Genomic DNA, 576,716 nt, shown 5'->3' on the forward strand with positions numbered 1-576,716 from the left:
TCACATTTCCGGCCCGGATTCTGTAACTTTGGAGATATTGCAGAGGGTGGTGTGGAGTCTCCACTATGATGTGTTCCCCCTGGATAAACGGGCGGTAATTCTTCAATGCCCACACCGTTGCCAGGAGTGCCTTCTCACAATCGTTGAATTTTTCCTCCACAGAGGATAAAGTTTTGCTCGCATAGGAGATTACTTTATTGACCTTGTCATGCTTTTGGTATAATACTGCCGTCAAGCACGTATTAGAGAACCCCGTCTCCAGGAAGAACTCCTTGTTTCTGACAGGGTAAGCTAGGCAGGGCGCTTGTGAGAGGCTTCTTTTGAGTTGTCTTACTGCCTCTGCTTGTTCTGGACCCCATTCCCACTTGACCCCCCCTTCAGGAGATGAATCAGGGGCCTGGTGATCTCTGCGTAGCCCTCAATGAACTTTCTGCTGTAATTAGTCAGCCCAAGGAGGCTCCTTAGTTCCCGCAGAGTTGTGGGGTCTTTCAGTTTCTGAAGTGCTTCCACTTTCTTTTCCTGGGGACAGAGTCCCTGAGGAGTAATCTCATGCCCCAAGAAATTAACACGGGTTCTACACCACTGTGCTTTCTGAAAGGAAAGTTTTGCTCCGGCGGCCCTCAACTGGGTCAGAACATAACGGATCTCCGCCATGTGTTCCTCCACAGATGAACTTTTGATGAGGACATCATCTACATAAGCCAGGTTACCCCTTGCACCCAGGTCGGGCATGGCCTTGTGTAGGAAAATGTTGAATTCATTGCCAGAGTTGAGGTATCCGAAGGGAGTCCGGCTCCATGTGTACTGCTGGCCCCCAAAGGTAAAAGCCAGCTTGTATTGGTCCTCCCTACTGACAGGCACAGTCCAGTATCCATTGGTCAGGTCTAGTGCAGTGAATACCTGTGACCCCTGGATCTGGGCCAGCCCTTGGTCAATGTAGGGCAGAGGCCATCGGGAAGTATGGACCCGTTTGTTGAGCTCCCTGAGGTCGGCGCAGAGTCTCCACTGGCCGTTTGGCTTCAATATTCCCAGCAACCGGATTATTGAAGGTGCTGTGGACTGGACGGATTATTCCCCGGGACTCAAGGTTCTTAATTATTTCAGTAAGGGACTCCATTGATGCGAGAGGCAAGCGATATTGCTTCACAAACACAGGAGTCATGCCAGGGTCCGTGGGGATTGTTGTTGTGTGGATGTCAGTGCGACCACAGTCATATGAGTCTACCACAAAGAGATCTTGGAAATCCAAGAAAACTTGTTTCAACTTTTGCTTTTGTTCCAGAGTCACACAGGCATCATCTAGGTTGACTCTCTCTTCCACCATCTGCCTGAAGCCTGGAAAGACTTCTGGTTTTGCTATCTCAGCGGCCTCCTCCAGCTGGGTGGAGAAGTCCCTGGTCAGAGTGTTGATTTGGACTGGAGGCCTCAGGTGGGAAAGGCAACCCTCATGGACCTGGAAAATCACCTCATCCCTCCTGAAGTCACAAGTCACATCTTCCTTACCATAGGGGCAGGAAGTGTACACCAGGAAGTTCCCCCCATACCGGGTAAAAATCCTGTCTGGTGTTGTATTGTCATCACTGTCACTGTCAAAACAGTCCTTGGGGCTTGGTCCTAACAGTTCATTTCCTAAATCGATGGAAAAATGTCGGTCATCAACCGCCATTCCAATAATGATTCCTGCGGCTAGAGTAATACTCTTTAAGTCGCTGTTATCCACCTCTATTAGAATGGTGTCATGTTCTATGTTGACTAATGGAGTTGGGTTTACCCCCAACCCTTGCTGTTGGACAGAAGAGTTTAGATGTATGTAGGCATCAGGGTTTTTCAAATGTTGTCCTCTTTTAGCATTCACTTCCAGGGCGAATTGTCGGGTCCTTTCTGGGATGGTGACTTCCTCCTTGATCTGAATTTCAACTGCAAAAGGTAACAATTGAGCTGACCTAAATGCTTTTTCTGGATCATCAAATCCCATGGGATTATCCGTTAATCGGAACCAAGCTTTGAAGTTTATTAGGTCCAAACTAATGGCAAAGCGATTGAGAATGTCACTGCCTAAGTAAAAAGCAGCAGTGGCGTCTCGCACGACCCAACAATTGTGGACTATGCTCTTGTTGCCAATGGAGATTTTGAGCATACACCTGCTTGGCAGGGGATGTTTGGAATTGGGTGCTTCCAAGTCCATTTCCCATTTGTCTATCAGTTTGAATGTGGGAATGGCTGGATCTTTTGGGAGTTGGCGGAACATGGCTTCGCTGATGAAGCTCTTACCATTGTTCACCCACACTCGAGCGAGAACAGAGTCCTTCCCATCATTTAACTGAACAGGGATGAACAAAGGCTCTCCAATTTGAAGAATATCAACAAGGCTCTGAGCTGATTACACATCTTTCTGGACTATAGGAGTGGGAGTTTCTGATTGTGGATTAGTAAAGAATTTCAGGGTGTTTCCTTCCAGTGTGGAATACCACTTTAAACTGGAAGGAAGGTTGATTTTCAGAAATAGAGAGGACCCCCATCACCAGTCTGTAGTCCTACTGCTATTACTGTCACGTCTGGAATTTGGTTGTTCTGGAAGTGAAATTCTACTTGGTCAGATTTTTGTTCAACCATGTGGCAGGTGCCGTTTAAACTAACATGGTTGACACTCTGTTTTAATTTTATTGGTCGGCTAATCTGGGTCCAGAGGACCTTGTTTACACAATCTATTAGGGGTGACAACCTTCTCAGGAGGTCATTCCCTAGTAAACAAGGGGTGCCCTCTGGAGTCACTACTATGACCGGGTGTTTCACCTTGTGTCGCCCAATTTTAATGTCCAAGTCTGCAGTCCCCTCAACGGGAATTTCCTTCCCGTCAAATTTCTGCAATTGTCCAGGAAGAGAGGTGAGAGGAATTCGGTAATTCTCCCCCCTTCCTGAGTTTAGTTCCTCAAAGGCCCTTTTGGACAGAAGGGTAGCTTGGGATCCAGTGTCCACCAGTGCCAAAATTGTACCCTGCCCCTGTACTTGTACCGGGGCATAGTACCTTCCCTCCTTCTCCTCGAGGGGGCACAGATAATGCACATTTTTGGACAACTGGTGGGCTAACTTTCTGGTTTTGGACATGGCGAGAGAAGAGATTTGGGCAGAATTCTGTAGAGAGCCTTGGGAATCTGAAAGAAAAAGTTGGCAACTGGAGATCAGAGCCATTGTGGGTTCCCCTGGTTCCGGTTCTGGGCTGCCCTCCCCTCCTTCTTGGAGGCAGTCACCAGGATGGGTTTGAACCAGGGGATTTCGGTATTGTGGGTTCTGGGATGAGATGATGGGCGGCGGTAGCTCAGTCTCCATATCTCCCCAGTCTGGATTGGAATCCCTTGGGACCCATTTTTCCTTGGGAGGAGATCCCCCATCTCTGAAGGAGAAGGTCCTTTCCCCAGGATCCTCTGAGGATCCCTCTCTCTCAAATTGGAAGACCTGAACCTCCTCCACAAAGTGGGTCTGTTTGGGTCCTTTGTTTCTCCTACCCCCCCTCTGCTCCTTGGGAGGCAGGCTTTCAGGGGTAGGAGATTTTGTTTCCGGTTTCTGGTTTTCCAGGGGCTGTTTACAAGTTGGGAAGGAAGCTTCCTCCAAGGCTTTACACCCCCTTCCCCTTGTGCCTCATCCCTGGGAACCGGTGTGTTACGGGGTGCTGCCCCCGTCATTGTTCTGGAGCACCAGGTCCAGAGTTTGGGGCATTCTGCGGTGGCATGCTCATCTGAGGGTTCTGTTGAGCCCTCAGTATGTGACCCAGATCCCGTGCCATATTTTGGACCTGGCGCTCTAACTGGGAAACCCACTCAGGCTGATACGTGGCTCTATTTTCTCCCCTGGGCTGATCCCGGGAAGGGTAGCTATCCCTTCTCTGGTAGTACCCCTGGTTGGGAAGATTTTGGTACCCCTCCCCCCTTGGCCTCCCCTCTCCCGGATTAGGTTGTCTGGGCTCAGGGAATTGGGGAAAGAAGGATGGATGATTTTGGGGCTGGAAATTGGGCGGATACCAGGGGAAAATGTTCTGCCCAGGATTTGGAGAATTTCTGCCCTCCTGGGGGAAGTTAGGAGGGAAGTTCCCCGGGTCAGGTGCTTGGCTGGATCCCCCCCCTTGGGCTGGAGGAGTCCACACATAACCCAGGATTGGTCGGTTTCCCTTGTAGCGGGGACTTACATAGTCAGGGGAGCGGGGGACCCCATTTGTGGGACTACCTCCTCGACTCCCTGTCTGTGACTGGCCCGAGGAATTTCTGGGTTTAGGATTATTAGGTGCAGGTAGGTTTTTGGGCCCCCCAATCTCCAAGTCTAAAACGGGGGCAACCTTTACCTCTGCCACCTTGGCAGCAGCAGGGGTGCTCTTGGTTTTGGGGTTTTTGGGCGCATTATTTTTATTTTCTATGTGCTTCTGCACCTCATAGATCCGGGTAGCCTGTTCAATGACCCAGTCTAAAGATCTTTTCTCGTGAAAATCTCTCACGAGCTGGGTCATGATGTATTTGGGCAAGGCATGGAAAAATGTATTGACAAATTCTCTGCTGTCTGTGCGCACCCTTCTAGTGGTCTGCGCAAAGGCACGTTTCAGTTCTTGCACGAATTCTTGTGGGGCCTGATCCTCCCCACATTGCAAATTGTAGGCTGCCTTGCGAGCCTCTTGGGGATTTCTGTGAACAGAAAAATGTTTTAATATGGCCGCCCTATAGGTGGACCACCTTGAATGATTTTGGTCCTCCAGCCCCGCAAAGAAACTGGAGTACTCTGGGGAGAATGTCCACTTTACATATTGGATACAGCTTTGGCTGTCCTTCAAATGAAAAGTCTCCATCATTTGCTCATAGAGATCCAAGTGTTCCCAAACAGAGTACTTGGCGTTCTTATGATAAGGCGTGATGACACTCCTGATTGCCTTAATCTGTTTCAATGGGTCCTTAAGCAAGGCCCTTTTTGCCTTATTGGCTTTTTTGGTTCGGGTAACCCTGGTCCATTCATCCTCTGACTCAGAGGCACTGCTCCCAGAGATTCCTGTCTGATCTTCCAGGTTTTCCCGGATTCTGCGAGCCTGGGAATGGCTGGCAGAATGTGGGGACCTGGTCTCCTGTGTCCTGCGCCATTCAGAGGAGTCTTCAGATTCCTCCTTGCTGCCAGGATTTGATGGGTACCCCCCCCCACTGACCAAACTGGGCAGAAGTTTTCAGGATGCCCTTAATGGGCCTATTCTCCCGGGGTTCCCCACTAAATTGCACTGTGCTTGGGTGCCCATACCCGGATGCCCGCCCATCCATTCCTGGGAGGTACTGGCCTATGAGGCCCATGCTTCTGGCTGGATAGTAATCTGCCATCCCTGTGGCCCGGTGCTCATGTGCGCCAGGAGACATGGGGGTGGCAGAGTCCAGGGACTGAGAGAGAAAAAGGCCTCTGGTACTAGGGCTCCTGAGGTTATGCTCAGGAGTCTCCCTCTCCCAGTGAACCTGGTCTCTATCAGCCCCTGCTCCCTGATGCACTGCAAGAGCCTGCGCTTTCAGTTCCTCAGTTAAGGCCTTACTCGACTCTATCAGTCTCTCCTGCATCGCTACCTGTTGCTGGAGCCTATCATTGTGCTGACAGAGAGCCTTATTTTATCTCTGTGCCTCCTGATTGGTCCTGGAGTACTGGGCCAGTCTTTGCTGCAGGAGGGTTACCTCCTGGGTCCCTTCCCTACTGGCCTGCTCCTTTCTTGCCAGAGCCTCCTCCACCCTCCTGGTGTGCTCTAGCAAGTCCTGGTGTTCTTTTTGGAGGTCACCTAGTCCCTGGTGGGCCAGGTGATTTTCTTCCATTTTTCTTTTTAAGTGGCAGACTTCCTGGCCTAAGGTGTCCCTTTCCTGACTAACAGTCTGCATCTGTGCCGTCAGGTCGTCCCTTTGCCTTTGGAAGGCACCAGCTTTCTGGCGCTCCTGATCAAACTCTGCCTGGATATCCAGGTCTTTCAGGATCAGTTTATTGCTCTCCTCTTTCTAGTTGGATTTGCAGGGTGCCTACCTGCTCTGTGCATGCCCTGTTGAAATTGATCTGTTGCTCCAGCTTTTTCTGGCTCTGCAGTAGGGAGTCCAAACTGTCTTGGCGTTCCTTCTGCAAGGCCAGAATTCTGGTATCCTGGTCAGCCTTTTCCTGTTGCAGTATATCCATGTCCTCTTTTATTTTAATGATATACTGCCTACTATCATTTTCTGACTCATGGCTCCTCTGCAGCCTCTGCTCAGAAGAGTCCAGATCAGATTGGGCCTTCTGTAATGCCAGCAGTTGCCTACTCGCCAGATCTTGGCCTTCAGCACATTTGTCCTGCATGGCTCCCATATGTAAGTATAAATATGCCGCTACCCTGGCAATCTTGTTGTGCTCATCCTTGGCCTTAGGGGACATATATAGTTCACTCAGGGCCACATGTAAGGGACCCTGGTCTCTCCATGTATCTGGCCCTGTTTCAGTGATCTGGGGTGCGATTGCCTGCAACCAGACCGTCTGGTCGTGATGAGCCCACTCACCTCTCACAAATAGCTTATGTAAGAAGTGCTCTCTGGCTATTTTCATATCTACCAAGGTCGTCATTCTGGAATTTGAGTTCCTTCCTGACTTACAGAAGTTTGTATTTTATTTTTGCAAAACAGACCTTTTCCTTAGAGCGTTCCTTTGAGGAGTGCTTTACAGCGTAACACAGCGTGGTGATCCGACCGGATATGTGTATCTGGTCAGCTGGCACGCTGTATTAATCTGCACAAGTGATAGATCCAACCCAAACGTCCGGCTCGAGCCCCCAATTTGTAAGAGGATTCAATTCAACACTACAGCTAAGTCAGTGCCTAGTCTGGGATACTGAATGGAAACCCTTATTGATATATCTTTACGTCCAGTTCATGAGTTCTGGATGACTTCCCCTATATAACACCCCTCTCTTGGAATCCCCCTGACCCCACTGAGCCAAGAAGTAGTTCTGTTTTGCAAGTTTAAACGGTTTATTTGATAATTTAAACAATATGTATATATATATCACACTTTATAATAAATTAATAATTGAGTATCACACTTAATCTGAGCAGTAATCAATAATGGATAGTCCGGCACTAGCACACTTCTTTATAATCAATGATGAGTGGTTATAGGATGGATACGATAGCAACAATACTTTTATGGTTTCAAATGGATGCAATGTGGAATGAAATGCAGTAGAGAAAATAACTTGATAGGATTTCAGCAAAAGACAATGTAATCACTTTCTTGGACAATTCACCCCCCCTTAATGCAATGTAAGGAGATGAATAGAATGGGACTCAGTTCTTAGGAATGCAATCAAATAGAGTTCAGTTCAATTCCCCCCCAGCAGCTTATACAACAGATAGGAGTTTTGAAACACAGACCAAAGTGCTTTGAATATGGTGACAATGCAGTGAGAAATATGCTGAAAATGCTTTTAATTCCCTTCAGGAGGTTCAGGGTGAGTGGTATCTAGTTAATATTAGTCCAGACTCACTCTAGCAATGGTTCAGGGATGGTTCTTAAGAGGCAAACGAAATTTAGTAGTTCAGGCAACAGCAGCTATCTTTTTACAAGTAAAGAAATCGGGCTAAATCGCAAATCGCGGCAAAATTCGTGGGTGCGAGAATCGTGATTACGGAGAAAGTATAAGGAGTTGTTCTAGGCTTGTTGAAAAGCTGAGATTCTAAGCTTTCAGAGGCAAGTTAAACCAAGTTCCTAACACAAACGGTTACGGAGTTATGAACGATTTTGTGAAGGTTGTTTTTCGGATTTGAAAAATGACAAGTGACAACTTCTAGGAGGCAGTTCTGGTTAGATTAAAATAGTTTGGATTAGATTATTTTAACTAAGAGATTGGTTCTGCACAGTTCTGCTAGGTACTCACAATATATTTTAAAATAGGCCTCGCCACGGATCTGGTCAGGTTTTGGACTGGACTCCGGTTCTGGTCTCGGCACTTCACAGTGATCTGGGTCAGCTCTCTGGTTCTGCTAACAGCGGTTTGGGGCAGCTCTCTGGATCTCTGGCCTCTGGTTCTGGATACTGCTCTGCTTTCTCTGGTTACAGCACTGCTTCTGGATCTTTCTGGCACAGGGTTTCAGGCCAGAATCAACACCTGGGTCCGGCTGTGAATAGTCTGCAAATGGTTTTTGGGCCTGCTGACAAATACTTTTGCTTGCAGTGGGCCTTCTTGGTTCAAAGTTCTGTAGTCTCTGTTCAGCTTGGAAGTCTAAGTGTAGGATCTCTGGATGTGAAGTCGTATGTCAGCATGCTCCGCAGCAAAAGGAATAGAATGTCCCTACCTGTCCCAGCAGTCTCTTTTTATGTGTTTTGAAAGTGGGTGGAGAGGCTAGCTTTCTAGGCCCAACCCCTTCAGAGTTCTGATAGGTTGGAGAATTCTTTGCGTTCTCACTGGAGAGCAGGATTGTGTGTCAGAATGATGTCATTTAATGGCTTGCAGAAAGGACACTCCCCTGTCAAATTACACACAATCTATATTTGACCTAAAGACATATTTCATAGATACACAGTGGTTTGAAATTACATGCACCCATCACATATCACATGAGGTATACCCTGTTCAAACTCTGCTCTTCCTGGGGGCTTGCATTCAGAAATGGCAACATTTGGTGCTTTTTAGTGGGTTTTGCAACATCAGATTTTTTTCCAGATTTATACACATGTACACGGCCTGTCCATACATACTCCAGTAATCTCCCATGTCTCTAGCTTAAACACAGAGTCTGTAGTATACATAAATAGCAGGGTTTTGCCCCAGAACATCACACAAATTCCCAACGCGTCTGAAAACGTGCACAGAAAAATCACAAGAATTATGCTATCATTTAAATAATTTTGACAAGTCCGCACCATGAGCTATACATCTTTCTTAAAATCATATTCTGGCCAACAGGGGTGTGTCTTCCCAGGTCACATGGTGGAGAAACCAGTTTATCCAGTTTCTGCCAAGCTCAGAGACCCTGCCCCTCCCAGCTTCTGCCAAGAGGAAGCTATTTTACGGTCCCCCTAATAAACCATCTGCCTGGGCCCTGGAAGGCCCATTGTTCAAGAGGAAGCCATTTATGGCCTCTCCCCAATAAACCCTCTGCCTGGGCCCAGGACAGGCCTTTGTTCAACTCCCTGTAGCTGCTCCACCCCTAATCTAATCAGAGAGGTGACAACTCCTTTTGGCAAGGGGAAGAGTGGCTGAGCAGGTTTTAACTCCCGTGGGGGTAGCTGTCAAGCAGAATTCAGTTCCTTAAGCCAGGCCCCAGCTAATGTCACTTCTAGTTACCAGTTTTCTGCATTCAAATAAACTAACAATTTTTACACATGCAGCTAGAATGCTGATTCTAAGTTCAAAACTATGACATTTTAACAGTTACAAACTATGTGACACTCAAAGGTAGGTCACTCAGTTAATTTAAACATTTTGATTTTGATGGTTTTAATCCAGTTTCAGTTAGGATGCTGACATGCATAGCTCAGCCAGTTTTGTTATGAACATTGTTTTGGGCTCTTCATCTTCCCAGATTTAGTATGCACACATACTTCATTCTGCCAGATGTCCGCTGGTGTTCAGTGAGATTTTTGGATGTGTTGCAATGTTTGAAAATAGGCATTTTGAGCTAGCATTCAGAGAAACAAAAGGTGATTTTAAAGTGCGGTTTTTCTTTTGGCACACATTTCACTCATGGCACCCCGGCCCATCCTGCTCACACTGGTGGGTGGCAAGTTAGGCAACCATTTTAGTGTGCACAAACCACTGCTGCTTCTATAATCAAGAGGTTCTACTTTGTCCTTCAGGATCTGGGTTGATTACTGGGGCATGGAGGCATCCTGGGCACTGTGGAAACAGCTGAAATTAAATTTCTTTTGGGATGATGGTGTAGTCAGATCCTGAATCCAGCTCTACTTAAGTGTGGCTTATCATTCCAGATATCACAGATGGCATGCTAAGTCCTTTCATCATGTCATCCAAGCATAACACCAGTTGCCTGCATTATTTTCGAGGTTCATTATCATCTGAGATGTCTCGTACCACCACTACGGTATATCTTCTTCAGGAGTTGCACATGGCCACAAAGTGGCCATTTTTGTGCTACTCTGCGCATTCTTTTCCCTTGGCTGGGCACAATCTATCACTTGCAATATGATTGCAGTTTCCACACCTGAAGCATTTGTAATTTGTTTGACACCACTCTGGAGGACGCCTTTGGGGTGTTTCTTCCCAGGTTATGCATTCTGTGAATGCTCATTCCTTGTCAGGTCTGTCCAGCTTCCTTCTTAGGGGCGAATTCATGGAATTTCGTGCAGAAATTGCGCAAGTGCCACGCGCTGAGACAGACACTACGTCAGCGTGCACTCAGAAAGGAAAATGCATGCAGCTCGTTGTTCGTGCAAAGTAACCATATTCACAAGTCACGGATGGAACGTCCTGACACGCCCACACCCAAAGCAGGAAACTGCCAGATCAGCTACCTTTGCGCGCTCCCTCAACGTCAAATATGCGCACACTTCAAACAGTGCGTAGGATCCCCCATAAGCAGGCCTGCATCTCTGGAAGACTGCGCGGGATCCCCCATAACTGTATCCGGCACCCCGACAAGATGCATATAAAATTCGTAGCTCAGCAATAACTCGAGAAATGTGTGTGCGAACCCACGTAAAGCGTACTTGTACCACACTACACAGCTTATGTGTATCCTTATGTATCAGAGCCCCGATTGAGTCGCGCACCCCGAAATTCGACATGCGATCCAACTTATGCGCTGAAAATCCTATGCGCAAGTGTACTTACGCCAGCCTTCGGGTGGCGAACCCTATGAAGGACGTGCATGGACATTTCCCATCTGAGCCGTTACGCGATTGATTCCATGAATACGTCTCTTGCTGCACAATAGTGGGCGTGCAAGGGATTGCCTGCAGGCAGGCCCTTGGTACACCCACTTCTCCGCAAGTTACTACCTATTTCTGGTGGTCTGCCCCCTTCTCAGCCCTCTGCACAGGCCACATCCACCCTCTGCTGGTATTCTCGTGCAAGTCCCTCGATGACTCGCACATGCATGCCAGGCCGGTGCGAAATCCACGCAAATGCAGGAAAAGTGCCACACATTCGATTCCATGAATCGACAAACAAAGTTGCACGCACAGATTGGGTGCAAGTTGCCTATTGTCTGTGCAATACATTTTTTGACAATAACATATTGCACTTTTTTGATGGAGTGAAGTGAACATTCTACTGTCTTGGAAATGGTGTTCGCTCATTCGAAAGTCAGGACTCTGCTCATCCACAGTGATTCCAGGGTTTCCTGTCCCTGCAATGCATAATGTATCCATCTCGGATGAACTGATACGCCATCTTGACAAATGTGCACGCCCTTTCAAGCTCTTTGAGGGCAGTCAGGAAATCATCAATGGATTTGGTAATGGAAGGTAGGCTGGTGTAGAATTTCTGGACTTCGAGTTCAATGTTCGGAAATCTATCGAATCTGGATTCCAGTCTTGCTAGAGCCTCTTCGTGGTGCATTATCATACTGTGGCCCATCTGGTCGCTGGATTCCAGTCTTGCTAGAGCCTCTTCGTGGGGCATTATCATACTGTGGCCCATCTGGTCGCTGGATTCCAGTCTTGCCAGAGCCTCTTTGTGGTGCATTTTCATACTGTGTCCCATCTGGTCGCTGGATTCCAGTCTTGCCAGAGCCTCTTCGTGCTGCATTATCATACTGAGGCCCATCTGGTCGCTGGATTCCAGTCTTGCTAGAGCCTCTTTGTGGTAAATTATCATACTGTGGCCCATCTGGTCGCTGCGTTACATCTGAAATTCAAATAGTCTTTGGCCTTCTGTACCAAGTTTGTTTCTCAATAGCACAGATTGTCTTTCTGGAGCAAATTCCAGGCATTCTGTAGCTTACAGATAGGTGTGGCATTGAGACGTCCATTGGGCCTACGGGATAGGTGCCTCTCCAGGGGTTTGCAGGAAAGTGGGTGGTGCAGTAACTCCTTGCATGTTGCTTTCTTTAATGGCACAGTTTCTTCTGTCTCTCCACATGCTTTTAATGTCCTCCGGGTGTTGGCCTGTAGGTAGGTCTCCTGATCCCATCCTCATCGTCACTGTAGAAATTAAGCTGGACACTGTTGCCTAGGGATCTAGGCCCAATGAAGGATGCACACACGGAGAGATAGGAAGAACTTCTTTATTCTTTTACAACCAAGCAGGAACTGGCGCTTGCTGCGCACGTGCCCCATAACTCCCTTGCCCAGTCAAAACTCCGCCTTTCCAACGGAGGGGGCTCATGAGCGTTAACCCCTTGAGCCCCGGGTAACACTACCCCCGGACAATATGTCCAAACATCAACTTGACACTCTGTGTCCAAACAATAACTCAGCACTCTTCAACAAGTCTCATCGGCTTCTTTATGAGTCGTCTCGGCCTCTCACCTCGAGTCCCAAGATCTGGCTTCTCTTCAGTCGCTCCACTCTGGCCCATGTCCCCAGGATCTCCTTCCAGGGGAAACCACTCATCATCCCTCTGCATCCTTGGTTCTGGTGAGAGTGCCCTCTGAGGTCCTTCTGTGTTTTCTCTTCTTGCGTATTGCTTGAACTGCTGACAGTTTCTGGTGACGGTCCTATTCTGGTCTTCAGCCGTCACCATCGTACCTTTCACTGCAACAATCCTCATGGGGCTTGGACCAAACCGCGGGTCTGTCTTTCTATTTATCGGCTGTTGCACCAGAACTTCATCTCCTACCTGGAACTCCGGCGGCACCGCTCCTCTCCGTGCATCGGTACGGAGCCTCGCGTTTTCCTTTGCCGCCGCGTCTCTCTGGAGCAGATCATGGTCGGCCGGCTCTGCCTGCGCCGTACTTCTCGGGATGCGGGTTCGCACCTCATATCGGAACATGAGCTCGGCGGGCGTCTTATTTGTGACCTCATGAGGAGTGTTCCTGTAGTCTCTTAACAGGCGGCATAGCGCTTGGTGTGTATCGACTGCGTCAAGCCGTGCCCTCTGTATGGTCTTCTTGATTGACGCCATGAAGCGCTCCGCCATTCCATTTGCCTGGGGGTGGCGCGGTGTGATCTTCATGTGCCTGAACCCCAGGTGCTCTGCCAGTGTCCCAAACTCGTGTCCACAGAATGGTGGTCCGTTGTCGGACTTGACCCACTTGGGGATCCCCCACTCGCTAAAGACCTCTTCTATCGTCGCCGCCACTTGAGTGAACGCCGTGGAATTGACCACCTTGGCAATCGGGAACCTTGAGTGCTCATCTATGAAGAGTAAGATGTAGTCACCCGCTTCGGTCGGCCCGTAGAAATCCATGGCTACTCGTTCCCATGGGTGATCAGGTATTTGAGTATGTTGGAGTGGGGGCGGACGTTCTGCAGGGGCTGTGCACTGACAGGCGTGGCAGTTCCTTACCCACTCGTCAACGGCTGCATCCAGGAGAAGGAACCACACGTGGCACCTGAGCTGCTTCTTCGTGTTCTCGGCTCCTCTGTGACTTTCGTGCGCTATGCTGACCACCTCACTCCTGAGTGTGGCGGGGATGACGATCCTGCATCCTCTGAGCAGGATATTATTGTCCTTCACCGCAAGTTCACCATGTACACGGGCTAGCCGTTCGATTTCTTGTTTGTTCACCCCCGGGTGAGCTAGGATGGCTCTGTGGTGATCTTTCCATTTGCTGGCCGTCGTGAGGCTAATCGCCAGGGCTGTCGTCGGGTCAGCTGCCGATGCGGCCGCTACCCTTTCAAGGGACAGCGCCGGAGGCAGCGCCTGGGCTGCCACATACTGCACATACGCGACGTCACCCTTCCGTGCGAGCGGGGCCCCTACGGGGTGTCGGGAGAGGTAGTCTGCGGGGTTGAGGTCGCCCCCCGGGCGGTGTACAATGTCATAATCATATTCCTGGAGGCGGATGCCCCACCTCTCAATCCTCGGTGGCATCTTGGTGTGCGGGTTCCCGAACAGTGATAGAAGTGCCTGGTGGTCGGTGATCAGCGTGAACCTTTTGCCGATTATGAAGTTGTGGAAGTGCTCACACGCCCAGACCGCTGCCAAGCTCTCCTTCTCGGCCTGGGAGTAGGCTAGTTCAGGCGTCGACAGCGCTCGGCTCGCGTATGCAACCACGTGTCTGGGGTTAACATCCGTGCCACTGGTTTGGGCCAGGATGGCACCGAGGCCTACGGGGCTGGCATCCACTACCACCTCGGTGTGCCACAGTGGGTTGAAATATACGAGACGGTGAGCCTCCGCAAGGGCTTGCTTGATGTCCGCAAAGGCCTGTTGGCAGGCCGGTGTCCATTCGAACGACGACTCCTTCTGCAGCAGTTTCCTCAGCGGGTCTGTGATGGAGGCGTAGTGGGGGATGTACCTCGCACAGTATCCTGCCATGCCGAGGAACGAGCGGACGTCCGCCACCTGCCGGGGCTCGCCGAGGTTGGAGATCGTCTCGACCTTCTCGGGGTCAGGCATCATGCCATCCTTGGAGAAGATGTGTCCAAAGAACTTGAGTTTCGTTTTACTGAACCGGCACTTCAAGATGTTAAGCGTGAGGCCGGTTCTCTGAAGGGCTTCGCAAGTGTCGTGTAGTGCCCTGTCATGGGCTTCCTTGGACGATCCAAAGACGAGAATGTCGTCGCTGTAGTTGAGAGCCCCTTTTATAGGTCGGATGATCTGGCGTATTGCTTCCTGGAAAATCTCAGCGGCCGATGAGATTCCAAAGTTCAGTCTCCGGTATCTGAAGAGCCCATCGTGTGTCGCAAACGTGGTTATGGGCCGGCAATCAGGGTGGAGCTCCAACTGATGCTATCCCTGATTTAGGTCAAGTTTGGAAAACATTTGGGCACTGTTCAGCAGCACAATCATGTCCTCGATAAATGGTCCCGGGTGTCTCTCCCGTTGAATCGCCGTGTTGGCCACCCTCATGTCCACACACAACCGGATCTTTCCCCCTTCCTTGGGTACCACCACAAGGGGGGACACCCACGGCGTCGGCCCCGTCGCCGGTTCGATGATGCCGTCGCGGAGCAGTTGCTGGAGTGCCTCCGAAACTGTCTCCTGAAGATGGAAACCAACCCTTCTGGGATGTTGCGGCACTGGCCGTACGTCGGGGTCGATGTGGAGCCTGATGGGGGTCCCCGGAGCTTTCCTAGCCCCTCGCATAGCTTGGGGAAGGCACACACGATGTCTTCTTGTGAGACGAGCGATTGAGTCTGATGAGAAGCTATCGATCCTACAGCGTTCCCCGGGCTGGGGTTGGCCGCTGCGGCGGTGATTACGTCTCCCACATTCACGTGGATCTCGATCAGCCCCAGATGCGACGCCGTGTGGTAGCTGAGGAGGCATCGACTCCTGGCGAGAGACCGTATCACGTGAATGGTCGCATCCACTTGCCGCCCATTCAGGAGAAGGCATTGGGTGAATTGGCCCACCGTCTGTAACGGGGTGGCAGCTCCCCACTGGAAAATTCTGGAACGGGACGGATTAAGCTGTGGTGGGCACGGTATACGGTCATAGTCTTGTTCACCCATGATGTTCACTGTGGCCCCGGAGTCAATCATAAATTGAAATTGGCAGTTCCCCATCTTGAGCGGGATTTGCGGGGCCTCCCTGGCCTCTTTGTTATCGAGTATAAGGATCACAAACTCGTCGTGGTCGTATGGCACTCTTCGGTGCGTAGTACGGTGCGTAGTAGGCCATCGCCTGGTCTTCTTGGTAGAGGGTCTCAGGCCTGTAGTCTGCAGGAGGGTTGTCATATTCGTCCGTGAAGTGTCTAGGCTGTTCAGCCTGGTCATACGGTGGGGCATATCCTGCCGCTTGGTATTCATCCATCGCTCGAACGTAGCGCCTCTGCCCGAGGCCCTGTTGGTATGGTCTTGGCTGACTGTACTGCAGGGGCTGCGGCCGGAAGAGCATTCTGGGGGCCGCCTGGGGTCGCATCGGGGGAAATGGTACGCCCTCCCTGCAGACGGAGTGAAAGTGTCCTTCTCTCCCGCAGTTGGTACATCGCTGGGACAGGGCTGGGCAGGACGCCGAATGAGGGAAGGACATCCCGCAATGGTAGCACTGTCTTTGTAGACGCGGGGTGGACGTCGAAGAGGTTGTCGGCGGTCTGTATGGCTGAGGGCCCCTGTCGCCTTGACAGGGGGGCAGTATGGCGGCCACAAGTTCCCCCGTGTCTGCTTTAGGGTTGTTGGAGTGTCCCATGGCTGAGGCCTGTGCATCCACTCTCTCGTGGATGCGGGCAAGTTCGCTGACCTCGGGCATGGTGAGCGGTTTTTTGAGTAGCTGTTTCTTGAGTGCGGGGGAGAGGCACCCCTCGATCACCCTCAGCCGAATGGCTTCCTCTAGCGAGAACGCAACAAATTGGCAGTTCGCCCCTTTCACTCGTAGACGTGTGATGAATTCGTCGACAGTCTCTTGCGGGAGTTGGGTGCACTGGTTGAACAAATATCTTTCATAGTCCCGGTTGACCTCGATGATCAGCAGTTTGTCCAAAGCACCAATCAACTTGGGAAACGTATCTTGGTCTGCGGCCGGAATAGCCTTGACAACCGTTTTGATTTCCCCCCCTACCAGGTTGAGGAAAATGTCTCTCATGTTGGGGGAGTCCCCGTCGCCGGATCCTCTCACGAAATGACGAAAATCATCCATCCAGTCGGTCCACGTGGGGCCTTTGGTGGCTTGAGGAGTCATGGTGAACGGCGGGGGCAGACGTAGTTGTATCGACTTCGCCACCCGCGGCAGTTGAGGAGAGCCCTGGCTGGACCCAGGGTTGGAGGTGTTCATGGCGCCTGGGAGACGAGGCCCGCACGTGCGTAGGCGACGCGTGGGGCGAGGTAGTCAGGCCTAGGACGAGCCTACGTGCACCCGGCTCCCGGCAAAGGGGGTCCGCCGCTTTTGCCGATTCAGGCCTCTTCTACGGCCAGGCATCGACGGGCAGGGTACAGGATGGAGGCGCGGGCGTATCGCTTCCGCGGAGCTTCGGTGGAGGAGGTCCGGCGAGGCGGATCCGGCGGAGTGCCGTGTTGCGCGGAGGTGGAGCAGGAGGAGGAGGTTCGCTGGGTTGCCCACCACGAGAGGACTGCTGCAGGAGGAGGACACCAGTGTGCGGGAGAAATCCTCTTCGCAAATGTTGCCTAGGGATCTAGGCCCAATGAAGGACGCACACACGGAGAGATAGGAGGAACTTCTTTATTCTTTTACAACAAAGCAGGAACTGGCGCTTGCTGCGCACGTGCCCCATAACTCCCTTGCCCAGTCAAAACTCCGCCTTTCCAACGGAGGGGGCTCATGAGCGTTAACCCCTTGAGCCCCGGGTAACAGACATATCACTCAATAAAGACTTCACTATGTGTGAAGTTCTTCTTTGAACTTTTATTTTATAAGTAATTATGTTAGCTGACATCTATCGTGCAACTCTCTGAGGCACCAGTGGGGATGGAGAGTTGCCTGTCCCCCAGTCTGCTCCTTGAGCCTATGCCCGATGTGCCACGCCTGCGCAGAGCACTGCGTCTCTCACATGATGCGGACAGGGTGCAAACCAAGCAGGCAGGCTACTACAGTGATCTTGGGAAAATCACTTTATGTCATCAAAACATAGTGAGGTGGCCGGGCTGTTTCCAGCCCGAGCTAGACTCATAAACATAAACCTCCAACAGTAAAAACATCTTTAGAACATGTAAATTTTGGCTCAAAAGTAATAATTGTTGCACTGCCTCCATTAACTCTTTCCACCCTTCCCTCTTCCTCTGTCATTTTGTCAACCTTGTACACTTGAGCCCTTTGCCTTAAATCCCCCACTGCCTGACTGCCCGGCATACACCAAGAATATCAGGAAATGGTTGAAGGCTTTGCACTGAGTGCAGCACATATGAAGTGAAACCCGCTGTGGTCAAGTTTAACACATGCTGCGTGTCAGTGCCTCCAGCACTACATGCTTTACAGACGCACCAGTCACCCCATCCATGTACCACACCGTTTACACTGGCTCTCATGATGTCACTTCCTCATGCACAAGGCGTGGCTCCTGCGTCACGGGACAGTGGGCGTGGCTCAGGGTGTCACTGGAGAGTGGGCGTGGCTCATAGCGTCACATGTAAAGGGCGTGGCTCTTAGCGTCACGAGACAGTGGGCTTGGCCTTGCAACCAGGCGGGAGTAGCAATGCAAGTACAATCAAAGCTCTTTCTATGGGTTTTCGGGGAAGGGGAGCAGGTGGGGGGCAGCAGGGGGATGCCCCCGTCGGCGGAGTACTTCCTGATCAGTTGTCTTCTTGTGACACCAATAGCTGCTATAAAACTCATGGTAAACACAAAAGACTGTCGAGGATATCTGCATACCCACAATCCCCTGTGAAATATGTGCATGTCTTTAATCTTTCGGAACATCACTATTGCTGGAATTTTGTGCAGAACTATGTATCTGTTGCTTTTTATGAAATACATTTAAAACCATGCTACTGTAATTCCATGTGTTCGCACTCTAACATTCATAAAAGAAGTATTTTCACACATCGAGTTAACCAATCCATCGACTTACAATAATGGATGATGTATCTGTGTATTGATGGTATTCACTTGCAAAAAATTCACTTGCACTTTGTGTGGCGGTGATAACTATAAATACCAATTTTTGGAGGACTGTCTGAGTCCGACGATTTGGTGAAGAAAGTTCAGCTTCACTTTTGAACAAGGTGCCTGATCCTGGGCAAATCATTTTATCTCTGCTGGTATAGAAGACTGACGTTAGCAGAGCCAACATTCATTTTTGCTCTATTGCTGTCAGTCACCAAAGTTCCTTTTGTCATACAGAATACTGCCCCACGGGGAAATGAGTGAAACTATTTGCTTTGCCATGTTATTGATTTTTGGATAGCAAACAGTCTACCATTTTCACATTTGTTTGTCAACACTGCCACATTAAAACATGTAGTTGATGCCGGTGCCCAAAATATGTCCTCCTTTGTGATGATTGTGGTGCCCCCACTATTTGTGGGTGAGCTGTATGTTCAGGCCAGAAGCTGTATGTGGAAGCCAGGTGTGTTCCATTGCGGCCCATTCTACATGTGCAGAGGAATACATGATTTCTGGAGGGAACGGCAGCACTCCTGTGCACTGTTCTGTTTTATTTTCTTTGGGATACTGCCTCCTTTGTAATGGGCAGATGGCAAGCCAGTCGCCAGCCATTCATATATTGCCTGGTTGTGTTTTTATTTGATTTGTGCACGTTTTAAGTCCTCTATATGTATGTGTATTTGCTTTTACGTATGCTGGCATGCAAGGAGTTGTTTCATTAATGTGTGAAAGTGCAGGTGAAAGTGTTGTGTGTGAGTGTGAAGGGAGCGCAGGGCCACTAAATTTAGGCGTGGGTGCTTTCATGCCCCAGCATCTTTACTGAGCATTAAAGGTAAAGCTAACCAACCTTATACGTGTTATTACGTGGCTAGACTGGCCTTCTTGGAAAGTCTATCTTTCTCGGGAAGATTGCTCAGCAGCAAAGTGCACGCCTTGGAAGCAAGACGTTACGGAGCAACACAGGTTCGATCCCCGGGTCCACGCTTAGAAACCTCTGGGTATTAAGTGCGTTATAAATAACCTATCATATATCAATGTTGCATTTCATTTTTTACTGACTTTGTGTCGTTATATGCTAACACTGTCATATATTGGTGTAACGCGCTTGGACTTGTATGGGCACAGCCTGCATGAAAATGATTATATACTGGCATATGTTGTGGGCAAAGGCATTGTGAGCATTTGATGGAAAATGCTCCTTTGCGCTGTTGGTGACTTGCATCTTTTGGGCTTTTTCATGTGCTACCATACAAAACCTAATGCAAACTGTGGCCTTTCTTTTACCCAGCTTTCTGCAGAAAGTCCTGTAAAATGCATAATTTGAACCCATAATTTAAACATTAAATTGGGGTGGGTAACTTGCCAGAATCCCCATTGTGTGGTCATGGATCCGTCCCTGCGCTCAGTCGCTCCTGCATATTCAGTGCAAATATTAACACCCCTCCAGTTCAACAATTCCCCAGCTACCACTGAAAATAAGATGTTTTAGAAGTTCGTAATATAATCCACCTCAGTGTCTGTGTCACATTGGGGTGCAGAAGGTAAGGACTCAGGATGTAGCACATCACCTGTTTTGATTTTTTGTTTATTTTGCAATTGGCACAACCCTTGGCCCAGACTGGGGCCAGAAAACAGCGGCTACATATAGAAATATGTAAGTATTATCTTTTGGAAGTCAGGTGCTGGCTCCTCTTCTTCAGTATCCAGACTGCCTCGCTGCCCCAAAAATGGACCAACATCGGGAGCTACTAATGCGGGACTCATGGAATCCCACCTCAAGGAGCGCTCTTGGAAGCTGCCAGGGCTCTGCTGTGGCTAGCTCCTGCCCATCCAAAGCCCCACTACAGTCCCTCATGCTCTATGGTTTAATATTTTACCACTGGCAGCCTATTAATGCAGCAAGGGTAACATGTACACACAATTAAATGAAGACTGAAGGCTGAAGTTCACATAACCAACAAAAGATCTCCTTAAAATAACATTGTACCCCGGGTAGTTGTAGAACCTCAACCTATTTGCTGTACATGCTGTTAAGCGATAAGAGCAGTGAGTGTAGCAACCCTCCACCTCCTGGCCTCCCAAACCCCCAAGATGTATTTTCAGTGTTGCCCCCTTCCCAGCCCTCTGCGCAAGCCATGCCCACGCTCTGTGTGTAGTCTCGCACTAGGCCCTAGACAGCTTGCAGAGACAGGCCGAGCCTGCACGAACTCCAGGCAAGTCCAGGAAAAGTACTGTGCATTCAATTCCATGAATCAACAAATGCAGATTTACGTGCAGTTTGGCGCGCAAGTTCCCTTTTTGCTGTGCAAATAATTCCATGAATCAGGGCCCATGTCCTTTCCTGAGGAGGTTCTTTTTATTAGCAAGTCTAAACCAACTACCATGCCTTGCAGTAACAGGTCCACATATGAAAATGCAGTCAATCAAGGGAATGTGCCGACTCTGTTTAGAGCCTAACACTTATGAAAGCCTCATACACATACTTACCCAAAGCCCTAGGGGTTAAAGAAGGAATGGTATGCGCTAAAGGGCACATTTCACATAATGAAATAGTATGGAAAGAACAATGTTTTGGGGTAGGTGTATTATAGAAATTCTATTCCTATAAAAATAGCTCTAATCAGACTCTGGAATATAGCTAACTTTGACAGCGCAAAGTAACCGTATTCGCAAGTTGCACCTGGAACGCCCCGAAAACGCCCACACGCAAAGCATGAACAGCCAGAACATTAACTTATGCGTATTCCCCCAGGTGCGAATACACACAATCTTCAAACAGTGCATGGGGTCCGCCGTAAGCAGGCCTGTGCCACAGGGACCCTTCGTGGTGTCCCACGTAACTGTATCTGGCACCCCAACAACATGCGTAGAAAAAAATCATAGCTCAAAAATACCTCGGGAAATGTACGTGCAAAACCACGTATAACATTCCTGCACCCTTCTACACTGCTTACGCGCACCCCTAATTTACATCGGACCCTGATTGAGTAGATGCACCCTGAAATCCGACATGCTACCCCACCTGCGCGCTGAAAATCCCATGGTCAAGTGTACTTGCGTCTGCCTTCGGCCATTTCCCAGCCGAGATGTTGCGCGATCGAATCTATGAATACGTCTCGTGGTGCACGGGAGAGATCGCTCTTCCCCATTTTTGGTGTTCTGCTCCCTTCCCAGCCTTCTGCACAGGCCACACAGATGCTCTGCTTGGAGGCTCGTCCACGGCCCTCCACGGCTCGCACAGACGTGCCGAGCCAGCGCGAACTCCACGCAAGTTCAGGGTAAGTACCGCTCATTCAGTACCATGAATCGACGAAGGTGGATTTGCGCGCAGTTTGGCGTGCAAGTACCCTCTTTTCCGCACAGATAATTCCATGAATCAGGCCCGATTCATGGAATTTTTGTGACTTTGCACCACTCTGTGAATCAGGGTGTTGGTTGGCAGTGCAGTCACTTTGCACCGTGCTAAAAGTTCCATGAATCAGTTCTTTTGTGTATCTTTTATTGACACTTTATACTTCTTGTCTGGGTATTGAAAATTAATGATTTGCTATAACATACCTAATAAATGAAATAAAAACGTCATTTTGTAATGTGTGTACAAACTTTTATTTATTGTAGGAAAGAGAATGTATAAACTATAAATTAGTAAAACCTTTAACAATCACTGTAAAAATGTTTGTTTGCAAACAGTTCAGGTGTGGAATATATTGTAACAAAACCTTTGAAATTGAGGGAAAAATCTTTAGTTTCAGGGACATTGAGGGAAAACACTTCAGTTGCAGTGATGCTAAGGTGAAAATGTAACTCAACAAAACCCCGGAAATTTGGCAGACAATTCAGGTAAAGCCACCGTAACTTGCTGCCTCTGTTGCGCAGCAACTTGTATTTCTGACAACCCCCTTCCTCTTTGCCATACAAATGCTACAGAATGTGCGCCGGCATGCATGTGCATGCTGGGGCAAATGCGGTTGATCCCTATGGAGCTCACTGGCCTCATGCACCAGCTTGAAGCAGGCAGACTCCAGAAGGATTCATTGTAAACGCTGCCTGCCATGCGTACATGGCACAGAGCATTTACTTGATTTGCATGGTGGAGTGCAAATGTGCAGGACAAAAGGCATAATACATGCATTTACACCACCTTTTCGCCTGCACATTTGCACTCTGCCGTGCAAATGACCAGAATTTGGTGGCTGTGAGCCCTTTACATTGAAGTGTAACGGTTCACTGCCCTCAAATTACGGGGACTTACAAAATGAGCCCCACTGTGTGGCTTAGCATTTAATGTGATGAAACAGAGACTAATGGACAGGCTGGTCTTTCATTTGACACAGTGGTAGAGAGAACAACATGAAGTCATACATGTGGAGGTTAGTCTCCTGCTCTAGTACTTATTTCCTCTTCTGAGAGTTCTCTTGGTGCACACTATGTGGGCTCTCACCTGCATATGAAGAGCTCCTGTTACCCAACGTCCAAAACAATTCTGCCTTCATTTGTTTATGGCTCAAACTGCTTTCCTTTGGATGCCTACTCTGGCCATGTACATAAGATAAACTATATTAACTTTGAAATCATGTTCCACCAACTCAGTTTTCAGCCAGTAACACGTTTAACAAAAATTGTTCATGTGGAACAAAACTTATCTGATATCCATGGATGCAGTGCCACAGACTGTGGGCCTTATAACGATGTTGGTGGTAGCCTTTCCAGTAAAACCTGCAAGGCTACCGCCAAACTTTGCCAGACCCTGTAATTCCTCCATTGCCGGGTGCCAGTGCCTGTCAGTCCCCATTCCCATTTGAGCCCCATAGAGCTCAATAGGAATGGGGACATCAGATGCACCATCTACACCGGTGCCGGTGCATCCGACCTGCTGTGCTCGTGGGTGCTGCTCTGGGCTGGCATTCACCCGCGAGCACAGCTCGTAGTATGGCGGTACGCTACCAACTGTGCCGGTAGTGCTACCGGCACCGTTGTCACTGTACCACCACAATTGTAATGAGGCCCTGTAACCTAAGGTTCATGTGGACCAATTATTCTCTCATTTATAAGGGTGCAGTGCCATAGGCCGCGACTAGAGGTCCCTGTGAAACTCGACTGATCTGATTGACGAGGATGCAGTACCACTGGCTGTAGCTAGAGGCCGTTATCTGCTCATGTTATTTACAAGGATGCAGAACTACAGCTACAATTACGATTGTCTGATAGCAGACTGCCATTTCATAGGTTCTAAAGTATGGAACAATTCTCCTTTAATTTCTAAGGGCGCAGTACCGCACAAGACAACTAGAGGTCCCTGTGAGATTAGGTGTATCTGATTTATGAGGGTGGAACTCCAAAGGCTGAAACAGGAGGTTTGTAAATCAGGTGAGCTTTGTTTCATTTGGACCTCTAGTTACAGGCTCCGGTACTGCACGCATATAATTAATGACAAGGGCCTCTATACAGCCTGTGGATGTAAAAGGTTTCCCAGACCTGGGTCAATTTCAATCTGGTCTATCATCCACCAATTGATACTCCTAATGTCAACGAGGAACTGACTGACATTCTAAATGGATCTTACGCCCACAGTGTTATTTAACTTTTATTTATTTATTACATTTATTATTAAATGTAATAAACCCGAGGGTATCACGGTGAAGTTATCAGCAAATTAACACAATTTGTACAGCTTTGCAATTACAGTCATATTATCACATTTGTTATACAATGTTACAATCCATCAAAGCAGTGAAATCACTGTTCTTTGAGACACTCGTTCCAAGTCTGTAGCGACCATTTATTTATTTATTTACATTTATAAAGCATCGAGGCGCTGTTACAGGAATTGTTTGTTTTTCTTAGTTGCGTAATTGTGTTTTTTTGTCTTAGTTAGACATAGGTATGAGCCACGTGACCAACAATTGATATTACAGTTCTGAAAAAGCGAGCCAGGCCTGGATGTTCTGGTGCTAAGGTGGGATTGGGTGGTTGGGTTAGTATTTGTTGAATAACCAAGTTTTCAACGCTTTTTTGAATCCTAGTAAAGTGCCCTCATTTTTAATACTGGGTGGTAGTATATTCCAATGAATCAGGGCTAGGACTTCGAAGCTACTTCCCCCTGCTCTACTGTATTTGTATTGTGGCACTTCCAAGAGAGCAAGTTTATTGGATCTAAGTGTCCTGCAGGAGTTTTTTTTCTTGATGGTATTGTTGAGGTAGCTAGGTGCTTTGTTTGTGATGCATTTATGGACGACACTAAGGGGTCGATTCATGGAGCAAACGTGCGCCGAAAATACCAGCGCAAGCAGGCGCAAGGTGGAGCAAGCGTGAGAAACCCAGCGCACGCGCATGCGTGCGATTCAAGGAAGACGCTGCGCGTGTTTCTCGCTGTCCGTGTGCCCAATCCTGCCATGGCGCACGCGGGCACACATGGCGTGCGCTACGCGCACAGCAAAAACGCACATAGCGCGTTTACATGCCCAGGACACCCGCAGAAAGGCAGGCCGTTATCCTGGATTTTTTCAGGGTGGCACACTTCCCCAAAGTGCTCGGTGCCATAGATTGCACCCATGTGGCCCTACGTCCACCTAGGGCCACTGAGCACATCTACCGAAACCGCAAGCACTGGCATTCCATCAATGTACAGGTGGTATGCGATGCAAAGGGAATCATCACCTCTGTCTATGCAAACTACCCTGGCTCCACCCATGACAGTTTCATATACAGAATGGCCGCCCAGGAGCCGGGCCCTGGAAGCTGGCCAGCATGGCGACACCTGGCTCCTAGGTGAGTACAAATGCCCTTGCACATGCATGCATGTCACACACACACACAAACAAATACACAAACCCCAATAATCACAACCATTTACACCTCCCCAGGGGACAGTGCCTACCCTCTGAGCAACCACATGATGACGCCAATCCGGAACCCCACCACACCACCCCAGGTAAGATACAACGCCGCCCATATTGCAACCAGGGCCATAGTGGAGCGCACATTCAGAGTGCTCAAGTCACGTTTCCGCTCCCTTGACCGCTCTGGCGGGCAGCTACTCTATGCACCCCCAGTAGTGTGCAGGATCATTGTGGCAGCATGTGTCCTGCACAATGTTGCAACACGGCAGGGCGTCCCGGTGGACATGGTGGTGCCCCCACATCCCCAACCACAGGCACAGGCGCTGCCCATGGGAGGGGACAGGGCACGTGGCGAGGAAGCCCGGACCCAGCTTGTGGCCACATTCTTCACCTAAACTCCCACCCCTGCGGAGTGCACAGAGGCCTGGCACATACCAGGTGACAATCGATGATGACAAAGAGACAGTCAACTGTCACAACCCTACCACCCTGAGAAAGTTGCCATGGAAGTGCCACATTGTCTGCATCCCTAGCTACTTAAACACAAGCTATCCTGTGTGACCAAAAGGCACACATATGACATTACATGATATGGCCTATACACAAGTATTTCAAGGTGCGATGAGGCAGGGAGTGGGGAACAAGGGAAGACAGACAACGATACTACTAGGCCAGGTGTCATTTAGATTGTGCAAGTGCAGGGGTAGGCGGAAGGGAAAACTGCAAGGGGAAGGAGAGGGGGGGAGTGCAGTACAGGGTAAGTAGACTAAAAAACAAATAAATAGGCCAGCTGGTGGCAACTGCAAAGGTAAGTGCAGAGAAGTGCTGGGAAGGGGGGGCTATAGGGATAGAGAGACAGTCCCGCAGTGCAGGGGTTGCCAGGGAGGCAGTGCAAGTGGAGAGTGGCTGGGCCAGGGACCGAGGTCGGTGAGAGTGGCCCAGTTGCAGATCCAGTGCAGTTCCAGTGAAGAATTGTGCAAGGGAGAGGCAGAGAGAAAGCAGAAGCAAAGAGGAAGGTCTTGAGGTGCTTCCGGAACCGGAGATGGTTCTCCTCAAGTTCCAGTGAGGCAGGAAGGCTGTTCCAGAGGGAGGCCCCTGCCGCGGAGAGAGATCTACCCCCAGCTAGTTGCTTTGAGAAGCGAATGACCCTGACATGTAAGGTGTGAATCACACACACCTGCAAAACAGGCCATGGCCATCACTGTTATGTCACTCAAACCCTCCCAAACCACAACATGACATGGCAAGCAATACCCATAAACCAACACAGTAACAATAAGGTACACATTGCCATGTCAAAAATGTACAGTGGCATCAGACAATGATGCCTGACATGGAATCAGATGAAATGACTGACCAACAACCTCCCACCCGAAATAAGTCATTTCCAAATGCATTACAAGAGTTGTAGACGTAACATAACAATGAATGCCTGTCTACATGCACATTGTGCATTGCAAAATCAACACTGCAGCTTCTGTGTGCTGTGTCCAACTCCTGCAACACACTGCTCAGCGCACAGCACAGTGAACAGCCATTGTGTGTGATGCACACGCTGAGCATCACATCTAAGCAACAGACCACATCAAAAAGCAAATTAGGCATGTAAAAGGATCCATAATTGGTCACAGAACATGTGCTGCAGGGACACAGTGGGCACCAGAAGGCAAACAGTGTACACGTGGATATGCAAGGGTGGTTGTACATGTAGTGCATCATAGTGCAAGTGTGTGGGTCAGTAAGGACATGCACTCAACATATGCATGTGCAATCAAGTGACCATCAGTGTCCTCTACACATCACATGTTAACATTCACCATGTGTACACCCCAGCATGTCAAACCACAACTATCCCCTCACACCTGAAAGGTAAACACAACACATGAACAGGCATTGATCAGCAGAACACAACATGTACATAGGATACCACCATTACAATGTCAGGGTTCCCATCACACTGCAGGGCAAGGCAACTATCAACAACAACCCCCCCCCCTCCCTCACAAATGACCATGACCCACTGAACAACTGCACCTGGGTCATGGAGCCTTCAACCCTCAATTTCACCTAGCCACAGGATCACCCTTCACCTTCGTCACCATTCCCACCTTGTGTGTAAAAAGGTGCCTGCACCCTCAGAGTCCACCCTCATTTGCAAAATCACAAAATCCAAGCCAGAAAAACGAACCAGAACACCCTCCAGTAGATGACGTGACGTAGCAGTACCTCACAAAGGCCAAGTACTACCACAATGATGTAACAACCAAGGTAGCACAGTAAAACAATGTCACAATAGGATGTGAACCATGTGTGGTACATAACATAGAATGATGCACCATGAACGGATGTGTACTGTCACAGGTCCCGTGTACAGGCGGGGGAGTGTCACGAAACAACCACCCCCACCGTGTCCCGGGTGCCTACAAGGTCAAACTCACACAGGCCTCTGAGACCCTGGTGGGGAAGGAGGGTCAGGGATATGCAGTCGGGACAGGTGTTGGCACACTGGATAACTGGAATGAGTGGCAGGAGAGGGGAGGAGGAATGACACATGAAAGTAGGGAATGCACGAAAATGTACTACCTGCATGAACACATACACAATCCAAACAAACTTGGACATCATTGTCATGGCCTTCTGTAGTCCAGGCTTAAGAGTGGCACGAACCAACCACCCCTCTAGGGTTTTGGCGCATGCAAGTTTGGGGCTTACACAGGCATCCGCAACCCCAGCGGGGAAAGAGGGTTAGGGAACGTTGCTTGGATAGGTACGGGAAGCAGGAACACCGGGTAGAGGGTACAGGGTTTAAAATTGGATAGGACTCCGGGTGATTAGGGGAAAACAAACATACCAAATTGAATTACACATTCATCCATGCATTAGTGCACCCCCCATCAAGCCTATGCAGAGCAGTTTGAAAGAAAAACAACAAGACACTTAGCTCTGGTTTTGAGTGCTGGCCTCCTGCCTGCGCACTCTCAGGTCCGGTTACAGGAGCACTGCAATGCTGCAAAGAGAGCCACAGTTAATAATCTGTACGTGCCCATTACACAAAAACACACCACCAAACATGCCCCATAGCAACAAACTACTCTACAAACAGACAATCTGGTGTAGATGCTTCGTACCCATATATAACATTACCCCTGTGATGGGTCATACACAGTCAATGCAGTAAGTCAGCCGCCGGTGGGTGCGTGGCAAATGGAACACCAATGTGTCACAATTCACACAACATGCAATGTTCCCTGTGTAAGCAGACAGACCCATATAGCAAGGCATGACTTCAGAACAAGTCGTGTTCCACCATGACCAAAACAAAGTTGGCAGTGCATGTATCAAAATGTACATGGAAATGAAATGCACTGCACCCGAGTATGTCCCTTGCTGTATGTCCCTGTGAGCTGCCCCTTTTCATTTCTCGGAAGGCTACAGGGTTGATACAAGTGCCTCAATGGACCTTGGTGTACTGGAGGGTATGTGCCACTGCCCCTGCAGATGTCCCAGACAACCTTACAGCCATCAGTCCACCAACACATCTGAGCTGCATTGTGTGCTTCAACACCAATATTCGTCCAAGCTCACCCTCAGTGCTGTGACTAAGCCTGCATGTGCAACTCGCCTGGTGCAAGCTTTGCTGTGTTGTGGCCCCCCTGTGCTGCTCACCTTGCCTGGAGTTCCTTGGAACACGTCAGCAGTTCTAGGATGTAGGTCTGCAACCCCTGTGCCTCTGCTTGTGCACACATGTGCATGTGGGCACCAACAAATGTGTCCAGAATTCAGATGTCCAATGTGCCATGTCTGCTGGCAAAGGTGCTCTGCAGGCTCATCCCCCTGCAGAAAGGGCATGAAACACATGATTAATGCTTTAAAGTCATCTGTGTGTGTCTCTTCAGGTATCTCATTACTTGACCATGTCAGAGACTTACATCAGAAATCACACCATCAGTCCGTCTTTCACATCCAAAGTGTGGAACACCCTACCTACGGCATGAATTGCAACAAGCACGTGTACAGTAAAGATAAGAAACATACGACACAATGCATAGCAATGAATGTACACATTAATCATGAAACACCCCATCTAGCAAAAGCTGAACAGTGGACAATAACACCGCAATCATCCCCACTAGGGGTGTCAACACAAGTCACACAGCACCAGACATGCGACAGATATGACACTCCAAAGCACTTGTGTAATAGGTTGTCACACCGAACCATCCTTGCGAGCCCATGGATAAGGGAGGCAGGAGTGGCATATGTGAGTCAAGGACCCCAAGCAGCAAACACATACACAAGACAAGCCTGAAGGGCCCAGCTGGAACAGACAGTGGATGCCTTCAAAAGCCACAAAGCACCGCACCGTCACATGAAAGCACAATAGACAAGCAATTTTAAACTATATTAACTAATTACACTAACTATGGAAAACCTACATTACCTAATTAAACTAACTATCAAACAGAAACTTAACTAACTAAACCAAAAGAAAAATCAAAAATGGCCACATACGACCCGGGGGGGAGGGGAGGCACCCAGGAGGGGGGAGGTACAGGGTGCTGCTCAACACCCAAATGCGATGATGCTGAGCCAAAAAAAAAACCTCCATGGGCTCAATGCCTGCACAGCCCGACCTATGTGGGAGATAGATGGTCGTCCGAGTCTGGCTCATCCTGGAAAGGAGGACGTGGCACAGTAGCCTGGCCACGCCTAGCCGCAGCTTGCCCCTCGTCGGCAGCAAGTCTGCCGGACGGGTGAGCCTTGTTCTGTGTGGCGATGTGACGTAGGTCTGCATGCAGAACCTCACGTGATACACGTGCTTCCTCTTGCAAGGTAGCACGTGTAACACGGAGTTCCTCCTGCAAGGCCTGGCTGGACAACCGCTGCACCTCCCGGCAAGCCTGTAGCTCAGCCGAGATGGTACGCTCAAGCTGTGCAAACCTCTCCTCTGCCTGCTGCCTCTGGGACATCATAAGGACACCCAGAGTGGATTTGAGGGAAGCATACTCCTCCCTCAGGGCATCCATGTGCGCCTCTGCGTGAGCAGCAATTGCTTGACGCAGAGACGACATTTCAGCCTGGCGTGCCCTGTCTGAGGCCGCCATGCCCAGCCTGAGCGAGCGGGCTGTGGACCGTGCCGCCTGCTGCTGGAGAAGCACCTGCCTAGCTGGGGGGAGCACAGATCGGGCCACACGCTCCATGCTCTCATCGATGTTCTTCATTGCTGCCCCCTGCCGTTCTGAATTGGCAGTCATGTCTTGCTCCCACTCAGTATACTGCAGTTGCACGCAGCGACCGCGTTGCCGGGCTTGACCCCTGCGGGACCCAAGGACCGGGGGTCCTCGCTGTGTTGGCACCGCCCGCGGCTGCACGACTACATGCCCCCATCAACGTGATGTCCCAGGCACATCAGTGACTGGTGTGGAGAGTGACCCTGCGTCCCGATCCACCACGGGCGGAGGAAGCAAGACTGTCTGATCCCTCAGTGCAGGTGTCGCAGACAGAGGAGTGTCCACATCAGAATCACTCACCCCTGACACATGGACTTGATGCTCATCCAACTCAACATGGACGTCAGAGTCGTCATCAAGGCTGGACTCAAAGGCAGCCAGAGACAAGATGCACTGTAGCACTTGGGGGTTTTCGTGGCCTACCACCCCATGACCCCCACGACACACACACCGACAACAAACGCATCAGGCAGACATGTGACACACAACATATAACCTGGCATGCATGCTGGGTCACCTTTGAATTGCTTCTGTGATCAGACCTGTTGAAAGCTGGCAGTTTTCATGGAAGTGGGTCTATGCAGTGCAGAAAATGTGTACGCCACTCACTACCTACATGTACAAGGACTCCATGGTGTGTGCCAGGAAATGTGAAGGCAGTGCAAGGTCAAATTCAGGCATCACGTGCATTGTGCATTCAATGTGTACCATATCTAGAAGCCAAGCACCCCTCCACCCCAGTACCAAAGCAGGGATGCCTAGCATGGTATCAAAAGGCTGACCATAAACCTGTGTATTGACAGGCAGTGTTGACTGGCATCAACAGCTTAATGTGATTCAAGTGACAACACTGCAAATGATGATGGGACAGTAAGCACGACACATGATGAAAACTCTGGAGGCCGCCCACGTGTGAAGAAGACACAACAACAGTTGGACAGAGTCATTGTCCATTGAACAGGCTGAGGCCTGTGAGCCACACAGATTGTCAGACCCTAAACATGTGTGCAACGCAGTACTGAGCCACAGTTGACATGGGAAGGCTGATGAGATGCCATGCAATGTATGTCACCCAGGACTTGTATTACAGTGATCATCCAGTCAAGGACACATAGGGGCATGCGTGCAATGCACATGGAGCATGAATGGGCACTCATGTCCCTGCGGGACATCTGACCTATGCACAGTACAAGTGAGATACCCTGCATCAAGTACTAAGGCTGTACCACACGCCATATGTCTGGCAGATTCTACGCTGGAAGCTAGCATCTACACAGGACGCATGAACAGGAAAGTACACATTGGCAAGATTGAAGCAGACCAGTGCAAAGGTGGAACTGGGGTGCAGAGTGGCGGAGGAGGGGCAAGGGAGCAAGCCTACATGGAGTCCCCGCATGCAGGCAGAGGAGTCATGCATCACGGAAGCATTGCATTACTTACACATCAGAACCATGTACACGTCACATGTAGTGGCAATCATGCACAACACATCCCACAAGTGAAACACACACGTCCTCAACAAGCACGCATCAACACTCACTGGACTGGGCATCAAAGTCCAGCATCTCTCCCACTCCTTCGACCAATTCACGTGGTATGAACTCTGCAACGAGTGCCTCATGTGGAGTGAGCTCTTCCGCCTCTGGTGCAGGCCCACCGCCAATCACCAGAGTTAAGTTGTAATTAGAGGCACGCTTAGCCTTAGTGCTGCGTTTGATGTCATTCCAACGCTTTTTGCACTCTTGCGCCGTGCACACCTCATGTCCGAATGAACTGACATGTTCCGCAACATGCTTCCAGTGGGTGTCACATTGGGCAGCCGTAGTCTGACTATTGGCACCCACTAGCATGTCACGGCTGTGGCCCCGCACTAGGCCCACGAGGAAGTCCAGTTCCTGCTTGCAGAAAGGCTTCTTCCTCGACGTGCAGGAGGTCGTGGCTGTGTGTGGGGTCCCAGCCTGTGCTGCAGGTGCAACCTTCCTCCTCTTGGACTGTGGCGCAGACCCTGGCTGGCTAATGCCGCTCTGACCAGTATGGCCAGTGGGTTCGGTGGATTGAGCCAAGGGAGTGGCAGGTGGAGGGACGACCAAAGGCCTGACTTGTGTCAGTGGCATCTGGGTGCCCTCTAATGGACCCTGCGCAGCAACATCAGCTGTGGCAGGGACATTGACCGCAACGGTCCTGGTTGGCAGACTCACAACCGGGGTGTTGTTGGGTGCATCTGCCCCTGCACTTGCCAACACCCGGCTGTTCGGGGCAGCAGATGACATAACTGCCCCAGGGACACGTGTCTTGGTCTGAGCAGCCCGGCCTGACCTCTGGTTTCCCTCCTGGCCTGTTGGAAATCTACCAAGGGCTCCTCAAGTGCCAACGCAGCCTGCGCTGGCAGACCCTGAGCCTGGGTGGCGGTGTCCACAGCTGCACCTGCAGCTACCAGTACCCTTGGGCCCGTGGCAGTCGATGGAACGGACTGCCGGGTCACACGGGCGCCAGTGCCAGATGCAAAAGCTGCATCCCCCAGAACCACAGGGGGTGGTGGCATGACTGCACCGACACATGGCACAACATTGTGCTCAAGTGGCGCACCCCTGCCTCTTCCCCCTCTGTGGCCGCCCTGGACACCCTGGAGTCCCCCTACTCCCTGGTCACCACATCCACATCCCCGACCACGCCCACCACGAGGAGTATGCCCAGCTGAGGCGCCCCTCATCTTTGGTGTCCTCTCAACCATGGCACAGATATAGTAGTGCCGGCACAGATGGAGTAGTGCCAATGGGAGGTGTACACCACAATTGAACTGGGCAATTGGGGTGAAGGGGGTGGGAAGCAAGATGTTAACAGCCCCCCTGCACCTGCAAGGCTGTATGTGACCCCGGTGATGTAGTGACGGGTCACGCAACGCTCAGGCACCCCAAAACTGCAGTAAAACCGTGCACGCAACCCTGCAGTCTACGTGCATGGATTCAACCTCCCACAGTACGCGGTGGCACCCAGTAACACGAATAACGCGTACGCGTGGGACACGCAGGCTACTATAACAACGAAAATGGGTGCGATACACAGGGGCACCCGCAGTGGGAAAAAGAGCGTGTGCGACTCACCGTCTGACTAGCGCGATGCAGAAAAACATGCGTAGCCAATACCCCCGCCAAAAGAAGAGATACGTCCTTGATAGCTGTGAAGTTGTGATGGCGCGCGAAACAACAGGAAGCAGCAACACACGTCGGTCTCCACGAAAGGCACGTACAGCGAACTGCTGGCCCCGATCACCTTTAACCCGTGCTGAGGGAAACGCCCGCGCGCGTCACGTCACTTACGCGCATGGGCCCTTTCCTCGGATTACACGCGGACGTGCAGTTTTTCACGCATGCTGAAACGCCCATGCACGCCTGCGCGCGTCACGTCACAGAGGCGCTTGCGCTTGAAGGGCCCTCTGTCCAATGAAATTGCGTATGCGTGCAGACACACTTACGCGCTAAGGGCCTTTCCTCGAATTACACGCTGACGTGCAGAATTTTCACGTGCCAAATCATTCCGTATCAAGCTGGCCATGCGTAAGCACACGGAAGACCACGCTCCTGCCCAGAAGGCCGAATTACTGCCCCCCAGAGCCCTGAGCACGCTCCCACCTGCCATCTGCTGCTGCCTGACTGTCTGCTGCCCACGTGCCCTGCCATTTGCTGCCTGCACATCAGCCAGGGATGCTGTTGCTGTGACCACCCCTGCTGGAACCGAAGACTCCCGACTGGGATTTCATCGCTCCACAGCCCAGCCCCAGGACCCAGTTGCCCACCCACTCCTGCCTTTGGGGTTGTCATGTCGGGCACTGCAACATCTGGCACCACTGACAACCCCCGGCCAGAGAGGCAGAGGGGCACCAGCTTCAGTGCCAGGGAAGTTGGTGTTCTGGTGGAGCAAGTCCTGGGGCAGTATGATGCCCTCTTCGCCAAGGAAGGACGGACTTGGATCTGGACGGACATCTTGACTGCCATCAACGCGGAGGGGGTGGCAGTCCGCGACTTCCAAGATGTCAAGAAGCGCTGGGAGGACTTCAGATCCAGGACCCTCAACAAGGCCCGGTGCCTCTTGAAGGCAGCGGATGCTAAGGGGCGCCGGGGCCACTTGTCGGAAGATCAGATGAGGGTCCTGGAACGCATATCCCCAGCGCTCCACGTCCAGGTCCTTGAGAGGCAGACCCGTCTGGAGTCGAGCGGTAAGTGTACATGCATCCTGATTGTAAGCTGTGCGTGTGGTGATGTTTCAGTAGTGTGCAGGTTGCACATCTGTTTGTATGGGGCCGAGTATGGGTGGGGGTGTACAGGGCCATGAGGCTAACACATGCGAGGGCTGTCATGTGTGAGACATGGATGGTGCTTGTGTGTGTAGGCTTGCATGCCAAATGCAGTTGTGTGGGCACACATGTTTGGGTGAATGTGTATGTAAGTAGGCATGTTCGTGATGTCACGCATGTATGTTGTTTTCAGCTGCATGTATCAGCACTGTGTACATGTGCATGTGTGTGTACTTGACAAGGGTGCAACAGTGATGCAACATGGATGCATGTGACAGCGGGATGTGGAAGCCTGATTGGCAGATGTGACATGGATGCCCATCTGAACACTGCGACACTTGGCAGAGGTGTACACATGCATGCAAGTGTGGTGGTGTGTGTACATGTGTAGTGCACTCCCTGTGTTGCATGTGATGTCTGGCTCACCTTTGCATGCTGTTGTATGTGTATGGATGGTGGTGGCAGTTGCGATATGGCTGTGGTATGGCTCATGTGTGCGAGTTGTAATGACATGTGTGTTGGGGATTGTGATGACATGTCTGAGGTTTGCCAATGCCACTCATGTACAACTGTCATGTGTGTATGTGTCCATTGTACAGTGCCCTGATGCCTGTGTTTTGTTTCTCCCTGTCTGCAGCGTCAACTGATGAAGAGGGCGGAGAAGGCGCTGTGGAGCACAGCGGCGGGGATCCGACCGCCAGCCGGAGACGCAAGGCCCGGCTCCCCTCCCAGGTTGTCATCTCGTCGGGGAGTGAGGAGTCCAGTGCCGCGTCCCAGGCCGCAGCTGCCGGGGGGAGGTCCAAGAGGCAGAGGTTGGAGTTGGACTCCTCGGCAGCAGAAGGGGCAGCTGGGACCCCACAGGGCCCAACAGGGGAAGATGGCACGGAGTCATCGAGGTTGGTGGGGGGTTGGGTGGAGGAGGAGGCCGTGCAAGCACCAGAGACGGGGTCTGGAGGTGGGGATCCCACTGGTGCTAGTGGTGCAGTGCAGGAGCAGGGACAGGAGGCAGCACAGGCCGCCGCGGAGGTGCCTGTGTGCAATCCTGTTCCTGATCCTGTCTCTGCATCATCTTGCACCAGCAGGGATGCCTACGTCCAGACCCGTTTTCAGGCAGGGGATGAGCTCACGTCAACTGGCCTTCCTCTGCCTGCGGACGTGGCTATCCAGGTCCGGGTTGAGCCTGTCCTGGCTGGTGTGGAGTTGCGTCAACGGGCCATGCGAGGTGACCTGCAGTCTTTTCATGGAGAGACTGCACGTCATCTCGAATGGCTCGTTGACCACGTCAGCCTGCTGGGACAGGTCACGCAGGCCGGATTCCTCCGTCTGATGGGGCTTGCTCCGACCCCCTCCTCAACTGGACCCCCTACGCGCCAGTCGTCCTCTGTGCCATCTTCCCACCCATCAGTCACCTGGGTGCCCTGTGGAGCTGCCTCTGACGGTGCGGCCAGGCTGATGGAGGAGGCATCCCTGCCACAGTCGGAAGTCGGACGTCCAGCAGGGGTGGCCACATCAACAACTGCACCCCAGCCGGCGGAGGATGTGCAGGCAGCAGGAGGCAGTGCACGGGCAGAGGCACAGCAGCAGCAGTAACGTGGTGGGAGCCATGAAGGCTCGGGGCCTTCAACATCAGAGGGGCAGGCATCGGCCGGAGGGCAGGTTGACCCAGGACGGGGTGTCTCTTCTGTGTGGCAGCGGTTGGGCCAGCAGATAGGTGCGGAGCGGCGGCGGGCGGAAGAGGCGCGGCTCACAATGGTCAGGGCGGAGAACTCCATGCGGAGGGCCCTGAGGCGGGCCGAGTGCCTCGAGGCAATCCGCAGGGGGTTGGAGGAGGAGACGGCGTCGTCCCTGCGGACCCTCGGGGCCATGGAACAGGACCGCCTCCGGGACATCGAACAGGAGTTCGATGATGCCCTGGCCCGGGACACCACGGAGTGAGCCGCTGGACTTGCCCGCCGCCTTTGTATATAGTTCTTTAGTTTTAGGTTTCCTTTGTTTCTTCTTATGATTTGGAGTCGACAGACACTGCTCCACTTTTTGTATATAGTTGCATTTTAGTTAGGGTTTTTTGTAGGTTTCCTTTGTTCAGTTGGGCTCATGGACCCTTGGATGTTTTGTACATAGTTCTTCATTGGATTGATTTTATTTTTAATGTGACTTTGGACAACATTTTTTTGGATTTGGATTTGTATTTTTGATTTTTTTACGCGGACATGCAGCTTATCTTTTTTTCATTTCCATTGTAGTTTGTTTCATTTCATTTGCATTCAATTTTTTTTAATACAATTTTGTTTTCATACTTCACTGTGTGGTATCATCTCATTGGTTTCATGCATGTCATGTTGGGTGTTTTCCCATTCAATTGCAACCATTGTGTGTGACGGACATGGGTTCATTTGCTTTATGAACATTGGGGGTGTAACATGTAATTTCCATTTCCATGTGGGTGAATGGGTTACTTGGTAGGGCTTTTTGGCTGTGGAGGCTGACCATAACGCACATGATTGAGGATTGTGAGGACCTGGTGGAGGCTGCCCATGGTGGCTGGGGGGTGGGGGTGATAGGGGACATGAGTGGGGGCCTGGTGGGGGCTGGCCATGGTGGCTGGGGGTGGGGTGTGGGAGACATGGGTGGGGGCCTGGTGGAGGGTGCCCCACACTGCTTGGGCGGTGGGGGTGGTGGGAGACATGAGTGGGGGCCTGGTGGAGGCTGCCCATGGTGGCTGGTGGGTGGGGGTGGTGGGAGACATGAGTAGGGGCTGCCCCACACTGCTGGGTGGTGGGGGTGGTGGGAGACATGAGTGGGGGCCTGGTGGAGGCTGGCCATGGTGGCTGGTGGGTGGGGGGTGGTGGGAGACATGAGTGGGGGCCTGGTGGGGGCTGCCCCTGCACTGCTGGGGGTGGGGGTGATAGGTGACATGAGTGGGGGCCTGGTGGAGGGTGCCCCACAGTGCTGGGGGGTGGGGGTGCAGGGGTAAATGAGTTGGACATGAGTGGGGGCCTGCTGGCAGGTGCCCCACAGTGCTGGGGGGTGGGGGTGGTGGGGAACATGAGTTGGACATGGGTGGGGGCTTGCTGGCAGGTGCCCCACAGTGCTGGGGGTTGGGGGTGCAGGGGTACATGAGTTGGAAATGAGTGGGAGCCTGCTGGCAGGTGCCCCACAGTGCTGGGGGGTGGGGGTGCAGGGGTACACGAGTTGGACATGAGTGGGGGCCTGCTGGCAGGTGCCCCACAGTGCTGGGGGGTGGGGGTGGTGGGGAACATGAGTTGGACATGGGTGGGGGCCTGCTGGCAGGTGCCCCACAGTGCTGGGGGGTGGAGGTGGTGGGGAACATGAGTTGGAGATGAGTGGGGGCCTGCTGGCAGGTGCCCCACAGTGCTGGGGGGTGGTGGTGTAGGGGTACATGAGTTGCACATGGGTGGGGGCCTGCTGGCAGGTGCCCCACAGTGCTGGGGGGTGGGGGTGCTGGGATGGGTGGGGGCCTGGTGGAGGCTGCCCCTGGTGGCTGGGGGGTGGGGGTGGTGGGAGATATGGTGGGGGCCTGGTGGAGGGTGCCCCTGGTGGCTGGGGGTGCAGGGGGACATGCGTTTGTGGGCAGTAGTGCAAGTTGACATGTTGGTTGGCTGGGGGGCATGGCCATGGTGGATGGGGTTCCTGCAGGACATGTGCAGGGTAGGCCCCTGTGGTGTGAGCCACCTGCAGGGGCCGTGGAGGGTGTAGAGGGAACACCTGGGAGGGCCCACACGTGCAATTCACGTGTGGTGCTCCCCGCGCACCCCTGCAATACACGTACCCTGATGGAATCAGGTGTCGAACTTCCCCCGCACCCCGAAATACACGTACCCTGATGGAATCGCGTGTGGAACTTCCCGCACACCCCTGGAATACACATACCCTGCTGATTTTGCGTGTGTAACTTCCCCTGCACCCTGAAATACACGTACCCTGCTGATATCGCGTGTGGAACTTCACGCGCACCCCTGAAAAACACGTACCCTGCGGAAGTCACGTGTGTAACTTCCCCTGCACCCTGAAATACAAGTACCCTGCTGATATCGCGTGTGGAACTTCAGGCGCACCCCTGAAATACACGTACCCTGCTGAAATCGCGTGTGGAACTTCCCCTGCACCCTGAAATACACGTACCCTGATGGAATCGCGTGTGGAACTTCCCGCGCACCTCTGGAATACACGTACCCTGCTGATTTTGCGTGTGTATCTTCCCCCGCACTCCGAAATACACGTACCCTGCTGATATCGCGTGTGTAACTTCCCCTGCACCCTGAAATACACGTACCCTGGTGATATCGCGTGTGGAACTTCCCCTGCACCCTGAAATACACGTACCCTGCGTAAATCGCGTGTGTAACTTCCCCTGAACCCTGAAATATACGTACGCTGCTGATATCGCGTGTGGAACTTCACGCGCACCCCGAAATACACGTACCCTGATGGAATCGCGTGTGGAACTTCCCGCGCACCCCTGAGATATGCGTACCCTGCTCACACGGGCCCAATCGCGTGTGGAAATTCCCGCGCACCCCTGAAATACACGTACCCTGCTGAAATCGCGTGTGGAACTTCCCCCACACCCTAAAATACACGTACCCTGATGGAATCGCGTGTGGAACTTCCCACGCACCCCTGAGATACGCGTACCCTGCTCGCACGGGCCCAATCGCGTGTGGAAATTCCCACGCACCCCTGAAATACACGTACCCTGCTGGAATCGCGTGTGTAACTTCCCCTGCACCCTGAAATACATGTACCCTGCTGATATCGCGTGTGGAACTTCACGCGCACCCCTGAAATACACGTACCCTGCGGAAATCGCGTGTGTAACTTCCCCTGCACCCTGAAATACATGTACCCTGCTGATATCGCGTGTGGAACTTCCCCTGCACCCTGAAATACACGTACCCTGCGGAAATCGCGTGTGTAACTTCCCCTTCACCCTGAAATACACGTACCCTGCTGATATCGCGTGTGGAACTTCACGCGCACCCCGAAATACACGTACCCTAATGGAATCGCGTGTGGAACTTCCCGCGCACCCCTGAGATACGCGTACCCTGCTCGCACGGGCCCAATCGCGTGTGGAAATTCCCGCGCACCCCTGAAATACACGTACCATGATGAAATTGCGTGTGGAACTTACCGCGCACCCCTGAAATACGCGTACCCTGCTGGCACGGGGCCAATCGCGTGAGGTACTTCCCGCGCACCCCAGTGATACACGTAGCCCGCTTGCTGTGCTGGTACAGGGTTAGCGCAGCCCTTTGCGCTGGATTGGGTATATTGATGGCTTTTCCCTGCGCAAGAGGCGTTCTTGGGGGCGTAACTGGCGCTGCTGCAGGGTTGCTGCGCCACTGTGCACCACGGCTGGTTTTGGTGGCTGGAATCCATGAATACGCTGTGCGCGGAAATGGATTTTAGCGCACGCGGCTGGCGCAGGGATTCGCACGCGCACACTGTGCGCCAGCCGCGTGCGCCACTTGTGCACTGAATTCTATGAATTACCCCCTTAATTGGAAAACTAATTGGCGTATAGTCGCAAGTAGTACAAACTACCTTGCTGGAGGAAAGGGACGGTTGTAAGGGGAGATGTGGAGACGGTTCAAAAAAAAAAAAAGATAAAAAATTGGAGTCTGTTGAATGTAGACTACAAAATACTAGCAAAAGTCGTAGCAAATAGAATGAAAACAGTCATTTCATCACTCATCCAAGAAGACCAAACATGCGCTGTCCCATACAGGCGCATACATGAAAGCCTTTTGACCCTCATAGACTCCATCGAACACACAATACAAAGGAAATCATCTTTGGGCGTCATGTCCTTAGATTTTGAGAAAGCCTACGACAGAGTGTCGCATACATTCATTAAAAGGATACTATTAAAAATGGGGTGCCCACAGAAAATCATTAACTACATATCTACACTCTACCAGAATGCCTTCAGCCAGGTGCGAGTAAATGGCCACCTCTCTGGAAGAATAGCGATACTGTCAGGGGTAAGGCAAGGATGTCCCCTCTCAACCATCCTATACATCTGTGCAATCGAACCTTTACACAGGAAAATCAAAAAGGACCAGAATATTCAAGGAGCCTTCATACCAGGACTACCAAAGGAACAGGCCAAATGCATGGGATACATGGATGACGTTACAGTCCTCTGTACGAACGCACAGTCCATCAACAAAGCCATCCAGCACACAGAAGATTTTTGCAAAGCGGCAGGCTTTAAAATAAACAAGGAAAAAAGCAACCTGCTAACCATAGGCACCTGGGACAACCTAGCTAAATGTGAAGTGACAAAAGTGGCAGACACAATCAAAGTACTAGGCATTCACTTCCAAACCAGCCAACCCGGGAATCTGGCGTGGAACAAAGTACAGGAAAAAATAGAAAGCAAAATACTCTTTTGGAAATCAAGACAACTTTCCATTGAAGGAAAACTACTCCTGATCAAAGCTGTTTTAATGCCTATGATACTATTCATAGCATTAGTATTTCCACCCACAAGTACACAAACAAAAGTACTGCAAAGACTACTCTTCAAATTCATATGGAACTCTAACATGGATCGGCTACGTAGAGACATGCTACACAAAAAACAAAGCAACGGAGGAAGAGACATTCCAAATCTACACATAGTCTTGGCAATACACTACATATGTTTCTGCATAAATACATTGAAGCATTTGCAATCGAAGGCAGCAGTATATATTAAATACGCTACCAGTCGCCTCCTGCACAAGTACAAATTCATCCAATCCACAAACATCAGTCCGAGAGCTCTAGACCCACCGAAGTCCGACGAAATTTTCAAAACATTTCTCCCGATAATACAACATTTAGATTCTACAAAACAGGACATTTTGTATCCAAAATGGATTTTACAAGAGATGGTGGAAACTGAAACACCGGAGCCAGTGGGGAATCCCTCCGGGAATCAGTTGGAGAAACCGTGGAACTTGTTAGCCAAGTCCAAGCTCACGAATGAACAAAAAGACATTGCCTGGCTTGCATTACACAATGCTCTCCCGCTAAAGGCCTTCATGCATAGAAGACGGTTGGCAGTATCTGCAGAATGTCCTAGAAGCAGATGCAAGCATGAAGAGACTACGCTACATTTCCTATGGAATTGTCTTTTTGCAGCGCAAGTTTGGATCCTGGTCAAGCCACTTCTGGCTGCGCTAACCGACCATCAACATGTATCCTTTGACCAAGTTCTCACAGGGATTGGAGGGGGTGGAGGGAAAGAAAAAGCTGCACGTTTCTATAAAATCACAGCTTCCACAAAACAAGCTTTGTGGAAAGCAAGATGTCTGGTTGTAATCCAGCATAAAGAGATAAGCCCTCAAGAGTGCGTACAACTGATGCTGTGTCACTTGTACACATACTTTTGTGTTGATGCCAAGAAATCGGATAAAAATACAGCTAACGATTAGTGGCAACAAGACAAGTGGAGGACTCTCACCACTTAAATAATCTGGGATAGAGTGAGTACTCACTCACAGTCTTTCTTTTTTGACAGTCAGTTTTTTACCCAAATTCACGTTTAATTTGAAACATTTTTAATTGGCGTATAGTCGCGGATTGGATTTTTCCAATTTGCTGGAGGAATGGGACGGTTGTAAGGGGAGATGTGGAGACCGTTCATTAAAAAATAAAAAAAGATTTGGCGGGACAACTGCCATAAAACTGAAGCGTGTCCTCTATATATTGGAAGCATTTGCACACCTGTATCCGGTTGTGGGATACAACTGGACTGTGCTCCGTTTCCAGCCAGAGCTTGTTCAAAAAAATACAACAATTAGAACCCATGTTTAAGCATCAGTTGAAATATGAACTAGAGAAGAAATAAACATCCTCCAGCAATAAGGCATCAAATAGAGTATGCTCGATGTTAGCTTTCTGCCAGTTTGCTGGCTTTCGATTCGGAATAGCGGTGTGCAATATTGTGATATACTGGACCTTGTGCTACTCAGGGTCCAGTCCCAATGATGCAGCACCAGGAGACTGTTTTACGTTTGTACGATTTTTGTTTGCTGCCATGGCGCAACTGTCCCCCTGTCGTCCTTCTCAATTGAGCTCAGAGTCAGTGACAGTGCAGTGCCCTCTCATGAAATAATATTAATGTTAATGTTAAAGGATATTTGTAACGCGCACTAATAATGGAGAAACTCCTTACAGAACACTCGTTCGCATCATGCTATCCAACATTATCGTGAGCTGCACGTTCACCCAGCTTTCACCAAAATTCTACAGCACACATTAAAGGCAAGCAAGACGGAACGCACCTTCATTTTACATAACTGAAAGATGTATAACTAATCACACAGACATTCATACCCAAGCTTTGTGCTTTCGTTGTGTGGAGTTTTGTCCTCAGGGGTTTTGGATGTAGTTCTGTGTCTTTCTTGCCACATCCCCTTCCAGGACTGTAGCTAGCCACCAGTGGTCATTTGACCCCTTGTGTCCACAGGGCTCTGGTAGTTTATTTGGCGTGAGGGCATTTAGACGTGGCTGCAATGTTAGCCACGTCCAAACGCTCCTCACGCCAAATCGACGGCCCCAGAAAGGCTTCTGCGCCAAAATGGCCGCACCAAACTGGCTGCCACGCCAAACCGGCCCGCGCCGCAACGGCGGCGCCAAAAAGAACTCTGCTTATGTGTTGCATCATTTCAATTCAACAGAGTAACCTTGCCAGAGGAACTCGGCAGGATATCTGGATACCCACAATCCTCTGTAAAATACATGCATGCCTATAATCCTTTAGGATATTGCAGTATTGCTGTCTTTTGCAAATAACGATGTATCTGTTTATTAAAAAAAAAAAACTTTTTAAGACCCTGTACGAATAATTCAGTGCATTCATAGAGTGCACAATTACACCTCTAATATTCGAAGGAGAGGTATTTTCTCACTTAGGGCCCGAGTCACATTTTGACACGGTGATGCTCAGATACCTCTAGGGTCTGGGTGTGGCTAAGCATAACAGTGCTTTTGCTGTTATCTGTCTGTTTCTAATGAAAACAGGCACGAGGGAATCGTTATTTATGGGAAATGCTGCTGAGATGAAAAGAAAAATACATGTGCTTTGTGAGTGTGCAGATGCTGCCAGGTGGGTCCTGCACTGCATTTGGTTATCTTTATTTGCAGAAGAGTGCATACTGTCATCCACATGAATGGTGGTATGCACTCTTTTGGAAACAAAGATACACAAATGCAGTGCTGGACCCACCTGTCACTATCTGCACACCAAAACAGCTGTGTGCTTCTTGTGACACTCCAATTTGGTACTGTACTTAAGCGCTGAATTCAAGCGCTTACGAAATTGGAGGAGTGCCACAAGAATAACCATGCAAAGGGAGAGATAACCAAAGTGCCAGTTGCTAGGTCGGTTTTCAGCCCTTCCTAGCAACCGGCTCCCATATTCCGAGAGTGGCACAATCAGTCCGACTTCGGAAGATTGCGTCACCTTCAAAATAGGTCGTAATTACCGAAAATGTCGTTAGCACTTTGTACGACATTTTCGGTAATTAGCACCAACTTGAGAATCAGGCCCCTAGACTTAATACTACTCGTTTTAGGTATCTCATCTTCTGGATTATTGTTGTTCACTTGCACTTTGTGTGCTACCCGAATTTGGAGACCAATTATATGAGGACTAAATACTCTGTTATGGTTATGAAAGATTAAGTTAATCGGATTTGTGTTGCAGTCTGTCACAGAGCTTCATCTGCTCTGCGGATTGCAGGTATCAATGCCCTTTCTCATAGAACATATACCACAGACTCACTTACGAGTTGTGCATAAATACTTGCTGATGGTGATTTTTGCGTATGGTCATCATCCCGGTCCCTCCCACAGAACTTGTCCACTCTTCTGCTCCCCTCCTCCTGCCTCCCCATCTCACTGCACTTTCACCTCCGAATGCCACAAGGACTAGTCGGGCATGATTGTATTTTACTGTTTTGCCATTGTTTTTATTTCCCCTGTTCCCTTCCTATTTAGCCTTGTGGCGCTTTGAAGCAGTATTCTGTTGTATAAGGCGCCTAACAAATGCTCAATAAAATAAAATAAAAATAATATAGCTGAATACGTAGGCAAATCCTCCTCATTTGTTTTCTTGCCCCACTTGACGTATCCACGGTTATTTGGGAAAACGCAAAAATTCTGGGTGAGGGAGGCAGCGGCACTGGGTGAAAGGAGTAAACGCGGCGGCTGGTCAGTTATTGTAGTCACCAGTGTTAATATGTCCCACAAACTCATTGTTTCCATTTATCTTTGCAAAGATAATTTAAGATCATATCATTTGTCTGTATGAGAAAGATCATGTGAAAGAACGTTCTCTCATTGTACTTTTACATTTTCTTTAAAACAACAGTTTAAAGCATTAGCTCGATGTCCTGCTTACGCGTCCCATTACTTATTTTCAGTAACCTTCTTTTTTTCCTTCTGGAGGTGTAATACCTCCTACTTACCCACAATCCCTCAGTTAAAAAAAAAGTGCTGGCCTCTGGCTAGGAATCCAATTCTTTCGAGTGTGGGTCACTGGAGAGCATTTGTGCGGGGCACCCTGCATGGCTCCTCGAGCTGGGTGTCGACATCGGTCCAGGAGGGCGTGCCCCTGGATCCCCTGCTGAGGGTGTTGGTGGGACCGGTAAGTCCCTATCAGTTCCCCTGCGGAGCGTGGGTACCCATGGAGGGCCTGCCATCCACTAACCCCAGGAAACAAGACTACGCAGAGCAACAGAGGTTAGAACCCCGGATCTGCACTTAGAAATGAAACACAGGTATGGTATTAGCCACCTTGTAAAAATACAATTAAATAAATAAATAAGCAGTTTGACTTTGTGTGGAAATAAAGTGGTGATGGGATGTAGCTGTATTAGTGACTTGGGTGTGTCTCACTGGGACCTGTCGCCATACGTATGCTTTGGCACGCCTCAATGGTAAGTATTGGGAAGAGGAAGAGGGATGTGGAGCTAATGCTCAAATTACTTACTGGTATTCTTCATTACACCTAGTCCTACTCTTCCTCGTCACAGTACTGATATTCCTCCCTGCCCACCCTGGCTGTGGGAGGCCCAGGATACGGCTTGGGAATTTTGTAACTAACCGATTATGGGCAAGTAGGTGGTACTATATGATCAGAAGTTAAAAAAAGAAGGTTTCTGGAATGGAGGTGGGATCAAAGGTAAGTACTCTAATACAGAAAAGTACGGAGAGGAGCAATGAAGGTAATCTGCAAGTTATGGGAGTATTAGTGATAATCGGAGGACTAGAGGTCACTACGCTGATAGCAACGCATGCGCAAGGCATCAATGACATCATCACGGGGAACGTGAAGGTTAGGACTGGAGGAACAATGAGTGCAGGAGAGAAAGGATCAGTGAAAGAAATGAATACATAAAGATTTCTTAAAAAATCAAAAACAGGTGCATGTGTTCATTCAAGGGCGGCTTCCTAAAATAGCAAATTAGTGCAGTCCTTTACGCTGCATGTGCGGGACAAGTGCCTTCGAGGGACTTGGACAGTAGAGGAATATTACAGCAACAAGCGGAATGTTTTAAATCTGAAACAAAAAGGGTAAACAAAAACATGGACATATGTTAGTCCTTTTCCCCAAAATATTCCAGGTGGGTATAATTTCAACTGTCGGAGTCATTTTATATTAAATGCCAATTAGATGCAGGGGTGCTAATGTTTGCACTGACATGTTTCCTCTCCCTACAATTTTCAACATTTACAAAAGGCAGTGGAAAATGGAAGAGTAAAAGCAGGCAAAATCACCTTCACTCTTCCATTTTACTCTCTGTTCTGTCTGAAAGTCAAGGCTGTCTGCAAATCCTGCTACTCAGACGGCCTTTACAATGGATGCCTCTGGAATGTGGCTGCTTTTCTAGGTGCGGATTGCATAGAAATCCACTAGCTTTACACACACACGAATAAATGCTGCGTAAAACAGAGAGGTTTGGAAGATGGATTGGGAAGTACGAGGAAGAAACGTATTCTACTCCGGACTCTCACACCTCCTGCAAAACCATTAGAAATCTGAGTGGTATAGCTGGGCACAAACCGCTTTACACCTTCTTTGGCACCTTGCTATCCCACTCAGCTTTGTTTACAACGACCCCATGTTTTGTTGACATGTAAAATTGCTGCAGGGGACCCAGCAGCCCATGAGTGCTATCCTTGGTGGTTCTCTGCATGTGTTTTACACCTACTATACAATGTCCACCTAGCGGCCTAATGTTATTAAAATCATCAGCTACATACAGGGAACCACCATAGTTAGCACTTACGTGCTGGGGGGTCCTCTGTATGAAATGTTAAACCTTAACGAGGTGGAGGGGAGAGGAAAGAGTAACACAGAAGCTAACTCCCCTTTGCTCTTTTATTTTCCCCTTAGCCTTGTGAAAAAGTGCAGAAATTAATTACTTGCTGATAGACGGAGGGGCACACTAAGTGGAGGGTGCGAGTAATCAGTTCCACCAAGTGGAGGGTGCGAGTAATCAGATACACCAAATGGAGGGTGCAAGTAATCAGTTCCACCAAGTGGAGGGTGCAAGTAATCAGTTCCACCAAGTGGAGGGTGTGAGTAATCAGTTCCACCAAGTGGAGGGTGCAAGTAATCAGTTCCACCAAGTGGAGGGTGCAAGCAATCAGTTCCACCAAGTGGAGGCTGCGAGTAATCAGTTCCACCAAGTGGAGGGTGCAAGTAATCAGTTCCACCAAGTGGAGGGTGCAAGTAATCAGTTACACCAAATGGAGGGTGCGAGTAATCAGTTCCACCAAATGGAGGGTGCGAGTAATCAATTACACCGAATGGAGGGTGTGAGTAATCCGTTACACCAAGTGGAGGGTGCAAATAATCAGTTCCACCAAGTGGAGGGTGCAAGTAATCAGTTCCATTGTACCTCCTAAAGGAGTATGTGCAACAATCCTGCAACACTCCTGGAGGTGGCGCAAAAGGGTCACCTGGGGAGGAGTGTGACTAAGCAGAACTTGCTCAAGCACTGTCTACTTTGTACGGAAAGTGGAAATTCTTTGTACGGAAAGTGGCTGGGCTGGTCTCGTCCAGTAAGAGTGAACAGATATAATAATTAGTTTGAGGAATGGAGGAGTGATTGCCATGACAATTTTAAAGCTAGTGACTTGGTTAGAATAAGGAACCTGAGGTTAGGGCGGAAGGAGTGTTCCAGTTTATCAGCAAACAAGGAGGTGGAAAGGGTTTTGGGCACAGTGGTAATCCTGCACGATGGAATGAAGTGGAGACAACACCAGCTGGCAACGTGCCATGAAGCAGAATTGAGCCAGAAGGCGGCTGCACTAAGACCTGACAAGATTCAGATTCGAGGTCCTTCATGCTCCTCCAAGAAGCTGATATACATCACCTCCTTTGCCTTGTCTCTCCTTTCTGCACAGTTTTTTCTCTCACCTTTTCCACAGTCTATTTTTGAATTGTCACTCTTCCCTGCCCAACACACTCCCACATCTATTGTCTTTCTGTTTCGTGTGTTTCGGAAGCTCAGCCAGTCATTGCATTTGATGGTCGTTTTTCTTTCTTCCTGAAAACCCAACTCCAGTGACTAGCAGTGCAATAACAGCATAATGCCCATCAGTCCTCAATATCGTGAAAAGGAGGCAACTTGTAGAATTAAATGGAGATTGAGGACTGAAGTTCACATAACAGCCCACAAATGTCCCCACATGGGTAACATTGAGCTTAAGCGAGTCTATTAAATTGCGATGTAGGTGGCACTTAACATTAGGAAAACACAAGAGGTGACAGCCAAAACATGTCCTCATAAAGGACCCACCTTTTTGTCACAAAGGATGCTGATTAATTGTGAGTACAGTCCATGGAGAGGGGCTCTGAAAATGGGGTGTGGGCCAATTGTATTGTAGCCTAAGTGAGGGGCAGATGACAACCACGGGCCACACATGAGACCCTGCAAACCTGTGCTTTGGGCATGTTTACATCCAGTCTATATACTGTATATACTCTAAGCAAACTCCCTGTGGTTAAGTTTCTAAATAAACAGTTGTCTGTAAATAAATCCTTTGGGATGTGGGAAATTCAATCTGCGTGTAATTACCTTCATTCCCTCAATCCAGGTTCTTCACCAGGTTGATTGTAAGTGACTGGTAGCTCGCCTGAGGCTTCCCAGTCACTTGTGAAAATAAACAGCCATGAAGTGCTCTGATCAGGAGGTGCTTCAGATGCTCCTTACACCGTGCACACAGCGGCCTCCATTCCTCTGTCGCGCCCTTCACAGTAAATGGTCACTGTTGTGCGCACGCGAGTGGAGAGGCTTCAGCCCATTATGACACAGGGCCACTAACAGCGTCCAATAGCAGCCCTGGAGCTTGGGCACAGTAACGTCATGCTCATGCACTGTGGCTGGATGTAGAGAGCCAAGGGGTCCCGGGCAGGTATAAAGAGAGGGGGTGCAATGTCCTCCCCCTGTCTTTTACCTTGCCTGGGACCAATGAGCTGCGTAGGCAGCACCTTTTTGTTTTCTCACCCATCCACCCTTTAGATCAGGGGTAAGGCGGGTGCATTGCAGTAGGTTGGGGCACATTGCAGTGAATTGAGTGTCAAGGGTTTTGGCCAGGTTGAATTATTAAACGGGGTAGATGTGGGGATGAGCTGTCGCCGCCCATCATTCTATCCCGGAACAAAACTGAATCAATAGACTGGGTAGATGTGGGGATGAGCTGTCGCCGCCCACATTCGCGCCTGAATCCAGGAGAACCACGCAGTTGTGCGCACACCAAAATAGTCGCCTGACCTGCCACCCACCGGTGCAAGCGTGCTGGATCAGAAGCGCCATGAGTGAAATGTGGTGCCAAAGGAAAAACATCAGTGCCTGTTAGCTCAAAATCACTTTAAAACCAACCTTTGTTTCCCTGAATGCAAGCTCAAAATGCCTATTTCAAACATTGCAGGATATTCAAAAATCTCAATGAACACCAGCAGACATTTGGCAGAATGTAGTCTTGTGTGCATACAAAATCTGGAAAGAGAAAGAGCCCAAAACAATGTTTATAGCAAAACTGGCTGAGCTGTGGATGTCAGCAGCTGAAGTGAAATTGGACTGAAAGACACTAAAATTTAAATGTTTAAAATAAATGAGTGACCTACTTTTGAGTGTCACATAGTTTGCAATTGTTAAATGTCATAGTTTTGAACTTAGAATCAGCATTCTAGCTGCATGTGTAAAAATTGTGAGTTTGATTTGAATGAAGAAAAACTGGAACAAAAGTGACATTTAGCTGAAGCCTGGCTTAATGAAACTGGATTCTGCCTGACAACTACCCCCGACATGAGAGGGAATTCAGCAGCTGTGTTCCCAGGCCTGGCTGCATCCTGCTGCCCCTGCCAAAAGGAGATGACACCTCTCTGATTGAATTAGGGGAGTGGTACCTGCAGACTGCAGGAAATTGAACAAATCCCTGTCCTGGACTCAGGCAAATGTTATATTGGGGGGTCGTAAAATGGCTTCCTCTTGGGAGAAACGGGGAGGGGCACTGCATCTGTGAGCAAGCTGAGCTTGGGGGAAGTGGATAAACCAGAAATTCCACCATGTGCTTTGGAAAACCACACCCCTTTGGGGCCAGAGCATAATTTGTAAAAAGATGGATAATTCATAGTGCAGACTTGTAAAAATTATATAAATAACATCATCATTCGTGTGATTTTTCTGTGCACATTTTAAGAGGTGTTAGGACCCTGTGGTATGTTCTTGGGGATAGTGGCAGAAAAAAAGGTTGTTAGTCCAAATGTATGCATGTTAAAAATCTGACACTTTATCATCTGAAACCCATATTCCCTGGTGCACATTTGTGTAAAATCTGGAAAGGTTTAGAGGTTGTGATCTGGATGAAAAGGGCAGAATTCTGTCATAAGTGGACATGACATCTTACAAAGACAGGGATCGGATGGTTTGGTGCTACAGAAAATATGTTAACTGGACGTATAATATTAGAAAAATGGTACATAGATAAATATGTATTTGGATCAGAAATAGATTTGTGTGCAATTTGACAAGGGGAGGATCCTCTGACCATAAACCTACCTCATCACTCTGACTCACAACCCAGTTCCCCCAATCAAGGGAGAGAGGAGGAACTGGCCAATGATAAGTTGAGAGGGTTGGGCATGCAGAATTAGCCGACCCACCCACTTTCTAAACACATAAAAAGAGCCACTGGAAGCCAGATAGGACTTGCTTTTTCACTTTCTGCGGAGCATTTTGACTTCAGACTTCGCATCCAGAGATCCAGACTTCAAATCCATCAATCTCCAGAGACCAGAAATTAACTCCAGAATTTGTAGCAGAGAGGCCTGAATCCACAAGCTGAATCCTTTTCAGCAGGCCTCCAAATCATTTGCAAACTATTCAACAGCCGGGCGAGAACCAGAGACCAGACCGCCGTGCAGTGCCGAGAACTTTTGTCAGAACCAGAGATCCAGACCGCTGTGCAGTGCCGCTAGCAGAGCTGACCCAGAAGGTAGAATTATATAGTGAGCAGAACCAGGCAGAGACCATCCATGGCGAGGGAACCGCAGTCCGATCCTGACCCGATCCGTGGCGAAGTCGCATTCCTGTCCAAAATATAGTGTGAGTACCGTCAGAACTGTGCAAAAACCAATCTCTTAGTTTAAAATAATCTAATCCAAACTATTTTAACCTATTTAGAACTGCCTCCTAGAATCGTGTCATTCTGTCATCTTTAAACCTGAAAACTGTCATCTGTCATTCTGAGCTTTCAAATTTCAAATCCGAAAAACTACCTTTACTAAATCGGCCGTATCTCCGGAACCGTTTGTGATAGAAGCGAGATTTAACTTTTATTTTGAGGCTGAGATTCTAAGCTCACTCATACTCCCTCCGTAATTGCGCTCGACGCACATGACTAAAATTGCCGCGATTTGACATTTTGCTTAATTTCAGCCACGTGTAAAAAGATTTGTCCTTGCTTTCCTTTGCTGAAATTCGTTTGCAACGTGACAATCATTCATAGAGCATTGCTAAAGTGATCCTGAACTAATACAAAGTAGCTGTCATCCACCCTGAACCTCTAGAGGGAATTAAAATCATGTTAGCATATTTTTCACTTCTTTGCATACCACATCAAAGTATATTGCCTGTGTTTCAAACTCCTAACTGTTTTCTTCTAAGCTTGCTAGGGGGGAACTGAATTATATTTGATTGCATTCCTGAGAACTGTGTGCTTTCCTTCCATCTCTTTACCTTGCATAAAGAGGGGGTGAGGGGTGAATTGTCAAAGAAAAGTGATTACATTGTCTTTTGTTGAAGTCATATCAAGTTTATTTTCTGTACTGCATTTTCATTCATCATTGTATTGTCCTTGAAGCCATAAAAGCATTCTCAGCTACTTTATCCTCTCTATATCACTTCTAAGCCATCAAAAAGAGTGTACCACTGTAACATTATCTATTGTTGATCACTATCATCCTCACAAGTGTGCTATCAAATATTAATTTACTATAAAAGTGCGATAGATATATATTGTTTAATTTTCAAATAAACCTTTTAAATTTGCAAAACAAACCTACTTCTTAGCTCAGCGGGGTCAGGGGGATTCTGAGAGAGGGGTGTTATATAAGGGTTGTCATCCAGAGTAAACAAACTGGACATAAAAATACATCAATAAGGGCTTCCATCAGCATCCCAGAATAGGCATTGACTTAGCTGTAGTGTTGAATTGAAGTCGCTTACAAAGTGGGGGCTCGGAGCCGGGATATTCTGGGTTAGAATTACCACTTGTGCAGCTTAATACAGTGTGCCAACTGACCGGATATAGATATCCGGTTAGATCACCACGCTGTTTTACACTGTGACAGCACCCCTCAAAGGAACGCTCTAAGGAAACGGTCTGTTTTGCAAAATAAAATACAAACTTCTGTAAATCAGGAAGGAATTCAAATTCCAGAATGACGACACTGGTAGACATCAAAATAGCCAGAGAGCACTTCTTACATAAGCTATTTGTGAGAGGTGAATGGACTGAGCAGGGCCAGGATGCGTGGTTGCAGGCAATCACACAACAGGTCACTGCAACTGGGTTAGATATCTGGAGAGATCAGGGTCCCTTACATGTGGCCCTGAGTGAACTATACATGGCTCCTAAAGCTAAAGATGTACACGACAAGATGGTTAGGATAGCGGCATATTTGTATCTATATATGGGAGCCATGCAGGACAAATGTGCTGAAGGCCAAGATCTGGCAAATAGGCAACAGATCGCGTTAGAGAAGGCCCAATCTGACCTGGTTTCTTCTGAGCAGAGGATGCACAGAAGCCAGGGGTCAGAAAATGAGAGCAGACAGTATCTCATTAAAATCAAAGAGGACATGTGTATCCTGCAACAGGAAAAGTCTCACCAGGATACCAGATTTCTGGCCTTGCAGAAGGAGTACCAAGAAGGTTTGGACTCCAACACAATAACGTTGTATTTATGTTTGCGGTCGCTTCAAAAGCGACCGCAAACATAAATACAACGTTTTTAAAGCTGCGGTTTTATTTCTAAGTTTTCCGGGCTCCTCCAGCCCGGAAAACTTAGAAATAAAAACGCAGCTAGTGCTTATTTTTTGTTAAAAAAAATAGCACTTACCGAGATTCAGCTCCAGCTTTCCTGCTCTGGTCTCCGGTCCGCGTCCTCCGAGTCCCGGCACTAATGAAGGGAAAGCCACCCAGCGGTAGACTTTGTTTACTACAGCTGGCTGGCTTTTCCTTCATTAGTGCCGCAAAAGCAAAAGCCAGCACAGGAGGGCCTCCATTTCACAAAATGGCGGCGCCCCTGTGCTTGCTTTTTCGAATTTTGAGCTTGAATAGCTCAAAATTTTACATAGGAAGTTTTAAAATGGAGGATGCGATTTTTTTTTTTTTAATGTGGCCTATCTATTTTTGAAATACATTTTTTTACTAGAGTATCCCTTTAATGTCTATGGGGTTTTCTCACCTCCATAGGAACCGTCTTTATTCACATGTGTTACACAGCACCCTTCGTGCAGTGACACAGGGGTGTCGTAGCGACCCCCAAACATAGACTCCATACCCTGGGACTGACTACTGTCTCCCAGGGCATGTAAAGTCCCAATAGACTTTACTAGTCAATTTTTATTAACTAAACCAGTACAACCCATCTTACTATGGAGGTACTGGAAAGGGTTAATAGTTTTCCCCTATGTTCATTTTCGAGAGGGTACCGTACAGTCCCTCTCTCAAAAGTTTCTGGCTGGTGGCAGTGGTTACTACCATAAATATTGGACTGTGAATATTTTCCTATGGGATTTTCCCATTGTTCGAGGCTACCACATTTTCTGACAGCCTCTAACATACCGCCGGTGTATTTTAATATTAACTTTACTCCGGTAGGTTATATTTGCCAGAACTTTAATATAACTTCTTTCTCGTATCTTTCTCTAAACTCCTAACCCAGGTCAGTGATCCTTTGCTCGTCCTTTTGGCAGGCTTCTGCCAAGAAGCCCTCTTTTCGGCGCTACTGAGTCTGCGGTGGGTCAATTGTGTGGGAGGGGGAGTAGGACCCCTGGACAGCGTTGCCTCAGCAACCCATGTCGCACTGTATCCTGATAGGCTGGAGGGTCTCCCGCCAAGATGACCACTCCACTGTGTGAGTGACAGCTAGGCTGTATGAATGGGAATCTTTTTGCATAAAAGCAGGGTCCTGAGGACTTGAAGAGCAAGACGTCGCCACTGGAACTAAGAAGCCGAAGAGGAGAGAAGCCAAAGACATCTGCAATGACTGAACCACCGGTGAAGCCCTGCTGCAGCGTCTCACCACTTTTCTCCAAACGACGAGAGAAGATCTTCATCTGAAAGAGCCTTCTTCCCTTGAGCTGGTGGGGCCAACCAGTTTGCCAATCGCCTTCCAGGACCTGCCTTGTTCGAATCGCCAGTACCCTGTACTCGGAGGCCGGATAGCCAGGCACCAGTCCACCCGGACCGCGATGAATTAAAGGAGAGTACCTTTTATTCGTCGGGCAGCACCGCGGATGGTTTCATCCCTGGGTAGTGCAGTAACTCGAACCTTCCTCCATGATGAGAGCCTCTCTTCCTCTGCTGGATCCCCCAAACTGCAGGAACTACCAGGTACAACCGCCACCGCAGGAGCCACTTCTTCATTTTAAAGGTACATTGTTCCGCCAGGCCGCCCTTTCTGCGTGGCAGAGCTAAAGGTGTTTTAAATCCTTTACCTACCGCTTGGGTTGGCCGCCCCTCTCTCTTAACATTGTCTTTCACCTTCTGCATCCACCTTTTCAAAAACGTTAACCAAAGACTTGACTGCAGCTACAAGAACATTTTGTTCCTGGGCCCTTGCCCTGTACCACTGACTCTGGCACAGGCCTACTGACTCTGGATACATTTGTTAGAACTGCCTTCTCTAGATTGCTTCTCAACTAGAACTGTGTTGGTGCACCTACTTCTTATAACCACCCTTTTCTCCCCACTTTTAAACCTTGTGAAATGCCATTTTGCTCAGTTTTCATTTTAGTATTTTCTATACTGATGTACTGCCTTGCTTAAACTGGTTCACAAACTAATAGGAAGTGTTGCTAGGGTGTGCAAGAAGATATTTCTGTATACTTTGTGCTTTCCCTCCCTTGTGAGAAATTGCTAGAGTGCCATTTGTGTTTGGTTTTCACTGTGCCGTTTTGCTCAGTTTTCACTCTTGCTCAAACTTGTCTACAATTTAACTAGGGAGTTGTGTATACTTTCTTTGACCAAATGTAACTTGCTTAAGAACTGTGATAGATGTGTTTAACTAGAAGTGTATAAAATAAATATATATATTCTTTTTACTACAAAGCTTTGGTCAGTGTTTCCTTGTTCCATAGTACAGTAGTTCTATTGTGTAAACCCTGAATACTGCTTATCTCCCTCTTGAGATAAGTCTGACTGCTCAGCCACAGCTACCAACTAAATCTTTGTGGTACAGACTGATACCAAAGGGGATTTATTGCTCTCACCTGTAGTCCTAATCTTCTTTAGTGCTCCCTAAGGGAACTGCACAGGATTCTGCCTAACAATCGTCACTTTGTTTTTCCCCACACATCACGAATCTGTCAAAGTCCACATTAGAAAGCGGAATGAAGTGGTTTTGAAGAGCCGTCTTGATGGCAGCATATGTCACCATTTGAATGTTTAGTGACTCATAGATGCGTAGCAACTCAGTTCCAGCTGAGTACAGAAGTGTAGCGACTTTCGCATCGTCGTCATCTTCCCCAGTCGCTCTGAAGAACATGTCCAGCTTCTTTATCCATGTGAGCCACTTAGGCCCTAGCTTGGAGTGTGGGCCTGACGTGTCAAACTCTGGCATGGGCGCCAGAGTGCCATGCTGCCGACGTGCCCCTCGCGTGGGTTCCGCAGTCTCCTCATCAGGGTCACTCATGCTTGCAGGTCGCACAGGCACCTCACTCACGTGGCTGAGGCTGCAAACCTGTTCCCTTGTAGCACTTCTCTGCTGCTGCCCACTGACCTGGATTTCTTGACTGGGTGGTGTGCAGGCTTCCTTTTCAGTGACCCTCTTGAGCTGGGCCCACGGGCATGGATTGAATTGCTGGCTCTCAGTTAGAGACTCGAAGAAAAAGGCCCCTCAGGCCAAGACCGCGCCTCTCCTTTCAGGAGAACCGCAAAGGTTCCAAATATTTAAATGTTTCCAGCCTGTGCGCAGGGCACGAGCACCCTTGCGGGCTGCAACTGCACCACAAGCAGAATCTAAGATGTCCGACCGCATCAGTGTCGGATTCGGGCAGCGTCGGAGGAAGTACTGATGTTAATTGCGCTCGCGAATGCAATTGTGATCCTCCCTCGAACCACCGTCCTCGTCGCCAATGTTGGTATCAGCATGGGCCTCGGGCCGCCTCACACATGCATGCATGCATTCATACTCTAGGACACGTCTAGTGCTGTGGAGGTCCCGCCGGCAACTGCTGTACTGGCCGCGTTTATTCGTAACGCTCATGCGTGAGCCCAAACAAGGCTTGCGCATGCATACATTCAACACTTAGGGCTTGCAGGTAAGGATGCAGCCCCTTGAGGAGGGTTGTGGGAAGATCCTCTCCTCCTGAGGACTGTTTGGATGAAATGGAGAGAGTGGCGACTGGTTACCTTGAATACCCTTTTCGCTGATCCCTACAGCTGAATAGGCCGTAATCCTTCCGGCTCTGGTTGGCAAGTGGCTCCAACAGTGCCGGTAAAAGACGGATGCCGGGGTTGATATGCCATCATTGCCACAGGTTGCCTGGTCCCAGTATGGAAGGGGCGGCCCAGTCTACAGCTGATTGGGCCGTAAGATCTTTACACAGTATTTAATAAGACACGGCTGGGTTGTCGTGGTTACCGGTTACCTCATCTCACTCAGACTGCAGAATGCTCTGAGTTCAGCAGGGAAACTGCTGTGAACGTTCCACTGCTTCAAGTCATGGCAAAATACAAGGGAAAAAGGAAGCACTTGGCAGCTGCTGAAGATTCCTCTAGCATAGAGTGCAAGTCCAGGAGAAAGAGAAAAGCAATCAAGAAAACAATGGAACTTACATTATAGAGTGAACATGGATAAACATGGGATGGGACCGTTCGGTTTGCTGTAGTTTCTGTTGGCACAGTTTGACTTTGTGTGGAAATAAAGTGGTGATGGGATGTAGCGGCAAGGCTTGGGTGTGTCTCATTGGAGCCTGTCGACACACGTATGCTTTGGTACACCTCAAAGGTAAGTATTGGGAAGAGGAAGAGGGATGTAGAGGTAAAGCTCCAATTACTTACCAGTAGTCTTCATCACACCTAGTCCTGCTCTTCCTCGTCACAGTACTGATGACACTACTCTCCCACCTTGGGTGTGGGAGGCCCAGGATACGGCTTGGGAATTTCGTAACTAAGCTATTTAGGGCAAGAAGGTGATACTATACCATTAGAAGTTAAAAAAGTAAGTTTCTGCAATTGAGGCAGGCCTCAAAGCTAAGTACTGTGACACGGAAAAGTAGGAAGAGGAGTAATGAAGGTTATCAATAAGTTATGGGAGCATTAGTGATAATCAGAGGACTAGAAGTCACTATACTGATAGCAACGCATGCGCAAGGCATCAATGACATCATCACGGGGAACGTGAAGGTTAGGAAAGGTGGAACAATGAGTGCAGGAGAGAAAGGAACAGAGAGACAAATGAATAAAAAAAAGCTTTGTTAAAAAAACAAAAACAGGGGCATGTCTTCATTCAAGGGTGGCCTCCTAAAATAGACAATTAGTGCAGTCCTTTACGCGGCATGTGCGGGACATATGAAGCGGCAGGCCACAAGGGTGAGCAAGTGCCCCAAAGGGACTTGGATAGTCGAGGCATAGTACAGCCACAAGCAAATAGTTTTACATCTATAACAAAAAGGGTAAACAAAAACACTGGAGATATGTTAGTCCTTTCCCCCAAAATATTCCAGGTGGGTATCATTTCAACTGTCGGAGTCATTTTATATTAAATGCTAATACGATTTAGGGGCACTAATGTTAGCACTGACATGTTGCTGCTAGTTTCCTCTCCGTACAATTTTCAACATTTACAAAAGGCAGTGGAAAATGGAAGAGTAGAAGCAGACAAAATCACCCTTACTCTTCCATTTTACTCTCTGTTCTGTCAAAAAGTCAAGGCTGTCTGCAAATCATGCTTTGCAGACGGCCTTTGCAATGGATGCCTATGGAATGTGGCTGCTTTTCGTAGGGGCAGTTTGCATATGATTCCACTAGCTTTACACCAACAGGAATATATGCCCGCGTAAAACAGAGAGGTTTTGAAGATGGAGTGGGAAGTATGAGGGAGAAACGTATTTCTACTCTAGTCTCTCACATCAGACTCTCACACCTCCTGCAAAACCATTAGAACCTTGCTAAGCCCCTGTGAGGATGTGAAGGCGGATGGCGGGGGAAAACGGGACGCACGGCCAAAGGAGCCCGCTGTGCCGCGGGCGTGTGCGGCGCCGAACGCGGGTGCCGGGAAGGCGTCCCTGTTAATGGGGGAGCCTTGTCGGCGTCCCGCGACGGTGCCGGCGTTGCGGCCGCGGCGCCGCGGGTGCTCGCAGCCGCAGCGCCGCGTGTGGCCACAAGGACCGGGTTCACTGGCGCTGCGGCTGGGAGACCCGCGAGCGCAGCATACCTTGGCGGCCTCCGGCGGCGAGCGGCGGCGAGGCTCGGGAACTGGAGAGCCCGACTCGTGCCGACCGCTCGGCGTCGGAGGTGCGCCAGACAGCTGGGCAAGGACCCATCAGGGACACCCCACCAGAACCCCCTCCTTACCTCGTGTGGGGCAGACCCAGGACGGTGGCTTGGGGCCTCAAGCAGGACGGGCCTCCGGGAGACATGTCTCGAGGGAGACACATTGTTGGGGGGGCGGGGCCAATGGAGGGGGTGTGGCTAACAGCAGGGAGGGGAAGCTAGAACCAGGCAGCCAGTATAAAGGGGGAGGTGGGGAGGAGGCAGCACTATTCATAGAGGGTGGGTGCCTAGGGTCCCCACCAATCAGACAGGGGGGAAGGGAAGTTGTCCCCGATTGGTCCTTTTTCCCTCCAAACCCCAGGTATAAAAGGGACTGGCCTAATGGTGTTTTTGGTTGCTTTTTGCAGGGAGAAGGAGAGGAGAGTGAGAGCAACTGGTGGGCCTATCCGGGTCCGTGAGAGTAGGAGACACTCAAAAAGAAGAGGAACTCCTGGTGCCTTTTACTCACAGTGAAGTAACTGTCGGGTCAACCCTGGAGTTCAACTACCTGGTTAAGACACTGTGTAATAAAGGTCTACGAAACTCCACTTCGCCTACTGTCCTGATTTCCACAAGTGGCGTAGTCTGCAGGATTTTAGGAGAACGCGATGGAGAAAATAATACAGACACTGTCAGAAGGGCAACAACAGTTACAACAGCTCTTCCAACTTCAGGCCCAGCAGGCGGCCGCTGATCGCCAAGCCTTTCAACAGGCCATACAATTGCAAGGAACCCTGCAGTCCACTTCTCAAGACCAACACCAAGAGACGATAAAACACCTGAGGGATGCTGTTACCGACACCCGAAACCAGCCCATGGTCCCTTCCGCAGTGTTGCAAAAATTCAAGGAAGGTGAAGACCCGGCTTTCTTTTTCACCACATTTGAGAGAATCGCCTGAAACGCTCAGTGGCCGGCGGACCGCTGGGGCCAGTATGTTGCTCCCCTTTTGTCTGGCATCATGCAAGGTGCCTACCAGGCCGTTAACCCAAACGGGACTACGCCTTACGCTGAAATCAAAAAGGCAGTACTGGACCGGTTGGGACTTGACGAAGAGGCCTACAGAATGAGGCTGCGTGACACTAAACTCAAACCGTGGGAGAACCCCCGACAACTCTTCTACCGAGTTAAGGACTTCACCGAGAAATGGTTACAAATACCGGGAACGGGCCTCCAAGATGTCTTAGATAAAGTCATCCTCGAGCAGTTCATTGAGGCCCTACCCCCTCCGATGCAAAGATGGGTCCGACAACATCACAGACCCACCTTATCTGAGGCGGTGAACATCGCGTCGGCCTACCAAAAGGCAGGGGGAACTGGTAAACCCTTCAGAGTCGGGTCTCCCATTCGCAATCCAATGCCACCATTGGAACCCCTCCCAACCAAGAGCCTGCGAGGAGGGTTTCCCAAGTGGAGAGCAACGGAAGGGCGCCCGTCTGGATCCGAGGAGAAGAGGAGCGGTCCCGACCCGCGATCCTCCCAGTTTTCCACGGGATACCGACAACCGCAATGTTATGACTGTGGCGAGGGGGGCCATATCGCTCGATTTTGTCCCCGGAAGAGAGGCACCGAGCCGATGGAGATCGGATTCATGAGGACCGAGCAAGGACCAAGATGCCAAGGTCTCTACGAGATGGACGTCCGGGTAGACGGGAACCAAGCCAGGGCCCTACTCGACAGTGGAAGTCGACAGACGGCGGTACTACCAACCGTAAGTGATTCTCCTTACCTCGCCAATGTTAGTATCCCGATCCGGTGTATACATGGGGATGTAAGGACCTACCCCATGAAATCCATAACAGTAGAGGTGGGCCCTAACATTGCAGAGATGAGAGCTGCCGTCCTCCCCTCCTTACCCGCCCCAGTGGTGATTGGGACCGATCTACCCCACTTCCACCAGACTATCAAAGCCCTAGACCAGGGATGGTGGGAGGAAGCACCCTTTGCCAGGGAGCCCATCCCCCCGAACACCCAGGGACGAGAGAGACCCACTAGGAAAAGAAGGGAAGCTCGCCTTGCTCAGTGCGCATCCATGTATGCCACCCAACGGATAGCCTGGAACCCGGAGGACCATGAGGATTCAATCCGGGGAGAAACCCTGACGGACCCTACCTTAACATTGGCCCGCGAAAGAGCCATCACGAATGGGGACCCAGACCTGGCCAAGGGAGCCGGTTTTATATCTAGACAGGGCCTACTCTATCGGGTTTACCAAGAAGAGGGAGGTGCACGGAGGGAACAACTACTCCTACCCAAAACACACAGGGGCATTGTCCTCCAGTTGGCCCACAATCACCCTTGTGGCGGTCACATGGCCTCCCTAAAGACACAGCAAAACATTCTAAAACGCTTCTATTGGCCGGGGGTCTATGGGGAGGTGGCGAAATTCTGTAAGGAATGCAAAGTCTGCCAGTTGACAAGTGGGGAAAAGCCAGCCAAAGCGCCTCTACAACGGATGCCCTTGATCACCATACCCTTTCAAAGGATAGGTATAGATCTGGTAGGCCCGCTCGAGCCAGTCAGTCGTGGATATCGATACCTACTGGTCGTGGTGGACTATGCCACCCGGTACCCCGAGGCCTTCCCCCTAAAGGGGACGTCGGCTAACCAAATATGTGACCAGCTCATCCCCTACTTCGCACGGGTAGGCCTACCCACCGAAATCCTCACCGATCAGGGTACCAACTTCATGTCAGCTGTCATGCGACAAGTCTGTGAAAGACTACAGATCAGACGTCTACGTACCTCAGTCTACCACCCCCAAACGGATGGGTTGGTGGAAAGGTACAACCAAACAATAAAGAAAATGATGAAGAGGGTAACAGGCCCAGAGGGGAAGGACTGGGATAGAGTCATACCCCTGATCCTTATGGTATTAAGGGACACCCCCCAGTCCTCGACAGGATTCTCCCCATTCGAGCTACTGTTTGGAAGACAGCCCAGAACGATTCTAGACCTGGTTAAGGAGGATTGGGAAAATATTAAGGAAACATCCCTCACCGAGTACGCTGAGGACCTTAAGAACCATCTGTCTACTTTAAGGGGACTAGCGGAAACCCATCTGAACATAGCCCAAGACCGACAGGAGAAAACATACAACAAGGGCTGTCGCCTAAGAAAGCTAGAACCAGGGGATAAGGTACTGGTGTTACTACCCACAAGTACGAACAAAATGTTGGCTCGGTGGAGAGGCCCTTATGTGGTGAAGGACGTGGTAGGACCAGTAAATTACCGGATACACCAACCTGACCGAAGTCCATCATATAAGGTTTACCATATAAACCTGCTAAAGAAATGGGCCGAGCCTGCCCCGGTTGATATTCTGGCCACCCAGGATACGGGGTCGTTACAAGCGACCGGCCAATTGGATGCGGTGCAGTGAGGTGAAACACTCACTGAACACATGAAGAATGAGATCCTGGAGACGCTCAAACCACACCGCAACACCTTCTCCCAATTACCTGGAAGGACCGACCTAATGGAGCATCGTATCGAAACCCTAACCGGACAGATAGTCCGGCTAAGACCCTACAGGATCCCAGAGGCCCGAAGGTTGATCATTAAGAAAGAGATCGAAGAAATGATCAGGTTGGATATCATTGAACCCTCAACCAGTGCATGGTGTTCTCCAATCGTGCTCGTACCCAAGCCAGACGGGGCTGTACGATTTTGTATGGACTTTAGGCAACTCAACCTGATATCCCAATACGAAGCCTATCCCATGGCCAGGATGGATGAACTGCTGGAAAGACTGGGTGCTGCCCGTTATCTCAGTACCTTGGACCTCACCAAGGGATACTGGCAGATACCACTACGGGAATCTGACAAAGAAAAAAACGCATTTTCTACACCCCAGGGGCTCTTTCAATATAAAGTGCTACCATTTGGGTTGCATGGGGCTCCAGCCACCTTTCAGAGGCTGATGGACGTCCTCCTACAGCCCCACGACCAATACGCTGCAGCCTACCTGGACGACATTGTGATATACAGCGCATCATGGAATGACCATCTAACCCATCTACGCAAGGTGGTCGGCACCCTGACCCAGGCCGGACTCCACATCAACCCAGGGAAATCGGTACTAGGGTCCCAGGAAACCAAGTACCTCGGACACATAGTCGGTGGCGGCGTGATTCGGCCACAGGTGTCCAAAATCGAGGCTATTCAGGGGATCCCAGTACCAACTAACAGAAAACAAATTAGGGCTTTCTTGGGGTTTATAGGGTACTATAGGCGCTTTATTCCCGGTTTTTCTTCCCTGGCTGCGCCGCTGACCGAGGCGTTGAAAATCGGGGGTTCCCCAGACCTGTCAACCAATCACGCCGCCATATTGGCCATTGAGGGGCTGAAGCACAGTATATCATCCCACCCTGTGTTGGTATGCCCAGACTTCCGGAAGCATTTTTTTCTGCAGACGGATGCCTCTGGCATGGGATTGGGGGCGGTCCTGACACAGGAGGTGGACGGGTTCCTGCGACCGATCTGTTTTGTCAGTCGGAAGCTCCTTCCGCATGAGTTGGCATATTCCACTATAGAAAAGGAGTGTCTCGCCATTAAATGGGCGGTGGATTCATTGCGATACTACCTACTGGGGAGGAAATTTACATTGTATACCGACCATGCACCCCTGCAGTGGTTGGCGAGGCACAAGGACTCCAACCAACGTGTTCTACGGTGGTTCCTGTCCCTCCAACCCTTCGACTTCATTACCTTGCATAGGCCCGCCAGCTTTCAGCTGGTGGCGGATTACTTGTCCAGGAGTTCGATCCGGCCCGACCGGCCTGGATCTGTTGTGGGGGTTTGTGAGGATGTGAAGGCGGATGGCGGGGGAAAACGGGACGCACGGTCAAAGGAGCCCGCTGTGCCGCGGGCGTGTGCGGCGCCAAACGCGGGCGCCGGGAAGGCGTCCCTGTTAATGGGGGAGCCTTGTCGGCGTCCCGCGACGGTGCCGGCGTTGCGGCCGCGGCGCCGCGGGTGCTCGCAGCCGCAGCGCCGCGTGTGGCCACAAGGACCGGGTTCACTGGCGCTGCGGCTGGGAGACCCGCGAGCGCAGCATACCTTGGCGGCCTCCGGCGGCGAGCTGTGGCGAGGCTCGGGAACTGGAGAGCCCGACTCGTGCCGACCGCTCGGCGTCGGAGGTGCGCCAGACAGCTGGGCAAGGACCCATCAGGGACACCCCACCAGAACCCCCTCCTTACCTCGTGTGGGGCAGACCCAGGACGGTGGCTTGGGGCCTCAAGCAGGACGGGCCTCCGGGAGACATGTCTCGAGGGAGACACATTGTTGGGGGGGCGGGGCCAATGGAGGGGGTGTGGCTAACAGCAGGGAGGGGAAGCTAGAACCAGGCAGCCAGTATAAAGGAGGAGGGGGGGAGGAGGCAGCACTATTCATAGAGGGTGGGTGCCTAGGGTCCCCACCAATCAGACAGGGGGGAAGGGAAGTTGTCCCCGATTGGTCCTTTTTCCCTCCAAACCCCAGGTATAAAAGGGACTGGCCTAATGGCGTTTTTGGTTGCTTTTTGCAGGGAGAAGGAGAGGAGAGTGAGAGCAACTGGTGGGCCTATCCGGGTCCGTGAGAGTAGGAGACACTCAAAAAGAAGAGGAACTCCTTGTGCCTTTTACTCACAGTGAAGTAACTGTGGGGTCAACCCTGGAGTTCAACTACCTGGTTAAGACACTGTGTAATAAAGGTCTACGAAACTCCACTTCGCCTACTGTCCTGATTTCCACAGCCCCTCACCTTTGTTTACAATGGCCCCATGTTTTGTTAACAAGTACATTTTCTGCAGGGGACCACCAGCCCATAAGTGCTACCGTTGGTGGTTCTCTGCATGTGTTTTACACCTGTAGTGGAGGTCTCAAATATGGCCTGCACTCCAGCCACCCATGTCGAGATGCCAGAAGCATACTCGCCAAGATATGTGACGTATAAGGAGCAAATGAACCAACAGAGAGCCACGTGGGGCTCCGTCCAGTACCCATCAGAAGGACATGTATACCTATTGAAGCGCCAATCACCAGACAACCGTGGGCTGACAACCATACCAGCAGCTGACACGAAACAAAGATTACTTACAAACGGTCCCTGAAGAGACCCAAAGAGCCTTAATGGAGGGCAAATGGAGACAACAAAAGAACCCAGACAGACATACAAATGAACCTAAACGACAAACGAAAATTGACACACAAGGGCGAAAAATAAAGAATAACGATGTAATGGACATATAAGAAGAAACGATGTTAACGAAAAGAAACGTAACCATGAAGTAAGATCAAAATATACGACTAACTGAATGCATGTAAATAGGCTTGGAACGCAAGAAGCTAAGAAAGCGGAACTGCTTGCAATGCTTAGTAGAAGAATAGAGCGGCATGCGCCAATTATATATCTACCTCAATGAAGCACGCTATACAAGTGCAACTCCATTTTGTAAAGCAGAACTAAGCCCAGGCTGCAAGGGGCCATCAAGGCCGAGATTCATATTCCAGCTAAAGGCAGAAGGGAAGAGCGGAATCGAAACTCAGCAAGAAATAGCTCATGCTTGGAAATTTGAGGTCAACCCCAGGAAGGGAGGAGAACGGCAACTCTGAAGAATCGAAACTTCAGAGCATGACTGCTAGCCAGTGAAGGTCGAGATAAAGAGGCCCCAGGCAGGTGGCTAGGCTGAACAAAGAATCAAATATACAAAAAGAAGGAAAATTAAGCAGATTCACGGTGAACAGCCACGTGACTTGCCAAGGGCAAAGAGGTACCAACGTCTGATGTCACCCAGAACCCGAGGATGCCATAACTTTTCCTGATAAGAAGCTACAGTTTTGAGGTCATCCTCAGCCAACTAATTGACACATAGCCCTAAAGCGCTGATTGGTGGAAGGGAGGCAGGGTGAATCTTGGGGCAATCCGCATCTGGGTGTCCATTCTGCATGCTGCTAATTAAAGTGGAGATTTATGCCTAGGGGTGTAACCTACCCAATCACAATGGACCAAATAATCTAGGGTCCTATAGTTTGTAGAGCCAATCAGACTTCATAGTTGTATTGACGTCTATCACGAGTGATGTAGAGGGATGGGTATAGACGCCCACCCGATAAGAGTTATCCAATCCGCACACACTGTTACCAAATACAGATATAGCACCTATACTTAAGTTTCCTTTTCCAACCAATAGAATTGCATGTCAAACTTATGAGTTTTACACGTCAATGATGACGCGAATTTGCCATAAAAGTTACTGTCAGCATGAAGAATTTGGGAGTTGAAGCGAGACAGGCGATCGTGACTCTGTTGATTACCATTTGTTTCCCCGTTTTTTGTACTTGTCATTAAACAGACTTCCCTTTGCCAAACTATTGAGTTGTTCTTATTGAATTGTGTCAGAGTAAGAGAATCCTGCACCCCAACCTCCTCAAGGTGCAGCTATCTTGTCTTACAGGTACTTGAGGGTGAGCTCTGACCTATGGGCCCGTCAGAGGACGCTCTGCCCTCCTGTACACTTGGTAGCGTGAGGATGGTTCGACCATCAACTATTGATTAATTAATACTAAGACACCCATAGACCGACGGCACAGAGTAACTCTAGGCCTTCGACAATATCACGAGTCCTTCGCCATTCGGCTGAGTAGACTGAGAAGCTTCCCGTGGACAACGATAGAGTAAGTCCATCAAATCTGCAGTGGGTCTGAAGGAACCTGCCTTTCCAAGCATAACCCTTCTCATTCCCACGGGCAGCAGATCAGAGGAAAAGACCGCAAGAGGTGGGAAAAAGGAGGGGCGGTGATCCCTAAGTTCCAGAGAGGAAAAGATGCAAGCGGTGAGTGAAACAATAAACTCATTACTTTAGAAAATGTCTTGTAGGCATTAGAACAAGTAAGGGAAAGGTAACGGAGGATGGCAGAGAAAAATAAAAATAGTCAGAAATAGAGAAGACTGTATATATATATATAAGGGGTTAATGACTCGAGTATAAGAGATAAAAAGTGGTTACCGGGAGGACACCCGAGAGAAAAAGTAGATTACCGGGAGGACACCCGAGAGAAAAGGTAGGTTACCGGGAGGGCACCCGAGAGAAAAAAGTAAGAGGATTCGCCTTGTTCCTGCGCTTTAATACAGCGGTCAGAAGAAACGTGAACTCAGAGCCCACATAATGGGGGACGATTAGACTACGGTGACCATTAACGACGGCATTAAAGGGGTTCGTTTAAACCCCATGTCGGGGTATTGATTAGAAGGCAGTTATATGTGTGTCCAGCTGGTGTCCGTCTAGTCTGTCAAATGTCTGTCATGCGTGTCCTGTTATATGTCAAACGTAAATAACTGTATCATTGATTGTTTGAAATGAAGTTTGGGCTTTACATGATTCCGTATCTAAGAGGGAATAGCCAATGGATTGAAGGTCTTGAGTAAAATGATGATGTAGAATTTTGGAGGGAAAGATTGGATTGGAGCTTGGGTATTTGGTGCTCGCTCATACTGTTGGACATGTGAAAATTGCATAAAATATTGTTGGTAACGAAAGTTGAGAATGGAGGAGGTTACCCCACTTTCTCATTTGTGCAAGCAATTGCCCAAACACGCACCCAAGCTTAAGAAGTATAGTACGGAGTGGGTTAAGGGTACCGCCCACAAAATGTTTATGCCGTGGCCACAGAACGGGACTTTATCTAAAGCCGTCTTACAGCATATGACGACTTATCTACATGCCACATACACAGGCAAGAAACTAGAGAAACGTCTTACTGTTCTAGAACTGTGTAAAATGTTCGAACAGCCAAAGGAGGAAGAGCCTCCTGCAGACTGGATATTAAACGTATGCATGGAGAGGGGGGTGAGACGCCTACCGCGCCACCAGCCCCGCCTGAGCCAGAGATTGAGGGGAGTAAGTCAGATGGACTCTACCCATTAACAGAGCTTAAGGCAGCTACGGTGTACAGCAACCCCGCGTAAGAGTCCCCTATGTACATTAGTGACGAAATCAAGGAGAAGGAGCAGGAAATTAATCTTACCCCAGCAGCCCCGAGGGACAAGGAGAGACGCGATGAGGCTAGAAAAGACAAGGCACAGATTAGTGCACCTCTCGTTAAGGAGAGAGAGAGAAAGAAATGGAAAGGAAGCGTAGGCAGAACTGATGAGATAGCATTCGCAAAAGACGAATGGATGGGAGGACAGATATTGTTGAAACTTGATGGTAAAGGAAGTGATGATCTGAGACCGAGAGAGAAGTCTGATGAGGCACAGAGAAGTGAAAAGGAGAAGGAAAAGGAAACAAGGGACAAGAGAATAAAAAAGAAAGATAGGCTGAGGCGAGAACAGCTATATCGCGAAGAGCAAGGAAAACCGCTCAGTTGCAAACAATGGTTAGCCTATGAGCAGTACAGACAGAACCTGCAAAGGTTGGAAGAAGAGCAAAGAGTATGTGAAAAGAGAATAAGGAGACGGGACGATGAGGAAGTTAGAAGGGCAAATGAAGGTAGAAATGAAAGAAGAAGAGAAGAAGATAAGACTAGAGAAGAAGCAAGGAAGCACAAGGAAGTCGATGCTGATATAGAAAGCAAACGTAGACAGAGGGCACGGGATCTTGAATATTTGGAGTGGGAAGTTAAAAAGTCCAATCCTTTTGTAGAATGGGCAGACATGGAAGCATTCTTCCCTGCAAATGAGTCAGTATCAGGCACGAATGGGGCAAACATTAAAGATGAATTCGACACCAGAAGCATCGGGGAAACGATTGATAAAATATACAATGAAATGGGGCTGGAACAAATTCTCCAAGGGGGAAGGGAAGACAAGCGCCTGGAAAGCACTCAACTATATTACACCGAGGAAGTCACCCAAAGTAGTGGGAGCAGGGGACTGTCCCGTGAACTGGGAATAATCAGCATCCAACTCCGGTGGGGAGATGGAGGTCCAGACACACGAAGAAGGGAGACGGCGTGAGAAGCGGCTCCCCAAGGACCAAGGGGTACGATGGTCAGATGCTAGCGAGTCTGCACCTAGGGCATCGGAGTTCGCTGCGCAGCCTGGCCGACATGAGGGATTACCCCATGGTCACAGGGGGGCCAGCACCTGCCTATGTAGACAGATTGAGGACATTGCCAGGTAGATGGCGATGTGGGAATGCCACCCCAGCGATAGACAGGAGAGCTATGGGGAAAGAGAAGGAAGACTGCGCATTTCAATTCCCACGGCTAGAAAAGGAGGGCGCAAGACCACAATATGTTCCATGGCCACACATGGATCCAGAGAACCTGAAAAACAACCTTCCAATGCTGACATCGGGGGCCGAGTAGTGGATACACTCTGTTAAGTGACTTCAATTCAGCACTCCAACTAAGTCAATGCCGAGTCTGGGATGCCCAAGGGAAGCCCTTATTTATATATTTTTATGACAAGTTCATAGATCTGGATGATAAACCCTTGTATAACGCCCCTCTCTTTGAATACCCCTTACCTGACCTCACTGAGCCAAGAAGTAGGTTTGGTTTGCAAATTAAAAGATTTCTTTGAAAAATTAAACAATATATATATATATATATCACACTTTTATGAATAAATTAATATTTGATAGCACACTTATGAATATGACAGTGATCAACAATGGATAATATTACACTAGCACACTTTTTAATTACTTAGGAGTTGGTATAGAGAGGATAAGGTAGCTGAGAATGCTTTATGGTTTCAAGGAAATACAATGATGGAAAAGTATGCAGCACAGGGATAAACTGATATGGTTTCAACAAGAGATAATATAATCACTTTTCCCCTTGTGGCAATTCACTCCCCCCCTATGCAATATAAAGAGATGGAAGGCGAGCACACAATTTTCAGGAATATAATCAAATGCAGCACAAATTCTAGTTCCCCGCTAGCAAGCTTAGAGCAACCGGAATGCTTTTAAAACATGCAGAAATACTTTTAATGTGATTTGTAATGAAGTGAAAATAGCTAAAAATGATTTTAATTCCCTCTAGGAGATTCAGGGTAAGTGACAGCTACTTTGAATTAGTTCAGGTCAACACTAGCAATGATTCATGAGGGATTATCAGGTTGAAAACAAATTTCAGCAATGGAAGCAAAAGACAGCTATTTTTGACAGGTGAAGAAGTTTGAGTCAAATTGCAATTTGCTGCACTTTTTCCGCTGGTAAAATGGCTACCTCTGTCTGGCTCAATCCTTTGGGGTAGACCAAAACAGGAAAAGATGTGGTTGATCATCAGGGCAGCTGCTGTTTCTACCTTGCAGTTTGGGGCCGGGCGACATTCCACCCATTTAGTAAATAAGCATGTCACCGTCAACATGTACTTATTTCCCCTAGAGGAGCGAATCACGGGCCCTATGTAGTCGACTTGCAAATCTGACCATGGCAGTGCCATCCCCCTCTTTTGGAGAGGCGCACGCTGTGTGAGGGATGTTGGCTGAAATTTTGCACACACAAGACACCCCTTCAAGTATTGGTCGAGGTCCTGCACCATGTGTGGCCAGTATGCAACCTCTCTTAAGATCTCAAGTGTTGTATGAAACCCCCTATGACCGGCGGTGGCCGCAGCATGGGCGTGACTTAACATCAGGCTTCGGAATGAGGTAGGAACCACCCACTGATCATGGCCAGCTCGGGATTTCCTTACCAACAAACCGTCTTGGATTCAGAACATTTTTGGACATTTCATCAACACTCTGAGGTCCTCTTTCCCAATGTAATCGGTATCCGTCAGGAGAAAATTCTCCGGGTCCTCAATGTGTTGGTAAAACTTACCAATTATTGGATCCCCCTTCTGAGCCGTAATCAAATCAGCATCTGGGGTCTCCTTACTCCATTGTGCAGTTGAAAGATCATTGTGAGCATTTGTCTGGGACCTAGTGATAGCAGTGACCTGGATTTCCCCCAACAGGGACTCAATCTCTATTAGATTCCCTTGGATGGCCCGGTTTTGGCCAGCTGATCAGCTAAGTCATTTCCAGTTTTGTCTGGTCCCTCTACTTTGGAATGACCCTTGATCTTCTTCCAGTAGATGGTCATCCCATTCACGGTGACCAGATCATCAATGTTTTGAATTAACTTCCAATGTTTCAAGGGTTTGTTATTAGCACATAACATGCCTCTGGTTTTCCAATTAACCAGGTGCTCCACAAACCTGTTCCGTACATAATCCGAATCTGTGATTATGACCAGTTCGTGGAGTTGATGTTGGACAGCAGTGAGGATGGCTTGATACACAGCCATCAACTCTGCCACCTGACTACTTCGGGGACCAATCTTGTACCCAGCGGAGGGATCTGGGGACTCATTCACCCATGCATTCCCTACGCCGGCCACAAGTTCTTTCGCCCCGTTGTTGTCAACATGGTAAGAGCATCCATCCACATAGACAGTGGGCATTCCCTCACACTTGTCTTCTTCAAAGACTTTTTGTGTGGGGAATTAAGGTATGCCTCCATGTTGTCCTTGATTTTTAGACTTTCATCCTCGAGACAGTTTTCTCTGGCACAATCATGCAAGTCAGCCAGACCTTGCTTGAGGGGACTCTTCTTGTTTTGGCCATATCTGACCTCCACAGGAAAGCCTTGCATTGACAGAATCCAGGAAGTAATTCGGGAATTACTCACATTTCCGACCCGGATTCTGTCACTTTGGTGATATTGCAGAGGCTGGTGTGGAGTCTCCACTATGATGTGTTCCCCATGGATAAACGGGCGGTAATTCTTCAATGCCCACACCGTTGCTAGGAGTGCCTTCTCACAATCGTTGAATTTTTCCTCCACAGAGGATAAAGTTTTGCTCGCATATGAGATTACTTTATTGACCTTGTCATGCTTTCGATATAATACTGCAGTCAAGCATGTATTAGAGAACCCTGTCTCCAAGAAAAACTCCTTGTTTCTGACAGGGTAAGCTAGGCAGGGCGCTTGCGAGAGGCTTCTTTTGAGCTGTCTTACTGCCTCGGATTGTTCTAGACCCCATTCCCACTTGACCCCCCCTTCAAGAGATGAATCAGTGGTCTGGTGATCTCTGTGTAGCCCTCAATGAACTTTCTGCTGTAATTAGTCAGTCCAAGGAGGCTCCTTAGTTCCCGCAGAGTTTTGGGGTCTTTAAGTTTCTGAAGTGCTTCCACTTTCTTTTCCTGGGGACAGAGAACCTGAGGAGTAATCGCATGCCCCAAGAAATTAACACGGGTTCTACACCACTGTGCTTTCTGAAAGGAAAGTTTTGCTCTGGCGGCCCTCAACTGTGTCAGAACATAACGGATCTCCGCTATGTGTTCTTCCACAGATTAACTTTTGATGAGGACATCATCTACATAAGCCAGGTTATCCCTTGCACCCAGGTCGGGCATGGCCTTATGTAGAAAAATGTTGAATTAATTGCCGGAGTTGAGGTATCCGAAGGGAGTCCGGGTCCATGTGTACTGCTGGCCCCCAAAGGTAAAAGCCAGTTTGTATTGGTCCTCCCTACTGACAGGCACGGTCCAGTATCCATTGGTCAGGTCTATTGCAGTGAGTACCTGTGACCCCTGGATCTGGGCCAGCCCTTGGTCAATGTAGGGAAGAGGCCATCGGGAAGTATGGACCCGTTTGTTGAGCTCCCTAAGGTCGGCACAGAGTCTCCACTGGCCGTTTGGCTTCAATATTCCCAGCACCGGATTATTGAAGGTGCTGTGTACTGGACGGATTATTCCCCGGGACTCAAGGTTTTTAATTATTTCAGTAAGGGACTCCATGGATGCGAGAGGCAAGCGATATTGCTTCACAAACACTGGAGTCATGCCAGGGTCCGTGGCAATTGTTGTTGTGTGGATGTCGGTGCGACCACAGTCAAATGAGTCTACCGCAAAGAGATCTTGAAAATCCAAGAAAACTTGTTTCAACTTTTGCTTCTGTTCCAGAGTCACACAGGCATCAGCTAGGTTGACTCTCTCTTCCACCATCTGCCTGAAGCCTGGAAAGACTTCTGGTTTTGCTATCTCAGCGGCCTCCTCCAGCTGGGTGGAGAAGGCCCTGGTCAGAGTGCTGATTTGTACTGGAGGCTTCAGGTGGGAAAGGCAGCCCTCATGGACCTGGAAAATCACCTCATCCCTTCTGAAGTCACAAGTCACATCTTCCTTACCATAAGGGCAGGAAGTGTACACCAGGAAGTTCCCCCCATGCCGGGTAAAGATCCTGTCTGGTGTTGTATCGTCATCACTTTCACTGTCAAAACAGTCCTTGGGGTTTGGTCCTAACAGTTCATTTCCTAAATCAATGGAGAAATGTCGGTCATCAACCGCCATTCCAATAATGGTGCCTGCAGCTAGAGTAATACTCTTTAAGTCGCTGTTATCCACCTCTATTGTCATGTTCTATGTTGACTAATGGTGTTGGGTTTACCCCTAACCCTTGCTGTTGGAGAGAAGCATTTAGATAAATATAAGCATCAGGGTTTTTCAATTTTTGTCCTCTTTTAACTTTCACTTCCAGGGAGAATTGTCGGGTCCTTTCTGTGATGGTGACTTCCTCTTTAATCTGAATTTCAACTGCATAAGGTAGCAATTGAGCCGACCTAAATGCTTTTTCTGGATCATCAAAGCCCATTGGATTATCCGCTAATTGGGACCAAGCTTTGAAGTTTATTAGGTCCAAACTAATGGCAAAGCGATTGAGAATATCACTGCCTAAGTAAAAGGCGGCAGTGACGTCTCGCACGACCCAACAATTATGGACTATGGTCTTGTTGCCAATGGAGATTTTGAGCATACACCTGCTTGTCAGGAGATGTTTGGAATTGGGTGCTTCCAGGTCCATTTCCCATTTGTCTATCAGTTTGAATGTGGGCATGGCTGGATCTTTTGGGAGTTAGCGGAACATGGCTTCGCTGATGAAGCTCTTACCATTGTTCACACACACTCGGGCAAGAACAGAGTCCTTCCCATCATTTAACTGAACAGGGATGAACAACTGCTCTCCAATTTGCTGAATATCAGCCAGGCTCTGAGCTGATTTCACATCTTTCGGAACTATTGAAGTGGAAATGTCTGATTGTGGATTAGTAAAGGATTTCAGAGTGTTTCCTTCCAGTGTGGAATACCACCTTAAACTGGAAGGAAGGTTGATTTTCAGAAATAGAGAGGACCCCCCCGTCACCAGTCTGTTGTCCTACTGCTATTACTGTCACATCTGGAATTTGGTTGTTCTGGAAGTGAAATTCTACTTGGTCAGATTTTTGTTCAACCATGTGGCATGTGCCGTTTAAACTAACATGGTTGACACTCTGTTTTAATTTTATTGGTCGGCTAGTCTGGGTCCAGAGGACCTTGTTTACACAATCTATTAGGGGTGACAACCTTCTCAGGAGGTCATTCCCTACTAAACAAGGGGTGCCCTCTGGAGTCACTACTATGACCAGGTGTTTCACCTTGTGTCGCCCAATTTTAATGTCCAAATCCGCAGTTCCCTCGACGGGAATTTCCTTCCTGTCAAAGTTCTGAAGTTGTCCAGGAAGAGAGGTGAGAGGAATACGGTAATTCTCCCCCTTCCTGCATTTAGTTCGTCAAAGGCTCTTTTGGACAGAAGGGTAGCTTGGGATCCAGTGTCCACCAGTGCCAAAATTGTACCCTGCCCCTGCACTTTAACCGGGGCATAGTATCTTCCCTCCTTCTCCTCAAGGGGGCACAGATAATGCACATTTTTGGACAACTGGTGGGCTAATTTTTTAGTTTTAGACATTGCGAGAGAAGAGATTTGGGCAGAATTCTGTGGAGAGTCATGGGAATCTGCAAGAAAAAGTTGGCAACTGGAAATCAGAGCCGTTGTGGGTTCCCCTGGTTCCGGTTCTGGGCCGCTCCCCCCTTTTTGGAGTCAGTCACCAGAATGGGTTTGAACCAGGGGATTTCGATGCTGTTGGTTCTGGGATGAGCTGATGGGCGGCGCTAGCTCAGTCCCCACATCTACCCAGTCTGGATTTGGATTCCTTGGGACCCATTTTTCTTTGGGAGGAGTTCCCCCATCTCTGAAAGAGAAGATCCTTTTCCCAGGATCCTCTGAGGATCCCTCTCCCTCAAATTGGAAGATCTGTACCTCCTCCACAAAATGGGTCTGTTTGGGTCCTTTGTTTCTCCTACCTCCTCTCTGCTCCTTGGGTGGCAGACTTTCAGGGGTAGGAGATTTTGTTTCCGGTCCCTGGGTTTCCAGGGGCTGTTTACAAGTGGGGAAGGAAGCTTACTCCAAGGCTTTACATCCCCCTTCCCCTTGTGCCTCCTCCCTGGGAACCGGTGGGTTATCGGGGTGCTGCCCCCGTCATTGTTCTGGAGCACCAGGTAGAGAGTTTGGGGCATTCTGCACTGGCATGCTCATCTGAGGGTTCTGTTGCGCCCTCAGCATGTGACCCAGATCCCGTGCCATACTTTGGACCTGGCGTTCTAACTGTGAAACCCGCTCAGGCTGATACAGGGTTCTATTTTCTCCCCTGGGCTGATCCCGGGAAGGGTAGCTATCCCTTCTCTGGTAGTACCCCGGGTTGGGAAGATTTGGGTACCCCTCCACCCTTGGCCTCCTCTCTCCCGGATTAAGTGGTCTGGGCTCAGGGAATTGGGGAAAGAAGGATGGATGATTTTGGGGTTGGAAATTGGGTGGATAGCTGGGAAAAAAGTTCTGACCAGTATTTGGGGAATTTCTGCCCCCCTGTCGGAAGTTAGGAGGGGAGTTCCCTAGGTTAGGTGCTTGGCTGGATCCCCCCCCTTGGGCCGGAGGAGTCCACACATAACCCAGGATGGGTCGGTTTCCCTTGTAACGGGGACTTACATAATCAGGGGAACGAGGGATCCCATTTGTGGGACTACCTCCTTGACTCCCTGTCTGTGACTGGCCCGAGGGCCTTCTGGACTGAGAATTATTCAGTGCAGGCAGGTTTTTAGGCCCCCCATCTCCAAATCTAAAATGGGGGCAACCTTTACCTCTGCCACCTTGGCAGCAGCAGGGGTGCTGGTCAGTTTGGGACTTTTCTGGGCGTTATTTTTATTTTCTATGGGCTTCTGCACCTCATAGATTTGGGAGGCCTGTTCAATGACCCAGTCCAGTGACCTTTTCTCATGAAAATCTCTCACTATCTGGGTCATTATGTATTTGGGTAAGGCATGGAAAAACTTATTTACAAACTCTTTACTGTCCGTGCGCACCCTTTTGGTAGTCTGCGCAAAGGCACGCTTCAATTCCTGCACAAATTCTTGTGGGGCCTGATCCTCCCCACATTGCAAATTGTAGGCTGCCTTGCGAGCCTCTTGGGGATTTCTGTGAACAGAAAAATGTTTCAAGAAGGCCGCCCTATACGTGGACCATCTTGAATGGTTTTGGTCCTCCAGCCCTGCAAAGAAACTGGAGTATTCTGGGGAGAATGTCCATTTTACATACTGAATGCAGCTCCTGCTGTCTTTCAAATGGAAAGTCTCCATCATTTGCTCGTAAAGCTCCAAGTGTTCCCAAACAGAATATTTGGCGTTCTTGTGATAAGGGGTGATGACACTCCTTATTGCCTTAATCTGTTTTAAGGGGTCCTTAAGCAAGGCCCTTTTTTGCCTTATTGGCCTTTTTTTGGTTCAGGTAACCCTGGTCCATTCATCCTCTGACTCAGAAGCACTGCTCCCAGAGGTGCCCGTCTGATCTTCCAGGTTTTCCCGGATTCTGCAAGCCTGGGAACGGCTGGCAGAATGTGGGGACCAAGTCTCCTGTGTCCTGCGACGCTCAGAGGAGTCTTCAGATCCCTCCTTGCTGCCAGGATTTGATGAGTACCCACCCCCACTGACCTAACTGGGCAGAGGTTTTTAGGATGCCCTTATTGGGCCTACTCTCCTGGGGTTCCCCACTAAATTGCACTGTACTTAGGTGCCCATACCCGGATGCCCGCCCATCCATTCCTGGGTGGTACTGGCCTATGAGCTCCATACTTTTGGCTGGATAATAATCTGCCATCCCTGTGGCCCTGTGCTCATGTGCGCCAGGGGACATGGGTGTGGCAGAGTCCAGGGACTGGGAGAGATGAAGGCCTCTGGTACTAGGGCTCCTGTGGTTATGCTCAGGTGTTTCCCTTTCCCAGCGAACCTCATCTCTATCAGCCCCTGCTCCCTGTTGCCATGCAAGAGCCTGTGCTTTCAGTTCCTCATTCAAGGCCTTACTAGACTCTATCAGTCTCTCCTGCATGGCTACTGTTGCTGGAACCTATCATTGTGCTGACAGAGAGCCTCATTCTCTCTGTGTGCTTCCTGGTTAGTCTTGGAGTACTGGGCCAGTCTTTGCTGCTGGAGGGTTACCTCCTGAGTCCCACCCCTACTGGCCTGCTCCTTTCTTGCCAGAGCATCTTCCACCCTCCTGGTGTGCTCCAACAAGTTTTGATGCTCTTTTTGGAGGTCACCCAGTCCCTGGAGGGCCAAGTGATTTTCTTCAATTTTTCCTTTTAATTGGTAGACTTCCTGGCCTAAGGTGTCCCTTTCCTGACTAAGAGCCTGCATCTGTGCTGCCAGGTCGTCCCTCTGCCTTTTAAGGGCACCAGCTTTCTGGTGCTCTTCCTCAAATTCTGTCTGAGTATCCAGGTCTTTCAGAATCAGTTTGTTGCTCTCTGCCTTCTCCCTATCTAGGTGGCTTTCCAGGGTGACTACCTGCTCTGCGCATGCCCTATTGAAGTCCAGTTGTTGCTCCAGCTTTTTTGGCTCTGCAGTAGGGCGTCCAATCATTCTTGGTACTCCTTCTGCAAGGCCAGAAATCTGGTATCCTGGTCAGACATTTCCTGTTGCAGATACCCATATCCTCTTTGATTTTAATGAGATACTGTCTACTCTCATTTTCTGACTCCTGGCTCCTGTGCAGCCTCTGCTCAGAAGAGACCAGGTCAGATTGAGCCTTCTCTAATGCCATATGTTGCCTATTTGCCAGATCTTGGCCTTCAGCACATTTGTCCTGTATGGCTCCCATATATAAATATAAATATGCCGCTATCCTGACAATCTTGTCATGCTCATCTTTGGCTTTAGGGGCCATATTTAGTTCACTCAGGGCAACATGTAATGGACCCTGATCTCTCCATATGTCTGACCCTGTTGCAGTGATCTGGGGTGCAATTGCCTGCAACCCCACCGTCTGGTCCTGTACCTTCCATTCGCCTCTCACAAATAGCTTATGTAAGGGATGCTCTCTGGCTATTTTGATATCTACCAAGGACGTTATTCTGGAAATTGATTTCCTTCCTGACTTAGAGAAGTTAGTATTTTATTTTGCAAAGCAGACCGTCTCCTTAGAGCGTCCTTCTTTTGAGGGGTGTTTTTATAGTGTAACACAGCGTGGTGGTTCAACAGGATTTATGTATCCTGTCAGTTAGCACACTGTATTAAGCTGCACAAGTGGTAGATCTAATACAGACGTCCCGGCTCGAGCCCCCACTCTGTTAAGTGACTTCAATTCAGCACTCCAACTAAGTCAATGCCGAGTCTGGGATGCCCAAGGGAAGCCCTTATTTATATATTTTTATGACAAGTTCATAGATCTGGATGATAAACTCTTGTATAACGCCCCTCTCTTTGAATCCCCCTGACCTCACTGAGCCAAGAAGTAGGTTTGGGTGGATTTATTTGAAAAACTAAACAATATATATATATATATATATTACACTTTTATGAATAAATTAATATTTGTTAGCACACTTATGAATATGACAGTGATCAACAATGGATAATATTACACTAGCACACTTTTTAATTACTTAGGAGTTGGTATAGAGAGGATAAGGTAGCTGAGAATGCTTTACGGTTTCAAGGAAATGCAATGATGGAAAAGAATGCAGCACAGGGATAAACTGATATGGTTTCAACAAGAGATAATATAATCACTTTTCCCCGTGTGGCAATTCACTCCCGCCCTATGCAATATAAAGAGATGGAAGGCGAGCACACAATTTTCAGGAATATAATCAAATGCAATACAAATTCTAGTTCCCCCCTAGCAAGCTTAGAGCAACCGGTATGCTTTTAAAACATGCAGAAATACTTTTAATGTGATTTGTAATGAAGTGAAAATAGCTAAAAATGATTTTAATTCCCTCTAGGAGATTCAGGGTAAGTGACAGCTACTTTGAATTAGTTCAGGTCAACACTAGCAATGATTCATGAGGGATTATCAGGTTGAAAACGAATTTCAGCAATGGAAGCAAAAGACAGCTATTTTTGACAGGTGAAGAAGTTTGAGTCAAATTGCAATTCGCTGCAATTTTTCCGAGTGCGTAAACTATAAGGAGTAGAAAATAGAAAGTCCTGGGCTTGTTGGAAAGCTGGGGATCTTAGCTTTAAAATGAAAGTCAAATCTCGTTCCAAGCACACGCGGTTCAAAAGATACGGACGATTTAATGGAGGTAGATTCTCAGAAATAAAGTAAGATTCAAACAACAATTGACACTTTCACAGGTTTGAAATCACAGAATGGACACACGATTTCTATGATGCAGTTCTAAATAGGTGGAAATGGTTTGAATTAGATTATTTTAAGCTAAGAGATTGGTTTTGCACAGCTCTGGCTGGATACTCACTCCTAATTTTGGAAGGACTGGGCCTCGTCACAAATCTGGTCAACAGGTTTAGCTGCGGTTCTCTCTGCTCTGCTGGTCTGGATCTCTGGTTCTGCCAAAAGTTCTTGGCACTGCACAGCGGTCTGGTCTGGGTCTGGTCTGCGGTTGGGATACAGCTCTGCTTGCTGTGTCTGGTACTGGCACTGCGGTCTGGTCTGGGTCTCTGGTTCCGGCAAAAGGTCTAGCCAGAAGCGAACAGCACAGCCCGGCTGTTTTATTCTGATGTGCCCCTTGGAAGTCTGGGGTAAAATCAGTTTGCAAGATTGTAAGGCCAGCTGAGAATACTTTCCGCTTGCAGTAGGCCTTCTGCTCCAAAGTTCTGGAGTCTAAGATCTGGATCTCAGGATCTTGCCTGAATTTGGATGTCGTCTGTCAAAGTGCTTCGCAAGAAATCAGTTTGAAGTGGGAAGTGAATGTCCCTACCTGGATCTCAGTGGCTCTTTTTATGTCTTTTGAAAATGGGTGTGTGCGTGGGCATAACTAAGCCTGCCCCTCACAACTTATCATTGGCCAAGTTCTCCTCTCTCCCTTGATTGGGGGAAGGAAATGGAGTGTCATCGTGATGAGGTATGTTTATGGGTCAGAGAAACCTCCCCTTGTCACTTTGCACACAAATCTATTTTTGATCCAAATGCATATTTATCTATGTACAATTTTTCTAATATTATATGTCCAGGTAACATATTTTCTGTAGCACCAAACCATCCGATCCCGGTCTTTGTAAGATGTTGTGTTCACTTCTGACAGAATTCTGCCCTTTTCATCCAGAACACAACCTCTAAACTTTTCCAAAATTTACACAAATGTGCGCAAGGAATATGGACATCAGATGATGAAGTGTCAGATTTTGAACATACATACATTTGGAGTAATACCCTATTTTCCGCTACTACCCCAGAACCTACCACAGAGTCCTAACACCTCTTAAAATGTGCACAGAAAAATCACAGGAATCCTGAGATTATTGATATAATTTTGACATTATGTACTATGAATTATCCAGCTTTCTAAAATGATGCTCTGGCCCGGAGGGGTGTGGTTTCCCACAGCACATGGGGGAATTTCTGGTTTGTCCACTTCCTCCAAGCTCAGCTGGCTCACAGAGGCAGTGCCCCTCCCGTTTCCTTCCAAGAGGAAGCCATTTACGACCCCCTGATTTAACATTTGCCTGAGCCAAGGAAAGTTCATTGTTCTGTTTCCTGCAGTCCCAGGTACTCCTCCCCTGATTCAATCAGAGAGGTGTGATCTCCTTTTGGTGGGACAGCAGAAGGGAGGCCAGGCCTGTGAATACAGTTGCTGGGCAAGTTTCAACTCCTGCCGGGGGTAGTTGCCGGGCAGAATTCAGCCCCTTTAACCTAGGCTTCAGCCAAAGGTCACTTTTGTTCCCATTTTTCTTCATTCAAATCAAACTTACAATTTTGACACATGCAGCTAGAACGCTGATTCTAAGTTCAAAACTATGACATTTAAACAGTTGCAACCTATGTGACACTCAAAAGTAGGTCACTCATCGGCCACCAGGGGGCGCACGGACGATGCCATCCTTCGTGTGAGCTCCTAACCTACGGGCCCCAAAAAGTGAATTGAGCCCCCACTTTGGCCCCCCCCGAACCCAACAACGACAGCCTTATTTGTAAGAAGCGCCCCCCCACCCCCTGAGCGAAAACCCGACCAAAATCGGACCCGGAATCCGCAAGAAAACCGCGGAAGAAATCGACCTCCCCCCGCCGGCGGAGACACAGACTCGGGAGAAGGCCGTGGCCCGCGACGTTGGACTCCGCCGCCCGGCCTTCATCGAGGAACGCCGGCGCGGAGACACCAGCGCGGAGCGCGGATTCCGGCAAGAGAGGGGACGGCCCGCCCCGGATCGTGTGGAGGGTGGCCCCCCCCCGAGCTCCCGAAGAGCGGACTCCTCACGCGACTGATCCCAAGACACAAGGGATCGTCCCTGTGGAGGTAGGTGCCCGGCTCCACGCCACGTCGGCGGAAGCTTGCTCTGCCTCCTCGGCCAAGAAGAACTGCGCCGCCAGGACTCCACGAGACCTCCCAAGAACCTGCCCCCCCCACGGCGCCCCCCTCTAGCTGAAGCGCGCAATCACCCGAAGGCCCTGGCTTGGGGTACCACAGCCCCAACATCGCTCCCGCAAATTGTAACGCGGGGACCCACACACCACCAAGCAAGAAAGGAATCAACGGGTGATCTTGGTGCCCACACCAACCATCTACGGTTGCCCCCCAAGCACCCATTTCATCAAATAGACGAAAGAGGAGGCGGAAGGTTGGGCCCCCACTCTTGGGGCGTGTGCCCTCTTCCGAAAAGCCTACTGACAGAACAGAGACGGGACAAAGGGCCCTGCAATTGGGCAACGCTGCATTACACGGTAGCCCGCGGCTCCCCTCCAAGCGTCGGCGCCATAAATTCCTGCCTTAAGAACGGCGCCCACACACCTCCATCAGGGCCTGGCCACGGAGCGGTATAAACGCCAAAGACCCTCCGAAAGGACGTCGAACCCGACAAAGAACATAACCAGAGTGGAGGGTAGAGCCCCTGGAGACAGGGCGAGTGCCTCCTCCTACCGCCGCCGAACGAGCACACACCACGAGGACAACCACCCGGGTATTCCCTGATACCCCCCACGAGCGCGTAAACGCACCGGTTCCGAGGGTAAGGCCCCCAACTCAGGGGCGTGTGCCTCCTCGTTGAACATCCATCCATGAACATATCGAACAAGCTTGCCAAATACGCCTACAAACCAGCAGCTCAGGCCACCGACCCCGGACCAACAATGTCGGTAGAAACCACCGAAACGAGTGCAGCCGCCACCAAGGGTGATATTGCCGCTCTTTTGGCCGAAATCCGTAACATGGGCGCCAACCTCGGTGGCAAAATGGATAAAATGACCCAAAGGATAGACAACATCGAGGAGAGACTGGAAGGGGTCGAGATGAACCAAACCTCCATAGACACTCTAGAGACCCAAATGGAGCTCAGAATACGAAACATAGAAAAGAAGGAGGATGAGATTCGCCTGAAGATAGACGATTTGGAAAACAGAGAAAGGAGAAATAACCTACGATTTTTTGGAATCCCGGAAAAAGAAGGGGAAACAGAGGAAGACCTCAAGCAAACTATACACGACATCATCAAAATCTTGACCACGGACGATGACATCGATGAACTCAGGACCGAGAGAATTCACAGAGCCGGTGGCCCCCCAGGAGGCCCGAGATCGGTCCTTGCCAGATTCCATAGGTACCAGGACAAAACGAAGATACTCGCCAAGGCCAGATCTGGAGGCACTCTTACCCTAGGAGGGGCCCAGATTACTATTTTTCAGGACCTCTCATCACTGACACTGGCATTGCGTCGCTTATGCGGCCCCCTCACGAGATGGTTAAAGGAACAGGGAACAAGATACAGATGGGGATACCCCTTCTCCCTCGCGTTTGAACATGGAACCAGAAAGTTCTTACTACGCTCTGAAGAGGAAATTAGAGAATGTATAGCCGACCTCCTCGAACAGACCCCGGAGGGCGACACCCAGGGGACACTAAAGCAGGACAGATCACGCTGGGAACTTCAGGGCCCGAGAAGAAAACGAGTGAAAGGCTCCAGAAAATACAGGAGACCCAATGACACACCTGAGCACAACCCATGACCACAGGTATCATACAATATGCTACCGCGAAGTGGGAATCCTTGGTGATTGACACACTGTTGTTTGATAAGCGATTTCAAGAGCAGGGGGGTGGGGGCTCAAAAAATGTTAGTTCGATAATATTAGTTAACGGGGTCGTACGGTTTCGACCCTCACTGGTGGTCCGACTGAGGACCGGTTGTTCCAGCCCGGTCCAACTCGGACGCCACTACGGACAGACACAAACCCTCATCGTAAAATTTAACATCGACGCGATAATTCAGAGGGTGACGGGTATGCACTCCGATACCCTATGGGGACGGGAGGGGGGAGGGAAACGGGGAATGGCACAGTCTCAGACAAAGCTTCTGTCGGATAGGGACACACACAAAGCTACTTCCTTCATAGCAGTCTCGTATAATGGGCTCCACGACAAGGTGAAGAAACTTCACAGACGCGCTGATGACACACAGACATGATAAACCCAATGACATGCAGGGTAAGCTCAAAATTGGCACGCTCAATGTTAAAGGCCTCAACTCTCCCACCAAAAGGTCACTGGCGCTGAGAGAATTCAGGAGGGCTGAACTGGACATCCTTTTCTTACAAGAAACTCGATATAGCAGAGGGGAGGAGAGGAAGATTCTCTATGCCAAGCTAGGATCGGAATATTGGGGTTCTGGCCCACTAAAAAAAGCTGGAGTGGGCATACTGATCAACAGAAAGATCCAATTCGAACTCTTAAAGTCATGGACGGACGTCAGTGGTAGAGCAATAGCCCTAGTGGGCAACATACAGGGCACGGTAGTTACCCTTGCGGCAATATACGCCCCCAACACTGGTCAAGACCAATTCCTCCAGAGGATAATACCCAAAATCATGTGCGAAGCAGAAGGCGAAGTAATTATCGGAGGGGATCTGAACATGTGGATGGACCCAGAACAAGATAGGCAATCAGGTCGCCCCTCTACATCTTCACTCGTTGAACTCAGACGCCCACTAGCGGCAGACATGATGACTGCATATAACCTCACCGACGCATGGAGGCATGCCAACCCCAACCGCACTGGCTTTACCTTTTTCTCGGCACCACACGCAACCTTTTCCAGAATTGACTATGTGTATCTAACCACAGACCTCATCACGGCGATGACCGAAGCTGTCATAAACCCAATCTCCTGGTCGGACCATGATATGGTCACGGTCACCCTTGACCAAATAGCCCTGCCCCGAAGAAGCTCTAAATGGCGCTGTAACGAAACCCTCTTTAAGGATCCCACTTTTCGTGAGGAATTGGAACAGGGCATTACCCGATACTTTGAGACCAACAACACAGGGGAAGTCTCTACGAACACAGTTTGGGAAGCAGGCAAGGCGACCTGGAGAGGGCTACTTATCCGAGAAGGAGCAGCCAAAAAAAGAGAAAGACAACTCATTGAGAACAGGATCCGGAATGAAATCACACAACTGGACCGCATGGCACAAACGGCTGAGCAGGAAAGATCACAAAAGATTAAAGAAGCCAACGACAAAAGGGAGGAACTAAGACAACAAGAGGCAGAAAGTGTAGCACGTAAGCTACAACACCTGAAGCAGAAGCATTACGAACACGGGGACAAAGCGGGCGCCCTCCTTGCAGCAAGGCTACGAGGCCAACGCCAAGAGAGATGGGTCCCCACGATTCAAACAGAAAGGACTTCTGACGAAGCAACTTCGCCCAGTGTGCCTGAGGCTTTTGCCGAATTTTATGAAAAATTATACTCAGCGCGCCCCCCCCTACATACAGGAGCCATAAATGAATACCTTGAGCAAGCGCACTTGCCCACCCTCCCAACGGATAGCGCACTCACATTAGAAGCCCCCATAACAGGAGAGGAAATTGAGGAAGCTATCAAAAGACTCCCAACAGGGAAAGCCCCCGGAAACGACGGATACACGGCAGGGTTTTATAAGACGTTTAAAAACGCCCTTCTTCCATTTATGGTTCTCCTATTTAACAACATCCTACACTCCGGAGAGGCACCCGACTCCTTCTCCGAGGCGCTGATAACAGTCATCCCCAAGGAGGGTAAAGATCCTAAGTTATGCGCTTCCTACCGCCCTATATCTTTATTGAACACCGACGCCAAAATCTATACGAGAATCCTGGCCGCAAGACTCGAGTCATATATGCCGGCTATAATCCACAATGACCAGGTCGGCTTCATTTTGGGCAGGCAGGGAGCAGACTCCACCCGGAAAACCCTACACCTAATCCATGAGGCCCAAACTTCACAGAATAATCCTACGCTACTCTCAATTGATGCTGAGAAGGCATTCGATAGAGTCGACTGGCAATTCCTCGAGGCCACACTACAAAAGATAGGCATAGGCCCTACACTCCGACGAGGAATCAAAGCAATCTATAAGTCTCCAAGAGCATCGGTCTCGGCAAACGCTCAATTCTCCCGATGGTTCCCCCTCAACAGAGGTACAAGACAGGGTTGCCCCCTATCGGCGATACTGTTCGCACTGTCCCTGGAACCTCTCGCCGTAATGCTACGAGCTGACCCCGCAGTGGAAGGAATCCAAGTGAGCGGTAAAGAATATAAGCTAGCCTTGTACGCGGATGACATTTTGCTTCACCTGTCGAACCCAATGTCGTCCGTTCCGAGAGCGATCCAGCTAATAGAAGAGTACGGCGCACTCTCGGGATTTAAAATCAACAAATCCAAATCTACTCTTTTCCCACTCCATGAACCATCATCGGAATACCTGGACACCCTTGCACAACTCGGGCTGATCGTTGGAGGCCCGACATTGAGATACCTGGGAATAAACCTGACGCGACATCTAGATGACCTCTACGAAGCCAATTTTCCCCACCTCCTTGAGGCTCTTAAGACGGACCTCAGGAAATGGAAGCCCCTTACGATATCCTGGATGGGACGCTTGAACGCGATCAAAATGGTGTCGCTGCCACGATTTCTCTATCCCTTTCAGGTCCTACCTATCACAATCCCGGAACACTTTTTCAAGCAAGTCAAAAAGGCCATCCTACACTTCTTGTGGAACGGGAAAAAACCCAGAATCGCCTACGAAGTTCTAATACTACCAAAAGAGCTAGGCGGGGTTGGCTTACCAGACATAGAACGCTACTACCAAGCGACACAGCTCAGGATCTTAATCCCACACCTCCGAGAAAGAAAAGACCTCCAATGGGTCCACCTTGATAACAACGTCTTATATAACGTGACTCTGGCGGAGTGGTTATGGGTCCCCAGGTCGAAACTATCGAGGAAGCTCCGCAACCATCCGATACTAAGCACGCTATGGAACATCTGGAGAAAGGGAAGAGCAATGTTAGGAGTTACCACATGGCCTTCGCCACTGAGCCATCTTTGGTCCCCGGGAATCAGAGAGGAAATCCCGGAACATGCCAGATACCAATCTTGGTTCGATGCCGGCCTTGAGAGGGTCGGACAGCTGTGGAGAAAGGGGAAATTCATCTCGATAACGGAACTCGAGGAGGCCCTTCAAATCCGCCCGATACCAGTCTTCCTGTATCTACGGCTGAAAGGCGTCATATCCAGAAAAGAATGGAAGGAAACCACGCAGAGAGAGCTAACACCCTTTGAGACGATCCTCGACACAAATACCACCTTCAAAGGCCTCATAGCGAAAATGTACAGAGCCCTAATCACCAAAGACGATGCACCCAACCACCGTCTGAAAGCAAAATGGGAACGAGACTTTGCCAGAGAGTTCGATCAGCAAGCCTGGAACAAAATATGTGAAACACCAGCCAAAATATCGATTGCGGCCCAGTACAAATTGCATGCCATAAAATTACTACACAGATGGCAATACGATCCGCAAAGACTGTCCAAAATGTTCCAGACCTCCAGCCCGAGATGCTGGCGACGTTGTGGGATGATCGCCGATTACTGGCACATGTGGTGGAACTGCCCCAAGGTCCGCATCTACTGGCAAGAGGTACTGGGATGGATCAAACAGCTGGAAGGCATAAATAGAGAACTGTCACCCCTCCTAATCCTGTTTGGCCTCGCAGAAGAGGACGACGAAATAACAAGAGTGAAAGGTCTGATATCCCCCCTCTTGCTTGCGGCGAGAGCTGCCCTTGTGATAAAATGGAAAGCTCCTCGCTTACCTGACAAGAGGGACTGGATACAAATTGCCACAAATATTTACACCATGGAGAAAGTGACGGCAATATTACACGACAGAGCTGCGCGACAAGAAGAACTCTGGTCCGACTTCATAACCGAATACATCTCGCGCCCAACCAAGGCAGACTTGACGCAGCAGGAAAACAGCCCTCGGCCCGTGACACCGACCACTGAAAACTAAAAGCCCCCATTCGGACAACCCTTGCATGTCATAGACTACACAGGAGAACTATGATCGTTGGAAGAGCCAAAATGTGCGTCACAGAGCCCTCTACGACTCACAAGGCCAAAGCCCCGAAGGAAGCGGATAAGAGACATGGGGAGAGGGAGGGGGGTGGGAAGGAGGGAGGGAAGGGGGGCTTTTTTTTTTCTTCCTTTTTCTTCATTATTCTCGTTTTCAATCTTCTTTCTGCCTTCTCTTAGAATATGGAGTGTCAAAGTTGATAACAGTTGTTAAGGTGGACACGGAGTCTCTAATTCAGTAGCCCGATATGCACAATGTATAACCACCTGTATGTTCATATTCACTGTTAAAAGCAATAAAAATCAAATTTAAAAAAAAAAAAAAAAAAGTAGGTCACTCATTTATTTTAAACATTTCGATTTTAGTGGCTTTAAATCCCATTTCACTTAAGCTGCTGACATCCACAGCTCAGCCAGTTTTGTTATGAACATTATTTTAGGCTCTTCATCTTTCCAAATTTTGTATGCACACAAGAGTTCATTCTACCAGACGTCTGCTGGTGTTCAGTGAGATTTTTGAATATCTTGCAATGTTTGAAATAGGCATTTTGAGCTTGCATTCAGAGAAACAAATGTGATTTCAAAGCGCTTTTTGAGCTAACAGGCACTGCTGTTTTTACTTTGGCACCACGTTTCAGTCATGGCGCTTCTGGCCCATCACGCTCGCACTGGTGGGTGGCTGGTCAGGCGACCATTTTGGTGTGCACAAAAACTGCGCTGTTTTCCTGGATTCTGGTGCAAATGTGGGCTTTTCGGCCATCTTGGATTTTCTAAGCCCACAGCACCAAATGTTGCAGCATAATAACTTGAACGTGGGTCGATACACCTGACGAGTTCGAAAAAAAGACAGGGGGTGTCACGTTAGCTATAGGGCACCTTAAGGGTCTCCTGATCGCCATACTTGCTGAGAGAGCAGACGATGTGTGGAAGCAGACTGGGTACCCTGGGGTAACCATAATTACCACTACCCATGACAGAGCACCATTCAATAATTGTAGAGCAGCAGTATGGAAAGCGCTACGAGTGCTGTACCCAGACACTTCCGATATGGGAGCTATAATGACTTGAACAATGAAAGAGTCAGAGGATCCATTGATTTATATCCAGAATTTTCAAGAAGTGTGGGTGCTCGAAACGCATGAATCTTGGTCAAAATCTATGCCTGTATTCTACCATATATTGTGCCAAGGGTTGCCTGAACCAGTGCAGATACAGCTCAAGAAATTGGTAGGAGTAGAAGCTAAAACATGGGCCGAAATACAGTTGACAATTGCACACTACTGTAGATTGTTGTAAGAAAAGAATCGAAAAAAGGAGGCAACTCGTAAGGGTGAGGAAGCGAAGCTGGTGCAAAAGAAACTCTCAAAGTATGCTCTCGAAGGAGCCATGTTGACAAACCCGGCTGAACCGAGTGCACAACAAGCGACTAACCCATCGCAGAATAACCAGGGTAATGCAGGATTTTACCCAAGCGGAAGGGGATTTAGAGGAAGAGGATGGCAGAATAATCATGGCGGGTTTCAAAGTAAACCGGGAGGTTTCCAGAATAATCAAGGGTTTTTCAAAACATGCAGATGGGCAGTACAGATTTGCTAAATGGACAGATGGCGCGACCACCGGCAGTGTGTTGGCTGTGTGGAACGACAGGACATGTGGCACGCACGTGCAGAAGCCAAGGCGCATGGCAAAATGGACAAGGAATGGGAACAGGCATGGTGAACCAGCCTGCCTTCCCGCAACAGGGCGGTGCACAGAATCACACAGTGCAGCAGCAAGCACCGGGCGTGCAGCAAGGTGCGCAGCAAGGGGTTCAACCCTCGAACATGGGGCACTTGCCAAAGGGGCAATCCCAACAGGCACTGCTGCAAATATCACAGGGAACAAACTCCAGAGGGGGAATCAACCCTGGAAATGGAGGAAATCCACAAGTATACAGTGGACCGAATTTATACATGAAATAGGACAGCTCGCTGGGAACCCTGACGTCTTCTATCCTATCAGATATCTGGTAGGTCCTATCTGGTGACACCAGTCCCTAACAGGGAACCTAGGGTAAATGTTGTCATAGGGGGAAAGAATATTCCTTCTTAGTTGACATGGGTGCAACACGCTCGTGCATACGAGAAGGCAAGTTTTCCTTGTCCGGCCAGGCCATAGATACTCAGAGTTTTACAGGAGCTCACAGTAGAGTTCCCTTTATGGACAATCTCCCAGTCTCTGTAGGGGATTGTGAGATGAATGTACCCTTATTATATTCATGCTAGACCCCAGTAAACATTTTGGGTCGAGATTTAATGACAAAGTTGAATATAACTATATCATTCACAGAGGAGGGCATGGTATGCTCCTCCAGGAATGCATTATTCTAACATGTGCAAAATGATCAGAGCGTACTCCGGACGCATAGCCATGAGAGCTATACCATTAGAACCCGAAGTCTTCGCATATGGCGTGCGTGTGCTTATGGCGGGATTGCCAGGCCTCGCAGATAGAACTATGAGAACCCCTGATGAGTTTCTGTTCAGGCCAAGAATACCTATGCATGAAGAAGAGGGACAAGTATTTCCCTTATTGATACATATTGCAGCAGTACGAGGGAAAGAAGTAATAGTCGAAGGGTTCGACGATGAAGGCAGACAATGGTGTGCAATTATCACCATTGAAGAAGGGTACCGAGTGACTGACGTCACCGATGATGATCTGTTCGAAGAACACCCTGACTTAGAAGAGACCAGGGTAGAAGTAAGTCTCATATTCTGGGATTAAATGATCAAACGAGAAGTGCTTCAGAGAATGATGTTGGTGCTGATCTGCCCCGCATACTTTGATGATGATATGGCCCAGGTGCATGTCTCAGTATGGACTACAGGACCCTATGACATAGGCCTCCTGAAAGCGACAGGAGAAGTGAAAATTAAACTGAAACCAGGAGCAATTTTACCAAGAGCGCGACAATATCCCATGTCCAGAGAAGCGGATGAACGGATCGCGAAGACAATTTCCGCTATGATGGAGCAGGGCATTAAAGCGACGTCAGAATCACCCTGTAATATGTTGATTTATCCCGTCAAGAAATCAAAGGGAGGGTTGTGGCGTTTAATCCAAGATTTTAGAGCATTATACGATATTGTTGAAGCTGAGTTCCCTATAGTCCTTAATGCATCTACGATCTTGTGTAACATACCGATCGAGGCGAAATACTTCATGGTGATTGATTTGAAAAATGCTTGCAAATGGACCTAGGCAATATTACAGTAGACAGTGTTGTTTTGCAGTATGTGGATGACATTCTGATCTGCAGCACCACTGAAGAGAAATGCAGGCGCGATTCTATCCACCTACTGACTATATTGGCTGAGAAAGGATATAAGGTTGACAAAGAAAAGCTACAATATTGTCAACAAGAGGTGCTGTACATAGGCCAGCTAATCTCGCATGAGGGGAAAAAGGTCACCCCAGAAAGGGCTGAAGCTATCATGAACACGGCTAAGCTGCTCAGGATAAAGCAAATGCAGAGCTTCCTAGGCCTGTGCAATTATGTTAGAGCATGGGTCTTCGTTTACAGCTCATATACCAAGCCCTTGCTCCAGGCCCTGAAGAAAGCCCGAGCGACAAAAGAAAAAATTGAATGGACTGAAGCGATGGAAGAGGGGTTCACAGAACTCAAGAGAGCAATTTGCGTGGCTCCAGTTCTCGGGATTCCTAATTATGCAGAGGAATTCTACCTGTTTTCGCACACAAATGGCAAGGTTATGATGGCAGTACTCGCTCAAAAAGCCTCGTTGAGGTACAAGCCCCTGGCATATTACAGTGGCAATCTGGACCCACTAATGAGAGGATAGTTCCCATGCGAACAAAGCTTAGCTGCCGCAGCATTCGCCATAAAGAAGGCGACAACCATTGTAATGGGATGCTCCATGACGTTATACGTCGAGCACTCATTATTTGCCATATTAGAGAAACCAAAAGGTACACTGACATCTCAAAGGGCTTCTGCCTATGAAGTGATTATATCTAATCCATCGTTCAAAATAGTTCGATGTAAAACAGTGAACCCAGCCACGTTCATAGCTGAACCAGTCATTGAAGGAGAGCCGATACATTACTGCGCAAATTATAAAGAATTCTATGATGAAATCTCCAGGGTGAAAGAAAATGCCCTGGCAGGGGGTGAAATAGTTTTTATTGACGGTTCTTCAAGAATCGACCAAGAAGACTGACAAAGATATACGGGCGTTGCCATAACAAAACACATAGCAAACAGAGAATTTCAAGTACTCGTTAGTGCATGAATACCATCTCATTATTCAGCACAGCCTGCAGAATTATTGGCGTTGATACTCGCCATTGAGAATCATGCAGACCAGGAAGTAACAGTGTACAGTGAATCTGCCTATGTGATGTCCACAGTGCACGCAGGACTAGTGTGCTGGAAGAGGAGGGGCTACCTCCGAGCAGACGGCACGCCAGTGCAGCACACAGACTTATTGGACAGGCTGATCAAGGCACTACAGCTCCCAGTGGGCATAGCGGTCGTGAAATGCACCGCCCATACTCACGGGACAGATTTTGTGTCACCTGGAAATCACACAGCAGACACGGAAGCCAAGCATATGGCATCCAAAAATGAGACAATCATGGAAGTAGAAGTGGCACGCAACCATGAACGTATGATGATAGCTCGGGCCGCACCAGAGGCCTTTAGTAATATGGGGCAAACTCAATTGATGGAGCTTCAAGGGGAGGCACCGCAGGACGAAAAGAACCTGTGGAAGTGTTGAGGGTGTTCTTTAAACCCCTCAGACGGATTGTGGAGGCAAGACAGCACTGGTAAACCAGTAATGCCTGTAGCCCTACTAAATCAAAGGGAGGGTCGTGGCGTTTAATCCAACTTTAATGGAGCAACTACATTATCCATTACACATGTCCAAAGAAAATCTTGCTGCAATGCTCGCAGAAGACTGGTTTATACCGAATTTAGCGGAGCATGTTGCATTCTTCGTGGTGAATTGCATAGTCTGCCAGCAATTCACCGCTGGGCACACATTAAAAGTAGTGAGAGGAGTCATCCCCCGGCCAAATGGGCCTTTTCAGCACTTGCATATCGACTACGTCGACATGATTCAAGTATGTAACGGGTACAGGTACTTAATTGTAGCGGTGTGTCCATTCTCTAGATGGATAGAAGCAGGTCCCTGTACACACCCAGACTCAACCTGTGCTGCCAAATTCCTGGTGAGGGAAGTGTTCCCTAGATGGGGGTGTGTGAGGTGATGAGGTCAGATAATGGGGCTCATTTTGTAAATGCAGTCTTTGAACAGATTAGCTTGTTGCTTAGTATAAAGCACAAGTTCTCGTCGGCGTATCATCCGGAAGGTAACGGTATTTATGAGAGGCTCAAAGGCTTGTTAAAAGAGAGGATAGTGTTGTAAATTTTGTTATGTAAGGGAAGAGGATATGTTGTAATGTGCACGCGCGTGGCATCTGTGGAATGTTGATGCATGTTCAGCTATCAAGATTCCACAGTGGCGGTTGAGCTAAGGACGCTGAAGGCAGGAGCCTGCGCTTGTGGGGTCCAGCGAATAAAGTGCTTACGATACCAGTTACCTGTGTCCGGTGAGATCTTGTCAGATAGCCAAGTTGAAGCTTACTCTAAAGAAGGGATGGCTGCACTGTCTACCACTGGCATTGTATGCTCATCGGAACCAACCAGGCTCCGACCATCATCTTACGCCACACAAGATAGTCACGGGAAGGAGAATGAGGACGCCCCTTACTTCTCGAGATAGAGCTAGATGTGATGCCCAGTCCACCCGAGAGGTCCTGGGAACCGAGCTGTCGGAATATCTGAACTGCATGACATCAAGCCTCGCTGTCATTTCAGACCAACTGCAGCAACGATGAAAAGGGTGCAGCACAACACAAGACCAAGAGGGAGGTGCTGAAACAGACACAGCTCAAGGTCTATATGCGCCAATCATCTTCCCTGGTGATGCAGTACTGGTGAGAAACCACACAAAGAAAAGGTGGGACGAGCCAAGATTCAACAGCCCGTTCATCGTAGAAGACTGCACTCCCTCAGCCGTCAAGCTGCAAGGCAGGAGAGCTTGGACCTTCCTAAATGACATTAAACCCTATATTGGCAAGATCCTTCTAGCTGCACCCCACCGCGAAGAACCTACAGACAATGGGGAAGAACCTCAGCACGTGCAGACGAGAGCCATGACGAGGAAGAAGGACGCATGAACAGGAAAACCAAGACAAAGAACCCGGTTGCAAGTTGTGGCTTAAAACTGGACAGTTCCTCCAAGCAAAGGGGGATAAGGACATAATGAACACTCTATGCATTCTAGTTGCAGGGTGAAGAAGAGAATCGCGCATGTAAGTCACAACACACTGATAATGCGAACTTTTGAATCAAGCCATATTCAAGCATTATTGGTAAATGAGACTTTGGTAGACTAAGAGCAAAAGTTAAGAGCATCACACAGTCACCTGAATCAACCAACACCCAGACTTTGTTTTGCAGAATTTATGACATCCCCCAACAGGAATATCACAAGAGATGTGCTGTCCTGTTTCCAGTTTGTACTAGAGACATATCCATCGCTTGTCTTGTAGGGAGAGTTACCAGTATCACAGATTTTGTCCAAGATCCTGCAGACAAGAAAGTAATCTGGCAACTACTGACTGTCATCGCGGAAGCCTTCATTGTGCTGCCCGAGTACAGTGATAAGGATACAGATGCTTCCACCACAAGTGATCATCGATGAACTCATGTACATGCTTTTCTTTCGTATCATAGAGGAATGCCCAGGACTCATAGGGAGAACTACAGATACACTCACCTACATTAGAGACCCAAGAAACACTGAACATTTGAACCAACTGTGGACCTGGCTCAATTACATGGTTGCAATCCACGCAGCAGGAAAGTGTAAAGACTGTTCACGAAGAAAGAAAAGCCTGTGATCTCGAAACCAACAAAAGCAGAACAATGTCCCTGTCGCCCGAGGACAGCCGGCTGGCCCATAATGTCCAGTTTCGTCTAGTCACTGACTATCTAGAAATGGTGGGAAGAACTGCAGAGGTTGATGTCATCACTTTCCTAAGAGAACCAGCTAACACTGCACACATGGGAACACTCCTCCATGGTATCATGCTCCAGGTGGAGCTGTCCAACGTTCAGCGAGAATATCTTCAGAGATTCCAGTGAATCTCTCCGCTGAGGGACAGATCTAGGAGGCAAAGACACAGGTCTTCATTTTTCCGCCGAGGGACCGATCTAGGAGGCAAAGACACAGTTCTTCATCTTTCCGCCGAGGGACAGATCCAGGAGGCAAAGACACATTTCTTCATCTTTCCGCCGAGGGACAGATCGAGAGTGTCAAGGCAAGAACTTCACCGTCTTATTTTCTTATTTTTATTTATTTTTATTTTTTTATTTTGACTTCGACTTTGATTGACTATCATCTTTCCATTATTCACATTGAACAATATCCAGCATGTCTTCAGGACTGAAGCAAATTCGGAGGGTGGATTGGGAATTGACCTATTTTGAATATGCATAATGAACGTGCCTCACCAAAGAAGTGTCAGTTTAACCTTTTCCCACAGTCTAGCAAGGGAACTGCATCCTGTAATCCAAGACAATCGTCACCAGCAAGAGGGGGGACACTTACGAAGCACAAGACACTTTATGTTATAGACTTTCTGAGAGACAATAACGGAGCAAGCGAAAAGAACTAAAACTCTGACAATTGACTCATGATTGAAATGGGGGCCCAAAACAGTAACCTGGTCCTCCCACAAATAGAGGGGCGACCCCACTTTCCTGGAAGAAAGTGCTGCAAGTTGTCGGATCGCACAGTTATGTGTATATGCATAGTGATTAATATTGTTTTCCTGTCTCTAACTATCAGAACTGCATTCTTTATTGGTGCACAAAGTGTTCCAATTTCAGTGCACCCACCAGATAATGTACGTACAACTCCCACAAAAGCACCCAGACCCTATATAGTCATTCCAGTTCCAAGAAAACCTAATGGTAGAGTAAACAAACTAAAATTGAATGTAATTAGCAGTGATTCATACACACTTGAAGTAACGAATGAAGAGAAAAGCTGGAGACACGGTCAGCGCGAAATGAATGAAACATAGCACTGACCACTACACGCACACACGCACTGAATGCACACGAACAAGGGCAAGTGTCAATGGCTGCAGAACCTCGAACGATGGCAACAGAAAGTAAGAGACTGCCTACTGAACAACCAGTTCCAGAAAATAGTGGAAGTGACCAAGAGGAAGCAAGCGAAAAGACCAACTAAAGAAGATATAACCAAAGCTGTCTCTGTCAAGAAGACAGAGACAGCTACAAGAGAATTCACTGCAAAGACACAAATGCTGATAGACCATTTGTTCCCGTTTATAGCTAGAGCGAAGAAACTGCCTGAGGAACTGAAAAATAGAATCACAGTGACTATCGCAGCAAGCACATCAGTTCCTACAAGCACCAGGCCCACGATGAGGCCGCACGTTGGACAGACGGTACACAGGTGGTGGTTAAAGGAGCCCTACAAGAGAATGCAAGAGGAGAAGAAGAGAAGAACAAAACCTTCTCCTATCACAGCGATACAGGTAATGAAGCCTGCCCCTCCAACAAGCATGATTGGGAGACCCCCAGCATGGAAAAGCAGCTCAGACGCATTTAAAGATATAGTTATATAAAACTACAGAAAGACACTAAGAATAAAGAGAAGCCCACACGAAGATAACAATGAACTGAATGACTACCTGGAAGAAGAAAAGCTGAAGGAGAATGCTACGTCTGCGCACTCCTACCGTACAGCATGGGAAAATCCAAGATCTTGGTGGCTGTAGAAATTGATGTCCTGACAGCACACTGTTTGTCACACGTAGCAATGTGCAACACCACAGGACAATTCATGGGGAGAGATGCCTCACTGATATAGGCAACAGAAACAGCATACCCTGATGAAGATGATTATATCCAAGACATCAAGACAAGAAACAGAGTTCACACCAGGAATCACGTGATTAGGTATGCAAAGCCAGAAGCACAAGGAGCAGGAACAAGATGGGAGATAAACCTGAGACTGAACGTCCAAGAAAAAACTCCAAAAGAAGCGCAGATTTGGGGAACCGGGCTTTCTCCAGACAGATGGGAAGCAGGAGTAGTGATATGCCGAGCATGGATGGTCCTTGGAGCCTGCAAAGAAACAATAGAAAACTCTCAAAAACTGTGCAAACCTATATGGCCAAAGTTGGTGAAGTTACTAACATGGGTCGAAGATAGAGGAGGACCCCTGCAGATAGTGCCACTGGAAAGCCCGAAATTGTGCTTTAGGAACTATGGCACGAGGAAGATGGGAGAGAATCAGAACTGCAGACGGATCTTTGAAGCTCCAGGTATGACTCACGGAACCGCAGTAATTATGGATCATTACTGAGCGTGTGGATCCAAAGCATACATAAGTTTGCCAAAAAACTGGGGAGGCATATGCACGGTAGTGAACGTCCACGTTCTGGCACTAGTGATCCCGAAAAGTGACTTGAGCATTGACAGCTTCCCAAAGGCAGATGCTCACATGAGAAAGAGGAGGTCTGTGGAACTGGCATCCCGAATGAAGAGAAAGAATTACTTTTCTACCAAATCAGAAGAAGCATTTCATGCAATACCATATGAACTGCAGACCATCATCACCACTATAAAAAGGATTCAACACAATCAAAGAAGAATTAAGAGCAATCCGATTGATGACCCTCCAGAACAGATACTCGACATGATCACTGCGATGGATGGAGGTGTTTGCACCAAAATCGGATAATCATGTTGCACGTTTATACCTTCACATGATGAAGAAAATGGAACCTTAACAGAAGCCATAAGTATGCTGACAAACCTGCAGAATCAGATGATCAGGAGGTGCTTCAGACTCTCCTTACACCGTGCACACAGCGGCCTCCATTCCTCTGTCGCGCCCTTCACAGTAAATGGTCACTGTTGTGCGCGCGCGAGTGGAGGAGCTTCAGCCCATTATCACACAGGGCCACTAACAGCGTCCAATAGCAGCCCTGGCGCTTGGGCACAGCAACGTCATGGTCATGCACCGTGGCTGGATGTAGAGAGCCAAGGGGTCCCGGGCAGGTATAAAGAGAGGAGGTGCAATGTCCTCCCCCTGTCTTTTACCTTTCCTGGGACCAATGAGCTGCGTAGGCAGCACCTTTTTGTTTTCTCACCCACCCACCCTTTAGATCAGGGGTAAGGCGGGTGCGTTGCAGTAGGTTGGGGCACATTGCAGTGAATTGAGCTATGGGCTCAACCATTTGGGTCACTGGAAGCCCGGGAAGGGAGAGTTAGGGCTTAATTCAGGTCTGCGCCTCGGTTCGGCTAGGAACAGGTGTCTGCCAAGGGGCTCATAGAACAGTCGTCACCGGTCCGAGCAAGGGAGCGAGGGATTGGTCGGTTTAGGGGTTCACATATTTCCTTTAGGCCCATCCCAGAGCATGGGAAGGTGATGGCTACACAAACCCCCCATTCTCAAGTATGTAATGAGGACATCAGTGATGATGTAGTTGATGATGTCATGGTCCGTCGCATTTTGAGGATGTGAGAGATGTAATAATAAATGAGGCCTAATGCTTTCCAAAGAATATTTGTGTCTGCACTGGCCCTGCCCACTGATTTGGGGTGCCGGGAGCCCCTCAATGGCCTGCAATTATTCCACCTGTGTGCAAGTTAAGCTGTGAGGGGGTCTTCCAGATGGAAAGGACCCATCACTAGCAAATGTTTAAGGCATTTGGCACTGATGGGACCTTTCCATCTGAAAGACCCCCTCATGACTCGTTACCTAGCAAAGAGGTGTCCACTTACAAGGCATTTATAGCAGCACAGGAGCAACCTCCTGTTACAGGCTAGTCATGCTCTCTGCCTGGACATGCAAAGATAGGGCTGCGTTACATAGAGAGGCAAATGTTCCCAACATCATGCATAAGAGCAAGCTGGAAGACTCTGACATACTTTATCTTTATCCCAGTGACATTACCATTGTGGTCTGAATAGAAGAGATTTGTCAGACTTGCATTATTCTGCATTCTGGGATTTCTAGTTTTCCATTGAGGGTGTGGCAAAAAAGTAAAAACAATATTCTTTTGGCTTCACATATGTCTCTTATGATTTAAATATGATAAAGTTGCTTTAATCTGATATATGTGTATTTTGAAAATAAACTCCAATTTTTTTATTCTGTTTACTGTCCCTTATTCCTGAGTACCTGTTTCTTCTGTCTATCCACTCAGAATCTGATAACAAATACCCCGGGTCACAATGGACCATGAACCAGGCCGGTTGGTGAAAATTCAATATTTATTTATTTTTAGAATTCACAAAAATAACACACATTTTAATATTGGGCAGCAATCACCAACGGGGTGATAATTACAATAAAAACTACTGAACTACACTTGGTTAACCTCCTACATGAATATTACCAAAGCACAATTGAATAGGATCACTTTTTGAATTAGGATAGATATCACCCAAGTTAAGGTTTCCCCCTGCCAAGATCCCTCAACCCATAATATTCTGAGTGGATAGAAGGAAGCAGCAGGTAGTCAGGGATAAGAGGCAGCGTACAGAACCAAAATCCGACCTTCCCTCACAAAATAAAAGATTTTAAACCCTTTGCAAAGGTCTAAAACGATACTAGGAAATTGACAAATAAATAATTAAGGTACGGTTAAATCGATGAGGCAAATATAATTTCTCACAGTAGCATGAATGTATAAACACCAACAATCCCAAGGCAAAGTATCACCAAAGCATACAATTCACAACCCAGATTGAAATGGAAAATCCAGTGCAGCCAATTCACACATGGAAAAGTTGCATTTATTTTTAGTTTGAATTCTTAAATGTCAAAACGGTTTCTGCAAAAAACGGGTGAAAAACACTGAATTGGAATGCAGTTTTTGGGCAGGGTAATAGATGCACAGCCCAGGGACAATATAGAGGTGAAAGGAGAGCTACAGGTGGTGAATTGAGAGAGATTTGGAAGGTAGAATGAGGTTCGTTTTTAGGAAAATAGAGCAGTGAAAAAGAGAAAATCGGGTTAAAATGAAAAACAAATTTTACTAAAACTAGATTTAATGACTAAAAAAAGAGGAACGCCACCCGTGAATATAAAAGGTACGCTGCAGTTGTAACCCTTCACGCAGTGTACCCCTTTTCTTTAGGAAAATTAATTTATTTAATCAAAATATTGCTAATGACTTATGATCTATGCAAGACAGAAATGAAGAGAAAAGTGGCGGTAACGCTTGAAGATCAAGGACAAGATGCACAGAGAATTCTGACGGTTGGAAAAGTTATCAGGATATGGATAGAGTTGCTTAGAGAGGGCAATAAAGACAAAAAGGGTCCAGATGGGGAGCCTATGTGTGATGGGATGTGGATATTCACAGTCTGCTCTTAAACTTGGGATTAGGCATAGTGAATCGTGTTCAGGGCTCGGGTTACCGGACGGCGGACTCTACTGGCAAAAGATAGCTGGGCCAAGGTCTGGTCACAGCACAGCGGTGCCTCAGTGGGATGGAGCGGGTTGCAGCGGGCATGCAGTTAGTGGTCAAAAAGCCAGTCTGGTTTCAGGATGCTTCCCAAAAGAATACCACAGCTTCTCCCTTTGGGTATTGGGATTTTAGTGGGGTTGAGGGATTGAGGCCTTCCTGGGATAGTCAGCAATGCTTTGGTTTTGCTGCGATAGGATCATCTATGCTTTGGCTTTGCAGTGGGATCTGGAATCAGCTATGCTTTGGCTTAGCAGTGGGATCTGGCAAGATGGAGGTAGAAAATCAGGAATGCAGGCGCAGGAATTCAGCAAAGAGTGTCTGGAGCTCTGTCAACCACTCTTATTTATAGGGCATGGTGACATCATAGAAGTATATGGCAGGGCAGGCTAAGCTAAGCACGCCTCTAAGACCCGGATAGGACAACCAATGTTGGTTGCCTCGCCTAGGGGGTGACTCAGTTTATGAGATTGTATTTTATGACGTGCAAAGACTTCCCCAGACCTTTTTACCAAAAATCAATCTTCACAGACCTCACACATATGTACAGTTGTGGCACTTTAACAAATCACATGGGAAGATAATATATTTTATGCAGAACATAGCAGCCCAATCCTGCAGTCTATAAAACTCTGCTACATTTGTTTAACAGTTTTTCATCATTTTTAGTGAGAAATATTCAGCCTAAAATTCCATAACTTTATACATGGGTGCGGATCATCATTAGGCATGTAAGTATTAAAATTCGCCATGGCATCATGGATACTTTTCTAGTAATACCCAATTCTCTGCCATTTCTATTCCCTATGTGCCAGGGAAGTCTATGATGTCTAAATTAAAGCCCATAAAATCACATTTAATCTGTAAACTTTTCACATTTTTGCAAAGTTGTGGCAAAGATAAAAGTCTTACATGTTTTATTAATAACATAGGGCCTCATTACAAATCGCCCGGTATGGAAACAACGGTGGCGGTAAACCCGTCGCCACCGTTGTTTCCATGCCGGGCTATCACAACTCCTGCAGGCGGGAGGTGATGTTCCCACCAGGTCTGACCTGGCGGGTTTAACACCGCCCGCCTACAGGCGGACGAGGAAACACCGGCAGCATTACGAGATGATCCCCATTCCCATCGAGGACTCAATGGAAATGGGGATTAACACCATTCCGCCTCCGTGATTCATGGAAAACTGGGGTTGTAATGCTCCAGTAATTCCGGGAATCACAGAGGCGGAATGGTAATACGAGTCCAGCGGTAACCAGGTAGGTTTACCGCCGCGGTTACCGCTGGACTCGTAATGAGGCCCATAGTCTTTGGAAACAACTGTTCAGTATTGTTCTCCATATATGGGCATAGCTTCCAAGCTACCCTCTTAGTCCAGGGTCGTCGTGGAGTTTTTCTTTGAAGCTTCTTGTAGAAGTCACGGGGAGGTGTGATTGTTCACTTTGCACATCCGTGTCCCAGAAACCCCATTGCAAGAGGCTGGAGCACAGACCAAAGTATGTAAAGGTATCAATTATCACTTGTGTGTTCTAGGATCTACTGTGAGAGGACTTTTGTTGCTAGCATCCTCCCAGCAGAAACCTGTTTTGGGATGATTTTCCCCACATGTAGCCACTGCCTTATAATTCCTTATCTTATAATTTATTTTCCTGAATCCGAGAAAAGCCTGCTGAATAAGATCTCTCGTGTATCTTTCACAGCACAAACCCCCTTTACGTTGCTAGACATAGCAACATACACTTTTAAACATGCAAAAGTACATTTAACATGTGGTGACTGCTGGCATTGTCCCTGCAAATTTGATTTTTCTCTTCCCTCTGACTTCCCACATTGTTTTTGAACCAGAGTTAGTATCCTGTATGCAGCACTTTGTTTAAATATAGATATACTGAAATTGACATAGGCCCAGAAACCTAGAATTTCTTTTCAAGCAGTGATTTTTGACATTTTCTAGCAAACGTTTAAGCATTTTTCCGTGCAGCTGAAGTGAAGCTTTTGTTGATTTTCTCAGATTTGGCTGGCACAGCCTGCCATTCCGGAATAAGGCTCTTTTCAGACACTGTGAATATGTCTGGGCATGACAGGGTCTTTTTAATCACGGTAGTGTGACAAAGAACAATGAAAATCGTATCAGAACAGCATTCTTTTTAATGTAAATATTTCCCTTTTTCAATGAGAACTGTGGGTTTGCAAGCAGCAGAGTAGCACTGCTTTGATTCACTTCTTTTGGGTGCACCCCAGAACACACTGGCACCTTTCTCTGTGTGCTCCCGGTTCCAACTCGCCCATTTTGTGTTTGGCAAGATGGTGCAGCCATCCCTTTGTCGCTGCCAGGCGCAGTTTTGACACAATGGTATCACAAGGAGCCAACACAGCCATTTTGCTGTTGACTGCCAAAGCGCAGCTTTGTGATGGAAACATTTTCTGTTGAGTGGGTCAATGTAGCCCAGAGCAGGAAGATTCACGCCAGGCCCGTTTTTGGATTTCAAAATCGGGTCTCGGGAAAAGATAGGACCGTAGCCACCCACTCTTCCAGTCCAGTGACACCTTACTACTCTGGCCATGTTCCATTTCTTTCCTCCTTCTGTGGTTATCGTGTCTTGATTTGTTTACGTATGAATCATAGAATAGAGAGTGTTGCTGTGCCTTGGGTTTTTTTACTTTGAAGAACAGGGTGGGTTAATATTATTCCGTAACCTCCTCTTGCAAATCCAATAGTGTAGCACTAAATGCGTTAGTGTGTATCACAACTAGTCCTATTGACAAAGCAGATGGGACACCAAAGATAGGAAGAAAAAACCACACAATCTATATAAAAGTTACAAAATAATTTTTATATTGATAGCATAAAGCATAAAACAAAAGTTGTTTGTTGTCATTGAAGGCATAAACGAAAAAAAGCAAACAGAAAAAGAAAAACACACACCTTATACATTCGTGTTCATTGATCACAAGACATGTAGGTTCGAATCTAAGAGGTGGTGTGGGGTAGAAGGGGAAGCATGCATAAAGGAAGTTGAATGATTAGCAAAAGTAAAAAGGAAAAGACATAAAGTAGTGATAGCAGCAGAAGTGGGACAGAGCCATTCCTGTCCTAACAGAGTGTTGAGAACAAATCATTAGGCTAAACACAATTTGTGCAAAGTTACGTTTGGGAGTGTCACTTTGTTACTCCCAGTTGAGGTCTGAGTTGAAAATGCCTACAAAACCATGATGGCATTATTTTCTCGGATGTAGCTTTGTTTTCCGAGGTCTGAGTTTGCCAACGCAGTGGGGGGACTGAGTTCAAACGAATTAAAAATGAAAAAACAATCTTTGTGTGGGTGAATATGATCATGCCCACACTCCCCTCACGTCTGTTATGTTTCGGCGGTTAGAATCAGAAAAAAGGGTTTTAGAGATGTAAAATGTTCCACCTTCATCAGGGCAATGGTGATTAGGTTCTGCAAAAACAAGAAGAGAGAAACCCTGGTAAGAGGGAAACTTGGCGAATGCCTTAAGGTTGGCATTCAATGCCTGTTTATAGATGTCCAAAAAGATAGTCAAAGGTTGGTTGTGAGATTATTCGTATTGCGAAAAGAGAAAAGAAAAAAAGGAAATTAGAGAGAATCTCCACTATCAAAACATACATACTAGGTGGGTTATTCATACATAACTTTCTACTATGGTTGCCTAATCATCGGTGAAAAAGGATAGAAAAGAAGTGCAGATTTTCTATCCAAATGTTCCCATATGCCGGTGCCTCGAGAGCCTCGTTCCCTCACTGGTCTTGTGCCACATTATTGGCGTGGATGTACAGATAGACCTGCATGCTGTGTGGCCTGCGTACCTTGGTGGCCAGCGGGTGGGGAAGCATCCTAGGTCACATCTAGACGGATGGCCAATTCATCCATGAAATTGGTGTGGACTGAAGGAAACTGGGCTGGTGGAGTAGAGTACCACTGTTTCCAATGTCCGCACAAATGGGCGGCTATTCAGTCAGGCTGGCGGGACATAAAAGGTGTAGAAGAAGTCAGTACTTGGGGAAAAGAAAGGGGGGGTTTGTTTCATTAGGTAGTGACACGACGTGCACAACTACTGGTGGGGGATGCGGGTGTGGTACTCACCTACACATCCTGTGTTTTTCCTGTCCTAAAGCTGACTGAACAGGATACTGGATTCCGGCAATTCCCCGAAGTTGGGAGCGTGTATGCACAGGTCATTCAGCCATAAAGTGCTGGTCATCCGAGGAGAGGGCCAGATGATGTCTTGTGCATGAATGAATCCTGGACTATGGGTAGATGGGGGGGAGGTGGGAAGGGGAAGGGTGGAGAAGGGCGAACATAGAGAAAGAAAGGAAAAAGGGGGGCAAGAGAGGAAAGAAAAAATGAGAACCCTGCATAAATGGAGGGCGCACCGTCTTTCCAGGAAGGATCCATGCACCGGATCGCTTCCCGAGTTGGGATGAATCATACCTGTATGTGCGCATTGCGGCTCGCGTGTGCAGGAGCTGCCTTTTTGGTTACTGTGGCCATGTTCCATTTCTTTCCTCCTTCTGTGGTTATCGTGTCTTGATTTGTTTACGTGACGACTAATGGACTGCTGTATTTTGTGGAATTGTTCTTGTCTTTTCGGGGCATCCAGATCTTGATGAGATATCCAATCCTGATGTGTCTACGAGTGGCAGCGATCCTGCTGTTGAATTTCTCTCTCTGATGTTGCTGAATTCCTCATACTTTGCTTCATACTTCTGCAATGTCTAGCTTGTGAGTTTCACCCATGGTCTTTGTCCATGCTGAATTAGCTTGGTGTTGATCTACCTCCCCCTCATCATCTGAAATGGCGTGACTCCTGTGATGGACTTGATCGTGTCCCTATGGGCCGAGAACGTTCTTTGAACTTCCTCATGACAATACGAGTGGCTGGCTCTGACCTGTTGTATAGCTTCTTTTATCATACCATTTGATCTTTCAACCTGGACATTTCTTTTTGGGTGATAAAGGGCTGATCGATGATGTTGTATCTTGCTTCTATTGAGGAAGTCTGACATATCCTTCTAGACGAACTGTACTGTGTTGTCCAAGACCATTGCATACCGATGTTCCTCAGGCATGTAACCCATTGGACCAATGAAATCAATGTCTTTTGCCATGTGTCACTTGTTCATTCGACTGACCTCATGGGAGGTGTGTGATTCATGAGGATGTTGTCGGAATCCATGCAAGTGGAACACGGTTTTACATGTCTATCTATATCCACATTTGTTCCTTCAGCACCAGTAGCATTCCCTCAACCTGCATTTGGATACAGCGCTACACAAGCTGTCTTCATGGGCTAGACCGAGGAGCTTGTTTGTGAACCTGACCGGAGGGATCATCTTGTCATTTCCTCCTCTTCTGTGGTCTCCGCTTGCACCTTACTGCACAGGCATAGAGTCTGTGGAAGGTTCCTTTCTGACAGTAAGACCAGCTATGCGAAATTCCCAATCTGCTGGAGGAGATTGTCTTCCTTAGTGTGCTGCACCCGCTGCCTCGCAGTGATGCTACATTCTGCATCCAGCACTGTAGCCACCACACAGTCGTTGGAGTCCGAGTACTTGGTGGGATAATCTGGTAGTCGAAGTCTGGATGGGCAGTCAGACTATGAGTTCTGCCAGCCTGGAACATATTTGATTTTTAATTTGAACTCTTGAAGTTTTGCTGCAAAATGAGCCAATCTTGATGTGATTTTGTTGCTGCCTCCTGGAGTCAGGATGTGGACGAGGGGCTTGCGATCCATACAGGGCATAATCGGCCTGCCCCACAAATAATTTATGAAGTGCTTAATTGCACATGCACACGCTAACATCTCTTTTTAGATCGGGGAGTAATTATTTTCTTAATCTGTCAGTACTGTGGAGGTGACCGCGATGTTAGAGAAGCCACTTTTCCCATTTTGTAAAATGGTGCTCACAATCTGTATGCACCGGCATCAGAGGTAATAATCATATGCATGTATGGCATGAAAAGAGGAAGCCTGGACACATTGAGTATGTCTGCTTTGATAGTGTCAAAGGCTTTTTTGCATGCTGAGGAGATTCTTCAGAAGAGGTGGCGGTACAAGAAGGAACAGCAATAGAGCAATAGAGGAAACACAAGTGGACAACAACATTTTTTTAGAACAGGACCAACAGGAATGGGACCCAGACCAACGAGTAATGACCCGCAGTATGAAGACACTGTGGTAAACCTATCCGATTATGTATTGACTATGGAAGAAACACAGGCTTTGAATAAAGCCCTAGGTTTTGTCACCACTAACATACATAATCGCTTTAAGTTTCCAGAAGAATTCTCTGAATTCATGAGGAAGATCCACCTGAAGCAATTTTTCGATGATAAAATCGACAATAGTGAACCAGATAGTGGGTTGCATAGGAATCGGAATTCTGTCCTTCAACAAAACCCAAACGGCAGAGGCCAGGGTCTTTGAAAGTAGGGTGTTACAAGAAGTTGCGACATTGGAAGAGAAAACTAAAATGGAGAAAACTTTTCACAATCTTAACCAGAAAGAAAAAGCTACCCTTAAGGCGCTGCTAATCAACGATTCGATAATCATTCGAAAAGCAGAGAAAGGTGGGGCCACGGTGGTATTAAACAGAAAAGACTATATAGAGGAATGTATGAATCAACTAGGAGATAGAAACAACTATCTACAACTGGAAGAGAATCCAACAGAAAAATTGGAAAGACTAATCCATCACAAAGTGATAAAAGCGGAGGAAAGAAGGTGGATCACGAAAAAAGAAGCAACCTTCCTAATAGTAGATAAACCAAGGATTCCACAATTCTATATACTCCCAAAAATACATAAGTCCTTGACTAGACCACCAGGAAGACCTATAGGGGGTAATTCATAGAATTCAGCGCACAAGTGGCGCACGCGGCTGGCGCACAGTGTGCGCGTGCAAATCCCTACGCCAGCCGCGTGCGCTAAAACCCATTTCCGCGCACAGCATATTCATGGATACCAGCTACCAAAACCAGCCGTGGCGCACAGTGGCGCAGCGACCCTGCAGCAGCGCCAGTTACGCCCCCAAGAACGCCTCTCGCGCAGGGAAAAGCCATCAAAACCCCCAATCCAGCGCAAAGGGCTGCGCTAACCCTGTACCAGCACGGCAAGCGGGCTACGTGTATCACTGGGGTGCGCGGGAAGTACCTCACGTCATTTCAGCTGGGTACGTGCATTTCAGGGGTGCGCGGGAAGTTCCACACGCGAATGTCCTGGCTACGTGTATTTCGGGGTGCGCGGGAAGTTTCACACGCGATATCAGCAGGGTACGTGTATTCCAGGGGTGCGCGGGAAGTTCCACACGCGAATGTCCTGGCTACGTGTATTTCGGGGTGCGCGGGATGTTTCACACATGATATCAGCAGGGTACGTGTATTCCAGGGGTGCGCGGGAAGTTCCACACGCGAATGTCCAGGCCACGTGTATTTTGGGGTGCGCGGGAAGTTTCACATGCGATATCAGCATGGTACGTGTATTCCAGGGGTGCGCGGGAAGTTCCACACGCGATTTTAGCAGGGTACGTGTATTACAGGGGTGCACTTGAAGTTCCACACGCGATTCCATCAGGGTACGTGTACATCAGGGGTGCGCTGGAATTTTCACACGTGAATTCAGCAGGGTACGTGTATATCAGGGGTGCGCGGGAGGTTCCACACGCGAATGTCCTGGCTACGTGTATTTCGGGGTGCGCGGGAAGTTTCACACGCGATATCAGCAGGGTACGTGCATATCAGGGGTGCGTAGGAAGTTCCACACGCGAATGTCCTGGCTACGTGTATTTCGGGGTGCGTGGGAAGTTTCACACGCAATATCAGCAGGGTACATGTATCACAGGGGTGCGCTTGAAGTTCCACACGCGATTCCATCAGGTTACGTGTATTACAGGGGTGCGCGGGGAGCACCACACGTGAATTGCACGTGTGGGTCCTCCCAGGTGTTCCCTCTACACCCTCCACTGCCCCTGCAGGTGGCTCACACCACAGGGGCCTACCCTGCACATGTCCTGCAGGCACCCCATCCACCATGGCCATGCCCCCCAGCCAACCCACATGTCAACTTGCACTACTGCCCACCAACGCACGTCCCCCTGCACCCCAAGCCACCAGGGGCACCCTCCACCAGGCCCCCAACCATGTCTCCCACCACCCCCACCCCCCAGCAGTGCAGGGGCACCCTCCACCAGGCCCCCACCCATGTCTCCCACCACCACTACCCCCCAGCAGTGCAGGGGCATCCTCCACCAGGCCCCCACCCATGTCTCCCACCACCACCACCCCCCAGCATTGCAGGGGCACCCTCCACCAGGCCCCCACCCATGTCCAACTCATGTTCCCCACAACTCCCACCCCCCAGCACTGTGGGGCACCTGCCAGCAGGCCCCCACCCATGTCCAACTCCTGTTCCCCACCACCCCCACCCCCCAGCACTGTGGGGCACCTGCCAGCAGGCCCCCACCCATGTCCAACTCATGTTACCCACCACCCCCACCCCTCAGCAGTGCAGGGGCACCCTCCACCAGGCCCCCACCCATCTCCCACCACCCCACCCCCCAGCAGTGCAGGGGCACCCTCCACCAGGCCCCCACCCATGTCTCCCACCACCCCCACCCCCCAGCAGTACAGAGGCACCCTCCACCAGGCCCCCACCCATGTCTCCCACCACCCCCACCCCCCAGTAGTGCAGGGGCACCCTCCACCAGGCCCCCACCCATGTCTCCCACCACCCCCACCCCCCAGCAGTGCAGGGGCACCCTCCACCAGGCCCCCACCCATGTCTCCCACCACCACCACCCCCCAGCATTGCAGAGGCACCCTCCACCAGGCCCCCACCCATGTCCAACTCATGTTCCCCACAACTCCCACCCCCCAGCACTGTGGGGCACCTGCCAGCAGGCCCCCACCCATGTCCAACTCCTGTTCCCCACCACCCCCACCCCCCAGCACTGTGGGGAACCTGCCAGCAGGCCCACACCCATGTCCAACTCATGTTCCCCACCACCCCCACCCCCCAGCAGTGCAGGGGCACCCTCCACCAGGCCCCCACCTATGTCTCCCACCACCCCCAGCCCCCAGCAGTGCAGGGGCACCCTCCACCAGGCCCCCACCCATGTCTCCCACCACCACTACCCCCCAGCAGTGCAGGGGCACCCTCCACCAGGCCCCCACCCATGTCTCCCACCACCCCCACCCCTCAGCAGTGCAGGGGCACCCTCCACCAGGCCCCCACCCATGTCTCCCACCACCACCACCCCCCAGCATTGCAGGGGCACCCTCCACCAGGCCCCCACCCATGTCCAACTCATGTTCCCCACAACGCCCACCCCCCAGCACTGTGGGGAACCTGCCAGCAGGCCCACACCCATGTCCAACTCATGTTCCCCACCACCCCCACCCCCCAGCAGTGCAGGGGCACCCTCCACCAGGCCCCCACCTATGTCTCCCACCACCCCAAGCCCCCAGCAGTGCAGGGGCACCCTCCACCAGGCCCCCACCCATGTCTCACACCACCACTACCCCCCAGCAGTGCAGGGGCATCCTCCACCAGGCCCCCACCCATGTCTCCCACCACCCCCACCCCCCAGCAGTGCAGGGGCACCCTCCACCAGGCCCCCACCCATGTCTCCCACCACCCCCACCCCCCAGCAGTGCAGGGGCACCCTCCACCAGGCCCCCACCCATGTCTCCCACCACCCCCATCCCCCATCACTGTGGGGCACCTGCCAGCAGGCCCCCACCCATGTCCAACTCATGTCCCCACCACCCCCACCCCCCAGCACTGTGGGGCACCTGCCAGCAGGCCCCCACCCATGTCCAACTCATGTTCCCCACCACCCCCACCCCAGCACAGTGGGGCACCTGCCAGCAGGCCCCCACCCATGTCCAACTCATGTTCCCCACCACCTCCACCCCCCAGCACTGTGGGGCACCTGCCAGCAGGCCCCCACCCATGTCCAACTCATGTTCCCCCCACCCCCTAGCAGTGCAGGGGCACCCTCCACCAGGCCCCCACCCATGTCTCCCACCACCCCCACCCCCCAGCAGTGCAGGGGCACCCTCCACCAGGCCCCCACCCATGTCTCCCACCACCCCCACCTCCCAGCAGTGCAGGGGCACCCTCCACCAGGCCCCCACCCATGTCTCCCACCACCCCCACCCCCCAACAGTGCAGGGGCACCCTCCACCAGGCCCCCACCCATGTCTCCCACCACCCCCACCCCCCAGCAGTGCAGGGGAACCCTCCACCAGGCGCCCACCCATGTCTCCCACCACCCCCACCCCCCAGTACTGTGGGGCACCTGCCAGCAGGCCCCCACCCATGTCCAACTCATGTCCCCACCACCCCCACCCCCCAGCACTGTGGGGCACCCTCCAGCAGGCCCCCACCCATGTCTCCCACCACCCCCATCCCCCAGCACTGTGGGGCACCTGCCAACAGGCCCCCACCCATGTCCAACTCATGTTCCCCACCACCCCCATCCCCCAGCAGTGCAGGGGCAACCTCCACCAGGCCCCCACCCATGTCTCCCACTACCCCCACCCCCCGGCAGTGCAGGGGCACCCTCCACCAGGCCCCCACCCATGTCTCCCACCACCCCCACACCCCAGCAGTGCAGGGGCACCCTCCAGCAGGCCCCCACCCATGTCACCCACCACCCCCATCCCCCAGCACTGTGGGGCACCTGCGAGCAGGCCCCCACCCATGTCCAACTCATGTTCCCAACCAAGCCCACCCCCCAGCAGTGCAGGGGCACCCTCCACCAGGCCCCCACCCATGTCTCCCACCACCCCCACCCCCCAGCAGTGCAGGGGCACCCTCCACCAGGCCCCCACCCATGTCTCCCGCCACCCCCACCCCCAGCAGTGCAGGGGCACCCTCCACCAGGCCCCCACCCATGTCTCCCACCACCCCCACCCCCCAGCAGTGCAGGGGCACCCTCCAAAAGGCCCCCACCCATGTCTCCCACCACCCCCACCCCCATCACTGTGGGGCACCTGCCAGCAGGCCCCCACCCATGTCCAACTCATGTCCCCACCACCTCCACCCCCCATCACTGTGGGGCACCTGCCAGCAGGCCCCCACCCATGTCCAACTCATGTTCCCCACCACCCCCACCCCCCAGCACTGTGGGGCACCTGCCAGCAGGCCCCCACCCATGTCCAATTCATGTTCCCCACCAACCCCACCCCCCAGCACTGTGGGGCACCTACCAGCAGGCCCCCACCCATTTCCAACTCATGTTCCCCACCACCCCCACCCCCCAGCACTGTGGGGCACCTGCCAGCAGGCCCCCACCCATGTCCAACTCATGTTACCCACCACCCCCACCCCTCAGCAGTGCAGGGGCACCCTCCACCAGGCCCCCACCCATCTCCCACCACCCCCACCCCCCAGCAGTGCAGGGGCACCCTCCACCAGGCCCCCACCCATGTCTCCCACCACCCCCATCCCCCAGCAGTACAGAGGCACCCTCCACCAGGCCCCCACCCATGTCTCCCACCACCCCCACCCCCAAGTAGTGCAGGGGCACCCTCCACCAGGCCCCCACCCATGTCTCCCACCACCCCCACCCCCCAGCAGTGCAGGGGCACCCTCCACCAGGCCCCCACCAATGTCTCCCACCACCACCACCCCCCAGCATTGCAGGGGCACCCTCCACCAGGCCCCCACCCATGTCTCCCACCACCCCCACCCCCCAGCAGTGCAGGGGCACCCTCCACCAGGCCCCCACCCATGTCTCCCACCACCCCCACCCCCCAGCAGTGCAGGGGCACCCCCCACCAGGCCCCACACCATGTCTCCCACCACCCCCACCCCCAGCAGTGCAGGGGCACCCTCCACCAGGCCCCCACCCATGTCTCCCACCACCCCCACCCCCCAGCACTGTGGGGCACCTGCCACCAGGCCCCCACCCATGTCCAAATCATGTCCCCACCCCCCCTCCACAGCACTGTGGGGCACCCTCCAGCAGGCCCCCACCATGTCTCCCACCACCCCCATCCCCCAGCACTGTGGGGCACCTGCCAGCAGGCCCCCACCCATGTCCAACTCAAGTTCCCCACCACCCCCACCTCCCAGCAGTGCAGGGGCACCCTCCACCAGGTGCCCCACCCATGTCTCCCACCACCCCCACCCTCCATCACTGTGGGGCACCTGCCAGCAGGCCCCCACCCATGTCCAACTCATGTCCCCACCACCCCCACCACCCACCCATGTCCAACTCATGTTCCCCATAACCCCCACCACCCAGCACTGTGGGGCACCTGCCAGCAGGCCCCCACCCATGTCCAACTCATGTTCCCCACCACCCCCACCCCTCAGCACTGTGGGGCACCTGCCAGCAGGCCCCCACCCATGTCTCCCACCACCCCCACCCCCCAGCACTGTGGGGCACCTGCCAGCAGGCCCCCACTCATGTCCAACTCATGTCCCCACCACCCCCACCCCCCAGCACTGTGGGGCACCTGCCAGCAGTCCCCCACCCATGTCCAACTCATGTCCCCGCCACCCCCACCCCCCAGCACTGTGGGGCACCTGCCAGCAGGCCCCCACCCATGTCCAACTCATGTCCCCCCCACCCCCACCCCCAGCACTGTGGGGCACCCTCCAGCAGGCCCCCGCCCATGTCTCCCACCACCCCCATCCCCCAGCACTGTTGGGCACCTGCCAGCAGGCCCCCACCCATGTCCAAGTCATGTTCCCCACCACCCCCACCCCCCAGCACAGTGGGGCACCTGCCAGCAGGCCCCACCCATGTCCAACTCATGTCCCCACCACCCCCACCCCCCAGCACTGTGGGGCACCCTCCAGCAGGCCCCCACCCATGGCTTCCACCACCCCTATCCCCCAGCACTGTGGGGCACCTGCCAGCAGGCCCTCACCCATGTCCAACTCATGTTCCCCACCGCCCCCACCCCCCAGCACTGTGGGGCACCTGCCAGCAGGCCCCCACCCATGTCCAACTCATGTCCCCACCACCCCCACCCCCCAGCACTGTGGGGCACCTGCCAGCAGGCCCCCACCCATGTCCAACTCATGTTCCCCACCACCCCCACCCCCCAGCAGTGCAGGGGCACCCTCCACCAGGCCCCCACCCATGTCTCCCACCACCCCCACCCCCCAGCAGTGCAGGGGCACCCTCCACCAGGCCCCCACCAATGTCTCCCACCACCCCCACCCCCCCGCACTGTGGGGCACCTGCCAGCAGGCCCCAACTCATGTTCCCCAGCCAACATGTCATCACAATCTAGATACCTGGTCCCTATGGTCAACCTCCAAATGCAAAACACCCACCCGAGTATTGCATCCACCCACTCATAATTGGCAATTACATGACAGGACACCAATTGCAAGTTTCGAAAGAAACACATGTCCCTCACATACACCCAATGGGTGTCAGTAAATCTCAAAACCCATATCATGATATGCATGAAACCAATGAGATGATACTACACATTGAAGTTCGATAAAAAAATATGTATTAAAGGAAACATAAATAGATTCAAAAATAAAGAAACAGAAATGGGAATGTACAAAAATGAAAAGAAGCATGTCCGTGAAAAAAAGCAAATCCAAAAATCATAATGCAAAGTAATGGTGTCCAAAGTCACTGTCCACAAAAGAAAATCCAATGGGAAATAATAATTGAAAGCCATTGCTCCATGGGTACATTGTGAAAGAAAAATAAAATCCAACAGTGAACTATGTACAGACGAACAAGCCAGGGTCCATTATCCCAACAAAAGAAATGAAACCTATCTAACAACACTAACTAATAAAATAAACTATATACAAAAATGTGGCCAATGTCCAAAAGGTCCAAAATAAATCAAAAAACAAAGGAAACCTAACACTACCTACATAACTATGTACAAGGGCTGCGGGCTAGTCTGACGGCTCACTTTTGGATGTCCCGGGCCAGGGCATCATCGAACTCCTGCTCAATGTCCCGGAGGCGGTCCTCCTCCATGGCCCCGAGGGTCCGCAGGGCCCTCGATGTGTCCACCTCCAACCCCCTGCGGATTGCCTCGAGGCACTCGGCCCGCCTCAGGGCCCTCCGCATGGAGTTCTCCGCCCTGACCATTGTGAGCCGTGCCTCTTCCGCCCGCTGCCGCTCCGCATCTATGGCGTGGCCCAACCGCTGCCACACGGAAGACACTCTCTGTCCTGGGTCCTCCTGCCCTCTGCCCGATGCCTGCCCCTCCGATGTTGAAGGCCCCGAGCCTTCATGGCTCCCACCACGTTGCTGCTGCTGCTGTGCCTCTGCCCGTGCACTGCCTCCTGCTGCCTGCACATCCTCCGCCGGCTGGGGTGCAATCGTTGATGTGGCCACCCCTGCTGGACGTCTGACTCACGACTGTGGCAGGGATGCCTCCTCCACCAGCCTGGCCGCACCGTCAGAGGCAGCTCCACAGGGCACCCAGGTGACTGATGGGTAGGAAGATGGCACGGAGGACGACTGGTGCGTAGGGGGTTCAGTTGAGGAGGGGGTCGTAGCAAGCCCCATCAAACGGAGGAATCCGGCCTGGGTGACCTGTCCCAGCAGGCTGACGTGGTCAACGAGCCATTCGAGATGACGTACAGTCTCCTCATGAAAAGACTGCAGGTCACCTCGCATGGCCCGTTGACGCAACGCCACCCCAGTCAGGACAGGCTCAACCCGGACCCGGATAGCCACGTCCGCAGGCAGAGGAAGGCCAGTTGTCGTTTGCTCATCCCCTGCCTGAAAACGGGTCTAGACGTAGGCATCCCTGCTGGTGCAAGATGATGCAGGGACAGGATCATGGACAGGATTTCACATAGGCACCTCCGTGGCGGCCTGTGCTGCCTCCTGTCCCTGGTCCTGCACTGCACCACTAGCACCAGTGGGATCCCCACCTCCAGACCCCGTCTCTGTTGCTTGCACGGCCTCCTCCTCCACCAAACCCCCCACCAACCTCGATGACTCCGTGCCATCTTCCCCCGTTAGGCCCTGTGGGGTCCCAGCTGCCCCTTCTGCTGCCGAGGAGTCCAACTCCAACCTCCGCCTCTTGGACCTCCCCCCGGCAGCTGCGGCCTGGGACGCGGCACCGGACTCCTCACTCCCCGACGAGATCACAACCTGGGAGGGGAGCCGGGCCTTGTGTCTCCGGCTGGCGGTGGGATCCCCGCCGCTGTGCTCCACAGCACCTTCTCCGCCCTCTTCATCAGTTGACGCTGCAGACAGGGAGAAATAAAACACAGGCGTCAGGGCACTGTACAATTGACACATACACACATGACAGTTGTACATGAGTGGCATTGGCAAACCTCAGACATGCCATCACAATCCCCAACACACATGTCATTTCAACTCGCACACATGAGCCATACCACAGCCATATCGCAACTGCCAGCACTATCCATACCCATACAACAGCATGAGCAGGCAAAGCTGAGCCAGACATCACATGCAACACAGGAAGTGCACCACACATGTACACACACCACCACACTTGCATGCATGTGTACACCTCTGCCAAGTGTCGCAGTGTTCAGATGGGCATCCATGTCACATCTGCCAATCAGGCTTCCACATCCCGCAGTCACATGCATCCATGTTGCATCACTGTTGCACCCTTGTCAAATACACACAAATGCACATGTACACAGTGCTGATACATGCAGCTGAAAACAACATACATGCGTGACATCACGGACATGTCTACTTACATACACATTCATCCAAACATGTGTGCCCACACAACTGCATTTGGCATGCAAGCCTACACACACAAGCACCATCCATGTCTCACACATTACAGCCCTCGCATGTGTTAGCCCCACGGCCCTGTACACCCCCACCCATACTCGACCCCATACAAACAGATGTGCAACCTGCACACTACTGAAACATCACCACACGCACAGCTCACAATCAGGATGCATGTACACCTACCGCTCGACTCCAGACGGGTCTGCCTCTCAAGGACCTGGACGTGGAGCGCTGGGGATATGCGTTCCAGGACCCTCATCTGATCTTCCGACAAGTGGCCCCGGCGCCCCTTGGCATCCGCTGCCTTCAAGAGGCGCCGGGCCTTGTTCAGGGTCCTGGACCTGAAGTCCTCCCAGCGCTTCTTGACATTTTGGAAGTCGCGGACTGCCACCCCCTCCGCGTTGATGGCAGTCACGATGTCAGTCCAGATCCGAGTCCGTCCTTCCTTGTCGGCGCGGGAACTTCCGAAGAGGGCATCATACTGCACCAGGACTTGCTACACCAGGACACCAACTTCGGTGGCACTGAAGCTGGTGCCCCTCTGCCTGTCTGGCCGGGGGTTGTCAGTGGTGCCAGATGTTGCAGTGCCCGAAATGACAACCCCAGAGGCAGGAGTGGGTGGGCAACTGGGTCCTGGGGCTGGGCTGTGGAGCGATGGAATCCCAGTCGGGAATCTTCGGTTCATGCAGGGGTGGTCACAGCAACAGCACCCCTGGCTGATGTGCAGGCAGCAAATGGCAGGGCACGTGGGCAGCAGGCAGTCAGGCAGCAGCAGATGGCAGGTGGGAGCGTGCTCGGGGCTCTGGGGGGCAGTAGTTCGGCCTTCTGGGCAGGAGCGTGGTCTTCCGTGTGCTTACGCGTGGCCAGCTTGATGCGGAGTGATTTGGCATGTGAAAATTCGGCACATCAGCGTGTAATTCGATGAAAGGCCCTTAGCGCATAAGCGCGTCTGCACGCATACGCAATTTCATTGGACAGAAGGCCCCTCAAGCGCAAGCGCCCCTGTGACGTGACGCGCACAGGCGTGCATGGGCATTTCAGTGCGCGTGAAAAACTGCACGTCCGCGTGTAATACGAGGAAAGGGCCCATGCGCCTAAGGGACGTGACGCGCGCGTGCGTTTCCCTCAGCACGGGTTAAAGGTGAGCGGGCCCAGCAGTTCGCTGTACGTGCCTTTCGTGGAGACCGACGTGTGTTGCTGCTTCCTGTTGTTTCACGCGCCATCACAACTTCACAGCTATCAAGGACGTATCTCTTCTTTTGGCGGGGGTATTGGCTACGCGTGTTTTTCTGCTAGCCAGACGGTGAGTCGCACACGCTCTTTTTCCCTCTGCGGGTGCCCCTGTGTATCGCACCCATTTTCGATCTCATAGTAGCCTGCGTGTCCCACGCGTACGCGTTATTCGTGTTACTGGGTGCCACCGCGTACGGCGGGAGGTTGAATCCATGCACGTAGGCTGCACGGTTGCGTGCACGGTTTTACTGCAGTTTTGGGGTGCCTGAGCGTTGCCTGACCCGTCACTACATCACCGGGGTCATATACAGCCTTGCAGGTGCAGGGGGGCTGTTAACATCTTGCTTCCCACCCCCTTCACCCCAATTGCCCAGGTCAATTGTGGTGTACACCTCCCATTGGCACCACTCCATCTGTGCCGGCACTACTACATCTGTGCCATGGTTGGGAGGACACCAAAGATGAGGGGCGCCTCAGCTGGACGTACTCCTCATGGCAGGCGTGGTCGGGGACGTGGCCGTGGTGACCAGGGAGTAGGGGGACTCCAGGGTGTCCAGGGCGGCCACAGAGGGGAAAGAGGCAGGGGTGCGCCACTTGCGCACAATGTTGTGCCATGTGTCGGTGCAGTCATGCCACCACCCCCTGTGGTTCCGGGGGATGCAGCTTCTGCATCTGGCACTGGCGCCCGTGTGACCCGGCAGTCCGTTCCATCGACTGCCACGGGCCCAAGGGTAGTGGTAGCTGCAGGTGCAGCTGTGGACACCGCCACTCAGGCTCGGGGTCTGCCAGCGCAGGCTGCGTTGGCACTTGAAGAGCCCTTGGTAGATCTCCAACAGGCCAGGGAGGAAACCATAGGGGCATGCCGGGCTGCTCAGACCAAGACACATGTCCCTGGGACAGTCATGTCATCTGCTGCCCCGAACGGCCGGGTGTTGGCAAGTGCAGGGGCAGATGCACCCAACAGCACCCCGGTTGTGAGTCTGCCAACCAGGACCGTTGCGGTCAATGACCCTGCCACAGCTGATGTTGCTGCGCAGGGTCCATTAGTGGGCACCCAGCTGCCACTGACACAAGTCAGGCCTTTGGTCATCCCTCCACCTGCCACTCCCTTGGCTCAATCCACCGAACCCACTGGCCATACTGGTCAGGGTGGCATTAGCCAGCCAGGGTCTGCGCCACAGTCCAAGAGGAGTAAGGTTGCACCTGCAGCACAGGCTGGGACCCACACACAGCCACGACCTCCTGCACGTTGAGGAAGAAGCCTTTCTGTAAGCAGGAACTGGACTTCCTCATGGACTACGTGCGGGGCCACAGCCGTGACATGCTAGTGGGTGCCAATAGTCAGACTACGGCTGCCCAACGTGACACCCACTGGAAGCATGTTGCAGAACATGTCAGTTCATTCGGCCATGAGGTGCGCACGGCGCAAGAGTACAAAAAGCGTTGGAATGACATCAAACGCAGCACTAAGGCTAAGCATGCCTCTAATTACAACTTGACTCTGGTGACTGGCGGTGGGCCTGCACCAGAGGAGGAATAGCTCACTCCGCATGAGGCACTCGTTGCGGAGTTCATACCACCTGAATTGGTCAAAGGAGTGGGAGAGATGCTGGACTTTGATGCCCAGTCCAGTGAGTGTTGATGCGTGTTTGTTGAGGACGTGTGTGTTTCTCTTGTGGGATGTGTTGTGCATGATTGCCGCTACAATTGACGTGTACATGGTTCTGATGTGTAAGTAATGCAATGCTTCTGTCATGCATGTCTCCTCTGCCTGCATGCGGGGACTCCATGTTTGCATGCTCCCTTGCCACTCCTCCGCCACTCTGCACCCCAGTTCCACCTTTGCACTGGTGTTCTTCAATCTTTCCAATGTGTACTTTCTTGTTCATGCGTCCTGTGTAGATGCTAACTACCAGCGTAGAATCTGCCAAACATATGCCGTGTGGTACAGCCTTAGTACTTGATGCAGGGTATCTCACTTGTACTGTGCATAGGTCAGATGTCCCGCCGGGACATGAGTGCCCATTCATGCTCCATGTGCATTGCACGCATGCCCCTATGTGTCCTTGACTGGATGATCACTGTAATACAAGTCCTTGGTTACATACATTGCCTGCCATCTCATCAGCCTTCCCATGTCAACTGTGGCTCAGTCCTGCGTTGCACACATGTTTAGTGTCTGACAATCTGTGTGGCTCACAGGCCTCAGCCTGTTCAATGGCCAATGACTCCGTCCAACTGGTGTAGTGTCTTCTTCACACATGGGCAGAATCCAGAGTTTTCATCATGTGTCCTGCTTACTGTCCCAGCATCATTTGCAGTGTTGTCACTTGAATCACATTAAGCTGTTGATGCCAGTCAACACTGCCTGTCAATACACAGGTGTATGGTCAGCCTTTTGATACCATGCTAGGCATCCCTGCTTTGGTACTGGGGTGGAGGGGTGCTTGGCTTCTAGATATGGTACACATTGAATGCACAATGCACGTGATGCCTGCATTTGACCTTGCACTGCCTTCACATTTCCTGGCACACACCATGGAGTCCTTGTACATGTAGGTAGTGAGTGGCATACACATTTTCTGCACTGCATAGACCCATTTCCATGGAAACTGCCACCTTTCAACAGGTCTGATCACAGAAGCAATTCAAAGTTGACCCAGCATGCATGCCAGGTTATATGTTGTGTGTCACATGTCTGCCTGATGCGTTTGTTGTCGGTGTGTGTGTGTGTTGTGTGCTTCTGACATGTGTAGTGACCTTTTTTCTCTCTATTTTCAGGTGATCACGCAATGGAGGCAGAGGATGGTGTTGTCATGCCAGACACAGGATTGTTACCACTACATCAACCCGGCACAAGTGGGGGTCGTGGGGTGGTAGGCCACGAAAACCCCCAAGTGCTACAGTCCATCTTGTCTCTGGCTGCCTATGAGTCCAGCCTTGATGACGACTCTGACGTCCATGTTGAGTTGGATGAGCATCAAGTCCATGTGTCAGGGGTGAGTTATTCTGATGTGGACACTCCTCTGTCTGCGACACCTGCACTGAGGGATCAGACAGTCTTGGTTCCTCCACCCGTGGTGGATCGGGACGCAGGGTCACCCTCCACACCAGTCACTGATGTGCCTGGGACATCACGTCGACGGGGGCATGTAGTCGTGCAGCCGTGGGCGGTGCCAACACAGCGAGGACCCCCGGTCCTTGGGTCCCGCAGGGGTCAAGCCCGGCAATGCGGTCGCTGCGCGCAACTGCAGTATACTCAGTGGGAGCAAGACATGACTGCCAATTCAGAACGGCAGGGGGCAGCAATGGAGAACATCGCTGAGAGCATGGAGCGTGTGGCCCGATCTGTGCTCCCCCCTGCTAGGCAGGTGCTTCTCCAGCAGCAGGCGGCACGGTCCACGGCCCGCTCAGGCTCAGGCTGGGCATGGCAGCCTCAGACAGGGCACGCCAGGCTGAAATGTCGTCTATGCGTCAAGCAATTGCTGCTCACGCAGAGGCACACATGGATGCCCTGAGGGAGGAGTATGCTTCCCTCAGATCCACTCTGGGTGTCCTTATGATGTCCCAGAGGCAGCAGGCAGAGGAGAGGTTTGCACGCTTGAGCGTACCATCTCGGCTGAGCTACAGGCTTGCCGGGAGGTGCAGCGGTTGTCCAGCCAGGCCTTGCAGGAGGAACACCGTGTTACACGTGCTACCTTGCAAGAGGAAGCACGTGTATCACGTGAGGTTCTGCATGCAGACCTACGTCACATCGCCACACAGAACCAGGCTCACCCGTCCGGCAGACTTGCTGCCGACGAGGGGCAAGCTGCGGCTAGGCGTGGCCAGGCTACTGTGCCACGTCCTCCTTTCCAGGATGAGCCAGACTCGGACGACCATCTATCTCCCACATAGGTCGGGCTGTGCAGGCGTTGAGCCCATGGAGGGTTTTGTTTTTGGCTCAGCATCATCGCATGTGGATGTTGAGTAGCACCCTGTACCTCCCCACCTCCCCCCTCCTGGGTGCCTCCCCTCTCCCCCGGGTCGTATGTGGCCATTTTTGATTTTTCTTTTAGTCTAGTTAGTTTAATTAGGTAATGTAGGTTTTCCATAATTAGTGTAATTAGTTAATAGTTAATATAGTTTAAAATTGCTTGTCTATTGTGCTTTCATGTGACGGTGCGGTGCTTTGTGGCTTTTGAAGGCATCCACTGTCTGTTCCAGCTGGGCCCTTCAGGCTTGTCTTGTGTATGTGTTTGCTGCTTCGGGTCCTTGACTCACATATGCCACTCCTGCCTCCCTTATCCATGGGCTCGCAAGGATGGTTCGGTGCCACAAACATTTACACAAGGGCTTTGGACTGTCATATCTGTGGCATGTCTGGTGCTGTGTGACTTGTGTTTACATCCTTAGTGGGGATGATTTTGGTGTTATTGTCCACTGTTCAGCTTTTGCTAGATGGGCTGTTTCATGATTAATGTGTACATTAATTGCTATGCATTGTGTAGTATGTTTATTATTTTTACTGTGCACGGGCTTGTTGCAATTCATGCTGTAGATAGTGTTCCACACTTTGGATGTGAAAGACGGACTGATGGTGTGATTTATGATGTTACTCTCTGACATGGTCAAGTGATGAGATGCCTGAAGAGACACACACAGATGACTTTGAAGCATTAATCATGTGTTTCATGCCCTTTCTGCAGGGGGATGAGCCTCCAGAGCACCTTTGCCAGCAGACATGGCCCATTAGAAGACGGAATTCTGGACACGTTTGTTGGTGCCCACATGCACATGTGTGCACAAGCAGAGGCACAGGGATTGCGGACCTACATCCTAGAACTGCTGACGTGTTCCAAGGAACTCCAGGCAAGGTGAGCAGCACAGGGGGGCCACAACACAGCAAAGCTTGCACCAGGCGAGTTGCACATGCAGGCTTAGTCACAGCACTGAGTGTGAGCTTGGACGAATATTGGTGTTGAAGCACACAATGCAGCTCAGATGTGTTGGTGGACTGATGGCTGTTGATTGTAAGGTTGTCTGGGACATCTGCAGGGGCAGTGGCACATACCCTCCGGTACACCAAGGTCCATTGAGGCACTTGTATCAACCATGTAGCCTTCCGAGACATGGAAAGGGGCAGCTCACAGGGACATACAGCAAGGGACATACTCGGGTGCAGTGCATTTCATTTCCATGTACTTTATGATAAATGCACTGCCAACTTTGTTTCGGTCATGGTGGTACGCAACTTGCTCTGAAGTCATGGCTTGCTAAATGGGTCTGTCTGCTTACCCAGGGAACATTGCATGTTGTGTGAATTGTGACACATTGGTGTTCCATTTGTCACGCACCCACCGGCGGCTGACTTACTGCATTGACTGTGTATGACCCGTCACAGGGGTAATGTTATATATGGGTACGAAGCATCTACACCAGATTGTCTGTTTGTAGAGTAGTTTGTTGCTATGGGGCATGTTTGGTGGTGTGTTTTTGTGTAATTGGCATGTACAGGTTGTTGACTGTGGCTCTCTTTGCAGCATTGCAGTGCTCCTGTAACCGGACCTGAGAGTGCGCAGGCAGGAGGCCAGCACTCAAAACCAGAGCTAAGTGTCTTGTTGTTTTTCTTTCAAACTGCTCTGCATAGGCTTGCTGGGGGGTGCACTAATGCATGGATGTATGCGTGATTCAATTTGGTATGTTTTTTCCCCCTAATCACCCGGGATCCTATGCAATTTTGAACCCTGTACCCTCTACCCGGTGTTCCTTCTTCCCGTACCTATCCAAGCAACGTTCCCTAACCCTCTTTCCCCGCTGGGGTTGCGGATGCCTGTGTAAGCCCCGAACTTGCAGGCGCCAAAACCCTAGAGGGGGTGGTTGGTTCATACCACTCCTAAGCCTGGACTACAGAAGGCCATGACAATGATGTCGAAGTTTGTTTGGATTGTGTATGTGTTCATGCAGGTAGTACATTTTCGTGCATTCCCTACTTTCATGTGTCATTCCTCCTCCCCTCTCCTGCCACTCATTCCAGTTATCCAGTGTGCCAACACCTGTCCCGACTGCATATCCCTGAACCTCCTTCCCCACCAGGGTCTCAGGGGCCTGTGTGAGTTTGACCTTGCAGGCACCCAGGACACGGTGGGGGTATTTGTTTCGTGACACTCCCGCGCCTGTACACGGGACCTGTGACAGTACACATCCGTTCATGGTGCATCATCCTATGTTATGTACCACACATGGTTCACATCCTGTTGTGACATTGTTTTACTGTGCTACCTTGGTTGTTGCATCATTGTGGTAGTACTTGGCCTTTGTGAGGTACTGCTACGTCAAGTCATCTACTGGAGGGTGTTCTGGTTCGTTTTTATGCCTTGGATTTTGTGATTTTGGAAATGAGTTTGGATTCTGAGGGTGCAGGCAACTTTTTACACACAAGGTGGGAATGGTGACGAAGGTGAAGGGTGATGCTGTGGCCAGGTGGAATTGAGGGTTGAAGGCTCCATGACCCAGGTGCAGTTGTTCAGTGGGTCATGGTGATTTGTGAGGGAGGGGGGGGGGTTGTTGTTGATAGTTGCCTTGCCCTGCAGTGTGATGGTAACTCTGACATTGTAATGGTGGTATCCTATGTACATGTTGTGTTCTGCTGATCAATGCCTGTTCATGTGTTGTGTTTACCTTTCAGGTGCAAGGGGATAGTTGTGGTTTGACATGCTGGGGTGTACACATGGTGAATGTTCACACGTGATGTGTAGAGAACACTGATGGTCACTTGAGTGCACATGCATATGTTGAGTGCATGTCCTTGCAGACCCACACACTTGCACTCTGATGCACTACATGTACTCCCACCCTTGCATATCCATGTGTACACTGTTTGCCTTCTGGTGGCCACTTTGTCCCTGCAGCACATGTTCTGTGACCAATTATGGATCCTGTACATGCCTAATTTGCTTTTTGATGTGGTCTGTCGCTTAGATGTGATGCTCAGGGTGTGCATCACACACAATGGCTGTTCACTGTGCTGTGCGCTGAGCAGTGTGTTGCAGGAGTAGGACACAGCACACAGAAGCTGCAGTGTTGATTTTGCAATGCACAATGTGCATGTAGACAGGCATTCATTGTTATGCTACGTCTACAACTCTTGTAATGCATTTGCAAATGACCTATTTTGGGTGGGAGGTTGTTGGTCTGTCATTTCATCTGATTCCAGGTCAGGCATCATTGTCTGATGCCACTGTACATTTTGGACATGGCAATGTGTACCTTATTGTTACTGTGTTGGTGTGTGGGTATTGCTTGCCATGTCATGTTGTGGTTTGGGAGGGTTTGTGTGACATAATAGTGATGGCCATGGCCTGTTTTGCAGGTATGTGTGATGCACAACTTGCATGTCAGGGTCATCCGCTTCTCAGGGCAACTAGCTGGGGATAGATCTCTCTCCGTGGCAGGGCCCTCCCTCTGGAACAGCCTTCCTGCCTCACTTGAACTTGAGGGGGACCATCTCCAGTTCGGGAAGCACCTCAAGACCTTCCTCTTTGCTTCTGCTTTCTCTCTGCCTCTCCCTTGCGGAATTCTTCACTGGAACTGCACTGGATCTGCAACTGGGCCACTCTCACCGACCTCGGACCTTGGCCCAGCCTCTCTCCACTTGCACTGCCTCCCTGGCAACCCCTGCACTGCGGTACTGTCTCTCTATCCCTACAGCCCCCCCTTCCCAGAACTTGTCTGCACTTACCTTTGCAGTTGCCACCAGCTGACCTATGTATTTGTTTTTTGGTCTACTTCCCCTGTACTGCACTCCCCCCTCCTCCCCTTCCCCTTGCATTTTTCCCTTCCCCCTACCCCTGCACTTGCACAATCTAAATGACACCTGGCCTAGTAGTACCATTGTCTGTCTTCCCTTGTTCCCCCCTCCCTGCCTCATCGCACCTTGAAATTCTTGTGTATAGGCCATATCATGTCATATGTCATATGTGTGCCTTTTGGTCACACAGGATAGCTTGTGCTTAAGTAGCTAGGGATGCAGACGATGTGGCACTTCCATGGCAACTATCTGAGGGTGGTAGGGTTGTGACAGTTGACTGACTCTTTGTCATCATCGATTGTCACCTGGTATGTGCCAGGCCTGTGTGCACTCCGCAGGGGTGGGAGTTTAGGTGAAAAATGTGGCCACAAGCTGGGTCCGGGTTTCCTCGCCACGTGCCCTGTCCCCTCCCATGGCCAGCGCCTGTGCCTGTGGTTGGGGATGTGGGGGCACCACCATGTCCACCGGGACGCCCTGCCGTGTTGCAACATTGTGCAGGACACATGCTGCCACAATGATCCTGCACACTACTGGGGGTGCATAGAGTAGTTGCCCGCCAGAGCGGTCAAGGGAGCGGAAACGTGACTTGAGCACTCCGAATGTGCGCTCCACTATGGCCCTGGTTGCAATATGGGCGGCGTTGTATCTTACCTGGGGTGGTGTGGTCGGGTTCCGGATAGGCGTCATCATGTGGTTGCTCAGAGGGTAGGCACTGTCCCCTGGGGAGGTGATAATAGTTGAGAAAATTAGGGTTTGGGTATTTGTCTGTGTGTGACTTGCATGCATGTGCAAGGGCATTTGTACTCATCTAGGAGCCATGTGTTGCCATGCTGCCCAGCTTCCAGGGCCCAGCTCAGGGCGGACATTCTATATATGAAACTGTCATGGGTGGAGCCAGGGTAGTTTGCATAGACAGAGGTGATGATTCCCTTTGCATCGCATACCACCTGTACATTGATGGAATGCCAGTGCTTGCGGTTTCGGTAGATGTGCTCAGTGGCCCTAGGTGGACGTAGGGCCACATGGGTGCAATCTATGGCACCGAGCACTTTGGGGAAGTGTGCCACCCTGACAAAATCCAGGACAACGGCCTGCCTTTCTGCGGGTGTTCTGGGCATGTATATGTGCCTGCGGACTGAGGGGCACGCTGTCATGATTGCCAGTACCTGGTGTAGGCAGCGTGACTGCGTGGCCTGTGAGACCCCCCCCACTATGGCAGTAGTCCGCTGAAATGACCCAGTGGCCAAAAAATGCAGGACATTGAGCACCTTCTCCAAGAGGATCAATGCTTGGGAGCAAAGAGTGGGGGATGTAAGGTCATCTTCCCACTCTCTGACCAGGTCTAGGATGATGTGGGGTGGCAACCTATACCTGCCATAGACCTGTTCGTCAGGCATCCCAAAAAGGCTTGTCCGTGGTGTGAAAATGCATGCCCTGGCTATTCTCCTCCTCCTGCGGTGTCCCACGATCAGTGCTGCGACAAATGGGGCATTCATCGTAGCTGTATATACGCGTTTGTTGTTTGCGCGTACTTTTGTACTGTGCGCGGGGACGCTTCCCCTGCCTTCGTGTGGCGGACGCGTTGACGCCTGTGTGCGTCTTTTGCCGTGCGCGGGTTTCCCGTATTTCGGATCCATGAATACGGGTTGTTCGCGTGCATGTGGGCGTTCCGTGTAGTTCCCTGCAAATGCATAATTTGGAACCCCCTTGTTTCTTGGTTAGGACCATGGGGCTCAGCCAATCTGCGGCTTCTACTTTCAATGACACCTTGCTCGAGCATCTAGCATGTACCATGCTCTTTTGGTGAAGCCAATCGAACAGGGCACACTTTATGCTTCACTGGTATAGCATTGGCATGCAGCTCAATGTTGTGTATGTACTGCTTTACCGTACCCAATGATTCTAAAAAAAAACCTCTTGTGGCGTTCAAGAATGCTTTCAATAGACTGGCTTTGCACTGTGAAAACTTGCTGTGAGGAGCATGGATCAAGCTTGATATCGAGATGACTTAGGTTATTGCACCCCAGTACAGCATGCCCCTTTTTCGGAGATGTACACTTTTATTATATGTAAGAGGATTCAATTCAACACTACAGCTAAGTCAATGCCTAGTCTGGGATACTGAATGGAAACCCTTATTGATATATCTTTACGTCCAGTTCATGAGTTCTGGATGACTACCCCTATATAACACCCCTCTCTTGGAATCCCCCTGACCCCACTGAGCCAAGAAGTAGTTCTGTTTTGCAAGTTTAAACGGTTTATTTGATAATTTAAACAATATATATATATATATATATATACATATATATATATATATATATATATATATATATATATATATATATATATATATATATATATCACACTTTATAATAAATTAATAATTGAATATCACACTTAATCTGAGCAGTAATCAATAATGAATAGTCCGGCACTAGCACACTTCTTTATAATCAATGATGAGTGGTTATAGGATGGATACGTTAGCAACAATACTTTTATGGTTTCAAATGGATGCAATGTGGAATGAAATGCAGTACAGAAAATAACTTGATAGGATTTCAGCAAAAGACAATGTAATCACTTTCTTGGACAATTCACCCCCCCTTAATGCAATGTAAGGAGATGAATAGAATGGGACTCAGTTCTTAGGAATGCAATCAAATAGAGTTCAGTTCAATTCCCACCAAGCAGCTTATACAACAGGTAGGAGTTTTGAAACACAGACCCAAGTGCTTTGAATATGGTGACAATGCAGTGAGAAATATGCTGAAAATGCTTTTAATTCCCTTCAGGAGGTTCAGGGTGAGTGGTATCTAGTTAATATTAGTCCAGACGCACTCTAGCAATGATTCAGGGATGGTTCTTAAGAGGCAAACGAAATTTAGTAGTTCAGGCAACAGCAGCTATCTTTTTACAAGTAAAGAAATCGGGCCAAATCACGATTACGGAGAAAGTATAAGGAGTTGAAAAGGTGAGATTCTAAGCTTTCAGAGGAAAGTTAAACCAAGTTCCTAACACAAACGGTTACGGAGTTATGAACGATTTTGTGAAGGTTGTTTTTCAGATTTGAAATTTTAAAAGTTCAAAGCGACAGGTTACAGCTTGCAGCTAGAAAATGACAGGTGACAGCTTTGCAAAATGACAAGTGACAACTTCTAGGAGGCAGTTCTGGTTAGATTAAAATAGTTTGGATTAGATTATTTTAACTAAGAGATTGGTTCTGCACAGTTCTGCTAGGTACTCACAATATATTTTAGAATAGGCCTCGCCACGGATCTGGTCAGGTTTTGGACTGGACTCCGGTTCTGGTCTCAGCACTTCACAGTGATCTGGGTCAGCTCTCTGGTTCTGCTAACAGCGGTTTGGGTCAGCTCTCTGGATCTCTGGCCTCTGGTTCTGGATACTGCTCTGCTTTCTCTGGGTACAGCACTGCTTCTGGATCTTTCTGGCACAGGGTTTCAGGCCAGAATCAACACCTGGGTCCGGCTGTGAATATTCTGCAAATGATTTTTGGGCCTGCTGACAAATACTTTTGCTTGCAGTGGGCCTTCTTGGTTCAAAGTTCTGTAGTCTCTGTTCAGCTTGGAAGTCTAAGTGTAGGATCTCTGGATGTGAAGTCGTATGTCAGCATGCTCCGCAGAAAAAGGAATAGAATGTCCCTACCTGTCCCAGCAGTCTCTTTTTATGTGTTTTGAAAGTGGGTGGAGAGGCTAGCTTTCTAGGCCCAACCCCTTCAGAGTTCTGATAGGTTGGAGAATTCTTTGCGTTCTCACTGGAGAGCAGGATTGTGTGTCAGAATGATGTCATTTAATGGCTTGCAGAAAGGACACTCCCCTGTCAAATTACACACAATCTATATTTGACCTAAAGACATATTTCATAGATACACAGTGGTTTGAAATTACATGCACCCATCACATATCACATGAGGTATACCCTGTTCAAACTCTGCTCTTCCTGGGGGCTTGCATTCAGAAATGGCAACATTTGGTGCTTTTTAGTGGGTTTTGCAACATCAGATTTTTTTCCAGATTTATACACATGTACACGGCCTGTCCATACATACTCCAGTAATCTCCCATGTCTCTAGCTTAAACACAGAGTCTGTAGTATACATAAATAGCAGGGTTTTGCACCAGAACATCACACAAATTCCCAACGCGTCTGAAAACGTGCACAGAAAAATCACAAGAATTATGGTATCATTTAAATAATTTTGACAAGTCCGCACCATGAGTTATACATCTTTCTTAAAATCATATTCTGGCCAACAGGGGTGTGTCTTCCCAGGTCACATGGTGGAGAAACCAGTTTATCCAGTTTCTGCCAAGCTCGGAGACCCTGCCCCTCCCAGCTTCTGCCAAGAGGAAGCTATTTTACGGTCCCCCTAATAAACCATCTGCCTGGGCCCTGGAAGGCCCATTGTTCAAAAGGAAGCCATTTATGGCCTCCCCCCAATAAACCCTCTGCCTGGGCCCAGGACAGGCCTTTGTTCAACTCCCTGTAGCTGCTCTACCCCTAATCTAATCAGAGAGGTGACAACTCCTTTTGGCAAGGGGAAGAGTGGCTGAGCAGGTTTTAACTCCTGTGGGGGTAGATGTCAGGCAGAATTCAGTTCCTTAAACCAGGCCCCAGCTAATGTCACTTCTAGTCACCCAGTTTTCTGGATTCAAATAAACTAACAATTTTTACACATGCAGCTAGAATGCTGATTCTAAGTTCAAAACTATGACATTTTAACAGTTACAAACTATGTGACACTCAAAAGTAGGTCACTCAGTTAATTTAAACATTTCGATTTTGGTGGTTTTAATGCAGTTTCAGTTAGGATGCTGACATGCATAGCTCAGCCAGTTTTGTTATGAACATTGTTTTGGGCTCTTCATCTTCCCAGATTTAGTATGCACACATACTTCATTCTGCCAGATGTCCGCTGGTGTTCAGTGAGATTTTTGGATGTGTTGCAATGTTTGAAAATAGGCATTTTGAGCTGGCATTCAGAGAACAAAAGGTGATTTTAAAGTGTGGTTTTTCCTTTGGCACACATTTCACTCATGGCACCCTGGCCCATCCTGCTCGCACTGGTGGGGGGCAAGTTAGGCAACCATTTTAGTGTGCACAAACTGCGTGGTTCTCCTGGATTTTGGCGCACATGTGGGCTTTTTGGCCATCTTGGATTTTCTAAGCCCACAGAACCAAATGTTGCAGCATGATAGCTCAAACGTGGGTCAGGACCCCCAACAAATCCCCCCACGCGACTGCACTTTGAATTTGAGTCGATGGGGAGTCAGGTGCACAAGGGTTTTGACCCACGCACTGGTATGTCCGCATAATCTTCTTCCAATTCTGCAAATGGCACAGTTCAGCATCTTTTCCTCCATCCGGTACTGATCGATCGGTTCTCCTCGCCGGTCCTGATGGGAATATTGGGCGGTACCCTGGGTCCCTCGGATCGTCCTCCCAGTCTCCGGATCGTACTCCTTGGCCAGTCTCCAGGTTTTCATTCTCCTAGGACGACAAAGGAAGAGCGGCAATACCTATTCATAGATATTTTTCCCCCACCATTGATATAGTGGGGTGGCATATAAATTTATAGTCAAAACATATGAACATGCACATTTCTTTTTGCATTCAAAAACAAAAACACCCACATTGAGAAACTCAGAATTTGATAGGCGATATGTAGGATATTTTAAGTTAGAACTGAATTAATCTGAGACAGTACCCTCTAGGATTCCAGAGGATTCCTCCAGTTGTTGCAGAGTGTGCCTGGGATGGCAACACTTCAACTGGTTAACGTGGACCCACTTGTCTTCCCCCTCTGCCAAACCGCCTTTGGGGATGCGGATCTTGTAGCCATAGGGGAGATCTTGTCTATAATCTCAAAGGGTCCCTTCCATGTATGCAAAAATGTTCGCTTTTTGGCCTGGTTCCTTTGGAAATTGTATAAATAGACCCGGTCCCCCACCTGATATTCCTTCCTGGAAGTTTTCAGGTCATAGCGGGTCTTCATACTCTCAGCTGATCTTTCTAGATTCCGCTGAGCATAAGCAAAAGCATGTTGAAGGTGTTTCCTTAAATTCTCCACATACTCGTGAGTTGTGGAGGCATTTATTAGTGTCTGCTCTTGGGTCCTGTAGAGCAAATGCTGCGGAAGCACCATCTTGCGTCCAGTCATCAACTCAAATGGTGACATTTTGGTTGCAGATGAAGGGGTAGATCTGATGGCCATTAGGACCAGAGGTAATCGGATATCCCAACTTGGCCCAGAATCTGCCACAAACTTCTTTAATATTCTCACAATGGTTCGGTTATATCTCTCTACTGCCCCAGAAGAAGCTGGCCGGTAAGCAATATGCAACTTCCTTTTGACCCCCAGTATCTCCCACATCTTTGTCATTACTTCACTGGTGAAGTGGCTACCTCTGTCTGACTCAATCCTTTGAGGAAGACCAAAACGGGAAAAGATGTGGTTAATCATCAGGGCAGCTGCTGTTTCTGCCTTGCAGTTTGGGGCTGGGAGACATTCCACCCACTTGGTAAACAAGCATGTAACGGTCAACATGTACTTGTTTCCTCTAGACGAGCGAATCACAGGGCCTACAAAGTCGATTTGCAAATCTGACCATGGCAGTGTCATTCCCCTCTTTTGGAGAGGTGCCCGGTGTGTGAGGGATGTTGGCTGAAATTGTGCACACACAAGACACCCCTTCAAGTATTGGTCGAGGTCCTGCCCCATGTGTGGCCAGTATGCAACCTCTCTTAAGATTTCCAGTGTTGTGTGAAACCCCCTATGACCGGCGGTGGCCGCATCATGGGCGTGACTTAACATCAGGCTTCGGAATGAGGTAGGAACCACCCACTGATCGTGGCCAGCTTTGGATTTCCTTACCAGCAAACCATCTTGGATTTGGAACATTTTTGGACATTTCATCAACACTCTTAGGTCCTCTTTCCCATTGTAATCGGTATCCGTCAGGGGAAAGTTCTCAGGGTCCTCAATGTGTTGGTAAAATGTCCCAATTATTTGATCCCCCTTTTGAGCGGTAACCAAATCAGCATCAGGGGTCTCCTTGCTCCATTGGGCAGTTGAAAGATCATTGTGAGCATTTGTCTGGAACCTAGTGATAGCAGTGACCTGGATTTCCCCCAACAGGGACTCTATTTCTATTAGATCCCCTTGGATGGCCCCGGTTTTGGCCAGCTGATCAGCTAAGTCATTTCCAGTTTTGTCTGGTCCCTCTACTTTGGAATGACCCTTGATCTTCTTCCAATAGATGGTCATCCCCTTCGAGGTGACCATATCATCAATGTTTTGGATCAACTTCCCATGTTTCAAGGGTTTGTTGTTAGCACATAACATGCCTCTGGTTTTCCAATTAACCAGGTGCTCCATGAACCCGTTCCGTACATAATCCGAATCTGTGATTATGACCAGTTCGTGGAGTTGATGCTGGACAGCAGTGAGGATGGCCTGATGCACAGCCATCAATTCTGCCACCTGACTACTTCGGGGACCAATTTTGTATCCAGCGGAGGGTTCTGGAAACTCCTTCACCCATGCATTCCCTACGCCAGCCACCAGTTCTTTCTCCCAGCCGTTGTCAACATGGTACGCGCATCCATCCAAAGAGACAGTGGGCATTCCCTCACACTTGTCCTCTTCAAAGACTTTGTGTGGGGAATTAAGGTATGCCTCCATGTTGTCCTTGATTTTTAGACTTTCGTCCTCGAGACAGTTTTCTCTGGCACAATCATGCAAGTCAGCCAGACCTTGCGCGAGGGGACTCTTCTTGTTTTGGCCATATCGGACCTCCACAGGAAAACCTTGTATTGACAGAATCCAAGAAGTAATTCGGGAATTACTCACATTTCCGGCCCGGATTCTGTAACTTTGGAGATATTGCAGAGGCTGGTGTGGAGTCTCCACTATGATGTGTTCCCCCTGGATAAACGGGCGGTAATTCTTCAATGCCCACACCGTTGCCAGGAGTGCCTTCTCACAATCGTTGAATTTTTCCTCCACAGAGGATAAAGTTTTGCTCGCATAGGAGATTACTTTATTGACCTTGTCATGCTTTTGGTATAATACTGCCGTCAAGCACGTATTAGAGAACCCCGTCTCCAGGAAGAACTCCTTGTTTCTGACAGGGTAAGCTAGGCAGGGCGCTTGTGAGAGGCTTCTTTTGAGTTGTCTTACTGCCTCTGCTTGTTCTGGACCCCATTCCCACTTGACCCCCCCTTCAGGAGATGAATCAGGGGCCTGGTGATCTCTGCGTAGCCCTCAATGAACTTTCTGCTGTAATTAGTCAGCCCAAGGAGGCTCCTTAGTTCCCGCAGAGTTGTGGGGTCTTTCAGTTTCTGAAGTGCTTCCACTTTCTTTTCCTGGGGACAGAGTCCCTGAGGAGTAATCTCATGCCCCAAGAAATTAACACGGGTTCTACACCACTGTGCTTTCTGAAAGGAAAGTTTTGCTCCGGCGGCCCTCAACTGGGTCAGAACATAACGGATCTCCGCCATGTGTTCCTCCACAGATGAACTTTTGATGAGGACATCATCTACATAAGCCAGGTTACCCCTTGCACCCAGGTCGGGCATGGCCTTGTGTAGGAAAATGTTGAATTCATTGCCAGAGTTGAGGTATCCGAAGGGAGTCCGGCTCCATGTGTACTGCTGGCCCCCAAAGGTAAAAGCCAGCTTGTATTGGTCCTCCCTACTGACAGGCACAGTCCAGTATCCATTGGTCAGGTCTATTGCAGTGAATACCTGTGACCCCTGGATCTGGGCCAGCCCTTGGTCAATGTAGGGCAGAGGCCATCGGGAAGTATGGACCCGTTTGTTGAGCTCCCTGAGGTCGGCGCAGAGTCTCCACTGGCCGTTTGGCTTCAATATTCCCAGCACTGGATTATTGAAGGTGCTGTGGACTGGACGGATTATTCCCCGGGACTCAAGGTTCTTAATTATTTCAGTAAGGGACTCCATTGATGCGAGAGGCAAGCGATATTGCTTCACAAACACAGGAGTCATGCCAGGGTCCGTGGGGATTGTTGTTGTGTGGATGTCAGTGCGACCACAGTCATATGAGTCTACCACAAAGAGATCTTGGAAATCCAAGAAAACTTGTTTCAACTTTTGCTTTTGTTCCAGAGTCACACAGGCATCATCTAGGTTGACTCTCTCTTCCACCATCTGCCTGAAGCCTGGAAAGACTTCTGGTTTTGCTATCTCAGCGGCCTCCTCCAGCTGGGTGGAGAAGTCCCTGGTCAGAGTGTTGATTTGGACTGGAGGCCTCAGGTGGGAAAGGCAACCCTCATGGACCTGGAAAATCACCTCATCCCTCCTGAAGTCACAAGTCACATCTTCCTTACCATAGGGGCAGGAAGTGTACACCAGGAAGTTCCCCCCATACCGGGTAAAAATCCTGTCTGGTGTTGTATTGTCATCACTGTCACTGTCAAAACAGTCCTTGGGGCTTGGTCCTAACAGTTCATTTCCTAAATCGATGGAAAAATGTCGGTCATCAACCGCCATTCCAATAATGATTCCTGCGGCTAGAGTAATACTCTTTAAGTCGCTGTTATCCACCTCTATTAGAATGGTGTCATGTTCTATGTTGACTAATGGAGTTGGGTTTACCCCCAACCCTTGCTGTTGGACAGAAGAGTTTAGATGTATGTAGGCATCAGGGTTTTTCAAATGTTGTCCTCTTTTAGCATTCACTTCCAGGGCGAATTGTCGGGTCCTTTCTGGGATGGTGACTTCCTCCTTGATCTGAATTTCAACTGCAAAAGGTAACAATTGAGCTGACCTAAATGCTTTTTCTGGATCATCAAAGCCCATGGGATTATCCGTTAATCGGGACCAAGCTTTGAAGTTTATTAGGTCCAAACTAATGGCAAAGCGATTGAGAATGTCACTGCCTAAGTAAAAAGCAGCAGTGGCGTCTCGCACGACCCAACAATTGTGGACTATGCTCTTGTTGCCAATGGAGATTTTGAGCATACACCTGCTTGGCAGGAGATGTTTGGAATTGGGTGCTTCCAAGTCCATTTCCCATTTGTCTATCAGTTTGAATGTGGGAATGGCTGGATCTTTTGGGAGTTGGCGGAACATGGCTTCGCTGATGAAGCTCTTACCATTGTTCACCCACACTCGAGCGAGAACAGAGTCCTTCCCATCATTTAACTGAACAGGGATGAACAAAGGCTCTCCAATTTGAAGAATATCAACAAGGCTCTGAGCTGATTACACATCTTTCTGGACTATAGGAGTGGGAGTTTCTGATTGTGGATTAGTAAAGAATTTCAGGGTGTTTCCTTCCAGTGTGGAATACCACTTTAAACTGGAAGGAAGGTTGATTTTCAGAAATAGAGAGGACCCCCATCACCAGTCTGTAGTCCTACTGCTATTACTGTCACGTCTGGAATTTGGTTGTTCTGGAAGTGAAATTCTACTTGGTCAGATTTTTGTTCAACCATGTGGCAGGTGCCGTTTAAACTAACATGGTTGACACTCTGTTTTAATTTTATTGGTCGGCTAATCTGGGTCCAGAGGACCTTGTTTACACAATCTATTAGGGGTGACAACCTTCTCAGGAGGTCATTCCCTAGTAAACAAGGGGTGCCCTCTGGAGTCACTACTATGACCGGGTGTTTCACCTTGTGTCGCCCAATTTTAATGTCCAAGTCTGCAGTCCCCTCAACGGGAATTTCCTTCCCGTCAAATTTCTGCAGTTGTCCAGGAAGAGAGGTGAGAGGAATTCGGTAATTCTCCCCCCTTCCTGAGTTTAGTTCCTCAAAGGCCCTTTTGGACAGAAGGGTAGCTTGGGATCCAGTGTCCACCAGTGCCAAAATTGTACCCTGCCCCTGTACTTGTACCGGGGCATAGTACCTTCCCTCCTTCTCCTCAAGGGGGCACAGATAATGCACATTTTTGGACAACTGGTGGGCTAACTTTCTGGTTTTGGACATGGCGAGAGAAGAGATTTGGGCAGAATTCTGTAGAGAGCCTTGGGAATCTGAAAGAAAAAGTTGGCAACTGGAGATCAGAGCCATTGTGGGTTCCCCTGGTTCCGGTTCTGGGCTGCCCTCCCCTCCTTCTTGGAGGCAGTCACCAGGATGGGTTTGAACCAGGGGATTTCGGTATTGTGGGTTCTGGGATGAGATGATGGGCGGCGGTAGCTCAGTCTCCATATCTCCCCAGTCTGGATTGGAATCCCTTGGGACCCATTTTTCCTTGGGAGGAGATCCCCCATCTCTGAAGGAGAAGGTCCTTTCCCCAGGATCCTCTGAGGATCCCTCTCTCTCAAATTGGAAGACCTGAACCTCCTCCACAAAGTGGGTCTGTTTGGGTCCTTTGTTTCTCCTACCCCCCCTCTGCTCCTTGGGAGGCAGGCTTTCAGGGGTAGGAGATTTTGTTTCCGGTTTCTGGTTTTCCAGGGGCTGTTTACAAGTTGGGAAGGAAGCTTCCTCCAAGGCTTTACACCCCCCTTCCCCTTGTGCCTCATCCCTGGGAACCGGTGTGTTACGGGGTGCTGCCCCCGTCATTGTTCTGGAGCACCAGGTCCAGAGTTTGGGGCATTCTGCGGTGGCATGCTCATCTGAGGGTTCTGTTGAGCCCTCAGTATGTGACCCAGATCCCGTGCCATATTTTGGACCTGGCGCTCTAACTGGGAAACCCACTCAGGCTGATACGTGGCTATATTTTCTCCCCTGGGCTGATCCCGGGAAGGGTAGCTATCCCTTCTCTGGTAGTACCCCTGGTTGGGAAGATTTTGGTACCCCTCCCCCCTTGGCCTCCCCTCTCCCGGATTAGGTTGTCTGGGCTCAGGGAATTGGGGAAAGAAGGATGGATGATTTTGGGGCTGGAAATTGGGCGGATACCTGGGGAAAATGTTCTGCCCAGGATTTGGAGAATTTCTGCCCTCCTGGGGGAAGTTAGGAGGGAAGTTCCCCGGGTCAGGTGCTTGGCTGGATCCCCCTCCTTGGGCTGGAGGAGTCCACACATAACCCAGGATTGGTCGGTTTCCCTTGTAGCGGGGACTTACATAGTCAGGGGAGCGGGGGGCCCCATTTGTGGGACTACCTCCTCGACTCCCTGTCTGTGACTGGCCCGAGGAATTTCTGGGTTTAGGATTATTAGGTGCAGGTAGGTTTTTGGGCCCCCCAATCTCCAAGTCTAAAACGGGGGCAACCTTTACCTCTGCCACCTTGGCAGCAGCAGGGGTGCTCTTGGTTTTGGGGTTTTTGGGCGCATTATTTTTATTTTCTATGTGCTTCTGCACCTCATAGATCCGGGTAGCCTGTTCAATGAAAATCTCTCACGAGCTGGGTCATGATGTATTTGGGCAAGGCATGGAAAAATGTATTGACAAATTCTCTGCTGTCTGTGCGCACCCTTCTAGTGGTCTGCGCAAAGGCACGTTTCAGTTCTTGCACGAATTCTTGTGGGGCCTGATCCTCCCCACATTGCAAATTGTAGGCTGCCTTGCGAGCCTCTTGGGGATTTCTGTGAACAGAAAAATGTTTTAATATGGCCGCCCTATAGGTGGACCACCTTGAATGATTTTGGTCCTCCAGCCCCGCAAAGAAACTGGAGTACTCTGGGGAGAATGTCCACTTTACATATTGGATACAGCTTTGGCTGTCCTTCAAATGAAAAGTCTCCATCATTTGGTCCTAGAGATCCAAGTGTTCCCAAACAGAGTACTTGGCGTTCTTATGATAAGGCGTGATGACACTCCTGATTGCCTTAATCTGTTTCAATGGGTCCTTAAGCAAGGCCCTTTTTGCCTTATTGGCTTTTTTGGTTCGGGTAACCCTGGTCCATTCATCCTCTGACTCAGAGGCACTGCTCCCAGAGATTCCTGTCTGATCTTCCAGGTTTTCCTGGATTCTGCGAGCCTGGGAATGGCTGGCAGAATGTGGGGACCTGGTCTCCTGTGTCCTGCGCCATTCAGAGGAGTCTTCAGATTCCTCCTTGCTGCCAGGATTTGATGGGTACCCCCCCCCCACTGACCTAACTGGGCAGAAGTTTTCAGGATGCCCTTAATGGGCCTATTCTCCCGGGGTTCCCCACTAAATTGCACTGTGCTTGGGTGCCCATACCCGGATGCCCGCCCATCCATTCCTGGGAGGTACTGGCCTATGAGCCCCATGCTTCTGGCTGGATAGTAATCTGCCATCCCTGTGGCCCGGTGCTCATGTGCGCCAGGAGACATGGGGGTGGCAGAGTCCAGGGACTGAGAGAGAAAAAGGCCTCTGGTACTAGGGCTCCTGAGGTTATGCTCAGGAGTCTCCCTCTCCCAGTGAACCTGGTCTCTATCAGCCCCTGCTCCCTGATGCACTGCAAGAGCCTGCGCTTTCAGTTCCTCAGTTAAGGCCTTACTCGACTCTATCAGTCTCTCCTGCATCGCTACCTGTTGCTGGAGCCTATCATTGTGCTGACAGAGAGCCTTATTTTATCTCTGTGCCTCCTGATTGGTCCTGGAGTACTGGGCCAGTCTTTGCTGCAGGAGGGTTACCTCCTGGGTCCCTTCCCTACTGGCCTGCTCCTTTCTTGCCAGAGCCTCCTCCACCCTCCTGGTGTGCTCTAGCAAGTCCTGGTGTTCTTTTTGGAGGTCACCTAGTCCCTGGTGGGCCAGGTGATTTTCTTCCATTTTTCTTTTTAAGTGGCAGACTTCCTGGCCTAAGGTGTCCCTTTCCTGACTAAGAGTCTGCATCTGTGCCGTCAGGTCGTCCCTTTGCCTTTGGAAGGCACCAGCTTTCTGGCGCTCCTGATCAAACTCTGCCTGGATATCCAGGTCTTTCAGGATCAGTTTATTGCTCTCCTCTTTCTAGTTGGATTTGCAGGGTGCCTACCTGCTCTGTGCATGCCCTGTTGAAATTGATCTGTTGCTCCAGCTTTTTCTGGCTCTGCAGTAGGGAGTCCAAACTGTCTTGGCGTTCCTTCTGCAAGGCCAGAATTCTGGTATCCTGGTCAGCCTTTTCCTGTTGCAGTATATCCATGTCCTCTTTTATTTTAATGATATACTGCCTACTATCATTTTCTGACTCATGGCTCCTCTGCAGCCTCTGCTCAGAAGAGTCCAGATCAGATTGGGCCTTCTGTAATGCCAGCAGTTGCCTACTCGCCAGATCTTGGCCTTCAGCACATTTGTCCTGCATGGCTCCCATATGTAAGTATAAATATGCCGCTACCCTGGCAATCTTGTTGTGCTCATCCTTGGCCTTAGGGGACATATATAGTTCACTCAGGGCCACATGTAAGGGACCCTGGTCTCTCCATGTATCTGACCCTGTTTCAGTGATCTGGGGTGCGATTGCCTGCAACCAGACCGTCTGGTCGTGATGAGCCCACTCACCTCTCACAAATAGCTTATGTAAGAAGTGCTCTCTGGCTATTTTCATATCTACCAAGGTCGTCATTCTGGAATTTGAGTTCCTTCCTGACTTACAGAAGTTTGTATTTTATTTTTGCAAAACAGACCTTTTCCTTAGAGCGTTCCTTTGAGGAGTGCTTTACAGCGTAACACAGCGTGGTGATCCGACCGGATATGTGTATCTGGTCAGCTGGCACGCTGTATTAATCTGCACAAGTGATAGATCTAACCCAAACGTCCGGCTCGAGCCCCCAATTTGTAAGAGGATTCAATTCAACACTACAGCTAAGTCAATGCCTAGTCTGGGATACTGAATGGAAACCCTTATTGATATATCTTTACGTCCAGTTCATGAGTTCTGGATGACTTCCCCTATATAACACCCCTCTCTTGGAATCCCCCTGACCCCACTGAGCCAAGAAGTAGTTCTGTTTTGCAAGTTTAAACGGTTTATTTGATAATTTAAACAATATGTATATATATATCACACTTTATAATAAATTAATAATTGAGTATCACACTTAATCTGAGCAGTAATCAATAATGGATAGTCCGGCACTAGCACACTTCTTTATAATCAATGATGAGTGGTTATAGGATGGATACGATAGCAACAATACTTTTATGGTTTCAAATGGATGCAATGTGGAATGAAATGCAGTACAGAAAATAACTTGATAGGATTTCAGCAAAAGACAATGTAATCACTTTCTTGGACAATTCACCCCCCCTTAATGCAATGTAAGGAGATGAATAGAATGGGACTCGGTTCTTAGGAATGCAATCAAATAGAGTTCAGTTCAATTCCCCCCCAGCAGCTTATACAACAGATAGGAGTTTTGAAACACAGACCAAAGTGCTTTGAATATGGTGACAATGCAGTGAGAAATATGCTGAAAATGCTTTTAATTCCCTTCAGGAGGTTCAGGGTGAGTGGTATCTAGTTAATATTAGTCCAGACTCACTCTAGCAATGATTCAGGGATGGTTCTTAAGAGGCAAACGAAATTTAGTAGTTCAGGCAACAGCAGCTATCTTTTTACAAGTAAAGAAATCGGGCTAAATCGCAAATCGCGGCAAAATTCGTGGGTGCGAGAATCGTGATTACGGAGAAAGTATAAGGAGTTGTTCTAGGCTTGTTGAAAAGCTGAGATTCTAAGCTTTCAGAGGCAAGTTAAACCAAGTTCCTAACACAAACGGTTACGGAGTTATGAACGATTTTGTGAAGGTTGTTTTTCGGATTTGAAAAATGACAAGTGACAACTTCTAGGAGGCAGTTCTGGTTAGATTAAAATAGTTTGGATTAGATTATTTTAACTAAGAGATTGGTTCTGCACAGTTCTGCTAGGTACTCACAATATATTTTAAAATAGGCCTCGCCACGGATCTGGTCAGGTTTTGGACTGGACTCCGGTTCTGGTCTCGGCACTTCACAGTGATCTGGGTCAGCTCTCTGGTTCTGCTAACAGCGGTTTGGGGCAGCTCTCTGGATCTCTGGCCTCTGGTTCTGGATACTGCTCTGCTTTCTCTGGTTACAGCACTGCTTCTGGATCTTTCTGGCACAGGGTTTCAGGCCAGAATCAACACCTGGGTCCGGCTGTGAATAGTCTGCAAATGGTTTTTGGGCCTGCTGACAAATACTTTTGCTTGCAGTGGGCCTTCTTGGTTCAAAGTTCTGTAGTCTCTGTTCAGCTTGGAAGTCTAAGTGTAGGATCTCTGGATGTGAAGTCGTATGTCAGCATGCTCCGCAACAAAAGGAATAGAATGTCCCTACCTATCCCAGCAGTCTCTTTTTATGTGTTTTGAAAGTGGGTGGAGAGGCTAGCTTTCTAGGCCCAACCCCTTCAGAGTTCTGATAGGTTGGAGAATTCTTTGCGTTCTCACTGGAGAGCAGGATTGTGTGTCAGAATGATGTCATTTAATGGCTTGCAGAAAGGACACTCCCCTGTCAAATTACACACAATCTATATTTGACCTAAAGACATATTTCATAGATACACAGTGGTTTGAAATTACATGCACCCATCACATATCACATGAGGTATACCCTGTTCAAACTCTGCTCTTCCTGGGGGCTTGCATTCAGAAATGGCAACATTTGGTGCTTTTTAGTGGGTTTTGCAACATCAGATTTTTTTCCAGATTTATACACATGTACACGGCCTGTCCATACATACTCCAGTAATCTCCCATGTCTCTAGCTTAAACACAGAGTCTGTAGTATACATAAATAGCAGGGTTTTGCCCCAGAACATCACACAAATTCCCAACGCGTCTGAAAACGTGCACAGAAAAATCACAAGAATTATGCTATCATTTAAATAATTTTGACAAGTCCGCACCATGAGTTATACATCTTTCTTAAAATCATATTCTGGCCAACAGGGGTGTGTCTTCCCAGGTCACATGGTGGAGAAACCAGTTTATCCAGTTTCTGCCAAGCTCAGAGACCCTGCCCCTCCCAGCTTCTGCCAAGAGGAAGCTATTTTACGGTCCCCCTAATAAACCATCTGCCTGGGCCCTGGAAGGCCCATTGTTCAAGAGGAAGCCATTTATGGCCTCTCCCCAATAAACCCTCTGCCTGGGCCCAGGACAGGCCTTTGTTCAACTCCCTGTAGCTGCTCCACCCCTAATCTAATCAGAGAGGTGACAACTCCTTTTGGCAAGGGGAAGAGTGGCTGAGCAGGTTTTAACTCCCGTGGGGGTAGCTGTCAAGCAGAATTCAGTTCCTTAAGCCAGGCCCCAGCTAATGTCACTTCTAGTTACCAGTTTTCTGCATTCAAATAAACTAACAATTTTTACACATGCAGCTAGAATGCTGATTCTAAGTTCAAAACTATGACATTTTAACAGTTACAAACTATGTGACACTCAAAGGTAGGTCACTCAGTTAATTTAAACATTTTGATTTTGATGGTTTTAATCCAGTTTCAGTTAGGATGCTGACATGCATAGCTCAGCCAGTTTTGTTATGAACATTGTTTTGGGCTCTTCATCTTCCCAGATTTAGTATGCACACATACTTCATTCTGCCAGATGTCCGCTGGTGTTCAGTGAGATTTTTGGATGTGTTGCAATGTTTGAAAATAGGCATTTTGAGCTAGCATTCTGAGAAACAAAAGGTGATTTTAAAGTGCGGTTTTTCTTTTGGCACACATTTCACTCATGGCACCCCGGCCCATCCTGCTCGCACTGGTGGGTGGCAAGTTAGGCAACCATTTTAGTGTGCACAAACCACTGCTGCTTCTATAATCAAGAGGTTCTACTTTGTCCTTCAGGATCTGGGTTGATTACTGGGGCATGGAGGCATCCTGGGCACTGTGGAAACAGCTGAAATTAAATTTCTTTTGGGATGATGGTGTAGTCAGATCCTGAATCCAGCTCTACTTAAGTGTGGCTTATCATTCCAGATATCACAGATGGCATGCTAAGTCCTTTCATCATGTCATCCAAGCATAACACCAGTTGCCTGCATTATTTTCGAGGTTCATTATCATCTGAGATGTCTCGTACCACCACTACGGTATATCTTCTTCAGGAGTTGCACATGGCCACAAAGTGGCCATTTTTGTGCTACTCTGCGCATTCTTTTCCCTTGGCTGGGCACAATCTATCACTTGCAATATGATTGCAGTTTCCACACCTGAAGCATTTGTAATTTGTTTGACACCACTCTGGAGGACGCCTTTGGGGTGTTTCTTCCCAGGTTATGCATTCTGTGAATGCTCATTCCTTGTCAGGTCTGTCCAGCTTCCTTCTTAGGGGCGAATTCATGGAATTTCGTGCAGAAATTGCGCAAGTGCCACGCGCTGAGACAGACACTACGTCAGCGTGCACTCAGAAAGGAAAATGCATGCAGCTCGTTGTTCGTGCAAAGTAACCATATTCACAAGTCACGGATGGAACGTCCTGACACGCCCACACCCAAAGCAGGAAACTGCCAGATCAGCTACCTTTGCGCGCTCCCTCAACGTCAAATATGCGCACACTTCAAACAGTGCGTAGGATCCCCCATAAGCAGGCCTGCATCTCTGGAAGACTGCGCGGGATCCCCCATAACTGTATCCGGCACCCCGACAAGATGCATATAAAATTCGTAGCTCAGCAATAACTAGAGAAATGTGTGTGCGAACCCACGTAAAGCGTACTTGTACCACACTACACAGCTTATGTGTATCCTTATGTATCAGAGCCCCGATTGAGTCGCGCACCCCGAAATTCGACATGCGATCCAACTTATGTGCTGAAAATCCTATGCGCAAGTGTGCTTACGCCAGCCTTCGGGTGGCGAATCCTATGAAGGACGTGCATGGACATTTCCCATCTGAGCCGTTACGCGATTGATTCCATGAATACGTCTCTTGCTGCACAATAGTGGGCGTGCAAGGGATTGCCTGCAGGCAGGCCCTTGGTACACCCACTTCTCCGCAAGTTACTACCTATTTCTGGTGGTCTGCCCCCTTCTCAGCCCTCTGCACAGGCCACATCCACCCTCTGCTGGTAGTCTCGTGCAAGTCCCTCGATGACTCGCACATGCATGCCAGGCCGGTGCGAAATCCACGCAAATGCAGGAAAAGTGCCTCACATTCGATTCCATGAATCGACAAACAAAGTTGCACGCACAGATTGGGTGCAAGTTGCCTATTGTCTGTGCAATACATTTTTTGACAATAACATATTGCACTTTTTTGATGGAGTGAAGTGAACATTCTACTGTCTTGGAAATGGTGTTCGCTCATTCGAAAGTCAGGACTCTGCTCATCCACAGTGATTCCAGGGCTTTCCTGTCCCTGCAATGCATAATGTATCCATCTCGGATGAACTGATACGCCATCTTGACAAATGTGCACGCCCTTTCAAGCTCTTTGAGGGCAGTCAGGAAATCATCAATGGATTTGGTAATGGAAGGTAGGCTGGTGTAGAATTTCTGGACTTCGAGTTCAATGTTCGGAAATCTATCGAATCTGGATTCCAGTCTTGCTAGAGCCTCTTCGTGGTGCATTATCATACTGTGGCCCATCTGGTCGCTGGATTCCAGTCTTGCTAGAGCCTCTTCGTGGTGCATTATCATACTGTGGCCCATCTGGTCGCTGGATTCCAGTCTTGCCAGAGCCTCTTTGTGGTGCATTTTCATACTGTGTCCCATCTGGTCGCTGGATTCCAGTCTTGCCAGAGCCTCTTCGTGCTGCATTATCATACTGAGGCCCATCTGGTCGCTGGATTCCAGTCTTGCTAGAGCCTCTTTGTGGTAAATTATCATACTGTGGCCCATCTGGTCGCTGCGTTACATCTGAAATTCAAATAGTCTTTGGCCTTCTGTACCAAGTTTGTTTCTCAATAGCACAGATTGTCTTTCTGGAGCAAATTCCAGGCATTCTGTAGCTTACAGATAGGTGTGGCATTGAGACGTCCATTGGGCCTACGGGATAGGTGCCTCTCCAGGGGTTTGCAGGAAAGTGGGTGGTGCAGTAACTCCTTGCATGTTGCTTTCTTTAATGGCACAGTTTCTTCTGTCTCTCCACATGCTTTTAATGTCCTCCGGGTGTTGGCCTGTAGGTAGGTCTCCTGATCCCATCCTCATCGTCACTGTAGAAATTAAGCTGGACACTGTTGCCTAGGGATCTAGGCCCAATGAAGGACGCACACACGGAGAGATAGGAAGAACTTCTTTATTCTTTTACAACCAAGCAGGAACTGGCGCTTGCTGCGCACGTGCCCCATAACTCCCTTGCCCAGTCAAAACTCCGCCTTTCCAACGGAGGGGGCTCATGAGCGTTAACCCCTTGAGCCCCGGGTAACACTACCCCCGGACAATATGTCCAAACATCAACTTGACACTCTGTGTCCAAACAATAACTCAGCACTCTTCAACAAGTCTCATCGGCTTCTTTATGAGTCGTCTCGGCCTCTCACCTCGAGTCCCAAGATCTGGCTCCTCTTCAGTCGCTCCACTCTGGCCCATGTCCCCAGGATCTCCTTCCAGGGGAAACCACTCATCATCCCTCTGCATCCTTGGTTCTGGTGAGAGTGCCCTCTGAGGTCCTTCTGTGTTTTCTCTTCTTGCGTATTGCTTGAACTGCTGACAGTTTCTGGTGACGGTCCTATTCTGGTCTTCAGCCGTCACCATCGTACCTTTCACTGCAACAATCCTCATGGGGCTTGGACCAAACCGCAGGTCTGTCTTTCTATTTATCGGCTGTTGCACCAGAACTTCATCTCCTACCTGGAACTCCGGCGGCACCGCTCCTCTCCGTGCATCGGTACGGAGCCTCGCGTTTTCCTTTGCCGCCGCGTCTCTCTGGAGCAGATCATGGTCGGCCGGCTCTGCCTGCGCCGTACTTCTCGGGATGCGGGTTCGCACCTCATATCGGAACATGAGCTCGGCGGGCGTCTTATTTGTGACCTCATGAGGAGTGTTCCTGTAGTCTCTTAACAGGCGGCATAGCGCTTGGTGTGTATCGACTGCGTCAAGCCGTGCCCTCTGTATGGTCTTCTTGATTGACGCCATGAAGCGCTCCGCCATTCCATTTGCCTGGGGGTGGCGCGGTGTGATCTTCATGTGCCTGAACCCCAGGTGCTCTGCCAGTGTCCCAAACTCGTGTCCACAGAATGGTGGTCCGTTGTCGGACTTGACCCACTTGGGGATCCCCCACTCGCTAAAGACCTCTTCTATCGTCGCCGCCACTTGAGTGAACGCCGTGGAATTGACCACCTTGGCAATCGGGAACCTTGAGTGCTCATCTATGAAGAGTAAGATGTAGTCACCCGCTTCGGTCGGCCCGTAGAAATCCATGGCTACTCGTTCCCATGGGTGATCAGGTATTTGAGTATGTTGGAGTGGGGGCGGACGTTCTGCAGGGGCTGTGCACTGACAGGCGTGGCAGTTCCTTACCCACTCGTCAACGGCTGCATCCAGGAGAAGGAACCACACGTGGCACCTGAGCTGCTTCTTCGTGTTCTCGGCTCCTCTGTGACTTTCGTGCGCTATGCTGACCACCTCACTCCTGAGTGTGGCGGGGATGACGATCCTGCATCCTCTGAGCAGGATATTATTGTCCTTCACCGCAAGTTCACCATGTACACGGGCTAGCCGTTCGATTTCTTGTTTGTTCACCCCCGGGTGAGCTAGGATGGCTCTGTGGTGATCTTTCCATTTGCTGGCCGTCGTGAGGCTAATCGCCAGGGCTGTCGTCGGGTCAGCTGCCGATGCGGCCGCTACCCTTTCAAGGGACAGCGCCGGAGGCAGCGCCTGGGCTGCCACATACTGCACATACGCGACGTCACCCTTCCGTGCGAGCGGGGCCCCTACGGGGTGTCGGGAGAGGTAGTCTGCGGGGTTGAGGTCGCCCCCCGGGCGGTGTACAATGTCATAATCATATTCCTGGAGGCGGATGCCCCACCTCTCAATCCTCGGTGGCATCTTGGTGTGCGGGTTCCCGAACAGTGATAGAAGTGCCTGGTGGTCGGTGATCAGCGTGAACCTTTTGCCGATTATGAAGTTGTGGAAGTGCTCACACGCCCAGACCGCTGCCAAGCTCTCCTTCTCGGCCTGGGAGTAGGCTAGTTCAGGCGTCGACAGCGCTCGGCTCGCGTATGCAACCACGTGTCTGGGGTTAACATCCGTGCCACTGGTTTGGGCCAGGATGGCACCGAGGCCTACAGGGCTGGCATCCACTACCACCTCGGTGTGCCACAGTGGGTTGAAATATACGAGACGGTGAGCCTCCGCAAGGGCTTGCTTGATGTCCGCAAAGGCCTGTTGGCAGGCCGGTGTCCATTCGAACGACGACTCCTTCTGCAGCAGTTTCCTCAGCGGGTCTGTGATGGAGGCGTAGTGGGGGATGTACCTCGCACAGTATCCTGCCATGCCGAGGAACGAGCGGATGTCCGCCACCTGCCGGGGCTCGCCGAGGTTGGAGATCGTCTCGACCTTCTCGGGGTCAGGCATCATGCCATCCTTGGAGAAGATGTGTCCAAAGAACTTGAGTTTCGTTTTACTGAACCGGCACTTCAAGATGTTAAGCGTGAGGCCGGTTCTCTGAAGGGCTTCGCAAGTGTCGTGTAGTGCCCTGTCATGGGCTTCCTTGGACGATCCAAAGACGAGAATGTCGTCGCTGTAGTTGAGAGCCCCTTTTATAGGTCGGATGATCTGGCGTATTGCTTCCTGGAAAATCTCAGCGGCCGATGAGATTCCAAAGTTCAGTCTCCGGTATCTGAAGAGCCCATCATGTGTCGCAAACGTGGTTATGGGCCGGCAATCAGGGTGGAGCTCCAACTGATGCTATCCCTGATTTAGGTCCAGTTTGGAGAACATTTGGGCACTGTTCAGCAGCACAATCATGTCCTCGATACATGGTCCCGGGTGTCTCTCCCGTTGAATCGCCGTGTTGGCCACCCTCATGTCCACACACAACCGGATCTTTCCCCCTTCCTTGGGTACCACCACAAGGGGGGACACCCACGGCGTCGGCCCCGTTGCCGGTTCGATGATGCCGTCGTGGAGCAGTTGCTGGAGTGCCTCCGAAACTGTCTCCTGAAGATGGAAACCAACCCTTCTGGGATGTTGCGGCACTGGCCGTACGTCGGGGTCGATGTGGAGCCTGATGGGGGTCCCCGGAGCTTTCCTAGCCCCTCGCATAGCTTGGGGAAGGCACACACGATGTCTTCTTGTGAGACGAGCGATTGAGTCTGATGAGAAGCTATCGATCCTACAGCGTTCCCCGGGCTGGGGTTGGCCGCTGCGGCGGTGATTACGTCTCCCACATTCACGTGGATCTCGATCAGCCCCAGATGCGACGCCGTGTGGTAGCTGAGGAGGCATCGACTCCTGGCGAGAGACCGTATCACGTGAATGGTCGCATCCACTTGCCGCCCATTCAGGAGAAGGCATTGGGTGAATTGGCCCACCGTCTGTAACGGGGTGGCAGCTCCCCACTGGAAAATTCTGGAACGGGACGGATTAAGCTGTGGTGGGCACGGTATACGGTCATAGTCTTGTTCACCCATGATGTTCACTGTGGCCCCGGAGTCAATCATAAATTGAAATTGGCAGTTCCCCATCTTGAGCGGGATTTGCGGGGCCTCCCTGGCCTCTTTGTTATCGAGTATAAGGTTCACAAACTCGTCGTGGTCGTATTGGTCCTGCGGTGCGTAGTAGGCCATCGCCTGGTCTTCTTGGTAGAGGGTCTCAGGCCTGTAGTCTGCAGGAGGGTTGTCATATTCGTCCGTGAAGTGTCTAGGCTGTTCAGCCTGGTCATACGGTGGGGCATATCCTGCCGCTTGGTATTCATCCATCGCTCGAACGTAGCGCCTCTGCCCGAGGCCCTGTTGGTATGGTCTTGGCTGACTGTACTGCAGGGGCTGCGGCCGGAAGAGCATTCTGGGGGCCGCCTGGGGTCGCATCGGGGGAAATGGTACGCCCTCCCTGCAGACGGAGTGAAAGTGTCCTTCTCTCCCGCAGTTGGTACATCGCTGGGACAGGGCTGGGCAGGACCCCGAATGAGGGAAGGACATCCCGCAACGGTAGCACTGTCTTTGTAGACGCGGGGTGGACGTCGAAGAGGTTGTCGGCGGTCTGTATGGCTGAGGGCCCCTGTCGCCTTGACGGGGGGGCAGTATGGCGGCCACAAGTTCCCCCGTGTCTGCTTTAGGGTTGTTGGAGTGTCCCATGGCTGAGGCCTGTGCATCCACTCTCTCGTGGATGCGGGCAAGTTCGCTGACCTCGGGCATGGTGAGCGGTTTTTTGAGTAGCTGTTTCTTGAGTGCGGGGGAGAGGCACCCCTCGATCACCCTCAGCCGAATGGCTTCCTCTAGCGAGAACGCATCAAATTGGCAGTTCGCCCCTTTCACTCGTAGACGTGTGATGAATTCGTCGACAGTCTCTTGCGGGAGTTGGGTGCACTGGTTGAACAAATATCTTTCATAGTCCCGGTTGACCTCGATGATCAGCAGTTTGTCCAAAGCACCAATCAACTTGGGAAACGTATCTTGGTCTGCGGCCGGAATAGCCTTGACAACCGTTTTGATTTCCCCCCCTACCAGGTTGAGGAAAATGTCTCTCATGTTGGGGGAGTCCCCGTCGCCGGATCCTCTCACGAAATGACGAAAATCATCCATCCAGTCGGTCCACGTGGGGCCTTTGGTGGCTTGAGGAGTCATGGTGAACGGCGGGGGCAGACGTAGTTGTATCGACTTCGCCACCCGCGGCAGTTGAGGAGAGCCCTGGCTGGACCCAGGGTTGGAGGTGTTCATGGCGCCTGGGAGACGAGGCCCGCACGTGCGTAGGCGACGCGTGGGGCGAGGTAGTCAGGCCTAGGACGAGCCTACGTGCACCCGGCTCCCGGCAAAGGTGGTCCGCCGCTTTTGCCGATTCAGGCCTCTTCTACGGCCAGGCGTCGACGGGCAGGGTACAGGATGGAGGCGCGGGCGTATCGCTTCCGCGGAGCTTCGGTGGAAGAGGTCCGGCGAGGCGGTTCCGGCGGAGTGCCGTGTTGCGCGGAGGTGGAGCAGGAGGAGGAGGTTCGCTGGGTTGCCCACCACGAGAGGACTGCTGCAGGAGGAGGACTCCAGTGTGCGGGAGAAATCCTCTTCGCAAATGTTGCCTAGGGATCTAGGCCCAATGAAGGACGCACACACGGAGAGATGGGAGGAACTTCTTTATTCTTTTACAACAAAGCAGGAACTGGCGCTTGCTGCGCACGTGCCCCATAACTCCCTTGCCCAGTCAAAACTCCGCCTTTCCAACGGAGGGGGCTCATGAGCGTTAACCCCTTGAGCCCCGGGTAACAGACATATCACTCAATAAAGACTTCACTATGTGTGAAGTTCTTCTTTGAACTTTTATTTTATAAGTAATTATGTTAGCTGACATCTATCGTGCAACTCTCTGAGGCACCAGTGGGGATGGAGAGTTGCCTGTCCCCCAGTCTGCTCCTTGAGCCTATGCCCGATGTGCCACGCCTGCGCAGAGCACTGCGTCTCTCACATGATGCGGACAGGGTGCAAACCAAGCAGGCAGGCTACTACAGTGATCTTGGGAAAATCACTTTATGTCATCAAAACATAGTGAGGTGGCCGGGCTGTTTCCAGCCCGAGCTAGACTCATAAACATAAACCTCCAACAGTAAAAACATCTTTAGAACATGTAAATTTTGGCTCAAAGGTAATAATTGTTGCACTGCCTCCATTAACTCTTTCCACCCTTCCCTCTTCCTCTGTCATTTTGTCAACCTTGTACACTTGAGCCCTTTGCCTTAAATCCCCCACTGCCTGACTGCCCGGCATACACCAGGAATATCAGGAAATGGTTGAAGGCTTTGCACTGAGTGCAGCACATATGAAGTGAAACCCGCTGTGGTCAAGTTTAACACATGCTGCGTGTCAGTGCCTCCAGCACTACATGCTTTACAGACGCACCAGTCACCCCATCCATGTACCACACCGTTTACACTGGCTCTCATGATGTCACTTCCTCATGCACAAGGCGTGGCTCCTGCGTCACGGGACAGTGGGCGTGGCTCAGGGTGTCACTGGAGAGTGGGCGTGGCTCATAGCGTCACATGTAAAGGGCGTGGCTCATAGCGTCACGAGACAGTGGGCTTGGCCTTGCAACCAGGCGGGAGTAGCAATGCAAGTACAATCAAAGCTCTTTCTATGGGTTTTCGGGGAAGGGGAGCAGGTGCGGGGCAGCAGGGGGATGCCCCCGTCGGCGGAGTACTTCCTGATCAGTTGTCTTCTTGTGACACCAATAGCTGCTATAAAACTCATGGTAAACACAAAAGACTGTCGAGGATATCTGCATACCCACAATCCCCTGTGAAATATGTGCATGTCTTTAATCTTTCGGAACATCACTATGTAGTAAATCAAACTCTTAACAATGCTTTGTAGTTTGATTTGGAGTTTATTATATGAGTCCCCGGCGGCTGCCGTCGTCTAGCCTCACCGCCGTAATCTGCAACGTTCACTTCTCTGCATTCGAAAACAGTAGAATGCAGAGAACCGAAACGTTCGCAGATTGACATGTAACATTATGAATATACTGTAACATCTCCCTTCCTTATACACAACCAAGAAACACCAGAATATAAGGAAAATGTATATATCGGTTTGAAGAGGTAGGAAGGGAAATACAAGGGTTAAAGAAAACAGGGAGAAAATAAACAAAGGATTGAGGATTAAAATTAAACCAAACACATGTCTATGGGAAAAAATCTCAACCAGTCCTACAACAAAACTGTACTAAAAAATATGCTTATCCCTACTTTATATGTGAAAACACTGTAGCATAAAGGATACACCCTACTGTTGATTTCATCAGCATGGCCTCCAAATTCTAATAACAACTCTGATATATGAATATAGTCAATAATAAATGAACCCTTCCTTAACGTTAGGTACAACTCTCCTGGGTCTTGAACACTCTCCACCATTATTTCTGGAAACCCTTTGGTCCTCTCCATTTGGTTCTTCTCCAAATCTTCTTTCTCTTCCTCTCTCATCCACACTTTGTCTGCATCTAACAAAATCATTGTCACCATGTCTTAATTCATTTTCTTCTGCTGAGATGATATCATCACAAGACCACGTGTCCCCATTTTCCAACACTACTGATTTCCTGAGGCGCTTAATAACTTTTTGCGGAGCACGGAACTTAGACTCTCCCTTCAGGACTCTTTTGGGTTCCTTTACTCTAACCCAATCACCATCTTTGATATTATTTTCCTTCACACGTTTATGCTGATTATAGTACTTTTTGTATTGGTCTTGTTTTTTCTTAACTCTCTCCATAACCTCATCCACGTTAATGTTAAAATCTTTCCCTGTAGACATCCAAGCTGGTTTAAGTCTGTTGTTTGCAATCCTACCTCTCATTAAAGTGAATGGTTCTATACCAGTGACAGAGTGGGGTGTAACCTTATATGTATCCAACGCTTCTTTCAAAGTATCTTTCCACGGCAAATTATTTGCTATTGCCAGCTGAATGGTTCCTTTTATGAAGCGATTCATCCTTTCCACAAGTCCGTTGCTCATTGGGTGGTACAAAGCTGTGGTATTATGTTTGATGGCTCTATCACTTAAGAATGTCTTAATTTCCTGTGACACAAATTGAGTACCATTGTCAGAAATTAATTCCTGTGGATCACCTTCTCTACTAAAGATCTCCTCCAAAAATTTTGTAACTTTACATGTCGAAACTGAGTCTTCCAAAATTCCACATTCAATCCATTTTGATGTATAATCGACTAACACTATCAAATATATTTTCATGGGTTCCAACACTTCATACGGGCCAGCAATATCAATGGCTAGTTTCGACCATACTGTATCAGGCACAGTTACAGGCTGAAGGGGTGTGACTCTTATTACTTTGCTTTTATCACTAGCTGCACAAGCAGAACATTCCTTAACCAGTGACTCTATTTCACCCCACATACTAGGCCACCAGTATGTTTCCCTGACTCTTCTTTTTGTCAAATCTCTGCCAATATGTCCTTCATGTGCAATGTCCATAATTCTTTTCCTCAATGCTACTGGTGGTACAATACGATCACCACGATAAACATATAAATCATCATATGATATTTCATCTTTGATCTTCTCCCACAGTTTAATTCCTTCCTGTACATTTTTCCATCCATCTGTTACAGCCTTTTTCAACATCTCTTGTTCTGGGTCTGAATTAGTGGCTGCCATCCATTCTCCTTTATCAAAACTTGGATGAATCTGTGCAATAATGGAATCCATATCTTGATCCTCAACTAAACTCTCGTCACTTGGTATTTCAAGGTATTCATCCTTACAAGGCAACCGGGAGAAACAATCAGCAACTTTGTTGGATCTGCCAGGGGTATATTTTATAATCACATTATACTGCATAATGATCAAAGTCCATCTCCTAATGCGAGGTGATGTTAAATGGGAGTTCTTGGGATTTAGGACATGAATAAGAGGTTTATGATCTGTTTTCAATTCAATGGGAACTCCCCAAATTAATCCCTTGAAATGTTCTAATATCCATTTAACACCTAGTGCTTCTTTTTCAATAGTGGAATAATTTCTCTCCGCTCCCTTTAGGGATCTTGAGGCAAAAGCTATCGGAACAAACGACCCATCATGGAATTGTTCCAGAACTCCACCCAAACCAACATTGCTAGCATCAACTGACAGCACAGTTCTGGCCCCAGGGTTGAACATTTTTAGTGTGGGTGCCTTATTGATCAGATTTTTTATATTGTCCAATTCCTTTTTACATTCTGCTGACCAATCAAATTTCGTGCCTTTGGTCATCAAATTTCGCATGTGAACAGTTTTTTCTGCATAATGATCAACAAATTTAGAATAATACTCAGTGAGACCAAGCAGACTCCTCAGCTGATCCTTATTTGCAGGATCAGGGACCTTCAAAATGGTATTAATCAGAGTTTCCTTGGGTCTTATGCCTTCTTCACTGATACAGTGACCTAGATATGTAACCTCCTTCCTTTTAATTTTGCATTTCTCTATTTTCAATGTTAGACCTTTTTGTTGAATTATCTGCAGGACCCCTAACAATTTAGCATCATGATCTTCTTCACTCATGGCTGATATTAAAATATCATCCTGAAAATAATGCACGCCTTTTAGACCAGTAAACAAGTGTTGCATTAATCTCTGGAACACTGCAGCTGCCGATGCCAGGCCAAATGGCATCCTTTTATATCGAAACGCCCCCAACGGTGTTATAAATGATGTGAGGTGTCTAGATTCTTCATCTAATACAACCTGATGGTATGCTGATGACAGGTCTAAGGTAGAGAATATTTTTGCTGGTTTCATCGTTGTTAACATCTCTCCTATGTTGGGTAACGGATGTCGGTCGATCCATATGTTGTTGTTGAGATCTCTCAAATCTACACACATCCTAATGGATCCCTCAGGTTTCCTTACAATGACAATTGGAGAGAGCCACTCAGAACTTTCAATTGGTTCAATAATATCATGAAAACATAGTTTATCCAACTCCTTCTGAAGAGCTTCTCTTGTGCCAATGGGGATGTTTCGCACTTTGTGGACAACTGGCTTAGCTCCCCTCTTCAATATTATTCGATGCTTGAAGCCTTTCAAAGCTCCTATGCTATCATTGAAAACCTTGGGAAAATTTTTCACTAGATCTTCAGCAGAATTATATGTATTGCTCATTATACTCATTATAGGCTCTTCTTCCCCTGGATGTATTCTTATTTTTAGTGATGCTTGCTCCCACCAACCAATTATTGAGTAACCTTCCTTAGCAACATAAAGTTTGCAATAAGTCTTCCTTCCCTTGAAACATAATTTTACCCAAATGTATCCAATTATGTCAATGGGAGTCTTCCCATATCCTGTAGCTTTGACAGTGGGGATATGAAGTTCCTTTATATCCATCTTCAACACATTCTCGAATGTATTTATATCAACCATCGTGTAAGGTGATCCCGTGTCAACCATCACCAACAACATAATATCATTTATTGTCATGGACACCCATGAGCCCATAGTGCTCCCAGTTGTGGCAACAGTGAGTATATGCACTCTGTCTTCCCTACCACTGGTAATCGCAACTAGGTCGTTTGATGTAGAGGCTCCTTCAACTGCCCCTACTGATGCCATGGTGCCTCTGTTCCATTGACCATTGTTGCCCATGTTGCTATAACGTGAATTGTATCTGCCTCTACCTCTCGTATCGCGGCAAACTTTACCAAAATGGCCCACATATCCACACTTGTAGCACTCTGCTGAATGAGCCGGGCATTCTTTCTCAATGTTCACATGTTTTGCCCACCCACATTTAAAACACCTGTTCTGTGATCTCTGAAATGTCTCTCTGTTTTGTCTCCAATTTGAATTGAAATCTGACTTTACTACTTTTTTTACAACAGCTACAAGCGCTTCTTCACTACCATCGTATTTCCCTTCGCTGTTGACATGTACAGATTTAATATCAACACTGTCATTCTTGTTCTGTATCTCCTTCATACACTTCTCTCCAAGTTCAAACGTCCTTGCTATTTCAATAGCCTGTTCCAAAGATGGGTTTTTAGCTTGCCAAAGGCGTTGTTGTATACGGTTGTCAGCTACATGAAGTACTAATTGATCTCTCATATATTCGTCGGCTACGCCAGTGAATTCACATGTCGAAATGAGTCCTCTGAGAGCTGCTATGTAATCATCAACCGATTCACTTTTACCTTGTTTCCTGGACAGAAACCTATATCTTTCCAAAACAATGTTTGTTTTATTCCCAAAATGTTTGTTTAATTTTAACAACGCAATCTCATATTTCCTTGACGTGGAAGCAGAGTCCCCAGCCTCTAGTTCATTATAACTGGGCTCTGGCAAAGTCCTAAATATTCTTAAGGCTTCTGCGCCTATACAGTTCAGCAAGGTAGCTTCCTTGACATCATCATTGTACTTCGCACCACCTACTGCTCTCAGATACACTTGAAAGCTGTCCTGCCACTGTTCCCAGGGGCACGTCGGATTTCCAGGCAAAGGTAAGAATTTCATTGGGGCCACAACACTCTGCATGGCTGATGATGCTATATGTACTAGTAAACAGACGGAACTCTTTTTGGTTTTATCTGTCTTGAGCTCCTTCTGTTTATTTATGTTTTTTCCTTTCTTTTCTTTTTTTTTTTTTTATAGTGCAATCCCCATTAGTTTTTTATAAGCACTGCTGTACCACTCATACAGTCATATCACTGGACCATATCCAATGCTTGCTGTAGCAATTGTTCCTTGAACTATATTTATTCAAAATCTTCGGTCCCAGCACAATTCAATGTAATCCTTGCATGTCTATCTTCACAAAGGCTCTGCATCCATTCAACATGCAGTTGCCATGGTTACTTTGCTGGATTTATACAAAATGGAGGCACGTTCACGCACGTCGTTGGGTCCTTTCCTCTAGCAATTTATGCACGACTCGCTCGTGAAGTCGTTGGCAGTCCGCGCGCACATTCACACTTGCGGTCATGAAACGATTCTCATATAAGGTACAGAGACCAGTGAATATCTCTTTTATCTCTCATACCTGTCACGTCGCTTTTGTTTTCTTGAAGAATTCGTTATATATATTATCCTGGGGTTCGTAGTGGTATACTGCATTCATAAAAAGATGTGCGCATCCAGTCGGGGACTCTCATCGAACGTGCCACTGGTCCTCGTCGCCATTTGTAGTAAATCAAACTCTTAACAATGCTTTGTAGTTTGATTTGGAGTTTATTATATGAGTCCCCGGCGGCTGCCGTCGTCCAGCCTCACCGCCGTAATCTGCAACGTTCACTTCTCTGCATTCGAAAACAGTAGAATGCAGAGAACCGAAACGTTCGCAGATTGACATGTAACATTATGAATATACTGTAACACACTATTGCTGGAATTTTGTGCAGAACTATGTATCTGTTGCTTTTTATGAAATACATTTAAAACCATGCTACTGTAATTCCATGTGTTCGCACTCTAATATTCATAAAAGAAGTATTTTCACACATCGAGTTAACCAATCCTCTTCGACTTACAATAATGGATGATGTATCTGTGTATTGATGGTATTCACTTGCACTTTGTGTGGCGGTGATAACTATAAATACCAATTTTTGGAGGACTGTCTGAGTCCGACGATTTGGTGAAGAAAGTTCAGTTTCACTTTTGAACAAGGTGCCTGATCCTGGGCAAATCATTTTATCTCTGCTAGTATAGAGGACTGACGTTAGCAGAGCCAACATTCATTTTTGCTCTATTGCTGTCAGTCACCAAAGTTCCTTTTGTCATACAGAATACTGCCCCACGGGGAAATGAGTGAAACTATTTGCTTTGCCATGTTATTGATTTTTGGATAGCAAACAGTCTACCATTTTCACATTTGTTTGTCAACACTGCCACATTAAAACATGTAGTTGATGCCGGTGCCCAAAATATGTCCTCCTTTGTGATGATTGTGGTGCCCCCACTATTTGTGGGTGAGCTGTATGATCAGGCCAGAAGCTGTATGTGCAAGCCAGGTGAGTTCCATTGCGGCCCATTCTACATGTGCAGAGGAATACATGACTTCTGTAGGGAACGGCAGCACTCCTGTGCACTGTTCTGTTTTATTTTCTTTGGGATACTGCCTCCTTTGTAATGGGCAGATGGGAAGCCAGTCGCCAGCCATTCATATATTGCCTGGTTGTGTTTTTATTTGATTTGTGCACGTTTTAAGTCCTCTATATGTATGTGTATTTGCTTTTACGTATGCTGGCATGCAAGGAGTTGTTTCATTAATGTGTGAAAGTGCAGGTGAAAGTGTTGTGTGTGAGTGTGAAGGGAGCGCAGGTCCACTAAATTTAGGCGTGGGTGCTTTCATGCCCCAGCATCTTTACTGAGCATTAAAGGCAAAGCTAACCAACCTTATACGTGTTATTACGTGGCTAGACTGGCCTTCTTGGAAAGTCTATCTTTCTCGGGAGGATTGCTCAGCAGCAAAGTGCACGCCTTGGAAGCAAGACGTTACGGAGCAACACAGGTTCGATCCCCGGGTCCACGCTTAGAAACCTCTGGGTATTAAGTGCGTTATAAATAACCTATCATATATCAATGTTGCATTTCATTTTTTACTGACTTTGTGTCGTTATATGCTAACACTGTCATATATTGGTGTAACGCGCTTGGACTTGTATGGGCACAGCCTGCATGAAAATGATTATATACTGGCATATGTTGTGGGCAAAGGCATTGTGAGCATTTGATGGAAAATGCTCCTTTGCGCTGTTGGTGACTTGCATCTTTTGGGCTTTTTCATGTGCTACCATACAAAACCTAATGCAAACTGTGGCCTTTCTTTTACCCAGCTTTCTGCAGAAAGTCCTGTAAAATGCATAATTTGAACCCATAATTTAAACATTAAATTGGGGTGGGTAACTTGCCAGAATCCCCATTGTGTGGTCATGGATCCGTCCCTGCGCTCAGTCGCTCCTGCATATTCAGTGCAAATATTAACACCCCTCCAGTTCAACAATTCCCCAGCTACCACTGAAAATAAGATGTTTTAGAAGTTCGTAATATAATCCACCTCAGTGTCTGTGTCACATTGGGGTGCAGAAGGTAAGGACTCAGGATGTAGCACATCACCTGTTTTGATTTTTTGTTTATTTTGCAATTGGCACAACCCTTGGCCCAGACTGGGGCCAGAAAACAGCGGCTACATATAGAAATATGTAAGTATTATCTTTTGGAAGTCAGGTGCTGGCTCCTCTTCTTCAGTATCCAGACTGCCTCGCTGCCCCAAAAATGGACCAACATCGGGAGCTACTAATGCGGGACTCATGGAATCCCACCTCAAGGAGCGCTCTTGGAAGCTGCCAGGGCTCTGCTGTGGCTAGCTCCTGCCCATCCAAAGCCCCACTACAGTCCCTCATGCTCTATGGTTTAATATTTTACCACTGGCAGCCTATTAATGCAGCAAGGGTAACATGTACACACAATTAAATGAAGACTGAAGGCTGAAGTTCACATAACCAACAAAAGATCTCCTTAAAATAACATTGTACCCCGGGTAGTTGTAGAACCTCAACCTATCTGCTGTACATGCTGTTAAGCGATAAGAGCAGTGAGTGTAGCAACCCTCCACCTCCTGGCCTCCCAAACCCCCAAGATGTATTTTCAGTGTTGCCCCCTTCCCAGCCCTCTGCGCAAGCCATGCCCACGCTCTGTGTGTAGTCTCGCACTAGGCCCTAGACAGCTTGCAGAGACAGGCCGAGCCTGCACGAACTCCAGGCAAGTCCAGGAAAAGTACTGTGCATTCAATTCCATGAATCAACAAATGCAGATTTACGTGCAGTTTGGCGCGCAAGTTCCCTTTTTGCTGTGCAAATAATTCCATGAATCAGGGCCCATGTCCTTTCCTGAGGAGGTTCTTTTTATTAGCAAGTCTAAACCAACTACCATGCCTTGCAGTAACAGGTCCACATATGAAAATGCAGTCAATCAAGGGAATGTGCCGACTCTGTTTAGAGCCTAACACTTATGAAAGCCTCATACACATACTTACCCAAAGCCCTAGGGGTTAAAGAAGGAATGGTATGCGCTAAAGGGCACATTTCACATAATGAAATAGTATGGAAAGAACAATGTTTTGGGGTAGGTGTATTATAGAAATTCTATTCCTATAAAAATAGCTCTAATCAGACTCTGGAATATAGCTAACTTTGACAGCGCAAAGTAACCGTATTCGCAAGTTGCACCTGGAACGCCCCGAAAACGCCCACACGCAAAGCATGAACAGCCAGAACATTAACGTATGCGTATTCCCCCAGGTGCGAATACACACAATCTTCAAACAGTGCATGGGGTCCGCCGTAAGCAGGCCTGTGACTCAGGGACCTTTCGTGGTGTCCCACGTAACTGTATCTGGCACCCCAACAACATGCGTAGAAAAAAACCATAGCTCAAAAATACCTCGGGAAATGTACGTGCAAAACCACGTATAACATTCCTGCACCCTTCTACACTGCTTACGCGCACCCCTAATTTACATCGGACCCTGATTGAGTAGATGCACCCTGAAATCCGACATGCTACCCCACCTGCGCGCTGTAAATCCCATGGTCAAGTGTACTTGCGTCTGCCTTCGGCCATTTCCCAGCCGAGATGTTGCGCAATCGAATCTATGAATACGTCTCGTGGTGCACGGGAGAGATCGCTCTTCCCCATTTTTGGTGTTCTGCTCCCTTCCCAGCCTTCTGCACAGGCCACACAGATGCTCTGCTTGGAGGCTCGTCCACGGCCCTCCACGGCTCGCACAGACGTGCCGAGCCAGCGCGAACTCCACGCAAGTTCAGGGTAAGTACCGCTCATTCAGTACCATGAATCGACGAAGGTGGATTTGCGCGCAGTTTGGCGTGCAAGTACCCTCTTTTCCGCACAGATAATTCCATGAATCAGGCCCGATTCATGGAATTTTTGTGACTTTGCACCACTCTGTGAATCAGGGTGTTGGTTGGCAGTGCAGTCACTTTGCACCGTGCTAAAAGTTCCATGAATCAGTTCTTTTGTGTATCTTTTATTGACACTTTATACTTCTTGTCTGGGTATTGAAAATTAATGATTTGCTATAACATACCTAATAAATGAAATAAAAACGTCATTTTGTAATGTGTGTACAAACTTTTATTTATTGTAGGAAAGAGAATGTATAAACTATAAATTAGTAAAACCTTTAACAATCACTGTAAAAATGTTTGTTTGCAAACAGTTCAGGTGTGGAATATATTGTAACAAAACCTTTGAAATTGAGGGAAAAATCTTTAGTTTCAGGGACATTGAGGGAAAACACTTCAGTTGCAGAGATGCTAAGGTGAAAATGTAACTCAACAAAACCCCGGAAATTTGGCAGACAATTCAGGTAAAGCCACCGTAACTTGCTGCCTCTGTTGCGCAGCAACTTGTATTTCTGACAACCCCCTTCCTCTTTGCCATACAAATGCTACAGAATGTGCGCCGGCATGCATGTGCATGCTGGGGCAAATGCGGGGGATCCCTATGGAGCTCACTGGCCTCATGCACCAGCTTGAAGCAGGCAGACTCCAGAAGGATTCATTGTAAACGCTGCCTGCCATGCGTACATGGCACAGAGCATTTACTTGATTTGCATGGTGGAGTGCAAATGTGCAGGACAAAAGGCATAATACATGCATTTACACCACCTTTTCGCCTGCACATTTGCACTCTGCCGTGCAAATGACCAGAATTTGGTGGCTGTGAGCCCTTTACATTGAAGTGTAACGGTTCACTGCCCTCAAATTACGGGGACTTACAAAATGAGCCCCACTGTGTGGCTTAGCATTTAATGTGATGAAACAGAGACTAATGGACAGGCTGGTCTTTCATTTGACACAGTGGTAGAGAGAACAACATGAAGTCATACATGTGCAGGTTAGTCTCCTGCTCTAGTACTTATTTCCTCTTCTGAGAGTTCTCTTGGTGCACACTATGTGGGCTCTCACCTGCATATGAAGAGCTCCTGTTACCCAACGTCCAAAACAATTCTGCCTTCATTTGTTTATGGCTCAAACTGCTTTCCTTTGGATGCCTACTCTGGCCATGTACATAAGATAAACTATATTAACTTTGAAATCATGTTCCACCAACTCAGTTTTCAGCCAGTAACACGTTTAACAAAAATTGTTCATGTGGAACAAAACTTATCTGATATCCATGGATGCAGTGCCACAGACTGTGGGCCTTATAACGATGTTGGTGGTAGCCTTTCCAGTAAAACCTGCAAGGCTACCGCCAAACTTTGCCAGTTCCTGTAATTCCTCCATTGCCGGGTGCCAGTGCCTGTCAGTCCCCATTCCCATTTGAGCCCCATAGAGCTCAATAGGAATGGGGACATCAGATGCACCATCTACACCGGTGCCGGTGCATCCGACCTGCTGTGCTCGTGGGTGCTGCTCTGGGCTGGCATTCACCCGCGAGCACAGCTCGTAGTATGGCGGTACGCTACCAACTGTGCCGGTAGTGCTACCGGCACCGTTGTCACTGTACCACCACAATTGTAATGAGGCCCTGTAACCTAAGGTTCATGTGGACCAATTATTCTCTCATTTATAAGGGTGCAGTGCCATAGGCCGCGACTAGAGGTCCCTGTGAAACTCGACTGATCTGATTGACGAGGATGCAGTACCACTGGCTGTAGCTAGAGGCCGTTATCTGCTCATGTTATTTACAAGGATGCAGAACTATAGCTACAATTACGATTGTCTGATAGCAGACTGCCATGCCATAGGTTCTAATGTATGGAACAATTCTCCTTTAATTTCTAAGGGCGCAGTACCGCACAACACAACTAGAGGGCCCTGTGAGATTAGGTGTATCTGATTTATGAGGGTGGAACTCCAAAGGCTGAAACAGGAGGTTTGTAAATCAGGTGAGCTTTGTTTCATTTGGACCTCTAGTTACAGGCTCCTGTACTGCACGCATATAATTAATGACAAGGGCCTCTATACAGCCTGTGGATGTAAAAGGTTTCCCAGACCTGGGTCAATTTCAATCTGGTCTATCATCCACCAATTGATACTCCTAATGTCAACGAGGAACTGACTGACATTCTAAATGGATCTTACGCCCACAGTGTTATTTAACTTTTATTTATTTATTACATTTATTATTAAATGTAATAAACCCGAGGGTATCACGGTGAAGTTATCAGCAAATTAACACAATTTGTACAGCTTTGCAATTACAGTCATATTATCACATTTGTTATACAATGTTACAATCCATCAAAGCAGTGAAATCACTGTTCTTTGAGACACTCGTTCCAAGTCTGTAGCGACCATTTATTTATTTATTTACATTTATAAAGCATCGAGGCGCTGTTACAGGAATTGTTTGTTTTTCTTAGTTGCGTAATTGTGTTTTTTTGTCTTAGTTAGACATAGGTATGAGCCACGTGACCAACAATTGATATTACAGTTCTGAAAAAGCGAGCCAGGCCTGGATGTTCTGGTGCTAAGGTGGGATTGGGTGGTTGGGTTAGTATTTGTTGAATAACCAAGTTTTCAACGCTTTTTTGAATCCTAGTAAAGTGCCCTCATTTTTAATACTGGGTGGTAGTATATTCCAATGAATCAGGGCTAGGACTTCGAAGCTACTTCCCCCTGCTCTACTGTATTTGTATTGTGGCACTTCCAAGAGAGCAAGTTTATTGGATCTAAGTGTCCTGCAGGAGTTTTTTTTCTTGATGGTATTGTTGAGGTAGCTAGGTGCTTTGTTTGTGATGCATTTATGGACGACACTAAGGGGTCGATTCATGGAGCAAACGTGTGCCGAAAATACCAGCGCAAGCAGTCGCAAGGTGGAGCAAGCGTGAGAAACCCAGCGCACGCGCATGCGTGCGATTCAAGGAAGACGCTGCGCGTGTTTCTCGCTGTCCGTGTGCCCAATCCTGCCATGGCGCACGCGGGCACCCATGGCGTGCGCTACGCGCACAGCAAAAACGCACATAGCGCGTTTACATGCCCAGGACACCCGCAGAAAGGCAGGCCGTTATCCTGGATTTTTTCAGGGTGGCACACTTCCCCAAAGTGCTCGGTGCCATAGATTGCACCCATGTGGCCCTACGTCCACCTAGGGCCACTGAGCACATCTACCGAAACCGCAAGCACTGGCATTCCATCAATGTACAGGTGGTATGCGATGCAAAGGGAATCATCACCTCTGTCTATGCAAACTACCCTGGCTCCACCCATGACAGTTTCATATACAGAATGGCCGCCCAGGAGCCGGGCCCTGGAAGCTGGCCAGCATGGCGACACCTGGCTCCTAGGTGAGTACAAATGCCCTTGCACATGCATGCATGTCACACACACACACAAACAAATACACAAACCCCAATAATCACAACCATTTACACCTCCCCAGGGGACAGTGCCTACCCTCTGAGCAACCACATGATGACGCCAATCCGGAACCCCACCACACCACCCCAGGTAAGATACAACGCCGCCCATATTGCAACCAGGGCCATAGTGGAGCGCACATTCAGAGTGCTCAAGTCACGTTTCCGCTCCCTTGACCGCTCTGGCGGGCAGCTACTCTATGCACCCCCAGTAGTGTGCAGGATCATTGTGGCAGCATGTGTCCTGCACAATGTTGCAACACGGCAGGGCGTCCCGGTGGACATGGTGGTGCCCCCACATCCCCAACCACAGGCACAGGCGCTGCCCATGGGAGGGGACAGGGCACGTGGCGAGGAAGCCCGGACCCAGCTTGTGGCCACATTCTTCACCTAAACTCCCACCCCTGCGGAGTGCACAGAGGCCTGGCACATACCAGGTGACAATCGATGATGACAAAGAGACAGTCAACTGTCACAACCCTACCACCCTGAGAAAGTTGCCATGGAAGTGCCACATTGTCTGCATCCCTAGCTACTTAAACACAAGCTATCCTGTGTGACCAAAAGGCACACATATGACATTACATGATATGGCCTATACACAAGTATTTCAAGGTGCGATGAGGCAGGGAGTGGGGAACAAGGGAAGACAGACAACGATACTACTAGGCCAGGTGTCATTTAGATTGTGCAAGTGCAGGGGTAGGCGGAAGGGAAAACTGCAAGGGGAAGGAGAGGGGGGGAGTGCAGTACAGGGTAAGTAGACTAAAAAACAAATAAATAGGCCAGCTGGTGGCAACTGCAAAGGTAAATGCAGAGAAGTGCTGGGAAGGGGGGGCTATAGGGATAGAGAGACAGTCCCGCAGTGCAGGGGTTGCCAGGGAGGCAGTGCAAGTGGAGAGTGGCTGGGCCAGGGACCGAGGTCGGTGAGAGTGGCCCAGTTGCAGATCCAGTGCAGTTCCAGTGAAGAATTGTGCAAGGGAGAGGCAGAGAGAAAGCAGAAGCAAAGAGGAAGGTCTTGAGGTGCTTCCGGAACCGGAGATGGTTCTCCTCAAGTTCCAGTGAGGCAGGAAGGCTGTTCCAGAGGGAGGCCCCTGCCGCGGAGAGAGATCTACCCCCAGCTAGTTGCTTTGAGAAGCGAATGACCCTGACATGTAAGGTGTGAATCACACACACCTGCAAAACAGGCCATGGCCATCACTGTTATGTCACTCAAACCCTCCCAAACCACAACATGACATGGCAAGCAATACCCATAAACCAACACAGTAACAATAAGGTACACATTGCCATGTCAAAAATGTACAGTGGCATCAGACAATGATGCCTGACATGGAATCAGATGAAATGACTGACCAACAACCTCCCACCCGAAATAAGTCATTTCCAAATGCATTACAAGAGTTGTAGACGTAACATAACAATGAATGCCTGTCTACATGCACATTGTGCATTGCAAAATCAACACTGCAGCTTCTGTGTGCTGTGTCCAACTCCTGCAACACACTGCTCAGCGCACAGCACAGTGAACAGCCATTGTGTGTGATGCACACGCTGAGCATCACATCTAAGCAACAGACCACATCAAAAAGCAAATTAGGCATGTAAAAGGATCCATAATTGGTCACAGAACATGTGCTGCAGGGACACAGTGGGAACCAGAAGGCAAACAGTGTACACGTGGATATGCAAGGGTGGTTGTACATGTAGTGCATCATAGTGCAAGTGTGTGGGTCAGTAAGGACATGCACTCAACATATGCATGTGCAATCAAGTGACCATCAGTGTCCTCTACACATCACATGTTAACATTCACCATGTGTACACCCCAGCATGTCAAACCACAACTATCCCCTCACACCTGAAAGGTAAACACAACACATGAACAGGCATTGATCAGCAGAACACAACATGTACATAGGATACCACCATTACAATGTCAGGGTTCCCATCACACTGCAGGGCAAGGCAACTATCAACAACACCCCCCCCCACCCCCCTCACAAATGACCATGACCCACTGAACAACTGCACCTGGGTCATGGAGCCTTCAACCCTCAATTTCACCTAGCCACAGGATCACCCTTCACCTTCGTCACCATTCCCACCTTGTGTGTAAAAAGGTGCCTGCACCCTCAGAGTCCACCCTCATTTGCAAAATCACAAAATCCAAGCCAGAAAAACGAACCAGAACACCCTCCAGTAGATGACGTGACGTAGCAGTACCTCACAAAGGCCAAGTACTACCACAATGATGTAACAACCAAGGTAGCACAGTAAAACAATGTCACAATAGGATGTGAACCATGTGTGGTACATAACATAGAATGATGCACCATGAACGGATGTGTACTGTCACAGGTCCCGTGTACAGGCGGGGGAGTGTCACGAAACAACCACCCCCACCGTGTCCCGGGTGCCTACAAGGTCAAACTCACACAGGCCTCTGAGACCCTGGTGGGGAAGGAGGGTCAGGGATATGCAGTCGGGACAGGTGTTGGCACACTGGATAACTGGAATGAGTGGCAGGAGAGGGGAGGAGGAATGACACATGAAAGTAGGGAATGCACGAAAATGTACTACCTGCATGAACACATACACAATCCAAACAAACTTGGACATCATTGTCATGGCCTTCTGTAGTCCAGGCTTAAGAGTGGCACGAACCAACCACCCCTCTAGGGTTTTGGCGCATGCAAGTTTGGGGCTTACACAGGCATCCGCAACCCCAGCGGGGAAAGAGGGTTAGGGAACGTTGCTTGGATAGGTACGGGAAGCAGGAACACCGGGTAGAGGGTACAGGGTTTAAAATTGGATAGGACTCCGGGTGATTAGGGGAAAACAAACATACCAAATTGAATTACACATTCATCCATGCATTAGTGCACCCCCCATCAAGCCTATGCAGAGCAGTTTGAAAGAAAAACAACAAGACACTTAGCTCTGGTTTTGAGTGCTGGCCTCCTGCCTGCGCACTCTCAGGTCCGGTTACAGGAGCACTGCAATGCTGCAAAGAGAGCCACAGTTAATAATCTGTACGTGCCCATTACACAAAAACACACCACCAAACATGCCCCATAGCAACAAACTACTCTACAAACAGACAATCTGGTGTAGATGCTTCGTACCCATATATAACATTACCCCTGTGATGGGTCATACACAGTCAATGCAGTAAGTCAGCCGCCGGTGGGTGCGTGGCAAATGGAACACCAATGTGTCACAATTCACACAACATGCAATGTTCCCTGTGTAAGCAGACAGACCCATATAGCAAGGCATGACTTCAGAACAAGTCGTGTTCCACCATGACCAAAACAAAGTTGGCAGTGCATGTATCAAAATGTACATGGAAATGAAATGCACTGCACCCGAGTATGTCCCTTGCTGTATGTCCCTGTGAGCTGCCCCTTTCCATTTCTCGGAAGGCTACAGGGTTGATACAAGTGCCTCAATGGACCTTGGTGTACTGGAGGGTATGTGCCACTGCCCCTGCAGATGTCCCAGACAACCTTACAGCCATCAGTCCACCAACACATCTGAGTTGCATTGTGTGCTTCAACACCAATATTCGTCCAAGCTCACCCTCAGTGCTGTGACTAAGCCTGCATGTGCAACTCGCCTGGTGCAAGCTTTGCTGTGTTGTGGCCCCCCTGTGCTGCTCACATTGCCTGGAGTTCCTTGGAACACGTCAGCAGTTCTAGGATGTAGGTCTGCAATCCCTGTGCCTCTGCTTGTGCACACATGTGCATGTGGGCACCAACAAATGTGTCCAGAATTCAGATGTCCAATGTGCCATGTCTGCTGGCAAAGGTGCTCTGCAGGCTCATCCCCCTGCAGAAGGGGCATTAAACACATGATTAATGCTTTAAAGTCATCTGTGTGTGTCTCTTCAGGTATCTCATTACTTGACCATGTCAGAGACTTACATCAGAAATCACACCATCAGTCCGTCTTTCACATCCAAAGTGTGGAACACCCTATCTACGGCATGAATTGCAACAAGCATGTGTACAGTAAAGATAAGAAACATACGACACAATGCATAGCAATGAATGTACACATTAATCATGAAACACCCCATCTAGCAAAAGCTGAACAGTGGACAATAACACCGCAATCATCCCCACTAGGGGTGTCAACACAAGTCACACAGCACCAGACATGCGACAGATATGACACTCCAAAGCACTTGTGTAATAGGTTGTCACACCGAACCATCCTTGCGAGCCCATGGATAAGGGAGGCAGGAGTGGCATATGTGAGTCAAGGACCCCAAGCAGCAAACACATACACAAGACAAGCCTGAAGGGCCCAGCTGGAACAGACAGTGGATGCCTTCAAAAGCCACAAAGCACCGCACCGTCACATGAAAGCACAATAGACAAGCAATTTTAAACTATATTAACTAATTACACTAACTATGGAAAACCTACATTACCTAATTAAACTAACTATCAAACAGAAACTTAACTAACTAAACCAAAAGAAAAATCAAAAATGGCCACATATGACCCGGGGGGGAGGGGAGGCACCCAGGAGGGGGGAGGTACAGGGTGCTGCTCAACACCCACATGCGATGATGCTGAGCCAAAAAAAAAACCTCCATGGGCTCAATGCCTGCACAGCCCGACCTATGTGGGAGATAGATGGTCGTCCGAGTCTGGCTCATCCTGGAAAGGAGGACGTGGCACAGTAGCCTGGCCACGCCTAGCCGCAGCTTGCCCCTCGTCGGCAGCAAGTCTGCCGGACGGGTGAGCCTTGTTCTGTGTGGCGATGTGACGTAGGTCTGCATGCAGAACCTCACGTGATACACGTGCTTCCTCTTGCAAGGTAGCACGTGTAACACGGAGTTCCTCCTGCAAGGCCTGGCTGGACAACCGCTGCACCTCCCGGCAAGCCTGTAGCTCAGCCGAGATGGTACGCTCAAGCTGTGCAAACCTCTCCTCTGCCTGCTGCCTCTGGGACATCATAAGGACACCCAGAGTGGATTTGAGGGAAGCATACTCCTCCCTCAGGGCATCCATGTGCGCCTCTGCGTGAGCAGCAATTGCTTGACGCAGAGACGACATTTCAGCCTGGCGTGCCCTGTCTGAAGACGCCATGCCCAGCCTGAGCGAGCGGGCTGTGGACCGTGCCGCCTGCTGCTGGAGAAGCACCTGCCTAGCTGGGGGGAGCACAGATCGGGCCACACGCTCCATGCTCTCATCGATGTTCTTCATTGCTGCCCCCTGCCGTTCTGAATTGGCAGTCATGTCTTGCTCCCACTCAGTATACTGCAGTTGCACGCAGCGACCGCGTTGCCGGGCTTGACCCCTGCGGGACCCAAGGACCGGGGGTCCTCGCTGTGTTGGCACCGCCCGCGGCTGCACGACTACATGCCCCCGTCAACGTGATGTCCCAGGCACATCAGTGACTGGTGTGGAGAGTGACCCTGCGTCCCGATCCACCACGGGCGGAGGAAGCAAGACTGTCTGATCCCTCAGTGCAGGTGTCGCAGACAGAGGAGTGTCCACATCAGAATCACTCACCCCTGACACATGGACTTGATGCTCATCCAACTCAACATGGACGTCAGAGTCGTCATCAAGGCTGGACTCAAAGGCAGCCAGAGACAAGATGCACTGTAGCACTTGGGGGTTTTCGTGGCCTACCACCCCACGACCCCCACGACACACACACCGACAACAAACGCATCAGGCAGACATGTGACACACAACATATAACCTGGCATGCATGCTGGGTCACCTTTGAATTGCTTCTGTGATCAGACCTGTTGAAAGCTGGCAGTTTTCATGGAAGTGGGTCTATGCAGTGCAGAAAATGTGTACGCCACTCACTACCTACATGTACAAGGACTCCATGGTGTGTGCCAGGAAATGTGAAGGCAGTGCAAGGTCAAATTCAGGCATCACGTGCATTGTGCATTCAATGTGTACCATATCTAGAAGCCAAGCACCCCTCCACCCCAGTACCAAAGCAGGGATGCCTAGCATGGTATCAAAAGGCTGCCCATAAACCTGTGTATTGACAGGCAGTGTTGACTGGCATCAACAGCTTAATGTGATTCAAGTGACAACACTGCAAATGATGATGGGACAGTAAGCACGACACATGATGAAAACTCTGGAGGCCGCCCACGTGTGAAGAAGACACAACAACAGTTGGACAGAGTCATTGTCCATTGAACAGGCTGAGGCCTGTGAGCCACACAGATTGTCAGACCCTAAACATGTGTGCAACGCAGTACTGAGCCACAGTTGACATGGGAAGGCTGATGAGATGCCATGCAATGTATGTCACCCAGGACTTGTATTACAGTGATCATCCAGTCAAGGACACATAGGGGCATGCGTGCAATGCACATGGAGCATGAATGGGCACTCATGTCCCTGCGGGATATCTGACCTATGCACAGTACAAGTGAGATACCCTGCATCAAGTACTAAGGCTGTACCACACGCCATATGTCTGGCAGATTCTACGCTGGAAGCTAGCATCTACACAGGACGCATGAACAGGAAAGTACACATTGGCAAGATTGAAGCAGACCAGTGCAAAGGTGGAACTGGGGTGCAGAGTGGCGGAGGAGGGGCAAGGGAGCAAGCCTACATGGAGTCCCCGCATGCAGGCAGAGGAGTCATGCATCACGGAAGCATTGCATTACTTACACATCAGAACCATGTACACGTCACATGTAGTGGCAATCATGCACAACACATCCCACAAGTGAAACACACACGTCCTCAACAAGCACGCATCAACACTCACTGGACTGGGCATCAAAGTCCAGCATCTCTCCCACTCCTTCGACCAATTCACGTGGTATGAACTCTGAAACGAGTGCCTCATCTGGAGTGAGCTCTTCCGCCTCTGGTGCAGGCCCACCGCCAATCACCAGAGTTAAGTTGTAATTAGAGGCACGCTTAGCCTTAGTGCTGCGTTTGATGTCATTCCAACGCTTTTTGCACTCTTGCGCCGTGCACACCTCATGTCCGAATGAACTGACATGTTCCGCAACATGCTTCCAGTGGGTGTCACATTGGGCAGCCGTAGTCTGACTATTGGCACCCACTAGCATGTCACGGCTGTGGCCCCGCACTAGGCCCACGAGGAAGTCCAGTTCCTGCTTGCAGAAAGGCTTCTTCCTCGACGTGCAGGAGGTCGTGGCTGTGTGTGGGGTCCCAGCCTGTGCTGCAGGTGCAACCTTCCTCCTCTTGGACTGTGACGCAGACCCTGGCTGGCTAATGCCGCTCTGACCAGTATGGCCAGTGGGTTCGGTGGATTGAGCCAAGGGAGTGGCAGGTGGAGGGACGACCAAAGGCCTGACTTGTGTCAGTGGCATCTGGGTGCCCTCTAATGGACCCTGCGCAGCAACATCAGCTGTTGCAGGGACATTGACCGCAACGGTCCTGGTTGGCAGACTCACAACCGGGGTGTTGTTGGGTGCATCTGCCCCTGCACTTGCCAACACCCGGCTGTTCGGGGCAGCAGATGACATAACTGCCCCAGGGACACGTGTCTTGGTCTGGGCAGCCCGGCCTGACCTCTGGTTTCCCTCCTGGCCTGTTGGAAATCTACCAAGGGCTCCTCAAGTGCCAACGCAGCCTGCGCTGGCAGACCCTGAGCCTGGGTGGCGGTGTCCACAGCTGCACCTGCAGCTACCAGTACCCTTGGGCCCGTGGCAGTCGATGGAACGGACTGCCGGGTCACACGGGCGCCAGTGCCAGATGCAAAAGCTGCATCCCCCAGAACCACAGGGGGTGGTGGCATGACTGCACCGACACATGGCACAACATTGTGCTCAAGTGGCGCACCCCAGCCTCTTCCCCCTCTGTGGCCGCCCTGGACACCCTGGAGTCCCCCTACTCCCTGGTCACCACATCCACATCCCCGACCACGCCCACCACGAGGAGTATGCCCAGCTGAAGCGCCCCTCATCTTTGGTGTCCTCTCAACCATGGCACAGATATAGTAGTGCCGGCACAGATGGAGTAGTGCCAATGGGAGGTGTACACCACAATTGAACTGGGCAATTGGGGTGAAGGGGGTGGGAAGCAAGATGTTAACAGCCCCCCTGCACCTGCAAGGCTGTATGTGACCCCGGTGATGTAGTGACGGGTCACGCAACGCTCAGGCACCCCAAAACTGCAGTAAAACCGTGCACGCAACCCTGCAGTCTACGTGCATGGATTCAACCTCCCACAGTACGCGGTGGCACCCAGTAACACGAATAACGCGTACGCGTGGGACACGCAGGCTACTATAACAACGAAAATGGGTGCGATACACAGGGGCACCCGCAGTGGGAAAAAGAGCGTGTGCGACTCACCGTCTGACTAGCGCGATGCAGAAAAACATGCGTAGCCAATACCCCCGCCAAAAGAAGAGATACGTCCTTGATAGCTGTGAAGTTGTGATGGCGCGCGAAACAACAGGAAGCAGCAACACACGTCGGTCTCCACGAAAGGCACGTACAGCGAACTGCTGGCCCCGATCACCTTTAACCCGTGCTGAGGGAAACGCCCGCGCACGTCACGTCACTTACGCGCATGGGCCCTTTCCTCGGATTACACGCGGACGTGCAGTTTTTCACGCATGCTGAAACGCCCATGCACGCCTGCGCGCATCACGTCACAGAGGCGCTTGCGCTTGAAGGGCCCTCTGTCCAATGAAATTGCGTATGCGTGCAGACACACTTACGCGCTAAGGGCCTTTCCTCGAATTACACGCTGACGTGCAGAATTTTCACGTGCCAAATCATTCCGTATCAAGCTGGCCATGCGTAAGCACACGGAAGACCACGCTCCTGCCCAGAAGGCCGAATTACTGCCCCCCAGAGCCCTGAGCACGCTCCCACCTGCCATCTGCTGCTGCCTGACTGTCTGCTGCCCACGTGCCCTGCCATTTGCTGCCTGCACATCAGCCAGGGATGCTGTTGCTGTGACCACCCCTGCTGGAACCGAAGACTCCCGACTGGGATTTCATCGCTCCACAGCCCAGCCCCAGGACCCAGTTGCCCACCCACTCCTGCCTTTGGGGTTGTCATGTCGGGCACTGCAACATCTGGCACCACTGACAACCCCCGGCCAGAGAGGCAGAGGGGCACCAGCTTCAGTGCCAGGGAAGTTGGTGTTCTGGTGGAGCAAGTCCTGGGGCAGTATGATGCCCTCTTCGCCAAGGAAGGACGGACTTGGATCTGGACGGACATCTTGACTGCCATCAACGCGGAGGGGGTGGCAGTCCGCGACTTCCAACATGTCAAGAAGCGCTGGGAGGACTTCAGATCCAGGACCCTCAACAAGGCCCGGTGCCTCTTGAAGGCAGCGGATGCTAAGGGGCGCCGGGGCCACTTGTCGGAAGATCAGATGAGGGTCCTGGAACGCATATCCCCAGCGCTCCACGTCCAGGTCCTTGAGAGGCAGACCCGTCTGGAGTCGAGCGGTAAGTGTACATGCATCCTGATTGTAAGCTGTGCGTGTGGTGATGTTTCAGTAGTGTGCAGGTTGCACATCTGTTTGTATGGGGCCGAGTATGGGTGGGGGTGTACAGGGCCATGAGGCTAACACATGCGAGGGCTGTCATGTGTGAGACATGGATGGTGCTTGTGTGTGTAGGCTTGCATGCCAAATGCAGTTGTGTGGGCACACATGTTTGGGTGAATGTGTATGTAAGTAGGCATGTTCGTGATGTCACGCATGTATGTTGTTTTCAGCTGCATGTATCAGCACTGTGTACATGTGCATGTGTGTATTTGACAAGGGTGCAACAGTGATGCAACATGGATGCATGTGACAGCGGGATGTGGAAGCCTGATTGGCAGATGTGACATGGATGCCCATCTGAACACTGCGACACTTGGCAGAGGTGTACACATGCATGCAAGTGTGGTGGTGTGTGTACATGTGTAGTGCACTCCCTGTGTTGCATGTGATGTCTGGCTCACCTTTGCATGCTGTTGTATGTGTATGGATGGTGGTGGCAGTTGCGATATGGCTGTGGTATGGCTCATGTGTGCGAGTTGTAATGACATGTGTGTTGGGGATTGTGATGACAAGTCTGAGGTTTGCCAATGCCACTCATGTACAACTGTCATGTGTGTATGTGTCCATTGTACAGTGCCCTGATGCCTGTGTTTTGTTTCTCCCTGTCTGCAGCGTCAACTGATGAAGAGGGCGGAGAAGGCGCTGTGGAGCACAGCGGCGGGGATCCGACCGCCAGCCGGAGACGCAAGGCCCGGCTCCCCTCCCAGGTTGTCATCTCGTCGGGGAGTGAGGAGTCCGGTGCCGCGTCCCAGGCCGCAGCTGCCGGGGGGAGGTCCAAGAGGCAGAGGTTGGAGTTGGACTCCTCGGCAGCAGAAGGGGCAGCTGGGACCCCACAGGGCCCAACAGGGGAAGATGGCACGGAGTCATCGAGGTTGGTGGGGGGTTGGGTGGAGGAGGAGGCCGTGCAAGCACCAGAGACGGGGTCTGGAGGTGGGGATCCCACTGGTGCTAGTGGTGCAGTGCAGGAGCAGGGACAGGAGGCAGCACAGGCTGCCGCGGAGGTGCCTGTGTGCAATCCTGTTCCTGATCCTGTCTCTGCATCATCTTGCACCAGCAGGGATGCCTACGTCCAGACCCGTTTTCAGGCAGGGGATGAGCTCACGTCAACTGGCCTTCCTCTGCCTGCGGACGTGGCTATCCAGGTCCGGGTTGAGCCTGTCCTGGCTGGTGTGGAGTTGCGTCAACGGGCCATGCGAGGTGACCTGCAGTCTTTTCATGGAGAGACTGCACGTCATCTCGAATGGCTCGTTGACCACGTCAGCCTGCTGGGACAGGTCACCCAGGCCGGATTCCTCCGTCTGATGGGGCTTGCTCCGACCCCCTCCTCAACTGGACCCCCTACGCGCCAGTCGTCCTCTGTGCCATCTTCCCACCCATCAGTCACCTGGGTGCCCTGTGGAGCTGCCTCTGACGGTGCGGCCAGGCTGATGGAGGAGGCATCCCTGCCACAGTCGGAAGTCGGACGTCCAGCAGGGGTGGCCACATCAACAACTGCACCCCAGCCGGCGGAGGATGTGCAGGCAGCAGGAGGCAGTGCACGGGCAGAGGCACAGCAGCAGCAGCAACGTAGTGGGAGCCATGAAGGCTCGGGGCCTTCAACATCAGAGGGGCAGGCATCGGCCGGAGGGCAGGTTGACCCAGGACGGGGTGTCTCTTCTGTGTGGCAGCGGTTGGGCCAGCAGATAGGTGCGGAGCGGCGGCGGGCGGAAGAGGCGCGGCTCACAATGGTCAGGGCGGAGAACTCCATGCGGAGGGCCCTGAGGCGGGCCGAGTGCCTCGAGGCAATCCGCAGGGGGTTGGAGGAGGAGACGGCGTCGTCCCTGCGGACCCTCGGGGCCATGGAACAGGACCGCCTCCGGGACATCGAACAGGAGTTCGATGATGCCCTGGCCCGGGACACCACGGAGTGAGCCGCTGGACTTGCCCGCCGCCTTTGTATATAGTTCTTTAGTTTTAGGTTTCCTTTGTTTCTTCTTATGATTTGGAGTCGACAGACACTGCTCCACTTTTTGTATATAGTTGCATTTTAGTTAGGGTTTTTTGTAGGTTTCCTTTGTTCAGTTGGGCTCATGGACCCTTGGATGTTTTGTACATAGTTCTTCATTGGATTGATTTTATTTTTAATGTGACTTTGGACAACATTTTTTTGGATTTGGATTTGTATTTTTGATTTTTTTACGCGGACATGCAGCTTATCTTTTTTTCATTTCCATTGTAGTTTGTTTCATTTCATTTGCATTCAATTTTTTTTTATACAATTTTGTTTTCATACTTCACTGTGTGGTATCATCTCATTGGTTTCATGCATGTCATGTTGGGTGTTTTCCCATTCAATTGCAACCATTGTGTGTGACGGACATGGGTTCATTTGCTTTATGAACATTGGGGGTGTAACATGTAATTTCCATTTCCATGTGGGTGAATGGGTTACTTGGTAGGGCTTTTTGGCTGTGGAGGCTGACCATAACGCACATGATTGAGGATTGTGAGGACCTGGTGGAGGCTGCCCATGGTGGCTGGGGGGTGGGGGTGATAGGGGACATGAGTGGGGGCCTGGTGGGGGCTGGCCATGGTGGCTGGGGGTGGGGTGTGGGAGACATGGGTGGGGGCCTGGTGGAGGGTGCCCCACACTGCTTGGGCGGTGGGGGTGGTGGGAGACATGAGTGGGGGCCTGGTGGAGGCTGCCCATGGTGGCTGGTGGGTGGGGGTGGTGGGAGACATGAGTGGGGGCTGCCCCACACTGCTGGGGGGTGGGGGTGGTGGGAGACATGAGTGGGGCCTGGTGGAGGCTGCCCATGGTGGCTGGTGGGTGGGGGGTGGTGGGAGACATGAGTGGGGGCCTGGTGGGGGCTGCCCCTGCACTGCTGGGGGTGGGGGTGATAGGTGACATGAGTGGGGGCCTGGTGGAGGGTGCCCCACAGTGCTGGGGGGTGGGGGTGCAGGGGTAAATGAGTTGGACATGAGTGGGGGCCTGCTGGCAGGTGCCCCACAGTGCTGGGGGGTGGGGGTGGTGGGGAACATGAGTTGGACATGGGTGGGGGCTTGCTGGCAGGTGCCCCACAGTGCTGGGGGTTGGGGGTGCAGGGGTACATGAGTTGGAAATGAGTGGGAGCCTGCTGGCAGGTGCCCCACAGTGCTGGGGGGTGGGGGTGCAGGGGTACACGAGTTGGACATGAGTGGGGGCCTGCTGGCAGGTGCCCCACAGTGCTGGGGGGTGGGGGTGGTGGGGAACATGAGTTGGACATGGGTGGGGGCCTGCTGGCAGGTGCCCCACAGTGCTGGGGGGTGGGGGTGGTGGGGAACATGAGTTGGAGATGAGTGGGGGCCTGCTGGCAGGTGCCCCACAGTGCTGGGGGGTGGTGGTGTAGGGGTACATGAGTTGCACATGGGTGGGGGCCTGCTGGCAGGTGCCCCACAGTGCTGGGGGGTGGGGGTGCTGGGAGACATGGGTGGGGGCCTGGTGGAGGCTGCCCCTGGTGGCTGGGGGGTGGGGGTGGTGGGAGATATGGTGGGGGCATGGTGGAGGGTGCCCCTGGTGGCTGGGGGTGCAGGGGGACATGCGTTTGTGGGCAGTAGTGCAAGTTGACATGTTGGTTGGCTGGGGGGCATGGCCATGGTGGATGGGGTTCCTGCAGGACATGTGCAGGGTAGGCCCCTGTGGTGTGAGCCACCTGCAGGGGCCGTGGAGGGTGTAGAGGGAACACCTGGGAGGGCCCACACGTGCAATTCACGTGTGGTGCTCCCCGCGCACCCCTGCAATACACGTACCCTGATGGAATCAGGTGTCGAACTTCCCCCGCACCCCGAAATACACGTACCCTGATGGAATCGCGTGTGGAACTTCCCGCACACCCCTGGAATACACATACCCTGCTGATTTCGCGTGTGTAACTTCCCCTGCACCCTGAAATACACGTACCCTGCTGATATCGCGTGTGGAACTTCACGCGCACCCCTGAAAAACACGTACCCTGCGGAAGTCACGTGTGTAACTTCCCCTGCACCCTGAAATACAAGTACCCTGCTGATATCGCGTGTGGAACTTCAGGCGCACCCCTGAAATACACGTACCCTGCTGAAATCGCGTGTGGAACTTCCCCTGCACCCTGAAATACACGTACCCTGATGGAATCGCGTGTGGAACTTCCCGCGCACCTCTGGAATACACGTACCCTGCTGATTTTGCGTGTGTATCTTCCCCCGCACTCCGAAATACACGTACCCTGCTGATATCGCGTGTGTAACTTCCCCTGCACCCTGAAATACACGTACCCTGGTGATATCGCGTGTGGAACTTCCCCTGCACCCTGAAATACACGTACCCTGCGTAAATCGCATGTGTAACTTCCCCTGAACCCTGAAATATACGTACCCTGCTGATATCGCGTGTGGAACTTCACGCGCACCCCGAAATACACGTACCCTGATGGATTCGCGTGTGGAACTTCCCGCGCACCCCTGAGATATGCGTACCCTGCTCGCACGGGCCCAATCGCATGTGGAAATTCCCGCGCACCCCTGAAATACACGTACCCTGCTGAAATCGCGTGTGGAACTTCCCCCACACCCTAAAATACACGTACCCTGATGGAATCGCGTGTGGAACTTCCCACGCACCCCTGAGATACGCGTACCCTGCTCGCACGGGCCCAATCTCGTGTGGAAATTCCCACGCACCCCTGAAATACACGTACCCTGCTGGAATCGCGTGTGTAACTTCCCCTGCACCCTGAAATACATGTACCCTGCTGATATCGCGTGTGGAACTTCACGCGCACCCCTGAAATACACGTACCCTGCGGAAATCGCGTGTGTAACTTCCCCTGCACCCTGAAATACATGTACCCTGCTGATATCGCGTGTGGAACTTCCCCTGCACCCTGAAATACACGTACCCTGCGGAAATCGCGTGTGTAACTTCCCCTTCACCCTGAAATACACGTACCCTGCTGATATCGCGTGTGGAACTTCACGCGCACCCCGAAATACACGTACCCTAATGGAATCGCGTGTGGAACTTCCCGCGCACCCCTGAGATACGCGTACCCTGCTCGCACGGGCCCAATCGCGTGTGGAAATTCCCGCGCACCCTTGAAATACACGTACCATGATGAAATTGCGTGTGTAACTTACCGCGCACCCCTGAAATACGCGTACCCTGCTGGCACGGGTCCAATCGCGTGAGGTACTTCCCGCGCACCCCAGTGATACACGTAGCCCGCTTGCTGTGCTGGTACAGGGTTAGCGCAGCCCTTTGCGCTGGATTGGGTATATTGATGGCTTTTCCCTGCGCAAGAGGCGTTCTTGGGGGCGTAACTGGCGCTGCTGCAGGGTTGCTGCGCCACTGTGCGCCACGGCTGGTTTTGGTGGCTGGAATCCATGAATACGCTGTGCGCGGAAATGGATTTTAGCGCACGCGGCTGGCGCAGGGATTCGCACGCGCACACTGTGCGCCAGCCGCGTGCGCCACTTGTGCACTGAATTCTATGAATTACCCCCTTAATTGGAAAACTAATTGGCGTATAGTCGCAAGTAGTACAAACTACCTTGCTGGAGGAAAGGGACGGTTGTAAGGGGAGATGTGGAGACCGTTCAAAAAAAAAAAAAAAGATCAAAAATTGGAGTCTGTTGAATGTAGACTACAAAATACTAGCAAAAGTCGTAGCAAATAGAATGAAAACAGTCATTTCATCACTCATCCAAGAAGACCAAACATGCGCTGTCCCATACAGGCGCATACATGAAAGCCTTTTGACCCTCATAGACTCCATCGAACACACAATACAAAGGAAATCATCTTTGGGCGTCATGTCCTTAGATTTTGAGAAAGCCTACGACAGAGTGTCGCATACATTCATTAAAAGGATACTATTAAAAATGGAGTGCCCACAGAAAATCATTAACTACATATCTACACTCTACCAGAATGCCTTCAGCCAGGTGCGAGTAAATGGCCACCTCTCTGGAAGAATAGCGATACTGTCAGGGGTAAGGCAAGGATGTCCCCTCTCAACCATCCTATACATCTGTGCAATCGAACCTTTACACAGGAAAATCAAAAAGGACCAGAATATTCAAGGAGCCTTCATACCAGGACTACCAAAGGAACAGGCCAAATGCATGGGATACATGGATGACGTTACAGTCCTCTGTACGAACGCACAGTCCATCAACAAAGCCATCCAGCACACAGAAGATTTTTGCAAAGCGGCAGGCTTTAAAATAAACAAGGAAAAAAGCAACCTGCTAACCATAGGCACCTGGGACAACCTAGCTAAATGTGAAGTGACAAAAGTGGCAGACACAATCAAAGTACTAGGCATTCACTTCCAAACCAGCCAACCCGGGAATCTGGCGTGGAACAAAGTACAGGAAAAAATAGAAAGCAAAATACTCTTTTGGAAATCAAGGCAACTTTCCATTGAAGGAAAACTACTCCTGATCAAAGCTGTTTTAATGCCTATGATACTATTCATAGCATTAGTATTTCCACCCACAAGTACACAAACAAAAGTACTGCAAAGACTACTCTTCAAATTCATATGGAACTCTAACATGGATCGGCTACGTAGAGACATGCTACACAAAAAACAAAGCAACGGAGGAAGAGACATTCCAAATCTACACATAGTCTTGGCAATACACTACATATGTTTCTGCATAAATACATTGAAGCATTTGCAATCGAAGGCAGCAGTATATATTAAATACGCTACCAGTCGCCTCCTGCACAAGTACAAATTCATCCAATCCACAAACATCAGCCCGAGAGCTCTAGACCCACCGAAGTCCGACGAAATTTTCAAAACATTTCTCCCGATAATACAACATTTAGATTCTACAAAACAGGACATTTTGTATCCAAAATTGATTTTACAAGAGATGGTGGAAACTGAAACACCGGAGCCAGTGGGGAATCCCTCCGGGAATCAGTTGGAGAAACCGTGGAACTTGTTAGCCAAGTCCAAGCTCACGAATGAACAAAAAGACATTGCCTGGCTTGCATTACACAATGCTCTCCCGCTAAAGGCCTTCATGCATAGAAGACGGTTGGCAGTATCTGCAGAATGTCCTAGAAGCAGATGCAAGCATGAAGAGACTACGCTACATTTCCTATGGAATTGTCTTTTTGCAGCGCAAGTTTGGATCCTGGTCAAGCCACTTCTGGCTGCGCTAACCGACCATCAACATGTATCCTTTGACCAAGTTCTCACAGGGATTGGAGGGGGTGGAGGGAAAGAAAAAGCTGCACGTTTCTATAAAATCACAGCTTCCACAAAACAAGCTTTGTGGAAAGCAAGATGTCTGGTTGTAATCCAGCATAAAGAGATAAGCCCTCAAGAGTGCGTACAACTGATGCTGTGTCACTTGTACACATACTTTTGTGTTGATGCCAAGAAATCAGATAAAAATACAGCTAACGATTATTGGCAACAAGACAAGTGGAGGACTCTCACCACTTAAATAATCTGGGATAGAGTGAGTACTCACTCACAGTCTTTCTTTTTTGACAGTCAGTTTTTTACTCAAATTCACGTTTAATTTGAAACATTTTTAATTGGCGTATAGTCGAGGATTGGATTTTTCCAATTTGCTGGAGGAATGGGACGGTTGTAAGGGGAGATGTGGAGACCGTTCATTAAAAAATAAAAAAAGATTTGGCGGGACAACTGCCATAAAACTGAAGCGTGTCCTCTATATATTGGAAGCATTTGCACACCTGTATCCGGTTGTGGGATACAACTGGACTGTGCTCCGTTTCCAGCCAGAGCTTGTTCAAAAAAATACAACAATTAGAACCCATGTTTAAGCATCAGTTGAAATATGAACTAGAGAAGAAATAAACATCCTCCAGCAATAAGGCATCAAATAGAGTATGCTCGATGTTAGCTTTCTGCCAGTTTGCTGGCTTTCGATTCGGAATAGCGGTGTGCAATATTGTGATATACTGGACCTTGTGCTACTCAGGGTCCAGTCCCAATGATGCAGCACCAGGAGACTGTTTTACGTTTGTACGATTTTTGTTTGCTGCCATGGCGCAACTGTCCCCCTGTCGTCCTTCTCAATTGAGCTCAGAGTCAGTGACAGTGCAGTGCCCTCTCATGAAATAATATTAATGTTAATGTTAAAGGATATTTGTAACGCGCACTAATAATGGAGAAACTCCTTACAGAACACTCGTTCGCATCATGCTATCCAACATTATCGTGAGCTGCACGTTCACCCAGCTTTCACCAAAATTCTACAGCACACATTAAAGGCAAGCAAGACGGAACGCACCTTCATTTTACATAACTGAAAGATGTATAACTAATCACACAGACATTCATACCCAAGCTTTGTGCTTTCGTTGTGTGGAGTTTTGTCCTCAGGGGTTTTGGATGTAGTTCTGTGTCTTTCTTGCCACATCCCCTTCCAGGACTGTAGCTAGCCACCAGTGGTCATTTGACCCCTTGTGTCCACAGGGCTCTGGTAGTTTATTTGGCGTGAGGGCATTTAGACGTGGCTGCAATGTTAGCCACGTCCAAACGCTCCTCACGCCAAATCGACGGCCCCAGAAAGGCTTCTGCGCCAAAATGGCCGCACCAAACTGGCTGCCACGCCAAACCGGCCCGCGCCGCAACGGCGGCGCCAAAAAGAACTCTGCTTATGTGTTGCATCATTTCAATTCAACAGAGTAACCTTGCCAGAGGAACTCGGCAGGATATCTGGATACCCACAATCCTCTGTAAAATACATGCATGCCTATAATCCTTTAGGATATTGCAGTATTGCTGTCTTTTGCAAATAACGATGTATCTGTTTATTAAAAAAAAAAAACTTTTTAAGACCCTGTACGAATAATTCAGTGCATTCATAGAGTGCACAATTACACCTCTAATATTCGAAGGAGAGGTATTTTCTCACTTAGGGCCCGAGTCACATTTTGACACGGTGATGCTCAGATACCTCTAGGGTCTGGGTGTGGCTAAGCATAACAGTGCTTTTGCTGTTATCTGTCTGTTTCTAATGAAAACAGGCACGAGGGAATCGTTATTTATGGGAAATGCTGCTGAGATGAAAAGAAAAATACATGTGCTTTGTGAGTGTGCAGATGCTGCCAGGTGGGTCCTGCACTGCATTTGGTTATCTTTATTTGCAGAAGAGTGCATACTGTCATCCACATGAATGGTGGTATGCACTCTTTTGGAAACAAAGATACACAAATGCAGTGCTGGACCCACCTGTCACTATCTGCACACCAAAACAGCTGTGTGCTTCTTGTGACACTCCAATTTGGTACTGTACTTAAGCGCTGAATTCAAGCGCTTACGAAATTGGAGGAGTGCCACAAGAATAACCATGCAAAGGGAGAGATAACCAAAGTGCCAGTTGCTAGGTCGGTTTTCAGCCCTTCCTAGCAACCGGCTCCCATATTCCGAGAGTGGCACAATCAGTCCGACTTCGGAAGATTGCGTCACCTTCAAAATAGGTCGTAATTACCGAAAATGTCGTTAGCACTTTGTACGACATTTTCGGTAATTAGCACCAACTTGAGAATCAGGCCCCTAGACTTAATACTACTCGTTTTAGGTATCTCATCTTCTGGATTATTGTTGTTCACTTGCACTTTGTGTGCTACCCGAATTTGGAGACCAATTATATGAGGACTAAATACTCTGTTATGGTTATGAAAGATTAAGTTAATCGGATTTGTGTTGCAGTCTGTCACAGAGCTTCATCTGCTCTGCGGATTGCAGGTATCAATGCCCTTTCTCATAGAACATATACCACAGACTCACTTACGAGTTGTGCATAAATACTTGCTGATGGTGATTTTTGCGTATGGTCATCATCCCGGTCCCTCCCACAGAACTTGTCCACTCTTCTGCTCCCCTCCTCCTGCCTCCCCATCTCACTGCACTTTCACCTCCGAATGCCACAAGGACTAGTCGGGCATGATTGTATTTTACTGTTTTGCCATTGTTTTTATTTCCCCTGTTCCCTTCCTATTTAGCCTTGTGGCGCTTTGAAGCAGTATTCTGTTGTATAAGGCGCCTAACAAATGCTCAATAAAATAAAATAAAAATAATATAGCTGAATACGTAGGCAAATCCTCCTCATTTGTTTTCTTGCCCCACTTGACGTATCCACGGTTATTTGGGAAAACGCAAAAATTCTGGGTGAGGGAGGCAGTGGCACTGGGTGAAAGGAGTAAACGCGGCGGCTGGTCAGTTATTGTAGTCACCAGTGTTAATATGTCCCACAAACTCATTGTTTCCATTTATCTTTGCAAAGATAATTTAAGATCATTTGTCTGTATGAGAAAGATCATGTGAAAGAACGTTCTCTCATTGTACTTTTACATTTTCTTTAAAACAACAGTTTAAAGCATTAGCTCGATGTCCTGCTTACGCGTCCCATTACTTATTTTCAGTAACCACCTTTTTTTCCTTCTGGAGGTGTAATACCTCCTACTTACCCACAATCCCTCAGTTAAAAAAAAAGTGCTGGCCTCTGGCTAGGAATCCAATTCTTTCGAGTGTGGGTCACTGGAGAGCATTTGTGCGGGGCACCCTGCATGGCTCCTCCAGCTGGGTGTCGACATCGGTCCAGGAGGGCATGCCCCTGGATCCCCTGCTCAGGGTGTTGGTGGGACCGGTAAGTCCCTATCAGTTCCCCTGCGGAGCGTGGGTACCCATGGAGGGCCTGCCATCCACTAACCCCAGGAAACAAGACTACGCAGAGCAACAGAGGTTAGAACCCCGGATCTGCACTTAGAAATGAAACACAGGTATGGTATTAGGCACCTTGTAAAAATACAATTAAATAAATAAATAAGCAGTTTGACTTTGTGTGGAAATAAAGTGGTGATGGGATGTAGCTGTATTAGTGACTTGGGTGTGTCTCACTGGGACCTGTCGCCATACGTATGCTTTGGCACGCCTCAATGGTAAGTATTGGGAAGAGGAAGAGGGATGTGGAGCTAATGCTCAAATTACTTACTGGTATTCTTCATTACACCTAGTCCTACTCTTCCTCGTCACAGTACTGATATTCCTCCCTGCCCACCCTGGCTGTGGGAGGCCCAGGATACGGCTTGGGAATTTTGTAACTAACCGATTATGGGCAAGTAGGTGGTACTATATGATCAGAAGTTAAAAAAAGAAGGTTTCTGGAATGGAGGTGGGATCAAAGGTAAGTACTCTAATACAGAAAAGTACGGAGAGGAGCAATGAAGGTAATCTGCAAGTTATGGGAGTATTAGTGATAATCGGAGGACTAGAGGTCACTACGCTGATAGCAACGCATGCGCAAGGCATCAATGACATCATCACGGGGAACGTGAAGGTTAGGACTGGAGGAACAATGAGTGCAGGAGAGAAAGGATCAGTGAAAGAAATGAATACATAAAGATTTCTTAAAAAATCAAAAACAGGTGCATGTGTTCATTCAAGGGCGGCTTCCTAAAATAGCAAATTAGTGCAGTCCTTTACGCTGCATGTGCGGGACAAGTGCCTTCGAGGGACTTGGACAGTAGAGGAATATTACAGCCACAAGCGGAATGTTTTAAATCTGAAACAAAAAGGGTAAACAAAAACATGGACATATGTTAGTCCTTTTCCCCAAAATATTCCAGGTGGGTATAATTTCAACTGTCGGAGTCATTTTATATTAAATGCCAATTAGATGCAGGGGTGCTAATGTTTGCACTGACATGTTTCCTCTCCCTACAATTTTCAACATTTACAAAAGGCAGTGGAAAATGGAAGAGTAAAAGCAGGCAAAATCACCTTTACTCTTCCATTTTACTCTCTGTTCTCTCTGAAAGTCAAGGCTGTCTGCAAATCCTGCTACTCAGACGGCCTTTACAATGGATGCCTCTGGAATGTGGCTGCTTTTCTAGGTGCGGATTGCATAGGAATCCACTAGCTTTACACCCACACGAATAAATGCTGCGTAAAACAGAGAGGTTTGGAAGATGGATTGGGAAGTACGAGGAAGAAACGTATTCTACTCCGGACTCTCACACCTCCTGCAAAACCATTAGAAATCTGAGTGGTATAGCTGGGCACAAACCGCTTTACACCTTCTTTGGCACCTTGCTATCCCACTCAGCTTTGTTTACAACGACCCCATGTTTTGTTGACATGTAAAATTGCTGCAGGGAACCCAGCAGCCCATGAGTGCTATCCTTGGTGGTTCTCTGCATGTGTTTTACACCTACTATACAATGTCCACCTAGCGGCCTAATGTTATTAAAATCATCAGCTACATACAGGGAACCACCATAGTTAGCACTTACGTGCTGGGGGGTCCTCTGTATGAAATGTTAAACCTTAACGAGGTGGAGGGGAGAGGAAAGAGTAACAAAGAAGCAAACTCCCCTTTGCTCTTTCATTTTCCCCTTAGCCTTGTGAAAAAGTGCAGAAATTAATTACTTGCTGATAGACGGAGGGGCACAGTAAGTGGAGGGTGCGAGTAATCAGTTCCACCAAGTGGAGGGTGCGAGTAATCAGATACACCAAATGGAGGGTGCAAGTAATCAGTTCCACCAAGTGGAGGGTGCAAGTAATCAGTTCCACCAAGTGGAGGGTGTGAGTAATCAGTTCCACCAAGTGGAGGGTGCAAGTAATCAGTTCCACCAAGTGGAGGGTGCAAGCAATCAGTTCCACCAAGTGGAGGCTGCGAGTAATCAGTTCCACCAAGTGGAAGGTGCAAGTAATCAGTTCCACCAAGTGGAGGGGGCAAGTAATCAGTTACACCAAATGGAGGGTGCGAGTAATCAGTTCCACCAAATGGAGGGTGCGAGTAATCAGTTCCACCAAGTGGAGGGTGAGAGTAATCAATTACACCGAATGGAGGGTGTGAGTAATCTGTTACACCAAGTGGAGGGTGCAAATAATCAGTTCCACCAAGTGGAGGGTGCAAGTAATCAGTTCCATTGTACCTCCTAAAGGAGTATGTGCAACAATCCTGCAACACTCCTGGAGGTGGCGCAAAAGGGTCACCTGGGGAGGAGTGCGACCAAGCAGAACTTGCTCAAGCACTGCCTACTTTGTACGGAAAGTGGAAATTCTTTATACGGAAAGTGGCTGGGCTGGTCTCGTCCAGTAAGAGTGAACAGATATAATAATTAGTTTGAGGAATGGAGGAGTGATTGCCATGACAATTTTAAAGCTAGTGACTTGGTTAGAATAAGGAACCTGAGGTTAGGGCGGAAGGAGTGTTCCAGTTTATCAGCAAACAAGGAGGTGGAAAGGGTTTTGGCCACAGTGGTAATCCTGCAAGATGGAATGAAGTGGAGACATCACCAGCTGGCAACGTGCCATGAAGCAGAATTGAGCCAGAAGGCAGCTGCACTAAGACCTGACAAGATTCAGATTCGAGGTCCTTCATGCTCCTCCAAGAAGCTGATATACATCACCTCCTTTGCCTTGTCTTTCTGCACAGTTTTTTCTCTCACCTTTTCCACAGTCTATTTTTGAATTGTCACTCTTCCCTGCCCAACACACTCCCACATCTATTGTCTTTCTGTTTCGTGTGTTTCGGAAGCTCAGCCAGTCATTGCATTTGATGGTCGTTTTTCTTTCTTCCTGAAAACCCAACTCCAGTGACTAGCAGTGCAATAACAGCATAATGCCCATCAGTCCTCAATATCGTGAAAAGGAGGCAACTTGTAGAATTAAATGGAGATTGAGGACTGCAGTTCACATAACAGCCCACAAATGTCCCCACATGGGTAACATTGAGCTTAAGCGAGTCTATTAAATTGTGATGTAGGTGGCACTTAACATTAGGAAAACACAAGAGGTGACAGCCAAAACATGTCCTCATAAAGGACCCACCTTTTTGTCACAAAGGATGCTGATTAATTGTGAGTACAGTCCATGGAGAGGGGCTCTGAAAATGGGGTGTGGGCCAATTGTATTGTAGCCTAAGTGAGGGGCAGATGACAACCACGGGCCACACATGAGACCCTGCAAACCTGTGCTTTGGGCATGTTTACATCCAGTCTATATACTGTATATACTCTAAGCAAACTCCCTGTGGTTAAGTTTCTAAATAAACAGTTGTCTGTAAATAAATCCTTTGGGATGTGGGAAATTCAATCTGCGTGTAATTACCTTCATTCCCTCAATCCAGGGTCTTCAACAGGTTGATTGTAAGTGACTGGTAGCTCGCCTGAGGCTTCCCAGTCACTTGTGAAAATAAACAGCCATGAAGTGCTCTGATCAGGAGGTGCTTCAGACTCTCCTTACACCGTGCACACAGCGGCCTCCATTCCTCTGTCGCGCCCTTCACAGTAAATGGTCACTGTTGTGCGCGCGCGAGTGGAGGAGCTTCAGCCCATTATCACACAGGGCCACTAACAGCGTCCAATAGCAGCCCTGGAGCTTGGGCACAGTAACGTCATGGTCATGCACCGTGGCTGGATGTAGAGAGCCAAGGGGTCCCGGGCAGGTATAAAGAGAGGAGGTGCAATGTCCTCCCCCTGTCTTTTACCTTTCCTGGGACCAATGAGCTGCGTAGGCAGCACCTTTTTGTTTTCTCACCCACCCACCCCTTAGATCAGGGGTAAGGCGGGTGCGTTGCAGTAGGTTGGGGCACATTGCAGTGAATTGAGCTATGGGCTCAACCATTTGGGTCACTGGAAGCCCGGGAAGGGAGAGTTAGGGCTTAATTCAGGTCTGCGCCTCGGTTCGGCTAGGAACAGGTGTCTGCCAAGGGGCTCATAGAACAGTCCTCACCGGTCCGTGCAAGGGAGCGAGGGATTGGTCGGTTTAGGGGTTCACATATTTCCTTTAGGCCCATCCCAGAGCATGGGAAGGTGATGGCTACTGCCAACCCCCCCATTCTCAAGTATGTAATGAGGACATCAGTGATGATGTAGTTGATGATGTCATGGTCCGTCGCATTTTGAGGATGTGAGAGATGTAATAATAAATGAGGCCTAATGCTTTCCAAAGAATATTTGTGTCTGCACTGGCCCTGCCCACTGATTTGGGGTGCCGGGAGCCCCTCAATGGCCTGCAATTATTCCACCTGTGTGCAAGTTAAGCTGTGAGGGGGTCTTCCAGATGGAAAGGACCCATCACTAGCAAATGTTTAAGGCATTTGGCACTGATGGGACCTTTCCATCTGAAAGACCCCCTCATGACTCGTTACCTGGCAAAGAGGTGTCCACTTACAAGGCATTTATAGCAGCACAGGAGCAACCTCCTGTTACAGGCTAGTCATGCTCTCTGCCTAGACATGCAAAGATAGGGCTGCGTTACATAGAGAGGCCAATGTTCCCAACATCATGCATAAGAGCAAGCTGGAAGACTGTGACATACTTCATCTTTTTCCCAGTGACATTACCATTGTGGTCTGAATAGAAGAGATTTGTCAGACTTGCATTATTCTGCATTCTGGGATTTCTAGTTTTCCATTGATGGCGTGGCAAAAAAGTAAAAACAATATTCTTTTGGCTTCACAAATGTCTCTTATGATTTAAATATGATAAAGTTGCTTTAATCTGATATATGTGTATTTTGAAAATAAACTCCAATTTTTTTATTCTGTTTACTGTCCCTTATTCCTGAGCACCTGTTTCTTCTGTCTATCCACTCAGAATCTGATAACAAATACCCCGGGTCACAATGGACCATGAACCAGGCCGGTTGGTGAAAATTCAATATTTATTTATTTTTAGAATTCACAAAAATACCACACATTTTAATATTGGGCAGCAATCACCAACGGGGTGATAATTACAATAAAAACTACTGAACTACACTTGGTTAACCTCCTACATGAATATTACCAAAGCACAATTGAATAGGATCACTTTTTGAATTAGGATAGATAGCACCCAAGTTAAGGTTTCCCCCTGCCAAGATCCCTCAACCCATAATATTCTGAGTGGATAGAAGGAAGCAGCAGGTAGTCAGGGATAAGAGGCAGCGTACAGAATCAAAATCCGACCTTCCCTCACAAAATAAAAGATTTTAAACCCTTTGCAAAGGTCTAAAACGATACTAGGAAATTGACAAATAAATAATTAAGGTATGGTTAAATCGATGAGGCAAATATAATTTCTCACAGTAGCATGAATGTATAAACACCAACAATCCCAAGGCAAAGTATCACCAAAGCATACAATTCACAACCCAGATTGAAATGGAAAATCCAGTGCAGCCAATTCACACATGGAAAAGTTGCATTTATTTTTAGTTTGAATTCTTAAATGTCAAAACGGTTTCTGCAAAAAACGGTGAAAAACACTGAATTGGAATGCGGTTTTTGGGCAGGGTAATAGATGCACAGCCCAGGGACAATATAGAGGTGAAAGGAGAGCTACAGGTGGTGAATTGAGAGAGATTTGGAAGGTAGAATGAGGTTCGTTTTTAGGAAAATAGAGCAGTGAAAAAGAGAAAATCGGGTTAAAATGAAAAACAAATTTTACTAAAACTAGATTTAATGACTAAAAAAAGAGGAACGCCACCCGTGAATATAAAAGGTACGCTGCAGTTGTAACCCTTCACGCAGTGTACCCCTTTTCTTTAGGAAAATTAATTTATTTAATCAAAATATTGCTAATGACTTATGATCTATGCAAGACAGAAATGAAGAGAAAAGTGGCGGTAACGCTTGAAGATCAAGGACAAGATGCACAGAGAATTCTGACGGTTGGACAAGTTATCAGGATATGGATAGAGTTGCTTAGAGAGGGCAATAAAGACAAAAAGGGTCCAGATGGGGAGCCTATGTGTGATGGGATGTGGATACTCACAGTCTGCTCTTAAACTTGGGATTAGGCATAGTGAACCGGGTTCAGGGCTCGGGTTACCGGACGGCGGACTCTACTGGCAAAAGATAGCTGGGCAAAGGTCTGGTCACAGCACAGCGGTGCCTCAGTTGGATGGAGCGGGTTGCAGCGGGCATGCAGTTAGTGGTCAAAAAGCCAGTCTGGTTTCAGGATGCTTCCCAAAAGAATACCACAGCTTCTCCCTTTGTGTATTGGGATTTTTAGTGGGGTTGAGGGATTGAGGCCTTCCTGGGATGGTCAGCAATGCTTTGGCCTTGCTGCGATAGGATCATCTATGCTTTGGCTTTGCAGTGGGATCTGGAATCAGCTATGCTTTGGCTTAGCAGTGGGATCTGGCAAGATGGAGGTAGAAAATCAGGAACGCAGGCGCAGGAATTCAGGAAAGAGTGTCTGGAGCTCTGTCAACCACTCTTATTTATAGGGCATGGTGACATCATAGAAGTATATGGCAGGGCAGGCTAAGCTAAGCACGCCTCTAAGACCCGTATAGGACAACCAATGTTGGTTGCCTCCCCTAGGGGGTGACTCAGTTTATGAGATTGTATTTTATGACATGCAAAGACTTCCCCAGACCTTTTTACCAAAAATCAATCTTCACAGACCTCACACATATGTACAGTTGTGGCACTTTAACAAATCACATGGGAAGATAATATATTTTATGCAGAACATAGCAGCCCAATCCTGCAGTCTATAAAACTCTGCTACATTTGTTTAACAGTTTTTCATCGTTTTTAGTGAGAAATATTCAGCCTAAAATTCCATAACTTTATACATGGGTGCGGATCATCATTAGGCATGTAAGTATTAAAATTCGCCATGGCATCATGGATACTTTTCTAGTAATACCCAATTCTCTGCCATTTCTATTCCCTATGTGCCAGGGAAGTCTATGATGTCTAAATTAAAGCCCATAAAATCACATTTAAACTGTAAACTTTTCACATTTTTGCAAAGTTGTGGCAAAGATAAAAGTCTTACACGTTTTATTAATAACATAGGGCCTCATTACAAATCGCCCGGTATGGAAACAACGGTGGCGGTAAACCCGTCGCCACCGTTGTTTCCATGCCGGGCTATCACAACTCCTGCAGGCGGGAGGTGATGTTCCAACCAGGTCTGACCTGGCGGGTTTAACACCGCCCGCCTACAGGCGGACGAGGAAACACCGGCAGCATTACGAGATGCGGCCGGTGTTTCCATGATCCCGATTCCCATCGAGTCCCATAGGACTCAATGGAAATGGGGATTAACGCCATTCCGCCTCCGTGATTCATGGAAAACTGGGGTTGTAATGCTCCGGTAATTCCGGGAATCACAGAGGCGGAATGGTAATACGAGTCCAGCGGTAACCAGGTGGTTTTACCGCCGCGGTTACCGCTGGACTCGTAATGAGGCCCATAGTCTTTGGAAACAACTGTTCAGTATTGTTCTCCATATATGGGCATAGCTTCCAAGCTACCCTCTTAGTCCAGGGTCGTCGTGGAGTTTTTCTTTGAAGCTTCTTGTAGAAGTCACGGGGAGGTGTGATTTTTCACTTTGCACATCCGTGTCCCAGAAACCCCATTGCAAGAGGCTGGAGCACAGACCAAAGTATGTAAAGGTATCAATTATCACTTGTGTGTTCTAGGATCTACTGTGAGAGGACTTTTGTTGCTAGCATCCTCCCAGCAGAAACCTGTTTTGGGCTGATTTTCCCCACATGTAGCCACTGCCTTATAATTCCTTATCTTATAATTTATTTTCCTGAATCCGAGAAAAGCCTGCTGAATAAGATCTCTCGTGTATCTTTCACAGCACAAACCCCCCTTACGTTGCTAGACATAGCAACATACACTTTTAAACATGTATTTTTCTTTATTTGCAAAAGTACATTTAACGTGGTGACTGCTGGCATTGTCCCTGCAAATTTGATTTTTCTCTTCCCTCTGACTTCCCACATTGTTTTTGAACCAGAGTTAGTATCCTGTATGCAGCACTTTGTTTAAATATAGATATACTGGGCCTCATTACGACCCAGGCGGTAAGTTACCGCCTGGGCCGTGACTATACCACCATGGCGTAAACTACGTTTACGCCATGGTGGTTGGCGGACTTACCGCCCCATTCCGACCTTGGCGGGGCGGTAAGTCCCCAATCCCCATTTACCCTTCCCCATTCCCATTTTTGCCCCATAGGGCATAATGGGAGTGGGGAAGGCGTTAATTACGCCACCGTAAATTACGGTGGCGTAATTAACTCCATGGTCCCTTAGCGCCATGGATTTTAACACCTGCTAAAAGCAGGTGTTAAAAGCGCCATGGCGCTAAGGGACCTCATACTCAGGCGGTAAGGGTCGGCGCTGTTAACGCTGCCGTAAACCCCTTACCGCCTGGGTCGTAATGAGGCCCACTGAAATTGACATAGGCCCAGAAACCTAGAATTTCTTTTCAAGCAGTGATTTTTGACATTTTCTAGCAAACGTTTAAGCATTTTTCCGTGCAGCTGAAGTGAAGCTTTTGTTGATTTTCTCAGATTTGGCTGGCACAGCCTGCCATTCCGGAATAAGGCTCTTTTCAGATGGAGCACAATGTGAATATGGCTGGGCATGACAGGGTCTTTTTGATCACGGTAGTGTGACAAAGAACAATGAAAATCGTATCAGAACAGCATTCTTTTTAATGTAAATATTTCCCTTTTTCAATGAGAACTGTGGGTTTGCAAGCAGCAGAGTAGCACTGCTTTGATTCACTTCTTTTGGGTGCACCCCAGAACACACTGGCACCTTTCTCTGTGTGCTCCCGGTTCCAACTCGCCCATTTTGTGTTTGGCAAGATGGTGCAGCCATCCCTTTGTCGCTGCCAGGCGCAGTTTTGACACAATGGTATCACAGGGAGCCAACACAGCCATTTTGCTGTTGACTGCCAAAGCGAAGCTTTGTGATGGAAACGAATTCTGTTGAGTGGGTCAATGTAGCCCAGAGCAGGAAGATTCACGCCAGGCCCGTTTTTGGATTTCAAAATCGGGCCTCGGGAAAAGATGGGACCGTAGCCACCCACTCTTCCAGTCCAGTGACACCTTACTACTCTGGCCATGTTCCATTTCTTTCCTCCTTCTGTGGTTATCGTGTCTTGATTTGTTTACATATGAATCATAGAATAGAGAGTGTTGCTGTGCCATGGGTTTTTTTACTTTGAAGAACAGGGTGGGTTAATATTATTCCGTAACCTCCTCTTGCAAATCCAATAGTATAGCACTAAATGCTTTAGTGTGTATCACAACTAGTCCTATTGACAAAGCAGATGGGACACCAAAGATAGGAAGAAAAAACCACACCATCTATATAAAAGTTACAAAATAATTTTTATATTGATAGCATAAAGCATAAAACAAAAGTTGTTTGTTGTCATTGAAGGCATAAACGAAAAAAAGCAAACAGAAAAAGAAAAACACACACCTTATACATTTGTGTTCATTGATCACAAGACATGTAGGTTCGAATCTAAGCGGTGGTGTGGAGTGGAAGGGGAAGCATGCATAAAGGAAGTTGAATGATTAGCAAAAGTAAAAAGGAAAAGACATAAAGTAGTGATAGCAGCAGAAGTGGGACAGAGCCATTCCTGTCCTAACAGAGTGTTGAGAACAAATCATTAGGCTAAACACAATTTGTGCAAAGTTACGTTTGGGAGTGTCACTTTGTTACTCCCAGTTGAGGTCTGAGTTGAAAAAACCTACAAAACCATGATGGCATTATTTTCTCGGATGTAGCTTTGTTTTCCGAGGTCTGAGTTTGCCAACGCAGTGGGGGGACTGAGTTCAAACGAATTAAAAATGAAAAAACAATCTTTGTGTGGGTGAATATGATCATGCCCACACTCCCCTCACGTCTGTTATGTTTCGGCGGTTAGAATCAGAAAAAAGGGATTTAGAGATGTAAAATGTTCCACCTTCATCAGGGCAATGGTGATTAGGTTCTGCAAAAACAAGAAGAGAGAAACCCTGGTAAGAGGGAAACTTGGCGAATGCCTTAAGGTTGGCATTCAATGCCTGTTTATAGATGTCCAAAAAGATAGTCAAAGGTTGGTTGTGAGATTATTCGTATTGCGAAAAGAGAAAAGAAAAAAAGGAAATTAGAGAGAATCTCCACTATCAAAACATACATACTAGGTGGGTTATTCATACATAACTTTCTACTATGGTTGCCTAATCATCGGTGAAAAAGGATAGAAAAGAAGTGCAGATTTTCTATCCAAATGTTCCCATATGCCGGTGCCTCGAGAGACTCGTTCCCTCACCGGTCTTGTGCCACATTATTGGCGTGGATGTACAGATAGACCTGCATGCTGTGTGGCCTGCGTACCTTGGTGGCCAGTGGGTGGGGAAGCATCCTAGGTCACATCTAGACGGATGGCCAATTCATCCATGAAATTGGTGTGGACTGAAGGAAACTGGGCTGGTGGAGTAGAGTACCACTGTTTCCAATGTCCGCACAAATGGGCGGCTATTCAGTCAGGCTGGCGGGACATAAAAGTTGTAGAAGAAGTCAGTACTTGGGGAAAAGAAAGGGGGGGTTTGTTTCATTAGGTAGTGACACGACGTGCACAACTACTGGTGGGGGATGCGGGTGTGTTACTCACCTACACATCCTGTGTTTTTCCTGTCCTAAAGCTGACTGAACAGGATACTGGATTCCGGCAATTCCCAGAAGTTGGGAGTGTGTATGCACAGGTCATTCAGCCATAGAGTGCTAGTCATCCGAGGAGAGGACCAGATGATGTCTTGTGCATGAATGAATCCTGGACTATGGGTAGATGGGGGGGGGTGGGAAGGGGAAGGGTGGAGAAGGGCGAACATAGAGAAAGAAAGGAAAAAGGGGGGGCAAGAGAGGAAAGAAAAAATGAGAACCCTGCATAAATGGAGGGCGCACTGTCTTTCCAGGAAGGATCCATGCACCGGATCGCTTCCCGAGTTGGCATGAATCATACCTGTATGTGCGCATTGCGGCTCGCGTGTGCAGGAGCTGCCTTTTTGGTTACTGTGGCCATGTTCCATTTCTTTCCTCCTTCTGTGGTTATCGTGTCTTGATTTGTTTACGTGACGACTAATGGACTGCTGTATTTTGTGGAATTGTTCTTGTCTTTTCGGGGCATCCAGATCTTGATGAGATATCCAATCCTGATGTGTCTACGAGTGGCAGCGATCCTGCTGTTGAATTTCTCTCTCTGATGTTGCTGAATTCCTCATACTTTGCTTCATACTTCTGCAATGTCTAGCTCGTGAGTTTCACCCATGGTCTTTGTCCATGCTGAATTAGCTTGGCGTTGATCTACCTCCCCCTCATCATCTGAAATGGCGTGACTCCTGTGATGGACTTGATCGTGTCCCTATGGGCCGAGAACGTTCTTTGAACTGCCTCATGACAATACGAGTGGCTGGCTCTGACCTGTTGTATAGCTTCTTTTATCATACCATTTGATCTTTCAACCTGGACATTTCTTTTTGGGTGATAAAGGGCTGATCGATGATGTTGTATCTTGCTTCTATTGAGGAAGTCTGACATATCCTTCTAGACGAACTGTACTGTGTTGTCCAAGACCATTGCATACCGATGTTCCTCAGGCATGTAACCCATTGGACCAATGAAGTCAATGTCTTTTGCCATGTGTCACTTGTTCATTCGACTGACCTCATGGGAGGTGTGTGATTCATGAGGATGTTGTCGGAATCCATGCAAGTGGAACACGGTTTTACATGTCTATCTATATCCACATTCGTTCCTTCAGCACCAGTAGCATTCCCTCAACCTGCATTTGGATACAGCGCTACACAAGCTGTCTTCATGGGCTAGACCGAGGAGCTTGTTTGTGAACCTGACCGGAGGGATCATCTTGTCATTTCCTCCTCTTCTGTGGTCTCTGCTTGCACCTTACTGCACAGGCATAGAGTCTGTGGAAGGTTCCTTTCTGACAGTAAGACCAGCCACGCGAGATTCGCAATCTGCTGGAGGAGATTGTCTTCCTTAGTGTGCTGCACCCGCTGCCTCGCAGTGATGCTACATTCTGCATCCAGCACTGTAGCCACCACACAGTCGTTGGAGTCCCAGTACTTGGTGGGATAATCTGGTAGTCGAAGTCTGGATGGGCAGTCAGACTATGAGTTCTGCCAGCCTGGAACATATTTGATTTTTAATTTGAACTCTTGAAGTTTTGCTGCAAAATGAGCCAATCTTGATGTGATTTTGTTGCTGCCTCCTGGAGTCAGGATGTGGACGAGGGGCTTGCGATCCATACAGGGCATAATCGGCCTGCCCCACAAATAATTTATGAAGTGCTTAATTGCACATGCACACGCTAACATCTCTTTTTAGATCGGGGAGTAATTATTTTCTTAATCTGTCAGTACTGTGGAGGTGACCGCGATGTTAGAGCGGCCACTTTTCCCATTTTGTAAAATGGTGCTCACAATCTGTATGCACCGGCATCAGAGGTAATAATCATATGCATGTATGGCATGAAAAGAGGAAGCCTGGACACATTGAGTATGTCTGCTTTGATAGTGTCACAGGCTTTTTTGCATGCTGAGGAGATGCTTCAGAAGAGGTGGCGGTACAAGAAGGAACAGCAATAGAGCAATAGAGGAAACACAAGTGGACAACAACATTTTTTAGAACAGGACCAACAGGAATGGGACCCAGACCAACGAGTAATGACCCGCAGTATGAAGACACTGTGGTAAACCTATCCGATTATGTATTGACTGTGGAAGAAACACAGGCTTTGAATAAAGCCCTAGGGTTTGTCACCACTAACATACATAATCGCTTTAAGTTTCCAGAAAAATTCTCTGAATTCATGAGGAAGATCCACCTGAAGCAATTTTTCGATGATAAAATCGACAATAGTGAACCAGATAGTGGGTTGCATAGGAATCGGAATTCTGTCCTTCAACAAAACCCAAACGGCAGAGGCCAGGGTCTTTGAAAGTAGGGTGTTACAAGAAGTTGCGACATTGGAAGAGAAAACTAAAATGGAGAAAACTTTTCACAATCTTAACCAGAAAGAAAAAGCTACCCTTAAGACGCTGCTATTCAACGATTCGATAATCATTCGAAAAGCAGAGAAAGGTGGGGCCACGGTGGTATTAAACAGAAAAGACTATATAGAGGAATGTATGAATCAACTAGGAGATAGAAACAACTATCTACAACTGGAAGAGAATCCAACAGAAAAATTGGAAAGACTAATCCATCACAAAGTGATAAAAGCGGAGGAAAGAAGATGGATCACGAAAAAAGAAGCAACCTTCCTAATAGTAGATAAACCAAGGATTCCACAATTCTATATACTCCCAAAAATACATAAATCCTTGACTAGACCACCAGGAAGACCTATAGGGGGTAATTCATAGAATTCAGCGCACAAGTGGCGCACGCGGCTGGCGCACAGTGTGCGCGTGCGAATCCCTGCGCCAGCCGCGTGAGCTAAAACCCATTTCCGCGCACAGCGTATTCATGGATACCAGCTACCAAAACCAGCCGTGGCGCACAGTGGCGCAGCGACCCTGCAGCAGCGCCAGTTACACCCCCAAGAACGCCTCTCGTGCAGGGAAAAGCCATCAAAACCCCCAATCCAGCGCAAAGGGCAACGCTAACCCTGTACCAGCACGGCAAGCGGGCTACGTGTATCACTGGGGTGCGCGGGAAGTACCTCACGTCATTTCAGTTGGGTACGTGCATTTCAGGGGTGCGCGGGAAGTTCCACACGCGAATGTCCTGGCTACGTGTATTTCGGGGTGCGCGGGAAGTTTCACACGCGATATCAGCAGGGTACGTGTATTCCAGGGGTGCGCGGGAAGTTCCACACGCGAATGTCCTGGCTACGTGTATTTCGGGGTGCGCGGGATGTTTCACACATGATATCAGCAGGGTACGTGTATTCCAGGGGTGCGCGGGAAGTTCCACATGCGAATGTCCAGGCCACGTGTATTTTGGGGTGCGCGGGAAGTTACACACGCGATATCAGCAGGGTACGTGTATTCCAGGGGTGCGCGGGAAGTTCCACACGCGATTTCAGCAGGGTACGTGTATTACAGGGGTGCGCTTGAAGTTCCACACGCGATTCCATCAGGGTACGTGTACATCAGGGGTGCGCGGGAATTTTCACACGTGAATTCAGCAGGGTACGTGTATATCAGGGGTGCGCGGGAAGTTCCACACGCGAATGTCCTGGCTACGTGTATTTCGGGGTGCGCAGGAAGTTTCACACGCGATATCAGCAGGGTACGTGCATATCAGGGGTGCGCGGGAAGTTCCACACGCGAATGTCCTGGCTACGTGTATTTCGGGGTGCGTGGGAAGTTTCACACGCGATATCAGCAGGGTACTTGTATTCCAGGGGTGCGTGGGAAGTCACACACGCGAAGTCAGCAGGGTACGTGTATTCCAGGGGTGCGCGGGAAGTTCCACACGCGATTTCAGCAGGGTACATGTATCACAGGGGTGCGCTTGAAGTTCCACACGCGATTCCATCAGGTTACGTGTATTACAGGGGTGCGCGGGGAGCACCACACGAGAATTGCACGTGTGGGTCCTCCCAGGTGTTACCTCTACACCCCCCACGGCCCCTGCAGGTGGCTCACACCACAGGGGCCTACCCTGCACATGTCCTGCAGGCACCCCATCCACCATGGCCATGCCCCCCAGCCAACCCACATGTCAACTTGCACTACTGCCCACCAATGCATGTCCCCCTGCACCCCCAGCCACCAGGGGCACCCTCCACCAGGCCCCCACCCATGTCTCCCACCACCCCCACCCCCCAGCAGTGCAGGGGCACCCTCCACCAGGCCCCCACCCATGTCTCCCACCACCCCCACCCCCCAGCAGTGCAGGGGCACCATCCACCAGGCCCCCACCCATGTCTACCACCACCCCCACCCCTCAGCAGTGCAGGGGCACACTCCACTAGGCCCATACCTATGTCTCCCACCACCCCCACCCCCCAGCAGTGCAGGGGCACCCTCCACCAGGCCCCCACCCATGTCTCCCACCAGCCCCATCACCCATCACTGTGGGGCACCTGCCAGCAGGCCCCCACCCATGTCCAACTCATGTCCCCACCACCCCCACCCCCCAGCACTGTGGGGCACCTGCCAGCAGGCCCCCACCCATGTCCAACTCATGTTCCCCACCACCCCCACCCCAGCACTGTGGGGCACCTGCCAGCAGGCCCCCACCCATGTCCAACTCATGTTCCCCACCACCTCCACCCCCAGCACTGTGGGGCACCTGCCAGCAGGCCCCCACACATGTCCAACTCATGTTCCCCCCACCCCCTAGCAGTGCAGGGGCACCCCCCACCAGGCCCCCACCCATGTCTCCCACCACCCCCACCCCCCAGCAGTGCAGGGGCACCCTCCACCAGGCCCCCACCCATGTCTCCCACCACCCCCACCCCCCAGCAGTGCAGGGGCACCCTCCACCAGGCCCCCACCCATGTCTCCCACCACCCCCACCCCCCAGCAGTGCAGGGGCACCCTCCACCAGGCCCCCACCCATGTCTCCCACCACCCCCACCCCCCAGCAGTGCAGGGGAACCCTCCACCAGGCCCCCACCCATGTCTCCCACCACCCCCACCACCCAGCACTGTGGGGCACCTGCCAGCAGGCCCCCACCCATGTCTCCCACCACCCCCACCCCCCAGCACTGTGGGGCACCTGCCAGCAGGCCCCACCCATGTCCAACTCATGTCCCCACCACCCCCATCCCCCAGCACTGTGGGGCACCCTCCAGCAGGCCCCCACCCATGTCTCCCACCACCCCCATCCCCCAGCACTGTGGGGCACCTGCCAACAGGCCCCCACCCATGTCCAACTCATGTTCCCCACCACCCCCATCCCCCAGCAGTGCAGGGGCAACCTCCACCAGGCCCCCACCCATGTCTCCCACTACCCCCACCCCCCGGCAGTGCAGGGGCACCCTCCACCAGGCCCCCACCCATGTCTCTCACCACCCCCAGCCCCCAGCAGTGCAGGGGCACCCTCCACCAGGCCCCCACCCATGTCTCCCACCACCCCCACACCCCAGCAGTGCAGGGGCACCCTCCAGCAGGCCCCCACCCATGTCTCCCACCACCCCCATCCCCCAGCACTGTGGGGCACCTGCCAGCAGGCCCCCACCCATGTCCAACTCATGTTCCTAACCACCCCCACCCCCCAGCAGTGCAGGTGCACCCTCCACCAGGCCCCCACCCATGTCTCCCACCCCCCCCACCCCCCAGCAGTGCAGGGGCACCCTCCACCAGGCCCCCACCCATGTCTCCCGCCACCCCCACCCCCCAGCAGTGCAGGGGCACCCTCCACCAGGCCCCCACCCATGTCTCCCACCACCCCCACCCCCCGGCAGTGCAGGGGCACCCTCCACCAGGCCCCCACCCATGTCTCCCACCACCCCCACCCCCCAGCACTGTGGGGCACCTGCCAGCAGGCCCCCACCCATGTCCAAATCATGTCCCCACCCCCCCCCCTCCCCAGCACTGTGGGGCACCCTCCAGCAGGCCCCCACCATGTCTCCCACCACCCCCATCCCCCAGCACTGTGGGGCACCTGCCAGCAGGCCCCCACCCATGTCCAACTCATGTTCCCCACCACCCCCACCCCACAGCAGTGCAGGGGCACCCTCCACCAGGCCCCCACCCATGTCTCCCACCACCCCCACCCTCCATCACTGTGGGGCACCTGCCAGCAGGCCCCCACCCATGTCCAACTCATGTCCCCACCACCCCCACCCCCCAGAACTGTGGGGCACCTGCCAGCAGGCCCCCACCCATGTCCAACTCATGTTCCCCATAACCCCCACCACCCAGCACTGTGGGGCACCTGCCAGCAGGCCCCCACCCATGTCCAACTCATGTTCCCCACCACCCCCACCCCCCAGCACTGTGGGGCTCCTGCCAGCAGGCCCCCACCCATGTCCAACTCATGTCCCCACCCCCCCCACCCCCCAGCACTGTGGGGCACCTGCCAGCAGGCCCCCACCCATGTCCAACTCATGTCCCCACCACCCCCACCCCCCAGCACTGTGGGGCACCCTCCAGCAGGCCCCCACCCATGTCTCCCACCACCCCCATCCCCCAGCACTGTGGGGCACCTGCCAGCAGGCCCCCACCCATGTCCAAGTCATGTTCCCCACCACCCCCACCCCCCAGCACTGTGGGGCACCTGCCAGCAGGCCCCCACCCATGTCCAACTCATGTCCCCACCACCCCCACCCCCCAGCAATGTGGGGCACCCTCCAGCAGGCCCCCACCCATGTCTCCCACCACCCCCAGCACTGTGGGGCACCTGCCAGCAGGCCCTCACCCATGTCCAACTCATGTTCCCCACCACCCCCACCCCCCAGCAATGTGGGCACCTGCCAGCAGGCCCCCACCCATGTCCAACTCATGTCCCCACCACCCCACCCCCCAGCACTGTGGGGCACCTGCCAGCAGGCCCCCACCCATGTCCAACTCATGTTCCCCACCACCCCCACCTCCCAGCAGTGCAGGGGCACCCTCCACCAGGCCCCCACCCATGTCTCCCCCCACCCCCCAGCAGTGCAGGGGCACCCTCCACCAGGCCCCCACCCATGTCTCCCACCACCCCCACCCCCCAGCACTGTGGGGCACCTGCCAGCAGGCCCCAACTCATGTTCCCCAGCCAACATGTCATCACAATCTAGATACCTGGTCCCTATGGTCAGCCTCCAAATGCAAAACACCCACCCGAGTATTGCATCCACCCACTCATAATTGGCAATTACATGACAGGACACCAATTGCAAGTTTCGAAACAAACACATGTCCCTCACATACACCCAATGGGTGTCAGTGAATCTCAAAACCCATATCATGATATGCATGAAACCAATGAGATGATACTACACATTGAAGTTCGATAAAAAATATGTATTAAAGGAAACATAAATAGATTCAAAAATAAAGAAACAGAAATGGGAATGTACAAAAATGAAAAGAAGCATGTCCGTGAAAAAAAGCAAATCCAAAAATCATAATCCAAAGTAATGGTGTCCAAAGTCACTGTCCACAAAAGAAAATCCAATGGGAAATAATAATTGAAAGCCATTGCTCCATGGGTAAATTGTGAAAGAAAAATAAAATCGAACAGTGAACTATGTACAGACGAACAAGCCAGGGTCCATTATCCCAACAAAAGAAATGAAACCTATCTAACAACACTAACTAATAAAATAAACTATATACAAAAATGTGGCCAATGTCCAAAAGGTCCAAAATAAATCAAAAAACAAAGGAAACCTAACACTACCTACATAACTATTTACAAGGGCTGCGGGCTAGTCTGACGGCTCACTTTTGGATGTCCCGGGCCTGGGCATCATCGAACTCCTGCTCAATGTCCCGGAGGCGGTCCTCCTCCATGGCCCCGAGGGTCCGCAGGGCTGTCGATGTGTCCACCTCCAACCCCCTGCAGATTGCCTCGAGGCACTCGGCCCGCCTCAGGGCCCTCCGCATGGAGTTCTCCGCCCTGACCATTGTGAGCCGTGCCTCTTCCGCCCGCTGCCGCTCCGCATCTATGGCGTGGCCCAACCGCTGCCACACGGAAGACACTCTCTGTCCTGGGTCCTCCTGCCCTCCGGCCGATGCCTGCCCCTCCGATGTTGAAGGCCCCGAGCCTTCATGGCTCCCACCACGTTGCTGCTGCTGCTGTGCCTCTGCCCGTGCACTGCCTCCTGCTGCCTGCACATCCTCCGCCGGCTGGGGTGCAGTCGTTGATGTGGCCACCCCTGCTGGACATCTGACTCCCGACTGTGGCAGGGATGCCTCCTCCACCAGCCTGGCCGCACCATCAGAGGCAGCTCCACAGGGCACCCAGGTGACTGATGGGTAGGAGGATGGCACGGAGGACGACTGGCGCGTAGGGGGTTCAGTTGAGGAGGGGGTCGTAGCAAGCCCCATCAAATGGAGGAATCCGGCCTGGGTGACCTGTCCCAGCAGGCTGACGTGGTCAACGAGCCATTCGAGATGACGTGCAGTCTCCTCATGAAAAGACTGCAGGTCACCTCGCATGGCCCGTTGACGCAACGCCGCACCAGTCAGGACAGGCTCAACCCGGACCCGGATAGCCACGTCCGCAGGCAGAGGAAGGCCAGTTGTCGTTTGCTCATCCCCTGTCTGAAAACGGGTCTGGACATAGGCATCCCTGCTGGTGCAAGATGATGCAGGGACAGGATCATGGACAGGATTGCACACAGGCACCTCCGTGGCGGCCTGTGCTGCCTCCTGTCCCTGGTCCTGCACTGCACCACTAGCACCAGTGGGATCCCCACCTCCAGACCCCGTCTCTGTTGCTTGCACGGCCTCCTCCTCCACCAAACCCCCCACCAACCTCGATGACTCCGTGCCATCTTCCCCCGTTAGGCCCTGTGGGGTCCCAGCTGCCCCTTCTGCTGCCGAGGAGTCCAACTCCAACCTCCGCCTCTTGGACCTCCCCCCGGCAGCTGCGGCCTGGGACGCGGCACCGGACTCCTCACTCCCCCACGAGATCACAACCTGGGAGGGGAGCCGGGCCTTGTGTCTCCGGCTGGCGGTGGGATCCCCGCCGCTGTGCTCCACAGCACCTTCTCCGCCCTCTTCATCAGTTGACGCTGCAGACAGGGAGAAATAAAACACAGGCGTCAGGGCACTGTACAATGGACACATACACACATGACAGTTGTACATGAGTGGCATTGGCAAACCTCAGACATGCCATCACAATCCCCAACACACATGTCATTTCAACTCGCACACATGAGCCATACCACAGCCATATCGCAACTGCCAGCACCATCCATACCCATACAACAGCATGAGCAGGCAAAGCTGAGCCAGACATCACATGCAACACAGGAAGTGCACCACACATGTACACACACCACCACACTTGCATGCATGTGTACACCTCTGCCAAGTGTCGCAGTGTTCAGATGGGCATCCATGTCACATCTGCCAATCAGGCTTCCACATCCCGCTGTCACATGCATCCATGTTGCATCACTGTTGCACCCTTGTCAAATACACACAAATGCACATGTACACAGTGCTGATACATGCAGCTGAAAACAACATACATGCGTGACATCACGGACATGTCTACTTACATACACATCGAAACATGTGTGCCCACACAACTGCATTTGGCATGCAAGCCTACACACACAAGCACCATCCATGTCTCACACATTACAGCCCTCGCATGAGTTTGCCCCACGGCCCTGTACACCCCCACCCATACTCGACCCCATACAAACAGATGTGCAACCTGCACACTACTGAAACATCACCACACGCACAGTTCACAATCAGGATGCATGTACACTTACCGCTCGACTCCAGACGGGTCTGCCTCTCAAGGACCTGGACGTGGAGAGCTGGGGATATGCGTTCCAGGACCCTCATCTGATCTTCCGACAAGTGGCCCCGGCGCCCCTTAGCATCCGCTGCCTTCAAGAGGCGCCGGGCCTTGTTCAGGGTCCTGGACCTGAAGTCCTCCCAGCGCTTCTTGACATTTTGGAAGTCGCGGACTGCCACCCCCTCCACGTTGATGGCAGTCACGATGTCAGTCCAGATCTGAGTCCGTCCTTCCTTGTCGGCGCGGGAACTTCCGAAGAGGGCATCATACTGCCCCTGGACTTGCTACACCAGGACACCAACTTCGGTGGCACTGAAGCTGGTGCCCCTCTGCCTCTCTGGCCGGGGGTTGTCAGTGGTGCCAGATGTTGCAGTGCCCGACATGACAACCCCAGAGGCAGGAGTGGGTGGGCAACTGGGTCCTGGGCTGTGGAGCGATGGAATCCCAGTCGGGAATCTTCGGTTCCAGCAGGGGTGGTCACAGCAACAGCACCCCTGGCTGATGTGCAGGCAGCAAATGGCAGGGCACGTGGGCAGCAGGCAGTCAGGCAGCAGCAGATGGCAGGTGGGAGCGTGCTCGGGGCTCTGGGGGGCAGTAGTTCGGCCTTCTGGGCAGGAGCGTGGTCTTCCGTGTGCTTACGCGTGGCCAGCTTGATACGGAGTGATTTGGCATGTGAAAATTCGGCACGTCAGCGTGTAATTCGAGGAAAGGCCCTTAGCGCATAAGCGCGTCTGCACGCATACGCAATTTCATTGGACAGAAGGCCCCTCAAGCGCAAGCGCCCCTGTGACGTGACGCGCACAGGCGTGCATGGGCATTTCAGTGCGCGTGAAAAACTGCACGTCTGCGTGTAATACGATGAAAGGGCCCATGCGCGTAAGTGACGTGACGCGCGCGTGCGTTTCCCTCAGCACGGGTTAACGGTGAGCGGGCCCAGCAGTTCGCTGTACGTGCCTTTCGTGGAGACCGACGTGTGTTGCTGCTTCCTGTTGTTTCGCGCGCCATCACAACTTCACAGCTATCAAGGACGTATCTCTTCTTTTGGCGGGGGTATTGGCTACGCGTGTTTTTCTGCATCGCGCTAGTCAGACGGTGAGTCGCACACGCTCTTTTTCCCTCTGCGGGTGCCCCTGTGTATCGCACCCATTTTCGATCTCATAGTAGCCTGCGTGTCCCACGCGTACGCATTATTCGTGTTACTGGGTGCCACCGCGTACTGCGGGAGGTTGAATCCATGCACGTAGGCTGCACGGTTGCGTGCACGGTTTTACTGCAGTTTTGGGGTCCCTGAGCGTTGCATGACCCGTCACTACATCACCAGGGTCACATACAGCCTTGCAGGTGCAGGGGGGCTGTTAACATCTTGCTTCCCACCCCCTTCACCCCAATTGCCCAGGTCAATTATGGTGTACACTTCCCATTGGCACCACTCCATCTGTGCCGGCACTACTACATCTGTGCCATGGTTGGGAGGACACCAAAGATGAGGGGCGCCTCAGCTGGGCGTACTCCTCGTGGCAGGCGTGGTCGGGGACGTGGCCGTGGTGACCAGGGAGTAGGGGGACTCCAGGGTGTCCAGGGCGGCCACAGAGGGGGAAGAGGCAGGGGTGCGCCACTTGCGCACAATGTTGTGCCATGTGTCGGTGCAGTCATGCCACCACCCCCTGTGGTTCCGGGGGATGCAGCTTCTGCATCTGGCACTGGCACCCGTGTGACCCGGCAGTCCGTTCCATTGACTGCCACGGGCCCAAGGGTAGTGGTAGCTGCAGGTGCAGCTGTGGACACCGCCACCCAGGCTCGGGGTCTGCCAGCGCAGGCTGCGTTGGCACTTGAAGAGCCCTTGGTAGCTCTCCAACAGGCCAGGGAGGAAACCATAGGGGCATGCCGGGCTTCTCAGACCAAGACACATGTCCCTGGGACAGTCATGTCATCTGCTGCCCCGAACGGCCGGGTGTTGGCAAGTGCAGGGGCAGATGCACCCAACAGCACCCCGGTTGTGAGTCTGCCAACCAGGATCGTTGCGGTCAATGACCCTGCCACAGCTGATGTTGCTGCGCAGGGTCCATTAGTGGGCACCCAGCTGCCACTGACACAAGTCAGGCCTTTGGTCATCCCTCCACCTGCCACTCCCTTGGCTCAATCCACCGAACCCACTGGCCATACTGGTCAGGGCGGCATTAGCCAGCCAGGGTCTGCGCCACAGTCCAAGAGGAGTAAGGTTGCACCTGCAGCACAGGCTGGGACCCACACACAGCCACGACCTCCTGCACGTCGAGGAAGAAGCCTTTCTGTAAGCAGGAACTGGACTTCCTCATGGACTACGTGCGGGGCCACAGCCGTGACATGCTAGTGGGTGCCAATAGTCAGACTACGGCTGCCCAACGTGACACCCACTGGAAGTATGTTGCGGAACATGTCAGTTCATTCGGCCATGAGGTGCGCACGGCGCAAGAGTACAAAAAGCGTTGGAATGACATCAAACGCAGCACTAAGGCTAAGCATGCCTATAATTACAACTTGACTCTGGTGACTGGCGGTGGGCCTGCACCAGAGGAGGAATAGCTCACTCCGCATGAGGCACTCGTTGCGGAGTTCATACCACCTGAATTGGTCGAAGGAGTGGGAGAGATGCTGGACTTTGATGCCCAGTCCAGTGAGTGTTGATGCGTGTTTGTTGAGGACGTGTGTGTTTCACTTGTGGGATGTGTTGTGCATGATTGCCGCTACAATTGACGTGTACATGGTTCTGATGTGTAAGTAATGCAATGCTTCCGTCATGCATGTCTCCTCTGCCTGCATGCGGGACTCCATGTAGGCATGCTCCCTTGCCCCTCCTCCGCCACTCTGCACCCCAGTTCCACCTTTGCACTGGTGTTCTTCAATCTTTCCAATGTGTACTTTCTTGTTCATGCGTCCTGTGTAGATGCTAACTTCCAGCGTAGAATCTGCCAAACATATGCCGTGTGGTACAGCCTTAGTACTTGATGCAGGGTATCTCACTTGTACTGTGCATAGGTCAGATGTCCCGCCGGGACATGAGTGCCCATTCATGCTCCATGTGCATTGCACGCATGCCCCTATGTGTCCATGACTGGATGATCACTGTAATACAAGTCCTTGGTTACATACATTGCCTGCCATCTCAGCAGTCTTCCCATGTCAACTGTGGCTCAGTCCTGCGTTGCACACATGTTTAGTGTGTGACAATCTGTGTGGCTCACAGGCCTCAGCCTGTTCAATGGCCAATGACTCTGTCCAACTGGTGTAGTGTCTTCTTCACACATGGGCGGAATCCAGAGTTTTCATCATGTGTCCTGCTTACTGTCCCAGCATCATTTGCAGTGTTGTCACTTGAATCACATTAGGCTGTTGATGCCAGTCAACACTGCCTGTCAATACACAGGTGTATGGTCAGCCTTTTGATACCATGCTAAGCATCCCTGCTTTGGTACTGGGGTGGAGGGGTGCTTGGCTTCTAGATATGGTACACATTGAATGCACAATGCACGTGATGTCTGAATTTGACATTGCACTGCCTTCACATTTCCTGGCACACACCATGGAGTCCTTGTACATGTAGGTAGTGAGTGGCGTACACATTTTCTGCACTGCATAGACCCACTTCCATGGAAACTGCCACCTTTCAACAGGTCTCATCACAGAAGCAATTCAAAGTTGACCCAGCATGCATGCCAGGTTATATGTTGTGTGTCACATGTCTGCCTGACGCTTTTGCTGTCGGTGTGTGTGTGTGTTGTGTGCTTCTCACATGTGTAGTGACCTTTTTTCTCTCTATTTTTCAGGTGATGACGCAATGGAGGCGGAGGATGGTGTTGTCATGCCAGACACAGGGTTGTTACCACTACATCAACCCGGCACTAGTGGGGGTCGTGGGGTGGTAGGCCACGAAAACCCCCAAGTGCTACAGTCCATCTTGTCTCTGGCTGCCTATGAGTCCAGCCTTGATGACGACTCTGACGTCCATGTTGAGTTGGATGAGCATCAAGTCCATGTGTCAGGGGTGAGTGATTCTGATGTGGACACTCCTCTGTCTGCGACACCTGCACTGAGGGATCAGACAGTCTTGGTTCCTCCGCCCGTGGTGGATCGGGACGCAGGGTCACCCTCCACACCAGTCACTGATGTGCCTGGGACATCATGTCGACGGGGGCATGTAGTCGTGCAGCCGCGGGCGGTGCCAACACAGCGAGGACCCCCGGTCCTTGGGTCCCGTAGGGGTCAAGCCCGGCAATGCGGTCGCCGTGCGCAACTGCAGTATACTCAGTGGGAGCAAGACATGACTGCCAATTCAGAACGGCAGGGGGCAGCAATGGAGAACATCGCTGAGAGCATGGAGCGTGTGGCCCGATCTGTGCTCCCCCCTGCTAGGCAGGTGCTTCTCCAGCAGCAGGCCGCACGGTCCACGGCCCGCTCAGGCTCAGGCTGGGCATGGCGGCCTCAGACAGGGCACGCCAGGCTGAAATGTCGTCTCTGCGTCAAGCAATTGCTGCTCACGCAGAGGCACACATGGATGCCCTGAGGGAGGAGTATGCTTCCCTCAGATCCACTCTGGGTGTCCTTATGATGTCCCAGAGGCAGCAGGCAGAGGAGAGGTTTGCACAGCTTGAGCGTACCATCTCGGCTGAGCTACAGGCTTGCCGGGAGGTGCAGCGGTTGTCCAGCCAGGCCTTGCAGGAGGAACTCTGTGTTACACGTGCTACCTTGCAAGAGGAAGCACGTGTATCACGTGAGGTTCTGCATGCAGACCTACGTCACATCGCCACACAGAACCAGGCTCACCCGTCCGGCAGACTTGCTGCCGACGAGGGGCAAGCTGCGGCTAGGCGTGGCCAGGCTACTGTGCCACGTCCTCCTTTCCAGGATGAGCCAGACTCGGACGACCATCTATCTCCCACATAGGTCGGGCTGTGCAGGCGTTGAGCCCATGGAGGGTTTTGTTTTTGGCTCAGCATCATCGCATGTGGATGTTGAGTAGCACCCTGTACCTCCCCCCTCCTGGGTGCCTCCCGTCCCCCCGCTTCGTATGTGGCCATTTTTGATTTTTCTTTTAGTTTAGTTAGTTAAGTTTCTGTTTGATAGTTAGTTTAATTAGGTAATGTAGGTTTTCCATAGTTAGTGTAATTAGTACATAGTTAATATAGTTTAAAATTGCTTGTCTATTGTGCTTTCATGTGACGGTGCGGTGCTTTGTGGCTTTTGAAGGCATCCACTGTCTGTTCCAGCTGGGCCCTTCAGGCTTGTCTTGTGTATGTGTTTGCTGCTTCGGGTCCTTGACTCACATATGCCACTCCTGCCTCCCTTATCCATGGGCTCGCAAGGATGGTTCGGTGCCACAAACATTTACACAAGGGCTTTGGACTGTCATATCTGTGGCATGTCTGGTGCTGTGTGACTTGTGTTTACATCCCTAGTGGGGATGATTTTGGTGTTATTGTCCACTGCTCAGCTTTTGCTAGATGGGGTGTTTCATGATTAATTTGTACATTAATTGCTATGCATTGTGTAGTATGTTTCTTATCTTTACTGTACACGTGCTTGTTGCAATTCATGCTGTAGATAGTGTTCCACACTTTGGATGTGAAAGACGGACTGATGGTGTGATTTATGATGTTACTCTCTGACATGGTCAAGTGATGAGATGCCTGAAGAGACACACACAGATGACTTTGAAGCATTAATCATGTGTTTCATGCCCTTTCTGCAGGGGGATGAGCCTCCAGAGCACCTTTGCCAGCAGACATGGCCCATTAGACGACGGAATTCTGGACACGTTTGTTGGTGCCCACATGCACATGTGTGCACAAGCAGAGGCACAGGGATTGCAGACCTACATCCTAGAACTGCTGACGTGTTCCAAGGAACTCCAGGCAAGGTGAGCAGCACAGGGGGGCCACAACACAGCAAAGCTTGCACCAGGTGAGTTGCACATGCAGGCTTAGTCACAGCACTGACGGTGAGCTTGGACGAATATTGGTGTTGAAGCACACAATGCAGCTCAGATGTGTTGGTGGACTGATGGCTGTTGATTGTAAGGTTGTCTGGGACATCTGCAGGGGCAGTGGCACATACCCTCCGGTACACCAAGGTCCATTGAGGCACTTGTATCAACCATGTAGCCTTCCGAGACATGGAAAGGGGCAGCTCACAGGGACATACAGCAAGGGACATACTCGGGTGCAGTGCATTTCATTTCCATGTACTTTATGATAAATGCACTGCGAACTTTGTTTCGGTCATGGTGGTACGCAACTTGCTCTGAAGTCATGGCTTGCTATATGGGTCTGTCTGCTTACCCAGGGAACATTGCATGTTGTGTGAATTGTGACACATTGGTGTTCCATTTGCCACGCACCCACCGGCGGCTGACTTACTGCATTGACTGTGTATGACCCGTCACAGGGGTAATGTTATATATGGGTACGAAGCATTTACACCAGATTGTCTGTTTGTAGAGTAGTTTGTTGCTATGGGGCATGTTTGGTGGTGTGTTTTTGTGTAATTGGCATGTACAGGTTGTTGACTGTGGCTCTCTTTGCAGCATTGCAGTGCTCCTGTAACCGGACCTGAGAGTGCGCAGGCAGGAGGCCAGCACTCAAAACCAGAGCTAAGTGTCTTGTTGTTTTTCTTTCAAACTGCTCTGCATAGGCTTGCTGGGGGGTGCACTAATGCATGGATGTATGCGTGATTCAATTTGGTATGTTTTTTTCCCCCTAATCACCCGGAATCCTATGCAATTTTGAACCCTGTACCCTCTACCCGGTGTTCCTTCTTCCCGTACCTATCCAAGCAACGTTCCCTAACCCTCTTTCCCCGCTGGGGTTGTGGATGCCTGTGTAAGCCCCGAACTTGCAGGCGCCAAAACCCTAGAGGGGGTGGTTGGTTCATACCACTCCTAAGCCTGGACTACAGAAGGCCATGACAATGATGTCGAAGTTTGTTTGGATTGTGTATGTGTTCATGCAGGTAGTACATTTTCGTGCATTCCCTACTTTCATGTGTCATTCCTCCTCCCCTCTCCTGCCACTCATTCCAGTTATCCAGTGTGCCAACACCTGTCCCGACTGCATATCCCTGGCCTTTCTTCCCCACCAGGGTCTCAGAGGCCTGTTTGAGTTTGACCTTGTAGGCACCCGGGACACGGTGGGGGTGGTTGTTTCGTGACACTCCCGCGCCTGTACACGGGACCTGTGACAGTACACATCCGTTCATGGTGCATCATTCTATGTTATGTACCACACATGGTTCACATCCTGTTGTGACATTGTTTTACTGTGCTACCTTGGTTGTTACATCATTGTGGTAGTACTTGGCCTTTGTGAGGTACTGCTACGTCAAGTCATCTACTGGAGGGTGTTCTGGTTCGTTTTTATGGCTTGGATTTTGTGATTTTGGAAATGAGTGTGGATTCTGAGGGTGTAGGCCACTTTTTACACACAAGGTGGGAGATGGTGACGAAGGGTAAAGGTGATCCTGTGGCCAGGTGGAATTGAGGGTTGAAGGCTCCATGACCCAGGTGCAGTTGTTCAGTGGGTCATGGTCATTTGTGAGGGAGTGGGGGGTTGTTGTTGATAGTTGCCTTGCCCTGCAGTGTGATGGTAACTCTGACATTGTAATGGTGGTATCCTATGTACATGTTGTGTTCTGCTGATCAATGCCTGTTCATGTGTTGTGTTTACCTTTCAGGTGCGAGGGGATAGTTGTGGTTTGACATGCTGGGGTGTACACATGGTGAATGTTCACATGTGATGTGTAGAGAACACTGATGGTCACTTGAGTGCACATGCATATGTTGAGTGCATGTCCTTGCAGACCCACACACTTGCACTCTGATGCACTACATGTACTCCCACCCTTGCATATCCATGTGTACACTGTTTGCCTTCTGGTGGCCACTGTGTCCCTGCAGCACCTGTTCTGTGACCAATTATGGATCCTGTATATGCCTAATTTGCTTTTTGATGTGGTCTGTCGCTTAGATTTGATGCTCAGGGTGTGCATCACACACAATGGCTGTTCACTGTGCTGTGCGCTGAGCAGTCTGTTGCAGGAGTAGGACACAGCACACAGAAGCTGCAGTGTTGATTTTGCAATGCACAATGTGCATGTAGACAGGCATTCATTGTTATGCTACGTCTACAACTCTTGTAATGCATTTGCAAATGACTTATTTTGGGTGGGAGGTTGTTGGTCTGTCATTTCATCTGATTCCAGGTCAGGCATCATTGTCTGATGCCACTGTACATTTTGGACATGGCAATGTGTACCTTATTGTTACTGTGTTGGTGTGTGGGTATTGCTTGCCATGTCATGTTGTGGTTTGGGAGGGTTTGTGTGACATAACAGTGATGGCCATGGCCTGTTTTGCAGGTGTGTGTGATGCACACCTTGCATGTCAGGGTCATCTGCTTCTCAGAGCAACTAGCTGGGGATAGATCTCTCTCCGTGGCAGGGCCCTCCCTCTGGAACAGCCTTCCTGCCTCACTTGAACTTGAGGGGAACCATCTCCAGTTCAGGAAGCACCTCAAGACCTTCCTCTTTGCTTCTGCTTTCTCTCTGCCTCTCCCTTGCGGAATTCTTCACTGGAACTGCACTGGATCTGCAACTGGGCCACTCTCACCGACCTCGGTCCCTGGCCCAGCCACTCTCCACTTGCACTGCCTCCCTGGCAACCCCTGGACTGCGGTACTGTCTCTCTATCCCTACAGCCCCCCCTTCCCAGCACTTGTCTGCACTTACCTTTGCAGTTGCCACCAGCTGACCTATGTATTTGTTTTTTGGTCTACTTCCCCTGTACTGCACTCCCCCCTCCTCCCCTTCCCCTTGCACTTTTCCCTTCCCCCTACCCCTGCACTTGCACTATCTAAATGACACCTGGCCTAGTAGTACCATTGTCTGTCTTCCCTTGTTCCCCCCTCCCTGCCTCATCGCACCTTGAAATTCTTGTGTATAGGCCATATCATGTCATATGTCATATGTGTGCCTTTTGGTCACACAGGATAGCTTGTGCTTAAGTAGCTAGGGATGCAGACGATGTGGCACTTCCATGGCAACTATCTCAGGGTGGTAGGGTTGTGACAGTTGACTGACTCTTTGTCATCATCGATTGTCACCTGGTATGTGCCAGGCCTGTGTGCACTCCGCAGGGGTGGGAGTTTAGGTGAAAAATGTGGCCACAAGCTGGGTCCGGGCTTCCTCGCCACGTGCCCTGTCCCCTCCCATGGCCAGCGCCTCTGCCTGTGGTTGGGGATGTGGGGGCACCACCATGTCCACCGGGACGCCCTGCCGTGTTGCAACATTGTGCAGGACACATGCTGCCACTATGATCCTGCACACTACTGGGGGTGCATAGAGTAGTTGCCCGCCAGAGCGGTCAAGGGAGCGGAAACGTGACTTGAGCACTCCGAATGTGCGCTCCACTATGGCCCTGGTTGCAATATGGGCGGCGTTGTATCTTACCTGGGGTGGTGTGGTGGGGTTCCGGATTGGCGTCATCATGTGGTTGCTCAGAGGGTAGGCACTGTCCCCTGGGGAGGTGATAATAGTTGAGAATATTAGGGTTTGGGTATTTGTCTGTGTGTGACTTGCATGCATGTGCAAGGGCGTTTGTACTCACCTAGGAGCCATGTGTTCCATGCTGCCCAGCTTCCAGGGCCCGGCTCAGGGCGGACATTCTATATATGAAACTGTCATGGGTGGAGCCAGGGTAGTTTGCATAGACAGAGGTGATGATTCCCTTTCCATCGCATACCACCTGTACATTGATGGAATGCCAGTGCTTGCAGTTTCGGTAGATGTGCTCAGTGGCCCTAGGTGGACGTAGGGCCACATGGGTGCAATCTATGGCACCGAGCACTTTGGGGAAGTGTGCCACCCTGAAAAAATCCAGGACAACGGCCTGCCTTTCTGCGGGTGTTCTGGGCATGTATATGTGCCTGCGAACTGAGGGGCGCGCTGTCATGATTGCCAGTACCTGGTGTAGGCAGCGTGACTGCGTGGCCTGTGAGACCCCCCCCCACTATGGCAGTAGTCCGCTGAAATGACCCAGTGGCCAAAAAATGCAGGACATTGAGCACCTTCTCCAAGAGGCTCAATGCTTGGGAGCAAAGAGTGGGGGATGTAAGGTCATCTTCCCACTCTTTGACCAGGTCTAGGATGATGTGGGGTGGAAACCTATACCTGCCATAGACCTGGTCGTCAGGCATCCCAAAAAGGCTTGTCCGTGGTGTGAAAATGCGTGCCCTGGCTATTCTCCTCCTCCTGCAGTGTCCCACGATCAGTGCTGCGACAAATGGGGCATTCATCATAGCTGTATATACGCATTTGTTGTTTGCGCGTACTTTTGTACAGTGCGCGGGGACGCTTCCACCTGCCTTCGTGTGGCGGACGCGTTGACACCTGTGTGCGTCTTTTGCCGTGCGCGGGTTTCCCGTATTCGGATCCATGAATACGGGTTGTTCGCGTGCATGTGGGCGTTCCGTGTAGTTCCCTGCAGTACTTCCCCAGTTACGCCTTCTTTTTCACGCGTTGTTCCCCATTCCGCGTGTTATGACCACTGTTCCGCCCACTTTGGTTGTGTGCGCCGCGCTACGTGCGCTTTTGCTGTGCGCGTAGCGCACGCCGTGTATGCCTGCGTGCGCCATGGCTGGATTGGGCGCACGGACAGAGGGAAACACGCGCAGCGTCTTCCTTGAATCGCACGCGTGCGCATGCGCTGCATTTCTCACGCTTGCGCTCCCTTGCGCCTGCTTGCGCATGGATTTTTGGCGCACGTTTGTTCCATGAATCGGCCCCATAGTGTCAGGTGCGATTCCATCCTAGAGCCATTATCTAAATTTGCAGACCATTTTATGCAAACGATGGTCAGGGAAATGGATTCCTTCGTAAAAGACACTACACAGATTATAAAAGAAATCGAGGGTACACCATTTGATAATGCTACTGAGATATTGATTAGTCTGGATGTAATAGACCTGTATACGAATATACCCCAGAAAGCATCGCTTGAAGTGTTGGAAGAAAGATTACTCAGAGAGACAATGAATACCAACACCCCAGTGTCTTTCATAATGTGGTGTGCCGAAATGGCATTGATGGAAAGTTACTTCCATTTAAATGGTACTTTTTATAAACAAGTACAAGGTACAGCCATGGGGGCAACCCTGGCTCCAAGTATCGCCAATCTTTACATGGAGGCTTTTGAGAAACACTGCATCTATAATGAGACCAATCCATATAAAGCAAATATACTACTATGGAGAAGGTACATCGATGATGTGCTTATTACCTGGAGAGGAGAAGAAAATACCGCTAGCAGGTTTTTCGAGTGGATCAACCGACAAAACCAACATCTGGAATTCATGGAAAATGTAAGCAAACTGGAGATCAACTATCTGGATGTGACTATCAAAGTAGATACAGAGAAGGGAGAACTGTACGAGAAACCATATAAAAAGCCCACGGATCGTAATGCCCTATTACACTATAAAAGCTTTCATCCGACACACACGGGATAATTTACCCTTTGGCCAGTTTCTACGGCTGAAAAAGAACAGCACGAATAATGCAGACTATAAAGAAGGAGCAGTGAGACTGAGAAGTGATCTACAGAAGAGAGGCTATCCTACTAGGCTGACAAAAAGGGCCATGAAGAGAGCCGTCAATAACAACAGAGAAGCAATTCCGGAACAAAATCCTAGAAGAAAAAACAAAGAGAACATAGTGTTTGTTAACACTTACAGTACCCTCTCTAACAGAATACAGAAGATCATCCATCGAAATTGGAGAATTCTGGAAAACGGTAAAGTACCATTACAGAGACCACTGATGGCATTCCGAAGAAGCAGGTCGATAAAAGATCAGATCATGAGAAACAACATCACTATACAGATCAAACCACAGTTGACCCTAACAGAAACATGGGGATTGCGGGCTCCAGAAGGACACTATCCATGTGGGTCCTGTGTCTGCTGTCAACAAACCAAAAAAACAACGGAAATTAACTTAGGTCTAAAAAAACCTTTGGAAACAAAAAGTGCTGACAAATTGTAACTCTAGTTTTGTAGTGTATGTGATCTGGTGCCCCTGTAAAAAGATCTACATTGGGAAGACAGAAAGAAAAATCAAAACACGCATCACAGAACACAAAAGCTGCATAAAAAATAGAGTGCATTCCGCTCCCCTAGTGGAACACTTTATAGAGATGGTACATAAAGTGGAAGATTTGAGATGGTCAGTAGTATATTTGGTGAGGCAAACAAATGACTCTAATCTTGACAGAAGAAAATTAGCTAGAAAAGAGAAAGAATTGATTTTTCTTACAAATAGCATAGAGTTGGGTCTGAATGAGAAAACAGAATGATAATTCACTGACCCCTTAAAGACATGGGTGAAACAGTAAGATGGCCCCGTGGTAAAAAAGAAAAAATGGAAAGGGGGTCAGATCCTACAAAGATAAAAAATTAAAATAATCAAACTAAGGGCCAGATCACCATCAACTATAACATGGATGAAAGCCTGCTTCCATGAATTCCAGGTGTCCCAAAGTGAAGAGATGTAGAGACCGGACAGACCGATAGGAGTTGAACCAACTGAAATAAACTAAGTGTGCATTACTAATAAGTGCTCTGCAGTGAGGAAAATAACAAAACTGGATGGTTCACAGAAGTAAAACAAAGGAGAAATAGCATTGACGATATATTTTTTGCCGGAACTTTCGGACTGTTGTCACATTGTTATAAATATACCAGCCGTCAAAATATACCTTCGCTGTATAGTGCGAACATACAGTGATGTCGAGTGCAGCGTACGGAGCCGCAGTACATCGGGATTGGCACAGCGCGGGAGCCCACATGGGGACTATGGCGAGTGTGGGCGCCGCGCAGTCTATTTTAGAGCGTGGGGTCGGGTTTGCGGCATCTTGCCTGGGCTGCAGAGCCTTCGAGTTGGAGGAGTAGAGGGCCAAAGGCAGCCAATGTCAACGAACGAGTTAAAAAGGGGGTGAGCGGTGAACGTAGCGTCCCTGGATCATGTGACAAATTCGTCACATGGTCAGAGAAATAGTATATAAAGACGGACAACATAAGGAAACGCAGGCAACCACAAATGGCCAGAGGTGGAGAGACAACGTGATACAGCCCGAGACAGACGGGGCAAAAGCTGAAACCGTGGAACCTGGAACGAGCGGAAAATAAAAGAAAAGACACAAGTATGAACAGCAAACCGGCGCAGCTAGTGAGTGATGAGAGAGGCTTCCAAAAAGTGCACAATCCAAAAATAGTTAAACTCAGTGCGCTTTGTGTTTTTCTATTGTAGAAAAATAGATATGGAGCACATGGCAGAAAGGAAGGATTGGACGATTTTGTTCCAGCCTAACAGCAGAGAGTAAGATCGCAGAAGCTGCTAGTACACTCTATCATTAGGAACCGGATCTACAATAAGATCAGGTCAGTATGAGAAAATCTAAGATGACACAATACAAGATGGGAATAGCTAATGAAAGATAAATGGGCAAACAATAGAAAAATGGTAAAGAAAATAAGTACTGTTTACTTTAAATAGGGGAAGAGCACGGAGGTTTTTCCAAGACAGTATCCGGTAGCCAGCTACCAAGGTTGTCATAACAGAGCACATTTTCTAAAGGGGACAGACCAAGAAGACAAAAAAAGAAGAAGTGAATAAGATTGAGGTAATCGGATGAGAATTTATCCTAGATAATTAATAATTGACATCAGCTAATTATCTGGTGAGACCAAACTGAGAATTAAATATTGGAAAGCCTATCCAGCTGTGGAATATTTGATTAGTAGCCTGCTTTTATTAGATGGAGAGACAAAGTGTTTTAATGGATGTGTAGAAGGAGCTAGTTAAATAATTTACTCCTTAGTGCTGCTAGTAAAGGCAGTAGGTTATACATAATAGAAATGTAAACCGGGATGTGATTCAAACACTAAAATTTGAATATCCCATTCTTGCTTCCCATAGTTATCCGTTTGATGGTTGGACCTCATGGAATGGACCTCATAGATAGTGGATCCTTAGAAAAAATTCTAAAAGAAGACAAACATAATTGTACATCGAAATGAAATGTGGTATAAAAAAAGTTTTTACCCCTGAAGAATTTCCTTGTGAGGTGTATGAAAGGGTGTAAGGAATGAAACATGTCGGGTATGGTTTGAATGCAGTATGAAAGAAAGCAGGGGTGATATGAATATAGAGTGAAATGTTTTATGGACTGGGATGCACTTCTCTATGAGAGAGGGGAGCAAACAAAAGATCCCTATGAAATGAAATTTTTATTTTGAAAACATTGTTAAAGAATGAATTACTACAGGTTATTAGATGTGCATATTGAAAATGTAAATCATTGAGATATATGTTTGTTTGTTTAACAATTGTATGGAGAATTCCTACAATTATAGAAAAGAAAATTGTAAAAAAGTGTTTTATTAATAATGTGTTTAAAAAATAATAAATGACTATTTTTGATACAAACTGGTGTGGTATATGACAATATAATGATTATAAATCATATGTAAGAGAGAAGGATAGTGGGGAAGCAAGTGACCCTATAAACATAGTGTATTGTTTAATCAAAAGTTCGATGGAGGCTGTTTATAAGTGGTCGGTAAAAAAGTACCTCTGGTCTCTTCAAGTTTTATTGGGACTGTTTGTATGGTGCATTTTTCTTAACAAGTGCTCTGAGTGGCGCTGTTGTGGTTGCAAATGCTTCTACAAACTTAGCATAGTACTCAGAGAGTCCTATGAATGAGTATAGTTGATCTTTTGAAGTAGAATCCGGGACCTTTCTGATTACTTCTACTAAGGATACCTTGGGGCGAAAGTCTGCAGCAGAAATGGTGTACCCTAAATACTCCACTTCCGTTTTACCTAAGAAGCACTTTTCAGTTCTCAGTGTCAGCCCCCTGTCTTCAAGTGGCCGGAGTACAGTGGACAGGGTGGAACAGTGATACTCGACGACCAGAGACTACAATGTTGTCTTGAAAGAACTTCATGTGCTGTATGTTCCTCAGTACATTTGTGACCAACTTTGCAAACGCTGCTGCTGCAGTTGATAATCAGAACTGTATCCTAATATACTGAAACATGCCTTCATGGGTAACGAATGCTCTGAGGTCCTCATCGAGACGATGTGGTGGTACATGTTGACCGCGAGCTTGTTGTATATCGTTGGATTTTGCACTAGCAGGAGTAGCTCAGTAATGTTCGGCAGTGGATACGAGTCTGTGATTACACCATATTCAAACTGCGAAGATAGACGCAAATGCATAATTTGGAACCCCCTTGTTTCTTGGTTTGGACCATGGGGCTCAGCCAATCTGCGGCTTCTACTTTCAATGACACCTTGCTCGAGCATCTAGCATGTACCATGCTCTTTTGGTGAAGCCAATCGAACAGGGCACACTTTATGCTTCACTGGTATAGCATTGGCATGCAGCTCAATGTTGTGTATGTACTGCTTTACCGTACCCAATGATTCTAAAAAAAACCCTCTTGTGGCGTTCAAGAATGCTTTCAATAGACTGGCTTTGCACTGTGAAAACTTGCTGTGAGGAGCATGGATCAAGCTTGATATCGAGATGACTTAGGTTATTGCACCCCAGTACAGCATGCCCCTTTTCGGAGATGTACACTTTTATTATATGTAAGAGGATTCAATTCAACACTACAGCTAAGTCAATGCCTAGTCTGGGATACTGAATGGAAACCCTTATTGATATATCTTTACGTCCAGTTCATGAGTTCTGGATGACTACCCCTATATAACACCCCTCTCTTGGAATCCCCCTGACCCCACTGAGCCAAGAAGTAGTTCTGTTTTGCAAGTTTAAACGGTTTATTTGATAATTTAAACAATATATATATATATATATATATATATATATGTATATATATATATATGTATATATATATATATATATATCACACTTTATAATAAATTAATAATTGAATATCACACTTAATCTGAGCAGTAATCAATAATGGAAAGTCCTGCACTAGCACACTTCTTTATAATCAATGATGAGTGGTTATAGGATGGATACGATAGCAACAATACTTTTATGGTTTCAAATGGATGCAATGTGGAATGAAATGCAGTACAGAAAATAACTTGATAGGATTTCAGCAAAAGACAATGTAATCACTTTCTTGAACAATTCACCCCCCCCCCCATTAATGCAATGTAAGGAGATGAATAGAATGGGACTCAGTTCTTAGGAATGCAATCAAATAGAGTTCAGTTCAAATCCCCCCCAGCAGCTTATACAACAGATAGGAGTTTTGAAACACAGACCCAAGTGCTTTGAATATGGTGACAATGCAGTGAGAAATATGCTGAAAATGCTTTTAATTCCCTTCAGGAGGTTCAGGGTGAGTGGTATCTAGTTAATATTAGTCCAGACTCACTCTAGCAATGATTCAGGGATGGTTCTTAAGAGGCAAACGAAATTTAGTAGTTCAGGCAACAGCAGCTATCTTTTTACAAGTAAAGAAATCAGGCTAAATCGGTTCTAGGCTTGTTGAAAGGCTGAGATTCTAAGCTTTCAGAGGCAAGTTAAACCAAGTTCCTAACACAAACGGTTACGGAGTTATGAACGATTTTGTGAAGGTTGTTTTTCGGATTTGAAAAATGACAAGTGACAACTTCTAGGAGGCAGTTCTGGTTAGATTAAAATAGTTTGGATTAGATTATTTTAACTAAGAGATTGGTTCTGCACAGTTCTGCTAGGTACTCACAATATATTTTAAAATAGGCCTCGCCACGGATCTGGTCAGGTTTTGGACTGGACTCCGGTTCTGGTCTCGGCACTTCACAGTGATCTGGGTCAGCTCTCTGGTTCTGCTAACAGCGGTTTGGGTCAGCTCTCTGGATCTCTGGCCTCTGGTTCTGGATACTGCTCTGCTTTCTCTGTGTACAGCACTGCTTCTGGATCTTTCTGGCATAGGGTTTCAGGCCAGAATCAACACCTGGGTCCGGCTGTGAATAGTCTGCAAATGATTTTTGGGCCTGCTGACAAATACTTTTGCTTGCAGTGGGCCTTCTTGGTTCAAAGTTCTGTAGTCTCTGTTCAGCTAGGAAGTCTAAGTGTAGGATCTCTGGATGTGAAGTCGTATGTCAGCATGCTCCGCAGCAAAAGGAATAGAATGTCCCTACCTGTCCCAGCAGTCTCTTTTTATGTGTTTTGAAAGTGGGTGGAGAGGCTAGCTTTCTAGGCCCAACCCCTTCAGAGTTCTGATAGGTTGGAGAATTCTTTGCGTTCTCACTGGGGAGCAGGATTGTGTGTCAGAATGATGTCATTTAATGGCTTGCAGAAAGGACACTCCCCTGTCAAATTACACACAATCTATATTTGACCTAAAGACATATTTCATAGATACACAGTGGTTTCAAATTACATGCACCGATCACATATCACATGAGGTATACCCTGTTCAAACTCTGCTCTTCCTGGGGGCTTGCATTCAGAAATGGCAACATTTGGTGCTTTTTAGTGGGTTTTGCAACATCAGATTTTTCTCCAGATTTATACACATGTACACGGCCTGTCCATACATACTCCAGTAAACTCCCATGTCTCTAGCTTAAACACAGAGTCTGTAGTATACATAAATAGCAGGGTTTTGCCCCAGAACATCACACAAATTCCCAACGCGTCTGAAAACGTGCACAGAAAAATCACAAGAATTATGGTATCATTTAAATAATTTTGACAAGTCCGCACCATGAGTTATACATCTTTCTTAAAATCATATTCTGGCCAACAGGGGTGTGTCTTCCCAGGTCACATGGTGGAGAAACCAGTTTATCCAGTTTCTGCCAAGCTCAGAGACCCTGCCCCTCCCAGCTTCTGCCAAGAGGAAGCTATTTTACGGTCCCCCTAATAAACCATCTGCCTGGGCCCTGGAAGGCCCATTGTTCAAGAGGAAGCCATTTATGGCCTCCCCCCAATAAACCCTCTGCCTGGGCCCAGGACAGGCCTTTGTTCAACTCCCTGTAGCTGCTCCACCTCTAATCTAATCAGAGAGGTGACAACTCCTTTTGGCAAGGGGAAGAGTGGCTGAGCAGGTTTTAACTCCCGTGGGGGTAGCTGTCAGGCAGAATTCAGTTCCTTAAGCCAGGCCCCAGCTAATGTCACTTCTAGTTACCCAGTTTTCTGCATTCAAATAAACTAACAATTTTTACACATGCAGCTAGAATGCTGATTCTAAGTTCAAAACTATGACATTTTAACAGTTACAAACTATGTGACTCTCAAAAGTAGGTCACTCAGTTAATTTAAACATTTTGATTTTGGTGGTTTTAATCCAGTTTCAGTTAGGATGCTGACATGCATAGCTCAGCCAGTTTTGTTATGAACATTGTTTTGGGCTCTTCATCTTCCCAGATTTAGTATGCACACATACTTCATTCTGCCAGATGTCCGCTGGTGTTCAGTGAGATTTTTGGATGTGTTGCAATGTTTGAAAATAGGCATTTTGAGCTGGCATTCAGAGAAACAAAAGGTGATTTTAAAGTGCGTTTTTTCTTTTGGCACACATTTCACTCATGGCACCCCGGCCCATCCTGCTCGCACTGGTGGGTGGCAAGTTAGGCAACCATTTTAGTGTGCACAAACCACTGCTGCTTCTATAATCAAGAAGTTCTACTTTGTCCTTCAGGATCTGGGTTGATTACTGGGGCATGGAGGCATCCTGGGCACTGTGGAAACAGCTGAAATTAAGTTTCTTTTGGGATGATGGTGTAGTCAGATCCTGAATCCAGCTCTACTTAAGTGTGGCTTATCATTCCAGATATCACAGATGTCATGCTAAGTCCTTTCATCATGTCATCCAAGCATAACACCAGTTGCCTGCATTATTTTCGAGGTTCATTATCATCTGAGATGTCTCGTACCACCACTACGGTATGTCTTCTTCAGGAGTTGCACATGGCCACAAAGTGGCCATTTTTGTGCTACTCTGCGCATTCTTTTCCCTTGGCTGGGCACAATCTATCACTTGCAATATGATTGCAGTTTCCACACCTGAAACATTTGTAATTTGTTTGACACCACTCTGGAGGACGCCTTTGGGGTGTTTCATCCCAGGTTATGCATTCTGTGAATGCTCGTTCCTTGTCAGGTCTGTCCAGCTTCCTTCTTAGGGGCGAATTCATGGAATTTCGTGCAGAAATTGCGCAAGTGCCACGCGCTGAGACAGACACTACGTCAGCGTGCACTCAGAAAGGAAAATGCATGCAGCTCGTTGTTCGTGCAAAGTAACCATATTCACAAGTCAAGGATGGAACGTCCTGACACGCCCACACCCAAAGCAGGAAACTGCCAGATCAGCTACCTTTGCGCGCTCCCTCAACGTCAAATATGCGCACACTTCAAACAGTGCGCAGGATCCCCCATAAGCAGGCCTGCATCTCTGGAAGACTGCGCGGGATCCCCCATAACTGTATCCGGCACCCCGACAAGATGCATATAAAATTCGTAGCTCAGCAATAACTCGAGAAATGTGTGTGCGAACCCACGTAAAGCGTACCTGTACCACACTACACAGCTTATGTGTATCCTTATGTATCAGAGCCCCGATTGAGTCGCGCACCCCGAAATTCGACATGCGATCCAACTTATGCGCTGAAAATCCTATGCGCAAGTGTACTTACGCCAGCCTTCGGGTGGCGAATCCTATGAAGGACGTGCATGGACATTTCCCATCTGAGCCGTTACGCGATTGATTCCATGAATACGTCTCTTGCTGCACAATAGTGGGCGTGCAAGGGATTGCCTGCAGGCAGGCCCTTGGTACACCCACTTCTTCGCAAGTTACTAACTATTTCTGGTGGTCTGCCCCCTTCTCAGCCCTCTGCACAGGCCACATCCACCCTCTGCTGGGAGTCTCGTGCAAGTCCCTCGATGACTCGCACATGCATGCCAGGCCGGTGCGAAATCCACGCAAGTGCAGGAAAAGTGCCTCACATTCGATTCCATGAATCGACAAACAAAGTTGCACGCACAGATTGGGTGCAAGTTGCCTATTGTCTGTGCAATACATTTTTTGACAATAACATATTGCACTTTTTTGCTGGAGTGAAGTGAACATTCTACTGTCTTGGAAATGGTGTTCGCTCATTCGAAAGTCAGGACTCTGCTCATCCACAGTGATTCCAGGGCTTTCCTGTCCCTGCAATGCATGATGTATCCATCTCGGATGAACTGATACGCCATCTTGACAAATGTGCACGCCCTTGCAAGCTCTTTGAGGGCAGTCAGGAAATCATCAATGGATTTGGTAATGGAAGGTAGGCTGGTGTAGAATTTCTGGACTTCGAGTTCAATGTTCGGAAATCTATCGAATCTAGATTCCAGTCTTGCTAGAGCCTCTTCGTGGTGCATTATCATACTGTGGCCCATCTGGTCGCTGGATTCCAGTCTTGCTAGAGCCTCTTCGTGGTGCATTATCATACTGTGGCCCATCTGGTCGCTGGATTCCAGTCTTGCCAGAGCCTCTTCGTGGTGCATTTTCATACTGTGTCCCATCTGGTCGCTGGATTCCAGTCTTGCCAGAGCCTCTTCGTGCTGCATTATCATACTGAGGCCCATCTGGTCGCTGGATTCCAGTCTTGCTAGAGCCTCTTTGTGGTAAATTATCATACTGTGGCCCATCTGGTCGCTGCGTTACATCTGAAATTCAAATAGTCTTTGGCCTTCTGTACCAAGTTTGTTTCTCAATAGCACAGATTGTCTTTTTGGAGCAAATTCCAGGCGTTCTGTAGCTTACAGATAGGTGTGGCATTGAGACGTCCATTGGGCCTACGGGATAGGTGCCTCTCCAGGGGTTTGCAGGAAAGTGGGTGGTGCAGTAACTCCTTGCATGTTGCTTTCTTTAATGGCACAGTTTCTTCTGTCTCTCCACATGCTTTTAATGTCCTCCGGGTGTTGGCCTGTAGGTAGGTATCTTGATCCCATCCTCATCGTCACTGTAGAAATTAAGCTGGACACATCACTCAATAAAGGCTTCACTATGTGTGAAGTTCTTCTTTGAACTTTTATTTTATAAGTAATTATGTTAGCTGACATCTAGCGTGCAACTCTCTGAGGCACCAGTGGGGATGGAGAGTTGCCTGTCCCCCAGTCTGCTCCTTGAGCCTATGCCCGATGTGCCACGCCTGCGCAGAGCACTGCGTCTCTCACATGATGCGGACAGGGTGCAAACCAAGCAGGCAGGCTACTACAGTGATCTTGGGAAAATCACTTTATGTCATCAAAACATAGTGAGGTGGCCGGGCTGTTTCCAGCCCGAGCTGGACTCATAAACATAAACCTCCAACAGTAAAAACATCTTTAGAACATGTAAATTTTGGCTCAAAGGTAATAATTGTTGCACTGCCTCCATTAACTCTTTCCACCCTTCCCTCTTCCTCTGTCATTTTGTCAACCTTGTACACTTGAGCCCTTTGCCTTAAATCCCCCGCTGCCTGACTGCCCGGCATACACCAAGAATATCAGGAAATGGTTGAAGGCTTTGCACTGAGTGCAGCACATATGAAGTGAAACCCGCTGTGGTCAAGTTTAGCACATGCTGCGTGTCAGTGCCTCCAGCACTACATGCTTTACAGACGCACCAGTCACCCCATCCATGTACCACACCGTTTACACTAGGAAAAATGTGCAGGATCGGCAGGGTCACGTGATCCTCAAGTTGTGCCCCCAGGTGGGGGTGCACGAAAGGTGCCTGCATGAGCAGGTGGAGGGATACAGGGATGCACATTTAGTCCCGAAAAATTGTTGAAGCTGGGGATTGTGTAATTCGTTGAGGCCATGGTAAAAAGTATTTAATCTGTGGATCCATCTACTCTCTAGGTTGAGGAGCCTTGTCTGCACGTTAGGGCCCAAATCAACTTTCTCCAAGACCCACCATAGAAGGTCATCAGGTGTATGGCGAGTCTCTACATAGTGCGCTACCATCGGTGACGTCAGATGTTTACAGCGGATCCTGGATTTATGTTCTGAGATCCGGGTTCCCACCTTGGCATTGTTTGGCCTACGTATCGGTAGCCGCATGGGCATTGGATACAGTAGACCAGCTGACTGCTTTTGCAGTTCGTGTGGTGTTTGAGGGTCCATTCCCTTCCTTCAATGGGAAATTACTTGAGTTTCTTGGTGAATTTGCATACTGAGCATGACCCGCAGGGGTAATGCCCAGTTGTCTTGTGTATGTTCCATAGTCCAGTGCATGGAGTGTCCCGTATGTACATGAAGTGTACTAGGTGCTCCTTTATGTTTCTAGCTCTTTTTAGGGCAAATCTCGGCGGTTGTTCTTCTGGTAGTTGTAGTCTTACTATCTGCCAGTATTTGTGAATCATCTTCTTAATTTGGAGAGAGGCTGGCCCGTGTGTGGTGACACATGTGATCCTGTTTGGTGTCTCCTCTCTCTGTGATGGTTCAGGTTCCAGGAGAGTATCCCGGTTCGTGAATCTTGCTCTTTTTTGAGCAGTAGAGACGAGTTTCTTAGGGTAGCCCCTCTGCTTTAGTCTGTCAGCCAAAATGTCAGAGTTAGCGTAGAAGTCTGATAGTGATGTACAGTTCCTTCTAACACGCAGGAATTGGCCGTATGGGAGATTTTGTTGGATATGTTTAGGATGGTCACTTTTAAAGTGCAGGAGGGTATTGCGATCTGTCGGCTTTCTATATAGATTACATGCAAGTTTACCTTCTATGGAGGATATTTGAAGGTCTAGGAAGTGGATGGTCTTGTGGTCATATTGCATTGTGAATTGGATATTTTCATCACAGGCATTGAGCCAACATAAGAAGGTATTTAGAGATGTTTCATCTCCGGACCACAGGAAAATGATGTTATCTATGTACCTTCGCCATTCATGTATGTGGGCTATCCATGGGTTGACTTGATTGTACACATATTTATCCTTGAAGGTGGCCATGAATAGAATGGCCAGGATTGGGGCGAAGGTAGCGCCCTTCGCCTTCCCTTTAGTTTGCAGAAAGAACTGTTTATTGAAACTGAAGAAAATTCTTGCATAGAGCCAGAGTGATGAGTTCTATGATGAATTCTGATGGGACTCGAGATTGGGTATTACTGCATGTGAGGTGTTCATAGACACAATCTATGGCTGCTTCTTGGGGAATGGATGTGTAAAGTGATTTGATATCCATAGTCACTAGGAATTGAGATTCAGAATCAAATGGGAGGCCTTCGAAAATCTGGATAGTGTGGGTTGTGTCACGTAGATATGCTTTGGTTTTGATGCTGATGGGTTTGAGAAACCAATCGACAAATCTGCAGATTGGTTCCAGTATCGAGCCACATCCCGACACAATGGGTCATCCTGGGGGATTCTTTGCATCTTTGTGGATCTTAGGAAGAGCGTATAGGCATGGAATGCGCTCTTGGGAGGTAGTCAGGAAAGATGCTTTTTTTGTTGAGATCCAGTCTCGGTCAGCAGCAAAGGCGACCATTTTTGCGATCTCCGTTTTGATCTCACTGGTAGGGTCCTTTTTAAGTAGGCGGTAACTGGTCTGGTCCCTTAAGAGGTCCATGACCATTGAGGAATATTGTTCATATGCCCCCTCCTTTATCCGCAGGTTTAATTATGATGTCTCAATTGTCGGCCAGTTGCTTCAAGGCAGTTCTTTCCTTTTTGGTCAAATTCTGTTGTCTGGAATAATTCTTTTTGCTCATTTGCTTAATGTCCCTTAGGACACATTTCTCGAAGGTAATCAGATCCTGTGGTGTCTGGCTGTCAGTAGGCGTGAAGGTAAATGGTGGATGGAGACCTGTGTCTATGTCTCCTTCTATATCATCGTGTTCCTTGAAGAAAATGCGTAATCTAAGGGTTCTAAAAAAGCGTCTCAATTCCACTTCCATATTGTACCAATCGATGTTGGTAGTTGGTACGAAGGAAAGGCCCTTAGCTAGAACAGAGCTTTGGCTCGGTGTAAGGTCAATTTCTGCCAGGTTAAAGATTGGTACCATATTCGCAGAGAGATCTACCGTTGGCGTCTCCGTTGTCTGGGGCATCTGCATTGCCCTTGGTATGGCGTAGTCCAGGGCGGGAGGTACATGGGCGGTCTCCATCCTCCTCCTGGGCCTCCTCTTCCTAAAAAAGGAAATTGTGAGGGCGGGGGTGGGAATTGTTGTTGGCCAAATTGTGGTATATATGGTGGGTAATTGTAATTGGATCCACCACCTGAGGAGCTACTACTTGATCCTGAGAAGGTCACTCTCCTCCTGCCACCTCGCCCTCTGGTGTTAGGTGTGCCTCCTTGTTGTTTGTGTGAATTAGCATAGTCGTCAGATGTGTAGGGGTAGACAACTTCTGTGTTGAAATCTTTGATATCTTTTTGCAGTTTAATCGTTTTCCTGGCAATAGAATTGGTTTTAAATATCTGAAACTGCTTGTTGAGTTTGTTCCATTGCTCCTGGGCATTGGTTATAGCCGTGCTGGTTTTAAAATTTGTCTCCTCAATTTCTAGGGTCTTCTATAGGTCTGCCCTGATGCGTGCCGGGCAGTGGTTATTGTCAGGACCATCAGGTCCCGGCTACATTTTGTAGCAATGAAGCTGAAATTGGTCGTGTACTCCTTATCCTCTAGGAACCGAGTGGTCCGTTCCTCACAATTAAGCCCTCAGGGATAATGCTAGATCTCAAATATTCCCTGAGGAAATGCCGATGTAATTCGGTTCTAAACGTTTTCTTTTTAAGTTTCAAAATGTCTTCCGTGGTATTAGACTGGACTCTTAGCTGGTTGGGATCTGGTGGGTCGAAGAAAGAGGGGCCTATAATTAGTTCAGATGTTTGCTCTTCTGAGTAGCTAAGATTGGCGCTTTCTGCCATACTTTCTCACAAAAGCTGCGAGGGGGATGCACTCAAAAGCACCCGGCGCCTGGGAACATGAGCATGTGGAGAGAAGGAGAGAAATTCAGTAGAGTGTTTTGGTACTCTAAATAGGCAGAAAAAATGTGTATTGGTATACAGATGACCTCCAGGCTGGGAAAGGAATTTCAGAATGAGTACGTTTCCCAGTTGGGAGTTCCCACACCGAACCGACAACTTGGTGTTGTCAAAAAAGAAAATAAAGGTTCATATCAATCCCCCTAGAATGGGGGGAAGGGGTTCGGTACGGCCCGATGGGAGGCACGAGCAAGACAGGGCCAGTGAGCTATAAATCATAGAATAGAGAGTGTTGCTGTGCCATGGGTTTTTTTTATTTTGAAGAACAGGGTGGGGTAATATTATTCCATAACCTCCCCTTGCCAATCCAATAGTAGAGCACTAAATGCTTTAGTGTGTATCACAACTAGTCCTATTGACAAAGCAGATGGGACACCAAAGATAGGAAGATAAAAACACACAGTCTATATAAAAGGTACAAAATAATTTTGTATTGATAACATAAAGCATAAAACAACAAATTGTTTGTTGTCATTGAAGGCATTCACGAAAAGAAGCAAACAGAAAAAGAAAAACACACACCTTATACATTTGTGTTCATTGATCACAAGACATGTAGGTTCGAATCTAAGTGGTGGTGTGGAGTAGAAGGGGAAGCATGCAAAGAAGGAAGTTGAATGATTAGCAAAAGTAAAAAGGAAAAGACATAAAGTAGTGATAGCAGCAGAAGTGGGACAGAGTCATTCCTGTCCTAACAGAGTGTTGAGAACAAATCATTAGGCTAAAACCATGATGGCATTATTTTCTCGGATGTAGCTTTGTTTTCCGAGGTCTGAGTTTGCCAATGCAGTGGGGGGACTGGGTTCAAACAAAGAAAAATGAAAAAACAATCTTTTTGTGGGTGAATATGATCACGCCCACACTCTCCTCACGTCTGTTGCATTTCGGCGGTTAGAATCAGAAAAAAGGGATTTAGAGATGTAAAATGTTCCGCCTTCATCAGGGCAATGGTGATTAGGTTCTGCAAAAACAAGAAGAGAGAAACCCTTGTAAGAGGGAAACTTGGGGGATGCCTTAAGGTCGGCAGTCAATGCCTGTTTTATAGATGTCCAAAAAGATAGTCAAAGGTTAGTTGTGAGATTATTCGCATTGCGAAAAGAGAAAAGAAAAAAAGCAAATTAGAGAGAATCTCCACTATCAAAACATACATAGTAGGTGGGTGTTAGGGAGAATTCTCTGTTTAGGCTGAATTTCCTAACCTAGTGAGTCCCCCAGCAGCTTTGCTGGATTTCTGGAGTTTGTTTTTTTCTCCTGCCAAGAGTGAGACTCTTTTTTTCCCACTCTTGGACATGATTTATGGTGTTCCTTTGAATGTTAATGTGTTTCATGGGCTATAGGGTCTTTTTACTCCATAGGGTCTCATATGTTTTTGTATGTGTGTTACACAGCACCCTCCGTGCAGTAACACCGGGGTGTCATAGTGACCCCCCACCATAGACTCCATACCCTGGGACTGACTACTGTCTCCCAGGGCATGTAAAGTCACCATTGGCTTTACTAGTCCCAAATTACTAACAGAACGAGTACAAACCATCATATTGTTGACGTACTGGTAGGGGCAATTCGATTGCCCCTGGGTCTGTTATTCGAGGGGGCACTGTCCCGTCCCCCCTCGTCGAGTTTTGGCTGGTGGCAGTGGATACTACTTTTTATATTCAACCGCAAATATATCTCTATGGGATTTTCCAATTGTTCGAGGCTAATACTTTTTAACATAGCCTCTAACATACCGCCAGTTCATTTATTTAATGTTAATTCACCGGTTGGTATTTTTTGCCTGAACTCGGTTTTAAAATGGCGTTTGTATTCACCTCTGTAACTCCAAACCAAAGGTCGAGCCCTTTGTTCCACTTTTTGGCGGGCTTCTCCACAGAAGCCTCCAAAAGTGGTGCCACTCTGTCTGGGTACCACAGGGGGTGTAGGAGGTGGTTTAGGCACCCTGGACTGAGTTACCTTGGTAACTCAAGTCGCACTCTTGTGTGATTGGCCCAAGTGGTGAGCCGGCCGGCACACCACTTAGCATGTTTGATTGACAGCTAGGCTGAGTGAATGGGGGTGTGCTGAATAAAAGCAGGGCTTTTTGGACTGGAACTTCAGAAGTCGCCACAGGATCTGAAAATCCAATGAGGGAGAAGCTGAGCCGACCTGCTACGACGACACCACCGGTGGAGCCCTGCTGAATCGATTCACCACTTCCCAACGACAGAGGAGATCTCCCTGCTGGAGAGTCTTCTTCCCCTGACTGGTGGGCACAACCAGTTTATCTTCTTGGCTCGCATCCCAGGATGTCTTGTGGTCAAATTGCCCGTGCCAAGCACCCCGGCAACCGGATAGCCACTTACCACTGGACCGCGAATAAAAGGACCGCTCCTTTTAATTGAGAACTCCGCGGCTGGTTTCTTCCCTGGCAGTGCTACGGACTCCTGCTTTCCTCCCGGACGAGATCCTCTCTTCCTCCGGACGAAGCACCGACTTGCACCCGCTGCCAGGAGCAACTGCCCCCGCTGGAGCGTTCTCACCATTTTAAGGTACTGTGTCCGCCAGGCCTCCCTTTCTAAAGATTGCTACAAGGTAACAATAATCCCTTAACCTTCTGGACTGGGCTGGCCGCCTTGACCATCTAACTGGTCCCTTTCTTTTTGGTCCAACTCTTTCTGAACTTTTTGCGAGACTTTTGGGCACTTTGAACCGTGTGACCTTGGACACGTTTCGACCGGAACCTCTTAAAGTGGGTCCGGCCTTGTTAACTTTGACTTTACGGTTTTAACCTGCCTTCTTCTCCTACTGTGTTCTTCCGAAAGTGTTGGGATCTGTTTCTATCTTTGCTCTGCCTTTCTTCCCTTTTAAACCGATTGATTAGAGTGCCATCTTCGTTAAGCGCTCACCGCTGTCTGAAAATAAGTGTTGCTTTACTTAAGACTTGTCTAACTAATCGTTGAAGGGAGTGTATATCTTTTAGTGACCATGTTTTTGAACTGCTTCATATTAGTGCCAGTGTGTTTTACTAGATGTGTTTTTTAAATAAATATTTATATCTCTTTTACACCAAGCTCTGGTCAGTGTTTGCTTGTTCTACTGTGTTCATTTGACCTATTGTGAATACTCTGTATATGGCCTAAATCTTCTTGAGAGAAGTCTGACTGCTCAGCCACAGCTACCAGGTAAATCTGGGTGGTACAGATTGCTACCAATTGGGTTTACTGCCAACCACCTGTAGTCTTAAATCGTTTGCAGTGGTCCCAGAGGGAACTGCACAGGTTTCTGCCTAAGAGTGGGTTATTCATACATAACTTTCTATCGTGGTTGCCTAATCATCTGTGAAAAAAGATAGAAAAGAAGTGCAGATTTTCTATCTAAATGTTCCCATATGCCGGTGCTTCGAGAGCCTCGTTCCCTCACCTGTCTTGTGCTACGTTATTGGCGTGAATGTACAGATAGACCTGCATGCTGTGTGGCCTGGGTACCTTGGTGGCCAGCGGGTGGGGAAGCATCCTAGGTCACATCTAGACGGATGGCCAATTCATCCATGAAATTGGTGTGGACTGAAAGAAACCGGGCTGGTGGAGTAGAGTACCGCTTTTTCCAATGTCCGCACAAATGTGAGGCTGTCCTGTCAGGCTGGCGGGACATAAAAGGCGTGGTAGGAGTCAGTACTTGGGGAAAAGAAAGGGGGGGATTGTTTCATTGGGTAGTGACACGACGTGCACAGCTACTGGTGGGGGTATGCGGGTGTGGTACTCACCTACACATCCTGTGTTTTTCCTGTCCTAAAGCTGACTGGACAGGATACTGGATTCCGGCAATTCCCCGAAGTTTGGAGCGTGTATGCACAGGTCATCCAGCCATAGAGTGCTAGTCACCCGAGGAGGGGGCAAGATGATGTCTTGTGCATGAATGAATCCTGGAATATGGGCAGATGGGAGGGGGGCAATGGGGGAAGGGGAAGGGTGGAAAAGGGCAAACAGAGAGAAAGAAAGGAAAAAGGGGGGCAAAAGAGGAAAGAAAAAATGAGAACCCTGCATAAATGGAGGGCGCACCGTCTTTCGAGGAAGGATCCATGCACCGGATTGCTTCCCGAGTTGGGATGAATCATACCTGTATGTGCACACTGCGGCTCGCGTGTGCAGGAGCTGCCTTTTTGGTTACTGTGGCCATGTTCCATTTCTTTCCTCCTTCTGTGGTTATCGTGTCTTGATTTGTTTACGTGACGACTAATGGACTGCTGTATTTTGTGGAATTGTTCTTGTCTTTTCGGGGCATCCAGATCTTGATGAGATATCCAATCCTGATGTGTCTACGAGTGGCAGCGATCCTGCTGTTGAATTTCTCTCTCTGATGTTGCTGAATTCCTCATACTTTGCTTCATACTTCTGCAATGTCTAGCTCGTGAGTTTCACCCATGGTCTTTGTCCATGCTGAATTAGCTTGGTGTTGATCTACCTCCCACTCATCATCTGAAATGGCGTGACTCCTGTGATGGACTTGATCGTGTCCCTATGGGCCGAGAACGTTCTTTGAACTGCCTCATGACAATACGAGTGGCTGGCTCTGACCTGTTGTATAGCTTCTTTTATCATACCATTTGATCTTTCAACCTGGACATTTCTTTTTGGGTGATAAAGGGCTGATCGATGATGTTGTATCTTGCTTCTATTGAGGAAGTCTGACATATCCTTCTAGACGAACTGTACTGTGTTGTCCAAGACCATTGCATACCGATGTTCCTCAGGCATGTAACCCATTGGACCAATGAAGTCAATGTCTTTTGCCATGTGTCACTTGTACATTCGACTGACCTCATGGGAGGTGTGTGATTCATGAGGATGTTGTCGGAATCCATGCAAGTGGAACACGGTTTTACATGTCTATCTATATCCACATTCGTTCCTTCAGCACCAGTAGCATTCCCTCAACCTGCATTTGGATACAGCGCTACACGAGCTGTCTTCATGGGCTAGACCGAGGAGCTTGTTTGTGAACCTGACCGGAGGGATCATCTTGTCATTTCCTCCTCTTCTGTGGTCTCTGCTTGCACCTTACTGCACAGGCATAGAGTCTGTGGAAGGTTCCTTTCTGACAGTAAGACCAGCCACGCGAAATTCGCAATCTGCTGGAGGAGATTGTCTTCCTTAGTGTGCTGCACCCGCTGCCTCGCAGTGATGCTACATTCTGCATCCAGCACTGCAGCCACCACACAGTCGTTGGAGTCCCAGTACTTGGTGGGATAATCTGGTAGTCGGAGTCTGGATGGGCAGTCAGACTATGAGTTCTGCCAGCCTGGAACATATTTGATTTTTAATTTGAACTCTTGAAGTTTTGCTGCAAAATGAGCCAATCTTGATGTGATTTTGTTGCTGCCTCCTGGAGTCAGGATGTGGACGAGGGGCTTGCGATCCATACAGGGCATAATCGGCCTGCCCCACAAATAATTTATGAAGTGCTTAATTGCACATGCACACGCTAACATCTCTTTTTAGATCGGGGAGTAATTATTTTCTTAATCTGTCAGTACTGTGGAGGTGACCGCGATGTTAGAGCGGCCACTTTTCCCATTTTGTAAAATGGTGCTCACAATCTGTATGCACCGGCATCAGAGGTAATAATCATATGCATGTATGGCATGAAAAGAGGAAGCCTGGACACATTGATTATGTCTGCTTTGATAGTGTTAAAGGCTTTTTTGCATGCTGAGGAGATGCTTTAGAAGAGGTGGCGGTACAAGAAGGAATAGCAATAGAGCAATAGAGGAAACACAAGTGGACAACAACATTTTTTAGAACAGGACCAACAGGAATGGGACCCAGACCAACGAGTAATGACCCGCAGTATGAAGACACTGTGGTAAACCTATCCGATTATGTATTGACTGTGGAAGAAACACAGGCTTTGAATAAAGCCCTAGGGTTTGTCACCACTAACATACATAATCGCTTTAAGTTTCCAGAAGAATTCTCTGAATTCATGAGGAAGATCCACCTGAAGCAATTTTTCGATGATAAAATCGACAATAGTGAACCAGATAGTGGGTTGCATAGGAATCGGAATTCTGTCCTTCAACAAAACCCAAACGGCAGAGGCCAGGGTCTTTGAAAGTAGGGTGTTACAAGAAGTTGCGACATTGGAAGAGAAAACTAAAATGGAGAAAACTTTTCACAATCTTAACCAGAAAGAAAAAGCTACCCTTAAGACGCTGCTATTCAACGATTCGATAATCATTCGAAAAGCAGAGAAAGGTGGGGCCACGGTGGTATTAAACAGAAAAGACTATATAGAGGAATGTATGAATCAACTAGGAGATAGAAACAACTATCTACAACTGGAAGAGAATCCAACAGAAAAATTGGAAAGACTAATCCATCACAAAGTGATAAAAGCGGAGGAAAGAAGATGGATCACGAAAAAAGAAGCAACCTTCCTAATAGTAGATAAACCAAGGATTCCACAATTCTCTATACTCCCAAAAATACATAAATCCTTGACTAGACCACCAGGAAGACCTATAGGGGGTAATTCATAGAATTCAGCGCACAAGTGGCGCACGCGGCTGGCGCACAGTGTGCGCGTGCGAATCCCTGCGCCAGCCGCGTGCGCTAAAACCCATTTCTGCGCACAGCGTATTCATGGATACCAGCTACCAAAACCAGCCGTGGCGCACAGTGGCGCAGCGACCCTGCAGCAGCGCCAGTTACGCCCCCAAGAACGCCTCTCGCGCAGGGAAAAGCCATCAAAACCCCCAATCCAGCGCAAAGGGCTGCGCTAACTCTGTACCAGCACGGCAAGTGGGCTACGTGTATCACTGGGGTGCACGGGAAGTACCTCACGTCATTTCAGCTGGGTGCGTGCATTTCAGGGGTGCGCGGGAAGTTCCACACGCGAATGTCCTGGCTACGTGTATTTCGGGGTGCGCGGGAAGTTTCACACGCGATATCAGCAGGGTACGTGTATTCCAGGGGTGCGCGGGAAGTTCCACACGTGAATGTCCTGGCTACGTGTATTTCGGGGTGCGCGGGATGTTTCACACACGATATCAGCAGGGTACGTGTATTCCAGGGGTGCGCGGGAAGTTCCACACGCGAATGTCCAGGCCACGTGTATTTCGGGGTGCGCGGGAAGTTTCACACGCGATATCAGCAGGGTACGTGTATTCCAGGGGTGCGTGGGAAGTTCCACACGCGATTTCAGCAGGGTACGTGTATTACAGGGGTGCGCTTGAAGTTCCACACGCGATTCCATCAGGGTACGTGTATATCAGGGGTGCGCGGGAAGTTCCACACACGAATGTCCTGGCTACGTGTATTTCGGGGTGCGCGGGAAGTTTCACACGCGATATCAGCAGGGTACCTGCATATCAGGGGTGCGCGGGAAGTACCACACGCGAATGTCCTGGCTACGTGTATTTCGGGGTGCGTGGGAAGTTTCACACACGATATCAGCAGGGTACTTGTATTCCAGGGGTGCGTGGGAAGTCACACACGCGAAGTCAGCAGGGTACGTGATTCCAGGGGTGCGCGGGAAGTTCCACACGCGATTTCAGCAGGGTACATGTAGGGTACATGTATCACAGGGGTGCGCTTGAAGTTCCACACGCGATTCCATCAGGTTACGTGTATTACAGGGGTGCGCGGGGAGCACCACACGTGAATTGCACGTGTGGGTCCTCCCAGGTGTTCCCTCTACACCCTCCACGGCCCCTGCCGGTGGCTCACACCACAGGGGCCTACCCTGCACATGTCCTGCAGGCACCCCATCCACCATGGCCATGCCCCCCAGCCAACCCACATGTCAACTTGCACTACTGCCCGCCAACGCATGTCCCCCTGCACCCCCAGCCACCAGGGGCACCCTCCACCAGGCCCCCAACCATGTCTCCCACCACCCCCACCCCCAAGCAGTGCAGGGGCACCCTCCACCAGGCTCCCACCCATGTCTCCCACCACCCCCACCCCCCAGCAGTGCAGGGGCACCCTCCACCAGGCGCCCACCCATGTCTCCCACAACCACCACCCCCCAGCAGTGCAGGGGCAACCCCCACCAGGCCCCCACCCATGTCTCTCACCACCCCACCCCCCAGCAGAGCAGGGGCACCCTCCACCAGGCCCCCACCCATGTCTCCCACCACCCCCACCCCCCATCACTGTGGGGCACCTGCCAGCAGGCCCCCACCCATGTCCAACTCATGACCCCACCACCCCCACCCCCCAGCACTGTGGGGCACCTGCCAGCAGGCCGCCACCCATGTCCAACTCATGTTCCCCACAACTCCCAACCCCCAGCACTGTGGGGAACCTGCCAGCAGGCCCCCACCCATGTCCAACTCCTGTTCCCCACCACCCCCACCCCCCAGCTCTGTGGGGAACCTGCCAGCAGGCCCCCACCCATGTCCAACCCATGTTCCCCACCTCCCCCACCCCCCAGCAGTGCAGGGGCACCCTCCACCAGGACCCCACCCATGTCTCCCACCACCCCCACCCCCCAGCAGTGCAGGGGCACCCTCCACCAGGCCCCCACCCATGTCTCCCACCACCCCTACCCCCTAGCAGTGCAGGGGCACCCTCCACCAGGCCCCCACCCATGTCTCCCACCATCCCCACCCCCCAGCAGTGCAGGGGCACCCTCCACCAGGCCCCCACCCATGTCTCCCACCACCCCCACCCCCCAGCAGTGCAGAGGCACCCTCCACCAGGCCCCCACCCATGTCTCCCACCACCCCCACCCCCCAGCAGTGCAGGGGCACCCTCCACCAGGCCTCCACCCATGTCTCCCACCACCCCCACCCCCCAGGAGTGCAGGGGCACCCTCCACCAGGCCCCCACCCATGTCTCCCACCACCCCCACACCCCAGCAGTGCAGGGGCACCCTCCAGCAGGCCCCCACCCATGTCTCCCACCACCCCCATCCCCCAGCACTGTGGGGCACCTGCCAGCAGGCCCCCACCCATGTCCAACTCATGTTCCCCACCACCCCCACCCCCCAGCAGTGCAGGGGCACCCTCCACCAGGCCCCCACCCATGTCTCCCACCGCCCCCACCCCCCAGCAGTGCAGGGGAACCCTCCACCAGGCCCCCAGCCATGTCTCCCGCCACCCCTACCCCCCAGCAGTGCAGGGGCACCCTCCACCAGGCCCCCACCCATGTCTCCCACCAACCCCACCCCCCAGCAGTGCAGGGGCACCCTCCACCAGGCCCCCACCCATGTCTCCCACCACCCCCACCCCCCATCACTGTGGGGCACCTGCCAGCAGGCCTCCACCCATGTCCAACTCATGTTCCCACCACCCCCACCCCCAATCACTGTGGGGCACCTGCCAGCAGGTCCCCACCCATGTCCAACTCATGTTCCCCACCACCCCACCCCCCAGCACTGTGGGGCACCTGCCAGCAGGCCCCCACCCATGTCCAATTCATGTTCCCCACCACCCCCACCCCCCAGCACTGTGGGGCACCTGCCAGCAGGCCCCCACCCATGTCCAACTCATGTTCCCCACCACCCCCACCCCCCAGCACTGTGGGGCACCTGCCAGCAGGCCCCCACCCATGTCCGACTCATGTTACCCACCACCCCCACCCCCCAGCAGTGCAGGGGCACCCTCCACCAGGCCCCCACCCATCTCCCACCACCCCCACCCCCCAGCAGTGCACCCACCACGTTGCTGCTGCTGCTGTGCCTCTGCCCGTGCACTGCCTCCTGCTGGGGTGCAGTCGTTGATGTGGCCACCCCTGCTGGACGTCTGACTCCCGACTGTGGCAGGGATGCCTCCTCCACCAGCCTGGCCGCACCGTCAGAGGCAGCTCCACAGGGCACCCAGGTGACTGATGGGTAGGAAGATGGCACGGAGGACGACTGGCGCGTAGGGGGTTCAGTTGAGGAGGGGGTTGTAGCAAACCCCATCAAACGGAGGAATCCGGCCTGGGTGACCTGTCCCAGCAGGCTGACGTGGTCAATGGGCCATTCGAGATGACGTGCAGTCTCCTCATGAAAAGACTGCAGGTCACCTCGCATGGCCCGTTGACGCAACGCCACACCAGTCAGGACAGGCTCAACCCGGACCCGGATAGCCACGTCCGCAGGCAGAGGAAGGCCAGTTGTCGTTTGCTCATCCCCTGCCTGAAAACGGGTCTGGACGAAGGCATCCCTGCTGGTGCAAGATGATGCAGGGACAGTGGGGTCCCAGCTGCCCCTTCTGCTGCCGAGGATTCCAACTCCATCCTCCGCCTCTTGGACCTCCCCCCGGCAGCTGCGGCCTGGGACGCGGCACCGGACTCCTCACTCCCCGACGAGATCACAACCTGGGAGGGGAGCCGGGCCTTGTGTCTCCGGCTGGCGGTGGGATCCCCGCCGCTGTGCTCCACAGCACCTTCTCCGCCCTCTTCATCAGTTGACGCTGCAGACAGGGAGAAATAAAACACAGGCGTCAGGGCACTGTACAATGGACACATACACACATAACAGTTGTACATGAGTGGCATTGGCAAACCTCAGACATGCCATCACAATCCCCAACACACATGTCATTTCAACTCGCACACATGAGCCATACCACAGCCATATCGCAACTGCCAGCACCATCCATACCCATACAACAGCATGAGCAGGCAAAGCTGAGCCAGACATCACATGCAACACAGGAAGTGCACCACACATGTACACACACCACCACACTTGCATGCATGTGTACACCTCTGCCAAGTGTTGCAGTGTTCAGATGGGCATCCATGTCACATCTGCCAATCAGGCTTCCACATCCCACTGTCACATGCATCCATGTTGCATCACTGTTGCACCCTTGTCAAATACACACAAATGCACATGTACACAGTGCTGATACATGCAGCTGAAAACAACATACATGCGTGACATCACGGACATGTCTACTTACATACACATTCATCCAAACATGTGTGCACACACAACTGCATTTGGCATGCAAGCCTACACACACAAGCACCATCCATGTCATTACAGCCCTCGCATGTGTTAGCCCCACGGCCCTGTACACCCCCACCAATACTCGACCCCATACAAACAGATGTGCAACCTGCACACTACTGAAACATCACCACACGCACAGCTCACAATCAGGATGCATGTACACTTACTGCTCGACTCCAGACAGGTCTGCCTCTCAAGGACCTGGACGTGGAGCGCTGGGGATATGCGTTCCAGGACCCTCATCTGATCTTCCGACAAGTGGCCCAGGCACCCCTTGGCATCCGCTGCCTTCAAGAGGCGCCGGGCCTTGTTCAGGATCCTGGACCTGAAGTCCTCCCAGCGCTTCTTGACATTTTGGAAGTCGTGGACTGCCACCCCCTCCGCGTTGATGGCAGTCACGATGTCAGTCCAGATCCGAGTCCGTCCTTCCTTGTCGGCGCGGGAACTTCCGAAGAGGGCATCATACTGCCCCAGGACCTGCTACACCAGGACACCAACTTCGGTGGCACTGAAGCTGGTGCCCCTCTGCCTCTCTGGCCGGGGGTTGTCAGTGGTGCCAGATGTTGCAGTGCCCGACATGACAACCCCAAAGGCAGGAGTGGGTGGGCAACTGGGTCCTGGGGCTGGGCTGTGGAGCGATGGAATCCCAGTCGGGAATCTTCGGTTCCAGCAGGGGTGGTCACAGCAACAGCACCTCTGGCTGATGTGCAGGCAGCAAATGGCAGGGCACGTGGGCAGCAGGCAGTCAGGCAGCAGCAGATGGCAGGTGGGAGCGTGCTCGGGGCTCTGGGGGGCAGTAGTTCGGCCTTCTGGGCAGGAGCGTGGTCTTCCGTGTGCTTACGCGTGGCCAGCTTGATACGGAGTGATTTGGCATGTGAAATTCGGCACGTCAGCGTGTAATTCGAGGAAAGGCCCTTAGCGCATAAGCGCGTCTGCACGCATACGCAATTTCATTGGACAGAAGGCCCCTCAAGCGCAAGCGCCCCTGTGACGTGACGCGCACAGGCGTGCATGGGCATTTCAGTGCGCGTGAAAAACTGCACGTCCGCGTGTAATACGAGGAAAGGGCCCATGCGCGTAAGTGACGTGACGCGCGCGTGCGTTTCCCTCAGCACGGGTTAAAGGTGAGCGGGCCCAGCAGTTCGCTGTACGTGCCTTTCATGGAGACCGACGTGTGTTGCTGCTTCCTGTTGTTTCGCGCGCCATCACAACTTCACAGCTATCAAGGACGTATCTCTTCTTTTGGCGGGGGTATTGGCTACGCGTGTTTTTCTGCATCGCGCTAGTCATACAGTGAGTCGCACACGCTCTTTTTCCCTCTGCGGGTGCCCCTGTGTATCGCACCCATTTTCGATCTCATAGTAGCCTGCGTGTCCCACGCGTACGCGTTATTCGTGTTACTGGGTGCGACCGCGTACTGCGGGAGGTTGAATCCATGCACGTAGGCTGCACGGTTGCGTGCACGGTTTTACTGCAGTTTTGGGTTGCCTGAGCGTTGCATGACCCGTCACTACATCACCGGGGTCATATACAGCCTTGCAGGTGCAGGGGGGCTGTTAACATCTTGCTTCCCACCCCCTTCACCCCAATTGCCCAGGTCAATTGTGGTGTACACCCCCCATTGGCACCACTCCATCTGTGCCGGCACTACTACATCTGTGCCATGGTTGGGAGGACACCAAAGATGAGGGGCGCCTCAGCTGGGCGTACTCCTCGTGGCAGGCATGGTCGGGGACGTGGCCATGGTGACCAGGGAGTAGGGGGACTCCAGGGTGTCCAGGCCAGCCACAGAGGGGGAAGAGGCAGGGGTGCGCCACTTGCACATAATGTTGTGCCATGTGTCGGTGCAGTCATGCCACCACCCCCTGTGGTTCCGGGGGATGCAGCTTCTGCATCTGGCACTGGCACCCGTGTGACCCGGCAGTCCGTTCCATCGACACCGCCACCCAGGCTCGGGGTCTGCCAGCGCAGGCTGCGTTGGCACTTGAAGAGCCCTTGGTAGATCTCCAACAGGCCAGGGAGGAAACCATAGGGGCATGCCGGGCTGCTCAGACCAAGACACATGTCCCTGGGACAGTCATGTCATCTGCTGCCCCGAACGGCCGGGTGTTGGCAAGTGCAGGGGCAGATGCACCCAACAGCACCCCGGTTGTGAGTCTGCCAACCAGGACCGTTGCGGTCAATGACCCTGCCACAGCTGATGTTGCTGCGCAGGGTCCATTAGTGGGCACCCAGCTGCCACTGACACAAGTCAGGCCTTTGGTCATCCCTCCACCTGCCACTCCCTTGGCTCAATCTACCGAACCCACTGGCCATACTGGTCAGGGCGGCATTAGCCAGCCAGGGTCTGCGCCACAGTCCAAGAGGAGTAAGGTTGCACCTGCAGCACAGGCTGGGACCCACACACAGCCACGACCTCCTGCACGTCGAGGAAGAAGCCTTTCTGTAAGCAGGAACTGGACTTCCTCATGGACTACGTGCGGGGCCACAGCCGTGACATGCTAGTGGGTGCCAATAGTCAGACTACGGCTGCCCAACGTGACACCCACTGGAAGCATGTTGCGGAACATGTCAGTTCATTCGGCCATGAGGTGCGCACGGCGCAAGAGTACAAAAAGCGTTGGAATGACATCAAACGCAGCACTAAGGCTAAGCATGCCTCTAATTACAACTTGACTCTGGTGACTGGAGGTGGGCCTGCACCAGAGGAGGAATAGCTCACTCCGCATGAGGCACTCGTTGCGGAGTTCATACCACCTGAATTGGTCGAAGGAGTGGGAGAGATGCTGGACTTTGATGCCCAGTCCAGTGAGTGTTGATGCGTGTTTGTTGAGGACGTGTGTGTTTCACTTGTGGGATGTGTTGTGCATGATTGCCGCTACAATTGACGTGTACATGGTTCTGATGTGTAAGTAATGCAATGCTTCCGTCATGCATGTCTCCTCAGCCTGCATGCGGGGACTCCATGTAGGCATGCTCCCTTGCCCCTCCTCCGCCACTCTGCACCCCAGTTCCACCTTTGCACTGGTGTTCTTCAATCTTTCCAATGTGTACTTTCTTGTTCATGCGTCCTGTGTAGATGCTAACTTCCAGCGTAGAATCTGCCAAACATATGCCATGTGGTACAGCCTTAGTACTTGAGGCAGGGTATCTCACTTGTACTGTGCATAGGTCAGATGTCCCGCCGGGACCTGAGTGCCAATTCATGCTCCATGTGCATTGCACGCATGCCCCTATGTGTCCTTGACTGGATGATCACTGTAATACAAGTCCTTGGTTGCATACATTGCCTGCCATCTCATCAGCCTTCCCATGTCAACTGTGGCTCAGTCCTGCGTTGCACACATGTTTAGTGTCTGACAATCTGTGTGGCTCACAGGCCTCAGCCTGTTCAATGGCCAATGACTCTGTCCAACTGGTGTAGTGTCTTCTTCACACATGGGCGGAATCCAGAGTTTTCATCATGTGTCCTGCTTACTGTCCCAGCATCATTTGCAGTGTTGTCACTTGAATCACATTAAGCTGTTGATGCCAGTCAACACTGCCTGTCAATACACAGGTGTATGGTCAGCCTTTTGATACCATGCTAGGCATCCCTGCTTTGGTACTGGGGTGGAGGGGTGCTTGGCTTCTAGATATGGTACACATTGAATGCACAATGCACGTGATGTCTGAATTTGACATTGCACTGCCTTCACATTTCCTGGCACACACCATGGAGTCCTTGTACATGTAGGTAGTGAGTGGCGTACACATTTTCTGCACTGCATAGACCCACTTCCATGGAAACTGCCACCTTTCAACAGGTCTGATCACAGAAGCAATTCAAAGTTGACCCAGCATGCATGCCAGGTTATATGTTGTGTGTCACATGTCTGCCTGATGCGTTTGCTGTCGGTGTGTGTGTGTGTTGTGTGCTTCTGACATGTGTAGTGACCTTTTTTCTCTCTATTTTTCAGGTGATGACGCAATGGAGGCGGAGGATGGTGTTGTCATGCCAGACACAGGGTTGTTACCACTACATCAACCCGGCACTAGTGGGGGTCGTGGGGTGGTAGGCCACGAAAACCCCCAAGTGCTATAGTCCATCTTGTCTCTGGCTGCCTATGAGTCCAGCCTTGATGACGACTCTGACGTCCATGTTGAGTTGGATGAGCATCAAGTCCATGTGTCAGGGGTGAGTGATTCTGATGTGGACACTCCTCTGTCTGCGACACCTGCACTGAGGGATCAGACAGTCTTGGTTCCTCCGCCCGTGGTGGATCGGGACGCAGGGTCACCCTCCACACCAGTCACTGATGTGCCTGGGACATCACGTCGACGGGGGCAAGTAGTCGTGCAGCCGCGGGCGGTGCCAACACAGCGAGGACCCCCGGTCCTTGGGTCCCGCAGGGGTCAAGCCCGGCAATGCGGTCGCCGCGCGCAACTGCAGTATACTCAGTGGGAGCAAGACATGACTGCCAATTCAGAACGGCAGGGGGCAGCAATGGAGAACATCGCTGAGAGCATGGAGCGTGTGGCCCGATCTGTGCTCCCCCTGCTAGGCAGGTGCTTCTCCGCTCAGGCTCAGGCTGGGCATGGCGGCCTCAGACAGGACACGCCAGGCTGAAATGTCGTCTCTGCGTCAAGCAATTGCTGCTCACGCAGAGGCACACATGGATGCCCTGAGGGAGGAGTATGCTTCCCTCAGATCCACTCTGGGTGTCCTTATGATGTCCCAGAGGCAGCAGGCAGAGGAGAGGTTTGCACAGCTTGAGCGTACCATCTCGGCTGAGCTACAGGCTTGCCGGGAGGTGCAGCGGTTGTCCAGCCAGGCCTTGCAGGAGGAACTCCGTGTTACACGTGCTACCTTGCAAGAGGAAGCACGTGTATCACGTGAGGTTCTGCATGCAGACCTACGTCACATCGCCACACAGAACCAGGCTCACCCGTCCGGCAGACTTGCTGCCGACGAGGGGCAAGCTGCGGCTAGGCGTGGCCAGGCTACTGTGCCACGTCCTCCTTTCCAGGATGAGCCAGACTCGGACGACCATCTATCTCCCACATAGGTCGGGCTGTGCAGGCGTTGAGCCCATGGAGGGTTTTGTTTTTGGCTCAGCATCATCGCATGTAGATGTTGAGTAGCACCCTGTACCTCCCCCCTCCTGGGTGCCTCCCCTCCCCCCCGGGTCGTATGTGGCCATTTTTGATTTTTCTTTTAGTTTAGTTAGTTAAGTTTCTGTTTGATAGTTAGTTTAATTAGGTAATGTAGGTTTTCCATAGTTAGTGTAATTAGTTAATAGTTAATATAGTTTAAAATTGCTTGTCTATTGTGCTTTCATGTGACGGTGCAGTGCTTTGTGGCTTTTGAAGGCATCCACTGTCTGTTCCAGCTGGGCCCTTCAGGCTTGTCTTGTGTATGTGTTTGCTGCTTCGGGTCCTTGACTCACATATGCCACTCCTGCCTCCCTTATCCATGGGCTTGCAAGGATGGTTCGGTGCCACAAACATTTACACAAGGGCTTTGGACTGTCATACCTGTGGCATGTCTGGTGCTGTGTGACTTGTGTTTACATCCCTAGTGGGGATGATTTTGGTGTTATTGTTCACTGTTCAGCTTTTGCTAGATGGGGTGTTTCATGATTAATGTGTACATTAATTGCTATGAGTTGTGTAGTATGTTTCTTATCTTTACTGTACACGTGCTTGTTGCAATTCATGCTGTAGATAGTGTTCCACACTTTGGATGTGAAAGACGGACTGATGGTGTGATTTATGATGTTACTCTCTGACATGGTCAAGTGATGAGATGCCTGAAGAGACACACACAGATGACTTTGAAGCATTAATCATGTGTTTCATGCCCTTTCTGCAGGGGGATGAGCCTCCAGAGCACCTTTGCCAGCAGACATGGCCCATTAGACGACGGAATTCTGGACACGTTTGTTGGTGCCCACATGCACATGTGTGCACAAGCAGAGGCACAGGGATTGCAGACCTACATCCTAGAACTGCTGACGTGTTCCAAGGAACTCCAGGCAAGGTGAGCAGCACAGGGGGGCCACAACACAGCAAAGCTTGCACCAGGCGAGTTGCACATGCAGGCTTAGTCACAGCACTGAGGGTGAGCTTGGACGAATATTGGTGTTGAAGCACACAATACAGCTCAGATGTGTTGGTGGACTGATGGCTGTTGATTGTAAGGTTGTCTGGGACATCTGCAGGGGCAGTGGCACATACCCTCCGGTACACCAAGGTCCATTGAGGCACTTGTATCAACCATGTAGCCTTCCGAGACATGGAAAGGGGCAGCTCACAGGGACATACAGCAAGGGACATACTCGGGTGCAGTGCATTTCATTTCCATGTACTTTATGATAAATGCACTGCCAACTTTGTTTCGGTCATGGTGGTACGCAACTTGCTCTGAAGTCATGGCTTGCTATATGGGTCTGTCTGCTTACCCAGGGAACATTGCATGTTGTGTGAATTGTGACACATTGGTGTTCCATTTGCCACGCACCCACCGGCGGCTGACACCAGATTGTCTGTTTGTAGAGTAGTTTGTTGCTATGGGGCATGCTTGGTGGTGTGTTTTTGTGTAATTGGCATGTACAGGTTGTTGACTGTGGCTCTCTTTGCAGCATTGCAGTGCTCCTGTAACCGGACCTGAGAGTGCGCAGGCAGGAGGCCAGCACTCAAAACCAGAGCTAAGTGTCTTGTTGTTTTTCTTTCAAACTGCTCTGCATAGGCTTGGTTGGGGGTGCACTAATGCATGGATGTATGCGTGATTCAATTTGGTATGTTTTTTCCCCCTAATCACCCGGAATCCTATGCAATTTTGAACCCTGTACCCTCTACCCGGTGTTCCTTCTTCCCGTACCTATCCAAGCAACGTTCCCTAACCCTCTTTCCCCGTTGGGGTTGCAGATGCCTGTGTAAGCCCCGAACTTGAAGGTGCCAAAACCCTAGAGGGGGTGGTTGGTTCATACCATTCCTAAGCCTGGACTACAGAAGGCCATGACAATGATGTCCAAGTTTGTTAGGATTGTGTATATGTTCATGCAGGTAGTACATTTTCGTGCATTCCCTACTTTCATGTGTCATTCCTCCTCCCCTCTCCTGCCACTCATTCCAGTTATCCAGTGTGCCAACACCTGTCCCCACTGCATATCCCTGAACCTCCTTCCCCACCAGGGTCTCAGGGGCCTGTGTGAGTTTGACCTTGCAGGCACCCAGGACACGGTGGGGGTGGTTGTTTCGTGACACTCCCGCGCCTGTACACGGGACCTGTGACAGTACACATCCGTTCATGGTGCATCATCCTATGTTATGTACCACACATGGTTCACATCCTGTTGTGACATTGTTTTACTGTGCTACCCTGGTTGTTGCATCATTGTGGTAGTACTTGGCCTTTCTGAGGTACTGCTACGTCAAGTCATCTACTGGAGGGTGTTCTGGTTCGTTTTTATGCCTTGGATTTTGTGATTTTGGAAATGAGTGTGGATTCTGAGGGTGCAGGCAACTTTTTACACACAAGGTGGGAGATGGTGACGAAGGGTAAAGGTGATCCTGTGACCAGGTGGAATTGAGGGTTGAAGGCTCCATGACCCAGGTGCAGTTGTTCAGTGGGTCATGGTCATTTGTGAGGGGGGGGGGTTGTTGTTGATAGTTGCCTTGCCCTGCAGTGTGATGGTAACTCTGACATTGTAATGGTGGTATCCTGTGTACATGTTGTGTTCTGCTGATCAATGCCTGTTCATGTGTTGTGTTTACCTTTCAGGTGCGAGGGGATAGTTGTGGTTTGACATGCTGGGGTGTACACATGGTGAATGTTCACATGTGATGTGTAGAGAACACTGATGGTCACTTGAGTGCACATGCATATGTTGAGTGCATGTCCTTGCAGACCCACACACTTGCACTCTGATGCACTACATGTACTCCCACCCTTGCATATCCATGTGTACACTGTTTGCCTTCTGGTGGCCACTGTGTCCCTGCAGCACATGTTCTGTGACCAATTATGGATCCTGTACATGCCTAATTTGCTTTTTGATGTGGTCTGTCGCTTAGATGTGATGCTCAGGGTGTGCATTACAATCAATGGCTGTTCACTGTGCTGTGCACTGAGCAGTGTGTTGCAGGAGTTGGACACAGCACACAGAAGCTGCAGTGTTGATTTTGCAATGCACAATGTGCATGTAGACAGGCATTCATTGTTATGCTACGTCTACAACTCTTGTAATGCATTTGCAAATGACTTATTTTGGGTGGGAGGTTGTTGGTCTGTCATTTCATTTGATTCCAGGTCAGGCATCAATTTCTGATGCCACTGTACATTTTGGACATGGCAATGTGTACCTTATTGTTACTGTGTTGGTGTGTGGGTATTGCTTGCCATGTCATGTTGTGGTTTGGGAGGGTTTGTGTGACATAACAGTGATGGCCATGGCCTGGTTTGCAGGTATGTGTGATGCACACCTTGCATGTCAGGGTCATCCGCTTCTCAGAGCAACTAGCTGGGGATAGATCTCTCTCCGTGGCAGGGCCCTCCCTCTGGAACAGCCTTCCTGCCTCACTTGAACTTGAGGGGAACCATCTCCAGTTCGGGAAGCACCTCAAGACCTTCCTCTTTGCTTCTGCTTTCTTTCTGCCTCTCCCTTGCGGAATTCTTCACTGGAACTGCACTGGATCTGCAACTGGGCCACTCTCACCGACCTCGGTCCCTGGCCCAGCCACTCTCCACTTGCACTGCCTCCCTGGCAACCCCTGCACTGTGGTACTGTCTCTCTATCCCTACAGCCCCCCCTTCCCAGCACTTGTCTGCACTTACCTTTGCAGTTGCCACCAGCTGACCTATGTATTTGTTTTTTGGTCTACTTCCCCTGTACTGCACTCCCCCCTCCACCCCTTCCCCTTGCACTTTTCCCTTCCCCCTACCCCTGCACTTGCACAATCTAAATGACACCTGGCCTAGTAGTACCGTTGTCTGTCTTCCCTTGTTCCCCCCTCCCTGCCTCATCGCACCTTGAAATTCTTGTGTATAGGCCATATCATGTCATATGTCATATGTGTGCCTTTTGGTCACACAGGATAGCTTGTGTTTAAGTAGCTAGGGATGCAGACGATGTGGCACTTCCATTGCAACTATCTCAGGGTGGTAGAGTTGTGACAGTTGACTGACTCTTTGTCATCATCGATTGTCACCTGGTATGTGCCAGGCCTGTGTGCACTCCGCAGGGGTGGGAGTTTAGGTGAAAAATGTGGCCACAAGCTGGGTCCGGGCTTCCTCGCCACGTGCCCTGTCCCCTCCCATGGCCACCGCCTGTGCCTGTGGTTGGGGATGTGGGGGCACCACCATGTCCACTGGGACGCCCTGCCGTGTTGCAACATTGTGCAGGACACATGCTGCCACAATGATCCTGCACACTACTGGGGGTGCATAGAGTAGTTGCCCGCCAGAGCGGTCAAGGGAGCGGAAACGTGACTTGAGCACTCCGAATGTGCGCTCCACTATGGCCCTGGTTGCAATATGGGCGGCGTTGTATTTTACCTGGGGTGGTGTGGTGGGGTTCCGGATTGGCGTCATCATGTGGTTGCTCAGAGGGTAGGCACTGTCCCCTGGGGAGGTGATAATAGTTGAGAATATTAGGGTTTGGGTATTTGTCTGTGTGTGACTTGCATGCATGTGCAAGGGCATTTGTACTCACCTAGGAGCCATGTGTCGCCATGCTGTCCAGCTTCCAGGGCCCGGCTCAGGGCGGACATTCTATATATGAAACTGTCATGGGTGGAGCCAGGGTAGTTTGCATAGAAAGAGGTGATGATTCCCTTTGCATCGCATACCACCTGTACATTGATGGAATGCCAGTGCTTGCGGTTTCGGTAGATGTGCTCAGTGGCCCTAGGTGGACGTAGGGCCACATGGGTGCAATCTATGGCACCGAGCACTTTGGGGAAGTGTGCCACCCTGAAAAAATCCAGGACAACGGCCTGCCTTTCTGCGGGTGTTCCTGGGCATGTATATGTGCCTGGGGACTGAGGGGCGCGCTGTCATGATTGCCAGTACCTGGTGTAAGCAGCGTGACTGCGTGGCCTGTGAGACCCCCCCCACTATGGCAGTAGTCCGCTGAAATGACCCAGTGGCCAAAAAATGCAGGACATTGAGCACCTTCTCCAAGAGGCTCAATGCTTGGGAGCAAAGGGTGGGGGATGTAAGGTCATCTTCCCACTCTCTGACCAGGTCTAGGATGATGTGGGGTGGAAACCTATACCTGCCATAGACCTGGTCGTCAGGCATCCCAAAAAGGCTTGTCCGTGGTGTGAAAATGCGTGCCCTGGCTATTCTCCTCCTCCTGCGGTGTCCCACGATCAGTGCTGCGACAAATGGGGCATTCATCGTAGCTGTATATACGCGTTTGTTGTTTGCGCGTACTTTTGTACTGTGCGCGGGGGCGCTTCCACCTGCCTTCGTGTGGCGGACGCGTTGACGCCTGTGTGCGTCTTTTGCCGTGCGCGGGTTTCCCGTATTCGGATCCATGAATACGGGTTGTTCGCGTGCATGTGGGCGTTCCGTGTAGTTCCCTGCAGTACTTCCCCAGTTACGCCTTCTTTTTCACGCGTTGTTCCCCATTCCGCGTGTTATGCCCACTGTTCCGCCCACTTTGGTTGTGTGCGCCGCGCTATGTGCGCTTTTGCTGTGCGCGTAGCGCACGCCGTGTATGCCTGCGTGCGCCATGGCTGGATTGGGCGCACGGACAGCGGGAAACACGCGCAGTGTCTTCCTTGAATCGCACGCGTGCGCATGCGCTGCATTTCTCACGCTTGCGCTCCCTTGCGCCTGCTTGCGCATGGATTTTTGGCGCACGTTTGTTCCATGAATCGGCCCCATAGTGTCAGGTGCGATTCCATCCTAGAGCCATTATCTAAATTTGCAGACCATTTTATGCAAACGATGGTCAGGGAAATGGATTCCTTCGTAAAAGACACTACACAGATTATAAAAGAAATCGAGGGTACACCATTTGATAATGCTACTGAGATATTGATTAGTCTGGATGTAATAGACCTGTATACGAATATACCCCAGAAAGCATCGCTTGAAGTGTTGGAAGAAAGATTACTCACAGAGACAATGAATACCAACACCCCAGTGTCTTTCATAATGTGGTGTGCCGAAATGGCATTGATGGAAAGTTACTTCTATTTAAATGGTACTTTTTATAAACAAGTACAAGGTACAGCCATGGGGGCAACCCTGACTCCAAGTATCGCCAATCTTTACATGGAGGCTTTTGAGAAACACTGCATCTATAATGATACCAATCCATATAAAGCAAATATACTACTATGGAGAAGGTACATAGATGATGTGCTTATTACCTGGAGAGGAGAAGAAAATACCGCTAGCAGGTTCTTCGAGTCGATCAACCGACAAAACCAACATCTGGAATTCACGGAAAATGTAAGCAAAGTGGAGATCAGCTATCTGGATGTGACTATCAAAGTAGATACAGAGAAGGGAGAACTGTACGAGAAACCATATAAAAAGCCCACGGATCGTAATGCCCTATTACACTATACCAGCTTTCATCCGACACACACGGGATAATTTACCCTTTGGCCAGTTTCTACGGCTGAAAAAGAACAGCACGAATAATGCAGACTATAAAGAAGGAGCACTGAGACTGAGAAGTGATCTACAGAAGAGAGGCTATCCTACTAGGCTGACAAAAAGGGCCATGGAGAGAGCCGACAATAACAACAGAGAAGCAATTCCGGAACAAAATCCTAGAAGAAAAAACAAAGAGAACATAGTGTTTGTTAACACTTACAGTACCCTCTCTAACAGAATACAGAAGATCATCCATCGAAATTGGAGAATTCTGGAAAACGGTAAAGTACCATTACAGAGACCACTGATGGCATTCCGAAGAAGCAGGTCGATAAAAGATCAGATCATGAGAAACGACATCACTATACAGATCAAACCACAGTTGACCCTAACAGAAACATGGGGATTGCGGGCTCCAGAAGGACACTATCCATGTGGGTCCTGTGTCTGCTGTCAACAAACCAAAAAAACAACGGAAATTAACTTAGGTCTAAAAAAACCTTTGGAAACAAAAAGTGCTGATAAATTGTAACTCTAGTTTTGTAGTGTATGTGATCTGGTGCCCCTGTAAAAAGATCTACATTGGGAAGACAGAAAGAAAAATCAAAACACGCATCACAGAACACAAAAGCTGCATAAAAAATAGAGTGCATTCCGCTCCCCTAGTGGAACACTTTATAGAGATGGTACATAAAGTGGAAGATTTGAGATGGTCAGTAGTATATTTGGTGAGGCAAACAAATGACTCTAATCTTGACAGAAGAAAATTAGCTAGAAAAGAGAAAGAATTGATTTTTCTTACAAATAGCATAGAGTTGGGTCTGAATGAGAAAACAGAATGATAATTCACTGACCCCTTAAAGACATGGGTGAAACAGTAAGATGGCCCCGTGGTAAAAAAGAAAAAATGGAAAGGGGTGACAGATCCTACAAAGATAAAAAATTAAAATAATCAAACTAAGGGCCAGATCACCATCAATTATAACATGGATGAAAGCCTGCTTCCATGAATTCCAGGTGTCCCAAAGTGAAGAGATGTAGAGACCGGACAGACAGATAGGAGTTGAACCAACTGAAATAAACTAAGTGTGCATTATTAATAAGTGCTCCGCAGTGAGGAAAATAACAAAATTGGATGGTTCACAGAAGTAAAACAAAGGAGAAATAGCATTGACGATATATTTTTTGACGGAACTTTCGGACTGTTGTCACATTGTTATAAATATACCAGCCGTCAAAATATACCTTCACTGTATAGTGCGAACATACAGCGATGTCGAGTGCAGCGGACGGAGCCGCAGTACATCGGGATTGGCAGAGCGCGGGAGCCCACATGGGGACTATGGCGAGTGTGGGTGCCGCGCAGTCTGTTTTAGAGCGCGGGGTCGGGTTTGCGGCGTCTTGCCTGGGCTGCAGAGCCTTCGAGTTGGAGGAGTAGGGGGCCAAAGGCAGCCAATGTCAACGAACGAGTTAAAAAGGGGGTGAGCGGTGAACGTAGCGTCCCTGGATCATGTGACAAATTCGTCACATGGTCAGAGAAATAGTATATAAAGACGGGCAACATAAGGAAACGCAGGCAACCACAAATGGCCAGAGGTGGAGAGACAACGTGATACAGCCCGAGACAGACGGGGCAAAAGTTGAAACCGTGGAACCTGGAACGAGCGGAAAATAAAAGAAAAGACACAAGTATGAACAGCAAACCGGCGCAGCTAGTGAGTGATGAGAGAGGCTTCCAAAAAGTGCACAATCCAAAAATAGTTAAACTCAGTGCGCTTTGTGTTTTTCTATTGTAGAAAAATAGATACGGAGCACATGGCAGAAAGGAAGGATTGGACGATTTTGTTCCAGCCTAACAGCAGAGAGTAAGATCACAGAAGCTGCTCTATCATTAGGAACCGGATCTACAATAAGATCAGGTCAGTATGAGAAAATCTAAGATGACACAATGCAAGATGGGAATAGCTAATGAAAGATAAATGGGCAAACAATAGAAAAATGGTAAAGATAAAAAAGATAAATAAGTACTGTTTACTTTAAATAGGGGAAGAGCACGGAGGTTTTTCCAAGACAGTATCCGGTAGCCAGCTACCAAGGTCGTCATAACAGAGCACATTTTCTAAAGGGGACAGACCAAGAAGACAAAAAAAGAAGAAGTGAATAAGATTGAGGTAAGCGGATGAGAATTTATCCTAGATAATTAATAATTGACATCAGCTAATTATCGGGTGAGACCAAACTGAGATTAATTGAATTAAATATTGGAAAGCCTATCCAGCTGTGGAATATTTGATTAGTAGCCTGCTTTTATTAGATGGAGAGACAAAGTGTTTTAATGGATGTGTAGAAGGAGCTAGTTAAATAATTTACTCCTTAGTGCTGCTAGTAAAGGCAGTAGGTTATACATAATAGAAATGTAAACCGGGATGTGATTCAAACACTAAAATTTGAATATCCCATTCTTGCTTCCCATAGTTATCCGTTTGATGGTTGGACCTCATGGAATGGACCTCATAGATAGTGGATCCTTAGAAAAAATTCTAAAAGAAGACAAACATAATTGTACATCGAAATGAAATGTGGTATAAAAAAAGTTTTTACCCCTGAAGAATTTCCTTGTGAGGTGTATGAAAGGGTGTAAGGAATGAAACATGTCGGGTATGGTTTGAATGCAGTATGAAAGAAAGCAGGGGTGATATGAATATAGAGTGAAATGTTTTATGGACTGGGATGCACTTCTCTATGAGAGAGGGGAGCAAACAAAAGATCCCTATGAAATGTTTATTTTGAAAACATTGTTAAAGAATGAATTACTACAGGTTATTAGATGTGCATATTGAAAATGTAAATCATTGAGATATATGTTTGTTTGTTTAACAATTGTATGGAGAATTCCTACAATTATAGAAAAGAAAATTGTAAAAAAGTGTTTTATTAATAATGTGTTTAAAAAATAATAAATGACTATTTTTGATACAAACTGGTGTGGTATATGACAATATAATGATTATAAATCATATGTAAGAGAGAAGGATAGTGGGGAAGCAAGTGACCCTATAAACATAGTGTATTGTTTAATCAAAAGTTCGATGGAGGCTGTTTATAAGTGGTCGGTAAAAAAGTACCTCTGGTCTCTTCAAGTTTTATTGGGACTATTTGTATGGTGAATTTTACTTAACAAGTGCTCTGAGTGGCGCTGTTGTGGTTGCAAATGCTTCTACAAACTTAGCATAGTACTCAGAGAGGCCTATGAATGAGTATAGTTGATCTTTTGAAGTAGAATCCGGGACCTTTCTGATTACTTCTACTAAGGATACCTTGGGGCGAAAGTCTGCAGCAGAAATGGTGTACCCTAAATACTCCACTTCCGTTTTACCTAAGAAGCACTTTTCAGTTCTCAGTGTCAGCCCCCTGTCTTCAAGTGGCCGGAGTACAGTGGACATGGTGGAACAGTGCTACTCGACGACCAGAGACTACAATGTTGTCTTGAAAGAACTTCATGTGCTGTATGTTCCTCAGTACATTTGTGACCAACCTTGCAAACGCTGCTGCTGCAGTTGATAATCAGAACTGTATCCTAATATACTGCAACATGCCTTCATGGGTAACGAATGCTCTGAGGTCCTCATCGAGACGATGTGGTGGTACATGTTGACCGCGAGCTTGTTGTATATCGTTGGATTTTGCACTAGCAGGAGTAGCTCAGTAATGTTCGGCAGTGGATACGAGTCTGTGATTACGCCATATTCAAACTGCGAAGATAGACGCAAATGCATAATTTGGAACCCCCTTGTTTCTTGGTTAGGACCATGGGGCTCAGCCAATCTGCGGCTTCTACTTTCAATGACACCTTGCTCGAGCATCTAGCATGTACCATGCTCTTTTGGTGAAGCCAATCGAACAGGGCACACTTTATGCTTCACTGGTATAGCATTGGCATGCAGCTCAATGTTGTGTATGTACTGCTTTACCGTACCCAATGATTCTAAAAAAAAACCTCTTGTGGCGTTCAAGAATGCTTTCAATAGACTGGCTTTGCACTGTGAAAACTTGCTGTGAGGAGCATGGATCAAGCTTGATATCGAGATGACTTAGGTTATTGCACCCCAGTACAGCATGCCCCTTTTCGGAGATGTACACTTTTATTATATGTAAGAGGATTCAATTCAACACTACAGCTAAGTCAATGCCTAGTCTGGGATACTGAATGGAAACCCTTATTGATATATCTTTACGTCCAGTTCATGAGTTCTGGATGACTACCCCTATATAACACCCCTCTCTTGGAATCCCCCTGACCCCACTGAGCCAAGAAGTAGTTCTGTTTTGCAAGTTTAGACAGTTTATTTGATAATTTAAACAATATATATATATATATATATACATATATATATATATATATATATATATATATATATATATATATATATATATATATGTATATATATATATATATATCACACTTTATAATAAATTAATAATTGAATATCACACTTAATCTGAGCAGTAATAAATAATGAATAGTCCGGCACTAGCACACTTCTTTATAATCAATGATGAGTGGTTATAGGATGGATACGATAGCAACAATAGTTTTATGGTTTCAAATGGATGCAATGTGGAATGAAATGCAGTACAGAAAATAACTTGATAGGATTTCAGCAAAAGACAATGTAATCACTTTCTTGGACAATTCACCCCCCCCCCCCCCTTAATGCAATGTAAGGAGATGAATAGAATGGGACTCAGTTCTTAGGAATGCAATCAAACAGAGTTCAGTTCAATTCCCCCCAGCAGCTTATACAACAGATAGGAGTTTTGAAACACAGACCCAAGTGCTTTGAATATGGTGACAATGCAGTGAGAAATATGCTGAAAATGCTTTTAATTCCCTTCAGGAGGTTCAGGGTGAGTGGTATCTAGTTAATATTAGTCCAGACTCACTCTAGCAATGATTCAGGGATGGTTCTTAAGAGGCAAACGAAATTTAGTAGTTCAGGCAACAGCAGCTATCTTTTTACAAGTAAAGAAATCAGGCCAAATCGCGATTACGGAGAAAGTATAAGGAGTTGAAAAGCTGAGATTCTAAGCTTTCAGAGGAAAGTTAAACCACGTTTAACGTTACGGAGTTATGAACGATTTTGTGAAGGTTGTTTTTCAGATTTGAAATTTTAAAAGTTCAAAGCGACAGGTTAAAGCTTGCAGCTAGAAAATGACAGGTGACAGCTTTGCAAAATGACAAGTGACAACTTCTAGGAGGCAGTTCTGGTTAGATTAAAATAGTTTGGATTAGATTATTTTAACTAAGAGATTGGTTCTGCACAGTTCTGCTAGGTACTCACAATATATTTTAAAATAGGCCTTGCCACGGATCTGGTCAGGTTTTGGACTGGACTCCGGTTCTGGTCTCGGCACTTCACAGTGATCTGGGTCAGCTCTCTGGTTCTGCTAACAGCGGTTTGGGTCAGCTCTCTGGATCTCTGGCCTCTGGTTCTGGATACTGCTCTGCTTTCTCTGGGTACAGCACTGCTTCTGGATCTTTCTGGCACAGGGTTTCAGGCCAGAATCAACACCTGGGTCCGGCTGTGAATAGTCTGCAAATGATTTTTGGGCCTGCTGACAAATACTTTTGCTTGCAGTGGGCTTTCTTGGTTCAAAGTTCTGTAGTCTCTGTTCAGCTTGGAAGTCTAAGTGTAGGATCTCTGGATGTGAAGTCGTATGTCAGCATGCTCCGCAGCAAATGGAATAGAATGTCCCTACCTGTCCCAGCAGTCTCTTTTTATGTGTTTTGAAAGTGGGTGGAGAGGCTAGCTTTCTAGGCCCAACCCCTTTAGAGTTCTGATAGGTTGGAGGATTCTTTGCGTTCTCACTGGAGAGCAGGATTGTGTGTCAGAATGATGTAATTTAATGGCTTGCAGAAAGGACACTCCCCTGTCAAATTACACACAATCTATATTTGACCTAAAGACATATTTCATAGATACACAGTGGTTTGAAATTACATGCACCCATCACATATCACATGAGGTATACCCTGTTCAAACTCTGCTCTTCCTGGGGGCTTGCATTCAGAAATGGCAACATTTGGTGCTTTTTAGTGGGTTTTGCAACATTGGATTTTTCTCCAGATTTATACACATGTACACGGCCTGTCCATACATACTCCAGTAATCTCCCATGTCTCTAGCTTAAACACCGAGTCTGTAGTATACATAAATAGCAGGGTTTTGCCCCAGAACATCACACAAATTCCCAACGCGTTTGAAAACGTGCACAGAAAAATCACAAGAATTATGATATCATTTAAATAATTTTGACAAGTCCGCACCATGAGTTATACATCTTTCTTAAAATCATATTCTGGCCAACAGGGGTGTGTCTTCCCAGGTCACATGGTGGAGAAACCAGTTTATCCAGTTTCTGCCAAGCTCAGAGACCCTGCCCCTCCCAGCTTCTGCCAAGAGGAAGCTATTTTACGGTCCCCCTAATAAACCATCTGCCTGGGCCCTGGAAGGCCCATTGTTCAAGAGGAAGCCATTTATGGCCTCCCCCCAATAAACCCTCTGCCTGGGCCCAGGACAGGCCTTTGTTCAACTCCCTGTAGCTGCTCCACCCCTAATCTAATCAGAGAGGTGACAACTCCTTTTGGCAAGGGGAAGAGTGGCTGAGCAGGTTTTAACTCCTGTGGGGGTAGATGTCAGGCAGAATTCAGTTCCTTAAACCAGGCCCCAGCTAATGTCACTTCTAGTTACCCAGTTTTATGCATTCAAATAAACTAACAATGTTTACACATGCAGCTAGAATGCTGATTCTAAGTTCAAAACTATGACATTTTAACAGTTACAAACTATGTGACACTCAAAAGTAGGTCACTCAGTTAATTTAAACATTTCGATTTTGGTGGTTTTAATCCAGTTTCAGTTAGGATGCTGACAGGTATAGCTCAGCCAGTTTTGTTATGAACATTGTTTTGGGCTCTTCATCTTCCCAGATTTAGTATGCACACATACTTCATTCTGCCAGATGTCCGCTGGTGTTCAGTGAGATTTTTTGATGTGTTGCAATGTTTGAAAATATGCATTTTGAGCTGGCATTCAGAGAACAAAAGGTGATTTTAAAGTGCGGTTTTTCCTTTGGCACACATTTCACTCATGGCACCCTGGCCCATCCCGCTCGCACTGGTGGGTGGCAAGTTCGGCAAACATTTTAGTGTGCACAAACTGCGTGGTTCTCCTGGATTTTGGCACACATGTGGGCTTTTTGGCCATCTTGGATTTTCTAAGCCCACAGCACCAAATGTTGCAGCATGATAGCTCAAACGTGGGTCAGGACCCCCAACAAAGCCCCCCCACGCGACTGCGCTTTGAATTTGAGTCGATGGGGAGTCGGGTGCACAAGGGTTTTGACCCACGCACTGGTATGTCCGCATAATCTTCTTCCAATGCTGCAAATGGCACAGTTCAGCATCTTTTCCTCCATCCGGTACTGATCGATCGGTTCTCCTCGCCGGTCCTGATGGGAATATTGGGCGGTACCCTGGGCCCCTCGGATCGTCCTCCCAGTCTCCGGATCATCCTCCTTGGCCAGTCTCCAGGTTTTCTTTCTCCTAGGACGACAAAGGAAGAGCGGCAATACCTATTCATAGACATTTTTCCCCCACCATTGATATAGTGGGGTGGCATATAAATTTATAGTCAAAACATATGAACATGCACATTTCTTTTTGCATTCAAAAACGAAAACACCCACATTGAGAAACTCAGAATTTGATAGGCGATATGTAGGATATTTTAAGTTAGAACTGAATTAATCTGAGACAGTACCCTCTAGGATTCCAGAGGATTCCTCTAGTTGTTGCAGAGTGTGCCTGGGATGGCAACACTTCAACTGGTTAACGTGGACCCACTTGTCTTCCCCCTCTGCCAAACCGCCTTTGGGGATGCGGATCTTGTAGCCATAGGGGAGATCTTGTCTATAATCTCAAAGGGTCCCTTCCATGTATGCAAAAATGTTCGCTTTTTGGCCTGGTTCCTTTGGAAATTGTATAAATAGACCAGGTCCCCCACCTGATATTCCTTCCTGGAAGTTTTCAGGTCATAGCGGGTCTTCATACTCTCAGCTGATCTTTCTAGATTCCGCTGAGCATAAGCAAAAGCATGTTGAAGGTGTTTCCTTAAATTCTCCACATACTTGTGAGTTGTGGAGGCATTTATTAGTGTCTGCTCTTGGGTCCTGTAGAGCAAATGCTGCGGAAGTACCATCTTGCGTCCAGTCATCAACTCAAATGGTGACATTTTGGTTGCAGATGAAGGGGTAGATCTGATGGCCATTAGGACCAGAGGTAATCGGATATCCCAACTTGGCCCAGAATCTGCCACAAACTTCTTTAATATGCTCACAATGGTTCGGTTACATCTCTCTACTGCCCCAGAAGAAGCTGGCCGGTAAGCAATGTGCAACTTCCTTTTGACCCCCAGTATCTCCCACATCTTTGTCATTACTTCACTGGTGAAGTGGCTACCTCTGTCTGACTCAATCCTTTGAGGAAGACCAAAACGGGAAAAGATGTGGTTAATCATCAGGGCAGCTGCTGTTTCTGCAATGCAGTTTGGGGCTGGGAGACATTCCACCCACTTGGTAAACAAGCATGTAACGGTTAACATGTACTTGTTTTCTCTAGACGAGCGAATCACAGGGCCTACAAAGTCGATTTGCAAATCTGACCATGGCAGTGTCATTCCCCTCTTTTGGAGAGGTGCGCGGTGTGTGAGGGATGTTGGCTGAAATTGTGCACACACAAGACACCCCTTCAAGTATTGGTCGAGGTCCTGCCCCATGTGTGGCCAGTATGCAACCTCTCTTAAGATTTCCAGTGTTGTGTGAAACCCCCTATGACCGGCGGTGGCCGCATCATGGGCGTGACTTAACATCAGGCTTCGGAATGAGGTAGGAACCACCCACTGATCGTGGCCAGCTTTGGATTTCCTTACCAGCAAACCATCTTGGATTCGGAACATTTTTGGACATTTCATCAACACTCTTAGGTCCTCTTTCCCATTGTAATCGGTATCCGTCAGGGGAAAGTTCTCAGGGTCCTCAATGTGTTGGTAAAATGTCCCAATTATTGGATCCCCCTTCTGAGCGGTAACCAAATCAGCATCAGGGGTCTCCTTGCTCCATTGGGCAGTTGAAAGATCATTGTGAGCATTTGTCTGGGACCTAGTGATAGCAGTGACCTGGATTTACCCCAACAGGGACTCTATTTCTATTAGATCCCCTTGGATGGCCCCGGTTTTGGCCAGCTGATCAGCTAAGTCATTTCCAGTTTTGTCTGGTCCCTCTACTTTGGAATGACCCTTGATCTTCTTCCAATAGATGGTCATCCCCTTCGAGGTGACCAGATCATCAATGTTTTGGATCAACTTCCCATGTTTCAAGGGTTTGTTGTTATCACATAACATGCCTCTGGTTTTCCAATTAAACAGGTGCTCCACGAACCCGTTCCGTACATAATCCGAATCTGTGATTATGACCAGTTCGTGGAGTTGATGCTGGACAGCAGTGAGGATGGCCTGATGCACAGCCATCAATTCTGCCACCTGACTACTTCGGGGACCAATTTTGTATCCAGCGGAGGGTTCTGGGGACTCATTCACCCATGCATTCCCTACGCCAGCCACAAGTTCTTTCTCCCCGTCGTTGTCAACATGGTAAGAGCATCCATCCACATAGACAGTGGGCATTCCCTCACACTTGTCCTCTTCAAAGACTTTGTGTGGGGAATTAAGGTATGCCTCCATGTTGTCCTTGATTTTTAGACTTTCGTCCTCGAGACAGTTTTCTCTGGCACAATCATGCAAGTCAGCCAGACCTTGCGCGAGGGAACTCTTCTTGTTTTGGCCATATCGGACCTCCACAGGAAAGCCTTGCATTGACAGAATCCAGGAAGTAATTCGGGAATTACTTACATTTCCGGCCCGGATTCTGTCACTTTGGAGATATTGCAGAGGCTGGTGTGGAGTCTCCACTATGATGTGTTCCCCCTGGATAAACGGGCGGTAATTCTTCAATGCCCACACCATTGCCAGGAGTGCCTTCTCACAATCGTTGAATTTTTCCTCCACAGAGGATAAAGTTTTGCTCGCATAGGAGATTACTTTATTGACCTTGTCATGCTTTTGGTATAATACTGCCGTCAAGCACGTATTAGAGAACCCCGTCTCCAGGAAGAACTCCTTGTTTCTGACAGGGTAAGCTAGGCAGGGTGCTTGTGAGAGGCTTCTTTTGAGTTGTCTTACTGCCTCTGCTTGTTCTGGACCCCATTCCCACTTGACCCCCCCCTTCAGGAGATGAATCAGGGGTCTGGTGATCTCTGTGTAGCCCTCAATGAACTTTCTGCTGTAATTAGTCAGTCCAAGGAGGCTCCTTAGTTCCCGCAGAGTTGTGGGGTCTTTCAGTTTCTGAAGTGCTTCCACTTTCTTTTCCTGGGGACAGAGACCCTGAGGAGTAATCTCATGCCCCAAGAAATTAACACGGGTTCTACACCACTGTGCTTTCTGAAAGGAAAGTTTTGCTCCGGCGGCCCTCAACTGGGTCAGAACATAACGGAGCTCCGCCATGTGTTCCTCCACAGATGAACTTTTGATGAGGACATCATCTACATAAGCCAGGTTACCCCTTGCACCCAGGTCGGGCATGGCCTTGTGTAGGAAAATGTTGAATTCATTGCCGGAGTTGAGGTATCCGAAGGGAGTCCGGCTCCATGTGTACTGCTGGCCCCCAAAGGTAAAAGCCAGCTTGTATTGGTCCTCCCTACTGACAGGCACAGTCCAGTATCCATTGGTCAGGTCTATTGCAGTGAATACCTGTGACCCCTGGATCTGGGCCAGCCCTTGGTCAATGTAGGGCAGAGGCCATCGGGAAGTATGGACCCGTTTGTTGAGCTCCCTGAGGTCAGCGCAGAGTCTCCACTGGCCGTTTGGCTTCAATATTCCCAGCACCGGATTATTGAAGGTGCTGTGGACTGGACGGATTATTCCCCGGGACTCAAGGTTCTTAATTATTTCAGTAAGGGATTGATGCGAGAGGCAAGCAATATTGCTTCACAAACACAGGAGTCATGCCTGGGTCCGTGGGGATTGTTGTTGTGTGGATGTCAGTGCGACCACAGTCATATGAGTCTACTGCAAAGAGATCTTGGAAATCCAAGAAAACTTGTTTCAACTTTTGCTTTTGTTCCAGAGTCACACAGGCATCAGCTAGGTTGACTCTCTCTTCCACCATCTGCCTGAAGCCTGGAAAGACTTCTGGATTTGCTATCTCAGCAGCCTCCTCCAGCTGGGTGGAGAAGTCCCTGGTCAGAGTGTTGATTTGGACTGGAGGCCTCAGGTGGGAAAGGCAACCCTCATGGACCTGGAAAATCACCTCATCCCTCCTGAAGTCACAAGTCACATCTTCCTTACCATAGGGGCAGGAAGTGTACACCAGGAAGTTCCCCCCATACCGGGTAAAAATCCTGTCTGGTGTTGTATTGTCATCACTGTCACTGTCAAAACAGTCCTTGGGGATTGGTCCTAACAGTTCATTTCCTAAATCGATGGAAAAATGTCGGTCATCAACCGCCATTCCAATAATGGTTCCTGCGGCTAGAGTAATATTCTTTAAGTCGCTGTTATCCACCTCTATTAGAATGGTGTCATGTTCTATGTTGACTAATGGAGTTGGGTTTACCCCCAACCCTTGCTGTTGGAGAGAAGCGTTTAGATGTATGTAAGCATCAGGGTTTTTCAAATGTTGTCCTCTTTTAGCTTTCACTTCCAGGGAGAATTGTCGGGTCCTTTCTGGGATGGTGACTTCCTCCTTGATCTGAATTTCAACTGCAAAAGGTAGCAATTGAGCTGACCTAAATGCTTTTTCTGGATCATCAAAGCCCATGGGATTATCTGTTAATCGGGACCAAGCTTTGAAGTTTATTAGGTCCAAACTAATGGCAAAGCGATTGAGAATGTCACTGCCTAAGTAAAAAGCAGCAGTGACGTCTCGCACGACCCAACAATTGTGGACTATGCTCTTGTTGCCAATGGAGATTTTGAGCATACACCTGCTTGGCAGGAGATGTTTGGAATTGGGTGCTTCCAGGTCCATTTCCCATTTGTCTATCAGTTTGAATGTGGGAATGGCTGGATCTTTTGGGAGTTGGCGGAACATGGCTTCGTTGATGAAGCTCTTACCATTGTTCACGCACACTCGAGCGAGAAAAGAGTCCTTCCCATCATTTAACTGAACAGGGATGAACGGCTCTCCAATTTTCTGAATATCAACCAGGCTCTGAGCTGATTTCACATCTTTCTGGACTATAGGAGTGGGAGTTTCTGATTGTGGATTAGTAAAGAATTTCAGGGTGTTTCCTTCCAGTGTGGAATACCACTTTAAACTGGAAGGAAGGTTGATTTTCAGAAATAGAGAGGACCCACCATCACCAGTCTGTAGTCCTACTGCTATTACTGTCACGTCTGGAATTTGGTTGTTCTGGAAGTGAAATTCTACTTGCTCAGATTTTTGTTCAACCATGTGGCAGGTGCCGTTTAAACTAACATGGTTGACACTCTGTTTTAATTTTATTGGTCGGCTAATCTGGGTCCAGAGGACCTTGTTTACACAATCTATTAGGGGTGACAACCTTCTCAGGAGGTCATTCCCTAGTAAACAAGGGGTGCCCTCTGGAGTCACTACTATGACCGGGTGTTTCACCTTGTGTCGCCCAATTTTAATGTCCAAGTCTGCAGTCCCCTCAACGGGAATTTCCTTCCCGTCAAAGTTCTGCAGTTGTCCAGGAAGAGTGGTGAGAGGAATTCGGTAATCCTCCCCCCTTCCTGCGTTTAGTTCCTCAAAGGCCCTTTTGGACAGAAGGGTAGCTTGGGATCCAGTGTCCACCAGTGCCAAAATTGTACCCTGCCCCTGTACTTGTACCGGGGCATAGTACCTTCCCTCCTTCTCCTCAAGAGGGCACAGATAATGCACATTTTTGGACAACTGGTGGGCTAACTTTCTGGTTTTGGACATGGCGAGAGAAGAGATTTGGGCAGAATTCTGTGGAGAGCCTTGGGAATCTGAAAGAAAAAGTTGGCAACTGGAGATCAGAGCCATTGTGGGTTCCCCTGGTTCCGGTTCTGGGCCACCCCCCCTTCTTGGAGGCAGTCACCAGGATTGGTTTGAACCAGGGGATTTCGGTATTGTGGGTTCTGGGATGAGATGATGGGCGGCGGTAGCTCAGTCTCCATATCTCCCCAGTCTGGATTGGAATCCCTTGGGACCCATTTTTCCTTGGGAGGAGTTCCCCCATCTCTGAAGGAGAAGGTCCTTTCCCCAGGATCCTCTGAGGATCCCTCTCCCTCAAATTGGAAGACCTGAACCTCCTCCACAAAGTGGGTCTGTTTGGGTCCTTTGTTTCTCCTACCCCCCCTCTGCTCCTTGGGAGGCAGGCTTTCAGGGGTAGGAGATTTTGTTTACGGTTCCTGGTTTTCCAGGGGCTGTTTACAAGTTGGGAAGGAAGCTTCCTCCAAGGCTTTACACCCCCCTTCCCCTTGTGCCTCCTCCCTGGGAACCGGTGTGTTATCGGGGTGCTGCCCCCGTCATTGTTCTGGAGCACCAGGTCCAGAGTTTGGGGCATTCTGCGGTGGCATGCTCATCTGAGGGTTCTGTTGAGCCCTCAGTATGTGACCCAGATCCCGTGCCATATTTTGGACCTGGCGCTCTAACTGGGAAACCCGCTCAGGCTGATACGTGGCTCTATTTTCTCCCCTGGGCTGATCCCGGGAAGGGTAGCTATCCCTTCTCTGGTAGTAGCCCTGGTTGGGAAGATTTTGGATCCCCTCCCCCTTGGCCTCTCCTCTCCCGGATTAGGTTGTCTGGGCTCAGGGAATTGGGGAAAGAAGGATGGATGATTTTGGGGCTGGAAATTGGGCGGATACCTGGGGAAAAAGTTCTGCCCAGGATTTGGAGAATTTCTGCCCTCCTGGGGGAAGTTAGGAGGGAAGTTCCCCGGGTCAGGTGCTTGGCTGGACCCCCCCCCTTGGGCTGGAGGAGTCCACACATAACCCAGGATTGGTCGGTTTCCCTTGTAGCGGGGACTTACATAGTCAGGGGAGCGGGGGACCCCATTTGTGGGACTACCTCCTCGACTCCCTGTCTGTGACTGGCCCGAGGAATTTCTGGGCTTAGGATTATTAGGTGCAGGTAGGTTTTTAGGCCCCCCCATCTCCAAGTCTAAAACGGGGGCAACCTTTACCTCTGCCACCTTGGCAGCAGCAGGGGTGCTGTTGGTTTTGGGGTTTTTGGGCGCATTATTTTTATTTTCTATGGGCTTCTGCACCTCATAGATCCGGGTAGCCTGTTCAATGACCCAGTCTAAAGATCTTTTCTCGTGAAAATCTCTCACGAGCTGGGTCATGATGTATTTGGGCAAGGCATGGAAAAATGTATTGACAAATTCTCTGCTGTCTGTGCGCACCCTTCTAGTGGTCTGAGCAAAGGCACGTTTCAGTTCTTGCACGAATTCTTGTGGGGCCTGATCCTCCCCACAGTGCAAATTGTAGGCTGCCTTGCGAGCCTCTTGGGGATTTCTGTGAACAGAAAAATGTTTTAATATGGCCGCCCTATAGGTGGACCACCTTGAATGATTTTGGTCCTCCAGCCCCGCAAAGAAACTGGAGTACTCTGGGGAGAATGTCCACTTTACATATTGGATACAGCTTTGGCTGTCCTTCAAATGAAAAGTCTCCATCATTTGCTCATAGAGCTCCAAGTGTTCCCAAACAGAGTACTTGGCGTTCTTATGATAAGGCGTGATGACACTCCTGATTGCCTTAATCTGTTTTAATGGGTCCTTAAGCAAGGCCCTTTTTGCCTTATTGGCCTTTTTGGTTCGGGTAACCCTGGTCCATTCATCCTCTGACTCAGAGGCACTGCTCCCAGAGGTTCCTGTCTGATCTTCCAGGTTTTCCCAAATTCTGCGAGCCTGGGAATGGCTGGCAGAATGTGGGGACCTGGTCTCCTGTGTCCTGCGCCGTTCCGAGGAGTCTTCAGATTCCTCCTTGCTGCCAGGATTTGATGGGTACCCCCCCCCACTGACCTAACTGGGCAGAAGTTTTCAGGATGCCCTTAATGGGCCTATTCTCCCGGGGTTCCCCACTAAATTGCACTGTGCTTGGGTGCCCATACCCGGATGCCCGCCCATCCATTCCTGGGAGGTACTGGCCTATGAGCCCCATGCTTCTGGCTGGATAGTAATCTGCCATCCCTGTGGCCCGGTGCTCATGTGCGCCAGGGGACATGGGGGTGGCAGAGTCCAGGGACTGAGAGAGATAAAGGCCTCTGGTACTAGGGCTCCTGAGGTTATGCTCAGGAGTCTCCCTCTCCCAGTGAACCTGGTCTCTATCAGCCCCTGCTCCCTGTTGCAATGCAAGAGCCTGCGCTTTCAGTTCCTCAGTTAAGGCCTTACTCGACTCTATCAGTCTCTCCTGCATCGCTACCTGTTGCTGGAGCCTATCATTGTGCTGACAGAGAGCCTCATTTTCTCTCTGTGCCTCCTGATTGGTCCTGGAGTACTGGGCCAGTCTTTGCTGCAGGAGGGTTACCTCCTGGGTCCCTTCCCTACTGGCCTGCTCCTTTCTTGCCAGAGCCTCCTCCACCCTCCTGGTGTGCTCTAGCAAGTCCTGGTGTTCTTTTTGGAGGTCACCTAGTCCCTGATGGGCCAGGTGATTTTCTTCCATTTTTCTTTTTAAGTGGCAGACTTCCTGGCCTAAGGTGTCCCTTTCCTGACTAAGAGTCTGCATCTGTGCCGTCAGGTCGTCCCTTTGCCTTTGGAAGGCACCAGCTTTCTGGCGCTCCTGATCAAACTCTGCCTGGATATCCAGGTCTTTCAGGATCAGTTTATTGCTCTCCTCTTTCTAGTTGGATTTGCAGGGTGCCTACCTGCTCTGTGCATGCCCTGTTGAAATTGATCTGTTGCTCCAGCTTTTTCTGGCTCTGCAGTAGGGAGTCCAAACTGTCTTGGCGTTCCTTCTGCAAGGCCAGAATTCTGGTATCCTGGTCAGCCTTTTCCTGTTGCAGTATATCCATGTCCTCTTTTATTTTAATGATATACTGCCTACTATCATTTTCTGACTCCTGGATCCTCTGCAGCCTCTGCTCAGAAGAGTCCAGATCAGATTGGGCCTTCTGTAATGCCAGCAGTTGCCTACTCGCCAGATCTTGGCCTTCAGCACATTTGTCCTGCATGGCTCCCATATGTAAGTATTAATATGCCGCTACACTGGCATCCTTGTTGTGCTCATCCTTGGCCTTAGGGGACATATATAGTTCACTCAGGGCCACATGTAAGGGACCCTGGTCTCTCCATGTATCTGACCCTGTTTCAGTGATCTGGGGTGCGATTGCCTGCAACCAGACCGTCTGGTCGTGATGAGCCCACTCACCTCTCACAAATAGCTTATGTAAGAAGTGCTCTCTGGCTATTTTCATATCTACCAAGGTCGTCATTCTGGAATTTGAGTTCCTTCCTGACTTACAGAAGTTTGTATTTTATTTTTGCAAAACAGACCTTTTCCTTAGAGCGTTCCTTTGAGGAGTGCTTTACAGCGTAACACAGAGTGGTGATCCGACCGGATATGTGTATCTGGTCAGCTGGCACGCTGTATTAATCTGCACGAGTGATAGATCTAACCCAAACGTCCGGCTCGAGCCCCCATTTTGTAAGAGGATTCAATTCAACACTACAGCTAAGTCAATGCCTAGTCTGGGATACTGAATGGAAACCCTTATTGATATATCTTTACGTCCAGTTCATGAGTTCTGGATGACTACCCCTATATAACACCCCTCTCTTGGAATCCCCCTGACCCCACTGAGCCAAGAAGTAGTTCTGTTTTGCAAGTTTAAACGGTTTATTTGATAATTTAAACAATGTATATATATCACACTTTATAATAAATTAATAATTGAATATCACACTTAATCTGAGCAGTAATCAATAATGGATAGTCCGGCACTAGCACACTTCTTTATAATCAATGATGAGTGGTTATAGGATGGATACGATAGCAACAATACTTTTATGGTTTCAAATGGATGCAATGTGGAATGAAATGCAGTACAGAAATTAACTTGATAGGATTTCAGCAAAAGACAATGTAATCACTTTCTTGGACAATTCACCCCCCCTTAATACAATGTAAGGAGATGAATAGAATGGGACTCAGTTCTTAGGAATGCAATCAAATAGAGTTCAGTTCAATTCCCCCCCAGCAGCTTATACAACAGATAGGAGTTTTGAAACACAGACCCAAGTGCTTTGAATATGGTGACAATGCAGTGAGAAATATGCTGAAAATGCTTTTAATTCCCTTCAGGAGGTTCAGGGTGAGTGGTATCTAGTTAATATTAGTCCAGACTCACTCTAGCAATGATTCAGGGATGGTTCTTAAGAGGCAAACGAAATTTAGTAGTTCAGGCAACAGCAGCTATCTTTTTACAAGTAAAGAAATCGGGCTAAATCGCAAATCGCGGCAAAATTCGCGGGTGCGAGAATCGTGATTACGGAGAAAGTATAAGGAGTAGGAAGTCGGATCTAGGCTTGTTGAAAAGCTGAGATTCTAAGCTTTCAGAGGCAAGTTAAGCCAAGTTCCTAACACAAACGGTTACAGAGTTATGAACGATTTTGTGAAGGTTGTTTTTCGGATTTGAAAAACGACAAGTGACAACTTCTAGGAGGCAGTTCTGGTTAGATTAAAATAGTTTGGATTAGATTATTTTAACTAAGAGATTGGTTCTGCACAGTTCTTCTAGGTACTCACAATATATTTTAAAATAGGCCTCGCCACGGATCTGGTCAGGTTTTGGACTGGACTCCGGTTCTGGTCTCGGCACTTCACAGTGATCTGGGTCAGCTCTCTGGTTCTGCTAACAGCGGTTTGGATCAGCTCTCTGGATCTCTGGCCTCTGGTTCTGGATACTGCTCTGCTTTCTCTGGGTACATCACTGCTTCTGGATCTTTCTGGCACAGGGTTTCAGGCCAGAATCAACACCTTGTTCCGGCTGTGAATAGTCTGCAAATGATTTTTGGGCCTGCTGACAAATACTTTTGCTTGCAGTGGGCCTTCTTGGTTCAAAGTTCTGTAGTCTCTGTTCAGCTTGGAAGTCTAAGTGTAGGATCTCTGGATGTGAAGTCGTATGTCAGCATGCTCCGCAGCAAAAGGAATAGAATGTCCCTACCTGTCCCAGCAGTCTCTTTTTATGTGTTTTGAAAGTGGGTGGAGAGGCTAGCTTTCTAGGCCCAACCCCTTCAGAGTTCTGATAGGTTGGAGAATTCTTTGCGTTCTCACTGGAGAGCAGGATTGTGTGTCAGAATGATGTCGTTTAATGGCTTGCAGAAAGGACACTCCCCTGTCAAATTACACACAATCTATATTTGACCTAAAGACATATTTCATAGATACACAGTGGTTTGAAATTACATGCACCCATCACATATCACATGAGGTATACCCTGTTCAAACTCTGCTCTTCCTGGGGGCTTGCATTCAGAAATGGCAACATTTGGTGCTTTTTAGTGGGTTTTGTAACATCGGATTTTTCTCCAGATTTATACACATGTACACGGCCTGTCCATACATACTCCAGTAAACTCCCATGTCTCTAGCTTAAACACAGAGTCTGTAGTATACATAAATAGCAGGGTTTTGCCCCAGAACATCACACAAATTCCCAACGCGTCTGAAAACGTGCACAGAAAAATCACAAGAATTATGGAATCATTTAAATAATTTTGACAAGTCCGCACCATGAGTTATACATCTTTCTTAAAATCATATTCTGGCCAACAGGGGTGTGTCTTCCCAGGTCACATGGTGGAGAAACCAGTTTATCCAGTTTCTGCCAAGCTCAGAGACCCTGCCCCTCCCAGCTTCTGCCAAGAGGAAGCTATTTTACGGTCCCCCTAATAAACCATCTGCCTGGGCCCTGGAAGGCCCATTGTTCAAGAGGAAGCCATTTATGGCCTCCCCCCAATAAACCCTCTGCCTTGGCCCAGGACAGGCCTTTGTTCAACTCCCTGTAGCTGCTCCACCCCTAATCTAATCAGAGAGGTGACAACTCCTTTTGGCAAGGGGAAGAGTGGCTGAGCAGGTTTTAACTCCCGTGGGGGTAGCTGTCAGGCAGAATTCAGTTCCTTAAGCCAGGCCCCAGCTAATGTCACTTCTAGTTACCCAGTTTTCTGCATTCAAATAAACTAACAATTTTTACACATGCAGCTAGAATGCTGATTCTAAGTTCAAAACTATGACATTTTAACAGTTACAAACTATGTGACACTCAAAAGTAGGTCACTCAGTTAATTTAAACATTTTGATTTTGGTGGTTTTAATCCAGTTTCAGTTAGGATGCTGACATGCATAGCTCAGCCAGTTTTGTTATGAACATTGTTTTGGGCTCTTCATCTTCCCAGATTTAGTATGCACACATACTTCATTCTGCCAGATGTCCGCTGGTGTTCAGTGAGATTTTTGGATGTGTTGCAATGTTTGAAAATAGGCATTTTGAGCTGGCATTCAGAGAAACAAAAGGTGATTTTAAAGTGCGGTTTTTCTTTTGGCACACATTTCACTCATGGCACCCCGGCCCATCCTGCTCGCACTGGTGGGTGGCAAGTTAGGCAACCATTTTAGTGTGCACAAACCACTGCTGCTTCTATAATCAAGAAGTTCTACTTTGTCCTTCAGGATCTGGGTTGATTACTGGGGCATGGAGGCATCCTGGGCACTGTGGAAATAGCTGAAATTAAGTTTCTTTTGGGATGATGGTGTAGTCAGATCCTGAATCCAGCTCTACTTAAGTGTGGCTTATCATTCCAGATATCACAGATGGCATGCTAAGTCCTTTCATCATGTCATCCAAGCATAACACCAGTTGCCTGCATTATTTTCGAGGTTCATTATCATCTGAGATGTCTCGTACCACCACTACGGTATATCTTCTTCAGGAGTTGCACATGGCCACAAAGTGGCCATTTTTGTGCTACTCTGTGCATTCTTTTCCCTTGGCTGGGCACAATCTATCACTTGCAATATGATTGCAGTTTCCACACCTGAAGCATTTGTAATTTGTTTGACACCACTCTGGAGGACGCCTTTGGGGTGTTTCTTCCCAGGTTATGCATTCTCTGAATGCTCGTTCCTTGTCAGGTCTGTCCAGCTTCCTTCTTAGGGGCGAATTCATGGAATTTCGTGCAGAAATTGGGCAAGTGCCACGCGCTGAGACAGACACTACGTCAGCGTGCACTCAGAAAGGAAAATGCATGCAGCTAGTTGTTCGTGCAAAGTAACCATATTCACAAGTCATGGATGGAACGTCCTGACACGCCCACACCCAAAGCAGGAAACTGCCGGATCAGCTACCTTTGCGCGCTCCCTCAACGTCAAATATGCGCACACTTCAAACAGTGCGTAGGATCCCCCATAAGCAGGCCTGCATCTCTGGAAGACTGCGCGGGATCCCCCATAACTGTATCCGGCACCCCGACAAGATGCATATAAAATTCGTAGCTCAGCAATAACTCGAGAAATGTGTGTGCGAACCCACGTAAAGCGTACCTGTACCACACTACACAGCTTATGTGTATCCTTATGTATCAGAGCCCCGATTGAGTCGCGCACCCCGAAATTCGACATGCGATCCAACTTATGCGCTGAAAATCCTATGCACAAGTGTACTTACGCCAGCCTTCGGGTGGCGAATCCTATGAAGGACGTGCATGGACATTTCCCATCTGAGCCGTTACGCGATTGATTCCATGAATACGTCTCTTGCTGCACAATAGTGGGCATGCAAGGGATTGCCTGCAGGCAGGCCCTTGGTACACCCACTTCTTCGCAAGTTACTACCTATTTCTGGTGGTCTGCCCCCTTCTCAGCCCTCTGCACAGGCCACATCCACCCTCTGCTGGGAGTCTCGTGCAAGTCCCTCGATGACTCGCACATGCATGCCAGGCCGGTGCGAAATCCACGCAAGTGCAGGAAAAGTGCCTCACATTCGATTCCATGAATCGACAAACAAAGTTGCACGCACAGATTGGGTGCAAGTTGCCTATTGTCTGTGCAATACATTTTTTGACAATAACATATTGCACTTTTTTGATGGAGTGAAGTGAACATTCTACTGTCTTGGAAATGGTGTTCGCTCATTCGAAAGTCAGGACTCTGCTCATCCACAGTGATTCCAGGGCTTTCCTGTCCCTGCAATGCATGATGTATCCATCTCGGATGAACTGATACGCCATCTTGACAAATGTGAACGCCCTTTCAAACTCTTTGAGGGCAGTCAGGAAATCATCAATGGATTTGGTAATGGAAGGAAGGCTGGTGTAGAATTTCTGGACTTCGAGTTCAATGTTCGGAAATCTATCGAATCTGGATTCCAGTCTTGCTAGAGCCTCTTCGTGGTGCATTATCATACTGTGGCCCATCTGGTCGCTGGATTCCAGTCTTGCTAGAGCCTCTTCGTGGTGCATTATCATACTGTGGCCCATCTGGTCGCTGGATTCCAGTCTTGCCAGAGCCTCTTCGTGGTGCATTTTCATACTGTGTCCCATCTGGTCGCTGGATTCCAGTCTTGCCAGAGCCTCTTCGTGCTGCATTATCATACTGAGGCCCATCTGGTCGCTGGATTCCAGTCTTGCTAGAGCCTCTTTGTGGTGCATTATCATACTGTGGCCCATCTGGTCGCTGGATTCCAGTCTTGCCAGAGCCTCTTCGTGGTGCATTTTCATACTGTGTCCCATCTGGTCGCTGGATTCCAGTCTTGCCAGAGCCTCTTCGCGCTGCATTATCATACTGAGGCCCATCTGGTCGCTGGATTCCAGTCTTGCTAGAGCCTCTTTGTGGTAAATTATCATACTGTGGCCCATCTGGTCGCTGCGTTACATCTGAAATTCAAATAGTCTTTGGCCTTCTGTACCAAGTTTGTTTCTCAATAGCACAGATTGTCTTTCTGGAGCAAATTCCAGGCATTCTGTAGCTTACAGATATGTGTGGCATTGAGACGTCCATTGGGCCTACGGGATAGGTGCCTCTCCAGGGGTTTGCAGGAAAGTGGGTGGTGCAGTAACTCCTTGCATGTTGCTTTCTTTAATGGCACAGTTTCTTCTGTCTCTCCACATGCTTTTAATGTCCTCCGGGTGTTGGCCTGTAGGTAGGTCTCCTGATCCCATCCTCATCGTCATTGTAGAAATTAAGCTGGACACATCACTCAATAAAGACTTCACTATGTGTGAAGTTCTTCTTTGAACTTTTATTTTATAAGTAATTATGTTAGCTGACATCTAGCGTGCAACTCTGAGGCACCAGTGGGGATGGAGAGTTGCCTGTCCCCCAGTCTGCTCCTTGAGCCTATGCCCGATGTGCCACGCCTGCGCAGAGCACTGCGTCTCTCACATGGTGCGGACAGGGTGCAAACCAAGCAGGCAGGCTACTACAGTGATCTTGGGAAAATCACTTTATGTCATCAAAACATGAGGTGGCCGGGCTGTTTTCAGCCCGAGCTGGACTCATAAACATAAACCTCCAACAGTAAAAACATCTTTAGAACATGTAAATTTTGGCTCAAAGGTAACAATTGTTGCACTGCCTCCATTAACTCTTTCCACCCTTCCCTCTTCCTCTGTCATTTTGTCAACCTTGTACACTTGAGCCCTTTGCCTTAAATCCCCCACTGCCTGACTGCCCGGCATACACCAAGAATATCAGGAAATGGTTGAAGGCTTTGCACTGAGTGCAGCACATATGAAGTGAAACCCGCTGTGGTCAAGTTTAACACATGCTGCGTGTCAGTGCCTCCAGCACTACATGCTTTACAGACGCACCAGTCACCCCATCCATGTACCACACCGTTTACACTGGCTCTCATGATGTCACTTCCTCATGCACAAGGCGTGGCTCCTGCGTCACGGGACAGTGGGCGTGGCTCAGGGTGTCACTGGAGAGTGGGCGTGGCTCATAGCGTCGCATGTAAAGGGCGTGGCTCATAGCGTCACGAGACAGTGGGCTTGGCCTTGCAACCAGGCGGGAGTAGCAATGCAAGTACAATCAAAGCTCTTTCTAATGGTTTTCGGGGAAGGGGAGCAGGTGGGGGGCAGCAGGGGGATGCCCCCGTCGGCGGAGTACTTCCTGATCAGTTGCAGAGCGGCTGCTTCTTCTTGTGACACCAATAGATGCTATAAAACTCATGGTAAACACAAAAGACTGTCGAGGATATCTGCATACCCACAATCCCCTGTGAAATATATGCATGTCTTTAATCTTTCGGAACATCACTATTGCTGGAATTTTGTGCAGAACTATGTATCTGTTGCTTTTTATGAAATACATTTATAACCGTGCTACTGTAATTCCATGTGTTTGCACTCTAATATTCATAGAAGAAGTATTTTTACACATCGAGTTAACCAATCCCGTTTGACTTACAATAATGAATGATGTACCTGTGTATTGATGGTATTCACTTGCACTTTGTGTGGCGGTGATAACTATAAATACCAATTTTTGGAGGACTATCTGAGTCCCGACGATTTGGTGAAGAAAGTTCAGCTTCACTTTTGAACAAGGTGCCTGATCCTGGGCAAATCATTTTATCTCTGCTAGTATAGAGGACTGACGTTAGCAGAGCCAACATTCATTTTTGCTCTATTGCTGTCAGTCACCAAAGTTCCTTTTGTCATACAGAATACTGCCCCACGGGGAAATGAGTGAAACTATTTGCTTTGCCATGTTATTGAGATTTGGATAGCAAACAGTCTACCATTTTCACAATTTTTTGTCAACACTGTCACATTAAAATATGTAGTTGATGCCTGTGCCCAAAATATGTCCTCCTTTGTGATGATTGTGGTGCCCCCAATATTTGTGGGTGAGCTGTATGTTCAGGCCAGAAGCTATATGTGCAAGCCAGGTGTGTTCCATTGCGGCCCATTCTACATGTGCAAAGGAATACATGATTTCTGTAGGGAACGGCAGCACTCCTGTGCACTGTTCTGTTTTATTTTCTTTGGGATACTGCCTCCTTTGTAATGGGCAGATGGGAAGCCAGTCGCCAGCCATTCATATATTGCCGGGTTGACTTTTTATTTGATTTGTGCACGTTTTAAGTCCTCTATATGTATGTGTATTTGCTTTTACGTATGCTGGCATGCAAGGAGTTGTTTCATTAATGTGTGAAAGTGCAGGTGAAAGTGTTGTGTGTGAGTGTGAAGGGAGAGCAGGGCCACTAAATTTAGGCGTGGGCGCTTTCATGCCCCAGCATCTTTACTGAGCATTAAAGGTAAAGCTAACCAACCTTATACGTGTTATTACGTGGCTAGACTGGCCTTCTTGGAAAGTCTATCTTTCTCGGGAGGATTGCTCAGCAGCAAAGTGCACGCCTTGGAAGCAAGACGTTACGGAGCAACACAGGTTCGATCCCCGGGTCCCCGCTTAGAAACCTCTGGGTATTAAGTGCGTTATAAATAACCTATCATATATCAATGTTGCATTGCATTTTTTACTGACTTTGTGTCATTATATGCTAACACTGTCATATATTGGTGTAACCCGCTTGGACATGTATGGGCACAGCCTGCATGAAAATGATTATATACTGGCATATGTTGTGGGCAAAGGCATTGTGAGCATTTGATGGAAAATGCTCCTTTGCGCTGTTGGTGACTTGCATCTTTTGGGCTTTTCCATGTGCTACCATACAAAACCTAATGCAAACTGTGGCCTTTCTTTTACCCAGCTTTCTGCAGAAAGGCCTGTAAAATGCATAGTTTGAACCCATAATTTAAACATTAAATTGGGGTGGGTAACTTGCCACAATCCCCATTGTGTGGTCATGGATCCGTCCCTGCGCTCAGTCGCTCCTGCATATTCAGTGCAAATATTAGCACCCCTCCAGTTCAACAATTCCCCAGCTACCACTGAAAATAAGATGTTTTAGAAGTTCGTAATATAATCCACCTCAGTGTCTGTGTCACATTGGGGTGCAGAAGGTAAGGACTCAGGATGTAGCACATCACCTGTTTTGATTTTTTGTTTATTTTGCAATTGGCACAACCCCTGGCACAGACTGGGGCCAGAAAACAGCGGCTACATATAGAAATATGTAAGTATTATCTTTTGGAAGTCAGGTGCTGGCTCCTCTTCTTCAGTATCCAGACTGCCTCGCTGCCCTAAAAATGGACCAACATCGGGAGCTACTAATGCGGGACTCAGGGAATCCCACCTCAAGGAGCGCTCTTGGAAGCTGCCAGGGCTCTGCTGTGGCTAGCTCCTGCCCATCCAAAGCCCCACTACAGTCCCTCATGCTCTCTGGTTTAATATTTTACCACTGGCAGCCTATTAATGCAGCAAGGGTAACATGTACACACAATTAAATGAAGACTGAAGGCTGAAGTTCACATAACCAACAAAAGATGTCCTTAAAATAACATTGTACCCCGGGTAGTTGTAGAACCTCAACCTATTTGCTGTTAAGCGATAAGAGCAGTGAGTGTAGCAACCCTGCACCACCTCCTGGCCTCCCAAACCCCCAAGATGTATTTTCAGTGTTGCCCCCTTCCCAGCCCTCTGCGCAAGCCATGCCCACGCTCTGTGTGTAGTCTCGCGCTAGGCCCTAGACAGCTTGCAGAGACAGGCCGAGCCTGCACGAACTGCAGGCAAGTCCAGGAAAAGTACTGTGCATTCAATTCCATGAATCAACAAATGCAGATTTACGTGCAGTTTGGCGCGCAAGTTCCCTTTTTGCCGTGCAAATAATTCCATGAATCAGGGCCCATGTCCTTTCCTGAGGAGGTTCTTTTTATTAGCAAGTCTAAACCAACTACCATGCCTTGCAGTAACAGGTCCACATATGAAAATGCAGTCAATCAACCGAATGTGCCGACTCTGTTTAGAGCCTAACACTTATGAAAGCCTCATACACATACTTACCCAAAGCCCTAGGGGTTAAAGAAGGAATGGTATGCGCTAAAGGGCACATTTCACATAATGAAAATAGTATGGAAAGAACAATGTTTTGGGGTAGGTGTATTATAGAAATTCTATTCCTATAAAAATAGCTCTAATCAGACTCTGGAATATAGCTAACTTTGACAGCGCAAAGTAACCGTATTCGCAAGTTGCACCTGGAACGCCCCCAAAACGCCCACACGCAAAGCATGAACAGCCAGAACATTAACTTATGCGTATTCCCCCAGGTGCAAATACACACAATCTTCAAACAGTGCATGGGGTCCGCCGTAAGCAGGCCTGTGACTCAGGGACCCTTCGTGGTGTCCCACGTAACTGTATCTGGCACCCCAACAACATGCGTAGAAAAAAATCATAGCTCAAAAATACCTCGGGAAATGTACGTGCAAAACCACGTATAACATTCCTGCACCCTGCTACACTGCTTACGCGCACCCCTAATTTACATCGGACCCTGATTGAGTAGATGCACCCTGAAATCCGACATGCTACCCCACCTGCGCGCTGAAAATCCCATGGTCAAGTGTACTTGCGTCTGCCTTCGGCCATTTCCCAGCCGAGATGTTGCGCGATCGAATCTATGAATACGTCTCGTGGCGCACGGGAGAGACCGCTCTTCCCCATTTTTGGTGTTCTGCTCCCTTCCCAGCCCTCTGCACAGGCCACACAGAGGCTCTGCTTGGAGGCTCGTCCACGGCCCTCCACGGCTCGCACAGACGTGCCGAGCCAGCGCGAACTCCACGCAAGTTCAGGGTAAGTACCGCTCATTCAGTACCATGAATCGACGAAGGTGGATTTGCACGCAGTTGGGCGTGCAAGTACCCTCTTTTCCGCACAGATAATTCCATGAATCAGGCCCGATTGATGGAATTTTTGTGACTTTGCAGCGCTCTGTGAATCAGGGTGTTGGTTGGCAGTGCAGTCACTTTGCACCGTGCTAAAAGTTTAATGAATCAGTTCTTTTGTGTATCTTTTATTGACACTTTTACTTCTTGTCTGGGTATTGAAAATTAATGATTTGCTATAACATACCTAATAAATGAAATAAAAACGTGATTTTGTAATGTGTGTACAAACTTTTATTTATTGTAGGAAAGAGAATGTATAAACTATAAATTAGTAAAACCTTTAACAATCACTGTAAAAATGTTTGTTTGCAAACAGTTCAGGTGTGGAATATATTGTAACAAAACCTTTGAAATTGAGGGAAAAATCTTTAGTTTCAGGGACATTGAGGGAAAACACTTCAGTTGCAGTGATGCTAAGGTGAAAATGTAACTCAACAAAACCCCGGAAATTTGGCAGACAATTCAGGTAAAGCCACCGTAAATTGCCAGCCTCTGTTGCGCAGCAACTTGTATTTCTGACAACCCCCTTCCTCTTTGCCATACAAATGCTACAGAATGTGCGCCGGCATGCATTTGCATGCTGGGGCAAATGCGGGGGATCCCTATGGAGCTCACTGGCCTCATGCACCAGCTTGAAGCAGGCAGACTCCAGAAGGATTCATTGTAAACGCTGCCTGCCATGCGTACATGGCACAGAGCATTTACTTGATTTGCATGGTGGAGTGCAAATGTGCAGGACAAAAGGCATAATACATGCTTTTACACCACCTTTTCGCCTGCACATTTGCACTCTGCCGTGCAAATGACCAGAATTTGGTGGCTGTGAGCCCTTTACATTGAAGTGTAACGGTTCACTGCCCTCAAATTACGGGGACTTACAAAATGAGCCCCACTGTGTGGCTTAGCATTTAATGTGATGAAACAGAGACTAACGGACAGGCTGGTCTTTCATTTGACACAGTGGTAGAGAGAACAACATTAAGTCATACATGTGCAGGTTAGTCTCCTGCTCTAGTACTTATTTCCTCTTCTGAGAGTTCTCTTGGTGCACACTATGTGGGCTCTCACCTGCATATGAAGAGCTCCTGTTACACAAAGTACAAGACAATTCTGCCTTCATTTGTTTATGGCTCAAACTGCTTTCCTTTGGATGCCTACTCTGGCCATGTACATAAGATAAACTATATTAACTTTGAAATCATGTTCCACCAACTCAGTTTTCAGCCAGTAACACGTTTAACAAAAATTGTTCATGTGGAACAAAACTTATCTGATATCCATGGATGCAGTGCCACAGACTGTGGGCCTTATAACGAGGTTGGAGGTAGCCTTTCCAGTAAAACCGGCAAGGCTACCTCCAAACTCGCGAAAAAATCTGGCACCCGGCAATGAGCAATTACCGGGATATTCCGACTTTGCCAGACCCTGTAATTCCTCCATTGCCGGGTGCCAGTGCCTGTCAGTCCCCATTCCCATTTGAGCCCCATAGAGCTCAATAGGAATGGGGACATCAGATGCACCATCTACACCGGTGCCGGTGCATCCGACCTGCTGTGCTCGTGGGTGCTGCTCTGGGCTGGCATTCACCCGCGAGCACAGCTCGTAGTATGGCGGTACGCTACCAACTGTGCCGGTAGCGCTACCGGCACCGTTGTCACTGTACCACCACAATTGTAATGAGGCCCTGTAACCTAAGGTTCATGTGGACCAATTATTCTCTCATTTATAAGGGTGCAGTGCTATAGGCCGCGACTAGAGGTCCCTGTGAAACTCGACTGATCTGATTGACGAGGATGCAGTACCACTGGCTGTAGCTAGAGGCCGTTATCTGCTCATGTTATTTACAAGGATGCAGAACTACAGCTACAATTACGATTGTCTGATAGCAGACTGCCATGCCATAGGTTCTAAAGTATGGAACAATTCTCCTTTAATTTCTAAGGGCGCAGTACCGCACAACACAACTAGAGGTCCCTGTGAGATTAGGTGTATCTGATTTATGAGGGTGGAACTCCAAAGGCTGAAACAGGAGGTTTGTAAATCAGGTGAGCTTTGTTTCATTTGGATCTCTAGTTACAGGCTCCGGTACTGCACGCTTATAATTAAAGACAAGGGCCTCTATACAGCCTGTGGATGTAAAAGGTTTCCCAGAGCTGGGTCAATTTCAATCTGGTCTATCATCCACCAATTGATACTCCTAATGTCAACGAGGAACTGACTGACATTCTAAATGGATCTTACGCCCACAGTGTTATTTAACTTTTATTTATTTATTACATTTATTATTAAATGTAATAAACCCAAGGGTATCACGCTGAAGTTATCAGCAAATTAACACAATTTGTACAGCTTTGCAATTACAGTCATATTATCACATTTCTTATACAATGTTACAATCCATCAAAGCAGTGAAATCACTGTTCTTTGAGACACTCGTTCCAAGTCTGTAGCGACCATTAGACATAGGTATGAGCCACGTGAACAACAATTGATATTACAGTTCTGAAAAAGCGAGCCAGTCCTGGATGTTCTGGTGCTAAGGTGGGATTGGGTGGTTGGGTTAGTATTTGTTGAATAACCAAGTTTTCAACGCTTTTTTGAATCCTAGTAAAGTGCCCTCATTTTTAATACTGGGTGGTAGTATATTCCAATGAATCAGGGCTAGGACTTCGAAGCTACTTCCCCCTGCTCTACTGTATTTGTATTGTGGCACTTCCAAGAGAGCAAGTTTATTGGATCTAAGTGTCCTGCAGGAGTTTTTTTTCTTGATGGTATTGTTGAGGTAGCTAGATGCTTTGTTTGTGATGCATTTATGGACGACACTAAGGGGTCGATTCATGGAGCAAACGTGCGCCGAAAATCCCAGCGCAAGCAGGCGCAAGGTGGTGCAAGCGTGAGAAACCCAGCGCACGCGCATGCGTGCGATTCAAGGAAGACGCTGCGCGTGTTTCCCGCTGTCCGTGTGCCCAATCCTGCCATGGCGCACGCGGGCAAACACGGTGTGCGCTACGCGCACAGCAAAAACGCACATAGCGCGGCGCACACAACCAAAGTGTGCGGAACAGTGGGCGTAACATGCGGAATGGGGAATAACGCTTGAAAAAGAAGGCGTAACTGGGGAAGTACTGCAGGGAACTACACGGAACGTCCACACGCACGTGAACAACCCGTATTCATGGATTCCAATACGGGAAATCCACGCACGGCAAAAGACGCACACAGGCGTCAACGCGTCCGCCACACGAAGGCAGGCCGAAGCGTCCCCGCGCACAGTATAAAAGTGCGCGCAAACAACAAACACGTATATACAGCTACGATGAATGCCCCATTTGTCGCAGCACTGATCGTGGGACACCGCAGGAGGAGGAGAATAGCCAGGGCACGCATTTTCGCACCACGGACAAGCCTTTTTGGGATACCTGACGACCAGGTCTACGGCAGGTATAGGTTTCCACCCCACATCATCCTAGACCTGGTCAGGGAGTGGGAAGATGACCTTACATCCCCCACCCTTTGCTCCCAAGCATTGAGCCCCTTGGAGAAGGTGCTCAATGTCCTGCATTTTTTGGCCACTGGGTCATTTCAGCAGACTACTGCCATAGTGGGGGGGTCTCACAGGCCATGCAGTCACGCTGCCTACACCAGGTACTGGCAATCATGACAGCACGCCCCTCATTCCGCAGGCACATATACATGCCCAGGACACCCGCAGAAAGGCAGGCCGTTATCCTGGATTTTTTCAGGGTGGCGCACTTCCCCAAAGTGCTCGGTGCCATAGATTGCACCCATGTGGCCCTACGTCCACCTAGGGCCACTGAGCACATCTACCGAAACCGCAAGCACTGGCATTCCATCAATGTACAGGTGGTATGCGATGCAAAGGGAATCATCACCTCTGTCTATGCAAACTACCCTGGCTCCACCCATGATAGTTTCATATACAGAATGGCCGCCCAGGAGCCGGGCCCTGGAAGCTGGCCAGCATGGCGACACCTGGCTCCTAGGTGAGTACAAATGCCCTTGCACATGCATGCATGTCACACACACACACACACATATACACAAACCCCAATAATCACAACCATTTACACCTCCCCAGGGGACAGTGCCTACCCTCTGAGCAACCACATGATGACGCCAATCCGGAACCCCACCACACCACCCCAGGTAAGATACAACGCCGCCCATATTGCAACCAGGGCCATAGTGGAGTGCACATTCGGAGTGCTCAAGTCACGTTTCCGCTCCCTTGACCGCTCTGGCGGGCAGCTACTCTATGCACCCCAAGTAGTGTGCAGGATCATTGTGGCAGCATGTGTCCTGCACAATGTTGCAACACGGCAGGGCGTACCGGTGGACATGGTGGTGCCCCCACATCCCCAACCACAGGCACAGGCGCTGCCCATGGGAGGGGACAGGGCACGTGGCGAGGAAGCCCGGACCCAGCTTGTGGCCACATTTTTCACCTAAACTCCCACCCCTGCGGAGTGCACACAGGCCTGGCACATACCAGGTGACAATCGATGATGACAAAGAGACAGTCAACTGTCACAACCCTACCACCCTGAGATAGCTGCCATGGAAGTGCCACATTGTCTGCATCCCTAGCTACTTAAACACAAGCTATCCTGTGTGACCAAAAGGCACACATATGACATTACATGATATGGCCTATACACAAGTATTTCAAGGTGCGATGAGGCAGGGAGTGGGGAACAAGGGAAGACAGACAACGATACTACTAGGCCAGGTGTCATTTAGATTGTGCAAGTGCAGGGGTAGGCGGAAGGGAAAACTGCAAGGGGAAGGAGAGGGGGGGAGTGCAGTACAGGGTAAGTAGACTAAAAAACAAATAAATAGGCCAGCTGGTGGCAACTGCAAAGGTAAGTGCAGAGAAGTGCTGGGAAGGGGGGGCTGTAGGGATAGAGAGACAGTCCCGCAGTGCAGGGGTTGCCAGGGAGGCAGTGCAAGTGGAGAGTGGCTGGGCCAGGGACCGAGGTCGGTGAGAGTGGCCCAGTTGCAGATCCAGTGCAGTTCCAGTGAAGAATTGTGCAAGGGAGAGGCAGAGAGAAAGCAGAAGCAAAGAGGAAGGTCTTGAGGTGCTTCCGGAACCGGAGATGGTTCTCCTCAAGTTCCAGTGAGGCAGGAAGGCTGTTCCAGAGGGAGGCCCCTGCCGCGGAGAGAGATCTACCCCCAGCTAGTTGCTTTGAGAAGCGGATGACCCTGACATGTAAGGTGTGAATCACACACACCTGCAAAACAGGCCATGGCCATCACTGTTATGTCACTCAAACCCTCCCAAACCACAACATGACATGGCAAGCAATACCCATAAACCAACACAGTAACAATAAGGTACACATTGCCATGTCAAAAATGTACAGTGGCATCAGACAATGATGCCTGACATGGAATCAGATGAAATGACTGACCAACAACCTCCCACCCGAAATAAGTCATTTCCAAATGCATTACAAGAGTTGTAGACGTAACATAACAATGAATGCCTGTCTACATGCACATTGTGCATTGCAAAATCAACACTGCAGCTTCTGTGTGCTGTGTCCAACTCCTGCAACACACTGCTCAGCGCACAGCACAGTGAACAGCCATTGTGTGTGATGCACACCCTGAGCATCACATCTAAGCAACAGACCACATCAAAAAGCAAATTAGGCATGTAAAAGAATCCATAATTGGTCACAGAACATGTGCTGTAGGGACACAGTGGGCACCAGAAGGCAAACAGTGTACACGTGGATATGCAAGGGTGGTTGTACATGTAGTGCATCATAGTGCAAGTGTGTGGGTCAGTAAGGACATGCACTCAACATATGCATGTGCAATCAAGTGACCATCAGTGTCCTCTACACATCACATGTTAACATTCACCATGTGTACACCCCAGCATGTCAAACCACAACTATCCCCTCACACCTGAAAGGTAAACACAACACATGAACAGGCATTGATTAGCAGAACACAACATGTACATAGGATACCACCATTACAATGTCAGGGTTCCCATCACACTGCAGGGCAAGGCAACTATCAACAACAACCCCCCCCTCCCTCACAAATGACCATGACCCACTGAACAACTGCACCTGGGTCATGGAGCCTTCAACCCTCAATTTCACCTAGCCACAGGATCACCCTTCACCTTCGTCACCATTCCCACCTTGTGTGTAAAAAGGTGCCTGCACCCTCAGAGTCCACCCTCATTTGCAAAATCACAAAATCCAAGCCAGAAAAACGAACCAGAACACCCTCCAGTAGATGACGTGACGTAGCAGTACCTCACAAAGGCCAAGTACTACCACAATGATGTAACAACCAAGGTAGCACAGTAAAACAATGTCACAATAGGATGTGAACCATGTGTGGTACATAACATAGAATGATGCACCATGAACGGATGTGTACTGTCACAGGTCCCGTGTACAGGCGCGGGAGTGTCACGAAACAACCACCCCCACCGTGTCCCGGGTGCCTACAAGGTCAAACTCACACAGGCCTCTGAGACCCTGGTGGGGAAGGAGGGTCATGGATATGCAGTCGGGACAGGTGTTGGCACACTGGATAACTGGAATGAGTGGCAGGAGAGGGGAGGAGGAATGACACATGAAAGTAGGGAATGCACGAAAATGTACTACCTGCATGAACACATACACAATCCAAACAAAATTGGACATCATTGTCATGGCCTTCTGTAGTCCAGGCTTAGGAGTGGCACGAACCAACCACCCCCTCTGGGGTTTTGGCGCATGCAAGTTTGGGGCTTACACAGGCATCCGCAACCCCAGCGGGGAAAGAGGGTTAGGGAACGTTGCTTGGATAGGTACGGGAAGCAGGAACACCGGGTAGAGGGTACAGGGTTTAAAATTGGATAGGACTCCGGGTGATTAGGGGAAAACAAACATACCAAATTGAATTACACATTCATCCATGCATTAGTGCACCCCCCATCAAGATTATGCAGAGCAGTTTGAAAGAAAAACAACAAGACACTTAGCTCTGGTTTTGAGTGCTGGCCTCCTGCCTGCGCACTCTCAGGTCCGGTTACAGGAGCACTGCAATGCTGCAAAGAGAGCCACAGTTAATAATCTGTACGTGCCCATTACACAAAAACACACCACCAAACATGCCCCATAGCAACAAACTACTCTACAAACAGACAATCTGGTGTAGATGCTTCGTACCCATATATAACATTACCCCTGTGATGGGTCATACACAGTCAATGCAGTAAGTCAGCCGCCGGTGGGTGCGTGGCAAATGGAACACCAATGTGTCACAATTCATACAACATGCAATGTTACCTGTGTAAGCAGACAGACCCATATAGCAAGGCATGACTTCAGAACAAGTCGTGTTCCACCATGACCGAAACAAAGTTGGCAGTGCATGTATCAAAATGTACATGGAAATGAAATGCACTGCACCCGAGTATGTCCCTTGCTGTATGTCCCTGTGAGCTGCCCCTTTCCATTTCTCGGAAGGCTACATGGTTGATACAAGTGCCTCAATGGACCTTGGTGTACTGGAGGGTATGTGCCACTGCCCCTGCAGATGTCCCAGACAACCTTACAATCAACAGCCATCAGTCCACCAACACATCTGAGCTGCATTGTGTGCTTCAACACCAATATTCGTCCAAGCTCACCCTCAGTGCTGTGACTAAGCCTGCATGTGCAACTCGCCTGGTGCAAGCTTTGCTGTGTTGTGGCCCCCCTGTGCTGCTCACCTTGCCTGGAGTTCCTTGGAACACGTCAGCAGTTCTAGGATGTAGGTCTGCAATCCCTGTGCCTCTGCTTGTGCACACATGTGCATGTGGGCACCAACAAACGTGACCAGAATTCAGATGTCCAATGTGCCATGTCTGCTGGCAAAGGTGCTCTGCAGGCTCATCCCCCTGCAGAAAGGGCATGAAACACATGATTAATGCTTTAAAATCATCTGTGTGTGTCTCTTCAGGCATCTCATTACTTGACCATGTCAGAGACTTACATCAGAAATCACACCATCAGTCCGTCTTTCACATCCAAAGTGTGGAACACCCTATCTACGGCATGAATTGCAACAAGCACGTGTACAGTAAAGATAAGAAACATACGACACAATGCATAGCAATGAATGTACACATTAATCATGAAACACCCCATCTAGCAAAAGCTGAACAGTGGACAATAACACCGCAATCATCCCCACTAGGGGTGTCAACACAAGTCACACAGCACCAGACATGCGACAGATATGACACTCCAAAGCACTTGTGTAATAGGTTGTCACACCGAACCATCCTTGCGAGCCCATGGATAAGGGAGGCAGGAGTGGCATATGTGAGTCAAGGACCCCAAGCAGCAAACACATACACAAGACAAGCCTGAAGGGCCCAGCTGGAACAGACAGTAGATGCCTTCAAAAGCCACAAAGCACCGCACCGTCACATGAAAGCACAATAGACAAGCAATTTTAAACTATATTAACTAATTACACTAACTATGGAAAACCTACATTACCTAATTAAACTAACTATCAAACAGAAACTTAACTAACTAAACCAAAAGAAAAATCAAAAATGGCCACATACGACCCGGGGGGAGGGGAGGCACCCAGGAGGGGGGAGGTACAGGGTGCTGCTCAACACCCACATGCGATGATGCTGAGCCAAAAAAAAAACCTCCATGGGCTCAATGCCTGCACAGCCCGACCTATGTGGGTGATAGATGGTCGTCCGAGTCTGGCTCATCCTGGAAAGGAGGACGTGGCACAGTAGCCTGGCCACGCCTAGCCGCAGCTTGCCCCTCGTCGGCAGCAAGTCTGCCGGACGGGTGAGCCTTGTTCTGTGTGGCGATGTGACGTAGGTCTGCATGCAGAACCTCACGTGATACACGTGCTTCCTCTTGCAAGGTAGCACGTGTAACACGGAGTTCCTCCTGCAAGGCCTGGCTGGACAACCGCTGCACCTCCCGGCAAGCCTGTAGCTCAGCCGAGATGGTACGCTCAAGCTGTGCAAACCTCTCCTCTGCCTGCTGCCTCTGGGACATCATAAGGACACCCAGAGTGGATTTGAGGGAAGCATACTCCTCCCTCAGGGCATCCATGTGCGCCTCTGCGTGAGCAGCAATTGCTTGATGCAGAGACGACATTTCAGCCTGGCGTGCCCTGTCTGAGGCCGCCATGCCCAGCCTGAGCGAGCGGGCTGTGGACCGTGCCGCCTGCTGCTGGAGAAGCACCTGCCTAGCTGGGGGGAGCACAGATCGGGCCACACGCTCCATGCTCTCATCGATGTTCTTCATTGCTGCCGCCTGCCGTTCTGAATTGGCAGTCATGTCTTGCTCCCACTCAGTATACTACAGTTGCACGCAGCGACCGCGTTGCCGGGCTTGACCCCTGCGGGACCCAAGGACCGGGGGTCCTCGCTGTGTTGGCACCGCCCGCGGCTGCACGACTACATGCCCCCGTCAACGTGATGTCCCAGGCACATCAGTGACTGGTGTGGAGAGTGACCCTGCGTCTCGATCCACCACGGGCGGAGGAACCAAGACTGTCTGATCCCTCAGTGCAGGTGTCGCAGACAGAGGAGTGTCCACATCAGAATCACTCACCCCTGACACATGGACTTGATGCTCATCCAACTCAACATGGACGTCATAGTCGTCATCAAGGCTGGACTCATAGGCAGCCAGAGACAAGATGGACTGTAGCACTTGGGGGTTTTCGTGGCCTACCACCCCACGACCCCCACTTGTGCCGGGTTGATGTAGTGGTAACAATCCTGTGTCTGGCATGACAACACCATCCTCTGCCTCCATTGTGTGATCACCTGAAAAATAGAGAGAAGAAAGGTCACTACACATGTCAGAAGCACACAACACACACACACACCGACAACAAACGCATCAGGCAGACATGTGACATACAACATATAACCTGGCATGCATGCTGGGTCAACTTTGAATTGCTTCTGTGATCAGACCTGTTGAAAGGTGGCAGTTTCCATGGAAGTGGGTCTATGCAGTGCAGAAAATGTGTACGCCACTCACTACCTACATGTACAAGGACTCCATGGTGTGTGCCAGGAAATGTGAAGGCAGTGCAAGGTCAAATTCAGGCATCACGTGCATTGTGCATTCAATGTGTACCATATCTAGAAGCCAAGCACCCCTCCACCCCAGTACCAAAGCAGGGATGCCTAGCATGGTATCAAAAGGCTGACCATACACCTGTGTATTGACAGGCAGTGTTGACTGGCATCAACAGCTTAATGTGATTCAAGTGACAACACTGCAAATGATGATGGGACAGTAAGCACGACACATGATGAAAACTCTGGAGGCCGCCCACGTGTGAAGAAGACACAACAACAGTTGGACAGAGTCATTGGCCATTGAACAGGCTGAGGCCTGTGAGCCACACAGATTGTCAGACCCTAAACATGTGTGCAACGCAGTACTGAGCCACAGTTGACATGGGAAGGCTGATGAGATGCCATGCAATGTATGTCACCCAGGACTTGTATTACAGTGATCATCCAGTCAAGGACACATAAGGGCATGCGTGCAATGCACATGGAGCATGAATGGGCACTCATGTCCCTGCGGGACATCTGACCTATGCACAGTACAAGTGAGATACCCTGCATCAAGTACTAAGGCTGTACCACACGCCATATGTCTGGCAGATTCTACGCTGGAAGTTAGCATCTACACAGGACGCATGAACAGGAAAGTACACATTGGCAAGATTGAAGCAGACCAGTGCAAAGGTGGAACTGGGGTGCAGAGTGGCGGAGGAGGGGCAAGGGAGCATGCCTACATGGAGTCCCCGCATGCAGGCAGAGGAGTCATGCATCACGGAAGCATTGCATTACTTACACATCAGAACCATGTACACGTCACATGTAGTGGCAATCATGCACAACACATCCCACAAGTGAAACAAACACGTCCTCAACAAGAACGCATCAACACTCACTGGACTGGGCATCAAAGTCCAGCATCTCTCCCACTCCTTCGACCAATTCACGTGGTATGAACTCTGCAACGAGTGCCTCATGTGGAGTGAGCTCTTCCTCCTCTGGTGCAGGCCCACCGCCAATCACTAGAGTTAAGTTGTAATTAGAGGCACGCTTAGCCTTAGTGCTGCGTTTGATGTCATTCCAACGCTTTTTGCACTCTTGCGCCGTGCACACCTCATGTCCGAATGAACTGACATGTTCCGCAACATGCTTCCAGTGGGTGTCACATTGGGCAGCCGTAGTCTGACTATTGGCACCCACTAGCATGTCACGGCTGTGGCCCCGCACTAGACCCACGAGGAAGTCCAGTTCCTGCTTGCAGAAAGGCTTCTTCCTCGACGTGCAGGAGGTCGTGGCTGTGTGTGGGGTCCCAGCCTGTGCTGCAGGTGCAACCTTCCTCCTCTTGGACTGTGGCGCAGACCCTGGCTGGCTAATGCCGCCCTGACCAGTATGGCCAGTGGGTTCGGTGGATTGAGCCAAGGGAGTGGCAGGTGGAGGGACGACCAAAGGCCTGACTTGTGTCAGTGGCAGCTGGGTGCCCTCTAATGGACGCTGCGCAGCAACATCAGCTGTGGCAGGGACATTGACCGCAACGGTCCTGGTTGGCAGACTCACAACCGGGGTGTTGTTGGGTGCATCTGCCCCTGCACTTGCCAACAACCGGCCGTTCGGGGCAGCAGATGACATAACTGCCCCAGGGACACGTGTCTTGGTCTGAGCAGCCCGGCCTGACCTCTGGTTTCCCTCCTGGCCTGTTGGAAATCTACCAAGGGCTCCTCAAGTGCCAACGCAGCCTGCGCTGGCAGACCCTGAGCCTGGGTGGCGGTGTCCACAGCTGCACCTGCAGCTACCAGTACCCTTGGGCCCGTGGCAGTCGATGGAACGGACTGCCGGGTCACACGGGCGCCAGTGCCAGATGCAAAAGCTGCATCCCCCAGAACCACAGGGGGTGGTGGCATGACTGCACCGACACATGGCACAACATTGTGCTCAAGTGGCGCACCCCTGCCTCTTCCCCCTCTGTGGCCGCCCTGGACACCCTGGAGTCACCCTACTCCCTGGTCACCACATCCACGTCCCCGACCACGCCCGCCACGAGGAGTATGCCCAGCTGAGGCGCCCCTCATCTTTGGTGTCCTCTCAACCATGGCACAGATATAGTAGTGCCGGCACAGATGGAGTAGTGCCAATGGGAGGTGTACACCACAATTGAACTGGGCAATTGGGGTGAAGGGGGTGGGAAGCAAGATGTTAACAGCCCCCCTGCACCTGCAAGGCTGTATGTGACCCCGGTGATGTAGTGACGGGTCACGCAACGCTCAGGCACCCCAAAACTGCAGTAAAACCGTGCACGCAACCCTGCAGTCTACGTGCATGGATTCAACCTCCCACAGTACGCAGTGGCACCCAGTAACACGAATAACGCGTACGCGTGGGACACGCAGGCTACTATAACAACGAAAATGGGTGCGATACACAGGGGCACCCGCAGTGGGAAAAAGAGCGTGTGCGACTCACCGTCTGACTAGCGCGATGCAGAAAAACACGCGTAGCCAATACCCCCGCCAAAAGAAGAGATACGTCCTTGATAGCTGTGAAGTTGTGATGGCGCGCGAAACAACAGGAAGCAGCAACACACGTCGTCTCCACGAAAGGCACGTACAGCGAACTGCTGGCCCCGCTCACCTTTAACCCGTGCTGAGGGAAACGCCCGCGCGCGTCACGTCACTTACGCGCATGGGCCCTTTCCTCGGATTACACGCGGACGTGCAGTTTTTCACGCGTGCTGAAACGCCCATGCACGCCTGCGCGCGTCACGTCACAGAGGCGCTTGCGCTTGAAGGGCCCTCTGTCCAATGAAATTGCGTATGCGTGCAGACACGCTTACGCGCTAAGGACCTTTCCTCGAATTACACGCTGACGTGCAGAATTTTCACGTGCCAAATCATTCCGTATCAAGCTGGCCATGCGTAAGCACACGGAAGACCACGCTCCTGCCCAGAAGGCCGAATTACTGCCCCCCAGAGCCCTGAGCACGCTCCCACCTGCCATCTGCTGCTGCCTGACTGCCTGCTGTCCACGTGCCCTGCCATTTGCTGCCTGCACATCAGCCAGGGATGCTGTTGCTGTGACCACCCCTGCTGGAACCGAAGACTCCCGACTGGGATTTCATCGCTCCACAGCCCAGCCCCAGGACCCAGTTGCCCACCCACTCCTGCCTCTGGGGTTGTCATGTCGGGCACTGCAACATCTGGCACCACTGACAACCCCCGGCCAGAGAGGCAGAGGGGCACCAGCTTCAGTGCCAGGGAAGTTGGTGTTCTGGTGGAGCAAGTCCTGGGGCAGTATGATGCCCTCTTCGCCAAGGAAGGACGGACTTGGATCTGGACGGACATCGTGACTGCCATCAACGCGGAGGGGGTGGCAGTCCGCGACTTCCAACATGTCAAGAAGCGCTGGGAGGACTTCAGATCCAGGACCCTCAACAAGGCCCGGCGCCTCTTGAAGGCAGCGGATGCTAAGGGGCGCCGGGGCCACTTGTCGGAAGATCAGATGAGGGTCCTGGAACGCATATCCCCAGCGCTCCACGTCCAGGTCCTTGAGAGGCAGACCCGTCTGGAGTCGAGCGGTAAGTGTACATGCATCCTGATTGTAAGCTGTGCGTGTGGTGATGTTTCAGTAGTGTGCAGGTTGCACATCTGTTTGTATGGGGCCGAGTATGGGTGGGGGTGTACAGGGCCATGAGGCTAACACATGCGAGGGCTGTCATGTGTGAGACATGGATGGTGCTTGTGTGTGTAGGCTTGCATGCCAAATGCAGTTGTGTGGGCACACATGTTTGGGTGAATGTGTATGTAAGTAGGCATGTTCGTGATGTCACGCATGTATGTTGTTTTCAGCTGCATGTATCAGCACTGTGTACATGTGCATGTGTGTGTATTTGACAAGGGTGCAACAGTGATGCAACATGGATGCATGTGACAGCGGGATGTGGAAGCCTGATTGGCAGATGTGACATGGATGCCCATCTGAACACTGCGACACTTGGCAGAGGTGTACACATGCATGCAAGTGTGGTGGTGTGTGTACATGTGTAGTGCACTCCCTGTGTTGCATGTGATGTCTGGCTCACCTTTGCATGCTATTGTATGTGTATGGATGGTGGTGGCAGTTGCGATATGGCTGTGGTATGGCTCATGTGTGCGAGTTGTAATGACATGTGTGTTGGGGATTGTGATGACATGTCTGAGGTTTGCCAATGCCACTCATGTACAACTGTCATGTGTGTATGTGTCCATTGTACAGTGCCCTGATGCCTGTGTTTTGTTTCTCCCTGTCTGCAGCGTCAACTGATGAAGAGGGCGGAGAAGGTGCTGTGGAGCACAGCGGCGGGGATCCGACCGCCAGCCGGAGACGCAAGGCCCGGCTCCCCTCCCAGGTTGTCATCTCGTCGGAGAGTGAGGAGTCCGGTGCCGCGTCCCAGGCCGCAGCTGCCGGGGGGAGGTCCAAGAGGCGGAGGTTGGAGTTGGACTCCTCGGCAGCAGAAGGGGCAGCTGGGACCCCACAGGGCCCAACAGGGGAAGATGGCACGGAGTCATCGAGGTTGGTGGGGGGTTTGGTGGAGGAGGAGGCCGTGCAAGCACCAGAGACGGGGTCTGGAGGTGGGGATCCCACTGGTGCTAGTGGTGCAGTGCAGGAGCAGGGACAGGAGGCAGCACAGGCCGCCGCGAAGGTGCCTGTGTGCAATCCTGTCCCTGATCCTGTCTCTGCATCATCTTGCACCAGCAGGGATGCCTACGTCCAGACCCGTTTTCAGGCAGGGGATGAGCTCACGTCAACTGGCCTTCCTCTGCCTGCGGACGTGGCTATCCAGGTCCGGGTTGAGCCTGTCCTGGCTGGTGTGGCGTTGCGTCAACGGGCCATGGGAGGTGACCTGCAGTCTTTTCATGGAGAGACTGCACGTCATCTCGAATGGCTCGTTGACCACGTCAGCCTGCTGGGACAGGTCACCCAGGCCGGATTCCTCCGTCTGATGGGGCTTGCTCCGACCCCCTCCTCAACTGGACCCCCTATGCGCCAGTCGTCCTCTGTGCCATCTTCCCACCCATCAGTCACCTGGGTGCCCTGTGGAGCTGCCTCTGACGGTGCGGCCAGGCTGATGGAGGAGGCATCCCTGCCACAGTCGGAAGTCGGACGTCCAGCAGGGGTGGCCACATCAACAACTGCACCCCAGCCGGCGGAGGATGTGCAGGCAGCAGGAGGCAGTGCACGGGCAGAGGCACAGCAGCAGCAGCAACGTGGTGGGAGCCATGAAGGCTCGGGGCCTTCAACATCAGAGGGGCAGGCATCGGCCTGTGTGGCAGCGGTTGGGCCAGCAGATAGGTGCGGAGCGGCGGCGGGCGGAAGAGGCGCGGCTCACAATGGTCAGGGCGGAGAACTCCATGCGGAGGGCCCTGAGGCGGGCCAAGTGCCTCGAGGCAATCCGCAGGGGGTTGGAGGAGGAGACGGCGTCGTCCCTGCGGACCCTCGGGACCATGGAACAGGACCGCCTCCGGGACATCGAACAGGAGTTCGATGATGCCCTGGCCCGGGACACCACGGAGTGAGCCGCTGGACTTGCCCGCCGCCTTTGTATATAGTTCTTTAGTTTTAGGTTTCCTTTGTTTCTTCTTATGATTTGGAGTCGACAGACACTGCTCCACTTTTTGTATATAGTTGCATTTTAGTTAGGGTTTTTTGTAGGTTTCCTTTGTTCAGTTGGGCTCATGGACCCTTGGATGTTTTGTACATAGTTCTTCATTGGATTGATTTTATTTTTAATGTGACTTTGGACAACATTTTTTTGGATTTGGATTTGTATTTTTGATTTTTTTACGCGGACATGCAGCTTATCTTTTTTTCATTTCCATTGTAGTTTGTTTCATTTCATTTGCATTCAATTTTTTTTAATACAATTTTGTTTTCATACTTCACTGTGTGGTATCATCTCATTGGTTTCATGCATGTCATGTTGGGTGTTTTCCCATTCAATTGCAACCATTGTGTGTGACGGACATGGGTTCATTTGCTTTATGAACATTGGGGGTGTAACATGTAATTTCCATTTCCATGTGGGTGAATGGGTTACTTGGTAGGGCTTTTTGGCTGTGGAGGCTGACCATAACGCACATGATTGAGGATTGTGAGGACCTGGTGGAGGCTGCCCATGGTGGCTGGGGGGTGGGGGTGATAGGGGACATGAGTGGGGGCCTGGTGGGGGCTGGCCATGGTGTCTGGGGGTGGGGTGTGGGAGACATGGGTGCGGGCCTGGTGGAGGGTGCCCCACACTGCTTGGGGGGTGGGGGTGGTGGGAGACATGAGTGTGGGCCTGGTGGAGGCTGCCCATGGTGGCCGGTGGGTGGGGGTGGTGGGAGACATGAGTGGGGGCCTGGTTGGGGCTGCCCCACACTGCTGGGGGGGTGGGGGTGGTGGGAGACATGAGTGGGGGCCTGGTGGAGGCTGCCCATGGTGGCTGGTGGGTGGGGGTGGTGGCAGACATGAGTGGGGGCCTGGTGGGGGCTGCCCCTGCACTGCTGGGGGTGGGGGTGATAGGGGACATGAGTGGGGGCCTGGTGGAGGGTGCCCCACAGTGCTGGGGGGTGGGGATGCAGGGGTAAATGAGTTGGACATGAGTGGGGGCCTGCTGGCAGGTGCCCCACAGTGCTGGGGGGTGGGGGTGGTAGGGAACATGAGTTGGACATGGGTGGGGGCTTGCTGGCAGGTGCCCCACAGTGCTGGGGGTTGGGGGTGCAGGGGTACATGAGTTGGACATGAGTGGGAGCCTGCTGGCAGGTGCCCCACAGTGCTGGGGGGTGGGGGTGCAGGGGTACATGAGTTGGACATGAGTGGGGGCCTGCTGGCAGGTGCCCCACAGTGCTGGGGGGTGGGGGTGGTGGGGAACATGAGTTGGACATGGGTGGGGGCCTGCTGGCAGGTGCCCCACAGTGCTGGGGGGTGGGGGTGGTGGGGAACATGAGTTGGACATGGGTGTGGGCCTGCTGGCAGGTGCCCCACAGTGCTGGGGGGTGGTGGTGTAGGGGTACATGAGTTGCACATGGGTGGGGGCCTGCTGGCAGGTGCCCCACAGTGCTGGTGGGTGGGGGTGCTGGGAGACATGGGTGGGGGCCTGGTGGAGGCTGCCCCTGGTGGCTGGGGGGTGGGGGTGGTGGGAGATATGGTGGGGGCCTGTGGAGGGTGCCCCTGGTGGCTGGGGGTGCAGGGGGACATGCGTTTGTGGGCAGTAGTGCAAGTTGACATGTGGGTTGGCTGGGGGCATGGCCATGGTGGATGGGGTTCCTGCAGGACATGTGCAGGGTAGGCCCCTGTGGTGTGAGCCACCTGCAGGGGCCGTGGAGGGTGTAGAGGGAACACCTGGGAGGGCCCACACGTGCAATTCACGTGTGGTGCTCCCCGCGCACCCCTGCAATACACGTACCCTGATGGAATCAGGTGTCGAACTTCCCCCGCACCCTGAAATACACGTACCCTGATGGAATTGCATGTGGAACTTCCCGCACACCCCTGGAATACACATACCCTGCTGATTTCGCGTGTGTAACTTCCCCTGCACCCTGAAATACACGTACCCTGCTGATATCGCGTGTGGAACTTCACGCGCACCCCTGAAAAACACGTACCCTGCGGAAGTCACGTGTGTAACTTCCCCTGCACCCTGAAATACAATTACCCTGCTGATATCGCGTGTGGAACTTCAGGCGCACCCCTGATATACACGTACCCTGCTGAAATCGCGTGTGGAACTTCCCCTGCACCCTGAAATACACGTACCCAGATGGAATCGCGTGTGGAACTTCCCGCGCACCCCTGGAATACACGTACCCTGCTGATTTCGCGTGTGTATCTTCCCCCGCACTCCGAAATACACGTACCCTGCTGATATCTCGTGTGTAACTTCCCCTGCACCCTGAAATACACGTACCCTGGTGATATCGCGTGTGGAACTTCCCCTGCACCCTGAAATACACGTACCCTGCGGAAATCGCGTGTGTAACTTCCCCTGAACCCTGAAATACAGGTACCCTGCTGATATCGCGTGTGGAACTTCACGCGCACCCCGAAATACACGTACCCTGATGGAATCGCGTGTGGAACTTCCCGCGCACCCCTGAGATACGCGTACCCTGCTCGCACGGGCCCAATCGCGTGTGGAAATTCCCGCGCACCCCTGAAATACACGTACCCTGCTGAAATCGCGTGTGGAACATACCCCACACCCTAAAATACACGTACCCTGATGGAATCGCGTGTGGAACTTCCCACGCACCCCTGAGATACGCGTACCCTGCTCGCACGGGCCCAATCGCGTGTGGAAATTCCCACGCACCCCTGAAATACACGTACCCTGCTGGAATCGCGTGTGTAACTTCCCCTGCACCCTGAAATACATGTACCCTGCTGATATCGCGTGTGGAACTTCACGCGCACCCCTGAAATACACGTACCCTGCGGAAATCGCGTGTGTAACTTCCCCTGCACCCTGAAATACATGTACCCTGCTGATATCGCGTGTGGAACTTCCCCTGCACCCTGAAATACACGTACCCTGCGGAAATCGCGTGTGTAACTTCCCCTTCACCCTGAAATACAGGTACCCTGCTGATATCGCGTGTGGAACTTCATGCGCACCCCGAAATACACGTACCCTAATGGAATCGCGTGTGGAACTTCCCGCGCACCCCTGAGGTACGCGTACCCTGCTCGCACGGGCCTAATCGCGTGTGGAAATTCCCGCGCACCCCTGAAATACACGTACCATGATGAAATCGCGTGTGGAACTTACCGCGCACCCCTGAAATACGCGTACCCTGCTCGCACGGGGCCAATCGCGTGAGGTACTTCCCGCGCACCCCAGTGATACACGTAGCCCGCTTACTGTGCTGGTACAGGGTTAGCGCAGCCCTTTGCGCTGGATTGGGTATATTGATGGCTTTTCCCTGCGCGAGAGGCGTTCTTGGGGGCGTAACTGGCGCTGCTGCAGGGTCGCTGCGCCACTGTGCGCCACGGCTGGTTTTGGTGGCTGGAATCCATGAATACGCTGTGTGCGGAAATGGATTTTAGCGCACGCGGCTGGCGCAGGGATTCGCACGCGCACACTGTGCGCCAGCCGCGTGCGCCACTTGTGCGCTGAATTCTATGAATTACCCCCTTAATTGGAAAACTAATTGGCGTATAGTCGCAAGTAGTACAAACTACCTTGCTGGAGGAAAGGGACGGTTGTAAGGGGAGATGTGGAGACCGTTCAAAAAAAAAAAAAAGATCAAAAATTGGAGTCTGTTGAATGTAGACTACAAAATACTAGCAAAAGTCGTAGCAAATAGAATGAAAACAGTCATTTCATCACTCATCCAAGAAGACCAAACATGCGCTGTCCCACACAGGCGCATACATGAAAGCCTTTTGACCCTCAGAGACTCCATCGAACACACGATACAAAGGAAATCATCTTTGGGCGTCATGTCCTTAGATTTTGAGAAAGCCTACGACAGAGTGTCGCATACATTCATTAAAAGGATACTATTAAAAATGGGGTGCCCACAGAAAATCATTAACTACATATCTACACTCTACCAGAATGCCTTCAGCCAGGTGCGAGTAAATGGCCACCTCTCTGGAAGAATAGCGATACTTTCAGGGGTAAGGCAAGGATGTCCCCTCTCAACCATCCTATACATCTGTGCAATCGAACCTTTACACAGGAAAATCAAAAAGGACCAGAATATTCAAGGAGCCTTCATACCAGGACTACCAAAGGAACAGGCCAAATGCATGGGATACATGGATGACGTTACATTCCTCTGTACGAACGCACAGTCCATCAACAAAGCCATCCAGCACACAGAAGATTTTCGCAAAGCGGCAGGCTTTAAAATAAACAAGGAAAAAAGCAACCTGCTAACCATAGGCACCTGGGACAACCTAGCTAAATGTGAAGTGACAAAAGTGGCAGACACAATCAAAGTACTAGGCATTCACTTCCAAACCAGCCAACCCGGGAATCTGGCGTGGAACAAAGTACAGGAAAAAATAGAAAGCAAAATACTCTTTTGGAAATCAAGGCAACTTTCCATTGAAGGAAAACTACTCCTGATCACAGCTGTTTTAATGCCTATGATACTATTCATAGCATTAGTATTTCCACCCACAAGTACACAAACAAAAGTACTGCAAAGACTACTCTTCAAATTCATATGGAACTCTAACATGGATCGGCTACGTAGAGACATGCTACACAAAAAACAAAGCAACGGAGGAAGAGACATTCCAAATCTACACATAGTCTTGGCAATACACTACATATGTTTCTGCATAAATACATTGAAGCATTTGCAATCGAAGGCAGCAGTATATATTAAATACGCTACCAGTCGCCTCCTGCACAAGTACAAATTCATCCAATCCACAAACATCAGTCCGAGAGCTCTAGACCCACCGAAGTCCGACGAAATTTTCAAAACATTTCTCCCGATAATACAACATTTAGATTCTACAAAACAGTACATTTTGTATCCAAAATGGATTTTACAAGAGATGGTGGAAACTGAAACACCGGAGCCAGTGGGGAATCCCTCCGGGAATCAGTTGGAGAAACCGTGGAACTTGTTAGCCAAGTCCAAGCTCACGAATGAACAAAAAGACATTGCCTGGCTTGCATTACACAATGCTCTCCCGCTAAAGGCCTTCATGCATAGAAGACGGTTGGCAGTATCTGCAGAATGTCCTAGAAGCAGATGCAAGCATGAAGAGACTACGCTACATTTCCTATGGAATTGTCTTTTTGCAGCGCAAGTTTGGATCCTGGTCAAGCCACTTCTGGCTGCGCTAACCGACCATCAACATGTATCCTTTGACCAAGTTCTCACAGGGATTGGAGGGGGTGGAGGGAAAGAAAAAGCTGCACGTTTCTATAAAATCACAGCTTCCACAAAACAAGCTTTGTGGAAAGCAAGATGTCTGGTTGTAATCCAGCATAAAGAGATAAGCCCTCAAGAGTGCGTACAACTGATGCTGTGTCACTTGTACACATACTTTTGTGTTGATGCCAAGAAATCGGATAAAAATACAGCTAACGATTATTGGCAACAAGACAAGTGGAGGACTCTCACCACTTAAATAATCTGGGATAGAGTGAGTACTCACTCACAGTCTTTCTTTTTTGACAGTCAGTTTTTTACCCAAATTCACGTTTAATTTGAAACATTTTTAATTGGCGTATAGTCGCGGATTGGATTTTTCCAATTTGCTGGAGGAATGGGACGGTTGTAAGGGGAGATGTGGAGACCGTTCATTAAAAAATAAAAAAAGATTTGGCGGGACAACTGCCATAAAACTGAAGCGTGTCCTCTATATATTGGAAGCATTTGCACACCCGTATCCGATTGTGGGATACAACTGGACTGTGCTCCGTTTCCAGCCAGAGCTTGTTCAAAAAAATACAACAATTAGAACCCATGTTTAAGCATCAGTTGAAATATGAACTAGAGAAGAAATAAACATCCTCCAGCAATAAGGCATCAAATAGAGTATGCTCGATGTTAGCTTTCTGCCAGTTTGCTGGCTTTTGATTCGGAATAGCGGTGTGCAATATTGTGATATACTGGACCTTGTGCTACTCAGGGTCCAGTCCCAATGATGCAGCACCAGGAGACTGTTTTACGTTTGTACGATTTTTGTTTGCTGCCATGGCGCAACTGTCCCCCTGTCGTCCTTCTCAATTGAGCTCAGAGTCAGTGACAGTGCAGTGCCCTCTCATGAAATTATATTAATGTTAATGTTAAAGGATATTTGTAACGCGCACTAATAATGGAGAAACTCCTTACAGAACACTCGTTCGCATCATGCTATCCAACATTATCGTGAGCTGCACGTTCACCCAGCTTTCACCAAAATTCTACAGCACACATTAAAGGCAAGCAAGACGGAACGCACCTTCATTTTACATAACTGAAAGATGTATAACTAATCACACAGACATTCATACCCAAGCTTTGTGCTTTCGTTGTGTGGAGTTTTGTCCTCGGGGGTTTTGGATGTAGTTCTGTGTCTTTCTTGCCACATCCCCTTCCAGGACTGTAGCTAGCCACCAGTGGTCATTTGACCCCTTGTGTCCACAGGGCTCTGGTAGTTTATTTGGCGTGAGGGCATTTAGACGTGGCTGCAATGTTAGCCACGTCCAAACGCTCCTCACGCCAAATCGACGGCCCCAGAAAGGCTTCTGCGCCAAAATGGCCGCACCAAACTGGCTGCCACGCCAAACCGGCCCGCGCTGCAACGGCGGCGCCAAAAAGAACTCTGCTTATGTGTTGCATCATTTCAATTCAACAGAGTAACCTTGCCAGAGGAACTCGGCAGGATATCTGGATACCCACAATCCTCTGTAAAATAAATGCATGCCTATAATCCTTTAGGATATTGCAGTATTGCTGTCTTTTGCAAATAACGATGTATCTGTTTATTAAAAAAAAAAAACTTTTTAAGACCCTGTACGAATAATTCAGTGCATTCATAGAGTGCACAATTACACCTCTAATATTCGAAGAAGAGGTATTTTCTCACTTAGGGCCCGAGTCACATTTTGACACGGTGATGCTCAGATACCTCTAGGGTCTGGGTGTGGCTAAGCATAACAGCGCTTTTGCTGTTATCTGTCTGTTTCTAATAAAAACAGGCACGAGGGAATCGTTATTTATGGGAAATGCTGCTGAGATGAAAAGAAAAATACATGTGCTTTGTGAGTGTGCAGATGCTGCCAGGTAGGTCCTGCACTGCATTTGGTTATCTTTATTTGCAGAAGAGTGCATACTGTCATCCACATGAATGGTGGTATGCACTCTTTTGGAAACAAAGATACACAAATGCAGTGCTGGACCCACCTGTCACTATCTGCACACCAAAACAGCTGTGTGCTTCTTGTGACACTCCAATTTGGTACTGTACTTAAGCGCTGAATTCAAGCGCTTACGAAATTGGAGGAGTGCCACAAGAATAACCATGCAAAGGGAGAGATAACCAAAGTGCCAGTTGCTAGGTCGGTTTTCAGCCCTTCCTAGCAACCGGCTCCCATATTCCGAGAGTGGCACAATCAGTCCGACTTCGGAAGATTGCGTCACCTTCAGAATAGGTCGTAATTACCGAAAATGTCGTTAGCACTTTGTACGACATTTTCGGTAATTAGCACCAACTTGAGAATCAGGCCCCTAGACTTAATACTACTCGTTTTAGGTATGTCATCTTCTGGATTATTGTTGTTCACTTGCACTTTGTGTGCTACCCGAATTTGGAGACCAATTATATGAGGACTAAATACTCTGTTATGGTTATGAAAGATTAAGTTAATCGGATTTGTGTTGCAGTCTGTCACAGAGCTTCATCTGCTCTGCGGATTGCAGGTATCAATGCCCTTTCTCATAGAACATATACCACAGACTCACTTACGAGTTGTGCATAAATACTTGCTGATGGTGATTTTTGCGTATGGTCATCATCCCGGTCCCTCCCACAGAACTTGTCCACTCTTCTGCTCCCCTCCTCCTGCCTCCCCATCTCACTGCACTTTCACCTCCGAATGCCACAAGGACTAGTCGGGCATGATTGTATTTTACTGTTTTGCCAGTGTTTTTATTTCACCTGTTCCCTTCCCATTTAGCCTTGTGGCGCTTTGAAGCAGTATTCTGTTGTATAAGGCGCCTAACAAATGCTCAATAAAATAAAATAAAAATAATATAGCTGAATACGTAGGCAAATCCTCCTCATTTGTTTTCTTGCCCCACTTGACGTATCCACGGTTATTTGGGAAAACGCAAAAATTCTGGGTGAGGGAGGCAGTGGCACTGGGTGAAAGGAGTAAACGCGGCGGCTGGTCAGTTATTGTAGTCACCAGTGTTAATATGTCCCACAAACTCATTGTTTCCATTTATCTTTGCAAAGATAATTTAAGATCATTTGTCTGTATGAGAAAGATCATGTGAAAGAACGTTCTCTCATTGTACTTTTACATTTTCTTTAAAACAACAGTTTAAAGCATTAGCTCGATGTCCTGCTTACGCGTCCCATTACTTATTTTCAGTAACCACCTTTTTTTCCTTCTGGAGGTGTAATACCTCCTACTTACCCACAATCCCTCAGTTAAAAAAAAAGTGCTGGCCTCTGGCTAGGAATCCAATTCTTTCGAGTGTGGGTCACTGGAGAGCATTTGTGCGGGGCACCCTGCATGGCTCCTCCAGCTGGGTGTCGACATCGGTCCAGGAGGGCATGCCCCTGGATCCCCTGCTCAGGGTGTTGGTGGGACCGGTAAGTCCCTATCAGTTCCCCTGCGGAGCGTGGGTACCCATGGAGGGCCTGCCATCCACTAACCCCAGGAAACAAGACTACGCAGAGCAACAGAGGTTAGAACCCCGGATCTGCACTTAGAAATGAAACACAGGTATGGTATTAGGCACCTTGTAAAAATACAATTAAATAAATAAATAAGCAGTTTGACTTTGTGTGGAAATAAAGTGGTGATGGGATGTAGCTGTATTAGTGACTTGGGTGTGTCTCACTGGGACCTGTCGCCATACGTATGCTTTGGCACGCCTCAATGGTAAGTATTGGGAAGAGGAAGAGGGATGTGGAGCTAATGCTCAAATTACTTACTGGTATTCTTCATTATACCTAGTCCTACTCTTCCTCGTCACAGTACTGATATTCCTCCCTGCCCACCCTGGCTGTGGGAGGCCCAGGATACGGCTTGGGAATTTTGTAACTAACCGATTATGGGCAAGTAGGTGGTACTATATGATCAGAAGTTAAAAAAAGAAGGTTTCTGGAATGGAGGTGGGATCAAAGGTAAGTACTCTAATACAGAAAAGTACGGAGAGGAGCAATGAAGGTAATCTGCAAGTTATGGGAGTATTAGTGATAATCGGAGGACTAGAGGTCACTACGCTGATAGCAACGCATGCGCAAGGCATCAATGACATCATCACGGGGAACGTGAAGGTTAGGACTGGAGGAACAATGAGTGCAGGAGAGAAAGGATCAGTGAAAGAAATGAATACATAAAGATTTCTTAAAAAATCAAAAACAGGTGCATGTGTTCATTCAAGGGCGGCTTCCTAAAATAGCAAATTAGTGCAGTCCTTTACGCTGCATGTGCGGGACAAGTGCCTTCGAGGGACTTGGACAGTAGAGGAATATTACAGCCACAAGCGGAATGTTTTAAATCTGAAACAAAAAGGGTAAACAAAAACATGGACATATGTTAGTCCTTTTCCCCAAAATATTCCAGGTGGGTATAATTTCAACTGTCGGAGTCATTTTATATTAAATGCCAATTAGATGCAGGGGTGCTAATGTTTGCACTGACATGTTTCCTCTCCCTACAATTTTCAACATTTACAAAAGGCAGTGGAAAATGGAAGAGTAAAAGCAGGCAAAATCACCTTTACTCTTCCATTTTACTCTCTGTTCTCTCTGAAAGTCAAGGCTGTCTGCAAATCCTGCTACTCAGACGGCCTTTACAATGGATGCCTCTGGAATGTGGCTGCTTTTCTAGGTGCGGATTGCATAGGAATCCACTAGCTTTACACCCACACGAATAAATGCTGCGTAAAACAGAGAGGTTTGGAAGATGGATTGGGAAGTACGAGGAAGAAACGTATTCTACTCCGGACTCTCACACCTCCTGCAAAACCATTAGAAATCTGAGTGGTATAGCTGGGCACAAACCGCTTTACACCTTCTTTGGCACCTTGCTATCCCACTCAGCTTTGTTTACAACGACCCCATGTTTTGTTGACATGTATAATTGCTGCAGGGGACCCAGCAGCCCATGAGTGCTATCCTTGGTGGTTCTCTGCATGTGTTTTACACCTACTATACAATGTCCACCTAGCGGCCTAATGTTATTAAAATCATCAGCTACATACAGGGAACCACCATAGTTAGCACTTACGTGCTGGGGGGTCCTCTGTATGAAATGTTAAACCTTAACGAGGTGGAGGGGAGAGGAAAGAGTAACAAAGAAGCAAACTCCCCTTTGCTCTTTCATTTTCCCCTTAGCCTTGTGAAAAAGTGCAGAAATTAATTACTTGCTGATAGACGGAGGGGCACAGTAAGTGGAGGGTGCGAGTAATCAGTTCCACCAAGTGGAGGGTGCGAGTAATCAGATACACCAAATGGAGGGTGCAAGTAATCAGTTCCACCAAGTGGAGGGTGCAAGTAATCAGTTCCACCAAGTGGAGGGTGTGAGTAATCAGTTCCACCAAGTGGAGGGTGCAAGTAATCAGTTCCACCAAGTGGAGGGTGCAAGCAATCAGTTCCACCAAGTGGAGGCTGCGAGTAATCAGTTCCACCAAGTGGAAGGTGCAAGTAATCAGTTCCACCAAGTGGAGGGGGCAAGTAATCAGTTACACCAAATGGAGGGTGCGAGTAATCAGTTCCACCAAATGGAGGGTGCGAGTAATCAGTTCCACCAAGTGGAGGGTGAGAGTAATCAATTACACCGAATGGAGGGTGTGAGTAATCCGTTACACCAAGTGGAGGGTGCAAATAATCAGTTCCACCAAGTGGAGGGTGCAAGTAATCAGTTCCATTGTACCTCCTAAAGGAGTATGTGCAACAATCCTGCAACACTCCTGGAGGTGGCGCAAAAGGGTCACCTGGGGAGGAGTGTGACTAAGCAGAACTTGCTCAAGCACTGCCTACTTTGTACGGAAAGTGGAAATTCTTTATACGGAAAGTGGCTGGGCTGGTCTCGTCCAGTAAGAGTGAACAGATATAATAATTAGTTTGAGGAATGGAGGAGTGATTGCCATGACAATTTTAAAGCTAGTGACTTGGTTAGAATAAGGAACCTGAGGTTAGGGCGGAAGGAGTGTTCCAGTTTATCAGCAAACAAGGAGGTGGAAAGGGTTTTGGCCACAGTGGTAATCCTGCACGATGGAATGAAGTGGAGACAACACCAGCTGGCAACGTGCCATGAAGCAGAATTGAGCCAGAAGGCGGCTGCACTAAGACCTGACAAGATTCAGATTCGAGGTCCTTCATGCTCCTCCAAGAAGCTGATATACATCACCTCCTTTGCCTTGTCTCTCCTTTCTGCACAGTTTTTTCTCTCACCTTTTCCACAGTCTATTTTTGAATTGTCACTCTTCCCTGCCCAACACACTCCCACATCTATTGTCTTTCTGTTTCGTGTGTTTCGGAAGCTCAGCCAGTCATTGCATTTGATGGTCGTTTTTCTTTCTTCCTGAAAACCCAACTCCAGTGACTAGCAGTGCAATAACAGCATAATGCCCATCAGTCCTCAATATCGTGAAAAGGAGGCAACTTGTAGAATTAAATGGAGATTGAGGACTGCAGTTCACATAACAGCCCACAAATGTCCCCACATGGGTAACATTGAGCTTAAGCGAGTCTATTAAATTGCGATGTAGGTGGCACTTAACATTAGGAAAACACAAGAGGTGACAGCCAAAACATGTCCTCATAAAGGACCCACCTTTTTGTCACAAAGGATGCTGATTAATTGTGAGTACAGTCCATGGAGAGGGGCTCTGAAAATGGGGTGTGGGCCAATTGTATTGTAGCCTAAGTGAGGGGCAGATGACAACCACGGGCCACACATGAGACCCTGCAAACCTGTGCTTTGGGCATGTTTACATCCAGTCTATATACTGTATTTACTCTAAGCAAACTCCCTGTGGTTAAGTTTCTAAATAAACAGTTGTCTGTAAATAAATCCTTTGGGATGTGGGAAATTCAATCTGCGTGTAATTACCTTCATTCCCTCAATCCAGGGTCTTCAACAGGTTGATTGTAAGTGACTGGTAGCTCGCCTGCGGCTTCCCAGTCCCTTGTGAAAATAAACAGCCATGAAGTGCTCTGATCAGGAGGTGCTTCAGACTCTCCTTACACCGTGCACACAGCGGCCTCCATTCCTCTGTCGCGCCCTTCACAGTAAATGGTCACTGTTGTGCGCGCGCGAGTGGAGGAGCTTCAGCCCATTATCACACAGGGCCACTAACAGCGTCAAATAGCAGCCCTGGAGCTTGGGCACAGTAACGTCATGGTCATGCACCGTGGCTGGATGTAGAGAGCCAAGGGGTCCCGGGCAGGTATAAAGAGAGGAGGTGCAATGTCCTCCCCCTGTCTTTTACCTTTCCTGGGACCAATGAGCTGCGTAGGCAGCACCTTTTTGTTTTCTCACCCACCCACCCCTTAGATCAGGGGTAAGGCGGGTGCGTTGCAGTAGGTTGGGGCACATTGCAGTGAATTGAGCTATGGGCTCAACCATTTGGGTCACTGGAAGCCCGGGAAGGGAGAGTTAGGGCTTAATTCAGGTCTGCGCCTCGGTTCGGCTAGGAACAGGTGTCTGCCAAGGGGCTCATAGAACAGTCCTCACCGGTCCGTGCAAGGGAGCGAGGGATTGGTCGGTTTAGGGGTTCACATATTTCCTTTAGGCCCATCCCAGAGCATGGGAAGGTGATGGCTACTGCCAACCCCCCCATTCTCAAGTATGTAATGAGGACATCAGTGATGATATAGTTGATGATGTCATGGTCCGTCGCATTTTGAGGATGTGAGAGATGTAATAATAAATGAGGCCTAATGCTTTCCAAAGAATATTTGTGTCTGCACTGGCCCTGCCCACTGATTTGGGGTGCCGGGAGCCCCTCAATGGCCTGCAATTATTCCACCTGTGTGCAAGTTAAGCTGTGAGGGGGTCTTCCAGATGGAAAGGACCCATCACTAGCAAATGTTTAAGGCATTTGGCACTGATGGGACCTTTCCATCTGAAAGACCCCCTCATGACTCGTTACCTGGCAAAGAGGTGTCCACTTACAAGGCATTTATAGCAGCACAGGAGCAACCTCCTGTTACAGGCTAGTCATGCTCTCTGCCTAGACATGCAAAGATAGGGCTGCGTTACATAGAGAGGCCAATGTTCCCAACATCATGCATAAGAGCAAGCTGGAAGACTGTGACATACTTCATCTTTTTCCCAGTGACATTACCATTGTGGTCTGAATAGAAGAGATTTGTCAGACTTGCATTATTCTGCATTCTGGGGTTTCTAGTTTTCCATTGATGGCGTGGCAAAAAAGTAAAAACAATATTCTTTTGGCTTCACAAATGTCTCTTATGATTTAAATATGATAAAGTTGCTTTAATCTGATATATGTGTATTTTGAAAATAAACTCCAATTTTTTTATTCTGTTTACTGTCCCTTATTCCTGAGCACCTGTTTCTTCTGTCTATCCACTCAGAATCTGATAACAAATACCCCGGGTCACAATGGACCATGAACCAGGCCGGTTGGTGAAAATTCAATATTTATTTATTTTTAGAATTCACAAAAATAACACACATTTTAATATTGGGCAGCAATCACCAACGGGGTGATAATTACAATAAAATCTACTGAACTACACTTGGTTAACCTCCTACATGAATATTACCAAAGCACAATTGAATAGGATCACTTTTTGAATTAGGATAGATAGCACCCAAGTTAAGGTTTCCCCCTGCCAAGATCCCTCAACCCATAATATTCTGAGTGGATAGAAGGAAGCAGCAGGTAGTCAGGGATAAGAGGCAGCGTACAGAATCAAAATCCGACCTTCCCTCACAAAATAAAAGATTTTAAACCCTTTGCAAAGGTCTAAAACGATACTAGGAAATTGACAAATAAATAATTAAGGTATGGTTAAATCGATGAGGCAAATATAATTTCTCACAGTAGCATGAATGTATAAACACCAACAATCCCAAGGCAAAGTATCACCAAAGCATACAATTCACAACCCAGATTGAAATGGAAAATCCAGTGCAGCCAATTCACACATGGAAAAGTTGCATTTATTTTTAGTTTGAATTCTTAAATGTCAAAACGGTTTCTGCAAAAAACGGGTGAAAAACACTGAATTGGAATGCGGTTTTTGGGCAGGGTAATAGATGCACAGCCCAGGGACAATATAGAGGTGAAAGGAGAGCTACAGGTGGTGAATTGAGAGAGATTTGGAAGGTAGAATGAGGTTCGTTTTTAGGAAAATAGAGCAGTGAAAAAGAGAAAATCGGGTTAAAATGAAAAACAAATTTTACTAAAACTAGATTTAATGACTAAAAAAAGAGGAACGCCACCCGTGAATATAAAAGGTACGCTGCAGTTGTAACCCTTCACGCAGTGTACCCCTTTTCTTTAGGAAAATTAATTTATTTAATCAAAATATTGCTAATGACTTATGATCTATGCAAGACAGAAATGAAGAGAAAAGTGGCGGTAACGCTTGAAGATCAAGGACAAGATGCACAGAGAATTCTGACGGTTGGACAAGTTATCAGGATATGGATAGAGTTGCTTAGAGAGGGCAATAAAGACAAAAAGGGTCCAGATGGGGAGCCTATGTGTGATGGGATGTGGATACTCACAGTCTGCTCTTAAACTTGGGATTAGGCATAGTGAACCGGGTTCAGGGCTCAGGTTACCGGACGGCGGACTCTACTGGCAAAAGATAGCTGGGCAAAGGTCTGGTCACAGCACAGCGGTGCCTCAGTGGGATGGAGCGGGTTGCAGCGGGCATGCAGTTAGTGGTCAAAAAGCCAGTCTGGTTTCAGGATGCTTCCCAAAAGAATACCACAGCTTCTCCCTTTGGGTATTGGGATTTTTAGTGGGGTTGAGGGATTGAGGCCTTCCTGGGATGGTCAGCAATGCTTTGGCCTTGCTGCGATAGGATCATCTATGCTTTGGCTTTGCAGTGGGATCTGGAATCAGCTATGCTTTGGCTTAGCAGTGGGATCTGGCAAGATGGAGGTAGAAAATCAGGAACGCAGGCGCAGGAATTCAGGAAAGAGTGTCTGGAGCTCTGTCAACCACTCTTATTTATAGGGCATAGTGACATCATAGAAGTATATGGCAGGGCAGGCTAAGCTAAGCACGCCTCTAAGACCCGTATAGGACAACCAATGTTGGTTGCCTCCCCTAGGGGGTGACTCAGTTTATGAGATTGTATTTTATGACATGCAAAGACTTCCCCAGACCTTTTTACCAAAAATCAATCTTCACAGACCTCACACATATGTACAGTTGTGGCACTTTAACAAATCACATGGGAAGATAATCTATTTTATGCAGAACATAGCAGCCCAATCCTGCAGTCTATAAAACTCTGCTACATTTGTTTAACAGTTTTTCATCGTTTTTAGTGAGAAATATTCAGCCTAAAATTCCATAACTTTATACATGGGTGCGGATCATCATTAGGCATGTAAGTATTAAAATTCGCCATGGCATCATGGATACTTTTCTAGTAATACCCAATTCTCTGCCATTTCTATCCCCTATGTGCCAGGGAAGTCTATGATGTCTAAATTAAAGCCCATAAAATCACATTTAAACTGTAAACTTTTCACATTTTTGCAAAGTTGTGGCAAAGATAAAAGTCTTACACGTTTTATTAATAACATAGGGCCTCATTACAAATCGCCCGGTATGGAAACAACGGTGGCGGTAAACCCGTCGCCACCGTTGTTTCCATGCCGGGCTATCACAACTCCTGCAGGCGGGAGGTGATGTTCCAACCAGGTCTGACCTGGCGGGTTTAACACCGCCCGCCTACAGGCGGACGAGGAAACACCGGCAGCATTACGAGATGCGGCCGGTGTTTCCATGATCCCGATTCCCATCGAGTCCCATAGGACTCAATGGAAATGGGGATTAACGCCATTCCGCCTCCGTGATTCATGGAAAACTGGGGTTGTAATGCTCCGGTAATTCCGGGAATCACAGAGGCGGAATGGTAATACGAGTCCAGCGGTAACCAGGTGGTTTTACCGCCGCGGTTACCGCTGGACTCGTAATGAGGCCCATAGTCTTTGGAAACAACTGTTCAGTATTGTTCTCCATATATGGGCATAGCTTCCAAGCTACCCTCTTAGTCCAGGGTCGTCGTGGAGTTTTTCTTTGAAGCTTCTTGTAGAAGTCACGGGGAGGTGTGATTTTTCACTTTGCACATCCGTGTCCCAGAAACCCCATTGCAAGAGGCTGGAGCACAGACCAAAGTATGTAAAGGTATCAATTATCACTTGTGTGTTCTAGGATCTACTGTGAGAGGACTTTTGTTGCTAGCATCCTCCCAGCAGAAACCTGTTTTGGGCTGATTTTCCCCACATGTAGCCACTGCCTTATAATTCCTTATCTTATAATTTATTTTCCTGAATCCGAGAAAAGCCTGCTGAATAAGATCTCTCGTGTATCTTTCACAGCACAAACCCCCCTTACGTTGCTAGACATAGCAACATACACTTTTAAACATGTATTTTTCTTTATTTGCAAAAGTACATTTAACGTGGTGACTGCTGGCATTGTCCCTGCAAATTTGATTTTTCTCTTCCCTCTGACTTCCCATATTGTTTTTGAACCAGAGTTAGTATCCTGTATGCAGCACTTTGTTTAAATATAGATATACTGGGCCTCATTACGACCCAGGCGGTAAGTTACCGCCTGGGCCGTGACTATACCACCATGGCGTAAACTACGTTTACGCCATGGTGGTTGGCGGACTTACCGCCCCATTCCGACCTTGGCGGGGCGGTAAGTCCCCAATCCCCATTTACCCTTCCCCATTCCCATTTTTGCCCCATAGGGCATAATGGGAGTGGGGAAGGCGTTAATTACGCCACCGTAAATTACGGTGGCGTAATTAACTCCATGGTCCCTTAGCGCCATGGATTTTAACACCTGCTAAAAGCAGGTGTTAAAAGCGCCATGGCGCTAAGGGACCTCATACTCAGGCGGTAAGGGTCGGCGCTGTTAACGCTGCCGTAAACCCCTTACCGCCTGGGTCGTAATGAGGCCCACTGAAATTGACATAGGCCCAGAAACCTAGAATTTCTTTTCAAGCGGTGATTTTTGACATTTTCTAGCAAACGTTTAAGCATTTTTCCGTGCAGCTGAAGTGAAGCTTTTGTTGATTTTCTCAGATTTGGCTGGCACAGCCTGCCATTCCGGAATAAGGCTCTTTTCAGATGGAGCACAATGTGAATATGGCTGGGCATGACAGGGTCTTTTTGATCACGGTAGTGTGACAAAGAACAATGAAAATCGTATCAGAACAGCATTCTTTTTAATGTAAATATTTCCCTTTTTCAATGAGAACTGTGGGTTTGCAAGCAGCAGAGTAGCACTGCTTTGATTCACTTCTTTTGGGTGCACCCCAGAACACACTGGCACCTTTCTCTGTGTGCTCCCGGTTCCAACTCGCCCATTTTGTGTTTGGCAAGATGATGCAGCCATCCCTTTGTCGCTGCCAGGCTCAGTTTTGACACAATGGTATCACAAGGAGCCAAAACAGCCATTTTGCTGTTGACTGCCAAAGCGAAGCTTTGTGATGGAAACGAATTCTGTTGAGTGGGTCAATGTAGCCCAGAGCAGGAAGATTCACGCCAGGCCCGTTTTTGGATTTCAAAATCGGGCCTCAGGAAAAGATGGGACCGTAGCCACCCACTCTTCCAGTCCAGTGACACCTTACTACTCTGGCCATGTTCCATTTCTTTCCTCCTTCTGTGGTTATCGTGTCTTGATTTGTTTACATATGAATCATAGAATAGAGAGTGTTGCTGTGCCATGGGTTTTTTTACTTTGAAGAACAGGGTGGGTTAATATTATTCCGTAACCTCCTCTTGCAAATCCAATAGTATAGCACTAAATGCTTTAGTGTGTATCACAACTAGTCCTATTGACAAAGCAGATGGGACACCAAAGATAGGAAGAAAAAACCACACGATCTATATAAAAGTTACAAAATAATTTTTATATTGATAGCATAAAGCATAAAACAAAAGCTGTTTGTTGTCATTGAAGGCATAAACGAAAAAAAGCAAACAGAAAAAGAAAAACACACACCTTATACATTTGTGTTCATTGATCACAAGACATGTAGGTTCGAATCTAAGCGGTGGTGTGGGGGGGAAGGGGAAGCATGCATAAAGGAAGTTGAATGATTAGCAAAAGTAAAAAGGAAAAGACATAAAGTAGTGATAGCAGCAGAAGTGGGACAGAGCCATTCCTGTCCTAACAGAGTGTTGAGAACAAATCATTAGGCTAAACACAATTTGTGCAAAGTAACGTTTGAGAGTGTCACTTTGTTACTCCCAGTTGAGGTCTGAGTTGAAAAAACCTACAAAACCATGATGGCATTATTTTCTCGGATGTAGCTTTGTTTTCCGAGGTCTGAGTTTGCCAACGCAGTGGGGGGACTGAGTTCAAATGAATTAAAAATGAAAAAACAATCTTTGTGTGGGTGAATATGATCATGCCCACACTCCCCTCACGTCTGTTATGTTTCGGCGGTTAGAATCAGAAAAAAGGGATTTAGAGATGTAAAATGTTCCACCTTCATCAGGGCAATGGTGATTAGGTTCTGCAAAAACAAGAAGAGAGAAACCCTGGTAAGAGGGAAACTTGGCGAATGCCTTAAGGTTGGCATTCAATGCCTGTTTATAGATGTCCAAAAAGATAGTCAAAGGTTGGTTGTGAGATTATTCGTATTGCGAAAAGAGAAAAGAAAAAAAGGAAATTAGAGAGAATCTCCACTATCAAAACATACATACTAGGTGGGTTATTCATACATAACTTTCTACTATGGTTGCCTAATCATCGGTGAAAAAGGATAGAAAAGAAGTGCAGATTTTCTATCCAAATGTTCCCATATGCCGGTGCCTCGAGAGACTCGTTCCCTCACCGGTCTTGTGCCACATTATTGGCGTGGATGTACAGATAGACCTGCATGCTGTGTGGCCTGCGTACCTTGGTGGCCAGTGGGTGGGGAAGCATCCTAGGTCACATCTAGACGGATGGCCAATTCATCCATGAAATTGGTGTGGACTGAAGGAAACTGGGCTGGTGGAGTAGAGTACCACTGTTTCCAATGTCCGCACAAATGGGCGGCTATTCAGTCAGGCTGGCGGGACATAAAAGTTGTAGAAGAAGTCAGTACTTGGGGAAAAGAAAGGGGGGGTTTGTTTCATTAGGTAGTGACACGACGTGCACAACTACTGGTGGGGGATGTGGGTGTGTTACTCACCTACACATCCTGTGTTTTTCCTGTCCTAAAGCTGACTGAACAGGATACTGGATTCCGGCAATTCCCAGAAGTTGGGAGTGTGTATGCACAGGTCATTCAGCCATAGAGTGCTAGTCATCCGAGGAGAGGACCAGATGATGTCTTGTGCATGAATGAATCCTGGACTATGGGTAGATGGGGGTGGGGGGTGGGAAGGGGAAGGGTGGAGAAGGGCGAACATAGAGAAAGAAAGGAAAAAGGGGGGGCAAGAGAGGAAAGAAAAAATGAGAACCCTGCATAAATGGAGGGCGCACTGTCTTTCCAGGAAGGATCCATGCACCGGATCGCTTCCCGAGTTGGCATGAATCATACCTGTATGTGCGCATTGCGGCTCGCGTGTGCAGGAGCTGCCTTTTTGGTTACTGTGGCCATGTTCCATTTCTTTCCTCCTTCTGTGGTTATCGTGTCTTGATTTGTTTACGTGACGACTAATGGACTGCTGTATTTTGTGGAATTGTTCTTGTCTTTTCGGGGCATCCAGATCTTGATGAGATATCCAATCCTGATGTGTCTACGAGTGGCAGCGATCCTGCTGTTGAATTTCTCTCTCTGATGTTGCTGAATTCCTCATACTTTGCTTCATACTTCTGCAATGTCTAGCTTGTGAGTTTCACCCATGGTCTTTGTCCATGCTGAATTAGCTTGGTGTTGATCTACCTCCCCCTCATCATCTGAAATGGCGTGACTCCTGTGATGGACTTGATCGTGTCCCTATGGGCCGAGAACGTTCTTTGAACTGCCTCATGACAATACGAGTGGCTGGCTCTGACCTGTTGTATAGCTTCTTTTATCATACCATTTGATCTTTCAACCTGGACATTTCTTTTTGGGTGATAAAGGGCTGATCGATGATGTTGTATCTTGCTTCTATTGAGGAAGTCTGACATATCCTTCTAGACGAACTGTACTGTGTTGTCCAAGACCATTGCATACCGATGTTCCTCAGGCATGTAACCCATTGGACCAATGAAGTCAATGTCTTTTGCCATGTGTCACTTGTTCATTCGACTGACCTCATGGGAGGTGTGTGATTCATGAGGATGTTGTCGGAATCCATGCAAGTGGAACACGGTTTTACATGTCTATCTATATCCACATTCGTTCCTTCAGCACCAGTAGCATTCCCTCAACCTGCATTTGGATACAGCGCTACACAAGCTGTCTTCATGGGCTAGACCGAGGAGCTTGTTTGTGAACCTGACCGGAGGGATCATCTTGTCATTTCCTCCTCTTCTGTGGTCTCTGCTTGCACCTTACTGCACAGGCATAGAGTCTGTGGAAGGTTCCTTTCTGACAGTAAGACCAGCCACGCGAGATTCGCAATCTGCTGGAGGAGATTGTCTTCCTTAGTGTGCTGCACCCGCTGCCTCGCAGTGATGCTACATTCTGCATCCAGCACTGTAGCCACCACACAGTCGTTGGAGTCCCAGTACTTGGTGGGATAATCTGGTAGTCGAAGTCTGGATGGGCAGTCAGACTATGAGTTCTGCCAGCCTGGAACATATTTGATTTTTAATTTGAACTCTTGAAGTTTTGCTGCAAAATGAGCCAATCTTGATGTGATTTTGTTGCTGCCTCCTGGAGTCAGGATGTGGACGAGGGGCTTGCGATCCATACAGGGCATAATCGGCCTGCCCCACAAATAATTTATGAAGTGCTTAATTGCACATGCACACGCTAACATCTCTTTTTAGATCGGGGAGTAATTATTTTCTTAATCTGTCAGTACTGTGGAGGTGACCGCGATGTTAGAGCGGCCACTTTTCCCATTTTGTAAAATGGTGCTCACAATCTGTATGCACCGGCATCAGAGGTAATAATCATATGCATGTATGGCATGAAAAGAGGAAGCCTGGACACATTGAGTATGTCTGCTTTGATAGTGTCACAGGCTTTTTTGCATGCTGAGGAGATGCTTCAGAAGAGGTGGCGGTACAAGAAGGAACAGCAATAGAGCAATAGAGGAAACACAAGTGGACAACAACATTTTTTAGAACAGGACCAACAGGAATGGGACCCAGACCAACGAGTAATGACCCGCAGTATGAAGACACTGTGGTAAACCTATCCGATTATGTATTGACTGTGGAAGAAACACAGGCTTTGAATAAAGCCCTAGGGTTTGTCACCACTAACATACATAATCGCTTTAAGTTTCCAGAAGAATTCTCTGAATTCATGAGGAAGATCCACCTGAAGCAATTTTTCGATGATAAAATCGACAATAGTGAACCAGATAGTGGGTTGCATAGGAATCGGAATTCTGTCCTTCAACAAAACCCAAACGGCAGAGGCCAGGGTCTTTGAAAGTAGGGTGTTACAAGAAGTTGCGACATTGGAAGAGAAAACTAAAATGGAGAAAACTTTTCACAATCTTAACCAGAAAGAAAAAGCTACCCTTAAGACGCTGCTATTCAACGATTCGATAATCATTCGAAAAGCAGAGAAAGGTGGGGCCACGGTGGTATTAAACAGAAAAGACTATATAGAGGAATGTATGAATCAACTAGGAGATAGAAACAACTATCTACAACTGGAAGAGAATCCAACAGAAAAATTGGAAAGACTAATCCATCACAAAGTGATAAAAGCGGAGGAAAGAAGATGGATCACGAAAAAAGAAGCAACCTTCCTAATAGTAGATAAACCAAGGATTCCACAATTCTATATACTCCCAAAAATACATAAATCCTTGACTAGACCACCAGCAAGACCTATAGGGGGTAATTCATAGAATTCAGCGCACAAGTGGCGCACGCGGCTGGCGCACAGTGTGCGCGTGCGAGTCCCTGCACCAGCCGCGTGCGCTAAAACCCATTTCCGCGCACAGCGTATTCATGGATACCAGCTACCAAAACCAGCCGTGGCGCACAGTGGCGCAGCGACCCTGCAGCAGCGCCAGTTACGCCCCCAAGAACGCCTCTCGTGCAGGGAAAAGCCATCAAAACCCCCAATCCAGCGCAAAGGGCTACGCTAACCCTGTACCAGCACGGCAAGCGGGCTACGTGTATCACTGGGGTGCGCGGGAAGTACCTCACGTCATTTCAGTTGGGTACGTGCATTTCAGGGGTGCGCGGGAAGTTCCACACGCGAATGTCCTGGCCACGTGTATTTCGGGGTGCGCGGGAAGTTTCACACGCGATATCAGCAGGGTACGTGTATTCCAGGGGTGCGCGGGAAGTTCCACACGCGAATGTCCTGGCTACGTGTATTTCGGGGTGCGCGGGATGTTTCACACATGATATCAGCAGGGTACGTGTATTCCAGGGGTGCGCGGGAAGTTCCACATGCGAATGTCCAGGCCACGTGTATTTTGGGGTGCGCGGGAAGTTACACACGCGATATCAGCAGGGTACGTGTATTCCAGGGGTGCGCGGGAAGTTCCACACGCGATTTCAGCAGGGTACGTGTATTACAGGGGTGCGCTTGAAGTTCCACACGCGATTCCATCAGGGTACGTGTACATCAGGGGTGCGCGGGAATTTTCACACGTGAATTCAGCAGGGTACGTGTATATCAGGGGTGCGTGGGAAGTTCCACACGCGAATGTCCTGGCTACGTGTATTTCGGGGTGCGCAGGAAGTTTCACACGCGATATCAGCAGGGTACGTGCATATCAGGGGTGCGCGGGAAGTTCCACACGCGAATGTCCTGGCTACGTGTATTTCGGGGTGCGTGGGTAGTTTCACACGCGATATCAGCAGGGTACTTGTATTCCAGGGGTGCGTGGGAAGTCACACACGCGAAGTCAGCAGGGTACGTGTATTCCAGGGGTGCGCGGGAAGTTCCACACGCGATTTCAGCAGGGTACATGTATCAGAGGGGTGCGCTTGAAGTTCCACACGCGATTCCATCAGGTTACGTGTATTACAGGGGTGCGCGGGGAGCACCACACGAGAATTGCACGTGTGGGTCCTCCCAGGTGTTACCTCTACACCCCCCACGGCCCCTGCAGGTGGCTCACACCACAGGGGCCTACCCTGCACATGTCCTGCAGGCACCCCATCCACCATGGCCATGCCCCCAGCCAACCCACATGTCAACTTGCACTACTGCCCACCAATGCATGTCCCCCTGCACCCCCAGCCACCAGGGGCACCCTCCACCAGGCCCCCACCCATGTCTCCCACCACCCCCACCCCCCAGCAGTGCAGGGGCACCCTCCACCAGGCCCCCACCCATGTCTCCCACCACCCCCACCCCCCAGCAGTGCAGGGGCACCATCCACCAGGCCCCCACCCATGTCTACCACCACCCCCACCCCCCAGCAGTGCAGGGGCACACTCCACTAGGCCCATACCCATGTCTCCCACCACCCCCACCCCCCAGCAGTGCAGGGGCACCCTCCACCAGGCCCCCACCCATGTCTCCCACCACCCCCATCACCCATCACTGTGGGGCACCTGCCAGCAGGCCCCCACCCATGTCCAACTCATGTCCCCACCACCCCCACCCCCCAGCACTGTGGGGCACCTGCCAGCAGGCCCCCACCCATGTCCAACTCATATTCCCCACCACCCCCACCCCAGCACTGTGGGGCACCTGCCAGCAGGCCCCCACCCATGTCCAACTCATGTTCCCCACCACCTCCACCCCCAGCACTGTGGGGCACCTGCCAGCAGGCCCCCACACATGTCCAACTCATGTTCCCCCACCCCCTAGCAGTGCAGGGGCACCCCCCACCAGGCCCCCACCCATGTCTCCCACCACCCCCACCCCCCAGCAGTGCAGGGGCACCCTCCACCAGGCCCCCACCCATGTCTCCCACCACCCCCACCCCCCAGCAGTGCAGGGGCACCCTCCACCAGGCCCCCACCCATGTCTCCCACCACCCCCACCCCCCAGCAGTGCAGGGGCACACTCCACCAGGCCCCCACCCATGTCTCCCACCACCCCCACCCCCCAGCAGTGCAGGGGAACCCTCCACCAGGCCCCCACCCATGTCTCCCACCACCCCCACCACCCAGCACTGTGGGGCACCTGCCAGCAGGCCCCCACCCATGTCTCCCACCACCCCCACCCCCCAGCACTGTGGGGCACCTGCCAGCAGGCTCCACCCATGTCCAACTCATGTCCCCACCACCCCCACCCCCCAGCACTGTGGGGCACCCTCCAGCAGGCCCCCACCCATGTCTCCCACCACCCCCATCCCCCAGCACTGTGGGGCACCTGCCAACAGGCCCCCACCCATGTCCAACTCATGTTCCCCACCACCCCCATCCCCCAGCAGTGCAGGGGCAACCTCCACCAGGCCCCCACCCATGTCTCCCACTACCCCCACCCCCCGGCAGTGCAGGGGCACCCTCCACCAGGCCCCCACCCATGTCTCTCACCACCCCCACCCCCCAGCAGTGCAGGGGCACCCTCCACCAGGCCCCCACCCATGTCTCCCACCACCCCCATCCCCCAGCACTGTGGGGCACCTGCCAACAGGCCCCCACCCATGTCCAACTCATGTTCCCCACCACCCCATCCCCCAGCAGTGCAGGGGCAACCTCCACCAGGCCCCCACCCATGTCTCCCACTACCCCCACCCCCCGGCAGTGCAGGGGCACCCTCCACCAGGCCCCCACCCATGTCTCTCACCACCCCCACCCCCCAGCAGTGCAGGGGCACCCTCCACCAGGCCCCCACCCATGTCTCCCACCACCCCCACACCCCAGCAGTGCAGGGGCACCCTCCAGCAGGCCCCCACCCATGTCTCCCACCACCCCCATCCCCCAGCACTGTGGGGCACCTGCCAGCAGGCCCCCACCCATGTCCAACTCATGTTCCCAACCACCCCCACCCCCCAGCAGTGCAGGGGCACCCTCCACCAGGCCCCCACCCATGTCTCCCACCACCCCCACCCCCCAGCAGTGCAGGGGCACCCTCCACCAGGCCCCCACCCATGTCTCCCGCCACCCCCACCCCCCAGCAGTGCAGGGGCACCCTCCACCAGGCCCCCACCCATGTCTCCCACCACCCCCACCACCCAGCAGTGCAGGGGCACCCTCCACCAGGCCCCCACCCATGTCTCCCACCACCCCCACCCCCCATCACTGTGGGGCACCTGCCAGCAGGCCCCCACCCATGTCCAACTCATGTCCCCACCACCCCCACCCCCATCACTGTGGGGCACCTGCCAGCAGGCCCCCACCCATGTCCAACTCATGTTCCCCACCACCCCCACCCCCCAGCACTGTGGGGCACCTGCCAGCAGGCCCCCACCCATGTCCAATTCATGTTCCCCACCACCCCCACCCCCCAGCACTGTGGGGCACCTGCCAGCAGGCCCCCACCCATGTCCAACTCATGTTCCCCACCACCCCCACACCCCAGCACTGTGGGGCACCTGCCAGCAGGCCCCCACCCATGTCCAACTCATGTTACCCACCACCCCCACCCCCCAGCAGTGCAGGGGCACCCTCCACCAGGCCCCCACCCCCACCCCCCAGCAGTGCAGGGGCACCCTCCACCAGGCCCCCACCCATGTCTCCCACCACCCCCACCCCCCAGCAGTGCAGAGGCACCCTCCACCAGGCCCCCACCCATGTCTCCCACCACCCCCACCCCCCAGTAGTGCAGGGGCACCCTCCACCAGGCCCCCACCCATGTCTCCCACCACCCCCACCCCCCAGCAGTGCAGGGGCACCCTCCACCAGGCCCCCACCACATGTCTCCCACCACCACCACCCCCCAGCATTGCAGGGGCACCCTCACCAGGCCCCCACCCATGTCTCCCACCACCCCCACCCCCCAGCAGTGCAGGGGCACCCTCCACCAGGCCCCACCCATGTCTCCCACCACCCCCACCCCCCGGCAGTGCAGGGGCACCCTCCACCAGGCCCCCACCCATGTCTCCCACCACCCCCACCCCCCAGCACTGTGGGGCACCTGCCAGCAGGCCCCCACCCATGTCCAAATCATGTCCCCACCCCCCCTCTCCAGCACTGTGGGGCACCCTCCAGCAGGCCCCCACCATGTCTCCCACCACCCCCATCCCCCAGCACTGTGGGGCACCTGCCAGCAGGCCCCCACCCATGTCCAACTCATGTTCCCCACCACCCCCACCCCCCAGCAGTGCAGGGGCACCCTCCACCAGGCCCCCACCCATGTCTCCCACCACCCCCACCCTCCATCACTGTGGGGCACCTGCCAGCAGGCCCCCACCCATGTCCAACTCATGTCCCCACCACCCCCACCCCCCAGAACTGTGGGGCACCTGCCAGCAGGCCCCCACCCATGTCCAACTCATGTTCCCCATAGCCCCCACCACCCAGCACTGTGGGGCACCTGCCAGCAGGCCCCCACCCATGTCCAACTCATGTTCCCCACCACCCCCACCCCCCAGCACTGTGGGGCACCTGCCAGCAGGCCCCCACCCATGTCCAACTCATGTGCCCACCACCCCCACCCCCCAGCACTGTGGGGCACCCTCCAGCAGGCCCCCACCCATGTCTCCCACCACCCCCATCCCCCAGCACTGTGGGGCACCTGCCAGCAGGCCCCCACCCATGTCCAAGTCATGTTCCCCACCACCCCCACCCCCCAGCACTGTGGGGCACCTGCCAGCAGGCCCCCACCCATGTCCAACTCATGTCCCCACCACCCCCACCCCCCAGCAATGTGGGGCACCCTCCAGCAGGCCCCCACCCATGTCTCCCACCACCCCCAGCACTGTGGGGCACCTGCCAGCAGGCCCTCACCCATGTCCAACTCATGTTCCCCACCACCCCCACCCCCCAGCAATGTGGGGCACCTGCCAGCAGGCCCCCACCCATGTCCAACTCATGTCCCCACCACCCCCACCCCCAGCACTGTGGGGCACCTGCCAGCAGGCCCCCACCCATGTCCAACTCATGTTCCCCACCACCCCCACCTCCCAGCAGTGCAGGGGCACCCTCCACCAGGCCCCCACCCATGTCTCCCCCCACCCCCCAGCAGTGCAGGGGCACCCTCCACCAGGCCCCCACCCATGTCTCCCACCACCCCCACCCCCCAGCACTGTGGGGCACCTGCCAGCAGGCCCCAACTCATGTTCCCCAGCCAACATGTCATCACAATCTAGATACCTGGTCCCTATGGTCAGCCTCCAAATGCAAAACACCCACCCGAGTATTGCATCCACCCACTCATAATTGGCAATTACATGACAGGACACCAATTGCAAGTTTCGAAACAAACACATGTCCCTCACATACACCCAATGGGTGTCAGTGAATCTCAAAACCCATATCATGATATGCATGAAACCAATGAGATGATACTACACATTGAAGTTCGATAAAAAAATATGTATTAAAGGAAACATAAATAGATTCAAAAATAAAGAAACAGAAATGGGAATGTAATAAAAAAGGAAAAGAAGGATGTCCGTGAAAAAAAGCAAATCCAAAAATCATAATCCAAAGTAATGGTGTCCAAAGTCACTGTCCACAAAAGAAAATCCAATGGGAAATAATAATTGAAAGCCATTGCTCCATGGGTAAATTGTGAAAGAAAAATAAAATCGAACAGTGAACTATGTACAGACGAACAAGCCAGGGTCCATTATCCCAACAAAAGAAATGAAACCTATCTAACAACACTAACTAATAAAATAAACTATATACAAAAATGTGGCCAATGTCCAAAAGGTCCAAAATAAATCAAAAAACAAAGGAAACCTAACACTACCTACATAACTATGTACAAGGGCTGCGGGCTAGTCTGACGGCTCACTTTTGGATGTCCCGGGCCTGGGCATCATCGAACTCCTGCTCAATGTCCCGGAGGTGGTCCTCCTCCATGGCCCCGAGGGTCCGCAGGGCCGTCGATGTGTCCACCTCCAACCCCCTGCAGATTGCCTCGAGGCACTCGGCCCGCCTCAGGGCCCTCCGCATGGAGTTCTCCGCCCTGACCATTGTGAGCCGTGCCTCTTCCGCCCGCTGCCGCTCCGCATCTATGGCGTGGCCCAACCGCTGCCACACGGAAGACACTCTCTGTCCTGGGTCCTCCTGCCCTCCGGCCGATGCCTGCCCCTCCGATGTTGAAGGCCCCGAGCCTTCATGGCTCCCACCACGTTGCTGCTGCTGCTGTGCCTCTGCCCGTGCACTGCCTCCTGCTGCCTGCACATCCTCCGCCGGCTGGGGTGCAGTCGTTGATGTGGCCACCCCTGCTGGACATCTGACTCCCGACTGTGGCAGGGATGCCTCCTCCACCAGCCTGGCCGCACCATCAGAGGCAGCTCCACAGGGCACCCAGGTGACTGATGGGTAGGAGGATGGCACGGAGGACGACTGGCGCGTAGGGGGTTCAGTTGAGGAGGGGGTCGTAGCAAGCCCCATCAAATGGAGGAATCCGGCCTGGGTGACCTGTCCCAGCAGGCTGACGCGGTCAACGAGCCATTCGAGATGACGTGCAGTCTCCTCATGAAAAGACTGCAGGTCACCTCGCATGGCCCGTTGACGCAACGCCGCACCAGTCAGGACAGGCTCAACCCGGACCCGGATAGCCACGTCCGCAGGCAGAGGAAGGCCAGTTGTCGTTTGCTCATCCCCTGTCTGAAAACGGGTCTGGACATAGGCATCCCTGCTGGTGCAAGATGATGCAGGGACAGGATCATGGACAGGATTGCACACAGGCACCTCCGTGGCGGCCTGTGCTGCCTCCTGTCCCTGGTCCTGCACTGCACCACTAGCACCAGTGGGATCCCCACCTCCAGACCCCGTCTCTGTTGCTTGCACGGCCTCCTCCTCCACCAAACCCCCCACCAACCTCGATGACTCCGTGCCATCTTCCCCCGTTAGGCCCTGTGGGGTCCCAGCTGCCCCTTCTGCTGCCGAGGAGTCCAACTCCAACCTCCGCCTCTTGGACCTCCCCCCGGCAGCTGCGGCCTGGGACGCGGCACCGGACTCCTCACTCCCCCACGAGATCACAACCTGGGAGGGGAGCCGGGCCTTGTGTCTCCGGCTGGCGGTGGGATCCCCGCCGCTGTGCTCCACAGCACCTTCTCCGCCCTCTTCATCAGTTGACGCTGCAGACAGGGAGAAATAAAACACAGGCGTCAGGGCACTGTACAATGCACACATACACACATGACAGTTGTACATGAGTGGCATTGGCAAACCTCAGACATGCCATCACAATCCCCAACACACATGTCATTTCAACTCGCACACATGAGCCATACCACAGCCATATCGCAACTGCCAGCACCATCCATACCCATACAACAGCATGAGCAGGCAAAGCTGAGCCAGACATCACATGCAACACAGGAAGTGCACCACACATGTACACACACCACCACACTTGCATGCATGTGTACACCTCTGCCAAGTGTCGCAGTGTTCAGATGGGCATCCATGTCACATCTGCCAATCAGGCTTCCACATCCCGCTGTCACATGCATCCATGTTGCATCACTGTTGCACCCTTGTCAAATACACACAAATGCACATGTACACAGTGCTGATACATGCAGCTGAAAACAACATACATGCATGACATCACGGACATGTCTACTTACATACACATCCAAACATGTGTGCCCACACAACTGCATTTGGCATGCAAGCCTACACACACAAGCACCATCCATGTCTCACACATTACAGCCCTCGCATGAGTTTGCCCCACGGCCCTGTACACCCCCACCCATACTCGACCCCATACAAACAGATGTGCAACCTGCACACTACTGAAACATCACCACACGCACAGCTTACAATCAGGATGCATGTACACTTACCGCTCGACTCCAGACGGGTCTGCCTCTCAAGGACCTGGACGTGGAGAGCTGGGGATATGCGTTCCAGGACCCTCATCTGATCTTCCGACAAGTGGCCCCGGCGCCCCTTAGCATCCGCTGCCTTCAAGAGGCGCCGGGCCTTGTTCAGGGTCCTGGACCTGAAGTCCTCCCAGCGCTTCTTGACATTTTGGAAGTCGCGGACTGCCACCCCCTCCGCGTTGATGGCAGTCACGATGTCAGTCCAGATCCGAGTCCGTCCTTCCTTGTCGGCGCGGGAACTTCCGAAGAGGGCATCATACTGCCCCAGGACTTGCTACACCAGGACACCAACTTCGGTGGCACTGAAGCTGGTGCCCCTCTGCCTCTCTGGCCGGGGGTTGTCAGTGGTGCCAGATGTTGCAGTGCCCGACATGACAACCCCAGAGGCAGGAGTGGGTGGGCAACTGGGTCCTGGGCTGTGGAGCGATGGAATCCCAGTCGGGAATCTTCGGTTCCAGCAGGGGTGGTCACAGCAACAGCACCCCTGGCTGATGTGCAGGCAGCAAATGGCAGGGCACGTGGGCAGCAGGCAGTCAGGCAGCAGCAGATGGCAGGTGGGAGTGTGCTCGGGGCTCTGGGGGGCAGTAGTTCGGCCTTCTGGGCAGGAGCGTGGTCTTCCGTGTGCTTACGCGTGGCCAGCTTGATACGGAGTGATTTGGCATGTGAAAATTCGGCACGTCAGCGTGTAATTCGAGGAAAGGCCCTTAGCGCATAAGCGCGTCTGCACGCATACGCAATTTCATTGGACAGAAGGCCCCTCAAGCGCAAGCGCCCCTGTGACGTGACGCGCACAGGCGTGCATGGGCATTTCAGTGCGCGTGAAAAACTGCACGTCTGCGTGTAATACGATGAAAGGGCCCATGCGCGTAAGTGACGTGACGCGCGCGTGCGTTTCCCTCAGCACGGGTTAACGGTGAGCGGGCCCAGCAGTTCGCTGTACGTGCCTTTCGTGGAGACCGACGTGTGTTGCTGCTTCCTGTTGTTTCGCGCGCCATCACAACTTCACAGCTATCAAGGACGTATCTCTTCTTTTGGCGGGGGTATTGGCTACGCGTGTTTTTCTGCATCGCGCTAGTCAGACGGTGAGTCGCACACGCTCTTTTTCCCTCTGCGGGTGCCCCTGTGTATCGCACCCATTTTCGATCTCATAGTAGCCTGCGTGTCCCACGCGTACGCATTATTCGTGTTACTGGGTGCCACCGCGTACTGCGGGAGGTTGAATCCATGCACGTAGGCTGCACGGTTGCGTGCACGGTTTTACTGCAGTTTTGGGGTCCCTGAGCGTTGCATGACCCGTCACTACATCACCAGGGTCACATACAGCCTTGCAGGTGCAAGGGGGCTGTTAACATCTTGCTTCCCACCCCCTTCACCCCAATTGCCCAGGTCAATTATGGTGTACACCTCCCATTGGCACCACTCCATCTGTGCCGGCACTACTACATCTGTGCCATGGTTGGGAGGACACCAAAGATGAGGGGCGCCTCAGCTGGGCATACTCCTCGTGGCAGGCGTGGTTGGGGACGTGGCCGTGGTGACCAGGGAGTAGGGGGACTCCAGGGTGTCCAGGGCGGCCACAGAGGGGGAAGAGGCAGGGGTGCGCCACTTGCGCACAATGTTGTGCCATGTGTCGGTGCAGTCATGCCACCACCCCCTGTGGTTCCGGGGGATGCAGCTTCTGCATCTGGCACTGGCACCCGTGTGACCCGGCAGTCCGTTCCATTGACTGCCACGGGCCCAAGGGTAGTGGTAGCTGCAGGTGCAGCTGTGGACACCGCCACCCAGGCTCGGGGTCTGCCAGCGCAGGCTGCGTTGGCACTTGAAGAGCCCTTGGTAGATCTCCAACAGGCCAGGGAGGAAACCATAGGGGCATGCCGGGCTTCTCAGACCAAGACACATGTCCCTGGGACAGTCATGTCATCTGCTGCCCCGAACGGCCGGGTGTTGGCAAGTGCAGGGGCAGATGCACCCAACAGCACCCCGGTTGTGAGTCTGCCAACCAGGATCGTTGCGGTCAATGACCCTGCCACAGCTGATGTTGCTGCGCAGGGTCCATTAGTGGGCACCCAGCTGCCACTGACACAAGTCAGGCCTTTGGTCATCCCTCCACCTGCCACTCCCTTGGCTCAATCCACCGAACCCACTGGCCATACTGGTCAGGGCGGCATTAGCCAGCCAGGGTCTGCGCCACAGTCCAAGAGGAGTAAGGTTGCACCTGCAGCACAGGCTGGGACCCACACACAGCCACGACCTCCTGCACGTCGAGGAAGAAGCCTTTCTGTAAGCAGGAACTGGACTTCCTCATGGACTACGTGCGGGGCCACAGCCGTGACATGCTAGTGGGTGCCAATAGTCAGACTACGGCTGCCCAACGTGACACCCACTGGAAGTATGTTGCGGAACATGTCAGTTCATTCGGCCATGAGGTGCGCACGGCGCAAGAGTACAAAAAGCGTTGGAATGACATCAAACGCAGCACTAAGGCTAAGCATGCCTATAATTACAACTTGACTCTGGTGACTGGCGGTGGGCCTGCACCAGAGGAGGAATAGCTCACTCCGCATGAGGCACTCGTTGCGGAGTTCATACCACCTGAATTGGTCAAAGGAGTGGGAGAGATGCTGGACTTTGATGCCCAGTCCAGTGAGTGTTGATGCGTGTTTGTTGAGGACGTGTGTGTTTCACTTGTGGGATGTGTTGTGCATGATTGCCGCTACAATTGACGTGTACATGGTTCTGATGTGTAAGTAATGCAATGCTTCCGTCATGCATGTCTCCTCTGCCTGCATGCGGGACTCCATGTAGGCATGCTCCCTTGCCCCTCCTCCGCCACTCTGCACCCCAGTTCCACCTTTGCACTGGTGTTCTTCAATCTTTCCAATGTGTACTTTCTTGTTCATGTGTCCTGTGTAGATGCTAACTTCCAGCGTAGAATCTGCCAAACATATGCCGTGTGGTACAGCCTTAGTACTTGATGCAGGGTATCTCACTTGTACTGTGCATAGGTCAGATGTCCCGCCGGGACATGAGTGCCCATTCATGCTCCATGTGCATTGCACGCATGCCCCTATGTGTCCATGACTGGATGATCACTGTAATACAAGTCCTTGGTTACATACATTGCCTGCCATCTCAGCAGTCTTCCCATGTCAACTGTGGCTCAGTCCTGCGTTGCACACATGTTTAGTGTGTGACAATCTGTGTGGCTCACAGGCCTCAGCCTGTTCAATGGCCAATGACTCTGTCCAACTGGTGTAGTGTCTTCTTCACACATGGGCGGAATCCAGAGTTTTCATCATGTGTCCTGCTTACTGTCCCAGCATCATTTGCAGTGTTGTCACTTGAATCACATTAGGCTGTTGATGCCAGTCAACACTGCCTGTCAATACACAGGTGTATGGTCAGCCTTTTGATACCATGCTAAGCATCCCTGCTTTGGTACTGGGGTTGAGGGGTGCTTGGCTTCTAGATATGGTACACATTGAATGCACAATGCACGTGATGTCTGAATTTGACATTGCACTGCCTTCACATTTCCTGGCACACACCATGGAGTCCTTGTACATGTAGGTAGTGAGTGGCGTACACATTTTCTGCACTGCATAGACCCACTTCCATGGAAACTGCCACCTTTCAACAGGTCTGATCACAGAAGCAATTCAAAGTTGACCCAGCATGCATGCCAGGTTATATGTTGTGTGTCACATGTCTGCCTGACGCGTTTGCTGTCGGTGTGTGTGTGTGTTGTGTGCTTCTCACATGTGTAGTGACCTTTTTTCTCTCTATTTTTCAGGTGATGACGCAATGGAGGCGGAGGATGGTGTTGTCATGCCAGACACAGGGTTGTTACCACTACATCAACCCGGCACTAGTGGGGGTCGTGGGGTGGTAGGCCACGAAAACCCCCAAGTGCTACAGTCCATCTTGTCTCTGGCTGCCTATGAGTCCAGCCTTGATGACGACTCTGACGTCCATGTTGAGTTGGATGAGCATCAAGTCCATGTGTCAGGGGTGAGTGATTCTGATGTGGACACTCCTCTGTCTGCGACACCTGCACTGAGGGATCAGACAGTCTTGGTTCCTCCGCCCGTGGTGGATCGGGACGCAGGGTCACCCTCCACACCAGTCACTGATGTGCCTGGGACATCATGTCGACGGGGGCATGTAGTCGTGCAGCCGCGGGCGGTGCCAACACAGCGAGGACCCCCGGTCCTTGGGTCCCGTAGGGGTCAAGCCCGGCAATGCGGTCGCCGTGCGCAACTGCAGTATACTCAGTGGGAGCAAGACATGACTGCCAATTCAGAACGGCAGGGGGCAGCAATGGAGAACATCGCTGAGAGCATGGAGCGTGTGGCCCGATCTGTGCTCCCCCCTGCTAGGCAGGTGCTTCTCCAGCAGCAGGCCGCACGGTCCACGGTCGCTCAGGCTCAGGCTGGGCATGGCGGCCTCAGACAGGGCACGCCAGGCTGAAATGTCGTCTCTGCGTCAAGCAATTGCTGCTCACGCAGAGGCACACATGGATGCCCTGAGGGAGGAGTATGCTTCCCTCAGATCCACTCTGGGTGTCCTTATGATGTCCCAGAGGCAGCAGGCAGAGGAGAGGTTTGCACAGCTTGAGCGTACCATCTCGGCTGAGCTACAGGCTTGCCGGGAGGTGCAGCGGTTGTCCAGCCAGGCCTTGCAGGAGGAACTCTGTGTTACACGTGCTACCTTGCAAGAGGAAGCACGTGTATCACGTGAGGTTCTGCATGCAGACCTACGTCACATCGCCACACAGAACCAGGCTCACCCGTCCGGCAGACTTGCTGCCGACGAGGGGCAAGCTGCGGCTAGGCGTGGCCAGGCTACTGTGCCACGTCCTCCTTTCCAGGATGAGCCAGACTCGGACGACCATCTATCTCCCACATAGGTCGGGCTGTGCAGGCGTTGAGCCCATGGAGGGTTTTGTTTTTGGCTCAGCATCATCGCATGTGGATGTTGAGTAGCACCCTGTACCTCCCCCCTCCTGGGTGCCTCCCCTCCCCCCGCTTCGTATGTGGCCATTTTTTATTTTTCTTTTAGTTTAGTTAGTTAAGTTTCTGTTTGATAGTTAGTTTAATTAGGTAATGTAGGTTTTCCATAGTTAGTGTAATTAGTACATAGTTAATATAGTTTAAAATTGCTTGTCTATTGTGCTTTCATGTGACGGTGCGGTGCTTTGTGGCTTTTGAAGGCATCCACTGTCTGTTCCAGCTGGGCCCTTCAGGCTTGTCTTGTGTATGTGTTTGCTGCTTCGGGTCCTTGACTCACATATGCCACTCCTGCCTCCCTTATCCATGGGCTCGCAAGGATGGTTCGGTGCCACAAACATTTACACAAGGGCTTTGGACTGTCATATCTGTGGCATGTCTGGTGCTGTGTGACTTGTGTTTACATCCCTAGTGGGGATGATTTTGGTGTTATTGTCCACTGCTCAGCTTTTGCTAGATGGGGTGTTTCATGATTAATTTGTACATTAATTGCTATGCATTGTGTAGTATGTTTCTTATCTTTACTGTACACGTGCTTGTTGCAATTCATGCTGTAGATAGTGTTCCACACTTTGGATGTGAAAGACGGACTGATGGTGTGATTTATGATGTTACTCTCTGACATGGTCAAGTGATGAGATGCCTGAAGAGACACACACAGATGACTTTGAAGCATTAATCATGTGTTTCATGCCCTTTCTGCAGGGGGATGAGCCTCCAGAGCACCTTTGCCAGCAGACATGGCCCATTAGACGACGGAATTCTGGACACGTTTGTTGGTGCCCACATGCACATGTGTGCACAAGCAGAGGCACAGGGATTGCAGACCTACATCCTAGAACTGCTGACGTGTTCCAAGGAACTCCAGGCAAGGTGAGCAGCACAGGGGGGCCACAACACAGCAAAGCTTGCACCAGGTGAGTTGCACATGCAGGCTTAGTCACAGCACTGACGGTGAGCTTGGACGAATATTGGTGTTGAAGCACACAATGCAGCTCAGATGTGTTGGTGGACTGATGGCTGTTGATTGTAAGGTTGTCTGGGACATCTGCAGGGGCAGTGGCACATACCCTCCGGTACACCAAGGTCCATTGAGGCACTTGTATCAACCATGTAGCCTTCCGAGACATGGAAAGGGGCAGCTCACAGGGACATACAGCAAGGGACATACTCGGGTGCAGTGCATTTCATTTCCATGTACTTTATGATAAATGCACTGCGAACTTTGTTTCGGTCATGGTGGTACGCAACTTGCTCTGAAGTCATGGCTTGCTATATGGGTCTGTCTGCTTACCCAGGGAACATTGCATGTTGTGTGAATTGTGACACATTGGTGTTCCATTTGCCACGCACCCACCGGCGGCTGACTTACTGCATTGACTGTGTATGACCCGTCACAGGGGTAATGTTATATATGGGTACGAAGCATTTACACCAGATTGTCTGTTTGTAGAGTAGTTTGTTGCTATGGGGCATGTTTGGTGGTGTGTTTTTGTGTAATTGGCATGTACAGGTTGTTGACTGTGGCTCTCTTTGCAGCATTGCAGTGCTCCTGTAACCGGACCTGAGAGTGCGCAGGCAGGAGGCCAGCACTCAAAACCAGAGCTAAGTGTCTTGTTGTTTTTCTTTCAAACTGCTCTGCATAGGCTTGCTGGGGGGTGCACTAATGCATGGATGTATGCGTGATTCAATTTGGTATGTTTTTTCCCCCTAATCACCCGGAATCCTATGCAATTTTGAACCCTGTACCCTCTACCCGGTGTTCCTTCCTCCCGTACCTATCCAAGCAACGTTCCCTAACCCTCTTTCCCCGCTGGGGTTGTGGATGCCTGTGTAAGCCCCGAGCTTGCAGGCGCCAAAACCCTAGAGGGGGTGGTTGGTTCATTCCACTCCTAAGCCTGGACTACAGAAGGCCATGACAATGATGTCGAAGTTTGTTTGGATTGTGTATGTGTTCATGCAGGTAGTACATTTTCGTGCATTCCCTACTTTCATGTGTCATTCCTCCTCCCCTCTCCTGCCACTCATTCCAGTTATCCAGTGTGCCAACACCTGTCCCGACTGCATATCCCTGGCCTTTCTTCCCCACCAGGGTCTCAGAGGCCTGTTTGAGTTTGACCTTGTAGGCACCCGGGACACGGTGGGGGTGGTTGTTTCGTGACACTCCCGCGCCTGTACACGGGACCTGTGACAGTACACATCCGTTCATGGTGCATCATTCTATGTTATGTACCACACATGGTTCACATCCTGTTGTGACATTGTTTTACTGTGCTACCTTGGTTGTTACATCATTGTGGTAGTACTTGGCCTTTGTGAGGTACTGCTACGTCAAGTCATCTACTGGAGGGTGTTCTGGTTCGTTTTTATGCCTTGGATTTTGTGATTTTGGAAATGAGTGTGGATTCTGAGGGTGCAGGCAACTTTTTACACACAAGGTGGGAGATGGTGACGAAGGGTAAAGGTGATCCTGTGGCCAGGTGGAATTGAGGGTTGAAGGCTCCATGACCCAGGTGCAGTTGTTCAGTGGGTCATGGTCATTTGTGAGGGAGTGGGGGGGTTGTTGTTGATAGTTGCCTTGCCCTGCAGTGTGATGGTAACTCTGACATTGTAATGGTGGTATCCTATGTACATGTTGTGTTCTGCTGATCAATGCCTGTTCATGTGTTGTGTTTACCTTTCAGGTGCGAGGGGATAGTTGTGGTTTGACATGCTGGGGTGTACACATGGTGAATGTTCACATGTGATGTGTAGAGAACACTGATGGTCACTTGAGTGCACATGCATATGTTGAGTGCATGTCCTTGCAGACCCACACACTTGCACTCTGATGCACTACATGTACTCCCACCCTTGCATATCCATGTGTACACTGTTTGCCTTCTGGTGGCCACTGTGTCCCTGCAGCACCTGTTCTGTGACCAATTATGGATCCTGTACATGCCTAATTTGCTTTTTGATGTGGTCTGTCGCTTAGATTTGATGCTCAGGGTGTGCATCACACACAATGGCTGTTCACTGTGCTGTGCGCTGAGCAGTGTGTTGCAGGAGTAGGACACAGCACACAGAAGCTGCAGTGTTGATTTTGCAATGCACAATGTGCATGTAGACAGGCATTCATTGTTATGCTATGTCTACAACTCTTGTAATGCATTTGCAAATGACTTATTTTGGGTGGGAGGTTGTTGGTCTGTCATTTCATCTGATTCCAGGTCAGGCATCATTGTCTGATGCCACTGTACATTTTGGACATGGCAATGTGTACCTTATTGTTACTGTGTTGGTGTGTGGGTATTGCTTGCCATGTCATGTTGTGGTTTGGGAGGGTTTGTGTGACATAACAGTGATGGCCATGGCCTGTTTTGCAGGTGTGTGTGATGCACACCTTGCATGTCAGGGTCATCTGCTTCTCAGAGCAACTAGCTGGGGATAGATCTCTCTCCGTGGCAGGGCCCTCCCTCTGGAACAGCCTTCCTGCCTCACTTGAACTTGAGGGGAACCATCTCCAGTTCAGGAAGCACCTCAAGACCTTCCTCTTTGCTTCTGCTTTCTCTCTGCCTCTCCCTTGCGGAATTCTTCACTGGAACTGCACTGGATCTGCAACTGGGCCACTCTCACCGACCTCGGTCCCTGGCCCAGCCACTCTCCACTTGCACTGCCTCCCTGGCAACCCCTGGACTGCGGTACTGTCTCTCTATCCCTACAGCCCCCCCTTCCCAGCACTTGTCTGCACTTACCTTTGCAGTTGCCACCAGCTGACCTATGTATTTGTTTTTTGGTCTACTTCCCCTGTACTGCACTCCCCCCTCCTCCCCTTCCCCTTGCACTTTTCCCTTCCCCCTACCCCTGCACTTGCACTATCTAAATGACACCTGGCCTAGTAGTACCGTTGTCTGTCTTCCCTTGTTCCCCCCTCCCTGCCTCATCGCACCTTGAAATTCTTGTGTATAGGCCATATCATGTCATATGTCATATGTGTGCCTTTTGGTCACACAGGATAGCTTGTGCTTAAGTAGCTAGGGATGCAGACGATGTGGCACTTCCATGGCAACTATCTCAGGGTGGTAGGGTTGTGACAGTTGACTGACTCTCTGTCATCATCGATTGTCACCTGGTATGTGCCAGGCCTGTGTGCACTCCGCAGGGGTGGGAGTTTAGGTGAAAAATGTGGCCACAAGCTGGGTCCGGGCTTCCTCGCCACGTGCCCTGTCCCCTCCCATGGCCAGCGCCTCTGCCTGTGGTTGGGGATGTGGGGGCACCACCATGTCCACCGGGACGCCCTGCCGTGTTGCAACATTGTGCAGGACACATGCTGCCACAATGATCCTGCACACTACTGGGGGTGCATAGAGTAGTTGCCCGCCAGAGCGGTCAAGGGAGCGGAAACGTGACTTGAGCACTCCGAATGTGCGCTCCACTATGGCCCTGGTTGCAATATGGGCGGCGTTGTATCTTACCTGGGGTGGTGTGGTGGGGTTCCGGATTGGCGTCATCATGTGGTTGCTCAGAGGGTAGGCACTGTCCCCTGGGGAGGTGATAATAGTTGAGAATATTAGGGTTTGGGTATTTGTCTGTGTGTGACTTGCATGCATGTGCAAGGGCGTTTGTACTCACCTAGGAGCCATGTGTTCCATGCTGCCCAGCTTCCAGGGCCCGGCTCAGGGCGGACATTCTATATATGAAACTGTCATGGGTGGAGCCAGGGTAGTTTGCATAGACAGAGGTGATGATTCCCTTTCCATCGCATACCACCTGTACATTGATGGAATGCCAGTGCTTGCGGTTTCGGTAGATGTGCTCAGTGGCCCTAGGTGGACGTAGGGCCACATGGGTGCAATCTATGGCACCGAGCACTTTGGGGAAGTGTGCCACCCTGAAAAAATCCAGGACATTGGCCTGCCTTTCTGCGGGTGTTCTGGGCATGTATATGTGCCTGCGAACTGAGGGGCGCGCTGTCATGATTGCCAGTACCTGGTGTAGGCAGCGTGACTGCGTGGCCTGTGAGACCCCCCCCCACTATGGCAGTAGTCCGCTGAAATGACCCAGTGGCCAAAAAATGCAGGACATTGAGCACCTTCTCCAAGAGGCTCAATGCTTGGGAGCAAAGAGTGGGGGATGTAAGGTCATCTTCCCACTCTTTGACCAGGTCTAGGATGATGTGGGGTGGAAACCTATACCTGCCATAGACCTGGTCGTCAGGCATCCCAAAAAGGCTTGTCCGTGGTGTGAAAATGCGTGCCCTGGCTATTCTCCTCCTCCTGCGGTGTCCCACGATCAGTGCTGCGACAAATGGGGCATTCATCATAGCTGTATATACGCATTTGTTGTTTGCGCGTACTTTTGTACTGTGCGCAGGGACAATTCCACCTGCCTTCGTGTGGCGGACGCGTTGACACCTGTGTGCGTCTTTTGCCGTGCGCGGGTTTCCCGTATTCGGATCCATGAATACGGGTTGTTCGCGTGCATGTGGGCGTTCCGTGTAGTTCCCTGCAGTACTTCCCCAGTTACGCCTTCTTTTTCACGCGTTGTTCCCCATTCCGCGTGTTATGACCACTGTTCCGCCCACTTTGGTTGTGTGCGCCGCGCTACGTGCGCTTTTGCTGTGCGCGTAGCGCACGCCGTGTATGCCTGCGTGCGCCATGGCTGGATTGGGCGCACGGACAGAGGGAAACACGCGCAGCGTCTTCCTTGAAACGCACGCGTGCGCATGCGCTGCATTTCTCACGCTTGCGCTCCCTTACGCCTGCTTGCGCATGGATTTTTGGCGCACGTTTGTTCCATGAATCGGCCCCATAGTGTCAGGTGCGATTCCATCCTAGAGCCATTATCTAAATTTGCAGACCATTTTATGCAAACGATGGTCAGGGAAATGGATTCCTTCGTAAAAGACACTACACAGATTATAAAAGAAATCGAGGGTACACCATTTGATAATGCTACTGAGATATTGATTAGTCTGGATGTAATAGACCTGTATACGAATATACCCCAGAAAGCATCGCTTGAAGTGTTGGAAGAAAGATTACTCAGAGAGACAATGAATACCAACACCCCAGTGTCTTTCATAATGTGGTGTGCCGAAATGGCATTGATGGAAAGTTACTTCCATTTAAATGGTACTTTTTTATAAACAAGTACAAGGTACAGCCATGGGGGCAACCCTGGCTCCAAGTATCGCCAATCTTTACATGGAGGCTATTGAGAAACACTGCATCTATAATGAGACCAATTCATATAAAGCAAATATACTACTATGGAGAAGGTACATCGATGATGTGCTTATTACCTGGAGAGGAGAAGAAAATACCGCTAGCAGGTTTTTCGAGTGGATCAACCGACAAAACCAACATCTGGAATTCACGGAAAATGTAAGCAAACTGGAGATCAACTATCTGGATGTGACTATCAAAGTAGATACAGAGAAGGGAGAACTGTACGAGAAACCATATAAAAAGCCCACGGATCGTAATGCCCTATTACACTATAAAAGCTTTCATCCGACACACACGGGATAATTTACCCTTTGGCCAGTTTCTACGGCTGAAAAAGAACAGCACGAATAATGCAGACTATAAAGAAGGAGCACTGAGACTGAGAAGTGATCTACAGAAGAGAGGCTATCCTACTAGGCTGACAAAAAGGGCCATGAAGAGAGCCGTCAATAACAACAGAGAAGCAATTCCGGAACAAAATCCTAGAAGAAAAAACAAAGAGAACATAGTGTTTGTTAACACTTACAGTACCCTCTCTAACAGAATACAGAAGATCATCCATCGAAATTGGAGAATTCTGGAAAACGGTAAAGTACCATTACAGAGACCACTGATGGCATTCCGAAGAAGCAGGTCGATAAAAGATCAGATCATGAGAAACGACATCACTATACAGATCAAACCACAGTTGACCCTAACAGAAACATGGGGATTGCGGGCTCCAGAAGGACACTATCCATGTGGGTCCTGTGTCTGCTGTCAACAAACCAAAAAAACAACGGAAATTAACTTAGGTCTAAAAAAACCTTTGGAAACAAAAAGTGCTGACAAATTGTAACTCTAGTTTTGTAGTGTATGTGATCTGGTGCCCCTGTAAAAAGATCTACATTGGGAAGACAGAAAGAAAAATCAAAACACGCATCACAGAACACAAAAGCTGCATAAAAAATAGAGTGCATTCCGCTCCCCTAGTGGAACACTTTATAGAGATGGTACATAAAGTGGAAGATTTGAGATGGTCAGTAGTATATTTGGTGAGGCAAACAAATGACTCTAATCTTGACAGAAGAAAATTAGCTAGAAAAGAGAAAGAATTGATTTTTCTTACAAATAGCATAGAGTTGGGTCTGAATGAGAAAACAGAATGATAATTCACTGACCCCTTAAAGACATGGGTGAAACAGTAAGATGGCCCCGTGGTAAAAAAGAAAAAATGGAAAGGGGGTCAGATCCTACAAAGATAAAAAATTAAAATAATCAAACTAAGGGCCAGATCACCATCAACTATAACATGGATGAAAGCCTGCTTCCATGAATTCCAGGTGTCCCAAAGTGAAGAGATGTAGAGACCGGACAGACCGATAGGAGGTGAACCAACTGAAATAAACTAAGTGTGCATTACTAATAAGTGCTCCGCAGTGAGGAAAATAACAAAACTGGATGGTTCACAGAAGTAAAACAAAGGAGAAATAGCATTGACGATATATTTTTTGCCGGAACTTTCGGACTGTTGTCACATTGTTATAAATATACCAGCCGTCAAAATATACCTTCGCTGTATAGTGCGAACATACAGCGATGTCGAGTGCAGCGTACGGAGCCGCAGTACATCGGGATTGGCACAGCGCGGGAGCCCACATGGGGACTATGGCGAGTGTGGGTGCCGCGCAGTCTATTTTAGAGCGTGGGGTCGGGTTTGCGGCGTCTTGCCTGGGCTGCAGAGCCTTCGAGTTGGAGGAGTAGGGGGCCAAAGGCAGCCAATGTCAACGAACGAGTTAAAAAGGGGGTGAGCGGTGAACGTAGCGTCCCTGGATCATGTGACAAATTCGTCACATGGTCAGAGAAATAGTATATAAAGACGGACAACATAAGGAAACACAGGCAACCACAAATGGCCAGAGGTGGAGAGACAACGTGATACAGCCCGAGACAGACGGGGCAAAAGTTGAAACCGTGGAACCTGGAACGAGCGGAAAATAAAAGAAAAGACACAAGTATGAACAGCAAACCGGCGCAGCTAGTGAGTGATGAGAGAGGCTTCCAAAAAGTGCACAATCCAAAAATAGTTAAACTCAGTGCGCTTTGTGTTTTTCTATTGTAGAAAAATAGATATGGAGCACATGGCAGAAAGGAAGGATTGGACGATTTTGTTCTAGCCTAACAGCAGAGAGTAAGATCGCAGAAGCTGCTAGTACACTCTATCATTAGGAACCGGATCTACAATAAGATCAGGTCAGTATGAGAAAATCTAAGATGACACAATACAAGATGGGAATAGCTAATGAAAGATAAATGGGCAAACAATAGAAAAATGGTAAAGATAAATAAGTACTGTTTACTTTAAATAGGGGAAGAGCACGGAGGTTTTTCCAAGACAGTATCCGGTAGCCAGCTACCAAGGTTGTCATAACAGAGCACATTTTCTAAAGGGGACAGACCAAGAAGACAAAAAAAGAAGAAGTGAATAAGATTGAGGTAATCGGATGAGAATTTATCCTAGATAATTAATAATTGACATCAGCTAATTATCTGGTGAGACCAAACTGAGAATTAAATATTGGAAAGCCTATCCAGCTGTGGAATATTTGATTAGTAGCCTGCTTTTATTAGATGGAGAGACAAAGTGTTTTAATGGATGTGTAGAAGGAGCTAGTTAAATAATTTACTCCTTAGTGCTGCTAGTAAAGGCAGTAGGTTATACATAATAGAAATGTAAACCGGGATGTGATTCAAACACTAAAATTTGAATATCCCATTCTTGCTTCCCATAGTTATCCGTTTGATGGTTGGACCTCATGGAATGGACCTCATAGATAGTGGATCCTTAGAAAAAATTCTAAAAGAAGACAAACATAATTGTACATCGAAATGAAATGTGGTATAAAAAAAGTTTTTACCCCTGAAGAATTTCCTTGTGAGGTGTATGAAAGGGTGTAAGGAATGAAACATGTCGGGTATGGTTTGAATGCAGTATGAAAGAAAGCAGGGGTGATATGAATATAGAGTGAAATGTTTTATGGACTGGGATGCACTTCTCTATGAGAGAGGGGAGCAAACAAAAGATCCCTATGAAATGAAATTTTTATTTTGAAAACATTGTTAAAGAATGAATTACTACAGGTTATTAGATGTGCATATTGAAAATGTAAATCATTGAGATATATGTTTGTTTGTTTAACAATTGTATGGAGAATTCCTACAATTATAGAAAAGAAAATTGTAAAAAAGTGTTTTATTAATAATGTGTTTAAAAAATAATAAATGACTATTTTTGATACAAACTGGTGTGGTATATGACAATATAATGATTATAAATCATATGTAAGAGAGAAGGATAGTGGGGAAGCAAGTGACCCTATAAACATAGTGTATTGTTTAATCAAAAGTTCGATGGAGGCTGTTTATAAGTGGTCGGTAAAAAAGTACCTCCGGTCTCTTCAAGTTTTATTGGGACTGTTTGTATGGTGCATTTTTCTTAACAAGTGCTCTGAGTGGCGCTGTTGTGGTTGCAAATGCTTCTACAAACTTAGCATAGTACTCAGAGAGTCCTATGAATGAGTATAGTTGATCTTTTGAAGTAGAATCCGGGACCTTTCTGATTACTTCTACTAAGGATACCTTGGGGCGAAAGTCTGCAGCAGAAATGGTGTACCCTAAATACTCCACTTCCGTTTTACCTAAGAAGCACTTTTCAGTTCTCAGTGTCAGCCCCCTGTCTTCAAGTGGCCGGAGTACAGTGGACAGGGGGGAACAGTGATACTCGACGACCAGAGACTACAATGTTGTCTTGAAAGAACTTCATGTGCTGTATGTTCCTCAGTACATTTGTGACCAACTTTGCAAACGCTGCTGCTGCAGTTGATAATCAGAACTGTATCCTAATATACTGAAACATGCCTTCATGGGTAACGAATGCTCTGAGGTCCTCATCGAGACGATGTGGTGGTACATGTTGACCGCGAGCTTGTTGTATATCGTTGGATTTTGCACTAGCAGGAGTAGCTCAGTAATGTTCGGCAGTGGATACGAGTCTGTGATTACGCCATATTCAAACTGCGAAGATAGACGCAAATGCATAATTTGGAACCCCCTTGTTTCTTGGTTAGGACCATGGGGCTCAGCCAATCTGCGGCTTCTACTTTCAATGACACCTTGCTCGAGCATCTAGCATGTACCATGCTCTTTTGGTGAAGCCAATCGAACAGGGCACACTTTATGCTTCACTGGTATAGCATTGGCATGCAGCTCAATGTTGTGTATGTACTGCTTTACCGTACCCAATGATTCTAAAAAAAACCCCTCTTGTGGCGTTCAAGAATGCTTTCAATAGACTGGCTTTGCACTGTGAAAACTTGCTGTGAGGAGCATGGATCAAGCTTGATATCGAGATGACTTAGGTTATTGCACCCCAGTACAGCATGCCCCTTTTCGGAGATGTACACTTTTATTATATGTAAGAGGATTCAATTCAACACTACAGCTAAGTCAATGCCTAGTCTGGGATACTGAATGGAAACCCTTATTGATATATCTTTACGTCCAGTTCATGAGTTCTGGATGACTACCCCTATATAACACCCCTCTCTTGGAATCCCCCTGACCCCACTGAGCCAAGAAGTAGTTCTGTTTTGCAAGTTTAAACGGTTTATTTGATAATTTAAACAATATATATATATATATATATATATATATATATATATATATATATATATATATATATATGTATATATATATATATATATCACACTTTATAATAAATTAATAATTGAATATCACACTTAATCTGAGCAGTAATCAATAATGGAAAGTCCTGCACTAGCACACTTCTTTATAATCAATGATGAGTGGTTATAGGATGGATACGATAGCAACAATACTTTTATGGTTTCAAATGGATGCAATGTGGAATGAAATGCAGTACAGAAAATAACTTGATAGGATTTCAGCAAAAGACAAGTAATCACTTTCTTGAACAATTCACCCCCCCCATTAATGCAATGTAAGGAGATGAATAGAATGGGACTCAGTTCTTAGGAATGCAATCAAATAGAGTTCAGTTCAAATCCCCCCCAGCAGCTTATACAACAGATAGGAGTTTTGAAACACAGACCCAAGTGCTTTGAATATGGTGACAATGCAGTGAGAAATATGCTGAAAATGCTTTTAATTCCCTTCAGGAGGTTCAGGGTGAGTGGTATCTAGTTAATATTAGTCCAGACTCACTCTAGCAATGATTCAGGGATGGTTCTTAAGAGGCAAACGAAATTTAGTAGTTCAGGCAACAGCAGCTATCTTTTTACAAGTAATGAAATCAGGCTAAATCGATTCTAGGCTTGTTGAAAGGCTGAGATTCTAAGCTTTCAGAGGCAAGTTAAACCAAGTTCCTAACACAAACGGTTACGGAGTTATGAACGATTTTGTGAAGGTTGTTTTTCGGATTTGAAAAATGACAAGTGACAACTTCTAGGAGGCAGTTCTGGTTAGATTAAAATAGTTTGGATTAGATTATTTTAACTAAGAGATTGGTTCTGCACAGTTCTGCTAGGTACTCACAATATATTTTAAAATAGGCCTCGCCACGGATCTGGTCAGGTTTTGGACTGGACTCCGGTTCTGGTCTCGGCACTTCACAGTGATCTGGGTCAGCTCTCTGGTTCTGCTAACAGCGGTTTGGGTCAGCTCTCTGGATCTCTGGCCTCTGGTTCTGGATACTGCTCTGCTTTCTCTGGGTACAGCACTGCTTCTGGATCTTTCTGGCATAGGGTTTCAGGCCAGAATCAACACCTGGGTCCGGCTGTGAATAGTCTGCAAATGATTTTTGGGCCTGCTGACAAATACTTTTGCTTGCAGTGGGCCTTCTTGGTTCAAAGTTCTGTAGTCTCTGTTCAGCTAGGAAGTCTAAGTGTAGGATCTCTGGATGTGAAGTCGTGTGTCAGCATGCTCCGCAGCAAAAGGAATAGAATGTCCCTACCTGTCCCAGCAGTCTCTTTTTATGTGTTTTGAAAGTGGGTGGAGAGGCTAGCTTTCTAGGCCCAACCCCTTCAGAGTTCTGATAGGTTGGAGAATTCTTTGCGTTCTCACTGGGGAGCAGGATTGTGTGTCAGAATGATGTCATTTAATGGCTTGCAGAAAGGACACTCCCCTGTCAAATTACACACAATCTATATTTGACCTAAAGACATATTTCATAGATACACAGTGGTTTCAAATTACATGCACCGATCACATATCACATGAGGTATACCCTGTTCAAACTCTGCTCTTCCTGGGGGCTTGCATTCAGAAATGGCAACATTTGGTGCTTTTTAGTGGGTTTTGCAACATCAGATTTTTCTCCAGATTTATACACATGTACACGGCCTGTCCATACATACTCCAGTAAACTCCCATGTCTCTAGCTTAAACACAGAGTCTGTAGTATACATAAATAGCAGGGTTTTGCCCCAGAACATCACACAAATTCCCAACGCGTCTGAAAACGTGCACAGAAAAATCACAAGAATTATGGTATCATTTAAATAATTTTGACAAGTCCGCACCATGAGTTATACATCTTTCTTAAAATCATATTCTGGCCAACAGGGGTGTGTCTTCCCAGGTCACATGGTGGAGAAACCAGTTTATCCAGTTTCTGCCAAGCTCAGAGACCCTGCCCCTCCCAGCTTCTGCCAAGAGGAAGCTATTTTACGGTCCCCCTAATAAACCATCTGCCTTGGCCCCGGAAGGCCCATTGTTCAAGAGGAAGCCATTTATGGCCTCCCCCCAATAAACCCTCTGCCTGGGCCCAGGACAGGCCTTTGTTCAACTCCCTGTAGCTGCTCCAACTCTAATCTAATCAGAGAGGTGACAACTCCTTTTGGCAAGGGGAAGAGTGGCTGAGCAGGTTTTAACTCCCGTGGGGGTAGCTGTCAGGCAGAATTCAGTTCCTTAAGCCAGGCCCCAGCTAATGTCACTTCTAGTTACCCAGTTTTCTGCATTCAAATAAACTAACAATTTTTACACATGCAGCTAGAATGCTGATTCTAAGTTCAAAACTATGACATTTTAACAGTTACAAACTATGTGACTCTCAAAAGTAGGTCACTCAGTTAATTTAAACATTTTGATTTTGGTGGTTTTAATCCAGTTTCAGTTAGGATGCTGACATGCATAGCTCAGCCAGTTTTGTTATGAACATTGTTTTGGGCTCTTCATCTTCCCAGATTTAGTATGCACACATACTTCATTCTGCCAGATGTCCGCTGGTGTTCAGTGAGATTTTTGGATGTGTTGCAATGTTTGAAAATAGGCATTTTGAGCTGGCATTCAGAGAAACAAAAGGTGATTTTAAAGTGCGGTTTTTCTTTTGGCACACATTTCACTCATGGCACCCCGGCCCATCCTGCTCGCACTGGTGGGTGGCAAGTTAGGCAACCATTTTAGTGTGCACAAACCAATGCTGCTTCTATAATCAAGAAGTTCTACTTTGTCCTTCAGGATCTGGGTTGATTACTGGGGCATGGAGGCATCCTGGGCACTGTGGAAACAGCTGAAATTAAGTTTCTTTTGGGATGATGGTGTAGTCAGATCCTGAATCCAGCTCTACTTAAGTGTGGCTTATCATTCCAGATATCACAGATGTCATGCTAAGTCCTTTCATCATGTCATCCAAGCATAACACCAGTTGCCTGCATTATTTTCGAGGTTCATTATCATCTGAGATGTCTCGTACCACCACTACGGTATGTCTTCTTCAGGAGTTGCACATGGCCACAAAGTGGCCATTTTTGTGCTACTCTGCGCATTCTTTTCCCTTGGCTGGGCACAATCTATCACTTGCAATATGATTGCAGTTTCCACACCTGAAGCATTTGTAATTTGTTTGACACCACTCTGGAGGACGCCTTTGGGGTGTTTCTTCCCAGGTTATGCATTCTGTGAATGCTCGTTCCTTGTCAGGTCTGTCCAGCTTCCTTCTTAGGGGCGAATTCATGGAATTTCGTGCAGAAATCGCGCAAGTGCCACGCGCTGAGACAGACACTACGTCAGCGTGCACTCAGAAAGGAAAATGCATGCAGCTCGTTGTTCGTGCAAAGTAACCATATTCACAAGTCAAGGATGGAACGTCCTGACACGCCCACACCCAAAGCAGGAAACTGCCAGATCAGCTACCTTTGCGCGCTCCCTCAACGTCAAATATGCGCACACTTCAAACAGTGCGCAGGATCCCCCATAAGCAGGCCTGCATCTCTGGAAGACTGCGCGGGATCCCCCATAACTGTATCCGGCACCCCGACAAGATGCATATAAAATTCGTAGCTCAGCAATAACTCGAGAAATGTGTGTGCGAACCCACGTAAAGCGTACCTGTACCACACTACACAGCTTATGTGTATCCTTATGTATCAGAGCCCCGATTGAGTCGCGCACCCCGAAATTCGACATGCGATCCAACTTATGCGCTGAAAATCCTATGCGCAAGTGTACTTACGCCAGCCTTCGGGTGGCGAATCCTATGAAGGACGTGCATGGACATTTCCCATCTGAGCCGTTACGCGATTGATTCCATGAATACGTCTCTTGCTGCACAATAGTGGGCGTGCAAGGGATTGCCTGCAGGCAGGCCCTTGGTACACCCACTTCTTCGCAAGTTACTAACTATTTCTGGTGGTCTGCCCCCTTCTCAGCCCTCTGCACAGGCCACATCCACCCTCTGCTGGGAGTCTCGTGCAAGTCCCTCGATGACTCGCACATGCATGCCAGGCCGGTGCGAAATCCACGCAAGTGCAGGAAAAGTGCCTCACATTCGATTCCATGAATCGACAAACAAAGTTGCACGCACAGATTGGGTGCAAGTTGCCTATTGTCTGTGCAATACATTTTTTGACAATAACATATTGCACTTTTTTGCTGGAGTGAAGTGAACATTCTACTGTCTTGGAAATGGTGTTCGCTCATTCGAAAGTCAGGACTCTGCTCATCCACAGTGATTCCAGGGCTTTCCTGTCCCTGCAATGCATGATGTATCCATCTCGGATGAACTGATACGCCATCTTGACAAATGTGCACGCCCTTTCAAGCTCTTTGAGGGCAGTCAGGAAATCATCAATGGATTTGGTAATGGAAGGTAGGCTGGTGTAGAATTTCTGGACTTCGAGTTCAATGTTCGGAAATCTATCGAATCTAGATTCCAGTCTTGCTAGAGCCTCTTTGTGGTGCATTATCATACTGTGGCCCATCTGGTCGCTGGATTCCAGTCTTGCTAGAGCCTCTTCGTGGTGCATTATCATACTGTGGCCCATCTGGTCGCTGGATTCCAGTCTTGCTAGAGCCTCTTCGTGGTGCATTATCATACTGTGGCCCATCTGGTCGCTGGATTCCAGTCTTGCCAGAGCCTCTTCGTGGTGCATTTTCATACTGTGTCCCATCTGGTCGCTGGATTCCAGTCTTGCCAGAGCCTCTTCGTGCTGCATTATCATACTGAGGCCCATCTGGTCGCTGGATTCCAGTCTTGCCAGAGCCTCTTCGTGGTGCATTTTCATACTGTGTCCCATCTGGTCGCTGGATTCCAGTCTTGCCAGAGCCTCTTCGCGCTGCATTATCATACTGAGGCCCATCTGGTCGCTGGATTCCAGTCTTGCTAGAGCCTCTTTGTGGTAAATTATCATACTGTGGCCCATCTGGTCGCTGCGTTACATCTGAAATTCAAATAGTCTTTGGCCTTCTGTACCAAGTTTGTTTCTCAATAGCACAGATTGTCTTTTTGGAGCAAATTCCAGGCGTTCTGTAGCTTACAGATAGGTGTGGCATTGAGACGTCCATTGGGCCTACGGGATAGGTGCCTCTCCAGGGGTTTGCAGGAAAGTGGGTGGTGCAGTAACTCCTTGCATGTTGCTTTCTCTAATGGCACAGTTTCTTCTGTCTCTCCACATGCTTTTAATGTCCTCCGGGTGTTGGCCTGTAGGTAGGTATCTTGATCCCATCCTCATCGTCACTGTAGAAATTAAGCTGGACACATCACTCAATAAAGACTTCACTATGTGTGAAGTTCTTCTTTGAACTTTTATTTTATAAGTAATTATGTTAGCTGACATCTAGCGTGCAACTCTCTGAGGCACCAGTGGGGATGGAGAGTTGCCTGTCCCCCAGTCTGCTCCTTGAGCCTATGCCCGATGTGCCACGCCTGCGCAGAGCACTGCGTCTCTCACATGATGCGGACAGGGTGCAAACCAAGCAGGCAGGCTACTACAGTGATCTTGGGAAAATCACTTTATGTCATCAAAACATAGTGAGGTGGCCGGGCTGTTTCCAGCCCGAGCTGGACTCATAAACATAAACCTCCAACAGTAAAAACATCTTTAGAACATGTAAAATTTGGCTCAAAGGTAATAATTATTGCACTGCCTCCATTAACTCTTTCCACCCTTCCCTCTTCCTCTGTCATTTTGTCAACCTTGTACACTTGAGCCCTTTGCCTTAAATCCCCCACTGCCTGACTGCCCGGCATACACCAAGAATATCAGGAAATGGTTGAAGGCTTTGCACTGAGTGCAGCACATATGAAGTGAAACCCGCTGTGGTCAAGTTTAGCACATGCTGCGTGTCAGTGCCTCCAGCACTACATGCTTTACAGACGCACCAGTCACCCCATCCATGTACCACACCGTTTACACTGGCTCTCATGATGTCACTTCCTCATGCACAAGGCGTGGCTCCTGCGTCACGGGACAGTGGGCGTGGCTGAGGGTGTCACTAGAGAGTGGGCGTGGCTCATAGCGTCACATGTAAAGGGCGTGGCTATTAGCGTCACGAGACAGTGGGCTTGGCCTTGCAACCAGGCGGGAGTAGCAATGCAAGTACAATCAAAGCTCTTTCTATGGGTTTTCGGGGAAGGGGAGCGGGTGGGGGGCAGCAGGGGGATGCCCCCGTCGGCGGAGTACTTCCTGATCAGTTGTCTTCTTGTGACACCAATAGATATGCTATAAAACTCATGGTAAACACAAAAGACTGTCGAGGATATCTGCATACCCACAATCCCCTGTGAAATATGTGCATGTCTTTAATCTTTCGGAACATCACTATTGCTGGAATTTTGTGCAGAACTATGTATCTGTTGCTTTTTATGAAATACATTTAAAACCGTGCTACTGTAATTCCATGTGTTCGCACTCTAATATTCATAGAAGAAGTATTTTCACACATCGAGTTAACCAATCCCGTTTGAGTGACAATAATGAATGATGTACCTGTGTATTGATGGTAATCACTTGCACTTTGTGTGGCGGTGATAACTATAAATACCAATTTTTGGAGGACTGTCTGAGTCCGACGATTTGGTGAAGAAAGTTCAGTTTCACTTTTGAACAAGGTGCCTGATCCTGGGCAAATCATTTTATCTCTGCTAGTATAGAGGACTGACGTTAGCAGAGCCAACATTCATTTTTGCTCTATTGCTGTCAGTCACCAAAGTTCCTTTTGTCATACAGAATACTGCCCCACGGGGAAATGAGTGAAACTATTTGCTTTGCCATGTTATTGAGTTTTGGATAGCAAACAGTCTACCATTTTCACATTTGTTTGTCAACACTGTCACATTAAAACATGTAGTTGATGCCTGTGCCCAAAATATGTCCTCCTTTGTGATGATTGTGGTGCCCCCACTATTTGTGGGTGAGCTGTATGTTCAGGCCAGAAGCTGTATGTGGAAGCCAGGTGTGTTCCATTGCGGCCCATTCTACATGTGCAGAGGAATACATGATTTCTGTAGGGAACGGCAGCACTCCTGTGCACTGTTCTGTTTTATTTTCTTTGGGATACTGCCTCCTTTGTAATGGGCAGATGGGAAGCCAGTCGCCAGCCATTCATATATTGCCTGGTTGTGTTTTTATTTGATTTGTGCACGTTTTAAGTCCTCTATATGTATGTGTATTTGCTTTTACGTATGCTGGCATGCAAGGAGTTGTTTCATTAATGTGTGAAAGTGCAGGTGAAAGTGTTGTGTGTGAGTGTGAAGGGAGAGCAGGGCCACTACATTTAGGCGTGGGTGCTTTCATGCCCCAGCATCTTTACTGAGCATTAAAGGCAAAGCTAACCAACCTTATACGTGTTATTACGTGGCTAGACTGGCCTTCTTGGAAAGTCTATCTTTCTCGGGAGGATTGCTCAGCAGCAAAGTGCACGCCTTGGAAGCAAGACGTTACGGAGCAACACAGGTTCGATCCCCGGGTCCACGCTTAGAAACCTCTGGGTATTAAGTGCGTTATAAATAACTTATCATATATCAATGTTGCATTGCATTTTTTACTGACTTTGTGTCATTATATGCTAACACTGTCATATATTGGTGTAACCCGCTTGGACATGTATGGGTACAGCCTGCATGAAAATGATTATATACTGGCATATGTTGTGGGCAAAGGCATTGTGAGCATTTGATGGAAAATGCTCCTTTGCGCTGTTGGTGACTTGCATCTTTTGGGCTTTTTCATGTGCTACCATACAAAACCTAATGCAAACTGTGGCCTTTCTTTTACCCAGCTTTCTGCAGAAAGTCCTGTAAAATGCATAATTTGAACACATAATTTAAACATTAAATTGGGGTGGGTAACTTGCCAGAATCCCCATTGTGTGGTCATGGATCCGTCCCTGCGCTCAGTCGCTCCTGCATATTCAGTGCAAATATTAACACCCCTCCAGTTCAACAATTCCCCAGCTACCACTGAAAATAAGATGTTGTAGAAGTTCGTAATATAATCCACCTCAGTGTCTGTGTCACATTGGGGTGCAGAAGGTAAGGACTCAGGATGTAGCACATCACCTGTTTTGATTTTTTGTTTATTTTGCAATTGGCACAACCCCTGGCACAGACTGGGGCCAGAAAACAGCGGCTACATATAGAAATATGTAAGTATTATCTTTGGAAGTCAGGTGCTGGCTCCTCTTCTTCAGTATCCAGACTGCCTCGCTGCCCTAAAAATGGACCAACATCGGGAGCTACTAATGCGGGACTCAGGGAATCCCACCTCAAGGAGCGCTCTTGGAAGCTGCCAGGGCTCTGCTGTGGCTAGCTCCTGCCCATCCAAAGCCCCACTACAGTCCCTCATGCTCTATGGTTTAATATTTTACCACTAGCAGCCTATTAATGCAGCAAGGGTAACATGTACACACAATTAAATGAAGACTGAAGGCTGAAGTTCACATAACCAACAAAAGATGTCCTTAAAATAACATTGTACCCCGGGTAGTTGTAGAACCTCAACCTATTTGCTGTACATGCTGTTAAGCGATAAGAGCAGTGAGTGTAGCAACCCTCCACCTCCTGGCCTCCCAAACCCCCAAGATGTATTTTCAGTGTTGCCCCCTTCCCAGCCCTCTGCGCAAGCCATGCCCACGCTCTGTGTGTAGTCTCGCGCTAGGCCCTAGACAGCTTGCAGAGACAGGCCGAGCCTGCACGAACTCCAGGCAAGTCCAGGAAAAGTACTGTGCATTCAATTCCATGAATCAACAAATGCAGATTTACGTGCAGTTTGGCGCGCAAGTTCCCTTTTTGCTGTGCAAATAATTCCATGAATCAGGGCCCATGTCCTTTCCTGAGGAGGTTCTTTTTATTAGCAAGTCTAAACCAACTACCATGCCTTGCAGTAACAGGTCCACATATGAAAATGCAGTCAATCAACCGAATGTGCCGACTCTGTTTAGAGCCTAACACTTATGAAAGCCTCATACACATACTTACCCAAAGCCCTAGGGGTTAAAGAAGGAATGGTATGCGCTAAAGGGCACATTTCACATAATGAAAATAGTATGGAAAGAACAATGTTTTGTGGTAGGTGTATTATAGAAATTCTATTCCTATAAAAATAGCTCTAATCAGACTCTGGAATATAGCTAACTTTGACAGCGCAAAGTAACCGTATTCGCAAGTTGCACCTGGAACGCCCCCAAAACGCCCACACGCAAAGCATGAACAGCCAGAACATTAACTTATGCCTATTCCCCCAGGTGCGAATACACACAATCTTCAAACAGTGCATGGGGTCCGCCGTAAGCAGGCCTGTGACTCAGGGACCCTTCGTGGTGTCCCACGTAACTGTATCTGGCACCCCAACAACACGCGTAGAAAAAAATCATAGCTCAAAAATACCTCGGGAAATGTACGTGCAAAACCACGTATAACATTCCTGCACCCTGCTACACTGCTTACGCGCACCCCTAATTTACATCGGACCCTGATTGAGTAGATGCACCCTGAAATCCGACATGCTACCCCACCTGCGCGCTGAAAATCCCATGGTCAAGTGTACTTGCGTCTGCCTTCGGCCATTTCCCAGCCGAGATGTTGCGTGATCGAATCTATGAATACGTCTCGTGGCGCACGGGAGAGACCGCTCTTCCCCATTTTTGGTGTTCTGCTCCCTTCCCAGCCCTCTGCACAGGCCACACAGATGCTCTGCTTGGAGGCTCGTCCACAGCCCTCCACGGCTCGCACAGACGTGCCGAGCGAGCGCGAACTCCACGCAAGTTCAGGGTAAGTACCGCTCATTCAGTACCATGAATCGACGAAGGTGGATTTGCACGCAGTTGGGCGTGCAAGTACCCTCTTTTCCGCACAGATAATTCCATGAATCAGGCCCGATTGATGGAATTTTTGTGACTTTGCACCGCTCTGTGAATCAGGGTGTTGGTTGGCAGTGCAGTCACTTTGCACGGTGCTAAAAGTTTCATGAATCAGTTCTTTTGTGTATCTTTTATTGAAACTTTATACTTCTTGTCTTGGTATTGAAAATTAATGATTTTCTATAACATACCTAATAAATGAAATAAAAACGTGATTTTGTAATGTGTGTACAAACTTTTATTTATTGTAGGAAAGAGAATGTATAAACTATAAATTAGTAAAACCTTTAACAATCACTGTAAAAATGTTTGTTTGCAAACAGTTCAGGTGTGGAATATATTGTAACAAAACCTTTGAAATTGAGGGAAAAATCTTTAGTTTCAGGGACATTGAGGGAAAACACTTCAGTTGCAGTGATGCTAAGGTGAAAATGTAACTCAACAAAACCCCGGAAATTTGGCAGACAATTCAGGTAAAGCCACCGTAACTTGCCAGCCTCTGTTGCGAAGCAACTTGTATTTCTGACAACCCCCTTCCTCTTTCCCATACAAATGCTACAGAATGTGCGCCGGCATGCATTTGCATGCTGGGGCAAATGCGGGGGATCCCTATGGAGCTCACTGGCCTCATGCACCAGCTTGAAGCAGGCAGACTCCAGAAGGATTCATTGTAAACGCTGCCTGCAATGCCTACATGGCACAGAGCATTTACTTGATTTGCATGGTGGAGTGCAAATGTGCAGGACAAAAGGCATAATACATGCTTTTACACCACCTTTTCGCCTGCACATTTGCACTCTGCCGTGCAAATGACCAGAATTTGGTTGCAGTGAGCCCTTTACATTGAAGTGTAACGGTTCACTGCCCTCAAATTACGGGGACTTACAAAATGAGCCCCACTGTGTGGCTTAGCATTTAATGTGATGAAACAGAGACTAACGGACAGGCTGGTCTTTCATTTGACACAGTGATAGAGAGAACAACATTAAGTCATACATGTGCAGGTTAGTCTCCTGCTCTAGTACTTATTTCCTCTTCTGAGAGTTCTCTTGGTGCACACTATGTGGGCTCTCACCTGCATATGAAGAGCTCCTGTTACACAACGTACAAGACAATTCTGCCTTCATTTGTTTATGGCTCAAACTGCTTTCCTTTGGATGCCTACTCTGGCCATGTACATAAGATAAACTATATTAACTTTGAAATCATGTTCCACCAACTCAGTTTTCAGCCAGTAACACGTTTAACAAAAATTGTTCATGTGGAACAAAACTTATCTGATATCCATGGATGCAGTGCCACAGACTGTGGGCCTTATAACGAGGTTGGAGGTAGCCTTTCCAGTAAAACCGGCAAGGCTACCTCCAAACTCGCGAAAAAATCTGGCACCCGGCAATGAGCAATTACCGGGGTATTCCGACTTTGCCAGACCCTGTAATTCCTCCATTGCCGGGTGCCAGTGCCTGTCAGTCCCCATTCCCATTTGAGCCCCATAGAGCTCAATAGGAATGGGGACATCAGATGCACCATATACACCGGTGCCGGTGCATCCGACCTGCTGTGCTCGTGGGTGCTGCTCTGGGCTGGCATTCACCCGCGAGCACAGCTCGTAGTATGGCGGTACGCTACCAACTGTGCCGGTAGCGCTACCGGCACAATTGTCACTGTACCACCACAATTGTAATGAGGCCCTGTAACCTAAGGTTCATGTGGACCAATTATTCTCTCATTTATAAGGGTGCAGTGCCATAGGCCGCGACTAGAGGTCCCTGTGAAACTCGACTGATCTGATTGACGAGGATGCAGTACCACTGGCTGTAGCTAGAGGCCGTTATCTGCTCATGTTATTTACAAGGATGCAGAACTACAGCTACAATTACGATTGTCTGATAGCAGACTGCCATGCCATAGGTTCTAAAGTATGGAACAATTCTCCTTTAATTTCTAAGGGCGCAGTACCGCACAACACAACTAGAGGTCCCTGTGAGATTAGGTGTATCTGATTTATGAGGGTGGAACTCCAAAGGCTGAAACAGGAGGTTTGTAAATCAGGTGAGCTTTGTTTCATTTGGATCTCTAGTTACAGTCTCCGGTACTGCACACTTATAATTAATGACAAGGGCCTCTATACAGCCTGTGGATGTAAAAGGTTTCCCAGAGCTGGGTCAATTTCAATCTGGTCTATCATCCACCAATTGATACTCCTAATGTCAACGAGGAACTGACTGACATTCTAAATGGATCTTACGCCCACAGTGTTATTTAACTTTTATTTATTTATTACATTTATTATTAAATGTAATAAACCCAAGGGTATCACGCTGAAGTTATCAGCAAATTAACACAATTTGTACAGCTTTGCAATTACAGTCATATTATCACATTTCTTATACAATGTTACAATCCATCAAAGCAGTGAAATCACTGTTCTTTGAGACACTCGTTCCAAGTCTGTAGCGACCATTAGACATAGGTATGAGCCACGTGAACAACAATTGATATTACAGTTCTGAAAAAGCGAGCCAGGCCTGGATGTTCTGGTGCTAAGGTGGGATTGGGTGGTTGGGTTAGTATTTGTTGAATAACCAAGTTTTCAACGCTTTTTTGAATTCTAGTAAAGTGCCCTCATTTTTAATACTGGGTGGTAGTATATTCCAATGAATCAGGGCTAGGACTTCGAAGCTACTTCCCCCTGCTCTACTGTATTTGTATTGTAGCACTTCCAAGAGAGCAAGTTTATTGGATCTAAGTGTCCTGCAGGAGTTTTTTTTCTTGATGGTATTGTTGAGGTAGCTAGGTGCTTTGTTTGTGATGCATTTATGTACGACACTAAGGGGTCGATTCATGGAGCAAACGTGCGCCAAAAATCCCAGCGCAAGCAGGCGCAAGGTGGCGCAAGCGTGAGAAACCCAGCGCATGCGTGCGATTCAAGGAAGACGCTGCGCGTGTTTCCCGCTGTCCGTGTGCCCAATCCTGCCATGGCGCACGCGGGCAAACACGGCGTGCGCTACGCGCACAGCAAAAACGCACATAGCGCGGCGCACACAACCAAAGTGTGCGGAACAGTGGGCGTAACACGCGGAATGGGGAATAACGCTTGAAAAAGAAGGCGTAACTGGGGAAGTACTGCAGGGAACTACACGGAACGCCCACACGCACGTGAACAACCCGTATTCATGGATTCCAATATGGGAAATCCACGCACGGCAAAAGACGCACACAGGCGTCAACGCGTCCGCCACACGAAGGCAGGCCGAAGCGTCCCCGCGCACAGTATAAAAGTGCGCGCAAACAACAAACACGTATATACAGCTACGATGAATGCCCCATTTGTCGCAGCACTGATCGTGGGACACCGCAGGAGGAGGAGAATAGCCAGGGCACGCATTTTCGCACCACGGACAAGCCTTTTTGGGATGCCTGACGACCAGGTCTACGGCAGGTATAGGTTTCCACCCCATATCATCCTAGACCTGGTCAGGGAGTGGGAAGATTACCTTACATCCCCCACCCTTTGCTCCCAAGCATTGAGCCCCTTGGAGAAGGTGCTCAATGTCCTGCATTTTTTGGCCACTGGTTCATTTCAGCAGACTACTGCCATAGTGGGGGGGTCTCACAGGCCACGCAGTCACGCTGCCTACACCAGGTACTGGCAATCATGACAGCACGCCCCTCAGTCCGCAGGCACATATACATGCCAAGGACACCCGCAGAAAGGCAGGCCGTTATCCTGGATTTTTTCAGGGTGGCACACTTCCCCAAAGTGCTCGGTGCCATAGATTGCACCCATGTGGCCCTACGTCCACCTAGGGCCACTGAGCACATCTACCGAAACCGCAAGCACTGGCATTCCATCAATGTACAGGTGGTATGCGATGCAAAGGGAATCATCACCTCTGTCTATGCAAACTACCCTGGCTCCACCCATGACAGTTTCATATACAGAATGGCCGCCCAGGAGCCGGGCCCTGGAAGCTGGTCAGCATGGCGACACCTGGCTCCTAGGTGAGTACAAATGCCCTTGCACATGCATGCATGTCACACACACACACACACACACAAATACACAAACCCCAATAATCACAACCATTTACACCTCCCCAGGGGACAGTGCCTACCCTCTGAGCAACCACATGATGACGCCAATCCGGAACCCTACCACACCACCCCAGGTAAGATACAACGCCGCCCATATTGCAACCAGGGCCATAGTGGAGCGCACATTCGGAGTGCTCAAGTCACGTTTCCGCTCCCTTGACCGCTCTGGCGGGCAGCTACTCTATGCACCCCCAGTAGTGTGCAGGATCATTGTGGCAGCATGTGTCCTGCACAATGTTGCAACAAGGCAGGGTGTACCGGTCGACATGGTGGTGCCCCCACATCCCCAACCACAGGCACAGGCGCTGCCCATGGGAGGGGACAGGGCACGTGGCGAGGAAGCCCGGACCCAGCTTGTGGCCACATTTTTCACCTAAACTCCCACCCCTGCGGAGTGAACACAGGCCTGGCACATACCAGGTGACAATCGATGATGACAAAGAGACAGTCAACTGTCACAACCCTACCACCCTGAGATAGTTGCCATGGAAGTGCCACATTGTCTGCATCCCTAGCTACTTAAACACAAGCTATCCTATGTGACCAAAAGGCACACATATGACATTACATGATATGGCCTATACACAAGTATTTCAAGGTGCGATGAGGCAGGGAGTGGGGAACAAGGGAAGACAGACAACGATACTACTAGGCCAGGTGTCATTTAGATTGTGCAAGTGCAGGGGTAGGCGGAAGGGAAAACTGCAAGGGGAAGGAGAGGGGGGGAGTGCAGGACAGAGTAAGTAGACTAAAAAACAAAGAAATAGGCCAGCTGGTGGCAACTGCACAGGTAAGTGCAGAGAAGTGCTGGGAAGGGGGGGCTGTAGGGATAGAGAGACAGTCCCGCAGTGCAGGGGTTGCCAGGGAGGCAGTGCAAGTGGAGAGTGGCTGGGCCAGGGACCGAGGTCGGTGAGAGTGGCCCAGTTGCAGATCCAGTGCAGTTCCAGTGAAGAATTGTGCAAGGGAGAGGCAGAGAGAAAGCAGAAGCAAAGAGGAAGGTCTTGAGGTGCTTCCGGAACCGGAGATGGTTCTCCTCAAGTTCCAGTGAGGCAGGAAGGCTGTTCCAGAGGGAGGCCCCTGCCGCAGAGAGAGATCTACCCCCAGCTAGTTGCTTTGAGAAGCGGATGACCCTGACATGTAAGGTGTGAATCACACACACCTGCAAAACAGGCCATGGCCATCACTGTTATGTCACTCAAACCCTCCCAAACCACAACATGACATGGCAAGCAATACCCATAAACCAACACAGTAACAATAAGGTACACATTGCCATGTCAAAAATGTACAGTGGCATCAGACAATGATGCCTGACATGGAATCAGATGAAATGACTGACCAACAACCTCCCACCCAAAATAAGTCATTTCCAAATGCATTACAAGAGTTGTAGACGTAACATAACAATGAATGCCTGTCTACATGCACATTGTGCATTGCAAAATCAACACTGCAGCTTCTGTGTGCTGTGTCCAACTCCTGCAACACATTGCTCAGCGCACAGCACAGTGAACAGCCATTGTGTGTGATGCAAACCCTGAGCATCACATCTAAGCGACAGACCACATCAAAAAGCAAATTAGGCATGTAAAAGGATCCATAATTGGTCACAGAACATGTGCTGCAGGGACACAGTGGGCACCAGAAGGCAAAAAGTGTACACGTGGATATGCAAGGGTGGTTGTACATGTAGTGCATCATAGTGCAAGTGTGTGGGTCAGTAAGGACATGCACTCAACATATGCATGTGCAATCAAGTGACCATCAGTGTCCTCTACACATCACATGTTAACATTCACCATGTGTACACCCCAGCATGTCAAACCACAACTATCCCCTCACACCTGAAAGGTAAACACAACACATGAACAGGCATTGATCAGCAGAACACAACATGTACATAGGATACCACCATTACAATGTCAGGGTTCCCATCACACTGCAGGGCAAGGCAACTATCAACAACAACCCCCCCCTCCCACACAAATGACCATGACCCACTGAACAACTGCACCTGGGTCATGGAGCTTTCAACCCTCAATTTCACCTGGCCACAGGATCACCCTTCACCTTCGTCACCATTCCCACCTTGTGTGTAAAAAGGTGCCTGCACCCTCAGAGTCCACCCTCATTTGCAAAATCACAAAATCCAAGCCAGAAAAACGAACCAGAACACCCTCCAGTAGATGACTTGATGTAGCAGTACCTCACAAAGGCCAAGTACTACCACAATGATGTAACAACCAAGGTAGCACAGTAAAACAATGTCACAACAGGATGTGAACCATGTGTGGTACATAACATAGAATGATGCACCATGAACGGATGTGTACTGTCACAGGTCCCGTGTACAGGCGCGGGAGTGTCGCGAAACAACCACCCCCACCGTGTCCCGGGTGCCTACAAGGTCAATCTCACACAGGCCTCTGAGACCCTGGTGGGGAAGGAGGGCCAGGGATATGCAGTCGGGACAGGTGTTGGCACACTGGATAATTGGAATGAGTGGCAGGAGAGGGGAGGAGGAATGACACATGAAAGTAGGGAATGCACGAAAATGTACTACCTGCATGAACACATACACAATCCAAACAAACTTGGACATCATTGTCATGGCCTTCTGTAGTCCAGGCTTAGGAGTGGCACGAACCAACCACCCCCTCTAGGGTTTTGGCGCATGCAAGTTTGGGGCTTACACAGGCATCCGCAACCCCAGCGGGGAAAGAGGGTTAGGGAACGTTGCTTGGATAGGTACGGGAAGCAGGAACACCGGGTAGAGGGTACAGGGTTTAAAATTGGATAGGACTCCGGGTGATTAGGGGAAAACAAACATACCAAATTGAATTACACATTCATCCATGCATTAGTGCACCCCCCATCAAGCCTATGCAGAGCAGTTTGAAAGAAAAACAACAAGACACTTAGCTCTGGTTTTGAGTGCTGGCCTCCTGCCCGCGCACTCTCAGGTCCGGTACAGGAGCACTGCAATGCTGCAAAGAGAGCCACAGTTAATAATCTGTACGAGCCCATTACACAAAAACACACCACCAAACATGCCCCATAGCAACAAACTACTCTACAAACAGACAATCTGGTGTAGATGCTTCGTACCCATATATAACATTACCCCTGTGATGGGTCATACACAGTCAATGCAGTAAGTCAGCCGCCGGTGGGTGTGTGGCAAATGGAACACCAATGTGTCACAATTCACACAACATGCAGTGTTCCCTGGGTAAGCAGACAGACCCATATAGCAAGGCATGACTTCAGAACAAGTCGTGTTCCACCATGACCGAAACAAAGTTGGCAGTGCATGTATCAAAATGTACATGGAAATGAAATGCACTGCACCCGAGTATGTCCCTTGCTGTATGTCCCTGTGAGCTGCCCCTTTCCATGTCTCGGAAGGCTACATGGTTGATACAAGTGCCTCAATGGACCTTGGTGTACCGGAGGGTATGTGCCAGTGCCCCTGCAGATGTCCCAGACAACCTTACAATCAACAGCCATCAGTCCACCAACACATCTGAGCTGCATTGTGTGCTTCAACACCAATATTCGTCCAAGCTCACCCTCACAGCTGTGACTAAGCCTGCATGTGCAACTCGCCTGGTGCAAGCTTTGCTGTGTTGTGGCCCCCCTGTGCTGCTCACCTTGCCTGGAGTTCCTTGGAACACGTCAGCAGTTCTAGGATGTAGGTCTGCAATCCCTGTGCCTCTGCTTGTGCACACATGTGCATGTGGGCACCAACAAACGTGTCCAGAATTCAGATGTCCAATGTGCCATGTCTGCTGGCAAAGGTGCTCTGCAGGCTCACCCCCCTGCAGAAAGGGCATGAAACACATGATTAATGCTTTAAAGTCATCTGTGTGTGTCTCTTCAGGCATCTCATTACTTGACCATGTCAGAGACTTACATCAGAAATCACACCATCAGTCCGTCTTTCACATCCAAAGTGTGGAACACCCTATCTACAGCATGAATTGCAACAAGCACGTGTACAGTAAAGATAAGAAACATACGACACAATGCATAGCAATGAATGTACACATTAATCATGAAACACCCCATCTAGCAAAAGTTGAACAGTGGACAATAACACCACAATCATCCCCACTAGGGGTGTCAACACAAGTCACACAGCACCAGACATGCCACAGATATGACAGTCCAAAGCCCTTGTGTAATAGGTTGTCACACCGAACCATCCTTGCGAGCCCATGGATAAGGGAGGCAGGAGTGGCATATGTGAGTCAAGGACCCCAAGCAGCAAACACATACACAAGACAAGCCTGAAGGGCCCAGCTGGAACAGACAGTGGATGCCTTCAAAAGCCACAAAGCACCGCACCGTCACATGAAAGCACAATAGACAAGCAATTTTAAACTATATTAACTAATTACACTAACTATGGAAAACCTACATTACCTAATTAAACTAACTATCAAACAGAAACTTAACTAACTAAACTAAAAGAAAAATCAAAAATGGCCACATACGACCCGGGGGGGAGGGGAGGCACCCAGGAGGGGGGAGGTACAGGGTGCTGCTCAACACCCACATGCGATGATGCTGAGCCAAAAAAAAAACCTCCATGGACTCAATGCCTGCACAGCCCGACCTATGTGGGAGATAGATGGTCGTCCGAGTCTGGCTCATCCTGGAAAGGAGGACGTGGCACAGTAGCCTGGCCACGCCTAGCCGCAGCTTGCCCCTCGTCGGCAGCAAGTCTGCCGGACGGGTGAGCCTGGTTCTGTGTGGCGATGTGACGTAGGTCTGCATGCAGAACCTCACGTGATACACGTGCTTCCTCTTGCAAGGTAGCACGTGTAACACGGAGTTCCTCCTGCAAGGCCTGGCTGGACAACCGCTGCACCTCCCGGCAAGCCTGTAGCTCAGCCGAGATGGTACGCTCAAGCTGTGCAAACCTCTCCTCTGCCTGCTGCCTCTGGGACATCATAAGGACACCCAGAGTGGATTTGAGGGAAGCATACTCCTCCCTCAGGGCATCCATGTGCGCCTCTGCGTGAGCAGCAATTGCTTGACGCAGTGACGACATTTCAGCCTGGCGTGCCCTGTCTGAGGCCGCCATGCCCAGCCTGAGCGAGCGGGCTGTGGACCGTGCCGCCTGCTGCTGGAGAAGCACCTGCCTAGCTGGGGGGAGCACAGATCGGGCCACACGCTCCATGCTCTCATCGATGTTCTTCATTGCTGCCCCCTGCCGTTCTGAATTGGCAGTCATGTCTTGCTCCCACTCAGTATACTGCAGTTGCACGCAGCGACCGCGTTGCCGGGCTTGACCCCTGCGGGACCCAAGGACCGGGGGTCCTCGCTGTGTTGGCACCGCCCGCGGCTGCACGACTACATGCCCCCGTCGACGTGATGTCCCAGGCACATCAGTGACTGGTGTGGAGGGTGACCCTGCGTCCCGATCCACCATGGGCGGAGGAACCAAGACTGTCTGATCCCTCAGTGCAGGTGTCGCAGACAGAGGAGTGTACACAACAGAATCACTCACCCCTGACACATGGACTTGATGCTCATCCAACTCAACATGGACGTCAGAGTCGTCATCAAGGCTGGACTCATAGGCAGCCAGAGACAAGATGGACTGTAGCACTTGGGGGTTTTCGTGGCCTACCACCCCACGACCCCCACTTGTGCCGGGTTGATGTAGTGGTAACAATCCTGTGTCTGGCATGACAACACCATCCTCTGCCTCCATTGCGTGATCACCTGAAAAATAGAGAGAAAAAAGGTCACTACACATGTCAGAAGCACACAACACACACACACACCGACAACAAACGCATCAGGCAGACATGTGACACACAACATATAACCTGGCATGCATGCTGGGTCAACTTTGAATTGCTTCTGTGATCAGACCTGTTGAAAGGTGGCAGTTTCCATGGAAGTGGGTCTATGCAGTGCAGAAAATGTGTACGCCACTCACTACCTACATGTACAAGGACTCCATGGTGTGTGCCAGGAAATGTGAAGGCAGTGCAAGGTCAAATGCAGGCATCACGTGCATTGTGCATTCAATGTGTACCATATCTAGAAGCCAAGCACCCCTCCACCCCAGTACCAAAGCAGGGATGCCTAGCATGGTATCAAAAGGCTGACCATACACCTGTGTATTGACAGGCAGTGTTGACTGGCATCAACAGCTTAATGTGATTCAAGTGACAACACTGCAAATGATGATGGGACAGTAAGCACGACACATGATGAAAACTCTGGAGGCCGCCCACGTGTGAAGAAGACACAACAACAGTTGGACAGAGTCATTGGCCATTGAACAGGCTGAGGCCTGTGAGCCACACAGATTGTCAGACCCTAAACATGTGTGCAACGCAGTACTGAGCCACAGTTGACATGGGAAGGCTGATGAGATGCCATGCAATGTATGTCACCCAGGACTTGTATTACAGTGATCATCCAGTTAAGGACACATAGGGGGCATGCGTGCAATGCACATGGAGCATGAATGGGCACTCATGTCCCTGCGGGACATCTGACCTATGCACAGTACAAGTGAGATACCCTGCATCAAGTACTAAGGCTGTACCACACGCCATATGTCTGGCAGATTCTACGCTGGAAGTTAGCATCTACACAGGACGCATGAACAGGAAAGTACACATTGGCAAGATTGAAGCAGACCAGTGCAAAGGTGGAACTGGGGTGCAGAGTGGCGGAGGAGGGGCAAGGGAGTATGCCTACATGGAGTCCCCGCATGCAGGCAGAGGAGACATGCATCACAGAAGCATTGCATTACTTACACATCAGAACCATGTACACGTCACATGTAGTGGCAATCATGCACAACACATCCCACAAGTGAAACACACACGTCCTCAACAAGCACGCATCAACACTCACTGGACTGGGCATCAAAGTCCAGCATCTCTCCCACTCCTTCGACCAATTCACGTGGTATGAACTCCGCAACGAGTGCCCCATGTGGAGTGAGCTCTTCCTCCTCTGGTGCAGGCCCACCGCCAATCACCAGAGTTAAGTTGTAATTAGAGGCACGCTTAGCCTTAGTGCTGCGTTTGATGTCATTCCAACGCTTTTTGCACTCTTGCGCCGTGCACACCTCATGTCCGAATGAACTGACATGTTCCGCAACATGCTTCCAGTGGGTGTCACAGGGTGCAGCCGTAGTCTGACTATTGGCACCCACTAGCATGTCACGGCTGTGGCCCCGCACTAGGCCCACGAGGAAGTCCAGTTCCTGCTTGCAGAAAGGCTTCTTCCTCGACGTGCAGGAGGTAGTGGCTGTGTGTGGGGTCCCAGCCTGTGCTGCAGGTGCAACCTTCCTCCTCTTGGACTGTGGCGCAGACCCTGGCTGGCTAATGCCGCCCTGACCAGTCTGGCCAGTGGGTTCGGTGGATTGAGCCAAGGGAGTGGCAGGTGGAGGGACGACCAAAGGCCTCACTGGTGTCAGTGGCAGCTGGGTGCCCTCTAATGAACCCTGCGCAGCAACGTCAGCTGTGGCAGGGACATTGACCACAACGGTCCTGGTTGGCAGACTCACAACCGGGGTGTTGTTGGGTGCATCTGCCCCTGCACTTGCCAACACCCGGCTGTTCGGGGCAGCAGATGACATAACTGCCCCAGGGACACGTGTCTTGGTCTGAGCAGCCCGGCCTGCCCTCTGGTTTCCCTCCTGGCCTGTTGGAAATCTACCAAGTGCTCCTCAAGTGCCAACGCAGCCTGCGCTGGCAGACCCTGAGCCTGGGTGGCGGTGTCCACAGCTGTACCTGCAGCTACCAGTACCCTTGGGCCCGTGGCAGTCGATGGAACGGACTGCCGGGTCACACGGGCGCCAGTGCCAGACGCAAAAGCTGCATCCCCCAGAACCACAGGGGGTGGTGGCATGACTGCACCGACACATGGCACAACATTGTGCTCAAGTGGCGCACCCCTGCCTCTTCCCCCTCTGTGGCCGCCCTGGACACCCTGGAGTCCCCCTACTCCCTGGTCACCACGGCCACGTCCCCGTCCACGCCCGCCACAAGGAGTATGCCCAGCTGAGGCGCCCCTCATCTTTGGTGTCCTCTCAACCATGGCACAGATATAGTAGTGCCAGCACAGATGGAGTAGTGCCAATGGGAGGTGTACACCACAATTGAACTGGGCAATTGGGGTGAAGGGGGTGGGAAGCAAGATGTTAACAGCCCCCCTGCACCTGCAAGGCTGTATGTGACCCCGGTGATATAGTGACGGGTCACGCAACGCTCAGGCACCCCAAAACTGCAGTAAAACCGTGCACGCAACCCTGCAGTCTACGTGCGTGGATTCAACCTCCCACAGTACGCGGTGGCACCCAGTAACACGAATAACGCGTACGCGTGGGACACGCAGGCTACTATAACATCGAAAATGGGTGCGATACACAGGGGCACCCGCAGTGGGAAAAAGAGCGTGTGCGACTCACCGTCTGACTAGCGCGATGCAGAAAAACACGCGTAGCCAATACCCCCGCCAAAAGAAGAGATACGTCCTTGATAGCTGTGAAGTTGTGATGGCGCGCGAAACAACAGGAAGCAGCAACACACGTCGGTCTCCACGAAAGGCACGTACAGCGAACTGCTGGCCCCGCTCACCTTTAACCCGTGCTGAGGGAAACGACCGCGCGCGTCACTTCACTTACGCGCATGGGCCCTTTCCTCAGATTACACGCGGACGTGCAGTTTTTCACGCGTGCTGAAACGCCCATGCACGCCTGCGCGCGTCACGTCACAGAAGCGCTAGCGCTTGAAGGGCCTTCTGTCCAATGAAATTGCGTATGCGTGCAGACATGCTTACGAGCTAAGGGCCTTTCCTCGAATTACACGCTGACGTGCAGAATTTTCACATGCCAAAATCAAGCTGGCCACGCGTAGGCACACGGAAGACCACGCTCCTGCCCAGAAGGCCGAATTACTGCCCCCCAGAGCCCTGAGCATGCTCCCACCTGCCATCTGCTGCTGCCTGACTGCCTGCTGCCCACGTGCCCTGCCATTTGCTGCCTGCACATCAGCCAGGGATGCTGTTGCTGTGACCACCCCTGCTGGAACCGAAGACTCCCGACTGGGATTTCATCGCTCCACAGCCCAGCCCCAGGACCCAGTTGCCCACCCACTCCTGCCTCTGGGGTTGTCATGTCGGGCACTGCAACATCTGGCACCACTGACAACCCCCGGCCAGAGAGGCAGAGGAGGGGCACCAGCTTCAGTGCCAGGGAAGTTGGTGTTCTGGTGGAGCAAGTCCTGGGGCTGTATGATGCCCTCTTCGCCAAGGAAGGACGGACTCGGATCTGGACGGACATCGTGACTGCCATCAACGCGGAGGGGGTGGCAGTCCGCGACTTCCAACATGTCAAGAAGCGCTGGGAGGACTTGAGATCCAGGACCCTCAACAAGGCCCGGCGCCTCTTGAAGGCAGCGGATGCTAAGGGGCTCCGGGGCCACTTGTCGGAAGATCAGATGAGGGTCCTGGAACGCATATCCCCAGCGCTCCACGTCCAGGTCCTTGAGAGGCAGACCCGTCTGGAGTCGAGCGGTAAGTGTACATGCATCCTGATTGTAAGCTGTGCGTGTGGTGATGTTTCAGTAGTGTGCAGGTTGCACATCTGTTTGTATGGGGCCGAGTATGGGTGGGGGTGTACAGGGCCATGAGGCTAACACATGCGAGGGCTGTCATGTGTGAGACATGGATGGTGCTTGTGTGTGTAAGGCTTGCATGCCAAATGCAGTTGTGTGGGCACACATGCTTGGGTGAATGTGTATGTAAGTAGGCATGTTCGTGATGTCACACATGTATGTTGTTTTCAGCTTAATGTATCAGCACTGTGTACATGTGCATGTGTGTGTATTTGACAAGGGTGCAACAGTGATGCAACATGGATGCATGTGACAGCGGGATGTGGAAGCCTGATTGGCAGATGTGACATGGATGCCCATCTGAACACTGCGACACTTGGCAGAGGTGTACACATGCATGCAAGTGTGGTGGTGTGTGTACATGTGTAGTGCACTCCCTGTGTTGCATGTGATGTCTGGCTCACCTTTGCATGCTGTTGTATGTGTATGGATGGTGCTGGCAGTTGCGATATGGCTGTGGTATGGCTCATGTGTGCAAGTTGAAATGACATGTGTGTTGGGGATTGTGATGGCATGTCTGAGGTTTGCCAATGCCACTCATGTACAACTGTCATGTGTGTATGTGTCCATTGTACAGTGCCCTGATGCCTGTGTTTTATTTCTCCCTGTCTGCAGCGTCAACTGATGAAGAGGGCGGAGAAGGTGCTGTGGAGTACAGCGGCGGGGATCCCACCGCCAGCCGGAGACGCAAGGCCCAGCTCGTCTCCCAGGTTGTGATCTCGTCGGGGAGTGAGGAGTCCGGTGCCGCGTCCCAGGCCGCAGCTGCCGGGGGGAGGTCCAAGAGGCAGAGGTTGGAGTTGGACTCCTCGGCAGCAGAAGGGGCAGCTGGGACCCCACAGGGCCTAACGGGGGAAGATGGCACGGAGTCATACAGGTTGGTGGGGGGTTTGGTGGAGGAGGAGGCCGTGCAAGCAACAGAGATGGGGTCTGGAGGTGGGGATTCCACTGGTGCTACCGGTGCAGTGCAGGACCAGGGACAGGAGGCAGCACAGGCCGCCGCGGAGGTCCCTGTGTGCAATCCTGTCCCTGATCCTGTCACTGCATCATCTTGCACCAGCAGGGATGCCTACGTCCGAACCTTTTTTCAGGCAGGGAATGAGCTCACGACAACTGGCCTTCCTCTGCCTGCGGACGTGGCTATCCGGGTCCGGGCCATGCGAGGTGACCTGCAGTCTTTTCATGAGGAGACTGCACGTCATCTCGAATGGCTCGTTGACCGCGTCGGCCTACTAGGACAGGTCACCCAGGCCGGATTCCTCTGTTTGATGGGGCTTGCTATGACCCCCTCCTCAACTGAACCCCCTATGCGCCAGTCGTCCTCCGTGCCATCTTCCCACCCATCAGTCACCTGGGTGCCCTGTGGAGCTGCCTCTGACGTTGCGGTCAGGCTGGTGGAGGAGGCATCCCTGCCACAGTCGGGAGTCAGACGTCCAGCAGGGGTGGCCACATCAACGACTGCACCCCAGCCAGCGGAGGATGTGCAGGCAGCAGGAGGCAGTGCACGGGCAGAGGCACAGCAGCAGCAGCAGCAACGTGGTGGGAGCCATGATGGCTCGCGGCCTTCGACATCGGACCCAGGACGGGAAGTGTCTTCCGTGTGGCAGCGGTTGGGCCACGTCATAGATGCGGAGCGGCAGCGGGTGGGAGAGGCATGGCTCACGATGGTCAGGGCGGAGAACTCCATGCGGAGGGCCCTGAGGCGGGCCGAGTGCCTCGAGGCAATCCGCAGGTGGTTGGAGGTGGACACGTCGATGGCCCTGAGGACCCTCGGGGCCATGGAGGAGGACCGCCTCTGGGACATTGAGCAGGAGTTCGATGATGCCCTGGCCCGGGACCTCCAAAAGTGAGCCGTCGGACTAGCCCGCTGCCCTTGTAAATAGTTCTGTAGTTAGTGTTAGATTTCCTTTGGTTTTGCATTTTATTTGGACCTTTTGGACAATGGGCCACATTTTTGTATATAGTTCTTTTTTATTAGGTAGTGTTATTAGATAGGTTTCATTTCTTCTGTTGGGATCATGGACCCTGGATTGTTTATCTGTATATAGTTGACTGTTGGATTTTCATTTTTATTTACAATTTACCCATGGAGCAATGGTTTTCAATTTTAATTTTCCATTGGATTTACTTTTGTGGACTGTGACTTTGAACACCTTTCCTTTGGATTATGATTTGTGGTTTTGCATTATTTCACGGACATGCTGGTTTTTATTATTTTTGAATTCCCATTTTTGTTTGTTAATTTTTGATTCAATTTATGTTTCTTTTAATACATATTTTTTGTTCAAACTTCAATGTGTAGTATCATCTCATTGGTTTCATGCATATCATGATATGGGTTTTGAGATTCACTGACACCCATTGGGTGTATGTGAGGGACATGTGTTCATTTCCAAACTTGCATTTGGGGTTCTATCATGTTATTGCCATTTCTAAGTGAGTGGATGCAATACTCGGGTGGGTGTTTGGCATTTGGATGCTGACCATAAGGGCCAGGGATCTAGATTGTGATGACATGTTGGCTGGGGGACATGTGTGGGGGCCTGGTGGAGGGTGCCCTGCACTGCTGTGGTGTGGGGGTGCAGGGGGACATGAGTTGGGGGCCTGGTGGAGGGTGCCCCACAGTGCAGGGGGGTGGGAGTGCAGGGGGATATGAGTTGGGGGCCTGGTGGAGGGTGCCCCACAGTGCTGGGGGGTGGGGGTGCAGGGGGACATGAGTTGGGGGCCTGCTGGCAGGTGCCCCACAGTGCTGGGGGGTGGGGGTGCAGGGGGACATGAGTTGGACATGAGTGGGGGCCTGCTGGCAGGTGCCCCACAGTGCTGGGGGGTGGGGGTGCAGGGGGACATGAGCTGGACATGAGTGGGGGCCTGCTGGCAGGTGCCCCACAGTGCTGGGGGGTGGGGGTGCAGGGGGACATGAGTTGGGGGCCTTTTGAAAATGATTCTGGCTTCGATAGGTAGCCAGTGATTTTCTCGCCTGATGTTGGATATATGTTCGGATTTCATTATACCTAGAGCCGCTCTAAGGGCTTTGTTCTGTAGTAATTGTAACTTTTTAATGATAGATTTGGAAGTTCCTAAAAAAAGGATATTGCAATAGTCCAGTTTCGTTAGAATCAGCGCTCTAGCCAAAGTAATGCAGTTTGTGGGAGTAAGAAATTGGCGGCTGAGTGCAATAAGTTTAGCTGTGTACGCTGTAGAGGAGGAGAGGGCTGAAATCTGCTTATGCATAGTAAGGTTGGCATCTCTATATACCCCAAGAGTTTTGACTTGTTTGAGTGCTGGGATCTGTGTGCCGTCAATGTTGATATGTGAGTAGTCGGTATGGAGAGTGCTTATTCTTTTTTGTGAGCCCACAATGAGAACCTCTGTTTTCTCGTCGTTAAGGCAGAAGCGGTTTAGGGCCATCCAATTTTTTATTATGGCATATACTTTATTAATGGTATAGGTGTCTTGGGTGTAGTCACCTTTGATGGGAATGAGGATCTGGGTATCATCTGCAAAGTTTGTGTAGATGACACCCATGTCGTCAAGGGCTGAGAATAGGAGTTTGGTATATGCATTGTAAAGGGTGGGGGAGAGACAGGAACCCTGGGGGACTCCAATGGGAACTGCTATAGGGTCAGCTGCATGATTTCCAATGGCAACTCTGGATGTTTGGTCCGTTAAGAATGATTTGATCCAGAGTGTGGCATTGTTTGAAAAACTAAAGTCTTTTTTTAGGGTGTCGCATAGTTTGTTGTGGTCTACCAGGTCGAATGCTGCTGATAAGTCCAACAGCAATAGAGTGGCTAGTTTACCTGTGTCTCTGATAGTGTCTAATTGGATTTTAAGGTCCAAGAGGGCCGTCTCAGTGCTGTGGTTAGGCCTGAAGCCCGATTGTCTAGCTCCTAGTAGATTGTTTTGTTCAAGGTGGGTTTGTATTTGGTTGTAGGCTATTTTGTCAATGATTTTGAGTAGGAAGGGGACAGTCGTTATGGGCCTGTAATTAGTGGGGGCTAGTGGGTCTAATGTGTTTTTTTTTTAGTAGTGGGGTGACCCATGCTGCTTTGATGCTGACTGGGACCAGGTTCAAGTGGAAGGAGGCATTCACAAAGTTGGTAATTATGGGAGTGAGGGAGGGGGCGCATAGTTTGACTAGGTGTGATGGGAAATTGTCTCCTTTACAGTTTGATGCTTTGAGTTTGGTTATAGTACTATGTACTAAATCTTGGGAGACTGGGGTAAAATTGAAGGAGGGAGTAGTATCTCCTATGTGCTTGGTAATTTGGTTAGCCGTTGGGTGTTTATCGGAAAGGAGATTTCTTTTGGAAATAATTTTATTTTGTAATAGTTTGATTTTATTGGCAAGCGCATCTTGAATGGTGGTACACCATTCTTTACTTGGTTGGATCGGGCTAATGATCGGGATAGGATTCTCCAACTCCTTGAGTATGGTGAATAACTCTTTTGTGTCAGAGGCGGCATTTCTGATTCTGGCATTAAAGGCATCTGCTTTATGAGCAATGATAGCTGCTTTATAAGTTTTGTTTGCAGTGTTTAATGCTTCCAAGGCTTCTGGGGTGTGGGTTTTGTTTAGCCGGTGTTCAAGCGATTGTTTAATCCATCTAAGAGAAACTAGTTCCTCATTAAACCAGAAGGAGGATTTTTTATCCTTGCGTTTGTTTTTTTTAACACAAGGTGCTAGGGTATCTAATGTGTTGGTGAGGCAGTTATGGTAGGTATCAGCTGTTGGTTGGGACTTCAACCAGTGGCTCAATAATAATACTGGCAGTGATGCCATAGCTTTAGAAACAAGTTTAAACAACATTGGCTATAAGGTCTGTAATAACGCTGCTACCCACGACAAAGGTTGTGGCAAGACATTTACAGGTGCAGGTTGATAGTACAACACTCTGCATTTGGTCAGACCACTACTTAATTGCCTTTCAAATCTACCCTAGAGCAAACCCAGTTAAACTGGTCAAAAATCGCAACTTTAAAAAACTCACTGGTAATGATCGGAAGGACTGTTTGAATCCAATCAAGACCGCTACTGCTGATTTTGCTTCTCCAGCTATCCTCATTGATGCAATCAAGCCTTAGGTGCCAGGATCGACATAGTCGCTCCCATTCGTATTAAATCAGTGGAGAAAATGCCATGCATCAGAAATGGTTTTCCCAGGATCTCGTCCTTATGAAGAAAGACAAAAGAAAGGCGGAAACACAGTAGCTAAAGGTGAATACCAATACCAAAAAGTTGTTCCAAATTTTTAAAACCTTGGAAAAACCAGGTTCTCTGCTTATAACTTTTGTCCCTACAAACCAAGATTGAGGTAAAATCCAACAAGCATTTGAGGCTAAAGTGGACAAAGCCTGCAAAAAAATCAAACTTGCGCTTTCTAAAGAAGTGAACAAACCAACACCTAGCCTTAAAATTTCCCCTAAGGCAAGGCGCACAGGATTGAACTATTCCCCAGTGACAATCCCAGATTTGTTGAACATCTTATCTTTATTACGCCCCTCCCACTGCCTAGAAAACCTTGTTCCCACATTCATATTTTGGAACACAAAGACATCTTTCCCCTTTTCTTGTTAGATTTGTATACTCCTCTTTTCAAAATAATCAGGTCCCCGACTCCATTAAGAAGTTTACCTTCACACCTTTAGTAAATAAACCCTGTCTAGATCCTTCAGAACCTAATAACTTACAACCTAACACAAACTGTAGTTTTCTGCTAAAAATACTTAACAAAAGCGCCACTATTCAATTTCAATTGTTTATTGAATCATCCAATATATTGCACCCAAGTCAATCAGGCTTTCGACCATACCACAGTACGGAGACAGCGCTTATGAACCTCCAAACTCATATGTTGAGTATCACTGATAACAGAAAGTCTGGTATGCCTATTTTGTTGGACCTCTCAGTCGCCTCAGACCTCCTGGGCCACGATCGTCTGCTTGCAACCTTGAGAGACCTTGGTCTAAGTGGTCGGAGTGCCATCAGATGGGTGGAGTCCCTTCTTTCTCATCGCACTTCTAGAATTTGCTGTGGCAATGCCAACTCTCCCCCAGTGGAGATTAACTGTGGTGTGCCTCAGGGAGCCTGCCTTTTGCCCATGCTTTTCAATTTGTACATTAAGCCACTATGTGATCTCTTGGACAATTTGAAATTATTCTTTACCAACTATGCTGACGATACTCAGCTGGTGATGGAATTGTCAGGCGCCTACTTCTTGGACTCCATTAGCATGCAATCCATCTACACCTGCATTGAAAAATGGATGAACTCTAATTGGATGTGTCTTAATGAGAGCAGGACGATATTTGGTTCTACTCGTGTTAAATCTAAATTTGACACCAGTTATCAGTATTTTAGCATCAAGGACTGACGCATCCCAATCTCTATATATCTGAGCCTGCCTGCTCTCAGTGGCTCGGTCGCTCGGACAACTATCTTGTCAAAGTTGGATTATTTTAATACCCTTTTGTTTGGCGCGCATAAGAAAAGCCTACAGGATCTTCAGGTCATACAGAATGGTGCAGTGCACATCATGAAAGGGAAGTCCAGAAAAGAACACATTACCTGCAGTCGTCATGACATTCACTGGCTTCCCATCACTGCATGCAGACAATTTAAAGCAGCCACCCTTGTTCACAAATCCATTCATGGCTCAGCCCCAATTTATATAAACAACTCGATACATTCTTACGAACCCCCAAGAAGACTACGATCCTCCACTTTAGGACTGATTAAAACTCCTAAATTCAAGGTAGTCAATAGTTTGGGCTGGTCATTTCCTGTGCTTGATGCTGAAATGTGGAACACTTTGCTATTGAACCATAGGCTGGTAAATGACTTAATAATGTTTCACCGGCAACTGAAAACTTGCATCTTTCATTGAGTCTTGATGCCTTCTGTTATGTTTTACCTGTCCCTTCTTTCTGCTGTCCTTGTATTTTTGTTGTGGTGCCCGATTCTGTGGGTTTTCGGCACCTTATAAATAAATAACTACAATAAATAAATTGCACAGGCTGCAACTGGAAGTCCCTGTTTTAAAGTATACATGTGTTTGAACGCTGTAAGCAGAGGTTTCTGTGAAAGAAAGCCATCTGATTCACAAGGGTGCTGTACCACACGCTGCAACTATTGTTCCCTATCGAATTCAGCTGATCTGATTTACAAGGGTGCAGTATCACAGGCTCCGGCTTGCCTCAGTGTAACTATGTTCCTCCAATTTGCAAGATTGTAGTACTACATGCTAAAACTAGAGGTCCCTGTGGAAAATGGCTCATCTGATTTACAAGGCTGTTGTACCACATAGCGTGCTGATCCCCTATTGACCCCTCCCTCCTTGTTTGGACACAGCATAAAGATATGTTCTTTTTATTTATAATAAACCATGTTGTAAACTATTTGGAAACACAAGGTCCCAGTTTATTTGGGGTAAACAAATTGGGACGGTCCCAGCCACATAATAAAGATCAAATACATTTCCAGGATGACCGGTGTCATTCCCTCTTTTCATTTGGCAACAAAGCGGACATACGCCTCTGGTTCTGTACTGCCAGTCAGTAAACATTCTCGGGACCACTGACATCAGATGCTGTAGCCTCAACTGCCCTGAGGGGGAGTCAATGCCCGTCACTTGGATTTGGCTCAATCCCGTCCATTCCTGAACCACTCACGGCCGAAGCCGCAGCATCACAACTCATCCCTGGCTAGGACCGGCCTGACACTCATCAGTAGGTGGAAATTGTCGAGTGGACTGGAAAGTCGACAAAATTTCCACCTTAGCCAAAAATGCCTTCCTACCCATGCCAGCCACCAAGACCATGGCTTGGTCGAAGGAAGCATAGTGGACAGAGCAGTGCTCGAGGTTGAGCCAGTTGTTTACCAAATATGACAAGTGATGAATCCACAAAAGGCCTTCAAATGCGCAAAAAATAAGGAACGCCAAGCGCTTGAAAAAACACTGCTGTTGGTGGCGCAGAACAGAACACGCGTGAAATAGAACCCCCCAAAACATGGCCATCCACTTCTTGATGTGCGTGCACCCGTATAAATGCACCCTTTCCTTTCGCCATAACAATTGGTGGCGTATTCTGTGACTTGCGTTTTGGTCCGCCTGGTGGAACGTGTGCTTTTGGTGCTCTCTGGACCTACCTGGACCTTCCTGCACTGCGAGCATTTCTAAAGCTCTTGCAGGACCCCGAGTGCTGGACTCTGAGCGCTGCCCAGAGGAGGAGGGAGCAGTGTTAGTCACGTGGAACATCACGTGACCCATTACTGCTTCAAAGCACCCTCCCATCCGCCCGAGCGGCGCATTCTGTGACTTTCGTTTTGGTCCGCCTGGTGGAACGTGTGCTTTTGGTGCTCTCTGGACCTACCTGGACCTTCCTGCACTGCGAGCATTTCTAAAGCTCTTGCAGGACCCCGAGCGCTGGACTCTGAGCGCTGCCCAGAGGAGGAGGGAGCAGTGCTAGTCACGTGGAACATCACGTGACCCATTACTGCTTCAAAGCACCCTCCCATCCGCCCGAGCGGCGTATTCTGTGACTTTCGTTTTGGTCCACCTGGTGGAACGTGTGCTTTTGGTGCTCTCTGGACCTACCTGGACCTTCCTGCACTGCGAGCATTTCTAAAGCTCTTGCAGGACCCCGAGCGCTGGACTCTGAGCGCTGCCCAGAGGAGGAGGGAGCAGTGCTAGTCACTTGGAACATCACGTGACCCATTACTGCTTCAAAGCACCCTCCCATCCGCCCGAGCGGCGTATTCTGTGACTTTCGTTTTGGTCCGCCTGGTGGAACGTGTGCTTTTGGTGCTCTCTGGACCTACCTGGACCTTCCTGCACTGCAAGCATTTCTAAAGCTCTTGCAGGACCCCGAGCGCTGGACTCTGAGCGCTGCCCAGAGGAGGAGGGAGCAGTGCTAGTCACGTGGAACATCACATGACCCATTACTGCTTCAAAGCACCCTCCCATCCACCCTTGCGGCGATAAGCCCGGCGGGGACAAGGCCGCTAACTGTGCTGTTGTGCGGCTGTTGGCGGAGGGTGGTGAGGTGACTTTGCTAGTTACTGGTAATATCTGCTATAATTCTAATCTCACAGAACCATTCATGAGACTCTGTTAATCCAATTTTAGCTCATCTTTCAACCTATGTTATTAATATTGTATATTTCACTGCCTATTTCACAATAAGGGAAAAGTTGTACAACTCTAAAAAAAAAAAAAAATAATTTTTTTACCTTATTCATCCAAATGTTCACTTTGAAAACAGGCATGCCTTCTGGTACTACTAGAGATTTAATGGTGAACCCGTCAAATGATATGCCAAGTTCGTCGGATCATGAACCTCTCCCACAAACTCCCTCAAACAAGAATACTCCTAAAATACAGGATAAGTTTAAAAGTGGGACGCGTATCTCAAAGAAAAACATCAGTCTAACTCCAATTAATAAAACACCCAGCCAACATGATATTCGCAATTTTTATGAAAAATTGCAAAGTGGTAGAGCTATGATCGACCCGACTGACTTGGCTTCTCTCGCGACTACTTTAATTAATTTGCCCTTAGCTAAATGTGTTCCAAGTGATCCAAGTTCACCCAAAAATCTTTTCTTAAATAATGATATCCTTGTTCCCCCTTAAGTGTTACTATTTCAGATCAAACTTTATTAACCATATCACATTCTCCAATCAAAAAATCCAAACCCGTTCAAACATTTGCCACAGTCATAGAAGAATCTATGCAAGAGACTGTAAATATAACAAATGAAGGTCACACTTTAGCACGAGAAACACCTACCTTGAATGGCTCGATGGCATCTGTAATTATTGAAAATGTAGGGCAAGTTAGCCCAATGAAGTCTCTTTCACCCCCATACCCCACCTCTCCTGAATGTAGGGGCTTAGAAAGTTCAAGGGCTTCAGTCATGACTGATTATGCACAACCATGCTCCATGGATTCGAAAAGACAGGATGAGGTCTCCTTTTTACATCCTACACCTCGCCGATGTCTAACTACTGACAGAAAAAAACAAGCTACTCTGTCTTTACCCAATCCTGCCCTTATAGAAATCACTTTGGGGGCAATTAATACCACTATATCTAGCCTATTTAAGCTCTTTGATTCCTTGGACCAGAAAATAATTGCTCAAACAAGTAAGCTAGATTATATTAGTGAGTGGATGAGAGACAATACAGTCAAATCTAACAAAAGTTTCTCACTAGAAAACTTGGAGCAAAGAATCAGCCTCCTTGAAACACACATATTATCTCAGCAGGGTTTGGTTGAAAATTCTGGTGTGTCTATCACGCAACGTCTTCGAACCTTAGAAGCTACAAGCCAAGCACCTTATATCACTAACTCAGTATTACCAACATTTTCCAAAATTATTCGACCAATTGAGTGTGTCGAAGAAGTTATGACCACAAAAAACAATGAGTCTTGGATTAGTGTAGACTCCCCGGCGATGACTGTCGATCAACCTACTGTTAATCCTAATTCTCGTGGTTGTCCTAAGCAAAATCCATCAAAAAATAGTCGCACAGCCGTGAATAATAGGAAATTAAAAGCTGTGCTAACTAAGATTGGTACCAAAAAACAGTCCCAAATTAATCCCATGATAGAAGCCCCAAAAATGTATAATTGTATTCCATCTACCCCCCTAATTAGTGGTGGTGAAATCACAAACAGAGACACGGTTGCTACGTCGAGTGATCTCCCAGTGAATAAAGTTGCGTCATGTAATTCATTTATTCCACAAGTTGCATTAAAGGAGGATCTAGCCTCTCCAGTTGATTATGACCCTCTGATTGAGTTGGTAAACTTATTACCATCAAATCCTGATAACACATTAGCAAGACAAGTATCGCCTGCTGTACAGACGACTCCCGCACATTATCAAACAACTTCAATTGGTGAAGTCAAGCGAGCACACAAAGTCGTCCCCATAACAGGCGTTGGGGATCGTCTAAGCTCATTAAGAGATGCAGTAGATTCTTATTTATTAAAAAGAATCTCAGAGGTTCTGCCTGAAGTCTCAAATGGTAATGGTCAGCCGCCTCATAGTCAAAAGCCACACAATGATAGCGTAATTGAGGTACCTGCCTGTAAAAACAGACCGGTTACCTGTTCAATTCTGAAACCACTCCCATGCAATAGTCGTCATAAACAAGATTTCACAAAACAAAACACCAGAAAGAATTCAGAAACTGGCAAAGCTGGTATCAAATCTCATATAAATGATGCCAGTGCTGCCTTGTCAAAGAAATTTAATTCATTTCATACCCTAATCTTGAAGTGTCGAGACGGGCCCTTCCCAAAATACGACTTATGTCAAGCTAGTGTCTTCAACATTTTTGGAGATATTGAAGGTTTGGATGCTATTTCTTCCACCGATATAGATCAAATAGAGTTTTTCTGTGACAAGAACCTTTCCATAATTAGATTGTGGATAAAATCGGGAATTGTCCGCAACACTCTATGGAATGCTAGAATGGACCTTTTTAATCTTGGTTTCTTACTAGCACAAGATCAAGCACGACAACCTTTCAAGGAGTCTAACACCAATGAGCCCTCTGTTGGTAATAATCTTCAACCATTGTGTGATTGTAACTATTGTTTGAATGAATCACTTTCAGATCTCGTGGTTCCTGCTAATCCTTGTTCATAACCACGAGCAAATTCTTCCATTACTGAAATTTCACTTGCTTGTTGGAACACCCGAGGCTCCTCTCACTTGCAATGGACACTAAGGGGCCAATTCATAGAATTCGGCGCACAAGTGGCGCACGCGGCTGGCGCACATTGTGCGCGTGCGGTAGTCTGCGCCAGCCGCGTGCGCCGAAACACATTCATGCGCACAGCGTATTCATGGATTCCAACATCCACAACCAGCCGTGGCGCAAAGTGGCGCAGCGACCCTGCAGCAGCGTCAGTTACGCCCCCAAGAACGCCCCTTGCGCAAGGAAAAGCCATCAAAATCCCCAATCCAGCGCAAAGGGCAGCAGCAAACGCAGAGCGGGGAGCGTGTATCTCAGGGGTGTGTGGGTGTCCCCACACGCGATAGGCCTGGGTACGTGTATTACAGGGGTGCGCCAGAAAATCTACACGCGATTGGCCTGGGTACGTGGATTTCAGGGGTGCGCGAGAAATTCTACACGCGATTGGCCTGGGTACGTGGATTACAGGGGTGCGCGAGAAATTCTACACGCGATTGGCCTGGGTACGTGTATTACAGGGGTGCGCGAGACATGCGATTGGCCTGGGTACGTGGATTTCAGGGGTGCGTGAGAAATTCTACACGCGATTGGCCTGGGTATGTGTATTACAGGGGTGCGCGAGAAAATCTACACGCGATTGGGCTGGGTACGTGGATTTCAGGGGTGCGCGAGAAATTCTACACGCGATTGGCCTGGGTACGTGGATTTCAGGGGTGCACGAGAAAATCTACACGCGATTGGGCTGGGTACGTGGATTTCAGGGGTGCACGAGAAATTCTACACGCGATTGGCCTGGGTACGTGGATTTCAGGGGTGCGCGAGAAATTCTACACGCGATTGGCCTGGGTACGTGGATTTCAGGGGTGCGCGAGAAATCCTACATGCGATTGGGCCTGTGCGAGTGGGGCAGTGTATTACGTAGGTGTGCGGGAAGTTGAAGAGGTGAATTGCCAGTGTGGGTCCTCCCAGGTCTCCCCTGTACCCCCTCCACGACCACGCAGGCAGCCCACACCACAGGGGACTACCCTGCACCCCTGGTCATGTCCCGCAGGCAGCCCATCCACCATGGGCATGCCCCCCAGCCAAGCCACATGTCCCCTTGCACCCCCACCCCCAGCACCGTGGGGCACCTGCCAGCAGGCCCCCAACCATGTCCCACTCATGTCCCCTTGCACCCCCACCGCCCAGCAGGCCCCCACTCATGTCCCCTTGCACCCCAACCCCCCAGCAGGCCCCCACTCATGTCCTCCTGCACCCCCACCCCCCAGCACTGTGGGGCACCTGCCAGCAGGCCCCCAACCATGTCCCACTCATGTCCCCTTGCACCCCCAGCAGGCCCCCACTCATGTCCCCTTGCACCCCCACCCCCCAGCACTGTGGGGCACCTGCCAGCAGGCCCCCAACCATGTCCCCTTGCACCCCCACCCCCCAGCAGGCCCCCACTCATGTCCCCCTGCACCCCCACCCCCCAGCACTGTGGGGCACCTGCCAGCAGGCCCCCAACCATGTCCCACTCATGTCCCCTTGCACCCCCACCCCCCAGCAGGCCCCCACTCATGTCCCCTTGCACCCCTCCCCCCAGCAGGCCCCCACTCATGTCCCCCTGCACCCCCACCCCCCAGCACTGTGGGGCACCTGCCAGCAGGCCCCCAACCATGTCCCACTCATGTCCCCTTGCACCCCCACCCCTCCAGTCACCAGGGGCAGCCTCCACCAGGCCCCCACTCATGTCCCCCTGCTCCCCCACCCCCCAGCACTGTGGGGCACCTGCCAGCAGGCCCCCAACCATGTCCCACTCATGTCCCCTTGCACCCCCACCCCTCCAGTCACCAGGGGCAGCCTCCACCAGGCCCCCACTCATGTCCCCCTGCACCCCCACCCCCCAGCACTGTGGGGCACCTGCCAGCAGGCCCCCAACCATGTCCCACTCATGTCCCCTTGCACCCCCACCCCTCCAGTCACCAGGGGCAGCCTCCACCAGGCCCCCACTCATGTCCCCCTGCACCCCCACCCCCCAGCACTGTGGGGCACCTGCCAGCAGGCCCCCAACCATGTCCCACTCATGTCCCCTTGCACGCCCACCAGGCCCCCACTCATGTCCCCTTGCACCCCCACCCCCCAGCACTGTGGGGCACCTGCCAGCAGGCCCCCAACCATGTCCCCTTGCACCCCCAGCCCCCAGCAGGCCCCCACTCATGTCCCCTTGCACCCCCACCCCCCAGCACTGTGGGGCACCTGCAAGCAGGCCCCCAACCATGTCCCACTCATGTCCCCTTGCACCCCCACCCCTCCAGTCACCAGGGGCAGCCTCCACCAGGCCCCCACTCATGTCCCCCTGCACCCCCACCCCCCAGCACTGTGGGGCAGCTGCCAGCAGGCCCCCAACCATGTCCCACTCATGTCCCCTTGCACCCCCACCCCTCCAGTCACCAGGGGCAGCCTCCACCAGGCCCCCACTCATGTCCCCCTGCACCCCCACCCCCCCAGCACTGTGGGGCACCTGCCAGCAGGCCCCCAACCATGTCCCACTCATGTCCCCTTGCACGCCCACCAGGCCCCCACTCATGTCCCCTTGCACCCCCACCCCCCAGCACTGTGGGGCAGCTGCCAGCAGGCCCCCAACCATGTCCCCTTGCACCCCCACCCCCCAGCAGGCCCCCACTCATGTCCCCTTGCACCCCCACCCCCCAGCACTGTGGGGCACCTGCCAGCAGGCCCCCAACCATGTCCCACTCATGTCCCCTTGCACCCCCACGTCCCAGCAGGCCCTCACTCATGTCCCCTTGCACCCCCACCCCCCTGCAGGCCCCCACTCATGTCCCCCTGCCCCCAGGTCCTGACGAAACGCAATCATGGCAGTAATGGGCAGCATACCCAGCACAAACACCTAGCCAAGGATTGCATCCACCCACATAGTAGATGCAATTACATGATACAACCCCAATGGCAAGTATGTAAATGAACACATGTCCGTCACACACACATACACAATGGGTGCAAGTGAATGTCAAAACCCATATCATGACATGCATGAAGCCAATGAGAAAATACCACAAATGTAAGTAATAAATATATGTATTAAAGATTAAAATGAACTAAAGAAATAAAACACACAACAATGGTGATGTCAAAACAAATGGTCCATGTCCGAGAACTAATAGAAAAAATCAAAAAACAAAGGAATCCAAAAACTAATGTAGTCCAAAGCAAAATAATGGGGGAAAAAATAAGGAAAAACCATTGCCTCATGGTGAACACAAATATAAATCCAACAAATGTTTTCCAAACATCAAACTATGTACAAGAATATCCCAGGGTCCATGAGCCCAACACCATAAATGAAACCTACTACTACTAACTAATAATAAAAATATATACAGAAAAGTGGCCATTGTCCGAGCGGTCCAAAAAAAACTTTAAAAATAAAGGAAACCTAACACTAACTAACTAAAGAACTATATACAATGGCAGCGGGCAAGTCCTGCGGCTCACTCTGTGATGTTGCCGGCCAGGGCATCCTCGAACTCCATGTCGATGTCCCGGAGGCGGGACTCTGTCCTGGCCCCGAGGTCTCGCAGGGACAACCCCGTGTCCACCTCAAACTCCCTGCGAGCTTCCTCGAGGCACTCAGCCCGCCTCATCGCCCGACGCTGGAGAACTCCGCCCTGACCATGGTGAGCCGCTCCTCTTCCGCCCGCTGCCGCTCCGCACCTATCCGCTGGACCAACTGCTCCCACACGGAAGACACTGCCATCCCAGGGTTCTCCTGCCCTCCGGCCGATGCCTGCCCCTCTGATCTTGATGGCCCCGAGCCATGATGCCTCCCACGTCGAGCCTGCTGCTGCCTCCGACGCCACTGCCTCTGCCAGCACGACGGCATCCAGGCTGATGGAATCCACCGATGCCGTCATGCACGTGCCCTGCCAGATGATGCCGGCACATCCTCCATCTGCAGGGGGACAGTTGCTGGTGTGTCCACCCCTGCTGGACCTTCGACTCCCGACTGTGGCAGGGATGGGGTCCCCACCGAGCTGGCTGCGTTGGTCGGGGCAGGTCCACAGGGGGCCCTGGTGGCATCTGGGCCGGAAGACGGCATGGAGCAGGACTGGCGCATAGCCTCCACAGAGGAGGAGATGGTCGCCAGAAGGCCACACACGTGTAGGAAACCCCCAACCATGGCGGCTCCCAAATGGTTCACGTACGCACGGTGCTCTTCGTGATGATGTGCATGCTCCTCCTGGGAAGCATGCACCTCATCACGAATGCCAGCCGTGCGCAACGCGACACCAATCAGGACCCTCTCCACACGGCCAGGGGTCCCCTCGTCCGCAGGTAGAGGAGTAGAGGAGTGTCAGATGACATGGACATCTCCCCTACCTGCGGACGGGCCTGGGATGGGGCATCCCTGCTGGTGCATGGTGGTGCAGTCACAGTGTCAGGGACAGTGACATGCACAGGCACCTCCACGGCGACCTGTGCTGTCTCCTGCCCCTGGCCCTGGACTGCACCACTTGCACCAGCGGGGATGCCCCCACCAGGCCCCATGTGTGGCTCAGTAGCGGCCTCCTCCCCCTCTGTGGAAACCACCAACCTGGATGTCTCCACGCCATCTTCCGCCGGTGCAAGCCCCTGTGGGGGCTCACCCACCCCTTCCGCTGCAGCCGTGGTGGCATCCCCGCCGCTCTGCTCCACAGCGCCTTCTCCGCCCTCTTCTTCACTTGCCACTGTGTAGAGGGAGACATAGAACACAAGCATCAGGGTACTGTACAATGGTCCCCTAGACAGGAAGCAACAGCAGATAAGTGGCACTGTCATACATCACTTCCATCATGTCCCGCCACAACACATGGGTCAGTGCAGGCAAAACACATACAGTAACAGGCATGGCGCATGCCATGGACATTGGCATACATGACCAAGGGACTCATGATTCATACAATGTTGGTTTTAAACTCACATGCATCATGGGTCTTGCCATCACATGCACACACCTCACCGTAGTTCCATCCATCTGGCCTCGTACACCACAGACGCAGTGGATACAAGGATGACTAGGCTGCATCAGTGAATCTGAACATTGTCACAGACATGTGTCATGCATCCATGGCAGTTACAAGTCACAGACACGCAGGTCAGACACACACACATGGACACCATACGTGTACATGGGACCAGCACCCATCCCTCACCCCCACCCATGTCCAGGAACAGAGACTGCCATGCTTCCATGTGTCCATTCCGCACAGAGCCCCCCATGTTGCAATAGAACACATGCACCAACCATGTGGTTCACACATCACTGTACTCACATGCCTGACCATGATGTCCCTGCACACACACATACGTACATGGCTTATGTCACACATACAGGCAGGTATCAGACAACCAGCACACTGCAACATGCCCTGTCTCACACAGTAATGCTTGGCCACTTACCGGCCAACTCCAGATGGGTCTGCCTCCGAAGGATCTGGGCGTGGAGCGCTGGGTCTACGCGTTCCAGGACCCTCATCTGGATGTCACTCAGGCGTGCCCGGCCCCCCTCCGCGAGGCACCGGTCCTTATTGAGGGTCCTGGACCTCAAGTCCTCCCAGCGCTTCTTGATGTGCTTGATGTCGCGGGTTGCCACCCCCTCCGCGTTGATGGCAACCACTACATCGTCCCAGATCCTCTCCCGTCCTTCCTTGTTGGCGCGTGGTCTTCCGAAGAGGGCATCATAATGCCCCAGGACATGCTCCACCAGGACACCAACTTCCTTCTCACTGAAGCTGGTGGCCCTCTGCCTCTCTGGCTGGGGGTCGCCACTGGTCTCAGATGGTGCTTGCCCCGACATGGCGACCCCCGAGGCAGGCGTGGGTGGGCAACTGGGTCCTAGAGCTGGGCTGTGGAGCGATGGTATCCCAGTCGGGAGTCTACTGTTCCAGCAGGGGTCGACACAGCAACTGGACCCCTGCAGATGGCTGATGTGCAGGCACCAAATGGCAGGGCACGGTGGCAGCAGGCAGGCAGGCAGGCAGCAGCAGATGGCACGTGGGAGGCTGCTCGGGGCACTGGGGGGCAGTGATTCGGCCTTCTGGGCAGGAGCGTGGTCTTCTGTGTGTATTCGCGTGGCCAGCTTGATACGGAGTGATTTGGCACGTGAAAAATCTGCACGTCAGCGTGTAATTCGAGGAAAGGCCCGTAGCGCGTAAGCGTGTCTGCACGCATACGAATTTTCATTGGACCAAAGGCCCTCAGCGCGTGAGCGCGTCTGTGACGTGTCGTGCAAGGGTGTATCCCTCATTGCACGTGATGACAGAACACACGTGGATTTCAACCAATCGCGTGTGAAAGTTCACGGCACCCCGGAACACACGTCCCCAGGCTAATCGCGTGTGGAACTACCTGCGCACCCGGAAACACACGTACCCAGGCTAATCGCGTGTGGAACTACCCGCGCACCCGGAAACACACGTACCCAGGCTAATCGCGCGTGAAAAACTGCACGTCCGCGTGTAATGCGCGTAATCGCGCGTGAAAAACTGCACGTCCGCATGTGACGTGACGCGCGCGTGCGTTTCCCTCAGCACGGGTTAAAGGTGAGCGGGCCCAGCAGTTCGCTGTACGTGCCTTCCGTGGAGACCGACATGTGTTGCTGCTTCCAGTTGTTTCACGCGCCATCTACTTCACAGCTCTCAAGGACGTATCTCTTCTTTTGGCGGGGGTATTGGCTACGCGTGTTTTTCTGCATCGCGCTAGTCAGACGGTGAGTCGCAAACGCTCCTTTTCCCACTGCGGGTGCCCCTGTGTATTGCACCCATTTTCGATGTCATTGTAGCCTGCGTGTCCCACGCGTACGCGTTATTCGTGTTACTGGGTGCCACCGCGTACTGCGGGAGGTCAAATCCACACACGTAGGCTGCAGGGTTGCGTGCACGGTTTTACTGCAGTTTTGGGGTGCCTGAGCGTTGCGTGACCCGTCACCACATCACCGGGATCACATACAGCCTTGCAGGTGCAGGGGGGCTGTTAACATCTTGCTTCCCACCCCCTCCACCCCAATTGCCCAGGTCAATTGTGGTGTACACCTCCCATTGGTACCACTCCATCTGTGCCAGCACTATTACATCTGTGCCATGGTTGGTAGGCCACCAAAGGTGAGGGGCGCCTCAGCTGGGCGTACTCCTCGTGGCGGGCGTGGTCGGGGACGTGGCCGTGGTGACCAGGGAGTAGGGGGACTCCAGGGTGTCCAGGGCAGCCACAGAGTGGGAAGAGGCAGGGGTGCGCCACTTGAGCACAATGTTGTGCCATATGTTGGTGCAGCCATGCCACCGCCCCCTGTGGTTCCGGGGGATGTAGCTCCTGCATCTGGCACTGGCACCCGTATGACCCAGCAGTCCGTTCCATCGACTGCCACGGGCCCAAGGGTAGCGGTAGCTGCAGGTGCAGCTGTGGACACCGCCACCCAGGCTCAGGGTCTGCCAGCGCAGGCTGCGTTGGCACTTGAAGAGCCCTTGGTAGATCTCCAACAGGCCAGGGAGTAAACCATAGGGGCACGCCGGGCTGCTCAGACCAAGACACGTGTCCCTGGGGCAGTCATGTCATCTGCTGCCCCGAACAGCCGGGTGTTGGCAAGTGCAGGGGCAGATGCACCCAACAGCACCCCGGTTGTGAGTCTGCCAACCAGGACCGTTGCGGTCAATGACCCTGCCACAGCTGATGTTGCTGCGCAGGGTCCATTAGTGGGCACCCAGCTGCCACTGACACAAGTCAGGCCTTTGGTCATCCCTCCACCTGCCACTCCCTCGGCTCAATCCACCGAACCCACTGGCCATACTGGTCAGGGCGGCATTAGCCAGCCAGGGTCTGCGCCACAGTCCAAGAGGAGGAAGGTTGCACCTGCAGCACAGGCTGGGACCCCACACACAGCCACGACCTCCTGCACGTCGAGGAAGAAGCCTTTCTGTAAGCAGGAACTGGACTTCCTCATGGACTACGTGCAGGGACACAGCCGTGACATGCTAGTGGGTGCCAATAGTCAGACTACGGCTGCCCAACGTGACACCCACTGGAAGCATGTTGCGGAACATGTCAGTTCATTCGGCCATGAGGTGCGCACGGCGCAGGAGTGCAAAAAGCGCTGGAATGACATCAAGCGCAGCACTAAGGCTAAGCGTGCCTCAAATTACAACTTGACTCTGGTGACTGGCGGTGGGCCTGCACCAGAGGAGGAAGAACTCACTCCGCATGAGGCTCTCGTTGCGGAGTTCATACCACCAGAATTGGTCGAAGGTGTGGGAGAGATGCTGGACTTTGATGCCCAGTCCAGTGAGTGTTGATGCGTAGTTGTTGAGGACGTGTGTGTTTCACTTGTGGGATGTGTTGTGCATGATTGCCGCTACATGTGACGTGTACATGGTTCTGATGTGTAAGGAATGCAATGCTACCGTCATGCATGTCTCCTCTGCCTGCATGCGGGACTCCATGTGGGCATGCTCCCTTGCCCCTCCTCCGCCACTCTGCACCCCAGTTCCACCTTTGCACTGGTCTGCTACATTCTTGCCAATGTGTAGTTTCTTGTTCATGTGTCCTGTGTAGATGCTAACTTCCAGCTTAGAAACTGCCAGACATATGCCGTGTGGTACAGCCTTAGTACTCGATGCAGGGTATCCCACTTGTACTGTGCATGGGTCAGATGTCCCGCAGGGACATGAGTGCCCATTCATGCTCCATGTGCATTGCACGCATGCCCCTATATGTCCTTGACTGGATGATCACTGTAATATGAGTCCTTGGTAACATACATTGCCTGCCATATTATCGGCCTCCCCATGTCAACTGTGGCTCAGTCCTGCGTTGCACACATGTTTAGGCAATGACAATCTGTGTGGCTCACAGGCCTCAGCCTGTTCAATGGCCAATGACTCTGTCCAACTCTAGTCGTGTCTTCTTCACACGTGGCTGGCCTCCGGATCTTCCATCATGTGTCCTGCCCACTGTCCCAGCATCATTAGCAGTGTTGTAATTTGAATCACATTAAGCTGTTGATGCCAGTCAACACTGCTTGTCAATACACAGGTGTATGGGCAGGCTTTTGATACCATGCTAGGCATCCCTGCTTTGGTACTGGGGTGGAGGGGTGTTTGGCTGCTAGACATGGTACACATTGAATACACAATGCACGTGTTGTCTGAATTTGACATTGCAATGCCTTCACATTTCCTGGCACACACCATGGAGTGCTTGTACATGTAGGTAGTGAGTGGCGTACACATTTTCAGCACTGCATAGACCCACTTCCATGCAAACTGCCACCTTTCAACATGTCTGATCACAGTGGCTATTCAAAGTAGACCCAGCATGCATGCCAGGTCATATGTTGTGTGTCACATGTCTGCAGGATGCCTTTGCTGTCGGTGTGTGTGTGTGTTGTGTGCTTCTGACATGTGTAGTGACCTTTTCCTCTCTATTTTTCAGGTGATGACGCAATGGATGCAGAGGATGGTGTTGTCATGCCAGACACAGGGTTGGTAAGACCACATCAACCCGGCACTAGTGGGGGTCGTGGGGTGGTAGGCCACGAAAACCCCCAAGTGCTGCAGTCCATCCTGTCTCTGGCTGCCTATGAGTCCAGCCTTGATGACGACTCTGACGTCCATGTTGAGTTGGATGAGCATCAAGTCCATGTGTCAGGGGTGAGTGATTCTGATGTGGACACTCCTCTGTTTGCGACACCTGCACTGAGGGATCAGACAGTCTTGGTTCCTCCGCCCGTGGTGGATCGGGACGCAGGGTCACCCTCCACACCAGTCACTGATGTGCCTGGGACATCACGTCGACGGGGGCATGTAGTCGTGCAGCAGCAGGCGGTGCCAACACAGCGAGGACCTCCGGTCCTTGGGTCCCGCAGGGGTCAAGCCCGGCAACGTGGTCGCCGCGCGCAACCGCTGTATACTGAGTGGGAGCAAGACATGACTGCCAATTCCGAACGGCAGGGGGCAGCAATGGAGAACATCGCTGACAGCATGGAGCGTGTGGCCCGACTGTGCTCCCCCCTGCTAGGCAGGTGCTTCTCCAGCAGCAGGCGGCACGGTCCACGGCCCGCTCGCTCAGGCTGGGCATGGCGGCCTCAGACAGGGCACGCCAGGCTGAAATGTCGTCTTTGCGTCAAGCAATTGCTGCTCACGCAGAGGCGCACATGGATGCCCTGAGGGAGGAGTATGCCTCCCTCAGATCCACTCTGGGTGTCTTTATGATGTCCCAGAGGCAGCAGGCAGAGGAGAGGTTTGCACAGCTTGAGCGCACCATCTCAGCTGAGCTACAGGCTTGCCGGGAGGTGCAGCGGTTGTCCAGCCAGGCCTTGCAGGAGGAACTCCGTGTTACACGTGCTACCTTGCAAGAGGAAGCATGTGTATCACGTGAGGTTCTGCATGCAGACCTATGTAACATCGCCACACAGAACCAGGCTCACCTGTCCGGCAGACTTGCTGCCGACGAGGGGCAAGCTGCGGCTAGGCGTGGCCAGGCTACTGTGCCACGTCCTCCTTTCCAGGATGAGCCAGACTCGGACGACATTCTATCTCCCACATAGGTCGTGCTGTGCAGGCGTTGAGCCCATGGAGGTATTTTTTTTTGGCTCAGCATCATCGCATGTGGATGTTGAGCAGCACCCTGTTCCTCCCCCCTCCTGGGTGCCTCCCCTCCCCCCCGGGTCGTATGTGGCCATTTTTGATTTTTCTTTTAGTTTAGTTAGTTAAGTTTCTGTTTGATAGTTAGTTTAAATAGGTAATGTAGGTTTTCCATAGTTAGTGTAATTAGTTAATAGTTGAGTTAGTTTAAAATTTGTAGTCTATTGTGCTTTCATGTGACAGTGCGGTGCCTTGTGGTTTTTGAAGGCATCCACTGTCTGTTCCAGCTGGGCCCTTCATGGTTGTCTTGTGTATGTGTTTGCTGCTTGGGTTCCTTGACTCACATATGCCACTCCTGCCTCCCTTATCCATGGGCTCGCAAGGATGGTTCGGTGTTACAGAATTTTACACAAGGGCTTTGGACTGTCATATCTGTGGCATGTCTGGTGCTTTGTGACTTGTGTTGACACCCCTAGTGGGGATGATTTAGGTGTAATTGTCCACTGTTCAGCTTTTGCTAGATGGGGTGTGTCATGATTAATGTGGACATTGATTGCTATTCATTGTGCATTATGTCTCATATCTTTCCTGTACACGTGCCTGTTGCAATTCATGCTGTAGATAGTGTTCCACACTTTGGAAGTCAAAGACGGACTGATGGTGTGATTTGTGATGTGACTCTCTGACATGGTCAAGTAATGAGATGCCTGATGAGACACACACAGATCACTTTGATGCATTAATCATTTGTTTCATGCACTTTCTGCAGGGGGATGAGGCACCAGAGCACCTTTGCCAGCAGACATGGCCTATTGGACGACGGAATTCCTGACCCGTTTGTTGGTGCCCACATGCACATGTGTGCACGAGCAGAGCCACAGTGATTGCAGACTCACATCCTAGAACTGCTGACATGTTCCAAGGAACTCCAGGCAAGGTGAGCATCACAGAGGGGCCACGACACAGCAAAGCTTGCACCAGGCGAGTTGCACATGCAGGCTTAGTCACAGCACTGAGGGTGAGCTTAGACGAATATTGGTGTTGAAGCACACAATGCAGCTCAGATGTGTTTGTGGACTGATGGCTGTTGATAGTAGGGTTGTCTGGGACACATGCAGGGGCAGTGGCACATACCCTGCGGTACACCAAGGTTCATTGAGGCACTTGTATCAACCATGTAGCCTTCCGAGACATGGAAAGGGGCAGCTCACAGGGACATACAGCAAGGGACATACTTGGGTGCAGTGCATGTCTATTCCACGTACTTCATGATAAATGCACTGCCAACTTTGTTTTGGTCATGGTGGTACGCAACTTGCTCTGTAGTCATGGCTTGTCATATGGGTCTGTCTGCTTACCCAGGGAACATTGCATGTTGTGTGAATTGTGACACATTGGTGTTCCATTTGCCACGCACCCACCAGCGCCTGACTTACTGCATTGTCTGTGTATGACCCGTCACAGGGGTGATGTTATATATGGGTACGAAGCATCGAGCACTGATTGTCTGTTTGTAGAGTAGTTTGTTGCTATGGGGCATGTTTTGTGTTGTGTTTTTGTGTAATTGGCACATACAGGTTCTTGACTGTGTCTCTCTTTGCAGCATTGCAGTGCTCCTGTAACCGGCCCTGAGAGTGCGCAGGCAGGAGGCCAGCACTCAAAACCAGAGCTAAGTGTCTTGTTGTTTTCCTTACAAACTGCCCTGCATAGGCTTGCTGGGGAGTGTACTGATGCATGGATGTATGTGTGGTCCTATTTGGTATGTTTTTTTCCCTAATCACCCGTGATCCTATGCAATTTTGAAACCTGTACCCTCTACCCGGTGTTCCTGCTTCCTGTGCCTATCCAAGCAACGTTCCCTGACCCTCTTTCCCCACTGGGGTTGCGGATGCCTGTGTAAGCCCCGAACTTGCAGGCGCCAAAACCCTAGAGGGGGTGGTTGGTTCGTACCACTCCTGAGCCTGGACTACAGAAGGCCATGACAATGATGTCCAAGTTTGTTTGGATTGTGTATGTGTTCATGCAGGTTGTACATTTTCGTGCATTCCCTAGTTTCATGTGTCATTCCTCCTCCCCTCACCTGCCACTCATTCCAGTCATCCAGTGTGTCTACACCTGTCCCGACTGCATATCCCTGAACCTCATTCCCCACCATGATCTCAGGGGCCTGTGTGAGTTTGACCTTGCAGGCACCCGGGACATGGTGTGGGTGGTTGTTTCATGAGACTCCCGCGCCTGTACAGGGGACCTGTGACAGTACACATCCATTCATGGTGCATCATCCTATATCATGTACCACACATGTCTCACATCCTGTCGTGACATTGTTCTGCTGTGCTACCTTGGTTGTTGCATCATTGTGGTAGTACTTGGCGTTTGTGAGGTACTGCTACGTCAAGTCATCTACTGGAGGGTGTTTGGGTTCGTTTTCATGCCTTGGATTTTGTGATTTTGGAAATGAGTGTGGATTCTGAGGGTTCAGGCATCTTTTTACACACAAGGTGGGAGATGGACACGAAGGGTAAAGGTGATCCTGTGGCCAGGTGGAAATGAGGGTTGGAGGCTCCATGACCCAGGTGCAGTTGTTCAGTGGGTCATGGTCATTTGCACGGGAGGGGGGGTTGTTGTTGATAGTTGCATTGCCCTGCAGTGTGATGGGAACTCTGACATTGGGCCTCATTAGGACCCTGGCGGAGAGGGTATTACGCCAGCGTAGTGCATGGCGTACCTCTCCGCCATACTACGAGTTCCCGTAGCGCCATGGAGGTTTTCTCCGCCTGGTTTTACCAGCCGGAGAAAACCATGGCGCTACGGGACCTCGTTGTTAATTACGCCACCGTATTTTACGGTGGCGTAATTAACTCCTTCCCCACTCCCATTATACCCTATGGGGCAAAAATGGGAATGGGGAAGGGCAGAATGGGGATTGGGGATTTACCGCTCCGCCGAGGTCGGAATGGGGCGGTAAATCCGCCAACCCCCATGGCGCTATCGGCGGCTTTCCGCCATGCTTCGCGGTGCATTTAGCACCGCGAAATCCGCCTGGGTCGTAATGAGGCCCATTGTAATGTTGTTGTCCTATGTACATGTTGTGTTCTGCTGATCAATGCCTGTTCATGTGTTGTGTTTTCCTTTCAGGTGCGAGGGGATAGTTGTGGTTTGACATGCTGGGGTGTATACATGGTGGATGTTCACATGTGATGTGTAGGGAACACTGATGGTCACTTGAGTGCACATGCATATGTGGAGTGCATGTCCCTGCAGAACCACACACTTGCACTCGGATGCACTCCATGTACTCCCACCCTTGCATATCCACGTGTACACTGTTTGCCTTCTGGTGCCCACTGTGTCCCGGCAGCACATGTTCTGTGACCGATTATGGTTCCAGTACATGCCTAATTTGATGTTTGATGTAGTCTGTCACTTAGATGTGATGCTCAGGGTGTGCATCACAATCAATGGCTGTTCACTGTGCTGTGCACTGAGCAGTGTGATGCAGGAGTGGGACACTGCACACATGAGCTGCAGTGTTGATTTTGCAATGCATAATGTGCATATAGACAGGCATTCATTGTGATGTTACGTCTACGACTGTTGCAATGCATTCGGAAACGACTTATTTTGGGTGGGACATTTTGTTGGTCTGTCATTTCATCTGATTCCGGGTCAGGCATCATTGTCCGATGCCACTGTACATTTAGGACATGGCAATGTGTACCTTATTGTTACTGCGTCAGTGTATGGGTATTGCGTGCCATGTCATGTTGATGTTTGGGAGGGTTTGACTGACATGACAGTGATGGCCATGGCCTGTTTTGCAGGTGTGTGTGATGCACACCTTGCATGTCCAGGTCATCCGCTTCTCAGAGCAACTAGCTGGGGATAGGTTTCTCTCCGCAGCAGGGCCCTCCCCCTGGAACAGACTTCCTGTCTGACTTGAACTTGAGGGGAACCATCTCCAGTTCTGGAAGCACCTCAAGACCTTCCTCTTTGCTTCTGCTTACTCTCTGCCTCTCCCTTGCAGAATTCTTCACTGGAACTGCACAGGAGCTGCTACTGGGACACTCTCACCAACCTCGGTCCCTGGCCCAGCCACTGTCCACTTGCACTGCCACCCTGGCAACCTCTGCACTGCAGTACTGTCTCTCTATCCCTACAGCCCTCCCTTCCCAGCACTTGTCTGCACTTACCTTTGCAGTTGCCACCAGGCGACCTATGTATTATTTTTTTGGCCTACTTCCCCTGTACTGGACTCCCCCCCACCCTTCCCCTTGCACTTTTCCCTTCCCCCTACCCCTGCACTTGCACAATCTCAATGACACCTGGCCTAGTAGTACCGTTCTCTGTGTTCCCTTGTTCCCCCCCCCTGCCTCATTGCGCCTTGGAATACTTGTGTATGGCCCATGTCATGTCACATGTCATATGTGTGCATTTTGGTTGCACAGGATAGCTTGTGTTTAAGTAGCTTGGGATGCAGACGATGTAGTACTTCCATGGCAACTATCTCAGGGTGGTAGGGTTGTGACAGTTGACTGTCACTTCGTCATCATCGATTGTCACCTGGTATGTGCCAGGCCTGTGTGCACTCCGCAGGGGTGGGAGTTTAGGTGAAAAATGTGGCCACAAGCTGGGTCCGGGCTTCCTCGCCACGTGCCCTGTCCCCTCCCATGGGCAGCGCCTGTGCCTGTGGTTGGGGATGTGGGGGCACCACCATGTCCACCGGGACGCCCTGCCGTGTTGCAACATTGTGCATGCTGCCACAATGATCCTGCACACTACTGGTGGTGCATAGAGTAGTTGCCCACCAGAGCGGTCAAGGGAGCAGAAACGTGACTTGAGCACTCCGAATGTGCGCTCCACTATGCCCCTGGTTGCAATATGGGCGGCGTTGTATCTTACCTGGGGTGGTGTGGTGGGGTTCCGGATTGGCGTCATCATGTGGTTGCTCAGAGGGTAGGCACTGTCCCCTGGGGAGGTGATAATAATTGAGATTATTAGGGTTGGGATATTTGTCTGTGTGTGACTTGCATGCATGTGCAAGGGCATTTGTACTGACCTAGGAGCCATGTGTCGCCATGCTGCCCAGCTTCCAGGGCCCGGCTCAGGGCGGACATTCTGTATATGAAACTGTCATGGGTGGAGCCAGGGTAGTTTGCATAGACAGAGGTGATGATTCCCTTTGCATCGCATACCACCTGTACATTGATGGAATGCCAGTGCTTGCGGTTTCGGTAGATGTGCTCAGTGGCCCTAGGTGGACGTAGGGCCACATGGGTGCAATCTATGGCACCGAGCACTTTGTGGAAGTGTGCCACCCTGAAAAAATCCAGGACAACGGCCTGCCTTTCTGTGGGTGTTCTGGGCATGTATATGTGCCTGCGGACTGAGGGGCGCGCTGTCATGATTGCCAGTACCTGGTGTAGGCAGCGTGACTGCGTGGCCTGTGAGACCCCCCCCACTATGGCAGTGGTCCGCTGAAACGACCCAGTGGCCAAAAAATGCAAGACATTGAGCAGCTTCTCCAAGGGGCTCAATGCTTGCGAGCAAAGGGTGGGGGATGTGAGGTCATCTTCCCACTCCCTGACCAGGTCTAGGATGATATGGGGTGGAAACCTATACCTGCCGTAGACCTGGTCGTCAGGCATCCCAAAAAGGCTTGTCCGTGGTGCAAAAATGCGTGCCCTGTCTATTCTCCTCCTCCTGCGGTGTCCCATGATCAGTGCAGCAACAAATGGGGCATTCATCGTCGCTGTATATACGCGTTTGTTGTTTGCGCGCACTTTTATGCTGTCCGCGGGACGCCTCCGTGTGGGCGGACTCGTTGACGCCTGTGCACGTATTTTGCCCTGCACGTGTTTCCCGTATTTGGGTGTCATCGTGTGTGATCGGAGGGGAGCGAGCGTACATGCGATTGGCCTGGGTACGTGTGTATCCGGTAGCGCGGGTAGTTCCACACGCGATTAGCCTGGGTATGTGTGTTTCCGGGTGCGCGGGTAGTTCCAAACGCGATTAGCCTGGGTACGTGTGTTCCGGGGTGCCGTGAACTTTCACACGCGATTGGTTGAAATCCACGTGTGTTCTGTCATCACGTGCAATGAGGGATACACCCTCGCACGACACGTCACAGACGCGATCACGGGCTGAGGGCCTTTGGTCCAATGAAAATGCGTATGCGTGCAGACGCGCTTACGCGCTACGGGCCTTTCCTCGAATTACACGCTGACGTGCAGATTTTTCACGTGCCAAATCACTCCGTATCAAGCTGGCCACGCGAATACACACGGAAGACCACGCTCCTGCCCAGAAGGCCGAATCACTGCCCCCCAGTGCCCCGAGCAGCCTCCCACGTGCCATCTGCTGCTGCCTGCCTGCCTGCCTGCCTGCTGCCACCGTGCCCTGCCATTTGGTGCCTGCACATCAGCCATCTGCAGGGATCCAGTTGCTGTGTCGACCCCTGCTGGAACAGTAGACTCCCGACTGGGATACCATCGCTCCACAGCCCAGCCCTAGGACCCAGTTGCCCACCCACGCCTGCCTCGGGGGTCGCCATGTCGGGGCAAGCACCATCTGAGACCAGTGGCGACCCCCAGCCAGAGAGGCAGAGGGCCACCAGCTTCAGTGAGAAGGAAGTTGGTGTCCTGGTGGAGCATGTCCTGGGGCATTATGATGCCCTCTTCGGAAGACCACGCGCCAACAAGGAAGAACGGGAGGGGATCTGGGACGATGTAGTGGTTGCCATCAACGCGGAGGGGGTGGCAACCCGCGACATCAAGCACATCAAGAAGCGCTGGGAGGACTTGAGGTCCAGGACCCTCAATAAGGCCCGGCGCCTCGCGGAGGGGGGCCGGGCACGCCTGAGTGACATCCAGATGAGGGTCCTGGAACGCGTAGACCCAGCGCTCCACGCCCAGATCCTTCGGAGGCAGACCCATCTGGAGTTGGCCGGTAAGTGGCCAAGCATTACTGTGTGAGACAGGGCATGTTGCAGTGTGCTGGTTGTCTGATACCTGCCTGTATGTGTGACATAGGCCATGTACGTATGTGTGTGAGCAGGGACATCATGGTCAGGCATGTGAGTACAGTGATGTGTGAACCACATGGTTGGTGCATGTGTTCTATTGCAACATGGGGGGCGCTGTGCGGAATGGACACATGGAAGCATGGCAGTCTCTGTTCCTGGACATGGGTGGGGGTGATGGATGGGTGCTGGTCCCATGTACACGTATGGTGTCCATGTGTGTGTCTGACCTGCGTGTCTGTGACTTGTAACTGCCATGGATGCATGACACATGTCTGTGACAATGTTCAGATTCACTGATGCAGCCTAGTCATCCTTGTATCCACTGCGTCTGTGGTGTACGAGGCCAGATGGATGGAACTACGGTGAGGTGTGTGCATGTGATGGCAAGACCCATGATGCATGTGAGTTTAAAACCAACATTGTATGAATCATGAGTCCCTTGGTCATGTATGACAATGTCCATGGCATGCGCCATGCCTGTTACTGTATGTGTTTTGCCTGCACTGACCCATGTGTTGTGGCGGGACATGATGGAAGTGATGTATGACAGTGCCACTCATCTGCTGTTGCTTCCTGTCTAGGGGACCATTGTACAGTACCCTGATGCTTGTGTTCTATGTCTCCCTCTACACAGTGGCAAGTGAAGAAGAGGGCGGAGAAGGCGCTGTGGAGCAGAGCGGCGGGGATGCCACCACGGCTGCAGCGGAAGGGGTGGGTGAGCCCCCACAGGGGCTTGCACCGGTGGAAGACGGCGTGGAGACATCCAGGTTCGTGGTTTCCACAGAGGGGGAGGAGGCCGCTACTGAGCCACACATGGGGCCTGGTGGGGGCATCCCCGCTGGTGCAAGTGGTGCAGTCCAGGGCCAGGGGCAGGAGGCAGCACGGTCGCCGTGGAGGTGCCTGTGCATGTCACTGTCCCTGACACTGTGACTGCACCACCATGCACCAGCAGGGATGCCCCATCCCAGGCCCGTCCGCAGGTAGGGGAGATGTCCATGTCATCTGACACTCCTCTACCTGCGGACGAGGGGACCCCTGGCCGTGTGGAGAGGGCCCTGATTGGTGTCGCGTTGCGCACGGCTGGCATTCGTGATGAGGTGCATGCTTCCCGGGAGGAGCATGCACATCATCACGAAGAGCACCGTGCTTACGTGAACCATTTGGGAGCCGCCATGGTCGGGGGTTTCCTACATGTGTGTGGCCTTCTGGCGACCCTCTCCTCCTCTGTGGAGGCTATGCGCCAGTTGTGCTCCATGCCGTCTTCCGGCCCAGATGCCACCAGGGCCCCCTGTGGACCTGCCCCGACCAACGCAGCCAGCTCGGTGGGGACCCCATCCCTGCCACAGTCGGGAGTCGAAGGTCCAGCAGGGGTGGACACACCATCAACTGTCCCCCTGCAGATGGAGGATGTGCCGGCATCATCTGGCAGGGCACGTGCACGACGGCATCGGTGGATTCCATCAGCCTGGATGCCGTCGTGCTGGCAGAGGCAGTGGCGTCGGAGGCAGCAGCAGGCTCAACGTGGGAGGCATCATGGCTCGGGGCCATCAAGATCAGAGGGGCAGGCATCGGCCGGAGGGCAGGAGAACCCTGGGATGGCAGTGTCTTCCGTGTGGGAGCAGTTGGTCCAGCGGATAGGTGCGGAGCGGCAGCGGGCGGAAGAGGAGCGGCTCACCATGGTCAGGGCGGAGTTCTCCATGCGTCGGGCGTTGAGGCGGGCTTAGTGCCTCAAGGAAGCTCGCAGGGAGTTTGAGGTGGACACGGGGTTGTCCCTGCGAGACCTCGAGGCCAGGACAGAGTCCCGCCTCCGGGACATCGACATGGAGTTCGAGGATGCCCTGGCCGGCAACATCACAGAGTGAGCCGCAGGACTTGCCCGCTGCCATTGTATATAGTTCTTTAGTTAGTTAGTGTTAGGTTTCCTTTATTTTTTAAGTTTTTTTTTGGACCGCTCGGACAATGGCCACTTTTCTGTATACATTTTTATTATTAGTTAGTAGTAGTAGGTTTCATTTATGGTGTTGGGCTCATGGACCCTGGGATATTCTTGTACATAGTTTGATGTTTGGAAAACATTTGTTGGATTTATATTTGTGTTCACCATGAGGCAATGGTTTTTCCTTATTTTTTCCCCCATTATTTTGCTTTGGACTACATTAGTTTTTGGATTCCTTTGTTTTTTGATTTTTTCTATTAGTTCTCGGACATGGACCATTTGTTTTGTCATCCCCATTGTTGTGTGTTTTATGTCTTTAGTTCATTTTCATCTTTAATACATATATTAATTACTTACATTTGTGGTATTTTCTCATTGGTTTCATGCATGTCATGATATGGGTTTTGACATTCACTTGCACCCATTGTGTATGTGTGTGTGACGGACATGTGTTCATTTACATACTTGCCATTGGGGTTGTATCATGTAATTGCATCTACTATGTGGGTGGATGCAATCCTTGGCTGGGTGTTTGTGCTGGGTATGCTGCCCATTACTGCCATGATTGTGTTTTGTCAGGACCTGGGGGCAGGGGGACATGAGTGGGGGCCTGCAGGGGGGTGGGGGTGCAAGGGGAGATGAGTGGGGGCCTGCTGGGGGGTGGGGGTGCAAGGGGACATGAGTGGGACATGGTTGGGGGCCTGCTGGCAGGTGCCCCACAGTGCTGGGGGGTGGGGGTGCAGGGGGACATGAGTGGGGGCCTGCTGGGGGGTGGGGGTGCAAGGGGACATGAGTGGGACATGGTTGGGGGCCTGCTGGCAGGTGCCCCACAGTGCTGGGGGGTGGGGGTTCAGGGGGACATGAGTGGGGGCCTGCTGGGGAGTGGGGGTGCAAGGGGACATGAGTGGGACATGGTTGGGGGCCTGCTGGCAGGTGCCCCACAGTGCTGGGGGGTGGGGGTGCAGGGGGACATGAGTGGGGGCCTGCTGGGGGGTGGGGGTGCAAGGGGACATGAGTGGGACATGGTTGGGGGCCTGCTGGCAGGTGCCCCACAGTGCTGGGGGGTGGGGGTGCAGGGGGACATGAGTGGGGGCCTGCTGGGGGGTGGGGGTGCAAGGGGACATGAGTGGGACATGGTTGGGGGCCTGCTGGCAGGTGCCCCACAGTGCTGGGGGGTGGGGGTGCAGGGGGACATGAGTGGGGGCCTGGTGGAGGCTGCCCCTGGTGACTGGAGGGGTGGGGGAGCAAGGGGACATGAGTGGGACATGGTTGGGGGCCTGCTGGCAGGTGCCCCACAGTGCTGGGGGGTGGGGGTGCAGGGGGACATGAGTGGGGGCCTGCTGGGGGGTGGGGGTGCAAGGGGACATGAGTGGGGGCCTGCTGGGGGGTGGGGGTGCAAGGGGACATGAGTGGGACATGGTTGGGGGCCTGCTGGCAGGTGCCCCACAGTGCTGGGGGGTGGGGGTGCAGGGGGACATGAGTGGGGGCCTGCTGGGGGGTGGGGGTGCAAGGGGACATGTGGCTTGGCTGGGGGGCATGCCCATGGTGGATGGGCTGCCTGCGGGACATGACCAGGGGTGCAGGGTAGTCCCCTGTGGTGTGGGCTGCCTGCAGAGGTCGTGGACGGGGGTAGAGGGGAGACCTGGGAGGACGCACACTGGCAATTCACCTCTTCAACTTCCCGCACACCCACGTAATATACTGCCCCACTCGCACAGGCCCAATCGCGTTTAGGATTTCTCGCGCACCACTGTAATACACGTACCCAGGCCAATCGCGTGTAGATTTTCTCGCGCACCCCTGAAATCCACGTACCCAGGCCAATCGCGTGTAGATTTTCTCGCGCACCCCTGTAATACACGTACCCAGGCCAATCGCGTGTAGCCTTTCTCGCGCACCCCTGAAATCCACGTACCCAGGCCAATCGCGTGTAGCATTTCTCGCGCACCCCTGTGATACACGTACCCAGGCCAATCGCGTGTAGAATTTCTCGCGCACTCCTGAAATCCACGTACCCCGCTCAATCGCGTATTTAACTTCCCGCGCGCCACTTTTTTGATGCGCTGGGACTCTACCGCCTGCCTTCGTGTGGCGGCAGTGTTTCAGTTGTGCGTGTCTTTGGCTGTGCGTGGCTTTGCCCTATTCGATTCCATGAATACGTGTGGTTCGAGTGCGTGTGGGCGTTCCGTCTACTTCCCTGCAGTACATCCCCAGTTACGCCCTTATTTTCGCGTGTTGTTCCCATTCCGCGTGTTACGCCCCATGTCCAGCCCACTTTCTGGTGTGTGCGCTGAGGTTGTGCGCTTTCACTGTGCGCGTCGCGCACGCCTTTCGCGATGTTGCAGTGACTTGTGCGCCATGCACGGGTTTGGCGCACATCCCGCGGTGAACACGCGCAGGGACTTCCAGGAATCGCACGCGTGCGCCTGTTTTTTTCCGCTTGCGCATGCTTGCGCATGCTTGCGCGAAGATTTTCGGCACACGTTTGTTCCATGAATCGGCCCCTAAATAACCAGCTGAATACATATGATATAGTAGTACTAGAGGAAACATGGTTACTAAAGCCCCCTACATTGGATGACAATGAACTTATTCTTCTTCCAGCAGAACATAGTGGCAAAGGTAGACCTACTGCTGGTTTGTTAGTAGCGGTGAAAGTGAGTAAGGGTTATAAAATCTCACCCTGGCAAGCACCAAACAAATATATACAAATGGTTAAGATTTCTTTCAACACACAGATATATGCTCTTATCAATGTGTATCGAAATCCTGTAGGTATTACTGATGATAGTTTTAATACTGCTCTATCGTCCCTCTTTGAATTGATCTCTGCTCAGGGCGATATCTCTGGAATTCTAGTAATGGGTGATTAAATTTCTCTTTTGTTGAGTCTAATACAAGGAGCAAAAATCGCGATGGTGTAAGATGGTTATCTTTTATGGAAGATCTGGATTTAAAAATTGCAAATGGTGCAATCACAGGAGACATCCCTTCAATGAATACTTGGGAGCGAGGTAACTCAAAAACCACAATTGATTACATCTTTATGTCCAACAACATCTTTATGAACACTACCACATTTGTTGTTGTAAAACAAACAGCTAGTGATCATCATCTTTTATCGTTATATTGGTCAGTCGAAATGACAAAGGCCCTCATTACGACCCTTGCGGAGTTCCATGGTGCAATTTGCACCATGGACCATGGCGCAGAGCTGCCAACTCCGCCATGGGGGTTGGCGGACTTACCGCCCCATTCCGACCTTGGCGGGGCGGTTAGTCCCCAATCCCCATTTACCCTTCCCCATTCCCATTTTTGCCCCATAGGATATAATGGGAGTGGGGAAGGCGTTAATTACGCCACCGTAATTAACAAGAGGACCCGTAGCGCCATGGATTTTTCCGCCCGGAAAATCCGGGCGGAAAAATCACCATGGCGCTACGGAAAGTCGTAATCTGGCAGAGAGGTACGCCATGCATTACGCTGGCGTAAACCCCTCTCCGCCAGGGTCGTAATGAGGGCCAAACTGTTTAAAAATGGTACGTCGTTATAAACAGACTTTGTTAGTTAACAATGGCAAAAATCGATTTAAATGGTCCATTAATAAATTACTGGCATTGAATGGAGCAATTTTAAATAACCAATGTTCTCAAGAGTCTGCATCATATATAGATGTATTAAGCACCTTTGCAAATCTCGAGCCTGTTCAGAATAGGCCACCCAGGAGTCACGTTCATGGGTTTGATTTGGCTCTCTGTGAGAGAAAGAAAGCTTACAGAAAGGAAATCAGAAAACTTCGGAAACTACCATTAAATGATCAGATTAAAGCGATTAGATCTGCCAAGTCAAGATATCGAAATTGGGTACGGTCAAGGAAGGCCGCATTATACCAACTAGATAGTGAAAACTTTCTACGAGCATGTCGCAATAAAAACTCTGCTCTGGTCTGGGAACTGCTAAATAAATGTAGCACAGCACCACAAGTATATCTCCAACTTAATGGTGTCTCTGAATCTGCGTGGGTTACACATTTTTCCACACTATATGATGAACCCAAGATGAGATGTTACAAATATAATGGCAGTTCTGCAAAATGTTGGAATTTGCAATGCACAAGAAATATCATTCAGTCCTTCATCAAAACATCGTCCTCGTCCAGAGCAGCAGACCCTGACGGACTCTCAAACTGGATGTTTAAACAAAATATAAATGAATGGGCATTAATCTTGAACAACACATTTCATTACATTTTGCAAACTAAATGTACACCAGACTCCTGGCGTTCATCTGTGATTATCCCGATCTATAAAAAGGGTGATCGCATGGACGCCAAAAGTTATCGTCCAATAGCGCTATTGGATGCTCCAGGGAAGATTTTCACTAAGTTGGTATTAAGAGGTTTCAACCTTTGGTCAACAACAGCTAGTCAACGTGACCCAGCACAAACTGGTTTTGTGGCTGGCCTGGGTACTGGTGTTAACTTACTCACTTTAAATGCCATCAGACAACAAGCACAGAACAAGAGACAGCCCAGATACTTTGCTTTTGTGGATCTTCACTCCGCCTTTGACTCGGTATCACAACCAAAACTCATTGATAAATTAATCAAGGCGGAGTGTCCCTCTACTCTTATTGATATCATTTTTGCTCTTCATTCAAAAACCAAGGTCTTTGTAAGATTAAATGCTGAGGGCCTTCTAACATCTCCAGTTTACACGCATAGAGGGTTGAAGCAGGGGTGCAGTTTAGCGTCAGCCCTGTTTAACTTTTTTATTAATGATGTCCGCTGGAATTTTAGCAAAATAATGGCTGATGCACCGAAACTAAACGGTGTCAAAATCAATGCATTATGGTATGCGGATGATCTTGTTCTAGTGTCAAAAACACCCAGCGGCTTACGCAATCTGTTGTCAGTATTTTGCTGCTACTTCAAAGAAAATGAATTAGTAGTAAATACTGCTAAAACACAGATTGTTACGTTTGTCCCTAAAGGTCAACGCAAGCATTTGTTGGAATGGCAAATAGAGGGAACGCCCATAAAATGGTTCCAAACTATGTTTATTGGGCGTTATTTTTGACGGTTGTCCTACATTAGAGTCGCAGCTGAATAAGATCAAACAGAAGCTAACTCTGGCAATCTGTCAAACACGAATAATTGTTTCTAAATATGGCAAATTTTCAATTAAAGCAGCTCTCGTATATTGGAATCAAAATGTTGTCCCAACTATTCTTTATGGCTTAGAAACGCAAATTATTCCCTGTGGATCTCTTAATTTAATAGAATCCAAATTCTGGCGTGCCATTTTGCATCTACCACAATGTATTCCCGGGGTGATGATGCGATATGAATTGGGCCTAATTTCATTATCTACCCTACATAATTGGCGCTTATGCGCCTTATTAAGCAAATGCTTGCTTTCTACACGAGACACCTCTACATTGTCATCTATTTCTAGTTATTTACTTGAATCATCAGAAGAGTTTCCCAAACATTGGTCCACAAATGTTCTCGCCATTATGGTGAATGCCGATGTATCGCTTGATCTTCTAATAGTTCACCCGGAGCGAGCAAAGAAGAAAGTATACATGATGGACTGGATTGACAGTCGAGCAAAGTGCTTAACTTATAAAGATTTTGACTCTGCAATATTTGGACCCAAATGCTATAAAGATACTGCATCCTACTTGTGTTTAGCCCCTTCTGCTGCTATTAGATCTGACATCCTACGGTTGCGATTCAACATTTGGCCCACTCGGGAGGTTAAATCAAGAAGAAACCAAATATCATCAGGTCTTAATTGGTGTAGGTTTTGTCAAAATGCAGCTATTGTTGAGACCCTGCAACACTTATTATTGGAGTGTCCAGCCCTTTCGAGTTTAAGAAGTATTCATTTCGTCAACTATCTTGCGTATTTTGCACAAATGGACCCTAGTAATAGATGGGTGGCTCTAGCTGCAACAGAATGTACAGGCATAAGGGTTGCATAAGGGTTGCTACCATTAACTTTTTAAAAGCCTTGAACATGGAATGAAAATGTTTTATTTGAAAGATGTCTGTCTGTAAATGTATATTAATGTTTGTTACATTGTTCATACTTTTCGAAAATTTGGATTTTTTATGTATAAATTGAAAAAGTTGTAATTTCAACTATATTCAACAATAAAAAAATAAAAAAAACAAATGGTGGCAGCACAAATGCCATATAAATGCACAATTAATAATTAACAAAGCGCTTGCTGTGCCCACTGCTCGTGTAGTTGTAGAGATGCGCAATATACGGCCGCGGCCGGCGCTGAACAGGACATGCGTGAATAGCCCCTGCAACATGACCACCCACTTCCTAATGTGCCTTTTCCTTTTGTCATAAAATAGGTGGCAGCTCAAACGCCATACCAATGAACAATAAAATTAGCAAAGCACTTGCTGTTCCCCCTGCTCACGTGTACGTGATGCGCCATAAACAGGCGTTGTGTACTGCACTCCAAAAGTAATAAAAAAATCCATGCATCCGCCGCCCAACTTAACCAGGTGACCTTGCAGCATGAGGTCGGGGTTGGCACAGCAAGTTCCCTCAGCAAATCTCACAGTCCCAAAATAGTGACCATGACCTGCATCTCACAATTCAGCTAAATCTCCATCGGGAGACCGTCCAGATAACACAGCCTACCAAATTCATAAAATTGCGCACCAGACTGCGGGCGTCCCACGGCATTACTCAAATAAACTTGTTAGCATAAACCGCCCCCACCCACCCACCCCCGCACTCTGGCCACACCAAATTTGAAACATGCCTTTAGTTTGCAGCAAAGATTGCTGATCTGGTGCATAATTGGCAAAACAAAACAGCTCGGCGGCCGCCTCAAAAATTGCGCATGCATCACAGTTTCAGTAAAGATTTTCGATTTAGTGCATGGTAGAATAATCCCAACGGCTCGGCGGCCGCATCATAATTGAATCAAAGCTCACATAAGCATCAACAATGACTCGAAAACAGATTGGAAATGAAAGCCATTTGATGCATAATATGAGAATCCCAACGGGTCAGCGGCCGCATCATCATAATTGGGCATGTGCCACATAAATACAACGTTCACACGATTTGTTCTGAAATGAAACGCAGCGTGCACCGAAACAACCCGCATGCCACGCGGTTTCTGTAGACTTGCTTGTCATAAGAAATGGCTCATTGGTCCATTTGGGCACACCCTGAGCAAGGCAAAAGTTCTCTCCCGCTTATTTAGCAACAAAACTGCCCTGGCTCGGGGGCCGTAGGGGCAACCTCTAAAACACGGTGGGAAGCAATGTGGACCCAACACAATCCAAACCCAGCAGCCAGCGCTGGGGACCTGGGGCCAGGAGGGGGATTTTTCAGCATATATCCATGCCTTAACTAAGGCCCGTGGATGCTGTGCTCCCAACGGTGGGTCTGCTCACCTCCAATCAAATTTACCTCGCACACGCTACCTCGAACCTCGAGCGGAATCCACACGCTTCCTCAAATTCTCCTCAAGCGGAATCCATAAGCTTCCTCAAACTCTCCTCGAGCGGAATCCACAGGCTTCCTCAAACTCTCCTCGAGCGGAATCCATAGGCTTCCTCAAACTCTCCTCGAGCGGAATCCACAGGCTTCCTCAAACTCTCCTCGAGCGGAATCCATAGGCTTCCTCAAACTCTCCTCGAGCGGAATCTTACAGGCAAGGAGGGGAGGGGCTACTGAAAAAGTGACCGCAAAGTTGCAGCCCCCTGCCTTATGAGCGCCCCCAAGCACCCGAGAATGGATGCATCGGCCATGGGAGACACCCCTTCTGCCTCCAAGGGGAGGAGGAGGCCTAGAGTTTGATCCACCCTGGGGTGGGGCAGCCAGAGGGAAAGCCCGCTATGTAGGCTGTCCCGTTAGCCCCCTCTCCTGGGGCCAGTCAGCCTCTGACTGTTGCTAGAGGTCCCTGTGGAACTCTACTGATCTGATTTACAGGGATGCAGCACCGCAGCTGCAATTAGAAGTCACAGTACTGCAGCCAAAAACTAGAGATCTCTGTGAATCTAGGTTCATCTGACGTCAAACCTTTCAACTCCACAGCCGGTGTAGATGTCCTCGATTTAATTTATAGGAGTGCAGTACCGCAGGCTGCAACTAGAGAACCCTTTGAAATAAAGAGCACTGGATTAACAAGGGTGTAGTACCTAAAGCTGCAACTAGAGGTCCCAGTTGAACTCTGCTTTTTTTGTTTTGTAAAAATATCTTTATTAAGTGCTTAAAGGTGATACAAGGGTCATAAATTCAATTCAATAAGAAGACTTTTGTGGCAATTACATTCCCCCTTCAAAGCAGAAGGGGTGGTTTCAGTTTTACTTTGGGCATTTGGGTGGGTACATATATATTTTCTTTTTCAGAGTCTGTGGTTTACACAATGTTCGTGTTTTTGCTTGAGTAGGCTAAGAGTCTTTTTTGGAGGATTGCCTGGGCTGGGGGTTTTACTCATATCCCCCATCTTCCAGGCTGTCCTTGATTTCATAGTCTCATAGTAGGCTGGGGACCATCCTGCAGCAGGCCTCGGTTGTCAGTAGCTCATCATTTAGGACCAGGCGTTTCCTTGCCTAGAGGAGAATGTCCTTCAGGCAGCAGAGGATCCTCCAGCAGTTCTGGATTGCCTCTACTGTGTGTGTGTCTGTGCGAAGAGCAAAAACACGAACGTAACATTGTGTAAACCACAGACTTGTTGAACTCTGCTTTTTTTTTTTTGTAAAAAATATCTTTATTAAGTGCTTACAGATGATACAAGGGTAATAAATTCAATTCAATAAGAAGACTTTTGTGGCAATTACATTCCCCCCTCAAAGCAGAAGGGGTGGTTTCAGTTTTACTTTGGGCATTTGGGTGGGTACATATATATTTTCTTTTTCAGAGTCTGTGGTTTACACAATGTTCGTGTTTTTGCTTGAGTAGGCTAAGAGTCTTTTTTTGGAGGATTTCCTGGGCTGGCGGTTTTACTCATATCCCCCATCTTCCAGGCTGTCCTTGATTTCATAGTCTCATAGTAGGCTGGGGACCATCCTGCGGCAGGCTTCGGTTGTCAGCAGCTCATCATTGAGGACCAGGAGCCGGCTTTTTTTTTTTTGTAAAAATATCTTTATTAAGTGCTTAAAGATGATACAAGGGTAATAAATTCAATTCAATAAGAAGACTTTTGTGGCAATTACATTCCCCCCTCAAAGCAGAAGGGGTGGTTCAATTTTACTTTGGGCATTTGGGTGGGTACATATATATTTTCTTTTCAGAGTCTGTGGTTTACACAATGTTCGTGTTTTTGCCTGAGTAGGCTAAGTGTTCTTTTTTTTTTTGGGTGAATGCCTGGGCTGGGGGTTTTACTCAGATCCCCACATCTTCCAGGCTGTCTTTGATTTCATAGTCTCTTAGTAGGCTGTGGACCTTACTGCAGCAGGCCTCGAGTCAGTAGCTCATCGTTTAGGACCAGGCGTTTCTTTGCGTAGAGGAGAATGTCCTTCAGGCAGTAGAGGATCCTCCAGCAGTTCTGGATTGCCTCTACTGTGTGGGTCTGTGCAAAGAGTCCATACAATACAGACTGGTGTATAATGTCTTGGGGCGGGATGCGAGCACTCAACTCAGTGTTCAGTGTCCTGCTGCAGTTTCCTTGCAAAGGGGCATGCCCAGAAGAGGGTGCATCATGAATCCACGAGATGAGCTACATAAAAAAAAAAACCTTCTTCTTAATTATCGGAGGCGTGGGCGGACCCACTTTTTTTTTTTTGTAAAAATATCTTTATTAAGTGCTTAAAGATGATACAAGGGTAATAAATTCAATTCAATAAGAAGACTTTTGTGGCAATTACATTCCCCCCTCAAAGCAGAAGGGGTGGTTTCAATTTTACTTTGGGCATTTGGGTGGGTACATATATATTTTCTGTTCAGAGTCTGTGGTTTACACAATGTTCGTGTTTTGCCTGAGTAGGCTAAGAGTTCTCTTTTTCTTTATTTTATTTTTGGATGATTGCCTGGGCTGGGGGTTTTACTCAGGGCCCCCATCTTCCAGGCTGTCCTTGATTTCGTAGTCTCTTAGCAGGCCGTGGACCATCCTGCGGCAGGCTTCGGTTGTCAGCAGCTCATCATTGAGGACCAGGCGTTTCCTTGCGTAGAGGAGAATGTCCTTCAGGCAGCAGAGGATCCTCCAGCAGTTCTGGATTGCCTCTACTGTGTGGGTCTGTGCAAAGAGTCCATACAGCACAGACTGGTGTATAATGTCTTGGGGCGGGATGTGAGCACTCAACTCAGTGTTCAGGGCCCTGCGCAGTTTCCTTGCAAAGGGGCATGCCCGGAAGAGGTGGTACGCTGTTTCCTCTGCCGGGCACCCCCTTGGGCAGCTCCTGTGTGGGCAGAGGCCCCGTCTGTTCATGAATGCTCGCACAGATAGTGCCCCCCTCACCGTCAGCCAGGCGATGTCCTTGTGAATATTCAGGAGTTTGTTTGATGCCACATTTTCCCACACCTGGGTAACTGTGGCCGCTGGCAGGTCCTCAATGGGATCTGTGGTGTCTTGGGACCGGATCAGGTTGTGGATTGTCCTTGGGTTCCACAATGCAGGCACCACCCCCTGAAGGCCAAAATCTGCGATGAACTTTTCCATCTCCCTGTAGTACCAAGGGAGCGTCCAGTTGTACGAGGCCCTGTTTTCCCACTTGTCCCAGCCTAGCCTCCTCCATGTTGGTGTGAGGAAGAAGCGGAAAAGGAGGTAGGCTGAGTGGGTCTTGTTGGCGTTGCCCAGGGAAATCCAGACGCAGGTGCAGGCAAAGCAGGCCCGCAGTCTTGTAGGGAGGTCCGGGATTCCTTTCCCTCCTTTGCGCGGTTCCTTGTACATGGATGATCTCTTAACTCTGTCCATCTTTGAGCCCCAGACAAAGTGGAAGACCATGGCGTTGATGGCCCGCGCTTCTCTGGCTTGGAGGGGCCACGCTTGGGCCACATACTGCAGGACAGGCAGCGCATCATTTCTCAGCACCAGAGCCTTCCCTTCCATGCTCAGTTTGTGGAGACTCCAGAGACCCAGTTTCTGTTTGACCTTGGCCAGGCGTTCCTTCCAGCTTTTCAGCGCTGCCCCCTCCTTCCCATACCAGACCCCAAGGATCTTGATGAAATCCTTCTCGATTGGGAAGGGAAGGGGCTCCTGGTTGCTATCCCAGTGTCCAAACAGCATGGTTTGGGATTTTGCTGCATTTATCTTTGCGCCCGATGCCTGGCCAAAGTCTTTGCAGGTCCTCAGAAGCTCTGACACCGATTGACTGTCTGCACAGAAGAGGGTGACATCATCCATGCAGAGAGAACACTTCACCTCTCTTCTCGCGTCTCCTGGTGCCGGGATGCCTCTGATGTCTGGGTTATTCCGGATGTACTCCGCCAAGAGCTCTATAATGCAAACAAACAGAGGGGGCGAGAGAGGACAGCCCTGCCTAACCCCAGACTTTACTGGAAAGGGGTCTGTTTTCCAACCATTCACCATGACTGAACTGAATATGTCTTTATACATTACTCTAACATAACTGCAGAAGAATTCCCCCAGCCCAAACCCTCTGAGTACCCTGTCCATGAATTCATGGGAGACGCGGTCGAAGGCCTTCTCCTGGTCAAGGCACACCAGCGCTGCCCGAACCTTGCGGTCCGTGACATACTGGATTGTGTCCCTGATCAGGGCGAGGCTGTCAGCGACCCTACGTCCAGGGACCCCACAGGTCTGGTCGGGGTGGACAATCTCACCGATAGCACCCCTGAGTCTAGTCGCCATTGTCTTTGCCAGAATCTTGTAGTCCACGTTTAGGAGAGAGATGGGCCTCCAGTTCTTGAGGTCACACTTCTCTCCCTTCCGTTTGTACAAGAGCGTGATGATACTTTCTCTCATAGACTGAGGCATGCTACCACCTGCGACCATCTCTTTGTACACCTCGAGTAGGTCTGGTCCTACTATGTCCCACATAGTGACGTAAAATTCGGCTGGGAGACCGTCACTTCCCGGTGTTTTGCCTGTCTTGAAAGATTTGGTCGCAAGGTGCAGCTCCTGCAGTGTGAGGGGAGCATTCAGTGCGGCTTGCGCTGCTGGGGAGACCGTTCTTGGGATACCCGACAGAAACTTTTCTGCCTGGTGTCCCACTGACCTCTTCTCCGCATAGAGGTCCCCATAAAAGTCGGTCGCCACCTTCATTATGCCATCCCTTGAGTTACAGAGTTTTCCCTCCTTGTCGCGCAGTTAAACCAGAGGGGTGTGCGCAGCGTAGACTTTCCTGAAGAAGAAGGAGTTGCATTTCTCCCCCTTTTCCAGGTTCTCCACTTTGGACCGGAAGATGATGCCCCTGGACTCATCCCGAAAGTGCTGGCTCAGCCCTTTCTTGACTTCCTCCAGGGGAACCCTTACGTCCCATCCCTTGAGTTGGAGGTCGTGCAGCTCCTGCAGCTCTCGCTGCAGTTATTTTACACTCCCTCTTCCTCCCATGAGCTTTCCTCCTCCCCGCATTCTTAAAAAAGTCTTGGACCTTTCCCTTGACCCATTCCCACCACTCCCCTGTCGACTGGAAGCCATCCTTCATTTCCTGCCACGACCTGTACATCTCCCTTAGGTCGGCTTCCAGTCTCTCTTCTCTCAGCAAGGAGCTGTTCAACTTCCAGGCTACCGGTCCTGCTAGGAACTTGCCCGTCAGTTCACCCTGGAAGTGGATAGCTCGATGGTCAGAGAAGTGGACAGGTATCATAGTACTCTGTCCCCCCCCTCACTGTTTGGGAGGTGAAGACAAAGTCTATCCTAGAGTGCAGAGAGCCATCTGGGGAGCTCCAGGAGAAATTCCTGCCGTTAGGCCCCATTGACCCTATTACATCTTTCAAGGATGCCTCGTGCACCATCTCCGCCAGGAGCTTTGCTGCGGCATCCATCCACCCAGAACCCGCCCTCAGACCTATGCGTCCTCCCTCTTCCAAGACACAATTAAAATCCCCACCCATCAATATTGTTCTGGTGGTGACCAGCAGTGGCCTCAGGCGCTGGAGAATTTCCATCCGCTCATCTACATCTGAGGGGGCGTACACAGCCATGAGCCTCACCGGCACCCCGCCCACGAGCCGTCAACGACAAGAGCTCTGCCGCATTCAAGCTCGGTGACGGAGTCGGCCGTGAAACGCTTCCCTCTGACTAAGATGGCTACACCTGTAGCCCTAGTGCTGTTCCCCCCTGACCAATATGAGGGGCCTAGAGTCCACTGGTCCTCCAGGTGTCTGTAGGACTGGGAATAAGGGATGGCACATTCCGATAGAAAATAAACATCACTATTCTGGCTAGCCAAAAAACTCAGGGTGCTAGCGCATCTGCTCTTGTCCTTAACGCTTCTCACATTTATGGAAAATAATGAAATAGCCATAATAATGTTTAAAGGTTTAGCTTAAACTAATAAAATTCAGTTCATGGCATATTGGTTTTACTCACAGGGCAGAGCTACATACTAGGCTGTCCACCCTCTCGCTGCGGCTCCAGGACCGGACCCTCTGCGGTTGCTGTGTGGTGCTGTTCTGGTGCTGCTCCGCCTGTCTGCATTGCTTCGGTGCTCTCTGCCTCGGCGCCCGGCTGGGCTGTTGTCATCCTTGCCTGGGTTCCTCCAATTTGTTCTTCGACCTCGCTCTCCATGTCCTCTGCTTCTTCTTCTGCCTCCTGCGGGAGGGGGGATGAGGCCATTTGATCGGCCATGGACCTCATTTCCTGCAGGACCAGAGTGACTTGGTCCCCTCTCATCTCCATTTCCTCTTGCTCTGCCTCAACCCCCAGTGGGTCGAAGCTGTTGCTGGTGCTGAGGGGTTTTTTGGGCGCCCCCTGCATGGTGTCGGAGGACTCCTTTAGCCTCCTCTTTCTGCTGTTTGAATCCACTTTGGTCCAAGGACCCCCCTCTGCGTCCTCAGCGTTGGGCTGGAGAACCAGCTGTTGTGTCTCGCTGGTCTCTGGTTTGGTGCTGAGTGCGGGGTCTGTTTCACGGTCCTGGGCCTCCTCTGGTGTGGCGGCCAGCTTGGTCACCTTAGGTTTGCCCTCTTTTTTGTCCTTCCTTTGGGCCGCAGTAGGAGGTGCCTCCTGTGGCGCCTCTTCTCGCTGGGGGGCTGTTGCCTCTGCATAGGATCTGGCCCTGCTGGGGCAGTCCCTAAAGCGGTGGCCTTCCTGCCCGCAAAGGTTGCAAGCTACCTCCATCGTGCAGTCCTTGGCTGTGTGTCCCTCTTGCTTACAGTTCCTGCATGTTAGGGCGGCGCAGTCCCTGCCCGTGTGGCCCGGCTTGCCACACCTGTTGCAGAGCCTCGGCTGCCCAGCGTAATACAGGTATCCAGCGTCCCTGCCAATGGCGAAGCTGGATGGGGGGTGGCGGGTCCCGTCCGTTGCTCCCGGGTCTTCCGGCAGCTTGGCCGTGACGTGCCACTTTCCATCCCAGATTCCATTGCTGTCTAAAGACCTCACGGGGTCTTTCAGCAGTGTGCAGTGCCTGCGGAGGAAGGTGGTGACATCCTGCACATGCACGTGGGGGTTGTAAATGTGCACCGTCATCCTCTTCACTCCCATCTGCTGTTGGCATTCCATAGAGAAGTCTGCAAAGGGCTTCTCCTCTCTTCTGCTCCAGCACATGGTCGCGGCAGCTGTCCCCTGAGGCCATGGTGACCAGGTATGTCCCTGATGCTGGGAACACCTGCAGACACCAGACCTCGGAGGGGGCAAAGCCCAGGCCTGTGAGCATCAGCCTGGAGAAGGTCTCCCTGCTCAGCTGGGGTATGCTGCCGTCCGCATCTGGTTTCCTCTTCATCCGTATGGTGTTCTTCATCCCGGGGTTCAGTTGTCCAGCCATCTCGGCAAAAACGAACGCTCCAAAAGCACTTAAAAGTGCCGTTTTTTTAGCTCATCAGCTAATTGCAGCTCCTTAGGGAATGCAGGCCAAGAAAGAACCATGTGATCATGGTGTCTCCCCTGCCAGCAGTTGTCCTAAGAACAAGCGCAACCGCGGTCTGCATTAAGCTGCAGAATCAAGTGCACCGTATCCTGCGTCTGTGATAATACTGCAACTTAGAATGTTAAAGCGTTTTACGAATGCATGGAATTAATCGTGCAGGGCCTTAAAATGTGTTTCTTTGAAAGAAAAAAGATACATAGTTATGTGAAAAATACAGCAATAGTGCAATACCCTAAAGGAATGAAGACATGCACATGTCACAGAGTATTGTGGGTATGCGAGTAAGTATCCACGCAGGCGCTTCCCCCATCCTATAGGATGCTTTGCATATTTACTTTATAAGCAAGTCTAGAGGTGTAAAAGTATCTCGCCTAACATTATTAGAGGTGTAATTGTGCAGTCTACGAATGGAATGCACGGAATTATTCGTACAGGGTCTTAAAATGAGTTTTTGGGAAATAAACAGAAATATAGTTATGTTCAAAAGCAGCAATAGTGCAATACCCCCCAAAGGACTATAGGCTTGCACATGTTTCAAAGAGGATTGTGGGTATGCGGATATCCTTCCGAGTACACAGTTGATTTTTTTTTTTTTATAAAACTGTCATTCACTGAAAAACATTTCTTCTAGGGGCATTGTACCTGCAATACCAAAAAACGGTGAAATGCACAAGTTATGATTGGCAACCAAGAAATAACTATCTCAATTAACTGCTCTCGACGTCACACATGGCATAGATGAGATCACAATAAAAGTTCAAGGATAGACAACATTCTTTTGCGCCGGGGCTATTTCCTACGTGAATTGGCTCAACTGGCAAGGTTACTCTGTTGAATAGAAATTATGCGGCACATGATAAACTAAAGAGGCCTTATAGACTAGATATGAGCCTTTTGTAAAGCGTCCTTTAGCTACAGCGTGGTCATAGATCCTTATAAATCAGATAACCCTAGTTCCACAGCGACCTCTAGATACAGCCTGGGGTACTGCACCCTGGTAAATCAGATCAGCCGCGTTCAGCAGGGACCTCTAGTTGCAGCCTGAGGTACTGCACCCTGGTAAATCAAATCCGCCGAGTTCCACAGGGACCACTAGTTACGGCCTGCGGTACTGAACCCTGGTAAATCAGATCAGCCGCGTTCAGCAGGGACCTCTAATTGCAGCTTGAGGTACTGCACCCTGGTAAATCAGATCCGCCGAGTTCAGCAGGGACCACTAGTTGCAGCCTTTGGTACTGCAGCCTTGTTAATCAGGGGAGCTTTGTTTCAAAGAGACCTCTAGTTATGGCCTGCGGTACTGCACCCTGGTAAATCAGATCAGCCGAGTTCAGCAGGGACCACTAGTTGCAGCCTTTGGTACTGCAGCCTTGTTAATCTGGTGCTCTTTGTATATGAAATACGACAGAACCATGATAGGGATAAACAGACTTTTATTGTGACCACAGGTCACTTTCGAGTTGTGCATAAATCAGGAACGTCATTTCACCAAAATGCCAGGGTTAGCGGAAGTGATATCACACGACCCTTGACCTCTGATGACATCACATGCAGTTATGTAATTTGACCCCAACCCAAAGTGACATCACGGGAAGCGATGGAACACGAACTTTCACCCCTTGACAAAACAGGAAGTGGCATCACATAGCATTGTTTCTTAGTACAGTACAAACTATATGGTTACTATATCACTGTAAAGTGATATACATTTCATACAAGAATGGATCACCATATGTATCGTCAATATCAGTGCGTATAGGCTCATATTACCAAATCACTGTGAATGCAAGCAGACGTCAAAGGCCAAACTGTAAGGAGGTGTTATTATATAGCACTTACACTTAAGCACTTCATATAGAACAAATATGCAACCAATATCACCCAACCTGTGTTGGTACTCATTTATCAACCACAGCAGGATGAAAAGCTGAGTTGACCTTGCTGGGATCGGACCTGCAACCTGCTGATCACACACACATTGCAGCAGCCAGCGCTCAACCCACTGAGCTATCTTACCGGCTATAACTATCAGAAAACTAGCCACTCCAGAAACAAAAATCCACATGCTGCTGGCTACAGCCCATGAGCCTCAATACAAAATATAAAATAACGTTTTATTTTATTTTTTATTTTAGGGGTAGCAAGAGAGACCACCAGGGTAGCAAGGGAGACCTCAGGGAACTTTACTCTTCCATTTTACTCTCTATTCTGTCATAAAAGCCAGGGCTGTCTGCAAATCCTGCTATGCAGACAGCTTTTACAATGGATGCCTATGGAATGTGGCTGCTTTTCGTAGGTGCGCATTGCATAGGAATCCACCAGCCTTACACCGACATGAATAAATGCTGCGTAAAACAGAGAGGTTTGGAAGATGGCGTGGGAAGTACGAGGAAGAAACGTATTCTACTCCGGACTCTCACACCTCCTGCAAAACCATTAGAAATCGGAGTGTAATAGCTAGGCACAAACAGCTTCACACCTTCTTTGGCACCTTGCTAAGCCACTCAGCTTTGTTTACAACGACCCAATGTTTTATTAACATATAGCACTTGGTGGTTCTCTGCATGCATTTTATACATATGTCCACCTAACGGCCTAATTATATTAAAATCATCAGCTACATATAGGGAACCACCATCGTTAGCACTTACGTGCTCGGGGGAGGGGGCTCTGTGACAGGTGAGGCCCCCTGTGTGAAGAGTAACACAGAAGCAAACTTGCCTTTGCTCTTTAATTTTCCTGTCTGTCTCGTGAAAAATTACAGAAATTCATGACTTGCTGCTTGAGGAATGGGCACACCAAGTGGAGGGTGCAAGTAATCAGTTCCACCAAGTGGAGGATGCGAGTAATCAGTTCCACCAAGTGGAGGGGGGTGTGAGTAATCAGTTCCATCAAGTGGAGGGTGCCAGTAATCAGTTCCACCAAGTGGAGGGTGCGAGTAATCAGTTCCACCAAGTGGAGGGTGCGAGTAATCAGTTCCACCAAGTGGAGGGTACCAGTAATCAGTTCCACCAAGTGGAGGGTGCCAGTAATCAGTTCCACCAAGTGGAGGTTGCCAGTAATCAGTTCCATCAAGTGGAGGGTGCGAGTAATCAGTTCCACCAAGTGGAGAGTGCCAGTAATCAGTTCCACCAAGTGGAGGGTGCCAGTAATCAGTTCCATCAAGTGGAGGTTGCCAGTAATCAGTTCCATCAAGTAGAGGGTGCCAGTAATCAGTTCCATCAAGTGGAGGATGCGAGTAATCAGTTCCACCAAGTGGAGGGTGCCAGTAATCAGTTCCATCAAGTGGAGGGTGCGAGTAATCAGTTCCACCAAGTGGAGGTTGCGAGTAATCAGTTCCATCAAGTGGAGGGTGCGAGTAATCAGTTCCACCAAGTGGAGGGTGCCAGTAATCAGTTCCACCAAGTGGAGGGTGCCAGTAATCAGTTCCACCAAGTGGAGGTTGCGAGTAATCAGTTCCATCAAGTGGAGGGTGCGAGTAATCAGTTCCACCAAGTGGAGGGTGCCAGTAATCAGTTCCACCAAGTGGAGGGTGCGAGTAATCAGTTCCACCAAGTGGAGGGTGCGAGTAATCAGTTCCATCAAGTGGAGGGTGCAAGTAATCAGTTCCATCAGGTGGAGGGTGCAAGTAATCAGCTCCATTGTACCTCCTAAAGGAGTATGTGCAACAATCCTGCAACAATCCTGAAGGTGGCACAAAAGGGACACCTGGGGAGGAGTGCGACTAAGCAGGACTTGCTCAAGCGCTGCCTACCCTGTGCAGAAAATGGCAATTCACACACACGCACGCACAGAACCACCCTTATGTCCCCTTCTACCTGGTGCATGGGGGCAAAAGGTAGTGTTAGACATCATTGGCCCTCTGGCAAGGGCCAGTCATAATGCACGGTTTGTTTTTGTCCTGATGGGTTATCTAAAGGCTGTGTGTCGAGTGGTCTCTGAAGTGGGCTTTTTAGGATGGATGTTCTGGGGCGAAGGATTTCTCTCTACTTTACTAACACACAATGGGTGTAGTTTAAATCTGACCTTGTCTGGCATTTTTTAGGGTGGCAGGAGTCTGTCATGAGACTACAGCTCTCGACAAAATGGCATGGTAGAATGGATCAACAGAGTTGTAAAGGGTATCCTTCAACTAGCCCGAATGTTGAACCTGAATGTGGACGGAATGTTGAGCGTCATGGTGTGGCCCTATTGCACCACACCTCTTTCAAGCTTGGGGATGTCTTCTTTAATACCACTGAGAGGAAGGAAACCAGTGTGTGAGTTGACTCCAGAGTGGCTGGGGTCGTCTGGTCCACCAAGAGTGAACAGTGAACAGCGACTTCAGACGGCGGAACAATGCCAAGACAGATATAATAAGTAGTTTGAAGAATGGAAGAGTGAGGGCCATGACCATTTTAAAGCTAGTGACTTGGTTAGAATAAGGAACCTGAGGTTAGGGGGAAGGAGTGTTCCTTTGTATGAGCAAACAAGGAGGTGGAAAGGGTTTTGGGCACAGTGGTAATCCTGGAAGATGGTATGAAGTGGCGTCAACACCAGCTGGTAACATGCCAGGGAGCAGAATTGAGCCAGAAGGCGGCTGCACTAAAACCTGACAAGATTCAGATTCACGGCCCTTCATGTACCTCCAAGGAGCTGATATCCACCAACTCCTTTTCCTCACCTCTCTTTTATTCACAGCTATTTTTCTCCCCTTTTGAATAGTCTCTTTTGGGAATGGTCACTCTTCCCTGCCCAACCCACTCCCACATCTATTGTCTTTCTGTTTCGTTTGTTCCAGAAGCTCATCCAATCTTTGCATTTGATGGTCTCTTTTTTTCTTCCTGAAAACCCAACTCCACTGACTAGCAGTGCAATAACAGCATAATGCCCATCAGTCCTCAATATCGTGCAAACAAGGTAACTTGTAGAATTAAATGGAGATTGAAGACTGCAGTTCACATAACAGCCCACAGATGTCCCCACAATGGATAACATTGAACTTAAGCGCGTCTATTAAATTGTGATGTAAGTGGCACTTAACATTAGGAAAACACAAGAGGTGACAGCCAAAACATGTCCTCATAAAGGACACATTTTTTATCACAAAGGATGCTGATTAATTGTGAGTACAGTGAAGGGGGCTCTGAAAATGGGGTGTGGGCCAATTGTATTGTAGCCTAAGTGAGGGGCAGATGACAACCACGGGCCACACATGAGACCCTGCAAACCTGTGCTTTGGGCATGTTTACATCCAGTCTATATCCTGTATTTACTCAAAGCAAAACTCCCTCTGGTTAAGCTTCTAAATAAACAGTTGTCTGTAAATAAATCCTTTGGGATGTGGGAAATTCAATCTGCGTGTAATTACCTTCATTCTCTCAATCCAGGTTCTTCAACAGGTTGATTGTAAGTGACTGGTAGCTCGCCTGAGGCTTCCCAGTCACTTGTGAAAATAAACAGCCATGAAGTGCTCTGACCAGGAGGTGCTTCAGACTCTCCTTACACCGTGCACACAGCGGCCTCCATTCCTCTGTCGCGCCCTTCACAGTAAATGGTCACTGTTGTGCGCGCGCGAGTGGAGGAGCTTCAGCCCATTATCACACAGGGCCACTAACAGCGTCCAATAGCAGCCCTGGAGCTTGGGCACAGTAACGTCATGGTCATGCACCGTGGCTGGATGTAGAGAGCCAAGGGGTCCCGGGCAGGTATAAAGAGAGGAGGTGCAATGTCCTCCCCCTGTCTTTTACCTTTCCTGGGACCAATGAGCTGCGTAGGCAGCACCTTTTTGTTTTCTCACCCACCCACCCCTTAGATCAGGGGTAAGGCGGGTGCGTTGCAGTAGGTTGGGGCACATTGCAGTGAATTGAGCTATGAGCTCAACCATTTGGGTCACTGGAAGCCCGGGAAGGGAGAGTTAGGGCTTAATTCAGGTCTGCGCCTCGGTTCGGCTAGGAACAGGTGTCTGCCAAGGGGCTCATAGAACAGTCCTCACCGGTCCGTGCAAGGGAGCGAGGGATTGGTCGGTTTAGGGGTTCACATATTTCCTTTAGGCCCATCCCAGAGCATGGGAAGGTGATGGCTACTGCCAACCCCCCCATTCTCAAGTATGTAATGAGGACATCAGTGATGATGTAGTTGATGATGTCATGGTCCGTCGCATTTTGAGGATGTGAGAGATGTAATAATAAATGAGGCCTAATGCTTTCCAAGGAATATTTGTGTCTGCACTGGCCCTGCCCACTGATTTGGGGTGCCGGGAGCCCCTCAATGGCCTGCAATTATTCCACCTGTGTGCAAGTTAAGCTGTGAGGGGGTCTTCCAGATGGAAAGGACCCATCACTAGCAAATGTTTAAGGCATTTGGCACTGATGGGACCTTTCCATCTGAAAGACCCCCTCATGACTCGTTACCTAGCAAAGAGGTGTCCACTTACAAGGCATTTATAGCAGCACAGGAGCAACCTCCTGTTACAGGCTAGTCATGCTCTCTGCCTGGACATGCAAAGATAGGGCTGCGTTACATAGAGAGGCAAATGTTCCCAACATCATGCATAAGAGCAAGCTGGAAGACTGTGACATACTTCATCTTTTTCCCAGTGACATTACCATTGTGGTCTGAATAGAAGAGATTTGTCAGACTTGCATTATTCTGCATTCTGGGATTTCTAGTTTTCCATTGAGGGCGTGGCAAAAAAGTAAAAACAATATTCTTTTGGCTTCACATATGTCTCTTATGATTTAAATATGATAAGGTTGCTTTAATCTGATATATGTGTATTTTGAAAATAAACTCCTATTTTTTTCTTTCCCACCTGAAATGAGTATTACAGCACTGGATCACCTTCACAGCAAACCTGAGAGCTCTTCTCCAGAGGATAGTTCTATTGGAGGCCTTGAAATCATAACTGTATAATTTGTGCCAAGTGGAGCCTTGAAGGTGTGAGTTCAATTTCCTAAACTGTGGAGTGGGTTAAATCCCAGCTTCACTGTTGCAGAAGGTGCCTGATCCTGGCCAAATAATGTAATCTCTGCTAGCATAGAGGACTGGCATTAGGAGAGCCAACATTCATTTTCTCCCTATTGCTGCCAGTCACCAGAGTTGCTTTGGCCATACAGATTACTGCCCCACGTGGGAATGAGTGTAACTGTTTGCCTTGCCACGTTATGCTATGTTATTGAGTTTTGTATAGCAAATCGTCTACCATTGTCGCGGTTTCTTGTCAGGACTACCACGGTAAAATACATGTTGATGTCTGTGCCCACAATATGTCCTCTCAGTTATTTAAAATCACCTTTGTGATGCTGGTGTCTACAATATATCTGGGAAAGCTGTATGTATAAGCTAGGAGCTGTATGTGCAAGCCAGGCTTGTCCCATTGTGGCCCACTGTGCATGCGTCAGGAATGCATCATTTCTACTGGGAGATGCAGCGCTCCTCTGCACTGTGTTGTTTTTTCCTCCGTGAAACTCCCTCCTTTGTAATGGGCAGAAGGGAAGCCATTCGCTACCCATTCATATATTGTCTAGTTGGGTTTTTATATGTTTTGTGGACGTTTTAAGTCTTCTATTTGCTTTTGTTTGTGCGTTTATGTATGCAGGCATGCAAGGAGTTGTATGAGTAATGTGTGAATGCGTGGGTGAAAGTGTTGTATGGGAGCGTGTGTGAGTGTGAAGGGGAGAAGGGCCAGTCATTTTAGGGATGGGCCCTGTCATGCCCCCAGCAGCCCTCACCTGATAGGGACTGGCACTTGTAGTGTCATGTTTGCTTTACCTGTGTAGCACAGTAAAACCTTTACTGAGTATTACGGGTAAGGTCAACATGATAAGTATTATTATGTGGCTTGACTGGCCATCGTTGAATGTGGCATGACATGTATTGCTGACTGGGAGTCCTTAAATGGTAATGATAGAATGTATTCAGAGTTATTTATTTAACTGTATGATACAATTAAACAAATGGTAAAACTGGCATATATTGGTGCAGCCTGCATGGACATGTATGGCAAGCGTCAGCATGAAAATGATTTATATACTGGTATATTTTCTAGGCAAAGGCGTTGGCAAATGCTCGTGTGCACTGTTGGTGACGCATCCAATGGGCATTTTTATGTGCTACCATACAAACCCTACTGCAAACTGTGTGGCTTTTTTTACCCAATTTTTCACAGAACGTCCTGTAAAACGTTAACCCATCATTTAAACATTTTATTGTGGGGGGACTTGGTGCAACCCCCATTGTTTGGTCATGGTTTCCTCGCTGCACTCAGTCGCCCGCTCATATTCAGTGCATATTAACGTCAATCCAGTTCAACAATTCCCCAGCCACCACTGAATATAAGATGTTTTTGAAGTTCTTAATATAATCCACTTGGGTGTCTGTGTCACACTGGAATGAAGAAGGTAAGGACTCGGGATGTTGCCCACCTCCTGTTTTACAAACAATTGTGTTTTGCAGGGTGTGCAGAACCCCTATCCTAGCCAGCTGGCCAGGGGATGGGAAAGCGCACCCCCTAGCCCAGACTGGGGCCAGAACGCAGGGGCAACATATAGAAATGTGTAAATGCTACCTTTTGGAGGTCAAGCGCTGGCTCCTCTGTTTCAGTATCCAGACTGCCTCACTGCCCTAAACACGGACCAACATCAGGTGCTACCAATGAGGGACTCAGGGAATCCCACCTCAAGGAGCGCTCTTGGAGGCTGAGAGGGTTCTGCTGTGTCTAGCTCCTGCCCATCCAAAACCCCAATTCAGTCCCTCATGCTCTATGGATTAATACTTCACCCCTGGCAGCCTATTAATGCTGCGAGGGTAACATGCACACACAAGATTAAATGAAGACTGAAGGCTGAAGTTCACATAACTAACAAAAGATGTCCTTAAAACAGCATTGAACCCCGGGTAGTTGCAGAACCTCAACCTATTTGCTGTAAGTGATGTACTGTTAAGCGATAAGAGCAGTGAATGTAGCTGAGCTCTGAAAACAGAACAGAACCCCCACCCTTCAAACCTGCAACCCCCCAAGATGTGTCCTGTTTACGTTCAAATTGCAACCGAGGCCCTCTCAGCCTTTGCATTCAGCAATATATGTGTGTCTCTTCTTCTTCTTCTTCTTCTTCTTAATTATCGGAGGCGTGGGCGGACCCACGCAGGCGCTTCCCCATCCTATAGGATGATGTGCACCCTACCCACCAATCATTATTTAGCTCACATAAACTCACAGTTCCTCCCACCTCCCCGTCTGTCTCACAAAATCCAACAACACACTGCTCTTCTTCCTGCCACTCACCCCATCACCTCCCAACAAAGCCTTCCCACTCAACTCAGCCACGCCCAGCGCAGATAACCGAACCCTCATCAATTCTCTCTCTGCAACATGTTTCTCACATCTAAGTAGAAAATGTCCCACAGTCTCAGGCACCCCACACACCGCACAATCCCTCGACTCTCGCTTCCCCACTCGAAACAGACATTCATTCAGCCCCACATGCCCTATCCTCAATCGATTCAGCATCACCTCCTCCCCCTCCTCCATTCCAAACTCCCCGCATCCACCTTCACTGACACTTTCCCACAAAGACCAAACATCCACCTGCCCTTCGCCCCACTCACCCACTATCCTGCCACTCATCCATGACCCATCTCACCACCACCGCCTACACCTCATCCACACTTAAAGGTAATCTCACATCAACCTCTTCTGCTTTGCATTGTAGACGTAGCTCAATGCCGAAAGTCCTTACAGTTAGAGTGGAGTCTTGAGTGGGGGTAAAATGTGCACACTTTATATTGGAGATTGAAGGCTGCAGTTCAGTGAGCAGTTAGTAGAGGCCCTCATGATGGATAACATTGAGCGCATGGGATGAAGTTAAATTGTGAATATATCCCCTCAGCTCCCATGATGCACAGTTTAAAGACTTTAGAGTATGGCATAACGTAAAATCTGCAGGTTTTCTGCCGGTGGAAAAGACCTTGGGCCTCATTACACGGTATGCGGTAAGGGATTACCGGCACTGGTAAGGGCACCGGTGCCGGTAATCCCTTGCCATCCTACGAGGTCCCTTAGCGGGTCCTTTCCTTAATGCCTGGTTTTACCAGGTCGTTAAGGAAGGGACCCGTTGAGGGACTTCAGAGCTAATAACGGGCCCGCTAATAGCAGGCCTGTTATTAGCTCCTTCCCCATTCCCATTGAGCCCTATGGTGGCTCAAATGGGAATGGGGAATGGTTTCCGAAATGGGGACTTACCGGTCCCACCAAGGTCGGAATGACCTGGTAAATCCCCATTCAAGGGAAAACGGACCCGAAATGCAGTAAGGGGGTAGCCATGGCGCTAATGTGATGCGCCATAAACTGGCCTTAACCAGGTGACCTTGAAGCATGAGGAAAAAGGACATATGAATTACAAATCGGGCCAGTCCGGGTCGGGTTTGGGTCGGCGTTGGCGTGAGAATTCTCATTTTATGGCTAATTTCCCTTACCTATGGAGTCCCCCAGCAGCTTTGCTGGATTTGAAGGATTTGTTTTTTTCTCCTGCTAACAGTGAGACTCTTTTTCCCACTCTTAGGCATGTTTGCTATGTGTGTTCTAGGCTATTTTTGTGTTTAATGTCTACGGGGTTTTTCTCACCCCCATAGGAACCATCCTTATTCACATGTGTTACACAGCATCCTCCGTGCAGTGACACAGGGGTGTCGTAACGACCCCCAAACATAGACTCCATACCCTTGAACTGACTACTGTCTCCCAGGGCATGTAAAGTCCCAATTGACTTTACTAGTCAATGTTTATGAACCAAACCAGTACAACCCATCTTACTATGGAAGTACTGGGAAGGGTTAATAGTTTTTCCCTTATGTTCATTTTCGAGTGGGTACCGTACAGTCCCTCTCCCAAAACTTTCTGGCTGGTGGCAGTGGTTACTACCGTAAATATTCGACCGCAAATATTTTCCTATGGAATTTTCCCATTGTTCGAGGTTACCACATTTTCTGACAGCCTCTAACATACCGGCAGTGTATTTTAATATTAACTTTACTCCGGTAGGTTTTTGATTTGCCAGAACTTTAATATAACTTCTTTCTCATGTCTTTCTCTAAACTCCTAACCCAGGGCAGTGATCCTTTGCTCGTCCTTTTGGCAGGCTTCTGCAAGAAGCCCTCTTTTCGGCGCCACTGAGTCTGCGGTGGGTCCATTGTGTGGGAGGGGGAGTAGGACCCTTGGACAGGGTTGCCTCAGCAACCAATGTCACACTCTATACTGATAGGCTGGAGGGTCTCCCGCCAAGATGACCACTCCACTGTGTGAGTGACAGCTAGGCTGTATGAATGGGGATCTTTTTGCATAAAAGCAGGGTCCTGAGGACTGGAAGAGCATGACGTCACAACTGGAACTAAGAAACCGAAGAGGAGAGAAGCCAAAGACATCTACAACGACTGAACCACCGGTGAAGCCCTGCTGCAGCATATCACCACTTTTCTCCAAACGACGAGAGAAGATCTTCATCTGAAAGAGCCTTCTTCCCTTGAGCTGGTGGGGCCAACCAGTTTGCCAATCGCCTTCCCGGACCTGCCTTGGTCGAATCGCCAGTACCCTGTACTCGGAGGCTGGATAGCCAGGCACCAGTCCACCCGGACTGCGATTTAAAGGAGCGTACCTGTTATTCATTGGGCAGCACCGCAGCTGGTTTTCATCCCTGGGTAGTGCAGTAACTCGAACCTTCCTCCATGACGAGAGCCTCTCTTCCTCTGCTGGATCCCCCGAACTGCAAGAACTACCCGGAACAACTGCCACCGCTGGAGCCACTTCTTCATTTTAAAGGTACACTGTACACTTTTGCGTGGTAGAGCTAAAGGTGTTTTAAATCCTTTACCTACTGGTTGGGTTGGCAGCCCCTCTTTCTTAACATTGTCTTTCACCTTCTGCATCCACCTTTTCAAAATCGTTAACCAAAGACTTGACTGCAGCTACAAGAACATTCTGCTCCTGGGCCCTTGCCCTGTACCACTGACTCTGGCACAGGCCTACTGACTCTGGATACATTTGATAGAACTGCTTTCTCTAGCTTGCTTCTCAACTAGAACTGTGTTGGTGCACCTACTTCTTACAACCACCCTTTCCAATCCACTTTTAAACCTTGTGAAATGCCATTATTCTCAGTTTTCATTTAAGTATTTTCTATACTGATGTACTGCCTTGCTTAAACTGGTTCACAAACTAATAGGAAGTGTTGCTAGGGTGTGTACGAATATATTTCTGTATAACTTGTGCTTTCCCTCCCTTGTGAGAAATTGCCTGAGTGCCATTTGTGTTTGATTTTCACTGTGCCGTTTTGCTCAGTTTTCACTCTTGCTCAAACTTGTCTACAATTTAACTAGGGAGTTGTGTATACTTTCTTTGACCGAATTTAACTTGCTTAAGAACTGTGACAGAAGTGTATAAAATAAATATATATATTCTTTTTACTACAAAGCTTTGGTCAGTGTTTCCTTTTTCAGTAGTACTGTAGTCCAATTGTGTAAACCCTGAATACTGCTCATCTCCCTCTTGAGATAAGTCTGACTGCTCAGCCACAGCTACCAACTAAATCTTTGTGGTACAGACTGATACCAAAGGGGATTTATTGCTCTCACCTGTAGTCCTAATCTTCTGTAGTGCTCCCTAAGGCAACTCGACAGGAGTCTGCCTAACACTGGTGTACAGCGGTGGGATAACAGTATTGGATTTACATTTTAGAGTTCTGCTAGTACATTGGTTCAAATAACCACAAGGCTAACTATCACAAAAAGTTTATTTTAAAAAAGGCAAAACAAATATGGAAAGTTACAGCCAGGAGACCCTCCTTACTAATACTACTGATTATTTAAGGGATCTGTGTAGACAGAAAAGTCTTCCTGTCAAAGGCAAGACATTAGAAATGATTGATAGAGTGTTAGGGCCCACTACTCCAGCAAATGTAGCAAACATTGAAGATGGTAATGTTGAAAATGTTATTGTTGAAACAGATGAGGAAGAGGAGAATAACAATGTCACCCTCTCTGGCCCTCTACCTGCTCAAAGGCCTCAACCTCTGGCTACCGGACCTTTACCAGGTCCCACATTAAGACCTGAATTTATCTCTCTAGAAAAAAAGAGACTTGAACTAGAATTCAAAAGAATTAGTGCCAAACTGAACAGAGACATCAAGAACTAAGGCTCAAAGAAATGGAGCTCAATCATGAGCTTGAGATGAAGAAATTGTCTGGAAAATACTTCTCTCCCCGAATTCTCTAGATCTTCCAGACCAAAAAGACCCCGGATGCCTAAAGAGATTGTGGGTATGTATGAACCTAAGTTGGATGTATTAGATTGGCTCGCTATGTTTGAATACAATCATGGGCTCCAGGATATCACAGGGAATCAGTCGATCCCCTGGTTATTCTCTAGGCTCCCCCCTGTTGCATCTGATGTGGTAATGGAGTTGGGGGAGGTGGATAGGATGGATAATGAATGTGTAAAGCCAGCTTTGATAGCTAGATTTGGGAAGACTCCTTCCCAGTACCTTAAGAGGTTTAGGACCCTCAAAAAGCATGATAGTACCCCTTGGGCTACTTGGGTGAATGTGTGTTTGAAGAACTTAGAGGGATGGATTAAGGGTTACAAAGTTAACATTTATGAAGGAATGCAAAATCTTGTAATGTTGGAGTCAATCTATGATGCCTGCTCTCCTGAGCTCAGACAGCACTTGGCTGAGTCAAAGGAAATTGATCCTAGAAAATTAGGCAAGGCTGCTGACTTGTGGGTTGCCAACAGGGCTACTCACAAGGACTCTGGGGTCACTCAGAAAAAGGATGAGGGGAAACAGCCACAAAAAGAGAACCAAGAGACTTCTAATACCTCGCATCCCAAAGAGGGCCACTAACAACAAAATAACCAGGGTAAGCCACAAGGGAAACCAAATAGGGCTAGTGAGTCCTGGTGTTCAACCAGAGGGAGGTCAGCAAAAGCCCCCATTCCAGAGAGCATTTGGAAAATGCTATGTCTGTGGGTCAACTGACCATATCAAAGGAGATCCCAGGTGCAAGGGTAAACCTGCAGGGATCAGCACTGCCTCTTTAGCCTTCTCTCCAGAGGAAGAAGTACAAATGGCTAGTGGTCGGGGGGCGTGGCTTGGATGGCCACGTAAGGGGATGTGCTCTAGAGGAGCTCCTTCGAACCGGCAACGATCCTGGCGAACAAAGTGCGTGTACGGACACCTGCCAGCTTGGATAATCCACATCCTTGCTTATGAATATGGCAGCTGCACTCGCTAAACTTCTGGTGCATGAGTGAAGCACGGATGCAGAGATATATACATCTGCACGCAGCGAGACCCGGACCGGCGAGCGAAACAAAATGGCGGCGGGAACAAAGGGAATACTGAAGATCACAAGTGCGCACTAGGGACCCGGACGGCACCCGCATCGGAACTCAAGATCCTTTATCAACAGTAGACCCGGAGGGGCCGTGGCGCTGGAAGGCGGAGGAGCAGCACTGTGCTGCCCTGACCGTGCTTCTGTATTGCGAGCTGGAGATGGCGCACATCCGTGGCAGTGCGCACTTGGAGCTCGCGCATCCACAGACAACAACGGAAAAGGCCCGCAGACGAACTGGGGGCTGACGCTGGGCCAGCGAGATGGTCGGATCGGACGTTGGTGGAACGCAGGCAGGCTACATAGTAGCAGCGTACCCTGGGGAGGATCAAACAAATGTTGCGCTCAGAGCACAGGGCGTGCTTGTGAGCTGGCAACAAAGTAACCGGAGACCCTGGTTCTAGCAGGAGTGATCGAGCGGACACAGCAGCACTTCAGAACGCTGTGGATCAGACTCCAGACATACAGGGCACGAGACAGATCCTGCCTGTAGACTGAGTGAACGCTCCACACGCCCTGAACATCTGTAGGCAGGGCTGCCTGTGAGGAGGACGGTAACCGGTCCTGGGAGAAGTGCTGGAAACAGAGGACCAAGCACGACCCGAGGGATCACCTCCCAGAAACACGGGGGATGGGGGACAACACAGCGCCGGGGGGCCCCCGTAGAGACAAATAACACTGAGAAGGGGGATCTAGGCCTGACGTGGATGGGTCTCTATTACGTGGGAAGAGACAGCCCATTCTGGGTGCGAGGCGAGCGACAAGGACACGCATGGACTACTGAGAGTGTCTTGGTGCCACGAGGACATTGGTGCATGTGAAGGCGCGGCTGGCTTACGCACGGCGGACATAGCAGGATGTCCAGTAAAGCTGTTAGATCCAGGATTAAACAGCCCACGATGGAAGCCTATGCCAAGTCGCCCCCAGGGGCTGAGGGGGGCAAGAGCAAAGAGACTCCCGCGACAGTGGTGGAGACGTCGGGCACGATTCAGGAAGTGCTGACGGCGATTGCGGACTTAAAGGTGGCATGGGAGACTAAACTGGGCTTGGCAATGCAAAAACTGAAGGAGGGCCAGGACCTCAAAATTGGCGCGGTCCAGGAGGAAGTGAACCTGCTGAGACAAGATGTGCGAACGATCGCGGAGCGCACTGGAGCCTTGGAGAAGGAGGTGGCCCCGAATATGGCAGCGTGTGCTGCACACGGCGCGGAGCTCCATGCCCTTGCGCAGCGGGTGGGAAACCTGGAGGACAGAGCTGAGAAGGCGGAGGGGCGTGCCAGACGCAACAACATTCGTATAGTTGGCTTGCCGGAAGGAATAGAAGGGCCTAACCCCACTGAATATGTGGAAACTATGCTCCTGCAGGAGATAACAGGTGAGGCACTGACCCAGGGGTTCACGGTTGAGAGAGCGCACAGGGCCCTGACAAGGAAACCGCCCCCGGGACCCCCCCCCGAGACCACTGATTGCAAAGATCCTGAACTACCGAGATCGGGAGAAGATACTTTAATTCTTCCGGAGGGGAGGGACGATTGAAAGAGGGTCAGCGAAGATCACAGCGTACCCGGACTACACGTTGCAGGTACAGCGCAGTAGGATGAACTTTGGGTCGGTGAAGAGGAGACTGAAAGAAGCAGGCCACCGTTATATGTTGCTCTACCCAGCCAAGCTGAAAGTGTTCTATAAGAACAAATCTCTGTTTTTCGAGACACCAGCGGATGCATTGGATTGGTTGGATGTGCAGGGCCGACCTCAAGAACCGGATATCCAGATGGGAGCTGCGGAAGATAAGTAGCATGCCGCTGTGTCACCCAGGGTGACTTGGCTAAGACATTGGGACTAGAATATAGAGTTACACTATGTTTGTGGGGAGTGCGTTGCAGTAGTAGTTGGCAGGTCCCGATGGACGCACCAATCTTTATATAGATGAGTAGGAGCTCCTGGGAGACATCCCTTGAACCCACTAGTAGTATATTTAGTTAGGTCACTGTTAGATCGGTGATGCCCCGCGGGGTCCTAGTCCTCGGACACTAGACAGGATCAGACGCGGGTGGGCCTGAGATCCAGGGATGGAGGTGGGCACTTGTTGGGGCAGGCTAGGGCGGGGGGAGGGGTCAGGTTGTGTGCAGTGGGGAGGAGTTGGGGAACAAAGGAGGGGGGAACTGTTGAGGGGGGGAAAGGGTAGAGTCGGAATTTGGGCTATCAAGGGATGCATCGAAGGGGGAGGTGGACAGAGAGTATACCGAGTAGATGGCATTGGGTAATCTCAGAATGGTGTCCTGGAACGTACGGGGCCTCAATAGTTATTTAAAATGTAATAAAGTAATGATGTATCTGAAAAGGATGCGTATTGACATAGCCTTGCTACAAGAGACCGATCTCACGAAGAAGAAGTTGGAGGTGGTCAAGAGGAAATGGAGGGGTAATGTCATGGGGGCCACGTATTCGGCGTATGCAAGAGGGGTAATCACATGGGTGGCGCCGCATGTGCCGTTTCAAGCGCTCAATTCAACAATAGACCCAGAGGGCAGAATGGTGGTGGTGACGGGCCTCCTGGAGAACAGGGAGGTGCATATTATAAATCTGTATGCTCTTAACCACGACACGGCGGCTTATTTTAGGTCCCTTTACAGCAAGTCCAGCCCCCTGGTGGGAGGCGCGATGGTGTGGGGGGGACTTTAATTGTATCCTGAATCCTAGAATAGATAGGTCATATGACAAATCAGGGAAACTGTCGCCAGCGACCAAAGCGCTGGGGACAATGTTGAACGACTTAGGCCTAGAGGATGTGTGGAGAAGGCTGCATCCAACGGATAGACAATATTCGCACTATGCGGCGCCACATGACTTGCACACAAGGTTGGATTATGTGTTTGTAGCTGCCGGGATAGCGGGAGAAATGGTGGGAGCGGAATACAAGGCCCGAGTAATATCCGACCACTCGCCTTTGGTTGTAGAGTGGTGACATCAACCCCCCAGAGCGCAGATCACGACATCGAGACTTAGGACTGAGGCACTACAAGATGAGGGGTTTTGGGAGGATCTGAGTGGGGCCATTGAGGAATATTTTGAAATAAACATGGGTAGTGTACGCTCCATGGGTACAGTATGGGAGGCATTCAAGGTGGTGGTGCGTGGAGTAGCTATATCGAAATCTAAGGGTCTCCAAGGGGGTTTTGAAAGGGAACTTCAGGAAACAGAGAGAGAGTTAGAGGACCTCACACGGGACGAGGCTGCCACCCTGGAGAACAGCGCCAAGATAAAAGATTTACAGTTAACCTGCTGCGGACACTAGGATAGATTATGTAGATTAAATTACAAGAAATACACAGAGAGACTACATGCAGGGGAAGATAAGCCAGGCAGATTGCTGGCCTCGCTGTACAAGAGGGAGACCCCTCGCTCGGTAATCAGTGAGATCAGGGATGAGGAAGGTTATATCCGCAATACCCAGGAGGGGGTTAACGAGGAGTTCCTCAAGTATTATAGACATCTGTATGCAGGCACAGGGGAGGACATGAGTCAGGATATACTGAACACATTAGAGGATATAGAGCTGCCCACCCTGGATGACCTAGAACATGAGGATTTGGACGCTCCCGTCACCTCGGATGAGCTGGAGATGGTGATCCAACATCTGCCCACGTGTAAGGCACCCGAGACAGATGGGTTGCCTAGTGAGTTTTACAAAACATATCAGCAGGAGCTGCTACAGCCGTTGCTTGTCATGCTTAATGAGGTCTATGAGCGGGGGGAACTGCCATTGTCCCTCCGCGAGGCAATGATTATCCCACTCCTGAAACCAGGCAACCCTGCCGCAGAGTGTGGGTCTTATAGACACCTGTCCATGCTCAATCAGGACAATAAAATACTTACGGCAGTGCTGGCCAACAGGTTGAAGAGGGTGATTGGTAAGCTGATCAGACGGAATATGTCCCTGGCAGGAACATTACGGATAACCATAGGAGGCTACACCATATCATTGATTATACGGAGGGAGACACAGGTGAGTTGGTAATCGTGTTGTTAGACGCGGTCAAAGCCTTTGATTCAGTGCGGTGGCCATGGCTGAAAGCGACCCTGAAGGGATACGGAATGGGGCCTGGATATATCAGGTGGGTCCAGATGTTGTATAGAACCCCGATAGCAAGGGTTAAAACAGGATTCATAATCTCAGATAAATGGCAACTCAGCAGGGGGACCAGACAAGGATGCCCCTGGTCACCCATGTTGTATATTCTGGCGCTAGAGCCGTTGGCAATATGCCTGCGACAACAATACGGGGAGGTGGGGATCCGCACGACAAGTGGTACACACGTAGTATCGCTGTATGCAGATTACATGCTACTCTATTTGCGCTACCCGGAGGAGAACCTACAGCATGTACCGATATGCCACCCTCTCGGGCATATCGGTGAACCCTGGGAAATCTAGCTTGTTCCCCTTGGGTAGATATAGGGGCGTTCCATCACAGAGTCTGCCTATCCTGCCAATACCATGGCAGACTGTGTCTTTTAGGTATCTGGGAGTGAATATTTATCATAACATCGTGACGGAGCACAAACATAATACGGAGAAAGCAATTGAGGGGGTTCAGAATAGCATGGCGTTCTGGTCTAGATGACCCCTATCTATGATGGGGAGAGCAGCCCTGCTCAAGATGGTGGTCCTGCCCAGACTCTTGCATTTTTTTGTGAATGTCCCGATTCCCAGGAGCTTTTTCGTAAGACTCCACGGTATGTGCAGGGGCTTCATATGGGGTATCTCGAGGAACAGAGTGGCTCTGTGGAAACTTCAGGACTCGTGTGACAGGGGGGGTATAGGCCTGCCGAACTTTGAACTTTATTATCTGGTGGGGCAGCTGCTGTTTGTGGCCAGGTGGTTGTCGGCGGAGGACTCGGCAGAGGCTAGGCTTCTGCGTGACGACTCGGCTCCATACTTCTTGAGAGAGGTAGTGTGGCTACAAAAGAGTAAAATGACAGGAAGAGGGGGTTTATTGAGGCTGGGCTGGGAGGTCTGGCGCAGAACGTGGAGAACGTTGGGCGACCCGGACCCGCTCTCTCAGCAGGCCCCGCTGGTGGCACTGTGCGGGAACGACTCCCAATTGCTGGAGGCGGTCCGTAGATACTGTGAGCCGGTGGGCCTAGCCACCCTTGGGGATATATGGCAGGAAGGGGAGGCATTGGAATTTCAAAGGTTGCAGGATGAGACAGGGGTGCATGTAGGCCAATATATAACCCACGCCAGGCTCATGAAACGGGTGAGGGAGAGATGGCCTGAGACGGTGCTAGTGGAGGACCCAGATGCCGCCCTAGAAATGATGTATGATGTTTCAGAGGGTGGGCACGAAATATCCAGGATACTTGAGCTCCTGAGAGCAAAAGCAGGGAGGGAGCTGTTACAGCTGAGGCAAGATTGGGAGGAGGAAGTGGGAAGACCCATGACAGAGGGGCAGTGGGAGAGAGCTCAAAGGTACCATAAAAAGGTGTCCCGAAATGCGAGATTCCAGCAGATTCAGTTATATGTCACTCACTGAGCTTACCTGACTCCCGGGAAAATAGCCAGGTTTGGAGGCTCGACCACACAGAAATGCCCTAGATGTGGGGAGGTAGAAGCAGGGCTGCTGCATATGTTTTGGGCTTGCCCCGAGGTGCATAGATTCTGGGAGGAAGTGAAAACTAAAATGGCCGGTGGGGGAGTGGTGCTGGATGTGGGATCGGCTTGGGCATGCATGCTCAGGATTTTTCCCAGGCCAAGCAAATCTAAAGCACATAAGCAAGATGAAGGACTTGGCTTATATCCTGGCTAAGCGTAGGATTGCAATGGGCTGGAAAGCAGCCCACAGACCCAGAGTAGAGATATGGTGGGCGGACCTCCTAAAATGGGCGGAAGCGGAATCCGCAGTATGGTTTGAAGCGGTTACCAGAGGGGGAGAAGAGGAAGTAGGGCCCCTGATGGCCTGGCGACAATTAGTGTCCTCTATGGCAAATCCCCACCAGGGTAATGATGAGACAGGAAACCCAGATGAGTCCATAAGCACTGCGATACCTGAAAATGCTCCTGTAGAGGCCATAGAAGAACTGGCTTAAGTTTGGGGGGTGTGAAGGGGGAGGACGGAGAATGATAATGGATAATGTGACTATTTGATGTTGGCTATGTACGTCCTGAAAAGTTGTATTGTTTGTTGTTTTGTTTGGTTAAAAATAAAAATAAATTAAAAAAATAAAAATGGCTAGTGCTCACTTTGAATTATTTCCTGAAGAACCCTTGAGTCTTCAAGCAATGGTATCCTTAGAGTCCATAGGTATGGTTAGCAAACAGAATAGGGGTATGTATGACTCCCTTCCAGAAAACTATATTAGATGGACAGTGTTCTTGTCCATGGCCAGGATACTCCTGCCAGGAGAGACACTGGGGCCAGCAGTACAGTAGTGGATGCAAGCTTTTTCAACATGAGGATGTTGCTAAGGCACCCAAAGGTCCCACTAAATCTTCTGGAGGTCCTGTCCAGTTGGTTCCTATTTTACCAGTCCTCATTCAGTGTAACAACATGACAGTGAGGATTCCTGTCAGTGTTCAGACTGAGGTGCCTGGGAGAGTCCTGTTGGGGAATGATCTAAAAACTCTAGGAGTAGTATCCAGTGCCCCCAGGCCTCCTAGTATGGAGAAGCAGAACCTAACCAAATTGGCTAGAGAGGCCACCTTAAGGGACCCCTCTAAGCCTGTCGGAACCTCTACAGAGAACCTCACTACAAGCCCTGGTGTTAGTAAGTTGACCTCTAACCCAGGCAAATTTCAGGCTAGTATGTTAGGGAAATGGGAGCCCCAACCAAGCTCCATCATTGTTCCCCCAGTTTTAGAGTCTCTGACTCCCCCTGCTTCTGAGGAAGAGGTGGATAGACCAACTGGGCCCCTCTCTAGGCCTAAGAGAAGTGGTATTTCACAGTGCTGGTGGAAAACCAGAAAAGAAAAGTCTAAGGCCAAAAACCTTCAGACTGTTGGACCTTCTACTGAAGACTCCAACCCAAATCCTAGTATTAGGAGGGAACTCCTAAAGTAGGTAAGGTTAGATCTAAGAGGAAGGGGAAGCAGGTACATTGCCTATTCCCAGCCCCTCCACCCAAGAGGCCTAAGAACCAACCTGCTCCCAACAGAGAGGTGGTGAGGACCCCTGGAGGCCCCTCTAGATCTAAGGCAATACTTTAAAAGGACCCATTGAAAAAGCCTATCACAGGTTCAGGGGTTGTACCAACTTCTGAGGGACTGGTCAACCAGATCCCCTATAGATTTAAAAAGACAAAAGTTTCTCAAAGGGTTTGTAGGTCATATAGCTTACAAAGGAAAACCTTTGATTTTACCATTGAGCACAAGTCAGGATGTCACCACCAAATGCTGATGGTCTCTCTAGTATGTTTATAAGCGACTAGAGGTAAGAGACTCATCCAGGAGTGGATTAGATCCTCCTGTCTCTTAGTCTGGGGGGGCGAGTGTTAGGGAGTATTCTTATTCTATGGCTAATTTCCCTTACCTATAGAGTCCCCCAGCAGCTTTGCTGGATTTGAAGGGTTTGTTTTTTTCTCCTGCTAAGAGTGAGACTCTTTTTCCCACTCTTAGACATTTTTGCTATGTGTGTTCTAGGCTATTTTTTGTGTTTAATGTCTATGGGGTTTTCTCACCTCCATAGGAACCGTCTTTATTCACATGTGTTAGACAGCACCCTTCGTGCAGTGACACAGGGGTGTCGTAGCGACCCCCAAACATAGACTCCATACCCTGGGACTGACTACTGTCTCCCAGGGCATGTAAAGTCCCAATACTACTGACTTTACTAGTCAATTTTTATGAACTAAACCAGTACAACCCATCTTACTATGGAGGTACTGGAAAGAGTTAATAGTTTTCCCCTATGTTCATTTTCGAGAGGGTACCGTACAGTCCCTCTCTCAAAAGTTTCTGGCTGGTGGCAGTGGTTACTACCATAAATATTCGACTGTGAATATTTTCCTATGGGATTTTCCCATTGTTCGAGGCTACCACATATTCTGACAGCCTCTAACATACCGCCAGTGTATTTTAATATTAACTTTACTCCGGTAGGTTATATTTGCCAGAACTTTAATATAACTTCTTTCTCGTATCTTTCTCTAAACTCCTAACCCAGGTCAGTGATCCTTTGCTCGTCCTTTCGGCAGGCTTCTGCCAAGAAGCCCTCTTTTCGGCGCTACTGAGTCTGCGGTGGGTCAATTGTGTGGGAGGGGGTGTAGGACCCCTGGACAGCGTTGCCTCAGCAACCCATGTCGCACTGTATCCTGATAGGCTGGAGGGTCTCCCGCCAAGATGACCACTCCACTGTGTGAGTGACAGCTAGGCTGTATGAATGGGAATCTTTTTCCATAAAAGCAGGGTCCTGAGGACTGGAAGAGCAAGACGTCGCCACTGGAACTAAGAAGCCGAAGAGGAGAGAAGCCAAAGACATCTGCAACGACTGAACCACCGGTGAAGCCCTGCTGCAGCGTCTCACCACTTTTCTCCAAACGACGAGAGAAGATCTTCATCTGAAAGAGCCTTCTTCCCTTGAGCTGGTGGGGCCAACCAGTTTGCCAATCGCCTTCCAGGACCTGCCTTGTTCGAATCGCCAGTACCCTGTACTCGGAGGCCGGATAGCCAGGCACCAGTCCACCCGGACCGCGATGAATTAAAGGAGAGTACCTTTTATTCGTCGGGCAGCACCGCGGATGGTTTCATCCCTGGGTAGTGCAGTAACTCGAACCTTCCTCCATGATGAGAGCCTCTTTTCCTCTGCTGGATCCCCCAAACTGCAGGAACTACCAGGTACAACCGCCACCGCAGAAGCCACTTCTTCATTTTAAAGGTACATTGTTCCGCCAGGCCGCCCTTTCTGCGTGGCAGAGCTAAAGGTGTTTTAAATCCTTTACCTACCGGTTGGGTTGGCCGCCCCTCTCTCTTAACATTGTCTTTTACCTTCTGCATCCACCTTTTCAAAAACGTTAACCAAAGACTTGACTGCAGCTACAAGAACATTTTGTTCCTGGGCCCTTGCCCTGTACCACTGACTCTGGCACAGGCCTACTCACTCTGGATAAATTTGTTGGAACTGCCTTCTCTAGATTGCTTCTCAACTAGAACTGTGTTGGTGCACCTACTTCTTATAACCACCCTTTTCTCCCCACTTTTAAACCTTGTGAAATGCCATTTTGCTCAGTTTTCATTTAAGTATTTTCTATACTGATGTACTGCCTTGCTTAAACTGGTTCACAAACTAATAGGAAGTGTTGCTAGGGTGTGCAAGAAGATATTTCTGTATACTTTGTGCTTTCCCTCCCTTGTGAGAAATTGCTAGAGTGCCATTTGTGTTTGGTTTTCACTGTGCCGTTTTGCTCAGTTTTCACTCTTGCTCAAACTTGTCTACAATTTAACTAGGGAGTTGTGTATACTTTCTTTGACCAAATGTAACTTGCTTAAGAACTGTGATAGATGTGTTTAACTAGAAGTGTATAAAATAGATATATATATTCTTTTTGCTACAAAGCTTTGGTCAGTGTTTCCTTGTTCCATAGTACAGTAGTTCTATTGTGTAAACCCTGAATACTGCTCATCTCCCTCTTGAGATAAGTCTGACTGCTCAGCCACAGCTACCAACTAAATCTTTGTGGTACAGACTGATACCAAAGGGGATTTATTGCTCTCACCTCTAGTCCTAATCTTCTTTAGTGCTCCCTAAGGGAACTGCACAGGATTCTGCCTAACAATCGTCACTTTGTTTTTCCCCACACATCACGAACCTGTCTAAGTCCACATTAGAAAGCGGAATGAAGTGGTTTTGAAGAGCCGTCTTGATGGCAGCATATGTCACCATTTGAATGTTTAGTGACTCATAGATGCGTAGCAACTCAGTTCCAGCTGAGTACAGAAGTGTAGCAATTTTCGCATTGTCGTCATCTTCCCCAGTCGCTCTGAAGAACATGTCCAGCTTCTTTATCCATGTGAGCCACTTAGGCCCTAGCTTGGAGTGTGGGCCTGATGTGTCGAACTCTGGCATGGGCGCCAGAGTGCCATGGTGCCGACGTGCCCCTCGCGCGTTCCGAAGTCTCCTCATCAGGGTCACTCATGCTTGCAGGTCGCACAGGCACCTCACTCACGTGGCTGAGGCCGCAAACCTGTTCCCTTGTAGTACTTCTCTGCTGCTGCCCACTGACCTGGATGCCTTGACTGGGTGGTGTGCAGGCTTCCTTTTCAGTGACCCGCTTGAGCTGGGCCCACGGGCATGGATTGAATTGCTGGCTCTCAGTTAGAGACTCGAAGAAAAAGGCCCCTCAGGCCAAGACCGCGCCTCTCCTTTCAGGAGAACCTCAAAGGATCCAAATATTTAAATGTTTCCGGTCTGTGCGCAGGGGACGAGCACCCTTGCGGGCTGCAACTGCACCACAAGCAGAATCTAAGATGTCCGACCGCATCAGTGTCGGATTCGGGCAGCGTGGGAGGAAGTACTGATGTTAATTGCGCTCGCGAACGCAATTGTGATCCTCCCTCGAGCCACCGTCCTCGTCGCCAATGTTGGTATCAGCATGGGCCTCGGGCCGCCTCACACATGCATGCATGCATTCATACTCTAGGACACGTCTGGTGCTGTGGAGGTCCCGCCGGCAACTGCTGTACTGGCCGCGTTTATTCGTAACGCTCATGCGTGAGCCCAAACAAGGCTTGCGCATGCATACATTCAACACTTAGGGCTTGCAGGTAAGGATGCAGCCCCTTGAGGAGGGTTGTGGGAAGATCCTCTCCTCCTGAGGACTGTTTGGATGAAATGGAGAGAGTGGCGACTGGTTACCTTGAATACCCTTTTCGCTGATCCCTACAGCTGAATAGGCCGTAATCCTTCCGGCTCTGGTTGGCAAGTGGCTCCAACAGTGCCGGTAAAACATGGATGCCGGAGTTGATATGCCATCATTGCCATGGGTTGCCTGGTCCCAGTATGGAAGGGGCGGCCCAGTCTACAGCTGATTGGGCCGTAAGATCTTTACACAGTATTTAATAAGACAGGTTACCTCATCTCACTCAGACTGCAGAATGCTCTGAGTTCAGCAGGAAAACTGCTGTGAACGTTCCACTGCTTCAAGTCATGGCAAAATACAAAGGAAAAAGGAAGCACTTGGCAGCTGCTGAAGATTCCTCTAGCATAGAGTGCAAGTCCAGGAGAAAGAGAAAAGCAATCAAGAAAACAATGGAACTTACATTATAACATTACATTATACATTATACATATATACATTGAACATGGATAAACATGGGATGGGACCGTTCGGTTTGCTGTAGTTTCTGTTGGCACAGTTTGACTTTGTGTGGAAATAAAGTGGTGATGGGATGCAGGGGCAAGGCTTGGGTGTGTCTCATTGGAACCTGTCGACACACGTATGCTTTGGTACACCTCAAAGGTAAGTATTGGGAAGAGGAAGAGGGATGTAGAGGTAAAGCTCAAATTACTTACCAGTAGTCTTCATTACACCTGGTCCTGCTCTTCCTCGTCACAGTACTGATGACACTACTCTCCCACCTTGGGTGTGGGAGGCCCAGGATACGGCTTGGGAATTTCGTAACTAAGCTATTTAGGGCAAGTAGGTGGTACTATACCATTAGAAGTTAAAAAAGTAAGTTTCTGCAATTGAGGCAGGCCTCAAAGCTAAGTACTGTGACACGGAAAAGTAGGAAGAGGAGTAATGAAGGTTATCAATAAGTTATGGGAGCATTAGTGATAATCAGAGGACTAGAAGTCACTATACTGATAGCAACGCATGCGCAAGGCATCAATGACATCATCACGGGGAACGTGAAGGTTAGGAAAGGTGGAACAATGAGTGCAGGAGAGAAAGGAACAGAGAGACAAATGAATAAAAAAAAGCTTTGTTAAAAAAACAAAAACAGGTGCATGTCTTCATTCAAGGGTGGCTTCCTAAAATAGACAATTAGTGCAGTCCTTTACGTGGCATGTGCGGGACATATGAAGCGGCAGGCCACAAGGGTGAGCAAGTGCCCCAAAGGGACTTGGATAGTCGAGGCATAGTACAGCCACAAGCAAATAGTTTTACATCTATAACAAAAAGGGTAAACAAAAACACTGGAGATATGTTAGTCCTTTCCCCCAAAATATTCCAGGTGGGTATCATTTCAACTGTCGGAGTCATTTTATATTAAATGCTAATACGATTCAGGGGCACTAATGTTAGCACTGACATGTTGCTGCTAGTTTCCTCTCCGTACAATTTTCAACATTTACAAATGGCAGTGGAAAATGGAAGAGTAGAAGCAGACAAAATCACCCTTACTCTTCCATTTTACTCTCTGTTCTGTCAAAAAGTCAAGGCTGTCTGCAAATCATGCTTTGCAGACGGCCTTTGCAATGGATGCCTATGGAATGTGGCTGCTTTTCGTAGGGGCAGTTTGCATATGATTCCACTAGCTTTACACCAACAGGAATATATGCCCGCGTAAAACAGAGAGGTTTTGAAGATGGAGTGGGAAGTATGAGGAAGAAACGTATTTCTACTCTAGTCTCTCACATCAGACTCTCACACCTCCTGCAAAACCATTAGAACCTTTCTAAGCCCCTCACCTTTGTTTACAATGGCCCCATGTTTTGTTAACAAGTACATTTTCTGCAGGGGACCACCAGCCCATAAGTGCTACCGTTGGTGGTTCTCTGCAAGTGTTTTACACCTGTAGAGGAGGTCTCAAATATGGCCTGCACTCCAGCTACCCATGTTGAGATGCCAGAAGCATACTCACCAAGATATATGACGTATAAGGAGCAAATGAACCAACAGAGAGCCACGTGGGGCTCCGTCCAGTACCCAACAGAAGGACATGTATACCTATTGAAGCGCCAATCACCAGACAACCGTGGGCTGACAACCATACCAGCAGCTGACACGAAACAAAGATTACTTACAAACGGTCCCTGAAGAGACCCAAAGAGCCTTAATGGAGGGCAAATGGTGACAACAAAAGAACCCAGACAGACGTACAAATGAACATAAACGACAAACGAAAATTGACACACAAGGGCGAAAAATAAAGAATAACGATGTAATGGACATATAAGAAGAAACGATGTTAACGAAAAGAAACGTAACCATGAAGTAAGATCAAAATATACGACTAACTGAATGCATGTAAATAGGCTTGGAACGCAAGAAGCTAAGAAAGCGGAACTGCTTGCAATGCTTAGTAGAAGAATAGAGCGGCATGCACCAATTATATATCTACCTCAATGAAGCACGCTATACAAGTGCAACTCCATTTTGTAAAGCAGAACTAAGCCCAGGCTGCAAGGGGCCATCAAGGCCGAGATTCATATTCCAGCTAAAGGCAGAAGGGAAGAGCGGAATCGAAACTCAGCAAAAAATAGCTCATGCTTGGAAATTTGAGGTCAACCCCATGAAGGGAGGAGAGCGGCAACTCTGAAGAATCGAAACTTCAGAGCATGACTGCTAGCCAGTGAAGGTCGAGATAAAGAGGCCCCAGGCAGGTGGCTAGGCTGAACAAAGAATCAAATATACAAAAAGAAGGAAAATTAAGCAGATTCACGGTGAACAGCCACGTGACTTGCCAAGGGCAAAGAGGTACCAACGTCTGATGTCACCCAGAACCCGAGGATGCCATAACTTTTCCTGATAAGAAGCTACAGTTTCGAGGCCATCCTCAGCCAACGAATTGACACATAGCCCTAAAGCACTGATTGATGGAAGGGAGGCAGGGTGAATCTTGGGGCAATCCGCATCTGGGTGTCCATTCTGCCTGCTGCTAATTAAAGTGGAGATTTATGCCTACGGGTGTAACCTACCCAATCACAATGGACCAAATAATCTAGGGTCCTATAGTTTGTAGAGCCAATCAGACTTCATAGTTGTAGTGACGTCTATCACGAGTGATGTAGAGGGATGGGTATAGACGCCCACCTGATAAGAGTTACCCAATCCGCACACACTGTTACCAAATACAGATATAGCACCTATACTTAAGTTTCCTTTTCCAACCAATAGAATTGCATGTCAAACTTATGAGTTTTACACGTCAATGATGATGCGAATTTGATATAAAAGTTACTGTCAGCATGAAGAATTTGGGAGTTGAAGCGAGACAGGAGATCATGACTCTGTTGATTACCATTTGTTTCCCCGTTTTTTGTACTTGTCATTAAACAGACTTCCCTTTGCCAAACTATTGAGTTGTTCTTATTGAATTGTGTCAGAGTAAGAGAATCCTGCACCCCAACCTCCTCAAGGTGCAGCTATCTTGTCTTACAGGTACTTGAGGGTGAGCTCTGACCTATGGGCCCGTCAGAGGACGCTCTGCCCTCCTGTACACTTGGTAGCGTGAGGATGGTTTGACCATCAACTATTGATTAATTAATACTAAGACACCCATAGACCGACGGCACAAAGTAACTCTAGGCCTTCGACAATATCACAAGTCCGTCGCCATTTGGCTGAGTAGACTGAGAAGCTTCCCGTGGACAACGATAGAGTAAGTCCATCAAATCTGCAGTGGGTCTGAAGGAACCTGCCTTTCCAAGCATAACCCTTCTCATTCCCACGGGCAGCAGATCAGAGGAAAAGACTGCAAGAGGTGGGAAAAAGGAGGGGCGGTGATCCCTAAATTCCAGAGAGGAAAAGATGCAAGCGGTGAGTGAAACAATAAACTCATTACTTTAGCAAATGTCTTGTAGGCATTAGAACAAGTAAGGGAAAGGTAACGGAGGATGGCAGAGAAAAATAAAAATAGTCAGAAATAGAGAAGACTATATATATATATATATATATATATATATATATATATATATATATATATATATATATATATATATATATATATATAAGGGGTTAATGACTCGAGTATAAGAGATAAAAAGTGGTTACCGGGAGGACACCCAAGAGAAAAAGTAGATTATCGGGAGGACACCCGAGAGAAAAAGTAGGTTACCGGGAGGGCACCCGAGAGAAAAAAGTAAGAGGATTCGCCTTGTTCCTGCGCTTTAATACAGCGGTCAGAAGAAACGTGAACTCAGAGCCCACATAATGGGGGATGATTAGACTACGGTGACCATTAACGACGGCATTAAAGGGGTTCGTTTAAACCCCATGTCGGGGTATTGATTAGAAGGCAGTTATAGGTGTGTCCAGCTGGTGTCCGTCTAGTCTGTCAAATGTCTGTCATGCGTGTCCTGTTATATGCCAAACGTAAAGAACTGTATCATTGATTGTTTGAAATGAAGTTTGGGCTTTACATGAATCCGTATCTAAGAGGGAATAGCCAATGGATTGAAGGTCTTGAGTAAAATGATGATGTAGAATTTTGGAGGGAAAGATTGGATTGGAGCTTGGGTATTTGGTGCTCGCTCATACTGTTGGACATGTGAAAATTGCATAAAATATTGTTGGTAACGGAAGTTGAGAATGGAGGAGGTTACCCCACTTGCCCATTTGTGCAAGCAATTGCCCAAACATGCACCCAAGCTTAAGAAGTATAGTACGGAGTGGGTTAATGGTACCGCCCACAAAATGTTTATGCCGTGGCCACAGAATGGGTCTTTATCTAAAGCCGTCTTGCAGCATATGACGACTTATCTACATGCCACATACACAGGCAAGAAACTAGAGAAACGTCTTACTGTTCTAGAACTGTTTAAAATGTTCGAACAGCCAAAGGAGGAAGAGCCTCCTGCAGACTGGATATTAAACGTATGCACGGAGAGGGGGGTGAGACGCCTACCGCGCCACCAGCCCCGCCTGAGCCAAAGATTGAGGGGAGTAAGTCAGATGGACACTACCCATTAAGAGAGCTTAAGGCAGCTACGGGGTACAGCAACCCCGCGTAAGAGTCCCCTATGTACATTAGTGACAAAATCAAGGAGAAGGAGCAGGAAATTAATCTTACCTCAGCAGCCCAGAGGGACAAGGAGAGACGCAATGAGGAGAGAAAAGACAAGGCACAGATTAGTGCACCTCTCGTTAAGGAGAGAGAGAGATAGAAATGGAAAGGAAGCGTAGGCAGAACTGATGAGATAGCATTCGCAAATGACGAATGGATGGGAGGACAGATATTGTTGAAACTTGATGGTAAAGGAAGTGATGATATGAGACCGAGAGAGAAGTCTGATGAGGCACAGAGAAGTGAGAAGGAGAAGGAAAAGGAAATAAGGGACAAGAGAATAAAAAAGAAAGATAGGCTGAGGCGAGAACAGCTATATCGCGAAGAGCAAGGAAAACCGCTCAGTTGCAAACAATGGTTAGCCTATGAGCAGTACAGACAGAACCTCCAAAGGTTGGTAGAAGAGCAAAGAGTATGTGAAAAGAGAATAAGGAGACGGGACGATGAGGAAGTTAGAAGGGCAAATGAAGGTAGAAATGAAAGAAGAAAAGAAGACGATAAGACTAGAGAAGAAGCAAGGAAGCACAAGGAAGTCGATGCTGATATAGAAAGAAAACATAGACAGAGGGCACGGGATCTTGAATATTTGGAGTGTGAAGTTAAAAAGTCCAATCCTTTTGTAGAATGGGCAGACATTGAAGCATTCTTCCCTGCAAATGAGTCAGTATCAGGCACGAATGGGGCAAACATTAAAGATGAATTCGACACCAGAAGCATTGGGGAAACGATTGATAAAATATACAATGAAATGGGGCTGGAACAAATTCTCCAAGGGGGAAGGGAAGACAAGCGCCTGGAAAGCACTCAACTATATTACACCGAGGAAGTCACCCGAAGTAGTGGGAGCAGGGGACTGTCCCGTGAACTGGGAATAATCAGCATCCAACTCCGGTGTGGAGATGGAGGTCCAGACACGCGAAGAAGGGAGATGGCGTGAGAAGCGGCTCCCAAAGGACCAAGGACCAAGGGGTACAATGGTCATATGCTAGCGAGTCCGCACCTAGGGCATCGGAGTCCGCTGCGCAGCCTGGCCGACATGAGGGATTACCCCACGGTCACAGGGGGGCCAGCACCTGCCTATGTAAACAGATTGAGGACATTGCCAGGTAGATGGCGATGTGGGAATGCCACCCCAGCGATAGACAGGAGAGCTATGGGGAAAGAGAAGGAAGACTGCGCATTTCAATTCCCACCGCTAGAAAAGGAGGGTGCAAGACCACAATATAGTCCATGGCCACACATGGATTCAGAGTACCTGAAATACAACCTTCCAATGCTGACATCGGGGGCCGAGTAGTGGATACACTCTGTTAAGTGACTTCAATTCAGCACTCCAACTAAGTCAATGCCGAGTCTGGGATGCCCAAGGGAAGCCCTTATTTATATATTTTTATGTTGATAGATCTGGATGATAAACCCTTGTATAACGCCCCTCTCTTTGAATACCCCTTACCTGACCTCACTGAGCCAAGAAGTAGGTTTGGTTTGCAAATTAAAAGATTTATTTGAAAAATTAAAAATATATATATATATCACACTTTTATGAATAAATTAATATTTGATAGCACACTTATGAATATGACAGTGATCAACAATGGATAATATTACACTAGCACACTTTTTAATTACTTAGGAGTTGGTATAGAGAGGATAAGGTAGCTGAGAATGCTTTATGGTTTCAAGGAAATACAATGATGGAAAAGTATGCAGCACAGGGATAAACTGATATGGTTTCAACAAGAGATAATATAATCACTTTTCCCCTTGTGGCAATTCACTCCCCCCCTATGCAATATAAAGAGATGGAAGGTGAGCACACAATTTTCAGGAATATAATCAAATGCAATACAAATTCTAGTTCCCTCCTAGCAAGCTTAGAGCAACCGGTATGCTTTTAAAACATGCAGAAATACTTTTGATGTGATTTGTAATGAAGTGAAAATAGCTAAAAATGATTTTAATTCCCTCTAGGAGATTCAGGGTAAGTGACAGCTACTTTGAATTAGTTCAGGTCAACACTAGCAATGATTCATGAGGGATTACCAGGTTGAAAACGAATTTCAGCAATGGAAGCAAAAGACAGCTATTTTTGACAGGTGAAGAAGTTTGAGTCAAATTGCAATTTGCTGCACTTTTTCCGCTGGTAAAATAGCTACCTCTGTCTGGCTCAATCCTTTGGGGTAAACCAAAACAGGAAAAGATGTGGTTGATCATCAGGGCAGCTGCTGTTTCTGCCTTGCAGTTTGGGGCTGGGCGACATTCCACCCATTTAGTAAATAAGCATGTCACTGTCAACATGTACTTATTTCCCCTAGAGGAGCGAATCACGGGCCCTATGTAGTCGACTTGCAAATCTGACAATGGCAGTGCCAACCCCTCTTTTGGAGAGGCGCACGCTGTGTGAGGGATGTTGGCTGAAATTGTGCACACACAAGACACCCCTTCGAGGTCCTGCACCATGTATGGCCAGTATGCAACCTCTCTTAAGATCTCAAGTGTTGTATGAAACCCCCTATGACCGGCGGTGGCCACAGCATGGGCGTGACTTAACATTAGGCTTCGGAATGAGGTAGGAACCACCCACTGATCATGGCCAGCTCGGGATTTCCTTACCAACAAACCGTCTTGGATTCGGAACATTTTTGGACATTTCATCAACACTCAGAGGTCCTCTTTCCCAATGTAATCGGTATCCATCAGGAGAAAGTGCTCCGGCTCCTCAATGTGTTGGTAAAACTTACCCATTATTGGATCCCGCTTCTGAGCCGTAATCAAATCAGCATCTGGGGTCTCCTTACTCCATTGTGCAGTTGAAAGATCATTGTGAGCATTTGTCTGGGACCTAGTGATAGCAGTGACCTGGATTTCCCCCAACAGGGACTCAATCTCTATTAGATTCCCTTGGATGGCCCGGTTTTGGCCAGCTGATCAGCTAAGTCATTTCCAGTTTTGTCTGGTCCCTCTAGTTTGGAATGACCCTTGATCTTCTTCCAGTAGATGGTCATCCCATTCACGGTGTTTCAAGGGTTTGTTATTAGCACATAACATGCCTCTGGTTTTCCAATTAACCAGGTGCTCCACAAACCCGTTCCGTACATAATCCGAATCTGTGATTATGACCAGTTCGTGGAGTTGATGTTGGACAGCAGTGAGGATGGCTTGATACACATCCATCAACTCTGCCACCTGACTACTTCGGGGACCAATCTTGTACCCAGCGGAGAGATCTGGAGACTCATTCACCCATGCATTCCCTACGCCGGCCACAAGTTCTTTCGCCCCGTTGTTGTCAACATGGTAAGAGCATCCATCCACATAGGCAGTGGGCATTCCCTCACACTTGTCTTCTTCAAAGACTTTTTGTGTGGGGAATTAAGGTATGCCTCCATGTTGTCCTTGATTTTTAGACTTTCATCCTCGAGATAGTTTTCTCTGGCACAATCATGCAAGTCAGCCAGACCTTGCGCGAGGGGACTCTTCTTGTTTTGGCCATATCTGACCTCCACAGGAAAGCCTTTCATTGACAGAATCCAGGAAGTAATTCGGGAATTACTCACAATTCCGGCCCGGATTCTGTCACTTTGGTGATATTGCAGAAGCTGGTGTGGAGTCTCCACTATGATGTGTTCCCCATGGATAAACGGGCGGTAATTCTTCAATGCCCACACCGTTGCTAGGAGTGCCTTCTCACAATCGTTGAATTTTTCCTCCACAGAGGATAAAGTTTTGCTCGCATAGGAGATTACTTTATTGACCTTGTCATGCTTTCGATATAATACTGCAGTCAAGCATGTATTAGAGAACCCTGTCTCCAAGAAAAACTCCTTGTTTCTGACAGGGTAAGCTAGGCAGGGCGCTTGCCAGAGGCTTCTTTTGAGCTGTCTTACTGCCTCGGATTGTTCTGGACCCCATTCCCACTTGACCCCCCCCCTTCAAGAGTTGAATCAGTGGTCTGGTGATCTCTGCGTAGCCCTCAATGAACTTTCTGCTTTAATTAGTCAGTCCAAGGAGGCTCCTTAGTTCCCGCAGAGTTTTGGGGTCTTTAAGTTTCTGAAGTGCTTCCACTTTCTTTTCCTGGGGACAGAGACCCTGAGGAGTAATCGCATGCCCCAAGAAATTAACACGGGTTCTACACCACTGTGCTTTCTGAAAGGAAAGTTTTGCTCTGGCGGCCCTCAACTGTGTCAGAACATAACAGATCTCTGCTATGTGTTCTTCCACAGATGGACTTTTGATGAGGACATCATCTACATAAGCCAGGTTACCCCTCCCACCCAGGTCGGGCATGGCCTTATGTAGAAAAATGTTGAATTAATTGCCGGAGTTGAGGTATCCGAAGGGAGTCCGGGTCCATGTGTACTGCTGGCCCCCAAAGGTAAAAGCCAGTTTGTATTGGTCCTCCCTACTGACAGGCACGGTCCAGTATCAATTGGTCAGGTCTATTGCAGTGAATACCTGTGACCCCTGGATCTGGGCCTGCCCTTGGTCAATGTAGGGAAGAGGCCATCGGGAAGTATGGACCCGTTTGTTGAGCTCCCTAAGGTCAGCGCAGAGTCTCCACTGGCCGTTTGGCTTCAATATTCCCAGCACCGGATTATTGAAGGTGCTGTGTACTGGACGGATTATTCCCCGGGACTCAAGGTTCTTAATTATTTCAGTAAGGGACTCCATGGATGCGAGTAGTGAGCGATATTGCTTCACAAACACTGGAGTCATGCCAGGGTCCGTGGGAATTGTTGTTGTGTGGATGTCGGTGCGACCACAGTCATATGAGTCTACCGCAAAGAGATCTTGAAAATCCAAGAAAACTTGTTTCAACTTTTGATTCCTTTCCAGAGTCACACAGGCATCAGCTAGGTTGACTCTCTCTTCCACCATCTGCCTGAAGCCTGGAAAGACTTCTGGTTTTGCTATCTCAGTGGCCTCCTCCAGCTGGGTGGAGAAGTCCCTGGTCAGAGTGCTGATTTGTACTGGAGGCTTCAGGTGGGAAAGGCAGCCCTCATGGACCTGGAAAATCACCTCATCCCTTCTGAAGTCACAAGTCACATCTTCCTTACCATAAGGGCAGGAAGTGTACACCAGGAAGTTCCCCCCATGCCGGGTAAAGATCCTGTCTGGTGTTGTATCGTCATCACTTTCACTGTCAAAACAGTCCTTGGGGATTGGTCCTAACAGTTCATTTCCTAAATCAATGGAGAAATGTCGGTCATCAACCGCCATTCCAATAATGGTGCCTGCGGCTAGAGTAATACTCTTTAAGTCGCTGTTATCCACCTCTATTGTCATGTTCTATGTTGACTAATGGTGTTGGGTTTACCCCTAACCCTTGCTGTTGGAGAGAAGCAATTAGATAAATATAAGCATCAGGGTTTTTCAATTTTTGTCCTCTTTTAACTTTCACTTCCAGGGAGAATTGTCGGGTCCTTTCTGGGATGGTGACTTCCTCTTTAATCTGAATTTCAACTGCATGAGGTAGCAATTGAGCCGACCTAAATGCTTTTTCTGGATCATTAAAGCCCATGGGATTATCCGCTAATTGGGACCAAGCTTTGAAGTTTATTAGGTCCAAACTAATGGCAAAGCGATTGAGAATATCAATGCCCAAGTAAAAGGCGGCAGTGACGTCTCGCACGACCCAACAATTATGGACTAACTATGCTCTTGTTGCCAATGGAGATTTTGAGCATACACCTGCTTGTCAGGAGATGTTTGGAATTGGGTGCTTCCAGGTCCATTTCCCATTTGTCTATCAGTTTGAATGTGGGAATGGCTGGATATTTTGGGAGTTGGCGGAACATGGCTTCGCTGATGAAGCTCTTACCATTGTTCACACACACTCGGGCAAGAACAGAGTCCTTCCCATCATTTAACTGAACAGGGATGAACAACTGCTCTCCAAATTGCTGAATATCAGCCAGGCTCTGAGCTGATTTCACATCTTTCGGAACTATTGAAGTGGAAATGTCTGATTGTGGATTAGTAAAGAATTTCAGAGTGTTTCCTTCCAGTGTGGAATACCACCTTAAACTGGAAGGAAGGTTGATTTTCAGAAATAGCGAGGATCCCCTAACCCCCCGTCACCAGTCTGTTGTCCTACTGCTATTACTGTCACATCTGGAATTTGGTTGTTCTGGAAGTGAAATTCTACTTGGTCAGATTTTTGTTCAACCATGTGGCATGTGCCGTTTAAACTAACATGGTTGACACTCTGTTTTAATTTTATTGGTCGGCTAGTCTGGGTCCAGAGGACTTTGTTTACACAATCTATTAGGGGTGACAACCTTCTCAGGACGTCATTCCCTACTAAACAAGGGGTGCCCTCTGGAGTCACTACTATGACCAGGTGTTTCACCTTGTGTTGCCCAATTTTAATGTCCAAGTCCGCAGTTCCCTCGACGGGAATTTCCTTCCTGTCAAAGTTCTGAAGTTGTCCAGGAAGAGAGGTGAGAGGAATACGGTAATTCTCCCCCTTCCTGCATTTAGTTCGTCAAAGGCTCTTTTGGACAGAAGGGTAGCTTGGGATCCAGTGTCCAACAGTGCCAAAATTGTACCCTGCCCCTGCACTTGAACCGGGGCATAGTATTGTAGTGATACACGAAATTGCAACCTTGCCAATCAGGGCTTTAGATGACAGCATTAGCCGCTGAAAGCCAATAGTGTATTCAAAGTATGTGCTAAAAATGCTGACAGTAGTCTGTTGTAGCACTTCCATTATGCAGTAGTGAGCTACAAGGAATATGCAGGCCTAGTATGAGTGATAGGTCACATTATGCATTGTTGATAGACAGGCAGGGAGAGGGCCCTAGCTCTGTAGCTAATAGGTATTTTTGGAGTGTTTGGAACATTATGGCACCTATATAGCGCTTAGATAGCCAGTCTTAAGCGCTATAAACAATAAGCTATGAGTGCATGCCTTTTAGAGCTTGCAGATGGGGTTAATACATCCCTGCTTCCCTTAGAATATTCAGCCTCACTAACGGTAGCCCTGGCCCCAAGCTAATCTTCCTTTTCTCTGGGAAGGCACTGATAAGACATTCCTGAGCTTTCGCAGATGGGAGCCAGGGTGGGGCTCAGACGGAGCAGTGGAAATTAACAGAGTTGGGTTTTTTCCATGAGCCAGCCTATATTTTGCACAGGGAAAGTTCTGGAACTGTGCGTCATGGACGGGCAGCACGAGATTATAAAATATCCATGCTCCCATGACTCGGGGGGAGATTGTCCTGTGGACTTGGTTCGTGCAAGGTCAAGTGCCCGGAATTGGCTCTGACGGCATCCTGCAGCACTGTTCTCTGAGCGGGGCTTGTTTACAGCTAGCTTATGAGGGCCAGGGTCTCCCAGTGCTGATTAAAGGGACGTAAGACTGTGTTTCTCTATGTTTCTCTATATTTCTCTATGTTTCTCTGTGTTTATCTAAGTTCCATGTTTCACTATATTTTGCATTTCTCTAAGTTTTATGCTTTGTAATATTCTCTAACTTGAATCCCAAATGTATATGAAATTCACTGCTTAGAATAAATATGCTAAAACTTATTTGAAGGTGTCATTTGTCACTAGCATGAGATCACTGCTCAGCACAATAGAACCTGTATTTTGGGCTGAATTGGGTATTTTTTGCTCTCAAAGGCTGGCCCCGAGGAAGATTTTGCCCAGATCACGACAAGTATCTTCCCTCCTTCTCCTCAAGGGGGCACAGATAATGCACATTTTTGGACAACTGGTGGGCTAATTCTTTCGTTTTGGACATTGCGAGAGAAGAGATTTGGGCAGAATTCTGTGGAGAGTCATGGGAATCTGCAAGAAAAAGTTGGCAACTGGAAATCAGAGCCGTTGTGGGTTCCCCTGGTTCCAGTTCTGGGCCGCTCCCCCCTTTTTGGAGTCAGTCACCAGAATGGGTTTGAACCAGGGGATTTTGATGCTGTTGGTTCTGGGATGAGATGATGGGCGGCGCTAGCTCAGTCCCCACATCTACCCAGTCTGGATTTGGATCCCTTGGGACCCATTTTTCTTTGGGAGGAGTTCCCCCATCTCTGAAAGAGAAGATCCTTTTCCCAGGATCCTCTGAGGATCCCTTTCCCTCAAATTGGAAGATCTGTACCTCCTCCACAAAATGGGTCTGTTTGGGTCCTTCGTTTCTCCTACCTCCTCTCTGCTCCTTGGGTGGCAGACTTTCAGGGGTAGGAGATTTTGTTTCCCGTTCCTGGGTTTCCAGGGGCTGTTTACAAGTGGGGAAGGAAGCTTCCTCCAAGGCTTTACATCCTCCTTCCCCTTGTGCCTCCTCCCTGGGAACCGGTCGGTTATCGGGGTGCTGCCCCCGTCATTGTTCTGGAGCACCAGGTCGAGAGTTTGGGGCATTCTGCACTGGCATGCTCATCTGAGGGTTCTGTTGCGCCCTCAGCATGTGACCCAGATCCCGTGCCATACTTTGGACCTGGCGTTCTAACTGTGAAACCCGCTCAGGCTGATACAGGGTTCTATTTTCTCCCCTGGGCTGATCCCGGGAAGGGTAGCTATCCCTTCTTTGGTAGTACCCCGGGTTGGGAATATTTGGGTACCCCTCCACCCTTGGCCTCCCCTCTCCCGGATTAAGTGGTCTGGGCTCAGGGAATTGGGGAAAGAAGGATGGATGATTTTGGGGTTGGAAATTGGGTGGATAGCTTGGAAAAAAGTTCTGACCAGTATTTGGGGAATTTCTGTCCCCCTGTTAGTTTAGGAGGGGAGTTCCCTAGGTTAGGTGCTTGGCTGGATCCCCCCCTTGGGCCAGAGGAGTCCACACATAACCCAGGATGGGTCAGTTTCCCTTGTAACAGGGACTTACATAATCAGGGGAATGAGGGATCCCATTTGTGGGACTACCTCCTTGACTCCCTGTCTGTGACTGGCCCGAGGGCCTTCTGGGCTAAGAATTATTCAGTGCAGGCAGGTTTTTAGGCCCCCCATCTCCAAATCTAAAATGGGGGCAACCTTTACCTCTGCCACCTTGGCAGCAGCAGGGGTGCTGGTCAGTTTGGGACTTTCTGGGCGTTATTTTTATTTTCTATGGGCTTCTGCACCTCATAGATTTGGGAGGCCTGTTCAATGACCCAGTCCAGTGACCTTTTCTCATGAAAATCTCTCACTATCTGGGTCATTATGTATTTGGGTAAGGAATGGAAAAACGTATTTACAAACTCTTTACTGTCCGTGCGCACCCTTTTGGTAGTCTGCGCAAAGGCATGCTTCAATTCCTGCACAAATTCTTGTGGGGCCTGATCCTCCCCACATTGCAAATTGTAGGCTGCCTTGCGAGCCTCTTGGGGATTTCTGTGAACAGAAAAATGTTTCAAGAAGGCCGCCCTATACGTGGACCATCTTGAATGGTTTTGGTCCTCCAGCCCTGCAAAGAAACTGGAGTATTCTGGGGAGAATGTCCATTTTACATACTGAATGCAGCTCCTGCTGTCTTTCAAATGGAAAGTCTCCATCATTTGCTCGTAAAGCTCCAAGTGTTCCCAAACAGAATACTTTGCGTTCTTGTGATAAGGGGTGATGACACTCCTTATTGCCTCAATCTGTTTTAAGGGGTCCTTAAGCAAGGCCCTTTTTTGCCTTATTGGCATTTTTTTGGTTCAGGTAACCCTGGTCCATTCATCCTCTGACTCAGAAGCACTGCTCCCAGAGGTGCCCTTCTGATCTTCCAGGTTTTCCTGGATTCTGCAAGCCTGGGAACGACTGGCAGAATGTGGGGACCAAGTCTCCTGTGTCCTGCGACGCTCAGAGGAGTCTTCAGATCCCTCCTTGCTGCCAGGATTTGATGAGTACCCACCCCCACTGACCTAACTGGGCAGAGGTTTTTAGGATGCCCTTATTGGGCCTACTCTCCTGGGGTTCCCCACTAAAATGCACTGTACTTAGGTGCCCATACCCGGATGCCCGCCCATTCATTCCTGGGTGGTACTGGCCTATGAGCTCCATACTTTTGGCTGGATAATAATCTGCCATCCCTGTGGCCCTGTGCTCATGTGCGCCAGGGGACATGGGTGTGGCAGAGTCCAGGGACTGGGAGAGATGAAGGCCTCTGGTACTAGGGATCCTGAGGTTATGCTCAGGTGTTTCCCTTTCCCAGCGAACCTCATCTCTATCAGCCCCTGCTCCCTGTTGCCATGCAAGAGCCTGTGCTTTCAGTTCCTCATTCAAGGCCTTACTAGACTCTATCAGTCTCTCCTGCACGGCTACCTGTTGCTGGAACCTATTGTTGTGCTGACAGAGAGCCTCATTCTCTCTGTGTGCTTCCTGGTTAGTCTTGGAGTACTGGGCCAGTCTTTGCTGAAGGAGGGTTACCTCCTGAGTCCCATCCCTACTGGCCTGCTCCTTTCTTTCCAGAGCATCTTCCACCCTCCTGGTGTGCTCCAACAAGTTTTGATGCTCTTTTTGGAGGTCACCCAGTCCCTGGAGTGCCAAGTGATTTTCTTCAATTTTTCCTTTTAATTGGCAGACTTCCTGGCCTAAGGTGTCCCTTTCCTGACTAAGAGCCTGCATCTGTGCTGCCAGGTCGTCCCTCTGCCTTTTAAGGGCACCAGCTTTCTGGTGTTCTTCCTCAAATTCTGTCTGGGTATCCAGGTCTTTCAGAATCAGTGTGTTGCTCTCTGCCTTCTCCCTATCTAGGTGGCTTTCCAGGGTGACTACCTGCTCTGCGCATGCCCTATTGAAGTCCAGTTGTTGTTCCAGCTTTTTTGGTTCTGCAGTAGGGCGTCCAATCATTCTTGGTACTCCTTCTGCAAGGCCAGAAATCTGGTATCCTGGTCAGACTTTTCCTGTTGCAGATACCCATATCCTCTTTGATTTTAATGAGATACTGTCTACTCTCATTTTCTGCCTCCTGATTCCTGTGCAGCCTCTGCTCAGAAGAGACCAGGTCAGATTGAGCCTTCTCTAATGCCATATGTTGCCTATTTGCCAGATCTTGGCCTTCAGCATAGTTGTCCTGTATGGCTCCCATATATAAATATAAATATGCCGCTATCCTGACAATCTTGTCATGCTCAACTTTGGCTTTAGGGGCCATTTTTAGTTCACTCAGGGCAACATGTAATGGACCCTGATCTCTCCATGTGTCTGGCCCTGTTGCAGTGATCTGGGGTGTGATTGCCTGCAACCACACCGTCTGGTCCTGTTCCGTCCATTCGCCTCTCACAAATAGCTTATGTAAGGGATGCTCTCTGGCTATTTTGATATCTACCAAGGTCGTCATTCTGGAAATTGATTTCCTTCCTGACGTACAGAAGTTAGTATTTTATTTTGCAAAGCAGACCGTCTCCTTAGAGCGTCCTTCTTTTGAGGGGTGTTTTTATAGTGTAACACAGCGTGGTGGTTCAACAGGATTTATGTATCCTGTCAGTTAGCACACTGTATTAAGCTGCACAAGTGGTAGATCTAATCCAGACGTCCCGGCTCGAGTCCCCACTCTGTTAAGTGACTTCAATTCAGCACTCCAACTAAGTCAATGCCGAGTCTGGGATGCCCAAGGGAAGCCCTTATTTACATATTTTTATGACAAGTTCATAGATCTGGATGATACACTCTTGTATAACGCCCCTCTCTGTGAATCCCCCTGACCTCACTGAGCCAAGAAGTAGGTTTGGGTGGCAAATTAAAAGATTTATCTGAAAAACTAAACAATATATATATATATATATTACACTTTTATGAATAAATTAATATTTGATAGCACACTTATGAATATGATAGTGATCAAAAATGGATAATATTACACTAGCACACTTTTTAATTACTTAGGAGTTGGTATAGAGAGGATAAGGTACCTGAGAATGCTTTAAGGTTTCAAGGAAATGTAATGATGGAAAAGAATGCAGCACAGGGATAAACTGATATGGTTTCAACAAGAGATAATATAATCACTTTTCCCCTTGTGGCAATTCACTCCCCCCCTATGCAATATAAAGAGATGGAAGAGGAGCACACAGTTTTCAGGAATATCATCAAATGCAATACAAATTCTAGTTCCCCCCTAGAAAGCTTAGAGCAACCGGTATGCTTTTAAAACATGGAGAAATACTTTTAATGTGATGAAGTGAAAATAGCTAAAAATGATTTTAATTCCCTCTAGGAGATTCAGGGTAAGTGACAGCTACTTTGAATTAGTTCAGGTCAACACTAGCAATCATTCATGAGGGATTATCAGGTTGAAAACGAATTTCAGCAATGGAAGCAAAAGACCGCTATTTTTGAAAGGTAAAGAAGTTTGAGTCAAATTGCAATTCGCTGCAATTTTTCCAAGTGCGTAATCTATAAGGAGTAGAAAGTAGAAAGTTCTGGGCTTGTTGGAAAGCTGAGGATCTTAGCTTTAAAATGAAAGTCAAATCTCGTTCCTAGCACACGCGGTTCAAAAGATACGGACGATTTAATGGAGGTAGATTCTAAGAAATAAAGTAAGATTCAAACAACAATTGACACTTTCACAGGTTTCTATGGTGCAGTTCTAAATAGATGGAAATGGTTTGAATTAGATTATTTTAAGCCAAGAGATTGGTTTTGCACAGCTCTGACTGGATACTCACTCCCAATTTTGGAAGGAATGGGCCTCGTCACAGATCTGTTCAACAGGTTTAGGTGCGGTTCTCTCTGCTGGTCTGGATCTCTGGTTCTGCCAAAAGTTCTTGGCACTGCACGCGGTCTGGTCTGGGTCTGGTCTGCGGTTGGGATACAGCTCTGCTTGCTGTGTCTGGTACTGGCACCACGGTCTGGTCTGGGTCTCTGGTTCAGACAAAAGGTCTAGCCAGAAGCGAACAGCACAGCCCGGCTGTTTTATTCTGATGTGCCCCTTGGAAGTCTGGGGTAAAATCAGTTTGCAAGATTGTAAGGCCAGCTGAGAATACTTTCAGCTTGCAGTAGGCCTTCTGCTCAAAAGTTCTGGAGTCTAAGTTCTGGATCTCAGGATCTTGCCTAAATTTGGATGTTGTCTGTCAAAGTGCTTCGGAAGAAATCAGTTTGAAGTGGGAAGTGAATGTCCCTACCTGGATCTCAGTGGCTCTTTTTATGTCTTTTGAAAATGGGTGTGTGCGTGGGCATAACTAAGCCTGCCCCTCACAACTTATCATTGGCCAAGTTCTCCTCTCTCCCTTGATTGGGGGAAGGAAATGGAGTGTCATCGTGATGAGGTATGTTTATGGGTCAGAGAAACCTCCCCTTGTCACTTTGCACACAAATCTATTTTTGATCCAAATGCATATTTATCTATGTACAATTTTTCTAATATTATATGTCCAGGTAACATATTTTCTGTAGCACCAAACCATCCGATCCCGGTCTTTGTAAGATGTTGTGGTCACTTCTGACAGAATTCTGCCCTTTTCATCCAGAACACAACCTCTAAACTTTTCCAAAATGTACACAAATGTGTGCAAGGAATATGGACATCAGATGATGAAGTGTCAGATTTTGAACATACATACATTTGGAGTAATACCCTATTTTCCGCTACTACCCCAGAACATACCACAGAGTCCTAACACCTCTTAAAATGTGCACAGAAAAATCACAGGAATCCTGAGATTATTGATATAATTTTGACAATTATGTACTATGAATTATCCAGCTTTCTAAAATGATGCTCTGGCCCGGAGGGGTGTGGTTTCCCACAGCACATGGGGGAATTTCTGGTTTGTCCACTTCCTCCAAGCTCAGCTGGCTCACAGAGGCAGTGCCCCTCCCATTTCCTTCCAAGAGGAAGCCATTTACGACCCCCTGATTTAACATTTGCCTGAGCCAAGGAAAGTTCATTGTTCTGTTTCCTGCAGTCCCAGGTACTCCTCCCCTGATTCAATCAGAGAGGTGTGATCTCCTTTTGGTGGGACAGCAGAAGGGAGGCCAGGCCTGTGAATACAGTTGCTGGGCAAGTTTCAACTCCTGCCGGGGGTAGTTGTCGGGCAGAATTCAGCCACTTTAAGCTAGGCTTCAGCCAAAGGTCACTTTTGTTCCCATTTTTCCTCATTCAAGTCAAACTTACAATGTTGACACATGCAGCTAGAACGCTGATTCTAAGTTCAAAACTATGACATTTAAACAGTTGCAACCTATGTGACACTCAAAAGTAGGTCACTCATTTATTTTAAACATTTCGATTTTAGTGGCTTTAAATCCCATTTCACTTAAGCTGCTGACATCCACAGCTCAGCCAGTTTTGTTATGAACATTATTTTAGGCTCTTCATCTTTCCAAATTTTGTATGCACACAAGAGTTCATTCTACCAGACGTCTGCTGGTGTTCAGTGAGATTTTTGAATATCTTGCAATGTTTGAAATAGGCATTTTGAGCTTGCATTCAGAGAAACAAAGGTGATTTCAAAGCGCTTTTTGAGCTAACAGGCACTGCTGTTTTTCCTTTGGCACCACGTTTCAGTCATGGCGCTTCTGGCCCATCACGCTCGCACTGGCGGGTGGCTGGTCAGGCGACCATTTTGGTGTGCACAAAAACTGCGCTGTTTTCCTGGATTCTGGTGCAAATGTGGGCTTTTCGGCCATCTTGGATTTTCTAAGCCCACAGCACCAAATGTTACAGCATAATAACTTGAACGTGGGTCGATACACCTGACAACGAGTTCGAAAAAATGACAGGGGGTGTCACGTTAGCTATAGGGCACCTTAAGGGTCTCCTGATCGCCATACTTGGTGAGAGAGCAGACGATGTGTGGAAGCAGGCTGGGTACCCTGGGGTAACCATAATTACCACTACCCATGACGGAGCACCATTCATTAATTGTAGAGCAGCAGTATGGAAAGCGCTACGAGTGCTGTACCCAGACACTTCCGATATGGGAGCTATAATGACTTGAACAATGAAAGAGTCAGAGGATCCACTGATTTTTATCCAGAATTTTCAAGACGTGTGGGTGCCCGAAACGCATGAATCTTGGTCAAAATCTATGCCTGTATTCTACCATATATTGTGCCAAGGGTTGCCTGAACCAGTGCAGAAACATCTCAAGAAATTGGTAGGAGTAGAAGCTAAAACATGGGCCGAAATACAGTTGACAATTGCACACTACTGTAGATTGTTGCAAGAAAAGAATCGAAAAAAGGAGGCAACTCGTAAGGGTGAGGAAGCGAAGCTGGTGCAAAAGAAACTCTCAAAGTATGCTCTCGAAGGAGCCATGTTGACAAACCCGGCTGAACCGAGTGCACAACAAGCGACTAACCCATCGCAGAATAACCAGGGTAATGCAGGATTTTACCCAAGCGGAAGGGGATTTAGAGGAAGAGGATGGCAGAATAATCAGGGAGGGTTTCAAAGTAAACCGGGAGGTTTCAGAATAATCAAGGGGGTTTTCAAAACATGCAGATGGGCAGTACAGATTTGCTAAATGGACAGATGGCGCGACCACCGGCAGTGTGTTGGCTGTGTGGAACGACAGGACATGTGGCACACACGTGCAGAAGCCAAGGCGCGTGGCAAAATGGACAAGGAATGGGAACAGGCATGGTGAACCAGCCTGCCTTCCCGCAACAGGGCGGTGCACAGAATCACACAGTGCAGCAGCAAGCACCGGGCGTGCAGCAAGGTGCGCAGCAAGGGGTTCAACCCTCGAACATGGGGCACTTGCCACAGGGGCAATCCCAACAGGCACTGCTGCAAATATCACAGGGAACAAACTCCAGAGGGGGAATCAACCCTGGAAATGGAGGAAATCCACAAGTATTCAGTGGACCGAATTTATACATGAAATAGGACAGCTCGCTGGGAACCCTGACATGTTTTATCCTATCAGTGACACCAGACCCTAACAGGGAACCTGGGGTAAATTTTGTCATAGGGGGGAAAGAATATTCCTTCTTAGTTGACATGGGTGCAACACGCTCGTGCATACGAGAAGGCAAGTTTTCCTTGTCCGGCCAGGCCATAGATACTCAGAGTTTTACAGGAGCTCACAGTAGAGTTCCCTTTATGGACAATCTCCCAGTCTCTGTAGGGGATTGTGAGATGAATGTACCCTTATTATATTCACGCTAGAGCCCAGTAAACATTTTGGGTTGAGATTTAATGACAAAGTTGAATATGACTATATCATTCACAGAGGAGGACATGGTATGCTCCTCCAGGAATGCATTATTCTAACATGTGCAAAATGATCAGAGCGTACTCCGGACGCATAGCCATGAGAGCTATACCATTAGAACCCGAAGTCTTCGCATATGGCGTGCGTGTGTTTATGGCGGCATTGCCAGGCCTCGCAGATAGAACTATGAGAACCCCTGATGAGTTTCTGTTCAGGCCAAGAATACCTATGCATGAAGAAGAGGGACAAGTATTTCCCTTATCGATACATATTGCAGCAGTACAAGGGAAAGAAGTAATAGTCGAAGGGTTTGATGATGAAGGCAGACAATGGTGTGCAATTATCACCATTGAAGAAGGGTACCGAGTGACTGATGTCACCGATGATGATCTGTTCGAAGAACACCCTGACTTAGAAGAGACCAGGGTAGAAGTAAGTCTCATATTCTGGGATTAAATGATCAAACGAGAAGTGCTTCAGAGAATGATGTTGGTGCTGATCTGCCCCGCATACTTTGATGATGATATGGCCCAGGTGCATGTCTCAGTATGGACTACAGGACCCTATGACATAGGCCTCCTGAAAGCGACAGGAGAAGTGAAAATTAAACTGAAACCAGGAGCAATTTTACCAAGAGCGCGACAATATCCCATGTCCAGAGAAGCGGATGAACGGATCGCAAAGACAATTTCCGCTATGATGGAGCAGGGCATTAACGCGACGTCAGAATCACCCTGTAATATGTTGATTTATCCCATCAAGAAATCAAAGGGAGGGTTGTGGCATTTAATCCAAGATTTAAGAGCATTATACGATATTGTTGAAGCCGAGTTCCCTATAGTCCTTAATGCATCTACGATCTTGTGTAACATACCGATCGAGGCGAAATACTTAATGGTGATTGTTTTGAAAAATGCTTGCAAATGGACCTAGGCAATATTACAGTAGACAGTGTCACGTCTAAGCCGCACAGGATAAAGCAAATGCAGAGCTCCCTAGGCCTGTGCAATTATGTTAGAGCATGGGTCTTCGTTTACAGCTCATATACCAAGCCCTTGCTCCAGGCCCTGAAGAAAGCCCGAGCGACAAAAGAAAAAATTGAATGGCCTGAAGCGCTGGAAGAGGGGTTCACAGAACTCAAGAGAGCAATTTGTGTGTCTCCAGTTCTCGGGATTCCTAATTATGCAGAGGAATTCTACCTGTTTTCGCACACAAATGGCAATGTTATGATGGCAGTACTCGCTCAAAAAGCCTCGTTGAGGTACAAGCCCCTGGCATATTACAGTGGGAATCTGAACCCACTAATGAGAGGATAGTTCCCATGCGAACAAAGCTTAGGTGCCGCAGCATTCGCCATAAAGAAGGCGACAACCATTGTAATGGGATGCTCCATGACGTTATACGTCGAGCACTCATTATTTGCCATATTAGAGAAACCAAAAGGTACACTGACATCTCAAAGGGCTTCTGCCTATGAAGTGATTATATCTAATCCATCGATCAAAATAGTTCGATGTAAAACAGTGAACCCAGCCACGTTCATAGCTGAACCAGTCACTGAAGGAGAGCCGATACATTACTGCGCAAATTATGAATAATTCTATGATGAAATCTCCAGGGTGAAAGAAAATGCCCTGGCAGGGAGTGAAATAGTTTTTATTGACGGTTCTTCAAGAATCGACCAAGAAGACTAACAAAGATATACGGGCGTTGCCATAACAAAACACATAGCAAACAGAGAATTTCAAGTACTCGTTAGTGCATGAATACCATCTCATTATTCAGCACAGCCTGCAGAATTATTGTCGTTGACACTCGCCATTGAGAATCATGCAGACCAGGAAGTAACAGTGTACAGTGAATCTGCCTATGTGATGTCCACAGTGCACGCAGGACTAGCGTGCTGGAAGAGGAGGGGCTACCTCCGAGCAGACGGCACGCCAGTGCAGCACGCAGACTTATTGGACAGGCTATTCAAGGCACTACAGCTCCCAGTGGGCATATCTGTCGTGAAATGCACCGCCCATACTCACGGGACAGATTTTGTGTCACGTGGATATCACACAGCAGACACGGAAGCCAAGCGTATGGCATCCAAAAATGAGACAATCATGGAAGTAGAAGTGGCACGCAACCATGAACGTATGATGATAGCTCGGGCCGCACCAGAGGCCTATAGTAATATGGGGCAAACTCAATTGATGGAGCTTCAAGGGGAGGCACCGCAGGACGAAAAGAACCTGTGGAAGTGTTGAGGGTGTTCTTTAAACCCCTCAGACGGATTGTGGAGGCAAGACAGCACTGGTAAACCAGTAATCCCTGTAGCCCTACTAAATCAAAGGGAGGGTTGTGGCGTTTAATCCAACTTTAATGGAGCAACTACATTATCCATTACACATGTCCAAAGAAAATCTTGCTGCAATGCTCGCAGAAGACTGGTTTATACCGAATTTAGCGGAGCATGTTGCATTCTTCGTGGTGAATTGCATAGTCTGCCAGCAATTCACCGCTGGGCACACATTAAAAGTAGTGAGAGGAGTCATCCCCCGGCCAAATGGGCCTTTTCAGCACTTGCATATCGACTATGTCGACATGATTCAAGTATGTAACGGGTACAGGTACTTAATTGTAGCGGTGTGTCTATTCTCTAGATGGATAGAAGCAGGTCCCTGTACACACCCAGACTCAACCTGTGCTGCCAAATTCCTGGTGAGGGAAGTGTTCCCTAGATGGGGGTGTGTGAGGTGATGAGGTCAGATAATGGGGCTCATTTTGTAAATGCAGTCTTTGAACAGATTAGCTTGTTGCTTGGTATAAAGCACAAGTTCTCGTCGGCGTATCATCCGGAAGGTAACGGTATTTATGAGAGGCTCAAAAGCTTGTTAAAAGAGAGGATAGTGTTGTAAATTTTGTTATGTAAGGGAAGAGGATATGATGTAATGTGCACGCGTGCGGCATCTGTGGAATGTTGATGCATGTTCAGCTATCAAGATTCCACAGTGGCGGTTGAGCTAAGGACGCTGAAGGCAGGAGCCTGCGCTTGTGGGGTCCAGCGAATAAAGTGCTTACGATACCAGTTACCTGTGTCCGGTGAGATCTTGTCAGATAGCCAAGTTGAAGCTTACTCTAAAGAAGGGATGGCTGCACTGTCTACCACTGGCATTGTATGCTCATCAGAACCAACCAGGCTCCGACCATCATCTTATGCCACACAAGATAGTCACGGGAAGGAGAATGAGGATGCCCCTTACTTCTCGAGATAGATGTGATGCCCAGTCCACCCGAGAGGTCCTGGGAACCAAGCTGTCGGAATATCTGAACTGCATGACATCAAGCCTCGCTGTCATTTCAGACCAACTGCAGCAACGACGAAAAGGGTGCAGCACAACACAAGACCAAGAGGGAGGTGCTGAAACAGACACAGCTCAAGGTCTATATGCGCCAATCATCTTCCCTGGTGATGCAGTACTGGTGAGAAACCACACAAAGAATAGGTGGGACGAGCCAAGATTCAACAGCCCGTTCATCCTAGAAGACTGCACTCCCTCAGCCGTCAAGCTGCAAGGCAGGAGAGCTTGGACCTTCCTAAATGACATTAAACCCTATATTGGCAAGATCCCTCTAGCTGCATCCCACCGCGAAGAACCTACAGACAATGGGGAAGAACCTCAGCACGTGCAGACGAGAGCCATGACGAGGAAGAAGGACGCATGAGCAGGAAAACCAAGACAAAGAACCCGGTTGCAAGTTGTGGCTTAAAACTGGACAGTTCCTCCAAGCAAAGGGGGATAAGGACATAACAAACACTCTATGCATTCTAGTTGCAGGGTGAAGAAGAGAATCGCGCATATAAGTCACAACACACTGATAATACGAACTTTTGAATCAAGCCATATTCAAGCATTATTGGTAAATGAGACTTTGGTAGACTAAGAGCAAATGTTAAGAGCATCACACAGTCACCTGAATCAACCAACACCCAGACTTTGTTTTGCAGAATTTATGACATCCCCCAACAGGAATATCACAAGAGATGTGCTGTACTGTTTCCAGTTTGTACTAGAGACATATCCATCGCTTGTCTTGTAGTGAGAGTTACCAGTATCACAGACTTTGTCCAAGATCCTGCAGACAAGAAAGTAATCTGGCAACTACTGACTGTCATCGCGGAAGCCTTCATTGTACTGCCCGAGTACAGTGATAAGGGTACAGATGCTTCCACCACAAGTGATCATCGATGAACTCATGTACACGCTTTTCTTTCGTATCATAGAGGAATGCCCAGGACTCATAGGGAGAACTACTGATACACTCACCTACATTAGAGACCCAAGAAACAGTGGACATTAGAACCAACTGTGGACCAGGCTCAATTACATGATTGCAATCCACGCAGCAGGAAAGTGTAAAGACTGTTCATGAAGAAAGAAAAGCCTGTGATCTCGAAACCAACAAAAGCAGAACAATGTCCCTGTCGCCCGAGGACAGCCGGCTGGCCCATAATGTCCTGTTTCGTCTAGTCACTGACTATCCAGAAATGGTGGGAAGAACTGCAGAGGTTGATGTCATCACTTTCCTAAGAGAACCAGCTAACACTGCACATATGGGAACACTCCTCCATGGTATCATGCTCCAGGTGGAGCTGTCCAACGTTCAGCGAGAATATCTTCAGAGATTCCAGTGAATGTCTCCGCTGAGGGACAGATCTAGGAGGCAAAGACACAGGTCTTCATCTTTCCGCCGAGGGACCGATCTAGGAGGCAAAGACACAGTTCTTCATCTTTCCGCCGAGGGACAGATCCAGGAGGCAAAGACACATTTCTTCATCTTTCCGCCGAGGGACAGATCGAGAGTGTCAAGGCAAGAACTTCACCGTCTTATTTTCTTATTTATTTTTTTAGTTCTTTTTTTATTTTGACTTCGACTTTGATTGACTATCATCTTTCCATTATTCACATTGAACAATATCCAGCATGTCTTCAGGACTGAAGCAAATTCGGAGGGTGGACTGGGAATTGACCTATTTTGAATATGCATAATGAACGTGCCTCACCAAAGAAGTGTAAGTTTAACCTTTTTCCACAGTCTAGCAAGGGAACTGCATCCTGTAATCCAAGACAATCGTCACCAGCAAGAGGGGGGACACTTACGAAGCACAAGACACTTTATGTTATAGACTTTCTGAGAGACAATAACGGAGCAAGCGAAAAGAACTAAAACTCTGACAATTGACTCATGATTGAAATGGGGGCCCAAAACAGTTACCTGGTCCTCCCACAAATAGAGAGGCGACCCCACTTTCCTGGAAGAAAGTGCTGCAAGTTGTCGGATCGCACAGTTATGTGTATATGCATAGTGATTAATATTGTTTTCCTGTCTCTAACTATCAGAACTGCATTCTTTATTGGTGCACAAAGTGTTCCAATTTCAGTGCACCCACCAGATAATGTACGTACAACTCCCACAAATGCACCCAGAACCTATATAGTCATTCCAGTTCCAAGAAAACCTGATGGTAGAGTAAACAAACTAAAATTGAATGTAATTAGCAGTGATTCATACACACTTGAGGTAACGAATGAAGAGAAAAGCTGGAGACACGGTCAGCGCGAAATGAATGAAACATAGCACTGACCACTACACGCACACACGCACTGAATGCACACGAACAAGGGCAAGTGTCAATGGCTGCAGAACCTCGAACGATGGCAACAGAAACTAAGAGACTGCCTACTGAACAACCAGTTCCAGAAAATAGTGGAAGTGACCAAGAGGAAGCAAGCGAAAGGCCAACTAAAGAAGATATAACCAAAGCTGTCTCTGTCAAGAAGACAGAGACAGCTACAAGAGAATTCACTGCAAAGACACAAATGCTGATAGACCATTTGTTCCCGTTTATAGCTAGAGCGAAGAAACTGCCTGAGGAACTGAAAAATAGTATCACAGTGACTATTGCAGCAAGCACATCAGTTCCTACAAGCACCAGGCCCACGATGAGGCTGCACGTTGGACAGACGGTACACAGGTGGTGGTTAAAGGAGCCCTACGAGAGAATGCAAGAGGAGAAGAAGAGAAGAACAAAACCTTCTCCTATCACAGCGATACAGGTAATGAAGCCTGCCCCTCCAACAAGCATGATTGGGAGACCCCCAGCATGGAAAAGCAGCTCAGACGCATTTAAAGATATAGTTATAGCAAACTACAGAAAGACACTAAGAATAAAGAGAAGCCCACACGAAGATAACAATGAACTGAATGACTACCTGGATAGCACAGCACATCTAGGAAATACCATTTGGTACCAACACCTGAAAGAGGTCGGAAGAAGAAAAGCTGAAGGAGAATGCTACGTCTGCGCACTCCTACCGTACAGCATGGGAAAATCCAAGATCTTGGTGGCTGTAGAAATTGATGTCCCGACAGCACACTGTTTGTCACACGTAGCAATGTGCAACACCACAGGACAATTCATGGGGAGAGATGCCTCACTGATATAGGCAACAGAAACAGCATACCCTGATGAAGATGATTATATCCAAGACATCAAGACAAGAAACAGAGTTCACACCAGGAATCACGTGATTAGGTATGCAAATCCAGAAGCACAAGGAGCAGGAACAAGATGGGAGATAAACCCGAGACTGAACGTCCAAGAAAAAACTCCAAAAGAAGCACAGATTTGGGGAACCGGGCTTTCTCCAGACAGATGGGAAGCAGGAGCAGTGATATGCCGAGCATGGATGGTCCTTGGAGCTTGCAAAGAAACAATAGAAAACTCTCATAAACTGTGCAAACCTCTATGACCAAAGTTGGTGAAGTTACTAACATGGGTCGAAGATAGAGGAGGACCCCTGCAGATATGGCACGAGGAAGATGGGAGAGAATCAGAACTGCAGACGGATCTTTGAAGCTCCAGGTATGACTCACGGAACCGCAGTAATTATGGATCATTACTGAGCGTGTGGATCCAAAGCATACATAAGTTTGCCAAAAAACTGGGGAGGCATATGCACGGTAGTGAACGTCCACGTTCTGGCACTAGTGATCCCGAAAAGTGACTTGAGCATTGACAGCTTCCCAAAGGCAGATGCTCACATGAGAAAGAGGAGGCCTGTGGAACTGGCATCCTGAATGAAGAGAAAGAATTACTTTTCTACCAAATCAGAAGAAGCATTTCATGCAATACCATATGAACACAGGCTGTCTAGCCTCCCCTCATCAGTATTCACAACACTGCTCTTGCCACACATCTAAGTTGGAGTAAATACAAAATGGTTGCAGATAACCAGATGGGAGTTAGTGCAGACCATCATCACCACTATAAAAAGGATTCAACACAATCAAAGAAGAATTAAGAGCAATCCGATTGATGACCCTCCAGAACAGATACTCAACATGATCACTGCGATGGATGGAGGTGTTTGCACAAAAATCAGATAATCATGTTGCACGTTTATACCTTCACATGATGAAGAAAATGGAACCTTAACAGAAGCCATAAGTATGCTGACAAACCTGCAGAATCAGATGATCAATGAAACTGACGATGTTGATGATGACAGCTGGTTTGGAACACTGTTTCAATGGGTCCCACAATGAATGGCAGACATATTCAAAATTCTGGGAGCCCTGCAAGTAATGATACTACTAAGATTGTGTGTTATCAAGATAATCGTAACACAATGCCAGAAAACTGCGAAGAAAGCCATTGGGATGAAAATCATGGTCGATGTCGAACCAGGATGGAAGACCAGAGACCTAACTGATGAAGAAATAAGAAACTTTGAGAAGGCCAGCAAATTTGCACCAGAAAGAACAAAGTTTGCATACCCCAGAAAACGAAGAAGGTATGAAGAGAAATGGATCTACTGCAGCCCAAATGGGCAATACCAGCTAATGACCTGGAACAAAGATGAACACGTAAAAACAACAGAAAGTTTGAAAGGAGTGATAAAAATATGGACTCCAAAGATGCACACGTTCACACCATCATGTACAAACACAGAAGACGAAGAATTGGTTACAGAAGAACCAAGTAAGAATAATCTAAAGGAAGAAGAAAAGGTGGTCGATAAACCGACCAGAGGGGGGTGTGTAGAGGAAGTCCCAAATATGGCCTGCACTCCAGCCACCCATGTCGAGATGCCAGAAGCATACTCGCCAAGATATGTGACGTATAAGGAGCAAATGAACCAACAAAGAGCCACGGTGGGGCTCTTTCCAGTACCCATCAGAAGGACATGTATACCTATTGAAGCGCCAATAACCAGACAACCGTGGGCTGCAAGGTACCCACTGAGACACCCATACCAGCAGCTGACACGAAACAAAGATTACTTACAAACGGTCCCTGAAGAGACCCAAAGAGCCTCAATGGAGGGCAAATGGTGACAACAAAAGAACCCAGACAGACGTACAAATGAACATAAACGATGAACAAAAACTGACACACAAGGGCGAAAAATAAAGAATAACAATGTAATGGACATATAAGAAGAAACGATGTTAATGAAAAGAAACGTAACCATGAAGTAAGATGAAAATATGCGACTAACTGAATGCATGTAAATAGGCTTGGAACGCAAGAATCTAAGAAAGCGGTACTGCTTGCAATGCTTAGTAGAAGAATAGAGCGACATGCGCCAATTATATATCTACCTCAATGAAGCACGCTATACAAGTGCGACTCCATTTTGTAAAGCAGAACTAAGCCCAGGCTGCAAGGGGCCATCAAGGCCGAGATTCATATTCCAGCGAAAGCCAGAAGGGAAGAGCGGAATCGAACCTCAGCAAGAAGTAGGTCATGCTTGGGAATTCGAGGTCAACTCCAGGAAGGATAGAAACTTCAGAGCATGACTTCCAGCCAGTGAAGGTCGAGATAAAGAGGCCCCAGGCAGGTGGCTAGGCTGAACAAAGACTCAACTATACGGAAAGAAGGAAAATGAAGCAGATTCACGGTGAACAGACACGTGAAAAGCCAAGGGCAAAGAGGTACCAACGTCTGATGTCACCCAGAACCCGAGGATGCCATAACATTTCCTGATAAGAAGCTACAGTTTCGAGGCCATCCTCAGCCAACTAATTGACACATAGCCCTAAAGCGCTGATTGATGGAAGGGAGGCAGGGTGAATCTTGGGGCAATCAGAATCTGGGTGTCCATTCTGCATGCTGCTAATTAAAGTGGAGATTTATGCCTACCCAATCAAAATGGGCCAAATAATCTAGGGTCCTATAGTTTGTAGAGCCAATCAGACGTCGTAGTTGTAGTGACGTCTATCACGAGTGATGTAGAGGGATGGGCGTAGGTAAGAGTTATCCAATCCACACACACTGTTACCATATACAGATATAGCACATTGTTAGAACACCTACTTGTGCGGGGCGACGAGGCTCTAGGGGGCGTGCTGGTTCCTGGCAGTTGTACCCACGTCTCAGGCTGTGGAGACGTCGCACCGCTCTGGGCACATTTCCCCGGTGGAGTTACTCTGTCCTGACCCGTGTAGGGCACGGGTGCCGTTCGCGTAACTGTTCGAGCGAGTTTGCGTTCCAAGACTCGTTCGCGCAGCGGCATCCATTCGCGCATGCGCATTGCAGCGCGGTCCGAGCCTCGGTTTCACACAGGACCGCTACTTAAGCGATCCGATTCAGTTCTTCATCGCGTCTCAACGCGGTTGGTTCCCTTCCGCTTCGCTTCCTCATTCTGGGGTTTTGGGTCTTGATCCTGGTCCTGGGTTGGGTCCTTCCTTTTCCTCTTCTGATCAGGCTGCCTTCTTCCCTCCCCATTCCTGTTCTCCTGTGTTATCTGGTCCCTTCCTCCTGGTTCCCTCCTGCTCCTTCTATTGCCTGAGTTGCCCGCCTGTGCTGGGGTTCCTGTGGTCCTGGCCCGCTTCTCCGGCTTCCTTGGATCCCTGTACTTCCTCCTACCTTGGTACCTTGGACTTGCTGCTAATCACATTTTGGTACCTTGTACATTCGGCTTACCTGTACTGGCTACCTCGAACCTACACCATCCTGGAAAGCTGTTTTGGATCCTTTGCCAGTATTTGCCAGTAACATCTACGACCTTCCCGATCAGTGCTTGCACTGTTCTGGCGCCACGTTAATATTGGGAAGTGTCATCCGTGGCGTCAGGAGCTGGCCCCAGTTCAATCCTGTATTACAGGACGGGTCCGGGGTCGGTTCTTTGCGTCACCTACTTCATCGGCTACCAGTCTACATCTACCACGACCTGGCTACCTCGGCACGCAAGACTCCTGGAGATACAGGTACGCCTCGTCCTAGGGACACACAACTTAACAGATTGAGACGCCTTACCCTCAGTTCTGAGACAGAGATGGAGGAATCCCAGGATATCCATGACGAGGTCAGAGCCTTAAGAGCTGAAATGGCGGCATTACGTCAGGAGAATCTCAATCTCCGCCAGATGGTCATGCAAGGCACCCCTGCTAATCCACAGGTGGAGACACCAATGGCTACTACTGCACCCATGAAGTTCGATGGTGATCCTAGGCGTGTGGCAGAATTCTGCAACCATTGCAGGATACATTTTTTGTTCCGGGCATCACATTTCACACAAGAAAGGGCTAAGATTGGCTACATCTTGGGAAATCTAACGGGAAGTGCCTTGGCTTGGGCTTCTCCCTTGGTGTCTGCTAACAGCCCCATTCTTAATGACTTTGTGGCATTCGAGAAAGCATTTTTGGAGGTTTTTCAGTCTCCCAATTTGGCGGCTACGGCACAGAACCAGTTGATGGATTTAAGACAGGGATCCAGCGATATGATCACTTATATAAGCCGGTTCCGTCAATTGGCTACGGACTCTCAATGGCCTGAAGTAACGCAAAGGACTCTGTTCAGACGTGGGCTAAGAGAAGAATACAAGGACGAGTTACTTCACATACCTGAACCTGAGACTCTGCAGTTACTCCAGGAGCAGGTCCTACGAATTGACCATCGCCTGGCTGAACGAAGAGGCGAGAGACGTCGGCTAGAGAGGTTCCTTCCCAGATCTCTTCCTCAGGCTGGAGGCATACCTGCCAGTCCGGAGATGGGCCTAGAACCAATGCAGCTAGGGGCACTAAGAGGACCATTATCGGAGGCCGAGAAGAAACGCAGGAGAGATCTCCGCCTTTGTTTGTATTGTGGGACTGCCGGACATTTTCTCAGTACTTGTTCATTACGACCAATCAAGAAGTCGGAAAACTAATAGGCCTGTCGCGATGGAGGAAGGCAGCGACAGGCCCTTCGATCTCTTCAGTCCTTCCTATTCCTGTGACGACCCATCCACCCATGACTCCGGTGGCCCTTATGGCTCTCCAGATCAGGGTTACTTGGCAGAATAAATCAGTGACCGTATTGGGTCTTCTGGATTGCGGAGCTTCAGGTAATTATGTGGACTTTGAATTTTCCAAGAAGAATGGGATTCCCCTGCTTGATAAGGGTTGTGTTACTCTGGTGGAGGTAATTGATGGAACCCCTTTGGCCTCCGGTCCGGTTCGCCAACATACCGGAATTTTACAGCTACAGATTGTGGAACACCGTGAATTGATTTCTCTTGATGTGATTAAGTCACCCTCATACCCGATAATTCTGGGGTTACCGTGGCTATTACATCATAACCCCATTATTGACTGGGCTTCCCGTACCTTGACCTTCGCTTCCAATCGATGTGGTCGGGAGTGTTGTACCTTCGGACCTAGTACCAGCTCTTCCACCATTGCCACTCAGACGGAAGGATCAGGACTGCTCCAAGTGTGTACCTTGTCTTCGGTACCTTCCGACTACAATGAGTATCATGAGGTCTTTTCTGAACCCGGTACCATTCCTTTGCCACCTCACAGAGTCTTTGATTGTGCCATAGAACTACTGCCCAATGCAGTAATTCCCCATGGCAAATTGTATTCCTTATCACCCCATGAAAAGGAGGTTCTGCAAGAATACTTGGATGACTGCCTTCAGAAGGGTTATATAACACCTTCTAAGTCACCTGCGGGATTCCCTTTGTTCTTTGTGAAAAAGAAGGAGGGCACTTTACGGCCCTGTGTGGATTATAGACAGTTAAATGACATCACACGAAAGGATCGATATCCGTTGCCTTTGATACGCAACATTATGGAATCTTTACGGAATGCCCGAATATTTTCCAAACTAGATCTCCGAGGGGCATACCATTTAGTACGTATCAAACCCGGCGATGAATGGAAGACGGCCTTTAAAACCCCAGCAGGGCATTTTGAGTATCGTGTAATGCCGTTTGGTTTGTGCAACGCTCCGGCCGTTTTTCAACGCCTTATGGACGACATATTCTCGGATTTGATTGGAGTAACCGTATGGGTATATCTCGATGATATATTGATATTCTCCAAAGAGAAGGAGGAACATCTACGTCATGTGAAGGAGGTCCTTGGGCGGTTACACCAGAATCACTTATATGCCAAGGCCGAGAAATGTCACTTTCATCAGAGTAGTATCGAATTTCTTGGATATGTCATTAGTGAAACCGGAATACACATGGATCCTGCTAAGGTACGGGCGATTCAGGAATGGAGACAGCCTTATGATTTGAAATCTCTTCAGCGTTTCTTAGGATTCGCCAACTTCTACCGGCGCTTCATACCTGCCTATTCTGAAGTAACCGCTCCCTTGTCAGATTTGACTAGCAACAAGACTCCATTCATATGGAATTCAGTAGCGACCTGTGCTTTCAAGAAACTTAAGGAGGCATACAGTACTTCCCCGATTTTACATCATCCTGATGAGAACAGGCCATTCATTGTGGAGGCAGATGCTTCCGATTTTGCTGTTGGGGCTGTCCTACTTCAAGACGATCCACGGACAGGGTTGGAGGTTCCTGTTGCCTATTATTTCCGGAAGTTGACATCCAGTGAACGAAATTATGCAATCATTGAAAAGGAGCTTTTGGCCATAAAGGTTGCATTTGAGGAATGGCGTCACCATCTTCTGGGGGGAAGATTCTCAGTAGAAGTACGCACTGATCACCGGAACCTACAGTACCTACGCTCCCTACAGTGTCGTACTTCTCGTTTGGCTCGTTGGGCCTTGTTCTTTTCCCAATTTGATTTCACGATTTCTTACATTCCTCAGTCACGCAACCTGAAGGCTGACGCCCTCTCTCGCTCTCTAGAGAACGACGTTGAACTAGATCATCGAGCTCAACAAATACTTCCTTCTAAACACTTCTTGTTGGTTACATCTCAATGCTTGGATACCATCCTACAGGACACCATAAAGGATCCCAAGTATTCCTCACTTCTACAACACCCTCTCATAAGGGAGAACGGTGGTCTACTCTTCTTTCACAAACGGTTATATCTTCCCACGGAGGTACTTCGGACTGCCGTCCTGCAAGCTTTACACGATTCTAGGATTGGGGGGCATCGCGGCATTCGATCCACTCAGGAACTGATTTCTCGTCAATTTTGGTGGCCAGGATGGGCTAGGCAGACAAGAGAGTATGTGGAATGTTGCCCAGTGTGTGCTCAGGTCAAGATACCACGAAAGAGACCTATTGGACTTCTACAACCCACCGAGAGAGCACCATATCCTTGGCATACTATTGCCACCGATTTTATTGTGGACCTTCCTCCCTCGGAAGGATATACTTCCATTATGGTGGTCATCGATTGTTTTTCTAAGTTAGCCCATTTCATTCCATTCCTAAGGGTGCCTTCAGCCGGTAGTATGGCCCAGGCCTTTTTTCATTCCATTTATCGCTTGCATGGACTTCCAGAGAAGATTATTTCAGATCGTGGATCTCAGTTCATTTCTGCCTTTTGGAAGCAGCTTTGTCATCACTTGGGAATCCAGCGTGCTCTCAGTTCCGGCTATCATCCCCAATCCAATGGCCTGACGGAGCGAACTAATCAGACTTTGGAGCAATACTTACGCTGTTTTTCTAATGCTTCTCAATCCAACTGGGCAAAACATCTGGACCTAGCGGAGGTGGCTTATAACAACTCTAAACACTCTGCCACTGGAATGAGTCCTTTTTACTGTTCCTCAGGTCTTCATCCCAAGTTGATTCCATTTCATCCTGTCCCTTCCAGTACGGTTCCTTCTGCAGATCAGATGGTTGCAGACATACAGAAGAATCAGATCCAGGTCACGGGAGCCCTCGCTAAGGCATGTGAGAGTATGAAGGCACAGGCGGACAGGAGAAGGAGTTGTGAGCCAGCATTCCAGGTTGGAGACATGGTGTGGCTCTCTTCTAAGAATTTACCAGTGCACAATCTCCCGACTAAATTAGCGCCCCGTTTTCTGGGGCCCTTCCGGGTGATCAGACGGATTTCCTCTGTGGCATTCAAGTTGGATCTGCCGCAGTCCTGGCGGATTCACCCCGTCTTTCACGTGTCCCTCTTTAAGCCATTCCGGTCTGATCCGTACGGTCGTTCACATTCCCGACCTGCGGCTATAGATGTTGGGGGTACTCAGGAGTTTGAGGTGCAGGAGATTTGTGACTCCCGTTTCTTCCGGGGTAGGCTTCAATTTTTGGTGGACTGGAAGGGTTACCCTGCTTGTGATCGTACTTGGGAGCCTTGTGATAACGTTCATGCCCCCCGCTTACTGCGGGAATTCTTTCGTAGGAATCCCTGGAAACCGGGTGCCCCGGGTCTTTCTGGTGGGGAGCATAGTGTTAGAACACCTACTTGTGCGGGGCGACGAGGCTCTAGGGGGCGTGCTGGTTCCTGGCAGTTGTACCCACGTCTCAGGCTGTGGAGACGTCGCACCGCTCTGGGCACATTTCCCCGGCGGAGTTACTCTGTCCTGACCTGTGTAGGGCACGGGTGCCGTTCGCGTAACTGTTCGAGCGAGTTTGCGTTCCAAGACTCGTTCGCGCAGCGGCATCCATTCGCGCATGCGCATTGCAGCGCGGTCCGAGCCTCGGTTTCACACAGGACCGCTACTTAAGCGATCCGATTCAGTTCTTCATCGCGTCTCAACGCGGTTGGTTCCCTTCCGCTTCGCTTCCTGATTCTGGGGTTTTGGGTCTTGATCCTGGTCCTGGGTTGGGTCCTTCCTTTTCCTCTTCTGATCAGGCTGCCTTCTTCCCTCCCCATTCCTGTTCTCCTGTGTTATCTGGTCCCTTCCTCCTGGTTCCCTCCTGCTCCTTCTATTGCCTGAGTTGCCCGCCTGTGCTGGGGTTCCTGTGGTCCTGGCCCGCTTCTCCGGCTTCCTTGGATCCCTGTACTTCCTCCTACCTTGGTACCTTGGACTTGCTGCTAATCACATTTTGGTACCTTGTACATTCGGCTTACCTGTACTGGCTACCTCGAACCTACACCATCCTGGAAAGCTGTTTTGGATCCTTTGCCAGTATTTGCCAGTAACATCTACGACCTTCCCGATCAGTGCTTGCACTGTTCTGGCGCCACGTTAATATTGGGAAATGTCATCCGTGGCGTCAGGAGCTGGCCCCAGTTCAATCCTGTATTACAGGACGGGTCCGGGGTCGGTTCTTTGCGTCACCTACTTCATCGGCTACCAGTCTACATCTACCACGACCTGGCTACCTCGGCACGCAAGACTCCTGGAGATACAGGTACGCCTCGTCCTAGGGACACACAACTTAACACACATATACTTAAGTTAGCTTTTCCAACCAATAGAATTGCATGTCAAACTTATGAGTTTTACACATCAATGATGATACGAATTTGCTATAAAAGTTACTTTCAGCATGAAGAATTTGGGAGTTGAAGCGAGACAGGCGATCGCGACTCTGTTGATTACCATTTGTTTCCCTGTTTTTTGTACTCGTCATTAAACTGACTTCCCTTGAATTGTGTCGGACTAAGAGAATTCTGCACCCCAACCTCCTCAAGGTGCAGCTATCTTGTCTTACAGGTACTAGAGGGTGAGCTCTGACCTATGGCCCATCAGAGGACGCTCCGCCCTCCTGTACACACCTACAATACAATGTCCACCTAGCGGCCTAATGTTATTAAAATCATCAGATAATTACAGGGAACCACCATCATTAGCACTTACGTGCTGGGAGGTCCTTTGTATGAAATGTTAAACCTTAACGAGATGGAGGGGAGAGGAAAGAGTAACACAGAAGCAAACTCCCCATTGCTCTTTAATTTTCCACTCAGCCTTGTAAAAAAGTACTGAAATGCATTACTTGATGATAGAGGGAGGAGCACACCAAGTGGAGGGGGCGAGTAATCAGATCCATCAAATGGAGGGTGCGAGTAATCAGTTCCACCAAGTGGAGGGTGTGAGCAATCAGTTCCATTGTACCTCCTAAGTGAGCATGTGCAACAATCCTGGAACAATCCTGGAGGTGGCAGGCAAGGGTCACCCGGGGGGTGTGACTGGGCAGGACTTGTTCAAGCACTTCCTACCTTGTGCGGAAAGTGGCAATTCACACACAAGCATGGAACCAGCATTGTGTCCCATCTACCTGGTGCATAGTCATCTGTTTGTGGAATGTTGTGGTGGAAGTGTTCTGCTGGGTGACGGTTGGTCAGAGAGAGAGAAAGCTGTGAGCAGAGAAGATGGGTGTGGGGGTGAGCCCGGTGTTTCCCTTGTCATCTTGTGTCCCCTACCATCCCCATGTCTTGTGGAGGAGTACAGGACAAGGACAAGGACAATAAAGACACTGAGAACTTACCTGGAGTACTGGCGGTCATCATTGTTACAGACTACAGCTCTAAACCAAAATGGCATGGTTAAAGGGTTCAACAGAGTTGTGAAGGGTCTCCTCCAACTAGCCCGAATGTTGAACCTTGATGTGGAAGGAGTGTTGAGGGACATGGTGTGGGCCTATTGCCCCACACCTCTTTCACGCATTGGGATGTTTTCCTTAATGGCACTGAGAGGAAGGAAACCAGTGTGTGAGTTGGCTCCGGAGTGGCTGGGGTTGTCTGGTCCGGTAAGAGTGACCAGGAGAGAACTAATTCAGACGTCAGAACAATGCCAAGCCAGATATAATAAGTACTTTGAAGAATGAAAGAGTGATTGCTATGAGAATTTTAAAGCTAGTGACTTGTTTGGAATAAGCAACCTGAGGTTAGGGGGAAGGAGTGTTCCAGTTTATCAGCACGAAGGTGGAAAGGGTTTTGGGCACAGTGGTAATCCTGGAAGATGGAATGAAGTGGAGACAACACCAGCTGGTAACATGCCAGGGAGCAGAATTGAGCCAGAAGGCGGCTGCACTAAGACCTGACAAGATTCAGATTCTAGGTCCTTCAAGCTCTTCCAAGGAGCTGACATACACCACCTCCTTTTCCTGGCCTCTCCCGTCTTCACATGTTTTTCTCTCACCTTTTCAATGGTCTATTTTGGAAAATGCACTCTTCTCTTCCCAACCCCCACTCCAACATCTATTGTCTTTCTATTTCGTGTGTTATGGAAAATCATCCAGTCTTTACATTTTATGTTCTCTTTTTTTGTTCCTGAAAACCCAACTCCACTGACTAGCAGTGCAATAACATCATAATGCCCATCAGTCCTCCGTGTAGAATTAAATGGAGAGTGAAGACTGCAGTTCACATAACAGCCCACAGATGTCCCCACAATGGATAACATTGAGCTTAAGCGCGTCTATTAAATTGTGATGTAGGTGGCACTTAACATTAGGAAAACACAAGAGGTGACCGCCAAAACGTGTCCACATGAAGGACGCATTTCCTATTACAAAGAATGCTGTTTAATTGTGAGTACAGTCTAGTGAAGGGGGCTCTGAAAATGGGGTGTGGCCCAATTGTATCATAGCCTAAAGGAGGTGCAGGTGACAGGCATGGGAGACACATGAGGCCCTGAAAACCTGTGCTTTGGGCATGTTTACATCCAGTCTATATACTGTATATACTCTAAGCAAAACTCCCTCTGGTTAAGCTTCTAAATAAACAGTTGTCTGTAAATAAATCCTTTGGGATGTGGGAAATTCAATCTGCGTGTAATTACCTTCATTCTCTCAATCCAGGTTCTTCACCAGGTTGATTGTAAATGACTGGTAGCTCGCCTGAGGCCTCCCAGTCACTTGTGAAAATAAACAGCCATGAAGTGCTCTGATCAGGAGGTGCTTCAGACTCTCCTTACACCGTGCACACAGCGGCCTCCATTCCTCTGTCGCGCCCTTCACAGTAAATGGTCACTGTTGTGCGCGCGCGAGTGGAGGAGCTTCAGCCCATTATCACACAGGGCCACTAACAGCGTCCAATAGCAGCCCTGGAGCTTGGGCACAGTAACGTCATGGTCATGCACCGTGGCTGGATGTAGAGAGCCAAGGGGTCCCGGGCAGGTATAAAGAGAGGAGGTGCAATGTCCTCCCCCTGTCTTTTACCTTTCCTGGGACCAATGAGCTGCGTAGGCAGCACCTTTTTGTTTTCTCACCCACCCACCCCTTAGATCAGGGGTAAGGCGGGTGCGTTGCAGTAGGTTGGGGCACATTGCAGTGAATTGAGCTATGAGCTCAACCATTTGGGTCACTGGAAGCCCGGGAAGGGAGAGTTAGGGCTTAATTCAGGTCTGCGCCTCGGTTCGGCTAGGAACAGGTGTCTGCCAAGGGGCTCATAGAACAGTCCTCACCGGTCCGTGCAAGGGAGCGAGGGATTGGTCGGTTTAGGGGTTCACATATTTCCTTTAGGCCCATCCCAGAGCATGGGAAGGTGATGGCTACTGCCAACCCCCCCATTCTCAAGTATGTAATGAGGACATCAGTGATGATGTAGTTGATGATGTCATGGTCCGTCGCATTTTGAGGATGTGAGAGATGTAATAATAAATGAGGCCTAATGCTTTCCAAAGAATATTTGTGTCTGCACTGGCCCTGCCCACTGATTTTGGGTGCCGGGAGCCCCTCAATGGCCTGCAATTATTCCACCTGTGTGCAAGTTAAGCTGTGAGGGGGTCTTCCAGATGGAAAGGACCCATCACTAGCAAATGTTTAAGGCATTTGGAACTGATGGGACCTTTCCATCTGAAAGACCCCCTCATGACTCGTTACCTAGCAAAGAGGTGTCCACTTACAAGGCATTTATAGCAGCACAGTAGCAATCTCCCGTTACAGGGTAGTCATGCTCTCTGCCTGGACATGCAAAGATAGGGCTGCGTTACATAGAGAGGCCAATGTTCCCAACATCATGCATAAGAGCAAGCTGGAAGACTGTGACATGCTTCATCTTTATCCCAGTGACATTACCATTGTGGTCTGAATAGAAGAGATTTGGCAGACTTGCATTATTCTGCATTCTGGGATTTCTAGCTTTCCATTGAGGGCGTGGCAAAAAAGTAAAAACAATATTCTTTTGGCTTCACATATGTTTCTTATGATTTAAATATGATAAAGTTGCTTTAATCTGATATATGTGTATTTTGAAAATAAACTCCAATTTTTTTCTTTCCCACCTGAAATTTAGGAAAACTTCAAGTCTCATAACTTAAGTATAACAGCACTGGATCACCTTCTCATGCATAACCACAGCAAACCTCAGAGCTCTTCTCCAGAGGATAGTTCTAATGGAGGCCTTGAAATTCATAACTGTATAATGTGTGCCAAGTGGAGCCTTGAAGGTGTGTGTTCAATTTCCTAAACTGTGGAGTGGGTAAAAATCCCAGCTTCACTGTTGCAGAAGGTGCCTGATCCTGGCCAAATAATGTAATCTCTGCTAGCATAGAGGACTGGCATTAGGAGAGCCAACATTCATTTTCTCCCTATTGCTGCCAGTCACCAGAGTTGCTTTGGCCATACAGATTACTGCCCCACGTGGGAATGAGTGTAACTGTTTGCCTTGCCACGTTATGCTATGTTATTGAGTTTTGTATAGCAAATAGTCTACCATTCTTGTCAGGACTGCCACGGTAAAAAACATGTTGATGTCTGTGCCCACAATATGTCCTCTCAGTTATTTAAAATCACCTTTGTGATGCTGGTGTCTACAATATATCTGGGAAAGCTGTATGTATAAGCTAGGAGCTGTATGTGCAAGCCAGGCTTGTCCCATTGTGGCCCACTGTGCATGCGTCAGGAATGCATCATTTCTACTGGGAGATGCAGCGCTCCTCTGCACTGTGTTGTTTTTTCCTCCGTGAAACTCCCTCCTTTTTAATGGGCAGAAGGGAAGCCATTCGCTACCCATTCATATATTGTCTAGTTGGGTTTTTATATGATTTGTGGACGTTTTAAGTCTTCTATTTGTTTTTGTTTTTGCGTTTATGTATGCAGGCATGCAAGGAGTTGTATGAGTAATGTGTGAATGCGTGGGTGAAAGTGTTGTATGGGAGCGTGTGTGAGGGTGAAGGGGAGAAGGGCCAGTCATTTTAGGGATGGGTCCTGTCATGCCCCCAGCAGCCCTCACCTGATGGGGACTGGCACTTGTAGTGTCATGTTTGCTTTACCCGTGTAGCACAGTAAAACCTTTACTGAGTATTAAGGGTAAGGTCAACATGATAAGTATTATTATGTGGCTTGACTGGCCATCGTTGAATGTGGCATGACATGTATTACTGACTGGGAGTCCTTAAATGGTAATGATAGAATGTATTCAGAGTTATTTATTTAACTGTATGATACAATTAAACAAAAGGTAAAACTGGCATATATTGGTGCAGCCTGCATGGACATGTATGGCAACTGTCAGCATGAAAATGATTTATATACTGGTATATTTTCTAGGCAAAGACGTTGGTAAATGCTCCTGTGCACTGTTGGTGACGCATCCAATGGGCTTTTTATGTGCTACCATACAAAACCTACTGCAAACTGTGTTGCTTTTTTTACCCAATTTTTCACAGAACGTCCTGTAAAACGTTAACCCATCATTTAAACATTTTATTGTGGGGGGACTTGGTGCAACCCCCATTGTTTGGTCATGGTTTCCTCGCTGCACTCAGTCGCTCCCTCATATTCAGTGCAAATATTAACGTCAATCAAGTTCAACAATTCCCCAGCCACTACTGAATATAAGATGTTTTTGAAGTTCTTAATATAATCCACTTGGGTGTCTGTGTCACACTGGAATGAAGAAGGTAAGGACTCAGGATGTTGCCCACCTCCTGTTTTACAAACAATTGTGTTTTGCAGGGTGTGCAGAACCCCTATCCTAGCCAGCTGGCCAGGGGATGGGAAAGCGCACCCCCTAGCCCAGACTGGGGCCAGAACGCAGGGGCAACATATAGGAATGTGTAAATGCTACCTTTTGGAGGTCAGGCGCTGGCTCCTCTGTTTCAGTATCCAGACTGCCTCACTGCCCTAAACACGGACCAACATCAGGTGCTACCAATGAGGGACTCAGGGAATCCCACCTCAAGGAGCGCTCTTGGAGGCTGAGAGGGTTCTGCTGTGTCTAGCTCCTGCCCACCCAAAGCCCCACTACAGTCCCTCATGCTCTATGGATTAATACTTCACCCCTGGCAGCCTATTAATGCTGCGAGGGTAACATGCACACACAAGATTAAATGAAGACTGAAGGCTGAAGTTCACATAACCAACAAAAGATGTCCTTAAAACAGCATTGAACCCCGGGTAGTTGCAGAACCTCAACCTATTTGCTCTACGTGATGTACTGCTAAGCGATAAGAGCAGTGAATGTAGCTGAGCTCTGAAAACAGAACAGAACCCCCACCCTTCAAACCTGCAACCCCCAAGATGTGTCCTGTTTACGTTCAAATTGTAACCGAGGCCCTCTCAGCCTTTGCATTCAGCAATATATGTGTGTCTCTTCTTCTTCTTCTTCTTCTTAATTATCGGAGGCGTGGGCGGACCCACGCAGGCGCTTCCCCATCCTATAGGATGATGTGCACCCTACCCACCAATCATTATTTAGCTCACATAAACTCACAGTTCCTCCCACCTCCCCGTCTGTCTCACAAAATCCAACAACACACTGCTCTTCTTCCTGCCACTCACCCCATCACCTCCCAACAAAGCCTTCCCACTCAACTCAGCCACGCCCAGCGCAGTTAACCGAACCCTCATCAATTCTCTCTCTGCAACATGTTTCTCACATCTAAGTAGAAAATGTCCCACAGTCTCAGGCACCCCACACACCGCACAATCCCTCGACTCACGCTTCCCCACTCGAAACAGACATTCATTCAGCCCCACATGCCCTATCCTCAATCGATTCAGCATCACCTCCCCCCCCTCCTCCATTCCAAACTCCCCGCATCCACCTTCACTGACACTTTCCCACAAAGACCAAACATCCACCTGCCCTTCGCCCCACTCACCCACTATCCTGCCACTCATCCATGACCCATCTCACCACCACCGCCTTCACCTCATCCACACTTAAAGGTAATCTCACATCAACCTCTTCTGCTTAGCATTGTAGACGTAGCCCAATGTCGAAAGTCCTTACAGTTAGAGTGGAGTCTTGAGTGGGGGTAAAATGTGCACACTTTATATTGGAGATTGAAGGCTGCAGTTCAGCGAGCAGTTAATAGAGGCCCTCATGATGGATAACATTGAGCGCATGGGATGAAGTTAAATTGTAATATATCCCCTCAGCTCCCATGATGCTCAGTTTAAAGACTTTAGAGTATGGCATAACGTAAAATCTGCAGGTTTTCTGCCGGTGGAAAAGACCTTGGGCCTCATTACACGGTATGCGGTAAGGGATTACCGGCACTGGTAAGGGCACCGGTGCCGGTAATCCCTTGCCATCCTACTACGAGGTCCCTTAGCGGGTCCTTTCCTTAACGCCTGGTTTTACCAGGTCGTTAAGGAAGGGACCCGTTGAGGGACTTCAGAGCTAATAACGGGCTCGCTAATAGCAGGCCCGTTATTAGCTCCTTCCCCATTCCCATTGAGCCCTATGGTGGCTCAAATGGGAATGGGGAATGGTTTCCGAAATCGGGACTTACCGGTCCCACCAAGGTCGGAATGACCTGGTAAGTCCCCATTCAAGGGAAAACGGACCCGAAATGCGGTAAGGGGGTAGCCATGGCGCTAATAGCACCATGGCTACCGCCTACCGTGTAATATGGCCCCTTACCTTACTCCAGCTTTACACCGGTTATCCACCTCTTTGAGCCTGTTTTCCGTCACCAGCGGATATGATATGATATGGCATTTGTTACGCGCTTATACCCAAATGTTACAAGGCGCGATGAGGCAAGGAAGGGGGAACAGAGGGAGGACAGACACAATGATCTTACTAGGCCAAGTGACATTGAGATTGCGCAATTCCAAGGAGTGGGCAGTGGAAAAGTGCCAGGGGAAAGGGGAGGGGGCAGTGCTGTACATGGAATCAAAACAATAACAAGAGGTGTGACCAGCAGGTGGCAGGTGCAGGGGTAAGTGTAGACAGCAGGTGTCCAAATGAGCAGGTAGGGGACTGTAGGGTTACAGATCCAGACCCAAGTGCAAGGGTTGCCGGGAGGCAGTGCAGGTGTGCAACTGAGCGGGCAGGGTCCTGGGCCCGAAATCAGAGGGTAACCAGGTGACCAGTGCAGTATCGGACAGGAAATCAGTAGGGGAGAGGAAGAGAGAAGGCAGAAGCAAAGAGGAAGGTCTTGAGGTGCTTCCGGGACCAGAGATGGTTCTCCTCAAGTTTCAGAGAGGCAGGGAGGCTGTTCCAGAGGGAGACCCCAGTGAAAGAAAGTGATCTACCACTAACTCGTTGCTCGGAGAAGTCACTGACCCTGAGGGAGTTGGAGGTGGAGGAGCGAAGAGCTTAAGTAGGAAGGGATTTACGAAGAGAGAGTTGGAGTTATTGAGGACCTAGGCACCAGAAGGCCTTGTGGACAATGCAGAGGGCCCTGAACTTAATCCTTGCAGCTGCTGGGAGCCAATGCAGAGATGTCAGTGCTGGAGAGATACAATCCCTGGGCTTGAGGCCAACGACAAGTCTTGCAGACCTGTTCTGGATGGTTTGCAGAGGGCGGAGAATAGAAACAGGCAGATTTAGCAAGAGGCTGTTGCAGTAGTCCAGCCTAGAAAGAACCAGAGCTCTAGAGACAATGAGCTTCTGGGGGAATGAGAGGAAAGGAACAATACCTCTGAGGAGGTGCAGTTGGTAGTTTGACTTCTTAGAGACGTCAGAGATGTGAGGAGAGAAGGAAAATGGTCAGGTGGGCCAGGGCCTGATGCGACACCCAGGTTATCACGAAGACGATTGAGCAGGATGGCATGGTTGACCATGTCAAAAGCAGAAGAGAGAATGAGTAAGATGAGGACAAAGTAGTTGGTGCAGTTTAGTTTGACTTCTTAGAGGAATTAGAGATGTGAGGAGAAAAGGAGAGTGTGGAGTCGAAGATGACCCTGAGGTCCTTAGCCTCACAGGCGGGATCAGGGAGAGGGCCAAGGGAGGCCGGCTAGAGAGTGACAGGAAAGGAGGGTGCAGGGTATGCCAATGAGGAGGAGAATCATACTGGCATTAAGGCAGAGATTGTTGGCGGCACACCACTCCTGGATAGCAGACAGACAGTCAGAAATGAGAGAAGGAGAAGAGGTAGCAGAGGGGAGTGTCACCTGCATAGCACTGAAAGGTAGAGCAGAGAGTGGCAATGCGGTGGGCGAAAGGTGACAGCTACTGTTTGAACAGCCAGGGAGAGAGGTTAGACCCCTGGGGAACACCACAGGTAGAGAGTAAGATAGAGGAAAGGAAGGACCCAAGTTGGACCTGGGAGGGTCGATCAGAGAGGAACAAGGTCAGCCAGGCCAAGCCTGATGGTGATGCTCAGGTTATCACGGAGACGATTGAGCAGGATGGCATGGTTGACTGTGTCAAAGGCAGAAGAGAGATCGAGTAAGATGAGGACAGAGGGGAGATTAGAATCAAGGTTAGAGAGCAGGTCTTCACTGGGTACGACGTCCTTTCATCGCCAGGCATTTCAAAGCCTGCATTTTCAATCAAGGAGGGGTGCTCAGTGTACAACGATTGAATGCCACTGCCCTAGCTGATGCGCTCAGAGAGGGTAATATGTGCACCCAAGGATTAAACAAAGATTGATGGCTGCAGTTCATCTTTCTACCAGTAGATGTCTATGTCCTCACATTTTGGAAGGGCAGGGTATGCAATTTTGAAAGGGGTCGGCAGGATGAAGGGGAGAGAGGATTTCAATTCATTGATTGTAGAAAGTAAGCTGGACACACCACTCAATAAAGGCTCCACCATTCTGTGAAGGTCTTCTATGAAGTTTTATTTTATAAGTAATTATGTTAGTTGGCATCCAGCATGTGACTGTCTGAGGCAGGAGCAGGGAGGTAGAGATGCTGGCGCCTCGCCTGCTGCCCTTGCCTCTGCCCGATGGGCCATGCCAGTGCCTCTCTGCACCACACCGACCATGTGGTGACGTCGGGCGAGACGAGTAAAGCAGAACCGAGCAAGCCTATCACTACATCATCCCCAATTGTCACTGATAAAGTTCATACTGACTGACCCGCTGTGTTAAGTATCTTCTTCTTCTCACTCTATCAGTGTTATCTTTTATCTCTTCTCACATCATGTGGTTCGCTATCAGCTGCTTGCACAAATTCCTCATTCTCGCCTCACCATTCGCAATCATTTATGCCTGGTCGTCTCGGCTCTAGCACAACTTTTTAAGCTTCTTTGATGCATTGCTACTCTGTAGGGAGACCAGATTTAAAAGAACATAGAAGTAGGACTAAAGTAAATACAGCACACTCCTGTCGTTGGAGGAGAGCGGCCTGTGAGGAGAAGGGGGAGGAAATGAGATGTGAAAAGCATTCACGCTCCCATTCACGCACAGGAAGAGTCACACCAGGCCCGTTTTTGGGATTTCAAAATCGTGTCCCAGCAAAAACCGGTAGCGTAGCCACCCACCATTCCAATCCCGGGACACCCTACTACTCTGGCCATGTTCCATTTCTTTCCTCCTTCTGTAGTTATCGTGTCTTGATTTGTCTACGTGACGACTAATGGACTGCTGTATTTTGTGGAATTGTCCATATCTTTTTGGGGCATACGGACCTTGATGAGCTATCTAATCCTGATGTGTCTAGGAGTGGCAGCGATCCTGCTGTTGAATTTCTCTCTCTGATGTTGCTGAATTCTTCATACTCTGCATCTTACCTCCGCAATGTCTAGCTCTTGAGGTTCACCCATGGTCTTTGTCCATGCTAAATTTAGCTTGGTGTTGATCTACCTCCCCCTCATTTGCCTCATGGCAATACGTGTGTCTGGCTCTGACCTGTTGTATAGCTTCTTTTATCATACGATTTGATCTTTCAACCTGGATATTTCTTCTTGGGTGATAAAGGGCTGATCTATGATGTTGTATCTTGCTTCTATTGAGGAAGTCTAACAAGTCCTTCTAGACGAACTGTACTGTGTTCTCCAAGACCAGTGCATACCAATGTTCCTCAGGCATGTAATCCATTGGACTAATGAAGTCAATGCCTATCTTTTGCCATGTGTCACTTGTTCATTCAACTGACCTCATGCGAGGTTTGTGATTCATGAGGACGTTGTCGGATTCCATGCAAGTGGAACATGGTTCCACATGTCTATCTCTATCCATGTTCGTTCCATCACCAGTAGCATTCCCTCAACCGGTATTTCGATACAGTGCTTCCCAAGCTGTCTTCATGTGCTACACCGAGGAGCTTGTTTATGAACATGACCTAGGGAATCATCTTGTCATTTCCTCCTCTTCTTTGGTCTCTGCTTGCACATTACTGTACAGGTATAGAGTTTGTGGAAGGTTTCTTTCTGACAGACAGATGTGTCATGTGAAAGTCACAATCTGCTGCAGGAGATTGTCTTCCTTGGCGTGCTGCACCCGCTGCATCGCAGTGATGCTCCATTCTGCATCCAGCACTGTAGCCACCACACAGTCATTGGAGTTCCAGTACATTTTGGGATAATGTGGTAGTGGAAACGAGCCAATCTTGATGTGATTTTGGGGCTGATTCATGTAATTTGTGCACCGAAAAACGAGGATTCGTGCGCCATATTGCCTGCAAATCCATGTTTAACAAATGGGGATTTGCAGGCATAATGACGCACAAATCCTCGTTTTTTGGCGCACAAATTCCATGATTCAGTCGCTTTGTTGCTGCCTCCTGGAGTGTTTTGGTTCAAAATGCTTCTACGACCTTAGCATAGTACTCAGAGAGGTCTATGAATGAGTATAGCTTTTCTTTTGAAGTAGAATTCGGGGCTTTCTGATGACTTTTACTAAGGATACCCTAGGGCGAATGTCTGCAGCAGAAATGGTGTACCCTAAAAACTCCACTTCCGTTTGACCTAACATGCACTTTTCACTTCTCAGTGTCAGCCCCCTGTCTTCAAGCGGCCGGAGAACAGTGGACAGGGTGTAACAGTGCGACTCCACGACCATAGACTAGAATGTCGTCTTGAAAGAACGCCATGTGCTGTATGTTCCTGAGTACATTTGTGACCAGCCCTGCAAACGCTGCTGCTGCAGATGATAATCAGAACTGTATCCTAATATACAGCAACGTTACCTCGGGGGTAGAGAATGCTTTGAGGTGTTTAGAGTCCTCATCGAGACGATTTGGTGGTACATGTTGTTGGGATGGAGCTTGTTGTTATTGTTATATCTTGTACTAACAGGATTAGCTCCGTAATGTTCGGCAGTGGCTACGAGTCTGTCATGACGCCATATTCAAACTGCGAAGATCGACGCACATGCATGTTTTGGAACCCCCTTGTTTCTTGGTTAGGACCATGGGGCTCAGCCAATCTGAGGCTTCTACTGTCAACGACACCTTGCTCGAGCAGTACATCTAGAATGTACCTGAGCTCTTTCTGCAAAGCCACTCGAACAAGGCACACTTTATGCTTCACTGGTATAGCATTGGCATGCAGCTCAAAGTTGTGTAAGTACTGCTTTACCGTACCCAAAGATTCTAAAAAAAAACGTTGTGTGGCATTCAACAATGCTTCCAATAGACTGACTTTGCACTGTGAAAACTTGCTCTGAGGAGCATGGATCAAACTTGATTCCTTGACGACTTGTGTTATTGTACCCCATTACAGCAGACCCCTTTTCGGAGACGCAGGGCCTCATTACGACTTCGGCGGTAGCCATTGCGCTGTTGGTGGCATGGCTGCCGCCGAAATCGGGTCCGGGTTCCCAGAATGGGGAATTACCAGGTCATTCCGAGTCAGGAGGGCACCGTAATTCCTCCCTCCAGGAACCCTGGCCCAGACCTTCCCCATTCCCATTTGAGCCCCCATAGGGCTCAATGGGAGTGGCAAAGGGAGCAAACAACGGGCCAATTACGAGTGGCCCGTTGTTTGCTCCCTCTACCCCTCGCGGGATCCGGTAAGGACGCCTGGTTTGACCAGGCGTTGTAAGAGGATTCAATTCAACACTACAGCTAAGTCAACGCCTAGTCTATAATACTGAATGAAAACCCTTATTGATATATCTTTAGGTCCAGTTCATGCGTTCTGGATGACTACCCCTATATAACACCCCTCTCTTGGAATCCCCCTGACCCCACTGAGCCAAGAAGTAGTTCTGTTTTGCAAGTTTAAAAGGTTTATTTGATAATTTACAATATATATTATATCACGCTTTATAATAAATTAATAATTGAATAGCACACTTAATCTGATATGATAAAGATTAACAACGGAGAATCTGGCACTCACACACTTCTTATAATCACTAATGAGTTGACCTGAAATGGATAAGGTAGCACGCTGGTAAATAGGAACAAAAGTATAATGTGGTATAGAATGCTTTATAGGGTTCAAGGAAATGCAAGGTTGAATGAATGAAATGCAGTATAGGAAATACTCAATATGATTTCAACAAACAATGTAATCACTTTTCTCTGGCAATCCACTCCCCCCCTCTTTATGCAATGTAAGGGAATGGGAGGAAAGCACACAGTTCTCAGAAATGCAATCAATGTAATCAGTTCAATCCCCCCCAAGCTTAGACAACAGAAGTTTAAAACACAGATAGGAGTTTTGAAAACACAGGCCCAAATGCTTTGATATGTGCTAGCAATGGATGAGAAATATGCTGGAAATGCTTTTTAATTCCCTTTCAGAGGTTCAGGGTGAGTGGTATCTAGTTAATATTAGTCCAGGCTCACACTAGCAATGATGCAGGGATAGTTAGCAGGTTAAACGAATTTCTGGCAAATGGAAAGCAAACAGCAGCAGTTTTGACATGTGAAGAAATTGCAAATCGCGGTAAAATTCGCGGATGCGTGTTCCGCGATTGCGGTAAAACTATAAGGGGTAGGAAGGCGGTTCTTGGTGCGATTCAAAGCTACGATTCTAAGCTATCAGAGGAAAGTTACTGCAAGTCTCTAGCCCAAACGGTCGCGGAGATATGAGCGATTTAATAAAGGTCGTTTTTGGGTTTGCAAATTTCAAAAGCTCAAAATGACAAGTGCAGCTTGCAACTAGCAAATCACAGGTGACAGCTTTACAAGTGACAGGTGACAGTTAGGAGACAGTTCTACTTAGATTACAATAGGATTGAATTATATTATTTTAACTAAGAGATTGGTTCTGCACAGTTTTCTAGGTACTCACACTATATTCTTGAGTGAAATGAGCCTCGCCATGGATCTGGTCAGGGTTTTAAACTGGACTCTGGTCTGGTCTGGTCTGCACTTCACAGTGATCTGGGTCAGCTCTCTCTGCTGGTCTGGGTCTCTCTGGGTACAGCACTGCTTTCTCTCTGGTTCTCTTAGTTCTGGATAGATTGAAGTCTCTAGTTTGGCTTTCTGGAGGTTGATGGAGGTAAGTATGGATTTTTCCGGCAGAGCGTCCCGCTGCAGATGGATTTGGAAAGTCCCTATCTGTCCTGTATGTCTGCTTTTATGTGTTTAGAATGTGGGTGTGTTCTAGCATCACTGACCCTACCTCTCTCTCAGCTTCTAATTGGTCAAACTTCCATTTCTTATTTGATTGTGAGTCAGAGGGATGTCATTTTACAGCCTGCAGAAAGTCCACTCCTCCTGTCAACTTACACACAAATCTAGATTTGAAACAAATACATATTTGCAGAGGTACATATTGTTTTAAAATCATATGCACCCATCATGCATTACAGGAGGTATCCCCCGTTCAAACTCTGCTCTTCCTGGGAGCTTGCATTCAGAAATGGCACATATTTCACTTTTTAACTGATTTTTCAATTCTGACATTGACCCAACTTTACATACATGTGCGCAGGGAGTAGGGACATTAACTGATGAAGTTTCAGATTTTTAACATGCATACATTTAGAGTTATATCCACTTTTCCGCTGACACCCCCCTGAACATGCCACCGGGTCGAAAAACCTCTTAAAATGTGGGCAGAAAAATCACAAGAATTATGGTGTCCTTTATAAAATTTTCACATGTCCGCTCTATGAGTTATTCATCTTTTTAAAGTTATGTTCTGGCTCCAAAGGGGTGTGGTTTACCCTCAGCACAAGGTTGAATTTCTGGTTAATCCAGTTCTGCCAAGCCAGCTTGCTCTCACAGGCAGTGCCCCTCCCAGCTCCTGCCAAGAGGAAGCTACATTTTACGACTGCGTAATAAAAACCTTTGCCTGAGTGAAGAGGGCTTTGTTCACTCTCCTACAGAGCACAGATAATTCAATTATCAGATAGATGGCATATCCTTAGTGTGAGCAGCAAAAGGGCAGATGGCCTGGGAACACAGTGGTGACTCAAGTTTCACTGCTGATGGGGGTAGTTGCCAGGCAGAATTCAGTCCCTTAAGCCGGGTTTCAAATAAAATGTCACTTTTTGTTCCCCAGTTTCTGCATTCAAATAAAACTAAACATTTTTACATATGCAGCTAGAAGGCTGATTCTAAGTTTAAAACTATGACATTTAAACAGTTACAAAGGCATGTGACACCAAACATAGCTCACTCATTTAATCTAAACATTTTCGATTTTAGTGTCTTTAAATCCAGTGCAACTTAAACTGCTGACTCTCATAGCTCAGCCAGTTTTGTTATAAGCATTGTTCTGGGCTCTTCATTTCCCAGATTTTGTAGGCACACAAAACTCCATTCTACCAAATGTCTGCTGGTGTTCAGTGAATATTTTGCACATATTGCAATGTTTGAAAATAGGCATTTTGACTTGCCTTCAGGGAAACAGAGTGGTTTTAAAACGCCGGCTTTTGGATAGTGGTGAGTACTGGTACTGCACCCATTTTTGGGATTTAAGAAATGAATTCCCCACAATTCTAGGTTGCATTTGGCAATCAGCATTGCCATTCCCAATGGTTTCAGACTACTGTGCGGGTAGTCCAATGGTGGTTTTAGGCAGTTTCCTTCTGTGCCCATAACATCGGCAAAAATGGGTGGCAGCCTATTCTTCCTGCATTTCCCTGTGCATTTTCTGGGAAGCTCTGGCCATCATGATGTTTTCCATGTCAGTACTGCACAGTTTTGAGGTAGGGCTAGGATGCATGGGTAAATAAATCCCACAAGCCCCCCTCTTGCGATGGCCATTCTATTTCACGAATGGGACTCGCAAGATCTGGGATGTTTCCTCATCTTCTTCCAATAGATGGCACAGTTCAGCATCTTTTCCTCCATCCGGTCGGATCGATCGGTTCTCCTCGCCGGTCCTGATGGGAATATTGGGCGGTACCCCGAGCCCGTTGCGTCTCAGCTCCCGGTCTCCGGATCGTCCTCCTTGGCCCGTCTCAAGGTTTTCTTTCTCCTAGGACGACAAAGGAAGAGCGGCAATACCTACTCATAGACGTTTTTCCACCACTGTTGAGATAGTGGGGCAGCATATGCATTTCATCATACCAAAACATTACATTCTTATTTTGAAAAAATAAAAACAGTATAACTAAGAGACAGTTTCATGCAAATCACAATATTTTAGAGACTAGATGTGGTATGTTTTATGATTGGAACAGAATTAGTCTGAGACAGTACCCGCTAGGATTCCAGAGGATTCCTCCAGTTGTTGCAGAGTGTGCCTGGGATGGCAACACTTCAACTGGTTTATGTGGACCCACTTGTCTTCCCCCTCTGCCGAACCGCCTTTGGGGATGTGGATTTTGTAGGCCACAGGGGAGATCTTATCGACGATCTCAAAGGGTCCCTTCCATGTAGGCAAAAATTTGCGCTGCTTGGCCTGGTTCCTTTGGAAGTTGTATAGATAGACCCGGTCTCCCACCTGATATTCCTTCCTGGAAGTTTTCAGGTCATAATGGGTCTTCATGCTATCAGCTGATCTTTCTAGATTCCGCTGAGCGTAAGCAAAAGCATGTTGAAGGTGTTTCCTTAAATTCTCCACATACTCATGAGTAGTGGATGCATTTATTAGTGTCTGCTCTTGGGTCCTGTAGAGCAAATGCTGAGGAAGCACCATCTTGCGCCCAGTCATCAACTCAAATGGTGACATTTTGGTTGCAGATGAAGGGGTAGATCTGATGGCCATTAGGACCAGAGGTAATCGGATATCCCAACTTGGCCCAGAATCTGCCACAAACTTCTTTAATATGCTCACAATTGTCCGGTTATATCTCTCTACTGCCCCAGAAGAAGCTGGCCGGTAAGCAATATGCAGCTTCCTTTTGACCCCCAGTATCTCCCACATCTTTGTCATTACTTCACTGGTGAAGTGGCTACCTCTGTCTGACTCAATCCTTTGAGGTAGACCAAAACGGGAAAAGATGTGGTTGATCATCAAGGCAGCTGCAGTTTCCGCCTTGCAATTTGGGGCTGGGAGACATTCCACCCACTTGGTAAACAAGCATGTCACAGTCAACATGTACTTATTCCCCCTAGCCGAGCGAATCACAGGGCCTACAAAGTCGATTTGTAAATCTGACCATGGCAGTGTCATTCCCCTCTTTTGTAAAGGCGCCCGGTGTGTGAGGGATGTCGGCTGAAATTGTGCACACACAAGACAACCCTTCAAATATTGGTTGAGGTCCTGGCCCATGTGTGGCCAGTAGGCAACCTCTCTTAAGATTTCCAATGTTGTGTGAAACCCCCTATGACCGGCGGTGGCCGCATCATGGGCGTGACTTAACATCAGGCTTCGGAATGAGGTAGGAACCACCCACTGATCGTGGCCAGCTTTGGATTTCCTTACCAGCAAACCGTCTTGGATCCGGAACATTTTTGGACATTTCATCAACACTCTTAGGTCCTCTTTCCCAATGTAATCGGTATCCGTCAGGGGAAAGTTCTCAGGGTCCTCAAGGTGCTGGTAAAATTTACCAATAATTGGATCCCCCTTCTGAGCAGTAATCAAATCAGCATCAGGGGTCTCCTTACTCCATTGTGCAATTGAAAGGTCGTTGTGAGCATTTGTCTGGGACCTAGTGATAGCGGTGACCTGGATTTCCCCCAACAGGGACTCAATCTCAATTAGATCCCCTTGGATGGCCCCGGTTTTGGCCAGCTGATCAGCTAAGTAATTTCCAGTTTTGTCTGGTCCCTCTACTTTGGAATGACCCTTGATCTTTTTCCAATAGATGGTCATCCCATTCGAGGTGACCAGATCATCAATGTTTTGGATCAACTTCCCATGTTTCAAGGGTTTGTTGTTAGCACATAACATGCCTCTGGTTTTCCAATTAACCAGGTGCTCCACGAACCCGTTCCGTACATAATCCGAATCTGTGATTATGACCAGTTCGTGGAGTTGATGCTGGACAGCAGTGAGGATGGCCTGATGCACAGCCATCAATTCTGCCACCTGACTACTTCGGGGACCAATTTTGTATCCAGCGGAGGGTTCTGGGGACTCATTCACCCATGCATTCCCTACGCCAGCCACCAGTTCTTTCTCCCCGTCGTTGTCAACATGGTAAGAGCATCCATCCACATACACAGTGGGCATTCCCTCACACTTGTCCTCTTCAAAGACTTTGTGTGGGGAATTAAGGTATGCCTCCATGTTGTCCTTTATTTTTAGACTTTCGTCCTCGAGACAGTTTTCTCTGGCACAATCATGCAAGTCAGCCAGACCTTGCGCGAGGGGACTCTTCTTGTTTTGGCCATATCGGACCTCCACAGGAAAGCCTTGCATTGACAGAATCCAGGAAGTAATTCGGGAATTACTCACATTTCCGGCCCGGATTCTGTCACTTTGGAGATATTGCAGAGGCTGGTGTGGAGTCTCCACTATGATGTGTTCCCCCTGGATAAACGGGCGGTAATTCTTCAATGCCCACACCGTTGCCAGGAGTGCCTTCTCACAATCGTTGAATTTTTCCTCCACAGAGGATAAAGTTTTGCTCACATAGGAGATTACTTTATTGACCTTGTCATGCTTTTGATATAATACTGCCGTCAAGCATGTATTAGAGAACCCTGTCTCCAGGAAGAACTCCTTGTTTCTGACCGGGTAAGCTAGGCAAGGCGCTTGTGAGAGGCTTCTTTTGAGTTGTTTTACTGCCTCGGCTTGTTCTGGACCCCATTCCCACTTGACCCCCCCCTTTAGGAGATGAATCAGGGGTCTGGTGATCTCTGCGTAGCCCTCAATGAACTTTCTGCTGTAATTAGTCAGTCCAAGGAGGCTCCTTAGTTCCCGCAGAGTTGTGGGGTCTTTCAGTTTCTGAAGTGCTTCCACTTTCTTTTCCTGGGGACAGAGACCCTGAGGAGTAATCTCATGCCCCAAGAAATTAACACGGGTTCTACACCACTGTGCTTTCTGAAAGGAAAGTTTTGCTCCGGCGGCCCTCAACTGTGTCAGAACATAACGGATCTCCGCTATGTGTTCCTCCACAGATGAACTTTTGATGAGGACATCATCTACATAAGCCAGGTTACCCCTTGCACCCAAGTCGGGCATGGCCTTGTGTAGAAAAATGTTGAATTCATTGCCGGAGTTGAGGTATCCGAAGGGAGTCCGGGTCCATGTGTACTGCTGGCCCCCAAAGGTAAAAGCCAGTTTGTATTGGTCTTCCCTACTGACAGGCACGGTCCAGTACCCATTGGTCAGGTCTATTGCAGTGAATACCTGTGACCCCTGGATCTGGGCCAGCCCTTGGTCAATGTAGGGCAGAGGCCATCGGGAAGTATGGACCCGTTTGTTGAGCTCCCTAAGGTCGGCGCAGAGTCTCCACTGGCCGTTCGGTTTCAATATTCCCAGCACCGGATTATTGAAGGTGCTGTGGACTGGACGGATTATTCCCCGGGACTCAAGGTTCTTAATTATTTCAGTAAGGGACTCCATTGATGCGAGAGGCAAGCGATATTGCTTCACAAACACAGGAGTCATGCCAGGGTCCGTGGGGATTGTTGTGGTGTGGATGTCAGTGCGACCACAGTCATATGAGTCTACCGCAAAGAGATCTTGGAAATCCAAGAAAACTTGTTTCAACTTTTGCTTTTGTTCCAGAGTCACACAGGCATCAGCTAGGTTGACTCTCTCTTCCACCATCTGCCTGAAGCCTGGAAAGACTTCTGGTTTGGCTATCTCCGCGGCCTCCTCCAGCTGGGTGGAGAAGTCCCTGGTCTGAGTGCTGATTTGGACCGGAGGCTTCAGGTGGGAAAGGCAGCCCTCATGGACCTGGAAAATCACCTCATCCCTCCTGAAGTCACAAGTCACATCTTCCTTACCATAGGGGCAGGAAGTGTACACCAGGAAGTTCCCCCCATGCCGGGTAAAAATCCTGTCTGGTGTTGCGTGGTCCTCACTGTCACTGTCAACGCAGTCCTTGGGGATTGGTCCTAACAGTTCATTTACTAAGTCGATGGAAAAATGTCGGTCATCAACCGCCATTCCAATAATGGTGCCTGCGGCTAGAGTAATACTCTTTAAGTCGCTGTTATCCACCTCTATTAGAATGGTGTCATGTTCTATGTTGACTAATGGAGTTGGGTTGACCCCTAACCCTTGCAGTTGGAGAGAAGCATTTAGATGTATGTAAGCATCAGGGTTTTTCAACTCTTGTCCCCTTTTAACTTTCACTTCCAGGGAGAATTGTCGGGTCCTTTCTGGGATGGTGACTTCCTCTTTAACCTGAATTTCAACTGCATAAGGTAGCAATTGAGCTGACCTAAATGCTTTTTCTGGATCATCAAAGCCCATGGGATTATCCGCTAATCGGGACCAAGCTTTGAAGTTTATTAGGTCCAAACTAATGGCAAAGCGATTGAGAATGTCACTGCCTAAGTAAAAGGCGGCAGGGACGTCTCGCACGACCCAACAATTGTGGACTATGCTCTTGTTGCCAATGGAGATTTTGAGCATACACCTGCTTGGCAGGAGATGTTTGGAATCAGGTGCTTCCAGGTCCATTTCCCATTTGTCTATCAGTTTGAAGGTGGGAATGGCTGGATCTTTTGGGAGTTGGCGAAACATGGCTTCGCTGATGAAGCTCTTACCGTTGTTCACACACACTCGAGCGAGAACAGAGTCCTTCCCATCATTTAACTGAACAGGGATGAACAACTGCTCTCCAATTTGCTGAATATCAGCCAGGCTCTGAGCTGATTTCACATCTTTCTGGACTATAGGAGCGGGAGTTTCTGATTGTGGATTAGTATAGAATTTCAGAGTGTTTCCTTCCAGCGTGGAATACCACTTTAGACTGGAAGGAAGGTTGATTTTCAGAAATAGAGAGGACCCCCCATCACCAGTCTGTTGTCCTACTGCTATTACTGTCACGTCTGGAATCTGGTTGTTCTGGAAGTGAAATTCTACTTGGTCAGATTTTTGTTCAACCATGTGGCAGGTGCCGTTTAAACTAACATGGTTGACACTCTGTTTTAATTTTATTGGTCGGCTAGTCTGGGTCCAGAGGACCTTGTTTACGCAATCTATTAGGGGTGACAACCTCCTCAGGAGGTCATTCCCTAGTAAACAAGGGGTGCCCTCTGGGGTCACAACTATGACCGGGTGTTTCAACTTATGTCGCCCAATTTTAATGTCCAAGTCTGCAGTCCCCTCAACGGGAATTTCCTTCCCGTCAAAGTTCTGCAGTTGTCCAGGAAGAGAAGTGAGAGGAATTTGGTAATTCTCTCCCCTTCCTGCATTCAGTTCGTCAAAGGCCCTTCTGGACAGAAGGGTAGCTTGAGATCCAGTGTCCACCAGTGCCGAGATTGTACCCTGACCCTGTACTTGTACCGGGGCATAATATCTTCCCTCCTTCTCCTCAAGGGGGCACAGATAATGTACATTTTTGGACAACTGGTGGGCTAACTTTCTGGTTTTGGACATCGCGAGAGAAGAATTTTGGGCAGAATCTTGTGGAGAGCCTTGGGAATCTGAAAGAAAAATTTTGCAACTGGAGATCAGAGCCATTGTGGGTTCCCCTGGTTCCGGTTCTGGGCCGCCCCCCCCCTTTTTGGAGGCAGTCCCCAGGATGGGTTTGGACCAGGGGATTTTCTGGCTGTTGGTTCTGGGATGAGATGGTGGGCGGCGGTAGCTCAGTCTCCACATCCCCCCAGTCTGGATTTGCATCCCTAGGGACCCATTTTTCTTTGGGGGGAGTTCCCCCCTCTCTGAAGGAGAAGATCTTTTTCTCAGGATCCTCTGAGGATCCCTCTCCCTCAAATTGGAAGATCTGTACCTCCTCCTCAAACTGAGTCTGTTTGGGTCTTTTGTTTCTCCTACCCCCCCCTCTGCTCCTTAGGAGGCAGACTTTCAGGGGCAAGAGATTTTGTTTCCGGTTCCGGGGTTTCCAGGGGCTGTTTCCAAGTGAGGAAGGAAGCTTCCTCCAAGGCTTTACACCCCCCTTCCCTTTGTGCCTCCTCCCTGGGAACCGGTGAGTTATCGGGGTGCTGCCCCCGTCATTGTTCTGGAGCACCAGGTCCAGAGTTGGGTGCGTTCTGCGCCGGCACGCCCATCTGAGGGTTCTGCTGAGCCCTCAGTATGTGACCCAGATCCCGCGCCATGTTTTGAACCTGGCGCTCTAACTGGGAAACCCGCTCAGGCTGATACGGGGCCCTGTTTTCTCCCCTGGGCTGATCCCGGGAAGGGTAGCTGTCCCTCCTCTGGTAATACCCCGGGTTGGGAAGATTTGGGTACCCCTCCACCCTTGGCCTCCCCTCTCCCGGATTCAGTGGTCTGGGCTCAGGGAATTGGGGAAAGAAGGATGGATGGTTTTGGGGCTGAAAGTCGGGTGGATATCTGGGGAAAAAGTTCTGCCCAGGGTTTGGTAAATTTCTGCCCTCCTGTGGGAAGTTTGGAGGGAAGTTCCCTGGGTTAGGTGCTTGTCTGGATCCCCCCCCTTGGGCTGGAGGAGTCCACACATAACCCAGGATGGGTCGATTTCCCTTGTAACGGGGACTTACATAATCAGGAGAGCGAGGGACCCCATTTGTGGGGCTGCCTCCTTGGCTCCCTGTCTGTGACTGACCCGAGGACCTCCTGGGCCTAGCATTATTAGGTGCAGGCAGGTTTTTAGGCCCCCCCATCTCCAAATCCAAAACGGGGGTGACCTTTACCTCTGCCACCTTGGCAGCAGCAGGGGTGCTGTTGGCTTTGGGGTTTTTCTGGGCATTACTTTTGCTATCTATCGGTTTCTGCACCTCAAAGATCCGGGTAGCCTGTTCAATGACCCAGTCTAAAGATCTTTTCTCGTGAAAATCCCTCACGAGCTGGGTCATGATATATTTGGACAAGGCATGGAAAAAGGTATTTATAAATTCCCTGCTATCCGTGCGCACCCTTCTTGTGGTCTGTGCAAAAGCACGCTTTAACTCCTGCACAAATTCTTGTGGGGCCTGATCCTCCCCACATTGCAAATTGTAGGCTGCCTTGCGAGCCTCTTGAGGATTTCTGTGAACAGAAAAATGTTTCAGGATGGCCGCCTTATAGGTGGACCATCTTAAATGATTTTGGTCCTCCAGCCCTGCAAAGAAACTGGAGTATTCCGGGGAGAAGGTCCACTTTACATATTGAATGCAGCTTTGGCTGTCCTTCAAATGGAAAGTCTCCATCATTTGTTCAAACAACTCTAAGTGCTCCCAAACAGAATACTTAGCGTTCTTATGGTAAGGCGTGATGACGCTCCTGATCGCCTTAATCTGCTTTAAGGGGTCCTTAAGCAAGGCCCTTTTTGCCTTATTGGCCTTTTTGGTTCGGGTAACCCTTGTCCATTCTTCCTCGGACTCAGAGGCACTGCTCCCAGAGGTTCCCGTCTGTTCTTCCAGGTTTTCCCGGATTCTGCGAGCCTGGGAATGGCTGGCAGAATGTGGGGACCTGGTCTCCTGTGTCCTGCGCAGTTCAGAGGAGTCTTCAGATTCCTCCTTGCTGCCAGGATTTGATGGGTACCCCCTCCACTGACCTAACTGGGCAGAGGTTTTCAGGATGCCCTTAATGGGCCTACTCTCCTGGGGTTCCCCATTGAACTGTACTGTACTTGGGTGCCCATACCCGGATGCCCACCCCTCCATTCCTGAGTGGTACTGGCCTATGAGCCCCATACTCTTAGCTGGATAGTGATCTGCCATCCTTGCAGCCCTGTGCTCATGTGCGCCAGGGGACATGGGGGTGGTAGAGTCCAGGGACTGGGGGAGATGAAGGCCCCTGGTGTTAGGGCTCCTGCGGTTATGGTCAGGAATCTCTCTTTCCCAGCGGACCTCATCTCTATCTGCCCCTGCTCCCTGTTGCAATGCAAGAGCCTGCATTTGTGCTTTCAGTTCCTCTGTTAAGGCCTTACTCGACTCTATCAGTTTCTCCTGCATCGCTACCTGTTGCTGGAGCCTATCATTGTGTTGACAGAGGGCCTCATTCTCTCTCTGTGCTTCCTGGTTGGTCCTGGAGAACTGGGCCAGTCTTTGCTGCAGGAGGTTTACCTCCTGGGCAATGTCCCTATTGGCCTGCTCCTTTCTTGCTAGAGCATCTTCCACCCTTCTGGTGTGCTCTACCAAGTTCTGGTTTTCTTTTTGGAGATCACCCAGCCCCTGGTGGGCCAGGTGATTTTCTTCCATTTTTCTTTTTAAATGGCAGACTTCCTGGCCTAAGGCGTCTCTTTCCTGACTAAGAGCCTGCATTTGTGCCGCCAGGTCGTCCCTTTGCCTTTGGAAGGCACCAGCTTTCTGGCGCTCCTGATCAAACTCTGCCTGGGTATCCAGGTCTTTCAGAATCAGTTTATTGCTCTCCTCCTTCACTCTATCTAGGTGGCCTTGCAGGGTGACTACCTGCTCAGCACATGCCCTATTGAAGTCTAGCTGTTGCTCCAGCTTTTTCTGGCTTTGCAGTAGGGAGTCCAAACCTTCTTGGTGTTCCTTCTGCAAGGCCAGAAATCTGGTATCCTGTTCTGACTTTTCCTTTTGCAGCACATCCATATCCTCCTTTATTTTAGTGATGTACTGTCTGGTCTCATTTTCTGACTCCTGGCTTCTGTGCAGCCTTTGCTCAGAAGAGTCCAGATCAGATTGGGCCTTCTCTAACGCCATCTGTTGCCTTTTTGCCAGATCATGGCCTTCAGCACATTTATTCTGTATGGCTCCCATGTATAAATATAAATATGCCGCTATCCTAACAATCTTGTCGTGCTCATCTTTGGCCTTAGGAGCCATATATAGTTCACTCAGGGCCACGTGTAATGGACCCTGATCTCTATATATATCTGACCCTGTTTCAGTGACCTGTTGCGTGATGGCCTGCAACCAGACTGTTTGGTCCTGGTGAGTCCATTCACCTCTCACAAATAGTTTGTGTAAGAAGTGCTCTCTGGCTATTTTCATATCTACCAAGGTCGTCATTCTAGAGATTGGTCTCTGTCCTGACTTACAGAAGTTAGTATTTTAGTTTTGCAGAACAGAACTTTTCTTGGAGTGTCCCTTTTGAGGAATGCTTCACAGCGTAATGCAGCGTGGTGATCCGACCGGATGTATGTATCCCGTCAGTTAGCACACTGTATTAAGCTGCACAAGTGGTAAATCTAACCCAACGTCTCGGCTCGAGCCCCCACTTTGTAAGAGGATTCAATTCAACACTACAGCTAAGTCAACGCCTAGTCTATAATACTGAATGAAAACCCTTATTGATATATCTTTATGTCCAGTTCATGCGTTCTGGATGACTACCCTTATATAACACCCCTCTCTTGGAATCCCCCTGACCCCACTGAGCCAAGAAGTAGTTCTGTTTTGCAAGTTTAAAAGGTTTATTTGATAATTTACAATATATATTATATCACGCTTTATAATAAATTAATAATTGAATAGCACACTTAATCTGATATGATAAAGATTAACAACGGAGAATCTGGCACTCACACACTTCTTATAATCACTAATGAGTTGACCTGAAATGGATAAGGTAGCACGCTGGTAAATAGGAACAAAAGTATAATGTGGTATAGAATGCTTTATAGGGTTCAAGGAAATGCAAGGTTGAATGAATGAAATGCAGTATAGGAAATACTCAATATGATTTCAACAAACAATGTAATCACTTTTCTCTGGCAATCCACTCCCCCCCCTCTTTATGCAATGTAAGGGAATGGGAGGAAAGCACACAGTTCTCAGAAATGCAATCAATGTAATCAGTTCAATCCCCCCCAAGCTTAGACAACAGCAGTTTAAAACACAGATAGGAGTTTTGAAAACACAGGCCCAAATGCTTTGATATGTGCTAGCAATGGATGAGAAATATGCTGGAAATGCTTTTTAATTCCCTTTCAGAGGTTCAGGGTGAGTGGTATCTAGTTAATATTAGTCCAGGCTCACACTAGCAATGATGCAGGGATAGTTAGCAGGTTAAACGAATTTCTGGCAAATGGAAAGCAAACAGCAGCAGTTTTTACATGTGAAGAAATTGCAAATCGCGGTAAAATTCGCGGATGCGTGTTCCGCGATTGCGGTAAAACTATAAGGGGTAGGAAGGCGGTTCTTGGTGCGATTCAAAGCTACGATTCTAAGCTATCAGAGGAAAGTTACTGCAAGTCTCTAGCCCAAACGGTCGCAGAGATATGAGCGATTTAATAAAGGTCGTTTTTGGGTTTGCAAATTTCAAAAGCTCAAAATGACAAGTGCAGCTTGCAACTAGCAAATCACAGGTGACAGCTTTACAAGTGACAGGTGACAGTTAGGAGACAGTTCTACTTAGATTACAATAGGATTGAATTATATTATTTTAACTAAGAGATTGGTTCTGCACAGTTTTCTAGGTACTCACACTATATTCTTGAGTGAAATGAGCCTCGCCATGGATCTGGTCAGGGTTTTAAACTGGACTCTGGTCTGGTCTGGTCTGCACTTCACAGTGATCTGGGTCAGCTCTCTCTGCTGGTCTGGGTCTCTCTGGGTACAGCACTGCTTTCTCTCTGGTTCTCTTAGTTCTGGATAGATTGAAGTCTCTAGTTTGGCTTTCTGGAGGTTGATGGAGGTAAGTATGGATTTTTCCGGCAGAGCGTCCCGCTGCAGATGGATTTGGAAAGTCCCTATCTGTCCTGTCTGTCTGCTTTTATGTGTTTAGAATGTGGGTGTGTTCTAGCATCACTGACCCTACCTCTCTCTCAGCTTCTAATTGGTCAAACTTCCATTTCTTATTTGATTGGTGAATGAACTGTGAGTCAGAGGGATGTCATTTTACAGCCTGCAGAAAGTCCACTCCTCCTGTCAACTTACACACAAATCTAGATTTGAAACAAATACATATTTGCAGAGGTACATATTGTTTTAAAATCATATGCACCCATCATGCATTACAGGAGGTATCCCCCGTTCAAACTCTGCTCTTCCTGGGAGCTTGCATTCAGAAATGGCACATATTTCACTTTTTAACTGATTTTTCAATTCTGACATTGACCCAACTTTACATACATGTGCGCAGGGAGTAGGGACATTAACTGATGAAGTTTCAGATTTTTAACATGCATACATTTAGAGTTATATCCACTTTTCCGCTGACACCCCCCTGAACATGCCACCGGGTCGAAAAACCTCTTAAAATGTGGGCAGAAAAATCACAAGAATTATGGTGTCCTTTATAAAATTTTCACATGTCCGCTCTATGAGTTATTCATCTTTTTAAAGTTATGTTCTGGCTCCAAAGGGGTGTGGTTTACCCTCAGCACAAGGTTGAATTTCTGGTTAATCCAGTTCTGCCAAGCCAGCTTGCTCTCACAGGCAGTGCCCCTCCCAGCTCCTGCCAAGAGGAAGCTACATTTTACGACTGCGTAATAAAAACCTTTGCCTGAGTGAAGAGGGCTTTGTTCACTCTCCTACAGAGCACAGATAATTCAATTATCAGATAGATGGCATATCCTTAGTGTGAGCAGCAAAAGGGCAGATGGCCTGGGAACACAGTGGTGACTCAAGTTTCACTGCTGATGGGGGTAGTTGCCAGGCAGAATTCAGTCCCTTAAGCCGGGTTTCAAATAAAATGTCACTTTTTGTTCCCCAGTTTCTGCATTCAAATAAAACTAAACATTTTTACATATGCAGCTAGAAGGCTGATTCTAAGTTTAAAACTATGACATTTAAACAGTTACAAAGGCATGTGACACCAAACATAGCTCACTCATTTAATCTAAACATTTTCGATTTTAGTGTCTTTAAATCCAGTGCAACTTAAACTGCTGACTCTCATAGCTCAGCCAGTTTTGTTATAAGCATTGTTCTGGGCTCTTCATTTCCCAGATTTTGTAGGCACACAAAACTCCATTCTACCAAATGTCTGCTGGTGTTCAGTGAATATTTTGCACATATTGCAATGTTTAAAAATAGGCATTTTGACTTGCCTTCAGGGAAACAGAGTGGTTTTAAAACGCCGGCTTTTGGATAGTGGTGAGTACTGGTACTGCACCCATTTTTGGGATTTAAGAAATGAATTCCCCACAATTCTAGGTTGCATTTGGCAATCAGCATTGCCATTCCCAATGGTTTCAGACTACTGTGCGGGTAGTCCAATGGTGGTTTTAGGCAGTTTCCTTCTGTGCCCATAACATCGGCAAAAATGGGTGGCAGCCTATTCTTCCTGCATTTCCCTGTGCATTTTCTGGGAAGCTCTGGCCATCATGATGTTTTCCATGTCAGTACTGCACAGTTTTGAGGTAGGGCTAGGATGCATGGGTAAATACATCCCACAGCGTTACTTACCGGCTCTCGCGAGGGGCGCTTGTAATGAGGCGGAACAGGTTTAACGGGTCCGCCTCCTTTAGCAGAGCCCGTTAACCCGTTCCGCCTCACTCGTAATGAGGCCCGTACACTTTTATTATGGCTGTGCATTCCTTAAATGATACACTGCTACTTTTGTAACCAAGAGGTTCTACTTCATCCTTAAGCATCTGGGTTGATTACTGGGGCATGGAGGCATCCTGTGGAAACAGCTGAAATTAAGTTTCATTTGGGGTGATGGTGTAGTCAGATCCTGAATCCAGCTCTACTTAAGTGTGGCTTGTCATTCCAGATATCACATATGGCATGCTAAGTCCGTGCATCATGTCATCCAAGCATAACACGAGTTGCTTGCATTATTTTTGAGGTTCATTATCATCTGAGATGTCTCGTACCGCCACTACGGTATATCTTCTTCTGGAGTTGCACATGACCACAAAGTGGGCATTTTTGTGCTACCCTGCGCATTCTTTTCCCTTGGCTGGGCACAATCTATCACTTGCAATATGATCGTAGTTACCACTCTTGAAGCATTTGTAATTTCTTTCACACCTCTCTGGAGGACGCCTTTGGGATGTTTCTTCCCAGGTTCTGCATTCTGTGAATGCTCGTTCCTTGTCAATTCTGTCCGGCTTACTTCTTAGGAGCCAATTCATGAAATTTAGTGCAGAAATCGCGCAAGGGCCACATGCCGAGACAGACACTACATAAGTCGGCACTCAGACAGAAAAATGCGCACAGCTCGTATTCATGTTGTTCGTGCAAAGTAACCGTATTCACAAGTCACGGCTGGAACGGCCTGACACACACACACGCAAAGCAGGAAACTGCCAGATCAGCTACGTTTGCGCGGTCCCGTGGCTGCAAATATGCGCACACTTCAAACAGTGCATAGGATCCCCCATAAGCAGGCCTGCGACTCTGGGAGCCTGCGCAGGGTTCCCCATAACTGTATCTGGCACCGCGACAACATGCGTATGAAAATTCGTAACTCGGAAATAACTCGAGAAATGTGTGTGTGAACCCACATAAAACGTACCTGCACCTCACTTCACAGCTTACGTGCACCTCTACATTGCATTAGAGACCCGATTAAGTACTCGCACACCTAAATTGGACATGCGATCCAACTTATGCTCTGAAAATCATATGCTCAAGTGTACTTACGCCAGCCTTCGGGTGGCGGATCCTATGAAGGACGTGCATGGACATCTCACAGCCGAGATGTTACGTGATCGATTCCATGAATATGTCTCTTGCTGTGCAATAGTGGGTGTGCGAGGTATTGCCTGCAGGCAGGCCCTCAGAACGCCCACTTCTTTGCAAGTTACTCCCCATTTCTGGTGATCTGCCCCCTTCACAGCCCTCTGCACAGGCCACACCCACCCTATGCGCAGAGTCTCAGGCAAGCCCCTCGACGACACGCACATGCGTGCCAGTTCAGTGTGAAATCCATGCAAGTGCAGGAAAAGTGCCTTGCATTCGATTCCATGAATCGACAAACAAAGTTGCGCATGAAGATTGGGTGCAAGTAGCCAGTTATCTGCACAATGAATTCTTTGACAATAACCTATTGCATTTTTTTGATGGAGTGAAGTGAGCGATCTACTATCTTGGAAATGGTGAATTGTTCCAAAGTCAGGACTCTGCTCATCCACGGTGCTTTCAGGGGTTTCCTGTCCCTGCAATGCATGATGTATCAATATCGGGTGAACTGATATGCCATGTTTCCAAATGTGCACACCCTTTCAAGCTCTTTGAGAGCAGTCATGAAATCCTCAATGGATTTGGTAATGGAATGTAGTCTGGTGTAGAATTTCTGGCCTTCAAGTTCAATGATCGGAAATCTACCAAATCTGGATTCCAGTCTTGCTAGAGCCTCTTCGTGGTGCATTATCATACTGTGGCCCATCTGGTCGCTGGATTCCAGTCTTGCTAGAGCCTCTTCGTGGTGCATTGTCATACTGTGGCCTACCTGGTCGCTGGATTCTAGTCTTGCTAGAACCTCTTCGTGGTGCATTATCATACTGTGGCCCATCTGGTCGCTGGATTCCAGTCTTGCTAGAGCATGTTCGTGGTGCATTTTCATACTGTGGCCCATCCGATCGCTGGATTCCAGTCTTGCTAGAGCCTCTTCATGGTGCATTTTCATACTGTGGCCCATCCGATCGCTGGATTCCAGTCTTGCTAGAGCCTCTTCATGGTGCATTTCCATACTGTGTCCCATCTGTTCGCTGGATTCCAGTCTTGCTAGAGCATGTTCGTGGTGCATTTCCATACTGTGGCCCATCCGATCGCTGGATTCCAGTCTTGCTAGAGCCTCTTCGTGGTGCAGTTTCATACTGTGTCCCATCTGGTCGCTGGATTCCAGTCTTGCTAGAGCCTCTTCGTGCTGCATTATCATACTGTGGCCATCTGGTCGCTGCGTTACATCTGCTAATTCAAATAGTCTTTGGCCTTCTGTACCAAGTTTGTTTCTCAATAGCACAGATTGTCTTTCTGGAGCAAATTCCAGGCATTCTGTAGCTTGCGGATAGGTGTGGCATTGAGACGTCCATTGGGCCTACGGGATAGGTGCCTCTCCAGGGGTTTGCAGGAAAGTGGGTGGTGCAGTAACTCCTTGCATGTTGCTTTCTTTAATGGCACAGTTTCTTCTGTCTCTCCACATGCTTTTAATGTCCTTCGGGTGTTGGCCTGTAGGTAGGTCTCCTGATCCCATCCTCGTTGTCACTGTAGAAATTAAGCTGGACACATCACTCAATAAAGACTTCACTATGTTTATTTTATTTATTTATTTCCATTTATAAAGCGCACAACTGCCCTAGGGCATCATGGCTCTGTTGCAGTATATTCACGTAGGTGCAGGTTACATTTTACATACATACAGCTTACATGTTCAGTATATGATAATTACAGTACATGATAATTACAGAACTTGATATTCAAGTACAATGGTATGCAATAGTGGCAGGTGTGTCGTCTACTTAAAAAGTATGGTCTTCAGGGTCTTTCGGAAGACCACGAGAGAGGTTTCTTTCCTAATTTTGAGTGGTAGGGAATTCCAAGATTTTGGTGCTAGCACTTCAAAACAGGGTGCTGACTGCGATATGCATTTGTATGTGATTGTGAGTGCCTTGAATAGAATTCGCTCTTTGATAGGGAGCCAGTGGGTGTCTTGTCTTGCCTGAGAAATATGCTCTCTCTTGGGGATGCTGAGGGCGGCTCTGAGAGCATTGTTTTGTGTTATTTGAAGTCTATTAATGTTTTTGGAGGATGTCCCTAGTAGGAGGACATTACAATAGTCCAACTTTGCGCCTATTGTGGCTCTTGCAATATTGAGGCAGTTTTTGGAGGAGAGGTGAGGTTTGACAGCATTCATTATTTTCGTTGTGAGTGCTGCTGATGATGAGATGTAGCTAACTTGCCTATCCATGGAAAGTGTGGAATCCAGAAAGACTCCTAGTGTTTTCACCGTGGTCGAAGCTGGGATTACAGTGCTTTCAATTTGGAAGTTGCGATATTTGCTGTCTAGTCTTTTTAGTGTCTCCTTGGGGGCCTACCAGTAGGATATCCATTTCGGCCCTGTTGAGACAGAGGCCATTTGCCGCCATCCAGGCCTGGGTGATTGCATAAGTATGCTGAAAGGTTTTAAGGTCTTCCTCATAGTCACCGGATAGTTGTAGAAGAATGTGTGTATCATCAGCATAATTGGTGAAGGTTATGCCGAATTCTTCTAGGTCATTGAATAGAGGTAAGGTAAAGAGGTTGTAGAGGGTAGGGGAGGTGCACAAGCCTTGCGGCACCCCACAACCGATCAGGGATGGAGCGGCAGATGCCTGGTCTGAGAAAACCGGCATGGCCCAGCCCTCCAGAAAAGATGTTATCCAGATGGTGGCTTCTTGGGAGAAGTTGGCAGAGTCTGTGAGGTGTCTTCCTAAGATCTTGTGGTCGACCAGGTTGAACGCTGCCGACAGGTCGAGGAGCAAAAGAAGTGCAGACTTGCCTTTGTCCATGTTTTCTAGTAACTGATTTTGTAAGTCTAGCAGAGCTGACTCTGTGCCATGCCTGGGACGAAAGCCTGATTGTCTTTTTCCCAGGATGTTATGCGTTTCAAGGTAAGACTGAATCTTTAAATATGCAGCCTTATCCAGAATTTTCAGCAAGAAAGGCACCGTGGTGATTGGCCTGTAGTTGTTTGGGGAGCCTGGGTCCAATGTCAGCTTTTTCAGAAGAGGCAGGACCCAAGCTTCCTTGAGGGAGGCGGGTACAATGCTGGATGTGAATGAGGCATGAATAAAGGTGTTATATCATGCATATGTATGAATGAGGTCTGAGTCAGTGTAAGAGCTGTGTTGGAATGCTAGGGAAGCTTGGAGTGTTGGGGCACCTGGGGAGTCCAGGAGAGACGGTTAGTGACTTGGAGCTGGGCAGGGAACCAGGGAAGAAGCTACTGATGATCTCTCTCTCCTATATTCAATACTGAACCTGTAACCAAGACAATAAAGCGTGTTTCCTTTTCTACATACCTGAGTCAGCCTGGTTCCTGCTCCTTGTTAATACTGGCTCAGGGTAGATCCTGCAGGAGGCAGGATACATCATTTGGCGACGAGGATGCTTTGGATTACAGGATAAGTGGGAGAGTCAAGCAATGGAGAAGCAATGCCAGCTTGAAAATCGCGTTTTCTGGTGAGCTGGCGGTCGAATAAAGCAACTGGTGTCAAAGAAGGAGATGGATGCAGCATACAGGCATCAGATAAACCATGGAGGCCCATCCATGGGACTGCAGCATATGTTGGGCCCTGGTGGAAGTTTGGGGGCCGTGTGGCAGTAGAAATGTGCCACAGTGTGAACCAGGCAGCCGGAGTATGTGTGCACATTGGCGTACATACGCTGGAGAAATTTGCGCAACAGTCGTACTGTGCGCGATGCAACGCTGGCGAATTTAATAGTAAAGGAGAACACAGAGACTCGTAGCAGGCAGCCCACTCATCTCAAGGTACTGTGGGGAATCGCGGGCAGATGGAAATTGGCCCAAAATAAGGGTCCTTTGAGGCTGTGGGTGGCGCGTGCACCTGGCAAGCCTTCCGATGCTTGCGTTCCAGCTTGCCCGTTGGGTTGGAATGCAAAAGAAGGGGCCTGGCGCCATGATCCAGCTTTCCGTGTTCGGAGAAAGCATCAAAAGCATCACAGGAAAGGCCTTTCAAACGTGGCTGTACGTGATGACGTTTGCAATATTGTCGAGCATTTTGTTTTGGAGAATGGGACTTTTGAAGAGTGCTCCGATTGCATCCTGGAACATTGAAGTGAATAGATTAAGTTATGCAACAGTGCCTGTTTTAATGACACACATTGTAGACCGCATCTGCACACTATTACGAAGGAAATCGTTAAAGGTTTGGAGGAAAGGTGTTTGTTTGTTTTGTTTTAACTATTTTGACACAGTGGCTTTTAACGAAGGTACTGTGAATAATGCTGCGTGACGAAGAGGAAGAGAAATTGTATTTTATATTTGCCAGTTTATAAACTACGGAGTATAATGATTATGCAAATCATACATGCACGTTTTTGTGCGGCAGTCATGGAAAGACAGAAATATTCGGCGGCACGTGGGAGTGTTTGTTTGACTAACAAGTAAATCAAGGGGGACATTTTTGGCTGCACACGTTTTTGAGATGGAGAGGGCAATGCATTTTATTAGCGATTCATGGAGTTGAAATGAAAAAAAGGTTTTATTCAAGAAGTTAGCAGTGAAACGAATTAATGGTTATAAATACGAATTTGTATGAATGAGTCGTGTGTGTGGGCACTATTAATTGGGAGATGCAGTTAAACAAAATGTATCCTATTTTAGTTGTGGACTACACATAATTTCTGGAGAAATAATGAACAATTCCTTTCTTTTTGAAGATGCTAACAAATTTTTACTGATATTTCTGAGGACTAAATGGAACACATGTTTGGGGAATCATTGTCTATTTTCACGTTAGATTTGAAGTGTATTTTGGGGAATGCAAATTTTGGGAAATGCAAATTTTGTATGTTGTGTTACATATGTTGGACTTGTTGTATGACAGTTGAATTTAGCGTATTTCGTGGTAATGGAGTTCTGGGTGTGTGACACAAGGGTGTGCACAGGACACAGGAGGCAGCAGGTTCTGCAGTTGTAGTGCATTTGCGTGGTAGTTGGGTGTTTAGAGTATGTGTGTGTGTGCGTGGAGTTGCACGTTTGTAGATACTGACGTCTAGAAGTGTATTTATGAGTTACATGCATGTATTGGGGATAAGGTTCTCACATACTGGCCAGGTGTGTTTACCAGTGTAGATAAAACCTTCAGGAAGAACCCCACGTTTTTTAAGGAGGTTGGACACAGTAGGGTGCTCCAGTAGTAATGATCTTAGGGTATGGGGCCCATTTATTTTTTGATTGAGGTCTGTAGTCAGTTTTCATCGCAGATTATGTGCATGAAATCTGGGGACATAGGTCCTCAGAGTAGTAGTTAATTGTCTGCGTTGAAGGTTATCGCTTGACAATTCTTTCATCTATGTTAAGGTTTGAGTTTTAGTTAGGAGCAAAGTTTGTTCTCCTAGTTTCTATAGTGCCAGGTAGTGCATACGGGAGGAGGTACTGTATTGTTATTGCACGCCAGTTTTGGCTTTCAATTGTATTGGAGGGCACACAGGTAGTAGGCCAGTGGTTATTTTGTGGAGTTTTAGTGCATATCTGGACCAGGTAGGGTCCATACACTGGCATGGGTTACTGGACTTACGTTCAGTTATATTTGTTAAAATTTAATTTTTTGAGTTTTCAGGTCGCACCATTTATTGTTCCATCCTTGAGGTATATCTGATTTTGGGTGTGCAAATTTTGAGGTTTGCATAGCGCTACCATTTTCCATCTTAGTAGTGGTTTGTTGTTTTACAGTTTTACATGGCCCTTTTTGCTATGTATATTTTGCGCCACGTCTCTTTCTATCGTGGTTCTGTTTTGTATTTTTGTGATCTTTGTGTCGTATGTCTCTTTTCTAGATTTTTCATTCCTTTTTCATGTTTTCACTAGGGGAGGAGGATGAGGCATGGTTGTTGGGATATTTGTTAGAGTGCATGGGATCATTGTTGGCATGTTTAGGACTATCTGTTTTGGCCATTGTGTACGTTTTCTAGATTCGTGGCTACACTATTTTGGCAGGCGAGTTAGCCTCTGTCGGGGTGTTGGGTTTGTGCTCAAGTGTGGCAGACTTGAGGCCAGGAGTGGCAGGCCTGGGGAAGGTGTTTTAGTTTGTAGTTTTTGTTTGTCCATTGTGGCAAGGTTGTGCTTGGTGGTGGCGGCACCGAGACCCTGGTGTGGCAGGCCAGGGTGGAAGGAGTAGTAGAAATGTTGTGGCTGTTAGTCCTAGCATGGTTGTGAGTTTGTGCGTTTTCTTTTGATTGTAAAAGGGGGGGTGTTGTATCGTGCATATGTATGAATGAGGTCTGAGTCAGTGTAGGAGCTGTGTTGGAATGCTAGGGGAGCCTGGAGTGTTGGGGCACCTGGGGATTCCAGGAGAGACGGTTAGTGACTTGGAGCTGGGCAGGGAACCAGGGAAGAAGCTACTGATGATCTCTCTCTCCTATATTCAATACTGAACCTGTAACCAAGAGAATAAAGCGTGTTTCCTTTTCTATATACCTGAGTCAGCCTGGTTCCTGCTCCTTGTTAATACTGGCTCAGGGTAGATCCTTTCAGAAGGAGCTTTTTCAGAAGAGGCAGGACCCAAGCTTCCTTGAGAGAGGCGGGTACAATGCTGGATGTGAATGAGGCATTAATAAAGGCTGTGATGAAGGGAGCTAGTGCTGCCGCACAATCTTTGATTATGCTTGCTGGGCAACGATGGTTTTCAGTGTTTCATGATTAGAAGGACCTCAGGTATAGTTACTTCCCTGAAGGTAAAAGGTGTTGGTTGTTTTAGGTTAGGAGGGGTTGGTAGGTCTGGTTTTGGGCCATTGAGTGGTGGGGGCGTAGCTTTGGGCAGGTTATTGAAATTGGCTTTGATTTTTTTCCTGGAGCAGGTTAATTTTGTCGAGCAATGCGTGCTGGGTGTCGTTGCACCATTTCTCGTCTTTTACAGTTTGATGTGTGGATGAGGGAGAGACACTCAGTTTCTTGAAGATAGCAAATAATTCCTTAGATTGGGATTTTGCTTTGTCAATTCTGATATTTTAGGTGGCGGCTTTGGCAGCAGCAATGCATTTTTTGTATTGTTTGGCTATTGTGAGATAGGAGTCATGTGTGGAGGCAGAGGGCTGGATTGCCATTTTTTGAGGGCTTGCCTCTTGAGAGCTTTCAGATCAAGTAGGTCTTGATTACACCAGGGGTTGGTGTGTTTGATGCTTTTAGCTCTTTTATTCTCTAGGGGGGCGATGGCGTCTGTCGATTCTCTGAGAATAGTCTTGTAGAGTTCAATCAGTTCAGTGGGGTTGTTAGAGAGTGGGAGTGCCAGTGCTGATGCTTCAAGGAGGGGAAGAATTCTATCCTTGGTGAGTCATTTTTTTGATCCGGCCATTGCAGCAGGAATAGGAGGCTTTTGTTGAGTTTCTACTCTAGAGGGTATGTGGAAGTGGAGGAGGTGGTGGTCGGTCCATGGGCGTGGAGTGTTGGAGCTAATGTCAGTGCCACAGTTGTGATCCACTAACCAGTCAAGTATGTGTCCTTTGATATGGGTTGGCAATTCCACTTTTTGAATGAAACCTAGTTCATGGAGAGACTTAGCAAAGGTTTTGCCTTGTTTGTCTTTTGTGTCGTTGAAACCAAGGTTGAAATCACCTAAGAGGATGGCTCTGATGCTGGTTTTGAGGTTCTTACCTAGGAGGTGTAGAACATTTGCTTGGAAGTCTAGAAGGGGGCCTGGTGGGCGATATACTAGGTGTAGCGTCATGGTGTCATTGGGTGAGAGGGATATTTTTACTGAGAGAGCGTCAAAGTTGTCTGAGATAGATGACTGGATTTGTCTAGCATTGAGAGTTTCTTTGACTATGAGGGCAACCCCACCACCATTGTGAGTAGATCTATCCTGGCGGAGGATAGTGTATCCTGGTGGTAGGGATTGACATATGGCAGGACCAGAGGCATTGTGTAGCCATGTCTCTGTTATGGCTAGTGCATCAAGCTCTAAGTCAGAGATCAGGTCATGGATTTCTGCAGCATGGGCTTGCATAGACCTTGCATTGATGAGTGCAAGTTGGATTAGTGTGGTGGTGTTGTCCTTAGTTTTAGTTTTGGTTGCGATAGTGGGGGGCAGGATGCTAAGTTCTGAGGCTCTAGGCGTCAAGGTAATTGTAGGAGAGGGCACATGAGGCATTTTTCCTGGGTACTTGTGCATGGTGGGTGAGGTCCTGCTAGATCGGGAATCCAGTCTTTGGTTCTTTAGGTATAAGGGTAGAGGTATAGGAGCTTGTATTCCTTGTGTTGGGTGAAGTAGGGACGTGGCTAGGATCTGGGCAGAGGTGACCCTAGTGGGGGCAAGGTAGGGCTCACCAATAGTGAGTGCTGGGAGGAATGGTGTAGGGGGAATCCTTTAAGTGCACAGAGCGGCGATAGACTGGTTTAGGGTCATTATAGCTTGTTGGTTGCGAGGTCTAAGTAAGTGTGGTGATATAGAGAACAGTGTCAGTAAGTGTTGCGCAGTGGCTATGTGGGTGTGGGCAACGGCTCTGATGGTCCAGTAGGATCAGGTACTGGTGAGCTAATGCAGTTTGGATAGAGAACCAGTAGGGGCACAGTCCATGGGTAAGACACTGGTGCTAGAGGGCTAGTGCAATTAGGCAGGGAATCTCAGTAAAAGCATGGTAAAACCGAGGTGCTGACAGGCGATGCAATAAGCGAAATACAATGGGGCAATAGTGCATTGCCAGGTGCAGGATCTTTTAGGCTGTGGCGCTCAGGTGAGACACAGGTGATGGTAGGCTAATGCATTTAGGTAGCGCACAGTGGAGGAATAGAAAGCAGATAGAATCACAATGGAGGCGCACTGCATGAGCAAATGCGGGCATTGGTGCGCTATAGCCATCCGTTAGGAACATATGTTGGCGGGCAAATGCATTTAGTCGGAGCACAAAGGAGGGAGATAAGACAGGTAAAAACAGAATGGAGTCACAATTCATGAGCAGATGCGGGCATTGGTGCGCTAAGGCCATCGTTAGGAACATATGTTGGCAGGCAAATGCATTTAGTCGGAGCACAAAGGAGGCAGATAAGACAGGTAAAAACACAATGGAGTCACAATGCATGAGCAGATGCGGGTATGTGTGAAGTTCTTTTTTAAACTTTTATTTTTTAGGTCATTATGTTCGCTGACATCTAGCCTGCAACTCTCTGAGGCACCAGTGGGTATGGAAAGTTGCCTGCCACCAACCTGCTCCTTGAGCCTCTGCCCGATGTGTGACGCCTGTGCAGAGCACTGCGTCTCTGACATGATGCAGACAGGGTGCAAACCAAGAAGGCACACTACTACCGTGATCTTGGGCAAATCACTTTATGTCATCAAAACATAGTGAGGGGGCCGGGCTGTTTCCAGCCCGAGTTGGACGCGTAAACATGAAACTCCAACAGTAAAAACATCTTTAGAACATGTAACTTTTGGCTCAAAGGTAATAATTGTTGCACTGCACCCATTAACTCTTTCCACCCTTCCCTCTTCCTCTGTCATTTTGTCAACCTTGTACACCGAGCCCTTTGCCTTAAATCCGCCACTGCCTGACTGCAGTGGCGTCGCTAGAGGGGGTAAGGGGGGGAAGCAGTGCCCCCCTCTGAAATCCTGTGCCCACCTTGTGCCCACAACCTAAGGGAAGCAGTGACTGTGTTCTCTGTTCGTGGTATTTGTGACACTCACTGAGGCAAATGTCTGCAGATCACACAGCAATACTCCTTTTGTCTCAAAGCTAGTAGTGATCCAGCAGCTTGCAACCCCTCCCATCAGAATGCAGCCAGAAACTGCTAATGATGGGCCATTAGTCACTGAATTGTTTAGTGCCTACATTCTGATGGGAGGAGTGCAGTGGGGTGTGTGTAGTTGGTGTGCACAAAAGCCTATCTGCAGGAGTGCTTGTGACGTCACACATTACTTTTCATAGGCGGCCCAACCTACTTTTGTCTTTGGCCCCCTCTATGCCCCTCCTAAATTTGATTCCTGGCGATGCCACTGACTGACTGCCCGCCCAGCATAAACCAAGAATAGCGGGAAATGGTTGAAGGCTTTGCACTGAGAGCAGCACATATGAAGAGAAACCCGCACTACACGTGTTACAGCCCCACCAGTCACCCCATCCATGTACCACACCGTTTACACTGGCCATCATGATGTCACTTCCTCAAGCAAAGGGCGTGAGTCAGAGCGTCACTTGAGAGAGGGTGCGGCTGAGAGCGTCACCGGGGAGTGGGCGTGGCTCTGAGCGTCATGGGAGAGTGGGCGTGGCTCACAGTGTCACATCCAAAGGGTGTGGCTCAGAGCGTTACGGGAGAGGGGCGCGGCCTTGCATCCATGCGGAAGTAGCAATGCAAGCACAATTAGGTTTCCCGGAGATGGGGGCAGTTGGCTGTCAGCAGGTGGGGGCCCCGTAGAGTCCTTCCTGATTCAGTTGCCAAGCGGCTGCTTCTTCGTGTGACACCAACAGATGCTGTAAAACTCATGCAAAGTAGAAAAAAAAGGACTGACGAGGATATCTGCATACCCACAATCCCCTGTGAAATATATGCATGCCTATAATCTTTTGGAAAATCACTAGTGCTGTATTTTCTGCATAACTATATATCTTTTGATTTTTATGAAATACATTTCAAACCCGTATTATTGTAATTCCCTGTGATCGCACTCTAACATTCATAGAAGAGGTATTTTTTCACATCGAGTTAATTAATGTGTTTACTTTGTAAACTTTAATTGTTCATGCAATTTTGGTGTTTACTTGGACTTTGTGTGGCGGTGATAACCTTCAATAACAATTTTTGGACAACTTATTGAGTTCGATGTTATGGTGAGGAAACATTAAGCTTAATTGAAATTAGTATGATCAAGAGGCTGCGCTTATTTCTTTGAAGAGTAGATCTGAATACGTTTCTGCGTCGAACATGTGTAACGGCGCCATGACAGGGATAACAGTCTTTATTTTGACCACCGCTCACTTTCCAGTTCTTCACGGATAAATGTTGATGGTGAAATTGGTGCATGGACCATGGTCATCGTAAATGTGTAGGCACATCCTCCAGATTTGTTTTCTTGCTCCACTTCACACATCCACAGTTATTTGAGAGCAATAGACGCTAACATTCTGGGGGAGGGGCCCAGCGGCACCATTATGTGGATCTGTGTTTGCCAGACCCCACCCCAGGATACAGTTTTCCCCATACCAGATATGCATACAGCCCTGCTCGCCTTGGATTGCAAACTCTTTAAACCTGGTCAGTGGCCTCCAGTTAGAACGGCCGGGTAATCTCATCACCCTTCCATCCCTCATGCACACTCCAGATGTGTCATTTTCTGGCAGGCCTATACCACCCATGCCTGGGGGTATGCAGTGTTGTGTCTTGTAGAATGTGGAATGAAGGGAGAATAGAACTAGAATGGGTATGTCAGGAAAAGAAGTGAAGGAAGGGCAGTCAGTTAAAATATGGAATAAAATGAGTTCAGACATGCAGGCTGTCTCCTGTCATTATTTAAGGGAAATGTGATAACTGTGGCTGTGTAAGAAGGCACACAACATGGGGGTATGCGGTACCTCTGGTGTTTTTTCATACTTGTCTGAATCTGTGATATGCTCCTCAATGTTTACATCAGGTGGTGCATCTGTTGTCGATTCAATGTCCTCCTCCTCATGTGGACACTGGTTGTCCATTGTTATGCATTCTTCGCCAAAGCATTTCAATTGGGAAACCTTATGCTGACTAGGGATCGCCTGTCACTGACCAGGATCATTGATCCCTTTGTGGCTACCACTGTGCACAGTTTTATTATGTTTGTTTGGCATACATAAATGTGTCGGGAGGTTCTGCTTCGCAGCAGTACCTGCTCTCCTCTGTTCTGTGGCACTGTTTTTCCAACTCTCCTGCGTTCTCCATTGCAGTGGACAGTTCTTGCCTTTGCTTTACTTTTTGCACTTCGGGACATGGTGAACTGAGAGGAATGGGATCGACCCACCCACTTCTCGCTGTGGCAATGCCACCACTGGCGCTATGGATGTAGTGAAATGAATCGTTCAACGATATTCCCTCCGGAATACCATAAGTGCACTGTGAAATTTTTCACCATGAATTAGGGCAATCCAAAAGATTTTATTTAATATCCGCACAAACCTCTACACATCCCCATTTGTGCAAGTCTATTCTGTGGTTATTTTTCTGCGTTAGATGCCACTGTTTCCCACAAACTCACAAAACGTTACGGCTGCTGAGTAGTGGGCTGTATCGGAATGGAGCACTTCTGGAATGCCAGGACATTCCAAGATTTTCTCTAGTACTGCTTTGTGCACAGCGGATGAGGATAGAAACTCCACTTCTGGGAAATCAAAGAATCCTTCCAGGATGACCATGAAATGTTGATCCATCAGTATTTTCCAAAAGTCAACACTGACCACCTACCATGGAACGGAGCTGCGCATAGGAGCTTCCACTATTGCCCCTTTGTCTGGTGTCACAGTGGTCTGATACCACACACAGAGCCTCACTAGCTTTTCTTTTAGGCCAGGGACCCAGATATTTGCCCTCAGTCTTGGCTTTATCTTGGTGGTGCGTCAGCGGCTATTGTGTGTTAATCCAAACACCTTGTCCATAAGGTAGATGGTACTGCTATCCTGGAGTCACGTATCTGGATGCCTTTGCTGGCGTAGGATAGCTCTTGTCTGAATGGCCACAGGCTTGTCATGGAAGTAGCTGCTGCCGTGGTTCAGTGTCAGTTGTCGTTTAAGCATATGTTCCAGTGGTGGAGTTGCACCGCTTGTAAGGCTAAGTATATGCAGTCATCACTTTCAGTAGCCGTGGTAATTTCTTCTACGGGCATGAGCACTGTTACCGCCGCTGTAGTAATGGTGTGAATGTGTGCTTCTGTCGCTTTTTACTCACTACCAATAGGGTCAGGGAGCACCACTGGGTGTTTGGACGCACATGCGGCCTAGTTGGTCGATAGCGTGGTGTTATGTTGTATCCTATAGTTGTAAGAGACAGCGCTCTATCCTGTTGTCTGGGTGATGTGATGATCTTTGCATGATAGGGAGTAGGGGATCTTGCTTCGTGGCTACGAGGGCATTTCGTACAAAGATGTATGAATGGAAATGTTGACAGCCCCACATCACTACCAGCGCTTCTCTCTCAATCTGGCTATGGTTTATTCTGTGAGGGTGTAATAACACTCGTGATCATATGCTGAAACACAGCAGCCTCATATGCTGCCCCAAAGCCTATGTGCTTATAGCAGAATAGACAAATGTCAAGCAAAAAGGCTCAGATATAGTGGGAGTTAAGATGTAAAGGGATTTGGTGATTACACACATTGAGGTCAATCTTTGGGAAGACACACACTCCTACCGATCTACAATTATCAGGTGTTTTCCCCCTATACATAGACTTGTTCGATATTCTTATATCAGTGTAGTTTCTTGCAGCAACCATTTTTTTTTAATTTCTATGCAATGACAGCGGGGAAGACCCACAGTAATGTACAATGCAGCTGCTCTATTATGTCTGTCTGTTCAGGCTTTAAAAGTTAATGTTCCACCTGAGCTCAGAGGTGAAAGGAGCCAGGCCTGTGGTACAGTGATACTGGCTTTATACTGTCAGTATGGACTTTGACTTTCTGGGAGTTCAGGCAACCTGCTCCATGGAATACTTCACTCTTCGTGCCTTGGGGGCAACTACACTCACTTCCGCACTCCCTGGAGGATCACATTCCCTGACGGGCCGCCTGTAGTCACTACCATACCTCGCGGATCATTGACTCTTCGAGTGGCATCCCTGTTGATGTGGGGTGGCTGCTGTCATTCACTGCGCCGCCTCTCTTGTCTTGCCATCTCTTCACTGTGGCTGCGCAGTGCAAGGAGCGGGCTGGTGTTCTGGAGCTCCCAGCATGCATCCTGGGCCAGTGTAAAATGCCAGGGCACACCCACAAACGTGGCACGGAATAATTAAGTCTCTAGGGCTGGGGAGGGAATTTAAGGTCCTCCACCATCTTCCAAGGAGCTGGTAACCACCAGCTCCGTTTCCATGTCTCTCCTTCCTCCAACGTTATTTTTCTCGCACCTTTTACGCATTCTCTTTTGGAATGTTCCCTCTTTCCTGCTCAACCCACTCTGACATCTATTGTCTTTCTGTTTCGTGGGTTACAGAATCTCATCCAGTCTTTGCGTTTGATGGTCCCTTTTGTTCTTCCTGAAAACCCAACTCCAGTGGCTAGCAGTGCAATAATAGCATAATGGCCACCAGTCCTCACCATCTGCAAAGGAGGTAAAGGGCCTGATTCATGAAAATCTGTGCATAGATCGCGCAAAGCCTGCACGCTGGGACCGACTCTGCGCGGGTCTTCTTTTATAAGGAAATATGTGTCCTCTGCGTATTCATGGAATTGTTCCCGCAAAGTAGGCTTATTCGCAAGTCGCAGCCGGAATGGACACAGCACGCCTACACACAGCAAAAATAGCCTCACACACTACTTACCTTTGCGGGCTCCCAGGGCGCGAACTCACGCACCCCGTGAAAGGTGCGTGGGGAACACCACAACTAGGCCAGCACCACAGCAACTCAGCGCGGGTTCCCCCATAGATGTAAACGGTGCCCCAAGAACATGCACACAGTTTCCCAAACCTCATGTCATTTTCTGGTCAAACTGCGTGTGAACCCCTCTAAACCGTCCTTGCACCCCACTGTGCTGTGTCCCAACACCCCTAAGTCCGATCAGAACCCTGTCTGCGTGCACGCACCCCTAAATCCAACATGCAAGCTCAACTCTGCATTGCGAATCCTTTGCGCAAGTCTGTATGCCTGCTTTCGGGTAGCAGAAAGATCGAGGGCTTTGCATGGGAGGATAGCTCAGCAGCAACGTGCTCGCCTTGGAAGCAAGACAACACGAAGCAACACAGGTTCGTTCCCTGTGTCCGCGCTTAGAAACCTCTGGGTATTTAAGCGCGTTATAACAATTACGCAACTAAAAAAAAAACAATTCCTGTAACAGCACCTCAATGCCTGCGGGCTGTGTGTTATAAATACGCAACTAAGACAAACAATTACGCAACAAAATAAATAAAACATTCCTGTAACAGCGCCCCGATGCCCGCGGGCTGTGTGAGCGCTTTACAAATGCAAAATAAATAAAAAATAAGTTTGAAAAAATTGCCATTTCGCAGGCAAGAGGTTGCACGGTCACTTCCATAAATACGCTTTGTGGTGCGCATTTGCGTGCATGCTATGGACTGCCTGCAAACCGTCCTTAGTAACGCCCACTTTTTGCCTTGTTCTGCCTCATTATTACTATCCTAGTATGAAAAGAAGATATTTATCAGGCTTGAAACATTGCATTCGGAGACCTGTCGTTTTTTCCATTCAGGTTGTGAAAATAAAGTTGAAAGAATATTCTTTTGGCTTAGCATGTGTCTCTTATGATTTAAAACTGCTTGAATCTGATTTATGTGTATTTTGAAAATAAACTCCAGCATAGCTCTGAAGTTTCCCAGGGCCTGTTGTTTTCCCTTTTGGGTTCTGGAACTATTTTTCTTTCCCACCTGAAATTTAGGAAACCTACACGTCACATAATTCCAAGCAAAAAACAGCACTGGACCGCCTTCTCGTGCATAACCACAGCAAACTTGATAGCTCTGCTCCAAGAGATAGTGTTATTGTAGGGCTTGAAATTCAAAACTTTATTATTTGTGCCAAGTGGAGCCTGGAGGTTATGTGTTCAATTTCCTAAACTGTGGAGTGGGTTAAATCCCAGCTTCACTGCTGAACAGTTGAACAAGGTGCATGATCCTGGGCAAATCATTTTATCTCTGCTAGTATAGAGGACTGACCTTAGCAGAACCAACATTCATTTTCGCTCTATTGCTGTCAGTCACCAAAGTTCCTTTTGTCATACAGAATACTGCCCCACGGGGAAATGAGTGAAACCATTTGCTTTGCCCTGTTGAGCCATGTTATTGAGCTTTAGATAGCAAACAGCACCATTTTCACAATTTCTTGCCAACACTGCCACATTAAAACACGTTGTTGATGCCTGTGCCCAAATGTGTTCTCTTAAAGTGCCTTTGTGATGATGGTGGTGCCGCCAATATATGTAGGTGAGCTGTATGTTCAAGCCAGAAGCTGTATGGGGAAGATAGATGTGTTCCATTGCGGCCCATTCTGCATGCGCAGAGGAATACATGACTTCTGTAGGGGAAGGCAGCACTCCTGTGCACTGTTTTGTTTTCTTTTCTCTGGGATACTGCCTCCTTTGTAATGGGCAGATGGGAAGCCAGTCGCCACCCATGCATATATTGTCTGGTTCATTTTTTATTTGATTTGTGCATGTTTGAAGTCCTCTATATGTTTGTATCTTTGCTTATATGTATGCTGGATGCAAGGAGTTGTTTGATTAATGTGTGAATGCGCAGGTGAATGCGTTGTATGGGAGCGTGTGTGAGTGTGAAGGGAGAGCAGGGCCACTACATTTAGGGGGGGCCTTTCATGCCCCCAGCATCTTTACTGAGCATTAAGGGTAAAGCGAACATGATACATGTTATTAGGTGGCTAGACTGGCCTTCTTGGAATGTTGCATTGCATTTTTTACTGACTGGGTGTAATTATATGGCAAAACTGTCATATATTGGTGAAACCCGCTTGCACATGTATGGGCACAGCCAGCATGAAAATGATTATATACTGGCATATGTTGTGGGCAAAGAGATTGTTAGCATTTGTTGGAAAATGCTCCTTTGCGCTGTTGGTGACTTGCATCTATTGGGCTTTTCCATGTGCTACTAAACAAAACCTAATGCAAACAGTGGCCTTTCTTTTACCCAGATTTCTGCAGAAAGTCCTATAAAATGCATAATTTGAACCCATAATTTAAGCATTAAATTGGGGTGGGTAACTTGCCAGAACACCCATTGTGTGGCCATGGATCCGTCCCTGCGCTCAGTCGCTCCTGCATATTCAGTGCAAATATTAACACCCCCCCAGTTCAACAATTCCCCAGCTACCACTGAAAATTAAATGTTTTTGAAGTTCTTAATATAATCCACCTCGGTGTCTGTGTCACATTGGGGTGCAGAAGGTAAGGACTCGGGGTGCAGCACATCACCTGTTTTGAATAATGTTTTATTTTGCAAGTGGCGCAACCCCTGGCCCATACTGGGGCCAGAATATAGGGGCTACATATAGAAATGTGGAAATGCTACCTTTTGGAGGTCAGGTGCTGGCTCCTCTGCTTCAGTATCCAGACAGCCTCACTGCCCTAAACATGGACCAACATCGGGGAGCTACTAATGCGGGACTCAGGGAATCCCACCTCAAAGGGCGCTCTTGGAGGTTGACAGGGCTCTGCTGTGGCTAGCTCCTGCCCACCCAAAGCCCCACTACAGTGCCTCATGCTCTCTGGTTTAATACTTCACCCCTGGCAGCCTATTAATACTGCGAGGGTAACATGCACACACAAGATTAAATGACGACTGAAGGCTGAAGTTCACATAACCACCAACAGATGTCCTTAAAATAGCATTGAACCCCGGGTAGTTGTAGAACCTGCACCTATTTGCTGTACGTGCTGTACTGTTAAGCGATAAGAACAGTGAGTGTAGCAACCCTACACCTCCCGACCCCCCAAATCCCCAGGTTAGCGCCTGGATGCCCTCGGGCTTTGGTGCTTGACAAATGACATAACATAACATAACACCATGTGTCCTGTTTACATTCAAAGTGTAACAAAGGCTCCCTCAGCCTTTGTATTCAGCAATATATGTTTGTCTCTGCAGCTTAGCAGTGTAGACATAGCCCAAGTCCTTACTGTTAGAGCAGAATCTTGAGTGGAGGTAAAATGTGCACCCTTTATAGTGGAGATATCCCCTCACCTCCCATGATGCACGGTTTAAAGACTTTAGAGAATGGCACAACGTAAACTCTGGCAGTTTTCCCCCAGTGGAAAAGATCTTATTGTAGGTTTGCACTACTCCAGTTTTACACCGGTTATCCGCTGCTTTGCACCTGTTTTCCGCCTCCGGTGGATGACCGGTGTAAGGCTGGAGTAGTGCAAACCTAAAATAAGACATTTCCTTGCCTTACAGTACACACTAAAAGATGCCCCTTTTCTAGCTGATGCAAGCAGCGGGGGTACTGTGGGCACCCAAGGATTAGAGATTGGAGGCTGCAGTTCACGTAACAGCCAAGAGATGCCCTCGCAATTGATAACATGAAGCCCATGGGATGCTGTCCTTATCTCTCCTTATGGAGAGATGAGGACAACCTTCAAACTACGGGGCTGCCCCACGTAGGGTGCCTGAAGGATGGCAGAGGGGGGCTCAATGATCTTCAAAAAGGTCAACAATATTTTTCTGCTAAAGTAAGGGGGCTCAGTATACAAAGTTTGAATACCACTGCGGATTGACCCCTCGGCATCTCGGCCCGTGGCCGGGCCAAAATCATCCCGAGGGAGTGGGGGTAGGTTTCAGCCGACGCCTGGGCCGGTTTGGACACAAAAAAAATGTTAAAAAAAATAAATATTTTGGAAAGAAAATCACCTGCACCTGCAACGGCATAATTCATCAAAGCAAGGGATTTATTTGCATGCATGATGTGTGCATCATAAATTATGATGCATGCATCGTTCACATGCTGCTGCAGCATGCAAAGTTGAGGGGTCGGGGCCGCCGCCAGGCCTGCGGCTGTCACCGTGCCGCCACTCCAGGGGGCACAGTGCCCCCTGGAGTTTGCGGTGCTGCTGTATTAGTAATATTCATTAGTGATATTAGTGATAAAAGACCAATTTTAGAGTAGAATAAGCATCCATTTCAGACTATGTATTTTGCCTTTCGCAAGTTGCAGTAATAGCATGTTTTTACTGCTGTTGTCTCTGTTACGGTCATCACAAGACATTCCATCTTAGTGTCCTCGGTCACTTGACAAAATCCTTGTGCCTAAAATCTTCTGTACAGTGTAGAAATGTTTGACCATAGCACAACAAGTGGCCATTGACTTCTTTGTGCCACAATTAATGCTTTGTTGTACTGTGTCTATCTTTCCCAGCTCCCTGGTATGCTGTTCAGGATGTTTGTTTGCATGTATGAGGTAACGAGTGCTCAGGGTATGGGATGTCCTGTGAGTGCGCTGCGTTCCCTTTTTTGCCAACCTCTGAAGCCTGAAAGTAGATGCATGCAGGCTTGACATGCGGCCAACTTTGTACCAAACCTGCAGATTAACATAACTGGTCTGCTGTTAAATCTCAGTTACCAGTTTAATGGTATCCACTGCAGAATAATTGTTCATTTTACTATAGCCGATATGATAGCTCAGTGGGTTGAGAACTCGCTGCTGCGATGTGTGTGTGTGATCTGCAGGTTCGAATACCAGCAAGGCCATCTCAGCCTTTCATCCTTCTTAGGTCGATAAATGAGTACCAACACAGGCCGGGTGATATTGTATGCATATGTGTTCTATAAAAAAGAGCTTAAGCATAAGTGCTATACAATAACATATTATCATTTCGCCTTGGACGTCTGCTTGCATTCACAGTAATTTGACAATATGGACCAATACACACAAATATTAATGATACATATGGTGATCCATTGTTGTAATAAATGAATATCACATTAATGAAATCATAACCATATTTTTCGTAATGTACTTGGGAACAGTGCTATTTGATGCCACTTCCTATTTGGTCAAGCAGTGAAAGGTTGTGTTTTATCGCTTCCCGGGATGTCACTTTGGGTGGGGTCGAATGACATCACTTCCGGTGATGTCATCAGAGGTCAAGGGTCCTGAGGTGAGGGGTGTGCCACTTTTCTTTGGGTGTCTGGGCCTATTTCTTGTCCCAGTCTGACCCTGCCACTGCCCTAGCTGATGCCGCAGAGAGGCTAATTAATGCACCCAAGGATTAAACAAAGATTGATGGCTGCAGTTCATCTTTCTACCAGTAGATGTCTATGTGCTCACATTTTGGAAGGGCAGGGTATGCAATTTTGAAAGGGGTCGGCAGGATGAAGGGGAGAGAGGATTTCAATTCATTGATTGTAGAAAGTAAGCTGGACACACCACTCAATAAAGGCTCCACCATTCTGTGAAGGTCTTCTATGAAGTTTTATTTTATAAGTAATTATGTTAGTTGGCATCCAGCATGTGACTGTCTGAGGCAGGAGCAGGGAGGTAGAGATGCTGGCGCCTCGCCTGCTGCCCTTGCCTCTGCCCGATGCGCCATGCCAGTGCCTCTCTGCACCACACCGACCATGTGGTGACGTCGGGCGAGACGAGTAAAGCAGAACCGAGCAAGCCTATCACTACATCATCCCCAATTGTCACTGATAAAGTTCATACTGACTGACCCGCTTTGTTAAGTATCTCCTACTTCTCACTCTATCAGTGTTATCTTTTATCTCGTCTCACATCATGTGGTTCGCTATCAGCTGCTTGCACAAATTCCTCATTCTCGCCTCACCATTCGCAATTATTTATGCCTGGTCCTCATTGTTGCACTGCACTTGTACTTTCTCGGCTCTAGCACAACTTTTTAAGCTTCTTTGATGCAGGGCTACTCTGTAGGGTGACCAGATAAAAAAAAAAGAAAACAGGACGGGGCATAGACATAGAGGTAGGACTAACGTAAACACAAATAAAACTGGAGTAGCAGTGGGGTTAGAGGGGTTTGTGCTGACCGGCACACTCCTCTCATTGGAGGAGAGTGGCCGGGCAGGAGAAGGGGAGGAAATGGGGGCGTGAAAAGCATTCACGCCCCCATTCATGTGCAGGAAGAGTCACGCCGGGCCTGTTTTTGGGATTTCGATAATTGGGTGCCGTCAAAAACCGGGAACGTAGCCACCCACTCTTCCAATGCCTGGACACCCTACTACTCTGGCCATGTTCCATTTCTTTCCTCCTTCTGTGGTTATCGTATCTCGATTTGTTTTTGTGACGATTAATGGACTGCTGTATTTTGTCGAAGTGTCCCTGTCTTTTTGGGGCATCTAGACCATGATGAGATCTCCAACCTTGATGTGACTGGGAGTGGCAGCGATCCTGCTGTTGAATTACTCTCTCTGATGTTGCTGAATTCTTCTAACTTTGCATCTTACCTCCACACTGTCTAGCGCTTGAGTTTCAAACATGGTCTTTGTCCATGCTGGATTTAGCTTGGTGTTGAGCTACCTCCCGCTCATCACCTGAAATGGCGTGACTCCTGTGATGGACTTGATCATGTCCCTATGGGCCGAGAACGTTCTTTGAACTGCCTCATGACAATACAAGTGGCTGGCTCTGACCAGTTCTATAGCGTCTTTTATCATATGATTTAATCTTTCAACTTGGACATTTCTTCTTGGGTGATAAAGGGCTGATCGATGGTGTTGTATCTTGCTTCTATTGAGGAAGTCTAACATGTCCTTCTAGACAAACTGTACTGTGTTGCCCAAGACCAGTGCATAACTATGTTCCTCAGGCATGTAATCCATTGGACCAAGGAAGTCAATGCCTATCTTTTGCCATGTGTCACTTGTTCTTTCGACTGACCTCATGGGAGGTGTGTGATTCATGAGGACGTTGTCGGATTCAATGCAAGTGGAACACGGTTCTACATGTCTATCCATATCCTCATTCGTTCCTCGGCACCAGTAGCATTCCCTCAACTTGCATTTGGTTACAGTGCTACCCAAGCTGTCTTCATGGGCTAGACCGAGGAGCATGTTTGTGAACATGACCTGAGGAATCATCTTGTCATTTCTTCCTCTTCTGTGGTCTCTGCTTGCACCTTACTGTACAGGCAAAGAGTTTGTGGAAGGTTCATTTCTGACAATCAGACCTGTCATGTGAAAGTCGCAATCTTCTGTGCCTTCCTTGGTGTGCTGCACCCGCTGCCTGGCAGTGATGCTCCATTCTGCATCCAGCCCTGTAGCCACCACACAGTCATTGGTGCACCAGTCCTTGTTGGGATAATGTGGTAGCGGAAGTCTGGATGGGCAGTCAGGCTATGAATTCTGCCAGCCTGGAACATGTTTGATGTTTTATTTGAACCCTTGAAGTTTTTCTGCAAGTTGAGTCCATATTGAGGTGCTTTTGTTGGTACCTCTCTGAGTTCGGATGTGGATGAGGGGCTTGTGATCCCTGTGCCGTGTCAATGGCCTGTCCCATACATAATTTCTGAAGTGCTCCAGTGCACATGGACCCGCGAACTTCTCTTTTTAGATAGGGGAGTCATTCTTTTCTTAATCCGTCAGTACTGTGGAGGTGAACGCGATGATAGAGCCGCCACTTTTCCCATTGTGTAAAATGGTGCCCACAATCTTGATGCACCGGCGTCCGAGGTAATAATCATATGCATGTCTGGCATGAAAGGAGGACGCATGGGCACGCTAAGTATGTCTGCTTTGATAGCGTCAAAGGCTTTCTTGCATGCAGGCGACCATTCATATGGTGCATTTGGTGCATTATGGTGTTCAGAGGGGCTCTGTTGTGGTTGAAAATGCTTCTACGACCTTAGCATAGTACTCAGAGAGGCCTATGAATGAGTGTAGTTGATCTTTTGAAGTAGAATCCGGGGCCTTTCTGATGACTTCTACTAAGGATACCCTAGGGCGAATGTCTGCACCAGACATGGTGTACCCTAAAAACTCCACTTCCGTTTGACCTAACATGCACTTTTCACTTCTCAGTGTCAGTCCCCTGTCTTCAAGCGGCAGGAGAACAGTGGACAGGGTGGAACAGCGCGACTCCGCGACCATAGACCAGAATGCCATCTTGAAAGAACGCCATGTGCTGTATGTTCCTGAGTACATTTGTGACCAGCCCTGCAAACGCTGCTGCTGCAGATGATAATCAGAACTGTATCCTAATATACTGCAACGTTACCTCGGGGGTAGCGAAGGCTGTGAGGTGTTCAGAGCCCTCATGCAAGATGATTTGCTGGTGCGTTTTCTTGAGATCGAGTTTGGGGCATATTCTTGCGTCTTGTACTAGCAGGAGTAGCTGAGTAATGTTCGGCAGCCGGTACGATTCTGTGATGATGCCATATTCAAAATGCGAAGATCGACGCACATGCATGTTTTGGAACCCCCTTGTTTCTTGGTTAGGACCACGGGGCTCAGCCAATCTGTGGCTTCTACTGTCAATGACACCTTGCTCGAGCATCTAGCATGTACCAGGCTCTTTTGATGAAGCCGATCGAACAGGGCACACTTTATGCTTCACTGGTATAGCATTGGCATGCAGCTCAATGTGTTGTATGTACTGCTTTACCGTACCCAATGATTCTCGAAAAATGTTCTTATGGCAATCAACAATGCTTCCAATAGAATGGCTTTGCACGGTCAAAGCTTGCTCTGAGAAGCCAGGATCAAGCTTGATATCGAGATGCCTTAGGTTATTGCACCCCAGGACAGCAGGCCCCTTTCCGGAGATGTACACCTATTATGGCTTCGCGTTCCTTGAATGCCACACTGCTACTTCTGTAGACAAGAAGTTCTACTTTGCCCATAAGCATCTGGGTTGATTACTGGGGCATGGAGGCATCCTGGGCACTGTGGAAACAGCTGAAATTAAGTTTCTTTTGGGGTGATGGTGTAGTCAGATCCTGAATCCAGCTCTACTTAAGTGTGGCTTATCATTCCAGATATCACATATGGCATGCTAAATCCGTGCATCATGTCATCCAAGCATAACACCAGTTGCTTGCATTATTTGTGAGGTTCATCATCATCTGAGATGTCTTGTACCACCACTACGGTATATATCGTCTCCTGGAGTTGCACATGTCCACAAAGTGGACAATTTTGTGCTACCCTGCGCATTCCTTTCCCTTGGCTGGGCACAATCTATCACTTGCAATATGATTGCAGTTAGCACACCTGAAGCATTTGCAATTTCTTTCACACGTTTCTGGAGGACGCCTTTGGTGTGTTTCTTCCCAGGTTCTGCATTCTGTGAATGTTCTTTCCTTGTCAGGTCTGTCCGGCTTCCTTCTTAGGGGCCAATTCATGGAATTTTGTGCAGAAATCGCACAAGGGCCATGCGCCGAGATGAACACTGCGTGAGCCTACAAGCAGGAAGAAAAATGTGTGCAACTCGTATTCATGTTGTTCATGCAAAATAACCGTATTCACAAGTCACGGCTGGAATGCCCCGACACACCCACATGGTAAGCAGGAAACTGCGAGACCAGCTACTTTTGTGTGCTCCACCGGCGACAAATACACGCACCCTTCTAACAGTGCATAGGATCTCCCGTAAGCAGGCCTGCGACTCGGGTAGCCTGCACGGGGTCCCCCGTAACTGTATCTGGCACTCTGACAACATGCGCATGAAAATTCGGAACTCAGCAATAACTCAGGAAATGTGTGTGTGACCCAATGTAAAATGTACCTGTACCTTGCTACACAGCTTACGTGCACCTCTACGTTGCATCAGAACCCCGATTGAGTAAACAGACCCCAAAACCCGACATGTGATCCCACCTGCGTGCCGAAAATCCTATGCGCCTGTGTACTTATGCCAGCCTTCGGTTGGCGGATCCTATGAAGGACTTGCGTGGGCATTTCCCAGCCGAGACGTTACGTGATCGATTCCATGAATAGGTCTCTTGCCGCGCAATAGTGGGTGCGCGAGTCCCTCAGATTGCTCACTTCTTTGCAAGTTAGTCCCCATTTCTGGTGTTCTGCCCCCTTCCCAGACCTCTGCGCAGGCCACACCCGCCCTCTATTCGGAATCTCGCACTAGGCCGTCGACGACTTGCACATGCGTGCCGGGCCAGTGCGAAACCCATGCAAGTGCAGCAATAGTGCCTCACATTCGATTCCATGAAACGACAAACAGAGTTGCGCACGCAGATTCGGCGCAAGTAGCCTATTTTCTGCGCAATAAATTCCATGAATCTGTAAGAGGATTCAATTCAACACTACAGCTAAGTCAATGCCTAGTCTGGGATACTGAATGGAAACCCTTATTGAAATATCTTTATGTCCAGTTCATGCGTTCTGGATGACTACCCCTATATAACACCCCTCCCTTGGAATCCCCCTGACCCCACTGAGCCAAGAAGTAGTTCTGTTTTGCAAGTTAAGGTTTATTTGATAATTTAAACAATAGATATATATATATCACACTTTATAATAATTTAATTATTGAATATCACACTGAATCTGAGCAGTAATCAATAATGGATAGTCTGGCACTAGCACACTTCTTTATAATCAATGATGAGTGGTTATAGGATGGATAAGATAGCAACAATACTTTATGGTTTCAAATGGATGCAAGGTGGAATGAAAATGCAGTACAGAAAATACTCAATATGCGTTCAACAAAACAATGTAATCACTTTTCTCTGGCAATCCCCTCCCCCCTTTATGCAATGCAAGGAAATGGAAGGAAAGCACACAGTTCTCAGAAATGCAATCAACTGTAATTCAGTTCACCCCAGCAAGCTTAGACTACAGAAGTTGGAAACACCGGCCCAAAATGCTTTTATATGTGCTGGCAATGAAGTGAAAAATGCGCTAAAATGCTTTTAATTCCCTCTAGAGGTTCAGGGTGAGTGGTATCAAGTTAATATTAGTCCAGGCTCACTTTAGCAAGGATCTAGGAGTAACTAGCAGGTTAAACGAAGTTTTGGCAACTGAAAGCAAGAAAACTGCTGTTTTCACACGTTGAGAAATTTGCAAATCGCGGCAAATTCGCGAGTGTATTTTTCGTGATTACAGAGGAACTACAAGGACTAGCACTATCGTTTTGGGGTCCTAGGACAACCTAGGATCTCAGCTTCCAGATGAAAGTTACTGCAAGTCTCTAGGACAAACGGTCACGTAGATATGAGCGATATGGTAAAGGTCGTTTTTCAGATTTAAAATTTTAAAGTTCAAAGTGACAAGTGCAGCTTGCAACTAGAAAATGACAGGTGACAGCTTTACAAATGACAGGTGACAGGAGGCAGTTCTACTTAGATTAAAATAGCTTGGATTAGATTATTTTAACTAAGAGATTGGTTCTGCACAGTCTGCTAGGTACTCACAATATATTTCTGAAATAAATGGGCCTCGCCACGGATCTGGTCAGGTTTTAGACTGCACCGGTCTGGTCTCGGCACTTCACAGTGATCTGGGTCAGCTCTGCTCTGCTGGTCTGGGTCTCTGGTTCTGGATATTGATAGATTTGAAGTCTGGATCTTTCTGCACAGCGTTCTCTAGAGATTGATGGAGGTAAAGTATGGATTTTCCCGGCAGAGCGTCCCGCAGCAAATGGATTTGAAGGTCTATCTGTCCTGACTGTCTGCTTTTATGTGTTTTGAAAATGGGTGTGTGTGCAGCATCACTAGGCTCTACCCCTCTCCACTCGTCATTGGCCACTTCATCCTCTTCCCCTTGATTGGGGGAATGAAATTAAGTGTCATCATGATGAGGTCTGTTTATGATACAGAGAACCCACCCCTGTCAAATTACACACAATCTATATTTTGACTCAAAAGACATATTTCATAGCTACACAGTAGTTTGAAATTACATGCACCCATCATGCATCACAGGAGGTATACCCTGTCCAAATCTGCTCTTCCTGGGAGCTTGCATTCAGAAATGGCGACATTTGCACTTTTTAACTGGTTTCGCAATATCCGACATTACCCCAAATTTAAACACATGTGCGCAAGGAGTATGGACATTACTTGATGAAGTATCAGACTTTTAACATGCATACATTTTAAGTAATACCCTCTTAACTGCTAGCTTGCCCCCAGATCATGCCACCGGTTCTAAAAACCTCTTAAAATGTGGGCAGAAAAATCACAAGAATTATGGTATCATTTAAATAATTTTCACAAGTCCGCTCTATGAGTTATTCATCTTTTTCTAAAACCATATTCTGGCTACAGGGGTGTGGTTTCCCCCCAGCACAAGGTTGAATTTCTGGTTTTTCCAGTTCTGCCAAGCCAGCTTGCTCTCACAGGCAGTGCTCCTCCCCTTTACTTCCAGGAGGAAGCCACTTTTTACGGCCCCCATAATAAAACATTTGCCTGAGTCAGGACAGGGCTTTGTTCAATTTCCTGCAGAGCCCAGGTAATTCAATCAGGGAAGTGTCATATCCCTTTTGGTGGGAGCAGCAAAAGGCAGATAGACCTGGGAACACAGCTGTTGTGCAAATCTCAACTCCTGTCGGGGGTAGCTGGTGGGCAGAATTCAATTCCTTAAGCCAGGCCCCAGCTAATGTCACTTTTGTTCCCCAGTTTAAGTCAAGACAATTTTTTACATATGCAGCTAGGATGCTGATTCTAAGTTTAAGACTATGACATTTAAACAATTGCAACCTATGTGACACTCAAAAGTAGGTCACTCATTTCTTTTAAACATTTAGGTTTTTAGTGTCTTTCAGTCCAAATTTACTTAAACTGCTGAAATCCACAGCTCAGCCAGTCTTGTTATAAACCTTCAAGTCACTTCAGAATATAACTTTAGATTGTATCCACCTCTCAGTAAGTCTTTCTTTGGCTTGCCTTGGGTTCATTTATTCAGTTTTAAACAAAATCTGGTGGTTTTAAAAGGCCGGCTTTCTGATAGTGGTGAGTACTGGTACTGCACCCATTTTTGGGATTTAAGAAAATGAGTTCCCCACAATTCTAGGTTGCTTTTGGCAATCAGCATTGCCATTCCCAATGGTTTCAGACTACTGTGTGGGTAGTCCAATGGTGGTTTTAGGCAGTGCCCTTCTGTGCCCATAACATTGGCAAAATGGGTGGCAGCCCATTCTTCATGCACTTCCCTGGGCATTTTCTGGGAAGCTCTGCCGTCATGATGTTTTCAATGCCAGTACTGCACAGTTTTTGAGGTAGGGCTTGGATGCATGGGTAAAAACATCCCACAAATCGGCCCCTTAGTGTGCAAACCTGTTCTTTGACATTAACCTATTCCACTTTTTTGATGGAGCAAAGGGAGCATTCTACTATCTTGGCAATGGTGATCGCTTTTTCCAAAGTCAGGACTCGGCCCATCCACGGTGCTTCCTGGGTTTTCCTGTCCCTGCAATGCATGATGTATCCATCTCGGATGAACTGATACGCCATCTTGACAAATGTGCACGCCCTTTCAAGCTCTTTGAGGGCAGTCATGAAATCATCAGTGGATTTGGTAATGGAATGTAGGCTGGTGTAGAACTCCTGGCCTTCAAGTTCAATGTTCGGAAAACTACCAAATCTGGATTCCAGTCTTGCTAGAGCCTCTTCGTGGTGCATTATCATACTGTGGCCCATCTGGTCGCTGGATTCCAGTCTTGCCAGAGCCTCTTCGTGGTGCATTATCATACTGAGGCCCATCTGGTCGCTGGATTCCAGTCTTGCCAGAGCCTCTTCGTGGTGCATTATCATACTGAGGCCCACCTGGTCGCTGGATTCCAGTCTTGCCAGAGCCTCTTCGTGGTGCATTATCATACTGAGGCCCACCTGGTCGCTGGATTCCAGTCTTGCCAGAGCCTCTTCGTGCTGCATTATCATAGTGTGGCCCACCTGGTCGCTGGATTCTAGTCTTGCCAGAGCCTCTTCGTGGTGCTTTATCATACTGTGGCCCATCTGGTCGCTGGATTCCAGTCTTGCCAGAGCCTCTTCGTGGTGAATTATCATACTGTGGCCCATCTGGTCGCTGGATTCCAGTCTTGCCAGAGCCTCTTCGTGGTGCATTATCATACTGTGTCCCATCTGGTCGCTGGATTCCAGTCTTGCCAGAGCCTCTTCGTGCTGCATTATCATACTGAGGCCCATCTGGTCGCTGGATTCCAGTCTTGCCAGAGCCTCTTCGTGGTGCATTATCATACTGTGGCCCATCTGGTCGCTGGATTCCAGTCTTGCCAGAGCCTCTTCGTGCTGCATTATCATACTGTGGCCCATCTGGTCGCTGGATTCCAGTCTTGCCAGAGCCTCTTCGTGCTGCATGGCCGCTGTGTTACATCTGCTAATTCAAATTGTCTTTGGCCTTCTGTGCCAAGTGTGCTTCTCAATAGCACAGATTGTCTTTCTGGAGCAGATTCCAGGCCTTCTGTAGCTTGCAGACAGGTGTGGCATTGAGACTTCCATTGGGCCCATGGCATAGGTAGCTTTAATGACACCGTTTCTTCTGTCTCAGCACATGATTCTAATGTCCTTCGGGTGTCGGCCTTGAGGAAGAGACAGCCAGGTGGTCTCCTGAACCATTCTGGTTGGCACTGTAGAAATGAAGCTGGATACACCGCTGCATTATGATTCCACGAATCTGTGAAATTCTTCTCTGAACTTTTATAAGTAATTATGTTCGCCAACACCCAACGTTCAACTCCGAGGCACAAGCGGGGATAGAGAGCTGCCAGCTCCTAACCTGTCACCAACAAAGTGACCATGCAATGAGGGGCTCGCAACCGAGCAGGTGCGTCATTACAGTCCTCTTGGGCAAACTACTTTATGTCATCAAAACACAGTGAGGTGGCCGGGCTGTTTCAAGCCAGACGTGGACCCCTAAACATGCAACTCCAACAGTAAAAACACCTAATTTTAAATATGTAATATTTGACTCACCTCATGGCCTCATTTTATTAAAATCATCAGCTACATACAGGGAACCACCATCGCTAGCATTTACGTGCTGAGGAGTCCTCTGTATGAACATTTAAACCTTAACAAGGTGGGGGGAGGAGGAAAGCGTAACACAGAAGCAAACTCGCTTTTTCTCTTTAATTTTCCCCTCTGTCTCGTGAAAAGTACAGAAATGAATTACTTGCTGATAGAGGGATAGGCACAGCAAGTGGATGGTGCGAGTAATCAGTTCCACCAAGCGGAGGGTGTGAGTAATCAGTTCCACCAAGTGGAGGGTGCGAGTGACAGGGTGTTCTGAGGAGAAGGATTTCCCTCCACTTTAATATCTGACCTTGTCTGGCATTGCGGCAGGAGTTCGTCATGAGACTACAGCTCAAGATAAAATGGCATGGTAGAAAGGGTCAACAGAGTTGTGAAGGGTGTCCTCCAACTAGCCCGAATGTTGGACCTTGATGTTATCCGTGCAAACTATGCATCCACAACAACCTCACACCATCCAGCAAGCGCTGCAGTCGCCTTTTCCCAATGGATACTTCAACAACACACTCCGCTGTGAGACCATACATCTGCAACATTATGCTAAATAACAGTGTGTCGGCAGCGCCCTACCCACACCATATTTCAAAACATCAAAATGAATGATCGCCATCCACTTCCCATAGTGATTCCCATTTCACCATAATACATAACAGTAACATACTTGCTGTTCTAAAAGTCCATGGAGGTGATTAGCGCAACCTAAAATTGCTGCAACAGGGACGTCATTTAGGGGTCGCCAGAGTTCGCCCTTGCGACCACTGTGGTCTCCCTTTTTTGTGTGTACTGCAAGCTCCTGCACCGTGTGGCTCTTTACTTCTGGAGTGGCTGGCTTTCTTGTTCAGGCCCCTTAAAAACGGAAGAAAAATAAGAACAGGAGTGCCACAAGTCTAATACTTTCAGCACTGACCCTAAATAAGATAGAATAGGAAACCAAAAAATGTGTATTTCTGGAATTCTATACAATAATTGCTAGACTCATTAAAGGTTTATTTCAGGCACACTTCAGGGGGTGAGTCACTGATTTAGTCTCAACTGAGCTTTTCATCCTTCTGAGGTCGATAAATGAGTACCAACACAGGTTGGGTGATATATTTTTCTATATAAAGCGCTATAGTGATATCGTAACCATATTTTTCATAGTTTAAAATGCTATGTGATGCCACTTCCTATTTTGTCAACGGGTGAAAGGTCGTCAAATGACATCACTTCCTGTGAGTTGAGATCTATGGACTCCTTAGAATTGTTTAAGAAACGATTAAAGACCTACTTGTTCCATTAGACAACCCCGATGACATATTTTCTGGCTGCCCTGCTTAATGAATATGCTTTGTTTTTTGTTAGTCCTGTCTTGTAGTGCCCTCACGCCCTCGGGTTCATGGACGCGCTATACAAATGTATTAAAGTAAAGTTAAGTAAAGTAAAAGGGGGTCAAGGGTCGTGTGATGTCACTTCCACTAGCCCTGGCATTTTGGTGAAATGACGTCCCTGGCTGAAAAGCCTCAAAGAAATTATCTCTAGCATGTGCTAACTGAAACGCGCACACATGCTGTTGTAAAAGTCCATTCTGACAGCCCATGTTGCTGGGCGCGCAACCTAGGCAAAGGCTGCAATTCCTCAAAAAGGAACTAACTTTCACACCTAACTTTCACACCTAAACACATTACAGTGTGAATCAAAATTGCTGGTTTCTTCACGTTAAAAACTGCAATTCCTAATAAAATATTTACCTCTAACAAATTCAAACTTAAGGCTGAACACCTAGGCATAAACCACCTGAGTACGCAGACACAAACCACCTGTACTTGACTGTGACCCCATTAACATCTCTAAACCTACCAGAACGCACCACATACAAATCCACTGAGGTGTCATCATCACCATAAGCCATGAAAGCCCACATCTAATGTATTCCAAACGCAAAGGTGTTGATCTAGAAATGCATCATACATCGCATTGCACAGAAAAAAAAAACTGTAATGTAAAGCAGTATGATTGCCTTCATTAAATGCACCTACCCTGCAATAGCCATGTTAATATTAACATCCTTATTTAGTGTGAACACAGGTGAAATGGTCCGACACATATGCGCTCCACTATAAATGCAAAAAGCGGTGCAGATAAACATTAAATACCTTTAGTTAAAAATATGTTCCTCTTCATGACCGTCCTTCAAACATTGCCACGAATGACGTTTATTTAATGAGCTCTGTGAGTACGGCATCGGTTGCTATGAAAACCTGTCCCATCCCGGTCAAAGAGCAAATGAGTCACACTAACAGCAAGAAAACTTCAATCATTTCTCCTGATGCCTGTTAGGGCAAATTTTCAGTTAAGTGCTAAATTCCTCCCACCTTAGAGACCCCCAACTCTTTTGCTGGACTTTAACCCTATGGCCCACATTACGGGTTCGGCGGTAACCATGCCGCTATTGGTGGCATGGCTGCCGCCGAAATCGCGTCGGGGTCCGGGTCCTCGGAATGAGGACTTACCGGGCCATTCAGAGTTCGGAAGGCCCGGTAATTCCTCCCTCCAAGGACCCGAACACGGTCCTTACCCATTCCCATTTCACCCCCGATAGGGCTGAATGGGAATGGGAGAGGGAGCAAACAACGGGCCATTACGAGATGGCCCGTTGTTTGCTCCCTCTTCCCCTCGCGGGACCCGGTAAGCATGCCTGGTTTTCCCAGGCGTGCTTACCATGTCCCACGATGGGAACTCGTATTGCGGCGGTACGGGGTGAACGGCGCCGGCACCTTTTACGGCCCCGTAAAAGGTTCGTACCGCCAGGGTCGTAATGAGGCCCTATGTGTTTTCTTTGTTTTTGGAGTCTGACAAACTCCATAGGCATCTACTTTTTGTATGGTGACACACAGCACCTTCAGTGCAGTGTCCCAGAGAGAGCCTCGAGATTTCTCTTAAGGTTTAAATAGCTTCTCTTGGGTAAACTACTGTTCCCAGGAGTAGTAAAGTGAAATTGACTTTACTTACCTTTTTCTCTCTGTAGATCCAGCACAGTCCATTTTATGTGTAGTGCTGGGGGTTTACTTAGTAGCCCCTTTTTCTACTTACTCATGCAACATTTTTTATGTTACCCTCATTACCTTTAATGGCTGATGGCAGTGGTTTACTTTTTTACTACCATTGTGCTTTTCTCCGCAGGCTGAATCCTCAGCTGCAGTATAGCCCCCATGGGTAACCATTGAGTCAAAATGGCCCTGGTCTTCTTTTCTTGCCATTTATTGCTTGTGAGGTCTTTCTTGGGGTTTACTCTGCGTGCCAAACCAGGTTGAACCCTTTTGTTCACTTTGCCTTTGGCGGGCTTCAGTACTGAAACCTGCCTCTGGCTCCAGTCTGGCTGGCAGGGCAGGAAGCGAGGGAGGTGCCCGAAACTCCCTGTCCTTAGTCTCCCTGGTTACCAGAATTCACCCAGTGGTGATTGGCTGGATTGCTGTCCTTTCAGGACAGCCACCCTGCTGTTTGTGGAGGGGGTAGTGGAGTATATTCAGAGATAGAGAATACTTCCTGGTATTTGTGATAGACTTCTGGAAGACCAGAAACATGGTTAAGAGAGGTTATCCACTGATTGTTTAAGGGAGCTGGAGCCGAGTCCACCATCACCCTTTGCTGATCTTTAACACAATGGGTGATGCAGTATTCAGATCCCAGAAAGAAAGATCCGCTGTCCAGTTTATGTACGGGTTGTGTTTCTTTAACCACGGTAAGCCTAAAATTACCGGATGATGGGCTGCCCGAATGATATCCAACGTGAGAATTTCTTGATGGGTTGAGATGGTCATCAGGATTGGATTGCTTTGATCCTTGATGGGTCCGGAAATCAAAGGGCTACCATCCACACTTTCCACAGGAATAGGTTCTAATTTAGTGGATCTAGGAACACCATGTGAAATGGCCCATTGATCGTCAATGAAATTTCCGGCCGCTCCACTGTCTACTAGTGCCGGTATGTTCTGCAGCAAACGTTCTCCTATGGAGAAGGAAACCATGAGTACCACCATGTGAGAGTTGGTATGGCTAGTCCAGAAGGAGGAGTATGAAGTTTGTGAAGAACCCTGTTTAGGCATAGGTTCCCGTACCGTGGTTCCCCTTACGGCCGGGCGCTGTCATTTCCCGAACGCCGAGGTGGTGTAATTGGGCACTCCTGTACGGTGTGGTTATTGGCACCGCAGTACATACATAAACCCAAGGTTCTCCTACGGTTTCTCTCCTCTGGAGTCAAGGGACCTCGAGCCGTTGTACCTAATTGCATCGGTTCATCATTAGACTGTGGGCGAGATGAAGAAGGAGCGAACTTTGTTCGTGTATTCCTTCCCTTTTTTCTCTCTATTACCCTTTATTTCATACGGTAATCTATTTGCATTACCAATGCGATGAATTCAGTAAGTGTTGTGGGACGTGGACCCAGAGATATCTTGTCTTTGAGGTCTTCAGATAAACCCCTTCTAAATAGTGTGACCTGGGCATCATCTGACCAGGTGGTTTCGCTTGCCATCTGCTTGAATTTTGTTATATAGGTCAATATGTCTAAACTTTAGATCTAGCAGGTGCCCTTGTGAAGTCACTCGGATCTCTTCTCAGCCAAACATGGTGCGAATGCTATTGCAAAATGCTGTATGAGAGTCTAAAATAGGGTTATTGTTGGTGACTAATGGTGTGGCCCAAGCCAATGCTGGCCCAGTCATTTGTGAGACCATATATCCCACACGATCTCTATCAGTGTGAAAATAAGCTGCTTCAAAAGCAAATTGGATAGTACAGGCATCCAAAAATTCCTTAACCTTATGTGGGTTGCCATCAAACTGCCCTCCAGGTAAGGGTCCTGGAGGAACGTCAGAGCAGTGTGGAATACGAGGGACTGCAGCTTGTTGGGCCGTTTGCTGTTGGACCTGTCTTAAGGAGGCATTCTCCTGTTTCATCTGCTGTACTTCAGTAGTGAGGGATTGAACAGCAGCAATCAGCTGTTGGAGTTGCTGTTGTTGTTGCTGCTGTTGCGGATCCATGGTTCTTATGTTTCTTGCCCAGAGTACTAGGAACAAAAAATATAAACGGGCGTTGCTAACTGTTAACTGTTATGAATGCACTACGAATTTGTTCCAAAATAATACTGGGAAGAAACAAAAGACCACCTACCTGGGCTGTGTATCAGAAACAGGTATCGGAAGAAGACCTGGTGTTTCTAGGAACTTCGTGTGAACCCTTGAAGAATAGTAGGAATTCCCCTGAGGACTCCTCGAAGGGCCTGCAAGACGCTTGCCCTTCGAGAAACTCTGAGGGAAACCCTTGTGGGGAATAAAACCCTCGAAGAGCTGCTAGTGATCGTTGTCTTCCAGCGTAGACCAGGCGAAGAAGTGAGTTGACCTGGTGAAGAAGGCTGGTCTGGTTATTCTTCTGGCAGGTTTAACGCTTTGCTTTCGGAACTGAACTACAGCAAGTGGATAGAAAATAGACACTGTTAAACCTGATATTCTGCTGGGAAAGAGGGAGTCCTAATTTAAAGGTTCTTAGATATTACCATGTGTTTAACATGAAGAGAGCGGAGAGGTAGGGCATCTCCGTGAGATTTGCAAAAGGTGGGATGGCACTAAGGTTACAGAAAGGGAAACCGTAAGATTAGGGTGGAGATTTCTAATCCTATAAGAGTAGAATAGACAAGGGAATAAGCCTACCCTTTGACTTCCAAGTCTTTTTGAGCCAGCCTGGAAAGATAAGGTTTGTCTGAAAGATTCCAGCAGGGTATCGCTGAAGAGAAGGAATTGGCAGTGAGATGCGGAACTCTGATCGCCGAGAGACGACCGAAAGGAAAGATGGGAAACAGATGAGTACCTAGTAGCTCCCTGGAGGGAGGTGTTGAGAAAGGCGTGGGCTGTGCCTCCAAGGCACAGGGTCTACGTGTGCTCAGATGTAGATCGATCAGATCCGATCCCGGAAATGACAATGAAAGGTATCATTCTGCCTTCTAAGAAAAGAGAGAGGAATAGGAAATAAGGACATAAGTAAACAAGGACAAAAAGGATTGAATTGGAGAGAGAGACCTTCGTAATCCTAACAAGACGAACTTGCAAAACGTATGCCGGCTCCTATGAGAGTAGCAACGCGTCTTCTTTCTGGTGTCGCTGGATTATAAGTGGGGAAACAGGAAGTGATGATGGAAGGTTGAGAGGCTTCCTGGGAATGAACAGCTAGCCCAAACAGCACACTTGAGATGGGTACCGCTGCGGTGGCCATCTTGGAATCAGCATCAACTAGACAGCGGCGCGGGCTATTTCTTGGTGTAGAAGCAGCGGCCATGTTGGAAGTAGGTCGGAAGGCGAAGTATGTATCTGAAATCATCACAATTACTTACTGTATCTAAAACCATATTAGAGGCTAGGCACAGGCACTTTGACAGATTTTTAAGTACTCCGCGATTGTATAATTCTGAACTCTTTGGAATAAGATTTGGAAATGTCCTTGTCAATCGCTGTGATAAAGTGGCTGATTCATTGAATTTGTGCACCGAAAAACAGGGGTGTGTGTGCCATTCTGCGCAATTAATTCCATGAATCAGACCCAAAATGTCTAGAGGATATATTTTGGATACTGCAATGCATTTTAATATTGTTTAGCTTTTTTGGAAACATAGATAATTTTAGTTGCTGAGAGATGTGATGGGAATGTTTTAGGATTAGGGTGATTATTATGTATGTCACAGGGTCTTTGTTTTACTACTATGTAGACTCAGACATAATTGATTCTCATTTAACATTTTGAAATGTGTAAAGTTTTGATATAAAGCCAAAAGCACAATAAAAAAATAAACTAAACACAAACTCAACATTATCATTACCACAATTCTGTTCTTTAACTTCCTACTGGCAGCCTTGGATTACAAAATTTTTAAACCGGGTCTGTAGCCTCCAGGTAGACCTGGCCAGGTATCTCGTCACACTTCGATCCCTCATGTACACTTCAGATAGGCAATTTTCTAGCAGGCCTATACTACCTGTGGATCGGGGTATTCGGTACCTCCGGTGTTTTCTGATACACGTCTCAATCTCTCATATGCTCCTCGATGTTTACATCTGCTGGTGCATCCGTTGTCGATTCAATGCAACCAGTGGACGTCCAATCTCGATTTGTTAGGGTAATCATAGCATTTTTACCTGAATGGGCTAAGCTGTGAGCTTCACAGGCTAGATAGGAGAGGAGTACCTTAGGTGCAACAAGGGAGTCTACTCCCAACTTACAGTAACGTTGGGTCCAAGTCACCTTTTCGGTTCAGGGGCTTGGTCTTGGAGGATTGCTAGGCTGAAAAGGAAGGCGATTGGTCACTGTGGAACTGCAACACAAACAAGAATATCATTAGGAGCCAGGAGCCCATTTTAGGCCATTGAGCGAGCTGCACTATTTGCTAATGTATTTATTTGGACGGGAATGTCTGATAGGGATAATGTCTGTTACATTTAACAATAGCTACAGCTGCAGGGTTGCTGTTGGTACTCGTGTTCCAAAAGGAATTGCTATAGCATTTCAGTGCTGGACTGCCCATGTGGGCGGGACAAAGACTGATATGCAAATGAAGGTACAGTGATCAAAAAGCATGTGCTGCAAACTCTCATCTCAGAACAGGTTATCATGCCATGTTTTTTCCGGAGAGGAGCACCTGCTATCTTTTTTGAAATATTTGCAAGGAACTTGTGGTTGGTCACCCTGAGTTACCTGAGGGCAACCAGACATGAACTACCTGCTCATGGTGCTCAGAGAGGCACAGGGTCACCTCACTGATGTGGCCCAACAAGGCTGAAACATGTGTATGGGGTTGCTGGTGGTACTCTTGTTCAGAGAGGAATTGCTATAGCATTTTGATGCTGGACTGCCCATGTGGGCGGGACAAAAATGGATAAGCAAATGGATATTTCCCATCTGTGAAAGACAGTGAGCAGAAAGCATGTGCTGCAAACTCTCATCTCAGAACAGGTTATTATCCCGTGTTCTTTCTGGAGAGGAGCGCCTGCTACCTTTTTTGAAATAGCTGCAGGAAGTAGCATTCAATAAGGATAAAACATATTTTCCATTCAATATCAGAGTACTCATGGTTGTGAATTACCCATGCTGCTTCCAGAGGACTCCGAAGTCATGCACAGCACTGTGAGCATACCTGGAGTCGGCATAGATTGTGGCTGATCTATCCCGGGCCAAGGCACGGGCATGGGTGAGAGCTACGAGTTCAGCAGCCTATGCAGATCTGTCCATGGGTAATCAGTATGCTTCTAAGGTGGCATGGGGTACATACAGAATAGCCTGAGACCAATTCCCCCACTTTCTAGGACACAGATGCATGAGCCATCCATGAAAAGAATCAGGTCAGGGCTCAACAGGTCACATCTGATAAATCAGCATGGGGTGAAATAAGCATCTCTACAACAACTTGACATTCATGTGGATCCCCATCCTGCAGGGTTGGCAGCAAAGAAGCAGGATTCAAGACTGAACATTGGTTTAAAGTTACATTCGCAGCAGAAATGAGCAACGTTTCATAGCGAGTGACACGGGAGATGGACACATGCTGTGCCTTCCCTTTAAGCAGTAATGACAGCACAGCATGGGAAACTGAATTCATGACAGTCTGACCTTGTACTAGTGAATCAGTCTTTTCTATCAACAGAGTGGCAGCAACAGTGGCTCACAGCCATGCTGGGAGTAACATGGCTACTGGCTCTAAGACTACACTATGGTAAGATGCGGGCCCGTGCTTGAAACAGGAGTCAGACACAAGGGTAATATGGTGGTTGGCTAAGACCTTTATTTGGTAACCAAAACGGGCGTTGGAGAAAGGTCCTAACATGCCCCAATGCTAAGAGGGGATTCCCTGCCTCATAAATGAACTAAGGAAACTAGCTATGCCAAAATGTCCCAAACAAACTTCACCGTCTAGTAGTACAAATCCTAAGAGGTCCCTCATACTCTAAACTGAATATAATAGTGAAAAGGGGAAATGTCTCTTGGCTGTCTACTTGTAGCCCTGGTTTCAAAGGTGCCAACTCAAAGTTCAAAACGTAGGACAAACAAAAAAAAACCTTCCTATTGGACTTCCCTTGCCGTCTCAAGTTAGTCCATTTTGTATCAAGTTTACTATATATATTTCACTCACCAGTCTTCATGTTAGGGGAGAGGTATCCTACTTTTAACTTTCCTGACTCCTCATTGCTAAGGGGGACAATCCTCTTCCCCTGGTCTTTTCCACTTCAATATATAGGAGAGGTCTTGTGTCTTCTGATTTCTTCCTCCCATTTAGCAACCTTAGTTACAGTTTGTTAACTGGTATATTTTCTCCCCAACTACTGCGACAAGATAGAACAGTGTTCTTATCACTCTTGAATATCCCAGGGATGTTTCTTTGCCCATATCACCTTCATGGTAAGTTGGGTTGACTCTCCTGCCCAGCACTACCTATTGTAATTACGTAATCGTTGGAAAATAGTCCTTTATTCTGACCTGTTTTATCTTCAGTGCTCAGCCCGAGCTCCCACGATCAGCGGAATACATTTCCCTGGCAAAACGCTTGTCGGCAGTCGCACAGGACATCTTCTAGTTGCAGGTGCTGCGTGTTTCCAGTGCCACGCTCTGGTGTTATGGGGCTCTAGTCTTATGGGGATTATGCAGTTTTGATTCATGGTTCCTATTTGCTGGCATCCCCACACGACTGTATGTTGTGGAGGAGTGGTTTCAAAGTTCTGTTCACAGTTTGTCGCACCTGCCTATAGCCACGTCCCGGGCTTCACCGGCCTTACCAGGCAAACTCCCCTGTCACCACCTCAGATATTCAGTCCTGTGTGAGGTTCCGATATCTCACCTCGGGGTGTCGGTGTTGCCAATTGTGTGAAGTCTCCTCAGAGACAACCAACCCATTCTCCCTATGGTCTTCCACTTCGTTTAGGGATTGGGCACCAGCCAAAGCTATTCTGCTTTTCTATTCCACTCACCTTCTCTCATGTCACCTCAGACTCTGCACTCTCCTGCCACTGATTCAACGACTACGACTTTGATTATTTCTCCAACTACTTCTCCTAGAGTCATGCCCATCTTCAGTTTTTATTCCCCACATGGTTTCAGTGGACGTGGAAAGGCTAGAGTGTTCACTAAGCTTTCCTTGTATGACCCATTCATCCCCAGAGGGCCTCCTCATCTGAGTTCTATTCACATACCTTACTGGTGTGACTTTACATAAACATGTAGATTTATCTACCTCATGAGTTTAAAGAGTAAGGGCGATGTTTGAATAATGTCGAGTTCTGACTATTGGGGTCAGATTCCCTCGCTTAGGATAAGGGACGATATACTCTGATTCGTCGCACACCATGTAACTGGGACGACATATCTTGAGCAAAACCGTTGGCTATAATCCAGCAAACCTAAAGCCAGAGCCATTGTGAGTGCTTGCTTAATGATGACAGTCATTTACTGCCTCCTGATGCCATAACATGGGCTCCGGGGTCAGGGGTCGATTCGACCATGAGGTTTTGAGGAGGCTTAACCATGGTGATATATCTCGGGACCCACTATCTGCAGTAACTAACCATCCTGAGGAACATGTATCTGCTTTCTGGTCTGGGACTTGGGGACTTTCTGTATCGCTGTAATCTGATCGTGGGATGCATATCTTTCCCCGGATTAAATCTCAGGTATCTCACACGGGGCAGACACAACTGGAACTTGTCTTTAGATGCCTTATGACCTTTTTCAGCAAGCGCTGTCAACTGAATGAGAGTTTTCCTCTCATGCTGCCAGGGAGGGGGTGGCTAGAAGCAGATCCTCTACGTACTGCACCAGTGTTGACCCTCCTGGGAACCGAACTGAGAAAAGATAGAGCTTTAATATTTTGGCGATCAGGTTAGGGCTCTCTGCACATTCCATTGGAGGATGAATGAGCGTACATTGCATGGAATTATGGGTAAATACAAACAGCACATTTTGCTCTCTGTGAGCGGGGATGTCAAGGTATACACCATTGGGCGAACAAATGAGCATACTTAGCTTACACAATAAATTTAATCCAAACAAATTCACTGGAGAACAGGGACTCAGCAAGAATGCATGTTGGTCAGGAATTGGACCTATCGTGACCATACATTGGTTAATTATAGGGTGGTGTATTGGCATACCCCCTATACCTACAGTATTAACAATTTCATCATAATGCATAGTTTGTGGAAACTCAGAGGCTTTTAATGTGAAGCATTAACCAAACATGACATCTTTTTACCAGCAACAACACAATCAACATACGGAGCAGTGGAATTAATTAGTATGAGGGGTGCAACAAGTCCAGGGTCCCTTAGCAATTCTACCCAAGTGCAAGGGTTGCCGGGAAGCAGTGTGGGGGTGCACTGTGCGGGCAGGGACCTGGGCCCGAAATCAGAGGGTAGCTTAGTGACCAGCACAGTATCAGACAGGAAATCAGCAGGGGAGAGGAAGAGAGAAAGCAGAAGCAAAGAGGAAGGGCTTGAGGTGCTTCCAGAGATGGTTCTCCTCAAGTTTCAGAGAGACCCCAGCTGAGGAAAGAGCTCTACCACCAACTTGTTGCTTAGAGAAGGTACTGACCCTGAGGGAGTTGGAGGTGGAGGAGCGAAGAGCACGAGTAGGAAGGTATTTCCAAAGAGAGAGTTGGAGGTATTGAGGACATAGGCCCAGAAGGCTTGTGGACAATGCAGAGGGTCTTGAACTTAATCCCTGCAGCCACTGGGAGCCAATCCAGAGATTTCAGTGCTGGAGAGATACAATCCCTGGGCTTGAGGCCGAGGACAAGTCTTGCAGTCCTGTTCTGGATGAGTTGCAGAGGGCGGAGAGTAGAAGTGGGCAGATTTAGAAAGAGGCTGTTGCAGTAGTCCAGCCTAGAGAGAACCAGAGCTCTAGAGACAGTGAGCTTCTGGGGAAAGGAGAGGAAAGGAAGAATACCTCTGAGGAGGTTCAGTTGGTAGTTTGACTTCTTAGAGATGTCAGAGATGTGGGGAGAAAAGGAGAGTGTGGAGTCGAAGATGACCCTGCGGTTCTTAGCCTCACAGGTGGGAGCAGGAAAATGGCCTAGAGAGGCCAGCCAGAGAGTGACAGGAAAGGAGGGTGCATGTGTGCCGATGAGAAGAATCTCTGTTTTACTGGCATTAAGACAGAGATTGTTGGCGGCACACCACTCCTGGATAGCAGACAGGCAGCCAGAGGTGAGAGAAGGAGAAGAGGTGGCAGAGGGGAGCCTGAAAACGAGTTGAGTTTCATCAACATAGCACTGAAAGTTGGAACAGGGAGCAATGCGTTGGGCGAGAGGTGCCAGGTATTGGTTGAAGTGCCAGGGAGAGAGGTTATACCTTTGGGGAACACCACAGGTAGAGAGTGAGATAGAGGAAAGCAAGGACCCAAGGTGGACCTGGGAGGGTCGATCAGAGATGAACGAGGTCAGCCAGGCCAGGGCCTGATCGGTGAGACCCAGGTTATCACGGAGATGATTGAGTAGGATGGCATGGTTGAACGTGTCAAAGGCAGAAGAGAGATTGAGTAAGATGAGGACAGAAGGGAGATTAGAATCAAGGTTAGAGAGCAGGTCTTCATGGATGTTCAGGAGAGCAGTTTCCTTGATTCTGGCTGCTCTGAAGCCAGACTGATGGTCATGGAGACAATCAACAGATTCAAAGAATCTGGAAGGAATGTCTTGCTCCTATTAAAGATCAATGATATTTTAATTGAACAAGTTGATAGGTTTGACTATTTAGGCGTGAGATTTTAGGCAAATGCAGTTTGAGCTCATCAGACAAATAGGGCTACTGTCCCGTTGATTACATTAAGGGAGCGGTGCTATTTCAAAGGCAGGCGGTTTCAGTGCCCTTTATGGTGCAGAGTTATAGGAGTTTGAGTATGTTGAGACGATTCTATGAAGGAAAAACAACTTCTTGAAGAAATTGTTATTATTATCACTGACCGCATTATTAGTGCTCCGACACCATTCGTTCATTTGAAATACGGCACCCTCCACTTGAGCACTGATATTATGTTTTGGCCTGTCTCGCTATGGATCAGAGTCTGGTCAAAACCAGCTCTGACCAGACCATGCAGGGGCGCACTTTCACTTATCATGTCCGTTGAAGGAGCCAGTGGCCTGAAATGGCTCACCCATATAAAAAATGTATTATTCTCTCTGAACTTGAGAGAGTTTTGAAATGACCCTGGAAGCTTTTGTGCTTCGAGCTGGAGCCGATTTAAGCCTCCTATAGGACAGAGAGCAAGGGTTCTGCTCCACCTCGAAACTTCAAAGCCAAAGCTGGGCCCAGACTATCTGGATACGAGACATATAAAGGGCTTAAAAGCCTATCTGGATCAGATCAGACCTGCCTATGCTCGATCAATATACATGAGGCTTAGGCTAGGGATTCTGCCAATTACCACTTTTACTTCCAAATGGAAGAGACCTGATCCAACAAGTTGCCCATCGTGCAAGGTCACAGAGGAGACACATTCACACAGATTGCCTTTTATTTCGCAAGCCCTAGCAGCAGCTAAGGCGGTTATATCTGAGACCCGTACTGCTGTAGGCAGGTATTAAGAGAGTGGGACAAGCTTTAGAACTTCTGGCCCAAAGAACCAACCCCCCCAAAGGCATGCTCTGTGGCTTTCTACTTGCACAGAGCATGGTTGCTGAGGAGAAGAGGAAGGCAGCACTTTAACCAAGCTCCAGGATGAGAGTATTTCTCTCCTAGTGCCCCAACTGCTTTTGGGTATGGTTGTGCTTACTTGTTTGTGATAACTGAGGCCTTGTGTTCTTGTTACAACCCTTTTTAGTGCTACATTTTAGACTTTTATCCAGGTTTTTTAGCAGTTGTTTTTTAACTGTATGACTCTTTTTGCATTTTACCTATTTTATAATGTATTGTAACCCGATGACTGTGTGTCGAATAAAGGTTTTGGAAATGGTGAACGATAAAACCTCCCTTTTCAATTAACCCTTGTTGCTCAGTGGTCCTTGTTTTCCTGAGTATTAGTACATTAATATACTTTACGTCAATGAGTGCTGATTTATCAATTTTTTAACACCTATCCTCTCCACCCCCACCCACACAATTCCTGTTACACATGGACAAAAAAAAATAAAAGAGAAAAACAACAAATACACATTCTAATATTGTCATTCTTCAGTGCTGCTCCTTGGGTGACTGAAGAAAAATCATCGTCCATTCGACCGAATCTAAAAAATGTCATGAGTCTCACAAAATTACTCATCTTTTTAATCTTTAGATTGGTCTCCACTGATGTCTTGCTCATGCAGATGTGGGTTGGTGCTTGTGCCTTGTCTAACATCCGAAGGGGGAATCCAACACTTTTGGCCTTCCACTTTTACTGCACTCAATGACTCGGTACAGCCCATGAAAACTTTGCTGATTCCAGCAGTGGACAAAAGTACTACTAAAGACTTTCTTCATGGAGAAGAGCTGGAGTTGCTGTAGGGACTCTGGGTTGACACTTTCCGGTGCAGCCAGCTGTTGACGAGAAGATGCAATCTGTGAAGATATAACTTGTGCAGTTTTGGTGAGATCCCTAATATAGCCCTGAAACTCTGCCCCTAGGATGTCCGCAGACTTGTGTGCATCAGAGGCTGTGTGTGCCGGTGAAAGTGGTGTGTGCAGCCACCTCCTCGTCACGATTTTATGAGACAATTTCAAGACAGAGAATGACTTAATTTTGCAAGCTTTAACTTCAGCAAACCATTAAGAGGGCTATTCATGGAATTACTTGTGCAGAAAATAGGGGACTTGTGTGCCAAACTGCATTCGTAATCCTGTTCGTCGATTGATGGAACCGAATGTGCGGTCCTTTTCCTAGACTTGCCTGTATTTTGTGCAAGCCCGTCATGTCTATGCGTGCAGCCGAGTGCCTTGCATGAGACACCATGCGCAGCATGGGTGAGGCCTGCACAGAGGGCGGAGTAGGGGAAGGACCATGCAAAATGGGGAAGAACAAGGGAAAACGTGTGTGTTACAAGAGAAAGGAAGCAGGCAGTCCATGGCACGCCCACAAATGTGCACAAGAAAGCGTAGTCATGGATGCGGCCATGCAACCTTTCGCCTGCGAAATGCCCGCGCAAATCCCTCGATCTCACTGCCACCGAAAGCAGACATAAGGACTTGCGTGGAGGAATCGGAAGACTGGAGGTGAGTTTGCATGTTGAATTTAAGGGAGCGTGCACACAGACGAGGTTCCGATCATACTTAGGGGTGCACATACGCATTGTAGCAGGGTGTAGGGACGGTTTACAGGGTTTGCACGCAGTTCGACTGCTAAAAATGTGTTAATGGAAAACTGTACACATATTCTCAGGGCCGGTTACAGTTACGGGGGACCGTGTGCAGGGTCCTCAAACTGCAATCATGTTTTTGGGGGACCGCACACAATGTTTGAAGGGTGTGTGTATTGGCGCCCGGGCGAGCACGCAAAGGTAGCTGTTCTAGCTCTTTATGGATTGCGTGGGGCGTGTCGGGGGCATTCCAGACACATCTTACGAATACGGTTACTTTGCGCAGAAAATTCCATGAATACACGGGGCGCATATTTTGTATTTTATACGCAGCCTTGTGCAGTGTCATTCTCGGAGCTGGCAATTGCGGGGGAAATGCACACTTTCCATGAATCGTGCCCTAAGTCTTTCAACAATGCTGTTGGCTTGTAGATGGTATCCCGAACACAACCGTGCTTTATTCCCAATAAGGAAGTGATCTCATTATACAATTCACTAAAGAAGTGAGTCCCCTTGTCAGACTTTAGGACATTACATATTCCCCAGCAAGAAAATACCTTGCGTACCGTAAATGTTGCATTGATTTGGCATCAGGGTGAGTACTGGATCCATCTCCAATCCAACATGAATATGGACAAAAAACAATTAAATAATGATAATTACTGAACCTGTTGATCATATTGACATAGTTGAAATGGAGCTTTCTGAAGGGCCCTGAGGGGTGGGGCATCATTCCATTCAACTTCCTGAGAGTATCTCCAGTATTGTACTGGGTGACAAACGGGCAGTTCACCACAAAACTATCTACGTGTTCTTGGAGGTAATGCAGCTGTTCAAGTGTACCCATGAGCAAATCCTGGGGCATCACTACCTTACCTGTGATATCCTATCTCAGAACCAAATCAGTAGGTGAAAAGAACACCCTCTCCTACTCCACAACTCTTTTTCTTGCTGCAAAGCCTTACCTTGCAATTCAATAATCTGAATTAATGATACAGAATTGTTTAGAAAGGGTAACTGCACCTGTTCCATCACTAATTCAGGGGGTATTGGGGAATCTGAAATCTCCAATTATGCGGCTTCCTTCGCAGCTTTGTCCGTTGCATCGATCCAGAGAGCAATTTCGTCAATACTGTTAGTATGCCTAGCGCACATCGCTACCGCTACTGTTACTGGCATGGTTAACGCTTTGATTAATCGGGAGAGTATCGTAGCTGGACGGGTGTACCGTCTGACCTCTTATATCCTCTCCTAGGCCATCTCAACAACCCTGCATGCAACGTTGGCGTAACATAGGATGAATTAGAATATATAATGACTGCACTTTTACTGCTCATTTCTTGCGTATCTATGAGAGCCACTAATTCTGCCACTTGTGTGGAATAATGCGAAGGCACTCTCTTCTTCACCCTTCACCCTAACCTGATACTCACCATCCGCAAAGCGCACAACAGCCATACCCGTATGCCTTTCCCCAGTGCCCTGATCTGTCATTGAAGAGTAGTCAATAAAGAGTACTTCTCCCTCTTCGAGTGCATCTTCCCTGACATTCAGACCCTCGTCCGCTTCTCCTTTATATGTTGGACAATGATATGTTGCAAAAACTGCATTCTCCATGTAGTAGGTTACTAAGCAGTCCATAGTAATGATTAAAGACTTGATTGCAAAAGTCGAAGTTGCTAAGGATTGCTCGCAAGAAAAATGGCCCTGCATCACTAGTTCCAATAAAATAGGCCAAAGGTGTGTGTCCCATAAATGTTTGTTGAGTGAGGACAGCCGTCATCACTTGCCCATTTGAGTGTTAAAATAAGAAAAATCGGTTCTTATAACCAGTGTTGCTAGGACTGGAGCATTACTGGTCACAGCATCAAGCTTCTGAAAGCATGTAACCATTTCCTCCAACTAGCTGGTTGAACATTTCCCTTTTGTCCGGGTTGAGAAAGGACAACTGTGGAGTTCTCATCCAAAATATTTTCTTTCCAACCTACACATAACACATTCATCCTAGTCATGGATCCATACAACACTAATCTGATTGGTGCAGTGGTCTCATGCTCTCCTAAATTAGTAGGGAGCATGGATGCGCTGCTTTGTATTCAGAGCCGCAGTCGCCAATCGATTTTACTTTTTCTTATTCAGATGACAGTTCATTAGGCAGGGTACCTTTCCTCCTATATCATTGGATATTCACAACAGTTTCCAGACTTCAGAATTCTTTATTCAAAGACAAACATTTACTCCAACCCATTTCAAACAATGCTATGCAAGACATGACAATACACGGATGTAATTACCTGTGTTGACCAATCCATGATTTTTGGTTAGCTCTTCTTCCGCATCAGCTCTGTCCACCATCCCTGAGTCTCTGGGCGCTCCTGCCAGCTCTCCCCTCTAATGAAATTGTATCTCCTGGGCCCACGGCTATCACCAGGAGGTGCGCCCGGCCACCCTCGAACTTGGCCACAGGGCAGCAGGAATCCAATGTCGCAGGCACCAAAACTGTAGTGCAAAAATCACCATTGACTATTCCACTGGATTGGTTAACAATTTATTAGTATAAAGCAAGCAACAGGACAACAACAAACCAACAGCATTACAAGGCTTCGGTGCAAGTTGGAACCCCGTCCATCCAGCACCATTCTCTTATACCCAAAGGAACAGATGCATTTCGATGCAAGGGGAGGTCCAGTCAGGGCAAGGAATCCTACTAAGACAATGTTACAAGCAGGGATAAAAGCCCCATTATACAAGTCTTTCATACAAGCTATGTTCTCTCATGTTGAGACAGTGTTCTCAGGAAGGACAGCATGAAGTGATACATTCAGTGCAGCTGAATATACTCCTCAGAGGTTCACACATGGTCTGAGGCACGCTTACAGTATGATGACTTCCGTTTGCTAAAGCTGCCTTTCCTAAAAAAGTGAGAGACTAAGACACGCTTACAGTGAGAGATGTGAAGGAGAGTTTTGCTACACACTATACCAAGAGCCTTCATTGGAAGGACATGCACAGGAAAGCCTAAAGCCTTGCCTTGCATGGGCAGGAAACGGTTGTTCAAACAAGGCAGTTTACTGTACCTACTCAATAATATGATGGAGCAGTATGCTAGAGGAGTACATACAATGTTCAATACCAAACGTAGCCTCGAACTACAAATAATTTGTTATTTTCTCCATTAGCCATGCACACGCTAACATCTCTTTTTTGATCATGGAGTAATTATTTTCTGGATTTGTCAGTGTTACGCAGGCGAACATGACGATGGAGCAGCCACTTTACCCATTTTGCAAAATGGGGCCTTCAATCTGTATGCACTGGCATCAGTAATAATGATCATATGCATGTCTTTGCAGGAGAGGATTCAGCATGGGTGCATTAAGTATGTCAGCTTTTATGGTGTCAACGACTTGTTTGCATGCTGGTGACAATTTGCACTGTGCATTTGTTTAACAAGTGCTCTAGGTGGCTCGGATTTGGATGAAAATGCTTCTACGAACTTGACATAGAACTCAGAGGGGCCCATGAATGAGCGTAATTGTTCTTTGTAGTAGGATCCAGGTACCCTAATAGTAGTCAACGTTAAGTGAGTTAACTCGTGATCAGAAAATAGTTTTATTTGGGTTTCAATAGCCAGTTGATGTTTACTGGTTTTTTCAGAGAAACCTTCGTGAATCTCTTGGCACCACTTATCACTCTCTTGAGCTGGGTGTGTAATTGGAGGATCTTTCAGTTCTTTAAGAATTGAAAAGATTTCCTTAGATTGGTATTTTGCTTGCTGAATCCTCGCATTAAAGTGTTCAGCTTTGGGTCAAAGAATGGTCAGCTCGTAATCCTTAGCAGCTAGCTAATAAGATGCTGGTGATGCTACAGATTGGTATCTTCTCCAAAGGCATTCGGCCTTGCGCTTATTTCCTCTGGCTTCAAGAATATCCTTGGAGAACCACTTTTTCACGTTGGTGAATTTGTTACTATTTTTAGGTTTATGGGGGGCCAATTCATCAAAGGCTTGATGAGTTGCCTTTCTAAAGGCCTGATTGAAGGAATCCAAGGATGTGTGCTGATGTAGCGGGGGAAGGAGAGGACCGACCTTATCTTTAAAAGCCTCACTGGTTACTGCCTTTCTGTTACGCCAGGTTCCTTCCGGTGGAGATTTTGTGGGGCACTGCGTTTGTCTATTAGTGATGTGACAGGTAAAATTGATCAGATGATGATCAGACCATGCACAATCTAAAATTGAGGTGATGGTAATTTCCTGGTTTTTTGTCAGTATCCAATCCAATATGCTACCAGCATTGTGGGTAGGATTTTTAACTAATTGTTGTAAATGTAATGGCCTCAAGTGAAGCTTTAAGGTCCTTAGCTTTTATATCCTGTGAGTTACTGTCCCATAGGTTCATATCCTCCAGGACAACAACTGCTGAGGTGTCTTAGGAGATATTAACTATACTAGCCAATAAATGTTCATCAAACTTAGGAGTGAGTTTGGGGGTGCGGTACAGCGGTAGGAAGCTTATAGACGTCACTTGATTAGCTTTCGGTTTGACATGAAGAGCTTCACAATGTTCCAGGTCAAGGGTACTGGACATGTGAATGTTTAAATCATTTTTAAAAATAATAGCAACTCCCCCTCATCTCCCCGTGACACGATCTACGTGAAGCATTGTGTGACTTTCTGGAATAGCCAGCGGCATCACATGGCTAGTAGTTTGGGTCACCCAAGTCTCAGTGAGAAACAGGATATAATTTGCCACATTCTTTTCCCGTCACTGGGCACGATCTATCACTTGCGATCAGATTTCAGTTACCAAACCTGAAGCCTTTGCAATTTCTTTAGCCTCTGTGCCTCTATTTAGGATGCCTTCATGGTGTTTCTTCCTAGGGTCTGCATTCTCGTGATGCTCGTTCCTTGTCCGGTTTGTTCGATGTCCTTCTTACTGTGCAAACCTCTTCTTAGACATTAACCGGTTCCACTTCTTTGATGGGGCGAAGCCAGCGTTCTACTGTCTTGGCAATGATGATCGCTTGTACCAACTTTGCTTGCTCGGTTTTTGTGCCCCTAAAATGCACGATGAGTTGATGGTGTAGGAATTGAATTGCCATGTTGCCAAAATCACACATGAAATCAATGTATTTGATCATGGAATGTAGTCCAGTGGTGTCGCTAGGGGATTTGAGGGGGGGGGGCTGGAGGTGCCCAGTTCCCTCCTCTGAAATCATGCCCCCCCCTTGCCCCGGCTGGGTTGCTCTCTCTACACTGTCTGCATACTGCACCTTGCTGACTGCAGCCTCATTCACAACAAACTACCAGCCCTGCATGGGTGATTGCCGCCTCTCCCCCTATGAAAGAACAGAGGCTGTCATAAGTCTTCATAAGCACTTGGCTTGACTCATCAGCAAAACAATCAAAATAGTTCAGTTTCCTCTGCAGCTAAGACCAGCCCCTCCAATCAGAATGTAGCGCACAAAACTGCTAATGATGGGCCATTAGTCACTGAATGGTTTCATGCCTGTATTCTGATGGAAGGGGAGGTGCAGTGGGATGTGGGTAGTAGGTGAGCACAAAAGCCTCTCTGCAGGAGTGCTTGTGATGTCACACATTCCCTTTCATAGGCGCCCCCCCACATTTGTCTGCACCCCCCCCTACTTTTGGCTTTGGCTCCCTTGGTGCCACTCCTAAATGTGTTCCTGGCGATGCCACTGATGTAGTCTGTTGTAGAAATTCTGGTGTTTCAGTTCAATTTTTGGGAAATCTACTGAATCTGGATTCCAGTCTTGCTAGAGCCTCTTCGTGGTGCATTGTCATACTGTGGCCCATCTGGTCGCTGGATTCCAGTCTTGCTAGAGCCTCTTCGTGGTTCACTACCATACTGTGCCCCACCTGGTCGCTGGATTCCAGTCTTGCTAGAGCCTCTTCGTGGTGTATTATCATGCTGTGTCCATCTGAGGGCTGTGTTACATCTGCAAATTCAAATAGTCTTTGGCCTTCTGTGCCAAGTGTTTCTGAATAGCACAGATTGTCTTTCTGGAGCAAATTCCAGGCATTCTGTATCTTGCAGATAGGTGTGGCATTGAGACGTCCATTGGGCCCACGGGATAGGTGCCTCACCATCAGTTTGCAGGGAAGGTGATGGTGCAGTAACTGCTTGCATGTTTCTTTCTTTAATGGCACAGTTTCTTCTGTCTCTCCACATGCTTTTAGTGTCCTTCGGGTGTTGGCCTGTGTGATGGGGCTTCCCGTGCCTCGGGCCGCCCTGTACTGGCATCCACACGCAAGCATGCAATAAGACTCCTACACATGCGTCCGTACGTTTCAGGGTCCCGGCGGCATCTGCCACACGGACCGTTTTTATTTCAAACGCGCATGCGTGGCCAGAACGAGGCTCGCACATGCGCACATCCGTCGAAGACATAACATCCCTTTTTTTCTTTAAACAAAATAGTGCAATAACTTACAACTAAACCATACTCAGAAAATAACAGTAACATTTTAACAGTGGATCATTAGCCTGGAACAGTCACCTGTTCAGTCTCCAGAGTCCAGGACGTAGTCCTTGAGTCAAACAGGTATAGCGCGGCCTTGTCGCGTAGGATACCGACGTTCCACATGCGGGATGGGTGGTGGGGTCCTGACTGCCGGTGTCTGATCCATGGGCGGGTCATCTTCAAGGACTTCTTCATCATCCTCTGGTCGTGCAGACGCTGCTGGGTCGACATTACGGGGACGGTTGTCAATTTTTTTTAAAAAGGATTGGTTGCGAGTGATAGTTCCTCTTGCATTCGCCGCGGTAATCATGGACCCCTTAACATGGGTGACGGCCCACGGTTGTGGTTCGTAGGGCAATGACAGCTTTCCTTCTGGCCTGCGGTTGCGTACCAGCACCGAGTCTCCCACCACTATCTCCTTGTCTTGCATTCTTCTCCTTTCAGTCTCCTTAGCGTTGTGTGCTTCTCGATCTTTCCTCACTCTGTCATTGTCTATAACACCCGGCTCACGCCCTTCCACTTCGGGGAGAAGCCTCTCAGGCAGCGCCCAAACAGAGCCTCTGCTGGAGCCACTCCAATGGACTGGTGAGGTGTCGTTCGGTACTCTCTGAGAAACTCGAAAAGAGTCCTCTTTAGTTCCCCTCCACTGTTCGCCGCTATGCAGAATACCTTGTTGAGTGTCCATTTGCCCGGGGCCAGAGTGGTGACACTTTCCGGTGCTGTATTCCCTTTTCTCTCAGATATTGAGCAAATTGGTTCCCAGTAAAGGGCGGCCCGTTGTCCGAGCAGAGGATTTCAGGGAGGCCATGAGTGGCAAACATCTTTTCTAAGGCCAGGATGGCATGGTCGTTGGCTGTTGAGTCCACGAGTTCTACCTCTGGGTACCTCGACCACTGGTCCACTACCACTAAAAAGTACATACCCCTTTCGGTGGATCCAAAATCTGCGTGGAGTGTACCCCACGGCTTCTCACTCCGTTCCATTGAGTTAATCGCGGTGCCCTTTTTAGGGGGCTTGCTGCTTGGCACGAGAAACATCCTTTCACATGTAACTCAACAAGGCCCTCCAGATCAGGGAACCATACTTTTGTTCGCAGCCTTGCCTTTGTCTTTGCCACACCCTGATGTCCGGTGTGTGCCAGCTCCAGGACTCGAGGCCTCAGTGACTGAGGTACTACAATTTGCCGCCCTCTTAACAGCAAACCTTCCTCCGAGATGGAGAGTTCATCACAAACCTTCCATAACGCCTGAAGGTCCCTCTGGGCTCTGTTTTCCCTCCTTGTATTGTTTTGCAGGATGTCTCTCCATTCCCCGCTCCGGATTGCAGTTCGGATGATCTTGAACACCTCGTTGTTCGCCGACTCTTGTGCCACTACAATTCTGTCCAACGCCACTGGCATGGCACATTCCACAATGTTGTGGATAAAATCTTGGCATTCTACTACCTCTCAATGGCCATGTTCCCTTTTCTCGTTGGGGTGGCGGGACAAATAGTCTGCAGGATTGTTTGTTCCTGGCCGGTACACTAACTTGACCCCATATCCAATGAGGGCGAGCATCCACCGCTCAATTCTGGGAGGTGGTTTAGAAGACACGCCCGCAAGGATGGGAAGAAGTGGCTTGTGATCCGTTATGACAGTTACGGGTTTCCCAAGAATATACAACCTAAAATGCCTGCAGCCCTACAGGATAGCCAGGGCTTCTCTCTCAATCTGTGAGTAGCGTCTTTCAGTTTCTGTGAGGGCTTTGCTTGCATATCCGATGGGTAACATTTCGCCTCTCGCGTCTTCTTGCATTAGGACAGCCCCTAGGCCCACGGGACTTGCATCCACGACGATATCAGATTCGGCTGAGGGGTCAAAGTACGCCACTGTGTCCTGATCGGACAGCGCCTTCTTGATGGAATTGAACGCTTCTTGTTCTCTTGTGCCCCAGACCCAGGCAGCGTCATTTTTCGTGAGGGCCCGGAGGGGTTCAGAGAGGGATGCTAGCCCATTGATGAATCGGCCGCAATAATTAACTATCCCCAGAAAGCTGCGGACTTCTGTCGGCGACTGGGGGCTTGCGGCCTCGCGGATGTCTCTGACTTTCTCCGGATCCGGGGTTACACCGTTCTCGTGAAACACAAACCCAAAGAACCCAATGCGATCCTTGAAGAACTCGCATTTTTCACGATGCAAGGTGAGTCCAAGGTCTTTGAGTCTCTGCAAGGTTGCCTCTAGACGCTTCATGTGCTTGGCATGTGATGTGGCGAAAACCAGAATATCGTCACTCATATTGATTACTCGCCTTAGACCCGCCAGAGCACCCCTGATGGCATTTTGAAAGACCTCTGCGGCGGAGGATATCCCAAAGCTGAGGCGTTTGAATTGGTACAGACCCTTGTGCGTGGTAAAGGTGGTAATGTACCTCGAGTCTGCATGCAGTTCTAGTTGGTGATACCCTGCCCTTAGATCCAGTTTGGAGAATATCCTGGCCCCCTGCAGTTCGCTGATGATGTCGTCTATAGTGGGGGTCAGGTGGCGTTCACGCTTAATGGCTGCATTGGGCAACCGCATGTCCACACAGATGCGTACCTTGCCTGGTTGTTTAGATTTGGGCGCCACCACGAATAGCGAGACCCAAGGAGTTGGCCCCTCCACCCTTTCAATAATGTCCATACTGATTAGTGCTTTGAGCTCGTCTTCAACCTGGGACCTAAGGTGGAACGGGATTCGTCAGTGCTTCAGCGCCGTAGGGCGGATTGTCTCATCTATGTGTAGTCGCACTGGCTCCGCTTTCAGTCGGCCAATCCCCTGAAAGGTACTCTCAAACCTCTCCAGAAGTGACTCATCGTCCCCTTGGAAGACCGCAAGTGCAAAGTGAACCAGGTCCAATGCTTCCGAGGCCGCACAACTCAACAGTGACCTTGGGCTGACATCAGTGATGAAAAACCTTGCCTTTATCAACTTGTCCCCTCGGGCTACAGGAGCTAGAAACACCCCTTTGATGGGTAGATGATCATCACCACCGAATGTGAAAATGTTGGCTCTTGATTTGTCCAGCGGAGGGGGACCTGGTATGGCCTCATAATGTTCAGTGGCCAGCACGCACATCAAGGCTCCTGTGTCTAATAGTACCTGTGTAGGGACCCCTTGAATGTCTACAATGGACAATGGTTGTCTGCGTTTCTTGGTCCCGGTAGCCAAGTTTGAGATGAAAAAGACTTCTTCGTCCTCCTCCTCCTCTTCTGCAATGTTAAGTCTTTGGACACCCTGTTCGACGGCAGCGACACTGCGTTGTCTCCTAAACCTGCCGCTTAGCCTAGCGGGCCCTCTCTGCGTGGTAACCGGGGCAGCAGCTCTGCACATCCTGGCATAGTGCCCTGGCGTGTTGCATCTTCCGCAGACTCTCGTTTTAGTCTTCCGAATGCGGAAAGTCATACCCACAATACTGGCAAATGGCAGGGCTACCTTGCGGTGTTGTTGATTCCTGCCTCTTCTGGCTCCACCTGGGCTTTGTCTGGGGTTGTTTCCTGACAGCAAAAGCGTCCTCATGCTTGCCTGGGCGTGTGGCCGCATCCATCTTAGCTCCTTTACTTTCGGCGAGTTCGTACGCCCTTCCACTGCCCAAAATCTGCACCAGCGACATGCCTGGCTCCCTCAGGACCTGCCTCCTCAGCTTGCCTGAGCTGCAACCTTGAATCAGTTGATGGCGGATCATTAACTCCGCATCCATCCATCTGCACGTGGTGGCTAGCTGTCTCAAACGTGCACAAAACTGATCTAACGACTCATCCTCATGCTGCTTCTCCCCGCACATGACAAACCCGTCAAAGTCAACGTTGGATAAGGGGATGAAATGATCCTTCAGCGCGGTTTTGACAGCATCATAGTTCACTACGGGTAAGGAGAGAGATTCGTAAATGCGTAGTACCTCTGTGCCCGCTGAGTATAGCAGCATGACCACTTTGGCATCATCGTCCGTCTCCCCTGTAGCAGCGAAAAACATATCAAGTTTCTTGATCCATAGAAGCCATCTCGGACCCAGTTTTGACGGTGGACCTGAGGTGTCAAATTCTTGCATTGGTTGTAAGGATCCATGCTGCCTTCTCACCACTCTCGCCGCCGCAGGAGCGTCTCCATCGCTGTCCGTCATATTCACAGGTCGCACAGGCACCTCTGTCCGTGTTAGAGGCCACAAACCAGGCTGCACTCAGATTCGATGTACCTGGCCTCTTGGGCAGAGTTGCTGTGATGATGTGAGAGGTTTGCTCCTCTCCCACAACCTGTTAGCTCAGGTAAAAGTGCAATCCTCCCTCTTGAGGAAAATTGCAGGGTGTCCAAAAATTGAGGGGTTGTTTACCTCGATGTTTAGGCAGCGCACAAGTACCCTCGCGGGCCACAACCGCCTTCAACACAAAACAAAATGGCCGCCATCACTCGTGTGAGATTCATAATACACGTGAAGAAGAAATACCCATAACGACATGTTTACACGTGCCGAGCGTTTCTCTCCCCGTGTCCCGCCTCATCGCCAATGTGATGGGGCTTCTCGTGCCTCGGACCGCCCTGTACTGGCATCCGCACGCAAGCATGCAATAAGACTCATACACACGCGCCCGTACGTTCCAGGGTCCCGGCGGCATCTGCCACACGGACCGTCTTTATTTCAAATGCGCATGCGTGGCCAGAACGAGGCTCGGGCATGCGCACTTCCGTCGAAGACATAACAGCCTGTAGGAAGGTCTCCTAATCCCATCCTCGTTGTCACTGCAGAAATTAAGCTGGACACACCACTCAATAAAGACTTCACTATGTGTGAAGTTCTTTTAGAACTTTTATTTTATCAGTAATTATGTTCGCTGACATCGAGCGTGCAACTCTCCGAGGCACCAGTGGGGATGGAGAGTTGCCTGTCCCCCAATCTGCTCCTTGAGCCTCTGCCCGATGTGCCGCGCCTCCGCAGAGCTCTGTGTCTCTGACATGTTGCAGACAGGGTGCAAACCAAGCAGGCAGGCTACTACAGTGATCTTGGGCAAATCACTTTATGTCATCAAAACATAGTGAGGTGGCCGGGCTGTTTCCAGCCTGAATTCGACTTGTAAACATGAAACTCCAACAGTAAAAACATCTTTAGAACATGTAACTTTTGGTTCTAAAGTAATAATTGTTGCACTGCCTGAATTAACTCTTTCTACCCTTCCCTCTTCCTCTGTCATTTTGACAACCTTGTACACTGAGCCTGTTGCCTTAAATCCCCCACTGCCTGACTGCCCGGCATACCCCAAGAATAAGGGGAAATGGTTGAAGGCTTTTCACTGAATGCAGCACATATGAAGCGAAACCCACTGTGGTCAAGTTTAACACATGCTGCGTGTCAGTGCCTCCAGCACTACATGTGTTCCAGCCGCACCAGTCACCCCCTCCATGTTCCAGACCGTTTACACTGGCTCTCATGATGTCACTTCCTCATGAAAAGGGCGTGGCTCAAAGCGTTACGGCAGAGTGGGCGTGGCTCACGCGTCACATGCAAAGGGCGCGGCTCTCAGCGTCACGGCAGAGGGGCGTGGCCTTGCAACCAGGCGGAAGCAGCAATGCAAGTACCATCAGGGCTCTTTCTATGGGTTTCAGGGGAAAGGGAAAATGTGGGGGTCAGTAGGTGGGGACCCCCTGACGGAGTCCTTCCTGATTCAGTTGCCGAGCGGCTGCTTCTTCGTGTGACACCAACAGATGCTATCAAACTCATGCAAAGTAGAAAAAAAGGACTGTCGAGGATATCTGCATACCCACAATCCCCTGTGAAATGTATGCATGCATAATTGCCTATAATCTTTTGGAACATCACTATTGCTTTATTTTGTGCATAACTATATACCTTTTGCTCTGTATGAAATACATTTAAAACCCCATATTACTATAATTCCATGTGTTCTCACTCTAATATTCATAGAAGAGGTATTTTCATACATTGAGTTAATTAGTCTATCTTTCTTGAACGGTACAATATAGCTGTGTGTTGTTGGTGCTCACCTGCACTTCGTGTGGCGGTGATAACCGTCAATACCAATTTTTGGAGGACTTCCTCAGTCCGATAATTTGGTGAAGAAAGATTCAGCAAAATTGATAGTGGGTCTGAATACGTTTCTGCGTCGAACATGTATAACGGCGCCATGACAGGGATAACAGGCTTTTATTGTGACCAACGGTCACTTTCGAGTTGTTCAGGAATAGTCGTTGATGGTGAAACTGGCGCATGGTCACCATAACCATACATGCCAACATTCTGTGACCAAAAATCTGTAGGAATCTTAAATTTTTCAAAAATAGACATTAGCATAATGATGACATCATGGGAAAGATGTCACATCAGTTTGACCCAATGAAATGTCAGTGCATGACATCACGGGAAATTATGTCACGTGCGCATTGACCTTATGCTGACTGGCAACATGGGGAAGTTGTTGGGGACCTCCCTGGGGATCATGGCCCCATTCAACTGAAAGGATGGAAAGGCCGTGATGCCGGCCCTGCCCTTGACAGGCAGCATTGGAGTGGGAAGACCTGAAAGTTAAGCTGATCTTAAAGAGTGGGAAAGAGTGGCAGGATTTTAATGGGCACCCCAGAATATTAAGCCAGACTTAAAGAGTGGGAAAGAGTGGCAGGATTTTAGTGGGCACCCCAGAAAGTTAAGCCAGACTTAAAGAGTGGGAAAGAGTGGCAGGATTTTAGTGGACACCCCCGAAAGTTAAACCAGACTTAAAGAGTGGGAAAGAGCGGCAGGATTGGAGTGGGCACCCCAGAAAGGTAAGGTGGGTTTAAAGGCAGGCAATGGAATACAGGCTATTTAGATGGGATGGCCGGAAATGTTCCTTCATATCATTTTCCTCTAAATGTGGCCATTGCATGCTTGCATGTGCAAACTTTTCTTGATTGTGTATTGAACACATTCTGGTTGTGCACCCCAATGAAAGAGATGGGAAGGCAAGTGTTTCCTCTGCTTAGGGGTGAAACATGCATAGCTAAAGTGCATGCTCACTGTGCACCTATAAACAGAAATACTAAATGTTGAGGACATAAAATTGGCGTTGGTTGTCGGGGTATGTTCGGGAGATCCCCAAAGTGGTGATTTTTTAAATGTATTGTTTTAATCAGCGATCCGCAGTATAGTTATAATTGTAACTGTCAAACAGAATACAACAGAAATAACGATTAAATTCTTCTCGAGTTCCCGCTTGTAACTTTCTCGGTTTCTCTCTCTCACACTATTTTTTCGTGTTTTCTCCTTTCCTATGTGGGTCTCTCACGCGCACCACCTCGTCCGGGCGTAGAGACAGGAAGCCGAAGGGCCAGACTACATGGGGAAGTTCAGTAGTTCAGCCTTAAACTATGCACTAGTGATGTTAGTAGGGATAGCTAAATGGTACTGCACTCTTTCTTGCTTGGCCCGCTTATCAATGAAATTAAACATATCGTTGCATTGATCAAATGTTATCTGGGCGCTTTGGGAGTTGTAAAAGATGCGAGTGCATATAACTGCCCTAAAAAGCTGCCAGAAAAAGGGGAGAGAATAGAAGAGACAAGTGACATTACAAGCGATGGAGCGAGAGAAACCCTTTAAAAAGAGAGAAACACAATATGGAAGCAACTCTATTTCCTTAAGTGAGTGTTTTTATTCAAAACGTAACAAGTACCGGACTGTGTGAAGTTGTGGCACTTCGCCTTCCCTTTGTGAAGTATACATGATCCTGCCCTGATGTGGTTAAACAAGCGCTTACAAAGTAATGTACCATACCTGGTGCTGGAGAGAAGTTCAGAAGAATTATTTTGTGAGACTCACAGACCACTCTGAGCCCGGTGCGATCTGTTACAGCACGATGTTGCTGGGAGGCACGGGTTGCTGGCAGGCACTGTCATGCTAACGCTCTGTCCTGCCTGGACCTCACTCAGGGTGCGCAGGGCAGAGTGTCTTTTTCACGCCAGGCAGCGCATCAATCAACATTAATGGGCCATTAACACGCCCACCTTGGAGGATGCTGCTCTGGAACTCAGGCAGCCAGGCCTGTACTTCGATAGGTTTTGACAGGAATATCAGTAGGCGGTAGGACTGCTTAAAAAGTGGTAGCCTACCGCCTGAATCGGTAGGGTTGGAAAGTAGGGATAACTAAATATGGCTGTTGCTAGAGGTCGCTGTGTCACTCGGCTCATCTGATTGACAAGGATGCAGCACCACTTGCTGTCACTAAAGGTCGCTATGGAAATCTGCTCGTGTGATTTACAAGGATGCAGAACCACAGCTACAACTAGGCTCTTCTGATAAAAAGCTGCCTTGCCAAAGGTTCTAACTAGAGGTCCCTATGTATGGAACAATTCTCATTTAGTTTCTAAGGACGCAGTACTTCACAACACAACTAGAGGTCCCTGTGAAATTAGCTGCATCTGATTATAAGGGTGGAACTCCAAAGGCTGAAACAGGAGGTTTGTAAATTAGGTGAGCTTTGTTTCAATGGGACCTTTACTTAGAGCCTCTTGTACTTCACCCTTAAAAATAATGACAAGGGCCTCTATACAGCCTGTGGATTTAAAAGGTTGCAACTCCACAGGCTGCAACTGGAAGTCCCTGTTCTAATTATAATGGTCAGGTATTTGGAGGCTGTAAGTAGATGTCTTTGTGAAACAAACCTCATCTGATGTACAAGCGTGTGAAATTGTGAAGTGGCTTCCCTCAATCTCTATGTAGGCCTCAGACCTAGCAGTTCCGGCTGGACTGCCCCTTTAGGGGTGGGACCAAGCCTGATTTGCATATGTTTTTCCCCTTCTGTAATGGCTTGGCAGGCGAAGAACGATGGTCTGGAAGGTTGCCCAGAGCAACGCCAGTGGTTAAGATTCAGTCTAAATCTTCCAGCCATCACCTCTTTGTTTTTGCTCAGGCACGCACTACCATAAACATGGGACAGAGGCAGAGATTTCAACACCTTTATTCCACAAACTCCAAACATCAACTGGCTTTCCCTTCCCACTACCCGCCCCTTCCCATGCCAGTGGTCGAAGTGTACAAAAAGAAGTAGTGGAACTATGTTTCCTACTGCTCTGCAACGCTGCCCACAAACCCCATCACCACGCACACTCCCACGCACAATACAAAGCCCAAAGCACATGCGCCTTCTGTTTAGGGGAACGTTCAGTGCAGTGCACTGAAAGTGCAAGTTTCAACTTCTTCCTACACTTTTATTTTAAAACGAAACCATTCCAAAACGGTTTCTTTTTAAAATAAAAGTATAGGAACAGTAAAACGTAATTTAAAGAAGTAGAGGAGCACAGCTCCCGACCGCTCCCGCCCACTTCGACCACTCCCTGTGTCCTCTCTCACGTGACATGAATGCTGTGATGACATCACCCTCCCCCCCCATACTAAACATGAGGTTCCACGCTAGTTCAATTCCCGGATCAATCTGTGAGGTTTCTTTCGCACTCTTTGTGGTCTCTGATCCTTTTGTTCTTCACAGACCTGTCGGGGCCTGGGTGCTGTCTCTGCACTGGAGTCTTCTCCGTCCCCTTCATAAGGTGAGTCCCACTCAACATTTGGGACTGGTGAGGAGTGGTTGACAACTGGCACGATCCCCGGCATTCGTCTAAAGTGTGAGGTGTTTCTCGTTGAGGTCTTCCTATCACCCTCAGCTGTGACAAGAGACCCCTTTACTTGAACCACTGTCAGAGGTTCTTCTCCAAAAGCAGCCATGCTTATGCAGCTTTGAACTTGCTTGGCTATGACAACATCGCCAGGCTCTAGGCCATTTTCATTCGTTCTCCTCTTTTTGTTGGCCCCTCTCTTCTTTTCTCCTTTCCTTCGGAAATCATCTTCTCGCATTTCCCGGTTACCAATGTATCTTTCATCTTCCCGGGTTATGTGGGGAATCCTGGTCCTTATGCTTCTCCCAAACATCACTTTGGAGGGGATTTTCCCTGTGGTGCTATGGGGAGTGTTCCGGTAGTCTTGCATGAGCTGACATAGCATCTTTTCCACTCTCCTTGACCTTTCCTCTGCTTTCGACATGGTCAATCATGCCACCCTAATCAATCAACTCTGTGAGAACTGCCTGGCTCACTGGGTACCAGGCTTCTCCTTGGTCAGTCTTCATTGCACTGTCCCTTGGCCTACCACACATTTATGGGCTTTAAGCTGTAACCCCGACACCCCACTGCCTCCTAACACTTACGTAGAGCCGCACTGCCCTGGCTGCCCTTACTCGGAGCCAGCTACCCTGTTCGCACTTCCCCTCTCCCTTCCCCCTGCACTTCTCTTTGTTGCACTTGCATGATCCAAATGACACAAGGCCTAGTAGGATAGTTTGTCTTGTCTTCCCTCTGTCTTCCCTCCCTTGCCTTGTGGCCCCTAGAAACACTTGTGTAGAGGGGCAATATAAATGCCATATCAGATGATATCATGCCCATAGAGGGTCTGGAGCCCACTAACCTCAGGCTATCGGGCTTAGGGCTTCGGGCTTGCAGGTAAGGAGGCAGCCCCTTGAGGAGGGTTGTGGGAAGACCCTCTACTCTGTGTGGCTGTTTATGGATAAATGTGGGGAGCAGTGACTGGTTACCTTGGATACCATTTCGCGGCTCCCTACTGCTCCATAGGCCACGATCCTTCTGGTTGGCAGCAGCGCCAACAGTGCCGGTAAAAGATGGATGCTGTATGTGGGGCTGGGCAGTCTACAGCTGATTGGGCTGCAAGGTCTTTACGCTGTAATTGATGAGACGTTGCCCGTTGTCATGGTTACTGGTTGCTGCATCTCACTCAGGCTGCCGAATGTTCTCAGAGTCCAGCAGGGGTAGTGTTAAGATAGACTTTCCGGGATGCTCGCAAGATGAACTTAACAGTTTTAGTAAGTTATTATCATAACAAAGACCTCCAGCAGTATAGCATTACATCAACACGAACTGGAAAGCAGCAACTGACTAAAATAGAACATTTGTGAAAGTAAGCATCTACCTCATAGGTATCTAGAATGTTATGCCATCAGATGACATAGCTACACTCCAGCCATGACATGGCTACATTCCAGCACTATTGCAGCACTATTGAACATCCTAATAAAACATTAAAGCTATAACTAAACATGCATTAAAGTTATAACCGTAGCACATCTCCCTCCTTGATTCTGGCAAACACACACACTGTCAACCTCTCCTCACAAGAGCAACACGGTTCATGTTCCACACCTGTCCTCCCACCACACAAATCGCTCCACGCAACACAGCCACCACCCTCACAGGATCAGAATATAGCGCTTCTCCTTTCTTTTTTAACACTCCCTTCTTTATCCTCACCATATCTCCACACTCGATCCTCACTGTCTTTTTTCCTCTCCTTGCATTTTCAGTTGCCACCCATTCCTCTTACTTTCTCTTCAACTCTCTCTTCACGCCATCCACCACATAGTCACTCTCCATACTTCTTCCCAACCACGGAGGGCTAACTGCGGTATTGGATTTACGACCCCTCATCAACTCAAACAGGGTTATCCCCGTGATTGAATGAGGTGACATGTGCAAACCAAATAATCTGTCTTGAATAGCAACCTTTCTGTCACATCCTGTTTCTGCCGCCATTCGAATACTCTACATGATGCATCTATTCATCCTTTCTAAACAACCATTTGTCTCCGGATGATATAAAGCTGTCCTCTTGTGTTTGATCCCAAATTCTTTAACATATTTGACAAAACAACCATGTAAGAGGATTCAATTCAACACTACAGCTAAGTCAACGCCTAGTCTAGAATACTGAATGAAACCCTTATTGATATATCTTTATGCCCAGTTCATAAGTTCTGGATGACTACCCCTGTATAACACCCCTCTCTTAGAATCCCCCTGACCCCACTGAGTCAAGAAGTAGGTTTGTTTTGCAAATTTAAAAGATTTATTTGAGAAATTAACATTTTATAGATATATCACACTTTGATAATACATTAATAATTGATAGCACACTTAGGCATATGAGCAGTAATCAGCAATACGCAATCCTACAATAGCACAGTTCTGGTGACTTATGACTAGGAACAGGAGAATAAAGTATCAGAGAGTGCTTTATGGTTTCAATGAATTGCACAGATGAAAAAAGAATGCAGCACAGAAATCGACTTGATAGGACTTCACTAAAAGACAATGTAATCACTTTTCTTTGAAAATTCACTCCTCCCTTTATGCAATATAAGGAGATGGAAAGGAGAGCACACAGTTCTCAGGAATGCAATCAATACAATACGAAATTCAGTTCCCCCCCAGCAAGCTTAGAGGTAAACAGGTCGGAGTTTTAAACACAGGCCCAAAATGCTTTGAATGTGGTTTGCAAGGAAGTGAAAAATATGCTAAAATGCTTTTAATTCCCTCTAGAGGTTCAGGGTGAGTGATAGATACTTTGAATCAGTTCAGGATCACTTTAGCAATGCTCTATGAATGGTTGTCAGGTTGCAAACAAATTTTTGCAACGGAAGGCAAGCAGCTGCAGATTTTTACACGTGAGCTAACCTTTCAATTCGCGGCAAAATGTCAAATCGCAGCAGATTATTCTGAGTGCGCCGGGCACGATTACAGAGGAAATACAAGGAGCACTATCGTTTTGGGGTCCTAGGACAGCCTAGGATCTCAGCTTCCAGATGAAAGTTAAATTTCGTTCCTAACCCAAACGGTTCCGGAGTTATGAACGATTTAGTAAAGGTAGATTTTCGGATTTAAAACAACTCAAAATGACAAGTGACAGCGTGCAACTTTGGATTTACATATGACAGCTCGCAGCTTAAGAATGACAGGTGACAGGATCTCTAGGAGACAGTTCTACTCAAGTTAAAATAGCTTGCATTAGATTATTTTAACTAAGAGATTGGGTTCTGCACAGTTTTGGCGGATACTCACTCCTAATTTTTAGAAGGACTGGGCCTCGTCACGATCTGGTCAGCGGGTTTTCTTCACTCGCCACGGACGGTCTCTGCACACAGCGTCTGGGTCAGCTCTACTCTGCTGGTCTGGGTCTCTGATCAGGTCTGTGGGTCCGGATACAGCGGTCTCAGGTTCAGCTGGTCTCTCTCGATACAACACTGCTTTCTGGCATATGGCAAGAGTTCTTGCAAAGAATTCAAACAGCTCGCCTGGCTGCGAATAGTTGCAATGATTTGAGGCCTGCTAAAGAGGGATTTAGCTTGTAGTTGACCTCTCTGCTACACATTCTGAAGTAAAGTCTTGGTCTCTGAAGGTGGATAGATTGAAGTCTCTGTGTTGGCTCTCTGGAGGTTGATGGAGGTAAAGTATGGATTTTCCCGGCAGAGCGTCCCGCAGCAGATGGAATAGAATCTCTCTATCTGTCCTGACTGTCTGCTTTTATGTGTTTTGAAAGTGGGTGGAGAGGCTATCTTTCTAGGCCCTACCCCTCTCTACTTGTCATTGGCCACTTCCTCCTCTTCCCCTTGATTGGGGGAATGAAATGAAGTGTCATCATGATGAGGTCTGTTTATGATACAGAGAACCCACCCCTGTCAACTTTACACACAATCTATATCTGATCCAAATACATACTTCCCCGATAGACAGTTGTTTGGCATTGCATACACACATCATGTATTTACTGATGGTAGCCCCTGTTCCAATTCTGTCGTTTCTAGGAGCTTGGGTTCCAAAATGGCAACATATTTCACTTTTTGGTCGGGTTACCAATATTGGATTTATCCCCGCATTTACACAAATGTTCGCAAAGCATGTGGGCATTAGGTGGTGGAGTGTCAGATTTTTAACATACATACATTTTGAGTAATATCCTCTTTTCCGCTAAAAACCCCCCTGAACATACCACCGGGTCCTAACACGTCTTCAAATGTGCACAGAAAAATCACAAGAATAATGATATCACTTATAAAATTTTCACAAGTCCGCTCTATGAATGATCCATCTTTTTAGATTTATGTTCTGGCCCCAAAGGGGTGTGGTTTTCCCCCAGCACAAGGTTGAATTTCTGGTTTTTCCAGTTCTGCCAAGCCAGCTTGCTCTCACAGGCAGTGCTCCTCCCCTTTCCTTCCAGGAGGAAGCCACTTTTACGACCGCGCCCCCAATAAAACATTTGCCTGAGTCAGGACAGGGCTTTGTTCAATTTCCTGCAGAGCCCAGGTAATTCAATCAGAGAAGTGTCATATCCCTTTTGGTGGGAACAGCAAAAGGCAGCTAGGCCTGGGAACACAGCTGTTGTGCAAGTCTCAACTCCTGTCGGGGGTAGCTGGTGGGCAAAATTCCCTCTCTTTTTAAGCCAGGCCTTAGCTAAATGTCTCTTTGGCTGCCACTTTTCCTGTCCAAATCAAACTTCCAATTTTTACGCATGCAGCTAGAATGCTGATTCTAAGTTTAAAACTATGACATTTAAACAATTGCAACCTATGTGACACTCAAAAGTAGGTCACTCATTTCTTTTAAACATTTAGATTTTTAGTGTCTTTCAGTCCAAATTTACTTAAACTGCTGAAATCCACAGCTCAGCAAGTTTTGTTATGAACATTATTTTAGGCTCATCCTCTTTCCAGATTTTGTATGCCCACAAGACTTTTGTCACGACTCGCTTCCTTCGCTCCTGTTCCCACCACTTGGGGGCATGATTTGGGGTTTATTCCCTACTGGACCTTTCCTCCGAACCTTATGCTACAGTGCTGTGATGAATTGGGATCGCTAAATCCCTATTTTCCAAGCTACTTCCCTTCCGGATCCATTCCAGGTTTTTCGCAGCCAGCATGCTTCTTTAACCAAATGACTATGCTTCCCAGAATGCCTGGCCCACTGCTCCACCTCCACCCTTGCAGGACAAGGTTGGGTGGAGGATAGGTAACAGCTGTGGCTGCAGGTGCAGAAATCAGCACACCTGAGCTTTAAAAGCCTCAGTCTTACTTCAGTCCAGCGCTGGTCATCGTTTGCAGTGTTCCTGTTGTGACTAGTCCCTTGTTCCTTGCCTTTGTACCTAGTTCCTAGTTTCTGTTTTCTTGTTCCTCCGCCCTGAATTTTGGATTCATGCGCTAATTGATTTCTGCTCCCTTGATTCCCTTTTTGTCTTCCTCTGTTTGCAGGCAGCATTTCTCAGTGCTTTCCCCTTTTAGATGCAGCCCAGTTTGTCTGTGTTCTATATTTCTTTGACTCTGTCCTTTGCTGCTGTAAACCCGTATGCCTTAGCCTTCCTCTTAGATTAGCATCCTGTCTTTCCCTTGGAGGGGTAGGGGGAAGTTTGCATTGGTTATTTCGTTTTTCCCGGCTCCTGATCCTTATTTTCCATTGGGATCCATTCCATGTTTTCCATTGCACAACTGCATTTATTTCCCATTTGATATTTAGGTGTGGTGTGCGGTTGTAGCTAGCTCCTGTGTGAATGCTTATGTTTTCCTCACTAATTTGTAAACACTATTCCAACTTAGGTATTTAGTTTTCCTCCCATTGCTGTTATAGCCTTTCTGGGTCCCAGTTTCATCAACAGGATTCGTGGGCTAGCTGACATTCAAGAGGTTTATCTTGTCCTCGTGAGTACTGTTCTTTAGTTCCCTTATTTAATACCATCAAGAGTGTTAGTTCACAGATCCTGTCATTGCTTGCCCTCCACGTGGGTTTAGCGCTGTCAGTACCTGTAACAGCAATTGGGGGTAAGGCGCTTGCCGACTTTCCTCGCGGTCAGGTGCTTACCCCACATCCCTTTTCATATATTGGTTTTTGTTGTCACACTCTATTTGCACTCCTGGGTTCTAGCATACATGAGTCTTTGTTCCTGTGTGCACGTAGTTTAATTCGAAGCCTTTCACTGTGTAATTTAGTGCACATTTCCCTTGCCATATTCGCTGCCTTTGTACTCGCCTGACTAATCCTGACAACTTTATTCTGTCAAATGTCTGCTGGTGTTCAGTGAGATTGTTGGATATTCTGCAATGTTTGAAATGGGCATTCTGAGCTTGCCTTCAGAGAAACAAAGGGTGATTTTTAAAGTGCTTTCTAGCGAACAGGCACTGCTGTTTTTCTCTTTGGCACCCCATTTCACTCATGGCTCTTCTGACCCAGCACACAAGCGCCGTGGGGTGGCAAGTCAGGCGACCATTTTGGTGTGCGCACAAACTGCGCGGTTTTCATAGATTCTGGCGCACATGTGGGCTTTTTCGGCCATCTTGGATTTCCTAAGCCCACACCACCAAATGTTGTAGCATAATAGTCCAAACGTGGGTCAGAACACCCAACAAACCCCCCCGCCCGACTGCACTTGGATTGAGTCGAGGGGATGTCGGGTGCTAAGGATGTTGACCCGCGTGCTGGGAGGTCCGCATCATCTTCTTCCAATTCTGCAGATGACAAAGTTCAGCATCCTTTCCTCCATCAGGGGTGGATCAGTCGGTTCTCCTCGCCGGTCCTGATGGGAGTATTGGGCGGTACACTGGGCCCCTTGCGTCTCTGCTCCCAGTCTCCGGATCGTCCTCCTTGGCCAGTCTCCAGGTTTTCTTTCTCCTAGGACGACAAAGGAAGAGCGGCAATACCTATTCATGGACATTTCTCCCCCACCATTGATATAGTGGGGTGGCATATATATTTTAGAACTCAACAGATATGAACATGCACATTTATTTTTAAATTAAGAGACAGGAACACATAAACTTGAGAAACACAGAATTTGATAGGCTATATGTAGGATCTGTTAGGGTTGGAATTTAATTACTCTGGAGCGGTACCCTCTGGGATTACAGAGGACTCCTCCAGTTGCTGCAAAGTGTGCCTGGGATGGCAACACTTCAACTGGTTTATATGGACCCACTTGTCTTCCCCCTCTGCCAAACCGCCTTTGGGGATGCAGATCTTGTAGGCCACATGGGAGATCTTGTCTATAATCTCAAACGGTCCCTTCCATGCAGGCAAACATTTTCGCTGTTTGGCCTGGTTCCTTTGGAAATTGTATAAATAGACCCGGTCCCCCACCTGATATTCCTTCCTGGAAGTTTTCAGGTAATAGTGGGTCTTCATACTCTCAGCTGATCTTTCTAGATTCCGCTGAGCATAAGCAAAAGCATGTTGAAGGTGTTTCCTTAAATTCTCCACATACTCATGAGTTGTGGAGACATTTATTAGTGTCTGCTCTTGGGTCCTGTAGAGCAAATGCTGAGGAAGCACCATCTTGCGTCCAGTCATCAACTCAAATGGTGACATTTTGGTTGCAGATGAAGGGGTAGATCTGATGGCCATTAGGACCAGAGGTAATCGGATATCCCAACTTGGCCCAGAATCTGCCACAAACTTCTTTAATATGCTCACAATGGTTAGGTTGTATCTCTCCACTGCTCCAGAAGAAGCTGGCCTGTAAGCAATGTGTAGCTTCCTTTTAACCCCCAGTATCTCCCACATCTTTGTCATTACTTCACTGGTGAAGTGGCTACCACTGTCTGACTCAATCCTTTGAGATAGACCGAAACGGGAAAAGATGTGGTTAATCATCAGGGCAGCTGCAGTTTCTGCCTTGCAATTTGGGGCTGGGAAACATTCCACCCACTTGGTAAACAAGCATGTAACGGTCAACATGTACTTGTCTCCTCTAGTCGAGCGAATCACAGGGCCTACAAAGTCGATTTGTAAATCTGACCATGGCAGTGTCATCCCCCTCTTTTGGAGGGGTGCACGGTGCGTGAGGGATGATGGCTGAAATTGTGCACACACAAGACACCCCTTCAAGTATTGGTCAAGGTCCTGCCCCATGTGTGGCCAGTATGCAACCTCTCTTAAGATTTCCAGTGTTGTGTGAAACCCCCTATGACCGGCGGTGGCCGCATCATGGGCGTGACTTAACATCAGGCTTCGGAATGAGGTAGGAACCACCCACTGATCGTGGCCAGCTTTGGATTTCCTTACCAGCAAACCATCTTGGATTCGGAACATTTTTGGACGTTTCATCAACACTCTTTCCCAATGTAATCGGTATCCGTCAGGGGAAAGTTCTCAGGGTCCTCAAGGTGCTGGTAAAATTTCCCAATTATTATATCCCCCTTCTGAGCGGTAATCAAATAAGCATCAGGGGTCCCCTTACTCCATTGTGCAATTGAAAGGTCATTGTGAGCATTTGTCTGGGACCTAGTGATAGCAGTGACCTGGATTTCCCCCAACAGGGACTCTATCTCAATTAGATCCCCTTGGATGGCTCCGGTTTTGGCCAGCTGATCAGCTAAGTAATTTCCAGTTTTGTCTGGTCCCTCTACTTTGGAATGACCCTTGATCTTTTTCCAATAGATGGTCATCTCATTCGAGGTGACCAGATCATCAATGTTTTGGATCAACTTTCCATGTTTCAAGGGTTTGTTGTTAGCACATAACATGCCTCTGGTTTTCCAATTAACCCGGTGCTCCACGAACCCGTTCCGTACATAATCCGAATCGGTGATTATGACCAGTTCGTGGAGTTGATGTTGGACAGCAGTGAGGATGGCCTGATGCACAGCCATCAATTCTGCCACCTGACTACTTCGGGGACCAATTTTGTATCCAGCGGAGGGTTCTGGGGACTCATGGTTCTTGGGACTCATTCACCCATGCATTCCCTACGCCAGCCACCAGTTCTTTCTCCCCGTCGTTGTCAACATGGTAAGAGCATCCATCCACATAGACAGTGGGCATTCCCTCACACTTGTCCTCTTCAAAGACTTTGTGTGGGGAATTAAGGTATGCCTCCATGTTGTCCTTGATTTTTAGACTTTCGTCCTCGAGGCAGTTTTCTCTGGCACAATCATGCAAGTCAGCCAGACCTTGCGCGAGGGGACTCTTCTTGTTTTGGCCATATCGGACCTCCACAGGAAAGCCTTGCATTGACAGAATCCAGGAAGTAATTTGGGAATTACTCACATTTCCGGCCCGGATTCTGTCACTTTGGAGATATTGCAGAGGCTGGTGTGGAGTCTCCACTATGATGTGTTCCCCCTGGATAAACGGGCGGTAATTCTTCAATGCCCACACCGTTGCCAGGAGTGCCTTCTCACAATCGTTGAATTTTTCCTCCACAGAGGATAAAGTTTTGCTCGCATAGGAGATTACTTTATTGAACTTGTCATGCTTTTGGTATAATACTGCCGTCAAGCATGTATTAGAGAACCCCGTCTCCAGGAAGAACTCCTTGTTTCTGACAGGGTAAGCTAGGCAAGGCGCTTGTGAGAGGCTTCTTTTGAGTTGTCTTACTGCCTCGGCTTGTTCTGGACCCCATTCCCACTTGACCCCCCCCTTCAGGAGATGAATCAGCGGTCTGGTGATCTCTGCGTAGCCCTCAATGAACTTTCTGCTGTAATTAGTCAGTCCAAGGAGGCTCCTTAGTTCCCGCAGAGTTGTGGGGTCTTTCAGTTTCTGAAGTGCTTCCACTTTCTTTTCCTGGGGACAGAGACCCTGAGGAGTAATCTCATGCCCCAAGAAATTAACACGGGTTCTACACCACTGTGCTTTCTGAAAGGAAAGTTTTGCTCCGGCTGCCAACAACTGGGTCAGAACATAACAGATCTCCGCTATGTGTTCCTCCACAGATGAACTTTTGATGAGGACATCATCTACATAAGCCAGGTTACCCCTCGCACCCAGGTCGGGCATGGCCTTATGTTGGAAAATGTTGAATTAATTGCCGGAGTTGAGGTATCCGAAGGGAGTCCGGGTCCATGTGTACTGCTGGCCCCCAAAAGTAAAAGCCAGTTTGTATTGGTCCTCCCTACTGACAGGCACGGTCCAGTATCCATTGGTCAGGTCTATTGCTGTGAATACCTGTGACCCCTGAATCTGGGCCAGCCCTTGGTCAATGTAGGGCAGAGGCCATCGGGAAGTATGGACCCGTTTGTTGAGCTCCCTGAGGTCGGCGCAGAGTCTCCACTGGCCGTTTGGCTTCAATATTCCCAGCACCGGATTATTGAAAGTGCTGTGGACTGGACGGATTATTCCCCTGGACTCAAGGTTCTTAATTATTTCAGTAAGGGACTCCATGGATGCGAGAGGCAAGCGATATTGCTTCACAAACACTGGAGTCATTCCAGGGTCCGTGGGGATTGTTGTTGTGTGGATGTCGGTGCGGCCACAGTCATATGAGTCTACCGCAAAGAGATCTTGGAAATCCAAGAAAACTTGTTTCAACTTTTGCTTCTGTTCCAGAGTCACACAGGCATCAGCTAGGTTGACTCTCTCTTCCACCATCTGCCTGAAGCCTGGAAAGACTTCTGGTTTGGCTATCTCAGCGGCCTCCTCCAGCTGGGTGGAGAAGTCCCTGGTCAGAGTGCTGATTTGGACTGGAGGCCTCAGGTGGGAAAGGCAACCCTCATGGACCTGGAAAATCACCTCATCCCTCCTGAAGTCACAAGTCACATCTTCCTTACCATAGGGGCAGGAAGTGTACACCAGGAATTTCCCCCCATGCCGGGTAAAAATCCTGTCTGGTGTTGTATTGTTCTCACTGTCACTGTCAAAACAGTCCTTGGGGATTGGTCCTAACAGTTCATTTCCTAGATCAATGGAAAAATGTCGGTCATCAACCGCCATTCCAATAATGGTGCCTGCGGCTAGCGTAATACTCTTTAAGTCGCTGTTATCCACCTCTATTGGAATGGTGGCATGTTCTATGTTGACTAATGGAGTTGGGTTTACCCCCAACCCTTGCTGTTAGAGAGAAGCATTTAGATGTATATAAGCATCAGGGTTTTTCAAATGTTGTCCTCTTTTAACTTTCACTTCCAGGGAGAATTGTCGGGTCCTTTCTGGGATGGTGACTTCCTCTTTGATCTGAATTTCAGCTGCATAAGGTAGCAATTGAGCTGACCTAAATGCTTTTTCTGGATCATCAAAGCCCATGGGATCATCCGCTAATCGGGACCAAGCTTTGAAGTTTATTAGGTCCAAACTAATGGCAAAGCGATTGAGAATGTCACTGCCTAAGTAAAAAGCGGCAGTGATGTCTCGCATGACCCAACAATTGTGGACTATGCTCTTGTTGCCAATGCAGATGTTTGGAATTGGGTGCTTCCAGGTCCATTTCCCATTTGTCTATCAGTTTGAATGTGGGAATGGTTGGATCTTTTGGGAGTTGGCAGAACATGGCTTCGTTGATGAAGCTCTTACCGTTGCTCACACACACTCGGGGGAGAACAGAGTCCTTCCCATCATTTAACTGAACAGGGATGAACAACTGCTCTCCAATTTGCTGAATATCAGCCAGGCTGTGAGCTGATTTCACATCTTTCTGGACTATAGGAGTGGGAGTTTCTGATTGTGGATTAGTATAGAATTTCAGAGTGTTTCCTTCCAGCGTGGAATATGACTTTAGACTGGAAGGAAGGTTGATTTTCAGAAATAGAGAGGACCCCCCATCACCAGTCTGTTGTCCTACTGCTATTACTGTCACGTCTGGAATTTGGTTATTCTGGAATTGGAATTCTACTTGGTCAGATTTTTGTTCAACCATGTGGCATGTGCCGTTTAAACTAACATGGTTGAAACTCTGTTTTAATTTTATGGGTCGGCTAGTCTGGGTCCAGAGGACCTTGTTTACGCAATCTATTAGGGGTGACAACCTTCTCAGGAGGCCATTCCCTAGTAAACAAGGGGTGCCCTCTGGAGTCACAACTATGACCGGGTGTTTCAACTTGTGTCGCCTAATTTTAATGTCCAAATATGCCGTCCCCTCGACGGGAATTTCCTTCCCGTCAAAGTTCTGGAGTTGTCCAGGAAGTGAGGTGAGAGGAATTTGTAAATTCCCTCCCCTTCCTGCATTCAGTTCATCAAAGGCCCTTCTGGACAGAAGGGTAGCTTGAGATCCCGTGTCCACCAGCGCTGAAATCGTACCCTGCCCCTGTACTTGTACCGGGGCATAATATCTTCCCTCCTTCTCCTCAAGGGGGCACAGATAATGCACATTTTTGGACAACTGGTGGGCTAACTTTCTGGTTTTGGACATTGCAAGAGAAGAAATTCGGGCAGAATTCTGTGGAGAGCCTTGGGAATCTGAAAGAAAAATTTGGCAACTGGAGATCAGAGCCATTGTGGGTTCCCCTGGTTCCGGTTCTGGGCCGCCCCCCCACTTTTTGGAGGCAGTCACCAGGATGGGTTTGAACCAGGAGATTTCGATATTGTGGGTTCTGGGATGAGATGATGGGCGGCGGTAGCTCAGTCTCCATATCTCCCCAGTCTGGATTGGAATCCTTTGGGACCCACTTTTCTTTGGGAGGAGTTCCCCCATCTCTGAAGGAGAAGATCCTTTTCCCAGGATCCTCTGAGGATCCCTCTCCCTCAAATATGAAGACCTGAACCTCCTCCACGAAGTGGGTCTGTTTGGTCCTTTGTTTCTCCTACGTCCTCTCTGCTCCTTGGGTGGCAGACTTTCAGGGGTAGGAGATTTTGTTTCCGGTTCCTGGTTTTCCAGGGGCTGTTTACAAGTTGGGAAGGAAGCTTCCTCCAAGGTTTTACACCCCTCTTCCCCTTGTGCCTCCTCCGTGGGAACTGGTGTGTTATCGGGGTGCTGCCCCCGTCATTGTTCTGGAGCACCAGGTCCAGAGTTTGGGGCATTCTGCGGTGGCACGCTCATCTGAGGGTTCTGTTGAGCCCTCAGTATGTGACCCAGATCCCGTGCCATATTTTGGACTTGGCGCTCTAGAAGGGTAGCTATCCCTTCTCTGGTAGTACCCCTGGTTGGGAAGATTTTGGTACCCCTCCACCCTTGGCCTCCCCTCTCCCGGATTAGGTTGTCTGGGCTCAGGGAATTGGGGAAAGAAGGATGGATGATTTTGGGGCTGGAAATTGGGTGGATACCTGGGGAAAAAGTTCTGCCCAGGATTTGGCGAATTTCTGCCCTCCTGGGGGAAGTTAGGAGGGAAGTTCCCCGGGTCAGGTGCTTGGCTGGATCCCCCCCCTTGGGCTGGAGGAGTCCACACATAACCCAGGATTGGTCGGTTTCCCTTATAGCGGGGACTTACATAGCCAGGGGAGCGGGGGACCCCATTTGT

The sequence above is a fragment of the Ambystoma mexicanum genome, chromosome 1q, assembly GCF_040938575.1.
Source record: "Ambystoma mexicanum isolate Mex_15411 chromosome 1q, UKY_AmexF1_1, whole genome shotgun sequence".
In the NCBI taxonomy this organism is placed as follows: domain Eukaryota; kingdom Metazoa; phylum Chordata; class Amphibia; order Caudata; family Ambystomatidae; genus Ambystoma; species Ambystoma mexicanum.